Below are 567,852 nucleotides of genomic sequence, written 5' to 3'. Positions count from 1 at the left end.
TAGATAACTTTGGCAGATTTAGTTCCAAACACAACAAAAAAAATCGCAATTTCTCTAAAATCAACATAAAAAACGTAGTTTAGTGAAGAAGACTCGCAGTATATTGGGTAAATTTGTTAGATCTATCTCAAAATGACACAAAAAATTATTAAAATCCAGAGAAAAATATAATTGTTGCGAATTCGTGCATGACATGGACTGTGAAGTCGGTCCTGTTTGATTATGTTATTAGAATTTGAAATTAGGTGAACGCGCCGGGTACAAATTTCCAAGAACAGTTATAAAACGGAACATCTTTTTATAACCTGTTCACTGTATGCTATGACCGTTTTCATAAAGTCAATTTCTAAGGTCTTTTTATTTATTTACGACAAACTAGAGATTTCTGACATTTGAATATGATTAAGAGTCTTTAACAGTTGTAGTAAGTTTTTTCTCGTACCGAAGATCATGTGTGACGAAAAACAGCGTATCAATCTCAAATTTCTCGTTAAATTGAAAAAATCTCCGACTGGGTGCTATAAATTGTTGCAAGGGGTCTATGGGGAGAATTCTCTATCTCGTGCGCGTGTTTTTGAGTGGTGTAAACGCTTTAGTAATGGTCGAGACAGCACTGAAGATGACCAGCGCCCAGGTCGCCCCGTGACAGTTTCAACTCCGAAAACAGTGACCAAAATCAACCAAATTGTGCGTGCAGATCATCGAATGAGCATCCGTATTATTGCCGAAGCTGTAAGCGCCGATAAAGGAACGGCTAGAAAAATTTTACACGAGGAATTACACATGACAAAAGTCTGTGCGAAGCAGGTGCCACAAAATTTAACTTCTGACCCAAAGTATTTGACTCCAGTGCTCGAAAACCCTACGTGCTCACCAGATTTGGCACCGTGTGACTTGTTTTTGGTAAACTAAAAAACGGCAGAGCTCCTAAAGGCACTTACCAAAGAAGACTTCAAGCACTGTTTCGATTAATGGAAATAAAGTATAGAACGGTGTGTGGCGAGGGGGACAAAATCTTTTTTCGTAACCAGTCTCGTTATTTAATAGCCATACCTCGTAAATAACCTGATATCATCTCGAACACATCGAGATAAAAAATTAAAGCAATTGGTGAATTTAAATAAAGTGTTTAGTGGTGAGTTTGTGCATAGTTAAGTGAATGGTTAAATGTTATTGAATATTTTAGTGAATAGTGAGTAGTTTAGAAAACAGATAAATTAAGTCAGAGTCAATTCATTTCACTGTTAAAAACTATTTAAATAAATTAAAGAAAAAACATTACAGTAGTACTTGAATGAATTTGGGCAGTTAATGTAGATTTCAGTTGCTTTTGAATTTAAATATAAGGGTAAATAATCTTCACTAGCATCTCGAGAGATACAGAATATTTTAAAATGTATTTTCAAATACTGTTGCATGACTTTCATTTTCTTTCTTGTTTTTTTAAAAATAATGCTCCTAAAATCCATATGCTCCAAAGCGTAGTGACTAGAGTATGATATTCTCATGCGGAAGGTCCCGGGTTCAAGTCATTCTACTTTTTATTTTTCTATTTATGTAGTAATAATTATTTTTAGGTGGCATTCATGCATTCCAAAGAGAAGAGTTGCCAATATTAGTATTGTTCATAATTGAATTCGTCTGTTGTTTTGTTAAATTGTTCCAATCTTCATTAAAAGCGCTAGTAGAAAAAATATTGTATGCAAATCGTGTGTAAAGGCCTTTTTTCGACTCATGTGAAAAAGGCTACTTTACACACTTGTTACATAAATAACTATTGTTACAAAATGAAGCCGGAGGATAATTTAGTGAAGGAATGTTTTGAAAAGTATACATACAAATGTTATTAAATAGAATTGACCCATATAGTCATATGAAATTGATTTAAATTACATAAATTACAGATGAAATAAGCTCTTTATCAGCAAAGTAACCTCATACAAGATGACATGGCGGTACAAAGAATATATTAACTGTCGATTGATCTCAATTGGTACGAGTGTAGTGAAGAATAAGATGCAAAAACGCTACTCGTACAAAAATAAAATCTCCTTATTTATATTTATGAAGATAATACTAGGAATCAAATTTGGATGCTTAGATTACAGACCAAAACAATTGTGATCACGGTTCATGGTTCATGCAGTGTACCTTGAACAGGCATGTATTGACAAGAATGAATTGTACCCAAGAAATGAAGATTTCTGAAGGTTCTGAAATGTCTGGAAAATGAGTAGCAATCTACGCAATCGTTTTAATTATTACTTAGAAAATTCCTAATCAACAATTCCCTAAAAAAGTTATGCTGATTAACCTGTGAGTTGCGACCATTTGATTGGGAATCATTTTCATTTCTTTGTACTTGTGTATGTTATATCGAAAAGTTTCTACCAAAATATGTGTAATATTTAAATTGTTCATCGTTTGAAATAATTATGCAATTCAAAATAACTCTGTACTAATTAAATGATCTCATTTAGTAATGTTTTACTCATTGGAGCGAAATGCTATTATAAAAATTTTTAAATTCGTATTATTATCCTCATAGTTCATTAATTTAGTGAGTCACATACTCGTATTTGACTTAGAAATTATCAAAGACCGATGTCTTTGGAATCAGCTACATTAGCTAGAACCTTTTAACGTCACTGAGTAAGAGCTGTAAGGTTCATCCATGTCTTTGAACCTTCATCTTCACGAGCTAATTACTCAGATCATTAATTTTCTAAAATTTGGAGAGACATTAATTCTGAATCTATTTATCATATATATAATACTTTAAGATACGAGGGTCAGAGGATATATGATAAATTCTATCGAGAAATTGTTTTAAAACATGACAGTTAATTTTGAGGCTCTATATCTCTGAACATACTTCAATGAAAGTAATGAAATTTTCAAAGTTTATAGAGGAATTTGTTCTGAATCGATGGAGTGTAAATATGATGCTTTAAGTTGGGAGGAGTCAGAGAATAAATAATAGAATATATTAAGCGGCTGCCATATAATATGGAATGACAGTCGACTTTGAGGCTCTATAACTATGATAATATCAAAAGGAAGATTATGAAATTTCTAAAATTCATAGAGACATCAATTCTGAATCTATTTATCATATAAATAATACTTTAAGATACGAGGGTCAGAGGATATATGATAAATTCTATCGAGAAATTGTTTTAAAACATGACAGTTAATTTTGAGGCTCTATATCTCTGAACATACTGCAATGAAAGTAATGAAATTTTCAAAGTTTATAGAGTAATTTGTTCTGAATCGAAGGAGTGTTAATATGATGCTTTAAGTTGGGAGGAGTCAGAGAATAAATAATAGAATATATTAAGCGGCTGCCATATAATATGGAATGACAGTCGACTTTGAGGCTCTATAACTATGAGAATATCAAAAGGAAGATTATGAAATTTCTAAAATTCATAGAGACATCAATTCTGAATCTATTTATCATATATATAATACTTTAAGATACGAGGGTCAGAGGATATATGATAAATTCTATCGAGAAATTGTTTTAAAACATGACAGTTAATTTTGAGGCTCTATATCTCTGAACATACTGCAATGAAAGTAATGAAATTTTCAAAGTTTATAGAGTAATTTGTTCTGAATCGAAGGAGTGTAAATATGATGCTTTAAGTTGGGAGGAGTCAGAGAATAAATAATAGAATATATTAAGCGGCTGCCATATAATATGGAATGACAGTCGACTTTGAGGCTCTATAACTATGATAATATCAAAAGGAAGATTATGAAATTTCTAAAATTCATAGAGACATCAATTCTGAATCTATTTATCATATAAATAATACTTTAAGATACGAGGGTCAGAGGATATATGATAAATTCTAGCGAGAAATTGTTTTAAAACATGACAGTTAATTTTGAGGCTCTATATCTCTGAACATACTTCAATGAAAGTAATGAAATTTTCAAAGTTTATAGAGTAATTTGTTCCGAATCGAAGGAGTGTAAATATGATGCTTTAAGTTGGGAGGAGTCAGAGAATAAATAATAGAATATATTAAGCGGCTGCCATATAATATGGAATGACAGTCGACTTTGAGGCTCTATAACTATGAGAATATCAAAAGGAGGATTATGAAATTCCTAAAATTCATAGAGACATCAATTCTGAATCTATTTATCATATATATAATACTTTAAGATACGAGGGTCAGAGGATATATGATAAATTCTATCGAGAAATTGTTTTAAAACATGACAGTTAATTTTGAGGCTCTATATCTCTGAACATACTGCAATGAAAGTAATGAAATTTTCAAAGTTTATAGAGTAATTTGTTCTGAATCGAAGGAGTGTAAATATGATGCTTTAAGTTGGGAGGAGTCAGACAATAAATAATAGAATATATTAAGCGGCTGCCATATAATATGGAATGACAGTCGACTTTGAGGCTCTATAACTATGAGAATATCAAAAGGAAGATTATGAAATTCCTAAAATTCATAGAGACATTAATTCTGAATCTATTTATCATATATTTAATACTTTAAGATACGAGGGTAAAAGGATATATGATAAATTCTATCGAGAAATTGTTTTAAAACATGACAGTTAATTTTGAGGCTCTATATCTCTGAACATACTGCAATGAAAGTAATGAAATTTTCAAAGTTTATAGAGTAATTTGTTCTGAATCGAAGGAGTGTAAATATGATGCTTTAAGTTGGGAGGAGTCAGACAATAAATAATAGAATATATTAAGCGGCTGCCATATAATATGGAATGACAGTCGACTTTGAGGCTCTATAACTATGAGAATATCAAAAGGAAGATTATGAAATTCCTAAAATTCATAGAGACATTAATTCTGAATCTATTTATCATATATTTAATACTTTAAGATACGAGGGTAAAAGGATATATGATAAATTCTATCGAGAAATTGTTTTAAAACATGACAGTTAATTTTGAGGCTCTATATCTCTGAACATACTGCAATGAAAGTAATGAAATTTTCAAAGTTTATAGAGTAATTTGTTCTGAATCGAAGGAGTGTAAATATGATGCTTTAAGTTGGGAGGAGTCAGACAATAAATAATAGAATATATTAAGCGGCTGCCATATAATATGGAATGACAGTCGACTTTGAGGCTCTATAACTATGAGAATATCAAAAGGAAGATTATGAAATTCCTAAAATTCATAGAGACATTAATTCTGAATCTATTTATCATATATATAATACTTTAAGATACGAGGGTCAGAGGATATATGATAAATTCTAGCGAGAAATTGTTTTAAAACATGACAGTTAATTTTGAGGCTCTATATCTCTGAACATACTGCAATGAAAGTAATGAAATTTTCAAAGGTTATAGAGTAATTTGTTCTGAATCGAAGGAGTGTAAATATGATGCTTTAAGTTGGGAGGAGTCAGACAATAAATAATAGAATATATTAAGCGGCTGCCATATAATATGGAATGACAGTCGACTTTGAGGCTCTATAACTATGAGAATATCAAAAGGAAGATTATGAAATTCCTAAAATTCATAGAGACATTAATTCTGAATCTATTTATCATATATTTAATACTTTAAGATACGAGGGTAAAAGGATATATGATAAATTCTATCGAGAAATTGTTTTAAAACATGACAGTTAATTTTGAGGCTCTATATCTCTGAACATACTGCAATGAAAGTAATGAAATTTTCAAAGTTTATAGAGTAATTTGTTCTGAATCGAAGGAGTGTAAATATGATGCTTTAAGTTGGGAGGAGTCAGAGAATAAATAATAGAATATATTAAGCGGCTGCCATATAATATGGAATGACAGTCGACTTTGAGGCTCTATAACTATGAGAATATCAAAAGGAGGATTATGAAATTCCTAAAATTCATAGAGACATCAATTCTGAATCTATTTATCATATAAATAATACTTTAAGATACGAGGGTCAGAGGATATATGATAAATTCTATCGAGAAATTGTTTTAAAACATGACAGTTAATTTTGAGGCTCTATATCTCTGAACATACTTCAATGAAAGTAATGAAATTTTCAAAGTTTATAGAGTAATTTGTTCTGAATCGAAGGAGTCTAAATATGATGCTTTAAGTTGGGAGGAGTCAGACAATAAATAATAGAATATATTAAGCGGCTGCCATATAATATGGAATGACAGTCGACTTTGAGGCTCTATAACTATGAGAATATCAAAAGGAAGATTATGAAATTCCTAAAATTCATAGAGACATTAATTCTGAATCTATTTATCATATATTTAATACTTTAAGATACGAGGGTAAAAGGATATATGATAAATTCTATCGAGAAATTGTTTTAAAACATGACAGTTAATTTTGAGGCTCTATATCTCTGAACATACTGCAATGAAAGTAATGAAATTTTCAAAGTTTATAGAGTAATTTGTTCTGAATCGAAGGAGTGTAAATATGATGCTTTAAGTTGGGAGGAGTCAGAGAATAAATAATAGAATATATTAAGCGGCTGCCATATAATATGGAATGACAGTCGACTTTGAGGCTCTATAACTATGAGAATATCAAAAGGAAGATTATGAAATTCCTAAAATTCATAGAGACATCAATTCTGAATCTATTTATCATATATATAATACTTTAAGATACGAGGGTCAGAGGATATATGATAAATTCTATCGAGAAATTGTTTTAAAACATGACAGTTAATTTTGAGGCTCTATATCTCTGAACATACTGCAATGAAAGTAATGAAATTTTCAAAGTTTATAGAGTAATTTGTTCTGAATCGAAGGAGTGTAAATATGATGCTTTAAGTTGGGAGGAGTCAGACAATAAATAATAGAATATATTAAGCGGCTGCCATATAATATGGAATGACAGTCGACTTTGAGGCTCTATAACTATGAGAATATCAAAAGGAAGATTATGAAATTCCTAAAATTCATAGAGACATCAATTCTGAATCTATTTATCATATATATAATACTTTAAGATACGAGGGTCAGAGGATATATGATAAATTCTATCGAGAAATTGTTTTAAAACATGACAGTTAATTTTGAGGCTCTATATCTCTGAACATACTGCAATGAAAGTAATGAAATTTTCAAAGTTTATAGAGTAATTTGTTCCGAATCGAAGGAGTGTGCATATAATGCTTTAAGTTGGAGGAGTCAGAGAATATATAATATAATATATTAAGCGGCTGCCATATAATATGGAATGACAGTCGACTTTGAGGCTCTATAACTATGAGAATATCAAAAGGAGGATTATGAAATTCCTAAAATTCATAGAGACATCAATTCTGAATCTATTTATCATATATATAATACTTTAAGATACAAGGGTCAGAGGATATATGATAAATTCTATCGAGAAATTGTTTTAAAACATGACAGTTAATTTTGAGGCTCTATATCTCTGAACATACTGCAATGAAAGTAATGAAATTTTCAAAGTTTATAGAGGAATTTGTTCTGAATCGATGGAGTGTAAATATGATGCTTTAAGTTGGGAGGAGTCAGAGAATAAATAATAGAATATATTAAGCGGCTGCCATATAATATGGAATGACAGTCGACTTTGAGGCTCTATAACTATGAGAATATCAAAAGGAAGATTATGAAATTCCTAAAATTCATAGAGACATCAATTCTGAATCTATTTATCATATATTTAATACTTTAAGATACGAGGGTAAAAGGATATGTGATAAAATCTATCGAGAGATTGTTTTAAAACATGACAGTTAAATTAATTAATTAAAGCCATCCAAAATTCTAGACTATTTAAAAGGATTGGTATTGATGGATCAAATGTAAACACTGGTTTCTCCAGTATCCTTTGGGATGTGTATATGATACCCCAATATCCATATATATAGATCGTTATCCTCGTCAGGATAAATTTTTTTGTTGATTATTTTATTCTTATAAGAAAAAGCGTGTTTTTCGTTACTTGTTGCACATACATTTAGTCTACATCTTTATTATTAAAAATAGAACTTTACATAAACGATTTATTACCTTTATTTCAAGCAATTATAAAGTTTGATAAATTAGTGGCATTATTAAGAGAGAAAGTAATCGTTTTAAGTACAACTGGTGGGTGATAGTTGTGTGGAATGCAAGAACCATTTCATAATTTGACCGTGATTATTTACATTGCATTATTTTACCGGCAACTTATTGTATCATATAAAAAGCTCAACAGCTCCAGTTCTCTTCAGTTCACTCCACAATTTACAGATAATAACATCATGTATTCTAAAGTGAGTATTAGTTAAACAATGAGATTAACATTTCAAACCTCTTCAAGAGTATAAGTAACTAATCAAAATATATTTTTTCAACTAATTAATATTGGAACATTAGGCAATCGTAAAACTTGAAAACGTCTATCAATTTGTCAAATTTGAAAAATTAAAACAGAAAAAAGGAAAATTACAAATACAATGACGACAAAATCAATGAGAAACTATTATAGAACTGAACTTTTCGTAGATGAAGTAGAGCTTGAACTTATTTAGTACAGAATTCTTCACTTTACATGGTACCCTATAATTGAGCTAGTAACGAAATAATAGAGAAATAACAACCTATATCCTTTATTTTATCTTAGATCTTGTCAGTATTAGCAGTTGTAGCTGTCGCCCAAGCTGGTCTTTTGGATTACGAACATGCAAATTCGTATTCCTCTGTGAATCTTGGTGCATCACATGGATACGCTGCTCCAGTTCTAGCACACGCTCCAGTCGTGGCACACGCTCCAGTTCTTGCACACTCTACTCACGAAAATGTCGATTACTATGTACGTATTTATTTTTCTAAAATATTCAATTACATTACTATGAAAATTTGTATTTTCCAGGCTCATCCAAAATATGAATTCAATTATGGAGTGCAAGACGGACATACTGGTGACCACAAAACTCAACATGAAGTACGTGATGGTGACGTAGTCAAAGGTTCTTACACTGTTGCTGAACCTGATGGTACTCTTCGTACTGTCCACTACACTGCCGATGACCACAATGGTTTTAACGCTGTAGTAGAAAAATCTGGACACCCAGTACATCCAGCTCCCGCTTATGGAAAAGTACTTTTGGCTGCTCCTGCTGTGCATAATGCTCCCTTATATCATCATTGAGACCGTTGAAATATCGATTGAGTATTTATTTTCGTTGTATCACTTATTATGTAAATACTTTTATTGTTATAAATGTACTATAGACTGAATGGAATTTGTTTTATTATTCAACCAAAGAAGAAAAGATTGTGATGCTCTAGAGTCTCCTATTTCTTATTGAGGACTTATTATTAACACCACCCTGCATCAAAATCAATGACGAAATGAAAATAGATCTTCTTCCAGCAGTTTTTCACGTTGATTTCAAAAATGCAATTAGTTTTTTTCTATCGTTAGGATTCATTCCCTTCCACTAAATAATTATCAGACACCATCAACGAATTGCGGTGATTAAATGTGTACAATGCGTGAAGTGCACATTCACGATTCTCGTTATAAGTTAGGAATTTAATGTACATCGGCCTGTTAACATGTTTTTCTCGTCTGTCGGCACCTTACTGATGAGCGCCAAATTCAATCATGCATCGACTGCAGTCATCTTCGACAAAAACAAATACAGTATACGGTAGGAAAATAATTCGTCACTCTATGTCACCTCAATTAATTTTTTATTCATCTTCCATTAGCTGTGTTTGAATAGTCCTTATGTATTTAGTAAAGATCCTGTATTTTGCCTATTTCAACTCCACACTTCAAGATCAAGACAAATCATGGGCATCCCATAAAGTTTGTTGCACTTGTCTGGAAGGATTACGTCTATGGAAAGCAGGGAAAAGAAGCAAATGCCCTTTGGGAAAGGCAGAATCATGTAAACGACTGCCACTCTAAAATAAAGATAGCATTGTGTACTACAGATTCCATCTCCACCTAAAATTTTAATCGTAGATGAACCACAACTGTTTACCATAGCAGGATTGAATCATTTGGTTAGAGATTTAAGCCTATCGAAAAAGGAATGTGAGGACGTAAACGTAGAAGAGCTTGGAATGAACACGAGGATAGGATGACCAGAGAAAGATTAGCAAAGATCGCACGGTAAACCAGGGACACGACGATCTTTAGGAAGACCTCCATAAAGATGGGTGGATCCATGGACATCAACATCTCAAGGATGACAAGTTGGAAACTACAGGCCTAAAGCCTAAAATACGTAGAAGAAGAAAGAGGAATCTGAAGTTCTAGGCTCTAAACTGAAATAAATAAAACCTCTTAGCCCCAGGTAGATTCTTTTAATGTTTTTGGCATAGAGAACGAGATTTACTACTTTCTTTGAGGAAAAAAATTCTATGGTGACTTATTGTAATATTCCTGATCTAATGAAATATTTTGGAGTCACTCAATTTTTATTAATTCCTCTGAACGAAGTTTAGAAGTAGCTCTTCTACATAATGGCTATAAATACGCTTCCATTCCAGTTGCCCAATCTATTAACTTGAAGAAAGCATATGAAAATGCAGGAACTCTATTGGACAACATCTAATATGCGCCAATGGCTTGTGTGGCGATTCCAGAATGCTATGTCAACAGCTGGGTTATACGAATGAGATAGTAGATCTCGTGAGAAATATTGGAAACAAAAATTGTGTCCTAAGCGACAAAATTTTGCTACTACCACCGCACTGTGCAACCTGTATATAAAGTTCTCATTTGTTCAATTCACACTTTAGAACATAAATATTAGCAATATTGGACCTTTTTACGTATATACTCAAAAATAGATTATTTTATTTTATACAAACCATATTGTGAATAGAGAAATTAAAACCTTTTTAAACTTGGTATCACACGCAACTATTTTTGATTTGATAGTGGCAATTATTACTGTTAGAAACTTGAAGGAGCATGTGTTTCAAGTATGGAGACGCCACGTTATTTAATATTTCTTTGGGAGCCATAAAGTGAAAGTTTTCAGTGAATTTGTCAACATATTTTTATTTGAAAGGCTTTAGCCCAACCAATATAAAAGCTGAACCAGATTCCACTTTGGGTGAGACTGCTCTGCCAAATGAGGTGACGATTCCAGAAATGTTGAAAGAAATTACTGGATTATCGTCGACTGAAAATGCGGGAGCTAGCAGACATAAAAGAACATTAAAAACAATGGACTGAAAACGGAGAACTGGTTCCTAAGGAGGCAAAGACCATTCGATCTTCAGGCAAGGTCTTGGCGTCGTTTTTTTGGAATGCGTATGGGATAATTTCCATTGGCTATCTTAAAAAAGTAAAAACCTTTAGCGGCGAGCTTTTTGCGAACTTATTGCAACGTTTGAACGAGGATTTGGTTAAAGAGAAAGTGTTGTTTCATCAAGACAATGCACCAGCTCACTCACTCACTCACTCAGTTCCGCAATCATCCGGATGCTCATTCGACGATTTGCACGCTCAATTTGGTCGATTTTGGTCACTCAAAAACGCGCGCACGAGATAGAGAATTGTCCCCATAGGCCTCTTGCAACAATTTATAAAACTCAGTCATAGTTTTTTTCGATTTAACGAGAAATTTGAGATTAATACGTAGCTCCTGTCTACCCCGCCCGTCTAAGGTGCCATCTAGGCGCGCAGTCTCGTAATTTAATAGCCAGACCTCGCATAAAATATTATCATCGCCGCAAATTCGTTTGTTGGTTGTTGTGGCGAGCAATAACATGTCCAGGCATAGTCACTTGAACGAAATAGCTAAAGCAGCATCACAAAAAATTTTGAGCATTCTTTAAGACTAGAAAGCTATATACTTAGAAACTGTTTCTTATTCTATACAAGTATATACAGGTGTATATAAGCGATATATAAGCGATCCAGAGAAACCTAAACGTCCTAGAGAATAGAGGAAAGTCGCTGAGCTGAGTTTGTCTTATATGCATTATCAAGGAACATGTTGTCCAACATAATCCCACCTAGAGCAGTATTTGCAACACCTACTCAACAGGCAGACGTGGAATATCAATTTATCGAGCCTCCTTTCTTTGGAGAAGTGCAGGCCCGTGTAGTTAACTTTTCCAAACACTAAAACCAACAGAAGTTGATCAAATCATCGCAGATATTTGGCAAAACATCAACAACGTTTATTTTTAAAGTAAAAAAATGAAGTTCTATTGAATAAAAATCATAAAATACTTATAGTTATAATCCTTTCGAGGTCGAGAAAACAGGTGAATATTTCTGTTAAGAAATTTATCTGGTATTCATCAATTGCATTTGTAATTAGTTTCTGTAGTACGTAGACAATCCCAGAACAGTATTTTTAAACATACATAAAGATTATTCTATTAAGAACGATTACCACATCATCAACAGTGTCAAAATAATCGGAGCGAAAGTAATTTCTTCTAATATAATATATCATTGGGCTATATCACTGAAGAATGCAATTTCGTAAGTTTTGACCGTGATTATTACGCACGCATTTGTTGTACTCGTTGGTTATTGTACCATATAAAAGCTCAACATTCTAATTACCGTCGTTATATTTAAATGTTGAGTCGATAATATAATGTACTCTTAATATATTGAGGATAATAACTTTATTAAAAAATCAATTACAAAACTCTAATAATAAATAATAAGACTGTAGTTAAAGTTGTTTTTTGTATTACGGTCTTGTTTATATTCAGTGGTAGCCCCTGTCCATGGTCATGCTGCTCCTCTTCTTGTACATGAATATAAATTTTAGATAATATCCCAGGATAATAGGCAGTTGGCTGATGGCGCGCCCAGCATGCCTATTCTCCCGGAATATTAGCTAAATGCCGGACAATAGATTATTCGTCGGAAAATGATGAAGCCTTTGTCTATTCTCCTGGGACTTAACCAAAATTCAGATAACAGACTATTGAGTTTACAGAATAAGATAAAAAAATAGTATAGAAAAAATCTTATTTATTCATTTTTTGCATGTCAATCAATCATTTATTGCAGCACGTGGAGGCTTGGTGACACCCATTGTTAAATCCACATGGCGTTTAAGAAGTACCAACTTTCAAAAGTGAAATTTCATGACATTTCGATTAGTCAGAAAAAAGTGACAGCCATTTAAGTGTTATTATCAAAACGATTTCGAAAAGAACAATTTGTTGTGGATCCATCTCTTCACAACACAACACTTTTTTAATCTCATACAAATTTGTAGATTTTAGATTCAGTAATATTATAGAGACACGTCAAAGAGACGCGACAGTTCGTGTTTGACTAATGATACCAACGTATAAACATTGACATTGACATTGATTGATACTAACGTCACTCAATTGTTTTGTTTTCCTTGAATCTCTCCACTACAATTTGTTATATTATAGAAGATATAAAAGGGTTGTTTATATACTTTTTCAAGCGATTTTTTAAATTTTTCTCTCCTTAAAAACCATCCTCGTACTTCAAAGAATATAATGAAAAATTAGCGCGAAATCGGTTCAGCTGTTCATGAAAACACATTCAGTGATTCGTTTTTATATTATATAAGAATATATCACCTAAAACATGAATATTTAAATAGAAGTCTGTTTTAACGACAACATTTTTTTTCAGTTGTTATTTCTCAAAAATAAGTTGAATATATCAATTAAATACTTGTAGTTAAATTTATAATCATATTGTAGGTGATCTATTAATCAATATAATTTCGCCAATTGTCAATGTCAAGTAATAACGAACTGTCAAAATCAGCTGATGCACATTGAAAAATGTCCGCCGTGGGGTAAAATTTAATGCTTTTGCCGTTTTTGTGTGGTTTGTGAATTTATTTGATTTTGCGAGTGGTACCTCGGATGCAGTCAAGATGATCCGCATTTCCAACATTCCATTTTGTGATCGGATGAAGCAACCTTCAAGCTGAATGGTACGATCAATCGATATAACTGCGTGTACCGTAACGACGGGAATCTTCACGTCTTTATTGAAGAAAAGAAGAGAAGAAGTTTCCCGGGATGGATTACTGTTCATTTTGGAGCCTGGCTAGACAGACGAGGATTCCTTGAGTGATGTAACCTGACACACTGTGATTTCTTCCTGCGAGACCCTTTCAAGGATCGCGCTTTTGCAAGAGGACCACGCACTCTTCCCGATCCCCAGCCTGTAATTTAAGAAGAATTTGAAACTCTCCGTGGACAGTTTGACATGCCTTTTCATTAACAAAAGTTGCTACAAGTGTTTTGATCAAAATTGGCATCAATTTGAACACTTATAATACCCCTTTTTCGGATTCCTTTCGTACTTTCTTCTAATAATTCATTTCGACTTTTTTTCTTGCAAATTAAAATATCTTACCAATAAATTAACTTTTACTTATATTTTTATCGATTTAAAAAAGTTTTTGAAAAGAATGTGATGGTACCTCTTGATGAACCGAACTATATATGATAAATCGATGAATTCCTCTCTTCATTTTGCAATTGATTAAAGGCCAGAGCTAATTATCAAAATAATGTTATTAGCAATGGCAATTATTTCCTAGATATATTACGATAAAAAATATTAATGGAATCGAACAATGATTTTGGTGTGGATGTTTCACAATTTAACCGTGAATATTACTTTTGCTTTGTTGTGCAGGTTAGTTATTATGCGATATATAAACCTTAGCGGTTTCTTTCTCTTCAGTAGAACTTGCACCTTCCACTTAGTACATTATGTATTCAAAAGTAAGTTTATATTTATTAACAATAGATATAATACTGCCTTTTATTTTTTGTATCCGGCACGATCTTAAATACTACAAATCATTTTTCTTTTACTTTATAATGTTAAGAAAACATGTCATAAAATTAATTGATCCGTAAATTAGAATAATTCATCAAATTTTCATACATACAAACAGATTTTCTTAGAAACAAAAATATAGAATCGAAATAATCACTTAGAATTATACTCGATTCATTATTTTATATGTTACTCTCTTTTATAAAATTATTTCATGTATGTCTATTGTATTTTTTTTTAAAAAAGTTCCTTAACTTGTTGTCTAACAAAATTTAACATGTAACTTGCTGGTACATGGAATCTAGGAGTTTTTTTAACTTATTTACATAAATATTTAACAGCTGACGAATAAGAAAGAAATTTTAAATTCATCCACTTTCAGATTTTAGCAGTATTAGCTATCACAGCTGCAGCTCAAGCTGGTGTTTTGGACTATGGTCATGGACACGCTAGTTCATACTCTTCTGTAAACTTAGCTGCCCCAGCAGTCGGACACGGTTACGCTGCTCCACTTCTTGCACATGGGCATGCTGCTCCACTCATTTCAGTTGGACATGCCGCTCCAGTTTACGCACATGGACACTCATCTCACGACAATGTAGATTACTACGTGAGTACCGACTCCAATTTACCATTGATCCTTTTTTTATAATTATAAACAGCCTTCTAAAGATTAAAAACGTAGTAAAATAATCAGAGATAGTCTGGACTTAGATCCTGAATATTAAACGTTCAATAATAATATTTCAAATCACGTAGCACTTATAAATGCATGTTTTAAATAAAATTTTATTTTAGGCTCATCCAAAATACGAATTCAACTATGGAGTAAAAGATGGACACACCGGAGACCATAAATCTCAACATGAAGTCCGCGACGGAGACGTAGTCAAAGGATCTTACTCAGTAGCTGATCCAGATGGTACTCTTCGTACAGTTCACTACACCGCTGATGACCACAATGGTTTCAACGCTGTAGTAGAAAAATCTGGACACCCAGTGCACCCAGCTCCTGCTTCAGCTTATGGAAAAGTACTTCTAGCTGCTCCAGCTGTTCATCATGCTCCTCTGTACCATCATTAGAGTTCAAAAAAAAACATAAATTGAGTGTTGTGTAAATATAAATTTCTCCTTTTGTATTAGACAGGGTTATTATTGTTATAAAATAAAAATTGTACTAGATTTATGTCGTTTTATTGTGTTAGAAAATCAATTGTCTTTAGTTCTTGAAATATGAAATTGATTCAAAATTTAAAATGAAGTCTTATAGACGTTACAAAAAAAGCAAACGACATAGAGAACATTTCTTAGTCTGCTGCACTCCATTCAGGAAAATATTTTATAATAGCTAAAAAGATGCAAGAAAAAATGATTTTTTTCGAAGTGTCCATCAAGTGTTTGACAATGGATGAAAGACTTCACACCCGAAATAAAAGAACGATCAAAACAATGAACTGAAAATTGAGAACCGGCTCTAAAGAAAGCAAAGACCGTTCTACCTGCAGGCAAGGTCATAACGTCGGTTATTTTTGGTTGCGCGTGGGATAATTTTCATTGATTATCTTGATGAACGGCGAGTATTATGAGAACTTATTGCAACGTTTTAGCGAAGAAATCGAGCAAAATCTGCCGCATTTGGTTAAGAAGAAAGTGTTGTTTCATCAAGACAATGCACCAGCTCACATATCCGTTATTGCAATTGCTAAAATTAATTAATTAAAGTTTGAATTGCTACCTCATACACCTTACTCGCCAGACTTAGTCCCCTCTATATCACTTTAACGAATGAATATATTTTTTTCCAAAATTTTTGGGTTGTCTCGTATATTATCCAGAACAGTCTTTTCTTCTTTGCATAAACTGATCCAATACAAAACCTTAAGAGCTTTAATGTCTTCCAGCGAGGAGACGGATTCTAAAATATGATTTTTTGTATCCGCTGGCTCCTCATTTCTCATTACAGCAGCAGCTTCTTCATAATACATTAAAAATTCAATATTGAAGACGCTTAATGGCAAATATTGGCCAGAGAAACGGAGGCTGTTGATGGCAACCACTCATTCGATTCTTTTGTATGAAGCGGAGGTCTGTTCAGACTCCCTGAGAATAAAGAAATACTGCAAAGCGATGACGATGGTACAGAGACAACTCCTACCAGACTGTATCTGCACAAAATGTCCTAGTGGTGACTGGTATAATTCCTGTGGACCTCCCGGCTCTCAAGAATAAGAGGATATACAAAAGCATCATTTCTTGTATCCGCTGGCTTCTCATTTCTCATTACAGCAGCAGCTTCTTCGTAATACATTAAAAATTCAATATTGAAGACGCTTAATGGCAAATATTGGCCAGAGAAACGGAGGCTGTTGATGGCAACCACTCATTCGATTCTTTTGTATGAAGCGGAGGTCTGTTCAGACTCCCTGAGAATAAAGAAATACTGCAAAGCGATGACGATGGTACAGAGACAACTCCTACCAGACTGTATCTGCACAAAATGTCCTAGTGGTGACTGGTATAATTCCTGTGGACCTCCCGGCTCTCAAGAATAAGAGGATATACAAAAGCATCATTTCTTGTATCCGCTGGCTTCTCATTTCTCATTACAGCAGCAGTTTCTTCATAATATATTGAAAATTTGGAATTGAAGACAAAAGTTGAAACATACTAAGCATAGCAATTATATTTGAAAACATTCAAAATGAAATTTTATCAGGTCAAAGTCGTTAGAACAATTCCACAATTGTTATAATGAATAGCGATTCAAGTTTTCTTTCATATTGTTTTTTAACGGGACGATAAGGAATTAAATCTTGCTATCAGCTGACGTTACTTTTATAATTTACAAATTTCTCTCGTTGATAATGAATGCAGGGTGAAGAAACTTCTTCATATTCTCTTGGTGAGAAACGTGGATTAGTAGCAAGAAGTGTGCCTTTGGATCTTTAGGATAATTGGGATTTGTATATAAAGAAAATAAAAAATAAATGACATAAGAAGACAGAATCAACACTAAGGTTGTAACGTTACTAAAAGTACTACAATTTCTCAATATTTGAGCCTGTAAAATATTTAATATACATAATAAAACTTTTAGCTTCTTCTTCTTATAATAAAATAAGAGAATTTTGTCAAACATTTCTTCAAATTCTTCATTCTCTAATTTCATTGTAGCATGACTATTATTCTGTGAGCGAAAGGTATTATGGGCGTATCAGTTTTGACTCATTCTTTCAGGGACGAGCTCGTAAAAATATCTTAGAAGATAGTCGAGAATGAGAGAACAATAAAAAAAGATTGCGTCTAGTGTATGCCACGCCACGTTAACGATCAAGAGTTCAAAGCCATTCCTATTCACGATATGAGGTAATCTGAGTACAGATTCGAAACAAATGATGACATTACCTGCACGAATCATAACTACTATTTGTTAATATCATTTAAATAAATAATTTTTGATAGAATCGTGCTCATAATTATCTTTTTTTTGAAACAAGACGAATGATTTTTAGGCAGTTTATGAGACTGTAGCTGCTCGCTGCTAAATTGAGGTGTTAGACAAGGAAAAGCTCTGAGACTTCTACTATTCAACATCGTGTTAGAGACGAGATAAAAAAAGCAAATAGAAGTGAAAGAAAATTGTACGTTGAGTATCTACAGAAACCTAGAAATAGTTCATATATCTGAATGTGCTTTTGATGAAGACGTAGTGCTATTTGGCGGAGAAATAGAGAATTTATTAAATATGGAACGGAGAATTAAATCCACAGAAAATGGGGATACACCATAGCAAGTTCACAACCTCAAATACTTTGAACTAGAACTCTATTGCTAAGGAACTAAGAAACAGAAATAATAATAAATGCCACCCACATTACGGGTAGAAAGGCTTATAGATTATATTGAGCGTTTTCGTAGTGGGATTGTGGCAAAATTAAATACCAAAGTGTACTAACTCCAATATATTTCCGAGCATTCGAATAATTATGAATTCCTGTGGACTTACTGGCCTTCGAGTATAGAGGATATACAAATCATCTGAATGGACGCGACGACTTTAGAATGTAGACCGAAAGGAAGTTTTAAGAGGTGAACTTCAAGATTACCTAGCTTTTGACGAGACGGTATCTTTACAAAATGTGTGGAAACGACTCAGATGATGCCGAACACACGTTCTCCGTGTGTAACCACTGGAGGAAGAGGTCGAGGAGACGTGGGGTTTAGTGGGTAGGCTACGGGGGTCCCACATATCCATCAGATCTCCTGGTGGAATCCGTTACTTGAATTCCGCATGAATTCTTAAAAAAGAATTGTTGAGTACGTGCTCTTAATATATTCAAGTCACTCATTATGCATGAAAGTTCAAAATATGATCAGAATATACCGTTGGAACAAACCTTATACGTTTAATAATCGGTACTGTCTTGTTTTTAATACCATATATCACAAAAATGGTTGTATTACCTAATAAGTATTATTTGATTGATATTTAACAATAATAATTACTCCGAATATCCTGATAAATAACCTTAAAAACGACACAACAACAATAATTAAAAGTAATCTATACTAATTGTTGAAATAGGCTTCTCGTTCCGCAAAAATATCGTGCATGTCGCCTTGATTTTCTTCTAACAATCGTGATCAGTTGATACAATCAATACCTTAGAACATACTGGTAACTAGGTCACATTCTTTTATTTCGCCATAAGGTCGAGACTTGTGTTTTGGCAGCATGTCTTTAACGGTTCCTATCTTTGGCAATGGCAGTATATAAAAGACACAATAATGTTTTTCAGATTAGTACTATCTTAATTGTAACAAGATACACATTAACATGCTCTCAAAGGTAATTTAATCTTATTCAATAATAATATTTGTATAATTATTTATTATCGATAATTATTTTTAGTTGGGGTTTAAAAGATTCCAATTAATTCTTTTTACATTTTATGTGCATTGTTTACATTTTTAAGCTTAACTTATAAACAATATAGTGTTATAAATTATATACCCAATTATTTATTTTGTTAAGAAGAAATTAAATATAATAAAAACTGAATCACTTCAGAATTCATAAGCAACGACCAAGTTGTTAGTAAGCACCTGAAGACCAGAATATATTACAAAATAATGACGTTATTAATGACTTTATGACTACATTATCAAAACAAAAGCTACTATTGAAGAAATATTGACATAGTATACGAAAACAATGAAGTTACGAAGAAGTCTATGCTATTTTCATATAGGTTTTTCAATATTGATTAGAAGATATAGAAAACATAGAATATAATTGGGAAAACTTTCAAGATTCATAGAAATAAATAATATATTGAAAAATTCTTAGCCTACTATAGAACCAAACAAAATTTCAATGTCAAAATATTTTATTACTCAACATATTCTCCTTTTAATTGGACACATTTATTACAGTGAACCTACAACGTCTCTAGACTTTACAAAAAATAGTTTCTTCTTGCTATGCAAACCAGACCTCCACAGCTTTTATTACATCTTCGTTGGAAGAAAATCTACGAATTCAAACTTTAAATTACCAATTTTTTGGATGGCAACATGAGATTTGTGTTTAAGGGCATTGACCTGCAAAAACAAAACACTTTTGGATAGCTTTCCACGTCTTTTCTCGTTAATTTTTTCCTGTAGAGTGGTCAGTAATGTCGAAGAGTAATCTCCAGTTATTGTTCTACCCTTATCCAAAAAATCAATCATGATTACTCCATGGCAATCCCAAAAAACTGAAGCAAGAACTTTTCCAGCAGATTTTTGGATGCGAAACTTCTTAGATCTTGGGGAACCAGAGTGTCGCCATTCCATCGATTGTTGCTTTGTTTCTGGATCGTAGAAATGTACCCAAGTCTCATCCATAGTAACAATTCGGTTTAAAAAGTCTACTTCGTTTTCAAATCGAGCACAAATCGAACGCAATGCTTCTATCCTTGCACGCTTTTGGTCAACATTCAAACATTCGGGGATCCATTTTGCAGCAATTTTTCTCATGTCCAAATTGACGTTTTAGCCCAAACATTGAAATATCTAGCAAAGATCATCCATAAAAGAATTTATGCAGTCAACAGATATATCTGAAGGTACTTTGAATAAATAAAAAAAATATTGTAGGAATATTCAGAAAGAAAGTATTACTGAGAACGTTTATAGAATGGAAATCGTAAGTAGAAAGATGCAAGAGGAATACCAAAATCTGATGGGAAGGATGATAACTAATTAGAAATAACAAATAGGGGATAGGAAAGTATTGAAATCAATAATTAAAGGTGACCAAAATCTGTACAAGAAATTAGGAAAACAGATCCTAATTTGTATTACAAGCTTCAATGTATTTACTTTGCAAATATTATATTCATAAGGAATATACATGAATTTATAAAGTGAACAAACATTTTTTGTGACATTTAAATTGCTTAGAAAACAAGTATCCAAGATATACATCGAGAATTCTTTCTTTGATTATCCACCCATCAGCAACGATATCTAAATATGATAGAATAGAATATAATTTTTGTTTAACAGACAAAAGTTATAAAAAAATAACTATTTCCAATATTATATACTGCATCTTCGAGTAATAATATACAAAGAAACGAATTCTAATATTTTTTATAGATTCTTGCCATCGCTACCTTTGTAGCTGCTGCCAGTGCAGGGTTACTAGATTATGGTCACGCTCCAGTAGCACACAGCTACTCCGCTCCTGTAGCTCACGCATATACATCACCTGTTGCCCATGCTTACACACCTCCCGTTGCCCAAGTTTATTCAGCTCCAGTTTCCCATGCTTACTCAGCTCCAGCACCTTACAAGGCTTATTCTTCACCCGCCCATCATGATGTTGATTATTACGTAAGCATACACCATATTTTCCGACTAATTAAGCTTTAAAACACTTTGTTTTTCTTTTTTAGGCACATCCTAAATATGAATTCAACTACGGAGTCCAAGATGGTCACACCGGAGACCACAAAACCCAACACGAAGTTCGTGATGGTGATGTAGTCAAAGGGTCTTACACTGTTGCTGAACCTGATGGTACTCTTCGTACTGTTCACTACACCGCTGATGACCACAATGGTTTCAATGCTGTAGTAGAAAAATCTGGTCATCCAGTACATCCAGCACCATCTCACGGCAAAGTACTTTTAGCTGCTCCTGCTGTACATCATGCTCCTTTATACCATCATTGAGAATAATGAAAATAATTTTTTGAATGTTTTTTAGTTATTTATTTTGTAAATTGTTTTTTTTTTAATTATAAATGTGCAATAAATTGAAGGGATTTTATTTCATATTTTCATTAATTTTGAATGTTTAGCTTTTATCTAATGAAGAAGAATTGGATAGATAGTACTGTCCAAAAAATGAGACGTGAAATTATCATATTTCACGTAGGTGAAAATTTTGCAATCGAGGATGTTTAAATTCCTAACAAATGTTTGTTCCTTTAAGACCCAAGAACAAAAACTGGAAGTACAATATTGGATGATACGTTCTAAAATCTGCTGTTTTGTTAGAGGTTGAGAGAATTTTTTCCGCAATAGCATTTCTATAACAAATTCTGTTAGTAACGAAGAGGAGGTTGTATGAAACCAGCAGCATTAGAATACATTTTTCCAAATGTATTTATACCAACTGACTTTGTAATACATTTTTTATTGATGTAAATCAGGTAAAAACGACGATGTTTCATAACAGAAGGACACAATCCAATGTACTGTTACGAACAAGCTCGCCAAATGGGTCCTTAGGCCGGCCCTGTCCAGCTACAAATGGAATTTTAGAATTCGGCGAATGCGCGCGGTGTCTCTAGCATTTTTTATAAATGGCGGAAGCGCCTTTGATGCGTCCTTTTAGAGACTAGCCACGAAAAAGGGTTTTATTATACAAATTCGAATGCTCCTCTTCAATATACTCCCCTCCCCTCACCACACACCTTTCCATACGTTTTTTTCATTGATCGAAGTAGTGCTGGGAGTCTTCTTTGGCGAATGCCTTCAGGAGCTCTGCCGTTTTTTATTTTACCGCTTCCATCAACTCAAATCGGGACCCTTTCAAAGCCGATTTTATCTTCGGAAACAAAAAAAAGTCATACGGTGCCAAATCTGGTGAGTACCTCGGGTGTTCGAGCACTGGAGTGTTACTAGGGAAGGAAACGATGATTTTTCAAAATAAGTCAAAACATGTCAGAAGTAATTACCTGAAATGTCTTCAGATAGCGAATGAGACATTCCATTTGAAGTAAGAGAGTCTGCAAATGCTGTAGTGGATAGTTTAATACTTGAAATATCGCCCTGGCCTCCCAAAAATTTGAAAATATGAGGAACATTAACGAAAAAGTACTACTTGCTTTTTTTGAAAAAACAGTTTTTACTATCATGTAAATAAGCTCCCGCTAACGGCAATTATCGTACTTGTATATATTGTACTTAATATTTTTTGCAAATAGTTTTAAATCAAAACGGAAACGTGTACGTGTTTAATAAATATACGTGTTCTATTATTGTGAAAGGTGAGTCAAATAGTAAGCAAACGAATGCAATATTGAGTCACTGTTTCTCTCTAACTTGAGAGCATTTTAACTTGATTTATTTACAGGTTTGCACGTAATGCCAGCAAGACTTAAAGGGACCAATTTGAGTCGTCGAATAATCAAATCTCATGCATATAAGAGCACGAACAACAGGCGAACAAAACAATGCAGATGTGCGTGTGAGCACGGCATAGTTATGTCAATCACAATCGCAACAGCCACGAAATGAACGAAATCAACAGAGACAATTAGAACGAAGAGATACGCGTAGATACATAGTAAACAGACGTATAGAAATTTACTAAAAAGTTCTTCGAGCATTTACATCATATTTATTTCTTCGACTAGTATTCCAGTATGAGCCTGATGTAGAATATCAGGTTAATTTCAAAGTGGTTTTTGGACAACTATATGTGGCATATTCTCGCCCAATTAATAGTAAAAATACGAATAATTATTTTTGATGTCTAGACATCTATCAAGTACATCCCTATACACTTTTAGTAAGTTAATTATTTTTATTGAACTAGAAAAATATTTCATAGATTTATATGGAAAATCAACTCATGTCGCAAGGATAATGGGGATTGAAGGAGCCTGCAGGAAGGTCGAGCTGACGTTCCTACGAGAAGGAGACGTATTTGATGAAGGCACCTTGTTTAAAATTACAATTCCAAGAAGGTAGAAATATTACTGGTGTCAATCTTGTTGACCTCTTATGGTATACAGCTCCTGGGCATAATGAGGAAGGATTTATTCCCCTCAAGGAATGACGCAGTAATTTTTTTCATATATTATCACATATTTAATGAACACAGAATATTTGAAAGGCAAAAACCTCTGTTAACATATTTGTTTCTTCATAATATATTCTCATTTTATCATGAATATAAGTTATTAAAAATGTAATAAATATCAACACGGACAATACCTATTCGACTATGACAGTGATGCGTAAGAAATCAAAATGTAAAAGTATGTTAATTGGACCGAAAAAATGATTAGTTAATCGATTAATTAGAGAAAGATATTACAATGGAAATAATAATCATTCTATTGTCTTGAGTATATATGTTAATTATAAAGTTCGAAGGCTCATTTGCGAAATAATTACAATAAAATTTCGACGTAATATTTTGTAACTGGCTCGATATGAGAATTAATATATTGGATGATAACAACCAACTGATTGTTCTTGTTCCCAGAATAATTCAATCAAATGCTAATGAAATCATTTTTGAAGTATACAGTTTGGTAGAATATTCTGTAAGAAAGGATTTTAGAAAAAAATAGATGTGATACAACGTTTTATTCAGTTAAAATCAAAATCGCGGTAATTTGTTATTAAACTTAAAGGGCTTGATGTCTGAAGAAGCTCTGCTGTAGCCGAAAGTTATATTGAGGATTGTACAATATAGAAAAAAAAAATCAAAAATTATTTTCATTCTAATCGTCCTTTCTAAGAGAAGTCAGTATTTGTTTATAGAAGTTTATCAAAAAATTCTATGCAGAATCTTGGAATGCTTTTCCAATTTCAAAAAAATATCCTCCGCAGACTCCGGAATATTAGAAGTGCCCACTTGGACCATTTATTATTGTTTTTTTTTATTTTATAAGCTATAGGCTAACCAGTTAAATTTTTTCTACATTTAAAATTTTTTCCTTGTTTCAATGAATAATTACCGATCCAGCAATTCAAACTTAAGATCGACCGAAACCTCGCAATTTAAATTTAAAAAATTTAAAGACCTTCATCGATCTTCTAGAAAATTTGGAGTTATCCTCCTCTTCAAACCTGAGGTGGACCTAAAGTAAGATTTTTATTTTTAAGGGGCGAAAATCACCCAATAAATTGAAAACTAATGAATTAAAGCTGTAATGGGCTATAGTTATGTTCAAATATAATAAATGTTGATTGTTTTGTATCACAACTTTAATATTTTGATATTTTACAGCTTACCTACCCTTAAAAACAACCCCTCATACAAAGATTATTTAAAAAAGTGGTAAAAAACATGATTTTTTTTATTTTGGATCGTAATAGGAGAATTTTTTTTCTTCAAGTATAAGGAATCTGATCTTAAATATTTTTAATAATGCAAAAACCTCCCCTACAATATATGATAATTTTCTCAGAATGTCTCTTTATGGCATGTACAACGCTATGAAAATCTACATATCTCCTACACCATAAATTTTATCGAGTTAAACACGGAGTACATCTTTGTTAAAAAAATCAATGAAAAATTCATTTTTACTAATTTTAGATTGTACAGGTTGTCCCAGTAAAAGTTACGGATTGATAACCATTGGGTATTAGCTGCCTTCAGATAGTAGCACCGTGAAACACTACATACGTAATCAAAAATTCATAATATTCTAATTAATACTTAATTTGAGTTCTAATTTAGCAACTTCAAAGGCCTATAACTCAGAAACAAGAGGTCATTATGTTACAGAATTATTTTTACGACATTTACTCACTCCCAGATTTTTTTAAGTCCTGAAACACCCTGTATACAGGTCTTAAAATCAATTTTAACAGAGCCATGGCGTGGCGCTGCTATCTAGGAATGGACGTAGTTAGGGTAGGAACGAATTTTTCAACTTAAAACATCTAACTTGGAACCGGCCTGTAACCTGTGCTCCAATCAGGTTATTTCTGTTTTTTTTTCAGGTTTATTATAACTTATTTGAAGTTGAATATTTGATTTTGAGATTTATATAACTAACCGCCTGTGAGGTGTAGGGACTGTAAGGTGTAATGTACGCGTTAAATCAAATCTTTTATAAACTGTCATTACCTGACGTACATCAGTTGATGCTTCTTATTGTAATGTCATTTTTGTCAAATTACTGTCAATTAATGAATATGTCTGAGGCGGAGACAACCAAGAATTTGTACGTGTATCCTGCCGATCATAATATAACTGTGGTACCTGTTGATAGTAAATCACCTCGTCCTAGACCGAAACGAGATGGTAACCCTTTATTGCACAAAGGTTTATTTGATCATTTAACTCCTATATCGATCATTTTATTTTGGACTTTGGTGGCTTTATTAGCATACACGCTCTGCGTTATAATAGCTGTATTAATTCTTATATCACATTTGAAATTACTTTGTAATGTTTACTACCCGGACTGTTCAAAAGGTAATTCAACTAGTACAACATTTAATATGACTACACCTATAACACCAATTGAAACGTAAGTTCCAGGTTTTGTAATTAATATTAAATCTAGAAAAAATTAAATAGTTTTTCATTATCCATACTTTTGATACGTACAAAAGCAAGAATATGTAGATTATAGTGATTTGATAATTGTTTTATAACGATATTTGTTTAGGAAACATGCTAGTAGGTATCAGCTGTGATGAAATCTGAACTCGCGGTACTCAATCTACGCAATAGAATAGATAATCTCAATCTACCTATAGCAGAGCTGCTATAATAGTCATCAAAGCTGGAACGTTGTGCTCTAAGCTTGTGCTTGGGTGTAAGAAAGTTCTAAAATGACTTGGTAGCTATTTCTGCAGCATTTAGATCGAAGCTAGATTGAAAGCCTCTAATAGATTCAGAACCCATTCCATCCTATGGTCATCACGAACAAACCGGAGTGCTTTTGGTGCATAAAAAAAGAAACTACAGATTATGTCGTTGGACAACGACGAAGCTAGATTGAAAACCTCCAATAGATCCAGAACCCATTCCATCCTATGGTCATCACGGACAAACCGGAGTGCTGTTGGTGTATAAAAAAAGAAACTGCAGATTATGTCGTTGGACAACGTCGAAGTTAGATTGAAAGCCTCTAATAGATCCAGAACCCATTCCATTCTTATGGCATAACGCACAAACCGGAGTGCTTTTGATACATAAAAAAAAAGAAGCTGCAGATTATGTAGTTGGACAAAGACGAAGCTAGATTGAAAGCCTCTAATAGATCCAGAACCCATTTCATCCTATGGTCATCACGAACAAATCGGAGTGCTTTTGGTACATAAAAAAAGAAACTACAAATTATGTCGTTGGATAATGACGAAGCTAGATTGAAAGTCTCTAATAGATCCAGAACCCATTCCATTCTTATGGCATAATGGACAAACCGGAGTGTTTTGGTACATAAAAAAAACTGCAGATTATGTCGTTGGACAACGTCGAAGTTAGATTGAAAGCCTCTAATAGATCCAGAACCCATTCCATTCTTATGGCATAACGCACAAACCGGAGTGCTTTTGATACATAAAAAAAAGAAGCTGCAGATTATGTAGTTGGACAAAGACGAAGCTAGATTGAAAGCCTCTAATAGATCCAGAACCCATTTCATCCTATGGTCATCACGAACAAACCGGAGTGCTGTTGGTGTATAAAAAAAGAAACTGCAGATTATGTCGTTGGACAACGTCGAAGTTAGATTGAAAGCCTCTAATAGATCCAGAACCCATTCCATTCTTATGGCATAACGCACAAACCGGAGTGCTTTTGATACATAAAAAAAAAGAAGCTGCAGATTATGTAGTTGGACAAAGACGAAGCTAGATTGAAAGCCTCTAATAGATCCAGAACCCATTTCATCCTATGGTCATCACGAACAAATCGGAGTGCTTTTGGTACATAAAAAAAGAAACTACAAATTATGTCGTTGGATAATGACGAAGCTAGATTGAAAGTCTCTAATAGATCCAGAACCCATTCCATTCTTATGGCATAATGGACAAACCGGAGTGTTTTGGTACATAAAAAAAACTGCAGATTATGTCGTTGGACAACGTCGAAGTTAGATTGAAAGCCTCTAATAGATCCAGAACCCATTCCATTCTTATGGCATAACGCACAAACCGGAGTGCTTTTGATACATAAAAAAAAGAAGCTGCAGATTATGTAGTTGGACAAAGACGAAGCTAGATTGAAAGCCTCTAATAGATCCAGAACCCATTTCATCCTATGGTCATCACGAACAAATCGGAGTGCTTTTGGTACATAAAAAAAGAAACTACAGATTATGTCGTTGGATAATGACGAAGCTAGATTGAAATTCTCTAATAGATCCAGAACCCATTCCATTCTTATGGCATAATGGACAAACCGGAGTGTTTTGGTACATAAAAAAAACTGCAGATTATGTCGTTGGACAACGACGAAGTTAGATTGAAAGCCTCTAATAGATCCAGAACCCATTCCATCCTTATGGCATCACGGACAAACCGGAGTGCTTTTGGTGCATAATAAAGAGAAACTGCAGACCATGTTATTTGTGAATGTCTAGCACTTATTCAAACAATGAAGCAAGCCTCATAGTTTGTCAAGTGATATTAAATGGTGCCTGATCGGTTTTTTAAAGGAGATCGGACTTTGGTGATTTGAAGATGCTTATCCTTTGTCGCTTATTATCCCACTATGAAATAAGATGAATTGATGTTGTTATGATGCCGGAATCTTGACTTAAATTGAATGAAACCAACTAAAATTGACAGCTGACGGACATCTTAACTTCCTATCTAAATATGGCATAGGAGTTGTTTAGATGTTTGGATCTGGTTTTATCTTCATTCACTACTTTATTGCTCTGATTTAACTCCAAATCCATTAATTATAACTTTATGAAATAACAAACTTCATTTACCATTAAACTAATGAAGTAATTCTCAAATAAGTGTTGGAAATTCTTGCTTATTCATTCGAAGGGTACTTTGTTACAAATTAAAAACCAAGTCATCATACGAACGATAGTCTTTTATTGGATTATAAGAAATAAATATGGCGAAAATGAGATACATTAACGATAAGAGAAGAACAACACTAATGATACACAACCGATGAGGTATATACATATATGAGCAACATTTCTAGCCAATTGAGATCATTAATGGTAACCATGTCCTCCGTAACCACCATGTCCTAATGAATAAGCTACTGGAGCTACAGCTACAGCTTTGGTTACAACCTAGAAACAAAAATATTATCATTATAAGCATTATTTTATATAATAATGATATTATAATCATATAATGAGTATAACAAAATTTACTTGTGGGTGAACTGCATGTCCGCTTTTGGTGACAACAGCGTTGAAGCCATTATGATCATCTGCGGTGTAATGAACAGTACGAAGAGTACCATCAGGCTCGGCTACAGTATAAGAACCTTTAACTACGTCACCGTCACGTACTTCTTTTTGTGATTTATGATCTCCGGTGTGACCGTCAGCTACTCCATAGTTAAATTCATATTTTGGGTAAGCCTGCCAAGAAAACATATTTTTTACTCTTGTAAAATCATCAAATACATTGTGATAACTCTTTTTGAGATTTATCAACTCAGGTTGAGTATACATGACATGTGATGAGGATGGAGCAGAATAGGTGGCCGAAGAAAGCATTGATGTATCAAAAGCAGAATAGAAAGGGACTAGGAAGACTCTCAAGAACCTGGAAGGAAAGAATTAAACGAAATAATAATAGAAAACGTTATTGGAAATAGAAAAGATAAAGTCTTAGAACCCTTCTCTTCGGCATGTATAAATACCATCTAAAAATAATTAGCACTACATAGGTAGAGAAAAAATTGGAAGGATCGAGACTTGAACCTGGGACCTTAAACCTTGTACTCTAACTACTACGCTACGGAGACCTGAATAATAATTTTCTTCACGCACTACTGGTTAAAGAATATGTCTTTACGCATTTTACGCACAGAAAAAATTGTTTTATATCAATTAGAACAACAACAACAAAAGGTGTCAAATATCTATCAGTTTACAGAGAAATGTGTCGATAAGATGAATCAAATTCAAGATAATAACAACACCAATATTAAATTAGTTCTTATACGGCGTCTTCATTAAGCGAAAAAAGTCGTTTAAAAATCACCAAACAATGACATGTCTATAACGCAAAGTTCAAAAATGCGGCAGCAGCTAAATACTTTTTAATCAATTTTTTTCGCTTAATGCAGTGATATAACTCGTATGTAAACGTTTTGAAGGACCCTGTATATGGGATAGAAATAGAAATGGAGAAAAAAAACTTGAAAGCAGAGGTGAGATTCGTTTGGAACATTGAAATGACTAATTATTGATAATAATGAAGAACATAGATAAACAGGATCAGATTTTTTTTTTGAAAAAATGTATTTTATCCCTGTTGCGAGTGATACTACAAAAAAAAAAACAAATGGCGAAACTACAGTGACATCAATTTACGTAAATGGTAAAAAAGTGAATCTATATAATAATTGAGTGAAGTATGTTTTTGTTTTTTTTTTGTATTTTATAGAAAGTACTTTGAAGATAACGTGCTAAACATCTACTTTGTTTAGAACAAAGATTAAATAACGAAAACGTTAAAATCAAAAATAAAATAATTACTCTGCCTTGGAAAAATAATAAAACGAGACATAGTACAAAACGTAGTCGGTTAATATTGCTCAAAAAAAAATTGGAGTATCAAAAATAAACAATGGGGATTATGAAAGCGACAATCAAAATTTAAAATAGTAAAATCTTGAACAAATGTTGTACCTGGGCTGAGAGAAATTAGAAATAGGAAACTACAAATAATTCATATTCAAATAATACCAGTAAGATGATTGATGGCTTGATTAGTAAAATTACGTGTATTGAAATCGGTCCATAGTAACTTTATTTTTTTAGAACCTATTTATCAGATTCAAAAAACAAATAAATTTTGTTTGGACTGCTTCAATGTGCTTCAATGTTTGTCATTTACATTTATAGTAACCGACAAACCAATAGAACGTAATTATATGATAATTCTAACAAGAGTAACCAACGTACTGACAGATTGATCGAAGTTATTGACATTGCAATTGATATTTGCATATTATAATTCAATTAGCTTCAATCTGTGCTACATTAACGCATATTATACTGCAAAAAAGTCGTCCAAGTAACGTCTTAAATCGGCAACTCAATATAACACGCACAGAGGTATGACAACGTGACACGAAGACCGGATCCTATACTAGGAATCGGGAAAGAATTATACATCAGGATCATCATAAACAGTTTAGTCTTAAATACGGTTGAAGTGCAACTGCAGGTCCTTGAAATATGACAAATTGCTTTAAGTCGAAGACCAAAGTGAAGTAATCTAACACCTAAAACATCATCAAGCTCGTTTTGCACTGGATCATCTGGATTGGATATTAGAGCAATGTGGTCTGTTCTGTTCTAATATGACACCAGAATATGCCTCTATGGTAGCAACTGAAGGAAAAAAGGATATTGAAGACTAAAACAACAATATGCAGAATGCTACGTTGAAGATAGAGGTTTGTTTATTGTGGTGGTACTTGCTCGATCTATGAGACTATGAAGTGACCTTTTTTTAATTATAATCACAAGAGTGGAAATTCATATGGTACCTTTCATCAATTACATTAGATACGAACAGTTGAAATGAGGAATTTATACTAGAGCTTCAATAATAATTGTCATTGTGAAAGAAAGTGGTTTAACGTTCAGCAAGAATTAATATCGAACTTGATAAAACCAATAACGGATCGTATGAGAGATGTTATCAGGTTAAGAAGGTGTCTGTATTGAAAATCAAGTTTTGATTGAAGTAATTTTGTTAATAAAACGTGTTTATTTCAATTTTAAAACAAACTGTATTTTAGAAGAATTTATTATTAATAATTTACTAAAACACAACTGGAAATTCAGTTACGTTCGATGAAGTTAATAAAAAGGGTATTTTTGAAATTTTTCCAACAAAATTATACTCGTGTTGTTGGGATTACGTAAATGTGATCTAGTTCATTCAGAACACGATTCAAAACATGTAATTGTAAAGATTTTAATCTTTCTTCTACTAGTGCATTTAAAGTATTTGCTAATCTTCGAAGGAAATGCAGTTTATGAGACGGTTTGTAAAAGTTCGACCTCCATATTTGAATTTAGATGACCTGATAAAAGACAGTCGTGCACTCTAAATGCATAATTCTTTAGAAATTAAAAGCATGTCGTAATGTAAATGAGCATCTATTGTTTATTAGAATTGATCGAATACTTTTATATTTACACAGCGATATTATTTTTAAACTTATGTTAATTTTCGTACCAAGCAGAATTGGCTACCGATTCCTTCTTTTCCTATCTATAAATTTCATTGTTTACTAGCAAAGCAGCAGTCTCAAGATAGTACATTGAAGCTCTTTATACAAGAAATCGAATAGAGTCATTTTTATATTTATTGAGCCGATAGAATAGATGAAAATTTACTGATAATCTTTCTAAAATCAAAGTTTTATCACATGAAAATACATTGCAGCTTTTTTTATTAAACAACACCACCATTGACGTCGTTGAATATGTAAAATTCTTAGAGCTTATTGTGGACAATTCCTTAAATTACTCCTGCTTTGAGTAGAGATCAGTTTCCAAAAAACTGAACTTATCCATCTCCTTAACAGTTTATTAGGAACTTAGGAATACGGAGTACGACCTTTACCTACCTACTTCACGTTCAGAATTAGTTAAGGGCTCAATATTTTACAATACATAAAAAATGCACAATCACTTGCCAATTGAAATCAAATCGATATCATATGTTTCTGCATTCCGCAATAATTTGAGGGTATATTTACTGGAAAGTGCCTTCTTCTCTGAAAACGACTTCTATTCTAATAATAATAATATTTAATTCACGACATGCTGTATACTGGTTTAATATTGTTTTCTTCTGTATATTGAAATTTTATTTTATTCGTATATATATTCAGTTATTTTTATGTTTCTTTTTTTAGTTTGTACAAGCTTTTGTCTACAAATTGTAGCAATTTTTTAGCAACAAAGCATTTCTTTCTTCCACTTCTACAACTTCTCAAATTATAAGAGAAATGGACAGGAAAATGGAATATAACGATAAAAAAAGCTTAACTTAAAAAATTGTTCTTCATTATACTTTAACTATAATGGTTTCCAGATACAACAATCAGTTAAATATACAGGCTTCTGTGAAGGAGGTTTGAATCAATACAGAAAGAAAGTATCAGTTTATGAAGCTGTAGAAAAGTGAACTAACGGGTACAAAACTTTTGGATTATACCAAACGTACTGTTTTCAAAGAGCACATATCTACTGGATGATTTTGGTACAACATATATACAAGAACTTATTGAAGACAATACTATCAACACATCAAATATATAATAGAGAAATGGAAATAAATTCAAGTGGAGTCCAGGAAATCCTATAGAAAACAATTCAAATCAATTGAACCAAAGCTTTTTCTTTTCTTTCAATATAACTTACATAGTAGTCTACAGTTTCGTGGGCAGGAGCATGAGCTGCAACTGCTATTGGGGCAGCGTGTGCTACAGACACTGCTCCGTATCCTAATCCATGTCCACCGATTAGTCCATGTCCACCTAATCCACCAATAAACCCGGCGCTTGCGCAGGCTACAACGGCGGTAAGAGCTACAATCTGAAACGAAATTAAATAATGTAAAAAATTTACAATTTCTATATTCAAAATAATTAGCTTGATATGAACATTCAGTAGTATTTTTCACTTTAAAAACTACCCTCACTGTACGCACCTTAGCAAACATGTTTTATTAGTTACACTGTACTGAGTACTATGCTACACTAACACTGGGATACAAATATCCTACTTATATACTAAATATTCCTTACCACTGGACGTTCACCACAATTAAAATAAAGAAAAAAATCACCATAGTTAGTACCCACCAGTACTATTAAGTATACAAAACATGCTCGAAAGTTTATCTTATTGCGACAATAGCAAGGTCTGTCTGCTGCAAATGTGCATTTTTCCTGGGAGTAGGGTTCCGCCTACCCAGCTTTTTTGGTACCGAATGTGCACTGGCTTGGAACCCAATTGATATGTGATTTGGCGTATATTCTATGTTAATTCAGTTGGTAGAAACTGGTGCATTCGGTGAATGGTTTTACTTGAAATAATTAATAAACTTTTATTCGTATATCTAATCCTATTTTATACTAAAAATATTTTAACAATCATCTGTTGATCTTCAAGCAATCAATAATGATATTTATCTTGTTTAATTTATACTCAAGTGAATTGTAATTATCGTAAAAACAGTTTCAACAAAAATATATACATAGTGTACCGGGATTTGTTTCGAAAAATTCGGGAGTAAGTAGATTACGTGAAAATAATGCTATAATTTAAAAAAAAATTCTCATATATTACTATCCGAAGGCCAGGGACGGCTCATGCCCAATAGTTAACAATCCATAACTTTTACAGGGATAACCTGTACAATAAAAGATAACAAAAATGAATTTTTCAATAGATTTTCCAACAAAAAGTTACTTTGTGTTTAACTCGATAAAATTTATGGTTTAAGAGATATGTAGATTTTCATATCGTTGTACATGACAAGGAAACCGTTCGCCATAAAGAGACATTCTGAAAAAAAAATAGCATAAATTGTAATTATTTATTGAAAATACTCACGAGTGGTATAAAACACAATCAAAAATTTCTAATTGAACTCGAGCATTGTGTTACTTACAAAAGGAAAAAATTAAAATGTAGAAAAATTTAGTTTGTTATCAATTAAATAAAAACTATAATAAACTTTCGAAGCAGGCACCTTGAACTTCTACAGACTTTCGGGGTTAATGAAAAATTTTATTTCCATTTTGATTTTTCTTATATTAGATTTAGTTTGAAATTGTTGGGGGTACATACTATTACCACTTCACCAGCACTGACACGTGTTTTAAACTGTTTTCCTTCTGTTTACCTTTGATCTCTGAAGAATATTACTTGTTATAGAAACGCGTGTCAAATAGCGTAATTTGAAGTAATTTAAAAGTTGTTTTAGTAGAAGTGAATAGTGTGTTCACTATAACAAATTGAATCTGCAAAATCAATTAATTTCATAATCAAACTATGTCTAAAATAGATCTTGTGAATATAAAATTCAATGAATTAATTAATAAGCACTGTCTCTTAGTTCTTAATTTATTTACACACTATACAATACACTTAACTTATAATAATTTACTTATAAATGTCAAATTCTGCGATTACTTTTACTAATTGGTTTTTTTCATTACGACTATTTTTTTTTAATTTAACTTCGCTTACACAACTATTTATATATCCTAAATACAATTCTTAAAACTTATAGAAAAAACTAATAATTAATTATTCAAAAGAAATACTGTAAATAAACCCTCTGTTATAATAAATATTTCGAAAAGGAAACATCAAAGACGCGTGCGTCATTTATAAAAAGCAGATGAAAGGCGCCACGCGAATTCGTCGAATTTTAAAATTCCATTGTAGCTGGACAGGGGCGGCCTAAGGACCCGTTTCGCGAACTTGTTCGTAAGCTGGCAGCTCTTCGTAACAAATATGATATCGTATTTTTTTAAAGACGCTGTTCACCTTGTATATGTAATAGAAAACATTTGAAGTACATAATATACAATAGTTCTAGCTATTAATTTACTTGTGTTTAGTTGCAATAAAGCATAGCACAATGAGATTTGATAATTAATGAGAGAAATGTTGTAATTCCTCATTATTCTATTTTTATTATAACATTAGAAGAAGGTCACGCCGTGTATTTTTGGTAAGAAGAGTTTATTATAATGGTTTCAAAATATTTCGTATGAATATTCTGTTACTTGACAGTCTCATGGTTGGAACAATACTATAGAAAATGAAACCTGTGGATTATTTCGAATATAAAAACATAAATTAGTATCTTCAAATGGTCAAATGAAGAATTAGATTGGCCAACGGAAAAGGCGTACATCTTCATCGTAAAATTAACACAAAAGCTTTGAGTAGCTAATCAAATACTGTGTATTGCAACCCTTTATAATGTGGTTTTCAAAAATTATTGCTTATCAAACATCGAATTCACGGCTTTTTTTATTGGTGTTAGAAAGTACTGAAGAAAATGCATAACCTGCTAGGCGTGACTATAAACTATTCGTAGAAAGTACCAATTATCAGTCCAATTAATGATTTTAGATGATTTTTGTTTTTAATTTGAAGAAAATTTCATACACGGCTTCATTCTCGTGACTTCTCAATAACGCCGAAAAACCGATTTTCTAACATTTAGTTTTAAGTTCAAAATGAAAGATTCTAATTCCAAAATCGATGAACTTATATACAAAATAAACATCCGTAGGGGATGGAAATCTAAAAATTTGTTTCTCAACGGAAGATTAGGTCCAAAGTTGATGATTATAGCTTCAGAGGTTTTGGCTGTGCGATCAAGAATCAGTAATCAGCAATCCGTCAGCTATGATTTTTTATATATTCAATAAGTCAGTAAGTTAGGAGATGATCTTAGATCTGTTCAGATAAATCACTAAAGACTTGATGTCGTATATATTCAGATGATGGATCAGTCAGTCACTTAAGACATAATCCTTCATTTAATAAATCAGTCAATCAGTTATGATATATTCTAATGATAAATCTGTCAGTCTGTTAACGTAGTCAGATTTTTTTAAATATCTAGATTATATTGATGAGGTTTTCTACATTTTTTATGTAGAATTTTGCTACTCGGATTTAGTCTTTCAATAATCTGCAAGATAGTTTATCGAAGATCCTGAATTGTGGCAGATTTTCATCAAGACAATGTACCAGCTCATGAATTAAAGTTTGAATGGCTACCTCATGCACCATATTCGCCAAAAATTGACTCAGTGGTCCAACAATGAAGAGGTGATACTGGCAGTCATTGGTTGTTTTGAAGAGCTTGCCGATACTTTTTATAAAAAAGGTATCGAGGTTATTGAACATACCTGGGAAAAGTATATGGAGCTATAAGAAGATTATCTTGGAAAATAAACATATTTTTTCCAATATTTTTGTGTTTTCTTTGTTGCGAACCATCCTCGCACTCTATCTTTTCACTTTTTCGATTCCAATAACTTATTTCTATGCCCATTGTATTTTCTAGCTTTGTTCAACGGAATTATTCTATAATTTTTTGTTCATACCTCATTTTATGCCGTATCTATTAAATTACATGGTTTTTTATGAATATTCAAATTTTTTTCTTCTCAATTTTTTACTTTTAAGTTCAACTGTTCAACATCTTGTCTGTGTATGGACCCAGAATTATTTCCATTATTACCATAGAACTCTTTCAATGTGTAACAGTTTTCATAAAAGAATCAACCACAACAAAACATTATATTTGAACTAATTGAAAAAATATTAGATACTACTGAAATAGCCATACATAAACATTGGTTCAAGGTAATTTATATGATTAAGTCTGTTTTGCAACATGAAAAATATTCAGGTTGATTTTCTGTAAAAATTTAATTGTTTCCGTACGTGTTCGGTCGATCTTACTCAATATAAACCTTCGATACACTCGTTATCTACAAGGTGTTCTATCTATTAGATGAATTGATAGCAGTTTCGTAAACTAAATTTTCATCATATCTGATTGAAAATGTTCAAAGATTTCCAGTGAAGGTTTCAAAAGAAAAATGGTGTGAATGTTATCAGAAGTTTCTACATGTTTTCTAAATATTTCCTTTATACGATAACTTGTAATAAGTTGTATGTAGCAACGAGATGGTATTGGAATGAAATAAAAAGAATCGAAATGTTTTTATCCAACAAGCGAGATATTTCCAGTAAATATAACATAGGACCACCTGTATATTACCAGATGAATGAACATTATCTTCAATAAACTATCTTGAATGATATGTTTGCTGCCGGAACAAGTAGAATATCAAACGCTTCAATGATCACTATGTCGCTAAAACGCACTTCAACTTCTCTATATATCTATTACACAAGTAACAGATATTCTTTAATATACTTATATGTTTAGTTCTTAGTTATGTAGTGTTAAATAATATAAAACACATTAACTATGTGCTGGAAATTGCTTAACTATAAATAATAACATGATATAACCAATCTAGTTTAATTCTTGAACCAATTATAATGATAGCACGTTTTTTGTTAATGATTGCTCAGCTCTCAGTAAGTAGTTGTTAATTCTATTTTACGCAAAAGGATGTAGTAACAACAAATTCATTTCTCTTTTTTTTTCAATAAAAATTTAATATATCAGTGTTGTATTACTTTTTTGGCTTTGGTTGTAATACATCTACAAACATTATAATTTCCCATTGACCTGTAAATTTTTTAAACTGATTTCTTTTCGTTTTAAAGATTGTAAACCAGGGTAGAAGCGTTTAAAAATAATAAAAAAGTGTTAAAAAATTATTGGAAAAGGAGGATATTATAATAAAAATGGGAGGAAAAATAACTTACGGGTGATCTGAGATCGGAAAGAGAAATGGGGTGAATTTTTAAGAATAAAAAACGGTTTATCTCGATTTCTGGTGAAACTATAAGTTTTATGGAGAAAAGTTAAATTGCAAACTTGTAGGTAATAAGAAGATCTACAACTTTTGTGTTTTTACTTTTTTCATGTAACCTCAAAATTTATGTGAAAAATTCAAAAAACCGAGTTTTTGGTTTTTTATTTTTATCTCTTACAAAAAACATATTTTTTCCACAAAATTCTGTGAAAACTCACCTTTTCATGTCACCTATACACTGTTATTAATTTGATTTTAAATATTTTTTTTTCATATTATTTTGACATGATATCGAAAAAGCACCCTAATTTTCAAACGAAAATTCTCCCGTCAAAATATCAGCTTTTTTTAAAAAGTCATTGAGAGTTTGATTCATTGAAATATCTATTTCCTGATGGTATAAAAAAATATTACCATGGCCATGGTAAACTTTCCCAGAAAAGGCAAAAAATGAGACGAAAAAATTCGCATCCGAATTTTTTTTAATAACTATGAATTTTTAGATATTTATCAAAATTTTAGACTATAATTACTTATGTTTATCAATATAACATGAAATTTCACATTTTTCGAGTACTTAGATTGGAAAAATTGAATAAATAACTAAAAATTCTACGATTAAAAAAAATCGGATGAGAGTTTTTTTTCATCTTATTATTTGCCTTTTCTGACAAAAATTTACCATAGTGTTGGTGATATTTTATATACCATCAAGAAGCAGAGATTTCAACGAATAAAAATCTCAACGACTTTTTATGGAAAGCTCATATTTTGACGGGAGAATTTTCAATTGAAAATTGGGGTGTTTTTTCGATATTAAGTCAAAATGAGGCTTAAAAATAAATATTTCGTATCAAATGAATTACACTGTATACAAGACATAAAAAGATAACTTTTCCCAAAATTTCGTGTTTTTTTTAATAGATAAAAATAAAGAATCAAAAACTCGTTTTTTTTTAATTTTTAAAATAAATTTTGAGGTTATGTGGAAAAAGTATGGACACAAAAGTATATTTTATTTTTTCCATAGGACTTGTAGCTTTGCCAGAAACCGAGATAAACCGTTTTTTACCCTTAAATACTCACCCCGTTTCCCTTGCCGACCTCAGATCACCCGTAAATTATTTTTCCTTCTATTTTTATCATATTCTCCTCCTTTTGCATTGGGTTCCACACTACTATTATTTTTTATGGTTTCAAAAATCATCGACCCAGGTCTATTGTGCTATTTTTGATTTATGAAATTAAGAATGGAAATTGCCAAATCACCCCTAGGTAGTAAATGTGAACCGAACCACGTAATGCTAAAATAGTATAGGTAACCCATTATGTTCAGTCATAAACGACATTTATTTCCATAATATGCTAAAAAAGGGGCCTCGATTTACGAGAAATTGTATAATGTGTTGCCGACTGAAACATTTCTCACAGAAGCCACGCACAGTGTTTCTAAAATGTGAAAAATTGAAGCACGTCGGCTGTTGATAGAACTGCGACAGTTTGTACAACAATACAGTAACTTCATAGCGGCTGAGTCTAACTAAAAATTACGGAGACAAATGCAATGACAATAAAGATGATTGGGACCCAATGAGGAAGCGGAAAAAAGACTGACTTTTAGTGCTCTGAATAAAGACATTGTTAGACATACTTGGGTATCATATACACTGCGATTCAAAGGATCTATTGAGTCCCCCTTTCTTGTTGTGATACTCGGAACCCAGTGTTTACTACTGAACTGTTAATCCCACTTAGAATGTGGGTTTCGCACTTCCAAAGAATGTATTTAGACATTTCATCCTCTGTGTAACAAAATCTGCCAGCGTCTTCAGGTGTCTATTGAATTTATAGTTTCCCAGGAGATTCTTTGCCTGTCCCAGACCATGTAGGTTGTTCCAACAATTAGTTTTGTCCCTATCTACTTTCTTTTCCAATATTTTTTCTACAGAAGGGTTCAGGTTCCATGAAGAGCTTATCTGCCCTTACATCTATTTCATTACTCTTTACTCCGATGTGTCCCGAAATATTTACAATGTTTTAAATGATGATAAATCCAGAATATTGTTAATAATTGAGGTCCCCCTGCCACTGGAGCTTGGATTTTACGTTCTGTACTCTTATATAAGAGTGAGTTGAGATCAAAACTGTATGAAACGATCCTCCATCATGAAATCTAGATACAAGTAAAATATTAATGATGTTTACGCTTCACTTCTCTAATATATTTAGATATGCATGGTGGCTGATTGATTCGCCTTCTGGTTAGCAGTCCGTTCGTATCAAAATCTAGTCTAACTGGCGTCTTTGTCTTTTCAGTTCCGTGAATGGTAAAGTATTAGAATACAAATCAGATAATGTAGAAATTGTAATTGATAAAAAGCTATTGATTTACACAAAATATCCATTTACTATTTCTACTAGTATTTCTTTTTGTTTTGCCGAAGTCTTTATTACCACATTTTGTGTTGTTGTACACATTCATATTATGTAAATTATCAAAGCAAAATTGACTTTAAACGATACCATCTGATTAGAAGAAGAATTTATTCACTTCTTTCTTGTATTAGTTGAAACTCGATTAATATTAATGAAACCAAAGTGTTGTAACAAGCTATTCATTATTTCTGCAATATCCTTGCAATTTAAGTTGTACCAAACGGCTTAATTGTATGCACCAATATGAATTTATTAAATCTAGTCGCAGCTTGACATACTTTACTGACAGCTAATTAGGAACTTCGCGCTGAAAAGAAATTGAATGGCGTTGTAACTAGTCATTAACGCAGTAATGTACTTTTGGTTAATTCGATATTTGTAGCAGTTTTAAGTATATGTAAATATAAAAGAGACAATTATGGTTTAACTCTCATCCGATTTTGGACATGTGTAATGTTAGATATTTCTTGATATTATCATAACATTCAAGTCAGTAATCAGACGACAATGTGTCTTACACACTTTCACTAACTAGTTTTACATAAAACCATTCAATTGAAACATATTTTTTTTGAATATTGTTTATATAAATTACATACATGAAGGATCATTATTATTTCTTTTATTTCGTTTTCTCAATCGAATACAAATTTTCTATCTAATGCAGTTACATTAGACAGTTGAGGTTAGAATAATTCGTAGAAATTTGTCCGAGATTTGAAAAACAAATTATAGTTTAGAAAAGTTAAAAAACACGCTTTTAACAATAATAAAACTTAAAATTGAAAAATAATTCTTATGTTTACATATTTGAACTAACTTTGCGTTTTGTAATCGATAGATCTGAGTCTGATTTCCATGTATCTCTTAAGAAGGTGACTGAAATATAAATACGATACGAGACTTGCTTAAGTAACATTTTTAGTAGAAAACAAATGGATGCCACCAATGGCTGCTAGTAGCTGCTACGTGGTTACCATGGAATAGCCACGGTTATAGGCAACACTTTTTGGGTGGTTACCTCGTTCTAATCAAGTTTTAGGCTTAAGGATTGAGTTAATGATAGAGCCAAGTATCACATGGCCATTCACTGTGGCAGTTGCCAGTGTAAGTTCTAATAGAACGTCGCTATAAATTATAATGAACCCAACTGCTCCACTGTGTACAATATAAAAATAGATTCTAGTAATAGTAAGGTCGACTTACAACTTTAATACGTTGAGCCCCAACCAAAATTGACAAACTTTTCTCTTGAAAAACTATTTTTTAGACGACGCCATCTGAAAGTTGTTCGTTCTGTATTGAGTTGCGTTTTGAGTGTTCCATGTAGTGAAAGTGACAGTTCCGTACTGCAAAACACTTTCGGGACGCTCTAGAGTAGACAACTTTAACTTTGACAGTTGACAGTTTCATTTCGATGATCTTGCATAACCTTAAATTTTTAATTTTCTCAAATTATTTGTTTTATCCGAAGTTTTGTCTAAATTAATGACTAACAATGAATGATGATGAAAAAGAAAACATCAGCGATGAAAAGTTACTCGAATCCACGCCATCTGATGTTTATAAGTCTCTATTATTTATTTTCTTTCCTCAGTGTAGTTCGAAGAAGTTTTGGATCTTATGCGTCGTCTAAAAAATGTTGTGTACGCCGCGGCTGAAATACTACTTTGTAGCATTTTCAGTCCTTGGAATACAAATAACTATTGTACTTTTACACTCTGGGAAGTAAATTTTTCCGTCAAAACTTTTCACAGGACCCAGAGCGTGAGGTAATGATGCTTTCTACAAAAAATACTTATGAGACATTAAGCAATGACAGACGATCAGGAGTGGTTGTAAAGCCTCGAATCGTAGTCGACTATAACATATCGGAATAGAAGCCAAATCGAGGATATACAAGGCCATGATGACCTACAACGCAGAGACATGGCCAGAAACGGCGAAAACCAAAAGAATGATGGAAGCAGCAGAGATGAAAGTGCTACGTAGGATAGCCGGAAAAACCCTACTGGACAGAGAAAGAAGTGAGAACATCAGAAGATTGTGCAAAATAGATGACATCAACGAATGGGTTCTATCAAGAAAGAAAGAAAGGAAAGAGCACATAAGTCGTATGGATAACAACAGACTGGTCAAGATAGCGCGCGGTAAATCCCCATTGGGCCGGGGAGCGACAACCTTGAAGCAGGATAGGAGGCAAGGATGTCTAACGGAACGCCTAATGCACGGAAGAAGAAGAAGATGCAATTATGCAAAAAATTGGAGATATGGTTATAGAATGGAACCAATTAGCATTAGATTCGAAATGTGGGAAAGTGCTCCGAAAAACACTAGAGGTCTTGAAAGAAATATATAACGAGCCTAATACCATCCAAGCAGTCAGAGCTCAAAGAATAAGATGGTTGAGGCATGTATAGAGAATGAATGCAAGCGGAATTACCGCGAGAGCGCCTATAAAAGAAGAGTGAATCATAAGAAGAGACAGGCCCAAAAAGAAATAGAGGTAGCGTCAGATTTGAGAAGACCGGGAATAACGGAGTAGAAAGAAAGAACAAAAGATAGAGTTGGATGGAGAGGTATAGTAAAAAGAATTGAGGAAGATCAAAAGAGTTTGTAATAGTGAAAATTTAGTGTAATCGCAAAATATTTGAGCATTTTTTTAAATCTAAAGAATACGACATGTCGTTTTGAATTGAATCCACTTTTCAATCGTATTGTTTCTTAGCTTCATCTTCTATAGCAAATAAATGGGAGAGTTAGTGACTGCTTCATCAAGATTTTTACTCAAAATCTAGCTAAAACACAAGTTAAATCACTTCGTTCCTATATAACAGTCGTAGACGGAATACCATGCCACTGATTTATTTTTCTTTTGATTATTTGTGATTCGAAAACAAATGTACGTATATTTCGTCTTTTAATGCCTCATTATCAGTCTTATGAGTCAGTTATACGAAACTGACAGTGCTGTAGACGATATTGATGTGGTAATGAAACCATAAAGTACCTCTCGTAATTCTAAACAAATCAGTATAGCCGGGTTGTTATGAAACTTGAGAAACTAGAAAAATCGAACAATTCTATTTCGATTTGTATCCCGCTGACATGTTCTTTAGATGTGACCAGTACTTATGATAAAATTAGTCCATAAAAGAAAGCGTCATGCGTCCTGAAGGACTAAGGAGTAAGCATAAATCTTTTCATTGGTTAGCCACACATCGAATTTGCAGCATGTTTTTTCTCCAACACAAATTTGGAAGTTGAATTTAGTTGAGGTTTTGATAAAAACAAAAAAAAAATTTCATTCACATGATATATTTGTAAAAAACATACAAACTACTAGATTATATACATAATAAATCTATTAGATTACTAGTACAAGCGCAGAAGAAGAACAACATATAAACAAGAGTCATTTGGCATAGCGGTCGTATTCACAATTTAGTCCAAAAAATTCAGATCCAATAAATCTGACTTTCCTGGAAATGTATTCATAGATTATTTAGTACAATTCACACTAACCAAGTCCTTGCTTTAATGTAAGGCAATAAATTAGATAGCGCAACACAGCAGGAACAAGCCGAAAATAAAAATATGGCAGTCGTAGAGCTTCAATTCCCCTGTAACCCTTCGGGTATTGTACGAATTACGTTGCTGCAACCAGTCGATTAACCTTTAATACCATAACCGTGATCTGAAATCATATTTATTATAATTAATGACGAAACTCTCTGATACGGATTTAAAACAAAATGTAACTCACCATAGTATCCACCAAATTCATGAGCTGGTGCGACGCTGTAGTGTGCAGCAATGGCAGGAGAGATGACTTTTTGTGCAACTACTGGAGTAGCAGGATGGGCTGCGTGTCCGGATCTGGTTACGACGGCATTGAAACCATTATGATCATCGGCAGTGTATTTTACTGTACGTATTGTACCGTCTGGTTCTACTAAGGAATATTGTCCTTTGACAGTATCGCCGTCACGGTACTCAGATTGACTTTTCTGGTCTCCTGTGTGTCCGTCAGCTACTCCATAATTGAACTGGTATTTAGGGTAGGCCTGAAAAATTAAATGATCCGATATATTCATAATATTTTCTTACAGCATTGTGTTTTTCGAAATTTCCATGAACCTATGGCAATTTGGGAAGTAATATACAAAGATTTCCACTTTATAAGACATTGAATTTTGTTTCCGATAAATGTATAGGGATCTACCAGCAAGTAACCAGACACATGTAAGTGGAAATCTTCAAACGATGGGGCTAGTTTATAAATAGTGCACTGCCAAGTAGGACAGATTCATGGAATATGGATTTCATTTTATTTAAAAGATGACTTCGTAATAAACAAATGAACCAAACCAATAGCTAAACAAAGTCGGGATAAGGCAAAAAAATTCGAGAACAGAAAATAGGAGATTTGATTGAAGCGGCTTGCGGAAAACTGGGAGGCAGACATAAGAAATATGTAAGCAACATTCTATTGGAGCAGAATGTAGTTCAAAAATCTGTGAAGCAACAAATGGAACAAAAACCAAAAGTTAGAAGTCCAAAGTTTTTGACAGGAGTGAAAGATACAAAAAGTTCAACTCAGAAGTGTGGCGTTATATTCTCCTGATCGTTCTTCAGTATACATTTGACTTTCTGGAAACTCTGTAACCGCCAAAACATATGAAGTTGGATCTAGATTAATGCATCCTTAAGGAAATTTTGTCTTTTGCTGAGTTATGGCAACTGCTCATTATGCAAAGGACGTTGTGGCAGCTTTTGCAGAGTTGAACATTATTGAGAAGTATAGGAGTGACCCTCAACTGAGTCCAATTGAACGTTTCTGGAAAAATTCGAAACGAAACGTATACTCTGAAGTTTGGCAGCAACTACAAATGAAGAATTGAAAAAGAGAATTTTGAACAAACTTTGGCAAATGTCAGATTCGGTATTTCATAATTTAAAAACAAAAATAAAGAAAATCGACTTTACTAGATGTTGATATTTAGAGAAATGAGTTTGACGTAATCCAGAAGGAAATTGGAATGCAGTAGATTGTATATATATGGATCAAATAATGATTGATTAGGAATATTTGACAATTGACAACCAACAAATATATCGATCCATTCTCTTTGTTGACAAAGTATGCATCTTTGTGAGTGACGATTACCGCTACGTGCGTGAGAATTTTCCTTACTTCGGTGATCATTTGCGATAGTCACATTTCAAGTTATGTGCTTATTTTTATGGTAGTTGCAGTCGATCAAATGTGTGAAGAGCTACTTCCGTGCTAACCGCACTGATGACCAGTGAGACAGAGAAAATACAAAGGATAGGATGTCTTGATCCCACGTATACCGATGATTTCAACGGATTTACGATTCGATTTTAAACGTTTACAATTTACGGTACGTCTGGCCTTGACGATGACCATAAATAAATCGCAAGGCCAGTCGTTGGAAGTTTGCAGAATCAAGTTGGAGTTTTTCGCGCATCGGAAAACCGTCATCTTTTTTTATTTATGCACCCCAAAACAAAACAAAAAAATAGTTTATCAGAAAGCTTTAAATTTATTGAAAGACTGCATTATAACTGTGTAATCTGTATAATTTTGTTTTGTAAGTAATTAATCGAAAATGATAATAAAACTTCATTCATTACGAGTAGTTTTTTAATAAGAAAAGGATTCCTTTTGTTTGTTTTAAGTTTTGGTTTTGTGTTTATCGATTGAGGCAGTAGGAAGTCAGTATCTACTAGAAAAAAAATTATTCCTAATTCCTTCTTAATTCGCTTTACTATTTTTATGTTGAGAAATGTGATTCAATTATATTTAATAGAATAAACGCACTATAAAATTGAAGATATGTTGAAGAAACACAAATAAAAAGGATAAAAACCTTCTTGATATTGATTATAGAATATTTCTGCTTCGTCGTGGAGAAAAGCGAACCATCAACTATAAGAAAACTGAATATTAAACACGAGTACACATTTTTATATCATGAAAACACTTGAAAAAATATAAGTAAATGTGCCAGTTAAGGACGAGAAATAATCGAGATATCAAAAGCATCAAAAACTGAAGAAAATATGAAAACTATAGACGAAATTGTTGTTTCAAACCTGCAGTTGTCAATTAGAGTTTAATAAAGATTATTTGTAAATGAGGGAATGTCAATTGTCAAAGCGTCTCCATGCAGATCAGGATTGAATCGCTATAATTGTTACTGGAGATGAAATTTGGGTCTATTTCTCTATCAAAATTGTGATCGTTATTTCTTCAGGGAGAAACAACGAATTTTGATGATGATATGCGAAGAAAGAAACAAACTGTTTTCTTCTTTATCGCGATGACCGTACGGCAAATCGTTCGCAATTCCACATGACCAAGAGAAATGTACTAAAAAGAAAATAATTAGCAGAAGCCTTCCAGAAATAGTACCAGTAAGGGATTCAACTTTGAAATAATTACATTACTAGAGTAATTATGATCTTGTATTGTTAGAACTGATTCAGTTTTCATTCGTTTTTTACCCACTACGTTTTTTGTATTTTACAAATATTCATATACGTCTAATAACTTTGTAACCAGAAAACTAAATCTAGTGTGTGGAATACTATAACAACGTCTATTGAAAGTAAAATTTATTGAAAGTGAAAGACGAACATAATAAATGAGAAAAAGAAGATTCTTGATGACTTTAAGATCAAGGTGATATCCATCAACGTTAATCTTGACTTCGGTCAAGTTTAACCACATTAATTTCAATAATATGAAAATGCATTAATGTTAATAGAAAATGAAATCCTTCAAAACTACGTAAACTAGAGTAGGTTTCGTCAATTTTTAGAACTAAAATGTAAATTTTTGGGAAAAATTTGTATCCCCCTGGGAGCTGCCGAAACATCCTTTGAATATAGTTCCGAAATAAATGAACTATGAAAATGGTTAGGTGGCAGAATCAGTAAAAGAAAGTATACTAATACTTACCGCATAATCTACAGCTGGTGCAGCTTTAACTACCGTCGCGGCTTGTTTATAAATTGTAGGGGCGGCATAGGTATGTGTCGTCAACGCTGGAGCAGCATAAGTCGGTAAAGCAGGGGCGGCATATGTAGATAAAGCAGGAGCGGCATAAGCGTGTGTAGTTAATGCTGGTGAAGCGTAAGAAATGGCTGGAGCAGCATAAGCAGGACTACCGATAAAACCATGCGACGAAACGGTAGAATAAGCTGTTGGGGCTCCCAAGAGACCTGCTTGTGTCGAAGCCACTAAAGCTATTAATAATATTATCTGAAACAAACAATCCAATACGTTTAAATGTTTCGAAAATTATACTCAGATAAAATAGTTTCCAGAAAATGCCCAACGGAAAAAGGAGCTCAACCACTACGTCTTATATCCGTAAGGATATAAAAACGTTAAGATTAAAAACGATAATATTTAAATTATATAAAAACCAATGTTTACTGGTACTAGTTGTGACAAGTAATAAACAATTTTATGACATTTTTTATGTAATTGGTTTCGTATAATTGAACTAAATTATTATAAAAATATCTGGGTAAATAGGTGATATTTTATTATTGATATTGGCATTAGAGAAATCTACCTTGACTCGATTAAATAATCACGGTATTATCAAGATATAATAATTGCTAATTATTCAGCTGAAACAGCAAGCAGGAGTTTCTTAGATATATATCGATTTAGGTCAATTAGCTACTTTTTTGGAAAGTAATTGTCCAAATACTGAGAGTTAAGAAATTTAAAACTAAAACGACCAAGAAAAAATGCTGGAAGTTTCTAAAATGGCTTGCGAAGTGTTTATTCAAAATTTGTTAGGCATTTTTTTGGAAATTTCTTATAATACCGAAAACATCATTTGAATACGTCTATTCTAACCTAAAATATCAGCAATAAATATTCAAAATAATGTTTTCTTTGGAAAGATTTGCAGTATACTTGGAACTTGCAATGACAGTAGAACTGATTTATATTCAGTACACATTAGGGGTTAAGGAAGGCTTATTTGTTGATTTTTATTAATAAAACACCCGTACCGATAACTCGACAACATTGTTTTAAAAGCTCTTCATGTTTTCCAAATAAAAACTGAATTAATAATCGTGATAGTTTGGACGGCCAAAGTATCTCGTGCTTAATACCTAACTATTAGTGCTTTCTCAATCCAATAGAAGCCCTGGAACGAAAAAACCTCGACTATATATCAATAATCAAGCTGTACTTGAATCAAATTGCGCTTTCAGACCAAATTAACGAATGCTTGAGTTCCAGAGAAGAGAAGTCACACTCCTTTTCAACGTGTAGACAGAAGACATCTTCACCAAAGCCTTTAAAAATGATATAGGTAGATAAGAGTAAACGGTATTCCACTGAACAATCCGAGCTATGCAGACGAGACAGTACTGAAAGCATGAAATATTTACAAAACATGTTGTATAATGTCGTCAAAGTTAATCGAGAATGTGATCTGGATACTTTACTTAAAATGAAGTACCTAATGAAGGGAAAGACTGGAATGAGTCGAGAGGTGGTGTATACAAATAAGAGAAAGTCCGTGCATCATTTTTAAATATTAAGAAGCTTCTTTGGCCACGGCCTAAGCTTGAAGCTGAGAACACGAATGCTCAAATTCTATGTAGCCTATTCCCAGTTGTCTTGAATGGCGCTGAAAGGTTGGATTCTCAAAGCGAATTCAATATCCTGGATAGAGCTTGAGAGGTCAAGAATATGATTCATAAAGCTCATTATTCAAGAAAAAACTGTAGGAAAAACATCTATTGAAAGAAAAAAAATAACTTGGCATAGGAACCTGCGAAAATGGTTTGAAGTCACATTATCTGATCTATTTAGGGCCGCAGCTTCCAAAGTCAAAATAGCTATGATGATAGCCAACATCTGAAAACCTCCGAAATGAAATTGGTAATGGAAGTTTTTTCCATTAATACTAGTAAAAATATACTTATCAATTTTTAAAACATTTTTTCTTTAAATTATCTTCATAACCATATTCATTTGATGCTTAAACGAAATATGGAACGAGAGAAATATATTTCTATTGACCAGGAGACTGAAATTTAAATGAGAATTGACAAAAATTATTAACCCAGCATCCCAAGATTATCAATAAAATTTGGGAGATGAATAACTTTAGTATGAATATGATAATTGCGAATATTTTTACTATCATTTAGCATTCCAAAATGTAAACTAAATCCTAAAAATAATTTTATAAAAAGAAGTTTATACATGGACTGATATTTCTATATTTCTAAATGTTCTTGATTTCAGGTTTCTTCTGTTTAAAAATTAGTTTTTGCAATAATTTTTAAGAAATAGATAAAAATTAACATTTCTTTAAGTCTTTATCAAAATATTTTGATCTATTTTTTAAAAATTAGTAAAAAAATTAATTTAGAAACAGAAGAGATTTAAAATCAAGAACATTTAGAAACTTAAGCATAGCGAAAGGTCTAAGAAATAAGAAATTGAAGAAATTAAACCGATATTCATAGCAAATTGAGTTTAAGGAGGCCCTACCTTGGTCAACATTATAAACTAACTCGAAATACAACTGCAAACGAACTTGTATTTGTACTGCACTAGTCAGCCATCCTGAACGGATCTTATATACTCAAAGTTACCCCGTAAATATCTAGCGTTGGCAAAACTTGTATCATTCAAGAAAAAAATCATACGTACAAGCCATGTTTGATTTTCAGGAGAAAAAATGTATACGAAGCAGTGACTGGAACTCGAAAGTCTCCATAGTGTTAAGTGGTAGCAAGGTCGGTAATGAATCACATAATTTTTCCCATTCAACGGTACTAATGGGACTCAATTAAAATTTTTCATTGGGCGTGTCTCTTTTGTGATTACGGATTATGTGTGTTTGTAACAAATACGAGAGCGATTTTACGGAGGAGAGACGGTTCGGAAATGAGTTTAAGGATAAATCTTTTATTTTTTAAATTATCATACGCGGTTATCCTATCAAGGTGATTAAAGTGAACCCCATCACTTCATTCACTACTTTTTCTATTATAACAAAATAATAACCGATTTGATGTTTTGTTTTCACTCAACGCTATAAATTTAAAAATATGAAAAAACGCAACATCCAATGACCGTGTTGAATGTGTTCGAGTTATACATACTCAATAACGTTCGATTGGTTTTATCCGTATCCGCTACGTTTCTAATGTCATCTGTCAAAATTTTACAAAAATATGACAGGTAGAACAGAATTTATATTCATACTAAGACAACTTTGATGAGTAAATATGAAGAATTTCGTGTGATAAAACAATTAATGAAACCGACAAGAAGTTACGTAAATATTATCCTGAAAGTGCTCAGTTTCATGCAATGATTCGTGAGTGGTTTTCGGCTTTTATAAGAGGTTATGTTAGATCCTGAAAGTGCATCTTATAAACACACACTTTTTTACTATATTACTATCATGATAGTTTTCTTCGAAAGTTGAAGAATCAGTTCAATTATTTTCCGACCTTTCTACGCCATTTTTATAAGACGTCAAAATCGTATTCTGTTTCAGCGATAACTTCCGTTATATTTTTTCTGCAATCCGAGCCATAATATGCATTATTAATCATTGTTGATTTGTCTTCCCTTCTACAAAGAGTCTATCAATAATTTATCTACCAATCTATGAATCTAATCTTCTCAAATGAGTACCATTTTGATTCAAGTGTATAGTTGTGGAAATATGTCACATCCAAGGTCATAAACTGAGACAAAAATTATTTTTATTTTGCCTAAATACCGTTTTCTGACTCGTCAATTCGTTGGGTTGGGTTTGTGCTATTTTGAGGCGGCACCCACTTGAGAAGAAACTTCTTCAAACTCAAATTCTCATGTGAAATGGCGCACAATTTCTGCAACGTCAGAATTATGATCTGCAGTGACCTCCATCCATCCCGGTGAATACTTATATCAATATTATAGAAAAAGAGTATGTAATACCACGTATTTTGAATCGAGAACCCACGATATTCATTAGATTTAGATATCTAGGGATGGTTTTTTCAAAAGATTCTAGTACTAGACATATGAATGTAAAACAGATCCTCAACATCATGTATGTAGTGCTAGAAAAGCTGTTAATGCTAAAGGAACCAGCATCTTTGACTTCTCTGTTCAATTAACATTCACAAGTACCAAGAAAAGTTGCCATGTGATTTAAAACACAATGAATAAAATCGAATCTATAACAATTATATCAAGTCTTCAATGATCATTGTAAACATAAAAATCTTTGCTATTTCTGTCTGCTTTCACTATCTTTGGTATCATTGAGATTAATAAGAAGAGGAGTAAACTTGAGATGTTTATAAAGCTATTTGTTGGATTGAGTAAATCTTTTTCAGTTACCTAGGTGAGTTTTGAAGCATTTAAGCTTTCAATACGATCAAATTGTAACTTTTTTTACATATCGACAGCTAAAGGCTGTATCAAAGATCTATTAGCTTTTGATTTGATACACTATATCATGTAAATTTTTTCCTTACTATATAAATACTTCGTGAGTAGTTTTTTTTCTACTTTACATTGGCTAATATTGAGAATTATTTAAAGTTAATTCCGAAATAAATACTTACGTTATAACTAATGGCAATTAAATGTCGTTTATTGGTTGTTGGCATTTATATCTTGGACAGAAGTCTTGAAGTCCATTCTTCCTTGCGCACTCACAATAGTTCAACAAAATGCTGGCTCTTAATTCTACTGGTTTTTCAACCACCTGCTTCCCGATGACGTTATTCGATTCTTGACGTGCTTCAGCTCTTTGCTCTTTTTCCTCGACAGATTTCGTTGACTTGACGGATTTTACAGATCTTACTGATGGAGCTGGAGAAGCTTCTCGAGGTGTAGCTTTGCTTGGAACGTTTGGACTAAAATTTTTGCAATACAAAATTTCATGATTTATATGAGGTGGTATTATTTAGCAAGAATTAGAGAATTTTTTATTCTGACCCTTTATTATTCTATATAGGAAATAGATGTACAAGAAACTAGTTCAAAATGTCATTAGTAGAATACCTTTTGGGAATTATAGGTGGCACCACTTCATTTATACTATTACTCTCAATATCTTTCCTTAATTTTGGCGGGAGAATTGGATTTTTTTGGGGACAATTAGGACAGCAACAGCAAGTTGATATATTATCAACGTTTCTTTGATTGTTGGTATTGGTGTCACCGCCTCCGTTGGCTCGTGTACTCTTAACACTCACGGCACTTTTGGTACTTCTTGAACTTCTAACACTTCTTTTACTTTGAACGCTTGTCACACTTTCCGAAGTTAAATCACAATTTTCGGCGTGTTTCTTTTCAGATGGTTTATCGGAATTAGTATTCGTCATTTTCCACACAAAAAAAAATCAACGTACAAGAAATTTGGATAAGATTGACAAATAATTAGTTTTGACACTTTGATAAATCATCATCGACAGTTTATAACTACGGAAGACTTGATGTAACATGATTGCTGTTCATTTGAAAAAAAATTTCGTTTAATATGAATATTTAAAAGCATAATTCAGGATTTCATCATTATAGTTCCCAAAACTTAATAATGAATATAATTCTTATAAAATAATACAGATTGACATGATATGAAGAGATATTTCGAGTTTAAAAATTGATAATTTGCAATAAATGACAATGTAGTACTTTTTTCTTGATACGGAACCAGTCGGAGAGGTGTCGCTAGGATCGAAAATTATCGTCAAATTTTTATACAGAGTGGTAGATCTATCGAGTATATAATCTTTGAAATTAGTACCGTGAAGCTTCATAAATAGGCGTGATCATGTTTGTGGATGGCTTTCGCAGGGTTCACGCCTATTCCCCGATCGAAGCCATTATTTTGCCCCTCTTGACAGTTTGCTCCTGGTTACAAAGGCATACGGACGTGTGCATTCGCTGAGTGCGTGAATGGAGTCACTGAAGCAATGAAATTGAAATGCTGAAATAGTTATATGTTGCTAGAGCAAACAAAATAATTGCAATACTATCTTCTACGTATATTTCGCGGCGGGTTCCACGGGCGATTCAGAACATACCGAGAATGTAGATGGCGCGACTAGTGCCGTGGATTCAAGACGTGAATTCACGGCACTAATGTGGAGCTGCCATACTATGTTAAGGCCTTTTGTATGACAGCAATTGTGGCAAAGCAGACAGGAAGTCTTTTAGCAGCTATAAACTTACGAAATAAAAACTCCGCGCTAATATTTTCAGGTATTTCCAGGTTTCAAGTTTGAAAGTTTTTCTCTGTTATTAAGGTCGAAGTTTATCCCGAATGTGACTAGTCTCCCAATAACTCAATTTCACTTTTAAATCACACATACTACTTGTATATAACTTTCCAAGTTACTACATTATCACTATAGACATTTTTTTTTCTTTTTGTGAGCTTCTTTGACACTTTTTTCAACTTAATGTTATTATTTGATCCAACGTCCATATTTTCGGAAAGATAAAAATCAACTCGATCTCATTTAAAAGGCAATTATGGCAGAATGACAAGATAGAATGGGTTCAAACATGATTCAACATTTAAGAGTGTGATACATAGTATATGAAAATCGAACAGATACAGAGTGTTTTTTTGATATATACCTTTTTGGCTCTTTATGTGGCTTGCTGATCATATCCTATTTTTATTGATTTTATATAACCCGCGTCATGAAACTTCATTTTTTTCAAATTCATCTCAATTCCAGCAGCTCAATTTTAAATTTAAATGGTTTTTACATTTAAACCTGCAGAAACGAGTAAATATAAACAGTACCGTTAGAAAATGAATTTTTTAAGATTCCCTCGTTTCAATCGTGGAATTAATCCTAAACATATGGCAAAAGTGATCTTTGGATGAGTAGTATAACCATAATTTAGACTTTGTTGAGAAAAAACAAAAGCCGAAAATTGAATAGCTAAGTAGCCAATACACCTACCACCTACCTCAATGGTTTTAAATTGATACAAGGTTATTCAGCAATGTATTATAGCACCTACGTATTTTTTCCCACATCCGATATTATAGTATCAACATTATACCCTTATAAGAGCCAGAGCCAAATCACGAGCACGAAGAAAGTGATTTGATGCAGTATATATTCATTATATACACTTTCTTCTGGTTCTTTTTCGTTTTTATTTGTTTTGCAGTTCTTTCTGTACATTAATTTGATCAAATTCGTTGGTAATTTCATTATTCCACGGGGGCATATGCTTTTTCCAAAATCTAATGCAGTTATGTGTTTAATTCAGTTTTCCAATTGCGAACTAAAGCTTCGTTTTGTGAGATTTTTAAATCCCAATTATTATGATTTCATATAATCATTGTTTAATAATTGTATCATATTTTTTGTTATATGTAGTTGCTTGGGTTGTTAACGCATTATTTTACTTTTCTCACTGATATCAACTCTTATTTTTGGAAAATATTTCATTTAAATCACCGCATTTATTATAAAGTATATAAATATTTGATATTTCTATCTATACTTTTTTCACATAACCTCAAAATTTGTATGAAAAATTCAAGTAATTAAGTATTCTATTTTAATCTTTTAAAAAAAATTGTTTTTGTCACAAAATTGGATGAAAACTTAACTTTTCATATGCACTGTAATTTTTTTGGTTTAAATATTCATTGTTTGACCCTATTTTGACTTAATATCGGTCGAAAATTGTCACTTTAATATATCGAAACTCGAATTTCGAAAATTTTCATCCTAGTACTATTTTTTTTGTTTAAAAAATTATCGACAATAGTCCAATAAGATTTTCAAGGACTTTTGGTAAACAATAGCTCGAGTTCAGGATCACCTATCAGCTGATTAAGGATCAGTTATCAGTTATCAAAGATTCACGAATTTTGCCCCAAAGTTTAAAATGCCGAAAGTATCAATCAGATCATAGTTTCCGAAAAGTCCTCATCTGATATATGGCTCGTTAATAGGGCGATTCCGTTTTTATTATTGCGAGCAATAATATACGCGACGCTAATTAAAGAATAATTTTTGAATTGAACATTGAAATTTTTCTATTTATTCTTTACCATAATTGTCTCTCCTATGTATCTGGGCGTACGGGCGTGGTTGTCTCATTATACAATTCGAACACATATTCACTTGACTTTCACTGAATCAACAGAATCATTCGATCATTTATTCTAAATCTATTATAAGAAATCTAAATTCTGTGCAATACTTGTTGGATTACAATTTTTTTTCTGTTGTTGTTTGATCGAGATCAGAATCAGTATATACTAAATTGTGATTTGTTATTGCAAAATAATTGAATATATAATATGAGTTAGCAAATCGTTAGTTATGATAACGATAGTCCTTAGAACTGAAATGATTTACTATAAATGAATACGCAATTTAGTATATTTTCTATCATAAATATTATCAAATACAACAATGTATGTTTATCATATTTATATGAATGTCGATATTAATATTTATAGCCTAACAATGTTACGAACAAGCTCGCGAAATGGGTCCTCAACTATAATGGAATTTTAACATTCGGCGAATTCGCGCGGCGCCTTTGATTTAATTTTTTATAAACGACGGACGCGCCTTTGATGTACTTTTTATTATAAAAGGCGGTTTAGTACAGTATTCCTCTTAAATAATTTTTAGGAAAGTTTATTTATCTATTTCTCAGCGATTCTTTTTGTTCTAGAACTTTGTAGAATTCTATTTGTAGTATATAAATAAGTTTATGAAGGAGGCTAGTTTAGTTTTACATAAATAGTCGTAACGAAAACAACCAATTAGTAAAAGGGATCGTAGAAATTGTTTAAGTAAATTATTATAAGTTAAGTGTATTGTTTAGTGTGTAAATAAATTAAGAATGTAAGAGACAGTGTTTATTAATTCATCCCACGAATAGAAAGACTGTGAATAAATACGGAAAACGTTAAAATACTACCCATTAATGTTAATACAATTTTCTATGCATTTTATTCAATATTTTGAAGCGTTTTTTTTTAAATATAGCAACAAAAAGGAGTCATTGTGTGCAAACTTCGCTCAAACAGCATTGTTGCCATTTGATTACAATCCTGAAGAACCAAGCAAACGTTTAATAAATGCAACATTGAGCTGAAATTTCAAAAAATGTTTTTGAAGGTTAGTTGTGAGTAGAAAACAGTCAAGGACGTTGGTAGGCTTTTCATTATTGGAAATAGGAGCCTTAAAACTGAAAACAAATTGAAGAAGAATCGAAATCATAAAGAGTTGGTCAGGTTAGTGGCATCCAATAGGATCATGTCTTGCTGCAAGTTAGGCCTTCCAAGATAGGTAGACGAAGCTGTCCGCTAAGTACGTTCACAGGCTATAACCCAAACTAACAGTTTATGCAAAAACAAATCGCTTTTTTTTCAATTCTATATGTCAATTTCAAATTGTCAATGTCCACTTATATTTGAGGATTAATCAAGAAAAAAATATAAAAGTGTCTATTGTATTATAGAAATCTTTTGATCAATGAACGCCTTCAATTCCTTCTCCCTTTCATTGGTAGATATCTTTACAACTAAGAAATAAACTCATCCGAATAATTAAACTCATATATTCAACATATATATACAAAATATATTAGGTACATAAGGGAAATCACTTTAATATCAGTATAAAAACTACAAGTCAGTTTAGTAATGTCCATGTCTACCGAATCCACCATGAGCTCCATATCCACCAACAGCGTAAACCTGTGGATGTACAGCATGTCCAGATTTTTCTACAACAGCATTGAAACCGTTGTGATCATCAGCAGTGTAATGAACGGTACGTAGAGTACCATCTGGATCAGCTACTGAGTAAGATCCTTTGACTACGTCTCCGTCGCGGACTTCGTGTTGGGTTTTGTGGTCTCCGGTATGGGGATCTTGTACTCCATATTGAAATTGATATTTAGGATGAGAGTAGTAGTCTTGATCGTGGGAGTATCCTCCACTTCCATGGTAATAAGTCGGAACGGGGCGACCACCGTAAGATGAAAGATGATTTGATACGTAGGAGCTGGCAAGACCACCACCATAACCGCCTAAGTATCCCGCATGTGCTGCTGCAAGGAGGACGGACACTGAGAAGATCTGGAAATTGAAAATTCGAGTTTAAGTAGAAAAATATAGGCGAATTCGAATAAAATAATAGCTAGAAGGTGAGGAATGGAAATGTTGCGTTACTAGAGTTATAAACGAAAATGAGAATCGGATTTTTTGGTATAGAACCAAAGTAAATTGAGTTTAAAGATCGAAAAATTTAATTATAGTACTGAATACGAAATGGAGAAAGTATCTACAAGAAACAATCTGTGTTATCAGCAGTATTAAAGATAGGAAATAGTGGTATGAAGGCTATTAATTGGGCTTTTATGTTGTGTATAAACATAAACAGTTCGAAGACTGAATAGAAGTGAAAAAAGATAAAGGAAGGAAGTGGGGAAATGAGTATGAAAATTGGGTTAAAAACAAGAGAAAAATTAACAAATATAGAAGTGGAAGAAGTAGAAGTTATGAAAAAATTGAATGTTTAACACATAAATATGTAAATTAGGAAAAATAGAATCTGAAGTAGTTGACTAAAATGTATCAAAAAGAGAAGTTAAAAGCCGATAAGAATATTAATAATGAAATTTATTACCAAACAAAGATATTTCATATTTAAACTGTATAAAATTATATGATGAAATTTACTAATCTTCTTGTTAAATTAAAAATCATGATTATACTGCTATTACTTCACATAACACTAATTATTGAGTTTTCACTTGAACAAAAGTAATTTACGCACCTTGGCAATCATGTTTATTGTTAATGCAAGTGTAGGTAATGTAGATATAAAACACTGACTGGATTGTTTAAACAAATTTTGGCTTTTATATCATTGTAACGGTTGAGTAAAACTCCCATGTCTTTCCGAAATATCATAACAATAACATAATGTTACAAAACTAAGAATGTGTCTGATGGCCTAGAATATTTTTTACCCAGACGCAAGAATTTGATATATTCCAAACTGTTCATATTCAATTTGAAAGCGTGGTTAGTAATATAGCACTTTGTACGATTTGATATACTCCATTGACTTCTTTAATATGGTATAATTTGCTTATCTGTTTCAAAATAATTAGATCGAAACAAAAATTCGTGTTATAATTCAAATTTACCACTCGTCGAATATCCCAAATTCCAAATGAGAAGAGAGAATTTCAAACCTAAAACGTTACTAATTTTTTTTCATTATTTTTACAATCTATTCACAATAGAGCAATAAGTAAATATTTTGAATACTAAGTGATTATTTCTTATTGAGCAATAGTTACAACACAACTACTTTAGATCTAGGAACAAGACAAGTTTTGACAGGCTAAAAGAATAAAAGTATTGATAGAATTTTTATAAGAGTGCGAGGTTTGAAATTCAGAAATTTTAAAGCTCTATTTTAAAATCTATCAACTAAGTCGTATGTAATCGTTTGAGTCTACGTCTTATAATAAGTTGAAGTTGTTAAAAAAAAACTGTTAAAATACTCAGTCATCGAATGCTTTTCAAATAGAAAACTTTCACTTTCAAATTATAATACGTGAATTGTCCCAGAAGTACCTGGTCTGACCTAGAGATGGCTTGGAAAATTTCACTGTATTAGATAGTACTCAATTCATACAGCATATGTTTCAAGTTGTTGAATGTTGAAGAAAATCCACAAAGCGGTACTGGATGATCGTCGACTGGAAGTGCGGTGCATATTAATTGAAAATTTGGACTTGAGAAAGCTGTGTGCACGTTGAGTGCCGCTTTTACTCACAATGGAGCAAAAGCAGCGTCGTCAAGATGTTTCCATCGAGTTATTAGCAATGTTTTTAAGATAAAACGTGGGTACATCACTTCATACCCGAAACAATAGTATAATCAAAGCAATGGTCGCATTTGGCTAAGAAGAAAATGTTGTTTCATCAAGACAACACACCAGCTCACACGTCCGTTATTGCAATAACCAAAATTAATGAATTAAAGTTGGATTTGCTACCTCGTGCACCCTATACGTCAGATCTAGTCCCCTCGGATTATTTTCTGTTCCCAGACTTCATAAAATTGCTTGGAGGTCAAAGATTTTTCAAGATAAAGAGGTAATGTCGACAATTAATAGCTATTTTGAGGATATCAAACTTATTCAACATTGCTGGGAAAAATGTATGGAGCTAAAAGAAAGTTTTTTCCAAAATTTTCGTGCTTCCTTTGTTGGACTAGGTACTTCTGGAACAATCCTCGTAAACATAAAATCTTTGATGATTTAATAATTCATTATCAATTAAATATTTTACCATTAGAATTACACCGATCATTCGACATTATTAAATAAGGAAAATCACCCAAGTGGGTGCTGCATTAATTGTAATTATTTATACGTCCTTTCGCTAATGTTTCATTGTCTACCATAAATGTTAACATAGTGGTAATCGAGCAGGAGTTAATCACCTTTCGATCGCCAATTTTTGTGTAAGAAAAATGACAGTCCCCGAAATATTCTTAGTTATAGATCATCGCCAATAGCAGCATACGTAGATGACATCCATAAAACTGGGAGATCACTCCCAACGGTTAAAGACATAATTTAGAGCTATTAGTTAATAATAGATTTGATAGATACCTTGGTCTACATATTATCAAGAAATGAAAAGAAAACTAAGAGTTTTGTAGTGAGTCTTAACTCAAAAAATGTCAGATTTTATAAATATCCTTGAAAGGAAGATATTAAAGAGAATATATGGCCTCAAATGGAGCTTAATACAAGAAACAGATTTCGGAATTTGTTAGAATGTAAAGACAACGAGAACATCCCAAATAGTGCAGAAAATGCTGAAATAAGTAATTTTAATCTAGTTTTGGAAGTGAGTATGTCAATCGGAAGACCTCGGAAAAGTTGAAATCATTCTACTGAAGATATACGATTTAGAGAGGGCAGCTCTGCACTGAAACAAATGAGGAAACAAACTTAAGGAAGGTCAAGACACGCAGTGGTCTATTGCACCAAAGAACAAGAAGAATACTTCTGCGATTTTAATCAACAACATCAACAATTAGTATTTATATATTATTTTAGTTTTATTAAATAGTAATAACAATTGAACTTATTTTTAACATCAATTTAAGTCGTGTTGCATACTTTCGTTGAAGTGTCTCTGATAGATTTGTCTAGATAAATTAACTAATTTTTTTTTGTTCCTATGAGAGCGAATGTTGTAAATTCAACACCTTTTATAGCTAGGTCAAACAATTTTCGGTAGGATTAGTGCCAAACGAAAGTCTAGAACGTCTTCGACTATTCGTTCTGGAAAAACTATCATTACTGCTTCTTGTTTCTTAATAGAACAGTTTTTATCTTCAATAGTTTTATTAAAAATCTTTGGAGTTCTCTGGATCTTTTTCCATTTTAATGACAAATTCGACTTTACCATTATAATAAGTAGGCATTATTTTTCCTAATTTTTTGACGTTAAGACAACATTTTTGATCAAAATTTGACTTGATATTTTCATTGACATTACAACAAACTATAAAATAATAATATCTGATGGGACAAACATCCAAATATTTGGAAAATAGATGAAAGGATCATCCATACGACGAAAAAAAAAAGGAAAGTTATCCGAACGCGTTATGCTTTATTGCATCATATTCACCTGTTTCTGAATTTTAAAAAAAATTAGTTGAAGGGAGCTTATGTCCATAACACTGATTTAAGATCGTCGGGAATGAAATATTTACAGAAAAGTCCGTCCCGAGGATCAATTCGTATAATCTAACAATTGCTTCTACGTTTAACTACAAGCCAACTATACTTTCAAATAATTTAAATTACGCGCCACTAATAGATTCAGCTAAATAAAGATAATATTTGCGTTTAATCTGAATTGTAATGAAAACTTTGATGTTCTACATAATTTAAAGGTTTGAAAGTCGCTGAAAATATGCCGAAATGAATCATTTCCTATTTTATATACATACGAAGGTATTGGTGATACAGTCAAACAACAGGATCTTATGATACCGATTATTGCAAAGTTGTATCCTTTTGCTTTAATTTTAGTGTGTAAATGAAGAATGTTATATAAAAAAATGTTAGTAAAACTATGTCTTGACCCAAAAATTCATTGTTTTCGATGGCCTTGTAGATATACTTGTATATATATATATATATACAAGTATTGAAATAAAAACTTTTGATACAGTTCAGCGACTCCGCATTTTACACAAGGACGTTAGTACGTTGGTCATTTTGATGCCGCCAGCTGTGGTTACAGTTACGAGATTTTTACGCAACTTTCCCTGAATTATGTTTAAGGAAACTATTTTTTTTTTTTCTATTTTTGTTAGTATGCTTATATGGTAACGAATTGCGAAGATTAATTGAGGAAGCTTAGATGTAAGTGTTCAACTTACGAATTATTTTGTAAGGACAACACGTAAATGTGCGAGTTAACCGTTACAACTTGCGGGATCATTAATTTCCTCTTCAATTATTTAGTTGAATAACAAATTTGATTTAATTAACTGGTTATATGTATTTTATTTATGTTTACATCGTTGTTTTTATATATATACACATATATATATATATATATATATATATATATATATATATATATATATATATATATATAAGAGTTTTCGAAGTGGGATAGTGGCAAAATTTAACACCAAAGTGTACTAACTCTAATATATTTCCCACCGTTTGAATACTTATTCATCGGTTTCAATAATCAATATTCAAATTGATGCTTGATAAAAATATGAATACATATTGATTCATAATTCTATAAAACATCAATTTGACTTTAGATTTTTGAAACAGATGAATTTAATGCCTACCTACTTACCTACCTTTAAGAGAATAAGTAAAAAAACCTGATCCAAATTGCCTTAAGGGGTCCCAGAATCCATATTTGTACACACGTGCCAGTAGCACTTACAGGAGACCTGCATCTACTATTATTAACAACAGTGAACAACAGATAACCTCTTCCTGTATTATTACTCTTTTATTATAAGGCTTTGAGATTCCAATTTGTCTTCTGACGTAACCTTTGTGTCCAACAGTCTTTTACGTACATTTCTCTGTTTCAGGTTAACCGAAACTGTTGGTTATTTCACACAGTCGGAAGCTTTTTTTGGTCTACAAAGGCAATGTATACTTCTTTTGTTTTGTTGTTTTTTCTATTAATTGCTTTGGGCATCGTTGGTTGATCCTCAGCAATTGTCATTAGCTCTTTCTCTAGTATGTTTTCATACGAGTTTGAGAAAATAGTTGATACAGCAATGCCTCTATAATTTGTGCAAACTTTGGTGTCTCTTGTCCTATGCATCGGATAGACGAAAGAGTAGATTTCTGTCAAGTACACGAACCTTTATTTTGAACAAATTTTTTTTTAATATTAAGTTAAGAAAGAAATGAAGAAGGATTTTGTGAATCATTGAGAAACTATTGAATGAAATTAATGTGCAGTTAGTGGTTTCGAATTGGGCGAAGCAGTGACAATTTAAAGAAATAAGTCAAGTTCTTTAAGCAAATTTAATTTTAGTATCTACCATCATTTTGTTAATTTTGTTTTTCATATTTACAATCCGATTCCAGCGGTACAATTTTTCTAAATTGAAAAAACGCGGTTTTAAAAACTTTTTTATGCTTGCGATTCATCAGCTGTTCCTTCCACTTTATTATATCACATCAATTGTCTAAATAAAAGTGCAACGTCCATATTTTCAAAGAAACATTGGAACCGATACAAGACAACATTCAAATGCACACCACTGCTCTACTCTACTTTGGAATACCAGTTTTATTATGGTATTTTCGTAGTGAAAAGTTTATCTATGTTGTTTATTACATAATTTTGTTCGGCGTAGGTGTTATAATAATGGTCTAACGGTCTAAGTGGATTTACAAAATAATATACAAGGTACTTTCTGATAATAGATAAAGAAACCGTTGTAATGTGTATTCACAAAAACTGTGATCACAATAAGATAAGCAGTACTTTCAAACACTTAAGGGCATACAATAGTTTAGTTGGAATTCGTATATTCTTCTAATTCTGTTTGTTTTGTTTCTTTATTTTTTTTTTAACTCTATCCATAACCAACTTATTCGGTTTCAAGTCAAACCCTTGCATCTAGTTAAGTTTTTAAAACTTTGTTCATAAGAAAAATATTCCTAGTAATTCATTCCATTGCCTAAAAAGATCCTGCGACGTATATAGGATGAACAATTTTATGAGCCACACACTAAACGTACTCTTGAAAATAATCCAGAGAAGAATATTTCGAAAATGTGTAAGAACAACTAGATGGAACGCAGTTTGACTTTAGAGAAGGACTAGGAACTAGAGAAGCATTATTCGCTATCACAGAACTACTACAGAAGTGCAGAGAATACAACAAATATGTCTGTTTCATTGATTTCCAGAAAGCCTTTGATAAAGTCGAACACGATACACTTTTAGAGAATTTAACAACAAAAATATCTATTACAATCAAACGGAGGTAGGGCATGTTGAGGACATGGAGACAGTTAGTATTTCAGAAAGTGCTGGAGGAGGTAAACATCAGAGGAACATTAATCAACAAAGAAGAAGATCTTTAAATCCTATAAGAGAAAATCACACTGAATGGAAAACTAGTAGAATAATGGGTGCAAAAATATGAGTATCTTGGTTCAGTCATAAACGCTCAAATGGATCCAGACGAAGAAATCAAGATCAGAATTGAAATGGTTCGAAAGGCATTTGTCAAGTACTCCTCAATGTTTGCAAACAGAAATCTGAACCTCCACGTCAGAATAGGATTCATGGAATGTTATGTGTGGTCAGTACGGAGTGGAAACTTGGACCTTGAAAGATCTTAAAAGACCAAATGATGAAAGAATTGAGGCATTTGAGATGTGGCTCTACAGAAGCATCCTGAAGATACCCTGGACTGACCAACGAAGGAGTACTGAGACAAATTGGTCGCAAAAGAAAGCTGTTGACAATAAGGATAAGAAAAACATCTTACATAGAACGCAACGACAAATACAGCTATCGAATTTAATGCAGGGTATAAACACATTTAAAAACGTTTAACCGACAGAATCTTTTATTTTAGAAAGTCTAATTAGTATATAGTTTTATTAAAACTCATTTCAACAAAAGCAAAATTTTTTATCGCCATATTGTGCAAGAATAAATAATTTTTAATAATCCTACCGCCATCTATTTTCGAGTTAGTTTACCAAAAGAAATAGCAATAAACGTTCTACTGAAAGAACAAAGAATTCTTCTCTTTTAATGATTAGAGGAATAAAGTATTAAAATCAGATATATTCATAATATTTGTTATAATAAAATTGATGTTATCTGAAGGTCTAAACTATCGATTTGTTATTACTCCACAAACAAATCTATTTGTGGGCATGTAACTAAAAGTAAATATAATTTTGGTTTTCTGTAAAGAGCCCTAGATGGGTCTGCGAACATAAATGAAACTCAAGTTTGCAAAAAAACGCGCAGATAAATAATTTTATATTTGTAGAGCAACGTTTTATTTCATTTTGTTGTGTATATAGATATTATCATTTCGGAGAATTGTTTGGTTAAGTTTTGAGAATAATTTAGAGCAAAATAAGTACCTACTTATTCTAAGTTAGTGGTATTTCGTGATATTGTTTATTCGGTGTATTGCTTTTGATTTTACAGATATCAAACTTTATAAATATACTGTTACAACCCTCTGGGAATGAAAAATAGATTGACAACAATAATATATAAAACTAAACAATATGTCTTTTCTGTATATCTTGCAATTTGCCAAGTTTTTAATACTACAACAATAAAAACACAAAGTTTTTATATCTTCACATTCTCAGTTTAGGTTTATCTTTTGATTAAATTAAGATACCTTGATGGTCAGAAAAGGGTCGAGGGTCGAGGTGCGCTCGGGGTACACCAACGCAGGTAGCTAACCCAAAATTATCAAAATCTTAGTATGGTTTTATTTATTGATAAATATTCAGGACGTTTTTGTTTTTAACAATGATGTGTGAAGTATTTTACTTTCTCTTCATGTCTTCTTACGAGCTCGCACTTTCTTCCACGTTACGTTATGTTTACTAAGAAATTCGTAATCATATTATTTGTTCACATACAAAAGCGAAAATTGGTGATACCTCAATGCATAATCTGACACAAATATAATAAAAATTATACCCATTATTGCAAGTTACATATAATTTGACAACTATTGTTATAAGACTGTGGAAATCAAACACCCAAGTGTACTCTCCTTAATGTATATTCAAATTCGGTTCAAACAACACCCTTCAAACTGACAATAAAAAATAATACCGTTCATAAACTGGCCGGCAAAGATTTATTCAATTAGAAAATGTAGTAAATGCATGAATGAGATCAAATAATAAATTTTCCCTACCACGAAAGTATTTTTCTCAGTTTAGTCACAGTTATTGTCAACATCGTAGAAAGTTCATAGTCGTAGTAAATTCAGGTTTGTATCGAAATGGAAAGGTATTTGACATTAAAATATTTATAAACAATAATTTATTCGTAATAACATACATTTACAAAAAAATATGTACATGGGTTATAGAGAAATTAGTCAATATATGCAAAAAATGCAAAATATTATAAGAATATAGAAAAAAACTTTAAATTACAAAAATATACTGGAAAGTTAGATAATAAACCAAGTTGTATACAATAATAAATAAGGATATAAGAAATAACAGACTTTGGATCATAAAAAAGAAACTGGACAGTGGAATAATTAACCAGTTAGCAAAGAATAATGATAGAATTACCAAAGTTGTTATTTTGAATGTATGTTTTATCAATATAAGTCAAATCTCTGTACCTCTTGATGAGTGGATAATGGAAAGGGTAGAATCAACAATCATTTAGACAAAACCTTATCAAAATGTATGAATAATAATGGAAAATGAATAGTCCATTGAAATGTTACAATCGACCTTGAGTTTTTCTATTTTTGACCATATTTTTCGAACTATTGACTCTACAAAAAATTTGTAAAGACATAAATTGTGCCAAATTGCTTTGCCTACAATTTTTTTATGACACGCTTTGCCATTAATCGCGAATTTAAAAAGTTAAAAGCAAAAAATTGCAAAAATTTCTTTTTTTTTCATTTTTCAATAAAATTACCCCAGAATAATATTTTAGATCGTTCTTTGAGGATTAATTTTTTATGTGGATTTTTTGGATCCCACTACCTGTTAAAAATAATAAATAAAAATTAAAAAATAAAAAGTTATTGAGCGAAAAAAGAAACTGTTGACGAAATTTTAGCACTTTTCTGCTCATAACTTTTTAAATTCGAGGTGAGAGGCAAAAAAATGTCATAAACAAAATTGTAGGCAAAGAGATTTACCACAATTTATGTCTTGACGTATTTTTCATAGAGACAATAGTTCGCGAAATATCGTCAAAAATAGCTATTCACCCCCTTTATTTAAGCTGGCGACCGGGGGATAAGGGGTGGAACCCCACAAACTTGAGGTTATGCTTTCCTTAATCTGCCCTACACATCGGTAAAGTAACATTTTAATGGACTTAAAGTAGATATTAGATCTATTCGAATAGTTAAATAAATAAAATATTTTAAAGGATAAAATAACTGTAGGTATGATTGAAAATATACAGCTCCCGAATAAGGATAACTAATATTCCATTATAAAGAATATACAATATTATTGAAAATAAGTTTAGAATATTTGAAATCGTAGAAAAACTCAGAAGTTTTTTGAAAAATCTATCAGGAATTGAATAGTAATACGCATAAATCTGATCGATATTTTGAGAACATGAAAATCAAGATAAAAACAAAAAAATGCAAAATTTCAAGAAAACTGTGAGTAGAAGGGTGATTGAGAAACAATAATAAAAGAAAAAGAAACGGAACCAATAATCCTTCTATAAATATTTAATAAAAATTGTATGATGCAACATATAAAATTAGATGAAAATATTCCCTCATGTCCTTTTTGGTCCTGTATGTTTTCATTCACATTGTACTATAGAGAAAACTTAATAATAATATTGCACAAAGGTTTCGAGTTGAAATTACTCAACACTAAAATTAACAGGTCAATTTTTATGAAACAAATCATTACCAAACTCATATTTTAATCTCAAAATCGTCAAATATATAATATAAACAATAAAGAAAACGACAGTGGTGAATATAAAGATAATGAAGCCGATAAAGACGACTTGAGTTGAATTAAAATAATATATAATCAAGTTTGACTGGACTATTGAACAAGACAAGGGACCTAGTTAACGTTTTTGAACCCTAAACAATTCCACATATAACTATTTTTAATTCTTCAGTATACTTTCTAATTGGTGCTTTGCATTTCAATAAAGTTTGGAAATGATTGTTTCATTAAAAGTACACAAAAATGTATTATTTAGATTGGATGATTCAAATGTCTGGCATATCGAACGAAACCATGTTTTGGTAACGACTTATATAACCTTGTAACTTGAGTATTGTGTCTTTCATCATCAGTAACCGTTTCATCAGCAGGAACATAGTAATGGAATTGCGGCATTCGAGACATTGTTTTTGGGTGAACCTTCGGACTTCGTCTGGTATTTCTATGAGCACCTTTAGAGGAATAACTGCTCAAACCAGGAGTTTTCTTTGTTTTCTTATCAGATGTGTACGTTCCTGGTATATTGGGTTGAGTTATGGATTGTTTCGATTTATTTCTTATTGGTTTGAAGCCGCCTTCTACGTGAGGTTCGCTAAGTAGTAAGTTACTATGTCTATAGAAACTTTCAAGATAGTTCCGAATTTCGTCTTCAGATAATTCGTGTGAAGGTTGCAGTGATGTATCTTTCGTTGAAGGTCTAATATTGTGTTCTTGTTCGTTCAAATTGATTTCTACAGGATTAACAACTCTAATATCAACGGGTTCTACTGGATGTCCCTTTATTAGACTCAAATCTATAGGTAGGTGTGGAGCTAACTTGATCTTCCCGTATTCCTTTTCGATTATCGATTGAGATCTTATTGTATCCGGTTTCCGTGGCTTATACTTGTGCTCAGATTTAATCACTGAATGTTGTGACTCATCTGCTACTTCTTCTTGATTAACATAAACATAGTTTTGATTCGTATTTTCTTCTACTGTTTGATAATGTGCTGCGTGAGTCAGTGCGTCTTCTTCTTCTTCTTCTTCTGACAAGCTCTGTTTATACTGCAATGTATATTGTGGAATATTGTTAGCGATTCCATACAAAGATTGATGTTCTCCTAAATTTTGTTTCAAAATAACTTCGTTGTGGCTGGTAGGTTCATCTTTTGTTTGAGGATGATGTGATACCAGATGTTTAAAAGAACCCGTATGTTTAACAACCGCATTGAAACCACTATGGTCATCTGCAGTATAGTCCACTGTTCTGATTGATCCATCGGGTTCGACTAGAGAATACTGACCGATCACTTTGTCGCCATTTTTCTTTTCCCATTGGTGCTTGATATCCCCTGTATGGTAGTCTCTTACTCCATAACTGAAGTTGTAGTCTGTGGGTGTCTGAAAAAGACGATATGTCATAGGGGTTATAATTGCACATACAGTTACTAATAAGTGTTATTATTTTCAACTGATTTAGTGAATAATAAATTACTATTACTCACGTAATGGTCGTGACCTGGGGCGTAATTTTCAAGTCCAGTTGGATTCGGATGTGGATTTACTCTTGATAAAAAAATTACTGCTAATAGTACTGCCTAGAAAGTATTAAATGATGCTAGAAAATATGTAATTATAACAAATTTCATATGACAATGTAGTTTTAGGAACCAAAAATGATAGAGTCATTTATTTGTTTACTTTATTCAGTGAGTGAGGTAAGTTAAAACTTGCCAGTCCTTCATAGTCTATACAAAAATAACTTTTGCTGTTGAATTAAAAAACCACCTCGACGTGAACCACAACGTGAAAAATTATGCATCCACCAGGATCTTTGGAATACTTAATATACAGGGTGGCCTCGTAAAAACACAACCGCTTACAAGAAACGTATTGTATTGATCATTAAACGTGATCGACGACATAGCAGCTGATATCAACGAATCTAGGGATTGACTACAGTGAAAAGGAGACTGAGAAACGCAGATTTTTTTTAGAAGTATGACAGAAGACTCTTTTATAATATCGAAATAAAATAAAAAGGTTGCACATAAAAATTGGACTCATGAAGAATGGAAGAGAGTTTTATGGAGTGATGAGACAAAGTTTGAGCTTTTTTGGTCTAACATATGAGTGTCGGAAATCAGAAAACAGTGCACATACTACTTTCACAACTTTGGAATATCCTGAAAAACGAATGGAACCAAATAGAAGACGATGTTCGTTGAAATTGTGCACCGAAATGATAATAGAAGAGAAAAACATATAAAAAATTAAATATCTAATAATAACACACTGTAGTTTTATTACTATATTCTTATCAATAAATGAATATCAAAATAGATCGTTTTGATTGTTTTAATTTGTTATATATAACGCAAACTATAGGGTGAGAAAAAACTTTTGACTGGTAGTGTATATTGATGAAATGGTTTCTAATTTAACCTCTTTTGAGATCGAAAAAGCCTCTCAAAAGTATCACCTATTCTTGAAATATTATTTTTAATGTTCTTTATAATAATAAAAATTCAATAAATCCCCTATTCAGTATAAATTGGTTAGATAATTAGTCTAAAATGTCTCCAACATTTCTATACCATTTTTAAAAAATGGTTATATTCAAGTGTTGGTTTTCTTTGATATTTCTTTCCTTGGAAAATGTTTTCAAGATCCTGAAATAGTCAATATTTGCAGTAGGAAGCATCTCATTCAATTTTATCATTCTTGACATCCAATATTTGAAAACAAAAAACCCAGAGATATTGATTTAATGAATGATAATCTAAATGATTTCAATTTTTGTTAAATGTAATGAAGTAGATAAAGATGGAAAGCCTTGACAATAACATTATGATTTATTATCACAATTTCTTTCAACACAATTTAAAATCGAAAAATTCCAAATATACAATCATAAATACAGTTTAAAAAACAAACTTTTGTTTATAGTAGGTACTCGAAATTATTAACTAACCTGGTATATCCACATCGTAATTCTTAGTTCAAGTATCAAGTTCAAATTACAATTTCACTCCACTATCAACGACTTTCACATACTGTGTACCAGTCAACATAAGGATATATTTATAATCTAAGATCTTCTTTTTCACATCAATTTTGTCCCTTCCATTTTTTTCATCACAGTTTATCACTTCGATTAAACTGGCAATGAAGAATTTCTGGAAATTTCATTTAATGGCAATCATAGATTCAGCTGCAAATTATATAAATTTTCATATATGTAGTGGGGTTGTAATATAATTTCTTTAATCCATGATTTAAAGCTTCCGCAGTTAAATATTTCTTTTATTCCTGATTTTTTAATATGTTTTCCAATTAATTCATTTTTGATTTCCAATTATTCTTTTCATTATTCTCTTAAGGATAATTACCTTGACAATTTTTTCATCTGTATGTCTAATGTAGGTTAAATATCTAGATTTTCTTTAAAATATATCTTGTTGTATTCCACCCTACACTCTTTTTGTATATTTCTATTATCTCTATTACCTTTATTAACAAAATTTTATGAATTTCTGATTGAAATTATATAAAGTTTTTCCATTATCAATTGCAGATTATAAAAAACTTGTTCAAAACACTTGCCAACAATTTTGTTTGATCTACCATAGGCGTAGATACCTCATACGAGAAAGTATTCGTTAAAAGGCAATCGAATCATTATAATTTGGACTTCATTATTCGCCGTTATTTAGACAGATGCACATAATTGTAGTTCTATTTGGAATTTGGAAAAAAATCATTATTATATCTTGTTAACTTGCTACAACTCAATATTAAATTATAAAACGTAAATAGACGAGTAAAATGAACCTGCCTGTAAGGGCGTTTGGTTTAAACAGTGTACCAGACGTGAACTGAACCATTTTGTACCCCATCCGTTTTTTTTTTTGGAATATTTACGGTTTGGTGCTATTTTTAATGAGTGCAAACTGCAATTCTATGGAGAAATGAGTTTCTGATCTGCTGATATTACGTCTCTCGCTAAAGATTTCTTAGTTATCTTATGTTTTATTTTCCTTATTTTAGTTTAAAGTTTTTTAAATGTTTCTTCATCCACTCTGATGATAATTTTGTCGTTTAATTCTGTTGCTAAACTCATATTTTCCTTTGTTCTATTTAGTCAGAGCCTGGTCCACCATCATTTAGGTGCTTTCTGTTCAGCCCACCAGACTTCAAAAACAAACAGCAGATATAGTTATTACCAGTGATGTGGTGAACATTTTTTTCTTGTTTACTTTACCAAGTTTTGTTATTTCCATTTCTAAGCCTACAAAATATTAAATAAAATTTCAGGTTAGGAAATTTTTTACTTATCGTATTTTGATTAGTGACAACCATGCAAATCTATAATTTTTATGCATCAGTTTAAATTCAAACTCGTCAAGTGTTCGTTAGTACTTGATATGCTATAAATTATCGACATCAGGTCATAGTTTTGATAAAAAAGTTTTTATAAAATGTACAGTCGTAACAACAACAAAGAGTGTTTTTTATAAATTATTGTATGACCGACAAATACGTTAATTACGTAAATAATTTTTCCAATACAAAATCGAAAGCGTCATCTGTTGTTTGGCCTCGAGTGTCTTTGGTAATTTAACGATGTTGTCTCGCACAAATTCTTAAACAATCGAGATGGGTGTAGAAGAAATTTGTTTCCAAAGTTATCTGCCAGATGTACGACGTATGTACATCAAATGTTATTTTCAACTTGAAGAGAGTTATAGAAAGTAAAATAAAAGTACTCAGTAAAAGTTTAATTGAGATTAAAATATCTTGTTAAATGGGAAAAAGATTCGTAAGACTAAACACTTCTGCTCAATATCATTAAAGGTGAGATTCTGTCATAAAATGCCATGGATTGTTTATTGGAACAGAAAGTATTTATTTTATATAAAAAACAATATTTATAGAATATATAAAATGGTATTTTAATGATGTCCATCCTGGAAAAACACACGAATAAGTATATTATGAATTAGTAACAAAATTATAGAATGAATTATCAAAATCAGTTTGATAAAAAACCATCGGGCACAGCGAAGCAATGACAATTTCCATTTGTAAACAGATTACGTTGCAAAAACAACATATTACCAATTTCCAATTCAGTAGGTTCTTTCCCTAAGTTTTTCCAAAATTTTTCACATATTTTATCAATAAAGAATGAAATTAGCTCAAGAGATATATAAAGATCGTCACACTCGAACACTTAAACAATCATGAGCCGTATACGGGGATGATTTCAAGTCTGGTAACAGAAAATAATCCGAGGGGGCTGAATCTAGCGAATAAGTTGCATGAGGTAGCAATTCGAACTTTAACGTTATTACAATAACGGATGTGTGAGCTGGTGTATTGTCTTGATGAAACAACACTTTCTTCTTAGTCAAATGCGACCGTTTCTGGTTGATTTCTTCGCTCAAACGTTGCAATAAGTTCGCCGTTGATAGTTTTACCTTTTTTAAGATAGTCAATGAAAATTATCCCAGGCGCATCCCAAAGAACCGACGCCATAATCTTGCCTGCTGTTGGAACGGTCTTTACCTTCTTTGGAGCCGATTCTCCCTTTTCACTCCATTGTTTTGATGGTTATTCTGCTTTGGGTGTGAAGTAATGATCCCACGCTTCATCCCTGATTATGAAACGGCTTTATTTTTGTGAAACACTCGATTGAAACATCTTCACGACGCTGTTTTTGTTCCATTGTAAACAAACGCGGCACCCATCTTGTCCACAGCTTGTGTAGTTTGTGTACTTTCTAGTACAGTGGTTTTTTCAAGCAACTACCGCCATCTCTCGTTCAGACCATGTACTTCTAATATATAACTTTTTTGCAAGATAGCCAGCTTGGTATAGTTTCTACAGTTATAATATGTATGAGAACACATGTATGAAAGTCGTTTAAAATATTATTATTTAAAAGTTGATATTATTGTAGCAATTTATGTGAATTTCTATTTCTTGTTTCCCATTTCTCTTCGAATGATTTGAAATACCAAATAAGTATTAACTATCAGACGATGGGAAACAGATTTCTTCGATTTTACTTCCTATTCTTGGGGTTACTGTGTCATAGAATTGAAGATATATTTTTCTGATGAAATCATCAGGAAACTTTCTAAGTTATTTTCAGTTGATAGTTATAAGAAGTCGTGTCTGTATAATGTACATCGGTAATATGCGTGATTTCAATTTCATAATTATTTATTGTGAAAAATTGAACCGGAAATTAAATTAATACGATATCAAGAGTACAATTTTTCTACAGAACGATGTGGAATTAATATAATTATAGTTAGAATCCTTACTTATCGTTAAATAATGGTTGTAGAAACCTAGTAGATCTTTAAACATTTCTATTAGATGAAACAGTAGTAAAAAGTATTTTTCACTAGATGAAATACTCATTTTCTTTTCGTTTCTACAACATATTATACAAGAGCTTAACAATAAAAACTCACTAAACCTTAAAATTGTAAAATTTATTGAGAAACGTAAAACAAGGTTACGAATGTTTATTTATTGAGATAAAATTATATCTTTTCGACTTTGTTCTATTCTATTTTTCTCTTGACGTGAAAATATTGGCAACAATGTCAAATCGCGATATTAAAGGTAGAAAACGACGAAAGGAAAAGAATTGATGTGTCATGAAGACATAACCTTAAAATATTTATAGCTTAACTATAATTATGGTGGTAATGGTTGAGTTCCCAAGCACTTTTTGCGCAGCCAGTGGCAGAAAAAAGTACTATAATATTGTGAAACAACCTAAACCGTTCGGTCTTCTTGTAACTGTACTTGGTCTGCCCCTAAAGCAGAAAATGGTACTCCAATACTTTGCACAATAGCGCTCGCAAGCAATTCGGGGACGTATTTTTTTATAAACAAATTATTTTGTTCCTCATATTGAGTATTTATTGTCAAACTTCATTGAAATAGTACGGACCTCTACCCTGCATACTTAGTATATCATAATTTTTGGATTAAAAATTGTGGAATACAATTTTTTCAATCGCCATCTTGTTGTTAGTAATAACAACTTTCATTACAGTTGAAAAATATTTATAATTGGATTAAATATGGATGACAAAGAACGATATTAACGACATCTATTGACATCTGACAACGCACCACTACCTTTACTGAACTGGTTTGAATTTAAGTAGAAAAACTCTGGAAACTGTAAGGTATCCATTATATTACTCTTATTTCCTATTCATTCGTATTTTGATGACAGTTTTTATAGTTTTTGTGGTACAATAATATACATACCTTTAGCTTTATTTAATTTAGATCATAGTTCAAGATTTTCTATACGGCGCAATACTACCTCGGCTTATGGCACAAAGATGGCGATAATAACATGAATTTATTAAATTTCTCCACTGTTCTTTTTGTATTAAATATATTTCTCTCAAAATTTGTTTAATCCAACTTTTCTCTTTACCGCTAGAGAATACTGTACTCTAATTGGATTGAAAATGTTTGAGTATAATTTTTTCAAGCTCCATCTACCAGTGAATAGCATCAAATAATATCAAAAAACATTTATATTTGGAATAAATATTGATGACATCAATGTTTTTTAGCGACGTCTATTGTTAACTGATTGACTGCCTTTGATTTGTTGGTCTGAAATTATGTAGGGAACTCATTGAAATTTGTAGAATTTTGTTTATAGTTCTGTGTGTCCTGTATTCTGATGAAAGTTATCTGTATATACTTACTATATTTATAACAGAATATTACCTCGGCTTATGACACAAAGATGGCGCTAGTAACATGAATTTATTAAATTTCTTCACTGTTCTTTTTGTATTAAATATATTTCTCTAAAAATTTGTTCACCAATTTTTCTCTTTACCGTTCGAGAATATCGTACTCTAATTGGATCGAAAATGTTTGAGTATAATTTTTTCAAGCTCCATCTAGCAGTGAATAGCATCAAATAATGTCAAAAAACATTCATATTTGGAATGAATATGGATGACATTAATATTTTTTAACGATGTCTATTGTTAACTGATTGACTGCCTTTGCTTTGTTGGTCTGAAATTGAGTAGGAAACTCGTTGAAATTTGTAGAATCTTGTTTATATTACTTTGTGTCCTGTATTCTGATGAAAGTTATCTGTATCTATTATATTTATAACAGTAAACTACCTCGGCTTGTGACACAAAGATGGCGCTACTAACATGAATTTAATAAATTTCTTCACTGTTCTTTTTGTATTAAATATATTTCTCTCAAAATTTGTTCAATCCAACTTTTCTCTTTACCGCTAGAGAATACTGTACTCTAATTGGATTGAAAATGTTTGAGTATAATTTTTTTAAGCTCCATCTACCAGTGAATAGTATCAAATAATATCAAAAAACATTTATATTTGGAATAAATATGGATGACATCAATGTTTTTTAGCGACGTCTATTGTTAACTGATTGACTGCCTTTGATTTGTTGGTCTGAAATTATGTAGGGAACTCATTGAAATTTGTAGAATTTTGTTTATAGTTCTGTGTCCTGTATTCTGATGAAAGTTATCTGTATATACTATATTTATAACAGAATATTACCTCGGCTTATGACACGAAGATGGCGCAAGTAACATGAATTTATTAAATTTCTTCACTGTTCTTTTTGTATTAAATATATTTCTCTAAAAATTTGTTCACCAATTTTTCTCTTTACCGTTCGAGAATATCGTACTCTAATTGGATCGAAAATGTTTGAGTATAATTTTTTCAAGCTCCATCTAGCAGTGAATAGCATCAAATAATGTCAAAAAACATTCATATTTGGAATGAATATGGATGACATCAATATTTTTTAACGACGTCTATTGTTAACTGATTGACTGCCTTTGCTTTGTTGGTCTGAAATTGAGTAGGAAACTCGTTGAAATTTGTAGAATCTTGTTTATATTACTTTGTGTCCTGTATTCTGATGAAAGTTATCTGTATCTATTATATTTATAACAGTAAACTACCTCGGCTTGTGACACAAAGATGGCGCTACTAACATGAATTTAATAAATTTCTTCACTGTTCTTTTTGTATTAAATATATTTCTCTCAAAATTTGTTCAATCCAACTTTTCTCTTCACCGTTAGAGAATATTGTACTCTAATTGGATTGAAATTGTTTTGAGTATAATTTTTTCAAGTTTCATCTCGCAGTGAATAGCATTAAATAATATTAAAATCTCTATCCATTATAATTACGACAAAATTTTTGGATAGAAAATGTTTGAATATAATTAAATCAGCGCCATCTACCTGTCAATAGGATTAAATAATAGTGAGAAACATTTATGTTTGGAATAAATATGGATGACCATCAATGTTTCTTCTCTAAAAGTTTTGAAAACAAAGTTGGATCGCGATATCATAGTCGACGAAACAAAAGGAATTTAAGTTTGAAAACATGAATCTTTGGATTAAAAATGCTTGTGTATAATTTTCTATAGTTTCATCAAGCAGTCAATAGCATTTAATAATAATATAAACCATTTATACTTGGAATAAATATGGATACCACCAATGTTTCTTAGCGACATCTATTGGTAACTGTCCACAGCTGCCTTTGCTTTATTAGTGTGAAATTAAGTAGGAAACTCATTGAAATTTGAAAAATTTTGTTTTTATTACCCTGTGTCCTGTATTTTAATGACAGTTATCTCTATCTATTATATTTGTAATAAATTACTCTCTATGATACAAAGATGGCGTTGGTATTTATTCTATTCCGGTACTGCTTTCTACAATAGATTCAAACCAATAACAAATCAAGTAAGCAGATAAATTTAATTTTAGGAAATCTTAATGAAACAATTAACATACTGTTGCTATTTAAGTACATTTTAAGTTGTATATCCACTACGGATCCAGATGATTAGGAAAGTTATAAAAACATGCCAAATTGTGACAATGTGAACTGAAAACGATCATTGTCGAGTAAAAAACGTTATTCTGTGTGAATGACAATCGAAATAAACGTACAGAAAAAGAAATTGATTTATCATGTTTCATCAGTTTACGGCTTCAAAATAGGTTTGACATATTTAATTTATTTTTTCATTATCTCATATGACCGGTTCAATTTGAGAGATCAGGTTTTTGTTTATTTCCTCGCTGACCTCAAATAATAAACATAAAGCCCAATCATTTTATATCAAATGCCAGTTTACCTTCTCGATTCAAAAAATTACAAAATCCTTAAAGCAACTTTTTAACTTGAACAGTTTTTAACGAAATATCAACCAGTTTTTTTTTTGATATGTCTACTCATACCTTTATACATAGTGGACAGATAATGTAGTTGTACGTTTACGTATATAAACTGAAAATATTCGTTTCCAAATAAATTGAATTTATTCAATAAAGATCCTCAACGTAATTAAAACTTGAATGAAACCAGTGTCTCATATAACAAACAAAAAATTATCTGTCGATTGCGTGATTTAAGGAAAATAATATGATTAAAACACTCCTTTGAACGAAATATCGATTGGTATCTCTGTGGGTTACCTTGATCGACAAAATTTGCAATTACTACTTTTTTTTCTCGAAGAAAATATCGATGCATACCTCCGCGAATCCTTGAATTTATTCTGAAAAGTATAAATATTAAATCTTCAGATAACATCTAAATAAGTATTTTACAGTTAGAAAGGACTCGTTAAACTTGCTTTTTATCATGATAAAAATTTCATTTTCTTCTAATATTCTATGAATACGTAATCAAATAACACTAGCGAGACAAAAAATATTCATTTGAAGTTGACAGATATTTTGAAAAATAGTTATTTACGATATGAGTGATTTATTTTGTAAGTGAAAGATCTAGTGAAATAAGCGGAATAAAATGGACAATTCCACGAACAAAATAAAATAACTTTCAACACAAATATCATACAACTTTTGTTGTACAACTGTCCTATTTGATTCAAAATGCATTTCAATATTTCAATGATCGCAAAACCGCGTTAAAAATATTTCTTATAAGCTGTCACTTTTAACACTGTAGACTCTCATTAAAAGTGCCAGTCAACTGGCAGATGTACAAAAATAGAATTTTTGAAATTAGTTGGATTTACACTCTCATTTTTGATTGTCGTTTTGACACATACTCGACCAAGTTCGAACTACATCCGTCGAAGAACGATACATTTCTAGAAAAACTTCCTGCGAAGTCACTCTTCTTTGATTGAATTTTATAGGATTCATCGAAACTTCCAACTATTCTCTTCTTTTTTTATGGTAGATACACTTTTTTCTTTTATTTTGAAATTATATTGGTTTGCACGTCTCTATAATTGTTTATTATGACATATCCGGCTGTTAGAGACTCTTTTTATATACTATGCAATTTTCCAGAATCTTCGATTTCCTGGAAATCTTCAATTTACCACGAACAAGCAGTGTAAACAGGCCACAAACAACTAAACAGACCTTACAAGAATTACCTAGCGAATCCGCCAAACTCTAAACATATTTAATGATTGAGAATTATATATTTCAACAAACAAACAAACGTACTATGGTAGGATACGTATTTTAATATTTGTATTGTGGGGGAAATAGGGGAGTTTTTAGGTAACATATGGTTTGTTGAAATTTGCTTGGGAAGCCTTCGCTCGCAAATGGAATTCAATTAGGAGTTGGTAAAAATAATACAATGTAATAAAATGAAATGGCTCAACGAATCGAAGATATTGAGGGGTGTACTGACCAGACGGAAGTGTGCAAGAGAGGGAACAGCCACGACTGTACTATAACCTGTCAATGGGTGATCAACGAGATCACCAGGTTAGAGGAAAACCGCACAAAACCTTCAACACCAATAAATGGATTATAGATATGTCTAACATCATCCCAAAAATGTAGGCGAACAATTTTTGTACGTACTAATAGCAGCCCCTAACCAATATTTCCATTGTACCCTACACGTAAGGCTATAAAAGCTATGAGGGCTGGAAGTATTCAAAGTAACTGTAAATAAGTTTGGTAATATGTATCTTAAAGTCAATACTCATTGTGTAATTTATTCTTAAATATTTAAAACAACTATTTCATGTGATTCGTTACAGTTTTCTTTTTCCGACGATGATTTATGTACTTAATAGAAACGGTAAAAGTAAAAGTGTTTTATGTTAAAACTATAGTAAATACCGTAATAATAAATCACTTACTACGGCTGAGAATCTGTCAGCATTTCGTCAACATTTCATTTATCTGTCTTATCATACTCGAATAGTTTATTCTCTATCCCTGTTTCGTTTTTATTATTAAATTCAAAAAAGATTTTATCTAAAATAATTTCCGGCATGTATTCAATTTGATTTAGTAAGATATAAAAAGAAAACAATAAGAAATTTAAAAGTTAATAGAGAAGAAAGTTTATAAAATTTGTTCCAGGTTATTAACTATTTCGTACATAGAATTTAAAACAATACTTATGAAGAAAATAATGGCAATTAAATAGGATCTTCTTTTGCACTAGTTGACATTAAAAAATCGTAAAAATTTCGAAACATCGGATTGCCTATTAAAAAGATTGAAGAAAAGAATAAATAGACTTAAACCGAATATCATTCATTCAAGGAAATACGGAGGCGGTTCAAATTATGATCGAGGTAAACGTTGTCGATGGCGCATCTGTAAGTTTTGAAGTCGCGGTTTGATTATGTTATCTGGGTGTCTTACTAACAGAGTGCTAGGTTCCAAAAGTGAGGGACCGCCGTTGATCAACTTATTCCCATTCGTTTTTTGTTGTCGTAAGGTATTAAAAATACGAAATGAAGTTAGTAGTAAGTGCCGTATTTAAATGAGCCAAAGCGTCAAAGAGGTCTGTGAATCCGACGAGAATGAGCCGCATGATCGTCGAACGCGAACCATTATTACACCAGACACCAGACAATTTTCGAAAAATTTCAGTTGAACTCGGCATTAGTATTGGTAGTGTAAAGTCTATTACCCAAAAACACCATCATTTTCTCAAAATAAGGACGCGTTGGGTACCCAGATTTAAAGTTAAAATGCAGTTGGAAATTTGACGCAATTCCAAGTGGGAAAACCCAACGTCTTCAATGGTATTCCATAAGTGTCGATTTTGGCGTTTTATCTCAATGTTTGTATCATCCCGCGGTGACAGTTTTGCTTATCGAAAATGACCCACTTGGCCCTCTGATTCGAGTCTCGCGGCTTTATAAGTTCAAGCAAGGAAGCAGGAGATTCACTCAATTAATATTTGAGAATAGGTTGAGGTCGTTTCGACCTCGAATCATACGCTTCACCGGATGAAACTCTAACGCTCCGAGCGCCGGCTATCGTGAGGGAAACTTCGGGAAGAACCAGCTACTAGATGGTTCGATAAGTCTTTTGCTCCTATACTCAAATCCGAAGATCGATTTGCACGTCAGAATCGTTACAGACTTCCATTCTTAACATCATCCTGACCAGACATAGTTCACCATTTTTCGGGTCCAAGCGTGTACATAAATGCTGGAAATGACAACCTTACTTCTTTGCAAGTGCACCAAATACACAGAATTCTGGTTTTAATGAAATTTTAGAAAAGCAATAGAAACTCAATTTTAGTGTTTTAGACCTCAAGATCAAAACAGCATCTTTTTATACCTTCAAAATTGTAATATCTCTTACAGAACAAAACATCTATTTTTATTTTGAATAACAAGAAGTTGGTAACATAACTTTCAATTTGGATTGCAGGATTACGTGATAACAGTAATTTGTCATTAAAAAATCCACTTCACAGTGTGAGCTCGAGCTCAAATTTTCCCTTTCAACTATTAAATATGAAAAATTCACCACATGTTAGCCAAGATCTTTGTTGAATTTATTCAGATGATTTCAACGTTTATGATGATGGTTGTGATGAAGATGAAGAAAACCAAAGTTAGTTTTACTTCATATTGAGTTGAGTTTCTAATAAATCGTGTTATATACAAAGTTAACTTTCGAGAAGTTCGTACACCTAATTAATTTTTTTATGTACTCTACAATTTTCATTATACAGAGCTGGATTTTTGAGCTGATTGAGGCAGATAGTTCAAAGGATGTACCACTATATATTCTGTATATAAACAAAATAATTCGCGGCGAGTGTTATTTGAAAAACGATCCACTATAAAGTACAAAGTAGTTGAATAATGTAAGACATAATTGATCCATTTTCATTTGTAAAATTAAGAGTTGGTAGGCATAAATAATCCTCGTCACCCATGCTGGGTGACGAATGTAATATATGTATACATATATATTATTACTTTGTGGTTGACATTTAAACTGCGAAAGAGGTCGTTGTTGGAAATAATAATATTTATGTGCAGTGATATGATCGATAAATTCACGTAGAAGTGTTTTATGGTGAATTTAAGGTTCGTGGTATTGAAAAAGTTGTTCATTCACCCATACACAACCATATTATGATAATAATTATAATAATAAATGTTCACGCTCATTTAACAGCAGGATGTTTTTGAAGATGTTATACAATCTCAAGGATACATATATAATTGGAGAACAAATTTTAATATACTGAAAGAAATATATATATTTGAGGAAACATATAAGTTTATATCAATGGTGGTTTGGAAGTTATTTTTCAACGTTTCACTTTGAGTCGACGATTATCTAGTTTTCTTCAGCCTTTCTGGAGTCGTCACTTCATTTGGTTTTCGTGGGTCGTACGGCCTCGATTAAACTCTCCTATCCAATATTTTACTGTTGATAACGAAGGAGAAGTCTCAATCAGAGTAGAATCTAATTCAGCTTTTATATTGGTTTCACTGAAAACGTTCACTATTGATGGCTACCAAACAAATACTGAACAACTTAAAACATATGCTGCATAGGTTGTGTACTTTCTAATGTAGTGGTATGTTTCAAGCAGCTATTGCCATCTGTAGGTCTGACCAGGTACTTCTGGGACCATAATTTATTGTTACGTGGACAAATTTCTCAATGGTCGCTTCAAAATATTTGCCACTAAGAAATTAAAATAAGCATTACGTTGTTTTGAAGATCTTCGTTGGTTTTGATGCAATATTCTATCTATTTTTTTCATTGTTAAAGTCGTTGAGCATTGTCATAGTTTAGCACTATTCCAGAAGTAAGCATTGCTCCGCAATTTCCGCAAACATGTTTACTTACCTGTAGCACATCGCAGAGTGACGCCTTCTTGTCGGCAATGGTGAAGATAAGGTTGTTTTGACATTTTCGTCTACAAAACAGTCAAACAACTATAAGAAATTGTGTTGTATGGTGGAATTTATATCTAAGTTAATAATATATATCATTTTAGAGCAAAATTTGTAGTAAATACTTTTGTAATAAAGTTTTTTGATAAGAACTTGCCTTAATCTTTTCATAATTTTGTAACACAACTAGAGAGTTAATAATATTTCTTAAATAAATCATAAAATCAAATTTCAAAAATCACTACATAGTGATGGTATATTATAATCGATTCGAATCGCTAAATAAAAAATTTTATTTCGCAATTAAGTTTGATTTTGTGTTAGCACTTTCTCCAGAAACTTTTACTTGTTATTTGAATTCAGATTTAATTTTAGTCTGGAAAAATTCGTTATTCACTTCCTATTAATCCGGAAATAACAGTTGTTAGATAATGAAGATTTATGATCCTTCGGTACATTGATGATTCAATAGATTATCTCTTTTCAGTATTAAAGATATCTAAAAATTATAACCCATTTGGTTGGTGGGTATGGTATTTATATAAAATTTGCAATATAATTGCCATCTTAATAACGTAGTATATTAATTTTGCAAGAGAAACTGTTATTCATCATATTTATTTGATTATTTGAGAAATATTAGATATTCTCTCTTGGCTATGGCGTTCAAATGTAAAAACCATTAAGACGACATGATTTACGATAATTGTGTTTAACTGTTGGAATGAAATATTTTTTAAATACGTTCAAAATATAACAAAAACGAATTTTTTCGTGACAATAGAAGAATTAGGGGGCATTGACGATTTAGATGTCCAATATGTACCAAATATGCTTTGATACGACATGATAATGAAAAAATATAAATGCGCGATGCAAGACTATTGAAAGTTGAAAAGCCTATAGATTCGAAAGAACCGTTCAAAGATGGATTTATAACATTTTTTTACTGATAATTCCTCTTCGTTTCAGATTGTTGCTAAACCAGGTAATCTATCCTGCTTCATACTGTTTCTTAAGGAGTTTTTAAACAGCCAGGTCTCTTCAAATGCCTCAAACGAGTGTCCACTTCGCCCATTTCTAGTTATCCCTGTACATGTCAACCGCACTGAGGTTGTAACTTTTAACTTGAATTGATATGGAAAGACGTTGTTGACCAAAGAACTATTCTCATTAATCCCGTTACTTTTTCATGAACAATATTAAAAATTTTCAAGTACGAAGCGGTTTCTTACTTGATTTTTGTTGAACGATAGTAACACCTTCTGTAGGGATTCAAAAATGATATTTTTGACTCCTACGTGTTGAGTTTTTTGAGGACTAGAATTGACTTTTTCTATTGGGGACACTACAATTCCATTACGTATTCTGAAATTGTAGAATTAACTACATTTTCGTTTTTCTGTACAACATTTTTAAATTTCTCTTATTAAAGGATATTAATTTAACAGTTACACATAAAAATTATCGCACGTTTTCGTGAATTCTGTTCTCAAATTCAATATAATGTTAGTCTCATGGCTTTACAGTCAAATTTTAATTTATGAACGTGCAATTTGGATGATGTTTGACTGGTACTATTTGTGGAAACAAATAGCATATGATGATGTTTTAAATTGATGGAATATAAGCCCATGTCATTCTTTCTTCGATTTATTTAGCTGTAAATTCACATAATCTAAACCAGAGGCTCCAAAACTTTTCTCATAGACCACATTCAAACTTCAATAGATTCGTTGGACTTTAAATATTGATTCACCTCTAGTGTCCATCCTCAAAGTTTTTGCAAAAAGTAACTAGTACACAAGAAACTTTCATATCAGAGCTCATTTTTTTACGTCTTTGTACAGTGTTGTTACTCAAAGTATTCTAAATGAAGACTTGTGCGGAATAATCTTTAAAACCTCTTCAACAGCAGGTAAAATTAACTGTTTTGAAATTCCGGAAACAAATGAAATCGTTTATCCTTGGCGATCGTATTTATATTGATGAAGAATATGATCTGTTCTGATTTCACCTAGACTTTTCTTTTTATCTACACGTTGAAAACGTGTCTGTTCCTGCCTATTTAGAAAACTTTTTGATCTCATTATTCTAAATCAAATGACTCGTCTATTGAATGTAATTTACATTGAGACATAAGCAAAAACTCTGATCATCAAAAAAGGAATTTGCTTAATATCGGTTAAAACTTTCATCTATTTTATAAAGTCATCCTTCATGTTGTTGTTTGTGAATTTGGTTCCTTCTCTTCATTACCTTCTATATCAAGTGGTACAGTCTTTTCAGAACTGGAAAATCCCTTGGGAAATAGGTTTGTCCAAATCTAGATCAGCATCCGTATCATTTTAATTATAGAGAAATTTTCCAATCAGTTCTAATACCAAGTCCAAGTTTAAAAAAAAAAAGATTATTTTGATTAGCAAAGCAGTGGTGAAGGTAAATTGCCAGTGAACCAGAACTTTTACCGATCATCATTTTAACTTGTTCTATAGGCGACAGATGCGCTGATTGGGACAATTAGTCGACAGGACTGGTCATTAAGATTAACACATATCCACAATCTTGTCACCTACTTTTCCCTGACTTATTTAAACATGAATATGTTACCACATTACAAAGAAATTTATGCTTTTCACACAAATGAAGAGCATTAACATTCCGCTAAGGTGGAGACAATAAAAACCATAAATTTAAGTAGTCGTTTATTTTATTTTTTCGAACATTAATCTGAATTACTTCCAATTGCACAGTTTATTGTCCAAAATTAACAAATTACGTCCACAATGGATACACGACAATGACACACTTTAAATGTATTGTTTACCTTACAAGTATCCTTTAATCTGTCAAGAGGCTTGGCCCTCGGAGTTCGTATCATCAAAAGATTTAAATGAGGAAATTTTAATCAAAACAATGGGTTGAGTTGTCACATAAAAGGTGATTGTGGAGATTTAAATTGGTATAACTACTGTTGTTTTATTCATAAATTTACTTGCACGTTTTGTAATAGATTGTGTGGACCATATGTTTTATTCTCTTTTTAGATTTATTTACAAAAAACAAATAAATGAATTTAGGAAGAAGATCTATTCGATATCCTTTTATAAAATAACCATAATTATTGATAAACTTTCTACAATATAACATCTAGTCGTATAAAGAGATTGTCAGTTACAAGGCGAAGATTGAAATCATTCTATTTAATTCAACCAGCTGTAAGTCTTAAAATTTTGTTCTTGAACTTTTGAGTACACTTTTAGATTTTGTATTTTCAAATAAACATTGTTTTTTTTACTACTTTATTAATAATAATGAGCCTCAGGCCTCCAAGTGAACCACGACTATTCTAGATCGAGATTTCCCCTACTAACATAATCTAACCTAATACATAAAAAAGTTACTTTCAGTCTTACACAATGATCTGAAATGTTCCACAATGATTTGAAATGTTCCACAATCATTTGAAATGTTCCACAATGGCCTGGAATCGTTCATAATATTCCACAATGATTTGGAATTCTTGAAAATGAAATATTCCACAGTGATCTGGAAATTCTACAATAATCTGGAGTTTTCCCCGATGAAATGGAATCTTCTGCAATGATCTGGAATATTCTCCAATGATCCGTAATGTTCCACAATGATCTGTAATCATCACCAATTATCTGGAATATTACACAATGATTTAGAATCCTCCACATTGATTCGTAATTTTGAAAAATAAGTGAATGTTTCGAAAAGATCTGGAATATGATTTGAGATATTCTAAAATGAATTTTAATGTTCTATAATTATCCGTAATGCTCCACATTGATCTGGAATCATCCCCAATGATCTGGAATCTTTCACAAATATCTGGAATATTTCACAATGATTAAGAATCCTCCACAATGATTATCCATAATATTCCATAATGATCTGGAATCCACTACAATAATCTGGAATCTTCCCCAATGATCTGGAATATTTCACAATTATCTGGAATCCTCCACAATAATTTGTAATTTTGAAAAATAATTGAATGTTCCGAAAAGATCTGGATTATGATTTGAAATATTCCAAAATGAATTTTAATGTTCTACAATTATCCGTAATGCTCCACAATGATCTGGAATCATCACCAATGATCTGGAATAATTCACAATTATTAGGAATATTCCACAATGTTAAAAAATAACTGAATGTTCCGAAAATATCTGGAATATGATTGATAATATCCAAAAATGAACTTTAATGTTCTGCAATTATCCGTAACGTTCCACTATGATCTGGATTCGACCACAATAATCTGGAATCTTCTCCAATGATCTGAAATCTTATTCAACGATCTGGAATTTTTCACAATTGTTGGAATGATCTGAAATATGATCTGGAATCATTCCTAATGATCTGGAATCTTTCATAATTATTTGGAATGTTCAAAAATGAACTGTAACGATTTAACTCAAAGTACTTTCAAGAGGGGTTCATATGTATAAATCATAATGAAGAGCAAGCAAAAGTTTTTAGTTTATTGTCTCAAGAGCCTACATTGAGGAAATTATTGAGACATTTCCTTTAAAAAATCATCTTTATAATCAGTTAATTATATTCAAGAAAACAATTAAAATAACGGAAATAAACACATATAATTTTAATCGTTCGTTATTTCACGATATAATCTATGAATCGTCTTCCCCATAAAAAAGTGATAAATGATTCATTTGAAAGATCCGCCGACAAATGAGGTGAAGGTACAAAATTATCGTTGGCCGTGAACAACTTTAAAAAAAAATCATGTTTTGTCTTATAATTTTCCGGAAGTTCTTAATACTGCAAAAAAATTCAATTTCTTTGTTTCTGCTTCATCTCGTTCTTCGTATGCTCTTGAAAATTACAACACATTAATACCAGTTTATTTTGTATAATTTTTCAATATTTCTCGTTATCAATAATTAATCATAAGCATTAGTTCTTCTTCCCGAACCCAACGATTGATATACAGTTTTTATATTTTGCAATTATCGCTTTTCCAGAAGAGTTATGCAAAATTGTGTGTCCAAACCTTATACTACTAGTTGAGCAATTCTTCGCTAGTTAAATTATTCAAGAATCACAAAAAAGTACACGTGCCCAACGAATTGAACAAGTTACTATAAACAATTTTAAATATATAACATCACTCAATAAGTCGTGTGACTGACATACAGATGGCACTGCCATTGATTATATCTAGTCATAATATGAAATTGCGTGAGATAGCTGAGGCCGTGAAGAAATCAGAAAACAGTGTGTTCACAATTATGCTCACGAGAAAGTGGGTGCCGCGTCTATTCACAGTGGATCAAAAACAACACAGTGTCGATAATACACAGCAGGTTTTTTTTGAGTCGATATGTGACAATGGATGAAACATGGATCCGTCACTTCACTCCTGAATCAAAACGATCATCATCTAAGTGGACTGCAGTCGGTGAACCACGTCCCACGTGGCAAAAGACTTAACAGTCAGCCGGGAAGATTCCGGCTTCAGTATTTTGGGATGAAATATTGATCATCGATTATCTCCAAATACGATATAGAGTTTTTGAAATAGTATTGATGATTATACACTGACAATACACCGATTCACAAGTCGATGGCAACGATGGTTAAATTGAACTAATAACACTCTGAATTGCTTCCTCATCCACCGTAAAGTTCAGATCTGGCCCCTAGTAACTACTCGTTATTCGCTGATCTCAAAAAATACTCGACGATAAGAAATTCAGCTCAAATAAAGAAGCAATTACTGAAACTGAAGCCTATTTTGAGGAATCCTTCTACAAGCACGGCATCGATAAGTTAGAGAAGCGTTGGAATGATTGCATTGCTCTTGAAGGAGGTTACATTGATTTTTAAAATCGATTTTTGGCAAAAAATGTCAGTCCTATCCTTCTGTTCAGTTCGCAGGTTTGATTGTCTCTTCCTATCCGGATTTCACGTTCCAGATAATTGTAGAATGTCGCGTATTCTTTTCCTTCTAACATTAGGTTACAACTGGGGACTAAATTTTTCATAAATTGAGACTCGGTAATGTTCATATTTGAGCCTATTTTTTGGGAAGCTGTCATCTATTCGGTCGCAGATCAAAATTTTGTTAGTTAGTTAAGCTACAGAAATCTATAAAATGTCATGTTTTGACACTTTTCAATTGAGATATATCGTATTTTCCTGCACAACTATATTTATCTATATGATGAGTTTCAGTTTATGTGAAGCGTGAAGTTACAATTTCAAATTTGATCTCCTAAAGGATTATTGGAAACGTTTAATAATAAGTGGTTTGTATTAAATGATTGTCGGTACGTACTTTATAAATCTTTGATGTTTTTATGAGTATTGGACCGTATCTGTACTTGCAAAATATATGTGTTTATAAAGAAATTACAGTTATTATTTCATGATCGAGTTAAAAGAAGAAATTGTTGACATGATTAACCAATTTCCAAAGTGCATATTTAACAACTTGTATTTTTTTTAGAAAATAACAACAGTGGAATAAATAATTGTTTTTTTTTCGTCGAGAGGATGTTAATATTGTATTAGTCCTCGAAGATGAGTGTTTTTCAATTGATCAAGTCAAATATTATATCAGTAAATTAGTAAGTGTTCTACTAACTCGTTATATAGAGCCAACAAAATATTACTTATATGTTAAAAATGATCTTTGCAATGGCAAATATGCCTTTCAAATAAAAAATAAAATTGTCCTGTCTCACCAACTTTTGTATGACAAACCAGTCGATTTCATGAGGATTCCATTAGAAAAATTCTGCTAATGAACTCGCTTCCAAGTTATTTTATTTTCTTTTTCTTTTTCGTATGTATATAGATAAACACGTACTAGTATCAAAAAAGTTTCATTTTCAGTACCTCAAAAGATATATGGTAGTAAGTGAGGTTAGGTATGAACCAAGAAGACAATAGCTTGTTTGTACTAACTAGTTGATTAATTTTTTGCACAATTTCATCTATTATTGATGTCACACTCACATAACCGAGCTCTGGTTGCATGTATTAGCTTTAGAATTACCACAGTTTGTATTTTACTGAGACATATATGGATTAACTAGTTATTAACAATGTCGTCGATGTAACATCATTAGGATAACTAATCAATCAGCGTATCTATAAACCACGAATTGTAGAACTAGGAATATTACATCAGATAAACTATATTTGTTTTATTGTACCTTGATTTCAACATTTCAATAAAAAATATATTTCATAAGAACACCGATTTTCACTTAACTAATTTTTTTTTAAGTAAATTAAATTTTTTCGATTCTAAGCTTTCTTGTATCAAGATTAACGCATCACGATTCACGACATTAATGTGTCTAATGGACATAATAACTTCCTACATACATACTCGATAAAAAAAATTTTGTAATCAATTACAAGTACAGGGAATTGAAATACCTTTCTTACCATTCTTCCTTCCTCTAATTATATACATTCATGTCGAGGGATTCTTAATTAATTCGAAACATCGTCACATTTATCAGTTCTCAGATCAATTTTCTTTCGGTCCTGTCAAGTCCACAGCGATTCCAAGATAATGTAATCAAAATGAATATCTGATATTATAAAGGTTGTCTCATAAATAATGTCGATTTTCAATATTCACAGTTTTTCAGTCTCTGAAAACGATAAACCATTACTGTGTCCTTCGCTCGTTAATTTTATCTTTCCCTTTCACATATTTTATTTTTTTAGATGAACTGCATCCTCAATGAACAGAAGAAGAATTAAAGACTAGTCTTTACAAGATCCGCCATATTTAGATTTGATTTATGAGAGGAATATTCATATATGAAAACCGACATTATTTATAAGATAGAGATTTAGTTTTTTTATTATTAATATCACAACAATTGACAAACTGATGACCAATATTTCTTTCTAAGATATGTAATAATAACTGAGATACTGATTATTTATTCGATGTAAACCATTTACTCTTGCAAATGCCTTCAAACTTTACCAAATTTAAATATACTAGTTTCAGAATGCCTACAAAGTCTTTGTAGTGACGTGATGAGTTACCCTTTATCTTCATCGGTTTCAACTACGAGGTCTGGCTATTAAATAACGAGAATAGAGGGCGTGGGGTAAAAAACGAGTAGGGCGTTGGGTATCTAGATATCTATGCACGTCCCAAAACACGTTTCCGTTACTATTATAGTATTTGTGCAATAACGAACGTGTTTTTTTCTCGTGCCAAAAACCATGTGTGACGTATCTATCTCAAATTTATCGTTAAATTGACAAAAATTCCGACTGAGTGCTATAAATTGTTGCAAGGGGCCTATGGGGACAATTCTCTATCTCGTGCGAGTGTTTTTGAGTGGTGTAAGCGCTTTAGTGAGGACCGAGAGAGCAAATCAAAATTCAAGGCAATGTTGATCGTTTTTTTCGACTTTAACGGTATCGTGATGACTGAATGGGTTCCAGAGGGTCAGACGGTCAACCAGACTTACAATTTGTCAGCTTTGGCAACACTGCGAGAACGTGTTCGTAAAAACCGGCTCGATTTTGCACCAGGACAACGCACTTGCCCAGAAAGCACATTGTAGTGCTCGAACACCCGACGTACTCACCAGATTTGGTACCGTCTGACTTTTTTTTGTTTCCTAAGATGAAATCTGCTTTGAAAGGGACCCGATTTGAGTCGATGGAAGCTGTAAAGGAAAAAATGGCAAAGCTCCTAAAGGCACTCACTAAAGAAGACATCCAGCACTGCTTCGATCAATGAAAAAAACGTATAGAAAGGTGTGTGGCGAGGTAAGGGGAGTATATTGGAGGGAAGCATTCGAATGTAGAATAATTTTTATAATAAAACCGTTTTTGGTAATCAGTCTCGTTATTTAATAGCCAGACCTCGTACTTCCCGCACTTTGCTCCAGTATTGACATACGTCCTGCGACTAACATGTGATGAAATTACCACAATCACTAACACACAAATGATGAGGATTGAAATCCAAGTTTACCTCTCTTATCTGTTTACTCCAAATGCCTATTAATATTAAGAAAAAAGGGAGATATTTTTCCGAATTTTCGTGTTTAGCAATCAAGTAAAAGCTTGCTTCATGTCAACGTCACGCTAATATCGTTGCACTCATTTGGTCAGTTTAATATCGATCTAGTGTATTCTCATACTTTTAAAAGGAAGAAAAAACTGCGTTAACTACATATTTGCAAACATAATTTTGTGTTATTATCATTTCTTTCCATACAACTATAACTAATGCGCTGCATATTTAGCACTACAACGCAGTTATTTGAGTAAGATTGACTATTTCATTTTGGCAAATATTCGAATTTTGACATGAAACGAAATACCAAAACCAATCTGCAACGTTGTCAGAGGTGTATTATTAGCAGGACTATTTGCGTAATGAGTGATGATTATCCACTGTTATGATTGCACTATAAGAATACGATAACTTTCATCACTTTATTTGCTTATGAGTTATTATGATTCTTGAAATTTTTGGTTGATAATTGTCTATCAGTTATTGCTTATCTATCTAATTGAAGTCGAAGTTTTCATTGTTCAATATAAATCCCCTAAAGCCAATAGATTACAAACCAATGATTACGGCATAATATTATTGGGAAATATTCATACCTTCATCAGTTGGAGTCTTGAAATGACGTGAAAGGTCAATCTAAAAACATCTGTGTCTATCAAGGATACACAGTATTATCTCTAATTATAGATAAAATGGCATTATATTCTTCTAAAGTTGCCCCAGATAAATATAATAAACATCACGGGTGTTTGAATATCCAATTTCTTGACTATAATAGGAAAAATTTAAGTTTGAGGAATCGAATAATGGTAGTTTTATTTGTATTATGTTAAGAAGAAATTGAAAATGATGAAATTAGAACTAGTTGAAGATTTGATTCCTTTTTCGCGTAAAAATATATAACAATACCCAATAAATCCATTCAAACTTACACATTCTCATCATTAAATAATTTGAAAACACTTATAATATAAGCTAAGTAAGATCTAAAGTAAATGCTTGATGACGAGGTTTTGCTACTTTATCAGTGTAATCGTGATCTTATCTTGCATTGCCCAATGTCCCAATCTATATCCCAAATCCTGGTAATCTAGACTTGAACGTTTTTCGTCTTAAACTTACACATTCCCATCATTAAATAATTTGATAATACTTATAATATAACCTAAGTGAGATCTAAAGTAAACTCTTGATGATGATGCTCAGGCTCTCCTTCCAGAATCGAATCCCGATTCCCTATTACCGTTACAAGCATGGTGTAGATAGAGAATACGAAGGTTTACCTTGGTAATAAATTTATTGAATATAATAACAACAAAGCTATGTAGAAAATCCTTTTATATCAATTTGGATTTGGACGACTAACAACGTTTTCAACACGGGGTTTTGCTACTTTATCAGTATAATCGTGATCTTATCTTGCATTGCTCAATGTCCCAATCTATATCCCAAATCCTGGTAATCTAGACTTGAACGTTTTTCGTCTTAAACTTACACATTCCCATCATTAAATAATTTCATAATACTTATAATATAACCTAAGTGAGATCTAAAGTAAATTCTTGATGATGATGCTCAGGCTCTCCTTCCAGAATCGAATCCCGATTCCCTATTACCGTTACAAGCATGGTGTAGATAGAGAATACGAAGGTTTACCTTGGTAATAAATTTATTGAATATAATAACAACAAAGCTATGTAGAAAATCCTTTTATATAAATTTGGATTTGGACAACAAACAACGTGTTCAACACGGGGTTTTGCTACTTTATCAGTATAATCGTGATCTTATCTTGCATTGCTCAATGTCCCAATCTATATCCCAAATCCTGGTAATCTAGACTTGAACGTTTTTCGTCTTAAACTTACACATTTCCATCATTAAACCCTTTCAAATCTAGTTCCAGACTTTATCATCGTGTAAATTGTAGGCTTTGTAAAGATTTTTTTGATTTAAATGAGATGGGGTTAAACAGAAATAAAATGTGTCAGCTATATTTGTTTTCAGCTACTTGAATAGGCCTTTTAAGAAGAATAAGTTTCATCCTTATAAAGTAAAATTGCTACAATAATATATTATTTCTTTTTAAGTAATTAAGTAAATTCTTAAAGATACTGTATATCGTATATTTTTTGTATTTACAAACTTTGAAACATGCAGATGTATCGTCCACAGTTTTTGAGATATAATCTGAAATAATAAATTAATTTCTAATTGGTATACCGAAATCAAATCAAGAAAAATTAGTAGTGACGAAAAATGAGGAAATTTGGAGTAGAGATTGAGAAAACCTCCAAATTTCTCCAAAAAAACAGTATTAAATGAGAAAAATACTTAATATTAATATTCCACTTCAAAACACACTATTGTTTGCTTGTTTTGTTTTTTGTTTTATACTTTTAGTCGCAAAATTTTCGGCAGATGCTCAAAGAGCTCTCGAAGAAATATTCCGTCATTGCAGAGAGTTCAGAACCAGGAAATTTCACAAAAAAACGCTAAACGATGATATCTTTAATAACTTTTTTTATACCTTGGTCGAAAGTACGCATATTTTACACCTATTTCGAAGCACAAAATTGAAGATTCGTACATTGGTGAAGCTGCACATGGATATGTTTGCCATAGTGCCCGAAGTGCAGCGTTGAGGGCATAGCACACTTTTTGCCCTAACAGTAAATTATAAGCTAGTTTTGATCTTAGGATTTCAACACTGACAATACACTGTTTTTAGAAAATTTTGTGCCCTAGAAAATATTCCTCGAAACACCTATATTGCTTGTTGAAGACAAATGTCCAAAAAAGATAACTATGGAGTGTGAGGTACCTTGAATACTGAATGGAAACACAACTTTCAATGCTATGCAATGTAACTAAATGTAGTTTTAAGTATTCAATCATGTTTTGAGTAAGAAAACTGTTTTATAATGGCAGAAAATTATCAGTTTCGAACCTGTACGCGGTTGAGTCGTTCATTGTATACCATTTCAACTTGTGTGAAAGTATTAATATTAGCATTAGAATATTATGAATGTTAAATATGAGTTCGTCATAATATATATTTGAAATAATGTGATCGAAATGGGATCATTTCTTTCATAAATAATAACACGTTTTTAATCGCTTATGTCAAAAGAATGTTATATAATAAAGTGAAGATTTAAAGATCGTTACGTGATATGATTCAATTTTCATTCTTAATTTTTGATGGCTTTCACTAAGTGCACGATGATATGTCGTAACGGTAGCTTATATCTTTCAATTTAAAATAACTTACAATAGCTATCTTCGCGTTTAATCATATATTCAATGAATATTTACATCTGGCAGTTGGAATTTTATCAATTCACTTCTGAATAAAACTACACCAATCTTTCAAAAAAGTACATGAAGACAAGCAATGATCGACATTGGTAAAATTGTTATACGAGAAAAAAATAAAAAAATTATCACAAAGTTCTGAAAAATAGATGATGAATGAAAAAATTATTTTTGGAAAAGTATATTGTTCAATAAATTTTGTTTTCACAAATATTGTTTGTTGCTAATATGAGGAAATATTTAAAAAAAATACGTGTATTGGAATAAAACACAAAGATATTTATTAAAATTTAATTTATTACAAATATATACAATTGTAATATTATACAAGTGACACGTTCCTATATAAATGATGTATCCAAGAATCCATAAAAGGTATATAAGATCAAACAAGGTATGGCAATTACGTATTTCAATTAACAGATGGTATTTAAAATGATAATTACGTACTCAATTCAATCTTCTTGTGAACAATGATTTCAACGTATGCTTTTTAGAATAAAAATTATAGTTTTTATGAATTTAGAAAACATCTAGTTTTGCATTTTCTTTATAGCAGTCAACACAATTAACTATTCATCAAATATCATGAAGAAAATGAGAAACAGTAAATTTCAATTTAATTGTAACTAAAAGAAAAGTTTTGTACAATAATTGCACGAAATCAACTAACTATTTTCAAAATTATAAAATAAAATGGAATGTATGCAGAAAAAACCACTTCAATTTTTACAAAAGACAATTTGTAGTATTTTAGTTCGTTTTTTCCTAATCTTGAATATATATAAGCCTGAGCCAGTTTCTCCACGAGGCTATATGAGCAAACACAAGTGCGAGAGTGTGGACGTTCGTCTTCATTCGCCTCGTCTCCTAGTCGCTGCAAATAGTATGGATTTCTCGGGCGCGACTCAAAAGATGAGAATTTTAAAGTAGCAGGCTGTTATTAATCAATATTTGCTTTTGTTGCAATATTAAATAAGTTTGGATTTAGTTGAAATTTTGTGTAAAGAATAATAAAAACACGAAATATCATGAAAATGAGAAACAGGAAATTTTAATTTGACTCCTCCATGTTAATTGTAACTAAAAGAAATGTTTTGTACAATAATTGTACGAAATCAACTAACTATTTTCAAAATTATAAAATAAAATGGAATGTATGCAGAAAAAACCACTTCAATTTTTACAAAAGACAATTTGTAGTATTTTAGTTCGTTTTTTCCTAATCTTGAATATATATAAGCCTGAGCCAGTTTCTCCACGAGGCTATTTGAGCAAACACAAGTGCGAGAGTGTGGACGTTCGTCTTCATTCGCCTCGTCTCCAAGTTGTTCCAAATAGTATCGATTTCTTAGGCGTGACTCAAAAGACGAGAATTTCAAAGTAGCAAGCTGTTATTAATCAATATTTGCTTTTGTTGCAATATGAAATAAGTTTGGATTTAGTTGAAATTTTGTGCAAAGAATAATAAAAACACGAAATATCATGAAAATGAGAAACAGGAAATTTTAATTTGACTCCTCCATGTTAATTGTAACTAAAAGAAATGTTTTGTACAATAATTGCACGAAATCAACTAACTATTTTCAAAATTATAAAATAAAATGGAATGTATGCAGAAAAAACTACTTCAATTTTCACAAAAGACAATTTGTAATATTTTAGTTCGTTTTTTCCTAATCTTGAATATATATAAGCCTGAGCCAGTTTCTCCACGAGGCTATTTGAGCAAACACAAGTGCGAGAGTGTGGACGTTCGTCTTCATTCGCCCAGTCTCCTAGTCGCTCCAAATAGTATCGATTTCTCGGGCGCGACTCAAAAGATGAGAATTTCAAAGTAGCAAGCTGTTATTAATCAACATTATTTGCTTTTGTTGCAATATTAAATAAGTTTGGATTTAGTCGAAATTTTGTGTAAAGAATAATAAAAATACCAAAGCTGCACCCTGATCGTTTTGAAAGTATACAACCGTGTAATAATCTGAAAGTTTTAAAAAAAACAAGCGGAGTTTTAGGACTTTCAATCAAGAGCTCGATGTTGGTTTTTATCCTCACAAAAAACCACTAAATGATCATCGAGACCACAATAAATCAAATGATATTCTGTATTTTATTGATTATAATCGAAACTTTATTGCGTGGTAATTAAAATTAATGGTTTGATGTCGGTATTAAATTGATTTCTCGATATAACTATCAAAGAAACTAGATATATAATTGTGCTGTATACCTGAATCACAGATGAGCAGAAACTTTTTCCTGACGTTAAATAGGTGTACTAGTAGAACTATTTTTCTGGTAATATACCAGAAAATAAATTTGGAACACATCTACCGAAGAAGAGTTCATAGATGACCGTTTATCCATGACCGAAACGACATCAGGACTTGCTGCAAACTCGGACAGTATTATTGTGGTTAACATCGTATTTTATATTGGTTTCTCTAGTTCAAAAAAGGACTCTCAAGAATAAACGACAGCGGTAAAGATAAAGTGAAATTACATTGTTAGTATTACTTGCATTAAGAAGAAAAGACATTAAATCAAAACCGTGATTAAGAAGAAATGTATGAATAAAAGCAGTCCTTGAAATTAATGATAAATTGTTCTAATTTTCATATTTTTATCCTTAAATTGTGAAATAAAGAGTTGTTACTGATATTTGCGAAGGCCTGTATTCAACAACGACTGGCTTTTGAAATCAATAACACCATTAACATGTTAGAGAAAAAGTTTTCATATAATGTAATAGCAAACGCCGATTTCATAGGGTAGAACCACTTGTTATCGATGAGAACTACCGAATTTAAACACATTGTTCCATGGTATGATACTAAGAAATGGTTCAAGGTCATATGTTAGCCCCCAGGTGAAGGTGGCTATTGAAGAAGATTGATCAAAACATTAAAAATGATGATAAACAACAGGATTGAAGAATATGGATACGTGGTGGTAGTAAGAGCTACCAAGTAACTTTGTTCTCGGTAATTTGTGGATTTTTATTGAAAAATTTAATCATTTAATAATGTTAAAACAAAGTAAGAACCAACAAATGAGTGGAATAACAGACGATAGACTGGTAAAAATAGTCCAATTGGAACACGAAGTAGAGGTCGACCAAGAAAGAGGTTGAGTGACAACCTAGAGCCAGGATGAGAAAAAAAAAGAAGATTTGTCGCATGCTAAACGAACGCGTACAGGGTGGGTGGATGTACACATATTTTATTCTATATGTTTATAAATAAACTAAAAATTTTTAGCTTCTTAAAAATTTTTTCTTTGATGTACATAAAACCCACAAGCAATTATGGTTGTGATATCAAAAATATTTGTATGGGTAGATAATTTTGTATCGATATTTTTTTGTGTTTATGTCAAAATAAAAACAAATCAATAAAATTATTGGCACTGGAAAAAATTTCGACTAAACTATTTTATTGGTAATATTTAGCGTCTTCGACATCGTACACGGAATTTTCGTCTTTTGGATCATTGACTTCTTTAGAATTAACAATTACAACTTGAGGTATATAATATCTCACACCTGAAGAGTAAATGATTCCGATTTCGGGAACGTATTTACCGTTTTTATCAGTCAAAGGTACATAAACAGGTTTGTTGTATTTAACTGATGGGCTGAGTATAGTTTTAGGATAAAATTCGTATTCTTGTTTTTCGAAAATATGCGGACCGGTGTAATCTACTCCCGAATCAAGTTTTTGCAATTGTTTTTTGTAATAATGATACTTGGAGATGCTTGGGGTGTATTTTTGATCTAACGGGGTTCCTAAAATTAAATTTGAAGGAGCTTTATAAGAATATATTTTCTCTCTGTATTGATGAGGGAATGGCGGTCTATACGTGTTTGGATTGGGAATGTCGATTCTTTCTTCGGAAACTGGAGCTGGGTTCCTGTATTCTACGGGTTTTTCTTGACTCTGCGGTGACTTTGGTTGCCTGGGCTCGATGGGGCCTTCTTTCGTTCCGAATGTTACCGTTATCGGTTGTGTGGAAGGTAAGGTCATCAGACAAAGGAAAGCAACCTGAAAGAAAACAAAAACATATCAAATGAAATCAAATAAGCTACTGATTTTGATGAATAATGTTTTCAAATGAATGTGGGAATTCTGTTCCCTATATATGTTGATTCAAAAGGACAACTACGAGAATGGTTCCAGAAGTACCTGGTCTGACCTAGAGACGGAGGAGCTCCAAGTTTAAAAATTCATAGTGAACGCTTTTAGAGAATTGGTAAACATGGAAAAAATTGGTCATCTTTATGTAATACAATAGTTCTATTTGAAAGCTGAACTAGATTCTACTATGAATGAGATTGTTGCTTTGTTATCAATAGTAAAATATTGGTTAGCAGAGTTTAAATCAGGCCTGCGAAGACCAGCATCGTAGTGGTCGATCAAATGAGGTGACGTCTCCAGATATGTTGAAGAAAAAACGACGAAGCGGTACTGGTTGATCGTTGACTGAAAGTGTGCGAGCTAGCAGATATAGTAGGCATTTGAAAAAGTGCGGTACATAGCATATTAACTGGACATGAAAAGCTGTGCATAAGATCGGTGTTTGGCAATGTTTCCCCGAATATAAAGCCGAATGTTTGCGTCATTTCATAACCATGGTTGAAACGTGGTTCCATCACTTCATACCCGAATCAAAACAATGAAATGAAAAGGAAAAACCAACTCCAAAGAAGAAAAACAACGTTCCATCTGCAGGCAAGGTCATAGAGTCGATTTTTTGGCATGAAAATGGGATAATTTTCATTGAAAAATGAAAAACTATCAACGGCGAGTATCATGAGAATTTATTGCAACCTTTGTGCGAAGAAATCAAGCAATAACGGCCGAAATTGGCTAAAAAGAAAGTGTTGTTTCATGAAAACAATGTACCAGCTGATACATCCGTTATTGCAATAGCCAAAATTAATGAATTTGAGTTTGATTAGCTATTTCATGCACCCCATTCGTCAGAATCAGTGCGCTTGGATTATTTTCTGTTCCTAGACTTGAGAAAATAGCTTGGTAGTCAAAGATTTTTCCAAGAATGAAGAGGTAATGTCGGCAGTTAATGGATATTTTGAGGAGCTTGACGATTTTTTCGTATAGGTGAATATTCGTTAGTTTTAACAGAAATATCTCGAGAACTAATAAGGAAAAAGGAAAAAGGAGGCACGGAACTTAGTCACACTAATCAATCACTTTGTATAATTGGAAAGAATAGGATGAGAGTTATGAAGAATCTTTTAAGTTAGCAAATATATCTTAAATCTTTGTAAATATGTATCTTGAAATCGACCGAATGAATTAAAACTATTTTCGCATTTGTAGAGGGCACTTATTCAAATCATCCTACGCAATAATAATCCTAAATTTCAAGTAACGGAACCATAAGAATGATATTAGCTCCATCGTAGTATTGGAGACGTTCCTGTCAATTAGATGTACTCGTTCTGATTCTGAAATTCAAGAGACCAATAATAAATTCGCACTTTAGGCACGACGTAGTTGTACGTGATTGTAATAAACTGAAATCCTTCAACTTCTATTAAGAATTCTCGTCGAAAATATTTATCTATAATCGGTTAATGACTTTTCTGAGAATTGAAAACCTGGATAAGTCAATAAATAATTTAAGGAATAATCTACCCTGATGCTAATGTGGCGCCACCGTTATTTCACACATTTCCTCCTGTCCTCTATCACCCATAGTTTCATTAAATATTTATACATACGGAATAAAGAAAAATTAATCGATTAGCATAAGTGAATATTACAATATAAAAACAAATTGAATTCATTATTATTCAGCCTAATTAACCGGCATTGACATTGATAGTAAACAAATAAATGCCACTTCTTATTGACAAGATATAATAATATATGTTAATTATTTAAGCCGGCTGTACTGTTCATTACGTAACTTATACTATGTATGTCGATTTTATATACCAGATAATTATGTTACATATTTTTTGTTGATGTGAGAAATGTTCCTTGTGTGAGCTAAAATCAATTTTAATCTGATGATTACTTGCTACTTGGAACGGTTATCGGACGCGTTCAAATGATATTTACTGCGCAATCTCCGGCTATGCACGGTTCTTGTAACAGTACTTGCTATCAACCAAAAATCGAAAAGACCGTTCCTGAAACAGTAATCGCCCGGTTGGCTCTCTATTGCGCAGACTCGTCACCGTACCAAGGACGGTTTTTTGATAGAACGAACCTAAACTTTGATGTATACTTCTGTTGATTGAGAAAACATACAGTTACATTTTGTCTACGTAAATCAGAGCTCCTACCCAATGTCACTGTCGTTGTCAGTGACTGATGATTAAATAATTAATTTGATTTATCTATCATGAAGACAATTCATCTAGGTTTTAATGTGAGTACCGTAGCCAGAGGGAAGAAGCGATGGGAACAAGACGGGACCTTGCGCTAAAAGGTTGGATCTGGAGGAGGAAAAATCCCAAATGACGCAAAAGAAGTTGCGTTGATTTTTTAAGAGGACATCCCTTTGAATCGACTGCTGGTGCTGCGTATACAACAGACTTTTTAGGATCTCTTCCTAAGACGAATTAAAGCTGAAAAACTGTGCATTAATCTCAAACGGGTGCAAGCAATCCAGAGCTGTGTTTGCCCTCAATTATGTGTATCCTGATTTGGAATTTTGGAAAGGAATTCAGATGAGAAACCATTCAAGTCGTAAAATGGATGAGTATCAATTGTCCTGGTATTTGTTGGAGAATTGGTGCAAGGTTTAACTCTGAAATGTTGCAGTCGGTATATCAAACTTATGATAGAAACGGTTTTATGAACCAATACGATTTGTTTTAATGTCTTCATTCTGAAGCTCTGTTTTGTAATAACATCATTGTAGATTGATATGGGCATGGTATTTTCTAATGCACAAGGATCACTGGTTTCGACCAGGTGTCCATATTAACTCGAGTTCTTGTAGTTCGATTCAGAAAGATGGAGTCAAAAGCGTATTTGGTGTTATATCTGTAAATCTCAAGGATACTTCGTAACGCATAAATAGGTTTGAATGGTAAGGATTTATTGGAGTCAGCTGGGCTAAAAAGGTTGGGTTAGGTTTGATATTTTTTTTGTAAACACTAATAATTTAATATTGAAGAAGAAGTGTACGTTACATTGATATGTTTGATTGATATTGCTGTATTTTATGAAAAAAGATCGAAAAATATTTCAATAAAGATCAAAATTCAATACTACATGATACACCTAGAAACTTTGATCATAATATAATAATATAAATCGTCTTGATTAGCAGGATCTGTTAGGTCATTGTTTGTATTTAAAAACAGCACTTTGTAAAAATTCAATATATGGAGTTGAATTAATAATAATTTGTAAAATCAACATATAAGTGCCCCCAAAATATGTTATCTTATTAAAATACTTTCTAATAAAAACAAAACAATGCTCATCCACTAAGATTTTAGATCAGATAAAGAGAACTTCTTACATAATTCAAGATGCTTCTATTTATGGTTAAATAACATATTATGTAGTTCTTTAATTACCTAGACAAGATTTACGAAACTGATAAAATTAATGTTCTAATTTTTTAACAAGTTGTGAATTTTCCAGTAAATAATTCATATATAAAACATCTTTTGGATGAAACTAAGGCGTTTTCAAATTTTTGGCATATAAAATTATTAATTCGTTCTTACTTTCATAAATTAACACGATGAAGAAGAAACATAAACAGTGGACGGATATTCTTCTAGGAGAATTACTTCGTTTTAACGTTTGGTGAAATAATATTGGAACAAAAATTGTGGCAGACAATCAATTACAAAGACAACTGAACAAATATATTGAAATTCTTAATATTCATTCGAAAGTTACAAAGGTTTTTTTTTTTAAATGGTTATGCTTATAATTATTGTGTGGTCGACCTAAAATTGTAAGAGTTCATAGAATATTTTAATTGTTTTTAAACTTCGATAATGCAACAATAATGAAAATTAATATTTATCAACCACTAAAACCTCAAATATAAAAAAAAAACAAATTTTCAGGTCAATGGAGAAATTAGAGAGCGAGAATACGTGAAATTATAATTTCACACATTGTAAATGTAAATAATATCGTATAAAACTATCAATTCCATTTCTAAAAATATAAAATGTCTTATCTAAAAAGTATTTTTCTATTTTTAATAGATACGTTTTAGAAATTTGAGGTTATAGTTGGTTTTAACGTTTTCTTAGTGGAAATTTGGTCGTCGGTTTCTTACTGTATAAACCGATGAAATTTTACAACTAATTGAAACAAATTAGTATGTAAGATATAAAAATCTTACTGATGTAAACGGCGTTAACCAAGAAACAGTCAAAATCTTTCCATTTTTGATTCATAACTTTGAAGATTCTAATAGTAATTTTTATCAACAAAAATGCAAACAATATTTTTGCTATAACTATAAACCTTTAGGTTGTTACGCCCCTCAGAAGAGACACAACAACGTCGAAACTAGTCAGTAGATACGACCCTATCCTTGTAAATGCGATCCGTTAGGAACGTCAATTTCGGCGGATTGGCGATGAAATTCAGTTCTTCGGAGGAGATGTAATTCAAAATTCTTCGTGGTATTAGCCAGGGAAGTAGTTGTTTTCCCCTTTGAGGAACGGCAAACCAACATTTCGAATCGTAAAATTCGAAATAATAGGTGTATGGGTGATTCCGTTCTAACTGTGATTTTTTGTATTCAAAATTTCAAGATTTTAAAATTTAACTTTTCTAACTTTTTTATGCATATTATTCATCTATTTTACTGTAAAAATAAAACTCTAAGAGGAATTTACTACAACTTCAAAGTATCACGAGCAAGACACAAATGTCGGATTTTGAGTTCCACGGTACTGACTCATTTATCCACGGTACTGACATGGTAACTTAAGATATTAAACAACAAGTGCATCAATTTTCCTCAGTTTGATCATAAACATTAGAATTTATAAGGTAATTAGTTTAAATCATTTGTTACGACAAAAAAAATTAATAATTTATCGGTAAATTCTAGGAATGGACATGACACGGTACTGACATTCAAGTGATGTAGTATAAGTTTTCTTTAAGTGGCAAGTTATATTGTATAAAAATAATGTTTAAATATCTTAAGAATTATTCAATTAACACAAAATTTTTATTAATTGATTATTAATTAATGACTAGTACAAAAAAACAATACAGGACATTGAATATCACAGTTAGAACGGAATCACCCGTATATAGATGTGAAATGAGGCTTTCTTGTGACCCAGGATTAGGCTGTCGATCTGGAGAAGACCTAGCGGGAAAAGATTGTGATCTAATTGAGAAGAAGAATGGACGACATACACAAATTGTTTCGCTTCAAGTTACCAGCCACAAAATAAAAAAATAATGCGAATTGAAAGCCACAAACGGCGGTTTTAAAAAGGGGAATAAAGTATGGCTGCACAATCCGACGAGGAAAGTTATTTTCTTCAAAATTACAAAAATCCTGGGAAGGTCCATACTTAATCAAAAAAAGAATCAATAATGTCATCTATCGCATAAATAAGATCCTCAATGAAAAACCAGAAAAGAATGACAGACAGGAAGGAGCTGGAACGAAACCATTTACAAGAAGACCCTGATCCTGCCTTCTAAGAATTCATGGGTACGTACGGAGGTACCGGAAAAGATATACAGATAGATGAAGTTAATTATTAAATAAGTTAGTTAAGTGTAGTATAAAGTGTTCACCTCACTGATAGTAATAGTGTCAATAAATAAGAAAAAAACATTACAGTATCATTTATTATCCATGGTTAAGTATGATTGAGATTAAGAGTTTTGAAGTTGACCGGTTGATCGAATCTTTTCCGAGCCGTAGTGCAACTAGGATTCCAAATATTGCGAATATAATGAATGAAAAAGAAGAAGAAATTGCACTTGGAGAATTCTCAATCACCAGAGCAAAGTGAGCGAACTGAAAATACTGATTTGAATCGAGCAGCGTTTCGATACGATTGAAGCAATGATCACTGCGTTCGTATTTGAAAATACAATGGTTGTTTTTAAATAACCTAATTTTGTACATACATTATCGAAGAACGAGGACTTAACTGGACATTCAAAGTACTTATCTAACTGGTTGTGACTGGATTACCAGCACACAATTTAAGACTAAAGGTTAGATCTGTAGTTATCATGCTTTGAAAAATTAACAAACCAAAACTCTGTAACGCAACGCCATGACTATTAACAAATCAAAAGGTCAATTTTTCAACATTTGTGGTGTGAATCTAGAGAATCCAGTTTTTCCCAAGGTTAATTATACGTGATATTTTGTATGTCATCTATCACAAGATGCTTCAATGGAGAGTACAACGTATGCATCAAAATCCCTGGCCAAAGAAGAAGAATTAAATCTGCTGATTAATTACTTCTTTATCGAAATAGGATTCGCCGGGTTAGCGGGTGTATAAATACTTATTTTTAATATTTCACACCAGGTAATAACTGTAGAATAATAATTTGTACCAATATGAGTTAGGTGAAGTTTTTTCATATCTATCAACGATTCCAGCTTATCATTATATATCATTTTCAAATATTTGATACTATTAATTTATAAATTAATTGTATATGTTGAGGTTAAGGATTATGGATTGCAGAATCGTGCAAGGATATTTCTTGAAGGTAATTTATGTGTTGATATAATATATAAGAGTACGTATTGAACTTTTATATAAATTTTAATTATACAATGTACTCTTTAATCAAATAATTAGCCTAAATGTAGTAGTTTATTTCATTTTTTACGAGATAAGATAATTTATATTAATTTTATCAATGTCCACATTAAGGATATTATTATAATAGCCAGTGATATAATTATAGGATATTAAGATTTATTACCATATAACAAATATTCTGGTGTTTCTTTTTCCTGGTTGGAATATTTGGAGATGAATCACTGTTTTGCTAGAAGACTAAAGGACTTTTTCAGTATTAGACTGGACTGTCTCACGAGAATGACAAATTTTTAATCATGATGCAAAACAATCACCTTTCATATAATTTCAGTAATCTTTTATCACTTTCTAGTGTCAAATTAAAGTAATAGATGTCCCAAAATTCTGTACAACGAAACGAGAGAATACCTGGAAATGACTCGTGCAGTAATCGAAGTGTTTCATGGGCTGTATGACATGCTGCACTGTCTTGTTGCTGCTTGATCAGTTTCTTATACAAAAAAGTGTAGTCTACTTATGTATCCAATTCAAAATGGACACCAAACAGGGTACGTTGTTGATGCATTTGCTTTTGACAATCCCATGTGGGTTCGCAAAACTCCAAAAGGGGCTATTTTGGAGATTAACAAACAAATAAAGATGATGTTGATGCTTGATAATTCATTCAATAAACTTTCTTCGCTGTACATTGTCATTAGGCTTCAGTTGTTATTTGAATTTTGTGAGCGTGGAGAGCTTCTTGAATTTATTCAAATAAATTTATTCCAACCATATTTTGTGTGAAATTTTCCAACTGTGACTGTCAAGCTTCCAGTATTTTTAAAATATTGTTCGATAATGAAGACACAAATTTTAATAAAAGCTTCACGAATGGTATACTCTTTAATAACTTCCTGGGTATCTCATTTCTGTCATATTAAAGAACCATCGTATTTCAAGAAGTACTTTGTAAATATCTTAAGCTTTCAGCCCCCTCGGATTATATTCTGTTCCCAAATATAAAAAAATGGCTTGGTGGTCAAAGATGAAGAGACGATATCAGTAGTTAATGGATATTTTGGGGAGCTTTCAGATTGTGGTGGAAAATAAACATATTTTTCTCCAAAATTTTTGTGTTTTCTTTGTTGTGCCAGGTACTTCTGGAACGATCCTCGTATGTCTCACGAAATCTCGAAAAAAGTCGTTATCATCATAAAAGCCGACCAGAAAATAACAATTAATGTTATTATATATTAATATTGATTGATAAGTATAATTTTTTAACTATTAAAGCATCGTATCTTGAATTGATTGGTATTTATTTGATGCCCCAGGTGATTAATCGGATAATATTAATAGAAATTAGTCTAATAGCTGTCAATCTTCATATAATTTACTATCAATCATTTATTGCATAAAAAAATAATGAACAAATCTACTGATTGCACTAGAATGTCCAAATACGTGAAAGTGAATAAGTCCATAAATTTTTCAAATAAGCAAACTTGTATGGTACTATTAGATCGTTTGTAGGAAAATGGATCAGTTTAGACCAACTAGTAAATCGAGACGTAACCACCTAGTTTCAAGATAGGCGCTCAGGTCAAATCAGTTCCTAATATATTGAAGAGGAAGGTAGATCTATCACTATCACTTCTTTTGACTCTGGATCAGTTTATATTGATGCAAATAATGGTAGAGCAGCTAGACAGCGCCGAATCCCAATTCTGTATCGTTTTTCTTATATATTTAAACACTAAATACAATAAACTAATTACTATCGACTAAATTATCCAGTAACAATCAACAATTCACTCAACTGTGCACTAACTTATTACTAAACCCTTATACAATTAATTAAAATCCACCTTTTGGTTTACTTTTTGCTATTCCGCTTTGTTTACTGTAAGATCCGATTATTAACTGACTCCACGGCTGCTAGAGACTAATTTTATATATATATTAACCTCACATTGTAGAATCTTTTCTCCTACAAATTTCTAATTTGCCGCAAAAAAACCAAAAAGGACTTATCCAAAATTGTCCGAGTGAAGACAGTCACAACACGATGCAAATATCTTATAAAAACTATACAAATCTTTATAACCGTTCTAGGAATTTGTATTCGGCGCATCCACCAAACTTTATATTCTATTAACATTATCGAACAAGACCGGCTTCACGTTTCATGTCAGTTGACGAGTTCATAATATTATATTTGGTTTACTATTGACTCTGATAGATTGATACGAAGTGCTACAAGCAGTTTGTTATCGACCACAAGATTCTGTTGCTGCTTAGACGTGTACAGAATGTATTTATTTTTCATCTTCTTTCAGAGTACATTTTAATAATACTTCGGTAATTATCTAGATTAGATTACACCCCTCCGATTATGTTTAAATTTTGTATATATAGGGCGCGGAAATCAAATATTTGTAATGATTTTTCAGTGATTGAGATATTTAAATTAATCGTTGAAACCTAACCTACAATACTTCTTTACAAAATGAAATCCAATGACAAACTGGGGTTGCTGTTATCGAAAATGGTTTTCCATGGTTTTTTCTTGATGAGATGGTCGAGAATAAATAAAATAGATATACAAACTGTATGTAGAAACATCACTAATTTTATTTATTGTCGACTACTTCGTCAAGAAAAAACCATGGAAGAGTTTTCGATAACAGCAACCCCAGTTTGTGATTGGATTTCATTTTGTAGAGAAGTATTGTAGGTTAGGTTTTAACGATTAATTTAAATATTACAATCACTGAAAAATCATTACAATTATTTGGTTCTTTAAACGCAAAAAAGTACCTGAAGGGATGATTTCCGCGCCCTAACCAAAATTTCTTATTAATGTTATCGTTTTATTTTCATTTTGGGGCTATGACACCTGAAAACAAAAGTAGATAATTTTTTTCTTATAATGGTAACGGTCCAAATTTGCAAGTAAACAGAATGAAATAAATTTTAAAGATTTTATTTTAATATAGTATACATCCGTCGAAAACCATTCATTCCAATTGCATATTGAAATAAATCAACCTAAATTTCGATGTTTGTATTCTCAGGTAATTACGTTCAAAAATTACATGGTGAATGTATAACATATATATATGGGAAACTTTCGTAATAACATATTTTATTAAAAATCATTTTGCAATCAGCGAATTGAAGATACATCTACTTCTGTAATAGATGCATACATTTAGTATTGTATTTGATGAAATATAACAATAATCTAAGCTTAATGCAATAGTTATTTCTTAGGAATTTACTTGGAACAGTGAATGATATGTCAAAATAATATAGAATATGTCTTAAGAAGTTGGGAATATATGGGAAACTTTTTTATTTGTAATGTTACGAAAAATTTATTCTTTATAAAAATTTCTGCACGGACCATAAAGTAAAACGCAAATGTCAGATATCAATTTTTTGAATCGTTTTCGAAAAATAAAACTATGTTTTAATATGCAATTAGATCATATTGTTATCAGAATATTAAATGTAATTTTAAGGCATCGATTGGAATTAAAAATTACGTTCAAGTGCAATTTCTGATTACTTCACTCATTATCTCATTGCAAAATTGATAAATTTTGAATTTATTTGTTAAGAATTATCTCAAATAAACAAATACGTAATTAGAATTATTTATTCCGGAAACATAACATCAAACTTTATGTACACGAACAAGTAAAATCCGTTTTAACTTTTTTATCACTAAATATGCAGCTCAAATTTCTTTCTAATCATTTAATTGTTCTTTTAGAAAATGCTTTTATTATATTTCTAAAAACAGCCGGAGTAATATCGTCACATGCTCCTGAATTGTCCTTTCCAAAAGATCAATATTGTCGAACGGTCTGTTGGGTTTGGGTCTGGAGATCTTGCAGGTCCAGCAAATTCTACAAATCTTCCTAATACTCTCGCCCATTAAAAGTTTGCAATAGATATTCTCCAACATTCCTGGTACTATGACATGTTGCCCCATTATGTTGGTACCATGTGCGTTGTCTTTTCATTATTGGTAAGTTATACATAAAATCAGAAATTGTATCATTCAAAAATTCGTTAGTTAGTAACTTTCAGAATTTATAGTATTCTTGAAAAAAAGTGCTTAAATATTCCACGCCATACATTTGTTTTAAAACAATATTTGTTGCGAAATTCGACAGTAAAACGCGGCAACTGTCCCATTAGAACTAAACGTTGCTTCGTACGAAAAGTATGATTATCTCTAACTCCCCTTGGAACCAAACACAAAATCCAAATCTTTTATTAAAATCTTCGGATTTTAGAGTATGAATGAACTGAGGTTAGTAGGGTTTAAATTTTAATATCTTTGCAACTACATCTTTACTTACATCAAAAGTGGCTTATCGAATATTTGGGATTTTATACTCTCAGAGCATTATTTGGTTTTGAAAATCTTCATGACTGATGTTTTTTCTGAATTTTTCCATTATTTTACTAATTGTTGCTAAATGTACATTTTTATGCTTCCAATTTTTTCGTCAAGAGTCAATTTTAACTGCATTTTTGCTACTTCTTGAAGTACAATTGATACACAATAACGTTTTCAATTTGGTTTACATTAGTTACAATTACATTTCAATTTCAATGCATATTAACTAGATGGAATGTATTATTCCTTTCTCGAAAGCTTTTAGTAGACTGACTTTCGGTAAAGGCCGCTTGATATGGTGCAATAAAACGTGCAATGCAATGCAAGACGCAATATTTCTTGATCAAAAGCATTCGCAGATGAATTTCAGCTGAATGTTTTATTCAAAATCTCGCACTTGCAACATTATCGATTTGGTGCCATTTTTATTAAGTGCAAGTTGCAGTTCTAGACAGAAGTTACTTCTTGCGAAACAACCAACCTGTTCATCAGGCTCCAACCTCGATAACCACATTTTTCTTATTCATCTCACCTAATATTGTTATTCATACAATATTAAATAAAATTTGATATTAGGAGGAGGATTTGTTTAATTTGGTTATGGAATTTTGACTTTGGAAAAAATTGCATGCAATTTCTTGCACGACGTCAAGCTGCCTTAAGAGAAATGTTATTGTCAGAGCCCCCCACCTAAATTTTAAATTATTTCGTTTATTTTTGTGTATCAGAATATTATTTTGTTGGGTATTACTCATTTATTACTGATTTATGCATTGCTAAAATATTTTAAATAAACAAATAAAGATTTAAGGTGAAAGTTGACGTGTTTTACAAACTAAAAAAACGCAAAATTTAAATTGAATTTGAAGTCAAAATAATCCTATTAATCTTTTGCGATTTGTAGACACCCTGTACATCTAATGTCAAATGTAAATAACTGAATATTATTATTTTCGAAAGCACATATTTTTATGAAGTATAACTTTTGTTCTTAAAAAGTTTACCGCATGTTGTCAACTTTTTCAGACATATTGTACGTGAATAAAATTTCGCAAATTAATGTTTGTATTCAATTAATTTTTGCCATGAATAAATAGGATATACAAGTATGGGAAGAATATTAAAAAATTTATTTTTCACGTATATATAAGCTAGGAGCTCAGTCAAGTTATATGTTATTTACATCCAGTTTCTATCTCTAAATGTTCCACCTCTTTAAATTCTAATCACAGGTTTCTCTATGACTTGGCCTTGTATGAGGTGCGTCACATAGGTAAAGAGTCAAAAATTCATCCACTTTCTATTACTTTGCTGTTAAAAAACAAGAATTTATATATATTTATATATATTGAATGAAGCTTGGCCATACGTAAGTTCTGGCAACGTTTTGACACATTCTATGGTCAAATCTTTGTAACATTTTACTTAAAAATGTAAAAAAATGAAATTTCACTTTTGTTTATATGTGGCTAATGACAACATTGATTGTTTTATTCTTTTTGATATATTCCTTGTACATCGGAGGTACTTTTTGCTAAAGTTCACATTCTGTTTTTGTTCCGTTGAGTTTCAATAAGCGAGTTTTAGTTCTCAGTTACTTAGGCACTTATTTAGACTTGCTCTAAGCTCTATTGATAATTTTACAAAACCAGACGTCCACTCAACGACGTGTATGCCCCGTATAATTTTTTCCTCTCGGTTTCCAACTGCATTTATTTCGAGTACTGTCTCAATAAATACTTCCCTATATTTGTTGGGTGTGTAGCCCATTAGCTCATCGATACTACTCCACAACTTTTGTTTATTTTGATTCATCTTTGATTTTTTATTATTTCTCCCATCGAGAGTGGATTTCAGCTGTATGAGATGAAATTTGTGGATAGAAATGTTGACAGCCCTCGTCCACGCATTGCTGGTGTAACCAAACGGCTCCTCTAACAATTTCAATGGAATATCCGGTATCTTTCGGTATTTAGTATCCAGAAACTTTTTTCAGAATTGGAGAAAGAAGTGGTTAGGAGAACAGCGTTTCTAAATCGGAGAATATCTTTAAAACTACGTCATTATCCATTCGAATTCATTGGCAGCATTGGAAAGCTTGGAGATACAATGAAAGTCTCAATCATAAAACTTTCTGTAATAAGTTATTAATTGTATATGAATTCAACTTCAATTCACGAGCCCTTTGGATGTTATTAATGGTATAAATACATTACATAATGTAAATCATTGTTTTTGTTATTAAAAATAATTAAACTATTGCAAAATGAGCACTTAAAATCGAGACATGGTCAATTTTAACTGTTAATAACTAATAATTCCACGTGAACTTGACATTCTTACTCAAATTGTGTGAAATTGTTGTCTTTGAACGTTTCACTGCATATACAGAATGACATTCAGTTCGATAATTGTTATTGTTGGATGTCGGAGGATGTTCTACTTGAATAGCATGCTATTTGTATCTATTATTATTCATATATTTATTTTTATTTCAATCATATAACATATTCGAAGGAAACAAAAGAAAATAACGTTCGCCCTTTTTCAATTTGCAATACATACATACATTTTGTATCTTGTGAGTTTTATCGTCGCTTTTGAGTATTACATTCGATTTCCTTCATTGTAATCTAACTGCCCATTGTTTTTTAATCAATTTTTTGCTAATTATTAGAAAGTCATTCCTTTGAACCATTCTTTGAAAATTCAAACATCGAATCGATGGGCCATCCGCCGTACAGTCCTTTTTTGTCACCCAATGGTTTCTTCTTATTGCCTCAGATCAAAAATAAATTGTGAGGTCAACGTTTTTGTACACCTGAAGAAACGTTTTTACTTTGGAGGTACCTCAATCGGAATGAACAATCGACAATGGACAATTAGTTAAAACGCATGCAAAAAGTGTATCAATATCCAATAATAAATATTTGTTTTTACTTGCCGATCTCAAAACTTAAGTGATAAGTTTGTGAGTCTGCACACAAAAATTTTCTGTAGTATTCTAAACTTTCATCACCACATGAATTTTTTAGGCTCTTACTGTTACTTTTTTATGATGTTACTGTTAACACTACCTTCTATGAGACATTTTTAACAATTTAAATGTTAATTAATGTCTTTTTATTTTATTTGTTGTTTATTGGGACCAACTGACACCATAACTTATCATTACTATGTAGAATAAGAAAATTATTAGTAGAAAAATTGCAGCATGGATCTTTTAATTAACTTCGAAAACAGTAATTACAAACAATATTTTTATATATATATATATAAATCATTGACAAAAATACATGTACATTTGGTTAGATCAACAAACGGCAATTTGTAGCTGCTCAGTGATAACCTCCCCACGTATCACGTGGTGCCAAACTAACTCTACCCCTTTGCCTTTCTTTTTGTTGTCTAATATTGGATTTTTCGATCTTTGTTTGTTGTACAACATTCGAAGAAGTTTCCGGCATCTCAGTGGAATTGAACTTTGGATTGAAGGAAATTTTGCTTCTTGCTCTGGAAGTTGTAGTACTTTCTAATCGACTTTGTTCAAGAGTACTGTCTAATTTCAATTTTCTTAATGAAGTATCCAAAGGTATAGATTCATTTTCATTCGCCACAGCTTCTTGTACTTGTGCCACGTCGATTTCTTCGGCAACAACACTTGCCCAATCAGGTCTCTTCTTCGGCTTCTTTTTCTTGCGTTCCTTGAGATCTTCTTTTTTAGGTGGTTGTAGGGTAGTTTCATTATGAGTTATTCTATCTTCGGCTTCATTAGCGATTATAGACTTCTCCATATCAACATTCAACTGTTGTAAGGTATTCCTCATCTTTTCTTCCTCTTTTTCAAGTTCTGCCGCTTTAGCTTCAGCTGCTTCTGCCGCTTGAGATGCGTTCATTTGTTCCATCTCTTGTTGACGCTTGAGACTGTGTAATCTATTTTGCAGCCGTTTATTTTCTTCAAACATACGTTCTCCTTCATTCCTCAACCATTGCAATCTGTGGTAAAGTTGCTGTCTCTTCAATATATGTTCAACTTCAGGATCTTCTTGTGATTTGGCAGGTATTGGTAATATTTGATTTAAATAATTCTCTCTTGAAATGTAATATTTTTGAAAATCGAATGTTGGAGCCATATCGTATATTTCGTTGATTGCTCGCATCATTCTTTCTATACCAATATCATGCTTTTGCTGGTAGAATTCAACGGTAAGTAATTGGTCGTTTATCAATACGTCACTGATGTCTTGTGTCATTGTCTGATAAATTTTTCGACACATTATTTGAAAATTTTTCATATCCTCAACTAAACATTCTCGTAGTTCATGGCCGTTATCAGAAGTATATGCAGATACTAAGTTGATGAAGTCATGAATAGGAATTGTTTTATCTTTGAGTTCTTTTAAGACTAACCTGATTGCTTTTATATCTTCACCTTCGGGAGCCTGCCTTCTGATTAGCTTTTTCTTCACTTCTTCCCAATCGATTCCTGTTTTGGGTTTTTTGCATACACTAAAAGCGGGTAACGTCCATTCCAGACCTTTTTTCGGTTTTTCTAGGCCTTTTTTTGGCGCAGGTCCAGCAGTTTTCACTCCAGTTGCAGATTTTGCTGTTACCTGACTGCCCCGCTTACTGAACCCAGCCGCAGAACCTCTTTTCGACATTTTCTATTTATAGACATGGACTTATTCTTCTTGCTACACAACAAACCGCTACTACTAAAATTGCTGTCGCGATACTGGCATAGAGACAAACCATATTCTTATATTTATATATATTCTATCGATTCAAATACAGCTGCGTGTAATGAAATAATTACTGGCATTTTAGTTTCGGGCCGAAATGTCAAAAAATATGCATGATTATTTATTTTAATCGGGCTGCCAAAGTTTGAAGCAAACTTTGATTACAAAACAGAAAACAGAGAAGAGCATGCTTTGAGTCTAAATGAGATTTTGAATTTTTTCCAAGTTTCATTTACATTTAAATAACTGTTGTGAAAATATATAAATGAAAAACATGCTGTTCCAAAAATCTATTTAGAAACTATATAACGAAACATTGACAGTATCGATATAAAATTAGAGATGGAAACTATTTGATGGTAAATCAGTTATTATCAAATTAAAGATGTGTCGTTATTTTCAATCGTTTACATTAGAAAATGTATTAGTATTGGAATTTATATATAAACTTCCGTAATGGGTAAAAAATTCGATTATTATTCAATAGTTTCGCCAAATATCTAGTTCATAGTTCTAGTTCATATCATTGAAGCTTCTCAGAAATTGAATTCGAAAAATTGACTGTAGATTGTTTGCTTTGTACCACTTAAACATTTTAAAGTAGCATAAAAATATATACCTAATAATAATACACCTAATCGCTAGCGACGAAACACTGTGGTTCAGATTTTCACTTTAAATACAATAAAGAGCAATAACCAAGAACAAAATCTAAAATTTCATGTACTGTCCATAGATTATAACCAAGTTACGATACGATAGAGAGGATAAAGTTTTTAATGATATCACAAGAAAACTAATAAGATTTATAATATTGAATTATGATCGAAGGTAGAAAGTTTTCGAGAAAATATAAGCGTGAATGGAAATAATCCTAAGAAAAGCGCAAATATAGACACATGGTTTATTCTACCAAGAGAAACATCGAATTTAAGCATATCCTGACGATATTGAACTCAAAAGATATTGCATTCCTAACCAGATCATCAAATAAATGAGAAAAATTATATTAAAGACAAAAAAATAATCAGAAATAGCCATATTAAAATTAACTACAGATATTTATAAAATTTTTAATAAAACCTTCAAGATCTAGTAGTTTAACACACAACGTTTCATGGAAAACGATACAGTTTAATTAATTGCTCAAAAAACCAACCAGGTCAATCTGGGATCCTTTGGTGCCGTTCGTTACCGAAGCTGGCAGGTTACTAGTACCTCCAAGGATAATCATTTATTTCCTAACTGCAACATAAACGTCGTATCTGGTTGTTGTACCATGCAGATACTTTAATGCCGAGAACTCTTCACTGATTGTCAAATCTACAATTCTGATAAAAATTGATAACTGAGCAACATATTGTTACATCGACAGATGCAAAAAGAAAATATAGAATTGGATGAAGCCCTAGGTGAAACTTGTATTATCAAATAACTAATCATAATGTTATTTCATTAATTCTGAAGCTACGCCATCTTCTCCTTTTGATATTTCTGCACTTGATGTATGTTTGTCTGCTAATTTCTTTCTGTACTTGATATTCTATGTCTTCTCCACAAATTTTCATTATAATCATCTCGTTTTTATGATTTTGTTTGTATATATATTATTTTCTCCACATCGTTCTTTTATGGGATTCTCTTTTTTTTCTATCTTCTCCGTGGATGTTCATATTTATTTCTGATAATTATCTCCACCTCAAGGAAATGGTGTTACATGATTGAACTTTCAAAATATTGTAAACTACCTGCATATTATGGTAATTAGGAGTGTTCAATGTAACCAGATCACTTATTCATTTTGATCATTAACATAAACATATATACCATATGTCGTATACTTTTAAATATGTGTTTAAAGTTTACGCTTTATCTTTTTGCTTAGTATCTATTTCAATTCGATAGTTAGCGGCGAAATTTGCTTCTGAAATCGTAATTAACTCAGTAATAAACGCGAGTCGATAATTTTAAATGAGGAACAGGATTTTTTTGATGTATAAAAAATAATAAATGGTTATCATAGAACTGAGGAATTATGTAGAACGCGTTTATCTTATGAATAGAAACAAAAAAAGTGAAAATATTTATCAATTGGAAAGAGTGATCTACAGAATTAGCGAAAGTACTTGTTATGAATAATCTTAAGAATATGCCGATATCAGAATATACCAATAACATAATTATTATTCAATATTTAATGAGGAAATGATTGATATCACAAATGGAATAATATCCGGATTGAATTGTAAAAAAATCTGAGATTGTTTAGTAATTAAAGAATTGCAGTTGTTTATTATTATATTGAAGGTGAACGTACTCTGTTTTAGCAATTATCTTTATTAATTTATGACCCTAAACAAGGCAAGATAATGAAAAATAATATAATATAAATATAATTATAAATATTTTTATATGCGTACAATATACAAATAATTCAGTTCATTTATAATTGAATTATTTTTATCTAATAATTTTATTTTTTGTGGCATTGGTAGCTTCTCTTCTTATACTTCTGTCTTTTAATTTCTACCATGAAAATCGTTATTGTCCGATTCAGATGATAAACTGTCATTTTGACTGTAAATTTTTCAGTTAGATTTCTACGTCCATTATAGGAATGTTCACTGCTAATCTTTTTATTACTAGTTTTTTCTTCTTTCTCGAGAAGTGTGTACGTGTCCCACTCGATCTCCCTCTAATCATTCAGTAACATTTTCATTTTATTTAATTATTAATCTGAAGGTGTCGCACTGATGATCAGATGTCTTAATTTCTCTTAAATATCCGTTTTTTTTTTCGGTAGAATCCATTTCCGTGTTTGTTTCTTTGTTTCCTTCTTCTTTTCTTCCACAGGAAGTCGTCAATTAAACGTTCACTAGAGTCAGTTGTTTCTAGAGCTTTCGAGGGGTCTTCAGCTTCTATTTTTCTGATTTCTTTGTTCTTTTGGATAGTATCTAAATTTGGCACCTGCTTTGCATTTCATACTAAAGTCCACAAGATCGGAAATGGTCGTTCTTTATTTGCAGTTTCATGCTAATTTTTGTTCTTCATTCTTCTCGTAGAGTACGTTTCTGCTTTCTTCTTTTCATTCGCCCCCTACACAGGAAGTCGTGTAATTAACTTTCACTAGAGGCAGTTGTTTCTAGTGCTTTTGAAACGGCTTCTTGGGCTCGTGTTACAGCTCTGGTTCTATTCTAATTTTTATATGAAATACCTCCCCTTAATACTTTTCTCGTTCATTGCTCTGGTATATTTATCGTATAGGTAAAACAAATATTATCTTTAGACTTTGTAACATAACAGATCCTGATCATAATCGCTGCAGAATTCATTTGCCATGTTTTTCATTTAAATAAAACCTTTTGGCAACACGAATATTATTTGTAAGCAATTCTGCATAAGCTTCGACAAGCTAATAATCTCTAGTAGATTGAATTTTCTCTTACAGCTTTTGGTTGTCTTCTTCTTGTTTTTTCGTAACGATTACTCCTGTTGAAGGTTTTTTTTTCGTAGTTTTGTAGTTTTGAGGCCCCATGACTAGCATTCCTACTTCTTTTGTGTATAATTTCTATTCTATCATTCTTTATGCTGAACTTTTGCTCTGTAGTTTGAGTTTTCCTTTTTCAGTATCAATTTTATGTTCAGTGGCCATTTCTTTTCGCAAATCTACTGGTATTGGCTATTATAGTATATAAAAGATCGGAGGTTATTCAATTTTAAGTATATCAATGTCGAAGAAATCAAAATCATTGTCAAGTACAAATTGATTTATTAAAATTTCGTGTGTGGATAAAAAACTGTAATCAAAGTAAATCATCTTCATATCGAGCCAATTATTTCTTATTAAAACCGATTTAAAAAAATTGTTCATTGAAATATTTTAGTGTATTCCCAAAACTTAATTTTACTGCTATTAACAAGCAGTATCAATTTGATTCTAACTGTGTTGTAGAAACTAATTATTTTAATCAAAATTTCCATTTGTTATAGTTGAACTTTTCATCGTTCCGATAAAAGATGATTATGAATCAATAATGATGTTGCATAACTTAGTGCTCAATAAATAACAGAGAGATTGTCGAAGAATTCACCACAGCACTTTGTCAAGGTTAATTCCAATAAGATCTAGTAAAAGTCATTTAATTACAATTTGAATATCGCAGACTCATCTAGCACGTTTCTATATTCCTAAAAAATATAACGTTTTATGTAGACATCTAATGCTGAAGAGTCTAGCCTGCATAATTAACTAATGAACACATCGAAAAGACCTAAAGTCAACATAAAATCAATATAAATTCTAATGAATCTCGTCATCCTTTTTATTATTCAAATTTTTCGCTATAAAAAATCTTTCGTATCTTGTACAAGAATTTGTGTGAATTTCTTGAGAAGTTGAACTAAAAATTATGGCGCTGCGAATGGGATTTACCTATACAATAATAAAAGAATGTCACTTAGTCGAAATTTGCTTTACAACTGTAAATAACTTCTCATCTATTCCTCCCTTATTTTTTTTTCACCCTTCATATCGAAGTATTACATTTAAACGTGCTTTTGTTAGTTTCAATGTAAACTTTGTACAAATATTGATAACAACGGAAAAATTTTATCAAAATATTCATTCATATGCATAAAAGCAAAAAATGTAGATATACGTAAGAACGCAGTTCCAAATAATATGAAGATGCAACCATCAACACATATGAACATATGATGGGTTTAATTTTGGTTTTGGGATTTATAGTTGGAGAATTCATTTCAACTTTCGTTTCAAATATGATCATTACAAGCCGAGTTAACAAAAGTCAAAATCTGCTATTTACTGATAGAATACTAGTAATTTTGAGTTCGTGAACGATTTTTTTGGTAGTTGAATCCAAGAATTCAAAGTACCTGGAAAGTTAGACACTGGAAAGCTTTCAAAAGTTCTTACAAAAGTGTTCTTGACATTAAAATGTTATTTGTCAGCTTATTCTCAACACAGATCTCTCGAAAGAAATTATTTTTTTTTCACATTTTAGCATACAATGTCGACATAAAATGATGATTATTCCCATGATCTGGATTTTTTCTTCCTGTTTCTTCCCATAATAGGTTGTTTCTGTTTAATTCTTAGATTATTTTGACATAATTTACGATTAAAAGGTTATTTTGTATCTATTAATTTCAGAGTTTGATATCTACATTTTATAAAATCTATTCGCAAATGTCTATATACTTCTTTTTATCAATGAAAGTATCATATTATATAACAAGCAATCACTCCTCTTGAAACTTGTTTAAACGTAGTGAGATGCAATTGAAAGTTATATTATTTTCTTTTGGTCTAGTCTATTATTAAACTAGTCAGAAATCGGAAACGGTAACGTACATTATTATGGTAAATGGGAGGTACTGTCGTGTAAGGAACCAATTAATTACAGTGGGTTGATAATCGTGCAAAAATGCTGAGCTTAATAAGGTTACTGCCATAGACGTAATGAACACCTTGCTGGCAGGATTTTATAAGGATTGTATTTGTTTAATTGGAATTACATTGCAGTTGATGTCGCCTAAATCATTACAAACATGATTATAATTGAATTAGAAACGAGACGATTTTTTGTCGCATACTCTATCCAACAATCAAAATTAAAACTCGATTTCTGCAGATTTGATTATCCATAAAAAGTAACTGATTTAAATTTTTTATTTCACGTGTCGGCTACAATCCTTAAAATAACTTTTTACCTAGTGAATGCGATGTGGACATGGCAACATATTCATTTCGCAATGAGGGTGGATTTATCCGCATCATTTTGGCCTATGAGCGGAACGTACTACTCACAACGCGTTTTTGGCAACCGACAACACAGTTTGACGAGAATGGTCCCAGAAGTACCTGGCCTGAACTAGAGATGGCGGTATTTGCTTGTAAAATACAACAATATTAGAAAGTACACAATCTGTACAACATATTTTTCAATTTTGAAGACGCTACGTTATATATTATTTATTTGACAGCCATCAATAGTGAACGTTTCCGGTGAATTTGTAAACATTTGTCTCTGTTATACTTTTATTTGAAAGGCGTTAGCTCAACCAATATAAAAGCTGAACTAGATTCTACTTTGGGTGAGACTCCTGCTTCGTTATCAATTGGGTAGAAGAGTTTAAACGAGGCCGTACGACCTACGAAGACCAGCATTGCAGTGGTCGACTAAATGAGGTAATAACTCCAGAAAATCCACAAAGCGGTACTGGATGACCGCCGACTGAAAGTGCGCGAGCTAATAGACATAGTAGACATTTCAAAAAGTGCGGTACATCGGATATTAACTGAAAGTTTGAACATGCAAAAGCTGTGCGCACGTTTGCTCTCAATGGAACAGAAACATTGTTAGGAAGATGTTTCCATCGAGTGTTTGGCAGAAATAAAGCGGAATTTTTGTTCCGCCTGAATTAATATCTCTATTAAGTATCTATTTGAGTTTTGAAATCTATGAATTTAATGTTTTTACAAGAAATAACTCTCATTTTAAAACCGCTGCTAATTATGATGAATACTTAAGTATTCGAAAGCTCGGAATATATTAAAGTTAGTACACTTTGGTGTTTAATTTTGCCACATTCTTACTACGAAATCTTTGATATAGAAATATGCGTTGATAATTCCAACTTCTCTAAATGTTTAATTATGAATTATCAGCTTGAAGTTGTTGATAAAATATCAATGCTAGATGCCATAGAAAGCAGTCAAAGCTATACATTCAGAAATAAAAGCTAATGATAATATCTCTCTGAAAAATATTCATTGGTAGCTTTCAATAATAATGAAATAGATTTTTCATTACAAATTGAATAGACACTTCTGGTCATTGAAATAGCATAAAAGTTTGAGAAATGTTTTTGCAGTTTTTTAGTTGTGTGATTTTGTTTACCAATATTGAACTATCAGGTGAGTATTAACAAAAAAAATTTCATTATACGATTATTATGAACCCTTTTAGTGCAGCCATCTTCCAATTTGAAGACATGTCGTCTGTGAATCGACGCCAAAAAAAATAATGGTAAGAGCGGCTACTGTTATGTTACTTATGTTACTTAGCGGGTAGACCAATTTTCAAAATTAGTTCAGTGTGTTTTGAGAAGTTTTGGGAAGCGTCTCCGTGTGTTTGAGAGAATAGTTATACAAGAATATGTCCGGGCTGTCAAAGCGCGTCCGTTTAGATGATCCGAATTACGAAGAGTTTTTGCAGAAATGGTATCAGGAGGATTTTAGTGATACTAGTGATATAGACGATGTCTCCGACGATTATCGTATAGAATCTGAACACGATACAAGTTCAGAGCAAAGTGCTGATGAAGATGTTGAAACTGATGGAATGCTTCAAGAAAGTCCCTCAGCTTACTTTTATGGCAAGAATCGCCCATCATCTAAGACTCGAAAACATAATATTGTCATAAAAATTCCAACATTGACTGTCAAATCACGAAGTTTGGGTTACACAGCGGATCCTCTTTCAGTTTGGGGTTTATTATTTAGCGAAAATATTTTAGAACACATTATGAAATGGACTACTAAAAAACTTAGTACAATGCGTATGCACTACAAAGTACAGAATAAAATCGATCTCAGAGACGTTGATATTGTTGAGTTGAAAGCATTTTTAGATCTATATGATATGATTATTTTAGATAATCAATAGATAATTAAGTTTGTTCATTTTGAATAAAAAATAAAGCCTTTTAAAGTATTTTATTTATTTATTTTCGCCAGCTAAAAAATTTAGTCTAGCAGACGACACCTCTCTGTTCATGCAACAAAGCTGACATGTCTCTGGTTAAGGGGTAATGACAGTTTTTTGAATTTCAGTTAACTGAAGAAGCATTAAGTACACTTCAACTGAACTCAAATTGAAAAGTATACATTGTACAAGCGGTAGAAGTTGCTAAATTCTTTACTTTAACAAAAAAAAAAGAACAGTAAATATAAGATTCGTTATTAAAGACAATAATTTGTGTTTTTTTTTATTTAATATAACGTTTATTGTATTTAATAGATATTAATTTATGTTGAGTTAAGTATCGTATAATTATTGAATATTTCTGAAGCAATAGCAAATTTTTCATAAAATTAATAACCTCGATACTCAACTGAGTAAATCGGTGAATATATTATATAAACAAATTAATGCAACTATCCTCCGATCCACAATAATTTAATAACCGTTATTAATTGATTTGATATCATGTTCTGGTTCAAAGTGAGATCAAATATGAAATATAAACGTAGTAAAACAGTAATAAATTATGGGACAACTTGTAATTAAATAAAATTGACTATATATAAATCCTCTAAATACAATGGCCGAATTAATTAACACGTAAGTGTTGATAATTTGATAATGATGGTAAACAGTTTAAAAAAACATGAAATAACGTTTTGGAAACATTATTATCCATCTAAAATTGAATAAATTCCATTATTCGCAATCTCATGTGACTGCGTACACCAATCTGAGCGCGAATCACTTGTTTGTGACATACTATTAAAAAGTATAGCCACGTGTCCTTTTTTCTATCATTTTAGCTATTGATTCAATGATAACGTCTGTTAATTTCATTATTCTGTATTCACGTGACATTCCCTTCACTCTCCTTAGGAACCTCATCTCTATCGCTTGGATTCCTTTCAATTCTGCGACATTTTGGTTTTCTGTTTTACTTATGAATGATCTTTGAAAGTAAATTATACAATTTGAATGCATTAGTTATTTTATTTCCGCATCGGTTGATTCTTTTCTGTATATTGCAAGATTTTCCACGTGACGTAGATAAGTTTTACTGAAAACTTTAAATTTTTTGTGTCATTTCAAGTCACAATTTTTGTTAATGAAACCCGGATATGCACATGATATCATACAAACTTTCCGTTTCTCGGTCAAATATCTTGATTCTAATTTGGTATATGCTAGAAGTTTGGGATACTTGGAAATATCTTTTAGCATGGAATATTCACACCATAAACTATAATTCAGCGGATTTTTCGTGAAAGTATGGTTTCTGAAATTGCAGTGGTCCCATTTCTTGAAGTATTGACGATTCATTGAATTCATACAAACTTTTCATTCATCAGTCATAAGTTTATAAACTAATTCGGCATCAATTCTTCCCAACTGCAAATTATCTGCTAAAATTGTTTGCATAGTCCTTTCGTACGAGGTTTCAGGCTCTTCACTAAGCTCTTTAATAGAAAATCACCAGCTCCAACGAAAATTTTGTCTAAATCCTCATCTGTTCCTTATTCTTAACAATTTCCTATCTTTAAATTTCATGAGAGTCTTGGACACTTTCGAAAACTCAATGTTATGAGTGGTTCATCATCAATGTTTCATGAAAGTTGCTATTCAACGTGTTTCTGTTTCAGCTCATCTCGTATGTATAGAAGCATCACGATGACACATCTTCAAGGTTAAATTAAACTTTATATCTGTTAATTGTTAAAAAAATTATTACCAAAAGAACTAGAAATTGCATTTTATAAAATCTGTAGGATGTGCTTCTGTGTGTCTTTTATTAATTTTGCTAATTTTCACATTATCCTTGACCTTTTCGTCTGAAATATTTCCTAGGTGGTTATTACAAATTCTGCTTTAAACGTAAAACATTAGATTCACAACAGTCAACACTTATATAGTTGCATAAAACACAATTATGTAAATAACTATTATTTACTAGACATTTAGATATTTTTATTTAATGGTCATTAGAGCAGTAGGTAATAAATTTTCTCAGTAAATACGTCTACGATCGTGTGTAATATATCAAATCCTGAAGTTTTATTGAATAATATACATTGATTTTCAATCACCTGGGGGAGAATTGAATTAAAATATTATTTTACAAGAAAAGATGACAAGAAAATTTCCATAAAACATGTTTCATTTGTGGATATACTAATTTGTAATTTCCAGTTTCCAATAGAGATGGTATCATATAATTAACCTTTGAGGAAGTTGTATAATCCGGACTTAGTATACCAAGAAGAGATCTACAACGCCCTGAAACACCAAGAAGTCCAGCGGTAACCAAGACAATCAAAATCATCCTGAAAAAGAACAAAAAGGACACGAATTTTCCACAGATCTACGAGGAATAAGATAGCAAAGAAAATCGACCTAAAAAAACTTCTAGAATGTGTATAGAAGTTTAAAGATGATAGGAGATAGATTGTAGAAAGACCTCACGAAGCTGCTGAGTAACTATCTTAAAATGATTCCGATTTATGACGCTCTACCAAGAAAAGTACGCCGTTGATGATGGGAGGAAGATAGCAAAAAACATACCGGGAAAAAATCTACTGGACTACTAAGAGTGATCCTGGACCAAGGGTCCAGGTCCTTCATTGAAAGATACTGTACACAGTAGTTTGAGGTTACATTATCAAGAGACTCGACACAGCAAGTATTGAAGTGCCAAATTTAATAGAGCATGGATGGAAACGTCAGAAATTTTATGTATCTGAATGTTCTTTATTTTAGGTCTCTTCAAAATATATTTTGATAAAGACTTGAAGAAAAGTCGAAACTTCAAATTTTATCTTCCAAAAATTATTAAAAAAACTAATTTTAAAACAGAAGAGACCTCCAATCAAGAGCATCAAGATGCATTAATATATCCAAAGGTCAAAGAAATAAGGAATCGTCAGCAATTTGAAGGTCCCACCAGATATGTTATGCCGGGAAATCAATCGTACCACGACCACAAAAGAAAATATACACCAAGAAGAATGAGGATAGAAAATTAGCAGGCTAGTTAGTAGAAAGTGGAATCATGGAAAAGGATATTTGAGCAACGAAAGATTGCATCTTTCTTTGAGAGATTCTTTCTGGAGGTTTTAGTAGAGAGTGAAAATATGTAAAGGAACAACAGAGAAATAAGATAAAACGTAAGATATGTCACTGAATAATGAGATATAATGTTTTAATTGTTCACTCAGTATATATACTGTTGTTTCATATGCTTTTTAAGAAAACAAGAAGTGATTAACTGGAATATCGAATTAATCAATACTGGTAGCCGGTTGTTATGGGCATTTATCTCCACTTCCCATATTTTTTTATATCGCATACCATAAGATGAAAAACTACTCTCATTTGTTAATGTTCTAAAACAATAACAATTAAGGCACTTGTTGGCGCATTGATTGAGAATTAAACGAAAAATATCGATTTCATTTCCTCAAGGTGTAGTTGGTTTTCTGCTATAAAGGTATAATCTCTTCGAAAATGATCTCAAATCGGTTTGCTGTTATTAAACGGTAACAGATGGATTACGTAACCTTCTTGACTCGTTTTTTTCCGTTGAGGTGTAGTTTGTATCTCTTTTCATAAGCTATTGGATAACTAATTATTGTTTATGCATTGAAAGACTTTGTTATTTATGGTAATCTAAAAGAAATTATTCAAGTCATAGATATAGATATAGAATTGTATATAAAAATTTCAATGCTCAAAATATGTATAAGTTTCGGAAGTGCCATAACACTGGTCGACAAAAAAAAATACAAGAATGAATAACATATTGTGATAAAATCGACTTAAACAAATACGTAAATATGAAAAAAATAATTTGTAACACGTAAGGTTTTATGTTACATTTATAGAACCATATTCAATGGTAAAATATTTAATATTTATTAAAAAAATAATTTCACGTTTTTTGAATTTATAGTTTACATCCTAATAAACATGACTCGAAAGTATTAAGAACAAAAACTTGAAAAAAAATCACTTTAAATATCGATTAAGTCTATTTTTTCCTTTTATGAGGGGTTGTACTTTCTCTTGGGGACAGCTCCCAAATTTTCGAGAAAAAATGTCAGATAGGGATGAATTTTCAATTACATTCGAGCCCCAAGGGATTTGTAGGCGTCTAGAAGTTCATCAACTAACTGTTGGTAGTTTGGATCCAGACCATACCAATAAATGCCCAATAAAAATACTTTCCTTTAATTTGGCATCACTCCAATGGGGAAAGATTTCTCCAAGTTATTGGAATCCATCACCTTCTTTATCCACAGCCTTTACAAAGTTTTTCATCAATCCAAGTTTAATGTGAAGGGGGGCAGAAGGACATTTTTGGGGTATACAAGGGGTATAAACTTAACATTTTGAGATTCCGGTTGAAACTCACTTTTTGCTTGCCAATTTTTTTCAACATTATTGTTACCTAGCTGTTAATGTAAACAGGGATAATTAAGCTATTGAAAAGTGGTACGTGTTAGAGAATAATAAATATTTTTTCTATTATTTAACGGGTATTTCCATTTTAAAAATAAAGCTTGACGGTGTTACGAAAATCTTGTCGTCTAGCGTGGATTTAACCTTGGTAGAGATTATCTTCAATTCTTATATTCATAATACTTGTTTATTCTCTCAATTTCAGAAGCTAAGTAAGTAGTATTTCATTGCAGAATATTTTTTGATTGGATTGTATAGTAAAACGTATTATTTCGTAAAATTTTGGGAAACGATAAACCAATTATTGATTGCGTAAATCACTAAGAAGTTTGCAATGAGTAACAATTTTTGTATTCGAATGGCAACTGGTTGCCAACCAGTCGGCAACGCGTTGGCTATCGGAATGTGACAGTCGAAGAAACCCTAACCTAACTTACTGAACACACTGTTTACACTACATATTCCTTATGATAACAAAAAAATTGCATACCACAATATGACGCAGCTAGCAAAGGTATGTTTAAATAATGACAATAGTCGACGAGATATACAGTTATATTAAATGAAAATAATTCCTCCTCCGCTTCTAAAATTATATCTTTTCCGATTGCAGTAGAATTTGTGCACAACTGGTCGAAAGAATATGCACATAATCAATTAGATATATGCTATTATCATTATCATGAATAAATGTCAATAAATATAGAAGGAACGATCAGCTGATTGCATCTATTAAGTTGAAGGCAGTCTGAAGTATAAATTGTTTACATAACCGTTTTTAAATGCTGGAGAAAATATTCCTCTGAAATGTGCGAGTCTCTACTCTTATATAAAAGATTTTATAAATAAAAGCAAATGATTTATTTCGTTTTCTTTTTCCAATAACAGATTTCAAAAAAAAAACTTTGCCTTATGCTTAATCCTATAAGGACATTGAGTAAAAGATAGTTGAGAGTGTGGATTAATGAATTCTTCAAGGAAAGATCCATATTTTGTTAGTTTTTTTTGTACTATACACGGTGGATGTGTTTCTTGCTGTATCAGATATTTGTTTCTACGTCCGTTGTAATATTCGGTTCGTGTTGTCAAACCGTATTATTTTACTCACTTGTTGCATAAATAACTATTATCCATTACTGACTTGAATTTCGTGAAGTAAAAAATTTATTCATTATTAATTAAAGTAGGAAAATACAAATCACGCTTAATTAGAGCTTGAGCTTATTCCATTCGAGAGAATTTATATGTTTCTTACCAAAATAAATTTCGATGTTATATCTCGAAATCCTAGATATTTTTTTGGGTTGGTAAGTTTATTTTATCTCAAAAAATTAAGAATTCTGAAATAATTAGAAATATGAAGAATTTTTCAATGTCGAGTACGGAATTTATGTTGATGATGTTGTCGTTTGATCTAGTTAGTAGTTAGTTTCAAGTTTGAAGACGCTACATTGTTTAGTATTTGTTTGGCAGCCATCAATTGTGAACTATACTCCATTCGGAAAGAGTCTAGAGTACTAAATCAATCCCTCTCCTGGCCACCATTGTCGTAGTCACATTTAAGAACAATTTATTATTTTATTTTATTAAACCTTAGTAAATGAATCCAACATTTATTTTCTAAGAAATTTATTGCATCAAGTTCAAATTTCCAACTATGTTTACTTATTATTATCATTTATTATTTTGGGGTATTTTAAGAAAGGAATGATGTTGACAGGTAAATATTTCACGCCATTTATAGTATATACCTATACCAGACAGGTTAATTTGTAAACAATTTGTTTTCTGTGAAAAATGTACATTTTGCAAGATGGTAATAAAAGATTAAAATATGAGGTATACTTAAATGGTTATTGACAACTTTCAGTTTAAAGTCCTGTCGATGAAAATATCCAATTATCCAATACACAACTGCATTTCTTGCGCAGTATTTGTCACAGAAACGTTTACAAAACATTAGTGAATATTCTATATGACCTTTGAAAACTCCAATACATAAAGTGAAGACGCATGCACTTTCTGTTAACGAGAAAGCCATGGCTTTAAATGTATATGGTGCATTAATATATCAGTACCCTTCAGTGAATGTAGATGATGACAAGTCTAGGAAAATCAACGGTTTACAAACTTCTTAAGAAAAGGAAGACAAGTGGATGTTCAAGTGGTCCAAAGTCTTGGTCAGGAAAGCCAAAGGTTTACATCGATGAAGATTACAAATATGCAATCAGCAGGAAAGACCACTCATTTTACTTTAAAAAGAAATTTCCTACCATTGATAAAATTTTGGCGTCCTTTTTGGAAGACGGATGGCCACCAATCAGCAGAAATAAGCTTTGGCAGGTTCTACATGAACTAAATTTTTGTTGGGAAAACCAACGTGAAAATTCATATTAAAAACTACTGGAGGAAGGAAAAACTATTTTTTATTTGGACCAGACTTGGGTTAACGAGGGACACACTGCAGTAAAAATATGGCAAGATAAGACGGTTAACAATTTCAGACAAGCTTTCTTGGAGGGACTATCAACAGGAATGAAAGCTCCAATTAAATAAAAATATCTGTAAATATTGAAAAGCAATAATAATATTCTATTAATTACGGAGAACCCATTGCAACGGTTATGATGGTAAGGGTCTACTTACTTTTGGGGAGGTTCAGAGGTTGGTGTGAAAGTATTCAAATAGAAAGAGAAATAAAGATATCCTCCAATTTTGGAAAGAGAAGAATGGCCATTCGGATTATCTAGACTGGTCGAAAATGTGAGAAGTGTGACGATTCTTATTATGAAAAGGGTATCGAGATTCTTCGGCTTGTGTTCTTATTTCAGAACCACTAGAATCGCCAATTTACAGGTATCTGGATCAATAACAAAATATTATAACCTAGATTTTGTTTGTTTACTTTTGACAGAAGCATAGTACAGATCCAGAGTAGAAAAGTGTATCAACGTCTGGAATAAATTAAATCTGGATGATAATAACTCAAATACTTTAAAAAAAGCTTTATTAGATTCTCATTTTCATTGAGCTACTATACACAAACTCTAGATGGACATTTACTAGTATATAGATCTTTGATTATTATTTATTATTTATTTCATTGGAAAGAGATATAGATAGATGTGTAGTTTTAAATTTCAGTCTTGAAAAATCGTTGGATTTAAAGTTTCAAATAAACATAAAAGTTCAAAAGATATGTTATTGGGTTTATAAAAAAAGAGAATGCAATTTTTAGATGTAAAAAAGCTAAAAAAAGAAGGAAATTTCAATAGCAATAAATGATAAAACTATGAACAGATTTTTTTTTTAAATAATACACTAATTTATTTTGAAATTATGAATGATTAATTACTTTCTCAACCGCGCTGGCAACCTTAAAAGATGTTCCCATTAATAATTACACTCATTAACCTTGAAAATAGCAATAAACTGCATTCGTTAAGGAATGTTTTATATATTTTACTTTTGCTTCTAAAGGCCATTTCAACGCATCAAATGAATAACTACATTCCATATAATTTGTATTTGGAATTAACATAAAAGAGAATAATTTTCTGAAAGGTATATCCTTGTAATGATTATCCTAATAGGAAATTGGTGTCGATTTTATAGTTAAAGAAAATAAGATTTCATTATATGCAAAAAAAATTATTTATACTTCACTCCTTCCAAAGATGTTCCAATTTATGAAACTGTACTGATTCCACGACCGATATTATCTAGATGAAATTTTTTGAGATGTGAGAATAGTCAGACACCAGAGGGAGCCACGTTCGTGGCTGTTCATACTAATTTTAGGGTTTTGCAAAATTTGTGAGAGAGTGGATTATCTTGATGGAAAATAATCCTTTTTCTTGTGTAAACTACAGCAGTTATCTCAAAATGTTGTCCATTTACTTGAATCCTATCTTTTAATTCCTGAATATTGGCAGGTATTGTTTTATAAACGTTGCTTTTTAAGTGACTCCACAGGAAATAGTCTAAAGGATTCATGTCCAGTGATCGCGGGGACCATTCGATATAACCACGCCTCCCAATCCATCTGGGAAACACATTATTTAAGTATTGACTCCCCACATACGCTTAGTGAGGTTGGGCACCATCTTGTTGTAGCCAAATATTGTCGTTTGGGACTCAGGTACAATACTATTCTCCAATAAATCTAAATACGCCGGACCATTTGAGTTACCCTCAATGAAAAAGGGACAGGGATTCGGGTGTGGGATTCACGCATTCAACGAGGATTGTAACGTGACCAGTGACAATTATGCCGATTTTCGTTTCCATTAATACAAAAAGTGGCTCCATCGCAAAAAATAACATTACTTGGAAAATTTGGATCGTTTTGATTGTAATATTTTTCCATCATTAGGTCTGAAACTATTCATTAAAATCGTTTCATCTGACAACTCTTGAATCAACGTTACTTTGAATAGATGGATTTTACTATAACTTAAAATTTTCATTACGGATGTTAGCGAAATATTTTTCTTGGATATTTATCCAGTACTAAATACACAGGGTAATACATTTGAAATAACAGAGTTCATTATTTTTCCGGAATAAGTAAAGATATGACAACAATGTAATTATCACCATAATACCGGCCATATCACAAGATCTTTGTATACAAAAATTTATAAAAATCCTACAAGCCGTTTCCGAATAAATTGAGGCGTTCCATATATAAAACTTACTCTGTTTAGATGGAATACTGAAACTTCTTTTTGTGTTACTGAAATCAATCAACATAAGTGGATGTTAAAGTATACAGAGGAATCCCCAACATATAGTTCAAAGTCTGATATTTTAGTCACTTCATTGAATGAATGATTCTATCGATAATAATTCATTTCAAGTGAAATCATATCTTGAAACTACGCCCATTAAAAACTAAACTGACAAATGGGATGTTGTAAAACATATACGAATGTAACTACCTACAAAGATAGAATCTGTTGCAACATTCATCGACTCCATGTATGTATATATATTACTCATATTCAAATCCATTTAAATCTCAACAAACTTGCATACTCATAACTAATCTAGATATATCTGTGGAAATCGAATATCAAAATTATGCAAATCTCAGTGGTGATGTTGTAAACAACATTTTGATTCTCAATTCTTCTAGTTATCACTTACGATTATATCACAATTATTGTTTAGAAATACAAGAAACTTGTACAAATTTGAATAATGAATTTACAGTCATGAGAATAAAAATATACTTTGCAGTTGCTACAGTTATAACGAGATTGAACTTGAAAATGGATTTTTTTACGACGTATTCATTCAACTGATTTGAAGAGAAAGAATTTATGAATATTCATAAAGTTGAAATAAATTTATTATTTTTATCAACGTGAATGATGTGAACAAGTTTATTAGGCAGCTATACTTACATATCAATCGTCGATTAAATAGATTTTTATATAAAATATTCAATGATAACAATGGATTCTTTAAAATCCTTGGAAAATTTATTCGCACCATTTATATATTCGAAATACGAAGATTGCTGCTTAAGTTTTGAGATATGACAACATTGATGTGAATATGTCAAATCTGCCAATGTCATCATGATGTTTGACAGTTTTAATAGTGAACGTACTCAGGTACTCAGAACGTGTTATCATACGTCATTTGACTACTGTGAGATTCAGAGTGAGATGGTCGGAATATCTGGACATTTCGCTAACGTTTGAATAGGCCAAAGTAGAACGATCAATTCTGTATACCAGCATTTGTTTGTCAGACGTACTCGAAAAAATGAAGACACGTCAATGCGAGCTGTCACACATTAGTCCAAACAAAAACGTTTTTGAACAGTCAAAAGATCGATGGGTGCGAGGTCAACGTTTTTCTACACCTGAAGAAGTGGTTCATGCGTTAATTTTCATGTTTTGGAGCTATGTCAATTGGAATAGTGTATTGACCTTTATGAAGAATATTTTAAAAAACAGTAAAGCCAAGACAAGAATGTACAGAAAAATAGATTACAAAACCACCTGTACGTCTTATTAGGTAGCATTAAACGGCGATTGAATCACAGTTAATTGAATTGAAAACATTGTTAATAATTCTAGAGCAAATTAATGAATAATTGGAATTGGGCATACAGGTTTGCAATTTCAGCTACTGCTAAAGTCATTTTTTCTAGATGACTAAAAAATAACGAAAATTACAATATTATTGTTTAATAATGTCATATTGACTAATTTATGACTGTTTTATAGCGTTATGCGTTATCACATATATTCTAGGAAAGAAATAATTGAAATATCATCGATTATATTAAAAATAACCAAGTAATTGTCGAATATATAGTAACTGTTAATAAAAGAATTTGTATTTCACTTTCAACATATGAAAGTAAAAATGTAGAGCCATCATGGATGAAACAGAATCCCAAAATTTTACATAATTGTACTTGAAATAAATTCTTGGATCTATAATTATATAGAAGCAGCTATACAACATTCCGTATTTCAGAAAGAACCAATTTCATATTATTATCATGTATCTTTTAAGATTGTTTAGTAGATTATAAGAAAAAAGGCGTTTAATATAGACGGTGGTAACTAATCTAAACAAAACTATTTTTATTTAAATAGTATCTATTCGTATTTGCGTCTTGTTTCCTTCAATCTCTACATTTTTATAACCACTCGTAACCCTTGTAGTTATTGCAGCATAATTGTTTAATGAAGAATTTATGAAAGAATAACTCCACAAATTATTACCGGGAGCTTAATAATTCGGATTCTTACACAATTCTAATGGATACGGTAATATATGGGTAGAGACTTCTTGAGAATACATTTACTGAGGGTATATTGTGTTATTCGTGAATATGTTACACAATATTGTAAAGTATGTCTTATGTTAATACGATTGTAGAATATGTTTCGCCATATCGACATAATTAGATCAATATCTCTCGAAGTAATTTTTCATTGACATGCCTTAACCATAACTCTCACCAAAATGATGATTGTTCTAACATCAATTTCAAAATTTGAATTCAAATTAATCGCTCTCTTCGTAAAGGTGTTTCTCAATATTTCTTCATGCTACAGAAGATATTAACTATTAGAAAGATGTTGGTAGTTATATGATTGGTTGTTTCACACAACAGTTTTTCAATAAAACTATATCATAATTACGAAAATCGGTTGATTGAATTACTTGAATGGAGTTATCACAAAATTTTATTATACCAACAATGTTTGATAAAGAAATTTGTAGAATTCTTGTCTAGAAGGTGTTTCTCAATATTTCTTCATGATACAGAAGATATTAACTATTAGAAAGATGTTGGTAGTTGTATGATTGGTTGTTACCCACCAGTTTTTCAATAAAATTTTATCATAATTATGAAAATCGGTTGATTGAATTACTTGAATGGAATTATCACAAAATTTTATTATACCAACAATTTATTGATAAAAAATTTGTAGAATTCTTGTTTAGAAGCATTTCTGCAATGTTTTTATTTTAGCTGTTGCGTCGTAGCTTTTTCAATATTAAAAATTGTGTGATAAAGTTGGTCTTCCGATATATTTTTAAGGCAGAAGTCATATTATGATGCATCTGGTGAATAAGGAAGTTTGGCTAAAAACTTTCATAGCCATAATACTTTTTACATTAGAATCCAAAGTTGTATTATGATCTTTCAACTTCAGGTAAAATGAATCAGGATTTATTTTCATTTAAAAAAAGGTGGTATCTATGAAATTAGCTGTGGCAGGAAGTATGTTAGGCAGACTAAGAGATTTGTTAATGTTCGGTTTAAGGAGCACATAGCTTTTATTCATTAAGAAACAAATAATATATTTGGATAAAATTAGTTGTAGAAAGTTTAATTTCGCATTAGCTCGTGTATAGAATGTGTGTGTATAAACTTAAATTTTAAAAATTTGTTTGTTACCAGGATGTTTTCTATTCTGCAGCATCTTAACAACATCTTTCACCTTGAATTCTTTTATTTAACTACTCTTCTTCTTTGAACTTATTTTATATATTCATTTTTGTAATTTCTTTTCATCGTTTCTTCTTGCCACATTATTTATGCTGGTTGGTTGGTTGTCTTCTTGTATTTTCCAAATTCTCAACACCAAATTCTTCTATTTTCACAACTTCATCAGTTTATACAATCTTCTACAATTCATGATTAAGAAGTTATCGCTTCTGTTGTATTTTTTTTTATCACACCTTGTAAACGATATTAACTCGACGTGAAAAGGGTTGGTATTAATCAATTTCATTCCGAACAAAGACCTCATTGTTCTTATTTTTAACATCGTGCTTTCTTGTCGTACAATTTATGTGTTCAAGTTAAAGCAAATAGTGACAACTTGACAACACAATTGACTTCACCAACCGCGGGTATTTCGCATATATTTGAATAAATCTGGAAAAATATAAGGATTCAGTATTCAATCGAGTGTCAAGCTACTTAAAATGTCAACCTTTTAAATCTTGAAATTTGCAAAGCTAAGAGTTGTTTGCAGAAACGAATATGATCGAAGCCCAGTGGTTTTCGAGTGAAATATGAAGAGTTCCAAATGTTGTGAGGAGGGTTATCCGCGTCATTGGATAACTTAGAGTTCGAGAGAATTTGAAGAGCTCGAAGAAGATATAGTCACCGAAGCGAATGATTTGAATAGGTTTTTGTTGTTGAAAACAAAATGAATTTTCCATAGTTGCCTCTTATTCCATTACTCCACATTATAATAACTGATAGTTGATTGTTAAGTGTAATGAAATATAGATAAAAATCTTATTTATAATTCAAGAACGGCCAAACCGAGTTAGCTGGAAACTGGTGGAAAGGTAGACGGACACAGAATACATTACGGTAGGCATGACTAGAAGAAAAATGGGGGCACATCATTTTTCCCATGTTTTGAGACCTCCTGAACACGATTATGATGGTTTTTCGAATGTCTGTAGTTTATATATATATCTATATATCTGTTTAAGCTACAATTCTTATTTTCGTCTCTCGAGCAATTGCTATGGATCCGATTTGGTTCAAAATTAGCATACACGGCTTTTTTGGCGGCGGATTGATGTTATTAGAGTTTGGTTGAAAACAAATGATTATTTCGCAGTGCAAAAAAGTGGTTTTTGACCTTTGCTCACCTCTGCAGGTCAAACGAAAAGCGACTGAAAAATGAAATTTCACATGTAGGTTCAATTAGTTGCGAGATGATTTCCTGTCTAAGGTCGAAACTTTCCATCTCCACCCCTCTCCATTTTATGGTCATTTTTGTTATATTTTCTTATTTTTTGGTCAGAAAAAGTTTAACTAGAGGGTTCGAACTTCGCCTGCAAGTAGGGGTGATGTTGAAGAATTGTCTTTCTCAAGTTCAAAGTTTTCTTCTTCAGTTCTTCTAGCACAAAACGCCCGAAATAATTTTGATCGTTGTAATTGTTGAACTGGATCGCCTCCTATTTAATGAATAATACGAGTATGATCGTTGCTAGGGTGATTTTTTTTACTTCCCATTTTCGAAATTTCTTGTCACTATGACAATTTTTTCTTTGTTGTCAATTGGAATTGAACAAGAGGGTTCGAGACCACCGGGTCTATTGAAGTTATGAATTTTCATTCGAGAGAGAGAGAGTTAACTTGTGAAATGAAAAGTTATTGAGGAATAGCAAATTTTCCATATAAAGAAATAAGATTGAGAATTGATATCATTTCCAAGAAATTCATTTTATGGAAAGATTTGTTTGTGTATTAGTTGAATTCTTCATTCGACGAAAAATTCGACTTTCGTGATGGAGCTCTGCTGCTCACAGCTTTTTTTTTATACAACAAAATGTTACTAACAGAATTACGAAATAATTATCAGTCAAAAAATCAGTCTAGCCATCCAAAAATGGTACACCAAAACCCAACTGATGATAGCTAGACGTAATTTTGTTCAATAGTTAACTATGAGTAAAAATTTGACCTGTTGATGTGTTTGTTTCGAGTTTCTATAACCTTAAAGTGTCGAATAAATTGACAGACGTCAATTTATTAATTTTATTGAAGTAGATAGATAAACAGAATACAGGCAGTTAAACAAAGGAACAGACACAAAATAGCAGGAAAAGTGACAGTAAGTCGGATAAATTGACAGACAGATAGAGATGTAGATAAACGAACTGAAAACAGACATTTAAATACAGGAACAGACGCAAAATGGCTGACGAAGTGACAGTAAGTCAAATAAATCGACAGACAGATGGATAAGTAGATAGATAAACAGAATACAGACAGTTAAACAAAGGAACAGACACAAAATAGCAGAAAAAGTGACAGTAAGTCGGATAAATTGACAGAGAGATACAGATGTAGATAAACGAACTGAAAACAGACATTTAAATACAGGAACAGACGCAAAATGGCTGACGAAGTGACAGTAAGTCAAATAAATCGACAGACGTAGATAGATAAACAGAATACAGGCAGTTAAACAAAGGAACAGACAGAAAATATCAGAAAAAGTGACAGTAAGTCGGATAAATTGACAGAGAGATACAGATGTAGATAAACGAACTGAAAACAGACATTTAAATACAGGAACAGACGCAAAATGGCTGACGAAGTGACAGTAAGTCAAATAAATCGACAGACAGATGGATAAGTAGATAGATAAACAGAATACAGACAGTTAAACAAAGGAACAGACACAAAATAGCAGAAAAAGTGACAGTGAGTCAAATAAATCGACAAAATGATAGATAAGTAGATAGATAAACAGAATACAGACAGTTAAACAAAGAAATAGACAAAAAATAGCAGAAAAAGTAACAGTGAGTCAAATAAATTGACAGACAGGTAGACAGACGGAGAGGAGATAGATAGTTATACAGAAAGACAGACACACGTTGTTAGCGAATATTGTGGGGCATTGAAATTTTCCGGAGAAACGGAAGTTATAAATGAACTAATTTGAGATATTATCAAATTATCATCGTTTCATCGATTGTTAATGATAATTTTGAAATTATCTCATCGTTTAAAGTGAGGGAAAAAATCATATCCAAATATTCTGTTACATTTTATCCCAGTGAATATGGCAAGGATATTTTTGGATAAGTTGCGTTGTGGCGAAATAATCCCAAGATCTCTAATGTATACCAAATGAACCCATAGTTATTTTCTTATCTTTTTTTGGCTGTCCGATTTAAAGTTCAAGTAAAAATTGTCTGCGTTAAATGGTTGATTTCGTTTTTTTCCTTCAAATTTCCAAGGACAAAATAAAGTGTAGAGTGAAATCGAGAGTGAGCTTAACTCTCTAAAATACGAACTAAAGAATAATAAAGTATTTGCTGAGTCTTCAATTAGTAATAGAATTAAATGAATAATATTTCTTCGTATAGAAGGTATGATTAGTTTTTAAAAAAATCATACGCCAAATGATTTTTGTAACAATTTGTCTCGGTAATTACAAAACACTTCCTGCTTATGGTTCTATGGTGACTTTCTCTATCAAATTGTAAGAGGCGCTCATTAAAATCTTCCCAATATAATTTCGCTATGTTCACTTAATGATTCAAACTAATGTCATCTTTTTTAATGACAAAATCCTTACTCAACAATTCGTGACCCGATGCGAGACTTTATTTGTTATTGGCTGACACGAGAGTAAGCAGACTTTTTTATATATATTTAGCCGTATCTTTCTCTTCCTGAAAAGTATTATTTCATCTCGATTTTTGCATTCTAATTGACTTAAAATTTTGCATGACTTCCTGTCACTCGGTTACGTAAGAAATATGGACACGATCTCTCGTTTTAGTACAATGCAAAGTCACTGATAAGAACCAGGTTACCATTTCTTACAAATATGTTTTGATTTAATAGTGACTAATTATATTTGTTATGATTAAAATAGCAGAAATATTCGGAAAATGTATTACAATGTCAATTCCTGATATTCTTATGGTACATCTATTGTCCGCTAGATGCCCTGTCGATAACCACTGAAAGGATTCGATTATGTGAATCACAGGATTCTCTCACAGTATCTCCGTTTAGCCTATCATAGACCTTTATTCAAATTGAAGTTTTCTTATAACAAGTAAACAAAATTTTGGAAGATATTGCAATGTTTGTATTGTGGAAAAACACATGGCAATTATATTCAAGTTCTTTTATTCTTTGCATGATTCACATCAGCAATAAGACTCTTTTCCATTACCATTTAATAACATACGAAAGAGGCTATACGAAAATTTCAATCGCATTCGGTAATTTAATGATTGTATCATTAGTATCATTAATTTTATTATTATTAATAGTGTTGTAAGAGCAATTGAAAATCCAGAACAAACTTCCTTAAAATAAACGATGCTTCAAAGAATTTTTACAACATTATATGAAGCAAATATAAATTCTCACTAAAATATAATGATAATTGTAATGATGATATCTCTGCAAATTAAGTTTATACGCTTTGTGCACTTCCTAGAACAATACTCACTAATGTATTTGTCTACTGAATATCCGTAGCATGAAGAAATATTGCAAAACATAAATTTGCAGTAAATAAATCTCATTAAGAAATAGTATCACTTGGAATAAGCGAAAGAAATGTAGGTAATTTGTTGTAGATATAAATCTTGTTTTTCTAATTTACGTAAACATTTATACTACTATCGGTAAAAATGACACAGGCAAGTATAGAAGGAAGTAACAGGTGTCGGCCGGGAAGGTATACTACTTTGTTTATTTATAATTTTTGATTAAATGAAAGAGAATGGATCTGTTAGCCTCACAAATGCGAGCCCTTTTGAGCACATTTATTACATTCTCATATATTTCACGCGGTTTTTCATTAATTTCATCACGAATTTTTTGTTCGAATTGCTCCGGCGTTTCTGGTTTGTTTGCATAAACGTTGCTTTTCAGATATCCCCACAAAAACTTGTTATGGAAAGAGGTCTTGCAGTAATGCAGTTTTGTTGATATCACATGTTAAACAAGTCCAAAACATGCAGCCGTAGCGTTAAAAAGTTTTCAATCATATCCCGATATCGCTCTCCGTTGACTGTTTCCGTTACGCCGTTTTCAGTTTCAAAGAAGTAAGGTCCAATGATTCCCCCTAACCAAATTGCACACCAGACTGTCACTTTTAATGGATGCAAAGGTGACTGATGAATAATTTGAGGGTTTTCCATTGCCCAGAAACGACTATTCTCTTTATTCACATTTCCATTCAAATGAAAATGTGTCTTCTGGAAACAGCTCTTGAGTCAACTGAATCTTAAATGGAAACAAATGCAAATCCTTTTCCAACTTTGTGGTCAAAGTTGTTCTTTGATGATCAAGCTCCTAAGCACGGCGTCGAATTGAGGTTGATGGATTGTTTTGAACAATTTCTTGAACAGCAGTAATTTTTTCAGCTGATCTTGCAGTACGTTGTGGTCCATGCTTGGGCCTATCAGCTACAGTCCCTCTTTCTTCGAAATCATTCACTACACGATTAATAGTGCGTCTTCAATCGAAGCTGTAGAAGTTTAAAATTAATAGACAAACAGGAATCCATTCACGTATTGTTGACATCAAATCCAGATCTTCCAATCGGATCGGGCCTATGGGAGCAAGCTCAAAGGGGGCGTAATGCTGAGGATACAAAAATAAATAGCCATAACTTGACTTCTCACACTGTACGGAGCTCATTTTTGTGGACCTTAAATTAGAAGCCTCTGCAGTAGCAGCAGGCAATGCTTTGTTGCGGGAATGTTCTAGGGGTCGGATCGTTTCAGTCCCACGAACATAGGCTCACTATTAAATTGCTAAAAGTGTTTTAAGATGGCATTTAGCTGATCCCAGAACCAAATAAATTCCTCTAAAAAACGTGCAATGATAACTTTGACATCTCGTGGTATGGGAATGAAGAAGATTGCTGAAGTGTTATCCATGATTGGGATTAACTTCAACCAATGGGAAATTTCGATTTTGAAACAATTTCTTGAAAGACTCTTCCAATTGGAATTGAAATAATACTTGTTAATTCTTATTTTTTATTAATATTTGATTCCGATTCCATGGAAAGGATGGATTCTCGTTAATCAATAAAACTTGTTTTAAATGTGATTATAATCTTCTGTGCCTCAACGTTTCTAAAACTAGAGTTTAGTCATGTTTTGTTTTGTAAAATTCTTAGTGCTTTTTGTAGACAATTAGATTAGTTAGATATTCACTCTTCTTTTCCTCATATTTGAATCCGTTTGCCTAATCCGTAAGATCCTATTTTCGAAAAGTTTATACACAGTTATCCACTTAAGAACGTGGAGCACCTTCATATACCTACTATACGTTTAGAATTAGTTAAAGGCTCAATACTATACAATGCAAAAGAATGCACAATCATTTGCCAATTCACATGAAAACATGAAAAATTACTAGTTTTGAGAAGAGGTTAAATTAATGGATAATAAAAGTTCAATTATGTCATCAAAAATTCTAACAGCCAACACTAAATCCAAATAAGAAAATTAAGAGGTGTGTCAATGAATATTGATAGAACAAAAAAATTGTGTTAATTACTCATACAATCCTTAATAATAAACCAAAAATAAATAGTGGATTCTAATTGTATTATATGTAAATCAAGTTGATGAAATGAAACCTGTGTCTGACCTTGTAAATGTCACATTTGATGAATTTGGGGCGATTCATTTTGTCCTGTCGTAGATCATAGACTAAGAAAAAACTTCTTGAATATTGATAGATCCCGTGAATATTTATTTGTGATATACAAATCAAAGTATTTCAATAGAACAAAAAATCTTAAAAATACCTAAAAACTTATTAAAAGGTAGAACATATTTTCTTGTTGGTATATTTAACGGTTTTATTTTATGTATCTGATGTTTGGCTGTTTACAAAAACTGCACAGACATCGCAGGAATGTTTCTATATGAAATTTGAATCAAAACGACGTATCACAATTCAATCTGATCTAAATCAACTAAGTTTAAATTATTTTTTAAACGTGATGAAAAAATTAATCTTGAGCTGGAATTTTTACTAATATTCATTCTCTAAAAACGATAATTTTGTTAGGTTAGGTTACGAGTTTCATTAAGGCAGTTAATGAACAGTTCAAGAACCAAACATTAGTACAAAATTTTCCAAAATATCTCCTTTTAAAACTAAGGGTGTGGAAACAAAAAATCTGGACAAACTGTTTTGATTTAATTTAATTATTTGCACTTTACTATATGAAATAATAGTTACTACACTATAATTACATACATTTTATTTAACTGAAGCACCACCCAGTCGGCTTTCCTTATTTTTGTCTTCAAATGTTGCATTAAATTATAAAATAATGAATCTGGCTTTTGCTGGAGTTTGCTTAAAATTCTCTTTTCTCATTCTTTAAGTGTGGTTGCTTCCCAAGCTTAAGAATATACGTTTTGTTTCACATTACGACAAAAACGTTCAATTGACTTCAGTTGAAGATATCGCCCACCATACCAACACTTTCGAGTTGAACTTTTTGAACACACTTCTGAATTTACTTCTTCGCCGTTACACACAGGCGAAAACTCGTTGTTACTGAGAAATTTGTGTTTTGATTTTTGTTCCATTTTCCATTGCTTCTCAGAATATTTGGGTGCCGATTTTCTTGATTTTTGAAATTACATTCTGTTCCTTTAGAAAGTTGCTACATTTTTCTTATCGATTCTGAATTCATTATAAACTGACTGATGACTTTAACCAAAGCTTATCTCTTCTTTTTTATAATTCGTCGACAGATATCGTAAATTTTTTATTCCTATTCTCACAAAGTGATTGAGTGTAAACGATTTCTTCACATCTTGATTTTGTTCAAAAGCTTGGTAATTATTTAACGTCGATCGTTTTCTTTTAGATTTTCCATACTTGAAACTAAACTTTTAACAGGGACGTAACGTTTATACTTTGACATTTGACATTTGACATAATATTTCATAACATTCTCAGTCAATGCTTACTCTACTTGTCAAGCTGTCCAAAATGTACGGATTTTCCATAATCGAAACTCTCCAACATTTATTTTGAAGTTTTCTAAAGCGAAAACTTTTTTTGTACTGGTACTGACAGTGAATGAAGATTGATAGGGAACACAATTCATGAAATATTTATTTTTCTCTGAATAAGAAAGGCGTAATATAAACAATGTGAAGAATTAATTAAAAACATTAAATTAGACTAAAGTGTATGTAACCACGCATAAAATTCATTGTATTTATGCGCGTCAAAGTATCTCAAGGTGCTCTTGGTAGTGCCATTGAGATGTTAAGTGTCGTTTTTTATCATATTGCTTCGTAATGGCTTCTAAATACATCGTTCCTCTAGGCGACTGTTTATAGTTCAGTGAATTTGACACGAAACTCTTTTTTTTTCAACTGGATAATTTTGTTATAATTTCTCAATTTTAAAAATAATATAGTCATCATCTGTGAATCTCATTTAAAGTAATGGAACTTATCAGATTACATATTTGCCACCACTGAATAGTAATACATTTTCCACTATTTATTTGACCTTCACAAAATTTAGTCATAATGTACTACAGGAACACAATAATAATCATAATAGCATTGCAATGGACAGAGCTTTTGTAGTATGCATTTCTTAACGCCGTTTGACGTGGTGCAAGACAACGTGCAAGAAATTGCATGCAATGTCTCTTTCCATTGCATTATGGCTGCCATTAACAAAAATTCCATTAGTAAAAGCAAACAAATTCCTAACCTCAATTTTTGTTCAATATTTTGTGGCCAGTTTGGAAATGAGAATAACAATACTAAAGGCCGCTTGACATGATGCAATACAACGTGCAAGTAAACAAGACAAAAGTGGTCAGTGCATCATTGGCAATCAAAATATACTTTGGAGTCTGACGGACATAAAAGAGCACCTAGGCAGTGGTGGGCCAGGCCCTGGCTAGATAGAAGGGAAAACATAGAATTGAACTAGAAAACATACAAAAATTAATTGAGAATGGATGAAGAGACATTTGAAATACTCCCTAGGAAAATAAAACGTAAGAGCTGAACTTCATCTACGTATGCTTTTGATTACATGCAATTTATTGCACGTTGCCTTGCATCATGTCAAGCGGCCTTAAGTAAATGAATATCTGATCAGTGAATCGCTTTCAATAATAATATCTGCTGATGTCTTACTTATAGGAGCCTGATCAGGTTTAGCTGAATTTCATTTGCGCATGCTTGTTATCAAGAAATATTGCTCCTTGCATTGCATTGCACAGTGTCTTGCATCATGTCAAGCCTTTACTTGAGACGTTAGATAGCATCAAGAAGATTGCCCAACACAGTGTTCATTTAAACATTATACTATATTCAAAAGATAGTTAAAAGAATATGAACTATATAGTTGTAGTTTTCTGATATTTTTTCATTGTTTGTTATCTTAAAGTTACGAGATGTATAGTATTAAAAATAATTCTTAGAAAAAAAAAAGAGATATAGTAATAAATGGAAGATCTGACTCATCAAAAAAAAATAGAAAAAGGGAGGAAAACTGTAACCTAACTGACAACGCTGAAAAATTAAATTCGAGGACTGTTGGATTATCAACTACGTAGCAATAAAAGCAATCGAATTGTTCTGATTAAGACGGTTCTAAAAACAGTTTTTACGATGTTTTTGGATACGAAATGGATTATGTGTGTTTGTTGGAGTGTTTGTTTTATTTGGACAAAGTCTTTGACCGTATACAGTTGTACACTCTTTTCACAACACATAACCTCATCAAAGCGACAACGTGACGCAAATCAGATTTAACTTCAAGCTGTGGATTGTTGTATTCGACAAGGAGATTTTTTGAGCCTCATTCTCTTCAACATTTGTATGGATATAAATAATATTAAATCATTTTAACTGTTCTGCCATTGGGTTCATGACAATTCTGAATACATTCTGATGATGATCTTTGATACGCGTTTTCGCTGTTGGAACTGGAAAAATACGAGATGGTTCCAGTATGGGCCAACAAAGAAAACACACAAATTTTGAAAAAAAAATATTTATTCCTCAACTTCTCCATGCACTCTTCTCAGGAATGTTGAGAAAGTTCGATGCCCTTTTCATAAAAAGAATCGTCGAGTTCTAGGGACAGAAAATAATCCGAGGGGCTAAATCTGGCGAGGTTGCAATTGAAACTTTGATTCATTAATTTTAGCTAATGCAATAACGGATGTTTTTGCTACAATGAGTTCGTATAATACTCGCGGTTGATAGTTTTTCCTTTTTCAAGATAGTCAGTGAAAATTATCTCACGCGCGTCCCAAAAAATCGACGCCATGACCCTGTCTGCGAATGGAACGTTCCTTTGGAGCCGGTTCTTTCTTTTCAGTCCATTGTTTTGATTGTTCCTTTGTTTCGGGTTTCGAGTTCTGGATCCCCGTGTCATCCATAGTAATGGAATGGCTTTACTTTGTGAAACATTGCCAAACACTCGATGGAAACATCTTCACGACGCTTTTTTTGTTCCATTGTGAGCAAACGCGGAACACAGTTTTCATATCTCCAAATTTTCAGTTAATATACGATGTACCGTACTTTTTGAAATGCCTACTTCGCGCACTTTGAATCGACAATCAATCTTCAACAATTCTGGAGTCGTTAATTGATTTGGTCAACCACTGCGCCGCTGTTCTTTGCTGGTCGTACAGCCGCGTTTAAACTCTGCTACCAAATATTTTACTGTTGATAATCAAAGAACAGTCTCACCCAGAGTAGAATCTAGTCCAGCTTCTATATTGGTTGGGCTGAGACCTTTCAAATAAAACTTTACAAATTCACTGAAAACGTTCACTGATGATGGCAGCCAAACACATACCAAACTTGAAACATATACTGTATAGATTACGTACTTTGTTATACAGTGATATTTTTCAAACAACTACCGCTATCTCTAGGTCGCTATCTCGTTACCTTCGAAGATTCCTAATAATCGATATACTTAGTCATCTTAATTGATGTTTAATTGGATTTTATTATCTTCTATTGTTAATTACTTCAACGATGATTATTTGGAACTTACCAGTTTTTTTGTAGTCACATGAGTTACACAAGAAAAATATTTTCAAGGTTATGATATGAAAGAATGAGAGAGTATAAAACATACAAAGTACCTATTAGCTGAGAGCGGAATCCAAAGTGACATAAGATGAATATATTGCTCGATATGTGGATATTATTATCGTTAATTGCCTACTTGTTGACGAATGAACATAAATTTCGATTCTATACCGCGAACATGGAATTCTTAAGAGAATAAAAAAACGTATTATTATTGAAAATATAGTAGCACCTAACATTATATAAATACGTAGGTGTAAATGCTTTTATATTTATGTATAAATATAGATAAAACGACAAATTGCGTTGATCTGCAATTTAATGTGTAAATATCGTTGTATTGATTTATTTGTATCTACTATTCATAATTATGTACTCACAGATGACATTAATATTCAACTAAAATATTAATTAAGACGATGAGATCTACTGAAATTGCTTTTAATGAATATTGTATACGCAGAAGTTTTTGCACTTGAAGAATTTCAAGGTTATTTGAGATTCCCAGAATGAATAGTGAAAAATAAAAATGATTTAGATTGTTGTTATTCGAAACTTAGATAAACAATCGACTGATCTTTCATATATTACAGATTGTGACCCAAAAACATAACAAACTCTTAAGATTTTGATGAACACCCTAACTGGAACTTTAACTAAAGATTCCTTTAGATTAAAAGGCCCTTTAACTTAGTTGTTGTTGTTGATCGATTGGTAAAGGTCTTTAAAGTAAACTCTTTTAAAACTTTGCAAGAAGGCTGTCCTTTTCCATTATGTGTCTTTATATGACGCTCCTTTTTATTATAATATAGTTAAGTAATCCAAAACAACCCTCTTCATTTCAATTACTTATTTATTATTATGAACTCTACCTCATTAAGTTATCGTTGCTATAAATTTGTCTATGTTTAGTCTGTCTGTCAGTTTCATAGATTCCACTTGATTCCCCATGAGTATATTTAAATAATTATTATTGTAATAGATAAGAACTAATATATAAAGAAGCCTGTAAAACTAATACTTCGTTCATTCAATTTGATATTCGTCTAGTACGTCAGTCAGATTAGTGTCACTAATTGTAATTCAAATTATTGAATCCTCAGATTGCATTAACGTTTTTCAATTTTATCATGGGGTATCTCTGGATGCGATATCCGTTGTCAACCATCAAAAGCTATATTCCAAAGTACCTTCTAACGGATTTAATTAGAACAATACAATGAACAGATTTCCAACAGACGAAAAGCTGGAATGGAATAAAGGCAAATGAAGAAAATAAGTCAAGAATAGTGAGAAGCGACTCACAAGTAATGACCTTAACCTGAGAACACGCTGGAGAATAACATTAACTACCTTACTGTATGGCGTTGAGAGCTGGAAGGTCCCCAGCATGCGTAAGGTGGAAGATTTTGAAGTGTGGTACTTTAGACGGATCCTTAAAATACCGTGGACGGATCGGGTGACCAACGACGAGGTGCTAAGACGAATGAACAGAGAACGAGAACTATTAACCATTGTGAAGAGAAGAAAAGCTTCCTACTTCGGCCACATTTTTAGAAATCATTATTTTATTACAGCTGATCATGCAAGGGAAGATAGAAGGCGCGGCCTGAGTAGAAAAAGATTTTCATGGTTGAAAAACCTTCTAAATTGGTTCCATGTACGTGATACCGTAAAACTAATACGCATGACTGAAGATGGTGAGGAATTCCAAAGGATGATTGCCAACCTTCATTAGAATGAAGCAGGCACTGGAAGAATGAGAAGGAGAAGCGATTGGATATGATGATACTGGATTTAATGAAAACTCTTTAGATATGTACAGCCACTTACATTGAATAAGTTGTCGATGAAAGGATTGTTAGAGTAACGTTTCATTAATTTAATACCTTGAGGCGTAGTCTCTTCACAAATATAAAGGTATTGAAAGTATTTCAGAAGAAAAGGATTTATATTTGTCTTTAGGCGACATAAATTATATTTTCTGAAATTGAAAGTAATTTATGTTCTGCTGTAAATCAATCTCAAATTCGAATTGAATTATAATACAGTAGTGACAACTAAGAAACAGGTTTTTACCAGATTCCACACTAGGTAAGTTCTTTTAGAAATAGAGTGATTTCCAATTTGGAAGAATTCCATATATCTTATCGGTATTTCATTTAATTTTTTTTAAATAACTTACGTATAAGGATCTTATTTTCTGAACAACTATTCTGATTAATGTAATTAATTATTATAAGAATTATGGAAAGTATACGAGATCTGTCTCAGTGAAGTGGGATTCCATTTTCAAACAGTTTTAATTTTAAAATGGTTTTCTTTATATAAGATTCCATTTCTCATGTATATGTTTTAATTGTTCATTAAATATAATTCTATATGGAGGTATAAAAAAGGATATAGAAAATGATCTAACGTCACGTTTTGTAATAGTATCACGTAACGAATTAAAAGAAGTTCCATTACAGCACGGACTCAAATTAGTTCTTGGGGAATACCTTCAACCATTATATATTTCAGGACATGAAGTGAGAACTCTATTCATACCGATTCATCCAACTATAACTATTCTGTCGGGACGACTATTAATGCTTTTTGTAGGTTATACTGACCTTTTTTGCCAATTAAATGAATTGATAACGCAATCACAATAAAAAACCAATGTACACACGTATCATTGTTATTATTATGAATCCGATTTAGAAAAAAGATTGCAAAAACAGAGTTGATGTAATCGATTGTAGAAATCACTCGAAAAAATCGGAGGCAATGCTTTTCACTATAAATTGAAGCCAATTTTTTCTTAGATTGTTGTACGACAGCAACTTTGTGTTGTCCAGAGTATTATTTAGAAACCAACATAAACGGTAACGATATTAAGGTTAAACAAAAGAAATAACAATGGAAATATAAACGTAATGGGATAAGATAATGGTTCATCCACATGGCTAGATCTAGGATTTAAGCGATCCGTCGTCTTTACGTCTTCTAAGTCTCCTCAACCTAACTTTTAAGTCCTTAAACAAAATAAACCGTCTTCTCTGGAAACTGTACGTCTAACTCACGCTTTTCGTCTGATTATTTTATATTTATTATATTATATGAACCCTCTCACAAAGGGTTCGTCACGATGTTGCCAAAAACTTCTTGGGTACTTAGTTAAAGTTAAAAGAATAGAGATGGGAGAAACGAAAAACGATAACTGAGTGAGAAATTAACGAAACTAGAAATTTGGAAAGTCCAACATATTTATTTAAAATAATTTGTGTCATAAATTTCAATAATACTTTAATTGAATGTTGCCACATTTTCTAAGATATATAATATAATAATGAATAGTTATTTAATCCACATTTTGAGGTTGAAAATCACAGTTTAGGAAATGTATAATACTAATATATAGATCTATATATTATTTTGAGAATTTGAATTACACAGAACTTTTTAGTTTTCGTAAAAGACCAGAAATAATATTTAATTACTAATTGATTTGAAAATAAAACAAGTAGAATACCATTTTTTAAACCTTTACGATCTTATTTTAGCATCGGGAATACTGAAAAAATATGTAAAGTTATTCCAAAAATCTCCAAAAATGAACGACATTAACCATAATAATGCTTGAAATGGCCAAAACTACTTAGAAAATTAATTGTTTCAATATAAAGCAATGGCTCTAAACTTTTTTTTCTCATGTAAAAATCAAAACTGTAAGTACCAAAATTTCATTATGAAAAATGCCAACCAAACAGATTGTCAGAATTCTAAACGTTTCCACTTTCAGTTTACTGTAAGAATTTGGGCTGGTGGTTATTTTTATTACTTGAACTGTCTCCTTCTTAACACCTTTTAGAGTATTAAGTTGTATTTGGGTAAAATAGTTTAGGAAATGTGTGATTCTAATAAATAAGTCTATGAGTCTATTTTGAATTACCCAGAGCTTTCCAAATAACATTATAATAATTATCAATCTATATGAAAATATAGCAATTAGATTGCGAGTAGATAAATTTATCGCTTTTTATTATATCTTTGGCTTTCTCCAGAAAAAAAGCACCTAAAAAATGACGACTTACTGTATATAAAAATTGTCCGCTAGCCATACTCATATCCTGCACTTTGATCTCACAAAAACAAACGAGCGTTGAAAGCAAAAGTTATCCGCAAAACTGAAAGTCAAAGTCAAAGAAACAATCAAGGAGCGAGGAATCACTTCAGCGACGTACCAAGCTCACTCGATTCTAAAAAAGCGTGTGCATCGACTACAGTTACCAAATATACTAAACGTAGTTTGCCGTACTATAGCCACCGCTTCATTATTTCGCAAGCTGCGATCTTCTGTTGTTTCTTGGTTGTCGGAAGGGTTTTTAGGTGGGGTTGGGTTAGGTTAGGTATCGTTTATATTTAGTTCTTACAAATGGTAGCGTTCCGTGACTCGATAAAAATTTTAAAATTAAAAGCATAACACCATAAAGCTTGGAGTTTTAATGAAAAAGTATACGATTCATTTAACTTTTAAACGTAGCTGAAGGATTTTTTTCAAGAATGATAATATTTACATAAACCAAACAGACAAATAAAAAATTTCCGTTAATTAAATCTTGTAAAAAGCCAGTTTGAAATACAGTGTGCAGACACATATTGATAAAAGTCCAAAACAAGAATTTGGTAATATAATAAAATGTCTTGGATGGAGATTGAAATGTTATAAAAAAACACCAAAATCAATACAAACTGTTGAGTATAAAAACAGAAATCGATTTATGAAACATTGTCCCAACGGAAGTTAAATTTAGATATTAAATTAATTTTCAAAAAGAATTTTTATCAGTTCAATATGACAAAAGTTACTTGAAAATATTACCAAGAATTTTTACTCAATTAATATACTTAATCATTATTGTCAGATTCTTTCTTCATTTAGGTATATTACATTGCTTTTTTCACAAGAAATCGATATCAATATAATTTTATCATGTAAATTATTACCAAATATTTTCAATTCATTTTTGTACACATAAAAAATTGAAAAAGTAAGTTTTCCTAGACCAGATTCGAACCCGCGACCTGCAGGGAGCATTAACACCAAGCAATCAGTTACATTGAATTTGTTTATCGTATATCTGTACCATGGTTTTGAAAACAATTTATAAATTGAGGTACCTTTTGAATCAATATAAACTTGACTCAAAGATATCAACCTATCAACATATAGGATGATATCTAGTTAGTATAGACCATTTCCATGCATTTAGGGTTTGAATTCACCAAATTTGTCTCCGTCCGACTATCATCTCTTTCTTCAAGTGAAAAAAAGTTGAAAAGGTCGTAAATTTTCTTCCAACGAGGAGGTAATAAAAGGTCTAGAGACGTTGCAGGTTCGCTGTAAAAAATGTATCCAGTTAAGAGAAGAATATGTTGAGTAATAAAATATTTTGACATTGAAATTTTGTTTGGTTCTATAGTAGGCTAAGAATTTTTCAATATATCCTCGTATCATGTCAATTTACGTTAGAAACCAACTAAAATAGATACACAAAGTGAAAATGACTTTTCTTTGATAACACCGGGAATTCTGAATCTGTAGTTTGCTTTTCCCTCATCAAAATTAAGTAATGTTTTATCGGGTATGAAAAGTGGGTGCTTCACGTCAAAATTTGTTTTTTATGTGTTGTTTGGACCGCCTACTGCAAGAGGAAAGTATTGGGATGAGCACTTCTCTCCCAATCTGCATATTCAACAGATTTTGTAATAAATAGTGCCCCAAAAACGCTGACTCAATTTTTTTAATCGAAAGTACAAGCATTTCACGTTAGACATCGTTGATTGAATTATTAATAGACCCAATATTTATTCTAATTGAAAACTCATTAAAAAAAGTGACAAATTCTTATAATTTAGGTTATACTACTCATTATTTCTATTTCTCAACGATGAAGTCAATAATTGGGTTAGAATTGTAGAATACAATCGAAACTAATTGAGAACGTCCATTGTACGGACACGTACAAATCCGTTAAACTGATAAACGCGTTACGCAAATCATGTAAAATATTCATTGTTAATATATTTTTCTGATCGGTTTTCGAATCGTGAGCGCCCAACTTTTAATTCAATGACGAAGTTACCTCTTCACATCCTTGCGGAAATACTTTTTAAACGCTTGCTCATCCTCGAAATGTTATTATTTCAAAACAAAAGGTGAGTTTATATTTTGTATTTGTACAAGGTTAAAATATGATGTTCTGATAAATCAGTGGCGTTCTATCACGTCGTCGCCTTCAAAGAGGAAAAAATGGAATCGTTGTATCAAAAAAAAAGTTCAAATTCGAGTAATGATTTCAGCTAATTCATATTTAGTCACTAAATCAAGGAGCTTTTGTTGGGACTCATTTTTTTTTGGTAATTTCATTTGGATTTAATTTTTTTGTATATCCATTGTTCCATTAACATACTATTGTCTTTATTTATTTTATTATTGATACTACCAAGATTACAATTCAATTCAATCTTCAGAAGCTTTCTACATCTGCTTCAATGAACTGCGTTCTCCTCGTCTCTTCCTTCTTATTTGGTTTATCCAATTCCTTCTCAACCTTTCTTGGTACAATTTCCTGCTCCAGTTAGACACCAATTCCACTGTTTCCTTTCATTTTACTTATAATTGATTTTTGTTTCATTATTTGCGCTCTAGTTATTTCCATATTTGTTCCATTTGGTTTTCTTATATTCTTCTTCGGTGCTTCATGTTTTATTTCAACTTTTATCTTCCCGGCCTCTATTATTATATTTCTTATTCTTTCCCGTACCTTGTCTCTTTATTTTATTCATTTTATACTATTTACATCACGTTGTTCATAATTGATGATCAATTATATGTATTACAATTCATTTTTTTTTCATTCCTGTCGTCAATACTATCACTAAAGTCTATTTATCGAAAAAAATAATGAACCAAAGCAATGATCAGTGCGTGATCAGTACGTGAATAAAACGCGTCGTGGCTTCTTTATTGGTCCAAATCAGTGGCACCATAATATACAAATTTTATACAAATAAAAAGCCGCATCGCTGCAGAAGGCGTTAGATCAGGAGTAGTACAGGGAGGGCATCGCACTGCAGTGATTTCTTATATTTAACTGTTGAGTAATTTTCTTAAACATGTTTGACACGGAGATAGATGATGAAGTTATTGACATAACAAATGATTGTGGAATGAAATGCAAGAGAATGATGACAAGAGTGTTGATGAAGTTATTTTCATTATGGCAATTGTTCAATGGCGAATTGTATGTAAGTAAAAGCTAATCATTCAGTGGACGACTCAGATGAGTATAAAATAAAAGAAATAATGAGTTACATACAGTGGATAAAGTTATGAGAGAAGTTAACGAAGATAAAGATTTTAGAATATTATCATTTTATGATTTATTTAAAGAAATGGGATTTTAATACAAAAAACGAAAGTTATTTTATTATTAGAAAAAGCAGAAATAATTGTGTGAAGTCGAGATAACTTAAAAAAATTAAGAAATTTCGTGAAGAAAATATAAAAATTTAATGCCTGGATGAAACGTACGCAAAAGATGGACATGTTCCATATTTTGGTCGTACACTTAGTATCTATTCCAAGTTTCACGTTTACATTGTTCGTTTTTAAATGATTGTGTGTAATTATTTATAATGTACATTATTAATTCGCTGTATGAAACCGCGAATTATTTCTTAAGTGCAGAGTGCGGCTCTGTTATATGTTCGGCTGTGGCGTTTTCAATCCTGATCACGTGCATTTTGCGTTAATATGTTTTGGTTTACTATTTTTCTTCGATTGATAGCTTTTGCTAATATTCAACGTCATGAAAAGAATGTCTGAAATTCTCTAAAAGAGGAATTTTAAGCATCGAACATGTTCAGTAGTATCTGTATTCATAAAACTATTCCACGCGTTGTCATATTTTGTCCATATTTAAAATATTTCCAAAGGAAAATTTTATTTCACCGATAGGAATTAAAATAAAAAAGACAATAAGTCATAAAATTATACGAGTAATTAAATATGATGAAATTTTTTTTAATTTTTTACTTGTACCAATATAATTTCCCAAACACATCTACACTCGCCTACGCCATTGTTTTCCAATTTCGTTTGATGATGTTTAGATAATCACTGCCGTGAGAGAATGTCTGTTTATTGACTTACTGACACTTCTATTTATTCTCAAATAAGTAAAAGGATCCTATTATTCATTCTGTTAAATAATAATTGGGTAATTAATATGAATGAATAGGTCTAAGACTGACTATTCAAATTTGGTAATGTTCAACAGATAACCAATAATTATTTATTATTCACTTGATACTATACAAAAAAGTTCCAACGTCGTTCATAATTTCGTACTTTCTTCACAATTTCAAAACGATTATTGTTCTGATTTCTCATTTCTCATCGAAAATCTGTTGGAAAGGTCCAATCTCATCTCAAGGGATATTTCAACCGTCAATAACCAACTATATGATACTTTTTCTAAACCAGATAACTTTGCGCATGAGTATCATACAATATTTCATCTACGACCATATTAAAATACCTAAACTTTTGTTGATAACAGGATTTTAAACATATATTTGTAATAAAATTCGAGAAATATGCAATAAGAAGAATTTTCAAAAAATCGTCATATGACTTCATCTATATTTTTTTTTGACTTGTCCGGAAGCAGGTTTTGTTCTTCCATGTCCAAAGATTTCGCTTTATCACATTCAGAAATTGAACGTAAAATAGATTTTCCACGGATGACATAGAGAATTGTCTCAATAATGTGAAATATAAATCCTAAAAGAAATTTGACGATAAAGTTTGGGTCAGGTGCGCCATGTTTGAGACAGACATCTCACGTCCCTAAGTCGGGTCCGTTCCTCTTTGTTCGCTTTACGCATGCGCTGCGTCTCGGCGGGTACTTTTGAAATAGTATTTCAAATGCCCGTCTGCACAATTGGACGGTGCCCATAACTAGTATATTCCCAAAATAAACGAGTAATAGAGAGGGTTCAAAGCAAGGGTACGGAGTTTTTAGGATTTCGCGCTGGCAAATTTCTTGCCACAGAGGTTGCAATGCTTAAAAGCAGGTGTTCTCGGGATTTAAAACTCTTGGGTTTTCCGGCACTAGTGGTAGAGGCGGTTTTTTTTAATATTTAAACGAAAGGGTGAAATTTCGCGCGGTTAATGAAAACTTTCTTGCCGTAAGGGTAGTGGCCGCTTTTTTTATACATAAAATTCAGGGATAAAATTTCGCGAGTTTAAAAAGTGCGGCGTTCTTGGGTTCAAGGCCGATGATCGATAAATACAATAAATATAAGAATTTTTAAATGATTGTTAATCCTGTGTGCTAAATGTCCCTCTAAAATGTTCTTAATGTTAACATATCTATAAATAAGGTAAACTAGAGTCATAACTGTATGAACAACTTCACTAGATCTTTTCTGATCATCCATTGTTTCTTTCAATGAGTTTTTTTCCATATGCGTTGGTTTTGAAAATCTGGTTTTTGTTGTTAATTGTTTCTTTTTCCTTTTTAGAATGCAGTTCATTGCAATGCCTAGTTAAATTAGTCTTGCTGACGAACGTCCGATGACACTCAGGACAATCCAGTCTTCAATTCCTCTTCTTTTTTACTTTCCATAATAAATAATTCAAATTTCAGTTCTTCTTTATTATTACTCTCCATAGTCTACTTTGAGGTTATAAAAAATGATATTTTAGTTAAGTAATTTGATACGAATATGTAAATTTTACGTACTTCAATGATTTACCTATCAACACAAAATATATTTACACGTAAATATTGACGCAAATTGTTTGATGGTTGAGAAACAAATCAAGTACAAAGTTTCTACCTGGTGCGTTTGACATTTGACGAGCGCTGACCGCGCGATGACGTTACGTTCCAGAGCATGCGCAAAGCGAACAAGGAGGATCGGACCCGTTTGACATTTATCCACTCGCGTGACGTTGGATGCACATATTTATACAGGGAGGTGTCTTTCAAAATTGGTTCAAGGCAAAAAACATACAATTTGAATCGAAAGAAGATAATCCCCCAAATGTTCCCCATGCTTGACCTATTGGAAAATTTTAGGCAATATTGAGTATAAAAATAGGGTTCGTAAATAAGCTTAAATTATCTCGAAAAATCACACTGTCCAGTATATGCTGCAACACGTTAAGCAAAAATTACGGACTATTTTATTGCTTTTCTTGTTAAGAAAAAAGTGTTGAATCAATTAATTGTTAATATTGTTGTTGTTATCGTTGTTTCAAAATTGCACTACAAATTTTTTTTTTGGACTTTGTTACATACGTTATGATGCATTTTTGTACAGGAATAGTTTTCTTTTTTTGGTATACTTGTTTAAATCTTCATATCTATGGGATCTTTTTAAATAAAGTGCAGTTGTGCAGTACTTTACTTCAAAAATGGAAATTTTGTGGTGCTAATGTAAAAATTCAATAATTTCAAGGTAACAGAGTTAATTGACATGGTAGGACTACCTTTTTTTCTTGGTGCATAAGATTTTTGAATTTAGGACTGGATCTTACATTTTTCTTTATCGTTTTTCGATTGAAGAATGTACAGAATCGCATTCTGCTTTTCAAATATTTATGGGAAATTGAAAGTACTTAGCCAAGATATGAATAAACATAAATATTAACTGAAAAAAAAACAATAGCCGATCAGAATTATCACAGGTACTTCATCTTTTTTTCTATAAATTTAGGTACATATGAACCTATCTCATCGGTTCCTCTATTAGCATGTTCTTTATATTACAGATAGTACTCGTGTACGATAGTTGATCGTGTATCCAATTCAAACGCGACGAAATTGAATCTATTTAGTTTCCATTTGTAATAGAACACAGTTGGGATTTTTCTTTTTTTTTCCATCCATGATCGATTATACTTTTTCTTCTAAATGCAATGTTATATATTAAAAAAATTGATGATTTCCATTCAGACTCCGTTCAGGCGTTTTACCCAACCGATTTGCTTAATTTTTTTTTTTCAATGAAAGGTATTGATGCACAGATCAGCCATCAACCATCGGATTTCATCTAGTTTTCACCATTCTCAAGTTATACTCAAATGCGATTTCCCCCTGTACATTACTTATGGGAGTTTTTCACATACACACGTTCTATCCTCAATATCTCAGGTTCTATTCAAGATAGAGACTTCGTTTTGGTTTAAAAACACTCGCTGAAACACCTTCTTTCTTTTGAGTTGTTGAACACTTAAATCGGTTGAGTTGGAGAGGAGCTAGGCGCGGACATTCAATGTGGAGTAGCTGTCACATAGTACTTACTTTTTTAGGTATAAAAAACCAATAATTTTTTAGGTATAAAAAAGTCACTACTCCAAATGAAACACTATTCCACTCAAAGATACTATAGAATTTACGGTAAAATACAAACAAAAACTGTCACAATAGTAGATATGCCACTTTTATCGCTTTAACTTAAACAACTGTCACTTGTGTACTGATATAAATCAAAATGTGACGCTGTTGTTGATTGAATCGTCGTCTACTGATCATAAACTGAAAGTATCACTCCGCGCCACCTAGTAGTAAAGAGTTGAAGTCTAGAAATGACGCTTTTGAAAAGGAAAGAACTAACCATTCAAACTTTGTACATTTAACTCAGTAATTGCATTTTTTGAGTTGTGACTCTTTTTTAACTACCAAAAAACATAAGAAATTATTATTTTTGATACAAGAAACTACATGAAACCTATTTATTTTTAGTATTCTTTTCTAATTATCTGTAATGCTTTTATTTTCATTACTAATAAACCCAAATTATCAAATGGATATTACGCTACAACAATTCGGCTGAACAAAGAAAAGATATAAAAAGTAAAAGTGAAGATGTCACAATTTTTTTCAGGTTAAATTGTTTAGTACACACATATCGAATGTTATTCGGATTACAAAATAAAGTATTGCTTATCACCAGCATACATTCCGTTTTAATTGCAAGGTAACTACAAATAAGAAAAATACTGATTCTGAAAAAAAAACGTGCATTACCTGAACAGGTGTTTCGGTAACTTAAAATTGTTAATTAAAAAAACTGGAATATAATTAATTGAAAGTCATTTATTGATTCAGAGTGCCAAACATTGCGGTTGCGTGTATTTTTTCGTTGACAATTAATTATAATACCGTGCTGTAATGTTTATACGAGAGAGGCTTTCATTTTTCTCGAGTACGTACAAAGTGAAATTCTCGCAGACCAATACAAACCACCGACTTGATAACACTGTAATTGTTAAGTCGTAGACTCTAATTACAAGAATGAGTTACCATTTCTTACATTTTAATTCTACTCAGTTAAAAACGTTAATTGCCGGTCAGAAGCTCTATTTGAAACTTTGTATCACTCTTAGTGTTTGCACTTGATTCATTCAAAGCTTTATCTAATATCTTCATTAAATATAATTTTATCTAGGATACGATATTCTAGACAGTATATTTATCTATAATATCAGAGAATTATTCGTATAGGTGTCTTCGATATTGTCGAGTTATTAAAATTGGACCATTTCATATATTTTTTTCAATATTGAAATTTGAAATGGAAGAAGAATAGAACCTAACAGTTTGTTGCTGAAAGACCTTAAATCCTTGTTGCAAAATGTACAAATAATGCAATGAAAGGAATATATGAATGAATTCAGTTTGAAAATATTCACTGTAAAGAGTCATGTACATAAGTCGATTCGATCAGTTTTAAATTATTAAAACCACTGGCAAAATTTAATAATTTTACATTCCATTATTCCAATTTAATATTTGTTTGGAATTGAAATGAATCTCATGTTTACAATAAAATGGCCTATCAAATCTACTGATTTATCACGTTTGGAATATTATTAGGGAAATATTTTTCTATGAAGTACGAAGATATATTTTTCCTTTTCCTCGTCTGATTGGAATTTCTCTCCTGTAAGTGCAACTTTGAGGTTAGGAATCAGGAAAAAGTGGCTAAAGGGCAGATCTAGTGAATACGTTGGGTTATTAATCAATTCATTATGAAATTCATGAATTTTAGCCATGTATACTAGTGATGAAAAAGTACTTTCTTGACAGTTTTTTCGTTTCGGGAAAGTGGTGGTGGATCCAGGTTGCGAAAACTCTTACTTTGGTTAGGTTAGGTTAGGTTTTGTTCAAAGGGCGTTAATAAGACCTGGAAAATATTAATTCGAATGCGCTTTTGGCTCAAAGTAAGCCCAATGAGCAGATAGCTTAGAATGCTTGGTCAAGTAATAAATATGAAAATAACTTCAATTCTGTTAGATGGGAGTTACTAGAAATTGTATTAGACGAAAAAAAATATTATTGTTAACCCACTATGGTAGCAGTTAGTTATTATTTGTAATCCCTTTCAACCCCAAACAAGAATTACTTCTAAAGGTCATGCGCCAACTCGAGCATTGGATCTCTCTCCATCCTTGTACCAGAGATTCATTTTCTATCCTTTTTTATCCCGTGTATCATGGGGTACAAAGGATTATGTTAGACCTTTCATATAATTGAAGTGTACCAAGCATCTGGTTTAAATATACTTACGCAAATCTCTGGTGAGATGGAAAGGGATACAAGTCTTGCGTAATTCTTGCTGAGGCTGAAAGGGATAGCTAAGGATGAATTGGATGCTCATTTGGGTATATCTAAAACGAATCATTTCAAAAAAATTCTGATTAAATGAACCGTTTAATATTCATAACAAAATACCATAAGCCATAAATGTTTTGATAAACTAGATGATAAATCATGAATGAAGTTGCTGAAAAACTAATATGAAAAATGAAAAGTCAATAAGAGATTTAAATGTATTCTAGTTTATAATAACGATACTGAATCTTTTTTATGCATAATTGAATAATTACATGGAGTATCAATAAAAACAAATGCAGGATTTTTTGTAAATTTCTATTAGCTCGTTACAAGTTTGTTTCCTTGACTAAAATACCGTTCAATTCTTAACATGACATAATTAATGTTTTCTTTTAAAATAAATAATAAAAACGTTATGAATAGTTTACAAGTGAACTTTTTCTATACACAAATCAAATTATAACTGAATTAATATTCCAATTTCATAAATTTATTATAGAGCAAACTTACAAAAAGGAAAGGCTTTATAGATATAAATCATTCAGTATTTTATTTATGACCGTAGCCACCTCATAATTATAATTACATAACCTACAAATTTCACACGTCGAAATATATGGAGAAATAATAAGAGTATTTGAAATGAGAATAATTTATCTTCAATGTACCTTATTCCATCCATCTTCTCACCATCTTGAGGATTTTACCAAAATTTTTATAAAATAAATCATTGTAGGCCAGTACATAAACTTGAAGTTCCACTCAACCTTAAAGGCTTACTATACTAACATTTTTACTTTGTAGACATATTTCATTATATTTATATTTGTCTGTACATGTAGATTTTACAAATAAAAGATTAACTAATCTAAAGATATTAAAAAATATATAAAGAGTACAAAAACCATTACTGATTATTACGCCAATAATCTCTGTTTAACAAAATTAAATACTAACTAGTCTTATTATATTAGTGGTCTGCGAGCGGCTACGGGGCGGACCGAGCGCACAACGAATGCATCGCGAACAAATCGATCATTATAAATTGGCGTTTGTACACGACAGTACAAAATGGCGTCCTCGTAGCGATCTCGTTGCGTATCCACAACGAAATCGCTGTGCTTTGAAAACGCTAGCAATTCGTACGATGAGTGTAGCTCTATAGCATCAAACTGTGAGGAAACACGATATAAAAAATATTTAAACTTTTCAAAATGAAGTATTACGCAGTATGGTGAACGGTACATACGTAAGGATTTGATGGTAAATATGATGCAAGACTACATCTACATGGCAATCATGAAGCTCTGTATCTGACAATCAACCAGTATGAAGATTGAAGAGAACTAAGCCACCAAACCTTCTATTGCGTGACGAGTGTAGTTGTTTGAGTGGAAGATATCAGAAAACAGACTTAGTTTGTAAGAATTTTTAGATTAAAATTAATGCCTGACCTACAAAGACTGTTAGTTTTTGCTACCAAACCAAATAATCTTAGGTCGTTTTTAACAAATTTAAATTGAACCACATAGCAATATGTTTTGTTGTTGAAAGTACTGAACAGTTCGAGATACTTTTGCTAGATGCTTCGCAAGGATCAATAACAAATCAGGCTTGTTAAAAGTTAGGATAACCAAAGAAATTTAGAAACTAATCCCTGATGTCATGCAAAATATTGTACGAGAATTCAAGAAGTGAATGGTGGTCATTTTGATTAAAAAAAAGTGAAGTACATTGAAAAATACATTCTAAATATTATGTCACATTATTATCTACATTTTATGTAAAGTTTTGGGAAAACTAATCAAAATTTTATATCTTAAAAATTAATTTTCTGCAATTGCAAATTTCATATTGCTCAACAGAACTAAAAAAGCCACACGACCCCCTTTCTTATTTAAAATTTTCGAGGGGGTGCTTCTAATTCAGAAGGGGTGCTAGAGAGGGATAATATCTTCATACTGTAAATTGTCAATTTAATAATAAAACTTGACCTGTTTTTATATTCGTTGAAGCTTTTATTCAACATATCATTGATTTTATGGTTCATCAGTACATTTTTAACAGAAATAAATATAAGAAAAAGCAAATCTTACGATGAATTTAGCCTTCTATTGCTGATTTTTTGGACCCTAATGGAAATTGTTGTGTTAAATCACGATAACAAAATATTTTTTCCATTTTGGAATAATATAGTGTGGTAACTATTAATATTATCATGTCATCGACCCAATTTCTTTACGAAATTGATGAGAGAAAAGATACATCGTGAGGTGTGCCTATATGAGTACTTACCTTCTAGCTAAATCACGAGAGTAATTAAATATAACATTGATAAGAAGTAATAACAAGCTGATGTATTACTTTTCTATGAAAATAACGCATATACTCGATTTTATTCACATCACAATAATAAAAGTTGGATAACCTAAGACGAAAGAAAGTATATGGGTGCGTTTAAGAGGTCTGATTGAAAGAACTTTAGAAAATAGTCAGTTGTGAAGGTCATCTGTTGATAATTTTATATACCGGCTCTATTTTGGGAATTTCTCCTCCTCCCATTATCATTTAGTGATGTCAATCTCTTAAATTGAATTCAAACAAATTAACAAGCTTTCATTTCTGATCTAAAAAGTTATTACCACAATATTTTGCCGTTTAGTATGGAAATTTCAAAGGAAAACCCATAGAAATGTGAGTCCGGTTTTTGGGTTATCATATAGAACTAACAGTCATCAAAAACGATTCTTTATGGTGCTATTAAAGCAATATTATGGTTGGTTTTGTTCCTTTTCGTGAGGACATGTTATGTGGGACCTCACCAACTCCGCCTATTTGTTCAATATATCGCAAATATTCTTAGATGGTCGCTCAAGTTTTGTTGAGGATAATTGGAAGTACCTACCTCGATTATCTGATATAAATTTCCACTTCCATTTCTGACCTTAATATTAACGTTGTCTACTGTTCTTGGAGTTCCTGATCTGAACCAACTTTGGTATCGAAGAATGTCTAATGCCCTTAGATAAACATAAAAATAAAAAAACTCAAAAAGCATACAATGCCGAATATTTTCTTTTGGCTGGCTATTCCACCACAAATTTCAAAATAGTCTAATATTCAATGTTTCAGAAAGGAACAAACCACAATAACCTAAAAATATATTTGGAACTACTCTGAGATACATAACGAACTGTCAAATAACAATCAAATATCGACATGCGCAGAAACGATATTATTCAAAGGCCCTCTTAATATATGATTTTAAAATAAAACCATAAATCAATCTTAGTATTCACTACAAGTCGTTTTTATTTCTCATCGACATCAGTTCTTGTCTCAAATAGTTCTAAAAATCTAAATTCTATACCAATACGTCGAGTTACATTTCTGATAATTAACTGAAAGGTAGCAGAGACTTGATTTCACTAAATGGTATTGGTACGACAGAAATATTTCACAGACAGTCAAGATAATTAATCATATTGTTTTTTCTTGTTATTTTTTGTATACAGAAGGTGGACCACATATGAAGGTGACCCGAAGTTCATTGCATCAATTCGTTTTTTTGTTAATTATGTTGATATTGTAAATGAAATTATAAATATATGTGAACGATGATAGTTTGGTTTTGGTGATAAATCTTCTTAATTTTAGGTCTCTATATTGACTATTAATATGGACACACTATAGTGGTTGACGTATGAAAGTCTTGAGCGATTCCTCATGGCTGATCCTTTTAAATCTTCAATGACAACCCATCATATTCGTCTGATCTTGATTAGCAATAAATTGTCTTTTTATATATCTCAAATCATCATTCGTAAATGATAAAAAAAGATTTGTGGTGAATAGTTACATGATTTTACTTATTTTCTTCAACAACATATATTGGGAGGATTATAAAGTGATGTCGTTACTGCGCATGTTGATATTTGACTGTCATATGTCACCTAATTTATACTTCAGACTAGTACCAAAGATATTTTGAGGTTAACGTGACTGGTTCACGTCTAAAAAATTAAATATCAGACTTTTTGCAATTTTGGGTGAAGACAACAGCCAAATACTATCGTGTGAATATCGGTTCAGAAAACTAGCAATATTAAACAAGAATAGGCTGTAAAGCAACTTTATACTACCGTGGTCAACAATCTAAGAATATTTTGCAACAGATTGGAAGAATAGGTAGAGTTGTTGGTTGCACATAATAAATTCTTTTCCGATAACAACAAAGCTAACCATAACATCTCTGTAACGATTCTATACTGAACCGATTTCTGATCTCTTCAGCACTGAAGACGAAAAATGGGTTCTATATGATAATTCGAAACGCAAACGGCAGTGGCAGTACAAATGAATCTCCGCAAAGTACTACGAAGTCGGGCTCATATTTTCATCGGTTCTGCATTTAAAATTTACACACTAGTTGGCAAAATGTTGTAGTGGCTACAGGACTTTACGAAAACTATGATCATGATTTGAATGCACAAAAACTAACCAGGAAACAGATAGAGTTAATCGGGCCGTAGTCGTATGTTATAATCCTTTTTATCCTGGTAGACCTATGAATAAAACGATCAGCAGATGCGTTGGTCTATTTATCTATGGTCAAAAGTTATTTATCTAAATCTTGTTCTGGGTTAGGATCCTCAATCAGCTGATAAGTGATCTACTGAAGCCCGGGTTATAGTTTCCGCAAAGTCTTTGCATAATTGAATAGAATTTAAGAAGGCGACATTTCTTTCCGATTCTTCTTTGTGTTTTACATCCTAGTCTATTAAAAGAATGACATTTTAATAGTCTTGTTTGCTGCTTATGAACATTGAAATTGATTGATGATTCACTGGTAGAATATTATATATTATTATATAAAATTAACACACAAATGTACCCAGATTAATGATCTATCAGAATAAAATTTCGAGTTAAATCTCTATTTGCTCGGTCCAGATATTTATAAAGAAAGTATAAGTAACTACCTCATATTTCGTAATTCTGTATATATATTAATAATAAAAAATTAGGTCATCAACCTCCAGTAAATCTTTCGTTTACTATAAGTTAACAAATTCTTATTACCATGCATTGGATCGTAGTTTTAAGGTCATTTGTAAATGATTTTTTACTGAACGATATGAACAAGTCATATAAAATAACAGCGAGATGATTTACACAATTTAAGTGGACTTGCTGAATAGAAAATTGTTAGTTATGAAACAAGCAATTATCACAATGACACGGATTTGAGTTTTATCAATTTTTTTAATTAAATTCTCGGCACAATAATTAGAAGAGAAGTTTAATAGTTTCTATAATATATAGAGACACGTTCATTAAACCACAAAGAATATTTTGGAGGTTATAAATATATTTGATAAACTTATTTCATAGTTTTTATTACCTATCTTATACCTTGATCTATAATTACATTACGTATCGAGGGAATAATTGATTCTATCTAGATGATTTAATTATAAATTCTTTCTAAAGACCTAGTGACGTGTTCTTATTCTGTTAGGTTCTAATAACTGTTCTTTGAAGGCTCACCCAGAATCCAAAGGGTTAATAAACTTAGTATTGAAGACGATGACAAAATAACTGGATGTATTCAAGAAACTTCTCGATAAAATTGTGACCACCTGATCGGTTCTCATAGAATGACATAGAAAAATGAGAAATCCCTCCTCAATTTTCCATAAAATAAAAAAGTTTCATAATACCATCGGAATAATTTTGAGTACTCACAAATTTGGATAATTTTGATCAAAAATTGTAACCTATACAACAAATTTTGTGTAATAATATAAAACCAAAACGAAATAAAAAAATATTGTTGACTTATAAAACTAAGCTCCCGATACATAGATTAGTAGATAAAAATATGACTTAGAGTAAAGTCTGGAGAACATGGTGGTTTGAGAACAATTTGAAACAAAAAAAATTGTAACATAATATCATCAATAAAAATATAAATTAATAAAACATTCATCTCGTATTACCGTGGTAAACAACAAATGTAGTCGATCACCGCCTATATTTCGATTCACCACGTATTATCATCTATCTGGTATATATGAACGTGAACTACCTGCCCTGTCCATGACCTTCGCTGACCCACATTATAATCCAAAACATTAAATAGGATTTTTTTCTTTTCGAACTGTCTCGAGTTCTTTAAGATGATTTAAACAGAGCTAAACAATTTACTACAATATTTTCACTGCTTCCATAATTTCTTCTGTTGTTGGTACTTCATAATTTTCTGCTGTTTCCCATCCTTGATCATATTCGTCGCTTTGCAATCCTTTGATTCACTTAATCTTATGACAATAATGTGGAATATTCCCTCCTGGAGTTTTCCTTTTTTCCCAGATTCTTGCATGCTGCCTAACCTAACCTAACCTACGACATCCTCTGTGGCCTGTTTCTCTTACACTTTTAACTGCTTTTGCATGTTTTTTTTCTTAATATATCTTCTGATTTTTCAACATTCCATCTGCTTATTTTATCTTTCTTAACATTACGTAAATTTTTTTAGAAGTACTTTCGTACATCTGCTTAGGACAGTTTCACATCGTATAATCGAAGCTTTACTGAAGTTTCTGGTATTATTACTGTATTAAATTTTTTGTAAATATTCGTTCAATAATAATAATAACTAACCATACTAAATTTCATTAAAACTGTATGAGCCATTTTGAATTTATAATAACCTAGCCTAACCTAACCTAACCTAACCTAACCTACTACATCCTCTGTGGCCTGCTTCTCTTACACTTTTAACTGCTTTTGCATGTTGTTTTTTCTCAATACATCTTCTGATTTTCCAACATTCCATCAGCTTATTTTATGTAAGTTATTTTTTCCACACACAGTTAACATTACGTAAGTTTCTTTTTGTACATCGGCTTACGATAGTTTTACTTCGTATAATTGAAGCTTTACACGAAGTTTTATGATGTATTAAATTTTTTTGTAAACTTTCGTCCAATAATAATAATAATAACTAACTATACTAAATTGCATTGAAACCGTACGACCCATTTTGAATTTATAATAACCAAATGATTAGACTTAGCATCCAAACTAAATAAAATTAGTAAGTTGTGAATTTTAATCGGTTCATTTTGGTCGTGATAGTCATGTGTGCAGCCTTTTTACAAACATCTCGCATGAATTATTTTTCAAAAGCGAAATAAAAGCAATGTAAGTGGCGTAAAATCAATTTGATCGTTTCCTAAGGATACCATGATCTTATATCGAGTTTAACTAGTAGCTTTTTGTGATTACAATCGTTACCTTGAGCACAATAAAGAAGTTATTGGATATTATCCATTCTTTATGCATATATATTCGAATTATTCACTGAAACTTTGTTGTTCCATTTCAATACCAGTATCCAAATGATCACTTGTTTTACGTAGGCTGGTGATATAACAAAACTTATATAGCGAGAATTATGTAAATTGACTACTCCTCTTATGATTATTTCGATACTCTGTATTGTAATAAACGCCACATAGAATATTCATGACAATAACTACATTTGAATCAAGAAGTGTGGTTTTACGAGTAGCGTGCTAAAAATTGTCCAACAGATTATTTGTGATCTGTCTAATAACTTCAGTAGAAACTATTAGTTGTACTTATTCACCCCCATTTATTTAGAACACTGATGATTTTCTATAACTACGATTTTGAGTAACTTAAAAGCTTGGTCTACTCAACTCTCTTAGTTCCTGATTCCTAGGTCTTGGTAGTAGTTTAAAAAAATCGATTTCAAAAGGTCCTCTGTATCTACAAGACCTAACACAGGCGACATTTTCAAAAAATTTCGTGGGAAAATTCTTTTTACTCGCCGTGTTGACTTTAGAAACAAACATTGGGTTATTTAGATAAAAAATTTAGGAATGTGGCAAGACAAACAAATACGTCTTCTTCAACTAGTTGGAGTATACTAAAGAGCAACAACTACATTTTTAACATTACAAACAATTCCAAGAGCTCTTGCCAGGTTATAGTGGATGTTTGTCAAACTAAACGAAGGCCCTCAGTACCAATTTTTTAAAATGTATCCGTATTATCGATGGGGTCAAATAATAATAATTAATAACTTTATAAATACTTCATATCAGTATCGGTTATTACTTCATAATTTTCAAATCAAAATATTACTAAAACGGACACAGTATTGAGTTTTATCTAGAGTACCCGTATAACTAGCGCCCTCTGTGAGAGTCAGACATACAAACAAACTCGTTGGACATATCAACTTCAAAAATATATTCTTATAAAATTTAAATACAATGTTGCCAGTAGTTACGGCAAAATCGTAAAAAATGTGTATTATTAAAGTATAAACCGCGAATTTCTTATTTGCATGGTCGTTTTGTCTAATGTATGCCAAATACCCGTACAAACTTTTTATTTACTCAATTATTTTCATCAAAAAAAGTCTTGAATAGCCCATGTAAGTATATATATATATATATATATATATATATATATATATAAATAAACATTTCAATTAGATTGTAATGGAAAATTGATTTCTACTGCATTTAAATATCTATTGACATTAGAATTTAGTTAATAAAAATTCTATTAAAGATAAGTAGTTGTCTTTAATGGGATCTGTATGAATAAATACATTTATTAGTAGGAACCAGCAAAAAACTTTTGAATATAAATAGAAAATAATCATATTTTTAGGCGCAGCAACTAGTAGAATAGTTTAACCACGTCTTTTCTATTGGCTCCCAAAATGACTTCTAGGTCCGAAAATGTACACATTCAATATATTCTTCGATCTAAAAGTTGAAATTTTATGATGATATCTCGTTTGTTCTGGCAATTTTAGAAAAATTACATATTTCGAGTAAAGCTTAGATATGTTATATTAAAATTTTGATACCTGGAAGAGGACTTTAAATTATGGCTGTCTCCCCAACTACTAAAGCTTCGAGACTGAATTTAAAGTCATATTCCACGACAGGCGGGAATGGGAAGTGTAACAAAACTGGGAAAAGAAACAATAAACAGCGTTTTGTATCACCAGACCCAGAACGGAGGAAACTCAGTAGTTTGGCCTATAAGTTACAATCTTAGCATAAATAAGCGCAGTTTGAGCCTTTGTTGGACGTATCTTTAACCATAAGCACTGAAACAACACATCTATAGCCACTGCGACATCGAACAAGCTCTCTAGTCACTCAAAGTGGTGATTATCAACTCTAGGGTAGTACAGAACTCTCTGATTCCCGTGTCTGATGAATTCATCAAAAGTTTAATGAACAAAAGATATGGAGACAGCTATCTGGAAACCTCCTATTACTAAGTCTCTTCATAAAGCCATAGGGACATCCAGGAAAGTCAGATATATCCGGGCTTCTTCGTCTCGAACAACAAGTAGGTTTCTAAGTCTTGAATTGTCTTCCATAGTGCCTGGATACACCGGCTGATTCGCTGCAATTGCATTTCAATTTATTGCATTTACATACAATTCAAATGTTTTGTTTATTATTGCGGCAATTAATTATAAATAATGAAAATATTATTTTGAGCTTGGTTTGTACTTGTTTCTCTATTTTTTTCATTGCTCACAACTTCCACAGCAATTTTGGGGTGCAAAATTGGTTTTATTTGTTATTCATTGATTTAGCAGTTAGCAGTAATATCAAACACGTTCATAGAAACTTATGTAACGCTATCCCATGTAGGAGCCCCGAGATTTTAACGACGGGGCTTAGTTTGAGCCAACGCTGGGAAACCAGGCCTTGGCAAATCACTAATTGCCCAAGCCTGGCTGAACTCTGGGTAACCCGACCTCGGCCATCCGATAAAAAATAGAATCATTTCTTTATATGTTTAATTATTTAACATTAATAGAAATTTGTTATGAAACTATAATTTTATTAACAATATATTAAAAATCCAATTTTACAAGCAACCAGCCTCACCAATCTTGGGTTTATCTAGGCAACCAGGCCTGGTCCAGGCTTGCAAACCAAGCGAGGGACATTGTTATCATCCTAGAGTCTTATCCAGAGTTGTACATACTTGGTCCAAGTCTGGGCCTATACTGGGCCCATCGTAAAATCTGATATGGGATTTATTAACGAATGACAAAATATTTTATAGGCTGCTTAAATTATTACCCTCTGTATACAGTTCTAGTTGACGATAAGTTGTTATATCTTTATTGAAACAAAAAAACCCGGAAGATTATAGTAATTTATTGTGATGTTCAAAATATAATTTTATAAACTCATAACATTTAATTTCAGTTTCATGTACGAGTTGATTTTGAAAGTGAACTATATTGTAATCTAGTTATTTTGTTTTGTGAAATTTTCTAGGATAATACATACTTATTAATTTAATGATTTCTTTTTAGATATCGGAGATCGTATTATAGAAAGGTGAGTTTCATAAACAAACTTGTGTAAAGGCTTATTTAAACTATTACTAATTTTTATAACAATTATTATTATTAATACTAACGTCGATATAAAAGTTCAGTAGTAGGTTATTAAATTATAATAAAAATCACGTTATTACGTAAAATAATAGTTCTATAATTTATGAATGAATTATCAATTTTTTCAACATATTTTTTTCATTTGGGGTAGCTCAAAATTGAAGCAGCTGTCTACCACTCGGTATTCGGTATTCGGTAGAACCATTTATGCTTTCAATGTAATAAGTATGAGTCCTGGATTTATTATTAATGAAATAATATCAATGAATCATTTGTACATTTCAAAATTTCACTTGTTACTCTTCGAATTTAGCCATCTGTTCAAAAACTTTCTATTGATAATTTATAGTGAATATAGTCTACCGCCTTTTTATATTGAATGTCCCAAAATTAACACAAACTTTGAATGAAATACAAAACACAGTTTGTCGTCTTTTTATTATTTGAAATAACCATACTGCATAAATGTGGCTGAATTTCGTAGATGCAATGTTGAGTCTCCTCTTTTAAGGCACGAGTGTTTGTGGGCTTGTTGATGTAGACCTTTGATTGGAAATAACCCCATAACAAGAAATCTAATGGTGTTAAATCACACGATCTTGTGGGACAATTCTGATCACCGTAACGAGAGAGAACACGACCTGGAAATGCCTCATGCAGTGAATCATGGGCTGTGGCATCATCTTGTTGAAACCACATGCTGACCATATCAATATCATCCAAAAAGGACGGTGTTATCATGTCGCGATATCAAGTATCAGAAAAAAATGCTTGACCAGCTTCATATTCAAAAAAGTATGACCCAATTTAGCCTTCAGCTCAAAAGTCACACACGTTGTGAATGCTGTTGTTTTTCGACAATCAGATGTGAGTTCTCACACCCCAGAAACGAAAATTTTGGCGATTAGCAGTCCTATAAAAATGTGCTAAGGGTAATTTTTCTAGAAAAGTCAGTATCCATTTGTTGATTCTCAATAATCTATTCAAAAATCTCCCTTCGTTGTACATAAATTTTGTAAGTATGGAGACCATAGATCTTCAGTGTGTATAAGCTGTGCGGAATTTGCAGTTGGTGTCCACGACGCCGAATTGAGGTTCTGGATTGTCACTTTCATGCACTGCTTCGACATTGACATTTGGACGACCAGCATCTCCATTGAATCCTGTCTCCCATAATTTTTTCATCAATCGAGCTGAAGACTTCATATTTTGTATGAAATTTTCGAACTGCGACCACCAGGCTTTTATTATTCATGAAATATTGTTCATTAATGAAGACATGTTGTTCTATCGGGTAACGCTCCATTTTTTCTAAGCCTAAACTGTCAGCTGTCGATTTTTTTAAGGTTATCAACACTTTACTGTCAAATTCGCGGCAAATTTAAATCTTGCGTTAATTTTAGATCACCTTTAGATGCTTGCACAAATAATATATAAGACGCAATACTTTTATATGATGTTGCTTGCTTTCTGAGAACAAAAGTTATGTATATGAAAATTCATAATTTACCACTCACAAATTCAAAAACCAAATTAATCTAAGCATTCAAAGCACACAGTCATCCGCCTCTTCACTTTACAATTTATATTTATTTCACACAGATCTGATTTGTTGTTGAAAGTTTGTATTCTTATCAATAAAATGTAACAAGTTTGAATTAAATAAATTATATTTTTCCATGAGAAGTGTGTGAAGTATATACAATATTTAAAACTTTCTTATTCTGATTCAGTTTTGGACATAACGGAGCCCGCAGACCATTTCTAACAAAAATTGATAATTTAAATAATTTTAGGTTGTAAATGAAGGTATTAGATTCTTCTTTATCCATTTTGTGTCACCTCACCTGATCATTAGCCCTAAATTTGAAAACTAGAACAAAAAAAATATTATCTTGATCAATACTTCAGGAAAACGATACAATCTGAAATCAGATGTGTTATCTTAAGGTATTTTACCCAATAGACGTGAACATTATTAGGAACACTCGACATTTCTAAAAATAACTGTCGCAATCTATTAAAGATATTGATATTAATTTCGTGAAATATTACGAAAATGGTTGAAACTTGAGATATAAGGAGTTTGATTTCAATTAGATACAAATAAAGGAAACTAAATATATTATTGCAATATTTGATTGTTTTTATATATTTATATCCAGAAATGTTGATTGAAGAATTGGTTGCGACACTAATAATTCAGGTAGTCACATTTTTCCAAATATTGGTAATTGTTTTTCCTACAAAATAGAAAATTTACACATAAGTCGTATCGATGAAAAACGTTCCTTATCTAAATCTATCCCTAACTGTGAGGCTTTTATTGAAATATTTTGAACAAAACAACTTCCTTCTCGTTGTTAATGTTAGTAACATTAATTGTGTCAACATCTTCTTCATTCAACCATACAGCATCATCGGCATCATTCACAGGAAGAAGTTTTCTGGCAACAATTCTTTGAGGAAACTTCGCGATAGGTAAAAATTTTTGTTGCCTCTTATCTAATTGATTTTGTTGATTAGTGGCTTTGTATGATGCAAAATATAGTAAATACGATGAAGACTACCCAAATTATCTGTTTTCTTTATTTTAAACTTATTTCGTAAGTTAAAAATCACAAAATAGTGGAGCGAAGAAAGATGTTATTTCAGAAGTAAAATTCAAAGGTCCAATGAAATCACTGCTTGGCTATCCGCTCTCGTATTGTATTTGAAAATTCACAACAGCGGGATCATCATTTAATTTCGTTGAAAACGTGGTTAAGATATTGTAGAGGTAACCTCCAGTAGACTTTTGTTGTATCGAAAATACTTTCCCACAGAATAATGTTTAGCAATTATATTTTAAGTTACCCTACCATCTCATAAATTTGTAAACTTGAGAGTGAATAAATGTTTAAAACGACTCGCATGGTATTTAGCACAACGTATTTCGTTTCAATTAGCTTATACAGGTTCCTGCAACAAAATAATAACAAAAATGAAATAACCGTTTGTCAAAGAATTTGAATACCACAAGGAATCTCGTTTTGAATGCTGTACATGGTTTACTCTAGCTCAAATCTATCTACAGGTCTAAGGAAGAGACTGTCAGTGATTCTTTTAGAACGAAAAATGAAAAACTACAACGACTTGGGGATATTTTAGAGCTCAGTAACGTTCACGTTCACGTTCACGCTTTTCTTAAAATTATTACACATATTTATGAATCTATGAATTTAATTTGGATCCTTAGCAGGATCCTCTATATTTATTGGTTGTTATGTCACGCTCCAAAGAAAGTGAAGACGAGTTTAATAACATATATACAAAAATGGTAGAACCACAGGCTTGAAGTCTACCGGTAATTTATCATGTTATCTGTGTAACCTAAAAAGCTTTTGTAACAGATAATGATTGCAGTAAATTATTTATGTGTGTAGAATACGTATTTATTTAAAATATTACTCGTATTATATGAACGGCGTGTTAAAAATGTCACATAAGGTTTATTAAATTGGAGTATGGATTGGTACATAATCAATGAATTGAGTAATCTGGCCCCACTTATTCTGTTTTTGTATATACAAGAGAAAATAAGTAAATTCACATGATAAAATTTATGATATAATGAATGAATGAAGAGATTTATAAAAAAGCAGAGTGTTGAAGTGAAATGAACGATTTCGACAAACTATTCCTTGTATGAAAAACCAAAATTTAAACGTCGTTCGCCCCTGTGGAAACTCGTTGAAATTGACACAAATTTCGAATTTTCTAATTTATTCGATATATTTGAAAATCATAAATCAAACCTCAAATATCAAATTTTGGCAAGAAAGTTTACTCATCAAATCACGTATATATATTCTTATCATGTAAAGGTCTTTGTTCTTTGATTTAATGGTGTTAATAGTCTCTAAAATGTCCGAAAATGCAACAAACGTCCGCCGACTTTCCTATGTTAACAATACATTTTGTTATAAATTATTCAACACAGAGACATTAGTAACAAAATTTTTTTACAATGTTTATATTGGCAGAGTACGTTAGAAATTATTGCCAATACAACATCTTTTGTAATAAACAATTAAAACAAGTAGCAAACCTCACGAATTTTCTGTTATATCTTCTATTGGCTAGAAATGAGTGGTTTAGATTGTTAATTCTAGTTTATAAACAAAAAAATAGTTTGTAGGAATCATATTAAACGAGCACTGTTATATTCCATCAGTTTTGTCATCATAATTTCGATATTTCCGTAGAATGATTTATCATTTACAGTCTTATCAAATTAGAAACGCTTTTTTCAGTTGGAGCATTGTTATACGGCAACTTGTTGAATATTAAGCTTGTACAACTTTCGAAAATTTGCCTCATATCCATTAACAATTTCTGTATGAGATAATGTTATTTCTTAAGAAGATGTCCAAGTAACGGACTCCCGTACTCAACCCACTAAACCGCCATCTTCGTTATCTCCGTACAACCAGGAACTATGGTGATATTACATCTGGTTGGGGGATCCGTGGGATTGTAGGATTGCAGCCATCTGCATTCTTTTGCTCATGAATTGACTAAGTGCAGCATCACCTGGATGATAATATCAAGATTTATATAAACAAGAATAATTGTATCAAGGGCATTATCAAGGGTATCCAAGTCAAACAACAATATTGATCTTTGCGGTGGTCGAAACTGCTAAACTGAATTGTTAGAGTAAGAGAAAAGGTGTGAAATTCCATTGAGAAGCAAGCAATTTTAAAAAAGGATGATATTGAAATCAATGATCAAACTTGAAACTGAAAACAATGAAAGTATGAAAATATGAGTGGAAAATTGATGAAAGCAAATACTTTTTTATTGAAAATATGTTGTGAGTGAATAGAATGTCATTAAATTATAGTAAATATAAATGTTCAACTGAATTCTTAGTGTAGAAGGGAGATTTGCTTAAACATTGCGTTTGTTGTTTATTCCTTAGCATTTTAGCTATGAGATATTGAAAAAATGCTATAGGATTATATCATAGGCCGCTCATAGCTTGATGGAAATTTAATAAGAAATAATAATAACTTTCTTAATTCGATAAATTACACTAATTTTTATATTAAAAATTGTTCATTTAGGTAATAGTTAAGCAGAAAAAATGATAAAATACTCGGTCACATCTGGTTCTAGAAATTGTGGTCTCCTATTTTATTAATAGATAAAACAGTTATGCAAAAAATCATGTTTTTTCTCCGAAAAATCATATTTGTTTTCGTGTCAAGCGTATAGAATTCCAGAAAATTCAATTTTCTTAAGTTTCCGCTTCAAAAAAATTTTTATCCGATATCAGAATCTGGAAAAAAACGTTTATGTTTTCAGTTTTCAGAGCAAAGAGGTCTTCTTCGAAATATGTAATTTTTTTTCATAATTTATAACTTCATATGATATAACTCTCTTTGTATGGTCATGTCGTAGTTTTTCTATGATAGTATCGACGTTTTTCTTGGGATTTTCTTGTAATACAACGTTGCCATTCTAGAACTGTCAAAAAAATGAATTAATATAGTGTTATTTTTCAAAAAAAACATTTACTTCAGCTTTAACCCTGTATATTTCTCACAAATATGGAAAAAAGGGATGCAATTTATATAGTCATATGGACACATGTTTTCTCAGTTAATTCATGTCAAAAATATATCGATATCTCAAATGATGTCTGAAATATTGAATTTTTTATACCAGCATGTCGAATTTTTTGACAATAATGTTCAAAATCCGATTCATAATGAAGGTATGTATGAAGCATCATGTGTTTTTTCACGAATCAAATATATAGTTTTCCAGAAAATCCAGTTTTCATAACTTTTCCTCAATTTTCCGCGTGTAATAATTTTCCGAGCAACTGATATCTTTTTCGAATTTCTCACATAGATACACTTCTTTATTCACAAATTCAGCAGAATTTGAAGCAAAATTTTTTATCTGTCTTCAGAGGAAATGTGTAAATGAATAATTTTTTTCTATAACTTCCAACTTTACCACCAGGATCTTCATTCCTTCCTCAAATTAACCTTTCAATTCCATTAGAATGCGTTTATGGGACTGTTGGGACACACAAAATTAGATTAATTAAGTCTGTTACATAACCAGACCTAGAAACTTTCGAAAAATTAACAATATGGATGTTAATTATTAATATTTTCATTCAGTCTTCTTTCTCAGTTTCGAGCATTGTTGATATCAGATGAGAAACTCAATTTACCATGATTTAATCATTGTTTCAACATCGAGTTTAATACCAATGGTTAACAATGCATTTATTCTATCGTTGATTCCAATAAGAAAACGCAGAGTTTAGTCATACTCAACAGCGTCGTCTTCCTACTTCAAGAGAAAATTTAGTTGAATTGGTGATGTAGGACATCCTGTATATTTAAACGTGATTAAAATAAATTAATATATAGCCGTACTACTCATATGGTGCATTTTCAGAGCATGAAATAAGCATAACTTGACATATTATCATCTCCCGTTAAGGACTGAACTTCACTTAATGGTTAGCAGGTTTTTTGAAATGTTTCTCCTATTATATCTTATAAATAGTTGTATAATAACTACCTACATGGAAGAAACATCGGATAAGATCTCAAAATATGTATAGTAAGAAATCATTTTTAAATGGTTAGTTCTCGTTCTTCAAAGCGGCTCTTAAAAAAGATATTCCACAACAATTTCTCAATGGATAAAATTGATTAATGAACTAGGTTTTCATAAGCTAGTACTAACAAAAATTGAAAATCTAGTTACTTGTAACTTTGGTACCATCATTATTTTAATAATTTAATATTGTTTTAGGTACACATAGTCCGGTCAAATTAGACCAAAAAACAAGAGTGAAGCTACATAAATTCCCATCAAACAGAAAATCAGTAAAATTGTTTAAAATACAATTTAAAATAAAATTTGAATGTTCCACATCATTTCCGTGTATTGAAAAAATTTTATTCTTGGTCAACCGTCAAAGAAATGAGTTTTTTGCGATTATCAGCAAAACGGCAAGTTTAATCATAAAAATATTTCAAACAAAAATGTAGATCATAAAATTATCTACAAAAAACGTGTTAATAGTTTTTTTTCTACGAGCCACCGTTGTAAAAGTTATGATGTTTCAGATTTACTGTCGTATTTAATGGCTATAATGATTGCACAAGAAATATCAAAGCTGCATACCAACATCGTCGAATTTTAGCAACATCTTCGTCAATTGATAATTTATTTGATGATCTTATGACAGTTCCAACCATTCAACAGAAATCTCTTACAAAGACTTACAACAAGTCTCGGTTCATTTCAATGTTTACTGCTGAAAATATATTGGTGAAATGTGAAACCATTGAATACAACTTTCATAACTTTTTGAATCATTATATCTCAGAAACAGTGGCTTGAAGGAAAAAAAGTATTGATACGTTTTTTGTAGATAATTTTATGATCTACAATTTTTGTTACAAGTATTTTCATAATAAAACTCACCGTTTCGCTGAAAATTGCGAAAAACTCATTTTTTTGACCTCAAATTTTATTTTCAATTGTATTTTAAACAATTTTACTGATTTTCAACTTATGTAACTTCGATTATCTAAATTGACCGGATTGATATAAGTATTTTGAAGCGCTTGCACGAGAGTTGCTGCTTAAGTTCTGACATAGACAAATAAAAACCAAAATATAAAATTGCATATAGCTTTATTGTTTTTCAAAATAATCTCCACCAATATCCAATGACTTTTGCATACGTTTGAACCAATTGTCCATTACGATTGAGGTACCTCCAAAACATGTGATTTGAACGCAAAAACCGCTTTGTAACATGCCATTCAGTTTGTTACGTTTTTCTTCAAACATTTTGAATATTACTATCACGTATTGTAGCACAATAGTCACTTCCGATTCATCCATTCTAACTTTCGAGTTTTTGAAGAAATTAATTTGTTATCGACCTCCAACTCCATTCGATAAATTCAATAAAAGCTCGAAATTGATTAGAATTTTTCCTCTACCTGTCTACACTTCAAGCAAAAGTAAATTTTAATAAACTCCTGTTGATTTTATTCTTCATATACGCTGGTAAGTTTTTCTTTGCTTTTTTATTGTGCTCACAAAAAATCTTTCTAGATTTCCTTTTGTTTTAAGCAATAGAATAGAACAGATTCTTGTTTGGTTATATTTTAAAAAATATACATTCAGTTTTTTCATATGTTAGAGCATAAGCTACTTTTTATTCAAATTTGTTCTACCTACTCATCTGTGTTTACGTTTCTTTCCTCATTATATTTTTCACCGTAGATCTACAGCTGCCAGGTTGCACTAGACTACAAACTCAACCCTAACTCTAACATCTGGAAATCCAGTTAGGAACTGCAGCTATCCCGGATTTCCATAGATAAGTTCCAGCCTTAAAACTGAGTTGTTTCCAATTTATAAATGTTTTTGTTGTCTGTGCTCTTTTGAATACGCAGTTAATGCGAATTTATTATTTTTTTAATAAATGTATTTGTTGCTGAAAGGTTTTTGATTTTTCTTAGCAATAAATATTAATTTGGTTAATCATGTCCGGGAATAGCTTTAGATTATTTAATTTTTATTTCAATTTAATTCATTAATTATGGTGCTTCCAGCTTTTCCGCCTTTCTTATTAATTTTTAACGTCGTTCGTTAAAAGCCAATTTAATATTAATTGTTCACCACATCTGAGTACCAGTTTTTATACACTTTACTGAGGCCGAATACCACTTCCTGAGAAAGAGTCTTCTGCCAGGAATTTAAGGTTATAGGAAAACATAGACCTCGCAATTTATTTTAGATCTACGGAATGAGAAGAAATCATTTGTTGCTAAACAAGGACTGTACAAGTACTCATCGATTCGATGTTTTGACTGTTCAAAACCGTTTTTGTCTGAGCTGATGTGTGACAGCTCGCGGCGTCGTGGTGGAGAATGTTGATTTTTTCGAACATTTCTGGCAAACAAATACTGTTGTACCATTTAGAATTGACCGTACTACGTTGCTCTAATGGAATGATTGTCAGCTGTCATCTTAATGAAGTCTATTAATGAGTTTTTTCGAGTGATTTTCTAGTTATGCGGTACCCAACGCGAACAAACTGTTTGACAGCTAAATGTTCATGCCAAATTGAATGTATACGAGTGGAACTAATGCCGAAGTTCGTTCGCACAAAAAAGTTCGTGATTATTTGATTCCATTTCTTGACCAAATAGCACTTGTTCTAAGTACATTCATCATGGCAATGTCAAATTTGACATATTCACATCACTGTTGTCATATCTTAAAAGTTAAGTAACAACCTTCGTTACTACAACTTATTTTTATTTGGTTGAAGTTCTAATTGAATTATTATGGGTAGTATGCAACTTGAAAATCAACTTTTCATTGACATGATTTCAAAAAACTGCGTGTATATCAAGGTTGAAAGTTGATTAATATATTCTAAGGTAGTCTATACTCAATTATACTTTATCAGTAGATTTCAATAGGATGGAAAATGAGTTAAAGATAAAATTAAATGTGAGACATGGCATTATTTCAACAATCATGATTAATTTATCTATGAAATTTTGAGACCAGCGATTGCGATTAAATAACTGAAGCGATAATTTACTTGCACAAAGAAGTGACAACGTAGATCACGATCTATCAACTGAAACACAATTGTGTTACGTGATAACGGTATCACAAACAAACATAAAATATTATAAAAAAACAGGATGATATTGAAGATAATGTAATCCCCATTCGACCGACTTATTTATTCCTCCAATATGCAGTAATCATCCAATTTGTCCCAGTCTTCATAAGGATGTTTTCAATTATGATTCCATTGGAATGGTTAAATCCTCATTCAGGACATCACAAAATTCTCCATGACAGCTGGTTTGTTTCCAATTATAAGAACTCAAAAAAAGTGAAGTTTAAGAATTAAAACTTGACCTAATTATGAATTTTAGTTGGGCGTCTGGAGAACTTACAATCTTAAAATATTCACGTCAACGTTACGCAGAAAGTATAAACCTGGAAAATTGATTGAAGTCTTTTTTTTATTATTCTTCGACTTTGTAAGATCTAATTCCAATTGGAATTCATAGTTCAGAAAAAATTTATCACTTAGACTAAGTTCTCTACTCCAATAATGATGTTTCATAGTTTTTTTTTTCGTTGAAATAAAGAAATTAAGAGGGCACAAAATATTTTATAATTCATAATTTGAAAAATGTCAATTAAACCATATAAATTCATTCACGCGAACAGCATTCTATTATATCATTAAATAGTCCCATTCTACAAACAAGTATTTAGTTTTTGACTATAAATTGTGACATTCTGTATATTTATCTCTCCTAATTCAGACAAAATATTTATTCAATTAACCTTAACAAAGTAAGGAAAATAAATTTTTTACCATTAAGAATATGAAGCGATCAGAATAAATTAAAATACGAGAATGCCATATCATGCAATTATAGTGAGTGAGACAGATCCTTATAACCCAATTCTTCAATTTTTTCCAAGGTTTTTGGATCCGCATCACCAGTTTATCCAGTTTTCGGTACTTGGAAAATTACGCTTATTATTCACCAAACATTACATTTTTAGAATGTAAACGAACTTCTCAGTACTTCGTGGTGATTAATTTGCCTTTTGGACCCATTTCATCAGTCATCAAACCATCAAAAAATGGTTCTGTATAGTGTAGTTGAAGCATATGATGAATCGGTTGGCTTTGTTTGCTTCGCGGAGAAAAAACTGCTTCGCAAATTTTTTTCCAATCAGCTACGAATTGTCTGACATGAATTTGCTTCCATTTCTATCACAAGCATGTCGTTTTGTAATGTTGTCTGCCTTTCTGATCGAACAGAACTATCGGATCTGAACTTTGGATATGCTTTTCTGGTTTTTGGCTCGCCATTCTATCCAAAAATTCCAAAATAAAGTGGTATAATAAATTATTTGAAAGTGAAGTTATAATCAGTTCAATTTTAGTGCAAAAATGTTTTCCACAATGGCAACGACATTATTTTAATAATAGATTATATAAGGAGCCTGGCGTGTTAATTTAAAATGAATTGTTGTCAGTAGTTAAGGGTTAGAATATCATTGACGCGGGCTCTAAGTATTCAATTGAAACTTGAATATCAATATGCACAGAAACGACATCACTCTAATAGTTATTTGTATGCCTAGGAATGAAAGTGCTAGTTTGTTGGACGAGTCTGAAAATTGCGAGACGAGCGAAGCGAGCCGAGCAACAGACGAGTCCAACAAAGTAGTTTTTCAGTCGCAGCACTCACAACATTTTTTAGACGACGCATAAGATCCAAAATCAATTACACTGAGGATAGAAAATAAATAATAGAGAATTATAAACATTTTATTTATTGAACAATATAATGTTAATATTAATTTATTTATTATTTGCAAAAAGTAATGTTGTTGTACCTCCTGGACAATTATTAAGCTTTATTTGATTGGATGCAGATGGAATATGTACATCTCTACTAGATGTTGATGGATTCTCTGTAGATACAATTTGTTGTTTGATTCGTATTTGTGGTGGAAGAAAGTTATGCAAAATCATCGAAATGAAACTGTCAACTGTCAAAATTGAAGTGGCTAAAGTCACATTTGAGGAAGTTAAAGTTATGTACTCCAGAGTGCCCCGAAAGTGTTTTGCAGTAAGGAACTGTCACTTTCACTACACGGAATACTGAAAACGCAACTTTCGGTATGTAAATAAATACAGAACGAACTTTCAGATGGCGTTATACAGTTCTAAAAAACCATTCTCAATGAGAGAATGGTTGAAACATTAAATTCTAAAAGTGAAACAACTGATGATACTTCGGACTACAGGGACTGTCTCCAAAAGATTTGGGATTGGGAGTAGGTACTGAGTTTCAAAATTTGTTCTACCAGAGCGAGTTACTTTCTTAAATTCTATCAAAATCTATGACATTACCTATAAGTAAGTTAGTTAAATAATAATGATTTATGCGACAAGTGAATAAAGTAATACTTTTTTCACGAGTAGGGCGGGTTAACCGGCAATTCCTACAAGTGAAAAAAGTTACTTTACTCACGAGTATCATACAAAAATTTTTACTATGTACGTAGACTTGAAAAAATTCGACAAAACTTTTAACAATTTCCATTTTGTAATAGTACAAATTAATATTAAAAGTACAACAGTGAGCATTGTTAATTAATTTTGTTTTTTATTAAGTAGTCCACGTAACCCTCCGCAGCTGTGTTGGATTTCCACCCACCTCGCTTCTTTAGTTGAATTATATCACCACCGGAATCCACTAATAAAGACGCCGAAGAGCGTCGAAATGTAAGCCCAGTGTAGTTTTTTGGATTCGAGAAGGTAAATTCGAGAATTCCCTTTTTTGAAAAGGTATTGATACCTACAAATTGGGTATTGCATTTTCCATTTCTATATTACAAAAAGAAATGATCTGTTTTGACATTTGTGGGTCGTTGATTTTTATATTTCTTATAAATGTTTACCAAGTTTAATCTATTGTCAGATATTTCACCAATTACAGTAAATCGACGTTGAACATGAGTTTTTGTATCAGGTACTGTGATAATTAAAACATTAATATCGTTATAGAGCTTCTGCGATTCCGAATATTGAAGCATCCTGAAAAATGTTACAAATAATATCTGATCTTACATTAAAATTTTTTGCTCTCATACCTTATACATGAAATAATCTGGATGAAATAATCGTCTGGAAATTGCAACAGAAACTTATTAATTTCTTCAAGGGCAAATGTTTTAGATTTTTTGGATGTACCAACAGAATTTCGAGTATTTACTGATCTCTTCGTCGATATTTACTATTAGAGTGCCTTTCGGGTTTGAATAAGTCGACCAATGTATTGAAGACTTCCACATTTTGAATTTAGTTTCAAAGTAAGCTAGTAATACTCTTTCTGTTAAGCTATTTATGTCTTTTTCAGTACGCCACTTCATAAAAGAATTAAATTCTTTTAAATACTGTTTCTTGGATTTCTCAAGAAGAAGATTCATAGTCGTTGCAGTTGACAGACGATTCAACAATATCTTCTGGTGGGCAGTTTTTTCACTATTCACTAATAATAATACTACACTTCTTTTAATTAGACACAAAAAGGGTTTTCTAGAACGAATATCGAGAATTAAATATGTGACAATTTATCGGAGAAACGAATTGACATGAGAAAGAAATCTTTCACAGTCCACTATTTGAAAAATGGCACGTAATGGCACTTTTTTAACGCAAAAAATGAACCTACGATACTTTTTTTCAAACTTTTTGACCACATCAGAACAGAATATTGACAGGGAAGTATAAAAACAATATATTATTATTTAATAAATTTTATTTGAATTCTTGATATTGACATTATTTTTTATCATTTGTTTTAATAATCGAAGAGTGTGCAGTAACATTCATCTTCATAACAGAGACCTCCTAGGTATCCCTTTGTAATAATACATTCGGATGAGCAAGTGTCACAGTCGCAGGAATCACCAACAGTGATTGTTTCTGATTTGTGAGCAACGAAGTTTTTGCCTGAAATTTGATTGGAAATTTAGCAATCTTTGCCATTAATAGGATCTCGTGGAAATAATCTATTTTTTTTATATAGAAATCAATCAAAAGAATCAACTCGTAATTGTTATCATTAAAACTAAGTTTAGGACAAAACTAATAAACCATGAAAATATGATATAATGAATGTCAAGGACACGAAATTCCATTATATGAAGATATTATATTGCAAACGCAAAATAAAACAATTTATATCGAGAAAATATAAATTGTGTGAAATAAATTTTAAAAATTGGCGAACAAGAAAACACGTGATAGAAAATTGAAGTGGATAATTATGTTTTTTCATATCAACTTGCGCTGCGAGAAAACTCATTTTTTACGAATAATTCATGAATTTATAATTATAAATAAATAATTACCTTCAACTGATTTAGCGCTGACTTCAGTTGTTGCAAGAACAACTACAGCGACGATAGCCAAGAGAACGAAAGTAAGTTTTGCCATTGTATCAGATAATTTCTGTATGATGTTTCTCAATAAAACCTCTGTCTATATATACTACTTTTACAAGTACTTAGACTCACAGTCAAGTGGATTCAAATTTTTGATAGGTTTTGAATTAAGATAACTCATAAGGATTTAAATAATATCTAAAATTTTCTGTTTCGTTTTAATTGAAATATTCATATCATTCATAACGGTAACAAAATTAAAATTAATATCGTTACAGAGCTTCTGCAATTCCGGATATCTAAGCTGATTTATTTTTCAAATAAGCAATGAATTTCGAGTATTTACTGATGTCTAACGCTGTTATTTACCATTAGGGTGCCTTTCAGTTTTGAATAAATCTACCAAAGTGTTGAAGACTTCCACATTTTGGATCTAGTTTTAACTAAACTAGTAGCACTCTTTCTGTTAAGCTGTTTATGCCTTTTTTCTAGTACCCCACTCCATAAAATAATTATAATCCTTCGGATACTGTTCCCTGGATTTCTCAAGGAGAAGATTCATAGTCGCTGCAGTTGAAGATTCAACAATATCTTCTGGTGGGCAGATTAAACTTTTTTCACTATTACTCTCCATCACTAATAATAATACTACACTCCTTTCAATTAGACACAAAAAAGATTCTCTTGAACGAATATCAAGATATAAAAGTGTTAAAGTTTATCGGAGAACCGAATTAACATGAGAAACAAAGCGTTCACAGTCCACTATTTTAATAAATAAATTTTATAGTTGCGTTAAAAAATGGCACGTTATGGCACTTTTTTCGCGCTTTTTGACCACATCAGAACAGAACATTATAAGGACGGAAAAAATATATTATTATTTAATAAGTTTTATTGGAATTCTTGATATTGACATTATTTTTTATCGTTTATTTTAATTAATTGAAGTATGCACAGTAACATTCATCTTCATAACAGAGACCTCCTACGTATCCGTATGTAACACATTCGGATGAGCAAGTGTCACAGTCGCAGGAATCACCAACAGTGATTTTTTCTGATTTGTGAGCAACGAAGTTTTTGCCTGAAATTTGATTGAAAATTTAGTAATCCTCGCCATTAATAGAACCTCGTGGAAATATATCGTTAAAATTAGAAATAATCAAGTAATTGTTAATAGAAATCAATAAAAAAAACAACTCGTAATTGTTATCATTAAAACTTAATTTAGAACAAAACTAATAAACATGAAAATATGAAATAATGAAAGTCACGGACACGAAATTCCTTTATATGAAGATATTATATTGCAAACACAAAACAAAACACTTTATATCGAGAAAATATAAATTGTGTGAAAAAATCATTTTTGGAAATAAATTTTAAAAATCAGTATGAAAACTCGTGATAGAATGTTGTAGAGGATAATTATGTTTTTTCATATCAACTTGCGCTGCGAGAAAACTCATTTTTTACGAATAATTCATGAATTTATAATTATAAATAAATAATTACCTTCAACTGATTTGGCGCTGACTTCAGTCGTTGCAAGAACAACTACAGCTACGACAGCCAAGAGAACGAAAGTGAATTTTGCCATTGTATCAAATAATTTCTGTATGATGTTTCTCAATAAAACCTTTGCCTATATATACTATTTTTACAAGTACTTAGACACACATAGTACAGTGGATTCAATTTTTTGATAGGTTTTGAATTAAGATAACTCATAAGGATTTAGATAATATCTAAAATTTTCCTTTTCGTTATAATTGAAATATCCACAGCATTTATAACTTTAACAAAATTGAAATTATGGTTGTGAAAACTGAAAATATGACTTTCACGAATACTAAAAATTGAAAATAATAACGATTTTTTGATAATTAATGAAGTTAAGAAGAAAGTAGATTCTCTGTACAGGTCTTGGGGCGAAGTTACGTTTTCGTATGTCGCTGATTTTGTGAATTTAGGTAGCTCTCAGGGCGGTTTATAAATACAGTGAAAGTTAACATCAACATTCTGGCCGCTAATCGATATATTTTTGTTTAAATTTTCAAAATTCCGAATTTTGTGAATAACTCGAAATCTATGCCAAATTTCGGAAAAAGTGAAGGTATCAGATGTGTAGTTTAGAAAATTTTATACAAAAAAGTTTTCTGTGATTTTTCCCTAAGAACTATCATTTCTTTGTAAAATGCGCTCAAACTTCAGGGTCGCATCTTACCAAAAGTTTTGGCGCCACGTGGAGTCTGAGGGAAATTACGTCCCCGGCTGAAGAAGAAACTACTGTATCTCCTCGAAAACTAAACATTTCGGGACTAAAGAAAATGCATTTTAATCGTTAGAGTCTCTACTTTTCAACAGCATCTACAAAAAATTCAGACTTGCAAAATTTTCTTGGAAAACAACACGAACGGGATTGTTTTGTGCTGGTTGCCTGGGTGAACTTAAAACACATGTGACTGCGACTCTGATACACTCAGCAGCGAACCCTTGCTTGAGGTCGTCAATTAGACGATTACCTTTAAAATGAGACAAATTATACCTTTGAACTCACACTGTGATAGGAAAAAAAATTTTTTTCATAGTTGACAAGTTTGGTTACTTTTTTAGTAGTAGTAGTAGTAGTAAGTTGTTGAATATCAGCCATTTTCGCAAAATAATGAGAAAACTGAAGCATGTAGGTTAGAAAAAATCATATTTGAGCTTCCTCGAAGGTAATTTCCTGCTCGGTATTTTTTATATACATAAATATATCGCTTAGCGCCCAAAATTTTGACGTTAACTTTTACTGTAACTCAAATCCAGAAAATCTGCGACATAACTAATTTTCGTGGGCTTTGGCTCCAATTGGGCTGTACTGCACTATCATTAATGTTGTCAAAACCACAGTGTTGCAGAAGTCCCGGTTTTAATAAATCCCTTGCTTCTTTAGGAAGGCACTTAATTTTTTTCTTTTGAACTTTTCTTTTACTGGTTATTACGAGCCGAAACTCAGTAAAAATGGATTAAAAATATCCTTGTTTGTCCAATAGCTCTCAAAATCATTTGAAAGGCATAATTTAATACATTTATTGATGTAGACTCTCTCAACTGTTTTGTTTTTAGTCGTTGGGTTCGCTCTTCATTTGCACGCCCCTAGTACCTTTACCGATGAAACATGAATTTTTTTCTACGTAGAAACGAATCTCTATGAATGATTATGTAGAAAAATCAAAGAGTGACTTCATTATATTGCTTTACTTTTAATGTTTAAAATGCTCTAGATTGTCTCAAAAACGAGAGGAAAATTTGGTAAATAGGAAATTCATCACTAAATTAATTGATGAATTCCAGACAAGTGTAGAAATTTACATTCAATAAAAGTACAAAATTTGCATAAATACTTTAGTAATTCTCTTATCTTGAGAAAAGTACCTATAAAATATACTTGTTATCTTGATATAGGATAAAAATATTTTCTAAAAAATATAATACTTGTCGTGATGTATTAATAAACTCTTATCTTTTCCCCATGTCTATTGAAGTTAAATTGGAGCAGCCATTATACTTGAATTATCTTTAAAACTTATGATGTCATCTAGTGGTACTTCAATGAGCAAGAATCTGTAGATGTTAGTTTACTTACCTGAATTCAACACTCTTGCAATTTGACTGACAGCTCAAGAAGAAATTGATTACAGGTGTTTTATAGCTTCAATTAAATTATATAAAAAGTATGTTAAGCTTGTATAGCATTGGTAAACAATCACTAACTTTCTTTGTTAGTACGGGATGTAGCAGCTTTTTTTTATCAAGGAATTGTATCTCAGTTGAGTTTGATACTCTATACCAATACCAATACCAATCCAGTTGGATGTTGGATTTCAGCATTCACTTGAGTGATCATTCATCAGAATGAACCGGAAAGTCTGATATCACCTTAACCTAACCAAATGACAAAACCGACCGTCAGTCATTCTAGTAGCGGTGGGGGCTCTCGTGGAAGGCTGCGGTACTTTCCGATGACCGTCAGCTGCCTATCATCGCTTTCTACCATCCATACTGAGCGGGCCATAACGTAGTAGATGAATATAGCTTCAAAGTTTATTCTTTTTTTCAAGTTTAGTAGATTGTATTCACCGTTATTGCAGTTATTTTCATAAAGGATACAACAGGAGCCAAATTAATATCATCAATTTATGTATGTGCATATCTGTAGACGTAGTTTTCCACTGTTATAAACAATTTACAGTTTACAATTTGGAATATGTTAAACGTCGCTAAATGCTTGGATGTAGGTTGAAGACTTATAAATGGTTTTTTTATCCTTTACAGTAAAAAACTGAATTGAAATCGTAACCCGTACTGGCATGAAATCCTGGTAACGCAGAACTCAAATTTAGACTGAATGATTATTTGTTTTGTGTTAACGCACTCTATTGACGAATTATCCCCCGTGTATCGCACGACTAATGGTTGTTTTTTGTGGCTTCCTAACATCAATGTTGTATGACAACATTTTCAACAAACTTTTTTTCACGTATAACGCTGTTTACATCGATCCTTATTAAACCCATCCGGGATAAAATTCCTTAAAAAAAAAGCTGCTGCCTCACGGACTATCAACAAAGCATGCTGGAATATATTTAATTCTGTAATTTTTCTAAAATCACATTGGAAAATGTTAATGCGCAGAAATTATTAATGAAACACTGTTTATATTTTATCAAGCCACAGCTAATTTTAGCATATATTTAGTATCGAGAAAAGTTGTGTAAAAACATGCACGAGTTTCAGTTGCGAATAGCTCTAATGACTATTTGTTAATAATATTAGTTCAAACAGTGACCAGAACAGTTTGCTGGAATCGTTTGAATACTACGAAAAAAAATTCTAGCACGTAAAATAATTTCAAAGCAAAATACTGTAACTATAAATACTGTACAAGCTCAGCAATAGCTTATCTGAACTCTGCTCTATCGAAAATTTTTATCAGTTCTTATTGACTCACCTCAATACTTTTAGAACCAAACAATAAGTTAGATTTTATTCATTGGTTGTTAATATAAGGAAAACCTAAGTATTGGAGAGAATGCCCTCAATATTCAACAGTTATTTCCAAAGTAGTTAATAGAGAAAATTTGAAAATATGATTCATTCATATTATTTTTCACGCATCTCGTGAAGTCGAATAAGTTCCTTATGGGATAATATTGGGTTACATTTATTTAAGATTCAATACATATGCATTCCATTAATATATTGATAGCAAGAAGGCATTTGAATATACCATATCCATTAAATTTCTTAAATTCTAACTCCAAGTTTATTTAATTTTCTTCAATTTCTTATTAGACCTTTTAATATGTTTATGTTTCTAAATGTTCTTGATTTTAGGTCTTTTCTAATTCAAAATTAGTTTTTTTAATAATTTTTAGAAGAATAATTTCAAGTCTTCATCAAAATATGATATTAACATTGACAATTTGCGTTTTTATATTAATCAATCAATCACCTTCATCATGAATATTAAAATTAAAATAAAATCAAAATAGAAATGTGTTCTAATAAAAAAAATTAATTTTTCTTTAGTTCTTACATCTCAAATATGTAGCAGTAATCAATGAAATTATTTGTAGTTTTATTAGAATTTACAAAACAGAGCTATGAATTTTATTTAAATTATTTATGTCTATTTTATCATTTATAACTTTTTCGTTTTTATGAATGTGAACTATTTCTAAATATTCTCTTTTTTCTTTATGATTGAATTTATGTTTTTTTGTTACATCCCATTATTCGTTAATGCTCTATGCAGATCGTATTTATGACCTCTCAGTCTATTCTCTAAATACTGAGATGTTTGCCCTATGTAGACAGCGTTACAATTTATATAATTTAACAGAATTTTGAAAAAATTTACGATACTTATAGATTGTACCAACAATTTTGGAGAGAAATATTTTATAGATAAGAAATATGCGTTTTTTTTTAATAGATCCAGCCTTGAGATTAGGTTATCTTAATACAGAAACGTTAAAATCCACTTGACTGTTAGTCGGAGTACTTGTCAAACTGCTATATATAGGAAGTTATTCGTTGAGGAGCATTATACAGAAATTATCTGACAAAATGGCAAAATTCACTTTCGTTCTCTTGGCTATTTTCGCCGTAGTTGTTCTCGCAACAACTGAAGTTAGTGCAGGTAATTATTTATTCATTGTAGATAAAACTGTTTTTAGTTTCATAATATTTGTCACAGGTATCAGTCATGAAAATATTATTTTCTCGGGATATATACATATTTTTTTTTCGAAATTTAGTAATTCATCTACTTTTTCGACGAATCACTCCTAATTTTTTTGAATTGAATAAACTAAATGCTAGATTTTTATGTTATTTTGTTATTCAAGGTAAATCTGTACTAAACCTCCAACAAGTACTCAAAGCAGTAGGTGACAGCTGTGAATGCAATGCTTGCTCAGCCCAATGTGTTTCCAGTGGTTACGTAGGAGGTGTCTGCTACCAAGACCAATGTTACTGTGCTTCATAAGGTGTGGAATTCATGAAAAAATTTAATATCAATGTACCAAATTTAAAAATCAATAAAATCATTTAAGATCCTTACGTTATATCTTTGTCAGTTTTATTCCTAAATAAAGCCCTCAATGACTAAAATGCGGTTTTCAAAACACATGGGAAAAATAAGGAAATCCAATAGGTTACAATGTTTTCAATTATAGATAGAAATACTTGAAACATACATAGTTTCAAAGAAGAAAATTTATTCCATAGATAAAATCAATGAAAATTTTTAAAATACAATTAATATTTGATAGACATTATCATGTTTATTATTCAAGAATCATTAATAGGGTTCTGGTATTTGTTTATAAAGCTTTAGATGCTTTTTGAACTATTAGTTGAGAACATATAAAAAAAAGCTTTGATTTCCACTTATAGAGGTCACTCTTGTTCAACAAAATATGTTCATTATTCAAAAAAGATTAATTCTAAATTAATAATATACAAAATGAGAAAATACAAACCTTTATTCAATTAATAGATAATTGAAACTACTAAATATTGAAAATAACTTTTCTCATTATTTTTTGTCATGATTCTCGTCTAGTACGAAATGTTCAGATTTCTAGCATCGAACCAAGTTCATAAAGCAATCATTGATACAACAGACACGAATAGATATTTTTAGACAAATACAAAGGTAAGTTAAGATAGCTGAGCTTTTGTGTGTAGTCATTGACCCACCTTTTTGACATGAGTCGTTGTGAGGGTTCGTCAAAAACGTCAAACTGTTTTAATTCTTTTTCTGTTCATTATAAGTTACACTGAAACGCAAAAACTGAAATAAAAATTAACAAACGATTAGTTCTATGATATTTTTTCTCATTTGGGAGGTTATAGTTATAAATTCGAAACATGAGCACAGGTATAACATGGATACAACTTTCTTGTGGAGGTCTTGATAAACCTACAGATCATTAATTCGAAAAAATCAAAACATGGGATACATATTTTGAATTACATTACAAAAATCGGCTTTAGACTTAGTCCAAAAGTTGTCGCTACATTCAAAAAAACTTTTCAATCTAAAATACTTCGTATAAAAGCTAGTGCTCCATGGATCAATAAAGTTATTCAGACATCAGAGATAAGAGCTTTACACTGATCAAATGGAACATAGAAGATTGAAAAGATGCTGGCAGAAGACCTCATTGATTGATCTACGGAGACCCATCAGTGGATGGTGCCCGCCTCAAGTCATTTAGCGAGACACCATATCATTTACTTATTACTCTGTATTTCTTGAGTAAATTTGTAAATAAATTGAAAGATAAAAATAAAATTGGGAACCTGATTCTACACACATTTTGATTAAGTTGATAATCGTTGGTTTAATTTACCAATATAAATTCATCGTCGTCGATATTCATGTGTTGAGAGAAGTTATATTCTTATCTAATCGAATTTTTTGAAGAACCAAATTATTAATTTGATATTATTTCAGTCTAAAATTCAACGTTAAGCAAATAAAATTTGTACCAATTGAAATAGACATGGTCCCTTCAGGTATCACGGTTAGAATTTCGTTTATCTTGCCTAGAGTGCAAATGTTGCCCAACATGAGTCCGCTAGTATCGGGTTTACAAAACAACCAAGTTTTCAAGCTTATTAATTATACTATTTCTGCTCTATTTCCAATTTAGCACAAGTTGCTTTTGCTTTTTATTCCTCTATGAATAAGATTTCAAGGTATCGCTTCATTTCTATACTTCTATCATAAATTCTAAGTGAATTATAGCGAATTATTATTTTGAGAGACTCTATATATTCAATAAAATCGAAATATTGGTTAATTTGGTGAAAAAGTAATATACGAGACCATAATTATATAAGATTATCAGTAAATAGAGACACCTATTGAATCATAATCAAAATACTTATCATTAATGTGAATTTCTATATGTTATTACGGGAGATTTTGAAATAAAATCGACTAATGCATGTGTAGAGAGCGCCACTAATCGTATATCAGTAAGAAAGAATATAAAAAATGTGTGTGCGATAGCGTACTACTATTTTGGCATTTTAAAAATAATTTTTTATAAAATATAAATACAGATTTGGAATTGACAAATATATATCAAGTACTTAATTATAAAAATGTGGTTCTTTTCGTTTGAATATGGATCCAGATTTAGAATTGTACTATAGAAATTTTCGTTACGTTTCGTTACATCACCATAATAACGATTCGTTCGAAATGATTTCGGTTTGTGATCATTACTCATAATAATGTCTATTTCCATATCTTTGGTGTCAATCCTTGAATGTGTATATATGTCTACGTTTCGGCTGAAATATTGAAATGGTGAATAAATAACAAACGATTCTACCCCTTCTTTGGTATATAAGAAAATTTATTTTTTCACCTACAACTCGCTGTGATCATGAAGAGTAATCATATACAAGGATATATTGAAGAATTCTTAGCCTACTATAGAACCAAACAAAATTTCAATGTCAAAATATTTTATTACTCAACATATTCTCCCCTCAATTGGATACATTTATTACAGCGAACCAGCAACGTCTCTAAACCTTTCAAACAAAAAAACGTTTCTTCTTGCTCTGCAAACCACACCTCCACAGCTTTTATTACCTCCTCCTTGGAAGAAAATTCACGACCTATGAAACTTTTTTTCAGTTGAGGAAAGAGATTATAGTCGGGCGGAGCCAAATCTGGTGAATAAGGGAGGTATTCTAGTGATTCAAACCCTAATTCACGAATTTTTTGCATGGCAACATGAGATTTGTGTGCAGAGGCGTTATCCTGCAAAAAAACTGTTTTCTGTTTAATTTTTTCCCGTAGAGTGGTCAATAATTTCGAATAAAAATCTCCAGTTATTGTTCTATCCTTATCCAAAAAATCAATCATGATTACTCCATGGCAATCCCAATAAACTGCAAGCAAGAACTTTTCCAGCAGATTTTTGGACACGAAACTTCTCAGGTCTTGGAAAACCAAAGTGTCGCCATTCCATCGATTGTTGCTTTGTTTCTAGATCGTAGAAAATGTCCTCAAGTCTCATCCACAGTAACAATTTGGTTCAAGAAGTCTACATCTCTAGCCATTTTCATGTGCTGTTTCTATTGTGCACACTCCCTGGCCATCGCGCACTAAGGTAGTAAAATCTGGAGCACACACAGCCATTACATTTATGGAGTGGTCTCCATGTCTGTCCAAATATTGCTGATCGTTTATAGATTGGGCATTTGTTTTCATGAATGTCCCATCTAGACATCCCCAAACTCACGGCATTCCTGCTATCCTGTAAAAGTTGAGAACAACATTATCAATGTCATTCGGCCAATCAACAACTTCAGGGAATTTAACATCGTTAACACCTTGTAGAACTTGGCGCAAAGACCTGCATACACTGGTTTTTGATATGCCACGCATATCAGCAGCCCCGTGGTACTGACCGCCATTCCCCAACCAGTGAAGAGCTGTACAAAGGACATCTCTTTCAGGCAGTGGTTGTGGTTGAACGTCGCAGTATGTAGCTAATATCTCCAAGGAGTGATTCCATTCCACAAATACACATTTGTTTTTACTCTGAATGTTCTACGTCTTCTTCTTCGGGATATTTGACGTCTTCCATATAATTCAACAAATTCCCCATCAGAAGATTCCCACATTTTTAATAGAAGAATCAGTAATGCAAAAAAAGGGAGAGAAATTGAAATAATTATGAGAGTTATCAAAGTTACCCACCTCTTGGCATAGTTTAAAAAAAGTAACAATATTACAAGTGTAAATATGTAACTTCTGTTGTTGGTTTGTTGAATTTGATTGGAAAAAAGTTGATGTTGAGTTCAGTGTTGTATTATATTTTAAAAAATTTATTCCTCTAATTCATATCTATGACATGATTATTAGTAAGGAAGGTAAATAAACACATTTGATTATTTTTTACGTTTTATTAAATTTTTTGATATTGACATTATTTTTTTCGTTGTTTTAAATCAAACACGTACGCATACACATGCATTGTCTACACAGATACCTCCTATATTTCCGTCTCCCCAAGTGCAATGGTACATGCAGTCGTCACAGTTGCAGGTGTCAGTGACTTTTTTCAATTCTTGAGCATACAATTTCTTGCCTGATATTTCAAACAAACTTTGTTAATTATTCATATTAACAGAACATTATAAAAATATATTGTTAAAATTTAAATAATTATTTGAAACAATTATTGTTGTTGGAAATCTATCAAAAGAATATCATTGGAGGTTATAATAACAAAAAAAGTAAGATATGAGAATGAGAATATTATATTTCAAGTTACCCCTGAAAGAAAACTCTATATATATTGTATCAGAAATCGTATATGATTTGAAATAAATTCCAAAAAATAAACGTCAGTATGAAAACACTTTTTTATCATGTATTGAAGGAGAAGAGCTGTATTAAAGCCCATTGTTTTACGAACCATTCATAAATTTATAGTTATGAATAAATAATTACCTTTAAGTGAATTGGAGCTGGCTTCAGTCGTTGCAAGAACAACTACAGCTACGACAGCCAAGAGAACGAAAGTAAATTTTGCCATTGTATCAGATAATTTCTGTATGATGTTTCTTAATGAAAACTCTCTCTTTATATATTATATTTGAAGTACTTAGATTTACGTACAAGTGTACTCAAATTTTCGATTGACTTAAAATCAAGATAAGTTATGAGATAATATTTATTATTGTGAAAAGCTGCTATCAAAACAACTCTATTTATTTTCTCTGTTTTATACCGAGTATCCAAATTCCCAAATTGGACTAATACTTGTAAAAACTAGGACATGACTTTCATATTTTTATGAATAAACTCAAAATGATATATAATTATAACCAAAACACGTTATTATTCCACCAAAATATTTCCAATCTCCACTAATAGTCACAATGTAGATTCAGAGCCTCATCTCAAAGTGAAACAAGCTAACAAATCGCTCCAAGATCAAATGATCATGATTCAGTATATGGATACCTCTAGACGAGTTTTACAACAAAGCACATCAGGAAAACGATAATTTTAGATCTACATGCAGTATTGTGAGGACATTAATAAATTCCGAAAAGTTCTTAAAATGATGTTCAATGCATTAAAATCAGCAGAGCAATCTCTGAAACAATGCGGCTAACAAATATAGACAAAGAACAACTAAGGATATTTGAAAGGAATAATTAGGAAAATTCATGGACTAGTAAAATTTGGAAATAATGACTATAGAAGACTAAGAAATATGAAATTAAGAATATATTAGAAAATGAGGATATCGTAAATACAATTACAGCAAAAAGAGTACAATGGTGTGGGTAAATTAAAAGAATGGAAAAAAGGCAATGCACAAGGAAAATCACAGAATGGAGACTGAGCGAGAAAAGATTGCCTGGTAGACCAAAAAATAGATGGTAGTACGTAACTGGAGCAAACAGATACACGACAGAAAGAAATGGAGAACCATAGTCGAAGCTGTAAAAATATGTGATAAATTGTGATTGAATAGGGCAAAATGTGGGATCTACCACCCACAAAAATACAGGGTCGAAAGAGCTCAATTTTGAGCGGCTACAATTCTCAATAGAATGTATAGTCTTGTATATATATATAATAATCAAAAGGGAAGATTAACATAAATATCATCCCTCCTTATACAATCCCTATTCCCAGCATCAACGTTATCATGAACTCTTTTAAAAAAAAGCAGAAATAAAAACAAAGCGTTCTCCAATAACTTCAAGCTTCAAAAAATACAATTTTTTGTACAACGACGCATCCAAAACACCTAACGACCTAAGAAGACACACATTTAAACCATCAGACAATCCTCACATCCTCAATTATATCAATAACTATAAATTATTGTATCGGAAAACTAACAAAACTATTGAGAAAAACTTTTACAATGGCATCTCGATGATTTGAGAAACAATACCCGTTCATCAAACACCATTGACCTCGATCCAGACTGGGGTTGTGATGTATGCCACTCCTGGAAATCTATGATCATATCAAAAAACCGCAATATAATCGAACAGAACATTCAAGGGAAGACCCATAGAAAGAGTAACTATTTGAACATTGAAGAAAACTGGGATTAATAAATTACAGGCTTTCAAAATGTGGATTAAATTATTTTAATTAGCCAAACTTATAATTGAAGAGATTCTAATTGTTTTTACTTATTAGTTCAAATGTCTATCTCCTAAAATATTTTTTATCAAGTGAAAACACAGGTAATGAAGCTATTAAATGGATATATTCGCAAACGAAGATTTCCCAGAAAGGGATTAAAAAGGCGGATTGAATAATAAATTGAAAGTGAATAGGTCCGCATCTCATTACAGTTCAAGTTTCATAATTAATACATTATGCTCAACAAAAGTTGACAAAAAGCCACGACAAAATGTTTAATTAGAATACTTTGGACATGAGGATATTATAAACTCGATTCATAAATTAAACTCTCTAAAATAAAATAATTAAATACGAAAAACTTCACGACTTATTTACATTTCTAAGCCCTAATACGTGTTGTAATAATCACGGAAGAAAAACATAAATTACATGTTGAGAGGAGTCAACGAAATGGAATGGAGAGTCTACCAAAAAAAAGAAGACAGTCCAGCGAGGGGATATAGTCCCGCAACAGGGGGTAGTCAGTCTCGCAACCGAAATAAGTGAGTCTTCACATTTATATATATTTTTCTTCGGAAAAATTGAGCCGCTATTCTTTATTTCTGTCACAATAAAAGCTTGTTTAGTTCATTTTTGATGCTAACCATTCTGAAGCTTCTTTAGAGAGATTTAAAATTATTATGTTAAAGTTAACTATTCTATAAAAGGAATATATGTTGTTTTCAAATTGATCCAGCTTTTAGATTAGATTATCTTGAAACAGAAACATTGAAATCCACTTCACTGATAGCCTAAGTACATGTCAAACTCCTATATATAGGAAGTTTTTCATTGAGGAGCATCATACAGAAGTTATCTGACAAAATGGCAAAACTTACTTTCGTTCTCTTGGCTATTTTCGCCGTAGTTGTTCTCGCAACAACTGAAGTTAGTGCAGGTAATTATCTCTTATTTTCTTCAGAAAAATATGATATTTAACATCTAGTAGCAATATATTCATCCATTTACTTGATTGATTAATGCTAATTTCTCTTAACTAAACCAATTAACCGCTAGATTTTCATGTTATTCTTATTATTTAAGGTAAATATGAAATTGAGCATCACGAAATATACCAAATAGAAGGCGACAGTTGTGATTGCGTCTATTGCTCATCCAATTGTACTACCAAGGAAGACAATCATTATGTAGGAGGTTTCTGTTACGGCAATGATTGTTTATGTGTTTGGTTCAGTCGTAGATAACATGGCTAAACCAATTTTGAAATTCAATAAAATCATTTAATATCGTAAAGTTATATTATTTTCATACCGAGAATCCCACGTTGGCACGATTTCTAAATAAAAAACAAAATGACCAATATTTCATAGCAAAAATTACGCATCATTATGATTTCCTTTTATATGAAAATAATTAATCAGATTGCATTTCTCCATTATTTATATCAAGCTTCAATTCTGAGAATTCATGGAAAGTTAATTTTCCGAATATGATATACACAATGTGTGTGACAAAAATCGCATTATTGACTTCAATATATTATAAATTTATTAAATTATTTAAATCCAACGATCCTAGGCTCATAGGATTAAATATTTCCATTTGACTCTGTGTTATCGCCACTCAAGTAACTAAACATTGTCATTTTATTGTTTTTCGACAATTCTGTTTGAATTTTTTCAAGTTTTCTCTTTATCTTAAGGCTGGCAAACACATATAGAAGGTAATTTACATTTTTAAATTGTCGATGAATAGCACTGATGTAAAGAAACACGTTATTTCAGTATACTTCATTATAAAAGTTTGAGTTCACCTTTCTGATACATTCCAATTTATTCCATTCATTTTTTCATCTATTTCAAATTAAAGTTCATTGAATTAATTACACTGAAAGTCGAAAAAGCAAATGTAAATCACCAATAGATTAGTTTTGTCCAAAAAAAAACAAAAACCTTATAATTTGTTTCCTCCTTTGAGTGATTGTAATAATAAATTTAAAAATTACCTGAACTATAACATTCCTTCTTGGGTACAACAACTTTCTTTTGGAGGTCTTCATAAACCTACAAAATACTAGCTTGAAAAAATAAAATCATAGAATACATTTTTTGAACTAATACGTCACTCAATAAGTCGTGTGACTGACACGCAGATGGCGCTGCTATTGACAAATCAATATGACTTTTTAAGAAGTACCAACTTTCAAAAGATTATGTATGGAATTTCATGACATTTCGATTAGTCAGAAAAAAGTGACAACCATTTAAGTCAAGCTACTTTTGTTATTTTCGAAACAAGGGATTTAAAACAACTACGTGTGTTAATTTATCATTGCTTCTTGATGGAAAAAAAATACGATACAAGCTCAGCAATCACCGTAAAAGTGTTATAAGAATTCTGCTCCATCGAAAAGAATCATTTGTTATTGTTTTGCTGAATTTAAACGTGGTCGTACAGAAACCGATGATGGTGAACGTTCTGGTCGTTGAATTGAGGTGGTGACTCCAGAAAACATTAAAAAAAGTCCACAAATTGGTTATATCTAATCGTAAATTAGAATTGCGTGGGATAGCTAAGGCTGTAAGCAGTGCGTTTGCAACTATACATGAACATTTGACCATGAGAAAGCCTTTTTCAAAATGGATGCCACGTTTACTCACAGTCGATTAAAAACTACAACGTCTTGATGATTTAGAGCATTTTTTGTCCATGTTTACAAGTAATAAATCAGATTTTTTTCGACGATTTGTGACAATGGATGAAACATGGATCCATCACTTCACTCCGGAATGGACTGCAGTCGGTGAACCACGTCTGAAGCGATCTAAAGACAACAATAATTAGCTGGGAAGGTTATTGCTTCAGTATTTTGGAATGCATGTGGAATATTGTTCATCGACTATTTCCAAAAGGGAGGGAAAATCAATAGCGAATACTACACATAATTGTTGGATCGTTTGAATGCAAAAATCAAGGAAAAACGCCAAATATATGGAAAGAAATTAAATCACCCAATTAAAAGTGACGACAGAGCAAAACAGGGAATATAGATTTGACAGTCCAGGAGTTCGAATACCTGGGAGCGTCAGTGCTAAACGAAAGAGGCGAAACCAGGGAAATCGATAAAAGACTGATGAGAGGGAAAAAGATGTTTGAAGCCCTAGGAGGAATATTAAGATCAAGATCAAGATATTATAAGAGCTATAAGTAACTATATAGTATATGGTAGCTAGAAGAAAAAGAAGAAAACAAAATAAATATATGGGATAGGAAAGGTATATATAGTAAATACTACATAAAGTTCTTGGATAGTTTGAATGTAAAAATCAAAGAAAAACGGCCTCGATGACAACCATAGTTGAATTAAACAAATTATGCTTCGAACACCGTATAGTCCAAATCTGGCCTCCAGTGACTACTGTCTATTCGCTGATTCCAAAGAAATGCTCGTCGGTAAGAAATTCAGCTCAAATGAAGAAGCAATTGCTAAAACTGAAGCCTATTTTGAGGCAAAAGACAAATCATTTTACAAGAATGGCATGGAGAAACGTTGGAAAGATAGTGTTGATCTTAAAAGGGGATTACATTGATGAATAAAATCGATTTTTGATAAAAAAATGTGTTACTACTTAAATTAGGTAATGCTGATAGATAAAATTCTACGCAGCTATTGAAAATGGAAAGATCTTTTATAGTGATAATCGTTCGGAAAAAGAAATAATTATATATTTAAATAATTTTATTGAAATTTAAGATTTGAATATTGGTATTTAATTTTTTTTTCTATAATCTAATTGAAGTATGCACAGTAACATTGGCTTTGGTAACAGAAACCTCCTACGTAACCATCTGAGATACATTGGCTGGAGCAATCATCACAGTCGCAGCTATCACCAACTGTGATTTTCTCATTTTTGTGCGCCAGTACGGTTTTATCTGAAATGAAAACAATATTTTTAGACAATTTTTCCTATAGAATATTGGGAATAGTAACAAAAGTAAATACATTTGAGACGAAGTTATCAATAACGAAGAAAAATAAATCAAATTATAAGGAAATTCAAATGGAACGATATGTAAAAACACCATTCAACTTAATTCTGTTTGGGATCAACGCAAATAAAAAAAATTATGTTTTAGAAACTGTAATTAATTATACATTTCAATAAAATCCGAATTTGAATTCTTCATCTACTTATGAATGAAATGAAACTATTTTATTTCAATTCGTAAAGATAGAAACTCCAAATAGTATTAAATAATTACCTTCAACTGATTTAGAGCTAACTTCAGTCGTTGCAAGAACAACTACAGCGACGATAGCCAAGAGAACGAAAGTAAATTTTGCCATTGTGTCTGATAATTTTTCTATAATCTCTCCTAATAAAAAGTTACTGTATTTATATACCAATTTGACAAGTATTTGGACTAACAGTCAAGTGGATGCAAATTTTTGTGAAGGACTTTGTATTTTGATAACCTGATTTTATGTATTCGAATAATGAAACATTTATATTTCATTTTATTTGAAGATAGTGTGCTTATTTGGAAAACACACGATATGTTTACTATATTGGGAGTAAATAGACTTTTTATCATTCAAGAATTTCTCTTTTCCACATGTATCATCATCATCATCATCATCATATACAACCTATTCTTCAGATTTTTCACATAGGTGCCTCCCTTACATGTATTGGACCGTCATTCAAGCCTATTAATGTCTATCGTTGGTTAGTCAGGTCCAAGTTGTTCCTGCTAGCTTCTTTATATCATCGTTCCAATTTAGGTTAGGTTTTCTCCTACGTCTTTTGGGTGTCTAGTAGGTACAATGTTGTAATTTTTGTAGTCTATTATAAGTCGTTGCCATTCAAGTGGTTTGGTTTCTGTGAATGGCTTCTAACTTTTGTCATATCCATTACGATGTTAAGTGTCCAAGTCTCCCTCTTCATAACTGATAAGACTCTTTTCTTTAGTTAAAGTGGGATTCTAGACTTTTATTTCGCTAATTGACGTTGAATGATTCGTGGGTTGCGTACCAGCCCTTAATAAGTGATTAGACTTGATATAAAGTTAATATTTTTACTTGGATTATTTACCTAATAACCAAAAATTCCAAGTCTTCATCTTCTAATACAGTACACCTCCGAGTAAATCGAGTTATTTGCCAAATAAATTATTAGGCAACCGCAAGTGTCAATTAAAGGGTTTAGTACAAATTTAACCTTTAATATACATCAAAAGTGGTTTGTCTGTTTATTATACCTAAATTTGATTAGTTCATTTTTGAAAATATTCGTCATACAAATAATTAAACATTTAATATGGATGCTTTTCAAGATGCACCTTTCATAGTGTTACCAACAGTGGAGTATTTGTTAAATACATCTGTAGGATCGAAAATATTGGTCCACCCTATAGCCACGCACGAAGCACGAGTTCTCTTCAGCAGCCTAAAGCCGACAATAACAGTCGGGTCAGTCCAGAGTAAGATGTAGTCGGTCATTTAACGTACAAACCACACACACGAATATTTTTACTATCAACCTTAGTTCTCTTATTTACATTGTACACAAATAAAGTGTTTTCTTTCTAGCCGGAGTTTTAAGAAGAAAAGAACCCTAGACAACCAAGAAATCCCTTGTGACAAATACTTATTAATTAGTTCGAATTTAAACCAACTTGAGTGAAGAAACGGTAAACATTAAGAGTTCCTAATAAAGTTATGTGGCTAATAATTATTTGACACTCTATTAGAACGTGAAGAAACCGGCTCTAAGATATGTTGATTGGAATTTGTAAGCTTGGTGCGCATAATATTGAAAATTGAAGACTTTCAATTCTAATTATAGGCATAAAGAATAAACCACATGACATGTATACATGATTTATTGAATAAAATATTAACAATATAGTGCTTTTCTTCTTTAAGATACTGCAATTCAATATTTCTAGTGCTTGCCGAGCAAACTACATCGAGTCAAAGGTTAATCTGTAGGAAAACTTGTTTTATAGTCAAGAAATGATATTCATGAACTCCTTACTTCACACAGATCAAAATAGAGAAGGAAATTACGTTCCGAAATTATTTAAGATGAAGTAGATGTTTTCATCATGCATGAAGACGTAGTAGAAATCGATTTATTTCGAGCTTGAGTTGAAAAAACCTCTCGCTTCAGCTCAAGGTTTTCTTCAAAAGTCACAACCAAGGAAATGATTATCGTGGACTTACTATTTTGTTCGATTTGGACTGATTTCAATCTCGTCTTTTGGTTCAGTAGTAGTGCAATTATCTACATAATGGTATATTTATATCAAGTTCGCATTCCTGCGGATCTTCCATTTCTAATTGTGCTATAACATTGATATGGTAGCTCCCATAGCACAACCAGCAGTTTGTTTATTATTTCATTCCATATTTGAAGTATGTTGTTGGAAGTATCAGTTCTATAGCTTTCACAAATTTCTATTCTATTCTATAGCTTATAATTTTTTGATCTAAATTCCATATATTTTTGATACGATATTTGTTTTGGTATAAATCTTTTTCGAAATAATCAGATAATGGGATGAGAGCAGTTTTAATACTTGCATCAATTGGATGAAGAGTTATGACAGTTTCATGGTGTAGGTGATCTATTTATTAATATAGTTATTCAAATTGTTAACGCCACATTATATTTTGAAACTAATTTTATATATGAAAAGAGACCTAGAATCAAAACTTTTTATCTAGAAAAATGGAATATCTTTATATTTCTACCTAATTGAATTAAAATTAAATTTAATCTCGAGATTAACCATCAAAAATCATATTATTTCCAGCTAAGGAGCTAATTTTTTTTGTTGAACATGTTCAGTGGTTCTAATTTATTTTCATTCATATACAACTTATCCACCAGCCCTTCTTTATGCCAAAAAATGCTTTGTATGTAATAGTGACAGCACGTACAACACAAAAAGTACCGCCTCTTCAGCCTTTACTACTCTTTACTGGTAGATGATATAAGAGCAAGATTATGAAGGTTTTCATTTAAAAAAAAAATCAATAGTTAGATACATTTCATATATTTTATTTTTTATAATAAAAATAACACGACAACAATTTTTCAATTAATTTCAATTTCAAAATTTTTAACTTTCATATTTTATTTATCCTTGTTGTGCACAGTAACATTGACCTTGGTAACAAATACCTCCAATGTATCCTGACCCTTGAGAAGTACATTGTTGTGTGCAAGCGTTGCATTCGCAGCTATCTCCCAAAGAAAATTGAACGTTAAGCTCTGATATTTTACCTGAAACAAGCGTAGAAATTAGATCAAATAGTATGTAATGTATATAATATTAAAAACTGGAAAAGAAAAAATTGAAACTGAGTCTAACTGAATTGATTGAACAAAAACATCAATAAAAGTTATTTGATATGGATGCTCTCATGGATGTTTACGATGAATATGAATATTTTGTAAATATTACATCAAATAATCCTTTAAAGAAGAATAATTACCTGCGCTAACTTCGGTTGTTGCAAGAACAACTACGGCGACTAAAGCCAATAGAACGAAAGTGAATTTTGCCATTTTGTTTAATAAATTCTGTATATTCCTCAATAGAAACTTCATATATATACCAATTCGACAAGTATTTGGACTAACAGTCAAGTGGATGTAAATCTTAGGATAAACTTTGTATCGAGATAACCCAGTTTTAATAGATAAAATGATAATTACCTCAAATTTCAATAAATCGCAGTAATATTGTGCTAAACATTACGTGGTATTAAATTTGATTTTATTGTATGTTATTTGCGCCTTCAAAATATTTACAACAAATTGAAAACTACACTCAATACTGCTGGGTGAGTTAATGTCTTGTAATTGTATTTGGTATGGAAGTTTTTTCAAAAAACTGCTACGATTGTGATAACAAACTCTCACTACATCAGGTTTCTAAAAATATACTCAAAGTTTCATGTACAATATTCTCATATTCGGAAGGATTAGTAAAAATTGTTGTAATCTTTTCCATCTCTTATAGATCTTTTTGATTAACAGTTTGATAAAGAAGAGATAACTTTTAAATATTATTATGACCTATCAACTTATTTTCTACACATGCATTGATGCACACAAGCACTAAAACAAAACTTTTATGGACTAAGTTGGCTCTTCATTGGCTCAAGGAGATCCTCTAATTGAGTGAACTATCAAGCTCTCAGGTAATTTGGTATATTTTTCAATAATTGTTGAAACTTTGGGATATCTGTGAAGTATATAATTAGAAATATGTCATGGAACGATTTAGATAGATACCAAGATCTCTCTTAAGGGTGAATGTCTCAAGATAATAGATTTGAAGGTATTAACTCCGAGGCGCCAGATCTTCATCCAATTATCGATTTTGTTGAGGTGGTACTGCAGATATTTGGAGGCAGTGCTAGCCTTTTTGTGTGAGGCTTGAATCATCTGCAAACGTGGCTAGAGTAGTGACACCTATTGGTGGTACCTACTGTGGTACCCCTGATTTTAACTCTATCGAATATGTGTGATTCTTTGTGATAAGACTTTCGCACTTCAAAAAAGATAAATTTTTATCTTAAAGAGTGAATTCTATTGGAGGTGTGGGTACCATCAACGAAAGCCTTAAAGCAATATCTTTTGTGTTCAGGATCACACCGTATTTTTCTGTATTTACCTATTCTATGATGGCGTGTTGCTTTGGGAATCAAACTGATGATTTCAGTCTTTGAGGGAAAGGGTTTTCGAATATTTCAGATAGAATGGGCAGAAGACTGGTAGGTTTGTATGATTTGACATCATTTTTCCGGGTTTTCGATAAAAATTATCTTTCCACTGTGGTGAGAGGTAATCGAAGATCAGCATCGCGATAGATATTATAATTATTAGTATAATACTTTATGTTGAATGATAATATTGAACGTTTTGTTGAGACGAAAATATTTGATATTCTATCGACAGCTGTATTGTGTACATTCAAATTGGGTGAATGCAAGTTCTTGGAACCCAAAATGAAACCATACGTGGTTGTAATTCAAATAAATTTGAGAGGCGTTTCTTCATCGGTTTCTTGTCTTTGTCATGAAACTTAATTGGTTTCTCTTTGAAATACTTACTTACTAATGCACTTATGTAAAAAATGTCACTTTTTGGGTGTAATAGAAAAGTGTGGGCTTAATATATTCCGTATAAGTATATTATACAGCTAGTGGATATAATAATTGATGTATAATAATTCCTGGTATACATTGACATATTAATACTTCGTTTTATGATAAATACGAGCAAATATTTTTTGTTTTAACCTTTTTTTAACCTTTTCATTGCATTTTTTCATTCTCCACGCTTTGTTCTTCAATTTCTAGTAACCCACAATCAACAAATTTCGTTTTTTTTTCTTCAAATTTTTGATTCACACTCAATTACACACGTCCTTCGAATCCACATCAATTTCAAGTTCCAGTCATTAGTATTGTAACTCTAAATTAATACTGATGCAGGTAGAACTGAAAATCAGATGTCAGATAGTTCCAAAATTTACTAAGATCTAAAAAGGAAATTCGCAGTGATATTTCAAAAAAAATTCACTGAAAAAAACGGGATTTGAACCCATGACCGGCGAATCCGGAGTTTGATGCCTTAGCCCGCTTGGCTTACAAACGCAATTCAAGTAGTAGGATACACTAACAATACCAATCCATAAAGGAAAGTTATAAACAAGCGCACAAGCTCATAAACAAACGCACATTCATGTGAAACGTGTTTAATTATGCAGGTAAAAAAAGTTTAAATAGCTCGAACGAAAAACTATATTCTTTGAAAGTTGAGGAAAACTAGTTTCTGTTTTCTTTGGAATCAGAGATACTGAAGTAAAACGAAAAATTAAATGTGTTCAAATTATATAAATTGAAACTAAAAACCTGAAATGGTTGTGTCAATTTTTATGACAGTCAATATCATCAATCAACAATTAAATAAACAATGTTGCAGACAATGACCTTTGCAAGTATATTTGAGGAGCCTTGTCAATTTCATTTTACCCCTTCAAGGTCGGCAAATCTTTCTTGTTACTGTTACCTTAACTTCTGAGTGGCTTCCTCTACTGACAGTAGAGGACTAAGCTGAAGGAATAGGAGAGGTTGGGTCGAAGTTTATTGGAGTGTTGGTTCCGTTTAAACTTAAAAGTGAAGTCAGCTACGTTAGCTATTGAATACATAAGCTTCAAGTTTATATGTTTATAAACAAGAAAAGGTAAATATCAATGAAGACTATTGAAAATTGCCCTTCATAGTCAAATAAATATCTTTCCCACCGACACTACAATGTGCAAATGTACCAAATCAAATTCCCGATGTCCTGATTAGTAAATAATTTGCCTTTAAACTAAAAGTTTCCACAAAATAATCAAAGATTCATAATAATAGACTTTTTTTAACTAAATCCATATAATTAGCACTCCAAATTAAAGTCAGAATCACAACAAATTGTAGAAATATTTTGGGTTCCTTCTCATACTGGCCTACGAGGAAACAAAGAAGCAGTGATTAGTGAAAACCGCGAGTGAAGTGCAAACGGTAGTGTACAACGATTTAGGATCATTAATTAAATCAAAAGTGCAAAAACTGTGGTAAAAGAGTGGCAAACATCGAAATCGAAACTACGCGATGTGAAATCGGAAGTGAAACCTTGATCGCAGTCAATCAGTGAAAGATCAGTCCAAGTTAAATTAAATAGGTTACGAATAGGTCAGATTAAGCTTACTCACAGTTTTTTTAATTACCAAAACTGAACCACCACAATGAGAATGAGAATGTAAGATACGTCTCAGTATAAAACACCTTCTAACTGACTGCCCAAAATCAAGACAAGACAATGACCTTAATAACACAGTAGAAAAAGCACTTATGAAAAGTGTAATAATCAAAATTTTCTCAAATATTTCAATATATTAACACAAATATAACTAAAACTTGGTAGATATAAAAAAACTGATGAAAATTTAATAACACCAAATCATCAATGACAACAATATAGAAGACGATATCGATTTAACTTTATCGAAAAAGAGAATGTTCAAAACACCTTTCCACATGGTGTTATTCTATATAGTTCGCTCAAGATGAAGATTATGTTTCGCAATATATTCTTTCTTCCATATTCTGATAAGAATGACCGATAAGCTTCAAAAGTAATGTGGAAACAATGAGAATAGTTTCTTGGTACTTGAATAAAAATTTCTTGTTCCTTATCACCATCAATTTTATAGATAGAACATTTCATTCATACTTGAGTAGATTATTTACCAAAATGTTAAATATAATCAACTAGGAGTACATTGATTGTTATTAATAAAATTTTTCAAAATAACGTCAATAGTCGTCGTCACAAAAATTGAAGTGTTTGTTTGGGAGAAGACCAATTGAAATATTTATCTTCAGACAATGTAGATCATGTATCTGATATTTTAAAGAACTTCTCCTGATAAACTGATAATATTACATAAGTTTGATTAGACTAATTTTTATTTCATATCTATTATATAAAAATAAATATCGAAATAGAATTAAGAGTCTTAAGTAGTCTTCAAATACTACCGGAGCGTTATAAACTGATATTCAAACTGACAAAAATGTTGATAGACTGCACGGAGGACATAGAGATGAGTTTAAGGTTTCGTAAGTACCTAGATAAGGACAAGCTATCGATGTTGTTTAATCTCTTCCTGGAGATCGAAATTTCTTAAGAAACTAATCGAAAGAAGGCTTTATCATCGTCTCAGATACCTAGCACTTTCAGATAATGTGAAAATAACAAAGAAAAAATAAGAAGAATAGCAGTTAGTAGTATGGGTTTGAGGATATTTGAAGTGAATAGTCATTGTACGAATTCCAAAATATAAGAACCTACGAATCGTATAATTTAATGTGTTTAGGATCTCTGATTACTGAAAAACGTGACTAAAAAGTATAAATCGATTTTAAAATGGTCAAAAGTAATATATTCAAGTAGATTTCCAAGAAAACTAAAATAAAAATATATGAAATAGTCTTGGGAATTCCGAAATAAAACTTTGGCAAACACAAATGAAGCTCGTTAAATTGGTGATGCAATATTTGATAATTTTAACAGTTTGGATTAAATTGTAGTTAAGAATGATGATTCATGGAAAGCCAGGTTCATTTGAAATCGTAGTATTTATGTAGAGATATATTCTTTGTAGTACACACTAAAATCCATCAAACTCTAGGCCAAAACTCATATTTTTACGATATTTAAGGAAAACAACATAGTTTTTTGTCAATTCGAGTTAAAAAATCATAAAGACAATTAAGAATTTATCCGTTAGCCTTGCTATAGTACATAGGCCTTACAAGGAACTTCTACAAACCATGAACATATGAACACTCCCTTTGTAGTTATGAATCGTTCCTTTATAATGAACACAATGTTTTATATTTATGATATTTTTATTTTTAAGCCATTTCGTGTTGTTACTAAATATTGTTACTACCATTCATCAATTTTATTCTTAATTTTGAGGGATTGGTAACGTTGCAGAAAAAATCAATTAGTTTTTGTATAACCATGTTTGTATGCAGCCTTGTATAATGTTAACAACATGCAAGATTCATCAATTATTATATAATGACCTCACTCCATGTCAAATGGCCTAAAATATCGTCACGTTTTGAGTCTCTCACCATTTTTCTTAAGATATATCATAAACATCAATTTTTATGTTATAATTAACTACCATCGATAAAACAATCCGGTAACTGTTTCCAGATGGTACCTCACTGTAATTTATCAACGGAAGACGAATATATCAATTTCGCGGGCGTTTCGGTATCGATTTCTCATAACAATGACGAAATACCCGAATTGTTCTCTTTCTAAATGTGAATAAATATTCATGTATGCTAAAACGGGTCGTGTTTTGGCGAAAGAATGAAGTCTAGTGGGTATATATCACTACGTTGACAGACGGTTGCACGAAATTTAAATTCAATGAGAAAATTTCAGCATCGTACTCGCATAATTACTATTGAAATTAACTAACCACGAGTACCAAACAATATGCCAGTTGTTTGAATGTGTCGTAAAAATTGTATCATCAGAAATATAACAATCAATAACTCTTAGTTTTATTCTGTACTGTATTTATTTCCATTTTTTCACAATCTGTTTTAACTGTTGACCAATAAGAGGAATGCTTGATGAACTCAAAGTTTTTGTGTTTAATTGAACCTCCAAGTTAAGTCTGTTCGTTTTAAACGCCTCAAACGTTGTACCTCGTTCTAGGTAAAGCAATTCGCTCAAAAGCTCATTACTGTGAGCTTATTTTGAAAGTTGTAACGATTAATTTCAGTTTTCACGAATGGAATTTGACAGGGCCGGATTAAGCTAGGGGCTTGGAGGGGCTATAGCCCCGGGCCCCAGGTCCAAGAGGGCCCCATCATTTGGAGATCATTCTGTATTATTTGATGTGTTGATACCACAAATCTAACGTATTGATATTATTTTGTGAATTTTTCCGGGTTTTCGAATTCCTTAAGGGGGCCCCGTCATTATTTTAGCCCCGGGTCTTATAAATCTTTATCCAGCCCTGGAATTTGAAGATTTTCACCGAATAATAGGGGGCGTACTATTAAACATTCATCTTCATTTTAATTACAGTTTAAAACCGTATTTATTTATTTATTTTTTATGTACTGGAAGAATTTTTCTCGCCATAGTATCGTAGATTCGTCAATACAAATATTTTCATCTTGTAGATAGTTTCCACATAATATTATTGAAATAATTTAGTATGATCTGTTGGTAGGTGGTATTGAGGTAACAAGCAAACGAAAATAACAACTGCAATCGATTTCGACTCTTGCGTGTACCAAGAGTTTATATTATACGTTCTGTAGAAATGTTCAATTGATGGAAAAGTGGAAAAGTCCAAGAAAATGCAAGAAATTTATGGAAAGATGTAGAATTTGTCGTATCCAATTGCACATTAACATTTTCTTGGAAAATGTTGATGGAAAAGAAAATCATTCACATTTGATGTTGTTGTTTAGAAATCACTGTCATTATCTTGAAATTCGACAGGATTGGAGACGACTTAATCTTTACTACACTTGATTTCTCAAGAGGTTCATAATCGCTACTGTCATTACAAAATCCCGTCTAATTTCAAGTCACTTAGATTTGCGTAGAACTCAATTTTATTTTGAGTCAGTGGTCTTTCCTTATCATATTGAGTTCTGGATAATTCTGTTATACAATTGTTACAAAACCAAAGACGTGAATGTGATGCACCATGCACTCAATCATTCAAACCAGACAATCTCCTTAACTGTTGATTATAAATATTTATTTCTCAATATCTATGTTTAAACAATAGGAGTTTAATGAATGATTATTGATAATAAACAAATGTTATCAACTGAATTATGTTCTATTTTTTTTTAAAATGAATATAATACAAATAATCTTTGGAAGTATTCAACTAGATTCTTGGGTTTATATTTATATTACGTGATTTCCAAAAAATTTTATTACAATCTTCAATAAATGTGTCCATGATGAATGTCTCCAAGATATGGATTTGGGTCGTAGCCATCTACATATCCATAACCATCGTATATGTCATTTTCACCTAAAAATCAAATGGATATTTAATATTTTGAACAGAATCATCGAATTTTGATCGAAATAAAAACCCTTCGGCTTTTCAAATAAATGTCTGATCAAATTCAACAATATGTCATTTAACACATTAACGAATGGACAACCTGCACCTTGTATTCAATATTAGAACTAAAACCGATATTGATATAAAAAATATTCCTCTCGGAGAGAAGTAAACGAACGAAATGTTTATAATAACGATGGCGATTCTTTCCAAAAAAGATCGATTTTTAAATCGATACGAATAACAACCGGATTAATGAAAAAATCGAGATATAAAATATCAATGAATTCGTTTTATGAAAAATACCTTAATAAACAATCTCTCCGATTTCTTATCAGTAAAATTTGGTATTTTATAGTTCCGGGAATTCGATAATATGTCTACTGGAATCCCAGCGATTCCGCTCATCACTTGCGATGTTGCCGGCAATTGAAAAAAGTCGCTGATTTTGTTAAACTGGATGTTGTTTGAAATAGCTTCTGTCCAGTGGTACAAAATACATAAATTTTAAGAAATTTAATTAGCAAAGTAAAAGCTAGAGGGCATTGTTTCATATATTTTTTGGATGATGTTATTTCTCTTAACAAAAAAATAGAAAGGTCTTTTAAAGTTAATTGTTTTCTGTCCCGAGATATCTTAAGAAACTGCCATCTTTTCCAGAAGACATGCACTGAGGTATTCGTTATGACATGTTATTAAGTTATTATGTCTGTTATTTTTAAGATCAAACATCCACCCAGATCAACGGACCTAACTTGCTTAGGTTTTTATTTGTTTGACCGAATAAAATTTCTCTCTCGCTCTCTCTTTTAGTATTCTTTGAACAAGTTAAGGTTTGGATTATGTGTCTTGTCGATAACTTGTATTAGCTTTTCAAAAAGTCCAAAGTTTGCTTGGGTTATTTTATAACACAGAATTAGAGATCTTAAAACAACCCTCAGGTTATTCAACAAATACTATTTTGATTGTTTCAAAATAATTTTAATAAAAAAATAAGGTAAAATCTCATATTACTGCTTATCTTATGGTCAGTATTATTGTATGGAGATGAATTGAACATTATCCCTAAAATTATATTTTCAAAAACTGGAGCCCAGAAAACATCAACTTACAAATATTTTCACTTGAAAGTACTTGAACTAAAAACACGTTATGTGTGGATAAATCAGATGAAGAAAGTTTATAAACAAAAACTGATATCGATAGAGAACTGGTAGCAGTTCTTACACAATAATATCTCGAGAATATCATAAACATATGTCTGAAATGTTATCTCTTTTAATTTATTACTGAGAACATATTTTACTTATGCCGGATCTTAGTTTTTGTTAAAATAATGAGATTAATACATCGAGGTTATTCTTTACATAAAACTGTTTATTTATAACTACTAAATTATCTTTAAAGACAGTTATTATTGTTTTTTCTTATCATACATCGTACATTGCGGCAATTATATATTTTTTTCAGAATTTTTTATTAAGTATTCCATTCCTATTTTATTTACTTTACTTGTTTGTAAATATGGAAAAAAATCTTTCAACAAGTTAAGCGAGTTTGTAGCAAAGTTTACTCCTGACCAGTTTTTATTGTGTGATACTCATCATACATACTCACCCTCCACGGAAAAATCCGTGAATCTAATTTCAAACTTCAACCATAGAGACACGGGTATTTTTAAATAAAGGAGTCGAGTGAAGTTTCATCTGTGTCTCTAATTTCAGCTACGGATGTTAAATATTAAGCTTCAACTCACAGAACTCACTATCCACCGACAAATATCATCAACGGATTAATACCTACAGATGAAAACTGACATTTATGCCATTTCTAATCCCGATATATTTTTTTCATTAATTTAGAACGAATTATACAAGAAAATTTATTAATAAATAATTTGATTGTAAGATTAAACTTGGTAAGAATGAAATTAATGAATGAAACATCTCCTAATTTATTTTTTGACTCTTATTCTAAGCTTGCTGATAGTGCACAACGTTACACGAGTTACTAATATCCCTAGCAATTGGATACGGTTAGGTTAGGTTAGGTTAGGTTAGGTTAGATTAGATTAGGTTAGGTTAAGTTAGGTTAAGTTAGGTTAAGTTAGATTAAGTTAGGTTAAGTTAGGTTAAGTTAGGTTAAGTTAGGTTAAGTTAGGTTCCACTCCTGGGAGCTGTAAGACCTTGAAGTTGGTGGAGTGGCTCAGTAACTTTCTCTCTTCTTGTGCCGTCTTGACGGACTGGTGGAGAGGAGTGAAGCTAAGAAACAGCTCAAAAATCCAAAGGATTAAGTGTTGTACGCTGATGCAATGACAATTTGTTGTCCTCCCGGCGTACGACACTCCCGAGGATTGAGGAGGGTGGTTTAGTGGGTGAGAGTCCCACACAAACTCACAGCATTTGCACCCGCCCGTTGTGGCGCTCTGGGCAAAAAAAAGAATAAGTTAGGTTAGGTAAGGTTAGGTTAGTTTAGTTTTAAAATTTCTGTGGTTCTAAGATTAAATTTAGACCACGGTTTTTTCCATGGGTGGTAGTGATTTTGGATTATATGGTTTGATTCAGAGACACGGAAGAAAGCTCCATTCTGATCCGTTTTAATGAAAATTTCCGGGTATATAAGATTAAAATGATGGCCACGTATTTTTCCGTGGAGGGTGCAAATACTCATATACTTTTGGACAATGAAACTCTCTACCTGGGAACTAAACGAACCAATCAACTGGAATGGAACCAGTTAAGAGACGTGGGCGCTTTTTTGAATAACCCCAAACTATAATACACGAGAATGGTCCCAGAAGTACTTAGCCTGACCTAAACATCGTGGAAGTTGAAAACTACCACAAACTATGCAGCTCATGTTTCAAGTTTGAAGACGCCCCGTTGTTTAATATTTGTTTGGCAGCCACCAATGAACGTTTCCAGTGAATTTGTAAACATGGAAAGAATTGGTCAATTGCGATAATATTCTTTTATTTGAAAAGCGTTAGCCCAACCAATATAAAAGCTGAGCTATTTATTTTACTCTGGGTAAGACAAAAAGAGTAAAATAAGCTTTCAATAATGCAGATCCAGGACGGACACGCTATCCTGTTAAACTGAAGATTTTCTGCTAGACCTGGCAGAACCAATAAATTATTTTAAAGTCGAATGATAACCGGTATCTGCCATGTTCTGCAGCAATAGATTCTTGGAGACTAGCTGCTAGACAAGTTTATGTAGTAGCATTTATATTTCTTCCTTATAGCTTTCGTTACTTGGTGAGTATTTTATTTATGGGCTGTTGAGCGTTTTATTGGGTGCGTTGTATAATTCGAATCTTCACTTCTAGGTTTTTCTTATTTTAGTATGATTATTTTAGTTCTGCGGTTGTGTGTACGTTACTGAAGTCCATAAACATCATCATAATAACCATTATAACTAACTTGTAATTAATTCGAAAACAACAGTTAATGGAAATAAATAATAATAAAGAGACTGAGACAAGAAGAACGTCAAGAATCAACAACAATCCAATAATATTATAAACTAATCATTAACATTTAACAATTAATAGAATAACAACTTCATAATAGGAAAAAATGTCGAGTCTCGCTACGGATATATTTCTACTTTTTAATACATTAGAATGAATCCGGTTGAATATATAGAAGTTTAAATGTCAAACCGCAAAAAGGATATTATGCTTTTTACAATAACCTTAACTTTGAATTGTGTGATTTACTACTAGCTAACGAAGTAGTGGGAAAGTGCATGGAAAAGCTTTTAAAATTTAGACTAATCAACCAGCTGTCATTGGTTCGTGAAGGAATAATCTATAATAGAGGTTAAATGTAGGCACGCCAAATATTCTGGTCTAAAAGAAATTATGAAATCGACAATATGGTAATGGAAGTCGATGCCTTAACAGTATATACCCAGAAGTACCGGGCCGAATAAAGAAAACACGAAAATTATGGAATAAAATATATTTATTTTTCAACGTTTAAATCCTTTTAGCACCATACATTTTTTCCAGCGATGTTCAATAAGTTCTATACCCTTTTCATAATAAGAATCATCAAGCTTCTCAAAATAGCCTCTGAGGTAGCAATTCAAACATTAATTCATTAATTTTGGCCACTGCTTCATCGTATGTGTGAACTGGTGCATTGTTTTGATGAAACAAAGGATTCTCTTGGCCAAATGCGACTGTTTTTGCTTAATTTCTTCGCTCAACCGTTGTAATAAGTTCGCATAAAACTCGCCGTGGATAGCTTTTCCTTTTTCAAGGTAGTTAATAAAAATGATCTGACGCGCTTCCCAAAAACCCGCCGCCATAACATTGCCTTCAGATGACACAGTCTTTGCCTTCTTTGGAGCCGGTTCTCTCAGTCAGTCAGTTCTTTTGATTGTTCTTTTGTTTCGGGTGTCAAGTTCTGGAACCCCGTATCATCCTTGGTTATGGAATGGCGCAAAAATTTGGCTTTATTTCTGTGAAACATCTTCACAACGCTGTTTTTGTTCCATTGTGAGCAAACGCGCTATTCATCTTGCGCACAGCTTACTCATGTCTAAATTTTCTCGCGCACTTTCAGTCAACGGTCATCCAGTACTGATTTGTGGATTTTCTTCAACATTTCTGGAGGCGTCACCTTAATATTTTACTGTTTTTCGATGTTTACAAATTCACTAAAACCGTTTACTATTGATAACTGCCAAACAAATACTAAACCTTGAAATACAAACTTGAAATATATGCTGTATAGGTTGTATACTTTCTGATACGGTGGTATTATTTCAAGTATTTACCGCCATCTCTAGGTCAGGCTAGGTACCTCTGGAACCATCCTCGTATATTTGAAAATCTATTGGTAATTGGTAACCAAAGTGTGGTTAACAACGGAAGAGACATGCTCTTCGTTGGCGTTCGGCGTGTATATTTTGAGCCCTAGACAATAATTCACAGTTTCGTGCATTACATATTTTGAGTTTAATAATTTGGGTGATGCACAAAATGGGGTATGAGGAATTTGACGAATATTTCTTGATTGAATTTTTTTTTGTACATATTTGATATGTATAATCCATGTTGGGAGTTGGTGCATTTTGAACAGATCTTCGTAGTAATACTTTTACATCTTGTCATTTGTGCCTGCAATGATTCGAATCCTGCATATATTTGATTTTCTTCAAACCTCAGTTACCCAAGTTGGGTAAGTATAATATATTTTATTGCTATGACGTCTATTTCCTTCTTATTTTGAAAGCTACCTTCTCTATAATTTATCCTTTAACAATCAACCAAACCATTCGATTCCTTTTCAACAAGTATTCTTTAACTTTAACCTTCTAGGTTCTATTTGTATTATCACTTGCTCTAATTCCTTCGGCTGTTAACAAGAGTATACTTATATTTCCCAAAATGCAATCCGTCATGGTTTTTTGCACTCTACTTTTGGATTTATATTCGTTGCTCCAGATTATTCAGAAAACGTTCGAATGGAAATGTTCTCGATAAAATGCTACGTCCTGTATGTACTTCTTATATGTACATTTACCATTTTTTTCTTCAACAGAGGTTTTCAATCATATTTTATCCTTTGAAAGTCCCTCAGTCAGATAAATAAACTAAGTTTTTACGTTTAATACGATATGAAAGAGCTGGTAGACTGGAAATGATGTTACAACTCTTCATATAAATTATTGTAATTAGACAGGCTTCAGGGTCGTTATTTAGATATATTTATTGGAAATTTCGCTGTTATAGTTTTCCAAAAACAGTTGTGTGCACCTTTATTCCTTTATTTGGAAAAAACCCATAACCAAATTTCATAATTTTGATCTAATCGCTGTTATGCCTACTAGATGGTCCGTTAGGATTGTTGTATCTTTTCTGATAGTTCTTGTCAAATATAATTACTTGATTTTGGTTAATAATCTATTCTAGTATGACCATTTTTGCAGCAAGAGCTTCCTATTTTAATAAGTTTATTTTTGTTGCTTTTCTACATCTGTCTATGACCACATCTGCTATAGAACAAGTCTTCCTAATCCTTGTATACATTAATCTCTGTACGTGTTTCTTCCTTTGCACACTATGTCGGCTTCTTAGAGATATTTTTCATTTACTTGTTGCCCAAAAGTACACTATTCAGGCTAATTCAGAATATTTTGAAACAGTTTCATTCCTCACTAGGTAAATTTTTTCATAAACTTCAGTTTAATCTACTACTAGCTTTTACCCGCGGCTTCGCTCGCATCGAATCCATTAAATAAGTATCAGAAATCATTATGATAGAAAAGGACGAACTCCGTAGCTATATTAAAACCTGAGATATAGATCTTTGAATGTAGAAAAATTGCCAAAAACCTACAAAAATCCATAACTCCACATTGAATGTCCGCGCCTAGCTCCTCTCCAACTCAACCGATTTAAATGGTCAAAAGCTCAAAAGAAAGAGGATGTTTCAGCGAGTGTTCTTAAATCAAAACGAACTCTGTAGCTATATTAGAACCTGAGATATAGATCTTTGAATGTAGAAAAATTGCCAAAAACCTACAAAAATCCATAACTCCACATTGAATGTCCGCGCCTAGCTCCTCTCCAACTCAACCGATTTAAATGGTCAAAAGCTCAAAAGAAAGAAGGTGTTTCAGCGAGTGTTCTTAAATCAAAACGAACTCTGTAGCTATATTAGAACCTGAGATATAGATCTTTGAATGTAGAAAAATTGCCAAAAACCTACAAAAACCCATAACTCCACATTGAATGTCCGCGTCCAAGTTCCTCTCCAACTCAACCGATTTAAATGGTCAAAAGCTCAAAAGAAAGAGGATGTTTCAGCGAGTGTTCTCAAACCAAAACGAAGTCTCTATCTTGAATAGAACCTGAGATATTGAGGATAGAACGTGAGTATGTGAAAAACTCCCATAAGTAATGTACAAGGGGAAACCGCATTTGAGTATAACTTGAGAATGGTGAAAATTAGATGAAATCCGATGGTTGATGGCTGATCTGTGCATCAATACCTTTCATTGAAAAAAAAAAAATTAAACAAATCGGTTGGGTAGAACGCCTGAACGGACTCGGAATGGAAATCATCAATTTTTTCAATATATAAGACTAGGTTCCAAGGTAACTGGATGAAATATCCCACATGTATAGTACTTCGTTTGGTGGTCACTGTTATTTTTTGACGCTATTCATATGCCGTCACATCGTTTGATAGACTTATATGTCTTAACTTTGTAAATAAGTAAGTGCATACTGTCTCATGGTTTTTGTTAACATTCCACCAATAAAGAAAAGTATCAAAAGAAACTTAACAAATGTTGAATTTTTCTATATTTTTCTATCCACAATATACGAAATTTCGAAATTTCAGCTACCAATTTTTCTACCTTTGCACTAAATTAGAGAATAATAGTTAATAATTTGATATATCAGAAATATTTGTTAATCAAATACCAATTAATTGCAATAATCCGTAATTTTCACAACTTTTAAATTTTTTTTTCTTATATAAAACGCGACAAAGAACTCGTAATCACTAATAACTTTTTTATTATTGATAATAAAGTGAAAGTTGACGTTTCATCCAAACTTAATTTAATTGTTTATATTCCTAATAACATTTCTTAAACTGATCATTTCTTCCATTGATTATATAAAACATGATAAATACTTCATAATTACCAGTAACTTTTTAAGTTTTTTTCATAATAATATGTGAAAGTAGATTTAATTCATTGAATGCAATTTAATTGTTCAAATTTAATAATGAGAATGCAAGCATTTAATCAAGATGTCGATTGTTTCGTATTTTGCGGTTTCAATATGATACAGAAATAATTAATTCGAATTATGGAGGAATGTACTCCTTTTCCAATATGTAATATTAAATTCACATCTTTCAACATCTCCAGAGTAACGTATCCAATCTGTTACGTAAATTCTTTCGTCTGTACCAGTACATTTTGTTTTCATCCACATTCCAATCAATTATATATTAAAAAAATTATTCCTACCTCTCATTTTATGATACCGTAATGTTTTGATATGTTTTAAAGCTAGAAACTTTTTTAAAGAAGCTCAAAATTTGTGGCAAGGAAAATCCTACAATTAATAATTGAAAAATATCCTCATAACATGAATAGTTTTTTGTTTATTTAATAAAATTTCATTGTTCATTTATGTAGTGCTCAATTTAATCAATTATTTTTTCTAAAATAAGCATTCAAAACCGGTCAAATCACATGGATCATATCAATAATACATAAATAAAGTTAATTGCAAGTGGATTACGAGTAATATCAATTAAGGCGGTAATGGCGAAAGTATAATTATTATATTTTTCCAAAAAAGAAAAAAGAAGAAACCTTATTTTTGTTATAAATCGGTCAACTCTAATGCAAAAGACCTTTGACCGTGCTCAATTTAAAGCTTTTTCTATGTGCCTCCAAAAAGATTTCTTGAGCTTTTTTCAAAAATTTCATCAATTTTAAGTTATTTGATGTTAAAGGTTTTAAATTTCGGGATTTCCAAAAATGGCCTTCCTCCAACGAGCAATAGCTCAGTTATCATTGAATTTACAGAGGTCATTGAAAATAGAATCTCTTTGTTTTTCTGCTAGTTTACATTATTCTTAATGAGTTTTCTGATAAAATAAAAACTTTTTAAGTTATTCTTGAAAAACAGTTGGAAAATGATCAGCTTCAATCGTTAATAACTCTAAAAGTACGAACTTTAGAAAAAAACTTTGTAGAGTCAACGCGTTGTTGAGAATCTCCAAGGAGTGGCTTTCCCCCCAGGGCAAAAGCACCCTTCAGCACAGGGTAGATTTCGAAGAAAGTTATTAATACTACATTCATAACAATTTTCAAGAAAATCGACTTGATTATCAAAATTCTACGGGAAATCGGCAGTTACCTGGCCTAAAAGGAAACAAATTTGAATTTGATTAATTCTCGAAATGTTCGTCAAAAATTTCTTCCTCAAACAAACACAATTTTGATACCACTCAATTAGATCATCGATAATTGATAAAATTGCTTTTCGATTTTTAAATAACTATAACCAAAGTTTTATATTTTTTAACTCCAATGAAAATGTCAAGTACCAATCAAATTGTCCTAAGAAAAGTGATAAATGCTTGATTAAATAAATATCTCAATTATATTGGGTGTGTTTATTTGAAATATGACGTAACTTTAATCTATATGAACTAGATTTTCTGAAAATATTTGACTCATTTTTCACTTATTACATATACAAAGGAGTAATTTTATTTAAATTATTCCTAGATACACGCATGGAATTTATGAATAAAATAGAATTGTTAAATTGTTTAGATCTTTATTATTATTAAACCTTTCACATTTTTTTATAAATACACAGTTTCTACAAATTATTCTTTTTATCTATTACATTTTGTTTTTTAAATTTTCATAATCGAATCCATATTTTTCTATTTTCGCATGATTGGTTAACGCTGTTTTATTTGACTGTTTACTCTGTTTCCCAATTATTGTGATATTTGTCTTACGTAAAGCGTCATAATTCTTACAAAGAACTCCATATATAATGCTATTTTTGACTTGATTTTTTTAAAATTATAATCTACACGAATATTTATCAATCTATGTGTAAAAAACTTTTAAAAACCGAAATAATTAGAAGGAATCTAAATAAAAACAGACACAGAAAGAGATGAATTTGATCAAACTAGTTGTTGATGTTGGTATTCAAAGTTAAGTACTCATGAAACACCTGAAGTTTTCGATGTTTGTAGGAAAAATATCGTATACAATTCGATTCAAGTATAATTTTGTCTTATATATCTTTTTTCTTCTTAGTAATTTTTCAAAGGTCGCACTATCAAATTCAGGATGTGATACTCGAATAGTATGTACTTATAAATAATTTAAAAAAATTGGTTTCATCTTTATATATAAAAAATTTTAAAAACGGAAGCGAAAAATTTCTGTATAAATGTTTAATGAGCACTGTCAAGGTAAATATTGGAACTATCGCTCTTTAAAACTTTCTAGAATTTTGTCGAATAATCTAGAGCAGTCCAGAACAATCTAGAGCAGTCCAGAACAATCTAGAGCAGTCTAGAATAATCTAGAGCATTCCAGAACAATCTAGATCAATCCAGAGCATTATATACCATTCTGAAATGGTATTTTTGCCCTCTATAAACATTCAATGAACGCTTTCAAGGTAAATATTGGAACTATCGCTCTTTAAAACTTTCTAGAATTGTGTCGAATAATCTAGAGCAGTCCAGAACAATCTAGAGCAGTCTAGAACAATCTAGTGCATTCCAGAACAATCGAGATCAATCCAGAGCATTATATACTATTCTAAAATGGTATTTTTGCCCTCTATAAACGTTCAATGAACGCTTTCAAGGTAAATATTAGAATTATCATTCTTTGAAACTTTCTGGAATTTCACTGAACAATCTAGAGCAGTGCAGAACAATCTAGTGCATTATATAACAATCAGAAATGATATTTTACTTTACTTTAAAGAAATGCTTCTAAAGATAGAAGCTTCACCATCTATGAACGTTCAATGGGCGATTCCAAGGTGAATATTGAAACTATCGTTTTTTAAAACTTTCTAGAATTGTCCCGAACAATCTAGAGCAGTCCAGAACAATCTAGGGCAGTCCAGAACAATCTAGGGCAGTCAAGAATAATCTAGAGCAGTCAAGAACAATCTAGAGCAGTGCAGAACAATCTAGTGCATTATATAACAATCAGAAATGATATTTTATCTGTGGAGAAAGTTCCTATTTTCACTTTAAAGAAATGCTTCTAAAGATAGAAACTTCGCCATCTATAAACGTTCAATGGGCGATTCCAAGGTAAATATTGAAACTATCGTTCTTTAAAACTTTCTAGAATTGTCCCGAACAATCTAGAGCAGTCCAGAACAATCTAGGGCAGTCCAGAACAATCTAGAGCAGTCAAGAACAATCTAGAGAAGTCAAGAACAATCTAGAGCATTATATAACATTCTGAAATGATATTTTACCTCTGGAGAAGGTTTAACTTTAAAGACATCCTTTCAAAGATATAATCTTCCATCATGCAAAATTTTTAAGAAATATTTACATAAGATTTTTCATACTGACTGAAATTATTTATTAGTTATGGTATATAAACCAAGAATTTTTTTGCCTTGAACATTCAGGAACATCCCAGAACATTCTATAATTTTTTTTCATATGGCGTATGTCCATCGTGGGTTCTGTGAAAAAGTCTACACAATCAAAGAGATATTGTTACTAAATTCAAAATAAAAGTGTAACTAGTATCGAAATTGTACTTAACGTATTTATTTATGAAAAAATTCGATATATGTATTGAATAGAATACCTAAACGAAATTGAGATTGAGCTAGTACTGAAAATAAAAAGTATGGAGTAACAACGATAAAATCCTTTCATTTCCACTATCCCACAAATCACTGAGTAACCTGAGTTACCCTAGTATACTTATATAATAAAAAAATAAACACTAGTATGGTCAATTCGATATTGTGTATTTTGAGTTAAATTAATATGATTGAAAGTTAACAACAATATTATTGTATTGAATTTTCATCGCTTCCTTAATTACAAAGCTGATATCCTTGGCATTTCCTCTTGAATTTTATATATTTTATATATTCGGTCAGATAAATAATTAATAAGTTGTTATGACGCAAATTATGTCATATAAACTAGTATGTATTTACATCCCAAATCGAATTAAACGGACTAAACCAATTAAGTATTTTCTAATTATTTGAATTTCAATGGAATTGCAAGTGCACTTTCAATAACCAGGTTAATTATGAGCATATCTTTTGTTTCGGACAGTATTCATACACATATCAAGATTTTAACTTCCGAAATAGGGTAAAATCAGGGCAGGACTAAAAAAAATGTGAATAGTTAGTATTACCTCATAATTCCATCAAGTCTTATGGATTTCCGTGAAATTCTGGAATTCACCTAACACTATCTACTTCGAGAGAATATGTGCAAATTATTAAAAGGGATGAAAACTACCCCTTATTGTCAAAATTCAGCAAAATAGAAATTAAAGCAATCAGAAAATTGGAAAAACATTTGTACGATTAAAATAGAGATCACATGATGTTTTAGGATACTATTTATATTTTTTAGCCCTTAATTAATGTATTTCAACCATTAAAAAACAAACCCCTCTTAGGATAAAATTAAAAAAAACAATTTTATCACTTTATCTTACTTGATTTATATTAACACTGTTTTTTATTGTATTCAACTCAAATGTTTCTTCATCACAAATTTTTCATCCTTATTGCAAAAAAAACATTTATGAGCTTATTTATAGAATTAAAAAAATTATTTATGTTAAATTAATAATATTTGTAGTGCTAGATTTGAACTAGGTAGTCGATTGAAAAACATTTAGTACATAGATTCATCATCTATTAGGCTAAAAACGTTTGGAATATATTGACCCTTTATTTTTGAAAAGGAAACGTTTAAAGGGCTCTAAAACGGTACAATTCACAAGCTACTGTGAAAGGTTGTATCTCGGTTAAAATCTTTATTAAAAAAAACTAACTTTTTGTTTTGTAGCAATTCTAACGTTATATTTGATAAAAGACAATTTTTTTGAAAAATTTTAAAATGCTTTCTCCATTGTAACCATAATTTTTTTTTCAGAATAAATCTCTCTAAACCATTGAATCTTTTTGACCTATTTTTTATATTCAATTAAAGTGATTTTCAAATTTATTACATTTTATTTCAATTATGGTGACAATATCGAGGGTACAAATAAAGTTTTTTCTTATAAGATGAATGGATTCTATCTTATTTTCCTAATAACTCCCTTATTTTATGTATTACAAAGTCTTTTAAAGTCTCATTTGAATTGTTATATAAATTTCTTTAATAAAGATCGAATACATTTTTTTCGTAAAATTGATCGTTTTCCACTTATTAAATTTTTCAAAATCTTAGGTTCATTAAATAAGTTCCACCTTCAAGAAATCATAACGCGGTTTGTATTAGGTCTATAACCAAAAAAAACGCTATTTTACATTTTTGAAAAGCTCCATCCAGCCAACATTTTTGGAGTTTACTCCTTAAGAATCGATTTGCATATATAAGGGGCCCGGTATGAGAAAAATGTGAGGAGTAAAATCTATCGATGAATGACCTCGTTACGTTTTTGGTGCGCACCCTATGATGCGCAGCTTTCTAATTTGTCAGTGTCAACATACTTATATTGCTGTTTTTATTATAAATGTCAATAATTAATATTGTTATTGTGACGTTTTAATTTTTATCATTGTGTTCCGCTAAAGTGAACTGAAAGTATTTTCAAATAACTATGGCAGAAAGAGGTGTAGATGATATTGCCGGAACATCTAACAAACACGTGGTTGCAAGGTACGTTATAATTCATGTATTATATGTATGAGCATGTGCAATTTGTATTTATTAAATATTTTAATAATTATCGATGTAGTTCATATAAATATATATTTGAAAACAACACATAAAATTAGATAATCAATCCAATATGAATTATCGAGATTATTGACTATTGTGAAAAGTTTAATGTAAAATATTTCGTCGATTAGTTATAATAAATGTATATGAATATATGAAATGGATAAATTGAATAAATATATATTTATATATGTATATTATTTTCATTAATTAACAAATTTACCCTTTTATACAGTATCAATCTTTTTTAAGTTAAATAAACTCTTTTTGCGTCTGGTTAGACTATCGAACTTAAGAAGTAAACTCCAGTCGTGCGTCGGAGCTGACACACACAATTTTTTTCCATAAAATCTGAAATTTTTGAGTTATCGATTAAATATGCTTTTTTTGTAACAAAAATTTCAATCACGAATAACACAAAAAATATTGATTGTTAGAAAAAACTAGAATAATTTGTTTTTAAAATGCTTTTTTTATCGATTTTTGCTATAAGTTTCAACAACAAAATTACCACTTTCTAGTTGGAGTGGTATTCGCCCCCAGAGTAAAACCACATATGGGTGATTCCGTTCTAACTGTGATATTCAATGTCCTGTATTGTTTTTTTGTACTAGTCATTAATTAATAATCAATTAATAAAAATTTTGTGTTAATTGAATAATTCTTAAGATATTTAAACATTATTTTTATACAATATAACTTGCCACTTAAAGAAAACTTATACTACATCACTTGAATGTCAGTACCGTGTCATGTCCATTCCTAGAATTTACCGATAAATTATTAATTTTTTTTGTCGTAACAAATGATTTAAACTAATTACCTTATAAATTCTAATGTTTATGATCAAACTGAGGAAAATTGATGCACTTGTTGTTTAATATCTTAAGTTACCATGTCAGTACCGTGGATAAATGAGTCAGTACCGTGGAACTCAAAATCCGACATTTGTGTCTTGCTCGTGATACTTTGAAGTTGTAGTAAATTCCTCTTAGAGTTTCATTTTTACAGTAAAATAGATGAATAATATGCATAAAAAAGTTAGAAAAGTTAAATTTTAAAATCTTGAAATTTTGAATACAAAAAATCACAGTTAGAACGGAATCACCCATATATCTTTTTAATGTATAAAGTATCTACTGTTAAAAATCGATTCGTTTTGATATAAATCTGATATAAAAATTGTTATTTCTCATTAAGTTTATACAATTTTCTTATCAATTGGTCCTCTCCAGAGTATAAGACATAAATACACATTTTTTTTTTATTTTCAAGTGGTGCTTTAGATTATTTATTTTATTTTATTATAAAAGCTTGAGCTATAGTAATTATAATCAGAATTTCATTCAATAACCACCGTTGTAAATCTTCATTTCCAACAATGTTTATTTTAGTGTCATTGATATTTTTCCTCGTTCAATGAGTGCTATTTGCAATTTTATCAAACAGAATAGATTTTTTCGAATCTTTTGAATCATATTTAGCTGATTCGTCTCTGCTTACTAAAAAGTGACTATTAGTTATGTAATAAATATTTAATTTCACATAATATTAACTACACATTTGCATTAATTTTGATGACTACCACATTTAACAGCCTAATCAAATTATTGCAATAACTACATCGAGAGACAATTACATAATGATAAAGAAAGTCCAATATAGTTAACAAGTTTAATATTTATCAAAAATGACTATCATACTTTTACCAAACCCCCTGTCAATGATATAAGAATCATATTACTTTTATTCACTCAAGTGCAAAAATCTATTACAACAAAAATATAATTATTATATGTAATATGAATCCAACAAACTAATAGTCGACTTTCAATGGAACTATCCTCGATTTTTTACAAAATAAACATCTTACGATACTGAAAACAGAAGGCATTGTCTTTAAACAAGACTTGGTACAGGATTATCACCTAATACATTGAAGCTAGAGCTTTAATATCCTAAAGGAAACCGTTTTTTGAATCAACTCCTTTACTCAATTGAGCTGGTTATAACTCTCAACGTATTGATACGGATCGGTCTAATCATGTACTCATCGGAGCGCACCCACTCGTCAACTTAATATAAAGTACCTCATCAATTGAACTGGATTAACACATGTTTGATGTTTTCACGCGGTAGCCAACTCAATCCATTCTATTTAAAAATTTTTGATATTAATTTAGTCACTATAAGATGTTGTTAGAGACAAGACAGAAGGTCCTTTAAGTAGAGACTGAATAAATCAACCAACTTGGTATTAGATGGATCTCGCAACATTTTATGGTAGAAGTTTTGTTTTTGATGGCGTCTCAATTCTTTTTGTAGATACTTTCCAGTACCCTCTACTTCTTAAATACCAACAACAAATTTTCTTAAAGCTCACTCTCTGTCTTAGTGATTTATGCAGTAGGATATTTAGAAAATTTGACTGCAATTGCAAAATATTTCAGTTTTTCGCGATTTATACACTGTAGGTACACTAATTGTATCCAAAATTTGTAGCTGTGGCAAAATTTGTTATAATTTTAAAGCTACTGGTTCAAATTGAATGAAATTTGATCGAGTTTATGCAATGCTAGCTTGGTTACTAGAAATACAGTTTCTTGTTTAATCCACAACGAAGTTTCTCATTGTAATCTGTTTAAATTACATAAAAGCCCGATACGTGATTAGTACTATCGAATTGGATATTGAAAATATCAAAAATAACATCCTAAATCCATGGTCTAACAGAATCTTCGACTACAATTTAAAAAGGTAATTGTCGGCCAAATCACTTAATGATTTCTGGTGAATTTTTTCATCAAACCATTTGGAGGCCTCTATCTCTGCTTAATGTAAGACAAACCTGGATCGAAATCGTGATAAAACAAATCCTGTAGAGTAGGAAATCCTATATCCGATTGATCCAAATACAAAAGCAAAATTAAAACCAATAAAATCTTTTCTAAAAATTATCTTTTCTCTTCGAAGACGAATTAAATATATAAAAAATATTTCTGTTTAATCGTTGAAACGATTAACCCGCATTTAATATAATTAAAAATAAGAGGCCACACATATTTAGCAAAGATGAGAATTAATTCTGTAAAATACGAAAAGAATGTTGTTCATATTATATTTAAGCGAACTTCGTAATCTTCACATTCACTCGAAAGAAGACCTTAATGATTGGTAGTGAGTTAATGATATTACAGCCAACTAAGGCAGTGTTGACATTTTTTATAAAAAAGTTTGTAAATGGTATTTGAACTAATTTAAAGAAGCACGTGTTTCTTAAACATTTCCCAACATATTCAAAAAATATAATACTAACTGAAAATTAGAGAAAACAATCAAGTTAAAAGTTGAGAATCTCTTTCGAATGGGAAGAAACATCCAAGAAAAGAAGAAACGTTGTCTTCTTAGACTTGAAGAAAGCTTTTGATAGAATACCTGGAGAGAAAGTATGGAGTTAACGTGAACATAGTGAAATTAATACAAAATATTTTTGAAAACAATGAGATCAAAGAGTAATGCGCTGTTTTGAGTGAAAAAATATGTCTGGGACATTCGTAACTGCAAAGAATTAACATCATGTAGAAGCACTTACAGACGATATTATACTAATATCAAAAAACGTAAAAGAATCGCAAGGAATACATTGAGGTATAGAAAAAACAAGTAATATACATCTAAATGAAAATAAATAAGAAAAAGATAAATATAGAAATCGATACAGAAACACTACCAAGACCTAAGAACAATAACAGACGAAAACGGGACACAATAGCAGATATAAATAACAGAATTACAAGAACTAAAAAACTATATTACGCCATGATCACTAAATTAATAAATAATGAAGAAATATTCAGAGTAAGAATGTTCAAAAAAATATGCAGACCAATTCTAAATTTTGGATGTAAATCGGGTATTGAAAAAACGATAAAAAAGGAAAAATTCAGGCAACAATATTCAAAACAATAAAAGTGGTAACAGAAAATAATAAAATTAAAAACATAGATATAAGAAAAGACATACATTAAACTATATAGAAGAAAGGGAACTTGAAAAAATTTGACATTTTTATATACGACATACAAGTGTATTTAATATCTTAAATTTAAAGTTTTTTATCATAACAGAGCCAATATAACAAATGTGATTGGATTCTGATCTGCTATACAGTATAAAGTGAAACATAATAAGGAAAAAAGCAGTATAACAGATTTTTTTAAATCTGTACACATCATATACTGAAAGAGCTCCTCAAACCAATTGTCCACAAAATACTTCAACGAAATCTTAATCATTTTGAACATGTTTCCTTTAAAAAATAATGAATTCGCGGATTAAGAAATTTGCAAATAAGATGATGAGTTCATTGACCTATTAGAAAAAAAAAGCGAAACGACTTTGGATAAGGAAATGGTTGAGAGATAGACCGATAACTGGAGTTTGTGCTTTGTTGCTGAAACAACTAAAATTAGAAGATCGTCTACAAGCTTTACCGGCTTGAAAAATAGACGAGCGCTTTATTCTCACAAGCCTTGGCCGCCAGCGATGCCCTCGTGTAAACTAGACTTAAAGAAGATTTCAGAGCGATGCAATTTTCTCCATAATCGCCCTTAGAATTAGTCTATCTTATGAAATTTTTCAATAGTTGCGATTTTAACTGTATCTTCGTGACTAAAATGGATAAGTACCAATGTAATTTCCATTGATCTGAAGCTTGGACTTCATAAGCCAATTACAGTCCACATTTGAGTTACTTGCGAAAAATAGTTTTAGAAATTATTTACGGAACCGTATCAAAATTTGAGATCGAACATTTTTGGAGCATATGCGAAATTTGAATTCGGGAAATAAACTAATTATTATGATGAAAGTTTCTAGATAATCTAAACTGTTTATCAACTGTATTTATATTCTTCTACTTCTTCTTGGAGATCTGTCGATCTGTTAATTCTGAAGCTGCTTCTGCATCTTTTCGGGAGAGGTGGATTGCCAACTATCTTTCCACCTTTTAGGAACGTGTGTTGCCTCTTAAAGCTTTGATAACTTCTCGAAAGTCATTTTCCTAGTTGTTAAAGGTTAGATGGTTTCAACTATTTGACTCTCATGTTTTTGTAAATATTGTCTTAAATTCAGGCTGCGTACAGGCCAGTCTAGAACGACATGACGACGTGCGTTATTATGTAGTAACCCAAAGCCATTGCTGGGCATAAGTAACAATATATGGAGAATTCAACTAACGCTGATGTGTATGCAATGTTGCCATACTTTTTTGTAGGAGTGTAGAAGCGAAATCGATAATATCAGGACCTGTATCCCAAAATATATCTTCAGATTTTCGTTTGTCAGTATTGTACAAGTTCTATTACCACAATAATGCAATAATTTCATGAAGTGTACCAACACTGACCTCAGCATATATAAAGTGAAAGAATATAAAGATGGTACTCCGATAAAACTCTTGAATTAGATCATTCAGATAAACGGAATGCAACGAATACCAATTTTTAACTATAAGTTTCCTTTTAATATAATGAACTGATGATTAAGTAAAAGTATGATCTGCATTTTCGATACGACAGAAATAAATTCGATAACAAACTTAACTTTCTTGATTGTTACATAACATTGACAAAAGATTAAATTGTTATGGTAACTAAACGAATGGAAATTGCTTTTGTATATTTTCTATAGAAATAAATGCAAAACAAACGTGTCGATTGTTTAAAAACATCTAGGAGAATTGCTCGTTCTGATATTGACATAGTTTTCATGAGATGGCTGGAAGGTTTTTATTGAAAGAGAACTTTTAACTTTCCATTACAAATAATTCATCTTCATCTAACCTATTTCGTCCATTTCCACTTACGAGACTTGCTACTTGAGTTTTGAGATATACCATGCAGATTGAAAATTGTTTGTGATGATTTTCTATGAGGCACCATCTCATTTTCCTAATTCAATCGTGGTCGCACTTCGCTACAGGTTAAATTTAGAGAATGCCGTCCCAAATCGGCTTATTTGGTCATTAATTTCACTTGCATACATTCAATATTCAATAAAAAATTCGAAGATATGAATCCGAAGCTAAACAACAATCGACTTATAGGACGAGCCAAATCCACGAAGCACTTCGGAGCAAATGGTTGCCTGCTTCTCCGGAATACCGCCATCGTTCAATTAGAGCAACGTATAGTTGTCAATTCTGAATTTGTTAGCCAGAAGTGTTCGAAAAAATCAATCGCAGCAGACGTATCATTCTTCACCACGAGCTATCACAGTTTTTGAAGGGTCACAACATCGAATTGATGGGTCATCCGCCGTATAGTCCTTGTTTGACACCCAATGATTTCTTCTTATTTCGCAGATCAAATAAATTGATAGGTCAACGTTTTTCCAAACCTGAAGAAACAGTTGATACGTTCAAATGACATGTTTTGGAAGTACATCAATCGGAATTGGTTCAAACGCAAGAAAAAATGTATCGACATTAATGGAGAATATTTTGAAAAACCATTAAGCCATATCCAATCATAAATATTTGTTTTTATTTAAGAAGCAACCCTCGTATAACCAGAAATTTTTAACTGTTTTAATTTGAGCGAATATAACAAAATTAAATTATTATTTATGTCGTACTAAAAGTAGTTTTTCGTTCACATTGCTGGCATAATTAATGAAAAATAATTCTTATAACTTTCATATGACGTTTGAAAAGAAAAATTACAATCAATTTATTTTATTTCGCATCTACATTATTGAAAGTGAATCTATCAGATATGAAATCTACTCGTTTTTATCTAATAGTTGTAATAAGATGATAAATATTATGAAATGCACTCTAGAAAATATTAAGTGTGGAAATATTGTACTCAATACTTCACATCACTTTGATAGACGTGATATTTTACAATGCAGGTTTATTGGGTAACGCAAGTTGGCAATTCTGCTACTAAGTAGATAAAAACTATTAGATTCTGTAACTCGGTTTAAAGATCGTTACAAAATTTCAAAGTACATAATTCAATATGAACAAATATTTTTGTAAAACTGTCATAAATGCTACAAGTTACAAATTGACGAGTTAAAAATATTTTCATCTTAATAATTCAAATATCAATTATTGACTTCTAATTTTGATTTCGTCTTCTAGACAAAATAATCAGAAAACTTTGAATCCAGGGGGTGAAAAGCTTTTCTTGGGTTTTCAGTTAATTGTTTTGTATTATTTTATGGTATTCAAATGGTTGCATAGATATTTTTAGATCTGTTTCAGTGAAACTAATACAGCTGAAATTATTTTTGCACTTTTCTAACCAACTTTTAAGCAATGTACGAAATGTAATATATTTATTTTGTGCTTAAATTACGGGAAATTTTTCGACGTCAATTTCCAATGCAGCGTTTAAGTTCAGTAAACACGAGTGAGCACCTTTCAAGGTCGCAAAGTGATAACCTATATTCTCCATTGATGTCGATACATTTTTTCTTGCGTTTGAACCAATTGTCGCAGCATTTTTTCCTTTCCGATTGATGTACCTCCACAACATGTGATTTGAACGCATCAACTGTTTCTTCAGATTTGGAAAAACGTTGACCTATTAATTTATTTGATCTGCGAAATAAGAAGAAATCATTGGGTGTCAAACAAGGATTATATGGCGGATGACCCATCAATTCGATGTTGTGACCCTTCAAAAACTGTGATAGCTCGTGGTGAAGACTGATACATCTGCTGCGATTGATTTTTTCGAACATTTCTGGCAAACAAATTCAAAATTGACAACTATACGTTGCTCTAATTGAATAGTGGCGGTATTTAAATATCCAATGCAGCGTTTAAGTTCAGTAAATACGAGTGAGCACCTTTCAAGGTCGCAAAGTGATAACTTAGTGGTAGCTGAAAGGTACAGGATAAAATTTGAGTGGAATCATTCCCTTTTCATCAGATGAGCAATGTCACCTTTCCGGGAGGAAATTTCACACTTCTCCAAGTAGCAGCTCTTTAAGAAGACATTTTGAACTCAAATGGAAATAATATGAAATGAATAACTGCACAAATCACACAGAAACTTACGGCAAAACCACGTCGGTTATTTTCAAATTTTTTTGTTTGCTCAATAGCCTATTTTAAAACTATGAGTTAATGTTAAAATCCAGTTGATTTTGATTCGTGTACCGTAAAAAAAAGACAACCTTTTGGTGAATAAAGTATATTGTGCAGTGACTTCGATAATTTTGGGTTTATTTCACGAAAATTGATGTGGTAGCAATAATGTCAGAGGTAACTACCTATTCAAATTGTCTTTAAACAACGTCCCGAATCTAGCATAGAAGCGTCTCTCGAAAAAAGTCAAATTGTACGATTATAAATTGATTGAGGGTATTGAGGGTACATCTTCGTTCGAGAGGTAGTAAAACTAATTGATATCGTTTAAGAGCTCTTAGTTACACCAGACATTTCTAGGTTCTGTCAGCCATTTGCCAGTGAGATGCTTGAACTTTCGGTATCGCTACTAAAAAGCTTGGTTGAAATATATCATGAAAAATACATTGCAAAACCATGTGATAAGCTCCTTGTGTTTGCAAAATGGACTGACGTAGTAGTCGTGTTCACAAAAAACCTATTGGAGGAAACTACTACTACTTTTTCTCTTAGAATATCCAACCAAACGAATAAGCTAAAAGTTTTATTTTATTAATTCAAATTTTAAGACTAGTTTTTTTTCGTTACAATATATATAAAGTTAAATTTATTTGTTATTCACGCAATATGAAATAAAACGTCATCTTAAAACAATCAGTAGGCCTTAACGTTGGTTTATACTAAAACTTTTTGAGGTTATGTTCTTAAATAGCCTCTATATTCGAGCAATTACAGTGTGTGTGGAAGGTGGTTTTTTACAAGAAAAATACAATCGGTGGGGACGAAGTTGTAATATGTTAATCGGTCTATTACATTTTACGTCAAATATTTTTCATATTTCTTCACTTAACTTAGGGTATTAGTTACTTATCCATAAGAATTTACCATTTAAAATTATTTATCATTAACGTATTCTCTCGAATTACCAAATTTCCATCTTATATTAATATGACTGCGAAGAATCATAAATAAAGCTACTTAAATTCAAGATTCATTGGATTAATTAAGATCTACAGTACACGATCTTAATGGGGACTCATATCATAGATGATGGACACTTGGGTTCCATCAAGATATCAAATTACGTACTTTATTTGGTATCGATGTAACTCTAACGACAATACTTATAGATAATTATAACCTTTTATACAATAATATTTTTCAGTATTTAAGAGCGGTCTGTAAACAGATAGATGTCTTAATATTCTGGTATTCGTGCGAGTATGGTCGTCGAATTATTGAAACCACGTTTTACTACTTATTAATATTATTTAATAAATAGTGGATTTCAAAGTAGTTTTGATGTTTTAATGTAAAGTGAATGGTCAATCATCATTGGTTATCCCGAAGATTAAATACAACCTCCAATGGTTCGATTTATTTGAAATGGTGTGATCCAATTCTCAAGCTCTCTATTCCCTCTACCGCCTACCAGAGGTATCAATCAAAAATAGGTTTTATCATTGATGCAGTGCAGATATAAAGCAAAAACTAACCTATCAGCAAATGTAACAAACTATTTTTTATATATTATTTAATTGAGGTCGAATACTACTTCTTGAAAATTGAAATTCAAAGCTACGAATTGTCTGAGGACAATGTTGCGAATTACGAAATGGTTTTATAAGGAGACAGCTCAAGTAGAACTCCTAGAAGAATCATAAATAGGAATCAGTTGAAATGATATGGCCAGTTAATATGCACAAAAAATTATCAAGAAGAAAATGGAATGATAAACAAGAAATCTCCGACAATAACAAAAATTTGAAATTGAAATTAGTATAAAAGTAGAAACCGTACTTTTTGAAAAAATTACAGTGCAAGAAAATAAATACTCCAAAAGATTAAACTGAGTAATTGAAAATTCACACACAATCGCTGAAAATCGTGCACGGATTTCGAGGAAGAAATTTTATTGTATATTAAGATATTTTTTGTTCACATTGTATCGTAAAAAACTGTAGATTATTCCACGTTTTGTAGTCAATTATTAAAATTTATGTATTTTTAAATATCAAGGCCTCTCAATGAGTAAAACTAATCCCAATATTCTAAAAATTCATTATGGTAAACTAGTTTGACTAGGAAGAAACTATTTAAAAAGTAGGTTAGCGTTTTGGACCCATTGCATCTTAATTTTATATAGAAGTTTTTCAATTATAATGAATTTATTGGTTGGCGTGGTTGATTCTATTAACATAATCATCTTAAAAAAACTGTTTATTCGCTTCCTCATTATGGTATTCTGAGTTTCTTCAATCCAGATAATTGGAAATCTTTGTTTAGAAGTCGTATTCAAAAAGAATCTTTCAATGGTATACTTGGTGTTATGGCAACATCGAAGATAATGGTATATATATATATATAAATATATATATACTAGACAAGCTTTTTTTAACTACCACAAGAAACAGCATTTTTTATATTATTTCAGTTGTAAAGAGATGTTAACAGAATAAAGTTATTGTTAAGTTCAAAAATAATCTGAAATTAAAACACACATCATCAACTCAAAAACAATCAAAATGTGAATCACTTGGTTTTCAGACAGAATTTGGTTTACTCCACTAGTTTTCTTGTTTTTCGATGCAACGTTTAGTTGGGTCGTCTTTTCATTTAATATGGATACAAAAAATAAACGATGAATTTCTTCTCAAGTGTCATGCAGGGCAAGAAATGCAAAATTATGGAGCTTACAACCTCTGTGGGTCCTTTCAGCACGATTTTTAACCTTTAACTAGCCACTTTCCCAATCAATTTCGAAGCATTACTTAATGTTTAAATTAGTACTCCAGCTGGAGATTAAATTTTATTATACTATTCATAGTTTTACTCTATTTCCTTCTATTTTAAATGTCTCTCATTCTATGTTAAGTTTAAATTTGATATAATTGATGAAGATGCGTGATATATACCTAGAGACCTAATTGAGTCTCTTCATCTTAGCTTAGAAAACGAACCCTGCCTCAGTCAAGTTTGCCCAACTTCCCAAAATTTATTTCAAAGCAAATAATAATTTTGTTAGGTTTTTAATAATTTTCTTAAAATGTCTATGGACAAATAACAAATCGGCGAGACTATTAACCTTAGAAATCTCATTGATTAATATTTTTCTGTTCTTTCTAATATTATAATTATTACAATTTATGATTAGTTATTTGAATATTTTAAAGTCAAACTCTACTTTCTATTAACCTCTCATTGCAATAACGCTTAGAGTTCAAAATATGAGGATGATTAACTTGGTAATAGGTTATAAAACAGATATTATGTAGAATAAATACCGTGAGATAAGAAGTCTTTTCAATTCCTAAATTTATTTGAATTATATGCAGCGTGAGAATTTTTTACATAATTCTTCTAAACAAATTAAATTTATTGAATTTCTATTACACAAAGGCATCAGTTTATTATTTTATATCCAATAAATTGACCTACAATCTCAAACCAAATTTTTATTTTAGTTTTATTTGATTTTTAAGATTTGTGGTAAGCAATCCGAATTCAGAATTGCTTGTATGAAAATATTAAACGGTATTTCAACGGTTTAAACAGCTTGGTTGATTCTAATATTGCTAAAAAGAAAATTGAACATCAAAGAGTTGACTCGAAACCTGCTGAGCACAGACGGGTACTATGAATTATCTGAATGTGAACCAAAATGTCATTTCAAAGATGCTTAATCGATTTCAGGAAACAAAAACGAATGCAAAAAGATGACCTAACCTAACCAACCGCCTTTGATGATCGTTACTTGAGATTTGAGGCTCCTAATACCTGCAGAATTCTGGAAAGAAGACCTTTTGTGTCGATATTAAAATGAATAGAAGAATCCGTGATGTTAATTTAATATCTGGTTGACTTTTAATGAAAGTACCATTGAGACTGATGCTTAGGTACCAAAGATTAGCTTGGACATTTGAGCACCAACACTGATATGATGAATAGCGAGAACAAATATGGATAAATCCATTGACGATCTTGTAGCAGCCGCTTGGTTAAGAAATCACGCCTGTCGAGGATAATTATGTTGTGGATGATTGTATTAGATGTAAACATGACAGAACAGATATGAAGGAATCAAGCAGTGGCCAACATATTGCCACAATATCATGCTGCTACATGTGAGACCAAATCGAGCTCCGATAGTTTTAGAAGACGAAAATCAAGCTTTTTATCATCTACCCAAGTCAACTGATATTAATCCCATGCTTGTGATCAGTTACCAAAAGTCATTGACGACCAAAACTATACAGAAACTTCTTAAGTTATTGGAAGATTTCTAATTGAATTCCTCCATAAATTTGTATTGACTGAAGACCACAATTGTGTATTGACACTATTACATTATGCATGCTTCAAATTATAATTCTTGAAGTACTTTAAATATCAAAGTTTTTATAATTTTTCCAATAATAATAAAAATATTGATACTTGACGCTATTATACAACAGAGGTCGCTATAAGTCAGGCAACAACTTTGCATGAAGAGAAAAAAATGCAAAGACAAAATGAATTTATTGAAAAAAAATTACAAAAAGGATTCTAAAGATTCGAAAAAGTGTTCAAATTGATCAATGCATTGCATTGCATGAAGAGTTTAAAATTTTTCTTCAATTCAAGTTTAGAGGAGGGTCGGGAAGGATACGTGGTCCTTTCACTGGACACGAGGTCCTTGAGAAGACCCAAATGGAAGAAGTCACTCAACTAATCCCCGTCTGCCTATCTCTCAAGCTCTATCCTGCTTGAAATGATGCATGTTCGCGATTGTTGAATCGTTGTCCATTTGCTCACACAAATCTTCGAACATTTCTAGATAATTTTGACCCGTCAAAAAAATACGAAACCACGAGATCTCTCGCTTGGATACCTGCCCACACACACACACATCAAGCAGGTTTAATTCTTCTTCGATGAAGACGTGAGGATTCTGTACGTTCCGTACTATTCAGCTTGAATGTCCTACTACAAAATGGAATGCGGATCATTCTAATTGTATCCGAGGTACTACTGGCAAAATTCCTCGTAAAGTGCATGGAGGAGACTCGATAGCTTCGTTTCAATCATTTTCGACAGCATTAACTGACCTCTGTATTAATTTTTATATTTCATCTAGTAGACTAAACACTGATTAACTTTCAACGATTTTTGTTAGTTAATTATGTGATTTATCTTTCTCTTTTTGTTTCTTCTCAAATAATGCATTTGTTTTGCTTTATTTTATATTAAATTCAATTAAATTCAATCCCTCCCATCTTTTTATTTTAAACAGATACATATCTAGTGAAGAATCAAGATCGTACTACTTTTTATATGATAAAATCATACATCTTATCGCCATCTAGGGAATTATACGTAAACTCACCTATCGCTGACGTGTATTTGTATACAGGTTCCGCTACGAGTTTCTGGTAAACCGGCCTCACGAACGGTACCGTTAATTCTTTGATGTAAGTTGGAATAACTTTTTTCACGGCGATTGATTCAGGTACTACATGCACAGATGGCCCACTCTTCGAAACAACAGCATTGAATCCATTTACAGGATCCGCTACATAATCTACAGTTCGAACGGAACCGTCAGGTTCTACCAGTGAATATTGACCTTTGACGACGTCTCCGTCGCGAACTTCTTTTTGACTCTTCACGTCGCCGGTAGATGGATCGTGCACACCATATTTGAAGGCGTACTTTGGATGCGACTGAAAATTTTATATAGGGTATATATATATATATATATATATATATATATATATATATATATATATATATAAAGCTTTTTGTTATGAGAGCTTTCACCCTTGACGAAAATTACAAATTGAAAAATTTGACATTCCTACTAAATAATTCTGTTATATACAATCTACATGATGAGAATTTGAGTTTGAAACTGATAATAAACTAATGTAATATCAATTATAACCCATCTAATGTTTCGTTTGACGAGATTAGTTAAAGTTATCACGAATTAAAGTCTTTCTGTCGGTTCATATCTGATTAAATACTAGATTTAGCACTGAGTAATTCCTGAATGTGTTTCAAGATTCGTTTTGCACCCTTCTAATATTAAAAAGGCAACGAAAGAACCAAAAAAAGCCATTTCAAAAGAAGATTTCCAGAAATGCTTCTATTGATGGATTTAACATTACAATAAGTAATAACATTAACCTAGAGCTTTAATTTGAAAATGATTAATTCAAAATTTTTGATCATATTTTACGTTTATTTGTAAATATATTGATCGAAAATGTTTTACTTAGAATTACACTTACACCACTGAAGAAATAAACTGAAAAGACAATTATATAGTTATTACTCACATAGTAATCATCTTTTCCTGTATATCCACCGTATCCATCGTCTGGATATTCAGTTATCGCACCTCCAAAAACTTCAGTTGTTGCCATACATAACGTAGAGATAATTAACTAAAAAGATATTTAAAAAAATTGTTAAAAAGTGAAGCTTCCAAGTTGGCACACGCTGACTACGTTGACCACGCTCAATGACAACATCAAAATCATAAATTGAAATGTTTATGGAAAGGGAGGCATACAACCTGAATCACTGATAGAGTGATCAAATAAGAAGAGTTAAATAACAACTGCTAATAACAAAAAAATGGAACGATTTGGTGGTTTCCGGATTCCAAATAAGTTACAAGAGATTCCAGTTCGTTTCATGACAAGTTTGATGTTTTCGTTGTCACCTAGTTGTTGCAAAATGTGCTGTCATTATTGTAATGAAAGTCACAGCAAAATTCTTTACGATTCCTTCCTGAAAATAGGATGGCAGCTGCTGTTACCACACAAGTAACAAAGGTATCTGCTACCTTTCAGTTGAAGACGAATGGGCCATCTACCCGAGCAGAAATGGATATTTAGGGGGTTACTACACTCCCCTCGAAAGCTTTGTGTTCCGTCGGTGCTCGGACGGAGTGTTTCAAATAACTCTGATCGAGGATATCTTGGTTTCCTGTACCGGCTTTATTCTTTTTCAACTGGATAGAGTCCTTTAAGTAGAAAGTGCACCTAGGACTAAAGTGGGATTCGAGAAGGTCAAAATGAAACAATGACAACAATTATATTAAGTAAAAGACAAGTAATTAGATGACAATCGGATACATTCTTTAGATTAAAGTTAACAATTGCTCCTTGAAATATAAAAAACGAAGACATTGCTGTATCAACCTCTAGCATATCACTAGGTTAGTTTGTATATTCTTTAGAAATTGTTGCTTATCTAGATTCTTCCCATTCGACGTTACCAGTAATGCCAATATGTAAAGAGACCCAGAGCAAAGTTATATTTAAACCTACAGCCAAAGCGCTCGTGTATGTGGAAACTGTCGATGCTTCGTAGAGAATCTTAGCTAGAGATGGCGATAGTTGCTTGAAAAATACCACTGTATTAGAAGGTACTATACAGCTTATGTTTCAAGTTTGAAGACGTTGCTTGGTATTTGTTTGGCAGCCATAAAATGTGAACGTTTTCTGTAAATTGATCATCGACCGAAAGTGCGTGAACTAGCAGACATGGTAGGCATTTCAAAAAGTGCGGGACGTTGCACATTAACTCAAAACTTCGACATGAGAAAGCTGTGCGAACAGCGTCGTAAAGAAGTTTCCATCGATGTTTGGCAATATTTCATAGCCATGGATGAATGGATGAAACGTGGGTCCACCATTTCACACCCAAACAATGGACTGAAAAGGAAGAACCGGCTCCAAAGAAGACAAAGACCGTTCCATCTGCAGATAAAGTCATAGCGTTGGTTTTTTTGAGATGCAAGGGGGATCATTTTTTTTACTGTCCTGAGAGTATTATGCGAACTTTTTGCAACATTTCAGCAAAGAAATCAAGCAAAAAAGGCCGCATTTGGATAAGAAGCACCAGCTCACACATCCGTTATTGCAATGGCCAAAATTAATGAATTAAAGTTTGAATTGCTACATCATCCACCTTAACCGCCAGATTTTCCAACAATGAAAAGGTGATCAGCAGTTAATGGCTATTTTGCTTAACGATTCTTATTATAAAAAGGGTATTTAACTTATTGAACATCGCTGGGAAAAGTGTATGGAACTAAAAGTAGATTATATTGAGAAAGAAATATATTTTTCCCATAAAATTTTGTGGTTTATTTGTTCTGCCAGGTACTTCTGGTAAGTTTTTTCTTAGGTCTCCCATTTGCAGAATTTAGTTAAGGATGTTTCAATGTTCACGTTCTTTTTGTATATTATTCTAAGAATTGAAACGGTGTGCGGATATTTTCTAGAATCTACCAAAAGTATCTACCTATTGTCTTCTTAATCAGGTGAAAGGTTTATCAGCTTGGCAGCATAAAGTATCTGCTCGGAAGTATATAATGCAATTTTTTAATAAAATATGTGATATTTTTTTTTAATTTTGGCAGAATACCACATCCTATTGCAAATTGTTTCGATTGAAAGTTGTAAATAAAGAGAATATCGAAAATTTCAGTATATTTCCTAGAAAATCCAAGATTATGAAGAAAATCCAGTATTTTCTACTACTTGTTTTTGAAAAAATTCAATTCACGCACCTCCACTCAAATATTAAATCAAAAAATTAGAAAATTTTATCTCAAATAATCTCAGGTATTTAGTTATAATATCAGTTTTTGAGTTATCATCCGAATAATGAAGAATAAAGTTAGAATTAATTTCATACGAAATCATATCAACTATTTGATGTGCCATATTCATAATTTGAACTAACGAAGGCAATTATATTTCAATAAAACTCTATAAGGGTGATTCCGTTCTAACTGTGATATTCAATGTCCTGTATTGTTTTTTTGTACTAGTCATTAATTAATAATCAATTAATAAAAATTTTGTGTTAATTGAATAATTCTTAAGATATTTAAACATTATTTTTATACAATATAACTTGCCACTTAAAGAAAACTTATACTACATCACTTGAATGTCAGTACCGTGTCATGTCCATTCCTAGAATTTACCGATAAATTATTAATTTTTTTTGTCGTAACAAATGATTTAAACTAATTACCTTATAAATTCTAATGTTTATGATCAAACTGAGGAAAATTGATGCACTTGTTGTTTAATATCTTAAGTTACCATGTCAGAACCGTGGATAAATGAGTCAGTACCGTGGAACTCAAAATCCGACATTTGTGTCTTGCTCGTGATACTTTGAAGTTGTAGTAAATTCCTCTTAGAGTTTTATTTTTACAGTAAAATAGATGAATAATATGCATAAAAAAGTTAGAAAAGTTAAATTTTAAAATCTTGAAATTTTGAATACAAAAAATCACAGTTAGAACGGAATCACCCATAAAACGAATAGAATTGAACCCATGTCCTCTCAATCAATCAAAAAACACTCGAATACATTTTTTCTTCCCAGTTTTTTTTTTAATTATATATTTTTCAATAATTAAATTATAGCATTGCCTACTTTCCACCTTAAACTTGATGATGGCATCGCTTGGTGGACTATAAGAAATTCACCAACCAAATTGTCATCCGAAGCCGTAACTAAATTAATTAAATAATTGAAGAACTTATTGTTACCTTGGTGTACAACATGTCAAATCACGAAATAAAAAACTACGCACTTACACTTTACTAAAATAATTTTCCCCACGCTGTTTTCTTATATACTCCTCCTAGTTTCTGCGAATAATTCGTCTCCCACTTCCATTTAAACATTAGTAACCCTACTCGCCCCTCCTTAATGGCTGCCGAAAATTTCCTTGAGATTGGGCCAAAGTTAAAAATCAAATTTTTAAGATTTCTACGATATGAAAAGCGACGCGTTCTATTGCTCAATTAACATGAAGCAATTAGTTTAAAACTAGGCTTTCAATGATCTTTTGTTCCGCAATATTCCTCAAGCAAAATACGAGGTAAAGTGAAATGTTTCTTGTCTATGCACGTCCCAAAACACGTCCACGTCACTATTATACTATTTGTATAATGTTTGAAACGAACGCGTTTTTGTCTCGTACCGATAATCAGGAGCAACGTATAAATCTCAAATTTCGCGTTAAATTGAAAAACTCCGACCTAGTGCTATAAATTCACTATATCGCGCGCGTGTTTTTGAGTTGTGTTAGCGCTTTAGTGACGGACGAGAGAGCACTGAAGATGACCAGCGTCCAGGTCGCTCTGTGACTGTTTCAACTCCGAAAACAGAAACCGAAAGCAACCAAATTGTGCGTGCAGATCGTCGAATGAGCATCCGGATGATTGCCGAGGCTGTAATCGCCGATAAAGAAGCGGTTAGAAACATTTTACACGAGGAATTACACATGACAAAAGTCTATACGAAGTTAGTGCCAAAAAATCTGATTCCTGACCAAAAGCTCTTGCGTCAACGGGTCTGCTCAGATTTCCTTGAAAGATTAGAAAAAGATTAGCTTTAAAAGGGACCCGATTGGAGTCGATGGAAGCGGCAAAGCAAAAAACGGCAGAGCTCCTAAAGGAGGAGGATAAGGAGGATTTTTGTAAGGAGGGAGGTTTGTTGGAGTAGCTAGGGTCGTAGTGGTTGCGTGGGATTGTGTTTGCCCAACTATTTGTGAAGGGAGATTTTGGCCAGAAGAAAATGATAGTGGAGCTTAAGCAAAAACGGCTCTTTTCGGCTTGTTCTTTTGAGGAATTTTATTTATTTTTGATTATTGAAGAAATTGGTTTTTTTTAAATTTTGGAGGGTACAGCTGCGGCTGCATTATTCCCTATCGTCGGCAATTTGGCTGGAGAACCGGTTCACCAGGTTGCAGGGAAACCGCAGAAAACCTGCAACACCGACGATGGGTAAAAGGAAAACTAAAGCGCAAATACTATGACACCGTTAAAGACATCGAGAGCTTTGGAGAAACAGAAAAAGAGTCGTTAATCAATGAACCAATGTAGAAATCATAAATATATATTTGAGGATAATTCGAAGGGTGGTAGATTTGCTAACTGTTCAATAATTAAATGAAAATTTTGTTTGAGTGAAAGCTTGAAACATAAAGATAAGCAATTTCATTAATAAATGAACATATCTATCCAGTACCTGCTTTTTGCCCTTTCAGGTCAGATGACGTTCACCAGGATAGTCAAGACTTTCGAGGACGAGGTTTGATTGATAAATATAGAAACTGATACTGTGTAATATCGTTTTCTATTACCCAGCTTCAATGGACTCAAAGATTTTTTCTTGCACCTTAGAAAATTGGACAATTCTTGATCAAGGGAATAAGATTGATGATCTAGTACTGGTTGGATGAATTTGGCTAAAATTAGACAGACCAAGACTCTTTAAACAGATCTTCTATGAAGGCAGTAACGCTAATTAACTTTTTGATATCCAGAAATCCAGAGAAGCTAGATAAGTCTCAACATTATTAAAAAGGAAGGAATACGATTTATCACTTTTGAATTAGGTAATTTTCAATGATAATCAATGTATTGAGACAAATATCTTTGTTGTTCAAATGTGAGAATTTAACGTAGAAGGAGAACCAAGTCGAGGATCATCTACAGCGTCTTCTTTATTGAAAACACCAATCAAATACACGTGCTCACGATACACTTTCACTGCAATGAACGTCTTTCAATCAATTATAAATTAGAACTGTGTTTTTATCAAGTTTCACATGACATTTCACTAGAATTCGTTGCTTTAATTCACTTTTTTTTGGGCGAATAAACAAAACAATTTTGATGACAAAAGTAGACCACAGCTATACTGATTTATTTGTGTCAAATGTACTGAATTCGTAAGTTTCAGGGCTACTGTTGTTGGTGTATCATTGTCAGTATCATTTGATAACTTTATTACAAATTATTTGTAAGAAATAACTGATTGTTTTGTATTGTTTCTACTTGCATTTAAAGCTTTTAAAGATTTTCAAAATAATCTAGTAATAGAAACATCATATAGATTATTTGAGATATGGTTTCTATTAGAAATTTTATGTAAATATAAATATACTCTATATGTAAATAAGCAAATTATAAAATTGATATCGAAACGATGGAATATACACATTGAACGTGAGTTATATTTAGAATTCATGATTATTCATCGCATGCTATAACCTCAATGTTCAATTTCCATAATAGGTATAACTCATAATAATTGAACAAATATGGATTTAATATGTTTATTATTTATATTGATCTATGAAGCGCTATGGAAGTTAATTAAAGTGTTATGTAAGGTTCTATGAACAATGCTATTTAGTAAATGTTCTCATGAAAATGGAAGATAATAAATAATGTTATAAAACCGCAATGATATTATCACCATTTTGCCGTTTTTATATATAATTGATATCAATTGTTCACATGGATATTTCTCTTCGAATACATAATGCTACAAAAATTACCCATGAATTCATAATAAGTTACTTAAAATTATTAAATTTATTATTAATCAATTTTCACTTCGAAAATCTCCAATTACTTTTTGGCTCTACTTTGTTGATGATTTCAAGTAAATTATATATACGCATAAACGCTTAAAACATATTCTATTACTTAATAAGTCGTGTGACTGACACACAGATGGCGCTATATGACGTTCATGAAGTGACAGCTACGTTTGTTATTTTCAAAACAATTTCGTATTAATTTATCATAGTTTCTTGATAAATAAAATACTGTATAAGCTCAGAAATGACGTCGAAAGTGCTATCCATCGAAAATAACAATTTGTTATTGGTTTGCTGAATTTAAACGTGGTCCTACAGACACCGATGATGGTGAACGTTCTGGTCGTCCAATTGAGGTGGTTACTCCAGAAAATATCAAAATAGTCCATAATTTGGTTATACCTAACAGTAAATTGAAATTGCGTGAGATAGTTGATGCCGTAAAGATATCAGAAGGCAGTGTGTTTACAATTATGCATGTACATTTGACCATAATAAAGTGGGTGTCACTTTTACTCACAATTGATCAAAAATAACAACGATGATTCAGGCCATGTGTAATAAATCAGATTTTTTGCTAATAATAGATGAAACATGGATCCGGAATCAAAACGGTAAGGTTGTGGCTTCAGTATTTTGGGAATATTATTCATCGACAGTCTCCAGAAGGGAGTGACAATCAATAGCGTTTCAGCAAAACAAGTACAAACCAGATCTGCTTCCCAGTTACTACTAGTTATATAACCTTTTCCCAGATCATTCCTCGTATATATTGATTCATATCAGTCAGGTTTTTTTTGTGGAATAACCGAACAAAAAGAATAATTATCTAACAGTACATGAAAATATTTTTAAAACAATAGTATGCATCGTGATAAATACACAACACTTCATCTCAGTTGATGCAATCCATCATAATTATAATAATAAGGATAATTAACAATTACATGCTTCGTAGAATTCATTTCCTTCATTAGAATATCGACTTGTAATATGTTAATTAGCGGTATCAACCTGAAATTAATTAGATATATAACTGAATATCGGTATTTTTGTTTTTGATACCTTCTATTTCTGACACCCTTTAACTATTTAAGCCTCATATGCGAATACTTTTATAAAATAATGAAAGAAAACTCATACTATCTTTTAATTTGAGTTTTGAACGTATAATTATCCTAAAATCTCGATATTTTTGGTCAAATATTTAATAGTTTTATTACAAAATCATTCTTTGATAAATTTCTCTTATCAGCGTTATTGTAGTAAATTCTACGATTCAAACTAATATCAAACTCAAATTTCAGTTTATTATAACAATTATTGAAGTACCTAAAATTTGATTTGATTATAATTTAAAATATTAAATACAATAGAGCTATTATGAATGCAAAGACTAAGTGAATGCGTTAACAAAAAGTAACACACAAATAATTTGTCTAATTATTTGTTACAAAGACTCTTAGTTTTGTTCGATTGTTTGTTTTATACCGAGCTTACAACTTAAATAAATATTTCAATCACTACGTTTTCTCAAATAACAATTTTTTTCCAGGAAATAATAGAGACAATTCTTACTATAACATCTAATCATTTATTTGGAACTTGACGCTCCAAATGTGTTATTGGTCTTTATCAATATATAACCCGACATTGACAGATAGATACTCACAAAAGTATGGGAATGCCATCTGTTTTAACCCAACAGAAATTTTCTTTCGTTCGCACAATCAATTTGTTTATAAACTCCATCTTTAAAAATGAAATACGTTGAAGTGATTGTCAGTTCTACAGCTTTAATAGATCTCTCTTGAGGCATGTACCATGTGGATCTAATCGTCCTCAATGGAGACCAACGGATTGCTGCAATTTCTTTTTTGAGTCTCCTTATCACTTCTTACATATTTTGAGCTTTTCAGCCTCATCATTTATCTACAAGCGCGAAATCATCATTTGTTACTAAACATAATTGAATTTCATTCCAACATGCGAAGACCAATCGTAAGAATTGACCATATGAACGAATATTTTATCCAGCGATAAACAAATGAAATTGTCATTTTAAGTCCCACAACTCTCGTCCGATAGTTGAAAATATGTCACTTGAAATCTCAAGCTTTCCAATCTGTAATCTTTCGAAGACATTCATATCCAAGATGACGTTGTTCATTTGAGCCTTAATATTATTTTAGTTTAATTAATTGGAAAAATGTTGAAGAGAAGAAACTGTGACAAAACAAAAGATTAATATGAACAACATCAGTATATTTCTGTTCTTATCTGCTTAGGTATCATTATTTTTTTTGAGTGGGATATCCATGTTAATGCAGCAGCTTTCGAAAGGATTGTACGACGACAAGATGGTTTTAATTGGTCGAATCCTTGACGAGGACATACAGAATTCTACACAGCGGAATAATCTTCGCCCATCGACATGTCAGTTCACAGAAAATTGATTCAATTTAGTTCTATTTCAGATGTTATTCTAAAATTATCAGTTTTATTAATAAAAAATCTTGTTTGTTGAGTGAATTTTTGAATTATTCAAAAGATTTTCCGTATAAGCCATTTTCGTGCAGTAGTAGAAGATGGTTCACAGGGTAGGGGGTGCATGCGATCAGTTTCTAAACTGATTCGGAATCAGATTCGCGAACAAAGCTGCTCATTGTTTCAAATACTAATTTATTAGTAAAGCTTACGTGTGATGTATTTGGAATCATCACTTCTTAAATAATAAGGGATTGGGATACAAATATCAAAAACTGACGATAAGGCAAGAAACTGCAGACATTATAAAAATAATAACTGCTCATAGAACTACGCTCCATCCAAACTATTAATTAAATCTATTACTCAATTAATCACTTTCCAGGATTTATTGGTGTTTTTATCAAGATATTTGTTTCCAAATGATGTTTCCCAACCTTTTTTGTACTATCCAGGATATCAAAATCAAAAACTTATCTCTGATATAAGCGTCCACATTTATTTTAACTAAGTTTTCGTTTTCCAATTTTTGTTTTTATAGATAATAGTTTATTTCTTAACATTGGATTATTATAGAGGCATATCGACTTTTGACTCAAGTTAAATGCTTATTGTAACGACATTTAACCTACATAATTCAATTACAAGTTCGTTGAATAAACAAATAGAACGCACAACAACTATGCAATATTTAAAATACGTAATTAAGTCATAATGGACGAAATGAAGCAATCATGTCTTTACTACTATTACGTTTCATTATTGTGAGAATTATGTCAATTACCTTGTGTACTTACATTTTTTTCAATGTCTTGTGTTATGCTTTTAATACCTTTTTTTTATTATTCATATTAACAAACATATACTATGCAATGAAACCATTTAAATATTATCGAATTAACAAAAAAATTCCGCACTGTATTTCCAACAACTTCTTTGGATTCGAATTATTGCCCATGAATCTGAATAAAGAGTAATCTGACGGTGCAAGGTCAGGACTAAATGCTGGATACCGTAGGAATTCAATATCGCCAAATTTTTCTTTCTAATTCCACGTAATTTTCGCAAAACGATACAGCAACAAAAAACCTACAAAAGGGTCAAAGAAATAATAAATTGGAAATATTTATGTCTTTATTATTCCCAAGCATATAAACATCTAATTAAATACTAATAATGTGCACCGTGGTTTCCATATCCATGCCCATAACCACCGTCATGACTATATCCAAGAGGAATTGGAGCAGAAGCTATTGGAACTGGAGCCGGAGCAGCATGTAATGAGGGACCAATTTTCTTAACCACTGCGTTAAATCCATTGACATCGTCAGCAGCGTAGTCGACAACTCGAACTGATCCATCGGGTTCCACAACTGAATAAGAACCTTTAACATTACCACCATCTCTGATTTCCGATTGTGATTTATGATCACCAGTCAGACCATCAGCTACACCGTAGTTATAGGAGTATTTTGGATGAGCCTTGAAAATTAGAACAAAAACTTTCCTATATAATCGAAACATTACCTTATTTGAATTGACTACTTACGTAATAATCCACTTCGTGTCCATTACCTACAACAACAGGAATTGGACCTGCATGATTTAATCCATGACCTACACCATAACCCGCATGACCACTAGGGGAATATGATACTGCTGGAGCTGAGTAACTGACTCCTGTAGCGTGACTTCCATACCCACCATAACCAGCTATACCAGCAAAAGTAGGAACTATGCTTAAGGCTAGTGAAAACTGAAAATTGGAAACACCAATTTCATGATTTTAATTTGAACAGTATGGACTTGAGATATTATTTGTAGAAATAAATAAACTATCCGTTAATATTCAAAGTTATGAAGACTTTATTGACGTACATTTATATGTAATATCTTTGGTGAAACGGGGTTAAACGTAGTAGATCGCTCAAGCGATGTATCAATCTTAATTTTGGTACCTACTTATGCATAACGTCGCTATATTCAAATGTTTTAATGTCCACTAAATAAATCTATGTAGCTTAATGAACAATAAACTGTTATTATTGCATTGGAGTTAATGGACGATGATAAACTTTATTCTTGAATCACCTTTTGTCTCAATAATATCCCAATTCAGAAGGTACTTTTTGCAAAATTAATTAGAATATATATTTCCTCTTCATTACAAAAACGAAGCCATTGTTTCAGGTATGTTCCAGAATAAAATTGTTTGCTTTTGCTAAGAAATAATTATTACAATAAATTATATTTTTGTAGTTAATTCAATAAAGACAAAAAATCTTTTTGTATCTCCCTATTTCTCAAAAAATACGAGTTAAATAGTACTTAAGTATTCCAAATACTCCAACGCTTAATACGTTTAAATATTATTTATATCTTTAATGTTGAAGTTGCTTGCGTAAACTTCAACTAATACATTTGTCTACTCAAAATGTTACGCCATAGATATTTATAGGATCCTTTGTGAAGATCAGCGTGAGAAGGTGCTGGACTTGATATATCACGATTTTCTACTTAATCTCACGTAAACACCGGTAAAAATATTTTATTTATGTTAGACGTGCAGATTTGTCATATTCGTGTTGTGGGAAAACGAAAAGAAAAAATAACGACGGAATATTGTCCCATGCCTAAGCTGTATTTGTAAAATTCATACTGTATCATTTAATATATTTTCTTGTTGAATTGAATGTATGTATAATCTATACATTGTGAGCCAAAATAACTATTGTCACCTTTGCTTGATGAGGCACTGACTAAACTCCACTAAACTAGCGTCTACATGTGTCCATTGAGGTGAAAATGCACAGACAAGACACCTGTTAATTCCAGTGAATCATTTTTACTTAAGTTGATACATTCAATATATATATTGCTTGTCTTAAACCAGCCAATACTTCGTGTCATCGGCCAGTAGAGAATGAGAGATATTTAAATGTCTTTATTTGAAGTGACGAAGCTCTGCTTTTTGGTTATTTTTAAGATAATAAACAGAATATGGATTATAATGTGTCTTGTATCCTCTCTACTGGAATTAAACCTTGTTCAAGAATTGACAATATTTAGCCGTAGAAAATTTGTTGTGAAATTATGCTTCTGAAAGTTCAAGCTTCAAATTTCGAAAGCGCTTATAACTTATATAACTTATAAAAACCAGGAATCGTTATCATTAGAGAAACCCTAAACGGAATAATACATTTAAAGAACAATGTCCAAACCTGACCTAGCCAGAGTACAATTTATGAAAACAAAAATAAAATATGCTGCCAATGAATTCTTACTTGAAGGAAGATAAAAGACAACTCCATTTTATTTGTTTTTATTTTTTATTTATTATATTTTATTTTAGTTTTACTATAAATTTGTAATAACACATAATTTTGTCATTTTTTCTAGCATTTTCCATAGAAAGATAAACATTTTTCAGTATTTTTAATATCTTGAATTAATTGAATAATAATTGAATAAACATGTGTTTGATTTGAGCTTCATTGTAGAGTAAAAACTAGTCTTTATCTCAAAATAAATTGTATCTTGATTATTATTATGAAATTGAAGGCACTGAAGACATTTTTAAGGTACTTCGAAGACACCAAAGCATTTGAGACTTTAGTCTTAAGACGTGTCAATAGTTATTAAAAAAAATAAATAAAAAGTGAAAAGAAACGTACAATAATAATTAATTAGAAGAGAAAAAAGAGAATGAAAAATAAATAAATTAATTGATAATATCGATAAATGAAATGGATTCAAGTGAAATTCAAAATTTCTGAAGATAACTGGAAACGAGAATTCTCGAAATACATAATAAAAGAAGTTTCATCCATAAATTCACGTCAATTATGATAAAAATTATGATTAAAATAAACGGTAAATGATTTTCTATATCACCAACTACTCGTTGAGGCTTGTTCGCAGTGTGTGTAGTAAGACATGGATCTTTATCAACCCATCAACTTTTTTTAAGCTAAAACAAGTGGCTGTATTTTGAATGAAGTTATGCCAATTTTTATGTTAACTTAAATCTCATTTTTTTCAATTACACCTTAGTTTAAACTATATAAAAGAACTACATGTCATATCATGTCGTAGACACAAAATTCCATCCATTATAAGCACAGTTTGATATAATGTTTGCATTTTATAGTACACTATTTCCACTCAAACCACTCTAAATTCTATTTTGAATTACTTTAATTGCATATTTCTTAGACCTATTAATTTCTGTGTGTTTCTAAATGTTTTGTTATTACAGATGGAAATTTGACGTTTCCTCAAAATTTGACCATTTATATCAATCAATGGATCACCTATATCATGAATATCAAAATAGAAATTTGTTTTAACAGGAAAAATTAATTTTTCCTTAGTTTTTACATCTCAAATACGTAGCAGTCACCAATTAAATTATTTGTAATTGTATCAGAATTGAAAAAAAAAGAGCTATAAATTTTATTTTAACTATTTAGGTCTTTTTTATCATTTATAGCTTTTTCATTCTCATGTATGTGAACCATTTCTCACAATTCTCTTTTCCGTATACTAGATTCCGTTCCAAGAATTTTTAAATCTTCATAATTTCATGTTTTTTTTGATATTTTGTGATTCGTTGACACAGTTTTATTTTTTTTTTTATAGTATTGATGAACACTTAGTCTATTTTCCAAATACTGAGATGTCTGCCCTATGTAGACAGCAACACAATTAGTACGAAGCACTTGATATACAATATTACTTCTTTTGTTTTTTGGTGTTTTAGATTTTAGTTTAGTGAGATATTTATTGAAATAATTCCATAAGTTGTTGGAAAAGTCCTTGTACATATGGTAAGGAGAAATGTTTCATGGTCTGATGTTTCGTTTCTGTTTTGTTTTTTAATTGATTGTAGTATCTGTTTATCCTTTTCATGAATATGTTGTTTATCATTATTTTCCGAATAATTATTTCCTTTCGACGTAGTTTTTGCTTTTTGAATAGCAAACTAAACTAACTAAATTCAGGATCTGATAGTTGGATAGATCTATCAGCCAAACTTATTATCATTTAACTTTTTTGTGACATAGGATGACACGAATTGTTTAGATTAAAAGTTTAAATATCTTGAGGATCAAGTTAGTTTCATGTACTAATTTGTTCTTATGTTTTGTTCGATTTCGATTATGAAGTTTTTTGGGATAAGAATTAATGTTTTATGTTTGCAATTTGATTTCTTCGTATTATGCAATAATCTCGAGAAAAGAATGAAATATTTATATCAAGTTTGCTTAGGATATTTTCCTCAACATCTTTCATTAGTAATTATGCTATAACACTTGATATGGAAACTCCCATAGCACAACATATGTATGTGTAAGTGAATTCTATGGCTTTTATAAATTCGTTTTGAGGTATTTCCTTATATTCTCTAATTTTATCCCATTTTTTCATTAATATATTTTTTACAATTGTAATAGAAATATTTGTGGATAAAGAAACCACATCTAGCTAAATAAATACAAATTCATTAAGAATTTTTCATCTGTCTTTTAAAACGTTATAATAGAAACTAATTTTAAATTGGAAGAGACCTAAAATCAAAAACATTTTGAAACATAATTCATTTTATACTCACTATAAACAACATCGTAGGATTCAAAACAAAATCTCACGATCAAAGTACAAACTGGGAACTTATGTCCTCATCCAAAGTATTTATAGTGAATATAGTTATTCCTTCACCACTGCATAATCGTCAAGGTTCTTGAGGAATTTTTTTTTCGAAGTTTTTAAATCTCGTTGCTATTAAATTGAAACACTGTGATTATGGAAATCTCACCGGATCGGTTGCTTCTTACTCTATGATCTTATTAACTCGTGATATATTTTATAGGGTGGGTCTACGTTATTGATTGGTATTTAATCAATGATTTACTTCATACTTTTTCAATGGAATGGATTTTATCTGATTAATTTTCACTAGAGCTGTTGTAATTTTTGATTATTCAGGATACGTTTTCTGTACCGCGCCCGCGTCAGAATTATTAGATTCAGTTCTATTCTACACATCAAATATCTATTCAGGTAGATTGTTAATCTGCCCGAAATGATATTTAAGGTTTATTAGAGTCTGTTAAATTTGTTTTGATAGTGAAATCTACTGTATTATATTTTAGTTTTACACACACCTAAAAATAAATTTTTTGTAGACGTGAAACTTGAGCTGTATTTAGAATTGGATTATTGGGTTTTTAATTTAAGACTTTTAGACTCTTTTAGAACATGTATTTTATTGCTTTATAACTTTTTTAGTCTCGTACAACAAATTTTGCAGTTAAACGACACTCGAGCCTATCGTCTCTTTCTTATTTCGAATTTTTACCTTTTTTTTCAAATTTCCGAATTTTCTTTTCTCGTAATTCCAAAATTAACACTCAATTAGCAACCATCGTTATTATTTTTACAAATATTTCGTTTATACTTTTTGCTGTAAGACAAAAGACGAAAGGTATTAAACGGAGTCGCTATATATCTCGCTACCGTCACATTTAATGAGTTTATTGAGTTATTTTCGTTAAAATAATTCAAAAATCTTCAATATTTATAAGCTTTAAGTTATAGAGACAGGAAATACGTATTAACTTCTAGCTTACTAAGTAAACTTTTCTTTTTTTAACACATTTGTAGATCTAAAGTACGGTGCATGAAAAAATTTTGAAAACGGTGGGACACTTCGAGGTACTACTAAATTATACACTGCTTATATCTTTTTGTGTTCAATTATTTTTCTTTGATATTGATTGAACACTATAATTTTTATATTAAACGAGTAAGAAACGTTTCCACTATAAGTATAGGATATGCTTGGATTGTTATACACATGAAAGATATTTTTCACACGATTTTAATCAATTTCACTCGAATATGCCAATTATTTTAACATTTAACACGACGCTATGTTTCCTTAAAACATGCTACGTTATAGTAGATTGAACAAAATGTCAATTAAAGGTCGCTTTAACATATTTCGAGAAACCAAAACATGTATTTTAATCATTTTACATTGCGTTAGATACCAAATATCTCGAAGAGGTTTTATATATAAACATAGTATGTAGTAGAAAGCAGATAATCAAGGGGGTAGGATATTAGCGAGCTTAACAAAAAGTAGAGCCCTTTAAACAGTTGTACCAATGTACCAAAATATCTTTTAAGATTCATTTTTTTGATGTTGAGTGGGCTTTAAGAATGGAATGTACATGTTAGTTTGTAAAGGTCGCTTGAAATGATGCAATACAACGTGCAATGCAATGCAAGACGCAATATTTCTTGCTCAAAAGCATTTGCAGATGAAGATCAGCCGATTGTTTTCTACAAGATCTCGCACTTTATCTGTTTGGTGCCAGTTTTATTGCGTACAAGTAATTTTAGAGAAAAATAATTTTATAAATATGTTTCTTCGTCCATTCTCAACTAATTTTTCTATGTTTTTTCATCCAAAACTTTTAGACTCTTTTAAACTATCCATCGGACCCCAAAAATAAAGGTAGCAGCAGAATATCATTATTGCCAGTGATGCACTGACCACTTTTTTCTTGTTTATTTGTCCTTCCTAGAAGTAACCCACAACACTATTCGAAAGGAGAATAATTAATAATTTTAACAATGACATCTTCACCTGGATTTTTCAGAACTATCGACAACACATATGGCACAGAGGTAACCCGAATGTTGAAGCCTTGATAAAGATCAAATAAAAGATCGAAACGTTGGCATTTTAAAAAACTCTTCGACAGCTTTATTTTGAGTCCTCAACCCGCAACACCATTCGAAATTACATACTGAGAAGGACAATAATTTCAACAATGACATAACGGCCCAAACCAAGGTTCTAGATTTATTGTTTTTTATTAGATTTATCAAAATAAATTTGATATTTCTGTAAAATATATGGGTAGAAATAAGGATTGTAATAAACAATAACAATTCCAAAATTTTATTAATATGAATATAACAAAATAAAATAAACATTAGTACATAGTAATACTGTATATATATATATATATATATTTATTTTTCTGTAGATACAATATCAATTTATTTTATATTAGGGACGTTTCCAAAGGGAAATTCTGCTCAAACTATTAAATTTAAAATGAAATTGAAAGTATTAGATTTAAAAAAATGCAAACCGCAATATATTTTAAACAAAATAATCTGATAAATAAAAAATTGACGTTCAACAAACAAAAATTATGAAACTTACTTAATTTTACAAGCTTTTTAAGTCCGTTTTTCAAAATTCGGCACCACGCGTTTGAAAGAAAACCATCAAATCCATAATTGAAAGATATTGTATCTTCCGATTTAATAAAAATTAATTCTATGTACGAAATAAATAATACAAATACGGTAAGTTACACAAATATCAGTACAAAACTAAATAAAATGTTTCTTATAAATCATTATTAGAACCTGAGAATGTGCGGGAATTATATATTTAAATAGTTCTTCGATATTTTCGATGTCTCTATAATCAGTAAACAAGTAATAAGCCCCAAATTAACAAAAAGTCACCCAAATATTCAATATATAAATATATCTATAATAAAATTGTGGCAGAATTAAAAACTAAAATGTACTACCTCTAATATATTTCCGAGCTTTAGAATACTTATGTATTTAACGTATGGGAATCAAAACATCAAATGCATTGAATTCCAAAAGCAATATAATCATCTATTTATTATTATATTATATACAAACTTAGTATTTCTATCAAGCGTCAGTTTTATTAAAGCTTTTTGAATTCGATGAATAGATAAGTATCCGAAAGCTCGAAAATATAATATAGTTAGTACACTTTAATGTTTAGCTTTGCCACAATCCCACTACAAAAATTCTCATCATCTAGCTGGCAAAATCTTCGTTCTAATGCATATATATATATAAAGTCTATATCTAGTGATATCTTTGGAGATTTCTATTAATATGAGAAAATATATATTGAAAAATATGAAAAACTGATAAGTCTAGAAAATATATATCTACAGAATAGTCAAAATTTTTGATATTGTAGAAAAATTATTGGTGAATTGAAACCTAATTCATCACGTATTATACAAAATTCGAAAGCTAGAAGAAAATAAAACCCAAGTTCCACATTTGTTCACCAAAAACAATATTTGAGCATGATAAATATCTAGTTACTATCTACTGGTTATTCATGACTTTCTCCATAAGTATCAGCTTCCTCATTTTCCTGTTGGTGTCCCAAATCTGCTTCTTCGCCTTCTAAATATTGATGATAATTTGGTACTTCATGTTGCTCTTCCTCTTGATTCTCATGAATATGAGATTGAGGTGTATGTACTAATGTTCTACCTTCAAAATGTTTTGATAGTCCTGATTTTTCTACTACTGCGTTGAAACCATTGTGATTATCAGCAGTATAATGAACAGTTCTTATAGATCCATCTGGCTCTACTAAAGAATATTGGCCTTTGACGACATCACCATCTCTAGATTCGTGCTGGCTTTTTATGTCACCTGTGTGGTAATCATTGACGCCGTATTTGAAAGAGTATTTCGGATGGGCCTGTTAAATTAGAAATTTATAATTTAAAATTCTTTTTCCAACACATTAACTGATAAAATAGTGACACGGACCATCATTGACATGGGGATAACATTTAATAATTTGGTTTGAAACTAAAAGTTCATTTAGTTGGCGCGTTTAAGTTGCTGCATACCAGTGAAGCAGGCTTGGTACAATTTTGCGAAATTTTTACCAAGAAACTAATTATAAAATTGACAAAATCATTTTTCTTCTTTAAGGAGAAAACTTGAGGAAACAGGATGTCTTTCCAAATTTAATGTACTGGGAGGGTTTGAAGATTTATCTATTATCAAAAGAAAAATGATACGTGAAACAGAAAAGGCTACTGTTGTAAATAATGATAGTGATAACCAAGACGTAGACAAAAACATCACTGCCATCCACTTCAACGTCCAGTGTATTACGTCTAACATCAACCTTGGCAGTTACGACAGAAAATTCTGTTGGTATAATTAGCAACGGGAATTAAGAAAATGAAATTCCAACAAGAAATCTCTGGAGCTGGTCTTATCTGTAATACAAAACGGGGGCAGTGAACCATGTTGTAGTTGATGAATCTAGCTCTGACATGGAAGTAATTGTGGTGTTAATTGATAATGAAAACGACGTAGATGAAGAAAATGAAGAAAGATTAGAAATGCGGCACCCAGAAAGAACAAGAGGAAGTTTTGGTAGGCTTGCTAAGTATGTGACAGAAGATACTGTGTGCACTATATTATTTTAAACATAAATGATGATAAGATTGATGTGGAATTTCTTCGGCAACCTTCAACTTGTTTGTCAATGCTAGATAAAATGATTTAAGTATATGTGTCATTCATTAGCAGTTGAGTATGCAATAATAAAGTGGCAACATCTGCCTAACCTCGTAATTTAGATAAAATGTTTAGTAAAATAATTAATGAACATGATTCTTCATCACTACGCTATCCAGAACAATCCTAAAAGTTTTTTTAGTGCGAAAAGTCTTCTTATGGCAATACTTGTTGAAATTTTCGTTCCAAAAAACTTTTTGATTCTCCCCTGTTCTAATGGATGTACGACAATTTATTTATAATGAAAATATAACAACAGAATCTCGAATAAATTTGATATTTTTGAATATTATCAACTTTTGCTTGATTCAATTCAACTTTTATCAAAATTTAGCGTTCCAGTGGTAAAATATATTAAATTATTAAAAGAGAAATTGATATTTGTTATGAAAATATTTGTCAAGAGTTGTTAAACGAAGTAAACAAGCTCCATGAGTGTTAGTAAGAATAATCTTTAGCAAATAAATAAGAAACATGTGTTGACACAGTAAAATTATCATTGACATATGTTATATTTGTTAATTTGGACAATGGGTAGTTTAAACTCACTTTCACAGAGAAATTTCACACAAATCATCCGACTCATTCAATAAACAAAAAAAAATATATTAGACAATGGTTTACGTAATAAAAGTAAACATTGAAAATACTTACATAGTAGTCAATATGTTCTGGCTTGTGTAAATCATATCCGTGGTGATTTCCGGATATTTGTACAGGCTTTTGGTTATAAACAACACCTGTATTCCCTTCTTCTTGACCGTAATATTGCGAATATTGTACTTCTTTATCTCCATGATCTTCTTCTTGTTGATGCTGGAAGATTATCCTTGAATGAGTCAAAATTAGACTTTCCAAAAATACCAAGGAGATCAAAACTGCCTAGAAACGCAAAATATATTTCAGTCCATCTTCCCGCATAATTTGATAATCGCTCAAAAAAATCTCGTGTAAATTGGTGCAAATAAATGTGAAAGAAATTAATAGCGATGCTTCAAATGATAGTGACAGACTGTAAATTATGGATTTATGCATATGAACCCAAGACTAAACCTCAATCGACTGAATGGGTCTTTCAAGACGAGCCAAATCCAGCAAAAGTTGTTCATATAAAAACTGTCAGTATTTGTAAAAGTATCAAAAAAGCTTATGAAATATCTACGTGTGATTTAAAAGTGGAAATGAGGAACGAACAACATAGGCCTCAGGACCTCAGAAGCAGACAACGTTTTTCTCGGTTGTAACTACAATCCATTGTACGACAATTCGCTTTTAAATGAAAAATATAAAATATTTCAACTCCATTTAGAAAACCATGACAAAAATGATGAAAGTGATTCTAAAAGAAGTCTCTCAGGAATAGTTTTAGTAACCAACGTTGAGATTGTTCAAAGGGGTGTCCTTTGAAAGAAATTAAACATTTTCACTTCGTTTTTATTAAAATAACTAAACGTATTTTTTCATTAGATCTCGTATTTTCAATCTCTATTCTTGAACTATTATTTATACTAATAGAAGATAGTAAATAAAGGATGCACGTAAAAAAAGGTAAGGTCACAGAATGATTGTCCTTTTCTTGTAACACACATATTTATTTATATAATTAAATCGAGTGGATAGTAATGATTCAACTGGACTGAATGAATGAAATATATTAAACTTTGACTGCATTTTAGGATATAATTCGATTAATATTGAATAAAAGAAAGATTCTCGTTGGGTTTAAGTTTTTTTATTAGGTTAGAAATGATGAAATTAACAGAAGAAGAAAATTTGTTACCACTTTTCCAGCTACTACAGAAAGTTCGTGCAAAAAGTAATATTCTAAAAGACTGGATTACCTCTGTATTTATTCCCCTCCCTAACAAATCAAAAGCCAAGAAATGTGATGAGTTCAGATTGACAAGATTGATGAGCCAATTGCTTAAGATCCTATTTAAAATTATATAACCCAGAATCTACCATAAATGTGAAGCTGCTCAAAGCGATACCCAGTTTTGATTTCGCGAAGGTCTAGGAACAAGCAAGCACTAGCCAGCTTATTAATACTCTTCCAGAAATGTCGAGACACGAGGAAAGATGTCTATGCCTGTTTCATCGACTGCGAGAAAGCCTTCGATCGAGTTAATCATACCGTCTTTCTGATATTACTACAGAAAAAAGAATTAGACATACAAGACATCGAGTTTATTAGAAATCTTTATTGGAACCAAGAAGCAACGGTTAGATATGGACAAACGACAAGGTTGGATTTTATTTCCACAACTTTTCAATATGTACTCTAGGCACATATTTAACCAAGCAATAGGCGATGACGATGATGGAATAAAAACGGCAGGACATTAAACAACATACATTATGCAGACGACACGGTTATCATTGCAGACAATCCAAAAGCCCTTCAACGTCTAATCAACAGAGTTGTAAAAGTTGGAGATCAACTAGGCATGAAAATTAATGTAACAAAAACAAAATTAATGGCCATAACAAGACTACCAAATCCACAACTGAACGTAAACGTCTATTGACACCGCAATAGAGAAAGTTGAGAAATTTAAATATCTTGGAAAGTGCATAAGTCAAATCACGTAGAACAAGCTAGATCCATATTCCCAAAGGAAAGGAAAAACCTATTATGTAACTCAACCTTGAACTTAAACTTAAGATACCGTTTTGTGCGTACGTGCACTCAGTTCTCTTGTCTGGAGCAGAAATGTGGACATTAAAAGTAGATACCATGAACAGATTCGAGGCTTTTGAAATGTGGATCTTCCGTAGACTACTAAAAATATCGTGGACTCAACATATACCTAGCGTTGAAGTGCTTAGACGTATGGGAAAGGAAAGAGAGTTACTTACAACAATAAAGAGAAGAAAGTCCGCTTATCTGTAACAACAAGTATGATATACTGAAATTAATAATAGAAGGAAAAATCGAAGGAAAACGTGGACCTGGTCGCAGACAACATTCATGGTTGAAGAACATACGCGATTGGACTGGTATGAACACTGGTATGAAATTGTCGTCAGCCTTCATTGAATTGAGATGGCACCTTAAGAAGAAGAAGATTAGGAATGTTTGAAGTGGGATTTAATTAATTTTGGTTGGTCCAAATAACCGACTTCTTCTACAGCGCTTGGGTTTGATGTTTCCTCAAAAGTTAATTTCATTTCATAAATGTGATATCAATTATTTTCGAAAGACATAAAGGTAAGTTTTCCCACAACAGAGTTTATAAGCCATAGATAGTTATTAATTCATAGACTTTTTAATTTAAATTTTTTTCGATAGATGGCGGTAGCTACGTCATTTGCATTAAAGCTTGAGTCAACAACACTAAGGCCTCTTATTTTCGAACAAACATAAGTAACATTTCGTTACGAGGAGGGCGGATTTTAAAACTGAAATTTTATCATATCACAATCTTATATATTCAAAATACAAGCAGACATCTTGTCAAAATAAAACACGGCGTCCTTTAACAACAATATGATTAAGTTTATTAATTAAATTAGCTTCGTGCAATTGAAGAGCATTATAAACATAAACATGAGATCCAATGAAAGTGAATTGTGTAACTAGCATCTCAAATTAATGAAAGTGTATTTGTATCATCTTTATAATGCATGCAAACGGAATGCAGAACAGTTCATTAGTAAACAATACTGATCTATAACGAACGTGAGACTGTAAAAAGTAATCACTCGTGTGTAAAAATAGATCTTGTCATGAATATCTATATGTGACGCTTTTAACAGTGGTTAATGCTCTAAAAGTCTGTAATTAGTATCTTTATCGTAAGATATCATGAGATAGTAATATTTTTAAGCTTTAATTTACATTATGATTCTTTTTTGAATACATTTCTACAATGCATCTTGATCTTGATCGCGATTTTCAAACGAATAGTAAACATGGCAATACAATAGAACGAGGAGGGTCCCAGAAGTACCTGACCTGACCTAGAGATGGTGGTAGTTGCTTGAAAAATGGCACGTTTCAAGTTTATAGACGCCATGTTGTTTAGAATTTGTTTGGCAGCCGCCAATGGTGAACCTTTGTAAACAAGGAAAAAATTTGCTCATAATAGAAGAAAAACAGTGTCGTGAAGTGTTTCACAGGAATAGACCCGAATTTTTGCACCATTTCATAACCATGGATGGAACGTGGGTCCATCACTTCATGTTCAGAACAAAAAAACAATTAAAACAATGGACTGAAAGGGGAAAAGCGACTCCAAAGAAGGCAAAGACAGTTTGCAGACAAGATCGTGACGTCGGTTTTTTGGGATGCGCGCGAGATCAGAGAATCAAAGTTTGAATTGATACCTCATGCACCCTATCCACTAGATTTAGTTCCCTCAGATTATTTCCTGTTCCCAAAGTTGAAAAACTGACGCAGTGGTCAAAGATTTTCCACCAGTGAAGAGGTGATAGGCAGTTAATGGCTATTCCGAGGAGCTTGACGATTCTTATTATAAAAAAGATGTCGAACTTGTTAAACATCTCTGGGAAACGTGTATGGAGCTAAAAGTAGATTACGTTGTTGGGCCAGGTTCTTCTAGTATTTAGGGTTATCCCGGATAATGTCACGAGGGAGTTAATGTGTTGATTAAAATCATTTCTCATTTTATTTAGACGAGAAAATTTATATCAGATAGCGTTAGTTCAATAAATTTTTGTTATTAATTCACTTTCTCAAACAATCGTAAGCAATAAGCTGGAAATATATAATCCATGGTTTATTATTATTACATCATTTTCTTCACTTTGCTTCGTTTTTTGTTTGTGTTTAAATTAATTTCCATTTGACTACGAAGCAGAGTAATGACCCTTGCCTACAAGACTTTTGTATCAATAGTATGGCTATCTTTGTATTACAAAAGGTTGTATTACAAAAAAGAAAAACATAATATTAAATAATTAAATATTTAAATTTGTAATCTGCCATAAAACCTGTTCATCATAATGCAGATTAAAATGTACCAATGGCGCTTCCAGTTCCAGCAAAACACATTTCATTTTTCAAAAAGAGTTGAATGATTCAGTTATTTGTATCTAGAAAAGCAGCAGTCAGAACTTTTTGGTTCCCGTTCTAAGGAGTTTAACAATTAAAACAGAAAAAGAAAAAATGAGAATTAAAACTTTTAGAACAAGTTTTTTACAATTTATTATATGGAATATTCATTTTGTGCCTGTATAGATATTGATGGCTTAATACACTTGGATTATTCTATACATAAAATATTCTAATCCTAAGAAAATATGCATCTCCCCGTAGAATAAATAATCTACAACTGCTACTAGTAGCAAATATCGGAATTATAGTTGGATTAATTCATTATTACATATAGTTAATAAACAAACACTACGTGAGTCAAAAAATATCCTTTGCCTTCGACCCACATCAAACTTGAACTAATAAAAAACTTTTTTAAGGCTATGGATAAAGTAAGTGAAGTATTTAAACACCTAATATACGTTTTTCCCCAGTAAATTCAAACCAAGTTGAAGGAGAGTGTTTTTATTTGGCCACAAATTAGAAAGTTTTATAAAAAAATGAAGCGCAAGATCTAAGAGCTTGGAACTCTTTTATGAAGATTTTTTAGCAACAATAGATGCAATAGATAATTAATAAACTTTTAAATTGCTATGAATCGCTTGGCTGCCGAGTTAAACCATTAAAAATTCGTTTTTTACAATGTATAATTGAGTTGTAGTATCTGATATTTAAGTATTTCTAAGAGATTGATTCAAACAATGTTTAATAATACAAAATCATCAATAAATTTTCTACTAATGTAGACGTTATTCAAATGACATTCTGAGAGGAAATAATATTTAAAAGTTGATTTTTGAATGTTTAATTAATTAACCAAAATCCATATATATTTAACTAATACATTAATACGAAATTCGCACGAGAAAAATCTCATTAAAATCATTAATAATGTTCGAATTTCTTCAGAAATTTATTTGAATAAAAGATAATAAAAAGTGAAAGCACTTTCATTTTCTGTTTAATGTGTATCCGTCTATAAAAATTAATTATCTACAAATATATAACAGGTGTAATCGATTTTCTCAAAAAAAAATAACTCACCTTCACAAAACCCATCTTTGTTTATACCGGCAAAACACACAACTATCTACTAATTGAACAAGAGTGCGTATTGGAGAAATTGCACATCATTTATATGCTTTCTTCTCTCGCCACGGATGAAGATGAACCATACCCAATATTCGCATGTTAGAAAGAGATAAAAGTAGGTTACTAGATGTGTACGTCAATTGTTTCGATGATAAAGAAATTTTCTATGTAGTCTGATTTATTTTGCATATTGATATTACCTGTATAATACATATTATATAATATTCAAAGCTACGTAATTTCCATAAAAATTTTATGGGAAAATTTTGAAAATAGGAGTCAAAGAATAGAAAATCTTTTACGATTGTGCGTTATTTCAAAATCTTCTTTATCAAATTATCAAATCGATCATTCTATTGAACATATTATTGAAGTGTCAACGTCAAATACGGATCAAGCACTAAACCGCAGATACTTCAATGTCAACAAGATGACAATGAATAAACGCCATTCGCTAGTTTCGTCTTCTTTTATAAAATAATGTTTCGCAATTTTAAACTACAACTTAAGACGTTCAGAAATATCAAAGATAGTTCAACTTGGATAACGCACACAATGATCGCGCTTGTATGCGAATTTAAGCAACTTTCTACTTTTTACGTAGAAAACATAACCTCACTTTTCTAATTTGTAATTTGTAGTAGCAGATACCGTGAAAAATTATTTCTCTTAGTAAGAATTTGTACGTGCTTATAAGTGTTTATGTAATAAACAGTCGGCTGGGTACAAGAAAACTAAAATTTGGCAGAATATAGGGAATGATTTCCCCATTTAAAAATACCATGATAAGAAGTGGTGATTAACCACCTGATCTAATCGACAATCAGGTTTTCTTATTAAATGTTTTGTCAATTCTTCTGCACAATAAGTTCAAAAGTTGATCATATAAACCCCTATGTTTAAAAACTTCGCCAGGATCTATTTCGTAACTGCAGATATTTTTGATAAAATTGAGGGATATCACCCACCAACGCTGTGTCAAATGTCGCTCTGTACATATTTCTCCACACATTTCATATAGTATATAATACATTTCAAATAAATCAAACTCGTTGATCACCGTTCAAATTTCTTTATATACTTGTAATTTTAAGGTTATGTTTACTGGCGAACCAGCGTCATGTTCGCGTTCATTCTGTGCTCTAAAGCTCTAGCTCAATTTCATTTTTTGTCAAATTTAAATCTCTTATTAAGTCGTCAAAAATTTAAGTCGTAACAAAAAATGCGTTAGCTCTGGTGTGGTTAAAAGGTCCTTGTCCTATTTACTGTTCTGCATTTTTACCTCTACGTCCTTCATTCGGATTCACAATGCGAAAGTGGCAAGCACTGACGTGGTCTTTTGGTTCTCATCAGCAAATTTCAAAATAACCTAACCTCGTATTTTCGACTAGTGACATTTTGTGTTTATATTTAGATTTTTTATGACACAACAAAAAAACTACCTAAAGAAAACAAAACGCACAGAAAGAATATGACGGTGTTGGATAAAGGAGCTGAAAACACGTGGTTAGGTTAGGGAAAAATTTTTTAATTCCATTTCCTTGCGGAACGTCGAAAATCCTTTTAGGTACAATCATCTAGTGTGTGATAAATAGTTGGAGCTAATCGGCGGGTGCCCGTTTTCGAAACTCCAACCACATTTTGTAGCATTTGTTTCTTCTGAAGACATCATGAAACTTACTGAATGTCGTACTGTATATTCAATAGTACTTTTCTCAACGGTTCAATTCTAATTCTACAAAGATGTGGTATTTTCCTTTTTTTTCAAACAGAGTCGAATAGTAATAATTGAGATTTCACTTCCTTCAGGGCCGGATTAAGCTAGCGGCTTGGGGAGCTATAGTCCCGGGCCCCAGGTCCAAGAAGGCTCCGTCACTTGGAAAACATATATATATATTAATCGGATTAAAACGTCTTCCGATTTCCAGTTTCCATCTTTCTCGATCTTCCAAAAGATCTTCGTCCAATCCTCTTTCTCGAATATCCTTCTCGATACCCTCCCTCCAACTTATTCTTGGTCTTTCTCTCTTCTTTCTTCCTCGTGGTGTCCAATTTAAAATTTGTTTGGGTATGCGGTCTTCAGGCATTCTTTGGACATGTCCGTACCAACTTAACTGATTCACCCTAATGTTTTCTGTAATCGTATGCTGCACTTTCATGATCTCCCTGATTCTCTCCATCCAATATTCCATTTCTGTGGCTTCAAGCATTTTTACTGCTTTTTTCTTTTAGAGGCCAGACTTCGCTATATGTTGTTAAAACTTTTTATTATGATATTGTATATTCGATGTTTGTTTTCCTTGGATATTTGTTTGTCTCACATTACACTATTTAGCTGACTTATTGCCTGTTTTTCTTGGTTATTTCTTTGTGCGATTGCTTCATCTAATCTTCCATCATTAGTGATGATCATGCCTAGTTATTTGTATTTTGTACAACGACTTATTTTTTGTTGTGTTTGTATTAAATTTTGTTGGACTCCTCCAATACAAATTTACTCCGTTTTACTCAAATTTACTTCCAGACCCCATTTCCTGTATTCCTCTACTAGCTTTCTTGTCATATATTGCCCATGTTCTTACATTTTCTTTTCCATTCTTGGATTCTCAATCCTTGTAAGACCTTGTTTCCTATTTTTACTTGGGACCTATAGTTTTCATAAAGCTTTTGTACTGCTTTCATTAAGGCCGCATTTATATTCGTTCTTTCCAAGGCGTCCTATAGTTTTGTTTGTGGTACGCTTTCATATGCTTTTTTAAGGTCAACATACAAAAGGTGAATGATAAGAAAATTTGGAAAACATTCCATACCACAAATTTCAAGTTTTGATATTATTTTTTTAATTTTTCCGGGTTTCTGAATTTCTTAAGGGGGCCCCGTTATTATTTTAGCCCCGGGCCTTAATCCGGCGCTGATTTTCTCGAAAAGAGTTGATGAATATATTGTTTTGTCCTTCTAGACTACCGTATACACGTATTAACTCAAAATATAATAATAATAATTGAATAACTCATAATTTAAGAACTCAGTCACTTCCAAGTTTCATTCCTTAGTATTAGAACACCGAGTATTTCATAATAATTTTTTTTTTCGATAATAGCGATAATCTCTCCTCGGGCTATATGACATTACATGCTATCATGAGACCTCATAGAAATCGTTCGGTCTGCAGATGCTTCCAATGATAATTAAAAAACAAAGAGAAATATTGGAATTCGAATAGTTTTGATTCTAACTAGAAATCAAAGAAATTGTTTTGATTAATAAATTCAGCTTTCTATTACGTATACTAATGTAATTTATCGTACTGTTATTACGAAATTTCAAAAGTAGTCATGAATATCTGAAAAAGAACTATTGGTATTGTAAAATGCGTACATTTTAAAATCTAGATTAAATTTGGTTTTAGGAATAAACGGTCTGTTTAATATGTAAAAACATTACTTCGACCGACCTTATACTGCCCTATTTGAAATGAATTGTTTCTTATTTATACTAATTCACAAAATATTTATTGAAAACAGATATTCAAAGAAAAACACTGCTTGTACATAAATAAAATATGGACTTGTTAGCATAGATTATACAAAATGGTTCTGTTGGTGATATTTTTTAACTATAACAAAAAATATTCCCGAGATATTAATAACTTACATAGCCGTAGTAATTCAAATAATAAAGTTGTATAAATCGCCATTCTTTCCCTTTGGTTGCTTAAAAATCTGTCGAGAGTCATGTCAATCTATATTTTTTTCAAATTTTTGTCCACCATTCGACAATGTCAGTCTCTAAAGTAAGTTTTTTTCATTCTATTTGGAAAATTCTGCTATTTTAGGAAGTTTTTTCATGTACTGATAATATGGCTAACTAATTTCATTTTTAATTTATTAAACTATTGAAGAATTTATTCGTTATCAAGGACAAACTAATTATTATATTTTTATAAATAATTCACATTGTACTTTAACCATAATTCCAGTCCCTGTGTTGCATACTAAGGTATTCGAAGACTTGGAAATATATCAGAAATAGTACACTTTTGTGTTCAATTTTGCCACAATCCCACCACGAAAACGAAAAGTCCAGAGAAGGTTTAAAAAGCGAATAAATATGAACATGCTTGGAATTAAATAAAAACAGCAATTTTATTTTTCCTTGATGTTTTGTCACAAACGTAACTTTTTTTGTTGATATTTTGTCTAAATCAAATGTGCGAAGAGCTACCACACATGCTAACCGCACTGATGACCAGAGAGGGACAGATCAAGAACATAGTCATATTACTATGTCAGAATTGCGAACAATCATAAAGACTATTCAATTTTAAACGTTTACAATTACGTCTGGCCTTTGGGATGACCATAAATAAATCGCAAGGCGAGTCGTTGGAAATTGGACAATTATACGTCGCGTGCTTGCGCGTCAGGAAACAGTCATCTTTGTTTATTTACACATCACAAAACAAAGCAAAAAATATAGTTTATTAGAAAGCTTTGAGTTGATTAAGTATCAAACTGTATGTATCTGTCAATATAAAATTGAAACTTTACAAATAGCCAGTATTTCAGGAAAACTCTGATTTGTAAGTAAGCTACATCATGTTTAATTAATCGAAAACAATAATAATTCTTTTATTTGTTTTAAGTGTATTTTATTTATCGATTGAGGTAGTACGAAGTCTGCTGGGTCATCTAGTTCATACCTATATATAATTACACGTATTCTTGTATTTGAAAAAGTTTTATTGATTGCAGTAAGTTGAAGTTATTTGTATTCGATCCGAGTGTATAGTTTGATATATTTATTACTAACAAGTTCTTTTGTTAACATTCTCAACAATATTCGAGATTATCCGTGATAAAAATTCTAATAGCCTGGAAATGAACTCTCATAAAAGTAATGGGATCAGTGAGTACAGGAAATTCTTTTATTTCGTCAGAATAATGTAACTGATAATTGTTTAGAAACTTTGAAATACAATCTTCCAATTTATATAACAACTTTTTTCAGTACACTGTTTTTCACAACAGATATTTTCATGAAATTTGATAATTTGGCAACGTTTATTTATTATACGGTTAACAATATTCACTGATGCCCAATTTTACAAAGTTTAAACCTCAAACGTCAGTTTAAACTGCATATATAGACTTTTCCACGTTTTATAGATGGCGTTTACCGACAAAAGTTAAACGTTACCGGTTGTCTGGTGCTTAAACTTCTATTCAACATGGAGGATCCGAAGCTAAGTGTTTCAAATGGTTTAGATTTTTACAATAATACAAAGAGATTGACGATGCGCCGAGAAAACATAAGATAAATTTCAATAGCAAATTGTTTTCTATTCATTTTTGTTTATACAACTTTCTCAAATAATTCAGCTTCAAAACAAAAAGAAGCCGAAAGATTTTGGTTATATTTGAGGGCTGTTCTGTCAGTTGTCAACAGAAAAATGTCTGTTCGGCTCTAACCTGTCAAATAGAGCAATCTTGTTTATTTTTGATATAAACTAGAGTTTTAACCATAGTTTAAACTATAGTTTAATCTCCGCTTCTACCTTAGGTTGTAAATTTAGTCCCTAATACGTCAAATTCTTCATCTATCTCATTCTTTTGATACATTCGCCATTACATTGATCTATCAAAATTAACAGCTTTTGACTTTTAAAACGGACTTTACAGTTAGATTTATGTCAAAAATCAATCAACAATGTCAATAAATTAAATGGAAAAATGTCAAATATATTAGTATGTACTGGATGTCAAGAGAAATTCGATAAAAGAGAACTAATCGAAGGCAGAGATCACGTTTTGTATTGTGGGAATTGTTTTAAAGATGTTTATTGTGCAGGTAAACTGCCGTTTTCCACTTGATATTATGCACCATTCGAACAATTCAAAATTTCGTATTGTTTAGTAACAAATTCGTACTTATTTACAAATTTGTACATTCTAATCTAAATCAAAAGTTTAAAAATATCACCACAAATAGTTATTGATATCGATTCCTAAGCCTATTATTTCATAATCAAAATTTTAGCTTCCGGAGACTCCAAATCAAAAGAAACATCCGATTTACGTGAAAAAATCATTCCATATCCAGAAATATTTTCGTATAATAAGAAGAGATCATTTATCGCTGAAAGTTGTGTTACCAGTAGCTCCAGTACTATATCCCTTTCTAAAAAGTAAGTACGCTGATTATTTTCCAAAATAATCGATTCTATTTCAATTACAATTACTAGATCTATTATATCATTGTATCAAAATAACAAAAATAGCTTTTCTCTTAAGTCGAACTCGTTTTATCCGCTAAGAAATCAATAGATTAAGTTTTTTTCCAGAGGTTAAACTAACAAGTGGGCTAAAAAGTTCCTTCTTCGATAGAATTAGATTTTATTATCCAATAAAGTTGCCTTCGAGTACAATTTTGTCTTTATCCTCAAACTAGACTTTAATTTCGGCGATAATACCTTCACTGGTGCAAAATTTCTATTTAACGAGCATTCTCTTGAAGACTGAGAACAATAAAACGTTGCTGGGAGTCGTAAATATATTTACAACTATTCAACATCTACATTTTGAAATCTAGATCACGTAGAATACCAAGGTATATATCAAAAATAGATTCATATTCTATCCTAATAATTGTTTCAGGCCTCTGCAGTGTCCGAAAGCAAGTTGCAGCAAATTTGTCTCTCTATTTACTCTAGAATCCCATTTTAGATACGAACACAAAGAAATACCGATAGTGATAACACAAGTGGACGCCCGCAGCGCGCTGGAATTTTATCTGAAAGACATTCCAGACAACGTTACTCAATGCGTTGCTCTGTTTAATATCATCGGCTATGATTTTTCCACTATACTTCCGCAAACTAGGTAAATTACATAATAATACGAGGTGTGATAACAAAATACGATGAATGAAATTTTTAAAGCAGCAAAAAATCCCACGAATTTTGATTCATTTATTATGATGATATAAATGTTTAGAAATTTAGGAATTTTCTTTTAAAATAGACTATTCGAAAGGTTTGTGAAGAGAGGGGCCTGAAAAATGAGCAAACGGTTTCCTTTTTATCTCGAAAACGCGTCATGCTTCAAACATTTGGTTTTGAGGTACAAATCTCAGTAGTTTTTGCTGTTTATTCTGTTTGTTTGCCCAATGATAGATAATTATTCAATAAATATGTTCTGGAAAACCCTACAAATATATTAATAAATAGAAAAAATTTCTTTTTCACCGAAAAAACTTTATTCGAGTACTATTTATTATATATTAAAAATTTAAGAACTTTAAGAAATTTTGTAAATCGTAATTTTTGGCTCTCCTGAATCAAAAGGTTGCCTATACTATTTTAGAACGCATTCATTGTTTCTGTCTGTACTTCAGGAGACTCATATCTTGTATTTATGATTTTGGTAAGTCTTATAAACAAGTCCTAATACAATGAAGGGGGTTATATGATGTGGAATGCCTCTATCCTCATAAAGAGGTTTCTGTTTTTGCCCAAGCTACTAGGAATATTACGGAAAAGTTAATAAGAATGAGAGGTATTTTCTGTTTGTGCTTTAGCCTGGATTGATAAGTTTTAGACGCAGTTTAATATTCCCGTTGAAATTTTTCATTCTTAATTTAGTGAATACTTAGATGTTCCATTTTAGTCAAAATAGTACTACAATTTTACAAAATTCAAATGCAAAACCAATGATGGTATTACTGGCTACGAGAATTACAAATTCGGAAATAAGTTTATTCGATGAAAATGTTACATGTCAGATTACTGAGACTCTAGATGGATCAAATACCACTTTGGCTTATGAGGAAGACAACAATTTAACTAGGTAAGTTTTCATATATTTTTCAGGTACATAGTTGATAGCATATTTTTCTAAATCCTAAATTTCGATTCCTAATTTTGATACCTGCTTGCGATATGAATAAAATTAATCAAATTTCATATGAAATTCTTCCGTAAAATTCGTTAATATCAACAATTAAGTGTGCATGGAATTCATCAATGATGTATTTAAATCACCAACCAGCTGATTGTGGATCCTAATCCAAAACTCCAAATTTATAACTTAACCCACAACAAAATTAGGTTAAGTTTAAAAAACAAACAGAAATATCTGTCTTCTGATCTTATTCATCCACGAAATTCTAAAATTCAGATTCTAAATGATGGTTAACTGATCCGGATCACTTTCCGAACATTTAGATCAAGATCATAGTTTCCGAAAATCGCTATATTATTATGAACTCCATCGAATTAAGGTATTACATCGTGTGACATATGACGCTGTCATTGTCAAATTCATATGACGTAGTACCAAGTTCCGAAAGACTATGTGTAAAATTTCATGACATTTTGATTAGTCATAAAAAAGTGACAGCCATTTAAGTGAAGCTACTATTGTTATTTTCAAAACAATGGATTCAAAAAAATTTTATTTGTTAATTTATCATTGCTCTTGATGAAAAAAAAATACGGTGCAAGCTCAGCAATAGTTATCCGAACTATGCTTCATCGAAAAGAACCATTTGTTATTGGTTTGCTGAATTTAAACGTGATTAAATTCCACAAATTGGTTATTTGTTTCCGATCGTAAATGTGAGTGCCCGTACACGTAATAAATCAAATTTTTTGCGTCAATATGTGACAATAGATGAAACATGTATCCATCACTTCAATCCGGAATCAAAACGATCATCATCTGAGTGCGCTGCAGCAGGTGAACCACGTCCAAAGCGACCAAAGGCACAACAGTCAGTTGGGAAGTTTATGACAGTGTTTTCGAATGGGCATGTTATATTGTTTATCTCCAAAAGGAAGAGACAATCCATAGCGCATACTATATAGAGTTTGTGAATTGTTTGATTGCAAAAAACAAGGAAAAACGGCGTCATATGTTGGATAAAAAAACCACTGTTTCGCCGATTCACAACCATTGTTAAATTGGACGAGCTACACTTCAAATTGCTTCCTCATCCACTGTATAGTTAAGATTTAACCCCCAGTGACTAATGGCTAATTCTTCTACAAGCAATGAGAAGTTAGAGAAGCGTTGGAATGATTGTATTGCTCTTGAAGGAGATGAATCGATGAATAAAATCGATTTTTGGCAAAAAAATATGTTTTTCTTAGTTAGTCACACGACTTATCGAGTGATGTATATCAGAAACAAACAATTCAAAGTATTGCTATAGCTCTAAAAATCCCTTAGATCGTTTTAGTTCGTTTCTCTGTAGAAATTCATTATTTAAAATTATTCATTTTTTCTGTTAAAGCCCATTGGATAGGATTGTAATATGGATGTCTTCCAATATATTAACCAACCTAAACTACACAGTTGCTGCATCCACGCTTTCGAATCAAATTAGACAGAAATACTTCGGACCCATGCTGCTACTCGGTGATATTCCAATGGATATTTTCAGAAACGGCACGTGTCTGATACTCACCCATCACCATCTATCGGAAATGACTAGAAGCGGAAATGAACCACTGGCTTTGGATGTCGTTATACATAGTCCAGACTAAATAAATATTTTTTAATAATCGTTTCGTTTTGTCTTTCCACTCGTATCAAGTCGAATCAAAAAGTGTTGCCAATAAGTTTTTTCGTTCGTGTCGTTTTAGTATTTTGGAAGGTGTAACGCCAATAGAAAGTTACAGGCTATTGTTAAAAGTAAATGGAAACTCTGCGTTTTAGTTGTGGTGGTGTTACAAATCTTGAAACCAATTAGGATGGGAAGTGTAATCAAAAAGTGTATGAATGCGAAAAAATATTGGAAAAATACAAAATTCAATTGTATAATATTATCGATTAACCGATATAGATTTAATAGAAGCCCTAAGCCCTAAGCAATATTTTGACTAAAGTCTTTTAAGGAATTTTCATTGTGAATTACTTCCATCCTGGTACAATATAAACGGAGAATGTTATGATTGTAATATATCGAATAATTATTTATCTCTACAACCACAAAATCTTGTTTATCTAACTGAAGGAAAAAACCAGAGCAACCAGACAACCTTGCATTTGTCAGATGACAGCTGCAGCTGCATTGCTTCCCATTCCCAAAACCTCTCTGGTTTGTAAACTCATTTTGTTTTATTGTATTTCATTCAAACGAACGATAGATAGCAGATACACACACTGAGAAAGCGCCGCACCTAAAGAAAGTACAATGAGACCTCAAAAAACAATTTCTTATTATTGTGTGTGTGTGTGTACAAGAAACACAAAAAATTTCGACAGTAATTTACGTAGACAAGTTGTGTGTTCGCTTTAAGGGTTAAGCTTATAAAGTATACACTTCTTTTAGTATGAATGTTTAACAAAAACTATTGCTTCGTATTTTGAATAATATCAATTATCATTCATTAACAATATTATCACTTTTATATTCATCCACTTTCTTATGTGATGTTACAAATTCAGATTTTGTCACAATAAGTTTGTTGTTGTAGTCATCAGCTTTCAGAACATAATATACTACCTTTCAAATATGTTCTGTATAATCCTTCTCTAACGTATTCTACATACATCATTATAGTATTTCTTTACAAAATAAATAATCGAAAATATAAATTATTACAAGCTGTGCAAATAATGTTGTAGCGTGTGATGATTTTTATTTGTCGGATAAACTGAGTGCCACTAAACATATTTCTAAAAGTGATGTGAGTTTTCCATGTATTTTTTCACGTAGAATACGATGGAGTTGTTAGTTTTACGAAAAAACCTACATTATAAGCACTGGAAGTGAAATATATAAAGTATGTGAGGCTTGGATTCGTCAAAATCAAAATTTTCGTTGTGGGGCCGTATTTTCCGAACGGGACATTCCGTATAACTGCCGTTAAGCAAAAAGTTAGGTCAGGGGTTCATGAAAAACATATGCAAAATTAGCGCAAATTAAGGGAAGAGTTTTTGAAAAATCGATGTTTGCAAAAACCGTCATTTTTTAATTTTTCCGGATTTTCAAAATTCCATAGTAGTTGGACCATATTGCGAACTTGTTCGTAACATTAATATAAATATTTCAAATATGCCACCAGCTTTTTCAATCAGTTCTAGTTTCTGAGGGTTGAAAAAACTGACCGATCTCGTGTAAGACTCCTTTCAAAGAATACTGCTGACATACTGGCATCCAGATGGATCCAGAATGAAAAGAAGCTGGTTCATCCAGATACCTATTACGCGAGGTACGAGATCTCGGTTCTCGCTTGTTAATATAAATTAGTAATGGTTTAATTAGGTAGCGGTGGCTCCTCAATAAGTGCACACCTTCAATTTTAATGCATTCTAAAAAAACTTAATAAATTCTGTCCTCTCATTATTTTAATAACTATTTTCATTTAGAAAACAAAAAACAAATCGAAAATCCAGCTGTCCGATGCCAATCGTGATATGTTAGTTCACTACACATCGGAATATTAGATCTGATTGGTCAATCCCATGCCCCCTCACCCCCATAGTCTAAAGCGATGTTCGAAGTTTATATTAATCCATGTGCACATGAAATCAGTGCACACGGATGCTCGTGAATGTGATAATCGGTGTCGATACGGGAATTTTGATAAAATGGTGAATATAGTGTGCAATATTTCTATAGAAGAAAAAGTGTTGGGCGTCTCAAACCAAGTATATTAATTACGATTGTAAATAAATGCAAAAGTCGTGAATATAAACGTACTTTTAAACTGGTTGTGTGGGTGTGATGAGAATAATAGTCTTTACTGCTTTCCGTTTGTATTATTTGGAAACGACGAGACATCAACACAACGATAAATTGAAGAAAAACTTGAAACGCTTAAGAAAACGTATTCACAACAAATGGTGCCACAGGGCTCAAAAAACGATTTTCGGGAAAATGAAAGTGGCCATATTTCTTCAAATTGAAGATAGATTTATATCCCAAAATTTGAAAAAAATCGGAGACATCGAAGTAGATGATTCATTGTCTTTTTGAAAATTTTACACTTTCTAATATTATTATTTCGATCTGTTACTCATACTCAACACAATTTGAGTTTATCTTTTATATTATTCAATTATCCATAATTAACTTGAAAAAACGAAAACATATGGCAATGCTTATACACGTAAAACAGACTGACACTCAAATAACAAAGCTTAAGTATACGGTGTACAACAGATTGCTCTGGAGTAATTGGAATACATAACTAGAAATGGAAACTGTAAACTTGTTTAAGAATGGTAAAGTTTCGTAAATTTGAATAAGGCTGTCATGTAGAAGTTATTTTCAAACAGTTTCTAACCTAAACATAAAATGATTATACAAATTTCATTATACATTATCGGATTATCTAGCGTGTCATTTCACTATCCGTTTCTGAAATATTTTGTCTCCCAAGTTTATGATGAGAAACAGTAATCGAACGGAAACACATCGATTGATTATGAGAACGGAGTAAATAGTGAATATTAAACTAATTTATCTTTCTAAATAATCAATAAATATCGCACCGTTTAAATTGTATAACACTGTAACGATTAACTTGGATGAAAAAGCTGTTTGTGCTTCCTTGAGATGAAATTTCTCGGATGGAATCCATTGCTTCGACTTCATTTTTGTTTCTGGGATATAATAATCTACCCCACTTTCATCTAATGTGTATTTTTTACCTCTGAAAAGTCTCTTTGTTAAAACCACCTTCGTATAAATATTTTATATTATATTTCTTTTCTTAAAACAACTTCAGCATGAACTATCGATAAAAAATATTCTTTTACATATCTAGGAATCATCATTATTTTATAATCTCGTAAATTGAACAATGTTACATCTAAAATTTCCACGTTATGGGTCATTCTTGCATGAGAGAATGCAGTTTCGCCTACCCGTAGACCATAAAAGGATAATTTGCAATTTATCATACATTCAACCAGTTCGTTGCATCCTATACAAGTTGTTTGCATACATTTTTCACAAAAAAATCACACAAGATGACATGGGTTGATAATTCAATATATATTTCCAAAGAAATACAAGGTATCACGAAACTTACAAGATTAAATTCAACTGAAATTAAGCTTTTTTATGATTGGACCATTTTCCAGAACCTAAATGATGGAATAATAGAACGGAGATTTGATAATAATAGAAAATATACAGGAAAATACACTAGAGTAATTAATGGAATAAATAGAAATGTAATCTTAACATAAAATGTACAAAAAACAAAATTATTTCAGCTTCATTGTGAAATCAAGCAGCTCCCAGATCTGGTTACTGATAAAAAAATTGTTTTAAACATTCACAAAGTCACTTATTTGGTTCTTATCCATATGATAATAATCGATAGGTCTCCAATGTTGTTCATGATGAGATGCATGTAAATAATTTATTCTAGAATTTAGAGCATTCTTCATGGCTGAAGATTTTGTGAATTGATCAACGGTAGGTTGCGGTTGTCCATAGAATTTGATTTGACCTTCTGACGATTCCACTATCGCCCTAAAAACGAAATTTCGTGAATTAATATAAACGTAATATCGCAGTTTCCTCAATACATAAAAGGATTTTTCTACAAAAACGGTAGTAAATAGTTTTGTAGACTCAAAAATTGTGGTTTCTAGAAGGGAAATAAAAAACTACACAAAATATAAGATCCCATAAGCACCCGAGCTAACAAAAAAAAAAGAAAAAAATTGACTTGCTCCTAAACATATCCATATCCTATATCACACTATCATTGTCGACAAATCTTTGAATCTTAAGTCATTTTTGTGAGATATGAGAATAGAAAATAATCAGTGGATACTAATTATATCCAATAGGGTTCATAAGGTAGCAATATCAACTCTCAGTTCATTAATTTTTATCATTGCAATAAAAGATACGTGGTCTGGTGTTTTTTCTTGTCGATAAAAATTTTTTCTTATACAAATGCGGCTGTCACTTGTTTGTTTTCTTCTGTTAAACCTTCCAATAGCTTCTCTTCATACTAGCCGCTTATAATTTCATCTTTTTTCAAAATAGTAACCCTAAACGAACAAGCCCTCGCCATGTCCTTGTCTACAGATAAAGTTTTCGTTCCCTTTGATATTATTCTCTCTTATTAGTTTAATTCAGTTGTTTTTTGACGCTAAAAATCTGCTTTCTAACTGTAAAGTTCCAAATTTTTAAATAATATGCGATGTACAAGACTCTTTAAAATACCTACCAGCTCGAGCACATCAGTCGATGATTGTTGTAAACGCAGAGATTGAAGATTCAAACCCACTAGCAGCACGCCACGCCACGCCATATTTTTTCCATTCAATTCAATTGTTTGCTTACACACTCAGCCCACCACACGCCTTCCAGTTCTTGGATTAATACATGAAAGGCACCACGTTTTTGATGATTGTATGGGCCCAAAATCTTCTTTTTCTCTTACTGTGTAAAATCACATTCGCTGCAGAACATTCTAAAAACTCTCCATAACGTACTCAACGCTAGTGAAAGTTTTTCTTTTTAAAATTATAGGATAAAATAAGCGTGTCGTCATGTGGCATGCTACAAATGTGTACACAACAATGTACCGCGTGAACCGCATGGTTTAAGGTGGCGTGGCGTGGCGTCGCGTCACTTGAATTTTATAGTTCGTATTCTAGTACTAAATCATTTTAAAATATCACTACTTAAAGCGTTCAAATGTTTATTATTCGCCCCCCACAAGTATTAGTAGGATATACTTTAACTGGAACTTAATATCATCAGTCAACTATGATCCTTATTTGATATTCATTGACTATAATGAATTCATTACACACTACAAACGAAAAACCCTTTGATTTATCAATTTTTCGCATTGAAATTGCCCAACAGCATTCACGTCGACTTTTAAATAAAAAATTTCAACTTACCTATAACCATTTTCATCTGCGACGTATCTTACTATTATAATATTTCCATCAGGTTTAACCCATCCATAGCTTCCAACGATTGTTCCGTTCGATTCTCGTTCTTCGTCGCGAAATTGTATATTGTGGCTTTCAGGATCTTCAATTTCGTATCCAAATGAATAGGTACCTTTACCTTGTGGTTCAATGTTGTGGTAGTTGGTATAATCCAAAAGAATACTGTCTCTTGGTACGTGATTTGTAAGCGGTAGAGATGATGTGCAAATAATATGATATAGAATGTGAAGAAGAAAATACTGAAAATTGAATAGGAATAATCACTAACTGAAAGGTATAATTTTGTTTCTATGAGTTTAAGATTAGAGCGAAAAGCAAAGAGAGCTGCTTATAATTTTAGTTTCTCTAGCACACAAAAGTTATTCAATGAGAAATATATATTTTTTGACACCTATATCAAAATTTTCGATCTTAATTTCGTATATATTTTGATAAATAAAATGAAATTTGTGACGAAATTAGTATATTAGATAGTTAATGAAGATATGAAAAGTATAAACTAAAATCATTTGCAGATATTGCAACATTCATTTGCGAGAGTTCTAGACGATTTTTTTGTTTCTTTAGCTTATCAACTTCAATAAACTTTCCTGAAGTTAAAGTAATTTTAATATTGAAATAAAGATTAAATAATGAGGAGTTGTTGTGATCTACAGAAATCGTTTACGGTTAATGACATTGTAAAAAAGGGAAAACGCCAGACGAAAAAATTTAGATATAAAGATATTTCGAAAGAAAGTCAACAAAGTCAAAGTGGCTGACGGAAAACTGAGAGTTAGTTTGCGAAAACTGGACAGAAAATTCAGAATCGATAAGAAATATGTAAGCAACATTCTAAAGGAACAGAACGTAGTACAAAAATCAAGGAAATCGGCACCCAAATATTCTGAAAAGCAACTTACAAGTCTCATTGAAAACGAGTTTTCACCCGCTAAAGCTTTGGAAATCATTATTGATGACGATTCATATTTGACGGGATTGAAACGACAAAAACATGTGATGGATCTAGGTTAATAAAGTTAGTGGGAGCTATTGCAGCCACAACTGAAGCCAATTGAAATTTTTGGCGAAATTTGAAACGAAACTTATATTCTGAAGGTTGGGAATCAACTACACATGTAGAATTGAAAAACAGAATTCACAATCATTTATATAAAATATGGATAGTTGTAATTAAAGTATAGTAACCATATTTTCATACCAATAATTGATTTAAAACCAAGAGTTTGTACGGGTTTTTGTCCCCACACCCTTAACTGCTAATTTACTTGGACTGTCTTCCTGCTATCAATCATTGCTTCTAATCATCAAATTCTTATCATATTCTCATTTTATATCCCTCATTTGCATAATACTGAATATGTATATTGTTAATTAACTACGACTAAAATTTTTCTGTAGGTGTATCATTAGATATTAACTGGTTAAAGCAACTCATTAAATATATATAATATGGCGAATTATAAACCGATCGTTAACCTCTGCGATCATATCTGATCCATACTTTAATTGAAAAGACACCCGTATACGATTCCATTTGATTTAATCAGGAGTTTTGTTTTTAAAATTATACGTTCAAGCGATATTCATAAATTTTATGGTTAGTATCAGAAAATTCTTCTTGGAAGCTTAAAAAAATAATTCTATCGAATGATATTTGATAAACATAACGGATATTCAGGATTTTCCGGAACTTGATGCTAAAAGTTTGATTGGTTTAAGTATTTTAAATAAATAATTACAATTTATGATAATTTTCTTCAGAATGTCTCTTTATGACGAACGGTTTCTTTAAAATTCACAACGATCTAAAAATCTACATATCTCATAAACCATAAACTTTTTTCGAGTCAAGTTTTTTGTTAAAGAATCGATTGACAAATTAATTTTTGTCATCTTTAGATTGTACAGATTGTCCCTGTAACAGTTACGGATTATTAGCCTGCATATTCTTGCATATTATTCACTATATTGGAAAAATAAACTACATTTTCTTTTTGTCTGTTTGAGGAATGTAAAATTTGACTGGTTATCAGCCAAAATATTCTTCTTCTACCAGGTCCACGTATTCTATCAACTTCATGACTATACAAAGCTGTCCCTTAACGTGACAGCTTCTTTTCCTCGTGGAAATATTGAACCAAATCCAGAATCTTCTTATGTATTCAAGGAATATTAATGATCATGCTTGCTTTCGGTCAATGCTAATTAAAAAAGATAACTAACTGTCTCCATATCAGCCAAAATGTTTTCTTTCTGCCAGATACACGTATCTTATCAACTTGATGACTGTACAAAGCTGTCTCTTCGCGTGATCAAAGAAATATTTTGTGGAATAGATTAATATCTGGTATTTTTGAAACCCTATAGAAGTTTGAATAGTAAAAAATCCATTCAACGAAACTTGTAAGAACAATATTTAGCATTAACAGTTATTTTGAACTTATAATCTGTGCAGAGCTTGACTAAACGCTTTTGAAGGTCAAATTTTAGGCCATATTTTCGAGATTTTAGGGTTGGATCTAGAAATCGGATTCATAGACCACGAACTTGAAGCGCAGCATAAATAGTTCATAAACAAGTTCTCTATATATTTCAAAATCAATAAAGTTATAGATACAATTACAAAAGTAGTTGAAGGAACTAAATACATGTTGATTACTAAACTCGAGTTTAGTCATACATATTTCTAGCGCTCGGGTTCGCATCAAGGAACTTAATCCTTTATCGGAATACTATGCTAAATTTTCTCTACAGAAAAATTGAACCATATCTAAGATCAAATGTAGGAATATTTTTTGTGGATACTCAAAATAAGTTTGACTCTTTAAAGCAGGTTTTATAAATTTAACAATTAACTATTGTTATTTAAAATATTTCGCAAACAATAATAAAACCTCGTATTTAGTTAAGTGTACCTTAATAGATTCTAAATAACAATTTTTATTAGTTCCCGAAAGGTTTGTATCGACCCATCAAAAACTCGGTATTATATTTATGTATCAATATTTGAAAATCATCAGAAAGAATTTATCATTTGAAATGTTGAATAGTAATAAAAATAAGAATTCGAAGTTAACCTCTAAGTCACATTAGCAATATAAAAAAATGTATAATGAAGATTTTTTTAAAGCACGAAAAAAATTTATAAAAGTTCAATTTGGAAAATTATTGCAAATTTTTAGCGCAAAGTAATTATGTAATAATAATTTTTTGCTCATATTATTATCAAATAACTTACGTGAACTTTTAAAATAATATTAATTTTGAACGAAGATACTCACTTTAGTTAAACCCATTTTCGAAAACACTACACACATCGATTGCTAGCTATAAGTAGATTGCGACATACGCGAATTTCGAAGAAAGGTCAGTTCGGCAAATCTGAACGTTTTATATTTCTCCTACCAAATAAAACTGGATAATGAAGTGATCCTTTGGGAGAAGAATCTTTTTAACATGTTTGTAAAGTGTTTTGTTTCACAATATCTTTTAGTTTTTCAATTACTGCAGGATAATAATAATTTTCAACGTTTACAATACAATTCAAGTCAGTAACTGGGATATTTTTCTCATTATACAATTTTCCCCGGATAATTAATTGATAAGTGATAAGAGATAATGCTCTAAATCACGTTAAGAAAGAAGAAAACCGACTATGGATTTATTAATGTTCGGATCTATAATAGTAGCAATGATAGTAACAACTACATATTAACAGAAGGTTATAAAGTCGTGTATATGAGGTGATATGAATCGGTAATTTACAAAAAAAATTTTTATTCGTCTAATTTAACGCGTAGCAATGTTGTATTCGAATGTTTTTATGTACCGATAATACAGCTGACTAATTTCATTTGTAGTTTGTTAGATTAGTGGGTATATTTACAGTTCAGAAACAAGTGCTTCAAATATGATTTTTCCTTGTATACTTTCGTAGTATTTTATGTTTTTTTTTTTTTCGTTAGAAACTTTCTATATGAAATTTCCAATGTTGTCGTGGTTTTATTAAAATTTCTGCACAAATTATACATTAATAATAGTCCGAATAATAATAATATTTATATTCAAGACAGGCAGTATATTTTTAATTTATTATTCGAATCTGCATAACCTTTATTAGTACTTTTGCGATTTTCAAAAGACGCTGACATGACATCACGCCTATAAATTTTGTGGGATATTTAATATTATGTTCAAATTTGTTATGACAGGTTCCATTAAATAAATTTCAAAATGGGATATACTCATAATTAGCATAATCTATTTTCATTTATCACAGCCGGAAGGCTTCCAAAAATATATGAACGTTCAATTAATTCAATCATAAATTAATTACAAAAAAAACTTTCATCCAAAGCAAGATATTAAAAACTCCCACAATAATTAAGAAGTGTGGTTAGTATATTTGTATAAATAAAAAAAATAATTGTTCTTATAGTTGCTTAGAATTTTGATGAAGTAATAAATTATTATCCAAAAGTAACAAAAAGTATAACGTTAAATTTGTATTGTATATTACATCGTTGCCATCTTCATTTTGCTTTCATTCTTCTCAGGTTTTAGGATACTGTATCTCGGTAATAAATAACTACATTTAAAAAACTTGTCACATCATTCATCTACTTTGACATAACGACGAAAATATTTAGATAAATAAAGTTTTTTAGACATAAAACTATTCGTTTGAATTTTCGGAGTAGCGAGCTTTTCATCAGCATCAAGCAATCGTTACATCCACCTGACACATACGCTACAACTCGTGACGATTTTTAATCCGTTGAGATATTTCAGGTAAACGAAAAGGTATTCCGAAGACATAATACAACACGTGACGGATTCATTAAGGGTATTGCCTGGAATTTAGTATTCAATCCACTTTGTAAAGTTGAAAAATCCAAAAATCAAAACCTAGTTCTTCTCAATCTTTTTAAATTGGACTCTAACATTAGGTAGGTGCTGAACAATAGAAAAATGAATGTTTAAAATTAGCGGAAACCGTAATTTGTAAAATTTCGTTTTTATTAAATTAAAATTCAACCCAAAATATGGTCTATACCTTTTGTTAAGCGGGCAAGCAAATGATTTTAAATTTAAGAGTGCTGTTCAATAGAGGGATGATTACATTAGGTTAGGTCAGTTTCAAAATCCAGAGCTGCATAATCTTCCGTCACAAGTTGTCTAATCTTCATGACAACCACTATCACGAGCTGGCACATTGTAACAGAAATTAAAATTTTATGGCGGTTATTAAAATCACGAGTTGGCGCACGCCCAAATATTTAAGAACTTCCTTAGTTATCTCACGTTCGATCACTAAGGACGTGGATTTTATCAACTATTTCTGGGGTAGATGCTGTCAATGAGGACACTAGATTTTCAGTTGCATCTTTATGTACAATAGAAAATAATAATCATCCAATTTTTTATCTATATTCATTCAACAAATAAAACTGTTTGCTTGTAAAAACATGTTGACGTCAAGATTTATTTGAAAAACTAGCAAATGACAGCGTTTCAAAAATATTTGTACCTATAACGTTAGAATGTGGTATTTTGAAAATAAAAACTAATAAGATTTAAAAAAAATATGGAATGTAATATATATTGGCGATAAAACATGTAAAATATATAACAAAATACAAAACTATGTGATTATGTATAAGAAGCGACCAAATCTTACGCTGAAAATAAAAACAGTAACATATAAATTTATATTTGCGAATAAATAATGAAATAATCCATTTACAGAAATCCAATTAGACTAGATTAGAGGAAAATCGATAAACGTGATCAAAAAAGAACCAAAATGCAAATATTTAGACCTGAAACATATTATGGAATCACAGACTGAAAGATTCCTGAAAAAATTAATCTGCTATGATAAGAGTTTTCCTAGAGAATTAGGTCCACAATTTATTTTGACTAAACTGATGATTTTTCAACTCATACAATTGTTTTTCAATTGTTATCAATTGTTTTATCATTTCCTTGAAATTTCTCATGGAATATACAAAGGATAATTATGCAATCAAGAAGATACTTAAATTTGGTTGATATAAATTAAAACCAATCTTCTTTTTTCCTATAAAAATAACAAAACTTGGTGATCTAATCATCACCTCTAACAACTCAACTACTGCTAAATGAAAATAGCACTTTTAGTGATGATAATTGATTTTTACTGGCGTTGGTGGATGAACAGCGTGACCTTCTTTTGTAACAACGGCATTGAATCCGCTATGTCCATCGTCTTCGTATTTAACTTTCCGAATAGTTCCATCAGGTTCTACGAGAGAATATTCTCCTTTAACTGCATGGCCGTCGCGTTCCTCTGACTGTTCCTTGATGTCACCTGTGTGGCTGTCCTTCACTCCATACTCGAAACGATATTTCGGATAAGCCTATAAAAATTAGATATAAAATATGATGGTAAAGTAAAGCAAATTGAGAACAGTTCATCTCACGTTTGGGGCCCGTCAATTGGCCACCTAGATCGTGTGATTTAACGCCTTTGGACTATTTCTTGTGGGACTATGTTAAGGATAATGTCTACAGGGATAAACCAGCAACGATTGACGGACTGGAAACCAATATTGAAGCATTTATTCGTGAAATACCGATCGATATGTTGGAGAGAGTTGGCCAAAATTTGACCTTGCGTATGAGCTATCTAAAACGGAGCCGCTACCAACATTTGCATGAAATCATCTTCAAACATTAAATTATAATGATCGTTCTATCGATTCCTACAAATATTTCATCAATTTTTTCAAATTTTTTGTAGTTTTTTTCAAAATCAAATCCTATACCTGCTATAAGTATTTTTTTAATAATATGGACTTTTCTGAAAGAGAAGAACAAGTTTTTATTGAAATATGTGATACCTACAATTACATTTGTGATGTATAGATTTTCATTAATCAAGATTTTAAGTAAAAGGTGATGATACTGAACGAGAAACAAGGAAATGTTACATACGAAGACAGATTCTATTGCAATGATGAAGATAAAGACAAATAACTGAAACATCCACTATGTACGTCCAGTAATACTATTAACCAAATGGTTTTCTATAAGAATATTTGCAGTAGAAACATTTCTATAAAATACGAAGCTGAAAGTGTTGAAAGAAACATCAATTCTGGAGCTACGAAATTTTGTTTGTTTCTTTAAATCTGGTACGACTAGATGATGGAAAAATCTGATGGAATTTTGGGCGCAAAATGTATTTGGAAAAGAAATTCTTAATAAAACTAAAAGTAGAACGCTTTAATCTTTAATTTAAACTTTAATCGAACTTTATAGGTTCTTTATAATTAGAAGAGATATTATTACGAAAAGTATCTTACCGCTGGCTCTTCTTTTACTACTGGTGATGCCACATTTACCGCATGTGGTACCAGTGTGAAACCATGTCCAAGATAATCGACAGGATTAGTGTTTACCAGACTAATCAATAGTACTATATATAACACCTGAAAATCAAATGTGTGTAAGACATTTTGAATCAGTTAAAACAAAATTTCATCCCGTTTCGATAATAGAATTGAGTGAAAATAGAAAAGTGAACGTAACCGAGGAAATGATCAATGGAATCGCATCTTGAGTATATAAAAAATAATATTAGTTAAAATGGTTTACCCTATATCAATATGGTTGTAATCATACATTAAGGAATGTGGAAATCAGATTGCAACCAGCTCTTTTTTTGCTGGAAATACTAGTGAAAACTCTGTGAAATAAATCATAAAAAGTATTTGCGAACTCTCATTAGATTAAGAAAGAAGTAGAATTACGATTAGATTCCTATCAAATTATCCACACTACTAATTCCAAACTTGCACCATACTAACAAAAATACACAATCCACCACACTATTTATGTAAAATATACCTGATTCATTTTCTACGAAGAACTTCTAACTACCAACCATATACTAGCAATTAAGTGAAATCAAAATTGTATTTATATAAAGTCGTTTTTCCCACCTTCTCAAATCACCATCCCCATGAGTGTTCCCATAACACTATTACATCAAAGATTTCATTGACAAAAATGTTAAAGTACTTAAGGAGCTTATACTAGTAAAGCGTATACATAAATTGAGAAAAAATATCTTTACGGATCATTATGTAAGAGATTGTCCTAATAAATCGATAAATTACGAGCTATAAATTGAAAAGTAGTTCTTTATATCTTTACTATCTAAAAAACGAATATCGTTTTGATGGGTTGAGAATATTAATTTGTTAATGTCATAATTTACTTCTTTAATGATTTCAATTCGTTTATTACAAGCGCAAATTCGGGTCATATCTCAGTATCAAAAAGAATCATGTCGAGTAACGCTTAGTGATTTATTAATCGCGTTTAGAAAAGTTTGCTTCAACGCAAATAAAGATTTAATAATGGATACATTAGATCCGTAATTCCCAAAGTAGTTCAGGTCGACCACCAGGGTTCCCGGGAGACTCGACGGGGGTCTACGTTGGGAGTGACAAAAAATGAGGTACTTGAAAACTGATTTGGTTTCTTTTCTGAAGAACTAAAATGTTGACTTAACTTCTCCTATCAATATAAGCAGATAATGTTTCAAAAAGATTAGTGACTGTTACGTGTAAAAACTTGCTTATTCCATATTCAGTACAACACGTCAAGACTTGCCGTTGCCGCAAAGTAAAGTTGGATAAAGCCACTCCACATCCACAGCACAATCAATTCAAATTTAATTGAAAATTTGTTTAGCTGATTTTTTTTCGAAAACTGTTTATTCGTCGTTGAAACTCAACCACAACTCAAGAGTATCGAACTTATTGAACATCGCATGAGAATTCAATATATTTTTTCCAAAATTGTTGTGTTTTACTTGTTGGGCCAGGTTCTTCTGGAACCATCTTCGTGAAATAATGATTTGTGTATATAAATGAAAAACTAGTCAAAAAGGTAAACGAGTTTTCTTTATATCAATCTCTAACATACGCTTGGACGCTTGATTATTTAAAGAATGTATTGTAGTAACCGCAGAAACCACGTCGATTGCATAAAAGTATGGTTGTCACTTAGGAAGTAAGTTGAAATTCGTAAGACGTACGTGGAAAAAACACATCAACTTATCCTCTTTGTAAACGTTCGCTAACCGATGTAGACAAATATGGAATAAATAGAAGATAACAAGGTTATGTAAGAGGTCTGTATTCAAAATAACTTTTATCACAATAGTAATATATTAATATAATTATATTTACATGGTATATATACAAAAATTGCAGCTTGATTTCGTTTAAACGTTAAGAAATATTACCATATTAAGTAAGTGGAATTCGGTTGCAGTTCTTAGTACTTCTTAAATCAACATTATTCTACAATTTTCTTATTTGTAAAAATTGACATATTGATGTATTATTTACGTACTAACTTTACTTAAAACTACTACATCATCATTACCAACGACGAAGTACTAAGAAGAATTGGTCTCAAAAGAAAACTCCACGTCATAAAAGGATTCATGGAAGGTTATGTGTAGTCACTACTGCTGTACGAAGTGGAAACCTAGACCTTGAAAGCTGAAAATATCAAAAAAACTTGAGGCATTTGAGATGTGACTCTATAGACGCATTCTGAAGATACCCTGGACTAACAGAATCACCAACGACGAAGTACTAAGAAGAATTGGTCTCAAAAGAAAGCTGTTGATAATTATTAAACAGAAATCTAAACCTCCACGTCAGAATAGGATTCATGGAAATTTATGTGTGGTCAGAACTGCTGTACGGAGTGGAAACCTGGACCTCAAAAACTCAAATGATCATAAAACTTGAAGCATTTGAGATGTGACTCTATAGACGTATTCTTAAGATACCCTGGACTGACAGAATCGTCAACGACGAAGTACTAAGACGAATTGGTCTCAAAAGGAAGCTGTTGACAATTATTAAACAGAAATCTAAACCTCCACGTCAGAATAGGATTCATGGAAGGTTATGTGTGGTCAGTACGGACTGGAAACTTGGACCTTGAAAGATCCAATGATGAAAAAACTTGAGGCATTTGAGATGTGACTCCATAGACGCATTCTTAAGATACCCTGGACTGACAGAATCACCAACAACGAAGTACTAAGACGAATTGGTCGCAAAAAAAGCTGTTGACAATTATTAAACAGAAATCTAAACCTCCACGTCAGAATAGGATTCATGGAAGTTTATGTGTGGTCAGTACGGACTGGAAACTTGGACCTTGAAAGATCCAATGATGAAAAAACTTGAGGCATTTGAGATGTGACTCCATAGACGCATTCTTAAGATACCCTGGACTGACAGAATCACCAACAACGAAGTACTAAGACGAATTGGTCGCAAAAAAAGCTGTTGACAATTATTAAACAGAAATCTAAACCTCCACGTCAGAATAGGATTCATGGAAGGTTATGTGTGGTCAGTACGGACTGGAAACTTGGACCTTGAAAGATCCAATGATGAAAAAACTTGAGGCATTTGAGATGTGACTCTATAGACGCATCCTGAAGATACCCTGGACTGACAGAATCGCCAATGACGAAGTACTAAGACGAATTGGTCTCAAAAGGAAGCTGTTGACAATTATTAAACAGAAATCTAAACCTCCACGTCAGAATAGGATTCATGGAAGGTTATGTGTGGTCAGTACGGACTGGAAACTTGGACCTTGAAAGATCCAATGATGAAAAAACTTGAGGCATTTGAGATGTGACTCCATAGACGCATTCTTAAGATACCCTGGACTGACAGAATCGCCAACGACGAAGTACTAAGACGAATTGGTCTCAAAAGGAAGCTGTTGACAATTATTAAACAGAAATCTAAACCTCCACGTCAGAATAGGATTCATGGAAGGTTATGTGTGGTCAGTACGGACTGGAAACTTGGACCTTGAAAGATCCAATGATGAAAAAACTTGAGGCATTTGAGATGTGACTCCATAGACGCATTCTTAAGATACCCTGGACTGACAGAATCGCCAACGACGAAGTACTAAGACGAATTGGTCTCAAAAGGAAGCTGTTGACAATTATTAAACAGAAATCTAAACCTCCACGTCAGAATAGGATTCATGGAAGGTTATGTGTGGTCAGTACGGACTGGAAACTTGGACCTTGAAAGATCCAATGATGAAAAAACTTGAGGCATTTGAGATGTGACTCCATAGACGCATTCTTAAGATACCCTGGACTGACAGAATCGCCAACGGCGAAGTACTAAGACGAATTGGTCTCAAAAGGAAGCTGTTGACAATTATTAAACAGAAATCTAAACCTCCACGTCAGAATAGGATTCATGGAAGGTTATGTGTGGTCAGTACGGACTGGAAACTTGGACCTTGAAAGATCCAATGATGAAAAAACTTGAGGCATTTGAGATGTTACTCCATAGACGCATTCTTAAGATACCCTGGACTGACAGAATCGCCAACGACGAAGTACTAAGACGAATTGGTCTCAAAAGGAAGCTGTTGACAATTATTAAACAGAAATCTAAACCTCCACGTCATAAAATTATTCATAGAAGGTTATGTGTGGTTCACATTAAGTTGTAAATCTTATTTAAAAATAATTAAGTTCGTCTGAAAAAAATTAGGAAAATATTTTGTACTATATTTATGTACAAACCAAAGGAAGCTGTCTTTGAACACTCATTTTAACTACTGCTTAGATTGATGTCTACTTTCCTATACCTCCCAGGATACTGTTGAGTTTAAATAAGCAGTAAATTAAATATGCTGTACTGAATCATGCGAATTAATTGCTTTTGGTTGGTTTCAATAGCTACTGGTTAACTTTTTAAAAAACTGTATATTTTATTAACAGTATCCGTCTTATTCTTTTCGAAATCATCAGTACCGTAGGTGATCGTCAACCAACTTGGCGTTTCAATACCCTGTATATAAATTACAACCTGATCATTTGTTAGTTGGTTAAAATTATAAAATAAGTTACGCAGTGAATTTTTGCATTAAAAATAGAGTAGAAAATATCAATTTTGAATTAATCTCTTCCAGGAATCGAAAGATTTCAACGTTAAGTCAATGCTTTTTTAAGGATGGTTTTCATCTGCTTGTCTTGTCGATCTCAATATCAGGAATGATGTTGGAAAGTTTCTATTTTAGTACAGGTACCAACATTTTTCTTCATTATCAGTTAGAACTAGACTACATACTTATATGGATCAAAATACCACGAATGTCATAATCATAATGAAGAAAAAAATGTGTTGGTACATTTTTCTGGTCTCTTTCTGTGCAAATATATCTCAATTACCTATTTAAACGAATAGTTTTTTCTTTTCTCCCCCTGAACTGACTCATTTTCAAGTCTAAATCAATCAAACTACTTGCAAACTGTCTTAAGTCCACTGTATATTTAACACATACATATTTTAACATTTTGTCGACTTTTTTGGTACTTTTTTCTACTTAAAACATAAAATAATGTTAAATCGCTTCACAAGATCCATGTTTGATAACACGATCTCACTACAGCGAATATAATAGCGGACAGACATGAGGGTATTAGATATAATACAGGTATATCATAAGAAAAACTTCCAACTTTCATTATGATTCTACATTTAACGTTAAATAAATCGTTGAAAGCTTGTTAAAATGTATTAGAATGGAAGAATGTTATTTACATTTATCTTCAGATAAATCAATATGCAGTAATCACGCAAGTAAGAATCAGGATTTCTCTTTTTTACGTGGTTAATTTCACAAAAAAAAAGTAAATTCGTACTGTAAGAGAGAAGTAAAATCACAACATTATTCAATATTTATTTCTCGACGTCCTTTTTATGAAAAGTTGTGTAAACCGACACTTGTTTGATACTGCTACCGATATCTAGTATTTTACAATAGTATCAATATCTAGTTTATGAGTGTAGTTTATTTAAATTTGGTATGCACAGAAGTTGTCCATTAGAAATGATGCAAAAATTTCATAAAACCAGATCAGACTATTACATAAATTCATAGCAAACGATAATAAAATAAAAATTCCTTATATATTTCCATTGAAACGAACCTGATTGAGGATTGAAAATATTTATTACGATAGCGAATTCGAATAAACAAATTTCATATTATTCTTTTTAATAAAAGTATTCATAAAACATCTGCAACACCTACAAATAATTTTTAACGTTCAAAGTAAGTAATTGGCATAAAAAGTGGAAGGATTCAACCAACATTTATCGAAAATAGTCTCACCTTGGTTTGAAGAACTGGTTATAGTCCAATTAAAATCTAAATTACAATATAATTAATAAATAAATACCTGTACAAATTTATTCATATCCTCATGAACAATTTTAGATCTTTCAGAAGCCTAACCCAACCTAATATTTACCATTAACATTATTTGATGATTAAATGAAAGCGTTTCAATTATTTCCCACAGTATTCGATAGTTGTTTTAGAATTGTCGTTTGTTTTTGTTATTTCAATAGTTGTTTTCGTTAATTCGGTTGTTGGTTTTGAGCTTTCGCTGTAACTGTCTTCAGACGTTGTATATTCCTCAAACTCTGCAGATTCTTCAGAAGTTTCGGTTGCTAAATATCTTCTTCACTCGTTGATTCTTCAGTTGCTCCATTATTGATTGTATATCTTCAATAGTTGTTTTTTCTTCGGTAATATTTAATTCGCTGTATATCTAGTCAGCTCTTAGTTCTACAGTAGTTTCTAATAGTACCCTGTTGTTAGTTCCGTAGGAGTTTCACATATTCTTAGCTCCTCTATTTATATCAGTTGTTGTTTTTTCAATAGCTTCAACTATTTCGTTGAATATTTCTTCATTTGTTGGTATTTCCCGTAGTCTTCGATAGTTATTGTAGAATTGTCATTTGTTTTTGTTATTTCAATAGTTGTTTTCGTTAATTCGGTTGTTGGTTTTGAGCTTTCGCTGTAACTGTCTTCAGACGTTGTATATTCCTCAAACTCTGCAGATTCTTCAGAAGTTTCGGTTGCTAAATATCTTCTTCACTCGTTGATTCTTCAGTTGCTCCATTATTGATTGTATATCTTCAATAGTTGTTTTTTCTTCGGTAATATTTAATTCGCTGTATATCTAGTCAGCTCTTAGTTCTACAGTAGTTTCTAATAGTACCCTGTTGTTAGTTCCGTAGGAATTTCACATATTCTTAGCTCCTCTATTTATTCAGTTGTTGTTTTTTCAATAGCTTCAACTATTTCGCTGAATATTTCTTCAGTTGTTGGTATTTCCCGTAGCCCTCGATAGTTGTTGTAGAATTGTCATTTGTTTTTGTTATTTCAGTAGTTTTTTTCGTTGATTCCGTTGTTGTTTTTGAACTTTCACTGTAACTGTCTTCAGACGTTGTATATTCCTCAAACTCTGCAGATTCTTCAGAAGTTTCGGTTGCTAAATATCTTCTTCACTCGTTGATTCTTCAGTTGCTCCATTATTGATTGTATATCTTCAATAGTTGTTTTTTCTTCGGTAATATTTAATTCGCTGTATATCTAGTCAGCTCTTAGTTCTACAGTAGTTTCTAATAGTACCCTGTTGTTAGTTCCGTAGGAGTTTCACATATTCTTAACTCCTCTATTTATATCAGTTGTTGTTTTTTCAATAGCTTCAACTATTTCGTTGAATATTTCTTCATTTGTTGGTATTTCCCGTAGTCTTCGATAGTTATTTTAGAATAATCATTTGTTTTTGTTATTTCAGTAGTTTTTTTCGTTGATTCCGTTGTTGTTTTTGAACTTTCACTGTAACTTTCTTCAGACGTTGTATATTCCTCAAACTCTGCAGATTCTTCAGAAGTTTCGGTTGCTAAATAGCTTCTTCACTCGTTGATTCTTCAGTTGCTTTTCTATCTTTAGTATTTCTTCAAATCTAGAAATCTTTTTCAGTCTCTTAGGTTATCGCGTATCAAAACTTGCCTCAAGTAGTAGTATTTTGCGTAGATTTTCCCTTTTAGATTGTTAACTACTAGTTTTATGGACTTGACATTTTGTGTCTTCTTCATTTGGCCATAATAAGAATTAAAAATTCAGTTTTCCAGCTTTACACTCATAGTCAGTCATACCAAAAACTTCTGAGCAGAAATTTTTTACCCAAAAGATTTGAATACAAATTCAAAGATGTAACTTATATTGTGATGTATATAGATCTAACGTAAAATATGTTTTAGTACATAAACTGAAATAATTAAACATTTATAGGTGATGAACAAATCCTCAACTTTCCAATAATAAAACCTGTATAGCATTCTACTATAAAATATACATATTTCTAGATTACAAATTAGAAACGTTATAAAATAGGTTGACTAGATGAGATGACAAAATTACTTTCCAACGAAAGATCATAAATAAAAATCCACTTTTCACAATTAAAATTGCTAAAATTGGAAGTGCAGTCGAACAAAAATAAGGAAATCGAACATCGTTAAGCAAACATATTACATTAGAACGATTTGGTGTGTACTTAGAGTGTGTAGTTTTTCAAGATAATTGGCATAAACTCCGAATAAGATACAAACTTGTTTTTAAGTTGTTATATTTCAATACCTTTGTAGAAAATGGGAGCCGAAGATTATATAATTATTTTCTAATAAATAAATCATCGTATATGATAGTTCCCTTAGTAATATATGTTCCTGATAGAGACTACAAAGTTAATTTCATTGTTTATTGTATTACTTAATCATTTTTATACTATTTTATTAATTATATAGATTGGTATTGCAGGAATCAAATAGAAAAAACGTTAAGTGTGCTACTTTTCGGTAAATTGAATCGATAAATTTTATTGCGATGTAAGTGAGAAAATAAATTCTAAGTAATTTCATCTAAAATCATTATTTTACTACTTTATGGTATTGTTTCACAATCTACAGAAACTATACGACCTACAAACATTCATTTACAAATGATATTCATGATTCAGTTTGCGTTTAACAAAAACTGTCTTTTACCATATTTTTGATAGGAATACTATTAAAAGAATTTGGAGATAATATTAAACTTCTAGTTAAGGAAAAGCAACATAATTAATATTCATTTTGTATTTGTTTATTTATTCAATGCAAAATAAATACATTATTCTATCACCGCCATCTCGTTACTATCGATATAACTAAGCTGCATGTTAAAAATAAAAAAAGAAGATATTTGCCCTGCGTTACTTTTTTGTGCTTCGACTACTGCTTAGAAGATGGCAGTATAAGCAACACTTTTCAGTTTTAAATCCGCTGATATAATATTTGATTCACACTATTTAAAAATAGTTTCCAATTTGATTAATATGTAATTTTCAATTTCCGAAACTATCTAGTGAAAAATTTTAATGACTTGACTCTGCTACCACCTTCTAACGAAAAGTCAAACTAATAAAAATGAAGATTTTTAGTAGATCTCAATATTTTTCTAGTTCGTCTTTTAGTCGAAAGATGATAGTGTAGTCAATGCCACCATTTATAATGTTTTTATAAATTATAAAATACGAAATATTTAGATTTCATTTGCTTAAATTCCGGTAAACAAAAAAAGCAGTATAATGGGGAATTTCACTTGATTGGTCATTTATACGCGATATGAAGATGCTGCTAATTTGTATAAAATTCAAAGTAAACGAAACATATATTCTACTGAAATTTAATTAATTACCATTGCAAAGAATTGTTGAGAATCGGAAGGCTATTTGTGTTCGTCTATGATTTTAATATCTGCTGAATATTTACTATTAATAATGAGCCAAGGAATGAATGAAAATAAAAATATATTTCTCAAAAGGTTTTTTATGTGCTTACACCACCGCAGACAGTTTTGCCAATTTTACGTGGGTATACCAATTTTGGAATTTCTTGTTCATTATTTTACAAAAACATAGGTTTCACAACCTTGCATGAATTAAGGTGAAAATGAGATACATTTTTCCTTTTTACCAATGCAAAATAGTAAATTTTTGGAACTAATATTTCATATAGATTCAAAAATCTTCCAGCTGGCAACACTGACTTTCAGACTTAGTAAAAGTATCATTACAAGGAATTAAAAGTTTCGTTCTACGTTAGTTATTTCATTACAAGTTTGTTACTAAATCTAAAGTACCTAGTTACAGTTCAGTAAATTTTCTTTCATTAACATTTTAAAACACGTATCGACTATTTTAGTTATCTCTTTCAACTTTAACCTCAAAGGAATTAGGTTTTGATTTGTTTTTGTTTAGAACCTCATTTTAAGAGCGTTAATTTTTTATATAAGCTCGAAATAATATTTGAGAATGGCGAATACTGCAACAGATCTTACGGAAGAAGATGCAGCAGACCTCCAATTTCCTAAAGGTAATAATTTTTCATGATTTAGTAAACCCATACGTTGTTAGAAACATTTGAAAATTTCAGAAGACGACCTCTCAACATTTTCTAGATGTAATATTTTCGATAACAGCGATTCAACTTATTGTGCAAATTGTTACTGTGAAGTACAAAGTAAGTACATTTTATGTGAAAAGTGTAAAGTGAATATCTGTTTGTCATGTTTTTCAAATGGAGCAGAATTTTTAAATCATAAAAACGATCACGATTACCGTGTTTTATCGACAAATTTCGTTTTATTCGAAAATTCAGATTGGACAGCTGAAGAAGAATTAAAACTACTCGATTGTATAAGTAATTATGGTAATTGGAATCTCATCACACAAGAATTGCCGAATAGATCTGTTAATGAAATAATACAACACTATGAGTATTTTTATTTAGAAAGGAATGGCTGTAAAGGTTTCCCTAAAATAAATTTTCCAGATGTAGCTCTATTTCCAGAATTAGTGGTGCCTTATAGATTTAGACTTGCAGATACAGATGAACCACCTAGATATTTATCCAACACTGTTGGATTTAAGTCTTTAGCTGGATACAATCCAGCAAGATCAGATTTTGAAATAGAATTTGATAAAGGGGCTGAAGATATTTTATCAAATTTGGAATTTGTTGATGAGGATGATCCGCATTATGAACTTTTGACAAAATTGCAATGCTCTTTAGTTGAAGCTTATAATCGGAGATTACAAGAGAGGCAAAGATGGAAAAATTTGATTCGAAGTCATGGACTTTTGCTAGTTCGGAAAACACACTCATGGTTGAAAAGATATGATAACACTATAAACAAAAATATTTATGAAAAAATGATTAGATTCATGCAGCTGTGCAAACCAATGAAATTTGAAATGTTAATGGAAGGATTGCACAGAGTCGGAGAACTAAAACTTCATATTTCAAGGTAATTTCTCTTATTTCTCATTAAAATAAAAGATAATTTTCAATTTCGTTAAATAATTTGTAAATAGGCTTCATTTTATAACTGTACAGGGTGTCAAACATAAGGTGATCCATATACTCTTCTCCAAACCTGTACGAGTTATTTATCAAAAACCATTAATTACAAAAGTTCTTTGTATTTTTCGATTATTGGCGTTTGGATTATACAGGGTGTCCCAATTTTTCAGTATCGACGTTAACTTTGAAATTTTAAATGTTTTATTGTATTTTTTTTATTTAGAGGTAAAAACAAAGCTCACTGTAACCTCTTTAACTTATTTTTACGTCTTAAAATGGGCTTATTCTCTCAATTTTTTTTCACTGTGGAAGTACACAAAGGCAGATCCATAAATTCATTGATCTAGGTTGCTATCTCTGGATCCATGAGTCTTCAATTACGCTTATTGATTGATACATTATGTTTATCTCCAGCGGTTGTGGCTTTTCAAGGCCGTTTTCTATTGCCAAAGTTCCTGGTGAATGCATATTTTTTCATATTGTAGTCCACGGTATGTGGAGATATTTTTAATTAGACAGCAATGGTACCATTACTTTTGCCTACTACCCTTTTAAAACTTACAAGTCTGTATTGGCGAGAACGAAAACAATTCATACACAAACTTTACAAAAAGATGTCTTGGTCCAAAAAGTATAAATCTTGCATCTCACAGGGCTAAATGGGGGAACTAAACTACAATCATAAACACCAAAGGAATGATTTGCAGTTAAATAATAATAAACAAATCAACCCATATTTGAAATTTATGAATGGATTATGGGGTTTCTCTGTTTGAATGAGGAATAGTTTTTCTGAACATTTTATGCTAATTTGTTATTTTGTGATTTATACCTATTTCAATACGGGCTGCAGACTATTAAAAAAATCTGCTACTGAGGCCATGTTTATCAATGTTTATTTGTAATTTTATTGAATAAGTAAACATAATATGTGAATTTATAACTGTAAACAATATTATTAATTATCTACATTAAGTGTAAACAATATTTATATGAACCTATCCAAAGTATACTAAATATAAATAATGTTTATATGTCAAATAAGCCCAACATGCTTTTTGAATTGGATTCTATCTTCATCGGTTGGTTTTAAAAGTTTATCTTTCCACACCGGTAAAACAATGTGAAAAATGAATGTGGAAACTGCCAGTACAACTATTGGAAGTCGCCTTCTAAATTTGAGAATTATTTTAGTTTTTTCTGCTACGACCATACTTTACTGAGACTTTTTATGGCAAAGAATAAACTGTTAAATCACAAGCAAATGTCAAAATTCTGCCAATTTTGATAGATCATAGGCTATTTCTAAATAATTGATATAACTTTTTATGATTATAAATGCAGTAAAATGTGCATATTCAGTTTCCTGTTTCCACTTTTTTTGGTCTCTGGTGATTCTGCTTTGTTTATCAATATATATATCTCAATTAAATTACAATGTACTTACTTGATTTTCCTCTAACCATTACTCATTATTCTGTGCTTTAACATTCTAGTGAAGTATCCCAGAGACCTAGCTCTGTTTGCTCATATTGCCTGTGCTAATTTTGGCTAATGCACTGTTTTGATAAATCACCATCTAGGAAAATTTTATTTCTTGTCTTATTGTTAGCTGGAATATGTATAGTGATTGATATCGCGGCTTTGAATTGTCTTAAGCCCTTATTTGAGTATGATAAATACTTTTCAGGAATATTTTGATAAATTTTTCATAAGACTTTTGACATTAAGGCCTGAATTTATATTGTGACAATTGATTATATATCAGAGGGTTGTCAATGACAAATAATATTTTGATGATAAAGAATAAAGTTTTAGGAGTAAGAAACTGAAAAATAATTGTTTTTAGGTTGATAAATTTGAGAAAAATAGGTATCACAACCCTAGCAGAAGGAAGACTATACTTTAAATTGAAACAGTCTCATGAAGCAAATAAAAAATCACTAAAATTGTTCAGACAAGATCCGGCCTTGAATTGGAAAGCTTGTAAAGACTCAAATTTCACAATAATATCAAAATGCAATAGACGTCGAAGTTTTGCTCCAATAGAAATCAGTGGTATGCCTGGATATTCAAAGTTATCTCCCCAAGAGGCCGACTTGTGCAGTACAGTGAGACTAGTACCTGTTACTTATTTTCAATTGAGGGACACATTGGTTTCTGAATGCAGAAAAAATGGATCCGTTTCTTTACAAACCGCTAGGAAATTATTGAAAATTGATGTTAACAAAACTAGAAAATTGTATGATTTTTTGTTGCAAGAAGGTTATATACAAAAAACTTCATCTTCAATATCATAAAGACAAATTGAGAACTAAATTTTATAGTACAGCTGTGTTATAATTATGGTTCATGGTAAAATGGTGAAAAACTAAACAAAAAGTTAGAAAAATTAACTTTCGTCAAGATTCTAAAAATTGTGGTAGACTATGGTGACTTGTTTTTGTAGCAGTCAATCGAAAAGAAGCTTGACAAAAGTGGGAAGTTGCCAAAACCCAATTATTTACCGAGAATTCAATACAAGAAAACTAGACATAAATCAATATTCAAAAATTGTGGCTGTGCAAAATAATTGTATCAAATAATGTATAGGTACTTATATTAAAATTATAGTTCTCTTCTTATTTAAAAAAAATCAAAATGTGTGATACAGTATTTTAGTTTTATATCCTGTAAAGGGACCGAGAAATAAATAAGTTTTTATAATATAAAAAAATGTTATATTGGATTTTTTAATTACATTTTAGTGACAATTGTGACTCCTGTGGTTTGTATCGGATCATCGAAAACGTACTACAAGTGATAAAAGAACAGACTGTAATAAAAATATAAAAAAATATTTACTTAACAATTCCATTAATTCAATAATACTGTTTATGTTATCTTTATAAGCGAATTACAGAAAAATTAAACCTTTTTGACATATTTCATTAATTAGTAATAAATATTGCGAGAAAACGTTTCTTTTTGAAATGGATTCATAGAGTTAATATTAAAGATAGAGAGAACGAGGTGTAGGAGCTTGTCAGAACTGTTGATAGTAAGAGAAAAGACATCGGTATACAATTATCTATCCCTCTCTACCTCATTCTCATTCTGATTACTTTAGAAGAAGAAAATGATAGATATATGAAGAACAAAAAGCCTTAATCGGGTTGATTATATATTAATAGAGGTAGTATGTTTCCTAGCAATGTCCCTAATTAAAAAAGGAATGTAAATATTCTTCCAGGCTTTGTATTAGAAAAAAAGTTGAGAGGTCATGTTTGTGATTATTTAAAAATAGAATTGATAATTTTTTTTCAATGAAATTACAGAGTTTGAAAATGCTGAAACGTTATTAATATCGGAAGTTCACATGTTATTGGAACATAGAAAGGATCAGAACGAATCTGCAGAAGACGAACAAGAATTTTCAGATGTTTTCATGAAAACCTTAACGTATACAGATAGATTTAGAAAATTTAAAAATAAAGAAACCATATCTGCAGTACGAAAGTGAGTAAATTGTATTGAATTTTCGATTATATTTTGGAAAAAAACAAAAAAAAGTATTCAATCACGTTTTTATGAAAACGTCATATATTACAGATTATTATAGAGGAATAAAATCTGTTTTATTCTAAATTCATGCAAAAAAATTGGTGAGATAATTATCTGGATAAAATTTTGCAATATGATTATATATTCTTTTTAAATCTTCCCTAAGTACTTCTTTCCATGTTTTTGCCTCTCCACTTCTCTCCTTAATAAGGATCTTTTCACCCAACTGTTTTCGTCTATTACATTGATATTTATGTTTGTTCTTGTTCTATACTCTTTCTGATCTTGCAGTCCTCCGATAATCCTTCTTAGTAACTTTCTTTCCAATATGTTCATTTCCATTTTTGTTTCAGTCTTGTAAATCCGTAACTTAACTGTTGAAATATCTTTTGGTTTTAATACTCCTTCTAGGGCCCCAGATGTTTTATTTACTCTGTTCAGTCTTTTATTGATTATCCTGGTTTCACCTCCTTCATTTGTCACTGCCACTCCTCCCTAATAAGGATCTTTTCACATCTTTTGATTCTAATAGTCCTCCTAGGGTCCCAAAATGTTTTATTTTCTCAGTCTTTTATCGATTATCCTAGTTTTACCTCCTCTGGTTGTGACTGTCAAACCCCAAATCTTCCAACTCCTGGATTTTATCAAAACTATCATTTTCTTAGTCTGCTCCATTTCGAGATATATTCCCTACAAGGTGGTGAATAAAATTTACAAATTCGAACTTTTTTTATTATGCAAAAATATTTAGAAAAGAATTTAATTTTCTCATTACTTAATCCTTTTATGTAATTGAAAAACTAACCAGTTTTAAGTATATTTTCTTGTATAGTTTTGTAAACCTCAAGGTTTCAAATTGTTTAATAAATTAATGTAACCCTTTTTACTCCAAGCTTCAAGTTTTTTCTTCTTTTCAAGCTACAAAGAGACTAGAATTTCCGTCATTTTGAAAAGTCTTCTTCTGCACAGCTAAGAAAATTCATAATTTTGTGACACTTTTGTTGTATAACTTTTTATTTTTATCTTGTAGTCTACTAATGCAAACGAAAAAGCTTCACAAATTTGAATTGGCTGCAATTGCAAATTTGTGCCCTGAAACAACCGAAGAAGCCAAATCTCTAATTCCATCTTTAGAAGGAAGATTTGAAGATGAAGAACTTCAAGCGATATTAGACGATATACAAACAAAAAGAAGTATACAGTACTAAATAACACACCAATTCTGGAGAAGAAGAAGAGGACATTCAGATTACTTTTATATTAGTTTGGAAAATTCTTGAGAATAAAATAAAAGATGTCTCTGTACATAATGTTGTATTTAATCTATATTTTGTCTTTCCAGATTCAAATAGAATGAAACAAGATTTGGTAACAGCAGAAAAAAAATGTCAACACTGTTTTTGTTTAAGAAGAATTTGATTTTTTTCTTTAGCTTGGTAGAATTTTCAGCTTACCGATGAAATAATCATCTTCAGGTCTCTGAACCATTTTCGGTTACGGTGCAGATTCCCAAGTTTCTGCTTGTAGTCTTTTCAAACCTCTTTATTACCAATGTGTAAAATTGATTAATATTCCTCGTATTTATTTAATTTTTGATTGAAATCGACTCCTGATTCATTAAAAAAAAATTTTCCCACTCAAATAATTTTGGATCTAAAATTGTACGGCATAATTTATGATCAATTTTTGGCGACCATTGTACAATGGAAAATTCACAGATGCGTTATTAATAATCTAACGGAAAGTATGAATTGTTTATAGAATAAACAAAAATTCTTAATGAAAATTTCCATAATTCAATTATGTGTGAAATTTCGACCAATTATTCATGCCAATTCCTAGTAGAAATCTTATCGTCTCGATATAAAAGTAGTTTTAAAAATATAACAGAAATTTTATAAATAGATGCACCAAACGAGATTTATTATACAGAGTGATATCACACTAAGAAGATTACCAGCGTATTCTAAAAAAATGCATCGAATGTAAAAGCTTGTATCGGAACATTTAAAACCATAGAAAAACAAGTAAAAGACAATCTTGAAGAAACTACACACAAATTGTTTCTTATTAGGGTCTCTTGGCATCGTTTTGCATCAGGAAGACCCACTAGTGACAACACTGTTCAATATCTCACTGGAATATGGTGCAAGAAGCATTCGAACGAATCCCGGAGGAACTATTTGCAATGGACTCACGGATTATGGAAATTCCCGAGACAAGTTAAGCTCAATATCTCATTTAATCCATAAAAAAAATCTATTATTGTTTTTGTCCATTAAACTCCTGGTTTTCTTTTTTTTATCCCCTTCATGTTCTCTACAAAGTTATAGGTTTCGATTGTTGTTAGTTTTTGCTTGTAGTTTGCTGTATTGATTAATTCTCTTATCGTTAGATCAGACCAGTACTGTCATCTTCATCACCAGACTCATCATCGGTAAGAAAGTTAAAATCGGGCGGTTCGACGTATATAGCTTAGGCATTCAGATCCATTTTAAGAGTTTCTTGTAATATAAAACCTCGTCCGTAAAAAAAAGTTAAAGAAGAATGAATTTGAGTTGAGTAGTGGGAGGAGCGGGAGTTTGTGGTTTTGTAGGTTAGCTTTAGTAGCAATGAACCGTGGCGCATCGCGTTTTCGCTATTGAACATTTCTTCAAAAGTAATGAATCTGTTATTACTGTTCAACGGCTTTTCCGCACAGAGTTTAATGTTCCACGAAATGGTTCGATAACTGGTCGCAACATAATACTTCGTTGGGTTGTCTCTTTTCGCACAACTCGATTAGTTATGAAGCAGAAGTCGTTCTCGCACGGCGCGAACTCCACAAAATGCCGACAAACTTAGTGCGTCGGTTCTTAAAAGTCCTCGCCGCTCCACTAGGCGGCGCGCTCCAACTCTGAACTTGTCACGACGATCGCTGTAGCGCATCCTTAACGATGATCGTGAAAAGTAATGGAAAACTTCGAAGAAAGACTCTTGAGGTGTATAGACGCGAACCGTCATACCGAATAATCTTCAGATTATTTGAAAATCATCCTGTATCACGATCCTACATTAAATATAAATATTATTCTTGTATTCGAAAATAATTATCGTTTATATATATAGAAAAGCAACCCACATTTGAAAAAACAATAAATGTTTTTTTAATCGCAAGGACGCCTATTTACTTATAATCCTGTTTTTAACGTCTCGTGTACGTCATCGCATGACCAGATACTATTTAATACTGTTCAATTTCATCAATAAAATAAATTATTTTCAATTTTTAATTTTGTTATTGAACTCTCTTCTAATGCAATTATTAATGGTTGTTTTAGTCTTATTTCACTATTGGGCGCTAAGTCTTTATGTAGTATTTGACTTTAATGACGTTTATGACATTTTGGCGTCGATTGTGCAAAAAATTCTTATCCTTATGTCTTCAGTTAATACCCGGTTTTTATATCGTCGTCATTTGAGTTTATTATATCGATTCTTATACGTTAAAGTATTTGAATGTACGAAAAAAAAAATAAATAAACTTCAGTTAGATAAAGTCAAATACCCCATAGATTAGATAAGAAAATATTTATTATGCTATTTCGAACAAATTCGCAAAATGGTTCCCTAGGCCGCCCCTATTCAGATTCTATGAAATTTTAAAAATTCGCCGGCGTCTTTCACATTTTTTGTAAATGGCGGAAGCGACTGATGTTTCATTTTAGAACTTTTTATTATAGGTGGGCGGTTTATTTACAGTATTTCTTATAAAAAAATTCTAGGAAAGTCTATTCATTTATCCCTTTGCGTTCTAGAATTTTATAGAATTCTATTTGTGGTATATAAATAAGTTTACGAAGCACAGTTAAGTTTTACATAAATAGAAGTAGTGAAAAGAACGAATTGGTGAAAGTAATCGCAGAAATTGTTCAAGTGATATTCATAAGTAAATTATTGTAAGTTAAGTGTATTGTATAGTGTGTAAATAAATTGAGTACGTGAGAGACAGTGTTTATTAATTCACCTCACGAATAAGAAGAGTTATAATACAAATAAACATTTAATTCATTTTATAATAAAAATATTCATATTAAGCAAATAGACGTAGGAAATTAATGAAGGCAATCAATAAATTACAGGAAAAAGCAAAGCAATTACGGACTGGAACCAACTAAAAACTAACAAATACAATTTTGAAACAGTATCGACCTTTAACTATCTAGGAATAACGTTGGGACAAACAGCCAGAGATAGGATAAAGGAAAGGATACGAAATGGAAGAATCAGAAACCTATTAAAAAAAAAAGAACATAAGAAAATGAAAACGTACAAGACCCTAATAAGACCAGTAACACGTATGCGATGGAAACAATAGTAATTAACAAAAGAGAAGAAGAAGAACAATGAGAAGTACAACAGGTCCACACATAACACAGGAGGGAGAAAGGAGACCAAAGGAAAACGAAGAAATAGAGCTGGGGAAGGAAAATATAGTGAGATACATAAAAGCACAAAGACTCAACTGGGTTAGGCATATAATAAAAAGAAAAACTTCTGAAGAGATCAACCCCATTGTGGCCAAGGAGAAGAGGCAGGCCGAGAAAGACTTGGAGAAACGAAATAGAGGACATAAGAGCTAAAAACGATAGCCATAATCTGAAGGATTGAAAGTTGATGATGGAAGATATTCCTGCTATTCTTCTACATCCGTTCTTTCCCAAGCTCAAAACTTCTATAGAAACAAAGTTACTAAGAGGTACTTTATCTGTTACGGAAGTCTCCAATTATAAAAATTTCTTCTTCAAATGAATAACCCATGCGACCAGGCTTATCCGCTAGTTACATTGGAATCAACGAAACTATCAGTTGGCTCTTAACCTATTCTTAGCTATTATATTATATATCTACTTGATGGATAGAAGCTTCTGGTTTCAAATAGCTAAGGCGCATATAAAAGAATTGGTGGCTGGTCATCTAAGATGACATTTCCATATATGTAAGTATCATGGAATATCCTGAATCCTTGACCAGTCACAAGTGCGAGGTACAAACACATGGGCAATCCTCACAGTCTGCTTAGCTTCAAGTCAAGGTTAGCATAATCAAGGAAATCGTAGTTTTAACTTGAGAACGACTTGATCATCAACTGTCTTAACTAAGAACTGTGAACCCAGGTTCCTCTTGGCTATTAAACAAAATTGTAACGACTGGGTAAATCTTCGACTGATGATTGATGGGTTATGTCAAAGCTCACAACTTTGGGTTGAGAATTGGGTTACTATATATATATATGAAATTCAAAATAGACTTGATATAAAAGGTTGACCACCAAAAATGATAGTATTCTGTTTCATTGTTTAATTCACTCTCACTAGTTTCTTCTTAACTTATTATTAATTCTTGCATCTTATACATAGTGTGCTCTTTTCCAAAATACTCAATTTTTTCTACATGGCCACAAATGTTTTAATAGTTTTGAAATTGGTACATTGCTTATCTCGTTATTATCTTATTAAATCCAAATAACTACACCACTAAGTGAAACCTAGAGTTAACTATAAAGATAGAGAAAGCGGTATGTAAATGGAAGCGAGAGAAATAATATCAGTTTGCCATCCTGTATACTCCTGAATAAAATCACAACTTGTTATTCTTTTGATTTACCATCACTTGAAACATCGACGTCATGGCGATCCAATCAGATAGAGAGTTATACATGGTAGTATATATTTTTTCTTTCTCTATCAACAGTACGTGCCCATTTGAACAAGCTAGCTACCCAATAGTTTATAGTATTAAAAATTTCCATTTTTTCATGTTTACAATTTAATAATAACAAACTATTCACCATAAACAGAATATATTTTAGTTTTTCAATTGAATAATCTTGTACAATCAGAGTATTTGTTAGTTGGATGCGTGAAAATGTGTATCTGGGGATTTATTTTAGGATCTGGCAACAGGGGAGACGTTGATAGGCGACGCCGATCGGATTTTCTCGCGATAAGTCGTTCGTTTTCAACGTCGTCATTGGACGCCTATTTACGAATAAAAACAAATGAAGATTTACTATGCTACTTCAAATAATAAATATCTCACCTTGGAAAGGGGATTTGGAAAATATTGTTTGTTGAATTAATGGTGACGAAACATATTTATAATCACGATTTTCATTCAATTTTGCATAATATATCGAGATAAAATTCTATTTTCCATAATAAAAGGAGCGTGTTCCGGAATTCAACAAAATTTATAGCAGAGATTAACTCTTTTTATACGGTTTTTAAGAGCTCAAGGAAGCTATGGTTTTTTTTGACATTCTCTAAATTCGACAACCATTCCAATAATGGCTACACAAAAATTATAGCAGATATTCTTGCCTATGGTTGCCTTGGTTACGAAGATACACATATTTTTGAAAATAATTTTATCGTTCAAGGTCTTCATCTAAAATTGAACTCCATCATCATTTAATTAATGAGTTCAACTTGACTTCATGTGACTTTAAATATTATATCTGTGTTTATTGTCTTTGTCAGAACCCACAGGAAAAGTCTATACGTTAACTAAATATCTGTACTTCCCCTGAATCGTTTCGTTGATTCTAGATCTGTACTTCCTCGAAATAGGCTTTTCAATTTTAAGCTCTCTGTTTTTTTTCTCATTTGTATTTAATTTTTGATGGAATTCGAATGTTGTGATTGTTGAGATTGTGAATAAATATAAAATTAATTGGACTTCTCCAAAAGAGAGCTATTTTTCGGCGACTATACATTCTACGTGTTGGCACTTTTGCTGAAATAGTCAGGACATTCTCACAGTTACTATGGCTTAATAGCAGAATCTTCAAAACCAATCGGCTAAGGTGATATTTTACGGGGAAGTGACCTGCCAGAAGACCCACCATCATTTTAATGTAGTTTCTGGACGATTCGAGAAATTCCTCAGCTTCCTGATGATACGTTTATGAATTTTTTGGATTGTCTTAGTCCTTGAGTGTTTCTGTAGTAAGACTCCACATGATAATTTAATCACCCGTTTAGTTATTTGTTAATATGACATTTTAGGAGGCCACAGTAGAGCTTTGGTAGTTAACTCAAGGCAAGGATGTCTGCTACATTGATATACTTCCTTGTATCTTTTGTAAGAAAGTTTTGCGTTTTAGTTTTTTAATGTTTCTTTCCATTTTTGAGGTACTTTTTTCCCATATTTGTATTGAAAAAAAGTAATATACATTTTTGCATACGCTCAAACCAATTCTGGAAATATTTTTCCACTCTGAAGCTGATATCGTAGAAAAATTGTTTTTAACAGCTTCTTGACGTGTCCGCGCTTCTTTTGTCTGACAGAGGGAAAGAAGAAAAAGTCATTAGGCGATAAATCGGGTGATTACGAGCAATGAAACATTAATTTTGGAACGTCAATCATAAATGTTGATGCAGAATCGATTCTACTGCGATCTGCGATATACTAAGCGATATCTTTACCTGTCTTTAAGTCACGTGCCGATCTTTTTTAATCACGTTGCGCACAGCATCGACTACAACCGATTTTGGCCGACCTTCTCGACATTTATCACTGACTAATTTCTGCAAACTAGTTGTAAATAATCTTCTCTGATGGTGGTCCATTACCAAAAGTTCCATGAAGCGATTTAATGCGTTTTTGTTGACGAAAACCTCTTTTAAAATCATAAAAAATAATTAAACTCAAGGAGATTAAAGGTGATTAACGCCCCACCTATTGTTGATAGTAAAAACTTAAAAGGCAATGAGAAGAAATCAGTACAATAATCATAAAAAATGATAAAAACGTATATGAAATAATCCTAAATGAGACAAAACTAGAATAAGTGAATAGATTTAAATATATAGGCTCAAAAATGACAGAATATGAAAGAATTAAGGATGGGATAAAGGACTGACCAAGGGCAGTAAGAAGACTCTTTGGTATTATCAAAAATAGTGGAAAAGAAAGACATACCGAAATGAAAAAGTTTACTTCCAAATTCTGCTAGAGACATTCTTGCTTTATAGAAACAGAGAGGTTTGAATTTTACGAATATCTCTGAAGGATATGTGCAGCAATCTCTTGCAAAAAAGCGAAAAATTTCGCACCAAATTGTGGGGGTTCCTGACTATAATCAATCAGTTAGGTACGAGTACTTCTGGGGGATACCAGCTGAATAATATCGTTAATTAAAATAAGACAAAAACTGCGATGACTCCAGCTATTTCTTTTAGTATTATTCTGCTCAAAATGGCATGTTTAACATTAGTATAAATAATTAATTTACCACAAATTAAAAATATGTAGGACGCTTGGATGAAAATGAAGTGCCTCAACTTCTTAGTTTTATTTCTTCAATAAATTTAGATAGTTAGTTGTTAGCATCGTAAATGAATTATTTACAAATGGCTTGGTTTTTGAGGAAGGTGGGAAAATCGTATGTACAACATGGGAGCGCCTTTCCATCTTCATTCTTGGGAGGGAAAGTACCACGTTCCTCCCTTATTATACAAATAGCTGTAAATGGCAAACGACATCAAAACCAAGCATAAAAACACTGTATGAATAATATTTTAGTAAAGGTTAGAAGAAATATTTGTAATAATAATCCCATCGTGTAAAAGATAGTAATTTAGTATTTCCTCAAAATATTTTCATAGTTGAATTACTATGATAATACTTAAATATATATATAAAACGTGATTAAATGTGATATGGGATACACAGCATTTCTTATCTGTATAACAAACCGTACGAACGACTTGACAACACTGTGTAGCGGCGCCAATCCAGTTCTATGAGCGCTATTTTATTGTGAGGACGCAAACTGACTATATAGTAACTTGGTTGGTCCTTGCTCCGTAACGGCGACTGCAATTTATTGTTTTTATCTTGGAAAGTTGAAAAATCTTTGACATTGCATGATAAATGTACGCGGTCATGAATTTTGTCGTGATTAAATCGGGTTTTATCAGACACAACGCAATTAAACAATTGTGATTTTTGTGTTAGGTTGTTTGTTTATTTGAAAACTATAAATATTTGTTGTTTGTATTTTTTGTGAATTGTGAACATTTTTTTCTGAACGAATTTTCATCGGGAGTATAACAGAAATTAATTTAAAGTGTGTTATTTTTTCGAATTCTTGAATGAGGTGAGTGTCGATTGTAATTTAGATTTATTTTTCCAATAATCGTCCAGCCAAGTTTCAGGAACGAAAATGTGAATTTATATCAGTAAAACATCGACAGTTTTCCAAAAACTTTCCCTAGATTCAAATTATTACAAAGCGATCAAAAAATCTGTTATACTGGCCAATGTTCCTCGAAGATAAATTTTAAAAATGCAGATAACTATTATAGTTTTCAAATTTTAATTTGGTTTTTAATTTCTCCATCCTTTTTGAATTCCAACAAATCAATATTCTAATAATAGAGGGCGCTAGATAGATTTGATTGTTGTCCCAACCGAAACATTTTTTTTTACCGTTAAATTATGATAAAAATCTTGAACAAAAAGTTCCTAATATATAATTTGATATTGATGAAAAGCACACGTTGGTAATAAATCAAAAAAAATCGAAAAAAAGTCACAACCGTAAAAAAAACTGATGAAGATAGCATCAAAAATATAGCATTTCAAAGCAAAAAATTAAAATCTCACCTACATACATAGAATAAGAAAAACTTAGAATGAGTAAACTCAGTAATAGAAAACTTTTCACCTAATGAGAAGGTTGTAGAAGCTTTTGTCAGTTCTAAGCTGAAGACATCGTCGTAGAGGATGTTTCATAATAGTGGGCCTAGTACCGAACCCTGAGGGAACACCTGAGCCCACTTCAAGTGCTTCCTTGTTCTCTAGGACTATCTTTCTTGACTTTTGAGTGAACCATGTATTGATGAATTGTGAAAAAACTGGTACACGTCAGTACAGGTACAGAAAAATTAATGTATGCACTCTCATTATTTTTTGTCTATTCTGTTGTATATTATGTTTTTTTTTTAAACCTAGAAATATAGTTTTTTCTTATTGTTTTCTATACCTACCGTAAATGAAAATATCAGCAGTACATTTACCTTAATCATTATCTACAATTACAGTTTTGAAGATAAATGATAAGATAAGATTTTTTCGTCAAATAATTGTTAAAACGTTTTATAAAGAGAATTTTAGATTTTATCTATAGTAATGTTAATTATTTAATTAAATCCATAGTTTAGTATTTGCAGTAGAAAGGAGTTTGTGGTTTTCTTTATTTGAAATTACATCATAAAGTTTCTTTTTCTTCTTCTTATTTTAAGACTATGTCTTGTGTTTTCAAAGAGGCAGCCTAAGTTGTGAGTCCGAGGACCAGCTCTCATATCAGCGCTTTGGTGGTCTTCCAGGCGTTCTACTTGTATTGGGTCTCTCTTCCTTTACGATTTCCGTCAGTCGATCGTCGTCCATTCTATTGACATGATCTCTCCATGCTCTTCTTCTAGTTCTGGCCCATCTCACTATATCCGGAACATCACACATTCTTCTAATTTCATTGCTCCATAAAGTTTCTTCAATTTATTATTTCTTAGACCTTTTGATATGTTCATGTTTCTAAATCTTCTTGATTTTAGTTCTCTTCTGTTTCAAAATTAGTTTTTTTTAAATAATTTTTGAAATATAAATAAAATTGACGTTTCGACTTTTCTTTAAGTCTTCATTAATTTTATTTCTTTCAAAAATTATTTAAAAAAAACTAATTTTGAAACAGAAGAGAACTAAAATCAAGAAGATTTAGAAACAAAGATATAAAGTTTCTTGTAATAAGTAAAAACAATATTTTCATATAATAGAGATAAAATCATCCACATGATTTGTATTATACGAGAAAATAATTTTATATCTCAATTTTATTTTGTTGATGCTCATGTTAAATGCGTACTTAGTATTTAAATAGTTTTTTAAAATGTGAAAGGATGTTATTCCTGGGTAAATGCGTCGACGAAGTTAAAAAGAAAAGTTCAATCATTAACATTAAAACTCTGGCTCGAACGTTTATATTCCCATTCTTATATGGCAAAAAATCGTAGATACTTGGAACAAGGAAGCAATTTATTGATTCATTTTATGTTTAGAATTCCCTGGACAGCAAACTAATCCATACTGGAAGACTGTAGACTATCATCATTAAGGATGAGGAAAGTTTGCTATATTTTGGACATGTATCTAGAAGACCTTGTGTTATTTGCGTAAACCGACTATAAAATAAGTATTTTGTATATTTTACCCAGCTTTACATACATAGGGTTAATAATAAGCAACATGGGTGGATGCGTAGACGAAGTGCTGCAATATTTTGAACACGTAGAAGACGGGATGACAATATAGACAGGATTTCCATTGATGAGGGAACAAATAGAGGCTCATCGACTATGGGATCAAATCAAAATATGAAAAGAGACAATCAAAAAGGCAATAGAGATTTTCAAAAAATATCAAGGTCCTCATAACTGAAGAAACGAATAGAGAGAAATATATATTATAGAAAATATTTTTTAGTGATTCAACTTTGGATTGAAACGAAATTAACTCGAAATATATCTGGATAAGTTAATATACAAAAGATATTCTAGTTGATATAAAATTTGCGCTAATAGATTTCAGAATTTTTTGTGATAAATTCCACTAAGGCACATATATTTAATAGTACAGGGTATGTGTGAAATAAGTTTGTGATTGTATTTATTATAATTGTTCATAATATTGAAACAACTGAATAGAACTTTGCAAAATGATTAAGAAGGAAGTTAATAGCTATTTTGAGGACCTTGATGATTCTTATTATAAAAAGTGTATCAAACTTATTGAGCAAACCAGTTGGTCTACAAATATGCCTTCAAATAATTCTGATATCTCTTGTTTAATCCATTTATTTTTCTTTTCAATTCTTATAAAAATCTTTTGTAACATTTTTCCTTCAATTTTCAGATTTTCTTCCCAAGTTTTGTATTGTATTCTCCTTGCAAAGCTCTGAAACTTCATTTTCTATTTTCCTTCTACAAGGCTATTTTTTTGCTCCTTCGTCTGCTCCTTTTTATTTATTTCTAAATAATCTTGATCATTTTTTCTGGTATACATAGAAGAAATAAGCAATTTTCTGCCTTTACATTATCATCTACAATGAATTATGCCCTTGATCGCCCTAAAACTGAACAAAATCTTTGTCAATAATTCATTTATTCTGTTTATATTTCAACTATACTAAAACACAAAGAAATTGTCTATGTTTAATCTGTTTTTACTTAAAATATTATTGAAATTATTCTGATGATTAGATAGTTAGATAATGAAAACTTAATGAGCTGTAAATAGATCGAATTACTAACAATTTGAGTTTAGATACAAAGTCCTTAGTATGCACCAAATCATTCAAATAGGTAAACCAAAGAATTTTAACTCTATCTTCACCCATTTTTACTATTTGTAGCTTAGAATCGACTAATTATTTCTTTAATAAAGATTGTATAATATAATAAACTTCTACAATGCCGACCGTCCAAACCAGTAGTTATTACACATTTCCTGTTAAACATAGATACTTACACGACGGCTAATCTCAATTGTTTGACTTATGTATGAATATCACTTAACGTGATTGGACCTTTGTCCCCTTAATCTAATTGAGAAACAGACGACTACAGAAGACGTTCTCAAATGAATCAATCACAGCTGATTTATCTCCGCGGTGATATCATACACTTTGGTAGGCACTAGCCACTAAAGTTTCTAAAAGTTTGCTTTGGCGCTACAAGTTTGAAAGGTTTCGTAAAGTAATTTAAAGTATAAGTTTGAAAATAAAATTTGAGTCGATTATATAGGGTTATTTATCTTTATTTGACAATTTATTATAAGATTACAAACAAAGTACGAAATATTGGTTTTTCCCAACTTTCAACAACAATAAATTAGGCCAAAATTCACGATCAGAACGTATTCTAAGAAATAGAAACAATTCAATATCGGTTCTTTTAGATCTTATAACATACTGATATCTTCCGAGGATACCTCGACGATCCTAATTGCCTGGGGAATCTCTCTGCAATTTCCTTGTTACCCCCTAGCTCATGGAGGCTGTGTGTGACTGCCTTAAGATTGAGTCTACCAATTTTTTTCTCTACTCTTTGAAGTACTTCTTCCACCACTAACTCTGAAGGTTTTTCCACTTTTTGGCAACCATCTAACTGGAACCAAACAGTTTCTATCATTTGACTTGATCCTTATAAGGAATTCCATGGTTTGTATCATCAATATTTAACCGACTCTAAGCTTGGCGGCAAATGTCACATACTTTCAATCAATGTTTGTAAATACTAAGAAACAAAAAGTTTAATAAAGATGGTACGTCGCTTTAATAACATAATGGAGTTTCCAGTGTCCTCTACTGTTACCAGATACGGCTCCGTGTGATTTTTACCTTAGAGATTCATTAAAGATAGTGGGTATGCGCCTCAACTATCACATATTAGGAAAGAGCAGCATAAATTACTCGAGAGACACTGATCAACTTGAATGTTATAAATATTATGAAGCTTCGAAATTTTTTAGACATTTTGAGACAACAGTTTGTTTTTTCGTGCAATAGTATATATAGTATAAAGTATATATTTAGTGGGATTTCAGGAAAAATGTTTATGCAGTACCTACAAAAATAAAACACGACGCTGGGTGCGGAAAAATCAATGGTAGTTAATAAATTACCACACACCCTCTTGAGACGCATAATTTGAATAAAATAGGGTTCGTTTATTTGTACGTTTAAGACATGCTTAGTTGTATAATGGTCTGATTGTTGTATCAACGATCTAAAAGCAGAGCCCCCTTGAAATTCGGTTTGTAAATGGGGACAGAAATAAAATAATTAGTCGTGTTTTTAATACTTTTATTGAATATTCAATAAACAAAAGTTAAAAATTGAAGCAGTATACTTAATAAAAAGCTGTCCAACATAATCCCACCTAAAGCAATATTTGCAAGGCCTACTCGACAGGCAGGTGTGGCTCATGAACACCGAGATCTGCTGCAAACGTTCAAAACATCAATTTATCAGGACTCCTTTCTTTGGAGAAGTGCAATACTGTGAAATTAGATACCAAGGTACATCTTTCCCGAATATTACAACCTACAGAAGTTCAAAATCAATATTCCAGACATATCCACAGCAGCCGCCACTCGAACTACTTGAGCTTTGACTTAAATTGAGAACCTCCTCCATTTTTGTTTTTCGTCGGCTAAAAATGGCTCGATTAATGCTTCCAGGATGGTACCAGAGAAAAATAATTGAAATTTTATTACGATGAATATTAACTGGGGCAGAGTCTACTGCAATTCCTTGTCTTCACCCGAGCTTTCAAATAAACTCAATTCTCTGGATGCATCGATTTTATTTGATTTTTCAGAGACGATGTGTTGTAGCCCTTGTAGGATTTATTGCATATTTTACAATCAGCTTAATCCTTGTCGTGTTTGATTTGAAATAAATCCAAATATCGCTTTATGTGGGTGGTGACATTGGAAATACACTTGTTAAATACTTTATCAAATACAAAAATTCTGTTCAATACGCAATGATCACTATATTCACAATAATAGTTAAAAACTTGTTTTAGAATGCTCAGACCTTGGAACCGCCCAAAAGGAACATTCGTTTCTAATTGTTCAATAAGTACGCAGGTGCCAGTGACAGGCCTTGCAGAATTTTTTTCTTGTCGCATCCGCACTGATTATCGCGGATCCAGATGACCAAATCGATGCGGAGCTCCGCAATTTCGGATGCGGATGCAATATCCTTGCTTAAAAGATCCACTACATATTTTTGGTGAATGAAAATGATTTACATTAAAACGTTTTCTGCAAAAGAATATGTGATGAATCGTCTAAATTTTAGATTACTTTTGCAAGAAAATTCGGTTTTGAATAACTGGTAGACAGACGTGACCGAAGCAAGTCGAAACGTCAATTTTTACCTGTTATTCAACACGAAAAAAATATAAGAAGGTCTAAGATATAAAAAGTTATTAAAGATTAATTGAAAAAAAATTATTTTCTGTCTTGGTATCTATTATTTTGAACTGTAAACCTAGTACATCATCCGCTTTTATTTACGTGTTTTGATCAAATTTAAAAACAGTAAACATATAAATAAATCTTCATTAAATACTAGTTTTGTTTTTAATAATCACGAATTCTCTTCAATATTTTATTCAACGAATATTGTTGAATTTGGTTTTTGGTTTCAAAAACCAACACCTTTCTAAGCTTTTACCAAGATATCATAAAAGGATTGTTGAAATCTCAGACCGTGTTTTACATTTCTACCACGATTTACATTAATTTACATAAATATATTTAAACGAGTGTATATTTTCGTTTTAGAGTTATATATGTTCTTTCCTGGTGACTAACAATGATTCATGAACTTTCCATAATTCACGCAATAGTCTGTGAATTAGATCAAATCTGATGTATTTTGAATACAGTACGAATTCGAAAGTGTTTAGTATTAAAATGAAATCCGGAAATTCAAGGAATAATTCATAATTTTGACATCTGCATTCAGAAATAACATCGTCGTTGCCCATTGTTGAGGTATCTACTGTTATCCAGAGTATATTTCCCACCATTTTATCAGGTTTTCTTTTGAAAAGGTCCGCGTAAATCTTACTTCTATTTCTGGACAAAGTAACTTTCATATTTCAGATCTTAATAATTGACAATATCAAATTAGATCTTCCGATGAAACATTCGCCTAGTTTTTTGTATCTCACTGTCTTCTTGACACAAAATTAACGGTGTTATTTCCATTATAGCTAGATTCTATCGATAACATTGGTCATGACTATTCTACAGCTTTCACAAAGTACATGTCGTACTAAAATTTTTATTTTGGTTCGCGATAGGAAATCCAAAATAGAGTTTTAAAAAATCCGCGGCGGGTCCCTTCTCCTTTGAAATAAACTGCCCACCAACATAACAAAAAGAATTAGCATTTACTACTAGACATTTTGATTGAATTTGATGTCAATACTGGAAAAAATTTAGTCATATTACCATGGTTCATGTTAATATTGACATAACCTCGATCCAGAACATTCTAAATGACCTTCAATTCCAATACGTGATTCGTCCCGTTAAATCAATTGATTCCTCTGTCGAAGACACTTTAAAACCAAGAAGAAATTTTTTTATCCCTCGCTTTAGTCTACGAATATGTCCCTCCAAATTATCTTAACTTTCTCGACATTTCCTACGTTGCCTGAATCCCACCTCAAAGTTTTCTACGGTTTTCCATCACATAGCGAATCCGTTCACCAACCAAATAGCCCACGACAGTGGATAGTATAATCAAAGCTGTAACTACTCAAATGAAGAAAATTTTTTCCTACATCAGGGCCTTTCCATGGAATCTCCATATCCTGCAAAACAATCTTCCGATCCCTCGCCAGGATAAACCGACGCGCTCTATTAAATTTCAGAGAGGTTTGAGTAAGATTTGACGTGTAATTAATTTGGTTCAACAATAAAATTTGACGTGGTTTTAGGTTTAATGATGGTAGGTTGAAATATTTGCAAAGACTCGTTTTGGGGCACATAAAAAAAGTTGAAACATCGAATATATTGAGAATTTTCCATGCGGTGCTTATAATAATAACTATGAATCGATTTAATGGCATGGGGGCGCATATATGATATGATTCCATTCATTCAATACGTTATATTAGATTATCAACAATAATTTAAAATATCGACGCAACACGTGGAAACTATGATTATAGCAATTTAAACTTTGAAAGGAAATAGTGCGATTAATATGAGGAACGTGTACTGATGATAACGATAATACAATTTCAAATTTTGGTCCGAGATTAATTAATTTGAAGTTTAATTATTATTATAGAGAAACGTATTTGGAATAGAGAGTGATATTTTATAACGAAACGTTTATTTATTTAATCTATATGGGTATCTTCGCAATTTCCTCGATGCAAACATAGTTCAGGAGCTATTTGATGCAAGAGTGATTTTTCAACGGAAAATTTACTTCCAAAGCGGCGCTACGGCTGTAAACTCGGAATTTAAGGGTTCATTTTACCACTATAGGTAAATTGGTTAGGTTAGGTTTATTTTACTTTTACTAGTTTATTATTCGAAAGCAACATTTATACAGAGCTCAGGAAATGCTGTGTGTGTGTGTGTGTTTGAGTGTCACGTGAGGGGTCAAAATTATCTGGAAATGCTCGAAGATTTACGTGGGGATATGAAAAACGATCCAAAACTCGCGAACATCCGTCGCATTACGCGTTATGTGCGCAGGAATACTTTAATGCTCATTTTGGAGAATGGATCAACAGATGAGGATTCGTTGAGTGACCTAACACCGTGTGATTCTCAAGGATCGCGTTTTTGCTAGAGGACCACGCACCTATCCCGACTCCCGAACTGCAATTGAAAAATACTTGAAATACTTCGCTGGATTTGCTTCTCCATTGAGAAACGTTGACGTGAATGTATTGATCAAGATGGGCTTCAATTTGAACACTTACAGGAAAGAATCCCTTTTGTAATTGCAAATTTATTATTTGACATCGGTTTCCAAGGGGTCGACATAAACGAAAACGGTTTTTGGGGGTCGACGACGACTAAAAACAGCCCGTATCAACTAGCCCGAGTTCTTATTTAAAATTTTTTAGATACTGTATAACTTGTTCCAGGGGTACCGACTTGTTATGAGAATGACTGATATTTTAGTAGGAAGTATCATTCTTGTACTTTTCAAAAAACTTAACAAGCGTGAACACGTTAGTAGAAGATGAATAACTCGACTAGTTAAAAAGGTAGAAAGTCACCAGATTCATCCATCGCATTGAATTTTTCATTGTTTTATCTTCACCTTGTGATTTAAATGTTTTTTCAAAAAATAATTCCTACTACAGTATTCTTACGGAACTTGTATTAATAATTATTAATTACACTTGATATTTACTGAGTTTTATTGTATTTATTTTGATAAATTTTGATAACTAAAGAATGTTAAGTTTTACCCACTTAACCAACCGCAAAAAATAGAGATAGAATTTTTTAATTAGTTGTAAAGTAATTACGGGGGTCTGAGATATCAGTTCAGTTAGGAAAAGGGGTCTCTTGCCTAAAATGGTTTGGGAATCCCTGGCCTAGACCGACGCGAGCTTTAAAGGGGAATCGTTTGAAAATATTCTTGTTGAAAAAGATGGAACGCGTAGGCAGTCTGATCCAGAACACAAACTTGTAGTTGAAAATTTATTAGTCAACGGGTGGGGGCTCCATCGTTCAGTAGACTTTATAATCAAATTGTAAATAATCAAAAATATATTGTAAATTGAAATGTGTGATCTTGAGGGAAACTAATCGCAAAAGGAATAAGCATACATACAATAATAAAGATGGAAAATTACCCTGATATTAGCAGCGATCGGAACATGATATTTAATACTACGAGTAGTACTTTATAAAATAATAAAATAAAGTTTCAACAATGAATAATTGAATCTCTGGCTTTTCTATTCAATGCTTTCTGCTAACTTCCTTTTTGACTCCTTTTCGAATACTCCCGGATTATAACCCTCCTGGATATCGGGCTCTCTATTCCCATAATTTATAGCGTCACTTTACAATGTAGTTTCCATTCTTTCATTCCATTTTCCTCCACTTTCAGTAATTCATTTCGCTCTTAGATAAAAATAGCGTTAAATGGAAAAAAATTGACAAGGAAACTATTTATCCCGAATTTGCGGTGTTAAGCCCAATAACCATCAATCCTCACTATGGGACATTTCTGTCACATATCATTGTCATTTTGAACCTTTGATACAAATAATGTAGATGGCGGTAGTGCCTTGTGACAGCAACTGTTTGTTGACCAGACGGTTCCATACTTAATAAGATCGATGTTCTGAGTAGAGTATTTAGATTTGCGTACAAAATCGAACCTAAAACTAGCTCAGAAAATGTGGAACTGCGCAACGAACAAGTAAACCAGTTCTTGAAACTTCCTCAAATGTTTTCGACCAACTGTCACTAGAAATATCTCGTACCTAAAATTACAAATTATATTTTGACACTTGATACAAGCTTATCCTTTTAGAATACTTGTCACAATACGCTGAAACAGGAGATTGCAAATTACCTAGAGGCAAATGAATGTAAGAAAAACTCAGAATCTATTCTGTTGAGTATATTGCTAATGCCAACGGGGTGGATGTATTAACCATAGCTTGGATAGCATTAGGGAATGGTGCAAAATGCAGTTTCGATGTAAAAGATGCAGTTTCGCATGCTTTATATTTTTTCAACTTGCATATAACTAACGCATAGCTTCCTTACCAAAGTATATATAAAGCTGAGGGGCTTCCAGAAAAACTTTTTGAACTTTGAAATGTTCAAAGTTTCCACAACTTTATATTATCTCTGTGTACTATCGAATATTTTTATCAAAACGATACAAAGCTCCAACACAACTGTACTAAGTTTGGGATTAGCAAATAATCGGAGCGAGATAGATCAAGTGATTATGGTGGATGAAGCAAAGGATTTATTGATACACGGCTCAGCTAGTGTGTAGGCTAGTGATCAAACAAAATTTTTTCTACAATAAATGTGGTCGTTTGTTCGGCAACTGAAAATCACCATAATATTGTCCAGCTAGCAAGATTTTGGTGTATCTAAGATTCATCTACTTTTTGATGCAAGCGAGAACTTTTGATTAGCATTAAACAATCGTACCCAACCTACAGATACCTTTCATGCAACACATTGCATACCTGTTGGGGTGAAATATATATTTAAATAAACCTTACTAATATATATTTATTGGTATTCAGCGACTACTCGCCTGAATGTTGAAGAGGAATAATTTAAAAATCATTCAATTATGTTAGAAACTTATACATTTCTTTTCATATATCTTAGAGCCTTCTCGGTTATAATGGAAGAGGATTTAGTAAAAAAATATAAATTTTGGAAAACTCATCCACTTTTTACTTGACGCATACGCTTGTACATTACTGCAATGTTGACGGACATAAAAGTGTTGTTTACATTATTAATCAAAGGCCATCAAATTTAATGCATCTATATTATGTACGAGATTACTTCAAATGTTATGAAATTTATGATAAAAGTTATCTACATACATACTTTATGGATTCTATTATCACTTTCATCTGATTGGCAAAACACGTGTCTTCGAAATAAATGTTCAATGATACTTCCGATGTTTACTTTTAGTAAGAAATGATAATAATTTTTAAGAAGTATGTTGCTGCGTGACTGTTTTCGCCAAGGTTAATTGTCATCAAGAGAATTATGAATTTAACATTATCGTTTTATAAACTAGTTAATTGATTATATCAAATATATATTACTTTATTATTGTATCTATTTATAAAGCTTGAATTTGAATTATTTATAAATATCCGTAGATATCAGCATAATTTTGATTATATAATTCGCGGCTAGAAATCAAGTCTAATGTAATATTTTCCCAAATAACCTTGAACTATACACCTTGTCTCCCGATAGATGAAATGAAAAGATTTCTGTGATTAAGTGATTCATGACTTATTCAATGATAAACGTACTTAGAACATATTGTCATACGAGGTTATTTGAGTTCTTTGCAGATACTTGGAACATATATTTTGGTCAAATTTTGAATAGTACACCAGCATTTCTTTGCCAGAGACGAATCATTATCCACCTCGACAAAACTACCTCTCAGTCTTGATGGTTCATCCGCAGTAGATTCCTTGTTTGGTACCCAATGATTTCTTATTTCCGCAGTTCAAAATCGAATTTCGAGGTCAAAGTTTTTCTACACCTGAAGGAGCGGTTGATGTTTTCAAATCACATGTTTTGGATGTATCTCTGCAATGAACAAATTGCTATGCGTTCGATCAAAAGATTCCTTACAACAGGAATCGTTCATTGCAAGAAAAAAGATACAGAAGCTTATGGTGAAACTGATGATTTAAAAGATATAGACCCCAAAATGTTACTCAGAAATCGAGTATAATTACAAAGTCAAAATTTTTTACTTTGTAGAAAAAGATGACGATTGTTGTTCTGTTTGTATTTAGGGGAGCAAAATTCTAAAAAACGGGAAAGTATTTCCACCATGAAGGCCGGTACACACCTATCATGCATCCTTCCGATCCGACTACGATCTTACAGAAGGAAGTGTGTCTGAGAGGGAAAATTTTAGAGTTTAGCATTGTTTTTTTAGTACAATTTTGTTGGGTATAAAACAGGAGAAGCTTATTGAACAAATTAGGAAGTATCCAGTAGTTTATGACCAGACAAACGAACTGGAAAAAAGTTGCGAAGAAATTAAAAATTAAAAGTACAGTACTCACTTAACCTAACCTAACACTGGAGAATTCTTCGCGATTTTTCCCTCCACAGCGAAGAGGAATCTTCTGAAGACTATTTTTTTCGAATCGTATCATCAGTACTGTCAGGTAGATCACGTACATTGCAGTTTTCGTTATTTCGAACGAAATTGTGCAAGATGCATGTCATCATGGTAAATCGCAGTTGCTGAACATTGAACCGAACCATTCGCGATTTCAATTGATTCCAGACTGGGTAGGGTGGCGAATGTATCGAGTCTGGAAGCGTATTGGACATGAGTGCTCACCCTTTCAGATCTTGCATCGATCCGTTCTTTATCTGTCGATCTTGGCAATCCCCGTTACATAATTAAAGCAAGTAAGCGCTATTTCAAAAAAAGAAATCTTTGGTGCGCTGTATTAGATCCCATTAGACTCATTTTTGTCAATATAACGGATGCCCTGCTCATTCTATCCTCAGACTTTATAATAATGGTTTCTGTTTTATGGAAAGGGTGAAAAAAATTGTTTATCAAGAGAATATTTTGTATGAAAGCGTAGATATTGATTCATAACAACTTATCCTAATAACTTAAACTTAAAAAACTTAATAACTTAAGAAATTTTCTTGATTAGTGCTAGAAATTAGTCTTTCATCAAACAGGGCTGTATCTAAAAAAATGAATTCGAGATCTGTTTTATCTCTTACATTTTATCTATCAGGGGACACATTTTATAACGGGTAGTTAATCAGAATATTTTTTTCGTGGTATTACAGTAGAAACTCGATTATCCGACCGATTCGCGATTATCCGGACTATCAGGGAATCGACAGATTATGTCGGATGACGATATCTTAGAAAACAAATTGCCGATTAATGACCAGCAGGAAATGGAAGAAGATGAAACAGAAGAAAAACTAGACGTGGAAAATGATGAAGGGTCATCTCATGATAAAGCACATCTCTCGAATGATTTGAAAAACAAACAAAATTAAACTTATTATTAAATTATTAATATTTTTGATTAATAAATAGCAATTTACGATTCAGAGATTGAATCGTTTGTGTCGAAGACGTTTTTTCTTCAATTACCTCAAATTTCTAACAAAATTTTATTTTTTTTGCTCTTGTTAATCTCGAGTCTTTTAGGATGATCCTAGAAAATGTCGTTCGTCAATTTTTTGATTATTTGTTAGTGTAAATTTGAATAGAGATATTATCCAATATCATCCTTTCTTTTAATAAACGATTGATGCGATTCGAGTAATTCAAAGTATTCCAATTTACCCCCAATCTACCACAAAGAGGCTTAAAAGCAATTTTTCTTGGCACTTAGATCCCTTCAAATGATAAAGAATTCACCTCACAGTTTTCCACATCAAATTTCTGTATATTTTGTATTCACTGCTTTCGATTTCACCCTTAAAGAAGGGTTAGTTAATTGATTGAATTCCGATAGCATTGAATCATAATTACTTTCCAATTCATACACTAGAATGTAAATGACGTGTTAAAACCTAAACGCACATAGAAAATTAGTATCAACTCCAATCGATAAAAAGGAGTAGTCGGTGGTTAATTTGACGTTTCACACAATAAGATACTTATATTATTGATCCCTTCATAATTTTAAGTACTTTAAATTTAGAGAAAATAAAATAAGCATCAGATAAAATCAAAACAAACTAACAAACTTTTTTCTTTACTTAGATCATATTATAGTCAGGGGGGCCACGTGCAAAAAAAAATGATTACCAGCAAGCTGTAACTTTCCACGTTTGACGAGTCCCCCAAAATTTCACTATTAGGAAAATTCAGCAGTGGAAACTTTTCCGGCAATTTTCAGGGAACGTGAAATATTATATTATACATTCATTTTTATAGGTGGAGTGATATTTGTCTGTCTGTTACGTTTTCGTCTCTATTTCCATTCTATTCAAGTAACAGTACTTTTCAAACTTCTTTTTGCCTATAATAAATCTAGTGAATTGATGTCACTAAGTTAGCAGAGCAGAATGTGTGGATAGAAAAAAACAATGAGCGGAAAATGAAGTGCTAATTTAATGCTAATTAAGTGTAGTGTAGTACACTCACAATTACACTGTCTCACGCGCGTTTCGATAATCAAGTTGTCGTCTTCAGAAAAGTTTACTACTAATTTCTACAGCAGCGGCTCATTTTTTCATGCTAGACCGAAAAAATCTAAAACATTTGCCCGTGAAGAAATTAATAAGTTGCAATTTCATGCATTAGGTATGACAGAAAAATATTTTAATGTAACCTTGGATATTATTTGTAACATTTTAGTTATCGGATAATCGAAAGTCCGGATAATCGAATGTATGAAGAAAAGCGGGTTTTTCAAACCATTTAAGAGCTGTTTCCAGAGCCTGAAGTGCTTCATCATGTGAAGGTCCTACACCATTTTTTACGTCTAGATTTTATTCTGTTCCGTATACCCGCATTTCCTGCTGTTCATTTATCTGCAATATGTTTTCTAAGATTTCGTCATCCGACATAATCTGTCGATCCCGTGGGGCGCGGGCGGTGTTCCGGCTCGTTCGTGCTTGCATAAATTCAAATTTTAGTACATTTGTTGAACATTTTGTAATTTGGCTCAATATTACTTAATTATTTAATTGGTCGCAGTTGATAGACCGGATAATCGCGAATCCGTATAACTGAGGGCCGGATAATCGAGTTTCCACTGTATTACTTTACTCACTTGTTGCATAAATAACTATTTCTTGTCTTCTAGATCAGTTTTGTTAAGAATAACCGCAAATCTTCGAAGGTTTATCAACTTTGTCTAAACGTTTGATAGATTCATTTCAAACAACATGACGGCTGCCCGTTCTGTGATATTCAATCTGCTACTTTTTTTGTTAATAAATTTGTAACGGCACTAAAACTCGAAAATATCCATATCTCGAAAAGATATGGATACGGATATTTCTACTTTCAGCCAAAATTTTTGATATCCTCTTGTAAAAATCACTTTCAGCTCCTCATGCTTAGCTCGAGTAGCTCATTTTGTAATTTTCCGCTTCTATTCCACCAAATGAATTTATGATACATGGTGGTATTTCTATCGACAGAATATCTGATTCGAAAATAATCATGCGGAGCAATCAAATGTTAAACTTATTGTCTGAATATCTTCATGAAGGCATCAACTGTGAAAAAGTCTCGACGCGTTGTGCCTATATTGACATATTATTTCTTCATTTACCAAATAAGTTTTCTTGGAGGCCCGCTTACGATTGTGGATCTCCATTTTTTGTCACGCTCAACGTAGACCTCTGTCGAGTCTCTCGTGGACTCCTGGTGATCCACCTGGACACTTTGGTAATCACGTGAATATCTCAGGTAGTTCACATAATCAAAGGATTTCTTCTTACCGATTCTCATAAATAGATTGAACGTTCATTATTTTTTCAAATTTAAAGTAAACTGTTAACTCCTGTTTGGAGGTGTGTTTGAAAACAAACAAATATTGTTTGATTATTGAATTCAAGGATGAAATATTCGCGTTTCATTTAATCACATGTTAAACTGATAATTTGATTACATGAAATAAAAACTGTGATATTTCTACTAGGTTTTAGGTGATGAAATCGTCTGTTATGGAAATTGCAAATAATACCATACACATAATTTACAAAATGAATTTTGTCTATATTTTTACTCAGAAATATTAGATTATATAAAGTCTTCAGAGATTGTTCGATTCTTTTTCCATTTAATATCATCCTACGGACCATCTGCGGGTTTATTTCACTTACATTGTTTGTCTATCACTCAGAAACCAGAAATATCAGTAACTTTTAGATAAATACAAAAATTATATTACGTACAGACAAGCTTGGTGTGGAAATAAAGAAAACCGAAGAAATAACCAGCATTAAAATCGGAATAAAGAATAAATTTGGCGAATACTTTGTAGACTCGATCATTGCGTGGAAATATTTTTCACACAAGCTCACAATGATTAATTTATCAGATTTGAGGTCGATTTTGTGACCTTCCTATTTACATTTTATATTTATATTAAATCATACCAATGAAAACAATATTATAAATAAATCCAGTCCATTTTCGATGATATAAATATTGAAATAATATCAATTTAGACACTTGAAACTTGTTTATAGTTTTCACTAGTCTATAAACTTTTTAATTTTAATATGGGCATGCAGAAAAGTATATATATATATATATAGTCCAGTAACGGTTTTAACTCAGATTTCCATCGATTTGTTTGAAATTTTAATGATCGAGACACACTTGTCATACTCCGATCCGATTTTGCTGAAAGGATTTGGGTGTAAAACCTTATAAGATACGACTGGTACAAGAATTGAAGCCACACGATGTCCCAGAACGTCTAACGTTTGGTGAATGGACGCTGGCAAAGATTGTGTTTAGCGACGAAGCTCATTTCTGGTTAAATGGATACGTCAACAAGCAAAATTGCCGTATCTGGACTGAAGACCAGCCAGAAGCATTGCAAGTGACTGTTTCGTGTGGATTATGAGCCGGTGGCATCATCGGGCCGTACTTCTTCAAAAGCGACGATGGTCGGAACGTTACTGTGAATGGCGAGCGCTATCGTGTGATGATTGACGATTTTTTTGTCTAAAATGGAAGAATTAGATATGCCTTACATTTGGTTTCAATAAGACAGTGCCATATGCCACATTGCACGCGAAACAATGACCAAATTGAGAGCCGCCTTCGGCGAATAGTTCATCTCACGTTTGGGGCCCGTCAATTGGCCACCTAGATCGCCTTTGGACTATTTCTTGTAGGGCCATGTTAAGGCTAATGTCTACAGGGATAAACCAGCAACGATTGACGTACTGAGTGTGCCAAAGTTGGACCTTGCGCATGGGCTGCCGCGGCTCCGCTTTGGCCAATATTTGCATGAAATCATCTTGAAACATTAAATTATACTGATCGTTCTATCGATTCCAATAATGATTTTATCAATTTTTTGAAATGTTTTGAAAAAATCACTGATTCTTTAGCTTAAGAGAGTTATACCTAAAACAAACTAACACATTGCTTTTTAATTTCGGGGAACATAAATTTTGAAGTATCAGTAAGGCTTATATTATTATTTATTGAATTTTGACAACAAGGAGTAGTTTTTACCCATTGGTATAGAGTAGATTTTAAAGTGAAGGGTGGATAGAACTTAATTCCAAAATTTAACGCAAATCCGTGCGTTAAATACGTGAAAATTTGATGAAAAATTAGTTGTGGTATAACTAATTGAAAAGTGACTAATAGAAATGAAATTACTATTTTTTGAATCGAATGAGTTATCATATAAACATTACTGTAGTCAAATATATCGGCAGTACATTATAACCAACATTTCTTCATATCAAATAACTAATTTTGATAAATATTGACAACATATTTAGAATATAACAAATCGTAACGATTTATTAACACTTTTTTGCACTCTTTGACTTTCTGAAACTTGCGTTTTACGCTGACGATAACGCTGATTCCCGCAAAACTTAACGACAACAACATGACTATTGTTTTCATTGTTTTCTTTGAACCGCTTAAGTTGGTAAATAGTAATTTAAATAAAATTATAATATAACATCTTTTAAGAATCCTTCATACTGAAAATAAATGATAAAATTAGCAGTCATCGCGAATAAATAACTAATTACAGGTAAACATCTCAATAACCTACAGTTGTACCTGTATTTGTGTAACGTAAGTGTTGTTTGTTTTCAATTTAATTTCTCCGTTTTCAAAAGTTATGCTTGTAACACTACCATACTTTTCCAATCTAGTCTCAGTTAATCTTTGCACTCCGTCGAACATTTAAACTAAAAAATTTTTATTACACAACTATCTTCAATAATAATACCATCAATACCTTCACATAACCACAGCAATTTTCGTTATTGAAGGTGTCATGTATCATATTATTTGTTTACAAGAATTCTTTTAGATATTGAACGTTTTTTCTAACTACTTTTTCCATTATAATAACTTTTTTTTACAAAACACCATAACAGTGTTACATTATGTCATAATATTGCTAAGCATGATTTTATGCAACCATCAGATGTCGTTTTCGTCGCGCACCCTGCCCCAGAACACATTAAAACTCACTTCCATAGCTAATCACGTCAATAATTAAGAGAATCTGGTGTTCTAGTGATGAATTTCCCATAGTTTCAGGTACCCAACAGAAAACTAGAATATTTTGACACGAACTGTGATATATGAATCCTAATGTCTGCTACAGATCATCGTATAGTCCCAGAATATTGAGGATTGTATTTAAGATGACTTCGTTTTTGATTTTGGTCCACTTAACTACTCAGCTTTAAGATAGTACCATTGATAAAAGCAAAATCAAGATCGATGATGACATTTCTTATAGGTTAGACCCGGCTTTAATTGTAATAAATCACATTTGCTGTTTAATTAAGCGCCAATCGATGTATAATATTTTTGGTCAATCGGTCCTTTGTTAATACAAATAAACTTCCTACTGTATAACTGTAAGTTAGAAGTAAAAAAAAAACATTCGAAGTAATGTAAGCAACGAGTGGTATAGGCAAAATAAGACATGTATAGTGTGTAGTCTAAAATATATCACATTAAAGTGTAGCGCCATCTGTTCCAGACTTATGTAAACTACGATTAATAACAACAATCTACGTTGATGATCAGTTTATTATTAATTATCAATTATTGAGACCATTAATTTAAATAATAACTATCCTATCATTTAAGTTGGACCAAATTACATATATATTCCAACTTTCATGAATATCAGTGACTCGTTTTTGATTTAACTCGGAACATACACACGGACACTGAATTTTCATATATTAAGAAGATGGGATACAAAAGGTTTAGAGAAAAGTTGTATTTCGGAAGCAAAATAATAAGATGTAGAGTATTGAGAAGCCAAAACGATTCCACTTACCATTTGCAATCTAGATAAATTATATTAAAATAATGAAATGATATCAATATCTGTATACACAGACTGTACCAAATACTTGAAACGTTTTTAATGTTTACAGAATAAAATGTGTAAATTGCTGCTTAGCACTCGTTAGATCCTACAGTACATTGGAAATAAAATTTGTAATAAAAGTGTCCTTGAGAAACACTATTAGATAAATGAAGTTAAATTGTACAATAAAAACAAGATTAACTGTTATAACAAACAAATTTTTCAAAAAATTAAATTCCATTTGACATACGTCCTCAAGCAAATGTTTCCTTTGGTTATTTTATGTCATACCAATACATATGTTCTAAAAGGTTCCGCATATAGCTAAATTTTTTTGCAGTAAAGATTGAGCAGCGAGAAATAGTGCTGTCCGATATTCTGTAATTGAACTGCAAGCTTCGAAAACTTTTACCAGTAGCTAAGTACCTCAGTGTAACAATTTGTAATCTGCTGATATTACGTCTATTACCAAGGATTTTTTAGAGATCTTATGATCTCATTTCTTCATCCATTTTCAAAAAGTTTTTGTTAAATCTAGCATTTTCTGACATTTACTTAAAAAATTGGTGTTATTTCTTTCCGTATCTTAGTCGAGAATTCAAAAATCTTTTTTTAATTTTTTACTTGGAAACATTGAACATAAGTAGTTGCCATGCTACAGTTTGGAATAAGAATCGTCAAGCTTCTCAGAATATCCATTAGCTGCCGACATCACCTCTTCATTATTGGAAAATATTTGACCACCGAGCCTAAACCTGCGAGCAGAGGGAGCTAAATCCGGTGCATAAGGTAGTAATTCATTAATTTTGGCTATTGCAATAACGGATGTGTCAGCTGGTGCACTGTTTTCATGAAACGACACTCTCTTCTTAACGAAATTCGGCCGTTTTTGCTTGATTTCTTCGCTGAAACGTTGCAATAAGTTTGTATAACACTCATCGTTCCGAAAAACCGTCTTTGCTTTCTTTAGAGCCGGTTCTCCTTTTTCAGTCCATTGTTTTGATTGTTATTTTACTTCTGGTGGAACCACGTTCCATCCATGGTTATGAAACGGCGCAAAAATTCCACTTTATCTCTAAAACATTGCCAAATACTCGATGAAAACATCTTCACGATGATGTTTTTGTTTTATTGTGAGCAAACACGGCACCCATCTTGCGCACAGCTTTCTCATGTCGAAATTTCTAGTTAATATGCATGTACTGCACTTTTTGAAATGCCTACCATGTCTGCTAGCTCGAGCACTTTCAGTCGGCAGTCATCCAGTACTGCTTTGTGGATTTCCTTCAACATATCTGGAGTCGCCACCTCTTTTGGTCGACCCCTGCGGTGCTGGTCTTCGCAAGTCGTTTGATAATGAAGATCCAGTCTCACCAGTAGAAACTAGTTCAGATAACGCCTTTCAAATAAAAATGATGGCTGCTTAACAAATACTAAACAACGTGGGGTCTTCAAACTTAGTGCCATCTCTAGTGCTATCTTTAGGTCAGGCCAGGTACTTCTGCGACCATCCCCGTATATATTATTCACCATAACTATTTAGGCATGGAATTTCCCATTTCTTATAATCGCTCAATATTTTTGAATAATATATTTTTTTGTATTCCGACAGAGGTTTTCATATAGCAGAATCCAAATTTATACAATGGATGAATTTTATGTGAAAACTAACGATATGAAACTTACGTAACATTTCCAAATATAGATATAGGTCAACAAGGAATTATATGAATTGCACGTAGAGGAGATGTCTTGAAAGAGAAGCATAAACAAACTTGGGAAGTTAAGAGTATCTCACTACCAAGACAAAAGAGTCCTTGAACAATCCTTGTACTTTCCTCTGACACAAAGAGTTGCAGCAACCACCATAATTTAATTATTTTGTTATGATATTGTCTTCTAATAGGAGTTCATTAACTACTGCGAATCCTGGGGATTCGTCAAAGAATTAATACGGAAAATAACCAAGTGTAATGAAGGTATTGAAAAATAAATGGCGATGGAGAAGTTGAGCAATATAAGAAACAAAATAATTCAGTGAAATACATCGCTACTTAATGGAACGAAACAGAACTTTTGAGTTAAAACGAAACCGGAATAGACAAATCAGCGGCGGCTCTTGGTTAAAAAGCTGAAGTCGAAAATATATTTTACATAACAATCAAAAGTATGCACCAAGAGAGCCAGAAGTACCGGCAACAAACATTTTAATTAAATTAAGAGAAGGATATATATCAGAAACAGACTCACTTTAGAAAATAGTCAATAAGCTTACATTAGAAAAAAAGAAAATTTTTAACTGAAAAAAAAGAAACTGGCTCTTCAGCCAGTGTGTTTATTTACGTGCCATAAAAACCAAAAAAAAAAAGAATTGAAACAGTTTGGAGATCACCATCTTATAACCAACAGTTATATAGGTTATCCGCAATACTAGAAACCAAAATTACAACTCAATATTCTTTTTAAACGCATCGGAATATTGGAAAACCATCGAGAACTCAATAATAGAATGGTCTTTAAATAGTTGTAACTTCAGTTAGCAAATGAATGCTTCAAATATACGCAGTTGGTTTCACTAGTGACTTTATTTTAAGAAGATGATATATCGGCGAAAAAAATTCACTTGAATTACAATTTTCAATGCCAGCGAGCTTTCTATCAGCATTAAGCAATCACGATATTTAACTTGCAGATTATTGTCACGTATTTTCATTCTACAAAAGTGAGGACAAAGGTGGGGTTCTGATGATAATTTTTGAGGTTCGTACAGTAAATGACGGCCCTGGTCAATCAACATCATCTCTGTTCATACGGCCACTAAGAGTTAAAACGCCAGATGCAAATCATTTTATTAAACGGAACGCTGTCGAGGTAGCTTTGTCATGTTTCGTTAATTGAATAAATAATATTCGACTGATTGTCTATTAATAAAAAATTGACACAGAAGAAATGAAACAACATGGCGAAAACTAACGATTTACCTACTAAGATAATCAACCTTATAATAATAGATTTCGTTTCAAAAATACGTTATTTCGATCTCTTGTACTCACATATTTAAAATAATATCAGTTCATTCAATAAAAATTTCCATTCTCACCTTTTTTTACCATTATCCTTAAAAGGGATGTAACAATTCCTTGTTAAACCTCACTCTAAAGTGTAATATAGGTACAAACCAGCGTGTGTATCTGATGTTAACACACATTAATCTATTAAAGTAGAAATTATACACGACCCGTGGATTTTAAGTTGAGCAACCATTTTGCAACTTGTAACAAAATTTACGGAGGTATTAACAACATAATAACTATTTATCATCGCGGTTTTAATTAAATTCTGATAGTCCGGGAAATAACTACAATTTGGATTAGACTTTCTTTCCAGTTCACACTCCAATTATCAATTAATTACTAATTAACTCCCATTTACGAGCGCGAAGGTGATTAAAACGAGGCTACAGGTTTTTTGAGGCAGCTTTGTATGGTGCAAGACAATGCGCAAGAAATTGCATGTAATTTCTTGCCAGTTCAAAATATTACTTGACATTATGCAAGTCTCACTAATCAAAATTCTATAAGTAAAAGTAAACAGTTTTTTAACCCCGATTTTACTGGCTTAAACATGATAATTTAAAAGCTAAGTAGGAAAAAATTGGTCATTGAATAGGTCAAGGTTATTACGTAATAAAAATTGCACCAAATCGATGATGTTGCAAGGGCGGAATCTTGCATGAAACAATCAGCTAGCATGCAGAACCATTCTATTGAACATAAGTGAAATTCAGGTCCTCTATCGATTGATAGATAAGTGAGGGAGAGATTTCAGATTTCCCACCCAAACAATTACGACAATTTCTGCTTTGTTTTAGCGGTATAAGGTCTGGAATTTTTATGTATGAAGATGACATCTTCACTCAACATTTCCGTCCATTTCCTTCAGTGAACTTGTCAAAGTGGCACATTTACAATCTGGATACGAGCCAGATAAGCGTTCAGTTTATTAAATCCTAGAATAAGTTCGTCATAACTTCACTAGTAGAGGTTGTAACCTTGTACATTTTTTGTCATTTAGATCTAGAGTATATCAATTTCATAGTTGTTTTAATGCTTGTTAGTTCGATGAATAGCTGGCCATTAGAAAATATTATAATATGCTACATATTACCTCAAGTCCTTCAAGAGCTTTCACATATCTGTAGATAATTTTAAACCATTTTTTATCTTCATTGATTTCTGTTTAAAAAGGAATTAACCGGACGCTCCTTGTAATATTCCAGATGTTAATTTTTAATTGTTATTTTGTGTAGCTTTCAAATTATTTTGTCATAGAGGAATAGTGAGGTTTTTAAATATCTATTTTATTAAGTTTCGGATCATCTTCTTCCAGTTTAGTCCATATTGTTATTTGTTTGTCTTGAATTATAGAAAACAGACTTACTGCCGAGACTACATACATCAACTCTAAAATCTACTCCAAACTTTAATTTCTTCGGAGAATTTTTGGAAAAAAGTATTATTTTTTAACCACGTGTTTGAGGAATTTCTGTTCCTGAATTTTCAACATTATTCTTTAAGCAGAATCTTCTGGATTTCCTGCGGTATTCAGTACATTTTCTTCTGACTAATATTTTCTCAACATCTGATGTACTTGCTTTGCTGAGTTTTTATATTTGAGCAGTATCTTATGTACCTTGGTTTTTTTGAGTTTTATTTTCGCTTCTCAATTTTCCGGATTTTCATTTTCTATATATCCGATAGTATTTTTTGAGCAGTATCCAACAGTATTGGATACATTCCTACTGACTTTTTATTTTCTCAACCACTGATGTACCTTGCTTTTGTTTTCTTTTCTCGATGTCCGACTGAATTTCCAAGACTTATTATTTCTGCATTTCCAATACTATTCTTTGACTAATATCTTCTGGATTTCCTGCAGTATTATTTACGTGTTGTACTGATTTTTGGAAATATTTCATTTTACTTTTCTTACTACAAAGAATATTTTTAAGAACAAGTTGATTCAAAGATTCATAATTGCAATTGAACAAAAGTTTTTATATGAAAAGTAACTCAATTGTATAATCAAATAGAGTAAACACCAAATAATTCCACCACATTGATATCATTTTTAATTGCTTGTCTATCACCGTAATGATTTACGTATTGGAGAAATTTCAAATAGCATAACTGGAATTTTCGTCTTTAGCATATTATCTATACACTTAATAAAAATTTTAATATAAGTTTGATTGAAATATAATTGTTTGACTGATAATCTACAATCAATTCCAAGGACCTATTCAATCAGATAAACCGACTCATTTCGTCATAACTTGACCCTGTTTTCTAATAATTGGAATGATATTGAACAAACAAAATCAAAATTTGGTTTCCAAAAAATCTTAACGTATCTATTTATATGTTCATTTGAAAGTATCTGGTTTTACGTCTAGACTTCTAAATGAAATATTTAATCATTACTATTTACTGAATCTTTATAAAGGCCGCTTGACACGTTGCAATAAAACGTGCAATATTTCTTGATAAAAAGCATGCGCTGATTGTTTCATGCAAGATCTTGCACTTGCAACATCATCGGTTCGGTGCCATTTTTATTGCGTGCAAGCTGCAATTCTATAAAGAAATCTAGTTACTTTTCGATTAACAACCAACCTATCCATCAGGCTTCAAAACCAAGGCAGCAGTAGATATAATTATTGACACGATTCACTGACCACTTATTCACTTCATTACTTACTTACTTTTGTTATCATCATTGTTAAATCGGTCATAAAATAATGAATCAAATTTTAGGTTACGTATTTGTGTAATTCACTCATTGAATTTTTATTGGTGGTAACCATGATGCAATGACAAGTGACACATGACGTGCAATATCTTGTCAAGCGGCCTTGAACAGTTTAATATATATTTCTAGAAATATTATCATTCAAGCTTTTTGTTTGCCCTTTTAATAATATTTAGATTTAGATTTCATTAATTAAATTATATATCTTTCAAAATACTTAACTTTGCTGTCATAAAACCCAAACAGAAACTATAGATACATCATTGCAAGTGTTACAATGAGGTTTAGACAACAACAAAGCAAATACCTGAGGGTACAGACGTAGAGAATAGAAAGCAATACCTGCAATAACGATGTAGTTAACTTCAGTAGTTTGTGGATATAAAGTGATGCTTTCCATTTAATGATAACAGTACCACTGTGTATAGATATTTGTTTTGAGGAAAGTTTTCTTATTGTATAAATTACACCGTTTGATATTATATCTATTCTGAAGGCAACATTGAGATCCCATTTTCAAAGTATTGTTTTGTTCGCTTGTAATGAATATCGTCAGTTAGAGAGTTTTGTTTGAGTATTTAATTGTTGTTTGTGAAGAGATGAAGCTGGATACTTTCATGAAAAGAGTAGAAAGAAAAAACACGCAATCCATTAAGCAGATACGTTGAAATGTTGTCGCACCCAGGACTTTAACTTTAATAGTAAGTGTTTGAGGTATGGCAGGAGTGTCTACTATTCATAGAATTATATGTTGAATGACACATTCACTTCAACTTTACTAAACCTAACGTCTAAGCCTAAAATGATCCAAATGACTATTTGGATGCGACGTAAGATTGACAAGTATGGGTGGAAACAACCATCATTACTTACCATCATACTTCAAGACGTATTGGCAGGTTTCAAAGTAACAACAGGTACAAAAGAGCGGTTCAAATAACTCGTAGTAAGTGATAAAGGATTTATAGAGGCAAATAGTTTTTCAAAGTGAATTGTCTCTCTCTGATGACCAGTAGATTCGTTTATTGAATTAATTGGCTTGAAGTGCTCTAGATTTGCTTTAGATCAGTACACATTTTGTAATGTTTATTCAAGAAAAAATGTTTATAAATATGCAACTTAGTACTGTAGGCTTTTAAGGCTCTTTATTTTATTATTTTTCTGTTTCCATCGGTCTTCAACTGCTTGCACAGGTTGTGATTTTGATCTTTTGCACTCCAATTTGTTTCTACGTCTACAATATCTGCCAAAAATACATTTATCCATTATTTCTTTGGTCTAATTTTCTTTCTTCTACCTCCTTTCGTTTGTTGAATGACTCTTTTCGAATTTTTTCCGACATCTTCTTAGTACGCCCCAACCATCGCACTCTTTGAGTTTCTACGAAACTTGTTATTAATGGAATTTCTTAAAGAAATTATCTAGTTATTAGTTAATCCTTTATTCGTTTTTATTCCCCCAAGGATTTCTTCAATACTTCCCTTGTCCATATTACCAACATGTATGTTATTGTTGTTTGTACTTTTTTCTTTTTGCTACTTTTTATAGAGATATTTCATTGCGTTCTTCATTTTTATTCGTCAGTTTTGCTTCCTAGTATTCTTATTCTATGTTTCCTCCTGCTTCAATTTCTATGCCTTCTTTCCCACCAAACACATTATGGCTAGCACTTTGTTCTCTCTTGGTTTATTCTTATATGTTGCTTATGATGATAAACCCTTTTTGGATATTTTTTATATAAATTTAAAGTATAGAACATCGTTTTTTTTTTCATTCATCATGTGTATAAAAAGTGTATGCCAAATAAAAATTAACTGGAATAGAATAAATAAAAAATTGGTTCCAGCAGTGGCAATATCTCATCAAACATCTACGGTACACAACAATGTGTGTGATGAATATTCATAATGATATTTTTCATAGAATTTCTAGCCCCTAGAGATATCTACCGAAGTTTGAAATTATGTTCTGTTTGTTATATGAACGTGTACAAGCAGCTTCGTAAATATTTGACAACAAACGATGGAATTTTATATGTTTCTATGATTTACTTTATTAGTTTTCTTCAACTTCTTTAGTGTTTCTCCGATAATGATCCCAGAAGTATCTGGCACAACAAAGAAAACACAAAAATATTTTTATTTTTCAACGTAAACTCCTTTTAGCTCCATATACTTTCCCCAGCGATGTTCAATAAGTTTGATACACTTTTTAGCCATTAGCTGCCGACTTCTCTTCATTGTTGAGAAATTTGGGAACAGAAAATAATCCCAGGGAGCTAAATCTGGCGAAATTTAGTTCATTAATTTTGGCAATTGCAATAACAGATGTGTGAGCTGGTCCATTGTCTTGATGAAACAACATTTTCTTCTTAGCCAAGTGCAGCCGTTTCTGTTTGATTTATTCGTTCGTATAATACTCGCCGTTGATAATTTTTCTGTTTACAAAAGAGTCAATGAAGATTATTCTAAACGCATCCTAAAAAACCGACGCCATGATCTTGTCTGCAGATGGAACGTTCTTTGTCTTATCTGGATTCGGTTGTTTTGTTCCTGGTATGAAATAATGGACCGATGTTTCAACCAATATTGCGATGGAAACATCTTCACGACGCTGTTTTTGTTCCATTGTGAGGAAACGCGCCACCCATCTTGCGCACAGCTTTCTCACGTCCAAATTTTCAGTTAATATGCAAAGTACTGCACTTTTTCAAATGCCTACTATGTCTGCCAGCTCCAGCACTTTCAGTTGACGATCAACCAGTCCCACCTCTGGTTTTTTTTAACATTTCTGGAGTCGTCACCTCATTTGGTCGATCACTGCAATGCTGGTCTTCGCAGGTCGTATGGCCTCGTTTAAACTCTGCTTCCCAATATTTTTACTGATGATAACGATGATTCTGATATCGTATAGTAATCAAATTGAGGATAGACTCGTCTCGAATCGAGTCCTCCACCCTGTTTGATGACTTGATTTTTTGTTACTGTCTCATATTAGACAACAGAATGTAACATGTAACATGAAGTAACGAGAAAAACTGCCTAATGTAACTAACCACCTTTGAAATTCTCTCAATTATTAACAAAGTTGTCGTGAAACAACGTAGATATATCTGGTCTTTGGGGAGTAGCGTGAGCGTTAAGCATTTAAGTGGAAACATTAGAGCAACACGGGGTGTATGGATCGATTATCAATGTATGACATTTTCCTTTTGCATGCTAGAATAAAATTTACAATAGTGGCAGTAAAACTCACGCTTGACATGACAGTTATACAAAGAAAGGATAACATTGAAAATACGATAATGTTTTTAGATAATAACAGATTTATAGATTTAATATCATTTATTTCCACCGTATAACTTTCTGTTTTATACTAAAATACTTACACCTGTTGCTTCCAGGCGTCGCGATTTTAGCTCTGGTGCAGAAATTCAATAACTTATTCGTTCTAACTCGTATCTACTCAAACTGATGATTGGTTATAATTCTGATGTAATAATTTAATCCTCACTAATTTGTGAGCAGCAATTTTACATCTATAAAACTTGGTTTTGCTTTTGGGGTTATTAGAGGGGTGAATAATTAATCAAATATCTAGAAATCAATTGAATAGCTGCTATGAAAAACTCGTGGAAACGGAGAATACATAACAGAAATAGTGTTATTCATTTTCTTATCCATTCTAATACCAAACAGTCCTCGACATCTCGATTTCTTAAGTTGGTTGTTTTACAATTAACGACGTATCATATTTTTTAATGAAGTCAAAGATCCACATCATCAGAACCATTCTTATCCTCTTTAGGATGTATGCGTTGAGAAACGCTTCAAAAGGAGCTCCAGGTCGAACAAAACATCAGCGATTTCATACATCTTAAAATCTACTAAAGCTGGACCAAAAGAAGATGAAAGAAATCGCCAGACAAAGATTTGAAGGCTTATACCAGAGAAGATTACGCCAGGCATCTAATGCCAAGAGATAAAAGAAAGAAGAAGTAAAAAGAACAGAAGGAAGACAGCGTAAGAGTTTATCCCTTCTAGAGAAAAATTCACCATAACCAAAAAAAAAGAGTGAAGCGGAGCCGCCACCAAACTCATGTCGACCTTTTGGAATACATAGTTCTTTGAGAAATACATTTTGAAACGGGCGGGTTTGGACTAGATGTGTGACGTATCATTTTCAATGTCAATTTCAACGAATTTTTGATTTGAAAATTATAAATTTCCACTTCTTATATTAAACGAAAGATTGGAGTAAGTTAGTAAAATAGGCTAAAGACAGATGTGTAACAATTCAAAATGAAGAATCAGTTTTATGGGTGAGATTCTGTTAAGAAAAAAAAATAGGCTTGGAATTATCAATAAGTAGTTTTGTTGTGATAAATCAATACGAAATATTGATTTAGGTTTTAGTATCTTTGCTTAAAATTCCAATTTTTAATACAAGTATAAACTATTTGAGTTGGATTCTGTGTTTTATATGTAAACGTCTTCTATGCAATACCAATTATTGATACAATTATCTAATTCTGCTTTTTGATTGGCGGCTAGATTATTTTGAAGTTGTTAGGTTAGGTCGTCAATCATTACTTTTGGTTGTTGACCATAATGGTATTGAATATATTAAATCGAACTTTAATAGAAACGTTTGTACCATATACCAAATTAATCTGTTAATAGAAAAGATCTATAGTACTTAATTTGACCTAAAAGAATTGAATATTTATAATTATTTTCCTTGTCATTAGTTTTTCTAAAAATAAATGAAAAATTTAACTGGAAATCTAGTTTACTAACTGATTAATTATTATTTTCTTCTTGAGATTTGTTCAGAGTATCTAGAGATTTTTAAACAAACTTTTAAAACAAGGACTTATGTGATTGTAAAGAACTTTCTGAGAATATTCCCAGCTGTTCAAACTTTTAAATTAAAATTGAGTTGATCTGAAACAGTATTTTTAGAAAAACAAGATGTGTACATTGTATTCCAATTAATTAGAATAAAACAAAAATCATTATCTTCCAAAATGAATAATCGAAAAATATATTTAGGTTGATCAATTCTTTGAAAAAATCACTCAGAATTGGTTAGAAGATGCTCAACTAATCGTTAGTTACCTAGAATGGTAAGTTCCGTTTTTTTTCCCTTTGAGGAAACAGAAAAAATATCAATCCACGTTTCTACTTACCCTGCATCTAGTTTTTCGATACTTTAATCATTTTAAACAAAAATATTGAAATTTCTTCGAGCGTGAATAGTTCTTTTATATAAAATGTCCATACAACTGTAGGAAAAGAATAAATTTGACATGTCTAAAAGTCTAAATTTATGATTATTCATTTTCTATGCTGTGTACAAAAATTTTTCACGCAAAATATGGAGTATAGTCTCTGCGAATTATTTAAAATTATGTTAGTTAAAACGTATTTAAATTAGAAACTAAATAATATCATAAACGAATCCCCTGATGATGAATATCTGGCGACAACCGTAGTTACATCTCACAACAATTCAAGGTTTTTATTATCTAGTCAATTACATGATTAATTTTTATTACGAGTACAGAAGAATTGCACTATATTTACATACAAAATCGAAAATTATCCAAAAAAATGTTACATATTTTTAATCTATATAAGAAATACTTAAATATTCGTACTACAGATATTTTGCGACTGGTATTCCTCAAATTTGAGAATTGCTTCAATAAATCATTATTAGTTTATAAAATTAAATGACTAACTCTCAAATATTACTAAAAATGAATATATAGATACCGAGTGAGTCAATCATTGTTGTAGCTGAAGAATTAAATGACGAAACTGATGACGATACTAATACTATTCCTACCAATATAGAAAATTATGATTATAAAATAAAGTTAAATTCAAACGAACTCAAAGTACCATTATTAAACCAAACGAGAAGCTCTAGTACAATCTTTAGAAGGTCGAAGGGAATCTGATAATCGGGGACATCTGGTACTGGGTTGGTTTTCCACTGCTTTCTTTGTAATCTCAATATTCCACGTGGATTATTTGAGCGCGAACGATCTTCAAGCATCAAACCTCCACTATTAAAACGCTGAGCCATTTCACATATTTTTTTGCTGTCACTTTTGTTTCCAATAATTTTGGAGCACCTTCTAATTGCATCCGTCATGAACACATGCAACCTTCTAAGGTATATGAGTCACCTCGTAAGTAAATGAGATTTGGGCAGAGATTATTGCGGGAATCCCCGGGAAAATCAAATAACGGGTAACTGAGTTTAGGAATGGTGAATCGCAACATCTGGTTCAATTCATTTAGACGCACTGTATAACTAATATAAAAATCGATAGTGGAATCGCTTTTTTGTGTCTAAACTAACAGAACTTCATTCTTCTGAGCGTTTTCGAAAATCTCCTTTTGCGACTCGTCTGGTTAGTTGCCTCGTGACGTTAGTGCCTTTATACATCAATAACTATTTTTTGTAAGCAACAATGTCTGTTGATTTCTGTTCATCATTATCGTTATTTTCTTCACTAACCGATGGATTATTTGATTGATAGACTAATTTATTTTTTAATTGACTACAGTAATACAAAGAATGTTTTAAGACGGAAGAAGTGTATGATTTTTAATAGAGACTGTACTGAATTGTTTATTTTGTGAAATTAATTGCTGCATCTACAAAAATTTGATATCAGATTAATGCAGTATCTTCAATGACCAGTGTAAACATCATGGGTGACCTGGTAATACCTTTTATCATAGTTATATATTTTAAAGGATAGTTTTTTTTGTAATAAGAGGACATACTCACCATTCTGCTTTCTATTTATCATTCGATTTTCATTTTTTGCTTCTCCAGTGGCGTGGCGATTAGGATGCAAAGGGCATCGCACCTTGAGCGCTTCTCTCACAAAACAGAAAATTTCTGAATAATTTAGTACCAGTGCTGTGTAATAAATGTTAATTCGTGAATAAAAAAAGGCACCAATAGTCTTAATCAAACGTTCTCGTCGAAATTCATCTTTACAGAAAACTTCTGCAAGTTTTCCAGAACTTAGAGATTCGTAGATTTAGAAATCCTCTCCGGGAGGAATCTCAGTTTTATCAGAAGTTCACAAACCATCACATCAATGTTGAAATATGTGAATTTTCGTTATTCTTTTTTAAATTAAAATAGCATTTTTTTCTCCCTTTAGATAATTGCCAAAAAATATGTTACAATACATGATCCCTTATTTGATGTACGAGGATGATTCCAGAAGTACCTGGCTCAACAAAGAAAACACAGAAATTTTGGAAAAAAATAGATTGAATTCTCAACGTAATACCCATTTAGCTCCCTACACTCTAAGCTCTATCACTAGGTTAGACATGTGCACTTATTTGATTAAGAAAAATAGTTAAAGTAGTCCTAGACGTAGTGTGTAACCACGAGAATATTTTTAAAAGTAGAAATCTACTCACGAATCAATCATGGTATAGTGAATTTCACTTGAATTTTCCTTAGTATTTTATTGTTTTTGAACTTGAAACCGCTCCCGTACTCGAAATTCGTCGATCCACTGTCTAATTCACAATATTATGACTCTGAATTTTCATTTTCTAAAGAACTATGGCCTATGAAAAGAAAAATCTTCTTTCAATTGGTGAGAGTGAATTCAATATCAAAAGCAATTTATTATAAGATTAGAACTGGACCTATCATCCTTTATATCAACACCTATTCTACTTGATAATTAAGTTCCGTATTGGTATTATTCAGTAGTAACTACATGGTATTTCGATAAATCCTCATTACACAAATATATTGTATCCGGATATAACTTGTCAATTTAACCTTAATACATGTTTAATGGCCTCTTACATATCATATGTCCCTTGAGACAAATGTAATTAAGCTTAATGGAGATCCATACATTTGATTTATATCCTAAAACTAATTAGAGCACGTTCAAATTGCTATTTATAGACTTTATAGTTCATATAGATGTTTACTAAGAATAAATAAATGTTATGGGATTCGCAAAAGAAGTTAATGGTCGTATATAATAGTTCAATAGATATTTATGCTACAAGGGAGTGAAATAATAATGTTTTACATGAGTAGGACGGTTTACAAAAATGTTATTTTACTCACGAGTTTCATACAAAAATTTTTTTACCTCCGCAGATATAAAAAAATCGACAAAACTTGCAAACTTCAGTTGCAAACAACTGAAACGTTTAGCGAGATTTCAAAGCAACCGGGGCTCCTCCACTCAGAGGGAAATTAATTTGCTTCTTCTTCCGGCATTGTATTCGAATGGCTCCTTATAACAGAGCTATGATTTTCCAAGAACAGATTGTCTTCTAACCACTGTATTTTCAAATATCTTCGAGGCTTTAGCAATTTTAGAAACTGGCAACGATGTATTTGAATTGGGTAAATGTGAAGAAAAGACTTGGAAGAATCAATACAAGTAAAGAAACTATTTGAAGATGCCAGGAGAATATGGAAATCAGACGATAATGCAGAATTAACATGATTAGTAAATTTTCCCACATCAAAATACCTTGTCTCTATTAATTTATGTAAAATATTCGAGACTTTAACTAACAATTATCAAAGATTCTGAAGGGGAGTGATTCCCTTTGAAATTATTAACACTTACGACTTGATAATCTAAAGCTCCATCGCATGCCATTATCGTTAGTAACAATATTCCAAATTATGGAAATATCTTAATTTAATTAGTTAGTTAAGTAAAATACTTTGAATATCTTTATACAAACTCGGCAACGTGAAACTGGAAATGGGAGCTTAAAAAGAATATGTATGTAAAGAAAATTTTTACTCCAAGTTTTCTGTAATAAGATGAATACTTCGGTGGAGATACGCTGCAAAAATTAGACATTTATATACTTTCCTCGTTCATAGATAACTTTTAAGACTTTCCGTTTTGTTATATATCTGCGTTATTAACTGATTTCCATTGAAATATGTATATAAAGCTGCTAAGATCAAACAGAAACAAAAATATATCAGAAAAAAAAGTTTGTCGAGTTAATTTCCTTGCATTAAGTTAAGTAGAATTAATTCTTCAATTCAAATTCTAAGAATGGAAACAAATTGAATTTATAAACGCACGCGAATGTTCTTGGAAATATTTCTAAAGATTATAAAACCTTATCTTCCATTATACCACTCCGCTTTGGAACAAACCAACTAATTTATTCATTTATTTTACTTCTTCGTGCCGAAGACGGCGCCAATCGTACTAATAGCTAAATTAGACTGTCTTTATCGTAGTGGGGATTTACACGCTCAAGATAGATTTTCTGAATTTGCATTTGAGTTAAGTTACGAAATTTGAATGGTGCAAAAGGATAGGAAATTGAAGATATTTAGTGATGAATATATAAGAATTAAATTGGAACATGATTAAATTGATTGAATTCGATTGATATTTCTAAGAATATTTGTTAAGTGTTGAATCAAAAAACCTAGTGTCATATTAGACACCTCTACTTCCTGTCCCCTTACTAGATTTCCATCCTCCCAGCCTTTTCAATTGGAGTATATTTGCATTGCTGTTGGCTAGTAACGTAGCGGCGGTTCTACTTAGAACGTGGGCTGTAAAGCATTTCGAGTCTTCTGAATTCAAAAAAGTAGCAATTTTGTGAGAAAAATTAGCTTGTATTGTACCCAATTTGTTGATTTTTTACTATTCCACCTCTAAGCTGAACAAAAAATCTGTCGATTTCTATGTTTTTTCTCAAATTCATGTAGTCTTGAAATGATCTTCACCCATACTGGATCAGTGATTAAAAATGATCTACTTGTATGTGTTTTGGAACCTGGGATTAAAACCGAAATCTTTTCTTCAAAAAAAAAACAACATCGAGAATTTTCATTTTCACTAATTCGTCCGTCCGACAAGAAAAATATGATACCATAATAACTGTGCACGTGTATAAGGTCAAATAAGATTTTTTTTTTGAAAAAATACTGATTTAAAAATCATAAATATATTACCTTCATCGGTAGAAATTCATTTGGAGCTTTATTCAAATAATCTTCTATATTCTGAGTTCTATTTATTGTGCCTGAAGCCCACATTTCGTCGTTTTAGAAAGGCAGTTGCTCATTTTTCAAAACATCATTTTTTTTTCAATGTATAGCTCCGTTCGAATCATACATTATCCACAAAGTGGACTGCTTCTTTTGTTCTAAGTGTACACTTTCGGAACTGGTATTCTTCACCTTTTTTTCTTCTCACCACTTCCTCTATAATTAGTTGAGTCAGCAGCCCGTCGTATTTCTGGAGGAGTACAATTCATCAATTCTTCATCCATCAACAGTAACAAAATAGGCATCTGCTTGATTATTCTGAGAAAAATGCTTGGTAATTCTTAGGTATGCTCAGAACGAATCAAAGATGATGATGGTTATTTCATTTGTGTCTCGAGATCATAGCAAATCTTGACGCTTCACATATTGGTATGTAATATAGTATTTAACAACAACTTCTTGGCATGTTTTCAAACAATTTGTTCAAAAAAATTTTGTGTGATTTCTGCCTTAAATTGTGAAGGAAGCGACCTGGGTGAAAACGGCGAAGAAACGATTGATTTTTTTGATAAAACCACAGTAGCTTGATGCGTTCCCGCAATATCATCAATAAAAATAAATTGGAGAGATATCTAGAGGGGAGTATCTTAGCTATCACTTTCTATCATGTTTCTATTCAATACAATTAACTCAGTACGGCCACTATAACAAACTCTTCGAAAAAGGTGAGTTCCTCGGACAGGCCGTTGGAGCGAAGGCATCAATATATTTATCCATGTTTTCTACTGTCTGGAAACAATCAAGTGCTGGTACTCCAATCTCCATGTGTTTCAGAGTTACTTATTAGTTATATAGATACAAAAACACCTCTAGGATTAAAAAGTCTCCTCACCAAAATTTCGTCGATATTAGGAGAATTGCAAGCCCCAGGTATCGGTTACCAATGAGTCTTCCAGTTATTGGTCACTAATGGGTCTTCCAGTTATTGGTCACTAATGGGTCTTCCAGTTATCGGTCACCAATGGGTCTTCCAGTTATCGGTCACCAATGGGTCTTCCAGTTATCGGTCACCAATGGGTGTTCCAGTTATCGGTCACCAATGGGTCTTCCAGTTATCGGTCACCAATGGGTCCTAGATAAGGACTTATAAAATTCCAATTTGCTGGTTTTCAAAAATAGTTGCCTCAAATGGGTAGTGCGTTCGACGACAGTCGGACTTACGGGTTTTATGCCCGACGTGTACTGTCTTTACTGCCAATTCATGAGAATGTAATTTCTAATAAAAAGAAAATTGTACTTAACTTTTGTTTGCTGGTCGAGGGCCGGATTTCAACGCTTTGCGGGCCGGAGATGGCCCGCGGGCCGTAGTTTCCCCATCTCTGCTCTAAGATTTTAAGTTTATTTTGATTTAGATTCAGGTATATATATAATGAAATAAGCATGTCAGCAACAAATCATGTCAGACGCTTATTGCCTTGCTAGGTAGATTGAATTAGAACTTTGTGTTCGTGTACAAATTATAACGTGAGAAAAAAGCATTCTTGAAATTTATAAAATATTCTGCGAGTTATTATAAATTTATTAAATTAGTTTCGGACATCTTTCTCTAGGGGTTGAAATATGAAGAGTTGTACAATAATACTTTACATATTCTTCAATTTATATTGTATAATTTTCCATAAAAACATATGAAAATTTGAAAGCAATTCTGTAAATTATTTATATATATTTATATGAAGGTATCGAAGAATAATCTTTCTTACTAAATTTGCTATGGATAATAATAATTAGAATATTCATTCTAAGATTTATATTGACATTACTACTATAAAATCGTTAATTCACATGTGACGATTATGTCCGACCTTCAAGAGGAATCTCTCAAGGTAGTCTGGTTTTACGATCAGTCGTTAACCCATAGGTTGTACACTATTAAACATTATAATTAAATATATTATCTGTGTTGTAGTTTCCTCTAACCTGATGACCTTTTCACCACCCCAATAGCCGAAGAAAGAGAATAAAATAATCGCAGCTATACCCACCTTACTCAGGATGAAAACAAAGTTTATTGTTCCCACGAAAATGTATTTCGTACGTCGATTCGTTTCTTTTTTCACCTATCTTGCGACAGTGGTAAACACGCAAGCAAACCAACAAAACCTCAAAATTAACACGACCACAGCCCCGCAGAGAGAAATTTCACTATATCAGAGTCAAACCTCAAATATTTTTCAACCCCACATAAATATTGTTTGTCCCTTTACATCCAAAAAAGAGCCCAACTAACATTTGGGAAAATTAAGTAATCATTGTGTTGATTTTACAAATTTCAGTCGTGTGTGAATAGAATTAAACAAATTATGAAATATGACGGACATTATAATGCATCTTCTATGATCTATTGATGTAAGGAATATCTATTTATGATGATACTATTCACAAAACTTCATCTTATTCTTCAATAAAATAAATGACATGTTCGTTAACCGTAGTGCCAATCCCTAATCGCAGGTAATTGTTAATAATTCCTAATTTTACAACAAGGATTAATTAAACGTCAACAAAATGAGTGAATTGACATGTATGACGCTTTACTGTCATGTAGTCATTCCGTTCGATCCACAGAACTCAAAAGTTCTGTTGTTTGACGGTACATGTCACTGTCTACTATTACGACACTCGGCAATGGATTTTCTCGGTTTAATAGATATGAGCTTGTCATTTTAGTGTACCTTAGTCTTAAGACATCGAATTTTACTTGGTCTCTACGACTTTCAAAACTATTTTTCCATGGCTGGAAGATAGTTTTATAGATTTTATATCATCATCATATGAAAAAATGTAAAACATACTATCTTTTACTTATGGATATCCGGAGAAAAAATACTGTTTAGCATTCGCGACGCCTCTGAATTCTATTTATGTGATTTGTTTCTCTTCACAAATAAATCATAAATCACAAAGATCGACGATCATAACTTTATGAAAAGTCAACTTCCACAGTGACTCTCATGGCATACTAAGTGTCCATAATGGTGTTTCCAGACGAAAAATTATGAGAACGAGACCGTTCGATAGATGTCATGTAAACGGTCGGTAAAATAGAGATATTGCTTCTTATGAAAACCTCAAGACATGTCGAGAATAAAATTCTGTTTTTTTTTGTTATTTTCAAGGCGGTTAGTAATTTTTTCATGAAAGCAACCTACTGTTATTGCAGAATCTCAAATTATTTTAGATAAATATAAAGCAGAGTAAATATTTAATTTAGTTAATGGATTCTAACATAATTCCCGAAGGTGCTTTTTGGTACACATCTAAGCATTTACTTGTACAAGGGTCGTTTAAGGCATTGTTTACGATCACATGAGGAAGAATCAAAAATATTTGTTGAAGGATAACAGAGGTCAAGAGTTCCAACTAAACCATTTATACTGATGGGTTTGTCATGTTTCAGAAGCTTAAATGTTCTTTGTCAAGTTGTCGATTAGAGATTATAGTTCTGCTAGAGACGGTCAAAAATATTATCTATATCACCACCATTCAATAGACCATTCATCATTAAAAAAATTTTAAATAGATTTAGAATTTAGTAGAAAAATTTAACATCACTCAATAAGTCGTGTGACTAACTTAGAAATACACTTTTTTTGCCAAAAATTGAAGAAGCAATGATAAATTAACACACGAAATTATTTTGAATTTACTGTTTTGAAAATAACACTTCACTTAAATGGCTGTCACTTTTTTCAAACTAATCGAAATATCATGAAAGATGAATTTGATATATTTCTAATTTCTATATATAAATGTACTATTAGCAAAAGTTTACTATTTATTAGTGATTATTGAGACTATTTTCCGAATATTGAGATGTCTGTCCTACGTAAACAACCACAATTATAATTATCATATCTTGAAAGATGAATTCGATATGTTTCTAATTTCTATATATAAATGTACTATTAGCAAAAGTTTACTATTTATTAGTGATTATTGAGACTATTTTCCGAATATTGAGATGTCTGTCCTACGTAAACAACCACAATTATAATTATCATATCTTGAAAGATGAATTCGATATGTTTCTAATTTCTATATATAAATGTACTATTAGCAAAAGTTTACTATTTATTAGTGATTATTGAGACTATTTTCCGAATATTGAGATGTCTGTCCTACGTAAACAACCACAATTATAATTATCATATCTTGAAAGATGAATTCGATATGTTTCTAATTTCTATATATAAATGTACTATTAGCAAAAGTTTACTATTTATTAGTGATTATTGAAACTATTTTCCGAATATTGAGATGTCTGTCCTACTGTTGTAAATAGAGCAGTGATAGTCAATATGATAACCAACTTGGAAGCTAGCAATCGATAACGGTCACTCTCGTGAAGAATATATTTTTAGCATTTAAAATAATAATAATTCTATCGAATTTGTCTGCTTTCAAATTGTTTTTATATAAATTCCATGTTCAATGTTTCTTCATCCATTAAAAAATTTTTCAGTAACTAAAAATTACATAAAAAACAGTTATCCAGAAGTTTATAAAATTCTGGGATCGTATACAAATACATTTTCAAAGCTCTCGAAAATCTTTTTATACTTTTAATTCAATAGTATGTTTAGAAGAGAGAAATGAAAGAAAAAGAATGAAAAGGAACTTTTTTTGATTTAAGTGAATTTTACTGCATCGAAGCCCTATTATGTGCTGTATTGGCTTTCCAATTTCGTTTTCGTGATAAGATTGCTCTACAAGGAAAACCTAATTACAAAGAATAAATTCGTTTCTATTTGATTCTTGAAATTTTAGCCAGAAACGAGGCTAATAAACAAAAAAGTCCAGAAGGAACCCTTGTGAGATGAAATATCAAGTTTGAAAAAGAATAATTTCCATTGACTTGGTAACATGGTTCGTTTAACAGAATATGTACGCACTAATGGGTAAAGTAAGTTCAATTTTTACTTATAAGAGCTTCTATTTATTTATTAACAATTAAAGTGCAGTTATTAAATTTAAAATGTCAACTCTTCTCTTCGGAATGCATAAATTCCACCTAAAAATAATTATATACATAAGTAGAAATATAAAAAATGAAATGAGTGCGACTTGAACCCGAGACCTTCCGCATATGAGCCTCGTACTCTAACTTCCATGCTACCGAGACCTTAATAAGAATATTCTTCACGCATAGTGCGTAAAGTTTTACTTAGTCGAAAGATGAACGACCTTCAGACATATTTTTCGAAACAACAGACACCGTGTAATCTATTCCGAGTCTTTATTCCTAGTTTTCTATGGATATATTCAATTCTTGAGTTTTTTGTGGTATTAATGAAGGTATATATCATAATACATGGTGTCATATCGATTGAAACTTAAAGCTATGGTGGTTGATCTATTAATCCTAATCCTTTAAGAAACTTTGGAGGCTCTAGTTGATTGAGATCTTTAATTTTTATTCTAATACATCAAGGTTTGATGTTCCGGTGCTCCTTAGTCACTAGCACTTCGAGAGAATGTGGGAAGAAGATTCTTTTTCTGTTGAAGCATCTTCAGATGTCCAATGAAGCAGTAATGTTCTTAGATTGCTCCTACTCAGATTAGTATGACTTCTTTGCTTGAAGATTATCTTTACATGTTTCAACCTCTAATTTTTTCCTAAATCTACCTCATTTTCTAATATCTTCTCTATTGTTCTGTAGATGTAATTTCACAGAGAGCCATAGGTCCTTCAAAGGGTTCATACTTTAGCAAATCCGTCTGCTATTACATTTCCTTCATACCAGTATGTTTGTGTAACCATTCTCGAATCAGCTTGGATCTTATTACATTGAAACTAAGAATTCAATTGGACAAGATGATTATCTGCCCTTTGTGATAATTTTGAACTGTTACATTTTTCGATTGCATAAATTTATGCGGTACTTTGGTTCTTCTTCAAGGTAAATTCAACGTTCTCGCGTTATATTGAAGTAACTAGTTGGTGTAGCTGAAGGTTTTGGATTCAAATGAATCAATTTTATTAGAATATAGACAAGATTGAATTTAACATATTCATTTTAGTTATATCCACTTTTATATCGAAAGATATTGTGTTTTTTAACTCTGCATAAGTTTTTTCCTCATAATTCAATTAATCGAATTAATATTTTAAATTCACTATTTGTATTCACTTTTATAAATTCAATGTTTATCTGGAATCACTTTCTGGTAGTTTCGTATTTATATAGTGTGAAGTCTTTAGTTTTCAATGTTCTATTGGAGAGAAAAGGTTTAAGTACTACACAAATGTGTGATTTCGAATATTAAATTCATTTAATTGGATGGATAATAATCATCTTTTTATTTGAAAAAATTGGTTCTTCTCGCTTTCATTTAAAATATTCGTTAGGAAGACCTAGGAATCACAATGTTTTGAGATTCAAATCAGTCACTTGATATCGTCAATATCATCGTTTTGGGATTTGAATTCGCAAATAAAAAAGTCAATAGCAATGTATATAAATCAATGATGTCCTCATATTTAAAAGATATATAACTTATGATAGCAAGAGCATCCGCATGGAGTATAATGAACAAATTATTTAAGTATATAGTCGTCTACTACAGTGTAAAACCGCGTAATACCAGTAGTCCCGTCTCCGGTATTACATTGTATCGATAAATTATAAGACAGTGTCGTAGAGTATATTTTGATGGAAAGAAATATTCATTCTAGACGACGCCAACTAAAAGTTATTCGTTCTGTATTCATTTACATACCGAAAGTTGCGTTCCATGTAGTGAAAATGACAGTTCCGTACTGCAAAACGCTTTCGGGACGTTCTGGAGTAGACAACTTTAACTACCTTAAATGTGACTCTATCCACTTCAATGTTGACAGCTGACAGTTTCACTTCGATGATTTTGCATAACCTTAAATTTTTAATTTTCTAAAATTATATGTTTTATCCGAAGTTTTGTCTAAATTAATGGATAACAATGAATGATGATGAAAAATAAAACATCAGTGATGAAGAGTTACTCGAACCTGATCTCACCGAAGAAAGCAATGCCGCCGTTCTTAATTCGTTGCCGGATAAATCTCGTGCAAGGTACGGAAAACAGTACGAGCTCATCAGTTTCCCGAAGAAACAAAATAAAAGGTACATTGCAAAAAAATCAAAAGCTTCAAGCTCAAAAGCTAAATGATATCTCCACCCTTATAACATCCATCTTTTCGTATAAAAACAGTGAAAGACAAGAACTTTAGAACAAAATGAAACCTCCATATTTGTTCAATTCACATTTTCGTATGATAAAAGTGAAAAACAGGATTTCTTGAGCTAAATTAAACCTTAACATTGGTACCATCCACCTTTTTTGTATAAAAAAAGGAAAAAAATAGAATCCTTGAGCCAAATGAAACTCCCAAACTGGTACCATCCACATTTTTGTATAAAAAAGTGATAAACTAGAATTCTTGAACCTTAATGTAACCTCCATATTTGTACTATCCTCCTTTTCCTATAAAAGAATCGAGAAATAATAATTCTTGAGGAAAATGAAATTACCACATTTCTATCAGTATTCCAGATGATTTTATTAACGAAACTGACGATGAACCAATAGATTTTTAAGAATTTCTTTTTTCAAAGAATCACGAAAAGGTGAATACTATTGATAATAAGTCAAATCTCCTCTGGAATTATCTTAGAACAAACTATATCTTCTAAAACTGAAAATTTATAGGAATTCAGTTACCAAAACGTGGGATCTAAATTTCCTAAGTTAGCCAAGTTACTGGAAGAACATCATAAGTCTACTTATAATGAGCAAGGTATTAGGAAACTATTTGTTGAAAAAATACATCTACTCATCGATAATTGTAGCTGTATAGGGAGACAATTAAGCAAATGCACCGAGAATTGAGAAAAATGCGAGGATTGTCTGAAAAAATTCCATCGAAACGTGTCTGTATCCGATTGACTGTCATCGAGCGTTCGGGACGACCAGAAACTTTAACAGTCATATAGTCGAAAAAGTTCACTAAATGATACTGGGGTTAAAATTATAGATGTAGAAGAAACTATCGGTATACCAAAAGAAAGAATGCTAAAATTTTCCGCTCGTTGGGTGCCGCGTTGGACCAAAAACGCATTTGAATGAACGTTTCCCAGGCGAGGATTAAGCTAAATGAGTGTGATATGCTTTTTTTTAACTCTAGATGAAACACATTGCAAAGGGCGAACCTGCACGGGAGAAGACCAAGATAGTGTCATCGACAGAAGACATAAATTGGGATTGTCATGGAATTATATTCACCAACTATCTTTAACAATGTGAAACAATAATAGAAGTGTATTGCGCATCATTGAGTGTTAGTTAATGGGAGAATTAGAACAAAACCGACAGCAGTTAAAGAAAAAGAAAGTGCTTCTCCATCAAATCAACGCACCTTCTCGCACGGTTATCGCTAAAACTTACGAATTGCACTTTCAATTGGTTAACCATCTACCGTTTTCACCTGATTTGGGTCCCAGTGACTCTTCCCGTTTACTTCCCTGAAAGAATCACTTGCAAGTGAAGGATTTTCATCAGACGAGAACGTCATCGGATACATAAACCTCTTATTTCAAAGAGACTTTGTTGAAAAATAAAAAAAGACTATTGAACAACCGTCGTAGTGGAAATTGTGAGACAAAGAATGATATGTTTGGTGTCCAAAGAGCGTCTGCTGGCTGGTGTTCAATAACATGAATCAATTATCAGCTTTGGCTGGTATTGTCTTGGTATAATGGTATTAGCTAGTTCTGAAGAGATTCAATAAGGTAAAAACCGTTCTATGGATTCTAACTCACATCTTGCAACAACTAGAGATCTCAATATCGACAAATTAGGTGTTATGTTTTTCGCATGATGTGTAATTCAACATTCGTTTCCGTATTAGTAAGGAAAGTAGTTTTTTCTAGCAAAGTTCAGGAATTAGTGAAGTACAAAAAAAACAGAAGTGAAAGTGATGATTAACTATTTCAATATAAAATTTTTGAAACCTATTTCCATATATTTGAGTCTTTATGAAAATATCTCAATGAAAATATTTTTAGTTTTAGTTTTTTCGTCGGCATATGCCCACTTTTCGTGTCCGATGATACGACATACAAAATATTCGTTTGTACGCGTTTTTATATGTTTGTAATCAATTGTAGACACCAATCATTTTAACAATTACATGATTCTATCAGAATCAGGTAAAATATAAAGCATCATCGTATTCGAAACTAATTTGAATTTCAAAACTCATGAGAAAACTCATTAACTGTAGTTAGAGAAATCCGGGAACTTTTTTACGCTCTTTTGAAGTTATTTCGTCGTTCAACGTTAAAAATTAATCTTCAGGGAAGCTTAAAGATTTCTATTCATGTAGTTCATCCAACGCTACAACTAATTGAGCATCATTAAGTTTTCTTTCAGTCTTATTCATGTTTTTCCTATCGCGTTTATCAATTTCGTATATTTTTTGTATAATTTCACAGCTATCCACTTAAGAACGCGAAACATTTGGAATTAGCTAAGGGCTCAATACTCTACAATGCAAAAAAATACACAATCATTTGCCAAATAGAAAAAGTAAGTAAATTTAAGTACTTGAGCATGTGCTTTTCTACAGACAAAAAATTATCGAACATACCCGACAGGCATTTCTGAAAATTCGAAAAGTATTTACCCGTTCCAACTTTGACCCTAATCTAATATTAAGATTCATCAAATGCTACGTGTGATCGGTCCTTCTTCGTGATATTGAAGGTTGGATATAAAAGAAGGGTGGAATTAATAAATTAGAGGCTTTCGAAATAAATAATATATCGCAGAATCCTTTAAGTACCCTGGACAGCTAGACAAACAAATGAAAAGATACTAAGACGTGTTAACAAACAACGAAAACTCATTTAAGTTATTACATACGGCATATTTAGGACATATAAGTCAAAATACGGAATATAAATTCTGGCAATTGTTCATTGAAGGCAAGATCGAAAGCTGGAGAGGGATCAGAAGAAGGATAATGGAAGGAAACGCCTTCAAGACAAGCAATCGTTAATATATGCCGCAAGAAATGTAGGAATAATCGGAAATGTTATCGCAAACATCCCTCAATGGATTGCATTAGATGAAGAAAAAATCTTCAGGGGATAAATGCAATATAATTGTACAAGTACAAGGAAAAAACTAAAGGTTATCTAACACCAAGAAAAACATAACATACATAACATAGAGACCAAAGAAACAGTAGTGGGATATTGCAGACATAGACAATTCGTCTGGTTAGAACAAGTGCAAAGAATTACGGAAGGGGAGAAGTTGATGGAAAAGAAGAAACTATATTATCACAATAAATCAGGCATACTGAACACACTGTTTACATTACACCAACACTTGCAATTACACTGTCTGACGTACGTTTCGATAACCAAGTTATCGTCTCCAGAGACTGTTTTTCACCTTCAGTCTCTGAAGACGATACCTTGGTTATCGAAACGCGCGTTAAACAATGTAATTGTGAGTGTTGGAGTAGTGGTAGGGTAAACAGTGTGTTCAGTATGAATATCACCAAAGGTTCCAAAAATTCCAACTTAAAAAAGAAATGTACTATTAGATTTCAGCATTTTTTATTTGAAATACAGTATCTGAGTAGCATTCTGTTAGCATGTCAGATTCTGTTCAGATAAAGTTACGAATTTTGTCGTTTTCGTAGTGAATATTGTACGCCAATGTACGACGCCAATTCTTGGTATAAACGATCACATATAAACACGTTGGACAGGTGTAGTTGGCGCCACGTTGAATTGATATAATACTGTTGTCATATATAGCTAAGCTCGAGGTCGTGTGCATGTTATTTTTTAGTAAAAAAGAAAATAGTCATACAAGTATGGTCAGTGATGTTATCTAATTAAAGGCAATAAAAGAGATGTTGTTGAACTCTAAAGGATCTGATTTACCTTTTGAACATACCTTGTATATTCGTTTCATTATAAAAACTGTTTATTTTTATCACACAAACAACAGTTAATAAATCTAACAATTGGTAAATATAAATATCGGTTGTTTCCAAAAATTATTACCGAATTTTATTTATGTGATGGACATGAATACTAGATATAGAGAAATTATTCAACGCGTTCCAATATCGTCAATTTTGAATAATAAATCTACTCTCTGGCTTGTCGCATTTTACGTTCAATAATCAGATACATGAGAACACATGTATTGTGAAATGAGTATATGACACATCGTGGATAGAATATCAGTTTTGATTGATTATGTATTCGTACACCCACGTTAACGTATTAATGTCACGTCTATAATTTCTCTCACTTTATAAGAATTTCTTTTTCGTGTACTCGAATATGCGAGGATGTATTGATATCTAGTTAGTTCCATGCATAAACAGAATATTGCGTTACCATAGCAACGAACAATAAATTATTAGAAGTGTAAGTGTAAAGTTTGACGTCAAAAAAGTAAACCAGAGTTACGCAATAAATTAAAAGAATAAAGATGTATTTAAAAGGGTTAAGAAGTAAGCAGATTTACGAAGATATGCTTAATACCCTTGGTGATCAATGTTCTTCGTATGCGACCGTGAAAAATTGGACTGCAAGCTTCAAAAGAGGTAAATTTTCTATTGAAGATGATGACCGATCGGGAAGGACAGTTTCTGTGTCAGTCCCCGAAAATATCGATGCAGTTCAGGGTTTCTGAAGCACTGAATTCTTCATACGAATGCGTTCATCATATAGTTTACATCAATTTGGAAAAATTGCTGCAAAATGGATCCCCAAATGGTTGAATGTTGACCAAAAGCGTAGAAGGGTTGAAGCTTCGCGTTCGATCTGTCATCGATTTGAAAACGATGTAGACTTCTTAAACCGAATTGTTATTATGGATGAGATTTGGATACATTTCTCAGATCCAGAAATAAAACAACAATCGAGGGAATGGCGACACTCCGGTTCTCCAAGACCTAAGAAGTTTCGTGTCCAAAAATCTGCTGGAAAAGTTCTTGCTTCAGAATTTTTCAAAATATCCTCGTATAGTATAGATACAATAAAGGTTTATTAAATATAATGGTAGGATTGAACGCGTTCTTGGCAAATAATGCACAAATAGTTGGGGAAAGTTTCTTATTGGTAGACACTTGAGGTTTTTAGGAAAAATTTGAAAAACCTTCCTGAAAAACGTTTCTTTATTAACAACTTAAGTAACTCAACAAATATTAAAATCAAAATAAAGGAAAAAATTGCAACTTCTGCATGAAAAAATTGAAAAAAATACATTAAACTTTACAAGTGGCACATATTCCTAGTTAGACTTCACTCCAAACCCTTATAATCGCACAAATTTCAAACATTTGACACCGATCACATATATAGGCGTCCGAAGATTCTGGAATGTTAGCACAAGCTTCATGGATCCATTTATGTTAACAGGGATGTATCCTTTCCTCATCGTTATCCTTCAAACATACTACGATAATCGTTTTTTCAATGTTAAAGGCTGTTTTTTCGTAGCATCATTTCTTTTGTCTTTAGCTTTTACCCCTTTAGTTTGCTTTCGGTTTTTTCCTTTTTTCTTTTGACTATCTCACTTTTGGTTTATTTCCCTTCTATTGCAGTTTGAAAGTTAGTTTTCATATTTCTCTTTTTCTCTTTAGCTTGTTTCTAATTCTCTTTAATATCTTCGACAGAAGTTTTGTATTTTCTTTTCCGTGTAGCAGTGCGTTCTTTTCGGCATCTAGTAATGGAGACAATTCATGTACGGTGTGAATAAAATCTGGATCGCGATTAGTCGATCGCTTTTACTTATATTTCAATGATAATAGCTTGAAGCCCGTGGATTTGCTAACATCTGGATCAGTGGTCGATGACTTGGAACTGCTAATGATTGTTTGCACTTGTTGCAATCATCTGAGTGAATAACAGCCATTAGAGGCAAGTAAAAGACGAGCCTTGTTTTCTTTTATATTTTTTGCTTCCCAACATTCTTTTATTTGCATTGCTTGCTTCTTTTCTCCTACATTTTCGGTTCTATCTCTATCGTTTATTATTATTACATGTACGACGATGGTTCCAGAAGTACCTGGGCTGATCTATAGATGGCGATAGTTGCTTGAAAATTTCCACTGTTACAGAAAGTACACAATCTGTACAACATATGATTCAAGTTTGAAGACGCCACGTTGTTTAGTATTCGTTTGGCAGCCATCAATAGTAGACGTTTCCAGTAAATTTGTAAACATGAAAAAAATTTGTTATTGTATATATTTTTTTCCAAAATTTTTGTGTTTTCTTCGTTGGACCAGGTACATCTAGAACCATCCTCGTAGACACTTGAATTTCTTCAACGTATCTATTGTAGAACATAATAATATTTGATTATATTTTTATCCAATTCGACACGGAAGAGACAAGTTTCATATTTGTGGTCACAGATTCGATGGAATTAGCTTTTTAATTTTTCTATCGTTCGCTACCATCTTTGAGTACCTTACAACGAGTTTAAATGGAACTCCAAGAAAATGCTAAGACAAATTAACCTAAAATTGCGTTAGACCTTTGATAAGTGATGAAAGGACCACTTCAAACGAAACCCTTGACGTATATACGAGACAGATTGATATGAAAAAATAATTGAGTTCTGAAATATATTACGTTGTATAACAGTTTTGTTTTTGATATTTCTATAGAATGTTGTGTAATAAACCAACCAGTGAAAGAGTAAATATGATAATCTTCTTAAAAAGAGTATATATAACCTCTTAACTTGTTATTGAGAAATTTTCAATTGTATTTGGATTTACCCTCTACATATGAGATTAAATATATGAACAAAATGCTTCAGTTTTATTGGATAATGCAATAAAATTTGTAGTTAACAAAAGTACATAGTTATAAGGTTGCAACCGCAATTTTTAACTTCCTTTTGCAATTTTCTATCTAACGCATGTCGATATTTGACTATCGAAAGTCGTGTTGAAGACATTTTAAGGTTATGGCGACTTGTTAATGCAGCCGGTTTTGCTGAGTTTCTTCAAACGTTATAATAAGTTCGTTGATAGTTTGGAGCCGATTAACCCTTTTCTGTCCATTGTTTTGTTTCGGATGTGAAGTTTCAACCATGGTTATGAAACGCCTCTATTTCTATAAAACCTCATTTGGTCGATCTTTGCAATGCTGGGCTTCGCAGGTTGTACAGCCTCGTTCAAACTCTGCTAACAAATATTTAACGTTTACTATCGATGGTTGCCAAACAAATACTAAACAATATGGTGTCTTCAAACTTGAAACATGTACTGTGTACTTTATATATAGTCTACCGCCGGGCCAAATAGTTTTGAGACTTATTCTTTTACTTTGAGAAACTGTTTTTCGTTCATTGCTTATCAAAAAATGTATACATTATTCATAGTGATTCAAAAAAAACATCAACAAGAAGAAAGTTTTCAGTTTCTTTATTGTGGTTTATTCCATAACAAACTTATTTCCATATAAAAAGAACTAACAAATAACTGATTCTCTTATAGAATTCATAAAAACGGTATTAGAAGGAAAATTATCTAGTAATAAATACTTTTGGTGAATGAAATGAAATATTGGCCGTTACTATTATTAATTCAATTCGAAACTTTTAGAGGTTAATAATATAAGAAGTTGCTATGATTTCGAGAATTTGGAACTGCTAAAAGTGGTCAAATTGTAACTTAAAATCAATTTTGATCTCGAGGGGGCACCAATCAATTCACACAACTCATTTCACGAGTGATAATTCTCATAAATCGCATTTTCTGCAGTGAAAATTGTTCTTAATGCATATAATAATCCATTTCAATATAAACCTGTATCTGTGTCACTTGAATAGTTCTAAATAGATAGATTTTTTTAGGGGGTTTTGGGTATTTTATTTCAATTTATACTGAATTGAATTAATAATAGAATTTTTTCTAAGAAAATTATGAAATTAAGACTGTAGTTAGGTAAACCTAATTCTATTTTTCTGATATACCACGACGGATAAATCTAAATGACTCTTACGATTCTTTTATCGAGAATTATCATAAATTAAGTTCTCTACATTGTTGTTCTATATCTTCTTCCTTCCATTATTGATCTATCAGCTGTTCCTCCTTCGGTATCTTCCCTCATTCTGGCTCTAAATTATCACTCCCCTTCTTTCGTGATCGACCTCTACTTCCTGTTCCAATTGGAGATTTATACTTTGCTATTTTTACCAGTCTATAGTCTGTCATTCCACTTATTTGTCTTAAGTTATGACCCTCATTGATATTATCTATCTCATCATCGTTTTTTTGCTTCTTTTTGGGACGAATGGATAAATGTCAAACGGGTCCAAGTCCAATCCACCTTGCTCGCTTTGCGCATGCTCTGGAACGTAACGTCGTCTGCGCGGTCAGCGCTCGTCAAATGTCAAACGCACCAGGTAGAAACTTTGTACTTGATTTCTTTCTCATTAATCAAACAATTTGCGTTAATATTTACGTGTAAATATATTTTGTGTTTATAGGTAAATCATTGAAGTAAGTAAAATGTGTAATATTATCATATTACTTAACTAAAATATCATTTTTTATAACCTCAAAGTGGGTTATGGAGTGTAATAATAAAGAAGAGCTGAAATTTGAATTATTTATTATGGAAAGTAAGAAAGGAGAGAAAATTAAAGACTGAGTTAAATGTTATACGTACTTTTCTATGTATTACAGATTTCTATGTACATACAATTACAAATTCAATATCTAATTGATAAATACACATTTTCGCAATCTATTTTCTTGGTTAATGTTGAGTTATGTGAAAATATTTAGTATTCGAATATTTTTGTATGTAAATTTCCATTCAATGGCTATACTACTTCAATGATAGTCTGGAAAAATATTTACGTTAAGGAAAAGTTATTTGTTGTAACAATTTATACAATCTGAAATAAAAAAAATAGTAAAGTACTCAAATCTCTTTATTTAATACTTTACATTATAATCCCAAAACCAACAAATGAATATAAATCCAATTTATTGTAAGGGAACGTTGTTAATGTGTTAGTAATATCAAAAGAGAACAAAAGTCCATCCAAATTTTATCGAAAAAATTTTCTGAACAAATTTCAATTTTTGGTATCAACATTTTAAGGAAACAAAACTAATCACCAACTAATTCAAATCCAATTTTCTGAATTTTCTTGTAATCTAAGAATGTTATTGTTTATTAATATCAAAATCAAACTAAATAATATGCAAAAAATAGATTAAAACAAAGCTCAATTTGAACTTTTTTCGAGTAAATTTCAATTTCATGAAAATGTTTTACAGTTTGTATGAACATTTTATTGACATGAAATTAATTAATCAATAATATTAATATTCTACCAATGAACAAATACTATTTCAAAAGTACCCGCCGAGACGCAGTGCATGCGCAAAGCTAACAAGAAGGAACTGACCCATTTGACATTTGACATTTATTCACTCGTCTTTTTGGTCTAGTAGTTAGCTCTTGATGTTTGTAGTTTGGGTAATTGTTTTTAGTGGTAGGTTGTAGACGTTTACGTGTTTCGTAGTTAATTTTCAGCTACCTTTTTTACATCTAATCTAATATCAAGTCTTCACTATTAACACTGACCACAATTACAATGAGCCTTTCACCTAACAAAGCTTATTTGCAGATGTCTTTTCTACTATTCCATCAGGAATAGAAACATACTTAACACTAGCTGTGATTGTGATCACTACTATTACCACAAATCACATAATCACTTATAAACAGTAAGATTTGAACTGTTGATATTCAGTATCAACAATAAAAGATATTTTAAAAGAATTAGATCAACTTTTTTCCCATGTAATTTTCCATAAAGCATCGTACGCTGAAAATTTTTCATTATTGAAAGGAATGTCATGAAAATATTATTCAATAACGGATAATCTTCTCATTTTCTTGCCGTTTTGAGACCTATAGATAAGCCTCGTGGAAATATCTAACGATACTGGAATGAGTTCCTATAATACATCTAAATTTCTCTACTGCTGAAATTTATTACATAATAAAAGTCGGATCTAATCTGTTCGAGACACCTCACTGAAATTTACAGGTAACTATTTGACAAAATCAAGACGGTTTGCGCTTATCTTAACCGCATATTGAGATGAATGGAGTCGAAAAATAAAAGATAAAATGGCACGAACAAAAGCTCTGGTGTAATCAAGATAAACTCTTTCTTGTGTTGTAATGGACTTATCGTTACTGTTGGTTCTAACTTTAATTTTTTTGTTGTATCATTCAAGTTAATTTAAAAGGTATATGCAATACCAAATTATTCATTAAAATATCAGTTTTTATTTTTTTATAAAAGGGTTAAAAGTCTATACAGAAGAATTTTCTAAGATGTAGCAAAATATTTATCATGATTTGGGTATAACAAATTATTTAATACTGAAACTACTGTTTAAACGCAAATCTGATGATTATACACCAAATTTACCGAGAGTAATTGGAGTCATATACGGGGTGCTGTTTCCGAAGGTATCTACGACAATTCTGATGGCTGCAGATGGCGATATTACAACCCTCAAAAGACATGAGGGTTGGAATTTGACTACAGTTGCAGAAGATTACATAGATTTACTGTTATCGTATGAAATGGAACCTGCAAAAAGCATTTTGCGAACAGTGAACGAACTGTCGCGTCAGGGCTTCGGCGGAATCAGAATATCTGAAAATATAACACCAAAAACACCCCCTTTCATTTCAGAAGTACATATTATAAATTTTTGTAACCATAACGAATAAAAAGAATTTCAGCGGGTATGTGAATAATTTAAAATAAATTGTTAATTTGAAAATATGTAAATTTGAAAAATATTTATAGCGTTGTGCATATCGTGGGAAAAATATTGTATTTAACTCGCTGGAAAGGTTATATAATATACTATTTTATACGTTTGTTTCTTCCAATACGTCAGTTTGATTAATTTTACATGAAAATGTATACATTCTCATCAATTTTCACAAATCTACTCTAATATTTACCACAATACGTTAATTAAACTATAAACTGAGAGTTATGTACACGATAGTTAAATTTGATGACTTTACTTTGTCGTTAAAACATAACTACATAGTTAATATTTTAGATAATACAAAATATTTAATTTGCAATTTAGGCAAAAACTCATAGAATACTTGACTATTATACACGAAAAATCTTCATTGTGTTCTATTATTGTATATTGTGAAAAATGTTTCACAGTCAGAAGAAAATTATTAATAATTAATATAATAAAATCTTGAATATGTGTTATATATCAAGTGCCGAATGTCAAGCCTTAAAAGTATGTATTGGTGCAAATAATATTCATTATTTTAAATTATAATGCTCATTTTAACTAATTATTTTTTGGCTAAAGTTAGCTTTTAAAAATCAAAATATGCACAAGAACTTTCTCAACAGCTATCAAATTATCGTTATCCAAATATTAAAATATAAAACACCAAAAACCAAAGGAATTAATATAATATATTAAGTGGCTTGTTCTGATTGTGACGCTGTCTACATAGGACAGACATCTCAGTATTTAGAAAATAGACTAAGTGTTCATCAATACGATAAAAAAAAAAATAAAACTGCATTAACGAACCATGAAATATCGAAAAAACATAAATATAAAGATTCAAAAATTCTTGGAACGGAATCTAATACACGAAAAAGATAATTTTTAGAAATGATTCACATTCATAAGAACGAAAAAGCTATAAATGATAAAAAAGAATAATTTGAGTAAAATTTATAGCTCTGTTTTGTAAATTCTAATAAAACTTCAAATAATTGGATTAATTCAATACTGCTACATATTTGAGATGTAAGGACCAAGGAAAAATTTATTTTTCTTATTAGAACAAATTTCTATTTTTAGACTCAAAGAAAAGTCGAAACGTCAAATTTTATCTTCCAAAAATTATTAAAAAAAATAGAAGAGACTTAAAATCAAGAACATTTAGATGCATTAATATATCAAAAGGTCTAGGAAATGGGAAATTAAAGAAATATAAGTAACTAGAAATACATCCATTTGAAGTAATTGATTTGAGTTTAAAAAGGATTTGGGTTGCTTACTAATTTCAAAATTCAAATCGTGTTGCGACATTACGGACCCATTCACAAACAAACAACAAAACAAAATGAATAAAAACATACAGTTAAGTTCCATACGTTCTTAAGAAGTTTAGCAGTTTGAAATATGTGTAGCGAATAAAAGGACACCTGAAATAAAATTTACAGCAAATTCACAAGCAGTAAATAAACTACCACCCAAATCCAAACACTTATAACGAGTTGACTAGGGGCTTTGTCTTGATCACTTTGTCTGATAATGTACAATACATTGTTGATTATTTTCCATTTTCCAAAACATCGATGTACAATGTGCTGGTCATATATTTCAAAATAGACACAAATACGCCTAGATTTGACTATGCCATTTTGTGAATCGACCCAAAATAAGTCGAAAATGAAGAGTAAAATTTTTCGATATCTCGCTTCGTTTTCGAGATATCTATAGTTGAATTTATTTTTATTTAATATTTGTATATATCAACATAACCTCACCTAACCTAACCTAACCTTCTCGTGGTGCACTTCAAGTGTAAAAAGTTCATAAATCGTGAATTTTTTACAGCCAAAATTGTCTAAAAAAATTTTTCTTCGCGTGAGGATTATTTTAGTTTTATTGTATTATTATTTTTTTTTCTTATGGGGGGCTTCGTCCCTCGCCCACACAATTCTTTATGTAAAACATCAAATTATTTATGTATTTATCGTATGTTAAGTTATATTCATTACGTGAGTGATGAAGCTTTTCCAAAATGACTCATTTTTCTACAAAAATCTGTTTTTTTAAATATAATTTTGGAGTGTCAGAGTAAATAATATAAAAATTAAATAAAAAAATCTTTTGTTTATTGAATTACAAGATTCATATTGAATTTGAAGTGATAAAATATTCATTTGAAACGAAATATTGAACACCATCTGTTCAATAAAGCGAATTTTGAACTAACGTTTGATTATAACTTCAAGTATCGATATCTCGAAAATGAAGCGAGATATCAAAAAATTTAATTCCACATTTTCGATTTATTTTGGCCTAATTAAGCCAAATCGGACTGGAACAAACTTTAATGTGTATTATATTCAAGTTGAAAGAGTTTTTTACTCTTCTGGAAAAATTTGTGGAAGTTTGCTCTGCAATTTTCAATTTTAATATTTTTTCTATATATGAACTATATCCTCTACCTAACATAAAAGAATTCCATCTTTATCTTGTACTGCATGTGTGAATGCGTTCCATATCTTTCGACGCACACACAAAAAATTCTGTTTCCACTGTGATATTTTTCCAATCTATCTGCCTTAGTTTACTCTGGCTAAATCGCTATTTGAGTTTCAATAAAGACTGCATTTCTTTTTTCCTATACGTTTTGATTCATGTTAAGTAAATAAAATTCGATTCATTCTACTTCACTCACATTTTCAATATTAAAATGATCGTTCTCTACCTTTTATTTTCTTTGGGATTTTCAAATTTTCAAATAACATCCCCATTTCGTTCGATGAATGTTTTATAGTCGTTTCCACCTCTAGCTCCAAAGCCTCAAAATCAATAAGGATGGATAGGATGTTTTTTGATTTGATTAAGAAACATTCCATTATCTTAGAAAATGTTGACGTAGCAAATGAATAGCAAAGATGAATGTCTCTACGATTCTTTTTGTTCCAATTTAGTTGTGCGTCTCTAAAAGCTGTCAGAAAATCATCATTTGGGTATTATTACGAAGTAAATTCAGCGGAAATTTTTTTCCGTTTGCCGGTTCATATTTCATCCCCCGCAAAAAAAATATGCTATCCAGGCAAATATAAAAGGAGAGTCCATGAGCTGGAAATTTATTGAAATCCTTCCGACTGTGATATCCGGATAAACAGCATTTAACATGTCTTTAGAAAGTCTCCAAGGATCGTTGAGTGGATACGTAAAATTGAGAGTATCCGGTAAATTTATTCACAGTATTTCTGATTGAATTTATGAATTTCGGAATTCTCCAGTGGGTCTTTTAAATTTTATCAAAGACAAAGGTTTCAAATACAAAATGTTTGACCGTGGAGGATCTCTTGCAAAAACTACGAAGCTTGTTCTGTTATTATATTTTTAGATCTATGTTATTGTCTTTTGGAAATAAAAGTGATCTAGTTTTCTCTTTTTTTATATAAGTACACTAGAAATCAGTCATAAAACAAGATTTCCTCCCCAATTTTAGCAATACTGATAGAAAAATCTAACAAACTAAAGAAAAATATAATGATATATATAAAAGCACAAAGACTCAACTGCTCTGGCCATATAACGATAAGAAAACCAACTGAAATGATCAAAAGAATGACGCAATGGACCCCATTGTGGCCAAGGAGAAAATTCAGACCGAGAAAGACTTGGAGAAACGATATAGAGGATGAAATAACAGCACTTTATATAAAGAACTGAAGAGCAAAATGCCGGAACCGAAAGGAATGGAAAATAATAACAAAATAAGCCAAGACAAACGATAAACCATAGAGAAAATATAAAAAAGAAAACGAGGAATAATCCATAGCGATAGCCATAATCCAAAGGATTAAAAAGCTAGATGAAGATGATGATGATGATGACCTTACTAACGAAGGAAACGTAAATATCATTGAATGCTTTCATTCTAGAGGTTATAACTATACTGAAGCATATAGAGGTTTTCGTACAAAGTTTGTAAGTGAAAAAGTAATCAGTAAAAAAAGTAACCAAAAAAATATATATGACTTTATGGTATTACGAAGTTTATGGTGAACGCCTGATCGGTTTAGGATATCCCAAGTAGATATAGAATAACCCCCGTATTTACCGGACTTAAAACCCGTGTGATTTCTTTTTGAAAGATTACTGTTATGCAGAAAAACCAAAGATCAAAGATTTGAGAGAAGCTATTTCTGATATTTCTTCACATACAATTGAACGAATTTTTCCGATCGTTTTGATATTTGTATTTTGAACAACATGTATAGATGAGAATATAGTTATAATAGAAACAAAATCTGTAATCATTACAAATTCACATTTTATTCATTGGATGTAACTCCATTTTTCTTTAATTATTTCGATGCACAATTTTGGTATTCTCTGTCGTCTTTTTGGTTCTATTCGTTTTCAGGTTATTCCAAAGATGTGAAATGGTAATAGGACACTGCTTTCTGACTTCCTTGTCCAATTTGTCCCACAACAACTGAATAGGGTTAAGGTCAGCCCAATCATTCCTTTCAGTACATTCTTCCTATCTAATTCTTCCTTCAAAACATCCCCAAACCATTACCGAGTTTTACGGGAATACACGCGGATCTAACATACGTTTTTTTTGACCCGCGTACAAACACCCAAAACCCTTCAACTCTAAATGATTACTCCATAAGACTCTCTCATACATCATGTTTTTTAGCCCACTGCAACCTCTCGAATTGTATTTTGACGTCTTAAAAGAGATTTTTCCAAAAAAAGCAAACCTTTCTAAATCTCCTTTTCATTATAGAAGTACTCAAAGGCAGATTCCTAGATTCACTGATCTAAACTGCTACTTCTGGGTCTGTGAGACGTTGATCAGTTTTCTGATCAATACAATACGTTCATTTTCAGCAGTTGGGGCTAGTCGAGACCATCTTCAACGTTTTCTATCGCTAAAGCTCCTAGTGGGTGGGTATTTTTCACGTTGTAGTCCACGGTATTTTTGATTCGACGGTAATGGTGTCTGTGACTTTCGTCTAGACTATGAAAACAGTACCTTGGTTTGACTCATTTGAAAACTGACAAGACTGAATTTGCGAGAACAAAAACAAATGTTTTGGTCCAAAAAGTATAAATTACACCACGTTCTTCCATCTCAAATAGCTAACTGGAACTAAACTACAATCATAAATACTGAATGAATAATACAAAGTTAAAATAGTACATTTCGCATTCTCGCCAGCGATTTTTGACACCCTTCTTTTCTCCCGTGGTACGTTTTTCTCGCTGGGATGAAAAGTTCATTGTTTTAATTCAATTTTGTATTTCGATTTCGATGAACAAGTCGTTGCCACGATACCGGGAGCAAAAGAAAGTTCTTCCCGGGCCACTTTTGTCCCGCATACCAGGGACGAAAGGGAAGTTTTCGTCCCGACGAGAGAAAAAATTTAGCGAATGGATTATAGGGTAGGCAAAAACTGTTTTTGACAGGGATTGTATAACTGATTAATTTCTTTTATAGTTTGTTACAGTATATATCAAAGTATAATGGTTATTTTTCACCTATCACCTCAGATGAATGATAAATCGGCTATATAACGTATGAATGAACTTGTCCGTGAACTTTGGAAAAGTAATCGTTCGTTTGCTCTAATATTTTCGGCAGTAAATTCAAGGTGCCAATTTCTGTTGGTAATATTTCAGCACATATTTGTTTGCGTTACACATAAAATATAAAAATAAACTCGGAGAAAATTAGAGATATTGGGAGAATTATACAAGTGGCGGCTAAAAGTTAAAAATAATTTTGAATTCAACTATTATCGACGGTCTGGCTTCTATTTTCTCTACGAAATACAAAATACGATGTTGTTATATATCAAAAGACATCCAGAAATTCAACGTACGGGGGTTATATTTCAGTAAAAGAACGAAGGGAAGCAATAACAAAATAATGTGTTTCCCATAAAATGGATTGAAAGGCGTGGTATATCGAATGACCCGGTATGAATCCATTAGGTTTATTTCCTATGGGTTCACTTGAAAACAACGTTCTTAAAACTAAAACCTAAATGCTAAAAGATAATATGAGTTCAGAGATAAGGAAATATGAACAATTGGGAAAAGTTTTGAAAAACGGGAACGATTTATATTCGCACTGAAAATTTTAAGTACAAAATAAAGATGCTCGTAGTTTTGCGGTGAAATTTCAGCTGTGCGAACACAGCTTTTTCGATTACTTTCCTTTTTGTACTGTAGTCCCTTTGAAAGGGAAGTATTTGTGTAAAACAACGAGCAATTTTCATTTCACAGGTGTAAAAGCTAACGAGACGTTATATCTTTTTGTTAATTAGAGTTATAATTGGAAATTCGTCTGTGTATAATACAGTGAAAATGGTAATTTTCCTTTGAATTTGAAATAGCGGCAAAGCTATAATTTTCTGGTACAAACTGGATTCATATCGACCACTGAATGAATAATATTTGCGCAACTTGTTGTTCTCAGGTCACTATGTATTTTTAGTTAATTGAATTTTGATTGGCCTTTGACAATTTAATCAAATCAACCGTTCTTTCCACTTAATTGATTATAAATAAAACTGTGGAGGAAAAGCTAACTAATAATGGTTTAGTTCAGAAAGCGGTGTTTATTCTAAAGTTAATTAAGATCCCTGTTGGAAACCGATTGATTTGTAGCTGTTATTTATTATTTTCAATTATCATCGCTTCCAAGCTGGACTACACTTGTTTTTAGTGTGAGGATTATACGCTCGTCTTCATTTTACCAATTTATTGACAAAAATACCTTCAACCTCTAAGGAAAAAGCTTTCTTTATATTCCTCCACATCACCTATTTGCGATGGAAACGTGATTGTCTGAATTCATGAATACTTGAGCTTTCAATCTGCTGTTGACATAGAAATTTAGTAAAAAACATATTAACAGACATTTTATATTATATCATTAGATTCTAAAGGAAATTCCTATGGAAAAACGAACCCCATCAGAATAAGTAAAGACTGCAATTTAAACGTTGATATTTTTCTGACACATAACTTAGATAACAGATTATATATTATCTAAAACATGCTGTGTTCTTCCAATAATATAAGTACCTTGCCCAACAGAGAAAACACAAAAATTTTGGACAAAACTATATTTATTATTCAACTTAATCTCCTTTAAGCTCCATACACTTTTCCCAGCGATACTTTTTTCATAATAAGAATCGTGAAGCTCGTCAAACCCCAACATTGCTGGAAAATCTTCCGAGGGGGCTAAATATGACGAATAGGGTGTCTGTAGTATCAATTCAAACTTCATTTGTACTTTTTTTCGAATTAGTACCAAAAACTTTTAAGTCACCTACACAACAAAAAAATTTCAACTCGTGGAAGCTCTATCTAGCTGACTTAGAGAGGTTTGAAAATAAATTCTCCAAAGCTAGTTTGAATCAATTTTTGAATTTGTGAGTTTATCCTGGAAGGCTAAAAGATATTCCTCATCAATTTACAGACTAAAAATAATGAGCACTTTCCGAGAAATACCAGATAGAAGCTAAAGTTGAGTTAAATTGGGTACAGCTAGGTTAGGTTATGAAGTATTAGGATTGCGGTAAGTTAGGTTAGGTTCGGTCAGGAAAAGGCGATTTACATACACTTGAGACAAAATTCACTCCGTTTCCTGGATTACATCGTTGTGTATGGGACTCGTTTCTACATTCTCAATGTATAAACCTCCTTCGCCAAAAACACCTTCGATCTCGGAGCCCAGAATCCCCTTTTCAGGATTATGAGATTAATCCAGAACAACAACAAAAGGTGCCAGATGGTTAGAATCAGTCACAGTGGATGGATATGTATATGAACATGCCATACATGTGTGGAAAGAAGCAAAATATGAATAGAATAAACTAGAATAGAATGGAATAGAAAATAGGCTAGAATAAAATCAATTGAACCAAAAGTACTAGAAATAAACGAAAATATTTCAAACTCGGTATAGTATTTACCCAAAAATATTTTTTACAGCTTTCGTTTCAACCGTATATCAGAAACTGTTTGTAAAATTTGTTAATTATACGTGGAGTATTATTATTAACACAAAATAAAAAATATTTCTGGAAATTTTGATCTTGAAACTTTGATTACATAACAAATAATTCGGTAATAATGCCGACCTTAGAAATATTAGTCATAACGTCTAGTGTAGTCATTTCGATTTGTTGGATTAAGCTGTAAATAATTAATGACGTGTCAGGAACGATTAAGCATTCAAACTTCAATTATGATTCAAGATTCACAAAGAATCAGTGATAGTTCAATACTATTTTCGAAGAAGGTGCGATGGCAACACCGGTAAACATGAAAGTAAAACAGCCTGTTGCTTCGATATTTTATAAATAGCTTAAGCGAATTTTCCGCTGTCGAACAAAAAGTTTTCAAAGTATCTGCTCGAATAAATCACCTTCGAATGAAATTATAACTTGAAAATTCCGTATCAAAGGCAACCTAAATTGATTTAAACTTCAAATAACGATAGATCTAATATTTTTAAAAAATAAATTATCAGAGTAAAGCCGATAAAGCAAACTTGTGACACAAATCGAATCGTTAATTGGACTTTTGGTAGACCAATCTACGAGAATTTTGTTGTTACTATAATCAGACATGAAGCTGAAGAAAGGCCTAAATCTATCAGTGAATAGAAGTAACTTATGAAGATGACGATACCAGAAGAAAACATCCACACATATTAACACCAGCGAAAGTTTTTCAAACAAAAAATCAGTGGAGTTGATTGATAAGATATACTACAAACTTACAGGGTTTACCATATGGTTGTAATGCTAACGGGTGAAAAAATAAGGGTGTGTAAGGACTATATATACTTAAAAAGTACATCATAATCACGTAATGGTGCATAAATTTTTTATTTATTTATTATTACTTTTTATAGTACAGAAAAACTGCTTACCGGATAAATTTGAATCGTGGTAAGCATTTCATTTTATTAACAGTCAAACATATCATCGAATCCGCTAGCAGGATTGTTTTATTTTTACACAACTTTGAGTTGGCAACACTGTTTTATTTAATAACTGGCGATAGTTGTCTTTTGTTTGACATTTAATTATGGAGGTACATTTAATAACAACGCAATAAGAATCGTAAGGCTTCTCAAATTAACCATTATGCCATTAACCTCTTCATTGTTGGAAAATGTTTGATCCCCAAGCCAAGTCTGGAAACAGAAAATAATTGATTGAATTTTGGCCATTGCAATAACGGATGTTTCAGCTGGTGCAGTGTCTTGATGAAACAACACTTTATTCTTAGCCGTTTTTGCTTGATTTCTTCGCTCAAACTTTGCCATAAGTTTGCATGATAGCCGCCTGCAGAAGAAACGGTCTTTGCCTTCCTTGGAACCAGTTCTTTTTGGCTCTTTCTTCTGATTGTTCTTCTTCTTTCGCATGTGAAGTGATGGACCGACGTTTCATCTATAGAAAAATCTTGATAACGCTGAGTTTGTTCCATTTTGAGCAAACGCGGCACTCATCTTGCGCACAGCTTTTTCATTGTCCATCCTTCGAGAGACCAAACAATGCGTTTAGAAGAAGTTGTACTTCATGTGATTTAAGTAAGCATTTCCATTCAAAATATTCTGCTCCGATGAATCTCATTTCAAGTTGGATTGGTACATAAATAATCAGGATTGTTGCATTTGGAGCGAGCGTAATTGACAAAACATCATTACATCTACATTACTGTTGGCTTTATATAGATACTGTCGAAGTCATTGGTTCATATGTTATCAAAAACGATAATAATGTTACTGTCAATGGTGAATGGTCTTATTTCATGTTATTAATTGACCAACAAGACCGTGTGATTTGACCCCATTGGATTATTTGTATCACTTGTCAACAAGAGAGTGTTGAATACCTAGAAATAAACCTTCGTAGAGTTTTATTAACATTGGAATTGATATATTTCTTTTGTGTTTTATTATCCACACTTTTGTACCTTTTCATTAAAAGAGCACCCCTTTAAAAATTACGAAAAGTTTCATGATTGTAACCAAAAAATAGTGGTTGAATGACTATTGAAATATTTTATTATAGTCGATAGTTCACTTTTCAATGTTGTACTTTTGATTTGCAAATGTTTTTTACTGTGAGACTTCAATACAATTCTAATTGTTGTAAATGTTCTACATTCTTGAACTCATGCATTAAATGTTTGCAGACATTTCAAAATGAGATTCTTTCTATTGGAAAATATTGAACATGCAATTCTGAAAATGCATAAATCTCACATACGAAAGCGAATACTGAATAACGTGTCGGAAACCACGATAAAAAGTTTTGTAGTTTTCTCTTTTTCTTCTGTACATTTCGGAACTATACTGAGTATATAACGCAAAGGTATACATTACGGGTTGAGTGCTGCTGACCTCATAAAACAAACTATAAAACAAAACAAGGATATGAAGTCTTGCTAGTTTTTATAGTGCTTTCTACATTGTTTCTTATACAGAGTGAGCTAGTGAAAACTTACAATCCAATCATGAGATGCTAAAGCAAGCAGGGAAGGAATTTATAGATCCACATGAAGAAAATTAAGGGATGGGCTAAGACGAAGAAACGGAACTGGAAGGATATAAAAGAGACGAAATAGAAAATGAAGATCTCGTGGAGGAACCTTAGAACAAATAGAATAGAACCCAGCAGATGTTGTCCTAAGAAGGGAGATAAAATGTGAAAATTATAGAGAGGCATCTCTTCTGGATGTGGTGTACTAAGTTTTGGCTAAAATTGTGAGAAACAGACTCAATGAGTACCAAGAAAGGATAGTCGGAGAATACTAAGAAGATTTTAATGAAGGAAAAGCAACAGTGGATCAGAAATTTACCATTAAGATCATGGATGAAAGCTTTGAGCGAAATCTAGGCCTTCATATCATGTTTATAGATTTCAAGCAGGCTTATGACAAGTAATCATAAATAAGATGTATGCTGCCTTTAATCTGCTAGGAATCCCGAAAAAATTGCATATGCAGACAATTTAGCGTCAATAACCAGAACAAAGAAATAAATTGAAAGAGTATTCTGTAAAAAATCATTAAGAATAATGTGATTGTTAAAAAGGAATATATAGAGATTAAAGCGGGACAATACAAACAATATAAGATAAAAAATTTTGTGAATTTGATTTCCTAGGAGCAAAAATGAAGGAATTGTCAAATGAAATGATGAAATCAAAGAAATTATTTGGAGCAGCCAAAATTAGAATATACCAAACAATAATAACATTGATTTTAACAATGTCCGAAGAAACAAAATTGGTTATAAGGGAAAGGAAGATGTTAAGGAAGATTTTTGGCGGAATAAAAAGAAGTGAATGACTATGAAGGAGAAAAACTAATGAAGAACTGAAAGATTTGTATAAATACCCATCGCAAAAGCCCAAAGAGTAAAATGGTTGGATCCTAATCAAAGGGAAAAAGAATTGTAAAAAGGGCCATTGAAGAAGGGGAACAAGGTACAAAAAGGAAAAGGGAGATCAAAGACCAAAGGATATTAGAGAAGTACATAATCGCAACCTGTGGAGAAGAATTGTTAAATCAGTTGAGGAGCGATGAGATAAGTCATGGGTTTTAGAAACCGGAATAAACAATATTAATAATCTACCGTTTGATATAATTATTACTTCAATATATGTAAATCCTACTGCATTAGGTAATACAGCAACGTATTTACAGTATCGAAATGAGACAATATGAACTACTTGTTGATTCAGATCCTTGAAATTTCCATCTCTACGAATAGGTGCACGAGGATTCTATTATTGAAATTATAGCATGTCATGATCAATTTATTTGTTAGGCTTCTCCATTACATGTGATCTCATTCGAACGAAATCGGATAATCATATTTGTTTATTTTAAAAAAATTGAGTTACGAATTCAAAATGAAAACAAATTCGCTTTATACGGAGAAATTTATTATGCAATTCTTGTTAAGGATGTTTACGAAAAATCAATTTCTTTGTGTTTGTCTTGTACCGTTGCACAAAATTTGTTCAACTTTGCTAGTTTTGTTGAATGTTTTCAATAATTCACAGTAGATCTAATAACATTATTTCCGTTAGGATATAAATTATCATATCAAATTATATCAGAAATAGAATGGAAAGTTAGGATATTAGAGAATAATTAGAAACTCAGTATATGATCAGATGAGCTGGAGAACCTGAACTAGGTTGGTGAGATCATGTGGAAAGAATAGGTGGACACCAGGGAATTGGTGGGGGACTACCGAACATGCGGAGATCATAAAGCAGATCACCACCAGATGGTACGAAAGATTGAGCCCTGCTTCTCAAAAAGAGCTCAAAAGAATGCTGAATTTTCATGAATAAGCAAGATAGGGATCCATTAGATGAAGAAGAAACATACGCAGTGCGGTTCGTGAGGTCTTTGCCTCATATAATGAATAGAGTGCGATCGGAAAAATCTTGTGACTAATTATTGAATTGCAACATATACCGGTATTATTAGTGCAATGTAGGTGCCACGAATTCTCAATTCTTAGAACTTTTCTACAAGGATCGAGAAAATGCAATGCCATTAATTGTGAGGATGATGAAGCTACGACATTTTAATATGATCCGACATCTAAAAAAGATTCCATGGAGTGGTATCGGAAAAGAGCTCCAAAAAAATGATGACTTGACTAAAAATTATCGTGGAAAGTCGCAACGGAATCATCTGAGGTGTGCGATTGTTTTATGCTTCAAAGAGATCGGACACCCACCATATAATCCTGTTTTGGCGTCGTTGGACTATTTTTTGTTGGCAAAGCCGAGTTAAGATTGTACATCGACAATTAAATTAAACATTTTGACGCTAAAGATGCATAATATTTTTATAGTGGCATAGAAGCTTTACTCAGACGTTATGGAAAGTGTGTGGGAGGGAATGGGAAATATATCGAAAAATAATCACAGTTTTTTATTTATGATATTTCTTCCTATTAGGCTAAGAACTCATAGATTGTTCTACTTATTATTTGAAACAACTTACTTCATTATATTTCCCGAAAAAATTATAAGAATCGTATTACCAATTTCGGAGATGATTGAGACGTACTAAATTTTGAACTCTCCTGTATGTTTTCATATATAATGGTTGTGGAATGTAACAAAATTTGAAGAAACAACCCATCTTAGAAAATATCTAAATTAGAGAAGCCGCAATTGTAGCAACTTAACGTAGCGGTGTCTTTCACCAGTTGGCAACACTGATAGCGCTTTTATACTCACATTGCGACATTGATTGCGGTAGTAGGAAAAGTTCCGCGTCGGACTGGAATATTTCGTCCTTCCCGGCATTTTGCGCCGCTAATATTTTCTCCGTATATATTTCAACGACGTGTTTTCCAGCTATTTTTTATTCTCTCTTATTTCCTTGGAAGTAGAAATAGATCGTTAAATAGTAACCGTGTTGAATATTTGTTTTGGAGGCGGAGGATTGTCAAAAAAACATTTTTAATGTACTTTCTCATGAACAGTACATTGAATTCGATCTTCAAACTGTTTTGAACAATAATTTGAATTGCAATCACCCTTCAAGAACTCACTCTTTTAGCCCATAAAAAAATTGAACAACAATCCAATGGATACCATTAGGGACATTATTGTTTCTTCGGGGCGAGTTAGCTTATCACTACAGGATAGAAAATGATACACAAAATGTTTTTAATTCGCTCTAAAATGATGTTTTTGTAAATTTAAAGTTCCGGTGATCATTTTTTAAATCACACTTTTTCATTTTAATTCAACCATTTTAAAATTGAATTTACTTGACATACTTTAACGGGAAATTTATAAAAAAAATGTATTATTAAGGTCTCTGTAACGTAGTGACTAGAGTATAAGGTTCACATGCAGGAGGTTACAGGCTCAAGTAGCGCTGATCATTTGTTATTTTTCTACTTCAATCAATTTCTGTATTTTGATAAAATTTTCATTAGTAGAAAAAATATTGTATGCAATTCGTGTGTAAGGACTTCAAACACTTGTTACATAAATAACTATTTTATGTGTTGTTATTCAACGCCTCTTAATAATAAATCATTCTCGTTTTGTTCATTGTATCCTTAAACATAGACTGTAGCATTGTTTTCCTGCTCCTTTTTCCATTTTCCAAATTATTATTCGACATCTGATGAATTAAGCGCTCAAAACTAGTAGAGCATGCAAAGTATTACACTGGTATCAGCTGTGCCTCATTAGGCATTGAAACACTCTTACTCATTCCTTAATTTCTATAATTAATTTAAATAATTGATCGCACCCTCATCCTTGAATAAGATTAAAGATATTGCATCCATCACAACGATTCTTCAGTCTTATTAAATAATATCCTGAATAATCATTTGTTTTGTATCGCTTATCCATGAAAATAACGAAGTTTTCGTCAAAACCGTACCAGAATTTTTAATTCAACAAACTACAAAAACAATTCAACATAGATAAATATTTATGTTTATATTACGAAGGGTAGAGTTGAAGAAAAGTATGTTATATGGGACAAGGCCACAGAACATATCATAAGAAGAAATGTAAACTTATTTTATTTATCATGACAATTGACATTGACAGTAATGACAGTACCGCTACGATTCGTAAGTGGTAGAACTAAATTCGTGTTACTGAACTATAGATCCAAGTCGACCTTCTCATTGGGTTCTGTGGTATGAACAGAACAATATAAATCAATGTTTGGAGCAATTAAAACAAGAACGGGCCGATATATTTCGAAAAAAGGTTCAATTTGGCATCAATTTACTCAATTCACCAGATTTTATTACCAAGAATATTTATAAAAGCGAAGAGCTGATTCATGAAATTCAGAAACGTGTTTACGAACGCTGGACACTGAAAGTTAACACCGTGTACAAATTGAAGCCAATTGAGATGTGGATGTACCGAAGAATTTTGAGATTTCCATGGGCGGCAAGAAAAACCAACGAGGAAATTCTTAAGAGAATAGGATGAAACGTTAAAACGTAGGAAGACAGCATATCTGGGACATGTAATACGGCGCCATTTACTTCAATTTTTGATAGGAGAAAAGATAGAAGGAAGAAGGGGATTGGGCAGATGTCGTGGCTCCACAATACCAAAAATTGGACAGAACTACAGGCAAATTAATTCATGCCACCAAAGACACGATAAAATGATCAGAAGTGATCGCAAATATCCATTAAAGGATATCATAAGAGGAAGAGGGAAAAGAAGACAGCTTTCTGTAGAAACTATTCCAGCAGAACAGCAAATCATCGAAATTGTTCTTAAAGTGTTCGTTTCACGTGTGAATCTATCGCGAACCCGAAAAACGGTTAACAAAGAGCGCCCAGACCTCGGAAACAATTGATTGGCACTTTTTAGCTTTCTAGAATAACCACAGCCGGGAATATTGCCCAGAAATTTTTTTTTATTTCTAAAAATTGAAAAAGTTGGAAAAAGAACAAATTTTGATTCGTTTGAATATAACGCTCGGAGCTTCAACTCAAATTATTGCTACAATAATTGTAAAATTTTCTGGAATCATGTTAAATGTTGTATCTCAATAATTCTGAAGGCGAAAGGGTTAAGAAAATCCTCACATTTCACAGCTACTCGTATTATATACTTCCGTCCATACTTCATTTATTTTTGCTTGAATTTGATTTGAAAATATCAGTTTCGTTGATTAAATTATATTCGATTTAACGACTTTAATTATCTACTTTATACTCATATATACTTTTTCTCTTTACACATAAATAAATCCCTAAAATTTCCCGGGAGAATCCATAAGACTATTATCAGCTTTATCTTTTCACAAAGGACACTTTTACGAATGTAATTTGCATTATTAAAATTGTTTGTTAGCGCAGAACGTAATTATTTTAGCGTCAGTTTATACCTTATATTAATCGCGAACCCGAAAACTGATTTAACGCTTATTTAAGAATGAGCTAATACCGAACCAGTATCAAAGAGATAACAAGTTAATATTTAGGGGTGGCGAGGACAAAGGTTTCACATTCATTCTGAAATTTATAATTTCATGAAAGTAATCAAATTAATTAATAACAGTACGTCCTTTATTTTTAATATAGACAATAATAATTAAAACATAGTAAAACAAAACATATTATGTTGTTGTATCTTGAAGTGTTACTGGGGAACTTCGAAAGTTCAGAATGTGGTATAGCTGTAGCTGCAGCTACCAGATATATTCGTCTTCGATTTCATACGCTCCCAAGTGCATTGCTCTGGATTTTCGTAGTGTCTTACACTTCGAGAGAATCTGGTTAGAGGTTCCGTCCTCTGCGCAACAGAATCTGCAATCAAATCTCACGTCTTCATGTATCCATCGAGCGACAGAGTCTAAAGAGAAATATATAATTATTATAAAACTACTACTATATCGTTTTTTTAACTTTTCTTCAGTGTTTCTTTGCTATTTTAAACAAGAGATTCCCATCTTTAAATCTTTCATCTATATCTTTCGAAACTGTATTAATTTTTTCACTTAATTGGATAAAACTATATTCATTATCATATTTAACAAGAAATTTATAACTGTCACTCGTTTTACCTTTTGACAGTCCTACTGGAATGTCTAGTACTTCATCGACAGCTTAAGAAGTTGATAGAAATTTTAAGGTTAAATAAAACTTACCTCTGAAGAACTGTCTACTTTATCCATATAATTTACTTTACTAACCACTAACTTTTGCTATCTTGTTTTAAAGAAAAAGGGTTAAATTTTGTGTTATGTTGCCCATAAACCCGGCCCGGGTTAGCCTCACAATCCTTAACTGGGCATCAGAAGGAAGAGCAAACCACAATGATACTAAACACTTTTACACACCCATTTCATGTAACAAAACGACTCTAAAATGAATAAAACGAAAAAGCTTCATTTCGACTGAATACGTGCTACGATGAGTTTTACAATTTGTTGTTGGTAGGCCCCAGATCAACTACGCATTCTCTATATTATGTCAAATGTCGATGTCTTTGACAGGACAACTAGTGTTACCTACCGTCAAAACTATAAACGTATTAGTTGTGCTAATGAACCAATAGAGTGCGCAACGTTTTATTTTCCTTTTTAGCACCAGCGAGTTTTCATATCCAAAAATAACCTTTAACCTTAAAAAAATTCAGAATGCAGTTCAAACTTTATTATATAGCACTGCAGCTACCTTGTGGCTTTAATAATAAAAGTTTATTCCGCCCGACACTAACAAATAGTGGTTGTAAGAGATTAAATACTTAATTCGATAGTGACATACTATAAAAATTCAGTTTCGAAGCATGTAACTTCGTTATTTTATGATGAAATTCTAAATTTATCTAAAAGTTTGATGACAACTGTACTTTATTTTTTTTATATATTCCATGTAACGTAAACAATCCTAAATTGTTAGATGATTTGTTTAAAGATTATAATAGATGATTTGTTTATAGTAATTTTGATTCAAACTAATATATTTTAAATCAGTCGAGAACAAACATTGTAGGAAACTAATAAATCAAAATAAAATTTCTTATGAATATTTCGTTGGTAACTCGTTTATTTTACTATAAAAAATACTCCAAAATAGATATCTGGCTAGATTTATGAATAATACTTTTTCTTACTACACGCTTCAGCTCATCTTTGTTCAATGAAAGTACCTTTTGGTACCAGTTGGTTGAATAAGAACGAAATAATTTCGATTGTTTCAGACCCGGAACTTATTCCATGTTTTTGATTTTCTACTTTTTGACTACCAATACTTGATGGTTCTTTGCGAAACCCACAAAAGGTTGCGATCCTATTGAGGGAGTTCTGCCTTTTATCAGCTTAATAGCAGATTAAAAAGTGATAGATTCCGTGTGACCAACTTTCCTTTACATTTCTGTACCTACATGTTCAAAAAATTACGTTAACGCTAATAGTTTAGAAACTTATAAATGTTTGTGAAAAAATATACATCAAAGACACCGCTGCAGTCGCCAAATTTAAGATATCCGTTATAAAAGTACAGGACCGGCTTCAGGGTCCGTGTAAAGGACGAGTTCGTAACAATACAGAATTTTATTTTATTTATCTTACAAGAAAATCGTCATGAAATTTTAAAAATGCTGAATGTTATTTCTTATTAGAATTAAGTGGATGTAATTATGCAATATTATTAAATTTCCCGTCTATTTTTTTATTGAATTATGTATTGTAATTAAAAGCGAGAAAATACGTGAAATTCTAGATCTATAAGTTGAAGGAAATTCCTTATAAACAAACTGAATAACAAATTAAATTAGATAACGTTATCTTAGATAAGGCTGTCTTAATTATACTAAACTCTTTAGTAATTTCGTGGAAATAGCTAAAAAAGCGAAAAGGACAACAAAATTTGCTACAAAAACTCATGTAATTTCATATTTATACCTAGTTTTGAAGTAGAAAATCGTTTTAGATCTTTTCTATTTAATTACATCCCACAAAATCTTTGGTTTGGCGTTCGTCAAATTACTCCGGCTATGTTTTAACACATTCTCAAAATTAAGTTGAAAAGCTGTGCCATCTTGATGCTGGAAACTTTTCAGACAACTTCCTAATTACATTTTATCCTCAGAAGGTAATTGAGAGAAAATTATGGCATCCTGATGCAAATTGTAAATTACGTTATGTTACGATCTGATGATATATAGGACAGTTTTAGAGGTATTCGCTCATACAAATATCCCCTCAATTTGTTCCATTAGCGATATTCGTATTGTGGAAAGTCTTCTTTCCACACTCGATCTTAATGGACAGAAGAATGCCTTCGACGACTCACGCTAGAAAAAATAAATGATGAGGGTTATCAGCACTAAATACTTTGATACGATCCGAATCAATCTCTAGAGAGTTATCTCATTTCCCGAAAGGAAAAGATAAAAGGGTTCACATGAAAATCGATCTTGAGAAGCTTTCTCATTTATTTACGATTCGGTGTTATATTTCGTCCACTTCTTGGCTCAAATAAATAGATTATTTTATGGTTACGTCAAAATATCATTTCGCTTTAATGATAATTATATGATTAACAGATTCATCATGAATAAAATTTGGAAAAACACAACTTATACAACCACCAGATATTGAAAAGAAAATAATTATCCTTAAAAAAGGATTGAAACTAACGAACAGAAAGATAATGATAATAATATGATGGAAAATATTACAGATAACAGATAAATCAACAAAATAAGGAAGGGAGAGATATACTTAAAAGAATAAGAGGATTAAGATAACTAGTGGATTTATGGAGAGTAAGCGAAGACATAGTAACTTTTTTAAAGCTTCAGTATGACCCAGAAGCTAGTAGGCCAAGATCAAAATTGTTAGAGAATAGAGCAAAAACAGAATCACATACTGCTATCAATTACACTCATACTATCGTAATAATCTCCATTTTCCTCACACTAGATTGTCGTTACCAGAAGCTAGATAGATTCGACGTCGTTCACGCTTTAATGGAGTTGTTGATTCTTCTTCTTCTTTATTAATCTTATGTTGTATCGTCTCTCCAAGTCCTAACGTTGACCATACTTCTTTATATTTTGGAATCTCTCCGATAAGAGAATGATTTGTTCAGCATTAAAGCTGGATACCATATGATATCTTCAAGTTTCTTTTTGGTATAGATTTCCGGAGTATTCTCGCGTCTAGATATTGAGCAAATTAAGCATAACACCTTCAGCAACAAAGCACCTCAATGTAAAAAATAACAGTATATAAGAGGTTCCTTGTAATAATTTAGGTGTTGCTTATATACATCAGACATCGCAATATTTGAAATAAAGATTTACGGATCATCAACATTTTATCACAAAATTAGATAATCCTTGAAGCAGTTAATCACAAGAAAAGTTGATTTTTAATAAACATAAAAATGAAAGATATATCGATGATACAAACGTCTAAACAAAAATTTCAATGCAATTTTAAGTATACTTAACATATATGCAAATACAAATTATGATAAAAAAGGTAGACAGATAGATTCGACGATGTTCACGCCTTGATGGAGTTTGTTAATTCTAACTTCTTCGTTAATCGTATGTTTTATCGTCTCTCCAAGTCCTAACGTTGACCATACTTCTTTATATTTTGGAATCTCTCCGATAAGAGAATGATTTGTTCAGCATTAAAGCTGGATACCATATGATATCTTCAAGCTTCTTTTTGGTATAGATTTCCGGAGTATTCTCGCGTCTAGATATTGAGCAAATTAAGCATAACACCTTCAGCAACAAAGCACCTCAATGCAAAAAAATAACAGTATATAAGAGGTTCCTTGTAATAATTTAGGTGTTGCTTATATACATCAGACATCGCAATATTTGAAATAAAGATTTACGGATCATCAACATTTTATCACAAAATTAGATAATCCTTGAAGCAGTTAATCACAAGAAAAGTTGATTTTTTATAAACATAAAAATGAAAGATATAACGATGATACAAACGTCTAAACAAAAATTTCAACGCAATTTTAAATATACATATATAAAAATATAAATTATGAAAAAAAGGCTGTATCGAAAGGTAAAAACTACGTCTTATATATGAAATGAGATGGATTGATATAATTTTATTGTGCCCAAATTATTTATTACTGGTCATTCTATAAGTTATCATCACGATTTCACCCTAAACATTGTGACAAACCCTTTACGTTATCTAAAGGACGTGGTGCGGTATCCGGGGAAACGACGCTGACGTCAACTAGCGTCCCAACGCGTCTAAAATTGTATTTGCGTTTGATGTTGATTGCTGATTGAAGGTCGTTTGTGGTATTTCAAGTGTCAAGTAGCAAATTCATTCTGATGTTTCTCTCTGATGATTTAGCAAAATAAATAACAGCCTAGAAATAAAATGAGTATCTCCTAAAAACCAAATCAAACATTTTATTATTATATTTTTGCGGAAAAAATCCGTACTATTTGATTATGTTGATGTTTGATTACGATATTTTCAGATTTTACGATGCATTTTGGATATTTATAATAAAACTACAACATATAAAAATGATTTTGATTCTTTTCTTTCGACAAGTTATTGAAATAGTCAAGTTATGGTATAATATTAAGTGTGGAAAACTTGATATCAAGTCTTAAAGGTGCAAAAAACATTTATTTTCACGTGGAAATACAAGTGCTCAATCTAATTAACTACAGTGACTTTATTGAGCTTTTTTGGTTCAAAATAAAAATGATAAACTCAAAATATATCCATTAAAAGTAAGTGTTTCAAGTGAAAAAAGGATTTGAGGTATTTAAGTACCTTAATGATTTTGATGTTGTTGGTTATATCGAAATAAATCCAATTCAATTAAGGAGAAGTTTTTTGGATTCTGGTACATGCTCTTGTAATTTGGACCATATGAATTAATTCTCCTCTTATCTATATCAAATTTTTGATATTGAGGAGCCACGACATCTTCTTTCTGCCCAATCCTTTTCTTCCCTTTATTTTTCCTTCGATCAAGAGCTGAAGAAAATATCGTGTCCACTAATTTCTTCATTGGTTTTCCTTGCCGTCCATGGAACTCTCAAAATTCTTCCCTAGATGCACATTTTAAATGCATCTTATCTATTCAGGCCCTTAATTTGGGATACCCATTTCATTATTGATTTCTTCCTTCATTTTTTAAATCATGTTTTCCGTCTGCAGTTTTTTCTTATCAATTGATTCTTTCAATATTTTGTTTTGTTTATTATTTTTCGACGTTTACTCTTTTATTTTTTTCTTTTCCAATGTGTATGTTACTTTTTAGCACATTAGGTTTTTCTTTTTGTATCTCCAGTTCCTTAATTTGATTTACTCATTTCATTTTTAATCCCTTCATACAATTTCAAATGATTAAATGAATAAATAGTAATCTGAAGGTGAAAGGTTCGAAATAAATACTAGATATGGTAGGAATTCAATACCATCAAGCTCTTTCGTTTTATTTCGCTGTATGAAGCTCAGCATTATCTTATTGTAAGAGAACCAGCTCTATGTTAACTAAACCTGGATATTTTCTAATAAAACCTCAAATATTAGCATCAGTTGTACACTATGTACCTGGGAATTAATAGCTCGATCATCTGGATTGATTTCCATGTATATTAAACTTTAATAATTCCACCAGGACTTTGCGGTAGAATCGATTCCGATTTATGACGGGTTCTGGTAATTTTCCTCTGCTAAACTACTGATTTTTTTTGTGTTCGGGTTGCTTACATAAATCCATTTCTCACTGCAAATAACAATGCGTCTAGAACCGAATCCATATCCCATATAAATCTTGTGTTGTATAGCATTCGGCAAAAATTTTTGTGACGTACGCAGTTGTCGATTTTTCAACGAACATCAAAGTATTTACGGCATATAGTGATGTCAGTGCCACCTAATGACTGAATTAGAATTAAAATAGTTCTGTGGTTTGCCTCATTATCAAAAAGAAGGCTAAGCAACAAAATCATAATAATGTCAATCGAATAGAGATGAGACTCAATAAATGTTTTAATCTCCATTATAAAAACTCTATGTTTGTTTGTTTATTTAGTTCATAGCACTAATTTCATGATCTAGTAGTTAAAATATCTTTTCACCGAGGAAAACCTACCGGAATCATCGATCTCGATCACTAAGAATCGAAAATTTGTGATGTTTTTGGAAATTATGACAGTACTGAACACACTGTGTACACCGACACTCACAATTACATTGTCTGACGCGCGTTTCGTTATCACTAACGGTTCCAGAAATTCCAACAAGATTAGTATGAAGAACGATTCATCATATTATTAGTTTCGATCATGTTTCTGATGTCGCCAATATTTTACATAAATCGGATCAATAGATTCCGAATTAATCGAATACATTTCATATCATCTATAGAATTTGAAGTGAATGATATGAACTGATGTTATTAGAAGTTACTTTTTGATAAATTGGATTTTCATTTGTTCCATGTTATCATTAATTCCAGCATTATATCATATCGAATCGATAAAAAGGAATAGGTCACGCGTAAAATTTTGTGAGAAAGAAAATTGGTCTGGCGTCATTGGATTATGAACGTCTATCAAAGAATATGATTAAATGGGTTAATCTATATTAAGTGGTGCTCGAAAATGTCAAAACAATTATCGACAGGAAATGGGAACAATAGTGTATGTAACAAAAGTTTTCGGAAAAAATTTGTTATGTAAATCTACAAGAACAATAATTCAAATTGTACTTAAACGGCCATTTTCTCCAATTGCGCGTTATTTTTGCATAACGCGTTGCATTATATTTCAAGTTTGCCAGTTTTTTTAAATATTCTACGTCGAATTTGTTGCTCATTTTCGGCTTCCCAACCCTTATAATGAACTTTTTCTCTCATTATCACCATAAGCTTTGGGTGATTATCTTTTTTCTGTACAAATAATTTTCTATTTGAAATTAGGCAACATTGCATGAATGTAACATAGATAGATATACAACCTTCTGTGTTGGGAACCATTAGAATCCGTTAATCATCTAGTTAAATGATACAAAGTGTCCCTTATTTCACCCTCCATTAAAGTATCGTCTCGTATTACTTAATTTTTGTTTTATATTAATGTTACTGTGAAGAATCATAAATTTACGTACCTAACCTCAATTTATTATTGTATTCGTTGGGATTTATTGTACATTGATCGCTCCTAATGGGAACCAACGCCATAGTTAAGCGATTCCAAGTGTCCCAAATTACTTATTTACTTAAATATAATTATTCACTCAAAAATTAATAGAGTTTAAGATCTAAAATCAAAAACATTTAGAAGCATTTATATAATGATTTAAAGCTTTTGTTTACACTAGGATTTTGGTATTTAAAGCTGTTTGTAAACAGATACGAGATTCTTAACAGTTTTGCATTCGTCGATTATTGAAACAAAATCTAATTAATTATTTTCTTGCATAATATACAGGATGGTCCAACGCAAAGTTTGCACCTAGCTTTTCTCCCATTTTCCTTTAAATTAATCGATTTAGAAATGATTGTAGTTGTTTCCACTTATGGTATTTTCCTTTAATACCAAAATTATCGGCTTAATGTCTTTAAAGCCGTTTTCGCATTAACTGTTTTAGTAAAATTCAACAAATAGGGTATCATTAGAAAGACAATTTTGTGACCTTTTAAATGATATATAATTTAACCCCTCTTTCTAAGATTTTAGGGTTGTTACTCACCCCCGCTAGTGGGTTAAAGACGCAGATCAAATAATATATTTAAAATGTGTCCCCTTCAAAAGCAAAATCGGCGTGTCCATTTTTGAATTCAATTACAAAAAAAAAGAAAAATTAGGTGCAAACTTTTCGTTGGACCACCCTGTATAGTTCCAATGTTTTAATGAAAAGAATATGGTGAAACATGGTGAACTCGAAGTTATATCACAATGTCAGATATATGACAAAATTTTTTTTTGCATTTATATTTCATGTCATTGAGAGAATTTTCGGTATCCTCTTTTTTTGGCTGTAGAAAATCGAAAAATCATCCGATTTCGATAATTTTTATTTTTAAATATTCGTTTATATGGCAGATTTATGAAAAAAATTATGGGAGTAGAAAAAAATTGAAACTTATATTGGTTTCAGGTCTTTAAATGATTATGAAAATCCACTTATTCATGTATAGTTGTTGATAACTTTTTATCAAAATTATCAAATGAAGTTGTTATATTTTTTTTCCATAATCCATACAAAAAAACGTAAAAATTGATTGAAAAATATATATACAAAAATGTTGATGTATCATTTTTTTACAATTTTACAATGTCACAATTAAAATTGACCTTTTCTCACGTATAATTGTTTGAAACATTTATTTATTATTTTTCAAAATATTCGTTTTTTTTTTGTAGATTAACGAAAAAACTTCGTTTGATGTTTGGCACAAAAGTTATGAACGATTATATCTCAAAAAGTGCATTTATGACCACATTTTAAGTCATAGAACCATATAAAATACTCGAATGAGATTTTTTCTATATTTTTTCATGTAAATTCACCGATTTTTAAAAAAAAATCATCGAAATCGGATGATTTTTCGATTTTCTAGAGCTTTCATGATAACATTCAAAGTTAGAAATCATTAAGTGAGATGAAAAAATGAATAGACAAACATTTTTCAATTTTTCTGTTTCCAAAATGTTGGTTTTTTTGTGTAGATTAATAAAAAAAATATAAGAACTGCGTTTAATGCTTTGTAAAAAAGTTATGAACGATTATATGCGGAGAAGTGCGTTTATGATCACATAAAATTATAAGAAATCTCCAGGTGAGATGATTCCCATATTTTTTTTCATAAATCCGCCGTAAAAACGAAGATTTTAATAAAAAAATCATCGAAACCGGACGATAGTATAGAATTGCCCAATTTTCTATATCATCCGTGTAAAATCAATCTTAGACTTTAATTTCTGAATGTGATAAAGTGAAATATCTTCAGTATATTTTTAATATTTCTTCCTTTTCCGATATTTAACATCCTTTCTCTTCAGTTCCCGATTGATGGTCATGTGGGAAACCTTCGAGTTGATATCCCTAATTTGTCTTTTCCACATTCCATCAATCTTCTTGACTGGCAATTAGTTTTTAGGTCGTCTACTTTTTGGAAAGTTTAAATATAATAGTGCATGTTCAAATTCACTTATTTTTTTTTAAAATTGTCGAAAGTGCAATATCTAAATATATTCACAATGTCAGTTCATTCTCTAGTAAATAGATTTAAGAAATCAAAAGACCATCATAAATTTGTAGATGCGGTGAATCGACGCTCTTTATGTAAAACTACCTCCAACAAACAAACGATTATTTTCCATGAAAATATTCAAATTGTTCTCCATCGATCGCTGGATAAATCGTTCATTCTATTCGTTATTACATTCCATCGTATCGAACATTATGTTCTGTATTTATTACCACATTCGTAAAATATAATTGAGAGAGGCTTTAAGAACTGGCACCTAACAAAGATTGATTACCACTTTTGATGAAATGGCAAAAGCGATCCTAATCGTTTCATTTACAAAACTTGAGCGTGTTTTCACAACTAATAAAACAAGCGACAAAACAATAAACCGATTATATAATAATTGGTACAATGAAACGTTACTCTAACTAGAATAATGGGGTATTTATTTTATCAAACATACAAATTGATTTAGGGGTATATAATAAAAGTATCAATCGATAATAATTCACTTAAAGAAATGATAAAAGTTTGTAATTATTGGGTACATACAGAATTAGAGTAATAGTAGAATCAAGGGCTACTACTTGAGAGATATGGCAACACTGATGTGAATATGTCAAATCTGACATTGACATCATAAAATTGTTTGGAAAATTTTCTTGAGATTATTCCAATTTTGATTAAACCAATAGCAGATTGTATGGATCTTTCAAGACGGATCAAATTCGACCTGAATAAGCGGTTGATGCGTTCAATTCACATATTTTGGAGGTATCTCAATCAAAATGGCTCGACAATTGTTTAAATATGTAAAAAACTCTAGTCCAGGACCTGACGCTTCCTTACGAACCTACCAAAAAATGCTAAATAATACCTTTTGGACATGTACAATTTTCTGTTCTGTACGAAGCAATTACCTAAATCATGGAGAACAACAATCGTAACTCCTCTTTTAAAATCAAACAAAGATAAGTCGGATCCGAATTCTTATCGACCAATCTCTTTAACATCCAAGCCATTAGAAAAAATACTAAACAAACGTCTACAATACTGTTTGGAATCTAACAATTTAATATGTAAACAACAAACCGGATTTAGGAAAAACAGGAGTACAATGGACAACTTAGTTAAACTAGAGTCTGTCATAAATGAAGCTTTTGCAAGCAACCGTCAAGTAATAGCTGTTTTCTTCGATATTGTGAAAGCCTACGATACTGTGTGGAAATACGATGTCCTATTAAAATTAAAACAGTGGGGTATCGATGGAAACTTCCTGGCATTCGTAAAAAACTTTGTCTTTGACAGAAATTTTAGAGTTAGATGTAATAACCAACTTTCAAACTCCTATAATCAAGATAATGCTGCTCCCCAAGGATCAATACTCAGTGCATCACTTTTCTTAGTAGAAATTGTCATCTATGTTAGTAAAATAAATATTCACACGGCTGCAATTATAATACAACAATCCATCCAGTCTCTACAAGAATGATCAGAAAAAACAGGTACACGTTTTTCTTAAACAAGACCAAAGCAATGTGTTTCTCAGTAAAAAACCAAATAAACCTGCCCAATTTAATTTGACATTATACAAAAAGAATTTGCTGTACCTAAGTGTAGGTAGTCACATTCAACAACTTAAAAAATCCTGCATGCAAAACATGAACATTCAGAAGTATTAGCAAATCATAATTGGGGAGCAGATACCACACAATTACTACCTGTCTATAAAACACAAATTCGAAGGAAGTTAGGTTATGGTTCTATAGTATACTCTTCAGCCAAAGGTTGCCTACTGAAGCAACTGGACGTCATACAAAACACTGCATTAAGACTTGTACTCGGAGCTTACAGAACCAGTCCAGTGGAAGCTAACGAACCCCCTCTTACAATCAGAAGGTCCCAACCGAGTCTACAATACGCAACTAAAACCAGAACCAATCCTAATAATCCCATATACCTTCTCTGATTATTTTCATTCGATTTTCGACCAAAAAGCAAATCTATCCGCATTATACCAAACCAAAAGAATTATAGATTTCAATTTCTCGAAAATTATTTCAAAATTTACCCCCGGTAAAATTCTACAAAATTTTCCAGAAGTATAAAAGCCACTACCAAATATACACAGATGCATCAAAAACATCTCAAATGAAAGCAGTAGGCGCAGCTTTCGTCGACGAAACATACTCATATCAGTTTCAACTACCCAAGGAATATTCCATATATTCAGCAGAATTGGTAGCAATCACCAAAGCCCTGCATCATATATTACAACAGTGAAAATCAAAGACAGTAATTTTTATTGATTCCTTAAGTGTAATATCGATGGTATACCCGAACCACCCAATGTTATACCAAATTAAAACCGACCTTGAAGCACTCGTTCGTGTGGATTCCATACCACGTCGGTATAATAGGAAATGAGAAAGCCGATCGGGAAGCTAAAGATGCCTGCAGTATCAACAGAACAGAAAACTAACCTCCTGAAATTCCACATTTTACTTCAGAGAATAGTGATCTTTGATTTTGTGTCAATAAACTATATCCAGAGTCTGCAATCAATCTAGATGATGCTGTACAGAATCGACACGAATTGATTCAATTACAGGATAAGTATGTCCAGCAGAGGAACTGAATGATGATGAATGTATATACGTTCAAACATCGACAATATCCATTAACAAAATAAACTGTTTCACTCATTATGAATTGCTTGAAATCCATTGAAGTTTCTTTCCAGTGGTGCCTCGTGGTGAAAAATTTTAGAAAACATGCAGACGACAATAAGATCAACAGTATGGTGATGAAACGTAAATACTAACGAAGCAAATGATTAAGATATAGAGAGAAGACTACGATTAAGAAGTTGAGTAAAGAAACTGAACCGAATAATAAGAACCGAAACAATTGGGGTTAATGCAGAGAATACTGCTTTTCAGAATACTGAAAAATGCAACAAATAGGAACAAGAAAAAGAGAAAGAACAAAAATATGGTATACGGAAGTGATAGAAAACTTAGGAGAGGCATAGAGAAAAATATCGAACTGGAAAACAAAACAAAATACACGAAAGAGTGGAAGAAGATAATTCTGGACGATAATGAATTCAAGACAACAATAAGACCAACAGTATGATAATGAAACGTAGATACTAACGATGCAGATGATTAAGATATAGAGAGAAGACTACGATTAAGAAGTTGAGTAAAGAAACTGAACCGAATAATAAGAACCGAAACAATTGGGGTTAATGCAGAGAATACTGCTTTTCAGAATACTGAAAAATGCAACAAATAGGAACAAGAAAAAGAGAAAGAACAAAAATATGGTATACGGAAGTGATAGAAAACTTAGGAGAGGCATAGAGAAAAATATCGAACTGGAAAACAAAACAAAATACACGAAAGAGTGGAAGAAGATAATTCTGGACGATAATGAATTCAAGACAACAATAAGACCAACAGTATGATAATGAAACGTAGATACTAACGATGCAGATGATTAAGATATAGAGAGAAGACTACGATTAAGAAGTTGAGTAAAGAAACTGAACCGAATAATAAGAACCGAAACAATTGGGGTTAATGCAGAGAATACTGCTTTTCAGAATACTGAAAAATGCAACAAATAGGAACAAGAAAAAGAGAAAGAACAAAAATATGGTATACGGAAGTGATAGAAAACTTAGGAGAGGCATAGAGAAAAATATCGAACAGGAAAACAAAACAAAATACACGAAAGAGTGGAAGAAGATAAATCTGGACGATAATGAATTCAAGACAACAATAAGATCAACAGTATGGTGATGAAACGTAAATACTAACGAAGCAAATGATTAAGATATAGAGAGAAGACTACGATTAAGAAGTTGAGTAAAGAAACTGAACCGAATAATAAGAACCGAAACAATTGGGGTTAATGCAGAGAATACTGCTTTTCAGAATACTGAAAAATGCAACAAATAGGAACAAGAAAAAGAGAAAGAACAAAAATATGGTATACGGAAGTGATAGAAAACTTAGGAGAGGCATAGAGAAAAATATCGAACTGGAAAACAAAACAAAATACACGAAAGAGTGGAAGAAGATAATTCTGGACGATAATGAATTCAAGACAACAATAAGACCAACAGTATGATAATGAAACGTAGATACTAACGATGCAGATGATTAAGATATAGAGAGAAGACTACGATTAAGAAGTTGAGTAAAGAAACTGAACCGAATAATAAGAACCGAAACAATTGGGGTTAATGCAGAGAATACTGCTTTTCAGAATACTGAAAAATGCAACAAATAGGAACAAGAAAAAGAGAAAGAACAAAAATATGGTATACGGAAGTGATAGAAAACTTAGGAGAGGCATAGAGAAAAATATCGAACTGGAAAACAAAACAAAATACACGAAAGAGTGGAAGAAGATAAATCTTAACGATAATGGATTCAAACCAAAAGTTTCTACTTCTCGTTTTTATAAACAAGTAATTAGAAATGTTTGTTTCAAGATAATAGTTTTTCAGAGATGTAATTTTTTATTTATCTCTGCATTATTTAGAAAAGTAGTTTTCTCCTTAGAGAAACGTTAAGATCGTGTTTTCGAATTTGAATAGAATCTAAAATAACATGTCGAAAGCAAAATTTAAATCCAGAAAATACTACGATAGTTTTTTACTGAGCGTTTTTAATTGTAGAACACAGATTTTAGATTTCCAGAAAAAAAATTTGTTAACGTGATAGTTCAAGATGTGTATCTATTCGATTTGCGTTTGTAGCTAATAACATTGTGGTCGATTGGATAATTAAACTTATGCACATGACGTAACCGCTTTTGTTTTTGGAATAAATTGTCTTTTCTTAATTTCCTGTGCTAGCGAGAGAGTATCCGGTGCTCGTCACTGGATCACATCGGAAGCCGGACAAACATCAGAGAATCTGTAAACTAACGGCGATAAACAATGTATACAAACAAGTAATCAATTTTCTGGACCAAAAAGTTTTATCCTTTGGTGATATTCGGTTGATGAGGGTTTATCGGAAATTTCATTTTTTAGGTCCTATCGGAAATCGACTATAACTTTGTTATTTTGAATTAAACACCCTGTATATTAATACATTTTTGAAATCTACGTAAAATTTTAGTATACTTTTGTCCTAAAACTTTTTCTGAAAAATTCATACTTTTTGAAATATTAATTTTTTTGTAAAAAATTTGACCGTTTTTAAGGGTGTGCAAACTTTACAAATTATTTTTTTACGAGGACACCCTTAACGATATGAAAATGGTTTTTATCCGGTTGCTTTTAACTAGATCTGACGTGTTTGAATCTATGTTAAGGAATTTTCTATTTTATACAGGGTGTGTATAAAATGTTTGCAAAGTTTAACTTCATAAATATCAAATTTCTTTACTTTTTCAAATAGAACCACCCGGTTTTTTCCATTTTAATGCATTCAGGGGTAAGAAATAAGGAAAATCATGTATATATAAGAAAAAAAAATTCAATATAAACCAGAATAGAAGTATTTCGAACTATATTTATGCCGATATTATCATAGGGCTGCAAATCATGTGTCCTAAATCAGCACCGAAAAAAAAGTAAAATGAAATTTTTGAAAAGAATCAAAGGAGTCACAAGAAAAGATCGTACTAGTTTAAGAAAGTTCAAGAAAAGTTTTGAAGAAGAGGAAACTGACGAAGAACGAAGCAAAAAACGTTGCTATGAATAAGAAAAAAATTGTTAACTTCGAGACTTTGGTAATACCGTTCTTTGGGTTTAAATGTAAAAAATTGTCCTCCCGCATTTTCGATATATCCTTCAGATTCAATTGTTTTTCTCTGCAAGAATCTCGCCATTGATCTAAATACTGTGTAATGTTCTAAATGCTGGATGTGGTGTACCACTAAGTACTTCGATCTTATTCTGAGTAACTTTCGCAGAATAAATAATTTCAAAGTACACAAAAACTCCATAATTTCACCAAACACACAACAAGACTTTCTGTTCGATTCGAACTATCTTTGTGACGGGTTCTGATAATTTTCCTTTGTCTAGCCACTGATTTTCCATGCTCGGATTGTTAAGATAAAACCATTTTTCATCACAAGTAACTAGACGTCTAACGAAACGATCATATTTCAGCAGCTCTACTCAACGTTTCGTTTAAATTGGTTAGATTTGAACGGCTTTTCTTGTCACTTCAATATTCCACTCAAGTGGATGATCTTGAAGCGCCAAACCTTCACTATTAATACAATTGGACCAAAGCTATACCTTTCGCTTATTAACTGTGACTTTCCGAACAATTACACATATTTTCCTTGCTGTCACGGCTGCTTTAAACTTTGTTTTCCAATAAAATCTCAACAATACAGGAATTTCATATTGTGAAAATTGGAGTTGAAAGAGAGAATTATCAAAATATATACTTATGTATATACATTACCCTCTGTATATACATAATGTCTAATACAGAACGTTATTTTTGGCGAAAGACTCCGCGCCTTCACCAAATTATCAATGTCTTAACATTAACCAGCCTTTTAAAACATATTACCCTGTATATAAAAATCCTAGCTTGTTTATAGTTCTGTGGAATTGTAGTATTTAATTCGTTTTAATAACAAATGACACCCCAAGCAACCCTTACCGTGTAAATTTTATAAAATTCCATGGTGATTTTGTGACAAAAATCTGATAAAGGACATGTCATTTACACTTAATAACAAATGAGTCCCAAAGTAGCACTTTTTTCATTTTGTATGAACACAATGTCTCTTGTCATTTATTTCAAAAATAAAAAGGTTTTGAAATGATTTGGACACGTCCCTTGTCTTCTTACTGATGACACATAATTTTTACCTATTATTTTTTTTAAATATAATAATTAGTTGCATCACTAAGCTGTTACCAAACGAGTTGAAGTATGAGTTTATATTTTTTTTTATATCACCAGGATTCCAAACACGGAAAATTTCATTTTTTTCTTTTTTGACTTGCGCTTAAAACTAAATTTGGTTCATCTATAACGAAGTCTACAAAGAATTAGATCTCAATGCGGGTGAGTTTTGTGCTGCCAAAATAAATTTCCATTTTTCGAAAAAATGTTTTTTTATTCTTAAGAAGAATTTTCTTTGTTCAAAAATTTTTGTAATTCATGGATCTGCTAACTAACTATAACTAATTATATATCAAGTTTGAGAAAAAAATTCGAGTATTTTATGGTGGTTTTGATTATGTATAGTGATAGTTGTGGTTAATTTTTCAAAATAACTTTCAATAAATGTTGTGAATAACATTGAGAATCTATTAATTTGTTCCCAAATCATCATAAGGACTACCAAATTCGTTAGAACAAATGATGTTGTCGTGATCCATCTAAATATAAGTAATCTGTGATTGTTGGATCTTTTTTTTTACTAAATCTTCCCATTTGATCCTGTCCCGTCCCTCTTCTTGCCATCTTTGTATACCAAACTTTCCTAAATCTATTTCCACCTCTTCTATCCATGTTTTCCTTGGTCTTCCTTTTTTCTATATAACATATCTCAAAAATTTTATTTTTCTGTTATTTCAAAACCCAAAAAACATTTTAAACGAAACAGATAAATTTAAACAATAAAAAATTTAACTGCTGCATATTCATACGATCAATAAAACCCAACTTAATATTCTTTTCAATTTCTATAATCGACTCAATGGCTTTTTCAAATTGTCTTTGTCCGGTTTTAAACCCCGTTTTAATTGCTATAGTCAAACTTTTTTTATTTCATTCAATTCGTTTGATTTATTTTTTTAAGGGAATAAAAGAAAATCAAGACAATTCATTTCATGAAGCTGAAAATAAATCTTCTACCTCATATAGCCGAAAGGACTGCGTCGTGATTTCATTTGTGTTCGAAATCTTGTATTAAATATTCGGATTTCCGAATAAATTATTTACAAGTTATAATCTTTTATTATTGGTATTGTGATTCGAATCGCTGAATGTACTCACTAAAGGGGATGATTTCCATAATACAAAAAATATACATAAGAAAAATCGTTTATAAAACAAGAAATGTTTTTTGAAATCGGCGTTTTTGTATTTATAAGGTTACGATTTTTGAATTTGATTAACTCTCCAGTGGCTGCTAGTTATTATCCGTGTAATTGTTCATATCTCACTTTGAGAGATTCTCAACAGTGTAGTTTTGTCTTGTAATATTTCCAACAGTGCAACAGTGGAAATCTATAAGTAAACTAGTTCAATTTAGATAAAGCTGCTAAACTTGAGCCACGCTTCCTATTTATTACTTTAATAAATTTCTTAACTGGAGTTATCTAAAACTCATTTACAATTAATTTATGATCTTTTAGAACGTTTATAATTATGATTAGATCAAGACTCAGCTAAACTTCATGGAATAAGTATTGAACAACAAATAATATCAAACCAACACTAAATTACTCAAAAATGAATCTCAAATAGATTGTTTTCTAGTCCTGATTATGCTGGTAAGGAAATGTCAAAATGACAAGTTCATTTTGGTGAAAACACAGCTATGCGATAAGCTGATTCGTTTCACCAGTTGATTGTTTGGTAGTTCTACTTATATATCTTAACAAAACTTAAGATGTAATTGAAATTTGTCATATTCTGAATCTATCCGAAACATTAATAAGATTTATCACAAAGATGTTTGTATTCGTATAATTATAAGTATGTTTTTCTACTATTTCGTAGTTCATTGATAAAAATTTATTCCTTATCGTACCGATGACTCTTTAGTCTATTTCTTAAATATTGAGATGTGTGTCCCACACACACAATATTTATAAACTGTATCGCAATGATTTTTGTTTTTCTGTAATTGAAATTTTGTTTTTTCCACTATATGGATGTGTATTGATATAAATTTATTTCTTGTCATATTGATGATTTCTTAGTCTACTTCTTGAATATTGAGATGTGTGTCCCATGTACACAGAATTACAAATATTACAAGAAACTTTATCTATAATATCTATTCCTTTCTCTATTTATTGTAGGTTTGATTTTAGATTACTTAATTCTAATTATATATCGTGATTTATGTTTTATTTAATTTATTTTTTAAGTGATAATATTTCTTCTCTGCTGCTGAATTCTAGATCTTATAGTTGAAAAGTCAAACTGATCATTTTTGAAGATATCTTAAGGCCAAGTTGGTTTCGTACAACATTGAATTCATTCCATATCGTACTGATGACTCTTTAGTCTATTTCTCAAATATTGAGATGTATGTCCCACGTACACAGTATCACTATTATTACAAGAAACTTTATATGTGATGTGAAAAATTTGATAAATTCTGTAAAATATTTCTGAATTGTATCACAAGGATTTCTATAATTGAAATTTTGTTTTTTCACTATATGGAAGTGTATTGATATAAATTTATTTCTTATCATATTGATGATTTCTTAGTCAACTTCTTGAATATTGAGATGTGTGTCCCATGTACACAGAATTACAAATATTACAAGCAACTTTATCTATAATATCTATTCCTTTCTCTATTTATTGTAGGTTTGATTTTAGATTACTTAATTCTAATTATATATCGTGATTTATGTTTTATTTAATTTATTTTTTAAGTGATAATATTTCTTCTCTGCTGCTGAATTCTAGATCTTATAGTTGAAAAGTCAAACTGATCATTTTTGAAGATATCTTAAGGCCAAGTTGGTTTCGTACAACATTGAATTCATTCCATATCGTACTGATGACTCTTTAGTCTATTTCTCAAATATTGAGATGTATGTCCCACGTACACAGTATCACTATTATTACAAGGAACTTTATATGTGATGTGAAAAATTTGATAAATTCTGTAAAATATTTCTGAATTGTATCACAAGGATTTCTATAATTGAAATTTTGTTTTTTCACTATATGGAAGTGTATTGATATAAATTTATTTCTTATTATATTGATGATTTCTTAGTCAACTTCTTGAATATTGAGATGTGTGTCCCATGTACACAGAATTACAAATATTACAAGAAACTTTATCTATAATATCTATTCCTTACTCTATTTATTGTAGGTTTGATTTTAGATTACTTAATTCTAATTATATATCGTGATTCATGTTTTATTTAATTTATTTTTTAAGTGATAATATTTCTTCTCTGCTGCTGAATTCTAGATCTTATAGTTGAAAAGTCAAACTGATCATTTTTGAAGATATCTTAAGGCCAAGTTGGTTTCGTACAACATTGAATTCATTCCATATCGTACTGATGACTCTTTAGTCTATTTCTCAAATATTGAGATGTATGTCCCACGTACACAGTATCACTATTATAAGGAACTTTATATGTGATGTGAAAAATTTGATAAATTCTGAATCTTTCTAAAATATTTCTGAATTGTATTACAAGGATTTCTATAATTGAAATTATCTTTTTTCACTATATGGAAGTGTATTGATATAAATTTATTTCTTATCATATTGATGATTTCTTAGTCTACTTCTTAAATATTGAGATGTATGTCCCATGTAAACAATATCACAATATTAATACTAATTATGTATTGTCATTTACGTCTTAATTTGTTTTTTGAATGATAATATTTGTTTTCTGCTGCTGAATTCTAGATCTTATAGTTGGAATGTCAAACTAATCTTAAGGCCAAGTTTGTTTTGTATACTATCGAACCAATTTTTGATTATATATAGTGTAATTATTCTTCGGAGCTACATAATTATCAACTTCTTTCATTAAAAACGTTTTTTCGACGTAATTTCAGCCTTAATTAAATGTAAGAGAAAAGTTTGTTTTCCATTTTCAATTGGATGATTGTGCGACACTTACTGCGACTCAAAATAAACATTAAGAGATGAGAGAAAAAATTTCCTTCCATTCTCTAAGTTGGAGCGCTTTAGTTGCCGTGAAAATGTATCAAACCTCCTGTGAATTCTGCAATTAGTTACCTGCTTTAATATGATGAGATAAAAAACTTTTTATACGATACTTCTTTCACGGTTTTTGCATGTGACGTGCTCGTATTTCATAATTTTGTTCCTCCTTTTACGGCAGAAGAGCACGTGAAAAATGTCAAGTGCTCTAAAATGTTTCAGAAGGAAGTTGTATGAAATGTAGATTCGCTTAAAAAGTAGAAAGAATTTGAATAAACTTAGTGATATATATACATATTTCAACACAAAATTGTAGTGAATATACCAAGTGGTTCTAATATTTTGAAAATTTTTCTGGAATATATAAAAGAGAAACGATAAAATTGTGAATTTAGTTGAGGATGTGTTAAAATTGAGGACAATTAGATGGTGTCTCTTTCAAATTGAATCCTTTAACCCTTTAAGGAAGAGAAAAAATAATAGAGAAACCACAAGAAGTGTTGGAAAAGGTTTCTCCACTTTTCATGGCAGTGCTGTAGCTTAGATGACTCAAAATAACGTATCTTTGATTAAGTTTTCAATTAAGTTAAAAGGAAAAGTCAGGAAAACTCACGTCAATTGAATGAATGGCTTAAATCATCATCAATCAAAATCTATTCAACGATGAGTTGATTTACACTCAAATAACTTTCCATCATGAACCGACACTTTATGAAATAATTGTTAAAAAACTTTTTTTTCAGTTACAGTTTCGTGTGAACTTTTTTATATATATGTATGAAATATTCAGCAGAATTTGGAAACGCCTTTCACCTCGAGTTTTGAAGCTCACGTCAATCTAAAACTATAAATATATAATGGACACAAATTTGTCGAACTTTCGGCACACACCACGTTTATTTGATTCCGAACATACCAAGAGTTTAGAGGTTTTAAAAGTTTGAAGCCACAATCATAAAACTTTGATGTATTTTTGGAACTTTCGAGGACGTCAAACATTCATGAGATGTTTTGAAAATGTTTTTTAAACATAGAAGATCCGACGTTGTGTCATTTGCATTTTATTTTACTAGTGAAATCGTTGCTGGTGATTTAATAATAAGTTGAGCTCGGATACATTAGTTATAAGTAGATTCTAATTTAAAAAGTGCATTTCTTCAAATTGTTTTGGGGTGTAATATTCGTTTTTATACGTTTTGATGTCAATTTCTTTGCTATTATTGCAAAAAAATTAAATAAACTTGCGTGGACATATTTCTAATTAACATATCAAATATCCAAAGAATAAAAATGATAAATAATAGATGGGAAAAAGGTAATAAGAAGAATGGGGTCGTTCCAAACTATTTGAAAAGGGTTCTTGGTACGGTAACGATTCTGCGGAAAATTGTTTCAACAGGTAACGAACGATTTTGCTTTAAACTCAAAAAGGAGAAGATAAACTGAATATATTTGATTATATCGAAGTTATTTTCACAGAAAATAGAAAAATATAAATATAAATATGCTCTAAATAAATAATTTTTGAGAAAAAGAAAATATATGAAGACTTGAGAAGAAAATTAAAGAATACAACTGGATAATTCCTACTTTGAAATATGGAAATAACATCTGAGTAGTCAACAGAAAGAATAGAATAGAGAAATTAACAAAGAAAACGTTAATAAATGAAATATCCATAGAAAAGCTTGATAAGGAACCGATAGAAGACAAAAGGACACATATAAAGGAAAACATCACAAAGCCTGATAATAAAAGTGCGTACAGGAAAAAGGACGAAAGTATAAACATTTGAATGAAGCAGACGTGGAAGATTGATTTGATTGTGATAAATAATTTGAAGAAAATTTAATTTCTCATCGAAATCAAAGTGAAAAACTTACTTATTAACGCCGCTTTGGTCTAATCTAGATACCGAAAATGAATACGTAATCAACTCAACAAGAAATGGGGGTTTCCCGAATTAAATTTAATTACGCCCGGATTGATTAAACTTGTTCGAGGACAAACGATAGCGAATTGAATCATAGTAGCAATTCTCCACATGTGATTCGCTGGTATTGACAGGTTTTTGGCGTGTATTATCGCCATCAAACTACCTGGCGGTTGATAGAATTTGTTTGGAATTTCCATGAAAGTTTAATGTATAATATTCGAGATGAAAATTGGACTTTTCATCATTCATACCCTTATTTTTGATTGTTAATAATTTTCTAGCTCCTACACTATATTAAATCTCGTTTTGGTTAGTCCATAGTGGATAATCTAATCGTATGTCTATCTCACAGCAGTTTGATTTATTCAACAATTTAAACCCGAACGGTACATCAATTTATGTTATATCCGAAAATCGTAATTCACGCAATATTCGATGGATATGAATATTTTTCTTCGATATAAAATGATCGTTTATTCAAATAGGAAATCGACTGAATTAATTAAGCGAACTGCGATACAATAATTCAAATTACATAGATAAAAGTCAGAATAGATTGAAATATGGAGGGAGATCTTTCGTATCAAAGATATTTACATGTAAAAAACATAATACAACAGTTAGCGCAAGATATTCAGGGCAAATGTAGATGCCAAGGAAACCGTTCGCCATAAAGAGACATTCCGAAGAAAATTATCATAAATTTTAATTATTTATTATGTTAATGGTGTTAATTACATAAGGAAAAAACTGAAAAGTAGAAAAATTATGTTGGTTAGCCTACAACTTATCAAATAAAAACAAAAACAAAACTATAATAAATGTTCTTGCACTTTTGGAGTCTACGAAGGATATTTCTTTGAACTTTAAAGATAATTTCAAGATTCTTCTGAGAAAATTCCTACAGTAACTTACATTTTTCGAATTCTATTCTGTTCTGATACACGGATTCATTTATTTCCTGCTACATTACATGATCATTACTTATTTAGAAATATTCTCGTTAACTTTGTGTCTCTTGAACGTTTGAGAATTTTTCCTTTGTACTCTATAATAGGATGTACTTCCATATTGAATAGATTGATTTGATATAACGAGATTTTCAATTCAATAATTTTATTATTAATAAATATGCAGTCAGTTATAGATGGAATCAGTTCCTCTCCAATTATGAGAAAAGAAAAACGAATTTTTGAATATATTGTTAGCTCGAAACGACAGTAATGGGGACAAACATGATGTTAGTTGAGAAAAAAAAAGAAATCACGGTTTGAATGAGGCGTCGACTCGTTCTTATAAGTTGAAATGGTTGATGAAGAAAACTAATTGTGAGAAATAAATCTGTAAGTTGCTCTGAGCTATGAAACATGCAATTAAGTGTCAGTTGATGCACCAAAGTAAGCAAATTATTTCCACAACACCCTAAAAAACTTATTAAAATGATTATAATTAGAATTATAAATCAATGAGGAAAGCGTTTTATAATTTGACCATTATCCATTTAGTGCGTTGTCTTTTGAGTCTTTTAAAACCCTAGATTCTAGTCTCTAAGCCTAAAGCCCTGAAATAATACTTGGAAATTACAGAGAATAAGTGAATTTATTGGAACTTGACATCGTCGCTCCTCTAAATCCCATAGACAACTCGATGTTTTTCATGTACATCGCTAGCGAATAAATGCTGAAGCTTCATCTGGATACCAGAAAGGGCTGAATACAATACAGATCTAAGGTTGTTATTAGTTTTAAAAATTCGACATCTAGTATTGAACGCTATAAACTTATAATATTGTTGGAGATCTTGTTTGGACTGCTGGGATGAAGATTTTAGAATCAAAGAGACAATTCTTTGAAAAAATTGACATCCATCATCATTTCAACTGATATTATTGCCTGGCGCTTTAGTGATATTGCCGAAAGTGTACAAAATGTACCTTTTTCAAGATGCTTTTTTTCTGGTAATAAATTTCAATAATACTACATTCAGTTATCGTTTATTGTAATATGCTGGCGCTTCCACTTGGACAAATACTGAGTTGAGAGGATAGGCTAGATATAACAATGAAGAAATTATTCAAAAACCAGAAATATAGCTAAAATGTAGTTAAATTAAAACCTCTACATTAATGCTGACGAAAAGATTTCGATAAAAACCACTAATTAAGACTTTTAGAAAACTTATTAACATAAAACTATTCATTGAACAGTACATTAACACATAATACTGTACACACATCTTAAATTCCAAAATTCCTAATTTTCATGTAAAATGTAGTTAAATTAAAACCTCTACATTAATGCTGACGAAAATATTTCGATAAAAACCACTAATTAAGACTTTTAGAAAACTTATAAACATAAAACTGTTCATTGAACAGTACATTAACACATAATACTGTACACACATCTTAAATTCCAAAATTCCTAATTTTCATGTATAAATTTCAACCATCTGGACTGTTTTCATTATTATTAAAATATCTAACGTCATTACATATATGGTTATCACAATTCGACCAATCGACAGCGTGTAATTATATGTATACTACGAGGGAAGTTAAATGTAGAGGCTTTGTGAATAAAAAATTATAGAATGTGTATTTATTATATAGTACAAAATCTTAATTTATCGTAATGCCGTTGGATGTACGATATTTTTGTTTGGGGTATAAACAAATAAATTAGTTGGTATTCCAGCTCTGAAACACGCAATATATAATTGACCGTGAAAAAAGCTCTGATTATCTAAATCTAAGCCAGGAATCTTCTCTGTTTGACGTTGTAATAATTTAATTAACAAAAATTCATGAAAATAAAATAATAACCCGAATATGCGCGAAGTCTGCCGAAACTAATGTAAAACGTTCAAAGATCAACAATTTATGAATAAAAAATCGATTGAATAAAAAGTATCCATTGAACCGAATTGTGAATCTGAACCATTCTCAAATTGATACACAAGTAAATACATCCATTGCTGCATTTTTTGGAAACTGTATTGATATTCATAGCAACTTTCCTGGATGGTTTCAATCTACTTTTATCTACCCTCTTTGTGTAAATACGAATATCGAATCTGAATTTCTATATACTCCATAAACATGTGGAGGATTAAGCCAGTCAAATACACATGGGTTATACATGTTCAATATTGTTTTTTGTTACGGTATTTTAATCCTGTAAAAAATATTTTGATGAGATTTGTATCAAATCAAATGGAAATAACAACCTTTTATGTGGTCTTTAGCGGAATTATTGAAATTTCTAATGTTAAGTTATATAAATTACTATATTATTTCATTATAATGAAACGAATATGGATAAGCAGTTTATTCCTCCGAGGCAAACATGTTTATTATATCAGACAACAGAACTCCTTCGGATGCTTTGAATACCGATCAAGTCTGGAAACAGAAAATAATCCGTGGGGTCAAAATCTGGCGAATAGGGTGCATGAGGTAGTAACTCAAACTTAAATTCATTAGTTTTGACCATTGCAATAACGGATGTGTGAGCTGGTGCATTGTCTTCCTTTCTTCTTAACCAAATGCGACCGTTTTGCTTGATTCTTCGCTCAAACGTTGATAATACTCGGCGTTGATAGTTTGGAGCCGATTCTCCCTTTTCAGTCTATTGTTTCAGTTAGTATGCGATGTATTGCAATTTTTAAGATGCCTACATATCTACTAGCTCGCGCACTTTCAGTCGACGATCATCCAGTACCGCTTTGTGGATTTTCTTCAACATTTCTGGAGTCTTCACCTCATTTGGTCGACCATTGCGATGCAGGTCTAACTCTGCTACCCAATATTTTACTGTTTATAACTAATGAACAGTCTCACTCAAGAAAGAATCTAGCTCAGCTTTCATATTGGTTGGGCTGAAGCCTTCCAAATAAAAATATTACAATTTTTTGAATGTTTACAAATTCACTGAAAACGTTTATTATTGATAACTGCCAAACAAATACTATTAAACGTGGCGTCTTCAAACTTGAAACATATGATGTATGTGGTGTTTTTCAAGCAACTACAGTCATCTATGAGACAGGACAGGTACTTCTGGGATTATCCTCATAGTTAACTGTAAATTAAAGATTTTAATTCAAAGTAGGACGGTAAGAAAAAGTAGGAAAACTAGAAGTACATCTAAATAAGAAGAAAAAACAGATGGTTTACTTTTAGTTATATCCTTTTTTCGTTTATGTTCAAGACACTTATATACAATCATTTAGCAATAAAACGTTTTCAGTGTGGTGTGTCTTTTTCGCCCAACTAGCGTCTATTCAGTAAACGCTCCCAATTCCTTTATACTAATTGATTCAACGAATCCTTGGAATTTCAGTCGATTTGCAATTGCATTTTTCTATATAAAGAGTCTATTTTTGCTTTGCTGGAAAGCGGATTCACACTACATTCACTTCATTTTTGAAATGAAAATCCCATGTAATTCACGTGACGTCTACAATTTCGTAAAAGCAAGTTTAGTTCAACGATTGAACACTTTTAAATCAAAATATTAAATTGTCCGTAACCCATGCTCGTAAAAAAGATGAAAGGCTGAGGAAATTATGGAAACTTTTTATCAATAAAATAATAAGAATAGTTCTTAAATTGGAAAAATCATATTTCCAATAATCTACTAATTGTTGCTTATTGCTTCTATTAAAATATATTACCTAGTATGTCGGTTTTAAATCATTTATATCATCAAGTTTTATCTAAAACAAATATTTTTCTGCATTTTTGATTTATATTAACATAAATGAAACTCATTTTTCTCTATTGAATAATTTCAAAGCTTTGTACTAGTTGAATATAAGTTTTCAGGATCCGTAGAAAGTTTATCTGTTGCATTCAAAACGAGATTTGAAATATATTCAGGTGCAATTGATTTTGTTCTTCCAAATGACTGAATGTCTAAAAGGTATTGCTGCTTATGCCAATATTAGCAGTTGTTTGCAGAAGTTGTCATCCTAGATTTCATCAAATATCCCACTTGGATATCGAAAGTTTGAGAATCGATAATATAGAAGCAATTTATTGTAATATTTTCCTTATTTATTTATATTATTTCTATAGGTGTGGTGAATTTTTAAACACTCACACTACACTTAACTATAATTTATTTAAATTCACCGGTTACTGTTCTATGTTGTTCCGAATATATAGCCTAAACGATATTTATAGAAAGTAAACAAACAAATAAATGATAAGACCTTCTTTGAAAGTAGTTCCAAAAAAAACAATGTGAACAAATCACCGCTATGATGAAAACATTCTCATTATCATGGGCCGGCTTCACGGCCCATGTCGGTAACAATATGAATGTGTTGTTGCATGGAAATTTCTCGTTTGCCAAATTTTGAAAGCATTCGTGACTTTGTTTGAAGTCTATACTTAGGGCATACCACGATATCAAACAAATAAACAAAACATATAAGCAATTTCTGATGTGAATTTTCCATTATCAAATTTACCTAATTATACTGAACAATATCCTTTTTTGTTCCAGAAGTAAGATGTGTTTTCTCTTCATCGACCAACGTTTTGGAAATTCCGTATCACTAAAAAGTGGAAAATCGCTATTTAAATCACTAACTGCATTATGCAATCGAGGGATAACGGAAACCTTTGAAAGCGCGTCGTTAGGGTCGCGCGACGAGCCATGAGTCGGTGCCCGGCGGTGCGTCATCGCTCATGGACCATCCCGCGTCTTATGTGCGGATCTTCTTCAGCTTGGGGCCGCGCCACGAGACTGCGATCTTTCGATCCGACACACCATCAGATCAAATTAAAGGTAAGATTTCTACAGTGTCCATTCAGTTTCGTCTACTTGACCATAATTGTAATCCGTTAAATTAAGACCTTTCGACCCAGCTTTTTATCGCTACTCCATTTTTGTATTCTCTGCATCTGTTTACTCGAGTGATTTACTCACAGATTTCCTGGCTATCTTGTTATGTTGGGTGCCATTTTGTAATGTTAACTTGATCTTTATCTAAATGTATTTGAATCAGAAGCAAATAGTTTAATAAGCATGGAATTTTCATATACAATAAACGCATTAGGGTATTTGTTTCCAATTATTTTCATAATATTTCCATTTACGCATACATACTAGATCCTTGTCAAACAAAGGAAAGATATTGGACTGATATCTATTTATTATTCATGTCAACGAAACGAAAATGGTAATAGAAGTTCGATGTTTGTTGAAAATATTATATGGTTTAGATTTAGTATGACTATACATACGGTGGATTGGATAACTTTGGTAAAAGTTTCAATTCAATCATTTAAATCGTTTACAAGGATCATTATTTTGAAACAATTATTCATTCGAACTTTAGGAGGTGAATAATCATTTTCAACCCACCTCAACAAGCTTTCTGCTCCTCAATGTATACATATTCCCATTATTTGGATTGTGAAGTTTTTAGAATGAGTATTTTCATGGATATCTCGTTACTTTAGCACCAGTATCATCTTTTTATTTCGAATTTACGGTCCATTTTCGAAGAACATCCATTAGTAAAATGAAACCGATTTACAGGTTAAATAAATTAGCAATTATCACCTCCGGCAACTGGATATCGGATTTCTATGTATAACGATTATCAAATATTACGGGAACTGATACCGCAGGAATATATTTTCCAATCAATTATTGTTGTATCCTGTGAATCTCGTTCTAAAATGAATTCAAAAACGTGTAGTGACGCTACCTGATTATTTATTTGAAGGCTTGAAGCAATTTTTGGAATGATATTTTATATAATTCCACACCACTTATTTCAGTTAACATTAAAGCGTATTCGCTGTTATGGGTTGCTAATTAGTGAAGGTGAAGAAGTTGAATTTCAAAGCAAAAGCGAGAATGTGGTAGAATAAAATAAGAAGATCAGATAAGAACATTCGACGGACGTTCACAGTTTTTTATTTCTGTCAATTTGTAGTTTTAGTTTCAGTAGTATTTTGTCTAGTTGCTTTTAAAAAATTACGATGAATATCTATCATCATCGTCTATCATTTTTCTTCTAAGAACTTTTGATCACAGATCACAGTTGATTCAACAAGTTTCTGGTCTGGCTCTGCCTCAGTTTCTGTTCACTTTTGCCACGTTTCAGTTAAGCTACGACGACGAAACTATAACTGACGTTATTCAGATAGTTAATCACGAATTTTAAGTAATATATCAGAATGAAGGTATAATCAGAATTAGCTAGGGACATCACGTGCATTAATGTCTCAGTTAATCGATATCTGACACTTGTTGATGCCCCCAAATAGAATTTGAATCCTCAACATGTTAAACAACCCCAAAATTCTAGTATAATTAGAGTTTAAAGCCATTTAGGCCATTTTAACGTTTCTCTAGCTACGGGCGATGCGGAATAATGTTGTATACAAAGCCGGAAAACGAGATGAATTTTCTCTTTAAAGGTATATCAAAATAACGTTATTATCTGTGCTTTCAAACAAAAGAGGAAGAATAGAATTCGGAGAAAATTCATTCTTGGAAATTTGTAAATGAAACAATTGTTTGTTGATATGTTTTTACGACTATTTTTTAAATCCTAAGAGTACTTGTTTTGAAAATAAATTCGTGAGAAAAAAAAATCGACTCAAACGACATCCCTGCATTCGCAAGTCACTGAACACGAAATTTTATTTTGTTTAGTAAAATTTTGAACCTTATGGCATTAGTTTCAATATTATATGAATTATTTCTCGCTCTCACAGTCCAAAAATATGTTATGCTTGCTTAATAGTTTAGTTCTAATCAGGGGTAACAAATTAGGATAGTTGGGATACTTAGAAAGGTAGTGTGGTTATTCGTTCGTTGATAGGAAGTGATAAAAGCAACTAATCACCCTTTTTTGGTTGATTCCAAGGCCTCAATCTGCCTACTTCTGGTAAATTCCCCAAGGAAATGAACAGCATCGAGAGCGTCGGTATTACTGCTGGTCTAGAACATCAACAACAACGTGAAGTGGACAGATTGAAACAAAGGATCACTTCTTGTCAATGAATAACCACCTCACCCCCAACCCTCTTATATTCTTTGATTTAGTGGCTGTACCATGTCCACAATATGAAAGAATCGATTCAAAAAATAAGGAACCTAAATACATAGATTTGGATCAAGTTATACTTTATTTGTTTTTATATCCTTATCCAAACGATTCTTGAAGATCCTCAGCCTCCCGGACAACTGTCCTCCATTCTTCTCGATGTTATAATTTTCTCCGCCAATTTAGGACACCTAATTCTCTTAGGTCCTGTTCTACGTCGTCCTGTCATCTTATGCGTGGTCGTCCTGATAGTCTGCGACCTTCCGGCTTTTGCCTACAGCATCCATTCGACGAGACCAAGTTATCTTAGTCTTACATAAGCTGGGTTCTCCATACAGGGCGTGAATCTCATTCTTCTTGGTCTTGGATTGGAACGTAGATGTCCCGGAGTTTTTTCCTCTCCTACGAGTTGAGTCTCAGTTCGTTTCTAGAATCCATCTTTACCTTCCAATTGATGTTGCACAAAGTCTTGATACAAATACATTGTTACAAAAAGCAAGAAGTTTATGCAAGTTGATACAATATAAAACTCTGAAATTGCGGAAAAATTTGTAGGACGAAATAAAACATAATGTGGTACCACTAATCTATAATCCATAGTTATTTTTTTCACCTTCATACGATCATTAATTGTTTTATAAATGTTTGTTGTCATAATATTTGTCATAAAAATTGAGATGGAAAATCTAGAGCAGCTTAATTTTGTGCAAAACTTCATTCGGCGATTAAAACGTATAATAAAGTATTCAAAGTGTTTGGTGGTGATTTTTTAAGAAGTATACAAATGTTTTGTTGACATAAAATGTTCGAGGAAAGCCTTAAAAGTGGGGAAGACGAAGCGCAAGGAGAAGAACCGGATGATAGCAAACTGATTGAATATGAATCTCGAAATAGTCGCAAAATTTGCGATTAAGAAGCTCTATGTAAAATCAACCTTGAAACACTTTACAAAAGAGCAAAAAACAACAATGAATTTCCATTTCAGAAGACTTACTACAACTCCTGCTGTTTTAACGCGGTATGAAATTACTTTAAAGTGTGTAATGCTACGTGGCATCGGTCTCATTGCTTGTCAGACCTCGTATATTATTAAAAACAAAATAAACTTCACCTATGTTCGTACTAAAAACCCAGTAACTCACAATTTAACGGTTATAATAACTTTGTGATCAAATTTAAATATAAAATATCTCTAACAGACACAAAATCGAAGATCACATAATAATAATAATACTACCATAAAGATGTTCATCCGACTCTACCGTACTTCCGTTCATTCAATGTTTTATCCCGCCAATAACGTTTCAGACATACATTCGAAAAAGGCTCTTTGACATTCGGAATCAAATGAAATTGTAAAAAAGAGACTCTTTATTCGAATATCCGCTAGAGATATACAAATTGAAATTTTTAATGTTGCATGGAAAGCTTTAAAAGAGAAGCTTCACATTCTGATATTATTAAAATTCTATTAGCATTGAGTTGTTCGAAAATAATCGAAATAAAAATGCCGAAAACGATGAATTTGAATCCGCTTACATAATGTTTAATATCAAAAACAATATAAAATTACAACTCATATATCTAATAGTTGAATGAAATAGTCATATGGGGCAATTTGTGTATTGCGGTCCGAGAAGGTGCTTCACGTCGACCCGAAAATGTTTTATTTTTACGAGCCGTCTCTGTCAAACTTTCACCATTTTTATAGTGAATTTTAATAATTTCAATGCGTTGTTGAACGCATTTTCATTAATGGCGTAGTTTCTACTTGTCAAATGTCAAAAAATGACAGCTTCAAAAGTGACATTTACCGAAATAGCGGGCTGTTCAAAATAACACCTCTTATTGGAAAACCCATTATGTTCTCAAATTTTGAGACAAATACTGAAAGTTTTATTTTTACAACGTTTTCTCGTTTTGTAGTCAACTAAATATGTGCGGGTTGAATCTCTGTGAATATTGAAATTGATATGATCACCAATATTTTGAAAAATTTCTATAATAAGATTATGTATCTGAATGTAAACTCCAAATATCAAAGATTCTCGGTTTTTCAGTTCAATCTTCTAACCTCATATTCTTTCACAAAAGAACTATCCTGAAAATGGAGCATGTGGGTTTTTTTATATGAAATTCGATTCGATATGAATCAAACTCAGGCTGTTTTATAAAATCGAGTATCTACTAGCAGAAATCAAGGTTAAATGCCAAATATACGACAAAAGATATTTTCACTCTACGTCAATATTATAGGTTAGTTCATTTTAGTGGAAAATTTTAACAACCAATTCTACGGTGATTATTAGAATTAACAAAAATAAGGGCGTCATTTAATTATATTGAACCGCTACCTGGGGAGAAAATGAAATCAAAACTACGCTCCATAAATGTTATAGAAACGCTTCACCCTTAACTTTATTGGTATAAAAGTTATTAAATCAATTCCATTATGGTGGTACAAGATGCTGGACCTTATGAACACCCAGATGAAGTCCCAATGCTCGAAACAGTTCAAAATAAAAAGTTCTTATTTCTTAGACCTTTTGATGTATTAATGCATCAGATTTTAGGTCTCTTTTGTTTTAAAATTAGTTTTTTTAATAATTTTTGAAAGATAAAATTTGACGTTTCGACTTTTCTTTAAGTCAAAATATGATATTGACACTCTAATTCGATCTTGGAAAAAACAACTTTTTATTTCGCCAAGAGATGCAAAAATATTGAAAATCACAATGCCTTACTCCCTAAAATATATGGTTTACCAAAGCTGCACAATCGACTGATTGTTTCAATTATTCAAACACAAAAAAAATTTCATACCAAAACAAATACCAAATCAAAAACACATAGAATTTTAAAGAAAAAATATAAAAATCCCTAACGAATATGTATTTATTTAGCTGGACGTGGTTTCTTCGTATACAAATAATCCTATTACCATTGGGAAAAATATATTGATAAAAAAATGGAACAAAATTAAAGAATATACAGAAATACCTCGAAACACATTAAAAAAAATCCATAAAATTCACAATAACAACAACCTACTTCAAATATGAGAGTGTCAATTCATATTTTAATGAAGACTTAAAGAAAAGTCGAAACGTCAAATTTTATCTTCCAAAAATTATTTAAAAAACTAATTTTAAATCAGAAGAGACCTAAAATCGAGAACTTTTAGAAGCTTTAATAAAAACTTCTCGATATACAAAGAAGAACAGGAAGAATATAATTTCTAACAAAACAGTTTGATTATCTAGCCGAAACATCTACAAATCTAGAAGAAAATGATATAGATATCAAATGAAAAGAATCAAAAAAATCAAGGACAGTCTGAATCAAAGTTCGTACTCCGCGTTCCGGTCCAATTTTTCTGAAATTGGAGAAGCCAAGAGTCAGAATTTTCAATCTATTGAAGAAGTCCTTACAGTTAGCCATGGTGCTTAAGCCGAGTAAATATCTAACCGCTAGTTTGAAGATTTGCTCAAATTCGTACCACACGTGACCCCAGAAGGAAAGGGCATATCGGAGATGCGACTCAATAAGGGCATAATAAACTGTTAAGTTTAGTTCTTTGAAAACTGATCTCAGCGCAAAGCAGGAGGAACTTAATTTTTTATATAAAGACAAGGAATTGGCTACAACAACCCCTAAGAATTTTACAGATTCAACTACATCAATGGTGATGTTAGCGACTATTTACAGGACATAAACGTAAAACGAGTTGTGTTTGAATTTGTTCTGTAAGGGCCTAATAGAACGATAAAAATTTTATGTTCGTCAAATATCAAACATAGTAGTGATTCATACAACAAAATACATATAACCAAAATAAATCAAATCCCTTCACTACTGGCGCTAGAAAGGTTTTATTTAAATGTGATATAGCTGATTAATTTCATTTTTAGTTTGTTATTCATATCGATGAACTACGAAATAATCGAGTCGAAATTATACGCCAAATATATCGTTTATTTCGTCGAACAATCAAGTAATAATATCATGAAATTGTAACTAATCGAATGACTAAAGGCAATAACATCAATAAATGCAGTCATTGTCTGAGTTTCATAATAAAATTGATGTAAAAATAGAATAGAAATTAATCTCCTGGTTACTTTTTTATTGATTTTGCTATAAGTTCCTTTGGGAAGAGAAAAAATGATTTAAGACTCTTTTTATAGAGAATTTTGAGCACTACATTTTGTGTGCGAGCAGTTTTTTTCGAATTTTTCTTAGTTTTCGTATTATTAGCGTTTCAAAATTTCGAAAAATCGTGCCCGTAATTTTTCTAAGAATTGCTAGTCTTATTCAGTAACCAGAAAATCAGAAGCGCCCAATTTAATATCGGATTTAATCCTATTTTACCTGTACTGTACCATTTTACGGAAACAAGTTTCTTTGCCAGATTATTTTCTACATTTCAAAAGTATAATTGAGTTAGCGTAACTGTTTGCGCAAAGTTTAACGACTTACGTTGGAAATTACGTCGTTGTCTTCCACTGCAGCAAATATCTTGAGAGTATGAATTCCTTTATTAAAATATAAATGATTTACAGTTTATTTTATCGTATCATATTTAGTAGATCTTCATGATCATAAATGTGTTTGTAGCATCACTGAAATATTCTTTTCAACAAAACATTTTGAACGATAACATTGAAATAAATTTACGTTTTTCTTCTGAAAATAACCGTTTTCTTGCATACATTTTTTGTCTTTAATAAATTCACTTTATATTTGTACTAAAATGTATTTCTACAATCTTTAACGAATTCAACCTCAACGACGATTTGATAAACCGATATTCGAATATGTAAAAGAGGTTTGGGGCAATTGCCTTGTCAAACCACGTTATCCAGTTAAATCGTCGGAAATCTAATCTCGTGCTTTTCAGATGTCGTCGATTTATCACAGAAACCTTGAAAGAAAAAAATTGTATCACCATCGTATGTAACAGATTAAAGGAATATATACTGCGAAGGAAACGGATATGTTCATTCACAATTCCGTTCTATTTGAACGTTCAATAAAAAATCAGCCGATTTCAATAATGAGATAAAAAAACCTGTAAGTCAAAGGAGTATTCGACAATAATTGATCATTCCAAAAGCTTAGCTTAAAGGAATTCTCGTTATAACTATATTTTATATTCATCCAACGATCAGGTGTTGTTTGATTGGTTCATTTTGGTTCCATTTTATAATTTCACGTCAAATATACTTCATGATTCATTCATATAAAGAGTCTCAATCGAATAGTGTAGCCCATCATATTCTATTGCTTCAACCCAATGTTCAGTGAGTTCTCATAAGACTTTCCCACGCAAAAATTTCGCCTTGGATCTGAAGATCGACCTGGAATGATTTCGAAGTACACCAAACCTTCATTATATCTCCAAGCATACAAAGACACGCTCGAATTGACCTTTGCCATGACATGTTGAGAAATACTAGAAACATGCTTAGAAATAACGAGAAGTCCCGCAGCTTTTGGAGCTACTACCCGACCAGGAATTCGTTTAGTACTGCCCAAAGTTTACATCTGGAGCTTTTTGTGCCCAAGTTAGATTTTCCTTACAGTGTAACCCCAATTAAAACCTCATTCAAAATTCCTAAACGACAATGGAAGTCAATCAATCAAGTCAAGTCAATTTTTTCCCATTGAGGCCTACGTTGACTCTAAATGAGAGAACCCAAAATATTTTGAAATTTAAATGAATTTAAAATTGAACATTAAAATAATATCTTTCCGTTTTATTTGTATTAAATTACCTAAACCTAACTTAATTACTTGTTTCCACTTAAGAAACCCCCAAAATTTCTAATAAAATATCAAAAAATACATTGAGACCAAGGACAAAGATATAGTTTAAGAAGTACGACGTCTCTTGTAAAAAAATGTATCTATAAAAGTAAAAGAAAACACCGATTAGGGCCGAATCAGTATTGCCCAATTTGGGTGGATTTCCTAATATGCGGTCCTAAAGAGGGATCCCATTAGCAACCCAATCAGTTTTACTAAGAAAATTCTGCAACAGAATTAGCAAAAGGATACTTGATTAAGAGCTGCTATATAATTGATTCATTTGGTTCCATTTTATTATTATTATAACTTAATTCCTAGTTTCGACCTATTGCGGTGAAAATATTTTTTTATAAAGACCGAAATGAATAAAAAAAGTCAAATTTTACCTGTTTTTTGAAACCATCTATCAAAGGAGACAAAAAATCCAAAAGATTTATAAAAAAACAAAAAGAAAAAATGATTAAGGAAAGTTTGAAGCACTAGTTCAAAGGTGTATAATATCCGTAGACTGACCTGAGATGAATGTAGAATAAAATAATTAATGGAATCCTCACAAGTTGATCAATAAATATGTTCAGAATTATGTTCTAGTTTTCGTAAAGTCGGTAATTGAGTACAAACAATTCATCAAGCTCTTTGAGCACGAAATCCATAGGCTCGACGTTGTCAAATTTGAAAACGTGTTACAAATTATTTGTTTATTTGTTGCTGTGTCCGAAATACAAGATACTTGATGAATTAAATGTAAAATTCGATTTTAATAGAAGCACTTTTTTGTAACTACTACTTTTCTTTACCATCTTAGAACCTTTTATAGTGCTTTTAGGTGCTCGAATTGTGTAATTGGAAAACAACTATTATGGAGTATGGTGCAATATTTTTTAATTCTGCTCAATTGCGATTTCTCACCGTATATTGAACTTTGAAGTATAAAGGTATATATCTCTTATTAAGATTGAAATACCTACAAAATTTGTTGCATTCTTTTCTTCTCTACACGTCTTTTAGTTTCCAATATATCACAGTTTTACATTTATACATTAGTTATATTTTCATGCGTTTCCAACCCTCCAAAGCTTCACTCCTTGTCAAGCTTTCAATTTCCGGCGGACTAAAGCTTGAAAATACAAAGAAACACCAATTTTTTCAATTTCGTACTTCACAGATCATTTTATCGAACTTTTAGTATGGTGAGTTGAACGAATTGAATTCAAAAAACTTTTTGATACAAAATATTTGAAACTAGAGGCTTCACTCGCATTTAAGCCATTAAATAAGTCAAACCAGAGATCATTACAATAGAAATGAATCAATGTGTTTGAAAACTATAGTTATAATTTCTATATTTTGCTTAAAAATTACTTTGAATCATCAGTAAAACTTAACAATAAAGTTTTTTAATGGCTCTTCTGGAACAGCACATTCCAACAGTTACTTCTTTCCATTTGAAAGCATCGCAATAGTGACATTAAAGAATGATTATTATATTAAATTGAAGGATCATTTCGAAACCTAGTACCATTAAATACCGTCCAATCCTTACGCATGAAATTTCGACGGCACGTGGACTGCATTGGCATTGGACTGGGGCTTCTATCTCTCTTCTAGCTGCCTGCAGCGTGGCTTGTCTTTCTGAACGAACTCGTACCTGAAGAGGACTTCCAGCTGCTCTCAAATCACTTCATCGTTCTGCTTGTTGTTGTCTTCTGATCACTGCGTGAACCAAAGAACTTTTGCTGCACTGGGCTTTTGCTTTCGAGGTATTTTTTAAGAAGAACAGAGTAAGAATTAAAACCTAAAACACCTAACCTCAAAAATTCGATTAGTTCTATACTGTATGTGTAATGATAAGAAAAATAAGAAAAATATAACAAAAAATTCCAAACAGTTGAAACTATAGTCAATTGAATTGAATATTGACGTGACCGTTGATTGGTACAGTAGTCAGGGCTGGAACTCCATTACGGGAATGTTAAATGGCGTTGAGGAAACTAATTTTTTTCGTAAAAAGTATCCTATGTCATTCCGAATATCTCCAAGAATATGTATACAAAGTTTTATGATTATCGTTAAGTAGTTTTCGCGTGAAAGCGTCATAAACACACTTACATTCACATTTATAATATTAGAAAGGATTTTCCTCAAATTTTAGAAAATATTATGGAGTTTCTTTCACGATAAGTTACTGAAAACAAGTTATGCAAGCTTATGAGCTCAGAAATACATCGATAAACTTAGAAATTATAAACAAATAATCAAAAACCGTCTTGAAAGTTAGTTATTGAGTTAGCACAACTGTTTTTCATTTTCTCGCGTAAATTGAAATTTAAATTGATGAAAGTTCCGTGAAAAATGGGTTTATCCAAAGGGAAATGCTGCGATTTCAACGAAATTTACAGATCAGGAGCACAGATGATACGTTTTCTATGAAATGCAAGTTAACACATCATTCAATAAATCTTGTGATTAACTAAGAAAAACACTTTTTTTGCCAAAAATCGATTTTATTCATCAATATAACCTCCTTCACTAGCCTTACAATCATTTCAACGCTTCTCTAACTTCTTGATGCCGTGCTTGTAGAAGGATTTGTCTTTTGCCTCAAAATAAGCTTCAGTTTCAGCAATTGGTTCTTCATTCGAGCTGAATTTCTTACTGATCTACCACCTTTTTTCAGATCAGTAGTCACTGGGGGCCAGATCTGAACTATACTAAGATCAAGGAAGCAATTCGAAGGGTAATTCCTTCAATTTAACAATCATTGGTATCTACTTTGCAATCGATTCATTGTCTTGGTGAAAAATTCGACATATTGTGGCCGTTTTTCTTTGATTTCTGCATTCAAACGATATAAAAACTCCATGTAGTATTCGGTGTATTTACCTTTCCTCTCCCATATATTTTTTTTGTTTTTTTCTTTTTCTTTCGTGGTCCAACACTTCCAAACATCTTTTTCTCTCTCACCAATCTTTTATCGATTTCTCTCTTTTGTTTATCATTGTCGCTTCCAGATATTCGAGCTCCTGGACTGTCGAATCTTACTCCTTGTTTTGCTTTGTCAACACTTTTAATTAGGTAACTCAATTTTGTTCCTTATCAGTTTTTCTGGAAAACTAAGAAGGAAAGAAACTCCCTTGATGAAGTCACCCTGTACGGGTATAGGTATCCAATCTACAGTTAAAATTTGTTGTTCACAAAATTGATTCTTGCTCTGTATCCTTTGTAAACCAAATCCTCTCAAGTAAACTAATTTGCCGTGAGATAATGAACTACCATATTTAACGTGCTCAAGTTACATAAACAAAAAGTTCTTTACGCATATCAACCAAGACGTGTACTCATTATTAGAACAGAGTAATAAAGTTGAAAGCGTGCTCTGTCTTTTCTTTGTGTATTTGTATGCGGTTCACGTGCGTCTACCACATTATGCAAGCGAAAGTAATCTCTGTTGATATCATCCATTGAAGAAAATATACATCCGCAACAGGAATATTAATATAAAAATTTTTTTCAACAAAACTCACTTTCATAAACATCATTATGTACTGGATATTGAGTTCATTGAGTTCAACAACTATTATCGACTTAGTCATGGAAATAAGGGATGCACAATTTGAGCAATATGAAAAATACGTGTCTGAACTTTTGAGAACAGATAATTTCATCTGGATGCCAAGAAAATATCCCAAGATACCAGCACAGTCTGTGCGAAACAACGAACTCAAACTATAAGCGATAAAAACACCAAAAAAAACATATAATTGAAATGAAATTACTATACTCAAAAAAAAAACATACCAAAGAAGGGGTAGTCTTACTATCATACATTTATAATGTAATCATAAAACTTGGATCCTGACCAAATTCATTTGAAGTTGCACAAATTATGATTAGTAAACCAGCCAAAGACCGTCCTATAAACCTGCTCTCAACAAATGTTTAAACTTCTTAAAAAAGCAAGCCTACATAGAATAACTGAAGATCTCCCTACACGGGAATGTATCCCCGGTCATCAGTTTGGATTTCAGACATTGATGTACAGTGCACCAAGTCCACCGACACGCGCATAAAATAAATAAAACCCCAGGGAATAAAAAGTACCGCTATGCTGTTTTTCTTGATATAAAACAAGCTATATACCAAGGACTGCTATAGAAAATTTAAAAAAACTCCTTCACCAAACTACAACCTACTTCTAAAATTATATCTAGCTTACAGAACCTTCCGAAGAAAGTTAACGAAAAAAAAATTAAAGAATGGGATCGCATCCGCCAAACTTTAGATTTTATCATTGGAGATGTGTGGAAAAATTATTTCCTGGAGGAAATATACTGTGACATAAAAAAATTTCTCTTACGATAGACAAATTTTTCAATCGATTTTTTAACAAAAAGATACTCGATAAAATTTCATCATCGTTTATATTATTTCTAAGGAATTACTATTGAAATTTTAAATGATATAGCATGGATTAATTGATTAAATAAATCATATACCATGTCGATTGGAAAACCTTGTATACCAATTTTTCACAAATTCAATTATTAGTTCTACATTTTATTTATTTCTTCAATTTCTTATTTCTTGGACCTTCTGATATATTAATGCATTTAAATGTTCTTGATTTTAGGTCTCTTCTGTTTTAAAATTAGTTTTTTTTGAAAGTTTTTAAAAGAAAGATAAATTTTGACGTTTCGACTTTTCTTTAAGTCTTTTCAAAATTTTTTCTTTGGTTCCACATCTCAAATATATAGCGGTAATCAATTAAATTTATTAGAATTTACAAAATAGATATATAAATTTTACTTAAAATTATTCTTTTTTATCATTTATAGCTTTTTCGTTCTTATGAATGTGGACCATTTCTAAAAATTCCCTTTTTCGTGTATTAGATTCCGTTTCAAGAATTATTGAATCTTTATAATTGAATTTATGTTTTTTTGATATCTCATGGTTCGTTAATGCAGTTCTATTTTTTTATCGTATTGATGAACACTTAGTCTATTTTCCAAATACTGAGATGTTTGCCCTATGTAGACAATATCACAATTAATATAAGGCACTTGATATATGATATTAGTTCTTTTGTTTTTTGGTGTTTTAGATTTTAATTTAGTGAAATATTTGGATAATGTATTATGTCCTCTATGACTTATACTAATATCATATTTATTGAAATAATTCGATAATTTTTTAGCAAACTCCTCGTCCATATGGTGAGGAAAAATGTTTTATGTTTTAATGTTTCGTTCCAGTTTTGTTTTTAAATTGATTGTGGTTTCTGTTTATCCTTTGATATGTTGAATATGTTATTGATAATTTTTTTCTTTCAATGCAGTTTTTGCTTTTTGAATAGCTAATCGTCTAAATTCAGGCTCTGATAGTTGGATAGATCTACCAGCCAAACTTTTTTGGGTCATAGGATGGCACGAATTGAAGTTTAAATATCTTGAGGACCAAGTTGGTTTCGTATACCATACTGTTCTTATGTTATTGTTAATTTTAAATAATGTGACATCAAGAAAATTGATTCTATTATTTTGCTCAACCTCGATTTTGAATTGAAGTTTTTCATGATAAGAATTGAATTTTTTACTTATGTTTTCAATTTGATTCTTTGATACAACAGTAATGCAATTATCTACATTTGCTTAGGACCGTTTCCTCAAGATCTCCCATTACCAATTGTGCTATAACACTTGAAATGGAAGCTCCCATAGCACAACCATCAACTTGTTTGTATATTTCATTCTCATATTTAAAATATGTTGTTGTAAGTGTGAGTTCTATGGCTTTTATAAATCCATTTTGAGGTATTTCTGTATATTCTTTATATGCATTAATATTTTATTTATATTTGATTGCTATTAATTTATATGAATATAAAAAAATCTCATTAATTTGATGGTTGTATCCATAAAATAACTACTTACCATCCATCAATTCTTTATTCGCCCATTTTATTATGTTCCTAACCATTATACTTATTTGTAAATCAATTACGAATTATGATAATTGTTTCTCGAAATCTTTCCCAAAAGAAAATTCGACCTTTTCTGTTAACCATAAAAAAATGCAGACCTCAAAATTAGGAACACGACATGGTCAACCCAACATAAAAATACTTGCTACTCAAAAGGTAGATCAATACTCAATGCATTATCTATTTTTATATCTTCTGCTATTAGAGGTAGTTCCATTCAGGATTCTGTTTAAGAAACTGCCAGTGGTATCGTGTACGTGGAGCTAATTGTTTGGGAGCTCATAGATTCCCACTTGTGTTTATTCAAAGTACCACAATTGGACGTTTATTTTTATAATCTCCCATAAACCATTTCAAGGTTTCTTCGCTGTTTTTATACAGTGCGCAAATTTAAATCCCATCGAACATTACGACTGTCCAATACACATCATTCTCTACCAACTTTGATTATAGTTAATCCATCATCCTCATTTTGTAAACGTCTAAATGTTTAAAAGTATAGTACATAATAATCATATTACCAAAAAACCCAAATCCACAAATAATTTCTTTCTGATGTCATTGAGTATATATCCTACTTTGTCAGATTTTCTTATCGATATTTCTTGATAAAAAGGTTCGTTGAAAAAACGAAATAGCTATTACCAATATCTCTAAATGTATTTCTACTATTCAATCTCGAAAACGTAAAACTGTAGGGCTTTATAAATGCTTTTCGATTGACGAATCCATAGCCGGAAAATTCAATCTGAAACTATATTAACGAATAGTTCGAGGAAAGACATAAGTCGATAGGTCCTTCTGAAAGGCAAGTCAATCCTTTAACATGATGATTACTTTTAACGAAATTGTTGAAAGATACTTTTTTTTCGGAAATTATTTCAACTATATATATATGTGAACAAATAACATAATTATTTATAAGTCTTGAATTAGAATCTAATAGAATATTGTGAATGCGTTTGAAATTAACTTTCGTAATATAAATCTGCATCTGCTTCAAAGTGTAGAGACCTTTAATTCATTCGGAAAGTACGTGGAGATTATGACAAATCTTTTTCAAAAGATCTGAATTACTAAAATCCACCAAAAACTGAGGATTAGGCAACAATAAACGTGGTTAAATTTATTTTGATAATAACATGTATCAAACAATTTTGTTGTCGTCTCCAATGCGATGTTGACGAACAAAATAAACTAATTTAATGATGTAGTTGCTAATGAACCTTTCAAAAACTTCAGTTTCTTCCATACTCAATACACATAAAGTCTGGATATACCTCTCGTCGAAACCGCACACCAGATCAAAACTTTATCTGCGACTTTCACTTTTTACTTCATATTTTACATTGTACACTCTTTTATATTGTAGTTTCTTTTGATTTTTCGTCTATAATAATAATTCTCTCATTTGCTAAGTGTTTTGGTTCCGTCTTTTCCGATATTTTTGACCATTTCTTGCCAACTCCGATACTCTTTAAAGTATACACCGATTCTGTCTTTTGATCTTCTTACCAGTCTTACAGATATTTTTATAGTGAAAATTTTTTGGTTTTCCACTTTTTGTGACGCTTCTTGGTGACATATTTTAGTTTTGAAAATACATCTACGTCAAGCTTAAGTATCTGTCCAACCAAATTATAAATACTTTTCCTTATTTCCATTTTTTTAATGCAACTGACATAAAAAATTACTCGTCTAAATGATGTTAATAAAAAGAAAAATTTTTTGATTATGAAGCCAGTCAGCTCCCAAATTTGCTAATCAAAAACAAATCTAATTCTATATTATTATTTTTTTCTTCAAGAAAACTATTTCTTTTTAAATTTAATTAAAAAAAAATCAATATAAAATTGTGTCCGGTTTTTTAATTAATATTCAAATGTACAATCTTTGTACAATCTATTTTGTGATAAACTCTCTCAAAAGGAAAACAATTTGCGACCAGACTTCTCTATTAGAGATGTATTTTGATAATTTATTCACCCCTGTCATTATCTCTAAGATTATTGCCTCATTGAGTATTCAAAATATTTCAAACTGTCTGTTTTTGAAAAAAAAAACTACTAAAGTACAAATTACGCATGAATTCGATTCTTAGAAAGGTTGTTTATTATAAAAAATAACTAATATAGTTTTATAATTTGTTTATGGAAAGAAACTCTAGGATCCATTAAAAAAAATCGTCATAAGAGATAAAAAGCTCACCCATTTCGAAAGCATCGTTTTAATTGAAATCCGAGCGGCCATAAAATATTTAGTGCTTCCATGAAAGCGAGCAAATATAGCACTGAGGTTCAGTTATATTTTTTTTGGGGGAGCGAAATGTCCCATGAAATATATCATTTTCGATCGATCATATCATAAATTCTTATCAAGGAAATATTTAAATTCTGTCAGCAACCAATCTTTCAAAACTTCACTCGAGGCGACCATCCTAGCGGGAGCATAAATTTCACGCCTCTACAAAATCCTGCATACACCACCGAGATTATCTTGTATACTACTAAATTGGATACAGCCTGGTTGTTATTTTTAATTTTATATTACTCACAATATATTAATTCACTGGGTTTCTAAAACGGCTTTAAATTTCAAAATGAATGTATACACTTTTCTCTTATTAATAAAAATTTCTTAATAACTCAAAAAAAAGTATTCGCAGTTTTCTATTAGAGCTAAACAAGAAAGATTCCTACTTATACAGCGCTGCACTTCGTAGCAACACTTTGAAATGTGCTGCGCTTCGCTGTTCTCTCCTACAACGCGTTGCACTCCACTACAATGCGCTGCACTACACTAGACTGCACTACACTAGACTGCACTGCACTACATTGCGCTGCGGGAGATTATCTCTTGCGTGGCGTGTTATATAATTAACTTCATGTATATGAGCTGTTTTCTATCAAAGCCATATTTTTTATAACGTTTATAATACAATTTGAATCTATAATATGCCAGAAATGGACTTAGCTTACCCGAAAACGATTTTCGGTGAACTTCCATGACCAGTATACCTTTTCGTAAATTTAATACACTAGCCTACAATCCGCTGTACTGAGCTGCACTACATTAAAATGCACTGCACTACTTTAAAATCCGCCTCACTATACTAAAACGCGCTACACTGTGCTGCAGTATCCTACAATCCACTGTACTGAGCTGGACTACACTAAAATGCACTGCACTACTTTAAAATCCGCCTCACTATACTAAAACGCGCTACACTGTGCTGCACTATCCTAAAATCCGCTGTACTGAGCTGCACTACACTAAAATGCACTGCACTACTTCAAAATCCGCCTCACTATACTAAAACGCGCTACACTGTGCTGCAGTATCCTACAATCCACTGTACTGAGCTGGACTACACTAAAATGCACTGCACTACTTCAAAATCCGCCTCACTATACTAAAACGCGCTACACTGTGCTGCATTTCCCTACAATCCACTGTACTGAGCTGGACTACCCTGCAATGCACTGCACTACGCTGTTCTATCCTACAATGCGCTGCACTACCCTACACTGCACTGCTCTGCACTTCATTGCTTCACAATACGCTGCGCTACCTTACACTGCGCTGCACTGTATGATTATCTATAGTCCACACTGTATAATTAGAATAGAAAAGCAGATATTGCTTCTAAACCTCATAATCAACTGTTTGTTGAGATATTCATTTGAAATTCACAAAGTTATGGCTGCGGAATGACAAAAATTGATTAATTGGCCGTTTGAATTAATTATAAAACAATTTTGTACAGTTCATGATGCGTGCGTATATTTTCTTTTGTAGAAAAAAATTATATACTCGTTAATTTTCCAAGATCAAAGGTTTGATTATAATTATTTTTTTTAACGAATTTAATTGACACCGCTGGAGCTTATACGTTTCGACGTGCTGGTTAATTGCGACAGCCATTGAAACTACCATTTTTTATCAAAAAAAGTAAGCCAACAACCATATTCAACAGTCCTTACGAATGACATTACTGCAATAAACTTTTCATTCTAGAAAATATTTTATAGAAAACTCTGGTGGTATTTATTTTACAGCATAAAATTGTGAAACATGGAAAGTCAACATTTCATTTTTGATATCTCAATGAAAAGGGCAATTTGATACTTGAAGTTGATACGAAGGGGTTGCTTTTTATGTTCTTAGAAATAGTGGAAAAGAAACGAACGAGTTCAAAATGAATATCCAATAAATTCTAATGATTTTTTTTACTATCTAAGAAAAACACATGAACTGAGATAATTGGGAATCAGAGATTATGCTACAGTTTGAACAATTACATATTTATAACGAATGCTCTTAATAACGATATCAACAAGGAAGTAAACGTCGAAAAGGTAGTCAAATTTGAAAAATAATACTATACAATGGTATACAAAAATATGTTACACGTGCTCGCTGGCTTTTTTACATTATTTCCTTACGAAGCGTATGATAAAAACTGAAACTGAAAACTGAAAAACAAAGAAATTCCGGAAGTCGAATGTTTTGGAAAAGAAGTTTTTAGGAGGAAGGAATTCAATCGAGTATGAGGACTGTAGAACTAGCGGCAGCTACAATGAAGACACAAATCAAATCCAGTAGAATAACTATGCACTATATCTACTATAATTAACTTTAATTTAAATAAAATGTCCCTACGGGGTCAAATTATAGTAAGAACCTCGATAAGATAATTATTTCTTTCTCACAAAATTATCTTCAACAACTTTTGAAATAGATTCCCAAAATTTTTGAAATTGAAGTTATTACAAACTTTCATCAAATACTTTTAATAGATATGATGATTATAAATCAACGTACTATCTTCAATTTATCTTTTTTTTTAATATCGGGACACCATTTATTGGATTCAGGATAGAAACTAAATGAGAAAGTTGTTGGAATTAATCATCGGGGCAAACCTAATGTGACAGCCTAAAAAAGGCAATATTTGGGAATTACTAAAAAAACTAGTGGATCAATCGTTTTCAAATTTTGAGGGTATATTTATACATGTTTTTAGAATACACAGTAAAATTTTCGAAATAAAATATCAAATATTCTCGAAATGACACGCGATTTCCGGCGGCGCCAAATAAAGTTCCTCCACTGCTGGAGTTATTGCAGCCTTCTCCGTTGATAAAAAAAAATTCTCTATAAACTAAATTATATTGTCTGTAGGATGACCCTTGAGCTAACCAAAAAATCAAAAATTGACAAAATGGCATGTTGAAAAAAAAAGTTAAATTTTACCCAAAATTTTAGTCTTTTTTAGCCTGCTGAAATTCGATTTTTGATCAGATCAAAAAACTGGAGAACTATATAGAGAAGATGCAAAACAAATTTGATAGCGATGTCTCCGAGTAATCACTCCAGCAAATTCGAAAAATGCTGTCTCGAGAAAAACGCGTTTAAGAATCATTTTCACTGTTATAAATGGATTAAAATCATACCTATCTGGCTCCGAAAATACGTGACGTGGCAGTAAACGAAAAAAATACCCAAATACCTCAGGTTTGTAGCCCATGCAACTATGTAACTACCGAGCGGCTACTCTTTTAAATGGCTGTAACTCAAAAACTATTCAAGATATCGATTTAAAATTTTAGTACCTTATATTTAAACGTATAACCTATCGAAATATGGAGAGAAAAAATCGATATTTTGAAAATTTCACACTCGGTGTGCCCCTTAATACAAAAACGTTTTCTTTAGCAGGCATTATCATTTCTCTTTTTGCTTACAATAATTTATCACCCCCAAATGTTTCTATGTTCATCACTCGTTTAAAAGGTCAGCAGGACAAAAAAAACTCCACAAAAATTGTGGGATTTTCGAATTCAAACACTACATAAGTAACAACCTAGATAATCATTCAGTGGGACCAGATTTTCTTGAAAGAAATGGGAAAAATTCAAATTCCGAGTCTTATGTAGAACTTTGTATAGCGAATTATAATTCTAATTAGATAATTAATCACCCCTGTGTACCACCATTTCCTTGGTATTCCTTATTCTGGTTCCTCCTTGTTCTATGTCCATCATTCATTTTTGTTGTTCTCAAATCTGGCATTCTCTGTATGTAACACAACCACCATCTTATTTTGAATCTTATTATTCAATTAATGAATTCCTTTAGTTCTTCTCGGCCATAATTCCCCTGGTATCCTCTCGAGTACTTTATTTTACCATATATCTAATTTCTTTTCCACCTTTAGCCACCGTAGTTTACTGTTGGTCACTTTTTTGAAACTTTCAGTCTTCGAACTTTCAACTTTTCCAAGTTCTGCACTTTTTCTTTGGTCGGCTGTATTGAAAAACTTCTCGTTGTTGCTTTTCTCTGCGGGTGTTGTCATTATCATGAACTTGTTGACCCTTAGATTCACTGTCACTGCTGTTTATTGGTCTGGAAACGTTTTGATATTATTTGGTTTGCCCTTATCTTCGTTTCTGTATATTCCAATGTCATTTTGGTAAGACTTCTTAGCTTTTTGACATGTTTGAAATTGAAAACCACATTGTCGAAAATTTTTACGAATCTACGAATACTGGGTTAATTTGTAGATCAACTCCTGTACCATTCTTTGCGTTTACTACCTCATAGTGAAAAGATGAGACTGAATTTCCAAACTAGGGATATGAACCATGAAAAAACTTGAATCTAGTCACGATAATGTCAATATTAGTACCAAAATATCTTAATATTTCCATTTTAGATGATGTTATTAACAATTACTTCAGAAAGTTATAATTCTCAAGAATAATTATTGGAAATTGTTATTGCGGAAATTGACAATACATTGAAGAAGGAAAAAACACTAAAAATTCAGCTGCTTTTATGTTGTTTGAACATGTATTGAAGTAGATAAAATTATAAATAAAAGGAAGATTCATTAAATTTGAAATCCGCACCCTCAACATCAAGATTTTCAATTAAATAGTTTGCTCTTGGATCTCATTCGAATGCTTAATCTATCAACACGGTAATTGTCAAGTGGTTCGAAATCTGCATTCGCTTATCGTCTAAATTAAACTTCGAGACTGGGTTTCTAGCACTAGTAGCAAATTCGAATTTAAGAACAGTTTGTAAATTCGTAAACACCATTCCAACACTAAGTTTGTAATAATTAGTACAAAATTTTGTCTTAATGGATATTAAGTTCGATAATTCTGAATTTTTGAAATTATTATTACATACAGAGGTATCTGGAAATATCTATTGAAGTTTTATCACCTGAGAAACCATTTTTCATATTTTATTACAGCGAGAAAACTCCTTTCATTGATTGGCAATTTTTCAAGTGAGGTACTCGAAACTTATAAATTGATGGATTAAATTTTATGTTATTTGAATATTTTTAGTCAATATACAGAATAGAACTTACTAAGAATATCATTCAATTAATTTAAAACTTTCAGGTTAGGTAAGGAATATCTTGAAACATGAACTGTACTAAAACTAGCTCTACTGTTTATTATAGAGCTCAGAAAGACAATATCTAGTTCAAAATTTCGATAAACATTTATACAGTAAGTGTAAATTCAATTTTATTTGATCTAACGAGATTTATCTTGTTTCAGATTTATTCAGATCTGCTGCAGAGGCGGGACCACGAGATATTCTAAAATTGTACAATATCGATGGACAATTATTGAATATTTCTGCTGAATTACCTTCTAATTCTCCAGTAAGTATTCAAATTTAGAATCTGCATAAGTTTGGTACCTCGTTATTGAATCACTGAAACACCTATGTTTCAAAATGTTGTGAATTTCTTAGCTAGAAAGATATTAACCCTAAACTCAATTTTTTAACAAACGATTAGCTAATTGCCACTGTAGGTACCCGACCGTTAAAGAGCCCAATGATGAAACTTTTTCCCCAAATCCATTCGATCAACTGATCTGCTCAGCATTTCGAAGCATCTAGTATATCACACCACGAGAAATGAGAATTTTATTAACGGAAATATTGAAATAAGTCAAAATAAGAGCTTTCTACTCATTTTAAAAAATGTCTAATTGTTTCTCAATCAAATCATGACTCCATAGGTCTTGAAAATCTTTTTTTATCAAAAAAAATCAGTATTAAATGATTCTTAGAATGATGACTCAGTTCAGCCTCAAACAATTCAGTCACAAGGTGGAGAAAATATCTAGAAACCTAATCTAACCCCTTTTTGGCTGTTTTAAAGATCACAAAAGAATCAAGAATCATTCTTAAAACTTGTTTGCTTCATGAACGATTTTGATGCATTTACTAAAATTAAAAATAATTTTAATTATCTCACAAAAATCAAAAACTAATGTTTTTCTTTGATTTTGCTATCCACCAATGTTAAATACATTAGTTCGTACCCCATTTTCAAGTTCAAGTGTACTCTATATGGGTGATTCCGTTCTAACTGTGATTTTTTGTATTCAAAATTTCAAGATTTTAAAATTTAACTTTTCTAACTTTTTTATGCATATTATTCATCTATTTTACTGTAAAAATAAAACTCTAAGAGGAATTTACTACAACTTCAAAGTATCACGAGCAAGACACAAATGTCGGATTTTGAGTTCCACGGTACTGACTCATTTATCCACGGTACTGACATGGTAACTTAAGATATTAAACAACAAGTGCATCAATTTTCCTCAGTTTGATCATAAACATTAGAATTTATAAGGTAATTAGTTTAAATCATTTGTTACGACAAAAAAAATTAATAATTTATCGGTAAATTCTAGGAATGGACATGACACGGTACTGACATTCAAGTGATGTAGTATAAGTTTTCTTTAAGTGGCAAGTTATATTGTATAAAAATAATGTTTAAATATCTTAAGAATTATTCAATTAACACAAAATTTTTATTAATTGATTATTAATTAATGACTAGTACAAAAGAACAATACAGGACATTGAATATCACAGTTAGAACGGAATCACCCATATACTTGAAGGATCGAAATACATTCGGCAGTCGCAATGGGACATAATAAACTAGAATATTTTATCTTGTTAATTCAATCAATTGTCATTTTTTTTGTAGGAGACTCGGTATTCTTTGCAAGTAGTCGCCGCCAACGGTTTAGCAATGCTTCAAGAATCCACCGGAGCCGATCTAAAAGCCCTCGAAGAAAGGGTATCGGCCATAGAAAGACAACTTCGATGGGAACTACCATTACCCCCTACAGTTGAAGAGCTTCAAAAGGAAGTTGAAGCTTTTAAAGAAAAACTGGAAACTACAGAAAGTCTGAGCTGGCTTGGTGAGTTTCATTCAAAGTTATTCTAAGGTAGATTGTTTGTTTCACTTCCAATTGATCAATCATCTCTCAAAATTGAAAATAAATCCATTTTAGGATGGACGCACTTGATTTCTTGATTTCCAAAACCTCTCAATAACGTTATTATAGACTTAAACGGGACTGGAGATGCTACACATATTTTTCTATCATAGTTTTGTTTTCAAAATATTGGTAAAATAAGCCAAAAACCTTTCTTATACGAAAATAGGGGAAAGTTGATATAAATATTGTCTCAGAGACTTTGCTGTATTAGAATAATGTTAATTTCTTTTATTTCTTATTTCTTAGACCTTTTAAAATAAGTTTTTCTTGATAATTTTTAAAAGAAAGTTGAATTATCAAAAAAAAACTAATTTTAAAACAGAAGAAACCTAAAATCAAGAACATTCAAATGCACTGATAATGTTAATTCTGTTTACATCCAATTCTAGATTGTTTTCGGATTGATTCACAATTTTTCGTATACATCTTCCTCTTTCCAACAAAGAAATCAAAGCTTTTTCGGATCTATACAAGATTAGGAAGCACTGCTACAGAAAAATGTGCAAACATTCCTTTGAAATTGAAATGCGGGACCGGCATTTTCATTTCATATCATGTGAAATTTTTGTGAAACAAAGATGAATGTGGATTTTCGTATATTTCCCCATTGCGGATGATTGAAATCAATACACTAAGTTATGAAGAAAACAATAAAATTAATGTTAATCTTTATAAATTATCATTAAATTAATTATTTAACTGCATCTTCGTCAGTGAACTCCTAAGAGGAAAGCAGGTAATAACTAACAAATACAAGTTCCAATTCTGCGATATTCAAAAATGCAATTGAAAAATATAAGTGTACAATACTTCCAAGTAGATTTGAGTAGTAGCTGCAACCATCCTCGTGGTATATTAATAGGTATATTCCTTTCTTGTCCTTTCCTTTTTTTGTGATCATTAATCATTAATGATTACCAGATAATATTAACTTTTTTTGTATCTAATCATGGTCAACATGATTTTTCTTTTTACAAGTATCGTTGCAATCCAGAGGTCGTTTTTTTTTTCGATACTTTTTTGGTAAAAATTCGGAAAGATATTCATTAGAGCTAGAGTGATATATTGTTATTATTATGTTGATTTAATAATTGAAGATTCTCAAACCATCTTAAACTAACCTAACTACCGTTTAAAATTACGGAGAAAGCCTCAAAACTAGCGAAACTAAATATTTCGAGATTTATACATATTATGGCGAATGCGAGTAAACACCCACCAAAATTTTAAAAAATATATTAGTCCATCGATGTCATACGCAATTACGGATTAATCTAGTACTTTCTCTTATATGAAAATTTGTTATTTCATATCCTATTTACAGATTTAATTTATTTTAGAACCCTATCACATTTCTCTACCTTACGAATTCACCATAATTTCAAAAAATTCCATTTTTGGTGGCTGCACGTGTAAATTATTAAGGAAAATAACTAGGAAACTTCGTCTCTTGAATATTAATTTTCTAAGAGATTCCAAAAGAGGTCCAAGTGAACCACCACTTAAAACTCAACAAGAATCTACGGAAATTTTCGTCGGTAAATCTTATTTCCAATAGTACATCAGCAAAATCCGTAGAATTTGGAACGTAATGTACTTACGAGCGGAAAACTCTAAAACATCTGCTGTAAATAATCTTCATTCTTCAAAATTTCCAATCTAAAGAAGTCAAAAATCGAATATGAACTGGAACTTTCTACATATTGTAACCTAAAAGGTCACATTTTGGGCTCTGACTAAGCTCATCATGTTAATGTGTGTTGTCAGGGTTTGTTGCAAGATTTTGCTGTGTTCAATATGTACAGAAATTTTGTATGTTTTCAATTTTCAAGTTCCAAATGGGGCGCCACTCAGTTTTTTAACCTAAACTGAGAAAAGTATCGAAATAGGTTGAGGTATTGAGGTTAGGAATGATTTATATTTGAAATTATAAAAAAAACAGGTTAAAAAAAGTTATGAGTTTTGGTTTACAGGAAATAATTAAATAAATTTTCCAAAAAAGTAATAAGAGTTGATTCGACCTTTAACAACACATGAGACTCCCTACTTGTCAGGAGAATACAAACAGGACCACATCCGTAGAATGCGGTCAGGAACCAAAGAAGTTCATGCAGTCAATCGTCCTGGACTAAGTAGTTCCAGGAGTCAAAGTTTGACGTTAAATCCAAATTAAGGACGTCTAAGTTTTAAACCCCAATAAAGGTCCTATGTCCAAAACTAGGTCCCTAATTAAATTAAAAAGAAAAATGTACAAAATACAATCTGTGAAAAATTTCGCCAATTTATAACTAAATTTTTAACATTTCCTGAATGCAATAAAAAAGGTAGTCTATAATTTGGGGCCTAATCTAGTTCATAAGACAGTAATTAGAACCATTTCTGCTTTTCCAAAAAAAAAGGATCTCACCTTCCTTTTTAACGAAGGGAACTTATATCTACTTCTTCTTGGATGTCCGCAAATTTAAAAATTTATGATGAAAAATTCCACATCGGTTGACAATCCAAAGGAAAATATGAATGAAGTTAGCAGCAGACTTCTTGAGCAAAATCCGGTAACAAGTCATGACGACAATCTAACCAGGTGCAACAATAGCTCAATTTCAAAAACACCAGCTCAAAAATCACTCCCCAAAAACAACCTTTCGACGGATTGAACAATTAAAAATTAATATCCACAAAATAAACAGCCATACACCGCTCAGTAATTTGGTTTAGGATCAAATAAATAACTAAAAATCAAATAATCAACAGTTTTAATTCGAATATTTCACCAAAGCAACGAAATATATTCTTATATTCTAGAGCCCTATGTCACTTTACTTTTATTAATAATGAGCCGCCGTTTACAAAGATTCAGACCAAAACTAACGAGAAATTACTGATATGAAGCAATTTAAAATTATTTCTCTTTAAAACTAACGATTTATTTCTATAGATTTGAAAATGTGTTTGTTTATTGTTCAGTCAAAGGTTTTTGATATGAAACACTTTTTATTCCAACAATTCTTTCACAATAAAACGATTCATTAGATTATAAGTTTCTGTACATACACAATACACATACACAACTTGAATTCAATGCATTAATTGTTTCATAAAACCTGGTAGATCTTGAAAGCAAAGGATACGTGTATGGTAAGTTATAAGCAAACTTTCCCTTCCTCGTTTACATAATTTCGAGCCGCGAGGGTCCCGTCATTAATAGTATGTATATAAAGAGAAAGCAAACAAACTTGTTTAATTTCTATAATGTATTCTGAAGTCCTGGGAGAACAAAACATCATTATTTTTTTGATAAAGTGGAAATAAGTATTCTTAGTTGAATTCCATGAAAAGTTAATCAATATTATAATTCATTAGTAGACGATAAGTCTTCCTAATGTATGTATTTGAAGCTAAATAAAAAATGAGGCTTCCAAATTTACAAAAATTATAATAAAAAAGAACCGCTATACAACCAAAGAAGCATGGAGAAATCACTTCGCTAATATCTACAAAAATATCATTGAATACAACTCAAACAATAGAAAAATGCTATCAACACCTCAAACTTCATTTATTTAACTACACTTAACTCATTTATATAATCCACTTATCACTTAACTTCTTCGATTACTTCCTATTTCGGTCTGTCACTGTGACTATTTATTATAAACTAACTAAACTGCACTACACAGACTCTTTCCGGAAATTATCCAAAAGAAACGATATAAATAAACCGCCTGTTATAATAAAAACATCCGCGGTTTTAAAAAGAATGTCAAAAGTGCCTCGCACCTTCACCGAATTCTAAAATTCCACTATATCCAGGAAAAAACGGCTACAGGGAGGATGATATAAATGATATAGAGACGAATCTCAAATTCTAAATTTTGTTCTCAATTTCTCAGTACAGAAACCAAAGAAAAAAGGGCAGTATAAAAATAGTTTGATAAACTTTTATCACTCTCTAAAGAAGTTGATAACTGATATGAAATTTGGTAAAAACAACTTGTTTTCTTTTTACCAAACTCCAAAAGTAACCACATATTTTCAATACACCACATAAATCTACTTTACATCAGATAAAGCCAAATCAGTGGCCCAATTCCTAGAAGAGGAATATTCTGGCTAACTGGAATCAATAATCACAGACAAAGAGATAAAGCCTTAAAAATATTCCTGGATTCAACCACCAGATGATCAACCCGGTGGAAAAACGAGTACAGGGACTAAAAAAAGGACTACGTAACAGACTGGTAGATAAACCCGGGAAGAATTCCTCTCCGATACTTCTCCCTCAGAATAAGGACCTTAGCAACAACCAAACAAACTCCATGCCACCTGCCGCCGAACCAAACACGGCCACTCAGTACCCCATAAATACATCTTCAGCGTTAAGAAGACGCCAAACAGAAATCCATTGTCTACACTAGGAATCTCTTTCCTGATGCACTGCAAGACAGCTTCAAGCTGAAGAATAAGTTCTTGTAAGTTACTTCGCCAGGTCCAACTTCACCCAAGCATTGACCTGACACCATAAAGCTCTGGAACAACTGGGAATCAATACCTATCAAGTCCTCAAAGACGGTAGCCACAGTCTACGTCAAAATTAAGAGACCAGGTCACCTCCAAGAGCAACACACTACATTCCATTGAGCGAGAATTTTCTCCAATTGTGCTCCTAGGTCTTACTTAGTCCTTTCAGGACTTTGACAATTATTCCAAAATCTCAAGGTGGCAATATTTATATATATTGTAATAGTTTTTATTATGTTTGTATAATTATGAAAAGTATTATTTCACATTGTGAATATGAAGCAGTTTTGAGAATAAAATAAAATTTTTATGAAGCAGTTCATAAACTAAACTGAATTCTATAATACCTTTTATCTTTTCAGTCATTTTCCACAAAATTTTCCACCTTTTACTATTGATTTACACCAAGTTTCAATTTGCTGCATAAACTGGGCCAATTTATTTTCTCCGTCTGGATGGCAATTGAATCAATATTTTCTTACCTTTTATACAAATTGTCTTGTTCTTTCTTGACGTTTTCTCATATTCTCCTACAAACGTAAACAACGAGACAAACTAGTGGTAATATTACGAAAAGAGATAATTCAAATTATAATAATGGAAGGATCTGATTAAACTTTTCTATATTTTTACACGTGAAAAGGCTCGACCGCTAAGCACTTGATAAAATAACGTTTTTCTTCTATAGGAAACGTACTACATACTAAGTTATTGTATTAGACTAGACTTAAGTAACTTATATAATAAACTCCTCAATATACCCAAATCGAATTTCTCAAAAATTCTAGGAAAAACCTTCCAAGAAATTAGCTCCAAAAAAACAAATCGCCGCTGTTATAAATAAACATCAAGGCTGCCGCTGATTAGCCACATTTTTAAATTCCATTACAACCGGACATGACTGGCTTCACGGCCAATGTCATGAACACTATAGAGGTTTTCAGTGTTTACTTTCTTATTCTATTATCATGTAAAAAGAAGGTTTCAACATTTTACTTAAATCTACTGCTAATCGACAATTTTTATAAATCAGATGATTTTGAATGTATGGTATCTTCATAAAGTTCAAGGGAGTCCCATAATTTTAACCTTGATATCCTACTCAGGTGGACGAACTGAGCGCGAACGATTTTGAAGCGTCAAATCTCCACTATTAGAATTATTAAATTTCATTTACTACCACGGTTGCTTTTAGCTTTTGCTTCCAATATTTTCATATTTATCGCACTCGAATACTTAGAAGAAACCAAAGCGATAGGACTCTTAAAAGAATCAGAGACTAATCTTGTATAGTATGTTTGTCCAGTACTATCTTATCTTTTGTATTTGCTAATGTCACTAGAAACTTCGTAATCAATTGTTTTTTAATACTTTCAAGCTTTGAAAGAAGAAGATCTCATATAAAAGAAGAAAAATGTGGTTTATAGGAGGTCCAATCTGTACATTTTGAGATGGCACCAAACTAAAGAAGATATCTAACCCAAGAGGGAACACAACAGACAACTTGGGTTGTATTGCTAAATAAGCTATAAAAAAGCTAGAAAATAGCCCTGATTTGTATCAGAAAATCATCATTCCACATTTTTAGAATAATAGATCTAATTTGAGACAAAATGAGAATCAAAAATAAAAATGCTTCCTATTGGTTAAAGAACATCAACAATTTCTCAGAGAATGATTTCAATCCTCAACGTCCACGTCTATAAATCAGTTAGTACCAGCCTTCTTTATCCTTAATTAGAGCCACAGAATCTTCACAACCAACATAACTGAATCCATCCATCAAGTTATACATATATAAGTGTAATTTACGATTCAGAAGTTCTGCAATCCCTATTTCTAAATTATCTATTATCCTTGCTTCTTCATAAAAATTCTCAGCAATCGCTCAAGTTTTTCGGTATGTTTTCTATTTAAATTTAATCATTTCTTTGTACCATCTACCCAATAAAAGCTCCTCACGTATTTAACGTCTAGTGTTAATTGAACTTATTACCAAAAATGTCTTTGTTTCATTAATAATCTCATCTAGTGAAATTATTCCACTTAAAATGTTTTCATAGCTTCGAAGAATAAGTTAAATTAACTCTTGGTCTCTCCTGTTTCTCTTAAAATTCATTTTGGGAGCTCAATTAAGTAAATGGAATTCAACTTTCTGTCAAGGTTTTTTCTCCGTTTCTCGTTAATTGTCCCTATTCTTTATAATCAAATTTTTGAAGATGTCTCATACTTAAACTCAATACAGATTGTCCCAATTCTATTGGAAATCGCAAAAATGTTTGAGTCGAAGGTATTTTAGTTCATTTTCATAACGTTAATTCCGATTGCTGCTTATCTAATTTTTGGAAATAAATAGATTATAACAACTGTTGCAAGCTCGGATGATGATACAGTACACTCAACATTAATCCGAACCCCACTTGAAGGCAGACTTCATAAATTTATAAAACTAACAGAAATATTAAATACAAACAATTTATAGTGATGATAAACTTAATTAATGAGGTTAGATTAGATTGCTTAACTCTATTATTTCGTCGCGTTCATGAATGTTAAGTTCAATTGTGAATATTTATTTTTTTAAACTATGTTCCATAAGATTCGATGCCTGCACAAGTAGTTTCGCTTTCACTTAGATCTCAACAACGCTCGAAGTCATAGCTGCCGCAAAGAAGAAGGTCTAACAATGCTCGATGTTAAGAATTTTTTTCTTAACTTTATTTAACATTTCTTCGTTTCTTTGTTAAACTCAATTATGGAGGCGTATACGCGTTTTTTGAAGTCAAAACAGACTGAAGAAAATCGTTTTTCAATGAAGAGATACACCTTCACCCAAGCGGATTCGAATATACGCAGAATTGTCGCATTTGGGAAAATGATAGTCGACGAGTGATTTTGGAAAACCGATGCAGCTACAGAGAGTAACTATTGGATGCTATTAATGACCACCATCTTCTAAAATGGAAAATGATCTCGATCAAGAAGTTTCTCTGGATAATATGCGGTTCCAACAAGATGGTGATACTTGCCACGCAGTCATGGCTTGAAAATATGGACCATTGGATAGAGGTTTGCCTCTGAAACCGAGAATTATATTTATTCTACATTTATAATCGTCACGGATTCTTCTATATCGGAATTAAAAGGATATGTAATTCTTTAAAAAAGATTTTTTTAATTAAAATTAACATGGTATGTTCTGATTGAATCGAATTTTATTAAATAACAATAGCGGAAAAGTTTTTTATCATTTTTTTAAATCAATTTTGGTATTAAAATTGTGATTTTTCCATATTTTTTGTTCCAGGATTCTATAAACAGCTTCCAGAACCTCTTTCTAGTGAAGAATGTCGTCGACTGCAATATCGACGTAAAAGTGATTCTGTCAAAAAACGAGTGAAGCAGAATTTTGCAAATATATGGTAAAATAATCCTTCATATGTCAATAAATATATTCTAATGCATTACGTGTACATTTTTATATGTTATTACTAATATATCGTCCCGATTTTAGATCTCTTTTTATAGAAAATCAGTTTAAAAAAAAAACAGGTAAAAATTGACTGTTTTTGGGACTCACAAACGATCTGAAATCCTGCTGATTTATCAAGAAAAAATGATTTCTTACTATTGTATATACCATCGACTCTACTTAAACCAGTGGTCACGGTTACATTTATGCATCGTACACAAATTTCCTCCATTCTTTTTTATTAAGTCCTCTTCTTCTTCATGTTGTGTCTCTCTTTTCTTCAGTGTAGTACCAATCACTTAATCCCATCTTGTTTTAGGTCTTTATTTCTTTTTATTTTTACATGTTTTATATCCCGTACTCTCTTCGCTAGTTTTGAACCTTCCAATGCTTGTAAATGACTTTATCGATTGTACTTTCCTCAACATAATCTCTAGATTATGTTGTATTTGGAAATTTGTTAATCTATGCCTTTTTATATCTTCTCTCAGATATCTGAAATATCTCATATTTTTAGTTTGGCGTGCACTTGTTTGTCCATCAGTGAGACTCCATGCTTCACAGCCGTAAGTTGATACTGGTCAATAAATTCCTTCATAAACATTCATCTTTACCTCAATTGATACTTCTTCACCATCGAGCAGCCTGTTGTTCTTGTTGTTACATGTCCTTAAGGCATTTTTTATTCTCTTAATGATGTCTATATCTTCATTATCAGTAATTTCTATTTCTGTCGCAAAGTATTCTCAATCTTTCCTTCTATTTTGTTTTTCTTATTTATTTATACAATTTTTATACACTATACACTACACTTAACTAATTTATATAATCCATTTATCACTATCACTCAACTAACTTGAATAATTTAATTAAATTCTTCGATTAATTTGCTAGTTAGTTCTGTTTACTACGACTATTTATTATAATCTGAACTAAACTGAGCTTCATGAACTCCTTATATATCCCAGAATAATTCTAAAAACTTCTAGAAAATAAAGAAACAAAACAAATGAATAAATAGACCTTCCTAGAAAGTATTCAAAAGAAATAATGTAAATAAACGGCCTGTTAGAATAAAATGTAGAAGTGTAGAAGTATAAAAAACAAACATCCAACCGCGGCACGTGCGCCGAATTCTAAAATTCCATTAAATCCAAAGAGGGCCGGCTCCAAGAAGCTGAGGATGAGAATAATTCTACAATTATTCTCATATCGAACTACTTTAGTATATTGTTTATTTATACGATTTCTATTCGTAGGGTGAATTAATAGACCCTGTCTCTTACGTTCTTAATTTATTTAAATACCATACACTTAACTAATTTATATAATCCACTTATCACTATCACTCAACTAACTTAAATAATTTAGTTAAATTTTTCGATTACTTTCTATTTCGGTCTGTTCACTGCGACTATTTAGTATAATCTGAATTGAACTGCGCTTCACAAACTCCTCATATATATCAGAAGAATTCTAAAAACTTCTAGAAAATAAATAAACAAATGAATAAATAGACCTTCCTAGAAAGTATCCAACAGAAATAATGTAAATAAACCGCTTGTTAGAATAAAATGTAGAAGTATAAAAAAACAACAAAAACGCCGAATTCTAGAATTTCATTAAATCGAAACAGGGCCGGCTCCAGGGCGGAGAGGTTTTTTTCTAGATCTTGGAATTTTCTTAATTCTAAATTGTTTACACAATTATTTCACTTCTTCTGTATGTGGTAATTAGAATATTAGTTTTTGTCGTGCTATGTCACCAGATTTATGCGCAGTTTGTGGAGTACAGATTTCTAATTCCGAACGTAATCTGAATACGTCTAATCTCTGTCCTAGGTGTTTTTCTACGTACTTGCAATTCAAGAAAAAACGTGGTAGTTGAATTTATATTCACAAGAATAAATCAGTTTATTATATAGCAAAGTGATTAATTTAAACCTTTTATTCTCTTGGCTGGTTTTAAATTGAAATTATAATTTTATTTGTTCATAAATCATTCGTAGAATAATGGATATTCGGAAGATATTCCGAACAAAGCATGCGTAATTGACACGTTTAAAATATATTCAAAAAATACAAGATATTTATGATTCATTATAGTCACATTAATAATAATTAATTGAAGATGATAACTTAATGAGATTAAAATTGACAATCTGTAAAACAGACAGAAATATTAAATACAAACAATTTATAGTGATGATGGTGCGCCGCTGTGAGAAGGGTTGTTTTTGATTACTTAACTCTATCATTTCGACAATTCTCTCGTCGAGTTTAGGTAGGTTAAGTTCAATTGAGAATATTTATTTTTTTCTACTAAGTTCCATAATACAATTTTCATAATAACCACCAAAAGTATGTCCAGCTTGAATAAAAAAAAAGTTAAGATCATAAAGAAACCCCTCACGTACGGAATGCTATCACGAAAACATCACATTACCATTAAAGTACATAAAATCTTTTCTTATTTTATATTCTCTATATATTTTTCAGTGACACACAAGTATCTGATGCAATCCGACAATGGCTCAGAATGCCGACGTTTGATGCACGGCCTTGGGAAGATGAAGAATTACTACTTCTGTTACAACAAATGTACCTGGATCACGATCTATGTTCAAAGTTCGCCATCGACATAACTACCCTGAGGAATTTCCTGTACGAGACGTACAAAAATTACAACGATGTGCCGTTTCACAATTTTAGACATTGTTTTTGTGTCGCACAAATGGTCAGTATCTTAAATCAAAATAACAACGTTCCATTTATCAATATGCAATAGAATCAACTGTTTTTTTTAATGGAAGATAATTCTATTAGTATAAAAATATTACGTCTAAAATAAAGAGGAAAAAATTAAAAAAATACGTCTGAAGGAATAGATAAAATTGGTGGCTATTAGAAAACTTCAATATTTCATGATCATAATCTTCTGCGAGCCTTGATGCCCGTTGTGCACTAAATGCAAAATCAGGACCATAAGGTGGATGAAGAAAAAAGACAACCTCCATTTAAGCAATAGTGAATAAGTTTTTTCTCAGAGACACTATTCGGTCTGGCTAAAGATCGGTTACGAAAAAAGATTTTGTCATAAACATTATTCTACATTCGAATGCTCCCCTTCAATATACCCCCCTTCCATCGCCACACACCTTTCCATAATTTTTTTCCATTGATCGAAGCAGTGCTGGAAGTCTTCTTTGGTGAGTTCCTTTAGGAGCTCTGCCGTTTTTTCCTTTACAGCTTCCATCGACACAAATCGGGTCCCTTACAAAGCAGATCTTTTTATAACCTTTCTAGCCTTCCAAGGAAATGTGAGCAGACTTGTTGCCGCAAGAGCTTTTGGTCAGGAATCAGATTTTTTGGCACCAACTTCGCACAGACTTTTGTTATGTGTAATTCCTCGTGTGAAATTTTTCTAGCATAGATACACACGAATCATTCTCCGATGGATTTCTGCAGCACTATGGTTTTCAGTCTGTACAAAACGAATTACACTTCGCAATTCACACTTGGCGGAAGCATCGATGATGTTTACGAGGCTAGAGCACAACGCCGACTGACGCCTGAATATCAACAATGGCGGAGTGTGTAGTGCGAGTGCTTCGAGTTTTCTCCTAATCTCGATTCCAGCAAACTGATGTATGAATGAGAACGAATAAGCAAATAATCTGGCACAAATTGGGGCTAAGGTTTCTATCACCTAATCATAATTGTTGTAGGTGATAAACCCGTAAAATTAAAACTGAATAAAATAGAAAATTTTGGAGTAGATATTAGTATTGACCGAAATCTAAACAATAATCAACTCTTTGGGATTATACGAATTTTGATTCCACAAAGTATAGGATTTGAATGGGAAATTTCACGCAAAAACATTCAAGTAGACTCTTCATTCGTTTCATTAGTAGAAATAGATCGGAAAATTAATTTATAATTAATGAATGGTTCGTTAACTATTTCCATGAGCTAGTCAATCAATTGATTTCAAAAATCAATTATTTGGCGTTGGTAAACATATTGGGCGACTTTATTTATTTGCATCGCTGTATCGATCGTACCAAAATTTAACAGATATGCGGACAACACGTTAGAAAAGCGTTAAATGGAGTATCTCGTTATAAATCGACTGCAATATTAGGAATATAAACCAAAATGTAGTATGATTGAAATGCCGGAAATATATTTATCCCAAAAAAAAGGTGTAAACATGTCGGCGTGTGTTTGTTCAATTACACAACTTTGTTGGAGTGTGAAGTTATGGAAGTTTACTTAATGATATTGTTGATTACAATGGTAAATATATAAATGAGGAAATTATACTGTAACTATACGAGGTCTGGCTGAGCTGGAAGTCTTCTTTGGTGAAAGCCTTCAGGAGCTCTGCCATTTTTTGCTTTACCGCTTCCATCGACTCAAATCGGGTCCTTTTCGAAGCAGATCCTTTTCTATTCTTTCTAACCTTTCAAGGAAATCTGTTGAAGTAAGTGCTTTTGGTCAGATTTTTTGGCACCAACTTCGCACAGGCTTTTGTCATGTATAATTCCTCGTGTAAAATTTTTTTAACCGTTTCTTTATCGGCGTTTATAACCTCGGCAATCATCCGGATGCTCATTCGACGATTTGCACGCACAATTTGGTTGATTTTGGTCACAGGGGTACCTGGACACTGGTTCTCTTCAGTGCTCTCTCGCCCCTTACATAAACACGCGCTCGAGATAGAGAATTGTCCCCATAGGTCTTTTGCAACAATTTGTAGCAATTTTTTTCAATTTAACGAGAAATTTGAGATGGATACGTCACACAAATACTATAATAGTAACGGAAACGTGTTTTGGGACGTGCTTTGATATCTAGATACCCAACGCACTAATCGTTTTTTACCCCACCCGTCTAGGGCGCCCTCTAGACGCGCAATCTCGTTATTTAATAGCCAGACCTCGTATAGAGGCTGTCTGTCTGTCTCAATTTAAGCATGTCGTAACTTGCTTTAACATACTTTTAATCATTCTGGATCAAACATAAACCAGAATTTTGCTATAAACAATTTTATTATTATGTTAAATACCTAATTTTTTTTCAATGGAAAAAACGTATGGAAAGGTGTGTGGCGTGGGGAGTTGAATATATTGAATGCGACAAAAACATAAACAGTTGAAACTCGATTAACCGGACTAATTGTTGTCGTTAGGGATTCGGATAATCGAAAGTCCGGATAATCGAAGTTTAATGATAGTAATATTATCATTAATAAATAATAACATAATCAATCAAAAGTAATAATAATTTAATAATAAGTTTAAGTTGGCTTTAAATATTTGGTAATTGGCATTTGGGGTAAGCTACTTTTTCTCTTCATTGCTGCTATATCACGAATTGGTTTAAGCTGTAGTAAACTCACAGTATCACTCTCTGTTTGTTTATCAAACTATTTGAGACCTATTTCCAGAGTCTGAAGTGCTTCATCATGAGATGGCCCTACATCATTTTCCACATCTAGATTTTATTCTGTTTCATTTTCTTACATTTCCTGCTGTTTTCTACGATTTCATCATCCGACAAAATCTGAAAGCCTTGATCATTATTGTCACAAGTGACCCACTCTTTGATATCTTATATTTTGTAACTTATCTCAATACTACTTAATTATTTAATTGGTCGCAGTTGATAGTCCGGATAATCGCGAATCCGTATAACTAAGCCTCTGAAAACGGTGCAATCATGGCGTTGAAGATTTGATCTTTATACGGCTCGATGATCGGTTTAAAATCAAATCCACTTTGGCACTGTATAACGAGTCCAGTGCCACGATCATGTGGGTGAATTTTTCCTTTTCGCCCGGCGAAATTCCTGTCTCGAAACTACGAAGCGATCGGATCTCGAACGACGAGATTTCAGCGAAGCTGCGCCGTCTTGAGAGGCTTAGTGTGCGTTCACATTGGCAACGCTCAAGCGGTGACCGTCGAGCGATGCCACTCCAGCGGTGTTAAAAAATATTTCTGGCTATAGACTTTAATTGAAAGTGTTCACATTGCAAAAGACCACCGCTCAACGTCGCGCCGCTCGAGCTTCGATCTTGTTTATTCGGTATGGAGTCGAAGTGCATAGTTGTTTTCTTTTGAAGTCGATGCTTGATTTTTCCCAGAATAAAATCGAACGTTTCCACTGACATTCTTAAAAACTGTAAAAATCTTATTGGATCACTGCGAAGTTCATGATAAAGGTGATGGAATTCGCCATAAGCAAGTCTATTTCTATTAAGTTCGTGAACGCCTCGTATTTTTTGCTTTTCTTTGAAACTAGCCTTCGCAATCGTTTACTTTCTATAAGTAATAATCGTTTGGATACCGAATTCATCACGTCCTTTTGGTTCGAAAGCTAGACGACGCTTAACTAATTTGAACAGGACAACGCGCGCGATGACATCACAAAAGCGGCATCGCTCGACGCTCAACGCTTCAGCGTCGCCAATGTGAACGCATATTTACGTCGCGCGACGTACTTTGTTATTTCGATGTACATATTTTTGTCCTCTACCCTCTATACTGGAACAAGCGCCCATAATACATTTGAGTCCTTGAGAGGCACCCCTAATTGCTCAATTAATTTTACATTACCTTTGATCAAAAAACGAATAATGCGTCACAGGTACATCTTTCTCGCTTACGGCTCACCAAAAAGTGAGGTTAAGTGATCTCTAACATACCAGTCTAACATCCAGTGCAGATATTTTCACGACACTAAATTTTGTTGAGACATTATTTAAAAAAAAAAGTTTGAAGCAGCAAGAAATATGTCAAATTGTTTTTCATTTTATTTCAGATGTATGCGATTTCGTGGTGTGTTGATTTGCCATCGAAAATAGGTGATTTAGAAGTGCTTATATTATTAACTTCTTGTATATGCCACGATCTTGATCATCCTGGATACAACAATATATATCAAATAAATGCTAAAACAGAATTGGCAATACGCTACAATGATATTTCACCGTTAGAAAATCACCACTGTAGCGTAGCATTCAGGTAAACAAAAGTTTTCTCTTATATACAGTGTGTCTACTTAAGTTGGAAACATAACTTTGTTATTAGAAGTTTTTTGAAGAAAAGTTATTCCTGTTAAAAAATTCTGCATAGTTCAAAAGTTAAATTGCAATCATCAGATATGAATTTTTTAAAGCGGTATACGAGGTTTGTCAAAAAATTTGAATTATGTTATGAAGTAAAATTGTTTTGAATTAAAAGATTTAGGTTCATTTACTAATCATTCCGGTATATAGCGGTAATTTTGTAACAAACCTCGTATACTACTTCAAAAAATTGATATCTGATGGTTACATTTTAACTTTTGCACCGTGCAGAACTTTTTATAAAGAACTTTTGTCATAAAACCACTAATAAAAAAGTTTTCTATATGATTCCAACTTAAGTAGACACACTTTATATATTATTATTTATATAATCGATAATTTGACATAAATAATTATTTACAGAATACTCGAAAACGATGATTGCAACATATTCAGAGCATTCAGTAGTGAAGACTTCAAACAAGTGAGGGAGGGAATGATTAGATGCATTCTAGCTACTGATATGGCGAGACATAATGAAATTTTAACCAACTTCAAAGAAATATTACCCACTTTCAACTATAGTGATAAGGCACACGTCAATTTGGTGAGTAACTATTTTCATTAATTACTTAATATACAGACATAAGAATCGATACAGAGTAAAGTTATAGGACTATTTTACCTCTATACCAAGCCTCCCTGGGGAGTTGAAAGGCGTCGAAAAATTTTTGTGGAAAAAACTGTAGAAAAAATCTGGAAGAAAATTGGAAAAGGTTTCCTAATTGTTTGATCCTCGAAGAGAAACATTTTCTAGAAAGAAGGGCTCGAGAAACAGGAATTTTTTTTATAGTGTCAATCGAAAACATTCTGTTCAAATGAATGTGCGAGATGAAGATATCTTTTAAGAGTACAATAAACGACATTTTAGTACTTATTTAGCGTTTATACCAAATACTCTTCCGGGCTAATTTGACGATTTGGTTTGTACATGATAGAACCTCAAATATCCAAATAAGTGGATGGGACGATTAAATAATTGTCCTCAAGATTGACCTCCCCGGTCACCGGACTTTAGTCGTGTTAGTTATATTTATAACTCAATAACGGCAGAACCGATTTAAATAAAAATTGCAGAGAAAGTAGATTAGAACCAGATCAAAGACGAAAAATTAATCAGTCAAAACATATAATAATTTGTATTCAAGTATGAGTTCGAAGCTGGTGCAACATTAAGTTAATGCAAAATAAAAGCAGACGGGAAATCTTAGGTAAAATGTGTAGTACCTTGGAGACGCACAACAGCCCAAGAAAAACGTCGATGATTTCCATCTGACGCATTTTGAAGCCGGTAGCCAACTCGCAGCTTCGATTTCTTTCACGAGAAGAGGAATTTTCGTTACCATCCTATTCTATATTGGAAAAATCGACATCCTGACGAAATAACTTCAGCTTTATTGTTAAACTGTCCCATATTTCCTTAGCCGACAACCTACCCGCGATTCGCTGGTAAAGATCTTCGCTAACGCACTGAGAAATTATTATTTTAGTTTGAGCTGCAGACTTGTTGTACGCTTCAAGTTTTGCTTTTTCAGTATTTTTGGCATTTCAGATGAAAACTCAGGATTCTTCTTGGTGCTTTCGACGATTCCGACCGCTTCATACAACTTCAACATGTCCAAAACACGATCTTTCCACGTCGGCACCTTTTAATGGTTTCATACCCTTCACGAAATCGATTTTAGAACTAGAACTCGAACTGAGCGTTTGAGGCAATCACAAAACACACGCATGCGGAAACCTGCACTTCTAGGATCACATCTAGGTTGCTTGGATCTCAGAATACAACACAACGCAGTTAATCGAACTAGAGTCATAACTATGTTTTGATCTAAACTAACTCACACTGATACTATTTGTGATATTACAGAGTTTAGTATAAAACGTAAGTCAGAATGACAGTACGAAATGTCACAAGCAAGGCTGCCAACCACTCGATTGAAAAATCTCAGTTTCCACAGACAGTCGCTACAAAAATAACTGTAGAGTCGGGGTTCTCATTACAAGGATATCGATGATCCCAACCGATTTGCCGTTTGAGTTTGAATCACCATACGAAACTTTTTTTGGTCTGAAACTGAAAAATCCATGGTTTTTCCATGGTCAATTATATTTGGCATGTTCACAGGTCAGAAGACCAGTTCTTGCACCTGGTAATGAAACATAAACTGGAGTCTACTTCAATTTTCGACGATAAATAATTTTATGATCAAGAAAAAATTACAAAATACAATATTATTAATTTGTTTCTCAATTAAATTGAATGAAAAAGTTGTAGAATCATATTATACATGGTTTGAAAATTAAATTTTTTAAATCAACTGACAGATATGAAATTTTGAGGTTAGGTCACCCTTACCAACAGCCGGAATGGTTCGATAATTCAATAATTAAATTGTAAGATTGAAATTAAACATTGATCGGGGCGTTAATACAAAAAAAACGTTCGCTCTCATACTTTTTCATTAGACATAGTACATTCATAGTACAAACAAGGAAAATTATATTCCATAGAAAAATATTTAATCTCGCAGCAAGCAACGCAAAGAATATTCTACATAATTTATGAGTGTGCACCAAAATGGATTCTACTTCTTTGTAGGCTTTATCATAATCTCGTTCCTTCTGCACGCTATCTAAGTGGCATCTGCTTTATATATTTTTCTTACAAAATGCTTCCCGAAATTTTTCCGTATACATTGATTGAACGTTTTATTTTTGAATGATAGAAATTACATTTGAAAATAGAAATCAGAGAAAATTAGGATGTTAAAACTTATTTCCAAATTTGAATGATGGTTTTCGAAGTATTTACGTATTTTTTTTGTATAATTTCTTTCATTTTAAGTCTGTTTTGATACATACTACGTAATTTACGTTTAATGATGAGAAAATTTCAGTAAGCCATAGTCGTTGCTTTTCTTTTTATTTCAATCTAAGCTCATGAAGATTTTTGTTGCAAATATTCGAAAAAAACCAAGCAAAGAGGGAATTTAAAAGGAAAATTGGAGATTTGTTAAATGATGGGAGGAAGAGGAAAGTAAAGAGGAAAATCTGGCCATGACGATAACACAAAAAAGGTAGCGACAGAATGCTTAAGATATAGAGTGCAGGAGAGAACAATATTCGAATAGAAATTGTAAAATATGGAGAAGAACAATTAATTTGAAGAATATGGCACTTATCGGCATTAGTATGGGGAAGAGAAAATATCAAAGATGATTGGAACAAGGTATTTAACATACCAATCTATGAAGAAGGTCCCAAAAAAGAATGCAATATCTTATGGTAAATAGATGTAACAAAATTTTGGTAAAAATACTTGAAAATAGATTAGAGAAATGTCACAAAGAAAATTTACCACGGTTTAGAGCAGTAAAATCGAGAATAGACCAAATTCTTATCATAAAACAACTTCAAGAGAATGCTTACGAGCAAAATCTAAGTCTGCATATGCTATTCATCGATTATAGATACCATAAATAATAATACGAGTCGAAAAAGTGTAATATACCAGTTAAATTTAGTAGATTACTGCAAATCTGGAGAAAAGTAGGTTTAAAGTGCAGTAGTTTTAACAAATTCAAAGCAGGGAAAGGTCTGAAACAAGGAGACTCGTTATCTACAATCCTTTTCTACTTAGTTCTATCAATCTAGCATTTGTACTTATGGTAAGGTCCAGGTAAGAAAGGGATCATCAAGAAAAGAACAAAATACATGGTAATGAAAGTTAATATATTTATAATAATGTAATAAAAAGATATCATGATAATTATAATGAAAATAATAGCTCCAAAATAGAAGGAAACGTAAATTTCTCCAGAAGATTAATGACGACATTGAGGACAGTACAGTATACAGAAAAATAACAAACAGGGAACTATGATAATTGCCCGTGCACCCAAGTATAACCCATATGATTAAATAACGGATAGCGAGATAATTGGGACAGAAACACAGAAGACAGATAAGTGAAACAAGTACTAAAAGGTAAATAAGCTGAGAAAAAACAAGAGGAAGGCCAAGGAAAATGATCGGAGGAGGCTAGAAGAAATTTGAGAACAGTTGGAATTAACTGATAAAATAAGGTTAAAGACAGAAAAAAAAATGGAAAGAAAGAGTGAAATATCTCGTAATTCTAGAACATAGGATAATTTATATATATGAAAAAAGTAATAGGGGAGTGGTAGGAAGAGGCATCGCACATGATAGATATTTGTATCGTACCAAAAACGTAATGTTTCAGCATTTCATAAAAATCCAAATATTGCCTCTCATTATGAACGTTTTTCTAGAGTCCACTTTGTGTATATACTGTCTTTTAATATGAATTCAATGTATGATGGAATTATCCTAAATGACCGTCTAAATTTCTAGCAATTTCGATTTTGTAGACCAAAGGTAATTATGTTGAAACCGATATATCAAAATTACATTTGTCACTGGCAGTCCAACGTTCACAATCGGTTAGTGTTTATAGTGGACGTGAGACAACGAATACGGCTTTCCATGACACATATTCTCTCTTCCTCTTCAACTATATCCTCATCGATCGAGATAGCGATCCCATCATTTACTGTATACCTAGTTTAATTGAATTCCTTCACGTTTCTCATCATTAGAGGATCTATTAGAAGGTCGATTCCGATACCGAGGCTACTACGTAATAATTTCAATGGTATAAACAACTTAATACATTAAGAGGTTTAATATACAGTATTTGTGAAAATACCTCTGATATTATTGATGATGATTCAATGAAAACATTGGTAAAATATTTTATTACAACGCGCAAAAAACTAGTCTTAGATGGTAGTTGTTCAAATTCAAATCCGTTTTGGCGAAGCAGCAAAAACGGAAACACAGGATTATTCAAGAAACAAAAACAAAAGTCATGGTGAGTATTTGGCCAAAAGGTGACTAACGCCTACAAGGAAAATCAAAAACTGAAAAAAATAATAATAATATGAACAATGGCACTACCACTACACCAACACTCACGCAAAGCGCGCGTCAAACAGTGTAATTGTGAGTGTTGGTGTAGTGGTGGTGTAAATAGTGTATTCAGGATGAATATCGCCAACGGTTCCAGAAATTTCAACTTAGTTACAAACAATGATGACGAAAGACAACAACCACCACCCGAAGTCATCCACTATAAGACATTACCCCGACAAGAAAGTAGAAGAGGCTTAATCTACCTTGTTAAACTACACTTTCGACGGGTGATGAAACTACGTGAACTCTTTCACAGAAAAACAGAATCACGATCTTAATCGGCAGCATGTTTGACAAAATAGCTTCAAAAAGATGGCTTACTAGCGGAAATCTCTTTCCAGAGACCGAAGGCTTCATTATGGACATTCAGGATCGAATTTTTAACACTAATAACTACAAGAAAAATGTAATTGAGGATCCGAACAATCAAGAAACCAGAAACTAGCCAACAAGTTCCGTCTTCCTCAATACTTATACGCCGTATTATAAGTACCAAGTTGCTCGAAAATGAGGATTCTAGACTTTACTACGATAGATTCATTATTATGGATACGCCAGTGATAAATAACTGATCGTGGTGGTTGATAGAAGGATTATTTCACTCCTTCTGGTCGATGTAGCCATACCAAACACCCATAACGTTCTCAACAAACATCAAGAGAAACTGGCCAAATCCGAAAAATGCAGAAAACAAATATCAGATACCATTCAGCAAATAGCATCTGCTTGTAATGTGAAAACTAATCCTGCAGCATCATCCACCAGAAACTAGCCAACAAATTCGGTCTTCTTCAATACTTATACGCCGTATTATAAGTACCAGGTTGCTCTAAAATGAGGATTCTAGACTTTACTACGATAGATTCATTATTATGGATACGCCAGTGATAAATAACTGATCGTGGTGGTTGATAGAAGGATTATTTCACTCCTTCTGGTCGATGTAGCCATACCAAACACCCATAACGTTCTCAACAAACATCAAGAGAAACTGGCCAAATCCGAAAAATGCAGAAAACAAATATCAGATACCATTCAGCAAATAGCATCTGCTTGTAATGTGAAAACTAATCCTGCAGCATCATCCACCAGAAACTAGCCAACAAATTCGGTCTTCTTCAATACTTATACGCCGTATTATAAGTACCAGGTTGCTCGAAAAGGAGGATTCTAGACTTTACTACGATAGATTCATTATTACCGATACACCAGTGATAAATAACTGTTCGTGGTGGTTGATAGAAGGATTATTTCACTCCTTCTGGTCGATGTAGCCATACCAAACACCCATAACGTTCTCAACAAACATCAAGAGAAACTGGCCAAATACGTGAATGCCACAATTGATATTAAACAGATGTGGTAAAAGAGGAATGTGAAAATAGTCCCATCAACACCTTCGCCGACATCAAGAATATTGAATACTTGTCATAATAATCATAATAACTCACTGATAAACTTAAAAAATACAACGACTACTAAACTATAGAGTGTGCTGTTAGGAATAAGCCCTTTGCGATGAAATAATAGTTAAAGACTAAATGTGAAGATTCCCGCGCCAAGGAGGTTTTCCCGTTGTGGGAGAAGGTTGATTGGTGGTAAATTTTAGTATAAAATAGGAACACTTAAACTTGAAACACCCAAAAGAGAGATAGATAGGTTTGAGCTAGTGCAAATCATACTCAGCATTCAAAACAAAACTTCCTAAATTGTATTATTATCAATCAAACCAAATCGTTATTTTTTATTATCTAACTAAAAAATGTGTCTGTTATTCCTTTTAGATGTTTTTCCACAACATTTTTTGTCTTTCAGCATTTTTAATGATAATTTGAAGTTGCATATTGGATAGTCATAATCTGCTTCAAATTTCTAAGTTCATATTTATCTCTTCCAGTTATGCATGGTTCTAATAAAAGTATCAGACATATCCAACGAAGCGAGGCCTATGGACGTAGCTGAACCATGGCTTGATAAACTCCTCCAGGAATTCTTCAAGCAAAGCGACGCTGAAAAACTGGAAGGATTGCCAGTTACACCGTTTATGGATCGTGAAAAAATTACTAAACCATCTTCACAGTGCTCTTTTATCGGATTTGTACTACTGCCTTTATTTGAGGCACTAGGAGAACTTTTCATTGAATTACAGGTAATATGTGAATCAAAATTTGCAGTTTTTTTTTAATTCCACGAAATCCTTCAATAATTTGATCCTGTATTGCTATAAATTATCCGATTTAATAAAATTGTTGCGCTCGATTACCAAATCAATGCATTTTATCCAATAGTGCCTCTAGTTTAAACTATTGAAGAAAATCATTGATTTTTTTAATAAATAACTAATTTCCACGTTTCTCAATTTTTATAATGATGTTCAGGAACATTTTTATATCATTTTATAATAGCAAAATAAAAATCCCATCCCTCTACTCACCAGAGCGAATGTGATATTAAATCTGAAATACGTGATGCATTTTGATAATTTTTGCCACATCGTCTTGACTGGAAAACACTTTATGTCAACATATTAAAACGACAGTTGGATTTTTCCGCTTTCAAGAATGTTTTTCTTGCCTTATATCGTTTTCTGCTAACAATTTACGAACTATAATTCAGTGTTTTCTTTATTAAATTATATTCATTCATTAAAATACTGAGATGCTACGTTTTCTCTGTCCTGTTGAGTCCTGGAACGAAAATAGGCCATCCAAGCCAAAAATTTGGAAAAAGAGGTTCAAGAAGAAGACGAATACCTTGGAATAAGAACCGGGTTCAATAAAATCTCCCCACAGTCTTTCGCATTGCTGCTGACAAAATAAAATTGCAATGAAAATCACCAGCTTTGGTCACAGATAGACACCAAATAAAAACTTGGTTTATTTTTTTTTATCTCTTTTTCTCTCATCCGTTCATTCATAAAAACTGCTTTTTATCTATGGTAGCACATCAAGTGATTTCGAATCTTTAAACCAGTAATGAAGGTTCCTTGTCGTTCAACTGTAGCTAAGGCAGTTTCACAAAAACTTGGAGCTTTAATACCACAAAGCAATATATTCCGTAGCAGCTTCTGACGCTCTACAAGACCTAGATTCCTCCATCTTTGAAGTATTGCTTGCACATTGGGATTTCTGTATGCGCGATTAATAATGTGATCCATTTGGAACATGTTTTGTAATCGCTGGACGAGAAAATACCTTGAAAAGGTTTGTTTTTTGATCAAAAATGTTGTTTACTTTATCAAATTTTAACGAAATATTGAGAAGAATTGCTTCCAGTAAAAATATAATGAGTATTTATTGTCTTATTCAGGATTTAATAATTGTACCTGTTCGAGACGCACTAGACTACTATCGAAGACTTAATGAAGCAACGAGGGAAGAAAGACTGCACCGTAAAAGTATAGTAGAAACCACTCTAGCCGACCATAGCCCGTCATCTCAAAGCTCTGATCCAAATGTGCCAAAATCTAATTCCAATGCGAACATTAAAATGAAGAAGAGCTTCAGCTTTCAACAAACACGTTCCAGGTGAGTACAAACTTCAGATTTCTGTCATTTCATCTATACCAGAATAGGAGCCTTTAAAAATGATAAAAAGATAAAAACTGAAAATGAAATGGAAGGAAAAGGGTTGTGCGTGCCGCTTCACATCATTGAGCGACTTTTATAGCTTCCAGAAAGATTTCATTCTCACCAAATCCGTTCTATTCGCTCAAAAACAAAATGTTTCTAAAAAGAAGGACAAACAACAGTAACAAATATGTTGTCAGTGGTTCTAGGCCTGTAATGATTGTCGGAGACGAAATTTTCACCCAATAATTTTTTAATAAATTCCCATTATTTAACTTTGGATAACTTTGTTTTATGGGATTAAAAGCCATTGTTGTCAATAAATTTCCCATGAGAAGCACGTTCTAAATGGAAAAAACGGATGTTAACCGAAAGAATGCCAATACAAAATATCAATAAAAGCATAGCTTCAGCTTCCATCTGACAATAAAAAGAACTTCTTCGCTTTTAAAAAGTATTTCGTGAAAGCTTGAAAGTTATAGAAACTCAGCCTTTGTAGGAACTCGTACAATAAATTTATTGTCTTTGTAAAAAATACAAGAAATATGAGGACAGGATATAAGTTTTTATATAATTAATACACAAAAAAAATTTGAGACGAAATCTTACACTGATACAAAAAGTTTCTACTTATACAATATGTTATGGAAGTTGTATGTATGTATCATCATCATTAACACGTTCAAATTCTTGGCAAAAGCCTTCGAAAATGCTAAAGAATTAAATAAAACGCAAAGTTGTGAACTGATTCACATTTTTTTCACATAACCTCAAAATTCAAATAACCATCATTATCTTTTAGAAAATAACATTTCTTTTCCTAGATCGCGGTCAACGGACGAAGAAATCACAGACAATGACACCGCTACAGGACCAGGTGACGGACAAAGTCTCGAAGATGTTCAAGAAGATACAGAAAGCGGAGATTCGGAAACGGCTAACGAAGTCGAAGTTTCGGAGAAAGCTTTGAAATTTAAAATATCCACGGAAAGCAGTATTACTACTACTGGTAGAAAAAGTTATCCAGGATCTCGTAAAGGTAGCAGAGAAAGAGTTCAGCATCTCAATCATTCGGAAATAGCAAAGATGGTGGCTAAAGGAAAACTACGGTAAGTCCCTTATTATATTAACCAACTAATATTTACTTTCCTTACGGCAAACAAGATATATAGTTGTTGATGGTAGAGAACGACGAATCCAATGGTACCCTTCGATCAAAATCTAAAGAAACTTGAGTTCAAACTTCGCTTCTTCAGCATGAACTCTTCTAAGAGCCATAATATAGATCTGATTGGTACAAAATTAATATTTCTAATGGTGTCAGACGTTATAGCGGAAATCAGGAAAACGGCCATGTTGTTTCTGTCACTCGAGGAAAGCGCGCGAAATTTAACTACGTTCTTCTACAGTTTCCTTTTGGTTTTGGTTTATTTTTACACTCAATAAATTCCGTTATAAACTGGCCGTTATTCACAAACATAAACAAGAGATTTCTGCATATACTATATCAATAAGGACCTCTTAAATGATCTCGAATTAAAAAAATACTGACTGGGGGCGAAACTAACACTTTTATACCGTAAAAAAAGGGTTAACATACGTCCTCCTACTATTGAAAACGATTATCCATCCGTGTAAGTTTAATGAATTAAGATCTTCCTCCAGTATTTTCCAATTCTTTACAGTTTGAACTTCGTTCATCCTATATTCGAGATTTTCCCAATCAAATATTGCGGTTACGTTTCTTTTCTGTTCCAGATGTGGAGGTTTGAGCTTCGATCAACACTGTTTAGTGGGGAACAAGAAACTGTCCTTCGATCCCCCTGAGTTTTTAGACGAATACGCTTTAACTCTTAAGAAGAAGTTCGAAGAAGGTCTAGCAAGCAACAAATTTGAATCCGATGAAGAAAAAGACGATACAGAAGACGGCGAGTATATTTTATCCAAAGAAACGCTGAATTTGAACAAGCGAAATTCCGAACATTCCGTAAAAGTTCCTTCGGTAAACGAAGAGAAGAAAAGCATTTTAAAGTATAGTGAAAAAACTTATACCACTGAACAAAGACTTAAAACGAACAATGACGAAGATGATGCAACCAAAGAGGACATCGAATGTCCAAACTATACGCGTAAAAATAGTATTAAAAATTGTAGTGACCAACAAGTGGGTGGTAACAGTATTTTTGTGCAAAGGGAGGATGCTAAGACGAGTCGATCGATTTTTTCGCGGTTTAGACAGTTAACGGACAGGCTAGGACTTTCAGATAAAGAACCCAAAGTGAAAATTATAAAAGCAGCGACGAAAAATAATAATTATTCAAAGGGTACACCACAGAAAGGTAATATTGCCAAAAAAAGTCCAATTAAAATCTAAATTTGATTTATAACTTCTCAATTATTACATAACAATCAATCGATTAGTAAATATTTTGATTTTGATAAACGAGTCCTTTCTCAGGGTACTTAACTCAAAGTTTTCAAGAAAATCTACCTAATAACTAAGGTAGATTATAAACTATTATATATTTCTAGTTAACATGTGATAAAATCAATCAATTTCAATCCAAAATACTGAATTTAGTGACAGTGAAAAATTATAAATTAACAAAAAATTGGCGACATCTTGTAATGTAATGAAACAAAATCAAATCTCCATTTGTCGAAGCTTCTTATCCATTTAAACATCAAATTGTTTACTAACTCATCTGCATGTTACAAACAAACAAAAAGGCCTTCTCAGAAGTTGTCTCTTCAAAATCAGACCACAAAAAATATGATATAAATAAGCCACAAGCAAATAAACAAAGTTTTAAGTCATTACCCGATCCTCCACCAAACTTTAGCTTCGACAAAAATTGGAACGGGACTGACTTCACCGTCTATATCAGTGGACGAGCAAGTCGTCCATTTTAAAATTGGAATAATCAATCTTTTTTAGCCGTTTGAAAAATTGAATTCAGTCACTATATTTACGTATGTGTAGATTTATTATACCATATTGAATTTTCAAGGATTTTTGACACCAACAAAATTCCTAGAAAGTTTTAGATTTTACGGGGACTTTTTTGGCAGGCAAGAAAAGGTCAGATAGTGCATATTACAAACTGGATGATGTGAAGAAAGCTAGTACGCTACCAAAAACTAAAGGATGTAATAAGAAAACGTGGAAATTATTTGTAGGAAAGCAGAAGAGCTGGGCTTCCGATGCAGCAGTCGACGAATTGGATTTGGACAATCAATCACTTCCTTCTACTTCCCAGGTACGTGATGTTAAATAATAAACGTTGTCATTTCTCAATTATATGTTTTTTTTGTGAAGGTTCAAAGCAACTGCGCAAGTCCTAAGTTAGGTAACTTCAAGAGCGAATCGTCGATTAGGAAAGAAGATTCAACTACTAACAACGTTGTTGACAAATGTATCGTCAAGCTACAGGAAATTACAAATGACGAAATTTTAGTCATAAACGAAAAAGACCCTACTCTGATATGACAAGAGGTTAACGTCCCTGAAAAAGAAAGTTTTACCAGATATATATTTTGTCGTTGCTGTAAATACAGGCCAAACGCTAGAGAAAATGTTTAGAATTGGATTTCTTATTTATTTTTATTTAGTTCAACTTTTCATTATAATCGCTATTTATTTTTATTTAACCGAAGCAAATATTATTTGTATGGATTCGTCTCTCTGAAGATTATTTCGAAAATATTCAGAAATACGTAATAGTTTTGTCTGTGATTTTTATCTAAAAATATTTCATTTCGACAAGGCCGTACCCAGCGAGGGGCAGGTGTGTATTGGTGGAAGATGAGGGGTCTCTAGCCAGAGAATACAACTGAATACAATTTTTAATGTTATAAGTTACAGGGCTGAAGTTATGGATATGATGCATGCTATATTTCAGCGTCTTGTTTCTGATGATACGTGTTTGTTGATCGATTCGAATTACACGTTTTTGATTTATTAACCTCACTATTTTTTAACAATCTTCTGGTTCAACAACCTTTAGAGGGGTGACCGAAGCAAATATTATTTGTATGGATTCGTCTCTCTGAAGATTATTTCGAAAATATTCAGAAATACGTAATAGTTTTGTCCGTGATTTTTATCTAAAAATATTTCATTTCGACAAGGCCGTACCCAGCGAGGGGCAGGTGTGTATTGGTGGAAGATGAGGGGTCTCTAGCCAGAGAATACAACTGAATACAATTTTTAATGTTATAAGTTACAGGGCTGAAGTTATGGATATGATGCATGCTATATTTCAGCGTCTTGTTTCTGATGATACGTGTTTGTTGATCGATTCGAATTACACGTTTTTGATTTATTAACCTCACTATTTTTTAACAATCTTCTGGTTCAACAACCTTTAGAGGGGTGACCGAAGCAGATATTATTTGTATGGATTCGTCTCTCTGAAGATTATTTCGAAAATATTCAGAAATACGTAATAGTTTTGTCCGTGATTTTTATCTAAAAATATTTCATTTCGACAAGGCCGTACCCAGCGAGGGGCAGGTGTGTATTGGTGGAAGATGAGGGGTCTCTAGCCAGAGAATACAACTGAATACAATTTTTAATGTTATAAGTTACAGGCGTCTTGTTTCTGATGATACGTGTTTGTTGATCGATTGGAATTACACGTTTTTGATTTATTAACCTCACTATTTTTTAACAATCTTCTGGTTCAACAACCTTTAGAGGGGTGACCGAAGCAAATATTATTTGTATGGATTCGTCTCTCTGAAGATTATTTCAAAAATATTCAGAAATACGTAATAGTTTTGACTGTGATTTTTATCTAAAAATATTTCATTTCGGCAAGGACGTACCCAGCGAGGGGCAGGTGTGTATTGGTGGAAGATGAGGGGTCTCTAGCCAGAGAATACAACTGAATACAATTTTTAATGTTATAAGTTACAGGCGTCTTGTTTCTGATGATACGTGTTTGTTGATCGATTGGAATTACACGTTTTTGATTTATTAACCTCACTATTTTTTAACAATCTTCTGGTTCAACAACCTTTAGAGGGGTGACCGAAGCAAATATTATTTGTATGGATTCGTCTCTCTGAAGATTATTTCGAAAATATTCAGAAATACGTAATAGTTTTGTCCGTGATTTTTATCTAAAAATATTTCATTTCGGCAAGGACGTACCCAGCGAGGGGCAGGTGTGTATTGGTGGAAGATGAGGGATCTCTAGCCAGAGAATACAACTGAATACAATTTTTAATGTTATAAGTTACAGGGCTGAAGTTATGGATATGATGCATGCTATATTTCAGCGTCTTGTTTCTGATGATACGTGTTTGTTGATCGATTGGAATTACACGTTTTTGATTTATTAACCTCACTATTTTCTAACAATCTTCTGGTTCAACAACCTTTAGAGGGGTGCAAAAAATGATTGTTACTTAATTTTGTTGCTGGAATGTCGATAGAAATAATTGTACAGTGGTTTCCAATTTTCTGTAGAAAATCTGAAAACATCCGCTTCTTGTGGACCATATTAATTACAATGTTTACTACCATAGCACCAACACACAATTACATAAACTGAGTTTTCGTCTTCGGGGACCTGGGGCGAAAAGTTTGTTCAAAGTTAGTTGAAGAAAATAAAAGAAAAAACAAACAAAAGTTTTTATTGCCGAGCCGATCACTAGAGTGTGCCAAAGTACAAATATTACTAAGGAGTTAATTCACTTGAGGCAAGAATTTATACTATTCGTCATAGATTTTTTAAGGATTTTAAAAAGCGGAAAGCAGTCGGAATAATTCTTAATTTCAATAGGGAAATGAAAGCATATTCCTGGATTTCTAGCTTGTGCTAGGTTAGACATTTCAGTTTCACGATAGTTGAAAATATTCGAAATAATTCATTGGTTTTGTACATGCAAATCCTTATTCTCAAATTCCCACGAGTCGTTGTGTTTTTAATTTTCAGTTGAAACAATTTCTCTACAAAATTGGTTTTATCAAATTCTGTACGCGACATTCAGAAACACACGTGTTGTTCACACATAAACACCATTAAAAATGATTTATGTGCCGTAAATTTGCTTAAACAAGTATTCAAAGCAATTCGATTATAAAAAATGTTTTTGTTCTTTTGGTAATATTGATTGTATTTCAAACAGAGTAGCAGTGTGTTCAGGAAAAGCAATTCGTTGATTTGGACCAATTACTATATCATTTCCAAATTAAACTTCACGCTATAACTTGTCTTATTTCCTACAGAACCAGTTGTTGCTGTAGAACCAAAACTTCAGCATAATTCAGCTCATGGAAACCTATTACGTATTTTATTTGAAATAACAGATAGACGAATCGAAAAAAGGCAACGTAAAAGGTTTTTAATGGAGTGATGGACGAAATCAGATACCAAAAAAAAGTTGGTTCTAAAAATACATATAAATTAATAAAATAATGGGTTTCGTACAGACCAAATATGACATTAGAAACTAAATGTTGATAGAGATCATTTTTGCTAATAAATTATACGAGGTGCATAACGTAAGTTTACCTATTTAAAAGAAGGATCTAATATTTATTGGCAACAAATATGGCAATGTTTTAACTATTTTCAACATTCCCTCCAGTATAATTGTGAAGAATAGAACATTAATTACCCTTGCAAAAAAATTTACTACCTGGATAAGCGTATATAACGGGTAGTATTAGTTTTAAATTATCTGTATCTGAAATTGAAGAAATAAATACTAAATTTGAATACATAAAAGATAATTCACAATTGTGTTTTCTTTTTAGCATTTTTGCCTGCTTCTAACATTCTTTGACTAGATTTTGAATCAATTATAAACCGCTAAATATGACTAAAACAGTTTACTTTTATATCCAATCATAATCATAACAGCATTTAGTTTAAGTACATGAACTCTTTTTGACCTTCAAGTGTGTTGAATTATTATTGATTCATATATTTTTAGAACCACAGCCGTCTCATAATATCTCACAAATAGCTATTAGTCGGGAAGCTGGCTACATAAAACAGCATCGATAAGATACACGACGTTTGAGCTTGGAAACGGGGAGCCCGTAATTAATACATCACCAAACGGCCTTTTTGGCACTCTACACAGGTCGGATATGAAAATGTCAGCCGGTTTTCCCGGGCGAAAAAATGGGCTGGAAAACCTAATATGGTACACGAGAGAAAACTCTGGGATCGTGGGGTTCGAACCTCAAATAAGAACGCCGAAACAACGCCAGAAGTTTTGAAGCTCGGAAAAGCCTCGTCAGAAGAGAGAATTCGTCCGAAAATTCCGAAATGGTACACGAGTGAAGCCTTGTGGAACGTGAGGCCAGACTCTCAACTAGTAGCGGTGTAACAGCGAAGCATCATCTAGCCCCAACGATCTTCAAAATTTCTTGGGGCACCATTAGCCGATAAACATTACTGAAGGACTTTTCGCAAAGATACAACGGTTTCCAGACATTTTAAAAAAAAGTTCATGAAAATAATTTTCATTCGAGCCGAGAGCGAAAAGTTCATTTCACAAGTACGTTGATTTTCCTTATTTTTTCGACCTGTGAAACTTCTGGCGTTATTACACCACTTTTAGTTAAGACCACAGAAGTCAAGCAAAAAAGTTTGACGCGTATACCACGTGAGGTTTTTCTGATGAATTTTCCGGCACTTTTGGTCGCTTATGGCGAGGGTTTCCCGATCTGCAAAACTTCTGGCGCTATTACACCGCTACTAGTTGAGAGTCCGGCCTCACGTTCCACAATTTTTCACTCGTGTACCATATCGGGTTTTTCGGACGAATTTTCTGGCACTTTCGATCACTTCTGGCTAGGCTTTCCGACCTCCAAAACTTCTGGCGTTATTACAGCGTTCTTATTTGAGATACGGACCCCACGATCCAAGATTTTTCACTTTTGTATCATATGAGGTTTTCCAGCCCATTTTTTCGCCCGGGAAATCCGGCTGGCATTTTCATATCCGTCCTGTACAGAGTACCAGAAATGCTCAAACGTCGTGTACATTATCGATGCTGTTTTCTGTAGCCAGCTGTGTGACTATATCTGGAATTTTAGATCGAAATAGTTGTAGCTAACTAAATAAAGATCAAAGTTTTGATCAAAGAATTTAATAATCAAATATAGTTTTCTACAATACTTTAAATAACTACACAAAAACTTCTTTCATAAAAAAACGACACTGTATATTTTTGTAAACTTTGTAGAGTTGTTTTTATGTAATATACTCAGTGATGTAGAAACCCAAACAACTAATAAAAATTCATTTACGATCATATTGGAAATATATATCTCAAAGAACAGTACATATATAAAATTATTAAAATATTTCTCCAACTTTCTGTTATAAATTCTTTCATAATCCATGACCCATAATCACAGAAACATTTTGATAACTTTCACTTATGTCCCATATTCAAATGAGAAACAAATCCGGCAATCGTGGGAACCTAGTTAAGAGTGATACTTTGAGGAAACAAGTCAAAGATAGTTCCAATATTTCCTCAATGCATCTTCTATCTATGTTTCTTTGGCTAAAACATCTGTCTCTAATATTCCAGATGGTCTTCGTGACTTGGTACACACGATCTATGGTATTATATACAAGGGTACCTATTATAGGGTATATATACAACCCCTGTCTAAAATTAACTTTAATCTACTAAGAACTAAATGGTTTTTTGCTTTTAACATTGATTTAAATTGATTTTTAAACTGCTGAAACTTTGAAGGAAACGAGGTAAATATGGTTCCAATGTTTCCTCAATGTATCGATGTGCATTCAAATTGTTTCTGGAGAATATTCGCATCCTATACGTTATGCTACAACACAATTCAGGCCCATATGAAAAAAGTTAACTTATAAATTTTTTCGAGCAACATTTGATGAATTACTTTGCCTACTGTAAACATGGTTTTCGTGTCCACCAAATTCAGGACTTTCTAAACGTACAGTTACATATCAAATATTGTGAAAAAGTAAACTTGGAGTATTAAAAAATATATTTGAAAACTACTAAATTGCTTAAGTAATAATGACACACAGTATGATGCAAATACAGATGTAAACCAATAATTTGTAGTGCTTTTGTCGATGAAATTCAATAATCTTAAGCGACGATCTCCATTTCTTGTCTTCCTAACATCTGACACGTTTCTGTTTATACCAACAGCACTTTCCCATCTTTCCAACGAACCCATTAAGCAGTATGAAGACTTTTGTTATAAACATTTATATATCACTGAGTATATTCTTACTTGCGAATCGTGTTTTTGTGGGAATGATCAAATGTAGCAAACATTATCATAAATTTCCAAAATTGTAGATTGTTTACCAAGTAAACCAGTATCAAAACTGTAAGGTATTTTAACGTAAAATAGAAAAAAATGTATCTCCATTATAAATCTATTCTGTTGAAATTTTTGTTCGCCTTATTTTGTAGTGAAAAATTTACCCTCAAATCTATAGATGTTTATATTTTATTAAAATCTGAACATATCCAAATAATCTTTTATCTAAAAACTGAAACTTTTATATAAAAAAATTTACTTTTCTAAAATTTTTGGAACCAAAACAACAGTCTTTCATTCTTTTAACACGTCGAGCCCCGGTGCGGTCCATAGACCCACAACTGAGTTTTCCCCACAGCCCAGAGCGTATTTTATTTCAAAATTCCTCTACGATCCAAAGCACCGCATTTAAATATGTTTTACAGTGTATTTGGACCGTCCTGGGTCCTTGAAACATTATCCTACTTTTGGTACATTTTATTTTTTTTTCACGATCCATTTGGACATAAATCTTTTCATATTTTTTTATGGTTTTTTGCAAATAATATTCAATTATAATTTTTAATTTGTACTAAGTTTAAATTACCTGTAACTATTTTTGATAAATTTTATGTTTAACGGTATAAAATTCAGATATTTATAAATGATTCGCTTAGTATTGTCTATCACGCATTTTTCTAAATGTTTCAACACATAATAAACGTAGCAGATAAGTAAATATGACCTCAAACAGAATCTATTTTTGATCCCATATAATATTTTTCAAAATACATTACTTTACATAAAACACAAAAAAAATGTTGAGCTCAGGGGAAAGTTTATCAATTTTGGTTAGGGCTCAACGTGTTAAATCATATACAAAAAAAACAATCTATATTCAAAATAGAATTTATCAATTACATATATCTCGTATTTGCTCTCTTATATATACAGGGTGATCGGCTATGAAAATTGATAACATGGCGTGTGCCATAATAACTGTCAATGATCGAAATACTATTTAAAATATTAATTTTATATTCCGACAAAATAAATCACTTGTTTCCCTTTCAGACATGATTCATCACAGATTAAACAGTTACATGGACTGCTACTTCTTCTATTCTTCTCAGCAAAAAGAAAAACGTCAACCAGATGAAAGTTTCAATTCGATTTCTTGAAAATGGGAATTCAATTGTTGAAAATCGATTCCACTGTATACATGCATTAATTGTGTAAGGCTCTCGCAGCTGTGATCATTTGCACTGCTACTAGACGTTTTGTTAACGTGTGATTGACATCTTCAGAGGATGCCTGTTGCTCCAACTGATTCTGACAGTAGCGGTAGTTGTTTTTTAGAAGTTAATAAAATTTGGATTCATCCGAAGCGATTGACAAGTCTGAAATTATTTTAAAAGAAAATTTCGTTTTATTTGGTCATTGAAAACAGCCAACAAAACAGAGAATCATCCAAAGATCCTTTTTACATTAATCCTTTTAGATGTTTTGCCATTCATTTTCTCAGCTAAAGTAGTGTACTATGGTCTAAGTGGTTTATGTAAACTTAAAGACACATTTTCTTTTTAACTTACGAACTTTTAACAAAAATTTAAAACTAGTTGCATGTCTCAGCGTCCTTGGATATTCAAGGATAGGTCTTCATCTTCGTCGTGTATGCCCAAAACTACGTACCACCGTATAGTTTTCAGTTCTGTTTGTCTCAGGAGTTATTTGTTCATTTTTGTGAAAATTTCGCTGCATATACCATCCACTCAATACTTTCCATAAGCTGAAACATGAAGATTGAGTTCGTTTTTAAAACAAAGGTTCTCTTTTTTTGTAGGATTACAGTCAAAAGTCGGAAACAATCCGGTCGAATACATTGTAAAAATGAGGGATTTACCGATTTCTAATTTACTGGTTTATTATCCAATATTTATTACTAAGTTTTGCATCTTCTACATAAAGGACTTTTCAGTAATGATGCATAGCGCTGGTATACGTATTTTTCCAAAAAAGGCTGACTGCAAAAAGTCACCAGACTAAAAGCGGTTTAACAATGTTAATAGTTTTCAGATGTCGGAATATAAAACTCCATTTCTATGTACTGACCAATTTTCATTTAGAAGATGATTAAATTAAAACCGTCCGGTCAATTTAGAGTACATATCGCGTACAGCTAAAAATTAGCGTGGATATTCGAAACGCTGTTATAAATGAAAAGTTACTAGAGACTTTTTCAGTAAAAAATTAATCATACAAAAATTGTAACTCATACTTATTTATAAGAAATGTCTTAGTACTTTTTTTGAAATATAGGGCGTTCTTTTACTTGCTGTTTGCAAGTAATTTGCTTTCATAGCTATGCATCATGAATCCCCATACGACTCAACACCTGGTGCATTCACGAGAATAACTTTTTTGTAGCCACTTCACGGATCACCCATATTAAATAAGTAGATTGTGCCCTATATCCCTTTTTATAGTTACAAATAATTATGTTTGTGGATTAATTTTGTCGATTAACTTCCCACCCCATTCTTTTTACTGTAGCTAAACTTGAACCGAATAATACACTCGAAAAAGACGTTTAGAATAAACTAATTTATAAATAAAAGTGTTTTTTTCGAAATTTATCTACAGTCTGGGTTTTTACCCCGCATTCTACTAAACGTCCACAGCCTGAAATACTCTTTGGGGCGTTCCACTACGATCGTTGGCCTAAACCCACTAGCAACACGTCACGCCACGCCACCTCACGCCACGCGCCGAATATTTGTGCATATGTTTTCCCATTTAATTCAATTGTCTGCGTACATACTCAGCTACCACGCCACGCAACGCCACGCGATCCCACGTGGGACGATTCAAAATTCTCGACGCGCGATGAAACGTGTCTTGTCTTTCTATGTCAATTTACGATTTTTGTTGATTTTATGGGCGCAAAATCTTCTTTTTCTCTTGATGTGTAAAACTACAGCCTAAGCAGCACATTCTGCTGAAGTTACTGTACGGACTAATAATGCTCTTCACGTGGATGGACGTCGCATGGTGTGTTGTGGCGTGGCGTGTCACAAATTTGTACACAACAATGTACCACGCGAACCGAAGTCGCATGGCGTGGCGTGGCGTGTTGCTAATGAGTTTCGATCTTAACGCTTACGATTATCCATACCAAGAGGTGAGTCGATGTAAACGTATCACAACTTTAGTGATATGTATACGTAGCGTATTTATGCATGATTAATATGAAGATTAGAACTTCTAGAACATTTATATCTCAGAAAAGGTATTGAGACTTTATTCATAGATAAATATAACTATCTATAATTTTTATCTGATGTAATTATTTAAACGTTTAGACGTGAAAATCCAAATTTGGGTGTTCCGAACATTCATACCAATTATTTAGGTTTATAGGAGTTTGTGAGGATTCATTACTATTTTTAAGGCTAATTTGACCGGACTACAACTATCGACCAATACTGATTAACATCGATTTTGTTATGATTACACAGATTTGCATTTAAAAAAAGAACGTAAAGGTGTGTACTGGCGCTAGAAATGTATTAGAATATATTATTAAAAAAAACTTTATTTATTTACTTTAGATATTGTTTTCAAAGATATTTATAAATTTTCAATACTTGTGATTCTAGTCCACTATCTTTATCATTATCGCTGATATTTACTAAGGTACCTGAATCGAATATACCCACCTCAAGGTTTGATTCTCATTTTTTCAACATTTAAACAATATAAACATGTCAAATTTATGTCATTCCATAATGTTTTTATCTAGCTTCAATATAACGTATACCTCTTAATTATTCATTTTTTTAACTTTTTTAAAATAGGAGGAAATTGGCCTTGTTTCCGACTGTTTTTGTAAATACTGTTTTATTTAACTTCAGGAACCCCATCAGCCAATCGGAACCTGTCATTATACCCTGGGGATTCCACGTTTTAATTATTTTGTACGCAGAATTTCTTGACGAATATACGTTTTGCTTCAATGGCTATCCTACTTTGTATAATAGGAGATACTAAAGTCCTTTCCTGTTCAACGTTTAGTATATTTTTTCTACCCAATTCAGATTTTTTGACGTGGTATTTTATAACGTTTGGCGGCCTCACGACGTCCATATTTCGTTTTGATTACGATATTCACAAATCACATTGAACTATTGACATTTTTGAAACTAAACATCAAAGTACACCACAAAAATACCATAACAAACTTACCTTCGTGTTTTATAACTTCGACACGGTTTTCGGTGAGTCGCGTCTGCCGTTCGGATACGAACCTCGAACAATTACCGCTGCGTTTAGTTTAAAATGGGCTTTAGCTACAGCTACAGGCAATTGGTCATATTGATCGGCTGGCCATATTCGACCCAGATACCTTATATATTATTTTATATGTGTGAATTATGTAATAGAATATAGAATGTAGAATAATATTTTCCTACCAATTAACTTTTGTATTTATTCAAACTTATATTTCTTTGTTGATACGTTGAGATAACAATTCGAAGTTACAACAAATTGCTCTCAAAAACCCCCAAAACGGTGCATTAGCGAAGAAATGATGAATATCAATTGAATTTGTAAACATAAACGTCTTATCTACTCTGATGTACTTTTCATTCCATAAATCACAAAATATTAGTCCTTCGAAATTCATTTATATACAGGGTGTCCCACGACCAATTAAACTTTAAAATTAAAACTATCTGTATATGGCAAAATAGTAAAATCATGAAAATTTCTACGTTTTCGTTTTCGGATACGATCTTTTTAACTAATATATTTTCAAACATGGCTATAACTTTGTTATTTTAAATGAAACATCCTGTATATCAATACATTTTTGAAATCTACATAAAATTTAAGTTTACTATTGTCTGAAAAGTTTTTTCGAAAAACGCATACTTTTTGAGTTATTAATTTTTTTCTGAAAAATTTAACCCTTATAAATTATTTTTTTACGTGGATACCCTTAAAGATATGAAAATTGTTTCTGTTCGGTTGCTTTTAGCAAGGTCAGACATATTTGAATCTATGTTGTAAAATTTCTCATTTTATACAGGGTGTATATAAAAAGTGCTCAAAGTTTAACTTCACGAATATCAAATTTCTTTATTTTTTTAAATAGAACCACCCGGTTTTTTCTATTTTAATGCATTCAGGGGTAAAAAATGAGGCAAATTTATGTATACTTTCGTATACCGTTATCCAGATATTGAATGTTTTCTATAAATTTTCAGAGATACAGGTGTGGTCTAAATTTTATTTCGACCCGTTGATACAAGCACTAAGAAATAAAAAAATATTCTTATTTATCTTGTCAAGGTCTGTAAACTACTTATTTAACTGTCATTGTTACAAGTTATTACAAGAACATGTACTTTTATGTGCTGCAAGTTATCCAGATAGAGTACGACCAAAATCGCATTCTATTGAAAGAATCCTCAACAATTTGGAAACTATACGGTTCATTTGAAGCAAAAGTTAATCGAATTAAACCAGTTATTGACAATAATAATGCCGAAATTGATGATGTTGCTTATTTTACTGCTTATCCAGAAGCATCAATACGTGCTGTCGTAAGAGATCACAGAGTAAGCACATCGTCGATTCACCGTATTTTACGAAAACATAAAATCCATCCTTATTCTTACAATTTGTGTCAAAATTTAAAACCAACCGATTTTATTAAACGAGTAGAGTTTGCTGACCTTGACAAGATAAAGAAAAATACTTTTTTATTTCTTAGTGCTTGTATCAACGGGTCAAAATAAAACCCCTTAATGCATTAAAATAGAAAAAACAGGGTGGCTCTATTTAAAAAAATAAAGAAATTTGATATTTATGAAGTTAATCTTTGGATACTTCTTATACACACCATGTATGAAATAAAAAATTTTTTATCATAGATTCAAATACTTGAGACCTTGCTAAAAGCAACCGAAGAGAAACCATTTTAATATCTTCAAGGGTATCCTCGTAAAAAAATAATATATAAAAGTCTGCAACGGTCAAATTTTTTACAAAAAAATTAATAACTCAAAAAATATTCATTTTTCGAAAAAAGTTTTTGGGCAAAAGTATACTAAAATTTTACGTAAATTTCGAAAATGTATAAATATATAGGGTGTTCTATTTAAAATAACAAAGTTATAATCGATTTTCGGTAGAACTGGAAATCGGCCATCTTTGAAAATATTTTATTTAAAAAGATCGCCATATACAGATAGTTTTAACTTGTCACCCTGTATAGTGTGGAAACGTATAGTAATAAGAATAGGTTTCACATTAAGCGAGTACACCAGGAAATAATTAAAATTATTCAGTACATTAATCAATCGTGGTGAAAATAAATCACAACTTCTCGGAGCTAGATATAATAATAAATGAGCTAAAAATGGTACTCACTCGAACTTCATGGAGATCTAATGATATTTGTCAACAAAAATTATAATTTCATGCATATTATTTGAAAAATAACATTTAATCGTCCTTGAGATTGTCGAAGCAGCTACTTTTTAGTTAGCTTTCCTCCGACTTGTTTATGTTATGCTCAAATTATTGAAATTGATACATTTCAATACATTTATTGTGATCAAATAATCATTTTTTAACTATTCTATGTCTCCCCTTTACATGAATCTGCTACAATTGCGCTCCCCTGTTACAAGTTACTAACTGACGTCATCTCTATTTCCAAAAGTTGAGTTTTTGAACTAAAATTTCATAAATTACAGTGTCTCATTATCGTTCAAACACATAAAAATATTTATAAATAAGTTTGTAGAATGGTGTGATTTGCACTAAGTTGAAAACGAATGCAGGCGTTCGATTTTCAACTTATATTAGATCGAAAAATCTTTATTTTCCTATGAATATTCGAAGAAAATTTGTTTTCACACGAGGACCACTAAAACCAACTTATATGTACCATATCTTTGTAATCAAGAAACGGAGGATTTTGGATATTATTTTGACCTCTTCTAGTACATCGATTTTATCATTAGTCTGATATAATTCAATTCATTCATGTGTAGTAACCCATATCACTAAATGTACTCAGAAGTCCAGCATCTTCGGTAGGTGCCTTGTTGACTTTCACTTTGTTAATTGTCATTTTCTTACCTGTGCTTTATCTGCTAGCTTTTCGCTATTTTCTGTTCTGATCAAGACTGAGTTTTAGTTGAACGTTTGAACGTGATAATTTATCTATTTATTTGATAATTGAACATATCATTCGACTCAAATTTGTAAAAAGACCGAAAGACAACACAAATAAACTAAAAACCTCCGTTTTTTATAACTAAACTATTTTGAACTTTATATTTTCTCAATCCAATCTATATTCTTCCTATTGTACTAGATTGATAAGTGATAATTACTTAGAAGTTGCATATTTTACAAATAGTATGAATTAAAAAAAAAACATACGACCGTGTAAATCAATTGAAAATATTGAATAAATGTCTATAACTAAAAATTGTTGTTCCATTCAATTTTCCCGCTATTAGTACGATTTTTTTATTAACAAACATTTTGAATCCTTCCGTTCTTAAAGTCATAAATCTAGTATCGAATCATAGACAAATCCAAATAGAGGACCCCCGTCAACGTCAAAGAAAAATTTTAATCACGCCCTAGATGTTTTTGTAAATAAGATCCCAAATATCCTGTAAATAATGTCAATTTTTTCACGAAAGGTATCACGTATATAATTACTACCACATTTAATAAAAATAAGTTTATTTTCAAATTAGTTCTTATACAATTTCGCGAATATAATTTGATTATTCCAAATAATTTCCATGTCTTCATCATGCTGGAGTAGGGTTGATGTATTTAAATTTCATTGGCAAACCAACTTTTGATTGGAGAACCAAACTTTTTGCTTCAAACACTACGGGATCTGGTGTTTGTTCGCACGGTTCCACTTCAAATTTTATCAAGGTGTATATCACTCCCAACTTTGTTGCCATTAAACCAAATCGTTCCCCTTCAACCAAAAAATTAAAAATTTCGCTTTTGTGTCTGAAATTAATTGTCTAGAAGCTTCAGAACTTCATTGTAGTGATGTTTGTCAGTTACAGGAAGTTTCTAAACATCTATAATACTTTTTTAATGGTTGACGACAAATTAATTCCGGTTTTGTAATATAAAATAAAACAATTATAAATTTTCCATTTTGCTCAATGACCTTTTGTCATCTTTTCTTGTCTTTATCAGCAAAAAACAGAACCAGGTGCGATTGACCGAAGTTTGACCATTCAAACTCAAATTCTACAAACTTCGAAATAAATGGTAATCAGATGGTGCGAGATCAGTGCTATAGGTGGGATGTGGCATCATTCCCCAGCCAAGCTCCATTAGTTTCTCACGAGTTGCCAAAGAATGGGGCCTTGTATTATCATGGTGGAACACTAAATCCACTAAACACTTCATCCTGTTTCATTAATTGTTGACAGTAAACATCAGAATTGATCGTTGGATTCATTGGAAGTAGCTCAAAAAACACTTTGTAACACCACCAAACTTTTTTATAACTTATATATAACCAGAATCAACTTACCTAAGCAGTTTCGCGGTCCATCTCCGAAAGGAATATAAACTAAGCCATCAGAATTGTATATTTTGTTCAGAAAACGTTCTGGATCATACTTAAGAGGTTGTGGAAAATATTTAGGATCATTATGAAGACCGAACATAGGAATATACACTGAAGTGCCTCTTTCAATAACTAAATCTGTATCGGGCAGTTTATAGTCGTTCAAACAAGATCTATCCAAAAACGGCAGAACGGGATACTTCCTGAGAGTTTCTGTAAAAAATTTCTTCTGTTTTTTTGCTTAAAATTGTAAAACTAGCATCTTCAAACCAATTGTTGTTCAATTCAACGGTGTTAACAAGGACATTGTTGTCCTCTAACATAGAGACCCTCCCTCGTAATCAATTTTCATAATCTTTGTGGCAATTTAAGAAGCAAAAACGTAAAGCTTTGTTAGAAATGGTTAAATCTTGATAAAAAGCATTGAAAGTTACAAGATTATGATGGGAATAGAAAAAACATGAGATAAAGATGCAGAAGAAGAAAATATAGAAATTATAACTCATATCAATCATGGATCAATTTAAATATTCGATGTTTAATCGCTTTATGAAATAATAATATTTAATAATGTTTATATTCACCTTTAATGCACAAATCTAAATATTTCATAGCATTAACACCTTCATACGTAATTCCTCCATTTTCTTCGATGTTTGTCATAATTTCCGTTCTAAGCTTATTTTGAATGGTTTTATTCAAGCAAAGCTCGTGTAAAGTATAGGAAATTGTTGCGCTAGTAGTTTCGAATCCTGCCGCAAAGAACTGCATGCTGGCGCCATGAAGCTTCGCTACGTCTAGAAATTAAGGTAATGGAATTTTCATTGAATACCTCGGCAAAAGTACATTCTATTCAAACTCCACGATCGGTACGGTGAAATTCTAAAATTCTATCTGAAAATCTAACCGCGATTCATATACTTTCTATATTGATAAGTTGTACCAACTTTAAAAAGAAACATCCTCTAGTCTAAAATATATCTATCTTTGTTCCACTGTGCAGTGATTGGTGAGATAAACAAAATAGAGTAGAAGAAAAATAGAACGGTGGAAAGCTTATTATACAATAAATTAGGAAGAACACGTTTAGTATTTGATAAATACCGTAATTTTCTTTATATCTCGTTCTAATATTAAAATATGATTTCATCGACTGCGCAATTTAGTATTATTATGTTTATGATCTAACCTATTAGGTAGGCCACCACCCATACTTCTTCTCCTACGGCTAACTTCATACGTATCACTGTTTTTTTGATAAACAAATTTCGAAAATGGCAAACTTAGCGGAAATATGTAATACAAGCGATTACAAATGTTTCTTAACAACAACATAACCTCGAAATTGTGGGAAAAGAAGCAACGAATTGATTTTGAAGATTTTTAATTTCAGCTTATCACTGTTATGAAAACTGGTTTGTTTTATTTGTACAAGGATCTCAAATTCTAAAAATTATATATCTACCAAATAGAAAACCTTCAATACTTAATTTTTGGCATTTATCTTCGATATTTTGATGTTATCTAAAAAATTTTTCAAACACAAACTGTTCTTTCTTAACATTTGTATGTATCTTGGGGCACTAACACCGCTTCAGAATGCTATAGAATCCAAGCAAAGCTCCCTCATCCATGTGGAATCTCGAAAGAGCGAAAACTTCCGGGAAAACAAATCAAGAAACAATGAGAATCATTAGATTAGGTTAGGTTAGGTTTGGTTGGATTAGGTTAGGCTATGTAAATGCGATTTCTATGCACTTAAAACAAAATTTCCTCGGTTCACTGCACTCCCTTGTTACGTGTGGATCTCGTCCTTACACTCTCAGTTCTAAAACTTTTTTTCAAATACCCTCCTTTTCCCCGTCACAAAATTAGTCCAGAGCACTGAAATTCTCTTTTAACTTATCTCCTCTAGGTGGCGTTTGCGCAGTGTCGAATTTCTGTAGAATTATCCCTACTAATTCGAACTCTAGGCAAAATGTTTTTATTTATTTTATATATTCTAGCTAAGTTTACTTTTTTTGTAATCAATCCTTCCAATAAGAGGTGTTATTTTGAACAACCCGCTATTTCGGTAAATGTCACTTTTGAAGCTGTCATTTTTTGACATTTGACAAGCAGAAACTACGCCATTAATGAAAATGGAACGATACACGCTTCAACAAAGCATTGAAATTATTAAAATTCACTATAAAAATGGTGAAAGTTTGGCAGAGACGGTGAAAAATAAAACCCGTGCACGTCGCTCAAGAACAATTGAGAATATTGCTGCTGTAGCCCAAAGTGTTGAAGAAAACCCAGGTTTGTCCATTCCTCGTCGTTCTTTGGAATTAGCCATTCCACAAACGTCATTACACCGTATTTTGCATAAAGACTTGGGTCTTAAGGCCTATAAAGTTCAGTTAACACAAGAACTCGAGCCGGCCGATCCACAACAACGTCGTGTCTTTGCTGATTGGGTCCTTGAAATGCATGAAAATCATCTTAACTGATGAGGCCCATTTCCACCTTGGTGGTTACGTCAATAAACAAAATTGTCGAATCTGGGGCTCGGAAAACCCAAGAGTTATTGTTGAAATTCCTCTCCATCCTCAACGCGTGACTGTTTGGTGCGGTTTATTGGTCTGGCGGTGTCATTGGACCTTACTTTTTCGAAAATGAGGCTGGAGCAACAGTTACGGTGAATGGATTGCGCTATCGAGAGATGATTAATGACTTTTTATGGCCGGAATTGGATGGTATTGATTTGGACAACGTTTACTTTCAACAAGACGGCGCTACGCGCCACACAAGCAACGAAACCATCGATCTTTTACGGGAAAAATATCCGGACCGTGTTATCTCTCGAAGAGGTAATCACAATTGGCCAGCGAGATCTTGTGATTTAACACCTTGCGACTTTTTCCTTTGGGGCTACGTGAAAGATAAGGTCTACGCCAACAGTCCAACATCGATTCAAGACCTCAAAGATGGAATTCGTGAGGCTATCGAGGACATAGGGCAGCCGCTTTGCAATTTGGTTACGGAAAATTTAATGAAAAGGATATGGTCCTGTAAGCGCAGTCGTGGCGGTCATTTGGCTGATGTTGTGCTCCATTATTAACGGCATACCTTCCTCTTTATAATAAAATAAACATCCGATCATTTATCTCAAAAAATGGCATTTTTCTTTGAATATCAAAATAACACCTCTTATTGGAAAACCCGCTATTACCAGTTGCTTGAGTCATGAACTTATCATCGATAACAAAATAATATGAAAAAGTGTCAAATAAAACTTCCAATTGAATTTGAATCATCGCATATTTGAAGCTTCACTAAATAGACAATAGAAGAAAGAATGACAGTAACAGGTACTAAAATATTTGAATAAGTAAATTTTTAACTCACTAAAATCCTCGTCCTTCGTTTTCATATCACGTAAAATATCAATAAAATCATTTTTTCTCTCTTTCGTCCCTTCTCTTGCTTCGAACGCTTTTTCAAAACTATTAGTGAAATAGTCAACCACCCAGGTATCGAAAAAATTGATCTTGAACAATTTCACCAAATTGTGCATTGAAAAATATGCTGTTTGCGCAAAAGCATTTCTGAATCTAAAATCAAATATGGCTCGTCCTAGTACTCTGAATATGGCATTTTCGTCGTCGAAACAATGCGCTTTAATTCCGAAAAAACATTCGGCAATTACGTCCGTTGCGAATTTCGCCATTACTTCTTTAGCTTCTATTGTCCCTTGCTTATCGTATAAATAGTTTTGTAGACGTTCACCTTAAAATAAATCAATTTTTGATCATCCTATATTATCAAGATGAAATATTTGAAGCAATTTTACGTTGGAACGGCATATTTAATTATTTTTATTCGCTCAAAAGGCAGGAAAATCAAGTCTAGAAAGTTGGTAATACTTCGCCATGTTGTCAAATCAACTATTATGAAATCGTACTATTAACAGAAAATGCACACCGGCAACATCGAGGGCAAGGGTATGGCCATTCGAACAAATAAACAGTTTTTCATCGACAACCAGAGACAGCATTAGTTTAGTAGTAAAAAAATCATTCCAAATTAAAACAAACATCATATTAACTCAATAACAATCAAAATTTAAACCATCAACATTATCAAAATACTTGTTATTGTTTGTTTATTCATTATCATTAATTTCGTTAAATCCTTCTGAATTTATGTGGTGATGAAACTGTAGTTAAAGTTGGTGCTAAAAAAGTGCACGAAAAGTACCAATAAAGTGATATCTACAGTATTTTTGGACTACGAGCGTATCTCTTTGATTGACTTTAAGCCTTACTCTGACATATGTCAGTTACGTCAAAAAATTATCGAAGACGGTGCGGCAAAACCAACTGAGGTGTTCGATTGCTTCAATGCTCCAGTCCAAACTGCCTACTGTACACGAATGTGGCTTCACAGATATTGAACACCCTTCGTGTAGGCCTGATCTGGTTCCGTCTGAATTTTTTTGTTCGCAAAGCTGAAAGTCTAGATAAGGTGTAAAAGATTTAACAACGATGATGAAATTAAACAGGCGGTGTACGAAAATTTTGACTCTAAAGCTGCATCATATTTTTATAGTGACTCACAGGTTTTTCCATTTATGATCTTTCTTTCTCTAATAATTCGTGGTTCGAACTACGTATAAATGAGACCAGGATAATTTGAAAAAATAAGGCTTATAATATAATAAAATTATTAAAGAAATCGTGGACAAAATTAACTTACCAGTTTTACCAAGTATTGGAAACATCCCCTTCAATTTCCCCGAGGTAAATACTGGGGAAAGTCGTGATCTGACATCTCTCCATTGGGGATTGGGCATCACAAATAAGATATTCGATACTACTTTATCGTGCTCTGGACAGGCTATAGTTCTGTCAGTAAAATTATGGAAATCCTTGATCATAATATTTTTTATCAACCGAGGATCTTTGATCACTAATGTCGGTTTATCGAAAATGAATGTTCCAAAATATGGTACATCTTTGGCTCTGTCATAGGCTTCTTTCAACCACTCGCCTATAGTTGTTTTCATAACAATTACATCTTTGAAATTCCCAAATAGAGGTAACGGAGTTTCATAATAAACATTTCGAGTTTTCCAATAATTGAAGTTTCTTGTTGAATATTTGTAAATCAAGTAGGTTATAAAAATCAAAAACAAAATGAAATCTATAGTCCAAAACGATGTTATCAGCATCTCAAACTCGCCTCGTTATTCTTCTAAAATGATAATAGTAATATACAGGGTGTCCCACGACGAGTTCAAACTATCTGTATCTAGCAAAATAATGAAAATTCCTACGTTTGGGTTTTCCGATACAAACTTTTTATCTAAAATATTTGTCTTTGATATAAGAAAAAATTTCCTCCACAGAGCGATAATATATTGAAAAATTAATTGTTTATTAATCCAAAACAACCTGGGCTTCATTTGAAAAATCACTTTTTGACCAGTCCTAACATACAAAAAAATCAGTTTTGAATTTAAATTTTACGTTACTGCGTTTCTCTAATTCTATAATATATTAAAAATTTAACGTACAGACGTTTTTAAAGAACGTATTAAAGTTTTTGGAGAATATCAAACCAGATTGGAACATCACGTTAATGAAATATAAAGTGAATAGTGCCATATAGTAACTTGGGACCTAAATGATATCAATATTTCAATTTTCATCACTTCTATACTTTAACTAACATATCTAAGTGAATTTTTTTTATCAGTTGTTAATATTTCTAATAATAATTCTCACTTACCCCCAAATATTATTATCCAGTTGTCGCGTGCTCTACAAGTATAATTTATCTCATAAATTTGAACAGTTTTATATTTGACTAGAAACTATGGAAATTCTAATGACAGGTATGTATTAGCATTTCGAGAATATAACTTTCAACCCACACCGTTTATTTTTTATTAAGTTGATTCTTTTTGGATATTATGAAAATATACAAATATCATATTTTCTGAATATGAACGTTTCAGCGGGAATTTTAAACTAAAAATTTTATTTTAAATGTAAGTATGATATAAAAATGTATTATAATGATTTCGCATGTCAAATTAGTCAAATATTTCCTCAACTTAGTGGTTTTTTTGCATTGTTAAGACAAATAGGGTCAAGCTGTAATGCGTTTAAGCTTAATGGACCCTAAGCAAAAACGCTTATTGTTTACAAACTTACCATATATTGACGTCAACAAAACGCCATATTTGTAATGAACGTTTCAGCGGGAATTTTAAACTAAAAATTTTATTTTAAATGTAAGTATGATATAAAAATGTATTATAATGATTTCGCATGTCAAATTAGTCAAATATTTCCTCAACTTAGTGGTTTTTTTGCATTGTTAAGACAAATAGGGTCAAGCTGTAATGCGTTTAAGCTTAATGGACCCTAAGCAAAAACGCTTATTGTTTACAAACTTACCATATATTGACGTCAACAAAACGCCATATTTGTAATGAACGTTTCAGCGGGAATTTTAAACTAAAAATTTTATTTTAAATGTAAGTATGATATAAAAATGTATTATAATGATTTCGCATGTCAAATTAGTCAAATATTTCCTCAACTTAGTGGTTTTTTTGCATTGTTAAGACAAATAGGGTCAAGCTGTAATGCGTTTAAGCTTAATGGACCCTAAGCAAAAACGCTTATTGTTTACAAACTTACCATATATTGACGTCAATAAAACGCCATATTTGTAATGAACGTTTCAGCGGGAATTTTAAACTAAAAATTTTATTTTAAATGTAAGTATGATATAAAAATGTATTATAATGATTTTGCATGTCAAATTAGTCAAATACTTCCTTAACTTAGTGGGTTTTTTGCATTGTTAAGACAAATAGGGTCAAGCTGTAATGCGTTTAAGCTTAATGGACCCTAAGCAAAAACGCTTATTGTTTACAAACTTACCATATATTGACGTCAATAAAACGCCATATTTGTAATGAACGTTTCAGCGGGAATTTTAAACTAAAAATTTTATTTTAAATGTAAGTATGATATAAAAATGTATTATAATGATTTCGCATGTCAAATTAGTCAAATATTTCCTCAACTTAGTGGTTTTTTTGCATTGTTAAGACAAATAGGGTCAAGCTGTAATGCGTTTAAGCTTAATGGACCCTAAGCAAAAACGCTTATTGTTTACAAACTTACCATATATTGACGTCAATAAAACGCCATATTTGTAATGAACGTTTCAGCGGGAATTTTAAACTAAAAATTTTATTTTAAATGTAAGTATGATATAAAAATGTATTATAATGATTTCGCATGTCAAATTAGTCAAATATTTCCTCAACTTAGTGGTTTTTTTGCATTGTTAAGACAAATAGGGTCAAGCTGTAATGCGTTTAAGCTTAATGGACCCTAAGCAAAAACGCTTATTGCTTACAAACTTACCATATATTGACGTCAATAAAACGCCATATTTGTAATGAACGTTTCAGCGGGAATTTTAAACTAAAAATTTTATTTTAAATGTAAGTATTTATCTTTTGTGAGTTGAAAATAGTATTAAAGAATAGTGTATATCTTGCGATGCTACGGAACTAGAGGAATTAGAACTGGCAACACAGCATTTTGAATAGTACCATCCTTGAAGGGGCGTTTATACTATTCGAGTGAATTGATTAAAATGACAAATGACATGAAACTAAATTAAACATGTTAACCCAAATATTCAGCTCACTTGATTGACTGAATTAAATATGGTTTGAGCTGCAACTTTTTATATCAAATTGAAATAAATATCCGGTATCAGTTGATAGTTAGATAGTCTGAGAATTATCCTATTGAACACACTGTTAAGACCACCACCACACCAACACTCACAATTACACTGTTTGACGCGCGTTTCGATAACCAAATTATCGTCTTCAAGTCAAGTTCTGGTAGGTTATATTCTGGTATCATTTCATCTTCATCTTCAATCTAGTAATCCAAGTCTCACAATACTGCCTCAACAATATTCTGCACAAAGTTTCTCTTACTTTTTATTAGCTTTTATTCTCCGCCACTTTCCAGTGCTTTTTCCACAATCTCTTCCCTGTCCGATTAACATTTCTTCATCTACCTTCTTTTATATCATTTCTAGCTGTCAACTGTAAACTTTTCACTCTATTTTACTACTACTAGTGAAAAAAAAATTGGTAACCAGTTCAAATTGATTGTTTCTTGATGACATAAGGGATCTTTAATGCAAACTAGTCTGTCTGCAAAAGCGATTCACGCCTAAAAATTGATGAAATAAAACAGTAGACACTTACAATTATAGAATGTACAATCTATCACTACTTCTCTGTACTCTATTCCGTTGTTTTCGCTCTAATTTGTGAGATATAAACTTGATTCCACTTTTCCAAGATCATATATTTGTTTTTTCGATATTATATTCTCTAAACGAACTCATCGAATTGAAGAATTTCTATCCAGCGAGCGTCGTCTTGATATCTGACAACAGGAAAAAGTCGCTGGGGCAAAGATCTGAAGAATACGGTGGACGTGACAGCAATTGAAGGAAAATTCATGCAATTTCATAATCGTTTTTTTCAAACAGAACTTTCTTCTCAAAATAGGGCTGCTTTTCCGCGATTTCGTCCTTCAAACCGTCCAATAACTATTCTTAATAGTTGTTTATGTTCTTTTATAATCGATTGAAGTTGCCAGCCGACTCCGATGTAAGATGATAGAGCCATATTTCATTAATCACGTATCAAGCACTGCTCATAATGATCAATTCGTTGTTGTCTTTATATTCATTTACGACAAATCCAAATTGATATCTCTAGGATTTCAGCTTTCTCAACCAACTCACTTTACGTTCATTCGAAATTTTTTTGTATTTTGTATCGTCCCCGGTGCTCTTTTCGCTTAATTAAACTTAGAAAATCATTTCCCAGAGGTTGATTCTCACAAGACAAAATCCAATATTTTTGCACCTGAATAATTAAATCCACTCATTTCACTATATTTTTTTTCATAAAAAAAAAACAAAAATACCGGCCTGGATATTCAGTTTCGCGTGCATCATGTTTTCAAACGACGTTTTTATAATTATCATTAATCACCCAATTCTACAATGATAACTCTGGAAAAGTCGTATTTCTAATTGCATGTAATTTCTATTATTGCATAATTACTTTGCCAAAATAATAGCTGGTGTATCTAACATACGAAATAAATATCACTTAATTCAATACTTTATTAATTATTCGATTTTCCGTTTGATAGAAACAGTCGTAAAATTAAAATTAAATTGAAGGTATTAAAGAAAACGACGAGGAAATATAATTAAGTTCAATAAACTGTTTCCTGTTATTTATATACCGAAATTTAGGAAGTTTTGCGTATGTGGCGGTGAATGAAAATATAAATTTTTTGTTCTTCATTTTATAAATCTCGAAAATTCCTATAACAAACATTTTTTTTATCATCCGTTAACAATGAAAATGACGAAGACAGTAAATTCATTAAATTTAAATACTTCGTCATGTGATCAAAAATAGAGCGTTCACCTATCAACTGCGAAAGACGTCACTATATAGTAAACGCCCGATTCGATCCGATTAACGTCGTTTATTTTTGTTTTAATTTTATTTTCTTGCGGTCACAAACTATCCTATTATAAAGTAAATATAACAATTTATACTTAAATCAAAGTAATTTTCACAAATATAAATTAAAGTTGTAGTTGATAAAATACCTGGATCTCTTACAATGAGTTGTCACAACTTTGTTTGTTTCTTTATTGCTCCTGGAACGCGAATAAATAGTTTTTTATGTAATTTCAATGAAGCATTAGTACATATAGCGTTATAATAAATTTTGAAAGACATTTTAAACAGAAAAACAAATGGACCTGAAGCAATTGTTTACAAACTTACCATATATTGACGTCAATAAAACGCCATATTTGTAATGAATGTTTCAGCGGGAATTTTAAACTAAAAATTTTATTTTAAATGTAAGTATGATATAAAAATGTATTATAATGATTTTGCATGTCAAATTAGTCAAATACTTCCTTAACTTAGTGGGTTTTTTGCATTGTTAAGACAAATAGGGTCAAGCTGTAATGCGTTTAAGCTTAATGGACCCTAAGCAAAAACGCTTATTGCTTACAAACTTACCATATATTGACGTCAATAAAACGCTATATTTGTAATGAATGTTTCAGCGGGAATTTTAAACTAAAAATTTTATTTTAAATGTAAGTATGATATAAAAATGTATTATAATGATTTTGCATGTCAAATTAGTCAAATACTTCCTTAACTTAGTGGGTTTTTTGCATTGTTAAGACAAATAGGGTCAAGCTGTAATGCGTTTAAGCTTAATGGACCCTAAGCAAAAACGCTTATTGCTTACAAACTTACCATATATTGACGTCAATAAAACGCCATATTTGTAATGAACGTTTCAGCGGGAATTTTAAACTAAAAATTTTATTTTAAATGTAAGTATGATATAAAAATGTATTATAATGATTTTGCATGTCAAATTAGTCAAATACTTCCTTAACTTAGTGGGTTTTTTGCATTGTTAAGACAAATAGGGTCAAGCTGTAATGCGTTTAAGCTTAATGGACCCTAAGCAAAAACGCTTATTGCTTACAAACTTACCATATATTGACGTCAATAAAACGCCATATTTGTAATGAACGTTTCAGCGGGAATTTTAAACTAAAAATTTTATTTTAAATGTAAGTATGATATAAAAATGTATTATAATGATTTTGCATGTCAAATTAGTCAAATACTTCCTTAACTTAGTGGGTTTTTTGCATTGTTAAGACAAATAGGGTCAAGCTGTAATGCGTTTAAGCTTAATGGACCCTAAGCAAAAACGCTTATTGCTTACAAACTTACCATATATTGACGTCAATAAAACGCCATATTTGTAATGAACGTTTCAGCGGGAATTTTAAACTAAAAATTTTATTTTAAATGTAAGTATGATATAAAAATGTATTATAATGATTTTGCATGTCAAATTAGTCAAATACTTCCTTAACTTAGTGGGTTTTTTGCATTGTTAAGACAAATAGGGTCAAGCTGTAATGCGTTTAAGCTTAATGGACCCTAAGCAAAAACGCTTATTGCTTACAAACTTACCATATATTGACGTCAATAAAACGACATATTTGTAATGAACGTTTCAGCGGGAATTTTAAACTAAAAGTTTTATTTTAAATGTAAGTATGATATAAAAATGTATTATAATGATTTTGCATGTCAAATTAGTCAAATAATTTCAGCTTTCAGTCTACTACTTTGTTCGCTTTAATAGTTATATTTATCTTTTGTGAGTTGAAAATAGTATTAAAGAAGCTCACGAAATATGAAGACCGTGTATATCTTGCGATGCTACGGAACTAGAGGAATTAGAACTGGCAACACAGCATTTTGAATAGTACCATCCTTAAAGGGGCGTTTATACTATTCGAGTGAGTTGATTAAAATGACAAATGACATGAAACTAAATTAAACATGTTAACCCAAATATTCAGCTCACTTGATTGACTGAATTAAATACGATTTGAGCTGCAACTTTTTATACCAAATTGAAATAAATATCCGGTATCTGCTGATAGTTAGATAGTCTGAGAATTATCCTATTGAACACACTGTTAAGACCACCACCACACCAACACATTACACTGACTGACACGCGTTTCGATAACCAAATTATCGTCTTCAAGTCAAGTTCTGGTGGGTTATACTCTTCAATTACTGTTGGAAAGTGAGACCTATGATTAAAGAAGAGCTTCTGCAACAGTTAATCTATTGTTACTTTACGATTTCCAGAAGACAATTCGAAATGAATCACGCGGGAAACATTGAAAATTTTAATTGGTTAACATGGTTTTTTTTCAAAAATAGGACATTAAAAATAAATGAAAATGTGAATAAACTTCCTCGTTTAAGTTATCTAATAACCATCCACGAAATACAGACCTAAACAGTGAGCTCATGCTTTTATTCTTTTTATGAAAACATTGACATTATTCTTGACAATTAAAATTGCTAACAAATACAGGACTTTGAAGAAAAGACTACGGTTTCGTTTAAAGTTTTTACTTAAATAATTCCCTCGTATAAAAACATAAATCCACTTATTATAATACTAAAACAATAAAATTATCACTAAGTGATCATAAAAGGTGAATAAGTAGAAAAAAATATCAAAAATAGTGAAGTTAAAGTTTTTTCAATTGTTTAAATTTCAAAGGAACTCCGTATTTTGACTGGAAAACAAAGCTTCGTGTTTCCAGTACCATAGGTACAGGTGTACTTTCAGTTTTTTGAACTTCGTAAGACGTGAGTATAGTTGCCATTACTAATTTTGAAATCATCATTGCGAAACGGTCCCCTGAAACAAACAACATAATACATTTTGAACTCAACTCTCCGGTGTGTTGCATTTCAGATTGAAGACACTATTTAAAGGAATTTGATAGTTAAATTTTCACATATCAAATTGTACAAATGTAGATTTTCCATCTTAACAAATAATCTACTGAATAATTGCATTCTTCAATTGAAATATTTAAAAACCTAGTGGCGTAGAGAAGGAAGCAACAAACAGCAAAAATTATTTGATGATACGAATGAAAAGAGAAATGAATTTATTGAAATAATCACCTACTGGGACTACTTTTATATTTAGGAAAGGATCGAGTCAGTAGATCTAACAGTAGGGGTGTAATTTACTCAGTTTATTTACCCTACTTATAACCTGATATCAATTTTTTTTACCAATGCATATTCTTGGTCCAGCTCCGAACGGAATAAAATTCAAAAATTTCCCCATGACATCTTTTCCTATAAATCTATCTGGATTGTATTCTTTAGGATTCGGAAAATATTTTTCATCGTTATGAATAGCATAGAACGGAACGTATACAGTTGTTCCTTTTTCAATAACCAGATTTCCACCTGGTACTGCATAATCTTCAGTCGCCTCCCTATCGATGACTTGGAGTGAAACATATTTTCTCATAGTTTCTAAAAATATACTACAATCGTTATATATCCAGAACAATGTTTATAAGATGAATCTGTCAGTTTCACATACAATAATAATGTATACAGAGTGTTCAGGGCAATGGCAACACTGCCAAAACAACCCCACATACCATAAAAAAGTGTTTCCATTTAACAAAATCAATGAAAACATAAAGTGGGACACCCTCTATACTTTATTAAGGTACCATACGTATTTTAAAATAACCGAGATATATTTATCTTATTTTAAAACTCGCATTGTATGTAGAAAAAAAAACAGATTCTCTCAAAGGCAGTATTTCAATAAAACTGGTCCAGTTGAGTTTACATTACTTTACACCTTAAATCGCTTCATAATTAGGGATGCTAATTAGTTTAGTTAGTCAGAAGCTACATATCTTCCGACTTAGGATGCTAATTAGGTTCCTAACTTCCCAAACGCTATTTCAATTTACTTTACACCTTAAATCGCTTCGTAATTAGGGATGCTAATTGATTTAGTTAGTTAGAAGCTACATATCTTCCGACTTAGGATGCTAATTAGGATCCTAACTTCCCGAACGCCATTTAAATTCACTTTACACCTTAAATCGCTTCATAATTAGGGATGCTAATTGATTTAGTTAGTCATAAGTTACATATCTTCTGACTTAGGATGCTAATTAAGATCCTAACTTTCTAAAGGCTGTTTCAATTTACTTTACACCTCAAAACGCTTCGTAATTAGAGATGCTAATTGATTTACTTAGTCAGAAGTTACATATCTCCCGACTTAGGATGCTAATTAAGATCCTAACTTCCCAAAAGTTATTTCAATTTACTTTACACCTTAAATCGCTTCATAATTAGGGGTGCTAATTGATTTAGCTAGCCAGAAGCCACATATCTTCCGATTTAGGATGCTAATTATAATCCCAACTTTCCAAACGCTATTTCAATTTACTTTACACCTTAAATCGCTTCATAATTAGGGATGCTAATTGATTTAGTTAGTTAGAAGCTATATATCTTCCGACTTAGGATGCTAATTAGGATCCTAACTTCCCAAACGCTATTTCAATTTACTTTACACCTTAAATCGCTTCGTAATTAGGGATGCTAATTGATTTAGTTAGTTAGAAGCTACATATCTTCCGACTTAGGATGCTAATTAGGATCCTAACTTCCCGAACGCCATTTAAATTCACTTTACACCTTAAATCGCTTCATAATTAGGGATGCTAATTGATTTAGTTAGTCATAAGTTACATATCTTCTGACTTAGGATGCTAATTAAGATCCTAACTTTCTAAAGGCTGTTTCAATTTACTTTACACCTCAAAACGCTTCGTAATTAGAGATGCTAATTGATTTACTTAGTCAGAAGTTACATATCTCCCGACTTAGGATGCTAATTAAGATCCTAACTTCCCAAAAGTTATTTCAATTTACTTTACACCTTAAATCGCTTCATAATTAGGGGTGCTAATTGATTTAGCTAGCCAGAAGCCACATATCTTCCGATTTAGGATGCTAATTATAATCCCAACTTTCCAAACGCTATTTCAATTTACTTTACACCTTAAATCGCTTCATAATTAGGGATGCTAATTGATTTAGTTAGTTAGAAGCTATATATCTTCCGACTTAGGATGCTAATTAGGATCCTAACTTCCCAAACGCTATTTCAATTTACTTTACACCTTAAATCGCTTCGTAATTAGGGATGCTAATTGATTTAGTTAGTTAGAAGCTACATATCTTCCGACTTAGGATGCTAATTAGGATCCTAACTTCCCGAACGCCATTTAAATTCACTTTACACCTTAAATCGCTTCGTAATTAGGGATGCTAATTGATTTAGCTAGCCAGAAGCCACATATCTTCCGATTTAGGATGCTAATTATAATCCCAACTTTCCAAACGCTATTTCAATTTACTTTACACCTTAAATCGCTTCATAATTAGGGATGCTAATTGATTTAGTTAGTCAGAAGTTACATATCTTCTGACTTAGGATGCTAATTAGGATCCTAACTTCCCGAACGCCATTTAAATTCACTTTACACCTTAAATCGCTTCGTAATTAGGGATGCTAATTGATTTAGCTAGCCAGAAGCCACATATCTTCCGATTTAGGATGCTAATTATAATCCCAACTTTCCAAACGCTATTTCAATTTACTTTACACCTTAAATCGCTTCATAATTAGGGATGCTAATTGATTTAGTTAGTCAGAAGTTACATATCTTCTGACTTAGGATGCTAATTAGGATCTTAACTTCCCGAACGCCATTTCAATTTACTTTACACCTTAAATCGCTTCATAATTAGGGATGCTAATTAGTTTAGTTAGTCAGAAGCTACATATCTTCCGACTTAGGATGCTAATTAAGATCCTAACTTTCCAAACGCTATTTCAATTTACTTTACACCTTAAATCGCTTCGTAATTAGGGATGCTAATTGATTTAGTTAGTTAGAGGCTACATATCTTCCGACTTAGGATGCTAATTAGGATCCTAACTTCCCGAACGCCATTTAAATTCACTTTACACCTTAAATCGCTTCGTAATTAGGGATGCTAATTGGTTTAGTTAGTCAGAAGCTACATTTCTTCCAACTCAGGATGCTAACTAAGATCTTAACTTCTCAAACGCCATTTCAATTTACTTTACACCTTAAATCGCTTCGTAATTAGGGATGCTAATTGGTTTAGTTAGTCATAAGTTACATATCTTCTGACTTAGGATGCTAATTAAAATCCCAACTTTCCAAACGCTATTTCAATTTACTTTACACCTCAAAACGCTTCGTAATTAGAGATGCTAATTGATTTACTTAGTCAGAAGTTACATATCTCCCGACTTAGGATGCTAATTAAGATCCTAACTTCCCAAAAGTTATTTCAATTTATTTTACACCTTAAATCGCTTTGTACTTAGGGATGCTAATTGATTTAGTTAGTCATAAGCTACATATCTTCCGATTTAGGATGCTAATTAAAATCCCAACTTTCCAAACGCTATTTCAATTTACTTTACACTTTAAATCGCTTCGTAATTAGGGATATTAATGATACTAATTGATTTAGTTAGTCAGAAGCTACACTTCTTACGATTTAGAATGCTAATTGTGATTTAAACTTTCTGAAAGCAACTTCACTTGAATTGAGGTGAAATAAGGGCTTTACTTAGCAGATATTTAGAGTTTTAGCAGAACCAACTCATCTGACAAACGAGTCAACCATAAGGATCTTGATTTTCAGTACACGCAAGAAGAAGAGTTGGGACTTAAAGTTGTTGATTTGTAATTATTTGGAGTCTAGTCTTGAAGATAATATGAGACCTGTGAACGCACAAATATCGATTTGTTTTTCATATTTGAATAACATACCTAGTAAACAACACTCCAAATACTCCGTATTCTGTACACTGTCGTAAGTAATTTCATTATTCTTCTTTAAAATTTTTGTAATTTCTTGGCGAACTCTCTCTTGAATTTCAGTATTGATCGACAATTCGTATAATGTGAATGAAATTAATGCACTAGTTGTTTCCGTACCAGCAATGAAAAATTGTAAGGCGTTTGCCAATACTTCAGTCAGTGCTAAAAATGTTGGAAAAATTTATCAGGTGATGAAAATTCTCATTTTATAGCAAAAATATTATCCCCAAAGCAAATTCCAGACACAAGAAATTCGGTAACTTTAGAGCGAATATGGAACCGAAATAAAATAAGAGCAGAATCGTTATCTGCTTGCTTGAGCTTCTCAAAGCATACCTGTGTTGTCAACGTCAATATAAGTCAAGATAAATCGTTTGCACTTTGTTTATTAGTGTTCGTATAAAATTCAAACAAACACAAACTCAATTTTTCACTTCAAATCACATGTACTTTATTACCTGTTAAGTAATTCCTAAAAATATGGTTTTGTAGGTTATGTCTCTGTAGTTTGGTTGCGTTCCTATCATTTGCATCACATGCTACACAGTAAATTTCACAATAATTCTTATAAATTTAAATAAATGGCTATTATTATTATAAAGTTTGACATTTTTAATGTTATTCGAGTGCTATTTGTTTACAAATTCTTGAAAGTTTCATACATTATCGTACGATGATTTTCTATGATTTCGACGTGGATTAATCCAGCAGCGGTTTGCTAATTAAGTCGTTTCGACTTTTGGTGATGGAGCACCAACTCGAACAACCGTGTTTCGTTGGTTTTCCGAATTCAATCGTGGTCGCACTTCGCTCCAAAATGAATTTCGTGAAGGTCGTCCATATAAATACATTGTATGTTCCCACTCGTCGGTCTTGGAACTTTCCAGCGGTTTCCCTGTAACTTGGTGAACTTTTTCATCAGCCAAATGGCCGACAACAGGAAATAAAGCATTTCCAGCTTCACCCTTTCTTCTTTTTCCATCCTACCCCATCCTTCAACCCTTTATTTCGAAAAGCAATTCTCAATTCAATTTTAATTTCGATCCCAAATATTCTCCCTCGACAAAAATTTCATCTTCTACCATACTAGTTGTGAAAATTATGTTTCATGTTTAGAAAAATTTATTCCCTTACATATTCCTGAGGAAAATATCACAATAAAACAATCTCTGATGTGTTGGAAAGATAATTATAAACGTATGGAACTCACCTGCTTTATTAGTTTCACTTTTTTCGCTCTCATATTGATCCGAGGCTTCTACCAGAATATCTATGTAATCAAAAGCCTTCTCGTTATTTTTCCCACTCGCTTTTTTCACTGCAATCACCTCCTTAAGTACCTTTATGATATAATCTTCATCCTTCTTCTTTATAAAATTTAATTTGAAAAATTCAACCAAATCGGGATTAAAAATATATAATCCCTGAATTATGGCATTCCTAGCAGAAAATCCAAATATTCTTCTAGAAATACCTTGAATATCCGAATCATCTTTTTGGAAGCAATAAGCATTGATCCCGAAGAAGCATCGAGATATCACTTCAGTTGTATATTTATGACTCAATACCTTTGCATCTATAGTTAAATGTATGTTTCTGTCAATATATTCCTTCAATTCGTTGCATACAGTTTTTGCTATCAACGACAATTTTTTCAACTTTCCACTAGTGAAAATAGGGGCAAGTTTATGTCTGTTTTTTTTCCAATCTTTATACTTTTGGAAAACTAAATAACTACCAGTCATGGGATTATGTCGCGGACACGCTAAGCTGCGGTTCCTAAAATAACTGAAATCTCTTATCAGAACGTTTTCTATGAGATCAGGAGATCTCAGCAGTAATACCGGCTTGTGGAACACGAAAACTCCTAAATAAGGTTCGTCAGTTTGATTATAAAGATCTCTTAAGCCTTCCGCTATAGTTGTTTTAAATGTAAGTATCTCGTAAAAATTTCCAAATACAGGTATCGGTTTTACGTAAAACACTCCCCGTTTTTTCCAGTAATCAAAGTTTTTCGTAGAATATTTGTATAATATAAACACCACTAATAAAAGGAGTAAAACCAAATCTACTAACCATGATGTCGTTAAAAACATCTGAAAATAAAAATAATTCTTTTTGTTTAAAAACAAAACATTTATTGAAGTCTAGATATACATAAAAGCCCCTCAAAGTAAAAGACTAATCTCTATCCACATTATTTTAGTAGAGACTACGAAAAACTAGAGCAGTACACCGGGGAGTACTCTAAATCACTGAGCATTTTCAGTGCCACAGCAAGCAAAGGGAGTACCAGAAAAAGAAGCTAGTATTTGATATAAATTGAGATGAACGTGTGCCGAATCAAAAATACAATCAAAAGAATACAAATATCAAAAACAATTTAAAAGAAAGTTGAGGAAAGGCAACGAAAAAGTGAAATAAATAAGAGATACAAAAGAAAATTTTATATAAAATGAGATACAGTACAAATAGAAACGAGTACAGAAGAAAAAATTGAGTAAATTATTAATAAGAACCAGCTACAAGATCCAAGTCGTTGAGAAAAGAGAACGAACAAAATTACAGAAGAAAAATTAACAAAATGATAAATGATAATAGAGAATAAAAACATTTTAATAATTGGAAAACTTACTATTATTCTATTAGAACTATCAATTTCACAACCACTTTAATTTGCAAAACCAATTATTCTGCGAAGTTCAATAGATTGTTTAAAGAATATTCACTCCGCGATGTAGATGACCACATTTATAGAGATGGGATTCCTTCACATGTTTACATATAATAAATATTATTTCGTTGGAATTTGTTTTGTTTTCAAATGTTTTCTATATGTTTAGATTACAAACAAAGAAAAAGAAGACAAATAATTAATGAAAAACCGATCTGTGATAAATAAAAGGTTCGATAAATAATTAAAGAGCGATTCGGCGACTAGAACTCATAATCGAGTATTAAAAGTGTTTGGTGATGTTTTCATAAACCGTGCAGAACTAATTCATTGACATAAATTGTTCTATAAGAAATAAACTTCAATAAAGCGTCAAAGCAATGCGAATAAATGACAGTTAGTGGTGCTTGTCGCCAAATAGAAGAAGCGAAACTTCGAGCAACGCATTGCGAGCAAATTTTGTGCAAAATTGAGCGATTACAAGACTAGAACTTATAATCGAGTATTAAAAGTGTTTGGTGATGATTTCATAAACCGTGCAGAACTAATTCATTGACATAAATTGTTCTATAAGAAATAAACTTCAATAAAGCGTCAAAGCAATGCGAATAAATGACAGTTAGTGGTGCTTGTCGCCAAATAGAAGAAGCGAAACTTCGAGCAACGCATTGCGAGCAAATTTTGTGCAAAATTGAGCGATTACAAGACTAGAACTTATAATCGAGTATTAAAAGTGTTTGGTGATGATTTCATAAACCGTGCAGAACTAATTCATTGACATAAATTGTTCTATAAGAAATAAACTTCAATAAAGCGTCAAAGCAATGCGAATAAATGACAGTTAGTGGTGCTTGTCGCCAAATAGAAGAAGCGAAACTTCGAGCAACGCATTGCGAGCAAATTTTGTGCAAAATTGAGCGATTACAAGACTAGAACTTATAATCGAGTATTAAAAGTGTTTGGTGATGTTTTCATAAACCGTGCAGAACTAATTCATTGACATAAATTGTTCTATAAGAAATAAACTTCAATAAAGCGTCAAAGCAATGCGAATAAATGACAGTTAGTGGTGCTTGTCGCCAAATAGAAGAAGCGAAACTTCGAGCAACGCATTGCGAGCAAATTTTGTGCAAAATTAAGCGATTACAAGACTAGAACTTATAATCGAGTATTAAAAGTGTTTGGTGATGATTTCATAAACCGTGCAGAACTAATTCATTGACATAAATTGTTCTATAAGAAATAAACTTCAATAAAGCGTCAAAGCAATGCGAATAAATGACAGTTAGTGGTGCTTGTCGCCAAATAGAAGAAGCGTAACTTCGAGCAACGCATTGCGAGCAAATTTTGTGCAAAATTGAGCGATTACAAGACTAGAACTTATAATCGAGTATTAAAAGTGTTTGGTGATGATTTCATAAACCGTGCAGAATTAATTCATTGACATAAATTGTTCTATAAGAAATAAACTTCAATAAAGCGTCAAAGCAATGCGAATAAATGACAGTTAGTGGTGCTTGTCGCCAAATAGAAGAAGCGAAACTTCGAGCAACGCATTGTGAGCAAATTTTGTGCAAAATTGAGCGATTACAAGACTAGAACTTATAATCGAGTATTAAAAGTGTTTGGTGATGATTTCATAAACCGTGCAGAACTAATTCATTGACATAAATTGTTCTATAAGAAATAAACTTCAATAAAGCGTCAAAGCAATGCGAATAAATGACAGTTAGTGGTGCTTGTCGCCAAATAGAAGAAGCGAAACTTCGAGCAAAGCATTGCGAGCAAATTTTGTGCAAAATTGAGCGATTACAAGACTAGAACTTATAATCGAGTATTAAAAGTGTTTGGTGATGTTTTCATAAACCGTGCAGAACTAATTCATTGACATAAATTGTTCTATAAGAAATAAACTTCAATAAAGCGTCAAAGCAATGCGAATAAATGACAGTTAGTGGTGCTTGTCGCCAAATAGAAGAAGCGAAACTTCGAGCAACGCATTGCGAGTAAATTTTGTGCAAAATTGAGCGATTACAAGACTAGAACTTATAATCGAGTATTAAAAGTGTTTGGTGATGATTTCATAAACCGTGCAGAACTAATTCATTGACATAAATTGTTCTATAAGAAATAAACTTCAATAAAGCGTCAAAGCAATGCGAATAAATGACAGTTAGTGGTGCTTGTCGCCAAATAGAAGAAGCGAAACTTCGAGCAACGCATTGCGAGTAAATTTTGTGCAAAATTGAGCGATTACAAGACTAGAACTTATAATCGAGTATTAAAAGTGTTTGGTGATGATTTCATAAACCGGTGCAGAATTAATTCATTGACATAAATTGTTCTATAAGAAATAAACTTCAATAAAGCGTCAAAGCAATGCGAATAATTGACAGTTAGTGGTGCTTGTCACCAAATATGAGAAACAAAATTTCGATCATTGCATCTCGAGCAAATTTTGTTAGAAATTGAGCGATTCCAAGACTAGAACTTACAATGAAGTATTAAAAATGGTTGGTGATGATTCCATGAACGATGCACAAGTGGTTCGTTGACACAAATTGTTCTATGTTGATTATACTTCGAAAAACTCGAGCCAAAGCGAATAATTGGGTATTGCAACACACCACTGAGCGTATGGTATCACGCAGTTTTTAGTTTCCAGAAAGATTACCACAGCAATCATATTCGCCAGATCAATTGTCCTGCGGCTTCTTTTTTTTCCAAAAAGCAAAAACCAGAACGCATTTCAAATCAAAATAACTATGACTAGAGCTCTGTAAGAGGTTCCATACAAAGACTTACTATAAATCCGGAAGAAATCGTTTGACTTAATATATTAGAGTGAAAGAGACTAATTTTAGAGCAGATTATGTTATCATATAATAATTATGTAAAAAATCATTTTTACACTTAATTGTTAAACCTGGTATATGCAATAATTATCTTTCTGAAGTAAACAGCTGCGTCTAGACTAATATTTGTTAATTTTAAAGGTAAATGTGATAGAGATGGGAGCGTTAAAATAACGTAGGTAGAAGTTGAAAAATAGTTAAAGGATAATTCTTGACCTCGCTCAAAGACTGTTCGATGATTATTTTATATTTACAAAGGTTGATATCAACTGAATCCAAAGTATTGCGGTGACCAATATACTATCGTGAATAAACTGGAAATCTGGTCCTCCTTGCAATGTCTCGTTTTGATTGAGTGACATGCTAGTTTTAATTCAATGTAGAATCAATTATATCATTATATAAATTAATAATTGCAGTAGCAACGTAATAAATTTAATTCAACTAAAGTTTATTAACAACTAAAAAAAAACACTTTTTATAAGAAACGTTCATTATTGCTTCAAGGACGTTGTATTGTTAAACACACCGCCGTTCAAAAATAAAAACATTCATAGTGAGTTGCTACAAGGATTTAAACGTTTTAACTATTTAATGCGTCCAACTACATTTTCAATAACAGCTTCTCAAAACTTTGACACCAAAAATAATATATTTTAATGTCATGCTCTGCATTTTTATTACTAAACTGGTTGTTGGACTTGTGGTAGGTCACTGACGCTTCGAATATCATTGGAAAGTGTTGAGGTTTCTCAAATATTAATATACTAGAGTTGCTACTTAAGTTTTGAGATTTTTCCCCATTAAGATCAATACATTCTGCATGCGTTTGAACCAATTGTCGAAGCATTTTTTCCATTCTTCTTCTTCAAGTGTAGAAAAACCTTGACCTCGCTATTTATTTTTGATCTGAAGGAATAAAATGAAATCATTGGGTCCAAAACAAGGACTGTACCCATCAATAAGATGTTTTGGCTGGTCAAAAACGATTTTGTTTGAACTGATATGTGATAGTCGTGGTAGAGAATGATTTGTCTTCTGCTGTTGGTGTTTTCGAACACTTGCAAATAAATGTTGTTGTACCATTAAGAATTAACTTTTCTACGTTACTCTCATAAAACATTGTTGCATTTGGATCGTTTGGAAAAATTCTTACAGTCGATTATTATTTAGTTTCGGGTTCATACGAGGTTTGGCTATTAAATAACGAGACTGGTTATGAAAAAATTGTTTCGACATGAGAAAAAAAAAACGTTCGTTTCAAACCGCTACTACACAAATACTATAATAGTGACGGAAACGTGTTTTGGGAGGTGCATAGATAAAATATCTTTGTATCCCACCCGCCTAGAGCGCCATCTAGACGCGCAGTCTCGTTATTTAATAGCCAGACCTCGTACGCATCAATCCATGGTTCTTCATTTTTTGCACCTATCGACACGAGTTTTTTTTTGAGCAATTGTCCAATTATGCGGTATCCAATGGCAATTCATGAAATCTTGAATGAATCCGAGTGGATTTTATACGGTACAGCATCGAGGTTTTCTGGCACAACAACCGATTGTTGGACGATCAAAAGTGGCACCAGCAAACACGTGGAAACTATCTTGAGAATTTTTGGTCTACTACCTACACTACCTATTTTTTTTTTTTTAAATTACTCAATTTTTTGATGCAACTGTCCTACGCAGTTTGAAATGCTACTGAAAGCATTCACGACGTTTTCATCAGAAGCTGATACCCGAACTGTTAAAATAAAAACACAATATAATTAATTCGTTCCAATAAAACAAACTGTATGGTATAAAAATATCTTTATTATTTTCAATTTGAAAAAACTGTCAATCAATAGGGGTAATTTTTATCGGTAGACCAACTTTTGATATTAGAGCAAAATTTTTCGGTTCGAATTCTATCTTTTCTGGAGTTCCATCACATTTTTCCAATTTGAACTTGATTATAATATTGGACATAGCTATAGCTAATGCCATCATACCAAGTCTCTTGCCTAAAATTGTTAAAAAGATTTAATTATAAACTTTGAGGTATTTTCAAACTTTTCTAGAACTTTATTTACACCAGGGATAACCAAATGTGAAAAGTTGATGTATAATTTGGAAAATAACCGCATCAATCTAATTTTTTCCATTAAAAAAAACACATTTTCTGTCTGTATTAGATTATTTTCTAGTGAAACGTTTCTTCGCTGGTAGGGAAACATTATTATCAGAACTGAGACGTGTTGTATCAGTATAATATCAAAAATTGTTATACTGAATACACTGTCTACAACAACACTACACCTACACTCACAATTACACACTGTCTTTCGCGTTTCGATAACCAAGTTATCCTCTTCAGGAACTGAAGGTAAACTAAAATCTAATAACCTGTGAATGTTTTATACTAAATTCTCCCAGCAATAAACCTTCTCCCCCGAGTGGGCTGTAAGAAATTGGCCCTTTGCTTATTTCATATAAACCACTCATTTCTATGGTGATTGTGACGGAAAGTATATTGGTCAGACTAAGAGATCCGTTATTGTCCGGTTTAAAGAGCACAAAAACTGTTGGATGCATTTGAAAGCATTGAAGTTGCTAGATGTAAGAGTAGCTTAAGTAAGGAAAAAGGGCCAATTCCTTACAGCCCACTCTACAGATTAGTAGTCAAAGAATGAATACGAAAATTCCCACCAAGGAGTTTTTTCCCGCTGGAATTAATTTCCACGGATGAGACTTTATTGGTGGGAAAATTTAGTATTAAACAGATAAGTCAAGTTATTAGATTTTATCTCTGAAGACGACAACTTGGTTGTCGAAACGCGCCTCAAACAGTGTAATTGTGAGTGTTGGTGTAAACAGTGTGTTCAGTATGAATATCGCCAACGGTTCCTGAAATTCCAACTTAAAAATTGTTGATGACTAGTTTTATTGATTTTTTCTGACCCCATAATGTATCAAGTGTGGGTAAATACAATAATACCTCTATTAACATCTGAAATTAATCGTAAATATTTCATTTCTTATATATCTACACGGTTAGTCCAACGTTAAGTATCATTTGGCCACTTTAAAAAGCAGAAAACCGCTTAACACGCGTTCTTTATAACTTAACACTTTCAATATAATATTTCCATGACTTTTTCTCGGTTTCTTCAACAACGGAAGACCGTTGAAAGGGAGCGAATTAAGGTGGCGCTGTAGTAGCAAATAGAAAGGAGCGCCAGACATTATTAGAGTAGGATAGCAAATTAAATTCTTATTTAACACTCATAACAATTTTAACAAAACTATTAATATTTAAAAATTGTACATAACTACTAAATTTACAGAATTTTGTGTTCCGTCAAAGCTTCCTCATAAACCAATCAACAACGTTGCCTTACCTAAGCATGCTCTAGGTCCTTCTCCGAAAGGAATAAAATTCAAACCATCCACATTGAAATTATTGTTCAAAAATCTCTCTGGTTCGTATTTGTCGGGATTCGGATAATAATTTTCATCTCTATGTAATGCAAAAAATGGTATGATAACCGACGTCCCCTTTTCGACCACGAAATTTGTACCATTAAATTTATAATCCGTAATAGGTATTCTATCCAAAAATGGTAAGGCTGGATACTTCCTCATCGTTTCTAAAAGAGTTGGTGAGCTTTAAACAACAGTTTCTTATGTACAAAAAATTTTAAATAATTTTTTCTCGCGAAGCAGTACGAAAAAAACATTTTTGAAGTATTAGAATCAAAAAAGTTTCCATGATATAAAAGAATCTGACGTAAAAGCACGCCATCCATATTGTTTAGAGTGCAATAATATATTTTAATAAAGACCGAAGTAAATCGAAACGTCTATAATTTAATATAAGGTCTAAGAAATAGAAAGTCAAAGAAAAGTGTATTTTTTAATGTGAGTATTACTCGTGAAGACAACTTTTACACCACGTGCATGGTAGTACTAGTTTCTTTCTCGTTCTAACTTGATATTTATGTTGACGTCGATGTAATCGGCGATTGATTTTCATCTTCCTAGTTTTTTCACATCTGTAATATCATTACCCTAGTTACTGAATAAATGAATGACTCGTTTGAAGCTCAGGATCTTTCATTTATACTACAATGTCATAAAGTAAGTTTCTATCAGCGACAGAACTGCGATCGCAGTTCCGAACAAACGCGGCAGTTACTCTGACTCAAGCAGAAGCAATTTACGTCATTTTCAGATCGCTGCTACCGAAGTGTTTTTGTTTTATGATGGCCTCAATTGAAAATACCACCGCTTGTGGAATCAGATCTGTGATTCGTTATCTAAATGAAAAGAAAGTTTGCGGGTCTTTGCGTCCCCCTTTCTTGTTGCGGTACTGAAGAACCCAGTGTTTACAGCTGATCCATCAATCCCACTCCTTTTAAAATGTCTAGAATGTGGGATGGCTTCTAATTCAGGTGTTGTGTCCTGGATCCCTTTAGTATTTCATCCATCAAGAGAATGTGGATTGAGGTTTCGTCCACTGTGCAACAAAACCTGCACGCCGCATTATCTGCCAGATCTAGCATCTTCAGGTATTCGTTGAGGCGAGGGCATCTATAGATCTTCTGTTTGTATTCGTAGATTGTTACAATTCAGCAGGTCTTCTCTGGTTATAGTTTTCCAGAAGAGTATTTGCCTGTCTCAACCCTTGTAAGTTGTTCCAAAACTATGAATGTTAGTTCACTGTTTTCTTTGATGATTTTAAGGGTCACTACAAAGTAAACTCCTGGTGGTGGTGGTGGACTAACTAAAGGTATCTTCAATAAAATGATTATACTTACCATTTAAACACATTTCCATATATTTGTTATCTTTGATACCATCCTGAGTAAAGTCTCCGTGTTTTTGTAAATTGATTTCAACTTCTTTCCTCAATTTATCTTGTACATTCTGATTTACTGCTAGTTCATACAATGTAAAAGCTAAAATAGTACTCGATGTCTCTTGACCAGCAATTAAAAAAAATATAGTATTCGACACTGCTATGTCAAAAACTGAAAAATGAAAGGGATTAAATTTATTTTAATCCAAACATACCGAGCAGATACTTCAGATATTCTTCAGAGACTGAAGTTAGTTTCAGTTTACCGACAATTCCCGACATTCCAACTTAGTTAGTTTTCAATGAACTTTCAAAAAACACGAAGAATATAGGTATGAAGAAGTTTATAGGAAAATATAAAAATATAAACCGACTGAAATGATGGAGAAATAACGCAATGGACCCCATTGTAGCCAAGGAGAAGAGGCAGGTCGAGAAAGACTTGGAGACACGAAATAGAGAAGGACATAAGAGCGCTTAATATAGAGAACTGGAAGGCAAAATACCGGAAACGAAAGGAATGAAAAATAATAACAAAAGCAGTCAAGAAAAACGATAAATTATAAAGAAAACAAAAATAAAAAACGAGGAGTAATCCACCTCAAAAAAAAGGATTTTAAAGCGCTAAAAGCGACAGCCATAATCCAAGGGATTGAAAGGCTTGATGATGATGATGATGATGATGTTGATGATGACGATATGAGTCCCAGGTATTTCCAGTCAATAGCTTGCTCGTTTAGCTTGACATTTTGAGTTTTTTCTTAATAGTGAAGGTAATTAAATATGATTTGTTCGGTTTGACATTTAATCCCACCGATCGACACCACCTTCTTATGAAGTTGAGTCCTGTACTTCACAGAGTGAATTCTTAAAGCTTCTTTTTGCGAATATGACTATGACGTCGGCATATTCTTAACAGGAAATGTTGAAATCAGTCAGTCCTACTAAGCTCCACAGAAGTTGGGATACAACTCCTCCTTTTGCAGTAATAAAAATGGTATTTGGATCCTAACTGTGTTTTCCATCTGGAGCTTTTCCGATCTACTATTTTCACGTCTAATGCTCTTTTGATAACCACATGTAGAGTAATGTCAAAGGCGCTTTCTATGTATAAGAATGAACGTACCACGTTTTCTTCATTTCACAGAGCATTTCGTTTATCAATTGTAAGTTTTCAGTAGAAGCTTTATGAAGCTGATTGGTCTAAACGATTTGGTTAGTGTAGTGTCCTTTTTCTCTAATATATAATATTGAATAAATGAAAATCAAATGGCAGAAAAGAGTCAACGACTGCTCTTGCAGCTCTGTTAAGAGTTATTCCGACATAAACAGTTTTAGTTTAGAAGGAACCTCGCAGTGAGAAAAACTTACCCATATTATCATTATTCGTTTTTTCTTTTTCAAGTACACCTTTGCTACCTAAATCGGTTAAATCTTGCACATTGCCATTGAATTGGTCTTTCCTAGCAGCCATTGAAGTCATTAAAACATCTTTAAAAGTGTTAATAGCATCATCGACTACGAAATCTAATCTGAAGAAAGAAACCCACGACGGTTTGATGAAAAACAAATTTTGTATAACGGCATTTCGGAAATTGAAGTCGAATAATTTATGAATATATCTCCTAAATATGGATTCTCCTCCATCGAAGCAATGAGGATTGACTCGAAAAAACCACCTCGCCAATAATTCTGTAGCGAAATGTCCTCCGATCAATCTGGCGTCGATAAGACCATTGTTTTTATATAAAAAATCAATCAGAAGGTTTTTAGTGTCATCTAAATGAAAGTAATTGTTTTTGAGTACCGAAGTACGAAATAATGGGGAAAGTACCGATCGAACTTTTTTCCATCGATTATATTTCAAAAAAAATACCGAATAAAGCATATCGGAATGTTTCGGTGTTGATACTCTTCTATCGCAAAAAACGGTAAAATCTTTGATTAGAACATCTTTAGTTAGTTGGGGGGATTTAAGCACTAAAACAGGTTCGTCTAAAATGTACAATCCGAAGAAGGGATCTTCAGTACTATCATAATACTTCTTGACATTTTCGTGAATAGTTGTTCTGAAACTAAGAGAATCAAAAAAGTTTCCGAAAAACGGTATCGGTGTTGGACTATAAATCTTCCTTTTCTTCCAATAATTAAAATTTCTAGTGAAATATATGTAACTCGAAATTCCCGAAATTACCACTAATCCGAAAAGGTCCAGGACCCATGACGACGTTATGAGCATCTAAAAATAATAAAAACAATTATTATACTATTAAAAGCACTCAAAAAACGATAATAAGAAATTACTGATAAACAACTACACCAAAGGAGACACAATAGCAAACGGAGATGATATAATGGAAAAATGGAGACAATATTTTAGATATCTTTCAGTAGAAAATGATATTAACGAGATGGAAACTAAAGAGACTGAAATAATAATGAAAGTAGCAGAAATCAAAGCAACAAAATATGATATAAATTCAAAAGACAATACAGTAACTGAAACAGCTGCAAAAATGGAAATAACAAGAAAGAAGACACAAAAAACTATAGCAATTATAAAGGAAGTACAGTCAAGTACCTGATCCAACAATATAAATACAAAAATTTTGGAAAAAATATATTTATTTGTCAACGTAATCTCCGTTTAGATCAATAGTTATTAACTGCCGACATCATCTGTCCATTATTGGAAGATCTTTGACCACCAAGCCATGTTTTAAGTTTAGGAACAGAAAGTAATCCGAGGGGGCTAAATTTGGCGAATAGGGTGCATGAGGTAGCAATTTAAACTTTATTTTATTTATTTCTGTCATTGTAATAACGGATGTGAGAGCTGGTGCACTGTCTTGATGAAACACGGCCGTTTTTGCTTGATTTCTTCGCTCAAACGTTGCAATAAGTTCGCACAATTCTCGCCGTTGATAGTCATCCCTTTTTGAAGATAATCAATTATAACTATTCCACGCACATCTCAAAAAACCGACGCCATGATCTTACCTGCATATGGAACGCTTTTTGCCTTCTTCAGAGCCGAGCTCATGTCCAAATTTTCAGTTAATGTGCGATGTACCGCACTCTTTGAAATGCCTATTATGGGGGTCATTAACATGTCTAGAATAGGATAGTTAAGTGATTTTTGAAAATTGGAAGTCTTTTTAAAGATACAGCAGATAGAAAAAAGAGCTGTTCGGAGCGCTGAGTTGGCAGTTGGGGTCCGGGCCTATTGTGTACCGTCGACTTTATACCTGGCCCCTCTTTTATACATATATACATCTATACAAATTTAGAGAAGTTTCTACAGGCTTAAACAGAAATTAAATATGGACCAGGCATCGCCGATTAAGGGTAAGTTCGGATTTTCATAGTTTTCAATAGACTTGAAACTTTAAACGCGTTTTTCTCAAAACTGTGTTTTTCAAACTTCCCTCCATCGTATCTCAAAAACGGCTTGACCGAATAACTTGAAATTTATAGGGCACACTCAACACATGTAAACGCAACGAATGAACCAATCGAACATTTCCAAAATTTCGATTTTTTATAGCAAAAAACAAAAAAAAAACGCAAAACTCGCAACTTTTACTTTAAATGTCTACCAAAAGTCCAATTTTTTGTATATTCATTTGGTAATAGGCCATTCCGTGCATTGAGGCTCACAGATTAGAACGCAGTTTTTTTGTTTCAGATAAGCCAATCAGCTGGAATCGTGAAGGAAGTGCGAGCTCATTTTTTCGAAGCGGGTGTGTTCAGAACGTTTTAACTCAAGCTCTATACAATATTTTTAGCTTAAAACTTATATTTATACTGTCGACATATATGTTAATAAATGATGATAAACTTCAAGCTCCATCTATTTACTGGTGGTAGAAAAAAATTCTAAAAATCCCTAAAAAACAGGCCGTCACATGGAATGACCCCCTTAGTACCGAATTTCTCACCCAGAGCAGAATCTAGTCCAGCTTTTGTATTAGTTGGGCTAATGTCTTTAAATTAACGGTGACTAATTTTTTCGACGTTCCCAAATTCACTAAAACTCTTCACTTTTGATAACTGCTAGTCTTCCAATTTGCATCATAGATTTTCTTGCTAATACAGCGATATTCTCTCTAAATATCACAATAAATATCAAACCAATGTGTGATCGACACGATGAACGGCGATACAAATGTATTTGATCTTCGAAAAACCAACAACAGTCGGTTAACTCCCAATATTTTTCACGTTTAACAAAAGTGCTATTTAGTTCATCCACGCATTTTGTTGGTTTCAATGTGTGGAAAGGGCGGATACAGTTTTAGTACACCGCTACGGTGGAGCCGGTAGAAACATCTTATGCTGTACACATATCAATCACTGTTTCATGCATATCAAACAACTGATTTCCCTAGTAACGCTAATATATGCATTAACATCTGTTGGTTCTATTGAAAATTTCACTTAACCCAACAATCCGATCTTTATCCTAGCGATTGCAACAAAATTCACTAATTTTGAATTCAAATAATACTGTGACGTAAAAAATTAAACCTCCCATGTAGCTACAACAAAAACGCCAGAAAATTTGATGATTTTCCATACGTGATCAGATAAGTTAAGATGTGAAAAAAATTGGGATCATTACGAATATTTTTATCCCTCAATATAATAAATTTGGGTCAACTACTTACTTGTAAACAGTTTTCAAAAATAAAGTGATTTCGTAAACTATCACTGAAGACTAATCTCACAAATGAATAAAAACAAAACATGTAATTTCTTTATCATGTAAATTATATTTGAATTTCAATATTATCTAAGTTCTCATGCTTCCAACATTGTAAATTTGACATTTATGTGTATTTACTTACAAATTTCAGTAATTACCTCGTGAATAAACAAATTAATTGGCAAATAATTATCGTGCTTGTTGAGGAATTGTATTCATTGTACTCTTTTTTTTTATATTTATTACGAAAGTATAATTTTACTTCAATTTATTTTTTATTTGAGAACAAATACACTCAACATACAGAGTGATTCTTAACTTAACCAAAAAAATCTCTAAACCACAAACCACCTATTTTATAGACGTTCCACACAGATAACCCAAGATTGAATCTTTTAATTAATATTCGGAGCCCTAGATGGATCTGCCAAAATATACTGAGTAGTTTTTCGAGGCACGTATCCCACAAATTAGTCGCATTCATCGTTACGTATCCTTATCGTCACGTCTAACCGCAGGCGATAACGGCAACATCGAAGTATCGAAATACGGGGTGTGTTTAAAAAAATATTAAAAAGTGATTTGTTAGGCAATAACGGAAACATCGACAGGGTGTGTTAAAAAAAGCAGGGTGTGACGTATATGTTTTGTAAGATGATAACGGTAACATCGAAATATTGAAATATATATACGGGGTATATAGAAAAAGTTATATACAAGGTGTAGTATATTGTTTTGTTGATAATGGCTTGAGTGGCAGCGAACAAGGGACGTAAGTAGGGTTGATGTTTTGTGAAAATGGTCCGGCATTATGTGGGTAACAAGCGACGTAGGAGATATGCGGCCACAAGGGCATTGACATATAATTTTGTTAATAATGGCGAGATTGGTTGCGAATAAAAACTTTATATAGATAAGGAGATATGGGGAAAACATTGTGTGAGGTATTAAAGTTGTGGTAAGAAGAAATTAGAGGTCATGAGTTTAGAGGAATAGGTCACCGTGACGTCAAGTATGAAATCTGTACTACCGACGAAAAGATGCAAACCTCTGTAGCCAAAAAACATACTCTCCAGGCATATAATTCAATATAATCGAACAGTTGATTGAAAATGAAACTTTATTTAACATTAATTTAACAATTCCAAACTTTTTAAATGCATAGAACATACATTATTATAAAAAATATTACATAAAATGGTTCATTGCTAACATAAAGGCCATGTTTGCAGTTCTGAAGGAATCCTCTCCAAGATTTGTGAACTGATTTTCTTATAAAAAATGATATTCAGTATTTATCGAACACAATATACAATCTTATTGAATGGGAATTATTTTTATGGTAAGACCATATTTTGAATGTAGTACGAAACTCTTGGGTTCAAATTCCATTTGAACTGGCGTACTTTCACATTTTTCTATTTTAAATTTTGACACGATATAGAAAATGGCCATGGTCGCCATAAGCAAACCCAATCTTTTTCCTGTAAACAAAAAATTGAATACTTAATTCAAACGCATCGGAATAAATTCAAATTGTTCATTTCAAAATAAAACAATAGAATAGAAAGAATAATACACATTCTTAATCTTTTCCAGATTGTTGTCTTGAAAAGTTTGAAGGCTAGAATTCAAACACTATATTCTCATAATAAAATTCGACAAACCAGATCTTGCAAACAAACGAAAAACTCAGGAGATGATTAGACACTACCAAGCTGGGTTTCCTGCTCTACCATATATATGCTATATAAAAGTTTTATGCCTTTCAATGATAATAATGGAAAAGTTGAATAAATAATTCTATCACTTGCCTGTACAGGTTCTAGGTCCATCCCCAAATGGAAAGTATTTCAAACCATCTTCGTTATTAAAATCAACGTCCAAAAACCTTTCGGGCTCAAATTTTTCAGGATCTGGATAATATTGTGGATTCATGTGAGTGGCATAAAAGGAAACGTAAACCGTCATTCCTTTTTCAATTACTAAGTCAGTTCCTTTCAGACGATAATCGGCCATTGCTGTTCTGTCCAAAAAAGGAAGCACAGGATATTTACGCAAACCCTCTAAATAAAACCGAAGAGATATGTTATCACATTTTACTTGAATTTTGTAACTACAAATAGAAATAATTTGACTCTTCCTTCATTATCAATCTTTGAATCCGTTTGCCTAACTCGTAAGCACGCTTCTCCAATTTTAGAAAGATAATGACTCAATACTTTACAATACAAAATAATGCACAATCATTTACCAATTGAAATCAAATCTACAACATCTTTTCTCACATTTTGTAATAATTTGTAGTGCCTTCTACTCTATAAACGACTTTTATTCTAGAATATTATTTAATTCGTATTTTATGTATATTACATATAAAAATTTTCACATGTACATTTTCAAAGATATTTTTGTTATTGTAGTTTGCTTGTGTATACTTTATATTTACATTTTATTTTATTTATGTCTTTAGTTATTTGTATGTTTGTTTCTTAGTTTTTTACAAGATACAAATTGTAAACAATTTTTTGACAATAAAGCATTTCTCTCTCTAAATAGAAATATTCTACTACTGATAATGTGTTCAAAATTCAAAAATTTTGAACATTTATAACTAGCTAACATAGATTTTATATGTGGCTGAAGATCTTAATGGAATATCATCTTCAAAATTACAAACAACTATCGATCAAATTCATCCTTAGACTAAAACATGGGGAATCAAATTACCCAATACCAACAGAGCTAAATATCGTAGAAACCATTACACCAACCAAATAAGGAGACGTAAAAGGAAGAAGCCTTTTGAATTAGTTCAATACTTACCACTTATAACCATGTTGAGATATTTCAAATTTTTCACTTCTTCGTAAGTTAAATCTCCATATTCTTGTACATAATTTTCTATTTCGTCTCTTAAAGTTGTTTGGATGTCTTGATTAAGAGCCAATTCATATAAAACGTAACTGATCAAAGAGCTTGTGGTTTCTTGGCCAGCTACCATGAAGAAAATGGCATTTGAAAAAGCGTTCGTCAATTCTGAAAATTTCACATAAGGATTTGGTACAAAAGAAGGAAAACTACCGAAACAAGTTTAAAAAATAAATATGATACGTACATGTGCTAAGATGCAAATAACACATTTTATTGGTTCCAGCAGAATTTTGACTTTAATCCTGTTGGAACTTTAGATATAAACAAATTAAGAAAGTGTTCGGTATCTCCATAGCAGCATACAATCATGTCAATGTATCGATAAATAGAGAAAATCTTCTGAAGCCTTCTTCCAAGTAACATAGTTCATAGCTCATAGGTGTGGGCAGCGGTTGAAGCCTTCAGATAGGCCCCACGTTACCAAAGTCCGTTTGGTATCGTTAGGCAGATTGTGGTATTTGCCCAGGTGTTTAAACCGCACCCGTGTGAGTGCTGGGCAGTCGCAGATAACGTGGTCTGCAGTTTCGTCCTCTTCCATACACCAGCGCCACTCCGGATCATCCGTGAAGCCATTGGTGTGAAGATGACGTCTTAGATGGCAGTATCCGGTTAAGGAGTTCGGTCACTAGTCTTTCAAGTAACTAACCTCGCAGAATCTATGAAGGAGAAGTATTTTGATTTGTACTAACCAAACGGTCTCACAGAGCTAGTTGCTGAAGAGTCTAGCTTCGAGTTTTCTTTAAAATGCAGCGTTGGTCTTTGTTGTTAATGTAGAATCATAGTCTACAAGGCCAGAATCGAGTATAAAACAAACAACAGATAAAGAAAGGATTAGAAGCTGAGAAAAAATTGAAGATCTGATACGAGGCTGATAAACTCGGCTTTGCTTAGGGTTTAAGAAACAAGGAGAGTTAGATTATTAGCTAATACTGTTGAATGTCTATTTGCATCGTATGAGGATCCAAAACGATCCTGATTTCGTCACGACCACACCTTCTTTGACTTATTAACTCTGAAATACATCTGCGGTCACAGAATTAAAGGTGCCTTGATTCCATTGGAGATTTCATTGTAGTTTGTTAAAGAAAACTTTCTTCATCATCATCATCATCGACCAGCCAGTCGCGTCCATTGCTGGTCATAGGTCTCCCTCAATCTTTACCACTGTGCACGGTCTCTATTAACTGTCTTCTAGCAGGGAACCATCCTGTTAATATCGTTAGATCAGCGTTTCGGGGCGTCTTTGGGCATTTTCTCTTGATCCCAACTCAATAATTTTTTGGTCCACTGATTGGACTGATTATTGAACGGGTCTGGTTAACGCTTTGAAGGAACTTACTTGTTTGTTAATATCTCTATAAGAAACTTACTCAATTACCTGAATCATCTTTCGAAGCATTCATGACGTCAATCAGATTAGTAGCTTTCCCTTTATAATTTTCTCTTGCTTGCATAGCAGAGTTGAATACATTTTTGAAAAATGTCTCGGTATTTGCTGCTACGAAATTTAATTTTAAAGTATCAACCAACCAGTGATGATAAAAGTGACAGGACTGAACGAATATATTTCGTAAACTGAATTCGAAAATCCCTTCGACATGTTTTCGAAAAGACGAAACTTGTTCATCAAATGACAGCGGATCAACACCATAAAAACATCTAGAAATAACCTCGAGAGAGAATTGACCTCCTATTTGTTTTGCATCAAGGATTCCATGTGATTTCTCTAAATATTTCACAAAATTTTTACAAACCAAATCTACGGTGACGAACATATTCTTCATCATTGACGAAGTAAAAAATGGACTTAATTTGGATTTGGTGGTTCTCCATTCTGGAACCTTTTGCATGAATATAAAATTGGATGTCGTCAAATTATGAGAAGAAGGTGTTATACTCCTATTGGAGAACACGTTGAAATCTTTTATAAGAACATCTTTTATCAATTTCGGGCATTTCAAAACTAAAATCGGTTTATCGAAAACAAAAATTCCAAAATACGGTTCGTCAGTCTCTTCATACATTTTCTTTAGTAATTCAAACGTCGATGTTTGTAAAGTAAACACTTCGTAGAAATTTCCAAAAAACGGTGATGGTTTCTTATAATATACTCCCCGTTTTTTCCAGTAATCAAAATGCCTTGTGGAATATTTGTACAAACCAAATATCGACGTTAAAATTAATATTAGCAGGGATATAATCCATGTTGAAGATAACATCTGAAACGAAATAATTTCATAAAAAGCGAAATCTTCACTATAATTAGAAACATTGAGTTGGAGAGAAAGTATTTTTTGTCGTGTTTTCAAAGTTAAGTTATTATATCTGAAAATCCACAAATATAGTTTTAATTTCCTAATAAAATATTGAAATATTCTCTTATTGCAATAAAGTCGTTAAAAAACCCTTTTGGTACAACTAAACTATGAAGCAAATTCATTGTTTCACAAGTAATTTATTTTTTGATGTTATTTATTCAAGAAATGATTGCAGGGCATTGAATTACAAAGAAGGTTTCTTTCCTGGTCTACGAATCATATTAGGTGGCCTTAAAATTGTATGCTGATACATAGATGGCGCTACTAGTATTAAATCTATTTGCTTTTCACTTACCCTAACCTAACTTTTACAAGACACGTATGTAAAGACAGTTGTTGTACAATTAATCTTTTAATTATATCATTTTCAACTTTATTAGTTTGAAAAAATTGGAAAAGAGGAATTTCGTGTGTTGATTAAGTATTACTATTGAAGCCGATGATTGGCTGAATAAATATTATCGGTGTTAAGCCCAGGACGGCTAAGGAGTGTTTTTTCAAGTTTTAAGGAATCGAAATGAGCACCAAGAACGATGCACGCAGTAAACGCCCCAAAGAGGCTGCCACCGATTGTGACTTCAAAAAAGTCCACAAAATAATGTCGGATAACCTTAAAGTGAAGCTGATTGTAATAGTTCAGACCCTAAAATATCAAGGAAACATGTTGTATTAATCGTGAATGTGGTTGCTGCGAATTTATGATTCTGAGAAGTGTTTGGAGCTATTAAGTCTTAATAAACCAGAATAGCATTATTGGGGCATTTGAAGGACGAAATTGAGGAAAAAACGGCCCCATTTGAAGAAGAAGATTACATCAATACAATGCAACGTCACAAATCAATGAAAACGTTGGTAAAATGTATGAATTGGGCTTCGAATTGCTTCCGTGTCCAAAATATACTCCAGATCTGCACTCCAGTGACTTTTTTCTGTTCTCAGACCTCTTCTTCTTCTTTATTGTAAGTTAGGACTTAGCCCTGTGTTTGCATCAACGGTTGACTAGCTGCAGCTGGGATGATGAAGACCAGCTTTCATACCATCTTGTAGGTGGTCGTCCTGGTGGTCGGGATGTGCGATTACATACACTATTCCGGTTCTTCACTCTCATTTATATCTCCTATCCACTTAGCTACTGGAAATATGTGAAATTTACACAACACAACAACTATTATTAAAAATATTTCATATTACGAGCATGATTTAACGATAATTTGATCACATCGAGCGCTGTAATCGATTTAGTTGTCAACACTATATACTTAGGTCCCTGCCAATATTTGAATGCAACTATATTAAATAATAAAATAAAATTCTTTTAAAAAAACGATTTTCTTAATGCTAACCTACAAAATTTTCCGCCTATCTATTATCTTAGTAAACATTCACTCAACATGGTTGAAGTTACTAGAAATGTTGAGTTTGGACATTTTTAAAAATTAGAATATTGCAAATTTTCTTTAAAAATATCAAAGTAAAATTATTTAAAGATGAATTGACGTAAATTAAATAAATAGATAAGCCTTATTCATACTCACCTTGTGGTAAAATTCAAAGTACGTCTTGTTTGTTTTGTTTTATATTGTGAAATATTTGAACTCAGCATGCATAGTAAGATAGTGATTTTTAATAAATAACCTTGGGTAGAAAAGTTTTTATCACAATTTGTGTACGTACCTTGTACAGAGTGTCTCAATGTGATTTGTGGAGGATTATATAGTGTGGAACATCATCTGGGTTACTGTACATATCAATAAAATTGGCATTGATTGAACAACATAGACAAAGGAAGTGAATTTCGCCCCAATCAATATCATATTATACGTCTACATAGCTCAAAACGCTGTCTTTTTAGATTAATAGTTCTAACAACATTTTTGAAACATAATTTGGCTCATTCAACAATTGTAATGATATTTTTACGAACTCGTCTATTGACGTAGACCGTGAAGCCGTTCCTTTTATTTTAAGCTAATAGAATCTAAAGTTTGGCGGTTGCGGCGGGTACAATCGCCAAAAGGACTGAACTGATTAGGAATTTCACCCGCGAATAAAACTAATATTAACAATAGTTATTTAGGCATCGATGTATACTGGTAAATGTTAACGCGATTAGGTTAGGTATTCAGGTTTCTCAAAAAATGTCGTGAAAAAGTTGGACTAAATCCTATTTCTCTGTATCAAAAACTGTCTAATTCTAACTTCTTTCTTTCCATTATAATAAAATAATTCAACGGCAGAAGTGCAACTGTTGAAAATGGAAATTTCGAAATTCGTTGCTTTGTTTTGTCCACCGGGGTAAACAAACGCGACGTGACTCGATCAAAAAACAGTAATTAACCTTAACTCTTCTCTTAATTAGTACCCAAACAACAATTTTATATTTTTTTATAGTCCTGTCTTGTCAATTACCAAGAACAAATTTATTCTATAGGTATCTACTTAAAATTATATTATAACATTAATAATTTATTAACTCGTTGGTTGAAGCCAAATGAACCTTTCTTTCTGTTGCTAATTAGTAAATCTGATTCTTGATTGATAAATAAGAAAGAATATTATTCATTATAGAAATAATTATTCAGCTAGATATAATAATATAACCATGAATGATAAATTTGACTATATAATGAAAATTAATTATTTTGTAATCACATCTATTCATTCGACCTATGACCCCTAAAATTACAACAACTTTGCATATTTAAAACCCGTATTATTTTTTGTACGAAGAATAATATATTTTAAAATTTATCATTAACATTATAATACGTACCTTAATTCTATAGCTAAGTAACAACTTAACCTCATTATCTTAATTGAAAGAAAAATCCTTAGAAATCTTTTTCTCCAGAGCCTGTTTTCTCTTCCCTTTAAAAATTTTACACCGCCAATCATTTCTTCCTGTCGTACGCCTCTTGTAACCAGAAACGTTTATTGAATATAATTTATCTCAAGTTGTACGAGGTATGATTAAAAATACAAATATTTTATCAAACAAAAAATAATTGAATCAATTATCTATTGAATAAGCCGAATGTAAACTTTTAAGAGGTTAAGACTCGCGAATAAAAACGATGGCGTGGGGCATTAGCTCATTTTCCGAGCCTTTTTCTTTATATAGTTTCTCCAATGTTTCCTATCGTAGTTTAAACTAACGTTTTGTAAAATAATCTCTATCATTATTCACATTTTCTTTCAATAATCATCTTACATCCAGGAGGACAAGCTGTACAACTAGTGAAACCGAAATTCAAGACGTCTCGATACACAGAAGGTAAGAAAACCCTCAATTGCACTGTTTCGAGCTGAAGGCAATTTCTAATGTGATAACCTGGTGAACCAGTGAAGATGTCACCTCAAATTAGTAATTCTTGGAACATAGATAATCAATAACAAGTATAGAGACAGCTTTTTAGAAGTAAAAACAATTTAATAGAACCCAACTACAAATCGGAAAGTACCTTAATCAATAGGGTGGCCAGATACTTCCAATAAAACCATAGGATTAGAGAAAGGAGATACATCAGGATGTGGCTAATCTATCGATACCACCAGAGGAAGATTCGACGAGCTGACTTCCTCAACATCCTGGGACAATTATGACCCACGATCAGCAGTAATTATTCCAAGAAGAAACAAAGAGGAAGGTCTAACTAAAAGGGTGGCCGGATACTTCCATTAAACCCATAGGATTATAGAAAGGAGATACATCAGGATCTAGCTAATCTATCGATACCACTAGAAGAAGATTCCACGAGCTGACTTCCTCAACATCCTGGGACAATTATGGTCCACGATCAGCAATAATTACACCAAGAAGAAACAAAGAGGAAGGTCTAACTTGCTAATATGTCTTATAGGAAGATCTTACTAAAAGAGTGGCCGGATACTTCCATTATACCCACAGGATTGTAGAAAGGAGATACATCAGGATCTAGCTAATCTATCAATACCACCAGAAGAAAATTCGACGAGCCAACGTCCTCTACATCCTGGGACAGTTATGGCCCTCGATTAGCATTACACCAAGAAGAAACAAAGAAGACCCTGTACGCAGTTGTAAGTAATTGGTATTCCGAGTATTGCATACCAAAAAAAATTATTTTGATGTTTTATCCCCTCTGCTACAGTTTGTGTGTCCGCGAATTGTTGAAAATAAGGAAATAATTCGACATATTGTTTTTAATTTCTTTATTGAAAATTAAATACTAATTTAAGCAAAAAAAATTGATGAACTGATCTATCATAAGTATCTTGTTCTCCGTTACATTAACTAGAATGAAATGGGTTTTTATTATGCGATAAACATCAAAGATATGAACTTATGAATTTATTTCTAATTACTTCAAAGAAATTTAGAAATCGTTCAATTTTTCTTCATTCGGATTTTTAAGATACTGATTATGGATCATATTAAAATGAGCACATGTATATACTGTCAGGTTAGTATCAAATGAAAATCATGATCAAGATGCAATTTAATCAGTTTGCCATAAAGGTTTATGTACAATTTAGTCTTTAAGATGTGGATTGTTCTTGTTCTGGTGCTTCAGCAGAATCTTCTTCTTCGTTCTCTTCCTTTTTCTTGCGAGATTCCGGTACCCAAAGACCTGAATCAACACAACGTTTCATATGGTACTTCGCTTGTTCTTCGTCCATCTGTGCAATAGTTTCTTGTAGAAGTTTTATATCTTGTGATTCGAAGCATTTCTTTAATTCATCCGGTAAACTTTCAAATACTTCAACTGGATCTAATCCACCTGGACCTAATCTACTTTTCTTTTCTTCTTCTAGAGCTTCCTACAATAATTATCATAAAAACTAGTATTTAATAGTGTTAACATTAAATTGGAAAAAGATGTAATCTCAAAATGAATGCATAAAAATCAACAAAACAATTTAAACAACAACCATATTCCTTTTTAATATGGCTGACTATTCTCTTTCAAAAGCCAGATTACTGCTTAGGGCATCCATTTTCAGTTAATAGAAGACGCAAAGAAAAATTTATGGATGCATAAAGTGCATTTAGGGATGTGAAGCGAGAATATTCTTCTTTGAATAATAATTTGGAATATTCTTTTTTCTCATGTATCACTCATATCTTTTCAAATTCCACCTATGCTATTTGGACCTCGGGTTTTAAAATGGATGGATAATTGAAGGAAATATAAAAGATTTTTACACAGATACTAAAATTCAATCTTGGGATAGATCTAGATGAGTAGATTTTTTGTTAACAAATAATTAACGATCTAGGGATAGAATTACATATAAGTACTAACATTTAATCATAAGCAAAAACTGAAAAAAATAAAGTAGATGCCAAAAGAAATGTAGAAGGAACCAAAAAACCATTATGGTACTATAAATTAAAGATGTCCAATTGTTTCATTCCATATCATACCTTCATGGCTTCCTCTAACTTCTCAGCAGCCCTTTTTTTGATTCTCTCTTTGAACTGTTCCAATTCATTTTCAAATGACTGTTTATATTCTACTTCGGCTACTTGGATCTTGGAGAAAAAGGCGTCGACACATGCTCTTGGATCATAATCAAGTTGTTTAGCCAGTTCAAGTATATACTGCATGCATATTGTCTGATGTGCCACATGTGCCATTAAATCGTGTTTCTGTGAAAAAAAATTCAAATATTTTCATAGTATTAACATGTATTTATATAAATTTCTATGTGTATGAATAGGAAAAATATTGTTACGAATTCGTTCACGACCGAGGAGACGGTCATATCCGGTTATAATGGAATTCTAAAATTTGGCAAATTCGCGGAGTCTGGTATGTTTTTATAAACTGTTTATAATTAAAAAATCATAGTGAATGGAACTAAAAATTCAGTGAAATAAAATAATTTAGAAAAGTAGTTATGAACTTGTGAATATTCAATGATACAAGTAGTGATAAGTTAATTATGATATGAGTGAGATAAGTCTAGTGTTAGTAAGGGACAGTGTATAAATTTACCCCACTGTTGAAAAACAGTTTAAATAAATTAAGAAGTAAAAAACATATTAAAATATAGGTATATTTGTATTTACCTCTTCCATTTCTAAATTGATACACCAAACTACCAAATAATTAGCAGTATCTTCACAAACCAAATTATTGTGGCTCTTCAGAAAAGCTTTAGAATCATCATATTTCCGTAACAATCCAAAATGTTTAAGATCTTTTTCATTTTCCTTTATAAATTTGTTTAGTCTAGCCTCTTTTTGTTCTTCGGTCAAATTGTCATCTTTGGGACGAGAAGGCTTCTTGTTAATAACTGTTTTTGCAAAACCTGGTTTACTAATTGTATCCACATTCCATGGTGTCAACTAAAAAAATAGTTAAAGGTAGAAACTAAAAATAATAGAATAAATAGAAGAAAGAATAAGAATGAACTCTAATGGAATAGAAAAATAAAATTTACAGGTTACCTTGTCTTTTTTCCTAATTTCTTCTTCCTCTTTTTTTATTTTATCTCCTTCAATTTCCAAATCCTGTAAAGCCTTTTTTAGATCATTTAAATTACTCGCATTTGTTTTTTCAGCTTCTGCTAATTTAGTTTTCAATTCTGAAGTCTTCTTTATGTGATCACTTTTCTTTTTCTCGATATTTTCATATTCTTTCTTCCTCTCTTCCATTCTTTCAATTCTTGCTTGATGTCTCCATCGAAATAAGGAAGGTGTATCAATATTTGGATGCGTTTCATCTTCATCATCTGATATCTACATTTTGTAGTTAATTAGAATTAAAATAATTGTAACTTGAATTATTCGTTGAAATGACATTAATACTTAAAATATTTTTCAGGGAATAGAAATGAGAAAAATTTTACAGAAAATCACATACCTCAATATTTTTCCATTTACTATAATCCACCATTTTGAGCTCTGATTTTTAAAATTATAAATAATGCGATTTTATATTTTTTTGAAATAATGAACAGAAGTCTAGAAATTTCAGTTTTTAGAATAACCAACAGTTACCAATATTATTTGATTAATATGTCATTGAATTGACATAACCACATAACCACAATTTTCTTCTTTTTCACAGTAGATGATACATTGACCGTACAGGTATTCATGTACATTGAAAATTTTAAAATCAGTTTATACTCCTAGACAGCGCTAGTTTGATCAAAACAAATAACATTGTTGTGAACCTTCCAAGTATAGGTTATTTGTGGTTAAATGAGTTTGAATAATTTATACAATTATTTATAAATTAATCTTTATTATTTATTCCTTCCAATAGTTATTTAATATCACATTCTCACTGATGTTATCAAAACCCTTCACAATATCATAAAAATGTGAACATTTTGAAAAAGTTCGAATCCGTCAGACCGCCGGTTACGTTTAACCTTAGTTTGTCTATGAAACCTCATAAAAATCTGTGGCTTAAGCAGACGTTTAAACTTCACGTGTAAAATAGGGCCTTAATCCATTCGTCCAAAAATTTTTAAACACATTTTCGTCAATGCTCGCCGCAAAAATTATTTGAAACCAAACTGGGTTGGTCGAAGTGCAGATTTTAGTTTTGGAAATAAAAGTAAGTCGGAGCTGTATCAGGGAAATACAGTGATTGTTCAATAAGAGTTATACGTCATAAATTCATTCATGATGGTGAAATTTGTGGTATTTTTTTGTAAATAACCTTATCACGCGGCACTACATCTATAGGCATTGATCTTCTCTACAATGAACCTCCATAGCAATATATTCCTTGACTTGGAGCACACTCCTGTGACATTGTGCAACATCTCATTTCATCGTATTGTTAAGAATTAACATTGAGAATTTTTTTTTTTTGATATTCACGTGTCTTTCCCTAAGTTGAATATATCTAAACCATTAGATTCTTCAAGCTTTGATAAAACGAATAATATCTCGGTTTTGTAGGATGTCCCTTATATTAGAGTTATATCACATTCTCCACTCACCTCCAGCTTTCACACCTTCATATATTTTCCTGATTACTTTTCTTTCGATTCTTTCTTTAATATACTGTCAGTTTTAATGTTCCGCTACACATATGAGATTAATAAGCGAATAAGAATTTTGTGAATCTGCATTTTGCAGGTACCATTTAAAAATTTTGTTTTTAGACTCATAGTTGCATAGTAAGTTCTGATTTCAGCTTGTATTCGTTCCTTAATGGATGTTGAATACTTCTCATTGTTGTCTATCGACTTCCCAAAGTACTTTGAGGTTGTTATCCTCTTAAAGGTTCTGTTTTGTAGTGCAAGGTCACTGTGTTGGAAGTTTTATCCACTGAAGCGATCATATACTACGTTTTAATTTCATTCATTTCTCTTTTATGTCTTCCAAACAACTCAATCAGTCTCATTTTACTTCTTCCTATTAGTGCCATCAGCATTAGTACACATATTCGTGTCGATTTGTTGAATATTATGCCCCGTTGTTCAAAATGTTTCATAACAGAATATAAAGAGTAAGATGTAAATGAGGATAAAAAAGGAAATGAAAGTGGAAGATGATTTGAATAAGTTTGGAGTTAAAAGAGTTTGCAACTATGATTTCAAATCATTTATATTATTTTCTAAAAAGAAATTCAACATCTTTCCATATGGCATTAACTAATAATTCTATATTTAAAATACAGTGTGTTCAAAAAGTATTGTAATGATAATTCGGTAAACATTGGAGTTGGTACTTTTGAACACTCCGTATATCTGGCAAAATTAAATAATAGTTTGCAATAATAGTTTTTAATCATACTTATATTATTTATTTAGAAAGAAATTCAACAATTTGTCAAATAAAATAATAATTTCAGATTAGATATTATATATTACAGAGAAAATCACAGTGTGAAGAAAACGTCGTTCAAATACCATACCTCATGCAATTTAATAGAATCCAGTAATGAGAAATATCATAAATGGATTTGAGCAAAATTTCAAGTTCCACGATAAACAATTTTCTATCGTAAAGAATTTTTTTTCAAGAAATAACAATACCTAGCAAACATACAAAAATGTACAAAAAAATTAAATACAATTATACAAATATCGAATTATAAATAATAAATAAATATCAGTTACACTGCATATCATCAACTTTCGATACTTCATCATCCAAAGTAACGGGTAAAGGAACCTCTTCAGTTGTTATTTCTTCAGATAAATGAGGGGTTGCGAGTAAGGAATTGTCAGAGTCTATTACCTCGTTTGCAATTACTTCAACTTTCTCTATCGGTTCTTTTTCCCCTAAAAAAATTATTTTTCATCTAACGGTTATTATTAATAATAAATTAATGTAACTGTTGAATACTTGTGCCAACGAAAACATAATTTACCTGAGAAATGTAGCAAAACACATAGTGAAAATTGGGGAGCTTGTGGTATGCAAAATATATACAAATAAGTAAGAAATAAAATTTCCTTGTAGTTGACTAGAAAACTTTCTAAGTACAACAATAAACAAAGTTTGATATCCTAACCTAACCTAACGCTATCTTATTATATATACATCAATAAAACAACATTAAAAAAAATAAATTCAAGTGAAAAGAAACTAAAAACAAGTTTTTAAAACACATCAAATTGAAAAGTTGAAAATATTTTTTTAAATAAGCGCTTAAAATAATTATGAATGAAAAATACTAGTATTATTGTGAAAAAAAGCATCGGATACTTTGTTCAAAAGAACAAGGGGAGCAATACACCCCAATAAAGGGATATGTAGGCGCCCCAAGCGCTAGCCATAATCAAAGAGATAATAATCTATTATATGCCTAATTCATAATGATATGTATTAAGTAATTATCAGCAATATTAAGATAAAGATTTTAATGCTGTAGCTGAAATACGAGTTACAATCAAATTTTTGGATGAAAAAATTTAAAAACTCGAAAATCTACTTACCAAATTCACTATCCACATATTCTTCCTCAATATGTTGCTCATTAACAACTGAATATTCCTCGAAATTATTCGATAATGTAACGGCATTATCCGCAATACCATCTGGATTCTGATTTTCACAACATTCTTTATTATTTGAAATCTGAGTATCTTCAACTTTATCTTCATAATGCTCGGATATATTTTCTTCAGAAATACCAGACGCTTTCAATATATCTTCCAAAACTGAAGATTTTCCGTTTTCTCTATTAGTCGGTGACGAGACACCATCTACTTCACTCATTACAATTTCTGTTTTTTTATCTTCAGGTTTCTCTGATTGTATTTGACTCGTAGCAACGACTTGCGTTGGGGTTGATTTAGTTAGCTGTTGAGTTGTATTTACAATGTATATAGGAGACGAAGTACCGGTTACAGATTTGCTAACAATTTTACTTCCGATGGGAAGTACTTTTATATTTCCTTTTGAATTTAAAACCTGTAATTGGGATAGCGGTATCACTTTTTTCGAAGATGAATTTGGTTTGACTGACACCACTTTGTGTTTCACCGAATTAACTCCAGAATTTGTAACATTGGTTAATTGTAAGCTAGTCGGTGTGGAATTACTAGTGACGATTTTGAATTTCTCAAAATTTTTTATAGAAATGTTCTTTACAAAAGGTATTTGAAGAGTCTTTTGTAAAATACTGCTCGATGGTATAGTTTGGGCGTTAGATACTACAATCAGTTTTTGACCGGCATTGATTGCTTTTGTTATAGGTTTTTTTGTATTTGTTATCTTAATATTTTTCTGAATTTCACTACTAGGTCCAGCTAGTTGAGGTGAAGGTTGTTTTATTGTTATACTTGTATTAGGCTTGAAGTTTGTTAATAATTTAGGTTTCGGCGCCTGGTTTTCATTGGAACATACGGAAACTGGTGTAGTCATGGACTGCTCAGGTAATTTTGAATTATTCATTTCAGTCTCTTCTCCTTCGATAATTTCATCTTTGATTGGTTGCAACGTAATATTTTGAAGTACATTTATTCTTTGGTTCAAGAACTGTGGTTGCGGTGAGGAACAAGAAGCTGCTTGAGGTTGGGGAACTGATTGAATAATTCTGTGCTGTTGGACCATGTCAATATGTTCGTTTTCTGACTTTTTTATCAATTCTTTTGGTTTTACTTTAGACCTTTGTCTGTAACATATCAAATAACAAAAAAGTTGAGTTGTTTATTATATTAGTCTTAATGGAAAGTTTTGTTTATGAAATTAAGTAACTGAGATAAAAAAGTTAATCAATTAATATAAATCAGTAACAAAAAGAACATGTCAAGTCATCAGTAGCAACGGGGGACACACCACATCCAGTGGATCATCTTTATCGTTCCACCCACAAGTCAGTACACTATGGTAGTCATTATACTTAAATTTTGAATAGTACGAACTTTCTTATCCCATAAAATTGATTTCAATGATATGAGATATATTTTGTTAGTTTTTTCTTAAATCAAAACACAAGACTGAATGAGTTAGTTGGTATAACATAACCACAATTGCAAGCTGTCTAAATGACCTATGTAACTTGAATAGAGCAATATCTGTACTAGAGACATATTTTTCACCCCCTGGACTACTACTAGACTGCCCCTTTACCCTACTGGAATACTAGAAGGAGTCTATCACTTTTTGGACAACTGAAGACACTAGACTTAACAGATATGAAGCTCAAAGTTAAAAGCTCAACCAACAACCTTCAGAAGCTTTCTCCTCAAATAATAATATAATTAATTCACTATTTTTTCCCTAAGTAAACATGATTGATATTTTTTAGGCGTTGAACCAACTTGTATTATTTTTTTCAAAAAAGCTCCTTTTTTGATATCTTGTCAAATTATCCTGCCTTATTCAGTTATAGCGATTAAAAATTAACTGCTGAATAATATTTTCAGTCTTTACACCTTCTGTATCTGATTCACAGTTTTTAAATTTTCAAAGAATTTTGATTTTTCTCAATTTTTTATCAATCCCACTATTTGAAAGGTTTGCAACTAATTTTCACCCTCTATATGAAAAATTTATGTCACAATGTCAACTTTATTATAAGCTGACTTTTTTTAAATGGTTGCAGCTTAATTTTGCTGTAACAAATTTTTGAAATATACTAGCTAGGAACAGGTTTTGCTTGATGGACGTGATTAATAAATTAGTTGTAAACACTGAGGATCCCCAGTATCACAGCGAAAAAATGGAGCACAATAGATCCTTTAGGTATGTTAATTTATATCTGCATTCCAATAATTACTTACCTGTATATTTGCTGAATCCTACATAATTTGGGAGATAACAAATTATGCGTAATATTTGCATTTTCAGTAACTCCCACCAATTTCCTCTTTTTATTTACATTTTCATCTTGTTTAGGTGGTTCAGGGACTCGAAATGATATATTTTTACAAGTATCAGGATTAGCTATTGTAGTGATTGGAGAAACTACGGGCCTTTTCCTTTCAGTATTAGCTGGTGATGGTAATAATTTATTAGACTGACTAGCACTCTCTGCAACGTCATTTGCAATAGCTGAGTACAGTGTTTGAGGAGCTTGCCTCGGTAAAAGAGGCACTAATCTACGTCCTTCTTGTGCCCATTCTTCTAAAGACTCGATTTGTCCAGTTATACTAAAAACATATTCGAAATATTCAGGATATTTTCCCTAATATCAATAAGAAAATTAATAAGCTAAAAATTTACTTGAAATTGATTAAAAATTCAATGTTACCATGAAATAGTGAAAAAATTTCTTACTGATATGCTATTGTGTTAAGCTTTTCATCACTAATTGCTCTTCGAACTTCTGCTTTATGTCGTTCTTGTGTAATATTTAAAGCAGAACCAGTTTCCTTCAACAACTTACGTTTATCTGCATCAAGAGGACCTTGAGCCCTTAAAGCAGAAACTAGACAAGAATAAGCTTCTAATTCTAAAAAATAGGATAATACAAATCATAAACAGATGATATTCACATAAAAAATACGCACTAAAAATATATATTTTGACTGGATAATTGGACCAAAAATCTTTATTGAAAGATATTAGATGAATTTAGTAAAATTTACGCTCAAAACTGTGTATATATATACAATAATGTTCTATTGATATTGTATTTTAAAAATTAAACTGCTGTATATAAAGTAAACCCATATTTATAAAGCAAAATGTAGGATTCACACTAATAACTAATTACTTCAGACTGTTTTATATACTGTACAGCCTTGACTTGCTTAAACTTTAGATATAGTTTTTAAATGAAATATTGAACAAAATTTAAGTTTATATACCTAGATTTCGTAAATTCTGAACAGACTCTTCTTTGGTCATATCTAGTAATAACGGCCACATTTTACTGGCTGATGGTTTTCGCTATAAAAAAACCATTTTTGTCAAATTTTCTTCAAATGTTTTTACTAATCTGACAGCGTCCAATTTTGTAAGGTTAAGTATATTTTCCAACTCAAGACTATTTTTGAAATCGGGTATCTAAAGGAAAATAATTATTTCGGAATTGCATCTAAAAATATTAGAAATTCTAATATATCCTGACAATTATAATTAAATATATGCACATAAAACATTCAACAACAATCGAGGTTTAACAGCCTGAAAGTCGCCGGCGCCAACTACTTTTTTAAATTTATCGTTCGAATGACCAACTTGAAGAAATCATTAAAGATTTTTTGATACATTTAAAGTAATTTGTATATATGTAAAAATATGTATTAGTTTCTGCTAAGAATAAGGTATTTTCAACATAATTTCGAACGTAACAATGTTAATACTACTGTATAAATTATTCAAGTTAAATAGTTACTTTTCAGTTTGTGTATTGGCAATAGTTGTTTCAAGGACAATCTTAATGTTGGTAAATGACAATCACACATACTTGCCAGATCTCTGATAAAATTTACTTCATACACTATTCATAACATTTACCTTCTAAATATAATTCAAAATATGAATGAATAATCAAATAATTAATGCAAATTATAGTGGGAAATTTCTCAATATTACGTTCAATATCAATATTTAAGGATAAACAGACTCATAGAACATACCCATACCTTAGAGTATGTTCTGTGAGTGACATTATAATTCTACTGTTGGCATATTGTTTTATGATATTTATAACAACGAAATCGCAGAGTTGTCGAGTATATTTTAATTTAGACATGATATAAGGTAAAAATTAAGATCTAAATCAACTAATATCATTAGGTACTGAATGGTCTAGTTTATAAGTAATGTTCCCAAACTCCTCATCAATTTTCATAGATAAATATTCTAGATCAAAGACAATCGGAATGCGGCGACAGGTAAATATTGTTTGTCAATTTACCGCGAAGTTCAAAACTATATTTTCTAGCCACTACGAACAATATAACGTTGTTGTCGATATTGTTTCCTATTGATAATTATTAATATTGGGTAATAAATTTGCGCTTTGAAATTGTCGCAAATTTGATATTGTTAAAGTGGAGAAATAGTCAGAAATAGCGCATGATATTGTTTATATTTATTATCTTCGTTGAAATAAACCACCTTCAAGGTTATTTCGTCAATTTTTTGTTATTTTTAATATTAAAGTTCATTCAATATTTATAGTACTAGCTTTAAATTAGATTGGGATACTACTTGCTCAACTCCTGTGGTTAATTCATTCCGAAGAAGATTTTAACCAGTAAAAAAGCATCGATCTATCACTAAAGGATATTTATAGTTTCATAAAGATAAGCTCAGATTTGTTATTAATGTTATTAATATTGTTAATACATCAATTCCACACGATTTAGGATACCATTAACAGGATATTGAAGGGTAGATAAGGTAAAGAGTAGAAACTTTTTAATAATAATACTCATAAACAATTTATTATGAAATAAAAGAGAAATAATAGCTAGAGCAGAATTATAATACATATACAATTTTAATAGAACCTATATATTATAATAATAATGTAAACATTCAATTTTAACAAAAGTATAATATGTAATGATCGTTACTTTAACTGACCACAAAAAAGTGTTCAATCACATTAGAATGCATTTAATATTTTACTTAATATTCAAAGCAGTGCTGTTATATCCCAAACTTTTATTAAACGATCCTGCCCGACAGTAACTAGCCTTTTATTTGTTTCATCAACACTCATCGCAACTACAGCATGTTTTACATCATGAAAAGTGGCCAAAGAAGGTCTCCTGTTGAAAAGAATTATTTTTACAAACATGATAGATAAATATATATTGCGGAGATACTTTAGGTTCTAATATTCCCCTGCTATCAGAATTGCTTTTGTCATCTACATCTCACTTTATAGTTCTAGGATTCTAATGAGCTCCAGTACCTGTACCAGACCACAGGTTTCTAGTCTGAAGTAATTTTTCTCTATGTTTACAATTAGTATTACAGAGCTAGATGAACCAGTGTCATCCTCCTCCCCACAGAATATATACTAAATAATTTCTGTTATACTTAATCTCATCAGGTGCTTCCTAGAGTGATAATGTCCTGTAACAACCCTTACAAGGCCCAGATTCGTCCATCTTTTGGACAGCTTAGAGCATAGAAGAAAGGACACTGACCTGACTCTGTTTTACTGATACTACCACAGAAGATGCTCTTCGGGCTGTCCAACATAACAAAGAGGAAGCTTTTTCTTTTGTTTTTACCAAGATCCATAGAACAATAACAAAGTTTCGAATGTATTATGGTCAAGCCCTACATTAACATTGTGTAATCCACATTATTCATAAATATAACCTATGGGAGTCTCAAAGGACGAAAGAATGTAATTGTAAGTGTTGTAAACAATGTACTATTAGTAATTATTAATAAGGTTTCCATTTTTTATATAAAAGAACCTCATCAATGTAAAAATAATGTTTCTTAATACTTACTCTTTATCCTTAAGTGCAATATGGCAGGGTTCACAAACTCTAACTGCAAATTCGAATCCCATAGAAGGTATTGTTATCCTCCCAGTAGAACATTTCTCACATATCGCTTTACCGCAGTGGCGGCAATGGTGTTGTCTTAATCCAAGTTGTCTTTGGTCCATCATGGCTCGGAAATTCCAGAAGAAAGGTCTACCACATAATTGGCATAAATCTGACTCTACCCATTCTGGGGTTTCTTGTCGAGGTTGATTCATATCCCAAAATACTAGTACGCAATCTTCTCCAGCGCTCAGTAATTGTTTGGTACTTGTTGAATAATAAAGACTAGATACTTTGTTATGGTGTCCTTGTAGTTCGTAAGCATTGCCCTGTTGTCCCCCTATGTCCCACACAATAACAGTATGATCAAACGATCCACTAAACAACATATTTCTATCACTATCCCAAGATAGTGATCTAATAGATCCAGAATGTGCTTTTAATGTTGTTATAACAGTTACTCCATTATTATCTAATTTCAACATTGTTATTTGTCCAGAATAGTCGCCAACAAATGCATGTTTTGTTTGGGCATCGAATCTGACACAATTGATAGGAAAAATTACTAAGAAAAGAGAATTTAAATGAATGAAAAATAAATATATAAATGTTGAAAATTATTTTAAAAGGATACTGTAATGCTGTGCACCAAGCTTCTGAATTAAACGTTCCGAGATTCCTTCCTGTCTGGGTGCAATTATAAGAAAATACTTTATCTCTACCAACGCTCAATACCCATTCACAATTAATAGCAAATATAATTTCTGTAACTCTAGCTTGATGCGACAAATATTCTCTAACAGGCATCATTCTATTAAAATCAGAGGTTAATGTGAATTCTGATACTGTACCATTTTCTTGACCAATAAAAAGTTGTCGAGTTTCAACAGTGTAATAAATAGATGTGGTCCCACTTGGCATATATTGACAAATACTTGGCCAGTATTGACCAGAATCCCTTTTTAGCCATACTCTAACAGTCCTGAAAGAATGGATTCAGACAAATACAACAGCTATTCAATTTAAAACCTGCTTTTAATTATTTTTCAAATGGAATTGGAATGTAAAGTAACACATAAACATACAGTTTTAACTGCACAGTTTACGCAATTCAGTTTAACTGACTGCATACACATTCAGTTGAAAATATGTTATAGTTTAGTCAATATTTGGAGTAAATACTTTTTACAACAGTTTCTGATGGATATTTGTTACTATAGAGGTGTGTGATGCCATTAGAAGAAACAAAAAAGCAAACTATATGGGCAAAATGTTTTATTTTCAAAAAAATCCAATCACTTACACATTAACATTGTAAATGAACTAAAACTCCATCCTCAAGGTGACTGTGTCTAACTAATTTGATACGACCTCAAACGCATGGAGTTTCACAAGGCAATGATTTCTCAGGCTAGTTTTTAAGCATGATCTCAATTAATTTTGATCCTACACATGCACAGCTTTAACTAACAGTTAGAATCACAGTTAAAACTGAAAGTTCTGTGGAGACTATGAGTAAAGTATAAAGCTTCATCAATACATCTTTATTAATACAAGTTACCACATATTTTATATCTATACATTTTCTTTGATTAACTCCAGAAGAATAAGCAAAACTTTAAATTACTTATGTGAGATCACATAATACGCTGTGGATTTTTAATTAAAAATAAATATTTTTTTAATAGTTTCATCATATGGTTTTATATTAAAATAAATCAACAAAATTGGAATATGTTTTGATAATAATATTTTTGAGGTGCTTTAATATTTAAACTATCACACTTTTGAGGATAATCAAATGTTTACGTATTACTAATTAAATAAAATTTAATTGGTAAATTAATCAAAAAAGTTATCATGCAAAAACTATAAAAAGTATGTTTATCCTAATTAGAAATGAAACTGGAAACTTGCCAAACAAATATTCCTATTGATTGTACAAGGAATTGGCTGGAATTCAACTTAACGAGAAACAATTTTTGTCAATATTTATATAAACGTTTTGTAAACTTTAAATTATCTACACTATATTTACATTAGTTGTAAAGCTAAACAAATCTTATTGGAAATGAATCATTTTCTTGTAGTAATACTTTTTTTGCGTCTATATTGTATTATATTTTATTAACAGCAGAATATTTCGATGTTTAAGTGGCGTTTCACAAACACGGCTAACGTTACATCTACAGGCATATTATAGCATTTATATTACGTACTTATCATCTGAAACACTGATAATTCCTTCTTCGCCGGGTATAATAACAGCGGCATTAATGTCTTCACTACAGGCATCTAATTTTGATAATAGTACTGGCTTTTTGGTTGTACAAAATCTTTCATTTGATTGAGTTGCTGGTTTAATTTCCGCTGCCATTTTTTGTATTTGACTTTTGAATAATCAAAACAGTGACAACCTTATGACACTTGAGCTTTATCTAAAATGTCAATTGGAAAGGTTAGTGTTCCTGTGGACTAATGACCTTCGATATAGTTATTATTATATAATAGCGTGAAGACAAATTATATTTACAAAGAAAAAGGAATAAAATTAATATAAATCCGTCGAAGATCAAATGAATAAAATTGGATCGTTCAAACACTTGAATGTATATGTAACTGAATAGCCTCTTATCTATTAGCTGAATACTCTGATTATATCAGGCAATTTGATGTTAAGAAGTCGAAAACAACGCTATCACTGCTATCAAAATATTTATTTTTATATGTCAAACTGACAAATTGAAATGGAAAACACGAAAGAACCTAACTTTAAGCTATTGAGTGGAAAAGACTTCATTCCAGAAAAATGTAATAAAAATAACAAATAAATATATATATTATTTTTTTTTATTTTAGACGTCAAAAGTTTATCACAAAACTATGTGGGTGGATCCGAGCTACAAAATCTTCGTAGAAAGATTCAAGCTCTTTCAGAAGAAACAAGTAATAATTTGAAAAAAAATGTTTATGAAAATTATGTACAGTTTATTGAAACTGCCAAAGAAATTTCACGTATCCTTTTATTTACAATAATTGCTTATATATAAAGTTTGATAATCGATATTAATTTTTCAATATAAATAATGGATTCTCACAGTTTTAAATTTTTTAGTATTGTATACAGGTCGAGAAAAGTTTTCTTAATAATTGCTAGATTTGGAAAGTGAGATGTATCAGCTGTCTCATTTACTTTCAGAGCAAAAATCATTATTGAGTGCTCTATCTACAACATCTATATTAGAAGATACCCAACCTATAAATTTAGAAAGGGAAAATAAGGCAACTGAAAAGGATATTGAGGAAGATAATAAACAGAAATTAGCGGCAATTTTAGAGAAAGTAGAGGGATGTAAAGTAAGAAATAAGTTTATTTAAACAAACAAGCACTTTAATGAATGAATTAATAGTTAATCAAATTTTTCTTACAATATTTATATATTTAGTCTAATGATTTGCTTTCTATTTATTTATTTATTAAATCTTGTCTAATGAAACATTTTTTTCTGGAACTTCATTATGCCGATGTAGGTATTATTTGACAGTTGAAACTTTCAATAAAACACCATAAATGTAAAAAGACAAACACTTGTTTTGGATTATATGGAAGTACAATTGTAACAAATAGGTAACAACAATCAATCTTAAACTGTTCATTATAGAGAATCTTCTTTATTTCTGGTTTAAGGTATGATTGAGCTTAAGATTGAAAATCATTTTTTTAATAATTTTATAATTCCTGGACTATTGTCGGTTTTATAAATTCCAAACTTGGCAATTGCCCGACCCACATCACTAATCTAATCATTTTAAGGAATTATTGGAAGTACATGGAAGAAAACTACTATTTGAAGGAGATTTACTAGAAATAGATCCAACTGAAAATACATCTTTAAAAACTGTTCATGTGTATTTATTCACTGATAGTTTCATGATAACAAACAGAAATTCTAACAGGTGATTTCAACTTGCTTTATTCTTAGTTAGATTTAAAGCCTATTTTAGTGAGACCATCAAATGTAATATCTTATTTTGTAGCCGTGGACTTATGAAGTATATTTATGAAATTATGTATGATTTGAGTAGTCTAGCAGTTGTGAACGTTAGGGATTTAGGGAATGTCAAACACGCTTTCAAATTGCTAATTTTTCCGGATACCAGAGTCTTCCAATGTTCCTCCAATTCTGGGAAAGTAAGTAAAACATTTGAAATCTAAACACAAATATGTTACATCTCTTGTTTCTTGTAGAAAGAATGGTTGGATAAATTTGATCAAGCAAAAAAGACTAGATTAGCCCAAGAACAACAGAAGAGGGAATCAGTTACAGAAAAATCACCTTCGCGTTCAACTTCCATTGAATCATCAAGTTATAACCGTAATATACTAAATAATTCAAATATTTCTTTCAGGTTTCTAGATTAGATATAAACAATTGTATTTTATAGCTTTTGAAGAACCAGAAGAAGATTTAGGAACAGTTCATCCAGAGTGGTTTTTAGATATCCCAGAAGAGCTTGATGTTTGCGTAGCACAAAGACATTTCGAAGAAGCTCTTTCATTATTACAAAAATCCAAAGAATACATTAATCAGTTGCAAACTACAAACGACAAACATGATCAAGTTTTAATTGATATCCAGAGAAAAGTAAGCAAGTATTTTTTTTATTATACAGTTTATCGATCAAAAAGTACTTATTTTTAATTGAACTAGGCTGAACAGCGCCAACATAGTTTGACTGAAGTGTTGATGAAGGAATTGGAAGTCAATCCAGATAAATCTTTGCAAGGAGGACTCAGAGCTGCTAGAAGAGCCGTGAGGTTACTTAACCAGTTAGGAAGGGAGACTCAAGTAAAATGTTTTTATTTCTAATGTTATTATAAGATAATTAATATAATTTTCTTCATAACTTATATTTTATCTATATACTTTTATAGTTATTTAATATTCTAGGGTGTTTTATAATTATTTTCACTTTTTTGAACTATAATTGATTTTTTAGTAATCACTGAGTTACCTTCCCTTAATATCTACTGCTTTAATGGCCAATATAAGTCTTTAGAATATATCATAAGTTCTTTAGAAAATAATAATAGTTTTTTCTTATTTTAGTCTTGCAATCTGTTTCTGAAATTATGTAGTAGTATGTTGAGGACCCAATGCAAAAGAGTAAAAAGAGAAGGTTCTACAACAACTTATATAAGGCATTTAGCAAGTGTAGTATTCACAAATATGTGTCATATGTCCGAGGAATTTCTAAGAGCTTTTCCAAATTCACCAAATTGTGCATCAGGTAATTAAATTATGTCTTTCGAATACTTTTAAACCATTCATGTGATATAAAGTCTAACCTTTTCACTGCGACGCCTTTAGTTAGGATTTCTTGGTGTGCTACGCCCCTTTTTAGGAGGTTTAGACGTTATATGGACCACCCCTTAAGTCAAGTGCAAGATTTTTTAACATTTAACTACTGCAACCCACTAAAACAGGCCTAGAATTGTATCTTGTATTTTAATGAATATCTTTATTATCATAATATTTTATAAATATGAAATGTCAGTAGAAACAATGATTATTTCAATGAAAACTTTAATGTAGTAATAAAACCTAAACACTCAGCACGGGAAGTAAATTGAGGTGGAAGCGGCTAGGGCACAGTCGGTTAATAAACAGATAATTTTCAGTCGTTTTTGTATATACAGGGTATCCAGAAAATCTCCTGTTAAACATTAACTAGAGATAGGAAATGGGATTTTATGTCTAACCTAACATTGTTACCCCTGGCAAGTCTTTTTAGTATAACAATCATAATTTACAATTCTATAGGATATTTTATCAACTTGGAAGTTGCAGTGAAAAAAAAATCTCAAATATGTTCTAATGAGACTCCTCCATTTTAGGTTCCTTTGGTCAGTTTCTCTTTAGTCTTCAGTCTTCTCTTGCATCAATGATTGTAGTAGAGAATTGACATGTGATTCCAGTATTTGGTTTCTATCTTGTATTGTCTTGTATTGTTACAATTAGAAGGTTTTTATGGATTGAAACATACTAGGGAGCTACAACAGTTGCTCGCAGAATCTTTGATTGTGCTCTTAGTATAAGTCACAGCCTCACAGCTCTATGACATATATCCAGATTGGAATGATGATGACAGTCTTATATAATAAAGATTTTATTTTCTAACGACGTATCTAGCTTCAATAGAGTCTAATCCTCCAATTCAAGAACTGTACTTACCAGTTTTCTAGCCAAACTTTTGTTTAATTACTGATTATAAAAAAAAGTCATTATTTACAACAGTAGCATGGTGTGAAATCAAGAAAATAGACAGTGTACTTGTTTAAAAAAAATTAATAATGGTTCTATGGTAATTTTTTTTGTGAAATCCAAAAATTTTTCTGATTTTTCAGCATATGTTGTCTGGGCTACTAACGAACTGCTCGTTTTTACCACCCACTTCATTAAACAAGTCTTCATGCCACAAACATCACTATCTACAGTTACGGAATGTATAGTATTGGTTCGGTCACAATGTGAAAGGGTAGGCATTACAATATAAGACTGATTAGATGAATTAATAATAATAATAATTTTCAGTTATATTCGTATGGACTCGATATATGTTACCAATTAGATGGTACTTTGAGGTCTTCAATTATAAAAGCATTAAAAGATTCAAGAGATAAATTGATAGATTCAATTAAATTGAGAGCAATAGAAGATAAATGGAATCCAATGAATTTGCATTCGAAATCGGCTTTGAGTAGATTTATACATGAATATTCTCTGATGGGGGTACATTTAGAAAGTTTTGTTTCCGGTGGGTTAGTCTTTCTGTTTCTGAAACAAAACTTTTCATATTTTTTATATAATTCTTAGGTGATACTTGGCTCCAACTCACAACAAGTACTTTATCGTTCACTAAAATGTTTTTTCAATTTTTAAATGATTGCATGAAGTTAAAAACTACGGAATTGATGTATATTATAGACGAGACTCTTTATAATGTTTTCGATGCTCAATTAAAACATAACGATAATGCATTACGAAATGAAACAAACCAAGAGGTAAATAAATTATTGTATTTGGTTAGATTCTTCTTATTTTTAGACGTAACTCCTTCTTTTGCTACATAATTATGCAGTTACTGAATATTCTGAACCAGTTTAGTTGCGAGGAAAAAGAGAATTTTAGTGTTATTAATCATTACCGTTTCTTTTGGTTCAAATTTAAGTTTCTCAACTCATCCATGTGTCAAGTTATTACTTGTATTTCATGAGAATAACTAATTATAATTCTATTTTATTTTTTTTTATTTCCTTGATGGAAACTGTTTTTTTCAGAAAAGGATGTTTTTGACTAAAAATGCAGATTTTCTTCTGGGAAACGTTATAGACGTTTCCCAAGAAATCTACAATAGAAATGTAGGTTACGAATGTCAGACACTGAAAAAATTGCAGCAAGAATATGTTGCTTTAAGAAAAGGTATATCTCCTACTTCTAGGAATACTAAAACAAAGTATTCTTCAGATTTTTTGTAGATTTAACTAATATTCAATTTATAAGTATCCTTGAAATATTATTTATAGTTTTTGTATATTATGTATTTCAAATAAAAAAATAATTCTGCACATTGTTTTATTTCTGTTTTAACTGATAACATTGCAATCTATTATCTAACATTCTTAAAAGCAAAAAGAGACCAAATTATGTATCTTCTCATTTGTTTTCTAATTATCTTAAATAAACAACAGTTTTTAGACTCTTGCTAGTAAAGAGACCTCGAAGGAGCTAAATATTTATCATGAGTTTCTTCCATCCTCCTCGGACTTTATATTTGTCAGTCTACCTAAATACTTTTTGGATCTAGTAATATCAAAACTCTCGACCTAGATGTGTTGATTAGTATCTCAAGGGGTATAAGAGAAAGGCATCGTATTCAAATTTTAAAATAAGACAAATATTCATAGTACATCTTTTTAAAACTATACATCTATAATTTGAAATATTTCTTTGGACTTAAGAACAGAATTAATTACAGCTAATATAATACTCAACAATCTTATAGTTACAAAAAAGATCATCAACATGATTGCAAAAAATATATATTCAAGTCTGTGGAAGAGCATTAGAGGTAGGTTCATTAGATTCCAGTTTTTGTCTTTTCTTAGCCCTTATGTCTGCCATTGTCTGTTCAATCGATCTATTATCCTTCTTATTTTCACTGGGAACTGAAATATATAAATACATAAATTACAGTATCATCAAAGTACAAGTTACAAACCGAATCCATAAGATTTATTAGTTTCTGTTTTTCTAGCAGCATCCAAAGCTGCATCTTGTCCTATCAAATGCACATACTTGTCTTTGTAATTGGTATTAGGTGTAAATTTTTTAGATTTTTTCGAGGCACGTTCTTCCTCTTCTTGCTCCATTTTCTCAATTTGTCTCTGTAAGTATTAAACAATTTCAAAATAAGATAATGAATTCACATTAAAAATTGCTCACTTTTTCAATAAGTTTCTTTTTAATTTCATCATTCCAAATATCATTTCTTCTTCTTGCGGCTAATTCATCTTCACATGGTGGATTTTCTTTTCTATATACTCTAATGTACCTATCTACACCATCAACACCAAAGGAAAAGGACAGCAAACCATTAGCTTCAGCTAATTCATGCCTAGAGGGAAAATATGATTACACAGGAAATAATGAATAAAAATTTTAAGTAAATCCAATTACACAGTACATATGAAGGTCCGAGAAGTTTAATAATATGAAAACATAACATTTCTTAATAATCTCTTGATTAACGTTAATTTTTAAAATAAAATTTGCAATATTAAATGAACACTTTTCTTCATTCAATTATGCCAAAAGACAACTATACTATAGTTAATCAAGTCACTACTGTATTTAATTTATACAAAACCTAATTTTCCTTCTGATACTATCCACAGTTGAACTACAATTGCATATTTCTAGTGACATACAAACGAAAAAACCAAATAAAATGGTTTAAAAAGATTTATTGTATGAAATATAAAGGAAAATACAAATGGCCAAATGATTTTCATAACTTATCATTAGGTATTAACGTATATTCAATAAAAACTATCGTTGTTATAGTAAATGATTGTTTAGTGATTTAATATTAACAAGTAAATGTTTAGTAACTTACACTATACTCCTATATATTTGGTCCATAGGTTCGAATTTTAAAGTCATATTATTTGGATCTTGAAAATGAGATGAAAATTTAGCAGCTACGCGTTCTTTAAAACGTTTCAACTTCTCCTTTTCTTCTAATTGACGTCGTTCATTTTCTTGTTTTCGTTCTAGGAAATATAAATTGATTTATGGTTGACTTAATTTTATATACTTACTTTTTATTAACAACTTCTCCTTTTCACTTAAACTTGGAGGTTTATCCATCGAATTCATAATTGATCCCAGTAAATCCATTTTAAAAAAAATTGTGGATTATATATTTTATTTTGATAGGTCAAACACTTGACTTTAATTTTAAAAGACGTTATATATAACCAAAAATTCTTCTTTTTCGTGGTCTCTACTTTGGTTACTACTGCTACTCAGTTATGTAATTTCAAAAAACATTATAGAGTTTAATTCATTTTTGTTCCAATTGAATGTACCATTGTCTATAGAATATCCACATAATATTGTATATACAATACTTGTACGTAGTTCATGCTTTAATTTCACAAAATTATGTGGCTGTATTTTTTCCGGCTAAAGTCTTAAACCAGTAACATGAGAAGAATGGAATAGAAATAGTCAATTGCGCTATTTCCTAAAACTCTTATGGCAGAATCAAAACAATACTCGAATAACGGAACATACCTCGATATAGTTTACATAGGTAAAGGGCTTATTAAAATGAAACGAAAATTTAGTGAAATAATCTTTAATTAAACTTTCCTAATTCAATTTTTTTCTGTATAATTTTTATAGAGTGATATAAAAGCCGATCCAATAAACCGGCAACAGTGTAAATTCCCCCTATTATCGCACAAAGATTCGTAATAAAGTGACCGAAAGATTTTTCTTTCTCTGTGTATTTAACCATCAGGGGTGATAATTCGTACTGGAAGAATATTCCTGGCATTCCAGATTCTCCACTTATAATTGATACTGTTTTTTGATGTTTAGTCACTGAATACTGATTCGAACTTATTATTGTACCATCCTTATTAACGTAAGAAGTAGGAACAATCTTTATGTAGTATTGAAACATCGTTGATCCTAAAAATATATCGTTGGCTTAAACCGTCAAATGATGTCACGTGGTACATTTTGACTAGAGCGCCATCTTAAATTGGTGCAGCGTCAAAACTGAACCATTGTTTACCTTTCAAATGGGTATTATAACAAAAAAAAACAACCCATATAAAGTAAATATTTTATGATAAACTTTAAAGATATAATATGTATTTATCGATCAGAATAATTCACATATTTGACATAAAAATTTAATCAAGCAATTATTGAATCCATTATTAATTGAGGTGTGTTAATTTGAGAGTTTTCAGCACTTCAACATTTCACGCCAATATCAAATTACACTTTTAAATATATATACGAAAAAATGCCTACAGCTGAATAAAGAATGACATTTGACTTTTCATTTTCGACACAACTTTTTTATAATCACATGTAAAGTGAAAAATGTTTCGTAAGTGGGATTATTTATAATCAAAAAACTTATAATCACTTAAAATAAATCGTTTTAATTGAAAAAAAAAACTATTTTTCGCTATAGTGAAAATATGCCTGTACCGGGCGGCGTTTATCAACAGCAAGGTCCCTCCTGTGTGGACAGGATGAAAATGGGATTTTTTCTAGGATTCTGCGTTGGAATGGCCAGTGGTGCATTGTTTGGAGGATTTTCCGCTCTTAGGTGAATATTAGAAGAAAAAAAACATACGAATATATAATAAAGATCTGATATTTACATTTTTTTGGTCAATTAATAAAATTTTTTAGAGGCGGCCTTCGAGGTAGAGAGCTGGTAAATACTGTAGGAAAAGTGATGCTCCAAGGAGGCGGATCGTTTGGGACATTTTTGGCTATAGGATCTGGGTTAAGGTGTTAAGATATTTGGGATACATGTTGCACTGGCTTCACATAAAATGTCTCATATTCTTAATTAGACTTGTATGAATTAAATGTGATTATTTACTATTTATACAATAAATTTTTAGTACTGATTTAAGAAGTGTGAAAATTTCAGTTTTAATAAATCTGAAAATATGCATTTTATCTATTTTAACCTTTAGTAATGTAACAATTGAAATATCAACTTGGCAATCCTAAAATGAGTCTCCACTGATAAAAAGTTCAGAAAGGTCAGAAAATATTCACTGACACGAATGAAAGAACTACAAATCTAGAGAAAAAAATTATGGATTTCCTATGTTCAACAAATATTTTCCAATAACATATAATCACCGATTAGGGGTATATATCAAAATAAAAAATATGTATTACAAAGTAACTATTAAAGTTATATTTGAGTTACTACCTTAGGTTCATCCTATGGTAGTTTTCATGGTTGTAATCATACAAAATAAACAGCAACTAATTAAGTAACACATACTTTTTGTTTTCCATAAATAATTCACTTTTATATATAGTTATATAATTAAAAAAAACTTATCTACATACCTTCACTAGCATAGACCTCTAAATCTTTCAAAGGATTATGTGTGTGGCTCTCTATTCTATTTCCGAAAGACAAATGCCTTATCTTGTGAGATGTATTAAACTCACTCGATGAAAATGGTTGAACGTCATGGACATGCAAATGGCTAACACTAAAACTCTCTCCGGGTGCTATGTGAAAACTTCCACTGACCCTATTAACTATGAGGCTGCCATAAATTTGACAGCCCTGAGTGAAAGCTGTTTTCAGTTTTTCACTATGTTTCTCATCTTTACATTGTTCTATGCTGTCAATATTGTCTAAAGCCCACTTTCGCTCCCGGTAGGCTTCTTTTACATCAGCACAAGTATTACAACAACGATCTGCAGCACCATAGCAGCTTCCACATTCTGTTTTGTTGGAATTTTGCTATAAAATTTATTATTGTTCAAGTTTAGAAGAAACTAATATAGACATGGGTTAAGGTGAATCAATAAGATCCCTTTTCTATTGTTTTTAAGATTGTGATACATGAAAGTAGATAAAAACTGCTTTACACTTGCATTTCAAAAGGGCTACCTCGAAATGCCTTAAACACTTTTCTGAAAGTGCCAAGTTTCAAACAAACTTGACACAATGATAGTTTGTAGCAGGCCAAAAAGTCTCAATAGGCACAAACCGCCCCCCCCCCCCGTAAAAACTACCACCGAAGTATCCAAAGATACCCTGGGAGGAAGGGAATTGGTTCTGACCAATTGTTCTGAAACCTAAGCACAATGATAGTTCAAGGCAAACTGATTAGGAGTCTCAATGGACATGAAATTCCATAACCCTCCCAAATCCCAAAAAAACCTGAAGAGTCCATACCCAGAAGGGTACCATAATAGGAGGATTATCAGTCAGTTTTCTCTGAAATTTTGCATAATGATAGTTTGAAGCAAAGTCTCCATGGACTCAACCCCAAAACCTTCCAACCTCAAACTACCATTGTGCCAAGTTCTAGAAAAATGGACTGGAACCCAATTTCCATATGGATTGAGTAGAGTCCTTTATTGAAAAAAAATGTAAAATAATAAAATACAACTTTAGTTTAAGCTTATTTCTCAATATTTTAAGCATTTGTTCAAAAATTTATCTTTTTAATTTATATTTGAAATTTCAACAAGATCCAAAATTATTTTTGACTCAATGACTAAATTTTAGTTTATATAGACTTACCGTTGTATTTTTTGGAATGGTGATATTAATTTTATTAGGATCAGCTATAGGTCTTCCTTCTAAATCAAGTCTTCTTTTATATACATTATGATCTATTTTTAAATGTTGTTCTCCTGAAGAATCCATCGCATCTAATGCTAAAACTAAAATTTCATAACATAAAATACTTACTTAATTACTAAACCTTGCAAATATAAAACAATTTTAATAATTAATTCGTCATATAATTGCAATTGTACCACAGAAATCCACTTACAGTCACAAGATATCCTAGGAACAATAAAATCTAAGTTAATTTGAATGTTAGGGCTTCTAGAAGTATCTACAAATAATTCTTCTGTAATATCTGGAGTCACATAATTTAAAAATTCTGACCAAAATAGTAAACTCATTAGGATAACACTTATAATAGTTACTAAAACAAATTTGTAATTAATATAAATTGTTTAATTATATTATAAATGAGTATTTACTCGCTCCTCCTCCATATGTTTGGATTCTAACATCTTCAAGTGTTTTAGGATATGCATCGAACCGTCTTAATTTTTTAATAACTTCCCACATTTTTCATTTAATTATTTTAATTCTAGTGACGTTGAATCCTGAGAACAGTGAACCCATAGGTACTGAGGAGAGAAGAGAGCCGGACTGTTGATAAGCTGTCAAAATAATTAATTGTAGGTTACATATTCTTCTTTTACTTTGAATTATACCAACAGATTATAAAAAAGAATTTTTTATTATACATTTTCAGATTATCTATAGTTGCTAGCGTTGTCAACTTTTAATTTTTTTACCTAAATACTATATCTTTTATTGCGCAATGTGAGTGATGAAAAACAAATATGATTTGATAGATAATTTGTCAAATGCATTTCATTGTCATTTATTTGAAAAAAATGGAGATCTAAAACATAATAGTCAATCTACGAAAATCAAGTAATTGTTCAAAATGAGCATTATGATGTATGTGCTGAGATCAATGAAAAATTCACCATTTTCTCCGACTTATTCAGCATGGGAAAGTGAGTAAATTTCAAATAAAATCACCGTTATATTATTATAACAACGTTTTAGGAAGTGTAAACAAATTTTCGTCTACAAAAGATTCAGTTTCTCCTACTTCCAAAAATACGACTTCATCAAGAATGGAAGAATTTAGAAAGAAACTTCAACAAAAAACTCCAATTGGAAAATTAGATGAACAAATTGGAAAACATCCTAATGAAGAAGAAGAACCATTACCACCTTGGCCTGACAATACCAATCCACACACAGGAGAGATTGGTGGCCCTAGAGGCCCCGAACCAACTAGATATGGAGACTGGGAGAGAAAAGGAAGAGTGTCAGATTTTTAGTTCAAGATTGAAGTGATCCAGTTTATTTTATAAAGTTGATATTTATTATACAAGATTATTAAACATGGTTTTATTTATTTAGAATTATTAAAAAAAAATAGTATTAGTGTTGATTCAAGTTTTCCAAGTAATCATTATGAAGAACTTCGAAATTAAAGTTTTGATCATCCCTTAATCACACAAATCATAATTATACAGTTAAATAAGATATTTAATCAAAATTTTGGTGTAGTTTTATGTATTATTAAATATATCTCAAATAAGTAATTATATGAAAATATAAATAAAATAATTAGAGCTTTTATTTATCATATGTAAATAACTGAACATATATTAGGTTTCTATTCAACTATTTATCTGCTTTGTTTGGTTTTTTAGTTACAAATTTAGACATTAATATATTAATTTTGATTTTTTTATACAAATAGATGTTTACTATTTCGAATCAAATGGAATTCTACTGGTAAAGCTTATTCCACAACCAAGGAATTAGTGATTGTAATTTGATGATTGGTAAATAAAACTTTGTCGATACATAATTAAACCATTCAATTTAACATTGAGAGCACTTCAGTAATATAATCTTAATAACCACTGTAATAGCTGATTTCAAAGTTCTTATAACTCGTTTTATTGACATCAGCGTTTACAATCAGATCCATTCAACTTACCTATCAATATATTTAATCCTGTATTGTAAGTAGAATAATTGGCGACCAAGGGAATCTTCTGATAGTTTCATTGTACCCCACTAATTACCAAAGACCGATGTCTTTGAAAAGTCAATCAGGCGCTTTGATTTGAACCTTTTGATAAATTAGGATGATTCTTAGCCAGGTAAAGAGGGAGAAACTACGGTGGCTTGGTTCCTCTATCATATGAGATAGCCCAGTTGAATCATCAATGAAATCCAGCAGCTGTTCTTCCAGTATTAGGTTGCCAGTTGTAGATTGCATCGCCCCTCAGATTTCGCGTATCTACCACTAGAACCTATTGCAAGTGATGGAAGGTTCTTGGTCTTTTAACAAGCTTCACCTGGACCTCTGGGCGGATGAGGGTTGGAGGTCGAAGCAATCTTAGGATCTGGAATCGTTAACACTTGGTCTACTTTCTCCGTACAACTGATGTTGATTTTAAGCAGAGTCTTGTCAAAATCTTCAATATCGGCAGATCCGATGCTTTAGGGGTATTGGGTGCAGTGCTCCTCCGAGCCCTCGGAGGTGAATAGGACGATTAGTTATGATCTCGCCTCTTGTAGAACACTTGGAATTTCGCTAGGTTTTCCACAAGAATTGTTCGCGACACCTGATTATGGTTAAGGTATCACCATCGGTATGTTTGCTTCCGCCTTCGATTTAGCCCAAAAAAGTGGGCCGTCCTTTATACCGGCCCTCAACGTCTACATCCTTAAGGGGTGTTCCTAGGATCATAATTCCTTTCATTTCATCAACTCAATTTTCTTTTCAGATTTGTCTGACCAAATACTACAACTACACAATTTTTAGATTGTATCGATTTAATTTTTTATAGTTTCACATGAATAAATTGAAAAAATTAATTTATAAAATTCCAAGGAATAAATAGGGAAATTAGGAAAATAAGTTGGGTTTCAAATATTATTTCTGATTTTTGGATTGGGTTGATTTAATTTGTTTGGCGACCTGTAGGGATGTTTTATGTCTTATGTACAGTTTCCATTACAGTTATATGAATCTATTATTGAGGTGAAATTGGTAATTTTAAACAATTAGATTACGTGAAAAGGGAAGCTGTGACTTCATCGTTTCCTGAAGTCACTAATTTGGGGTTCACCAGATTACAGGAAATCTACAGAAAGCTAGTAACATCGTAGACACCATGAGGTAAGGCAGGAGGCAAGCTAGGGACTTTTTGTTAACACATTGACTGCCAATTACCTCTCTAAGAGATTTTTTTAACATAATTCCAGAAGTAAAACTTTTTTTATAAAGCCTACATTTTCTATACCTTCAAGAGACAACTTTGTATTTTAAATTAGTGATTTTAATGCAATTGGTTATTGCGTTAATAAGAGCAATGAAAAATTGAAAATATTATCAATGTTGACAAACTGTGTCCTAATAAAACAACCAAAATAAAAAGTCACATAACAATATATTTATAACAATATAGGTACATTTGAGAGTCATTATATAATTATATTCAAACATTCTAAATGCAGATCAGTTCGGCGACCAAAGAGGATTCCACAAACAACACTCAAAGTACCATTTACGAAAAATAAACCACCTTCGACCGCCATATACGAGACTTCTAATTTCTCATTCACACAAATTTTCAATTCGTGTTACAAATAATAAAACTACACACGAATTATTGTATCAAAATAATAAATTCTAATTTAAAAAAAAAACACACACACACTTGTCTGCCAAATACGAAAATGGAACTTTTTTGACAGACGTCTTTTGCTTTGTCTTTGCAAGGCAATCACTGAGTTTATTTAACTGTTAAACAGTCCACTTATGGAAAGAACTACATTTACATCATTCCTCCCATGCCTCCCATACCGCCCATTCCACCCATACCAGTAGGTATCGGAACGTCTTCTTTAGGTATTTCTGTGATTACTGCTTCGGCAGTCGTCAAGAGAGAAGCTACTCCGGATGCGTCTACAATTGCAGTTCTAACAACCTACAACAAATACAATTATATTCATTGACTACAATCATTGAGGTTTTCAACTTACTTTTGTGGGATCAATGATTCCTCGTTCAAACATTTTTACATATTCGTTGTTAAGAGCATCATAACCATAGTCTCCACTTTGTTGCTCAACTTTGGCTACTACAGCTGCTCCATCAACACCGGCGTTAGCAGCAATTGTCATGCAAGGTACTTTAAGGGCTCTTTTTACAATTTGAATTCCTAAAAAAAATTAATACTGATTGGTAATGGTTAAAGTTTATGGACTGATATCTTAAGGTTACATCATTTGTCTATGATCATAGCTCATTTTATAAAAAATTGTTTGGTATGTAAATTAATACATAAAATACTTTTCCAAATATCTAGATATCCCTACTATCTATTGGTTAATGTGATGAAAAAATTAAAATTATGGTAATCATTACAAATATCAATTATACTGAAAAAAAAACTTACCAACTTCTTGGTCTTTATTGGCAGCTTTAATTTCATCTAAGCTGCTGCTACATCTTAAAAGAGCCGTGCCACCTCCGGGTACAATACCTTCCTCAATAGCTGCCCTTGTGGCATTCAAAGCGTCGGTTACTCTGTCTTTTTTCTCATTTACTTCAACTTCGCTGCTACCTCCAACTTTCAGTAACGCAACTCCGGAAGCCAATCTAGCGAGACGTTCTTGTAGTTTTTCTTTTTCGTATTCAGATGTGGTGGTATCAATTTGATCTCTGATTTGTTCTGCTCTTCTATCGATGTCATCTTTTTTACCTTTACCTGTTAATTAAATATTATTTAGATAATACATAATTTCTAATTAATTAGTAATTACCTTTTAAAATTAGTGTGTCATCTTTGGTTATTACAATTTCTCCAGTTTGTCCAAGATCTGATAGTTTGACATCTTCCAATTTGACAATATTAGCATCATCCCCGAATACAATACCACCAGTGGCGATTGCAATATCTTGGAGAGTGGCCTTTCTGTTGTCACCAAATCCTGGAGCTTTCACAGCAGCAATTTGTAAACCAATGCGAAGCCTATTGACTACAAGAGTGGTTAAAGCTTCTCCATCAACATCCTCGGCGATGATTATAAGAGGTTTCCTTTGAGCATTGGCCAATTCCAAAGCAGGTACTATACTTTGCACAGAAGATATTTTCTTTTCGCTTAATAAAAGTAGAGCATCTTGGTATTCAACTTTGGCACCTAAAATCATTTAATTCTTAACCGTTTCAGACATATACTTGAAATAATTTACCTTTAGTTGTATTGACGAAATATGGTGATATGTATCCCCTGTCAAATTTCATTCCTTCGATAATTTCTAATTCATCATTGAGAGTTTTACCATCTTTAACTGTGATGACACCTTCTTTACCAACTCTCTTCATTGCATCAGCAATAAGATTTCCCACCGAACTATCACCATTAGCGGATATAGTGGCGACTTGGCAGATTTCTTCAGGAGTAGTAACGGGTTTGGAAAGGGTTTTTAGAGTTTTTGTTATTACCTCAACTGCCATAATGATACCTTCAAACAAATATGTTTGTATCGATTTTCTTAAAATTTCATTTATTTGTGATAGAAATTATTTATGTATATTCTCATAAAATATTGAAATCACTTTATTATCATTAATTGGATCCATTTTTATAATCATTGAAAGTTATAAAAACTGTGGTACAAAATAATTTGGTTCAAATATAATAATCACCTTTACGGATTTCAACCGGATTAGCTCCTTTTCCTAGATTTTCGAATCCTTCTTTGGCAATAGAACGTGCCAAAACAGTAGCAGTTGTAGTACCATCACCCGCTTCTTCATTGGTATTGTTAGCAACGTCTTGCACCAACCTAGCTCCAATGTTTTGGAATTTATCTTTAAGCTCTACTCCTTTAGCAACTGTAACTCCATCTTTGGTAATTTTTGGTGAGCCCCATGATTGTTCAATAATTACATTTCGGCCCTATAGATATCATGTAAATAAGACAGTTTCAAGGTGATATAAACAACAAATATTAATTTCAAATATTTAAAATCATCCATTTTACCCATTAATTATCATAAAATTTTCAAATTATATAATGTGGCATAGAGCTATATACATCATTTGCTGGAGCTGGTAGTATGTCCAAACCTAAAGACACCCTTTAAGAAGTTCTAATAAATTAGGATAATTATTTTCATGTCACTATCTACCATATCTGGTATTAGTACAAAAGGAAGAGAAGGAAGTTAAGGTTAATATGTCAATATTCATTTTCAATTGGAAAAATCACAGAAATTATTTTCCTACACTATTCTGCACAAAAAGGGGCTCATTGCAGATATAACAATGTTTGAAATATCCCAATTCAACAATTCATAATAGTTTCTTGGAAAAAAATTATTTAAACATGTAATTACCCACGGTGTGGATATGGTAATATAAAATGATTACAAGAATCTAATAATTAAAATTTCTGGAGCTGTTTGGCATATTTATACCAAATACAGTTGTGCAGTGTAAATAGTGTGTTCATTAAAATATTAACAGCCCCAGAACCAAAACCATTTGGTAGATACATAAAAATGAGGTTAACTTTGCCCCACCAAAAGATTATAACTTCTTCAATCATTTTTAGAAAGAATAAATACAAATTTACATAATTTTTAGATTTAAACTGATTTACACCCGTTTTTATAAACAGTTAAATAAGTTACATAATTACGCAAAATCAAAATTACTTAATAATATTAGTAATCAAATTTATAAATTTATATTTATATATTGCAGTAAGACCTATAAAAATGTGAAATTAATTTAACAAACATCAATTTTTGACGATCCTTTTTGATAGCTTCAAAAGTCATGTTTAAAAAGAATTCTAACTTAAGATGATTGAGGTTATGTTGAATAGATAAGAAACGAACCTTTGGTCCCATGGTCACAGCTACGGCATCGGCGAGGACGTCAACCCCCTGGAGCATGAGAGCTCTGACCTCTGATCCGAACCTCACATCTTTGGCATACCATCTTTGAACTTGATTATATTGTTGGGCTTTGCGTAGGGCCACACAGCGCACAGTGCTAGGTAGACGATACATCTGCAAATTATATTATTTTATATTCGAAAAATAAAAGAGCGGTAGAAAATATTATTTGAAAATGTAAAATCACTTTTGACTCAATTTTGTTTTTTGACAGAAATTGAAAATAATTACAACTCACTTGATTTTATTCTAAAAACTGGGATCAAGGGTAACGTGACAATACAAGTATTGAAATATATTGACAAGTAAATTCTTAGTGCGGCAAAAAAATATTTGATATAATTACGATATTACGAAACAATCAGAATATTCAGGAAAAAAGCACATGGCGATAATGTATATTTGATTTAATGCAGTTAATTTTTACATAATGTGAATAAAATTAGGTTCTTAATAAAATTAAAAGCTTCAAAATATTACCTTTAAGTGAAATTTTTAACGAAATTACAATTTTTTATTAAATTTGAGCACACCGGCAACACGAGAAGCGACTTTATAAAATTCGAGATGTTCTAGAAAAAGGATGAACTTGCTCCAGTGTTGCCATTTAAAAATTTAAATTTTTAATGTCTAATGCTTCTATGTCCGATACAAAAAAGTTTGATATATCGTAGCAAATTTCTATAACTAATCTTTTTCATTAATTATATTTGGAAATATGTTGCAAATATGATAAAAAGACTATATCAGTGGAATAGTATTAATAATTAATACAATTACGAAAACATTTTTGATTTATATCATAAGACAGATTTATGCTTTGTAGTGAAAAACTGATAGAGTTTAAATTGATTGAAAAACTAAAACATTAAATCATTTTTAAGCTAGAATTTATCAACTTTGAATTAAGGTTACGGTAGTCGGAGTCTTTGCATATAATTACAAATTGGCACCACTGTTTTGTTCAGTGGCGCCCATAAATGTTCCATAGACATTGATTGATAGAAGTTGGAAACAGATATTTTCTGCTTATACATTTTTTATTATTTTCGTGTGTATTTTGCTCATATTTCATTACAATGAATGGGTATATTAAAAAAACTTTGATTTTCTATTGCGAATTGAAATATGCAAAACTACTAAAAATTTTACTGACATTAAAGCGTATGAAAAGTATAGATTTGTGGGAAATTTAGCACTATCTTACAGTTCTATATTCAAAATTGTTCTAATGATATGGGAAGGGAATATTCAATGACGTGAACGTATTATACCACAAGGGAATGAAATATATTTGAAAAAATATTTAAGGTTCATTGATGGATTTTCGGCACATTATAGACTGAGGACGTTGTACGCAAGCGTCATACAAATATATTTTACTTAATTTTTGAGCATGTGCGGGACGCACGAATTCGTAGCTTAGTAAATTTTATGTAATTTTTAGTATTTTTAGGTTAATTTATTTTATCATTTTCACAATGCATTTAAGTAGAAAAAGCAATTTTTTATTCCATAGTAAATCAAGGCTTAGAAAAAATAACCCATCTAGAAAATATGTACATACTTTTGAAACGATTCCAGGTCCCCGATCACTGCCGGCTATTGGAACACTTTATCAGTATTTTCCTCTAATTGGTAAAGTTTCATTAAAAATTATAATTGAAATTGTACTAGACCCGAATACTATAAGTTAAAAGTACGATTTTCACATTTCTTGTAATTCAAATGAACAAAATACCGTTCTTCATCAAGAGAAACTTTTTTTTTAGGAAAGTATCGATTCGATGAATTACACCATAATGGTTTTAAAAAATATAAAGCCTTTGGACCTCTAGTTAGAGAAGAAATGGTACCCGGAGTTAATATCGTGCTATTATTCGATCCAAAAGATATAGAAACTTTGTTTAGGAACGAAGGAAAACATCCAAAACGAAGAAGTCATTTAGCATTAGAAAAATTTCGTTTAGATAGACCGAATGTGTATAATTCTGGAGGTTTATTACCAACGTAAGCAATATGTAAGGTAAGGAATATAATTTAATTTTAATAAATTATTTTCAAGGAATGGTCCAGAGTGGTTTCGCATTCGTAGTGTATTCCAAAGAGGGTTGAGTAGCATGCAATCCGTTAAACGATTTTTGAATGGTTCTGATAATATTATACAAGAATGGTTAATAATGTTGGAATCCATGAGAAAATATCCAAATTTAGACTTTTTACCTGAATTATCAAGGCTATTTTTAGAATGCAAGTAATTTTTAAGTGAAGAAAAAAATAAATATAATAGTTACCAGGGTTCAGGCCTTAATAAGTCCAAGGCTTTTTTTCATTTCCTTATGCTCCATAAATAAATAATTAATTCAGTCAGTTTTAAATCAGAATTTGTCCAACCCTGATAGTTATAATTTATTCTATTCCTATTAAAAATATCAATATAACTCAGGGGTGTATTTAGTTATTATTTTCAGTAACGGGTCAGAATACACTAGATATAAGATTCAATAGTTTTTCTGTACACGAAAGACGAAAAGATTCAAGATCATCTGAACTAATTCGAGCTGCTTATGTAACTAATTCTTGTATTTTAAAAACTGACATGATACCAGCTTTATGGCAAAAATTTGATACTCCTTTATATAAGAAACTAAAACATACGCAGGAATTTATGGAACAGTAAGTTAACAAAAAATTGACACTTTTCAGATAATAATTGTTCTTTTATAGGGTAGCTATAGATTTAATTTCTCTCAAGATGTCTTTGTTTAGGGATCAAGATAAAAATAATCCATCTTTATTGGACTCTTATTTATTATCCCCCGAAGTGGATTTCAAGGATATCATTGGTGTTGTCTGTGATTTTCTATTAGCAGGAATTGATACTGTAAGAATTATTTATCTATATATGCATTTAATTAGAAGATATTCATTTTAATTTTAATGAAAAATCAATTTTTATGTAAATCACTACCTACTACTCACTTATACTTACCAAATTTGTTCCCTTTTCCTTTCTAAAAGGTTTTTCCCTCTATTAAATCTCTATAATTTTATTATAATAATCGGGATTGGAACTAGAAGACTTATTTACAAATTATAAATGCATCTGGTTGGAAGATATTGGGGGAGTCTGATGTGTTTTTAGTTATATAAAAGGAACCAGATGACAGTAAAATCCAATTTAAGAAGTAAAATCTATTCAACTTATTCCTCAAAATGAAATTAACTTTATCATAAAAAAATATTAGAGCTAAAAATTGAAATTTGTATTGATGTACCCCAAGTTCGGTATATATTGATACATATATTGAAGCACTTATACAAAATGAAGAAGCTTAATTAGTACGTTTTCTCCTTCATTTTGGTTGGTAACTTTTTGTGAAGATAATTTTTAAACCCTTATGGACCTACAGGATTAATTTCTATGGTACTGCAAGTAACTCTAGCATTGATATCCTCTGAAGGTTTCAGAATAAAGCCCTTGGAACTATTGTGAATTATGTACTGCTTTCTCAACCTCACCATATTTTCTCCCTTTTTATTTTAAATAGATGTTTCCCCTCTTATTCCAACTCTGTACTTTTTCTTTTCTTTCATTAATTCTATTCAGTAAGTTTTATCTTGTTTTTTTACTACAATAATTGCATCTATTTTTTTCAGATAATTTAATATGAAATTTTTTATTCCAGTCAACATATACTACAGGTTTTCTTCTTCATCATATTGGGACTCATCCTAGAGTTCAAGATAATATTTATGAAGAAGCTCGTCGATTATTACCAAGTCAATCTACACCAGTGACATCAGAAATGCTTACCGAAGCAGTGTATACTAAAGCAGTACTCAAAGAATCTCTCAGATTGAGACCGATATCTGTTGGAATAGGTCGAATTTTACCAAAAGACACTGAATTCTCTGGTTATTGTGTACCGGCCGGTGTAAGTTGTATAATTAATTTTAAAACAATGAGAAACTATTTAATTCATCGTAGACGACAATGGTGACACAAAATCAAATATCCTGTAAGTTGGAGAAATATTTTCCTCAACCCGAAACGTTTCTACCGGAAAGGTGGATCAAAAGTAATCCTTTATATAAACAACCGCATCCGTTTTTGCTCCTTCCTTTTGGACATGGACCGAGAGCTTGTATCGCTAGAAGATTGGCAGAACAGAATATGATTATCTTATTGCTAAAAGTAAGTTGATTATTTTTGTGTAGGTTCTCAGCCAAATATTATCTGGTCCTTCGAGCCGGATATGAAATAGTGATCTATAAAAGGCTTTAAGACCAGATAGTGCAGTTGTGAGTGGTAGTAAACAGTTTTTTTTTGTTTCTGGTACCTTTGTAAAGATATTGGTTTAATATTTTTATAAAAAAATTAATATATCTTATTATTTTTAGCTTATTAGAAGTTTCCGTATTATATGGGAGGGGGGTAAATTAGATTCGAAATCTACTGTTATCAACAAACCAGATGGACCAATATTGATAAAATTAATTAAAAGAGAATCTTGATAAGTGACCTTATACTTTATAGGAATATTTTTATACAATTTTTTTATTATTAAGTTAATTATATTGTAAAATTTATTCAGATATCGAAATGTTATCAATAATCATATTTTAATAGTTAATTAAAATCCTAAAGCATATTTTTTATCTCAAAATTTCTAATATTATAAAAAAATTTCAACGAGACATTGTAGTATAGCGTTCAATTTATAATAGTACATATTTTAGTGTATGTTTTAACATCTGAACATACTGGGGTTTTAATTAATTTATTTCAGGACTTTAGGATCACCCAAATCAAATTTTACAACTTTTTATATAAAATTCTGTTTTTGTGGATTCTTCCGTCTCCAAAAATGATCCAATCACTCTATTCTTTTGTATCCTATTATTTTGCTTAGTTCTGCTACTCCAAATGAAACGATAAAATACAAACTGAGCAAGAGGACCATGCATATAAAATGATCCGAAGAAGGAAAGGGCACACAAAGAAATAAAAATTTATGCCACTAGATACAATCTACAAAATAATGACTAGAGGCTAAAGAAGGTTGAAAGAACTTGTTCGGGTTAAGATCAGTCACTATATTTTCACTCTGAGGGTAAACGCTAAGAATGGGGTGTGAATATGAAGTTCCAAATGACTCAGTTTTCATAGTTTTCCAAAAACCTTACGATACTGTCTTGTACAGCATTAAAAATAATCTAACATTCCAAAAAATTAATAAGCCTTACCAAAATAACACCCGAATACATTCCATCTAATATTGCATTATGTCTGGCCATTCCACGTTTCTATCCCTAGTGTTACTTTCTCTTCTTTGTTCCCTCATTCCATTTTCATTTCCTGTTCCGATGTCTTTTCTCTCATCTGTATAGGTGTCTCTAGTAGTCTATTCCAATTATTTGATGTTTATAGTAGATGATGATAGTTTTTTCTATCGTTTAATTTAATTTTAGGACTCTAGGATCACAGAAATCAATTATTACAACCTCTTATCTAAAATTCTGATGTTTTTGTAAATTCTTGTCTTGAGCTTTTTCAACATTCATATAGCGCAGAAAAATATTCTGTAGCTGTATAAAAGCTACAAAGGGAAAAGAAGAATATATAATAAATAACTGAATTTTCTTTGACTATTTTCAGGAGGGAAATAATCAACAAAGTAATCTGTTGGTATAAAATTTTTATTTTTGTTATTTCAAGTTGTTACCCACGGTGTAATCAATGATTTTTTATTCAGTCTCTACAAGAAAAAATGGGTTGTTGAAAAAACAATAATGAAATCACAGAATGTACATGCAAGATTATTATTTTGTTAAATTATTGTAGCTCTTGTCTGTATTGTCCATCGTCATATTGTTGGGGTCTGTCTTTTAGCTCAGGGTGTTCTTGCAGTCTACGGGCATCAGCTTCCTGAAAATCAATTCAATATTTCAAACAAATAAAAAAAAATTATTTGTATGTATGTATCACAACAAAATCCTATTGGGACCAAATAATTCAATATAGAATGATGAAAAAGCCGTGTGGTATAACCAGGCAGCCATTATAGTACCGAGATCTTCTGTAATTAATTCCAGAATGGTTTAGGAATCTTAGGCGTATTAAAAAAACTAGACAGGAATATAAAGAAATGTAAATAGCTTGTAAGAAGCAATCCCAATCAATTTTTGGGGGGACTAGAGACCTTTTTTGGTCAGCACTGATACAATATTGGAAAAAATAGGGAAAAAAAGTTTGGACTGGTTCGACAACATGTTAGAGCTAAAACAAGCGAAGATAATACTGGGAAAATATTACCAGAAGGGATTGGACGGATGCGTTCAACCAACAGGACATTATGGATACCTCAAAGTATTGGGAAGTGATTCTGTTTGTTATAAGATGAAACAACTTATCAAATACTCCTTAAAAGCAAGACACTACAACATCGAAGGGCTTGTTATGTGAATTGAGTAGGAAGACTTATCCAAATCGAAGCCAGTACATGATCAAGAGTTTATTAAAGGGCCGAGAGCAAAAGAACTACTAGTTTCGAAGAAAGTTTTCAGAAACTAAGTAGAGTAGGCAGTAGAATAAATTTTTTAAGTGAATTTTAACATTACATTAGAAGAATTTAATGTTAATAAATAAGTTTTGGCTTGTTTTGCCTTTTTTTCTTATAAATCAATAAATTTCCAGTTTTTATTCTACTGTTCTAATATCTTGGCTATTGTATCATATAAATGAATATTTGTGTTGTGGAATTAATCGAAATATATTTTTTTGGACGAATAAATATTATTGAATATGAATGAGTATTTAATTTTTCGTACTTGCTGCGCTCTAATTCCAGCGAAAATGAGGTCTAGTCCTTTTTGTACTTCGGGACTAACTGGCGGCGGTGTTGGTAAGTGATCACCTTCAGCGTGGAAACCATTTTCATCTGCAGTGTATTTAGTTTCAATAACTGTTCCATCTGGGGAAGTGTAAGTAAAACGACCTAGTTGTACTTGGGATTTGATGGTTTTTCCGGCTTCTTCAGGATCCGGTCCAAGTTCTTTTAAATATCCTTCTTCTTCTGCAATGATGTTATTTCCGGTTTCATAACTTAAAAATAAATGAACATTAATAAAAATTTCAATTACAGCTGCTTTCTTTATGTTTTATAATTATTCTATGTATCATAAATATATTTTGATTGAAGTGGTTGAGAAAACAAAGGTAGGTTATGTTTTTATATTATTAATAAGAATAAACAGATAAAGAAAATGTAAATAATGGAATCCTAGTACTCAACACAAGGTGCATTTTCGTCCATTTTTTAATGAGGAAGTTAATAGAACAATAATAGAAATGTACAATAGTGCAAAAACAATTTTTTATTTTTATTCTCAATTTGTTATAAAAATAATTATCAATTTTCTTTTTATACTCAATCCAAGTTCAATTATAAAAAAACATTCATCTACTTTACTTATTTATAAAAATACTCACGATGCTTTGTAACTACCATCTTCTCCTTGTTCTTTATCAAATCTGATAATCGGAATGAACTTAATAACTTTTTCGTTAGGTTCTTGATACCGACGATTGTCTACATTTTGTTGTTCTTGGACCAAATTTTGTTGATACTGCTGCGCAGTATTGTCTTGGTAATTTTGTGCAGTGTTTTGTTGTTGGTCTTGATTATTGTCGTAATAAGACTGAGGTCGCCTTTGTGGATTCGCCAAGCAGGCTCCAAACACCACTACAAAAACAATCTAAAACATACAACAAAAAATATTTTTCAATAAACAGTTTGTTTTGACAATGTGTGACAAGGGGCAGAGGATCAAAAGTTTTGTGATATATTACTACTAATTAAATTAGTTTCAACTAGTCCTTTTTGTTGGTTATCTGAAATATTGGACTTATTTTGATTTTATTAGATTTGCAATGAAAATCAAATTCAACTAAACAAAGTATGTTTAGCTTTCTCAAACAAAATAAACGGCGTATTACTACAACCACCACACTGTATTTTACAACAATTTTTAGTTAATAAAATTTCAATATTTAGATTATTTCTTTGCTACTTCTTAGGTCAATAAAAGTTTTATGAAAAATGTAGGCAAAAATTAATATATTATATAGTTTTAGAATAATTTAAAACTTTTTTGAAAAGTAATTTTAAAAAGTATCAACTTATTCGATACACGGACGTTTACGTTTAATTGTAACAATAATTTCGAATTCAAATTTGATTTGTTGGTTATGTAATTCTTAATGAATAATGTCTCATCATTCGAACAAGCGAAAACGTAATCAACTGGGTTAAAGGTGAAGAAAATAATCGATATATTTTAGTTATATAAGCAGTAAAGTGGATTTAGTTGTAGGTATTTTATGGAGATTAAAGTTGTTTACATATAGAAAATGTCAGAAGTCGTGTGAATACATTCAGGATTGTATTTTCTAAACATTCCGCTCACCTTTTATTTTTAAGAAAATGTATTAGATTCTTCATTAATAAATTTAAAAGTTTAAATAGAAAACTTCGTAATTCCAGACCGCCATTTTGTTTAAAGCTACCCGCACTTTGTGTTAATTTACTTGAACTGTTTCTCATTTTTTCGAAATTAATATATGGCCACTATTTCAATTCTTTGTTAAAAAAAATCAGGTCAAGTCTTCATTCAACTTTTTTACATAAAAAATTTGTCATTATATTTATTCCAAATATCTGTTTCACACTGTATATTTCAAAAAGGAGAACAATTAGAAATGTTTTCTTCACAACAGTTTATTTAGTAGATGTTAATTGTCTGACACAAAAACCAGTCTCGACCCAAAAGCATTATTCAATAGAAAAATAACAAATTAAAAAACAAGATCTATCATTTCAGGTTATGTAATATTTATTGAGGTATTTTAAACTCTTTATTCTTTCCTTCCGACAACCTTGACTCAAATGGAATGCAGATTTATGATAGATATTAAGATGGTTATATTCAATAAAGGTTATTTTCACTTTTGAAATTACATTTCATTCTATTGTAAATTAGGTTTGAACCTCAAGAAATTGAAAACATGACTGTTGAATTTGGGTTAGGTACCAACACAAATATCTAATTTGAAACGTATTTTCATCTAAGAATGTAAATTAAACACTCCTTTGATTCACACAAGGTAAATTTCTTTAATGTTTATCTAACTGAAAGCAATAATAATGCTATAGAGTGTCTCCAAAATAAACTCTAATATCCGCTTATTTGTGACTAAATAATCTCAATTGAGGAACAGTAATTACAAAATTTTAATAATACTGTATTGACTCAAAACTATAACGAAATTAGTTGCAATTAAAACCGTTATTTGACTCAAATACCCTTCAAAAACATTGGTAGCAAAAGTCAGACAACTATGTATAAGATTGTAGGATGACAAAGAACAGGACTTAAAAGAACTAGGCGTCTGAAACTGGAGGAGAAAAGTACAACATTGAGAAGAATGAAGGACTCCCAATATTGGTAATAATAAATGACAGTTTTTCCTAATTGGAGTCTCTTAAATGGCACTTCAATATACTGAAAAAATAAGTTTTTTGACTGGTTTGTCTTGACATTAGTTTGTACTCCTCCGTGCCCTAGATAGAATATGTTTTTAATTGTTGTATTCCTTCAACATCCAATATCTACTTTTCCCTCAAATGCTGATAAGATTCTGTCTCTCTCAAACGAAATTTAATTCATGTTCAACTTTCCATAATTTCGTTTCTCTTTAATCCTGGTGAATTAAGTGTTGATAAAACTTTGTCGACTGATAACATTTGCATATTAAAGTGAAATTAATGAACTTTATTCTTAATTACATGTCTTGTCGATTTCTAGAAATTTTCACTGGTGATTTCCTAACAGGTTCCATAATTAAACAGTTTTTTCTGTGTTTTAATAGCTGATAGTTTCTAGTTTTTCCAATTCTGATCATATTGACAAATTTTGGAACTATATTGTTAATAGAACATGTTAGGACAACTATTTTTGATATTGTAGTGTACTTTTAAATCTCATTGAAGTAAAAGTTGAAGTTTGACCCATTTTCTTCACGAAAATTCAGTTCATTTTTCATGTTGCTCTGCACCTAGGAATTTACCGACGAAACAACAGTTTACTAATATTAATTATAATAAAATTTTTGAACATTAACGTTGTTTTATTGTTTATACGCGAATAAAATAGTTTGGAATAGATTATTCTATTCAGCAGATATGAAAATCAACATTTTTTTTTGTTTTTGCAAAAAAATTGATAAAATATCCTTTCACTTTTTTATGTAAAACTTAAATTAGAAAAAAAAAAGATATATCACCTTGCGATTTGAAACTTTCTCTCTCAACGGTCAATTCCTGTTTACTTGTGATATTACACATTGTAAATATTGGAAATATTTCTCCAGTAAACGTAGAACTTAATTAAATCAAACTATTTATGAAGTTACACAAGAAATTCACTATTTATTCATAAATTTAGAAAACGATAGAAAGCGCCTTAGTAAACATAGATAAAATGCACAATAGTACAATGACCGTTGACTTGACACGTCAAAAATGTCTAAACATAGAAAAATGGTTGTAGGAAGGTTCGATAACCAGCTTTTATATTTACACACAACAGAATACATTTGTATGATTTTTAAAACACAATATTAGTTATTATTCAAATTACATGTTATATTAGACATTCCGTCATCATTTCTTGATTTTAGGTCTTTTTTTCTATGAAAATCAAAGTAAATTATCACGAAAAAAATTAATTCTATAGGTACCTATCAATGTGAATACGTGATTTGTCACAGCTCCAAATTTATAAAGTTTTATTCCTTTTGGTAAAACCTACCTTTAATAAAACAGGTTATTGCCATTACGCAATTTATTTGAAGTTCAGTCCCACTAAACGGTGACAAATAATGAAACTTGATTACCAATTTTAGTATCGTCATTTGAATTTACGAACACCGGTGTTGGTAGGTTAGTGTTGAAATTTGGAATAATGAAGTTGGTGTCCTCGGTAGGCGACAATAAAATTCCTTATTAAATTTAAGAATAATTATGGACATTTTTATTCTAAAGAAAGTAGTTGTGAATGAATCTGATATACATACTCAGGCTTTATTTAGCAATTTCTATTCAAGGACAAATTTGTAATTCGGCTCTAACCACTTTAGTTTTTAATTTCGAATGAATATTTTTTATATATCTCTTAAATCGAAACACTATGGATAATTGTTTGTATATCAATTTTTTATGTATATTTTAAATTTTTGTGTACAGTTATGAAAACAGTAATTTAGTGAAATACAGTTTCATTAATTCGTAGAGGTCGAAAAATCCCTAGATTTTGGGTACTGGTACTGGTGATAATTTCCTAGGCTGTCATCACTGCGTTATCAGCCACGTGATAAAAGTGGTTATCAGTCATGTCAACCGTTGAAATAGTTTTCCCCTAACCTCAACTTTATACACCCTTGTTTGAGATCTAATTATGAATAGTTTTGAAGCATATCATAGAGAATAACGTGTATTTATATTTAATGACTCTATTGTCAATATAAAATGTCCAGAACATTCTATATTTTACCGAAAAGAGCCTTTCTCAATGTTTCTCTTTTAAATTTGAGAGACGGCTCCCAAGTTGGTATCACTGGTTGTCAAAGTGTTGTACGACAATGTCAGAAAATTCCGATTCCAAGGAAATTATTATTAACTTTTAGAAAAAAAAGTAAATTGTATATTAAAATTGATACACAATCGTTGGGTTCAGTTGTAGTTGGTCACTATGAACTCCAGATTTTACACCACTCGATTTTGTTTCTCTGTTTTATAAAATGTTTAGTATAATGCGACAAATCGATTAAAAGTAAATTGTGCATCCGAATACTTAATAATAAACTATTGGGTTAAAATTTCTAACCATAAATGTTTTATTTTGAGAAACCCTGTATGTATTGGTACTATAATATAAATTTTATTTTAAAACAATGTAAATGACATGAAATAAATGAAACCTCAAAAAATAACTCAATTTTTTTTAATAAAGTCTCTAATTTAATGGTATCTTCAATAACAATTTATTTTTCTGTTTTCGTTTTCAATAATGTCAAATAAAAGTTTGAAATTTTTAACATACCATCTGCCGGTAAATGCATAAATAATTTAACAAAGACCCACCTACTTTTACATAATCAAGAAATCGATGTTTATATAAAATATTAAAGGTCAACAAGTGAAAGGTACTCACCAAAAATTTCATGATTCTTCTTCGGGATACACCGACGATGAAACTGTGAAATAATCAAATTACAAATCAACTTTGAGTCCCTATATATACCCTCTCTACTGTATCATCCTCACTCTTCTAAATACCAATTGACTTATTCGGTTGAGATGGTTTTTCGATTATGACATTTTTTTTGGAGAATTGGATCTTGGCAAACGATATATTCATTGAAATATTTAATTTATTCTTGTACAATCGAACCTGGGTGATCGAGAATCCAATGGACCCGAGTAATATTCTTTTCCGTAGAGGGTACTCTCATTTATAAATGTGAAAAATACATTGGAAAGCGTTTAGAAATAAGCAATAAATAACTATGTACACATTCAACTACTAATACGTAATTATTTTGTTTTTATTATGAAATCAGTTTATCCTTTCTACAATTCCACAAATAATTTTGAAAAATATTAAAAAAAATAATGTTTCTATAACTTTTTTTTGCTCAGGTTATAATATCATATTTATATTTTCTATGAATATGCAATTAGTTAGTTCAGTCGAGTTTGTTCTACAACAAATAAGTTTGTTCCATTCCAGTTCCAGTTTATTAGTAGTTTTGGATAGTCCTATATGGACAGTTTTTATAAATGGAATGTGTTCCGACTGAGTGAAACAAATAGTGTATCGTTTTCTTTCTCCTCCGGGCGCTTTAGTTACTTATGCGCATCTTTTGCGCGCATGAAGCGTGCGCAGTATAGATAAAGTGTCTCGAACGAGAGAAAAAATATATCGGAACCGTAACGTAGAGACGTTTTTTCCCATAAGAACTGTCCATATAGGAGTATTACATATATGTGTAACACATAGATACATAGACAACACAACATACACGACAGTTGACAAGTGATGGGTGACACATCACGGTAGATGATTTGTGGATCATAGACAACACGACAGGTGCTATTTTAGACAACATAGCACACACAGAACAGTCGACAGATAGCGGCAACCATAGACTTAGTAATTCGAGACTACTGAATAAATATATATTTTCTATATTGAAAAGTTGTTCCAATTTTGGTGGAAGGAGTACAAGAAATTAAAAAGGACCAAAACTTTCTTTGTAAATCTTTCCAATATTGGAATACGAATTCTATTGAAAGCGTAGTCTAGTATTACTTCGTTTATAACGGCAACGATATATGACACATAACAAACGACAGTTGACATATGGCGAAAGCGATAGACTTCTTTCCGTCTTTATAATTTTATCATGTAAAACACTATTAAATATTTTCAATTAAGTTCTGGACACATAGAAAATAAAAAATTGAAAAACAAATTGTCCTAAGCCAGAATCGAAACCGGGACCTCCATTTCGAAGGCATGGAACATTAACATTGAGCTGTCAACAACATAAAAGTGTTTGACGTATATCTGTTTCTTAACGTTCCATGGTTTGTGAAAGAATTCATAAATTGAAATAGCTTTTGAAACAGAATAAACTTGACTCAAAACTGTCAACATTATTGCGTGTTTAGATTTCTCTCTTATGTAAAATTATGTTTAAAAACCAACCAAAAATTGATACAGGAAATAAAAGTGACTTTTCTTCAACATTATCAGAAATTAGAGATCTACTGAAGTTTCCTCTTCAAATTTTATGCAAGAAAAGTCAAATGGCTTCATATTGTAAGATGTTGAGACCCACCTTAAAATACGCCTGTGAAACTTGGATAATGACGAATAAAACTAAACAGAAATTGGATATCTGGGAGAGAAAAATCAAAAGATCAAACCATGAAATTTATACACTTTTCAATAAGGCACCAATCAGGCTAAGTCACTTAGAACGAATGGACGAAGACAGCCTCTTGGAACGAGTTGCGTGGAAGATACCAGAGAGCGAGAGGTGAAGAGTTAGACCAAAAAAACGATTGGGAAGGGAAACGTTGGAAGAAGACCTTAGAAAGAGAAACATCCAGAGCTGAGGAGAAAAAGCAAAGAAGTGGAGAGAAATTACAAGTCTATGGACATAAATGGTCTGCATATATGCCTATATTTATTATGGAGATATACTATTATTATAATTTTCGATAACTATGTACTTTATTCAAATGAACATTAATATATTGTATATGGAATAAAAACTCCGACAAAAATATTTAGTAGCCGTGGATACAGTTTAGTATTCTACTCGCGTATAATGAGTTACTAGCGTTGTGGCAGTAAACTTCACCTTCATTATACACTTGTGAATAATATGCTATTGATTTTTTATTGATTTTTGTCATTATTCAGTAAATAAATTACAGTAAACGTTGTGTTTCTTTTCACTATCCAATTCTTTAAAGTTTTAACCTCATTTATAGGTAGTAATGAAATCTCGAAAAACATGTCCGCAATGAAACAATACAATATTTAAAACCGTTTAATTACTTACAATGAATCTTTATAGGGCTTTGCTGGAGAGATTGTTTACGACTAGATTAACATGATATAAACTGAGTTTCATTTAAATTAGAGAAATTTTCTATTTTATATTGACTCAACGTCGGTTAAGAGTAACCTGAAACAAAAATGGGTCTATTTCATTATCACTGACGTGAATAAAGTCAAAATGACGGCCGTGGGGTAAATATTCGACTTTTTTAGAACTATTTCAGTGACATAATTACAGCTGAAACTGATTATTTAGTCAGTTTGCTAGCAGGCTTCCAAGCAATTCATAAAATTTATAATACTTAGTTTTTTTTGGATATTTATTCCTACTGTTTCGTTCAAGTTTATCAAACACGAGTGGGTTTATTTTTAAAGTTGCAAAATGATAACCCAATGGCAGCTGAAACGTACAGGATCACTTGAAGCTTTAGGTGAAATTAACCCCTTTTGAATTAGACGAGTTTCAGTCAGAATCCTGCTTAGCTTCCACCAGTTTACTTGCTTTTCAGACCATATTTACCTATTTAGCTATTTACTAAATAATAAGGTCTAAAATCCAGTAAATAACGTCACAAACTATACAGAAACTGTTTTGTTTACCCCACGGCGGCAATTTTTAAATGTGCTTCAGCTGATTTTGACAATACTAAAAAATTCTTCTTTCACAAATTTGACACTCTTGAAATAAGAAATATTATTATCAGTACAGAAAGAAAAGTTAATTAACAACAATATAAATGTTTTGGCATCATTGAAAGTAAGTACCTGTCTTTGCTTTTATTTATTGAGTATATATTAAGACATTCCTAAAAAATGTATTTTGGAACATTCGTATTAAAATTATTGATTGACCAGTGACATAACATTAACTATTCAAGTATTGACATGTAACTGAATATAATGTGACTGTACGAGGTCTGGCTAATAAATAGCGAGACTGGTTACGAAAAAGGGTTTTATTATAAAAATTATTCTACATTCGAATGCATCGCTTCAATATAGTCACTTCCCCTCGCCACACACAAGAGCTTTTGGTCAGGGATCAGATTTTTTCGCACAGACTTTTGTCATGTGTAATTTTTCCTGTAAAATTTTTCTAAACGTTTTTTTATCAGCGTTTACAGCCTTGGCAATCATCCGAATGCTCATTAACGATCTGCACGCACAGTTTGGTTGATTTTGATCACTGTTTCCGGAGTTGAAGGGCGACTTGTGCGCTGGTCATCTTCAGTGCCATCTAGCCCTCACTAAAGCAGTTACACCACTCAAAAACACGCGCACGACAAAGAGAATTATCCTCATAGCAATTTATAGCACTCAGTCGGAGATTTTTTCAATTTAATGAGAAATTTGAGATTGATACATTGCTCCTGTTTTTTGTTCACATATGGTGAAAAGAAAACGCGTTCGTTTCAAACCTCTACTGCACAAATACTATAATAGTGACGGAAACGTGTTTTGAAACGTGCATAGACAAGATATCTTCGTCTAGGGCGACCTCTAGACGTGCAGTCTCGTTATTTAATAGCCAGACCTCGTATATTATTTGACCAATTGGAAAAAATAATCACAAAGAGAGGACCACGTATACAAATACAATTCATCACCAAAATAATGCGTGATTTCGTTAAAATCAAAGTCTTATTAAAAACATTTCTGCGAGGAAGCTTATTTAAACACCAAAGAAAAATGTTTACGTGAAAATAGCATTTAAATTTTGGAAAAGCGTTGGTCTGATTGAAGGTTTTTTTATTTATTAGAACGGGACTTATTGATTAATTTATCGAGTAGACTACTACTTTTGTTCGTATCATATTTAATGCTGGACTTTTGTTCAATGCAACCTCTCTATCATAATTTTACTTTCAGGTATATTTTGAATGTCTTTTAAGTAAAAATTTTCTACTTACTGGGACCTATTAAAACTTGTGATAGTAAACCACCCAACATTGTCGAATCTCCTACTATTGTCGCTAAACCACCAACAACTGGTACTAAATACGACCCTATGAAGGGAATATAACTAACAAGTTCCTGTACATTCACCATTTTTCCCACGGTATTTGTTAGTCCCTGGATTGCGGTGACCAAATCTTGCACAGACGAGTTACCATCCAATATTCCTATGATATTTTTTAATAAATTTGAAAACGCTTGTAGTAAGTCCACAATACCTGTAAAAATAAAAATTTTTTTCACACTTGTATGAGATTCATACAAGCATAAGTTTTCAGATGATGAGTGGTTAAGAAAACTTGAGAAAACGTGTCCTAAATTGCATAATGTGCTGCCTACATTTAGGGGCATCAGTCTTTCAATCCTAAATATATCTCGCTAATACTAAAAGTTTTTTAATTGACTAAATTTGTGTAAATGGACTAAATAAAGTCCTACGTAAATAAAGATTTGATTGTAATTTATTCACACCAAGAAGTTTAAGTTTTCTTCTCAAAACGCACGAGTATGTTATGAGATCTCATTATGTTATTGTCAAATGTCATTTACAAGGAATGTTGACAGTGCAATTTTTGACATTGACAGACAAGGGCGTCGAAAAATGATTTTTTTGTAGCACTGGATACTGATCTACTGAGTATAGTCTATTTTTTTCACAGTTTTTAATTTCTATTATTGCAAAATGGCTTGATGCATAAACAAAACCCCGCATATTGGAAAATTTAATGAAACTTCTCTAACCTCAATTTTTAATTTAAACCTGTAAAAATAATAATTTTTTTTCACATTTGTATTAGATTCATACAAACATAAGTTTTCAGATAATGAGTGGTTTGTTACTCGTGTAACGTACTATACTTTCTCCACGCCCATTTATGCATGCTACTTAAGAAAACGTGTCCTTAATTGCATAATGTGCTGCCTACATTTAGGGGCATCACTCTTTCAATCCTAAATATGTCTCGCTAATGCTAAAAGTTTTTTAATTGACTGAATTTGTGTAAATGGACCAAATAAAGTCTTACGTAAATAAAGATTTGATTGTAATTTATTCACACCAAGAAGTTTAAGTTTTCTTCTCAAAACGCACGTGTATGTTATGAGATCTCATTATGTTATTGTCAAATGTCATTTACAAGGAATATTGACAGTGCAATTTTTGACATTGACAGACATGGCGTCGAAAAATAATTTTTTGTGGCACTGGCATGATGTATTTGTTCAATAACAACAAATCCAAGGGGTGCAAATATTGAGTTAACATGCTATAAATTCATGTACAGTACAGGGTTCTTCTCAACGAGCTGAATCGATTTTCCGAAATGCTCGTTTCAACTAAAATAATTTCAGTTTCCTAAAACTTCCGGTTATACCGGAAGTGGACCCAAACTTCGTTATTTTAAACGGAATGCTATGGTTTTTATTAAATTTTTGAAATCTACGCAAAATTTCAACATAACTTTATATGAGGCATTGTATGCCTAAGGTTCGCCATTTTTTAATTATTTCACATTTTCGAAATTTTTGGACACATGCAGTCCTCCACTAAAAAAATTATATTTCTAAGTTTAAGTGATTCAGGTCTAATATTTTTGGGGTTTGGACAAATAACATTTACAGCTTTCAAAATCTGTGAAAATCTTGACAATAATTTATATAGGGTGTTCAGAAAATATAAAAACTTCGAAAACTTATTTTTTTCAAATGGCAACCCTCATTTTTCTCTTTACCATTGGATTTTACGTTTTAAATTAAGATACTTCGTTAGTAAATTCATATATCCACAATTAACGGTTTTTGTAGAAACTTGGCTTTTAATTGTCGTTTATTTGGAGCGACAAAAAAACATATCAAAAAAAAAAACAAACAGTGAAAATAGCTTGAAGTTTAAGCGTTGTAAAAGTGTTAATCATTAGGATTTATTAATGAAGATTATTTCAATTCGCTGGTAATATACGGGGTTATTAAACGAGCCCAATTCCGGTATAACAAAACTGAAATTATTTTAGCTGAAACGAGTATTTCGGAAAACCCACGGAAGCAAATTTTCAGAACATTAGTCGCAGTACTTTCCCTAATACATATCGATTCAGCTCGTCGTGAAGGACCCTATACATGACCTAGAGATGGCAGTATTTGCTTGAAAAATACTGAAAAAAATCAGAAAGTATCTGTATCTATACAACATATGTTTCAAGTTTGAATCTTGAGTTTATGAAACTCAAAGAAAACCGCTTTGAAACATAACAATTTCTATTGAAAGACATGTTTTATTGAAAAATCTGCAGGTTTACAACTTACAGTTGCATATTTCATGTGATAGTTATGAAAGATGTTGAGTAACGATTTTTTTTTGTAACAAATTTTCCGTTAATAATAACTATTTACGTAGAGGTGTGGTCTGGAGTGTCTTTTATTTTACATGGAATGTATACTGGAGTGTCTTTTACATTTAGTCCAATTCATCAACATTTAAAGTCTAAATGTTAAACTATTTCATAGTATACAAAAGATTGAAACGATTATACATCGACTTCTAACTTTTATAAGACTTATTTCAATGTATTATTTAAAATTTGAGTTCAAGTTAGTTAAGTTAGACGTTGACTTGTTGTTTAATTTATATCATTGTTTATTTGATTAACTATTTACGAAATTTATAGTTTGCGAATAAAAATCAAAACGTATGAGTCCGTTTTTTGAAAATACTAACCTTCTCCGGCTCTTTCTTCTATTTGTTGTCTGCTAGAATCCTCAAAACCTATAATATTTTAAAGAAATCGTAATATTGCATTATAGACAATAATTACTTTTCGAAATATCAAAAATAAAAAAGGTGTGAACACACTTTATACCTAGACAATTTTTTTTTATACTTACGTACTCTTGAGGAAGTAGCAGAAGCTACAATAACCAGTAAAATCGATGCAGTGATTAAAAACTTCATTTTTGAAGTTTAACTTGCAACAGAAAGCTACGATACTGAATGTAGTTTCAGCATTAGTTTATTTATAATTATAATTTTACAAAAATAACGAAACTTCAAAATTAATGAACCATTTTAATCAAGGAAATCATTAAATGTTTGAACATGAAATTATTAGAAATAGAATATAAGTTGTAATGGATTTCAAAAGTTTTACGAAACTTGATCATTTGTAATTTGTAATTTCCAGCTTTTTCGGTGAAATTTTGACTCTGATGCCATTAACAAGCATCCGTCATTCCATTCCTGACAAAATTTGAGAGAAGGTCGTAATTTGACAAACAAACAACACGAAAACCATCTCAAGGAACTTTCGACGCTTTACACTCAAAACTATTGAAAAAATTTACGATGTAGTATTGTCTGGTTGGAGATCGGAGATTGTGGAAGCCGTATGTATTCCTAAATGGTTCAATTTTGAATGATCAATTGGTGCTTTTCGCATTATATGTGCCGTATTTGACCAGAAACGCAATTGTGTGAGAACTTCGCTATTCAATCTCAATTTAGATAAGTTTTTGCACCGTTTGGTAAATGTGGACGAACCGAGTATCCACCAAGACATATCAGAGACCAAGAAACAATCAAAAAATGAGTATTTTGAAGTTTAACCAGCGCCAAACGAAGACAAAATGGGTTTGTTAACCAATAGAGTGATGACGATTTTTTTGGATATTATACCAGCTACAATTTGATGATAATTTGACTAAGAAATGCAGCTATAATGGCAAAAATCTATTAATTCGCCATTTTCTCTAGATTTAGTGGAAAATATGGATCTATGGAAATAGATTTGACAATATATCACAGATACCTATTTTTGACAGTCACAAAATTTGGGGAAACGTTGGGCATTAGTAATTACACTGTCTGACGTGCGTTTTGATACTCAACTTGTCGTCTTCAGAGACTCGAAGCAGTTCCAGTATTAGCACAGCCACCCTATTCGCCGGATCTATCGACCTACCACTGATTTCTTTTCATAAATCGATTGAGGATAACTGTGACGAAGGAATTGTCGGGGGTTCCAGTCAAAGATGATAAAAAATATTCTACATCGTCTTAAAAAGGGAATCGATGTATATTCAGAGATATGTAGAATTTGTTTTGGTTTACCAAGTTTCTAAGTTTCCAGCTATCTTCGCAACCGCTTTCGAAGATATAGAGACGCAAAGCTTGATTACAGAGGTAGCTGAATAGTATTTGATCGGATTACTCTATTAAGGTGTAA

The 567,852-nt window shown here is 31.7% G+C and overlaps 29 protein-coding genes and 4 long non-coding RNA genes across 42 annotated transcripts; 12 read left to right on the top strand and 21 right to left on the bottom strand.

The window, feature by feature from the left end:
- Positions 1–8,252: 8,252 nt before the first annotated feature.
- On the top strand, positions 8,253–9,162 carry LOC130900148 (cuticle protein 19-like). The gene is made up of 3 exons (XM_057810543.1): positions 8,253–8,274; positions 8,625–8,803; positions 8,864–9,162. The coding sequence occupies exons 1-3, from the start codon at positions 8,253–8,255 to the stop codon at positions 9,140–9,142; spliced, it is 480 nt and encodes a 159-aa protein (XP_057666526.1). The 3' UTR covers positions 9,143–9,162.
- Positions 9,163–14,701: 5,539 nt separating this feature from the next.
- LOC130900266 (cuticle protein-like) lies at positions 14,702–21,996 on the top strand. Its single transcript, XM_057810772.1, has 6 exons — positions 14,702–14,715; positions 15,156–15,383; positions 15,572–15,843; positions 20,915–20,963; positions 21,419–21,655; positions 21,718–21,996. The coding sequence occupies exons 1-6, from the start codon at positions 14,704–14,706 to the stop codon at positions 21,994–21,996; spliced, it is 1,077 nt and encodes a 358-aa protein (XP_057666755.1). The 5' UTR covers positions 14,702–14,703.
- A 7,063-nt stretch (positions 21,997–29,059) lies between these two features.
- On the bottom strand, positions 29,060–33,921 carry LOC130900149 (adult-specific cuticular protein ACP-20-like). Its single transcript, XM_057810544.1, has 4 exons — positions 33,910–33,921; positions 33,621–33,794; positions 29,373–29,585; positions 29,060–29,288 (listed from the first exon to the last, which is right to left on the bottom strand). The coding sequence occupies exons 1-4, from the start codon at positions 33,919–33,921 to the stop codon at positions 29,208–29,210; spliced, it is 480 nt and encodes a 159-aa protein (XP_057666527.1). The 3' UTR covers positions 29,060–29,207.
- Positions 33,922–44,430: 10,509 nt separating this feature from the next.
- Positions 44,431–53,623, bottom strand: LOC130900147 (cuticle protein 19-like). 2 transcript variants are annotated; one of them, XM_057810541.1, is made up of 5 exons: positions 53,217–53,623; positions 52,775–53,068; positions 48,120–48,422; positions 44,895–45,195; positions 44,431–44,825 (listed from the first exon to the last, which is right to left on the bottom strand). In XM_057810541.1, the coding sequence occupies exons 2-5, from the start codon at positions 52,817–52,819 to the stop codon at positions 44,800–44,802; spliced, it is 675 nt and encodes a 224-aa protein (XP_057666524.1). In that variant the 5' UTR covers positions 52,820–53,068; positions 53,217–53,623; the 3' UTR covers positions 44,431–44,799. The 2 variants fall into 2 exon arrangements, with proteins under 2 accessions (XP_057666524.1, XP_057666525.1); XM_057810542.1 differs by lacking the exons at positions 52,775–53,068; positions 53,217–53,623 and adding an exon at positions 50,694–50,749.
- A 4,226-nt stretch (positions 53,624–57,849) lies between these two features.
- Positions 57,850–58,302, bottom strand: LOC130900151 (larval cuticle protein A2B-like; the record flags this gene model as incomplete). The annotated part of the gene is made up of 1 exon (XM_057810545.1): positions 57,850–58,302. A coding segment is annotated over one exon (453 nt), but the record flags the coding sequence as incomplete, so codon positions are not given.
- An 8,475-nt stretch (positions 58,303–66,777) lies between these two features.
- Positions 66,778–71,993, bottom strand: LOC130900145 (uncharacterized). 2 transcript variants are annotated; one of them, XM_057810539.1, is made up of 4 exons: positions 71,806–71,979; positions 71,388–71,627; positions 69,919–70,011; positions 66,778–69,814 (listed from the first exon to the last, which is right to left on the bottom strand). In XM_057810539.1, exons 2-4 carry the CDS (start codon positions 71,400–71,402, stop codon positions 68,684–68,686), a joined length of 1,239 nt encoding a protein of 412 aa, XP_057666522.1. In that variant the 5' UTR covers positions 71,403–71,627; positions 71,806–71,979; the 3' UTR covers positions 66,778–68,683. The 2 variants fall into 2 exon arrangements, with proteins under 2 accessions (XP_057666522.1, XP_057666521.1); XM_057810538.1 differs by having other exon boundaries at positions 71,388–71,993.
- Positions 71,994–96,325: 24,332 nt separating this feature from the next.
- On the bottom strand, positions 96,326–151,643 carry LOC130900144 (uncharacterized). Its single transcript, XM_057810537.1, has 2 exons — positions 151,381–151,643; positions 96,326–100,089 (listed from the first exon to the last, which is right to left on the bottom strand). Exons 1-2 carry the CDS (start codon positions 151,411–151,413, stop codon positions 99,481–99,483), a joined length of 642 nt encoding a protein of 213 aa, XP_057666520.1. The 5' UTR covers positions 151,414–151,643; the 3' UTR covers positions 96,326–99,480.
- LOC130900143 (uncharacterized) lies at positions 114,424–117,427 on the bottom strand. The gene has a single exon (XM_057810535.1). The coding sequence runs from the start codon at positions 115,875–115,877 to the stop codon at positions 114,555–114,557; it is 1,323 nt and encodes a 440-aa protein (XP_057666518.1). The 5' UTR covers positions 115,878–117,427; the 3' UTR covers positions 114,424–114,554.
- A 1,741-nt stretch (positions 151,644–153,384) lies between the features above and the next one.
- On the top strand, positions 153,385–179,998 carry LOC130900142 (uncharacterized). Its single transcript, XR_009060138.1, has 3 exons — positions 153,385–153,505; positions 171,383–171,407; positions 179,786–179,998. It is a non-coding gene; the product is annotated as an uncharacterized LOC130900142 (long non-coding RNA).
- Positions 179,999–191,525: 11,527 nt separating this feature from the next.
- Positions 191,526–192,132, top strand: LOC130900140 (uncharacterized). Its single transcript, XR_009060137.1, has 2 exons — positions 191,526–191,705; positions 191,914–192,132. It is a non-coding gene; the product is annotated as an uncharacterized LOC130900140 (long non-coding RNA).
- A 13,144-nt stretch (positions 192,133–205,276) lies between these two features.
- LOC130900139 (uncharacterized) lies at positions 205,277–205,833 on the bottom strand. The gene is made up of 2 exons (XR_009060136.1): positions 205,735–205,833; positions 205,277–205,522 (listed from the first exon to the last, which is right to left on the bottom strand). It is a non-coding gene; the product is annotated as an uncharacterized LOC130900139 (long non-coding RNA).
- Positions 205,834–212,592: 6,759 nt separating this feature from the next.
- Positions 212,593–244,196, bottom strand: LOC130900138 (cuticle protein 21-like). Its single transcript, XM_057810534.1, has 4 exons — positions 244,129–244,196; positions 240,883–240,990; positions 239,928–240,264; positions 212,593–212,894 (listed from the first exon to the last, which is right to left on the bottom strand). The coding sequence occupies exons 1-4, from the start codon at positions 244,141–244,143 to the stop codon at positions 212,803–212,805; spliced, it is 552 nt and encodes a 183-aa protein (XP_057666517.1). The 5' UTR covers positions 244,144–244,196; the 3' UTR covers positions 212,593–212,802.
- A 6,384-nt stretch (positions 244,197–250,580) lies between these two features.
- LOC130900137 (larval cuticle protein A2B-like) lies at positions 250,581–255,264 on the bottom strand. The gene is made up of 3 exons (XM_057810533.1): positions 255,079–255,264; positions 251,014–251,220; positions 250,581–250,946 (listed from the first exon to the last, which is right to left on the bottom strand). Exons 1-3 carry the CDS (start codon positions 255,088–255,090, stop codon positions 250,635–250,637), a joined length of 531 nt encoding a protein of 176 aa, XP_057666516.1. The 5' UTR covers positions 255,091–255,264; the 3' UTR covers positions 250,581–250,634.
- A 3,399-nt stretch (positions 255,265–258,663) lies between these two features.
- LOC130900265 (uncharacterized) lies at positions 258,664–265,995 on the bottom strand. Its single transcript, XM_057810771.1, has 3 exons — positions 265,981–265,995; positions 260,532–260,759; positions 258,664–259,041 (listed from the first exon to the last, which is right to left on the bottom strand). The coding sequence occupies exons 1-3, from the start codon at positions 265,993–265,995 to the stop codon at positions 258,664–258,666; spliced, it is 621 nt and encodes a 206-aa protein (XP_057666754.1).
- A 5,732-nt stretch (positions 265,996–271,727) lies between these two features.
- On the top strand, positions 271,728–275,595 carry LOC130900136 (uncharacterized). 2 transcript variants are annotated; one of them, XM_057810532.1, is made up of 5 exons: positions 271,728–271,878; positions 272,068–272,215; positions 272,754–272,909; positions 273,696–273,875; positions 275,323–275,595. In XM_057810532.1, exons 1-5 carry the CDS (start codon positions 271,761–271,763, stop codon positions 275,573–275,575), a joined length of 855 nt encoding a protein of 284 aa, XP_057666515.1. In that variant the 5' UTR covers positions 271,728–271,760; the 3' UTR covers positions 275,576–275,595. The 2 variants fall into 2 exon arrangements, with proteins under 2 accessions (XP_057666515.1, XP_057666513.1); XM_057810530.1 differs by having other exon boundaries at positions 272,685–272,909.
- An 11,499-nt stretch (positions 275,596–287,094) lies between these two features.
- Positions 287,095–288,875, bottom strand: LOC130900264 (cuticle protein 8-like). The gene is made up of 3 exons (XM_057810770.1): positions 288,867–288,875; positions 288,323–288,448; positions 287,095–287,374 (listed from the first exon to the last, which is right to left on the bottom strand). Exons 1-3 carry the CDS (start codon positions 288,873–288,875, stop codon positions 287,132–287,134), a joined length of 378 nt encoding a protein of 125 aa, XP_057666753.1. The 3' UTR covers positions 287,095–287,131.
- Positions 288,876–297,977: 9,102 nt separating this feature from the next.
- Positions 297,978–304,152, top strand: LOC130900135 (DNA-directed RNA polymerase II subunit Rpb4-like). Of its 4 annotated transcripts, none has more exons than XM_057810528.1 (4): positions 297,978–298,309; positions 298,370–298,456; positions 302,617–302,797; positions 303,873–304,152. In XM_057810528.1, exons 1-4 carry the CDS (start codon positions 298,249–298,251, stop codon positions 304,048–304,050), a joined length of 507 nt encoding a protein of 168 aa, XP_057666511.1. In that variant the 5' UTR covers positions 297,978–298,248; the 3' UTR covers positions 304,051–304,152. The 4 variants fall into 4 exon arrangements, with proteins under 4 accessions (XP_057666511.1, XP_057666510.1, XP_057666509.1 ...); XM_057810527.1 differs by lacking the exons at positions 302,617–302,797; positions 303,873–304,152 and adding exons at positions 298,595–299,243; positions 301,149–301,951; XM_057810526.1 differs by lacking the exons at positions 302,617–302,797; positions 303,873–304,152 and adding an exon at positions 301,149–301,951 and having other exon boundaries at positions 298,370–299,243.
- A 7,472-nt stretch (positions 304,153–311,624) lies between these two features.
- On the top strand, positions 311,625–473,291 carry LOC130900134 (high affinity cGMP-specific 3',5'-cyclic phosphodiesterase 9A). 2 transcript variants are annotated; one of them, XM_057810524.1, is made up of 14 exons: positions 311,625–311,987; positions 409,119–409,403; positions 431,059–431,165; positions 432,519–432,735; positions 440,642–440,756; positions 443,305–443,542; positions 447,634–447,836; positions 448,304–448,487; positions 454,836–455,087; positions 456,248–456,465; positions 457,332–457,616; positions 458,266–458,846; positions 459,580–459,767; positions 459,827–473,291. In XM_057810524.1, exons 2-14 carry the CDS (start codon positions 409,304–409,306, stop codon positions 459,995–459,997), a joined length of 2,859 nt encoding a protein of 952 aa, XP_057666507.1. In that variant the 5' UTR covers positions 311,625–311,987; positions 409,119–409,303; the 3' UTR covers positions 459,998–473,291. The 2 variants fall into 2 exon arrangements, with proteins under 2 accessions (XP_057666507.1, XP_057666508.1); XM_057810525.1 differs by having other exon boundaries at positions 311,646–311,987; positions 459,688–459,767.
- Positions 473,292–473,537: 246 nt separating this feature from the next.
- On the bottom strand, positions 473,538–493,598 carry LOC130900263 (uncharacterized). The gene is made up of 10 exons (XM_057810769.1): positions 493,513–493,598; positions 492,088–492,973; positions 490,827–491,039; positions 487,204–487,452; positions 486,653–486,817; positions 479,154–479,645; positions 477,804–478,184; positions 474,998–475,210; positions 474,378–474,626; positions 473,538–473,804 (listed from the first exon to the last, which is right to left on the bottom strand). The coding sequence occupies exons 2-10, from the start codon at positions 492,971–492,973 to the stop codon at positions 473,626–473,628; spliced, it is 3,027 nt and encodes a 1,008-aa protein (XP_057666752.1). The 5' UTR covers positions 493,513–493,598; the 3' UTR covers positions 473,538–473,625.
- Positions 493,599–498,205: 4,607 nt separating this feature from the next.
- LOC130900262 (cytochrome P450 6k1-like) lies at positions 498,206–512,717 on the bottom strand. The gene is made up of 10 exons (XM_057810768.1): positions 512,555–512,717; positions 510,272–511,112; positions 508,786–508,998; positions 507,774–508,025; positions 507,282–507,443; positions 505,922–505,971; positions 502,623–503,490; positions 501,211–501,423; positions 499,792–500,040; positions 498,206–498,414 (listed from the first exon to the last, which is right to left on the bottom strand). The coding sequence occupies exons 2-10, from the start codon at positions 511,110–511,112 to the stop codon at positions 498,248–498,250; spliced, it is 3,015 nt and encodes a 1,004-aa protein (XP_057666751.1). The 5' UTR covers positions 512,555–512,717; the 3' UTR covers positions 498,206–498,247.
- A 2,670-nt stretch (positions 512,718–515,387) lies between these two features.
- Positions 515,388–518,243, bottom strand: LOC130900133 (hsp90 co-chaperone Cdc37). Its single transcript, XM_057810523.1, has 5 exons — positions 518,063–518,243; positions 517,648–517,938; positions 517,267–517,545; positions 516,619–516,843; positions 515,388–516,011 (listed from the first exon to the last, which is right to left on the bottom strand). The coding sequence occupies exons 1-5, from the start codon at positions 518,093–518,095 to the stop codon at positions 515,730–515,732; spliced, it is 1,110 nt and encodes a 369-aa protein (XP_057666506.1). The 5' UTR covers positions 518,096–518,243; the 3' UTR covers positions 515,388–515,729.
- Positions 518,244–518,595: 352 nt separating this feature from the next.
- LOC130900087 (uncharacterized) lies at positions 518,596–520,209 on the top strand. The gene is made up of 2 exons (XR_009060133.1): positions 518,596–518,767; positions 520,037–520,209. It is a non-coding gene; the product is annotated as an uncharacterized LOC130900087 (long non-coding RNA).
- On the bottom strand, positions 520,010–524,781 carry LOC130900086 (BRCA2-interacting transcriptional repressor EMSY). Its single transcript, XM_057810428.1, has 5 exons — positions 524,427–524,781; positions 523,894–524,068; positions 523,398–523,766; positions 521,106–522,286; positions 520,010–520,448 (listed from the first exon to the last, which is right to left on the bottom strand). Exons 1-5 carry the CDS (start codon positions 524,485–524,487, stop codon positions 520,276–520,278), a joined length of 1,959 nt encoding a protein of 652 aa, XP_057666411.1. The 5' UTR covers positions 524,488–524,781; the 3' UTR covers positions 520,010–520,275.
- A 1,203-nt stretch (positions 524,782–525,984) lies between these two features.
- Positions 525,985–529,508, bottom strand: LOC130899864 (WD repeat and FYVE domain-containing protein 2). Its single transcript, XM_057810020.1, has 4 exons — positions 529,301–529,508; positions 527,716–528,063; positions 527,043–527,621; positions 525,985–526,343 (listed from the first exon to the last, which is right to left on the bottom strand). The coding sequence occupies exons 1-4, from the start codon at positions 529,456–529,458 to the stop codon at positions 526,208–526,210; spliced, it is 1,221 nt and encodes a 406-aa protein (XP_057666003.1). The 5' UTR covers positions 529,459–529,508; the 3' UTR covers positions 525,985–526,207.
- A 239-nt stretch (positions 529,509–529,747) lies between these two features.
- LOC130900072 (exocyst complex component 8) lies at positions 529,748–534,709 on the top strand. Of its 2 annotated transcripts, none has more exons than XM_057810408.1 (13): positions 529,748–529,892; positions 529,941–530,096; positions 530,239–530,438; positions 530,896–531,038; positions 531,120–531,273; positions 531,331–531,457; positions 531,528–531,727; positions 531,794–531,931; positions 532,193–532,373; positions 533,491–533,621; positions 533,678–533,900; positions 533,960–534,147; positions 534,424–534,709. In XM_057810408.1, the coding sequence occupies exons 1-13, from the start codon at positions 529,829–529,831 to the stop codon at positions 534,619–534,621; spliced, it is 2,103 nt and encodes a 700-aa protein (XP_057666391.1). In that variant the 5' UTR covers positions 529,748–529,828; the 3' UTR covers positions 534,622–534,709. The 2 variants fall into 2 exon arrangements, with proteins under 2 accessions (XP_057666391.1, XP_057666392.1); XM_057810409.1 differs by having other exon boundaries at positions 529,767–529,892; positions 531,331–531,448.
- Positions 534,710–535,043: 334 nt separating this feature from the next.
- Positions 535,044–536,639, bottom strand: LOC130900073 (sperm-associated antigen 7). The gene is made up of 5 exons (XM_057810410.1): positions 536,467–536,639; positions 536,262–536,418; positions 535,589–535,760; positions 535,365–535,530; positions 535,044–535,311 (listed from the first exon to the last, which is right to left on the bottom strand). The coding sequence occupies exons 1-5, from the start codon at positions 536,543–536,545 to the stop codon at positions 535,190–535,192; spliced, it is 696 nt and encodes a 231-aa protein (XP_057666393.1). The 5' UTR covers positions 536,546–536,639; the 3' UTR covers positions 535,044–535,189.
- A 353-nt stretch (positions 536,640–536,992) lies between these two features.
- On the bottom strand, positions 536,993–540,810 carry LOC130900246 (endoplasmic reticulum-Golgi intermediate compartment protein 3). Its single transcript, XM_057810749.1, has 5 exons — positions 540,437–540,810; positions 540,220–540,378; positions 539,964–540,106; positions 538,769–539,174; positions 536,993–537,346 (listed from the first exon to the last, which is right to left on the bottom strand). Exons 1-5 carry the CDS (start codon positions 540,525–540,527, stop codon positions 537,009–537,011), a joined length of 1,137 nt encoding a protein of 378 aa, XP_057666732.1. The 5' UTR covers positions 540,528–540,810; the 3' UTR covers positions 536,993–537,008.
- LOC130900248 (reactive oxygen species modulator 1) lies at positions 537,697–538,311 on the top strand. Its single transcript, XM_057810753.1, has 2 exons — positions 537,697–538,001; positions 538,088–538,311. Exons 1-2 carry the CDS (start codon positions 537,871–537,873, stop codon positions 538,194–538,196), a joined length of 240 nt encoding a protein of 79 aa, XP_057666736.1. The 5' UTR covers positions 537,697–537,870; the 3' UTR covers positions 538,197–538,311.
- LOC130900247 (succinate dehydrogenase assembly factor 4, mitochondrial-like) lies at positions 540,574–541,384 on the top strand. 2 transcript variants are annotated; one of them, XM_057810752.1, is made up of 3 exons: positions 540,574–540,640; positions 540,718–540,988; positions 541,041–541,384. In XM_057810752.1, exons 2-3 carry the CDS (start codon positions 540,916–540,918, stop codon positions 541,319–541,321), a joined length of 354 nt encoding a protein of 117 aa, XP_057666735.1. In that variant the 5' UTR covers positions 540,574–540,640; positions 540,718–540,915; the 3' UTR covers positions 541,322–541,384. The 2 variants fall into 2 exon arrangements, with proteins under 2 accessions (XP_057666735.1, XP_057666734.1); XM_057810751.1 differs by lacking the exon at positions 540,574–540,640 and having other exon boundaries at positions 540,709–540,988.
- Positions 541,385–543,435: 2,051 nt separating this feature from the next.
- Positions 543,436–547,596, bottom strand: LOC130900245 (heat shock protein 60A). Its single transcript, XM_057810748.1, has 8 exons — positions 547,460–547,596; positions 546,920–547,093; positions 545,720–545,972; positions 545,263–545,535; positions 544,833–545,210; positions 544,466–544,777; positions 544,050–544,228; positions 543,436–543,994 (listed from the first exon to the last, which is right to left on the bottom strand). The coding sequence occupies exons 2-8, from the start codon at positions 547,091–547,093 to the stop codon at positions 543,842–543,844; spliced, it is 1,722 nt and encodes a 573-aa protein (XP_057666731.1). The 5' UTR covers positions 547,460–547,596; the 3' UTR covers positions 543,436–543,841.
- A 525-nt stretch (positions 547,597–548,121) lies between these two features.
- Positions 548,122–553,792, top strand: LOC130900239 (cytochrome P450 302a1, mitochondrial-like). Its single transcript, XM_057810743.1, has 8 exons — positions 548,122–548,617; positions 548,752–548,989; positions 549,045–549,229; positions 549,451–549,655; positions 549,707–549,863; positions 550,669–550,917; positions 550,971–551,177; positions 551,384–553,792. The coding sequence occupies exons 1-8, from the start codon at positions 548,461–548,463 to the stop codon at positions 551,495–551,497; spliced, it is 1,512 nt and encodes a 503-aa protein (XP_057666726.1). The 5' UTR covers positions 548,122–548,460; the 3' UTR covers positions 551,498–553,792.
- LOC130900240 (endocuticle structural glycoprotein SgAbd-1-like) lies at positions 552,665–559,293 on the bottom strand. Its single transcript, XM_057810744.1, has 4 exons — positions 559,256–559,293; positions 554,475–554,740; positions 553,814–554,087; positions 552,665–552,911 (listed from the first exon to the last, which is right to left on the bottom strand). The coding sequence occupies exons 1-4, from the start codon at positions 559,265–559,267 to the stop codon at positions 552,819–552,821; spliced, it is 645 nt and encodes a 214-aa protein (XP_057666727.1). The 5' UTR covers positions 559,268–559,293; the 3' UTR covers positions 552,665–552,818.
- A 2,364-nt stretch (positions 559,294–561,657) lies between these two features.
- LOC130900242 (uncharacterized) lies at positions 561,658–566,627 on the bottom strand. Its single transcript, XM_057810746.1, has 4 exons — positions 566,516–566,627; positions 566,349–566,396; positions 563,590–563,853; positions 561,658–561,806 (listed from the first exon to the last, which is right to left on the bottom strand). Exons 1-4 carry the CDS (start codon positions 566,580–566,582, stop codon positions 561,796–561,798), a joined length of 390 nt encoding a protein of 129 aa, XP_057666729.1. The 5' UTR covers positions 566,583–566,627; the 3' UTR covers positions 561,658–561,795.
- Between the last annotated feature and the right edge of the window lie 1,225 nt (positions 566,628–567,852).

Source organism: Diorhabda carinulata, chromosome 12 (genome assembly GCF_026250575.1).
Source record: "Diorhabda carinulata isolate Delta chromosome 12, icDioCari1.1, whole genome shotgun sequence".
Lineage (NCBI taxonomy): Eukaryota > Metazoa > Arthropoda > Insecta > Coleoptera > Chrysomelidae > Diorhabda > Diorhabda carinulata.
This window is presented reverse-complemented; position numbering and strand designations above follow the sequence as displayed.

Coding starts and splice junctions, on each gene's coding strand:
- LOC130900147 (XM_057810541.1), bottom strand. CDS start 52,819: ATGCCAACAACCAATAAACGACATTTAATTGCCATTAGTTATAAC. Junction 48,423..52,774: donor TAATTGCCATTAGTTATAAC/GTAAGTATTTAT, acceptor TGTTTGTTTCAG/ATAATATTATTAATAGCTTT. Junction 45,196..48,119: donor CACCAGCTGTAGATTATGCG/GTAAGTATTAGT, acceptor TTAATTTTTCAG/GCCTACCCTAAATACCAGTT.
- LOC130900086 (XM_057810428.1), bottom strand. CDS start 524,487: ATGTGGCCGTTATTACTAGATATGACCAAAGAAGAGTCTGTTCAGAAT. Junction 524,069..524,426: donor TCAGAATTTACGAAATCTAG/GTATATAAACTT, acceptor CCTATTTTTTAG/AATTAGAAGCTTATTCTTGT. Junction 523,767..523,893: donor CTTAACACAATAGCATATCA/GTAAGAAATTTT, acceptor ATATGTTTTTAG/TATAACTGGACAAATCGAGT.
- LOC130900135 (XM_057810526.1), top strand. CDS start 298,249: ATGGCGAATACTGCAACAGATCTTACGGAAGAAGATGCAGCAGACCTC. Junction 298,310..298,369: donor AGACCTCCAATTTCCTAAAG/GTAATAATTTTT, acceptor TGAAAATTTCAG/AAGACGACCTCTCAACATTT. Junction 299,244..301,148: donor CTAAAACTTCATATTTCAAG/GTAATTTCTCTT, acceptor AATTGTTTTTAG/GTTGATAAATTTGAGAAAAA.
- LOC130900247 (XM_057810752.1), top strand. CDS start 540,916: ATGAGCATTATGATGTATGTGCTGAGATCAATGAAAAATTCACCATTT. Junction 540,989..541,040: donor GACTTATTCAGCATGGGAAA/GTGAGTAAATTT, acceptor ACAACGTTTTAG/GAAGTGTAAACAAATTTTCG.
- LOC130899864 (XM_057810020.1), bottom strand. CDS start 529,458: ATGGCAGCGGAAATTAAACCAGCAACTCAATCAAATGAAAGATTTTGT. Junction 528,064..529,300: donor ATCAGTGTTTCAGATGATAA/GTACGTAATATA, acceptor CCATTCTTTCAG/GACTGTTAGAGTATGGCTAA. Junction 526,344..527,042: donor ATTGCACTTAAGGATAAAGA/GTAAGTATTAAG, acceptor TCTTTTCAACAG/GAGACCTTCTTTGGCCACTT.
- LOC130900144 (XM_057810537.1), bottom strand. CDS start 151,413: ATGAGTATGGCTAGCGGACAATTTTTATATACA. Junction 100,090..151,380: donor GCGGACAATTTTTATATACA/GTAAGTCGTCAT, acceptor GTTTTCTTTCAG/GTTGCTTTCCTTTGTCTGAT.
- LOC130900264 (XM_057810770.1), bottom strand. Junction 287,375..288,322: donor TAGTAAAAGAAGAGCCAGCG/GTAAGATACTTT, acceptor TAATTTTTATAG/GCTTATCCGAAATATCGTTT.
- LOC130900073 (XM_057810410.1), bottom strand. CDS start 536,545: ATGGATTTACTGGGATCAATTATGAATTCGATGGATAAACCTCCAAGT. Junction 535,761..536,261: donor CAAATATATAGGAGTATAGT/GTAAGTTACTAA, acceptor TTTTCCCTCTAG/GCATGAATTAGCTGAAGCTA. Junction 535,312..535,364: donor TAATAAATCTTATGGATTCG/GTTTGTAACTTG, acceptor TATATATTTCAG/TTCCCAGTGAAAATAAGAAG.
- LOC130900149 (XM_057810544.1), bottom strand. Junction 29,586..33,620: donor ACGAAACTGTAGACTACTAT/GTAAGTTATATT, acceptor TTTTCTTGGCAG/GCTTACCCAAAATATGAATT. Junction 29,289..29,372: donor GACATGCAGTTCACCCACAA/GTAAATTTTGTT, acceptor TTTTGTTTCTAG/GTTGTAACCAAAGCTGTAGC.
- LOC130900242 (XM_057810746.1), bottom strand. CDS start 566,582: ATGAAGTTTTTAATCACTGCATCGATTTTACTGGTTATTGTAGCTTCT. Junction 566,397..566,515: donor TGCTACTTCCTCAAGAGTAC/GTAAGTATAAAA, acceptor AAAATATTATAG/GTTTTGAGGATTCTAGCAGA. Junction 563,854..566,348: donor AGAAGAAAGAGCCGGAGAAG/GTTAGTATTTTC, acceptor TTATTTTTACAG/GTATTGTGGACTTACTACAA.
- LOC130900245 (XM_057810748.1), bottom strand. CDS start 547,093: ATGTATCGTCTACCTAGCACTGTGCGCTGTGTGGCCCTACGCAAAGCC. Junction 545,973..546,919: donor CTGTGACCATGGGACCAAAG/GTTCGTTTCTTA, acceptor TGATATCTATAG/GGCCGAAATGTAATTATTGA. Junction 545,211..545,262: donor TTTCGTCAATACAACTAAAG/GTAAATTATTTC, acceptor AAATGATTTTAG/GTGCCAAAGTTGAATACCAA.
- LOC130900240 (XM_057810744.1), bottom strand. Junction 554,088..554,474: donor GATGGTAGTTACAAAGCATC/GTGAGTATTTTT, acceptor TTTATTTTTAAG/TTATGAAACCGGAAATAACA. Junction 552,912..553,813: donor CTGGAATTAGAGCGCAGCAA/GTACGAAAAATT, acceptor ATTGATTTTCAG/GAAGCTGATGCCCGTAGACT.
- LOC130900263 (XM_057810769.1), bottom strand. CDS start 492,973: ATGTTTTTAACGACATCATGGTTAGTAGATTTGGTTTTACTCCTTTTA. Junction 486,818..487,203: donor TGGACCAAGAATATGCATTG/GTAAAAAAAATT, acceptor TGTTTGTTTCAG/GGGACCGTTTCGCAATGATG. Junction 478,185..479,153: donor TCCAATACTTGGTAAAACTG/GTAAGTTAATTT, acceptor ATTTATTTTAAG/GTGAACGTCTACAAAACTAT.
- LOC130900266 (XM_057810772.1), top strand. Junction 15,384..15,571: donor ACGACAATGTAGATTACTAC/GTGAGTACCGAC, acceptor ATTTTATTTTAG/GCTCATCCAAAATACGAATT. Junction 15,844..20,914: donor GCTGTTCATCATGCTCCTCT/GTACCATCATTA, acceptor AAAATATTGTAG/GAATATTCAGAAAGAAAGTA.
- LOC130900072 (XM_057810408.1), top strand. CDS start 529,829: ATGGAAAACACGAAAGAACCTAACTTTAAGCTATTGAGTGGAAAAGAC. Junction 531,728..531,793: donor TAATTGATATCCAGAGAAAA/GTAAGCAAGTAT, acceptor TAATTGAACTAG/GCTGAACAGCGCCAACATAG. Junction 533,901..533,959: donor TTTAGAAAGTTTTGTTTCCG/GTGGGTTAGTCT, acceptor TATAATTCTTAG/GTGATACTTGGCTCCAACTC.
- LOC130900138 (XM_057810534.1), bottom strand. Junction 240,265..240,882: donor CAGGAAAAGATGATTACTAT/GTGAGTAATAAC, acceptor TAAAATTTTCAG/TCGCATCCAAAGTACGCCTT. Junction 212,895..239,927: donor CAAATACACGTCAGCGATAG/GTGAGTTTACGT, acceptor TTTGATTTTTAG/GTGAAAATGACATATACGAT.
- LOC130900134 (XM_057810524.1), top strand. CDS start 409,304: ATGGACCATCCCGCGTCTTATGTGCGGATCTTCTTCAGCTTGGGGCCG. Junction 458,847..459,579: donor AAAGGGTACACCACAGAAAG/GTAATATTGCCA, acceptor CTTTTTTGGCAG/GCAAGAAAAGGTCAGATAGT. Junction 459,768..459,826: donor CACTTCCTTCTACTTCCCAG/GTACGTGATGTT, acceptor TTTTTTGTGAAG/GTTCAAAGCAACTGCGCAAG.
- LOC130900239 (XM_057810743.1), top strand. CDS start 548,461: ATGCATTTAAGTAGAAAAAGCAATTTTTTATTCCATAGTAAATCAAGG. Junction 549,864..550,668: donor TATTAGCAGGAATTGATACT/GTAAGAATTATT, acceptor TTTTTATTCCAG/TCAACATATACTACAGGTTT. Junction 550,918..550,970: donor GTTATTGTGTACCGGCCGGT/GTAAGTTGTATA, acceptor AATTCATCGTAG/ACGACAATGGTGACACAAAA.
- LOC130900133 (XM_057810523.1), bottom strand. CDS start 518,095: ATGGTGGATTATAGTAAATGGAAAAATATTGAG. Junction 517,939..518,062: donor GTAAATGGAAAAATATTGAG/GTATGTGATTTT, acceptor TACAAAATGTAG/ATATCAGATGATGAAGATGA. Junction 516,844..517,266: donor TCAATTTAGAAATGGAAGAG/GTAAATACAAAT, acceptor TTTTTTTCACAG/AAACACGATTTAATGGCACA.
- LOC130900137 (XM_057810533.1), bottom strand. Junction 250,947..251,013: donor GACACGAAGTGGATTATTAC/GTAAGTAGTCAA, acceptor CTAATTTTCAAG/GCTCATCCAAAATACTCCTA.
- LOC130900262 (XM_057810768.1), bottom strand. CDS start 511,112: ATGTTATCTTCAACATGGATTATATCCCTGCTAATATTAATTTTAACG. Junction 505,972..507,281: donor CATAAAAATAATTCCCATTC/AATAAGATTGTA, acceptor TTGTGAGATTAG/TCTTCAGTGATAGTTTACGA. Junction 503,491..505,921: donor TTTTTGAAAACTGTTTACAA/GTAAGTAGTTGA, acceptor TATTATTTTTAG/ATGCTCATAACGTCGTCATG.
- LOC130900136 (XM_057810530.1), top strand. CDS start 271,761: ATGTCAAATATATTAGTATGTACTGGATGTCAAGAGAAATTCGATAAA. Junction 272,216..272,684: donor ACTATATCCCTTTCTAAAAA/GTAAGTACGCTG, acceptor TAATTGTTTCAG/GCCTCTGCAGTGTCCGAAAG. Junction 272,910..273,695: donor ACTATACTTCCGCAAACTAG/GTAAATTACATA, acceptor GTTCCATTTTAG/TCAAAATAGTACTACAATTT.
- LOC130900145 (XM_057810538.1), bottom strand. Junction 69,815..69,918: donor CCCCAGGTCACGACCATTAC/GTGAGTAATAGT, acceptor CGTCTTTTTCAG/ACACCCACAGACTACAACTT.
- LOC130900143 (XM_057810535.1), bottom strand. CDS start 115,877: ATGTCGAAAAGAGGTTCTGCGGCTGGGTTCAGTAAGCGGGGCAGTCAG.
- LOC130900265 (XM_057810771.1), bottom strand. Junction 259,042..260,531: donor CAGAACATATTGACTACTAT/GTAAGTATTTTC, acceptor CTAATTTAACAG/GCCCATCCGAAATACTCTTT.
- LOC130900248 (XM_057810753.1), top strand. CDS start 537,871: ATGCCTGTACCGGGCGGCGTTTATCAACAGCAAGGTCCCTCCTGTGTG. Junction 538,002..538,087: donor GGAGGATTTTCCGCTCTTAG/GTGAATATTAGA, acceptor AAAATTTTTTAG/AGGCGGCCTTCGAGGTAGAG.
- LOC130900246 (XM_057810749.1), bottom strand. CDS start 540,527: ATGTGGGAAGTTATTAAAAAATTAAGACGGTTCGATGCATATCCTAAA. Junction 540,107..540,219: donor TCCTAGGATATCTTGTGACT/GTAAGTGGATTT, acceptor ATGAAATTTTAG/TTTTAGCATTAGATGCGATG. Junction 537,347..538,768: donor AGAGGTCTATGCTAGTGAAG/GTATGTAGATAA, acceptor ATATATTTTTAG/GATCAACGATGTTTCAATAC.
- LOC130900148 (XM_057810543.1), top strand. CDS start 8,253: ATGTATTCTAAAGTGAGTATTA. Junction 8,275..8,624: donor GTATTCTAAAGTGAGTATTA/GTTAAACAATGA, acceptor AGATCTTGTCAG/TATTAGCAGTTGTAGCTGTC. Junction 8,804..8,863: donor ACGAAAATGTCGATTACTAT/GTACGTATTTAT, acceptor TGTATTTTCCAG/GCTCATCCAAAATATGAATT.